This window comes from Bufo bufo, chromosome 4 (genome assembly GCF_905171765.1).
Source record: "Bufo bufo chromosome 4, aBufBuf1.1, whole genome shotgun sequence".
Lineage (NCBI taxonomy): Eukaryota > Metazoa > Chordata > Amphibia > Anura > Bufonidae > Bufo > Bufo bufo.
In genome coordinates, this window is record NC_053392.1 from 422,796,540 (window position 1) to 423,373,255 (window position 576,716).

At 44.5% G+C, this 576,716-nt stretch overlaps 2 protein-coding genes and 1 long non-coding RNA gene across 6 annotated transcripts; 2 read left to right on the forward strand and 1 right to left on the reverse strand.

The window, feature by feature from the left end:
- Positions 1-58,341: 58,341 nt before the first annotated feature.
- On the forward strand, positions 58,342-74,967 carry LOC120998602. The gene is made up of 3 exons (XR_005778440.1): positions 58,342-58,499; positions 59,255-59,534; positions 74,769-74,967. It is a non-coding gene; the product is annotated as an uncharacterized LOC120998602 (long non-coding RNA).
- On the reverse strand, positions 58,832-360,250 carry NUP133 (nucleoporin 133). Its single transcript, XM_040429313.1, has 26 exons — positions 360,053-360,250; positions 346,556-346,674; positions 341,383-341,486; positions 321,785-321,883; positions 314,010-314,141; positions 295,407-295,577; positions 277,002-277,154; positions 254,856-254,926; positions 251,257-251,404; positions 232,085-232,232; positions 221,186-221,343; positions 205,473-205,564; positions 192,842-193,005; positions 179,586-179,680; positions 141,229-141,453; positions 138,725-138,847; positions 138,424-138,520; positions 138,061-138,303; positions 136,433-136,566; positions 134,151-134,309; positions 133,362-133,497; positions 129,827-129,945; positions 109,377-109,457; positions 88,093-88,157; positions 74,598-74,686; positions 58,832-59,036 (listed from the first exon to the last, which is right to left on the reverse strand). The coding sequence occupies exons 1-26, from the start codon at positions 360,211-360,213 to the stop codon at positions 58,900-58,902; spliced, it is 3,423 nt and encodes a 1,140-aa protein (XP_040285247.1). The 5' UTR covers positions 360,214-360,250; the 3' UTR covers positions 58,832-58,899.
- Positions 360,251-360,443: 193 nt separating this feature from the next.
- LOC120998601 lies at positions 360,444-441,395 on the forward strand. 4 transcript variants are annotated; one of them, XM_040429318.1, is made up of 6 exons: positions 360,444-360,579; positions 370,074-370,242; positions 370,420-370,544; positions 377,866-377,960; positions 408,753-409,217; positions 440,373-441,395. In XM_040429318.1, the coding sequence occupies exons 3-6, from the start codon at positions 370,526-370,528 to the stop codon at positions 440,913-440,915; spliced, it is 1,122 nt and encodes a 373-aa protein (XP_040285252.1). In that variant the 5' UTR covers positions 360,444-360,579; positions 370,074-370,242; positions 370,420-370,525; the 3' UTR covers positions 440,916-441,395. The 4 variants fall into 4 exon arrangements, with proteins under 4 accessions (XP_040285252.1, XP_040285251.1, XP_040285248.1 ...); XM_040429317.1 differs by lacking the exon at positions 377,866-377,960 and having other exon boundaries at positions 440,373-441,388; XM_040429316.1 differs by lacking the exon at positions 377,866-377,960 and adding an exon at positions 361,171-361,300 and having other exon boundaries at positions 360,475-360,579; positions 370,074-370,544; positions 440,373-441,387.
- The last annotated feature ends 135,321 nt before the right edge of the window (positions 441,396-576,716 follow it).

The window sequence follows — 576,716 nt, forward strand, 5'->3', positions numbered from 1 at the left end:
ATCGGTCACATGGCCTAGGAGCAGCTCAGCCCCATAAAAGTGAATGGAGCTAAGCTGCAATACGAAGCACAGACTCTATACAATGTACGGTGCTTGCTTAGTGAGCATTGAGAAGGCCGTGACACTTACAGGAGCACTGCTGCCTTCTCAAAAAGCTGATCACTGGGGGTCTTGAGTGTCCAAAGGATAAGTCATCAGTATTTATATCTCGGAAAACACTTTTAACTTACTATGAACTACAGTTCAGAAAAGGAAACTATGACTGTTAAATATAGAGTATGATTAATCTGCCAGGCCAATTGCCAGGTCAAATTTGATAGAACCCATTAATCTATTTATTTATAGGTATACTAAGAAACCCTTTTTTTCCCCTTCTCTAAAATGTTAGACACCTATTATGATTGTGTTGGTATTTAGATGCTGTTGATAGGATGGCAGAAAGCCAAATTCCCTTAAAATCAAGCAATGAGATCAATGCAGAACAGGACCACAATTTCTCTGTCTCAATAAATTTTTACCTCTTTTCAGCCTGTTCTTTGTGTAGGCAACGTAGTTGCCGTATTTGTGGGAGGGGAGGCTCCCGCACAGACTATTTAAAGGCCTCTCTGCGCCCTCCCCTCTGTCAGCTACCTTGTGATCCACGGCACAGCAGCGTGTGCCGCGTCACGTCCGGGTCACGTGGTGTTTTCAGCGTCCGACGGCCGCCGCCCTGCGAGCTGCAGCGCTTCGTCAGCGAGACCTACACAGCCGCTCCCGTCCGGCAGGTATCCCGGTTCAGGTAACAGTTAGCGTGCCCCTGGCTTTCATGCCCCACGTTCAGGCGGCTGAGGGTCCGGCAGTGCGCGGCACACTCCTCCCCCGCTGGGCGCCCATGAAAGCCGGGCGCACGTGAAGCATTCTACTAGCAGCATCCTACTAGCGGCGAAACCGCGTACCCCTGCACGTCCCGTCTCTGCTGAAGAATGCATGTCGGCATCACAGTCTGCACCACGATCACCGCAAATTACTTGGTCACAGGTCTCCTGTTATGTACAAATCTGCTGCTCCCGAACTGTATAATTCTCCCTTACGGTTTGCTCCCAGTACACATCTCCTAAGAGGGCACCCATGCTGTTCAGGTGTAATTTGCCAGTTCTGCCTCTCCTTCCGTGCATTTGCTCTGAAGCAGCATACGGGTTCCACATTTTTGTGAAGATGCCCAGTGTATAATGTTCCACAGGTCTGTTCACCACCTATCTGTTCCACATGTTAAAAAAAATAAAAAATAAAAATAAAAATTTTCCACAGGTAACTCCACCGCACGCACCTGCCATGTCATCACCGTTAATTTCATGACGTACATGTCCGCCGATCTCACATGATGTTGCAATGTTTACGTGTATCATGCATATGTGCACCACTTTATCCCCTTCTGCAAAAATCTGTGGTGTAAACTGCATTCGGTAGATGGTACTGTCAAGGTCATTGCTGTCTTTTATCCTTTAACAGGTGTCTTCCCAGGCTTCAGGGGCTCAGACGGTCATACTATCAAACTTTTACAAATCCTGGTGCAGGTATTTTCCAGTAACATGGTTAGGTCAGGTTAGGCTTATCTGAGCTGACCTGGTGCTCTGTTTTGCTTTACAGTCAAGTAATCACGAACCATCATCCGTCAGGATCCGGTAAAAAAAGAAAAATATATATATATTTTTTTTCCCTCCTCTCTCCTCACCAGGGGTTTCACTCCGCACCAGGGGTTTCATGTACAGCCAAAAAAAAAACAACAAAAAAAAACTAGATCAGGCATGCGCGGGTCCATCACAGCTTCAACAAGGTCTTATCCCTGTCGTCACTTCTGGTCTGTCACGTCCTCAGACTCATTCGCTAGTCCTGGCACATTTCAGGCTTGTCAGTTCTGTCACATCTCAGACTCAACGTTAGCCCTGTCACGTCTTCAGGCACACCCGTCAAGTCTGTCACGTTTTCAGACTCGGTTTAAGTCCTGACACGTCTTCAGGCACACCCGTCAAGTCTGTCACGTCCTCAGACTCGGTTTAAGTCCTGACACGTCTTCAGGCATACGCAACTCTGTCACGTCTACAGAGATGACGCAAGTCCTGTCACGTCTACAGGCGCCAGTGCAAGCCTGTCCCGTCCTCAGCTACCGCAGGACTAGTCCCAGCTCGGTACGGCCTACAGCATACTCATACATACCTCCAGTCTCACACGTGACCACAGTAACAGCCCATTCACAGGTAGCCATAGGCCCCCCCCTATGGCTAAACATTGCAGCCATGGCTGTACATGTTTCGTCTCGTGGTACACAAGGTGGCAGGTGGGTGTCAGGGTACACCTGGTGGTTGTCCGGCTAGTTGCGTGTCATTCTCGGGCACAGCTTGTGGTGTTCAGTCCTTCCTTTCACACTAGTTCACCAGGGGGTATGGTCGTGGTCAGTCGTCACATTCAGTTAGCCATAGTGTCATGCGATTCATATATTCCAGATGGAGCTGCCACACAACCAGGTTCCTACTGGATCTGCATCATCCCAAGCCAGTGGGGACGTACAGTCAGAAAGAGGCGTCACCCCATCCCTAAGGTCTTGGACCATATCGAAAATAACCACGGAGCTGTTACGCAGAGGGATTCCTTTCCCAACATCTGCCAGGAAGGCTGAACTTTTTCGCCTGCTACAGTTTGAACCAGGGTCCAGTCAAGAGATGTCCAATACCATACAGACTTCCATTACCCAGTTACATGCAGCTATTAACAATATCGCGTCTTCCATGTCTGGCTTCCAAACTAGACTAGAGGCAATTGAAAACAGGGCCTCCACCTCCAGCGCTGGCACCCCAAGACCCATCACTCCATCAGTCCCCCCGACGTCTATGGCGACCTTCTCCCCCAACTTCCCCAACGTCGCGCCGTCACATTTCATACCGGCCAACATTAGGCAGGATATTCTAGATGGTAAGGATGTCAATTTAGCCTGTTTTGCTCATCGCAACACATGATGTACCTAACAATAAGACCATCGCCTGCGGTGAGGTGTCCGTCATTCTCAAGTCACGGGACGTCAGGCTAAACCGCAAACTCAGCATCACAGAGTTTGTGCTGGCATTTAGCCTGTACCGGGATGTAGTCTGTTCCGTGTCTCCCAGTCGCCGCAAGGAATTAGACCTATACCGTTATAAAATAGTAGATCTAGGCCACAAATACGGGGGAACGGCCTTTTTTGACTACCACAGATCTTTTTCCGCTAAGGCAGCTGCCTTACTCACACAGTTCCAGCACACCGTCGACTGGTCAGTTACTGACACCAAGCTTTTTTGTCGCCATTTTGCGGGGTTGAAAGCCCCCGCTTGTTCCACATGCAGTTCCCACTCCCATACCGCAGAGTGGTGCTCCTCCAGCAATCCTCCAGCAGGCGGCTCCCAGGCTAGGTACGCGCCCGACAGCGTCATGCCCAGGTCCACCACAGGGGTAGATAAATTAGGCAGACCCATCAGATACTTAGGCAAATCACAGATTTGCAATAACTTCAACTCCGCAGGGTGCTTCTACAGCCAATGTAGATTACTGCATCTGTGTACCAATTGCTTCAGGGCTCACCCCAAGACAGCATACCCCCAGAAAGACCTTCACTCGGCGTGACTAGGCAGAGTACACGTAGATACTTTAGCCACGTTCCTGGCTGACCATCCAGACGAACAGTGGGTGGATTTCCTCCTCAACGGTTTTACCAAGGGTTTCCATACAGGCCAGATCTCCCTACCACAAACCACACACGAGTGCAGGAATTTGCTGTCAGCTGTCAGGAACCCCGAGGCAGTCAGTTGCCTCATTCAATCAGAGTTGGCAAAAGGCTATCTGATAGGTCCACTATGTCAGCCCCCATTCGACTGCTGGAGAGTCAGTCCGATAGGTATGGTCGTTGGGAAGTTCTCAAATAAAAAAACGTCTGATTTATGACCTGTCAGCTCCACATTCTTCAGACGTTCCTAGCCTCAATGCTCTTATTCCCTCCGAGGAGTTCGGCATGAAATATGCATCCATAGACGAGGCAATTCAGGTCATACTGTCTTTGGGGCAGCACACGTGGCTATCAAAGGCAGATATCACCGACGCATTTAAACTGCTACCTATTCACCCCCTACTATGGCAGTGGCACGGCGTCAGATGGGACGGACTGTACTATTTCGCTAACTGTCTCACATTCGGCTCAAAATCAAGCCCTTGGTTGTTCGATCAGTTTGCCAGAAGTCTGCACTGGATCCTCGAGCACACCTTCAGTGCCCATCATGTCATACACTATCTAGACGACTTTCTGCTGATCCCCACCCCCATCACGGCCTCCTGGGGACCTAGGGGTTCTAACCAAAGTCTTCAGCAAACTCTGTGTTCCAGTAGCAGATCATAAACTCGATGGCCCGCACACCAGCTTGACTTTCTTAGGCATCCAGCTAGATACTGTCACGTTGCAAGCTAGTTTTCCTCTGGACAAGTTACAAAGAGTCAGAGATACCGTCCACAAGTTAGCTCACTCAGGCATTTGTTCCAGAGTTGAGCTTCAAAGCCTGCTTGGCATGCTCAACTATGCCATGAGGATCATACCACAAGGCAGGACTTTCATCTCCAGACTCCTTAGCCTACTTCCATTAACCACTGACCAAGATAGCCAGGTGAGGCTAGACCAACAAGCATTGGCCGATCTCGTCATGTGGGACCTGTTCCTTTCCAGCTGGAATGGTATTTCATTCTTCACTCCCGCAGTGTCTAGTCAGTCTCCCATCCTCCACACCGATGCTTTATCAGCTTTGGGCTTCGCGGCCATTTTCGGTAACCACTGGATGGCCAGCTCTTGGCCACCCGAGGTCACAAACATACCTGGGTTTTCCCAATCTTCCTTGTTGTTCGAGATATACCCTATTGTTGCTGCAGCACAGGCGTGGGGAGCTCACTGGAGCAAGAATACAGTGTTGATTCTGACTGATAATGAAGGTCTGGCAGCACTGATCAATAAGGGTAGATCAGATTCCAAAGAGATCATGGCCTTCATGAGGCAGTTTATCTGGTTGGCTTTGCAGCACCAATTTCATTTTGAATGTGTACATATTCCCGGGAAGGTGAACGTGGCAGCAGACGCACTTTCCAGAGGTAAACTGCAGTTTTTCTTTCAGATTTCACCAGAGGCGGACCCTACACCAACCCCGACACCACAGCACAACCTGTTAGTCATGCATTGAGTGCGCACCTGGTCACAGCCAGGCTTCTCATGCAGAGGTCGCTTTCCAAGAACACGGCGAGGACATACAAGACGGCGTGGTCCCATTTCTCTAGGTTTCAGCAAAATTGTTCACAACTGGGCGTGGATGACATTACATATCTACTCGCGTTCATAGCTTTTTGCCACTCAGACCTTAAACTTTCACATGGTACTATCAAGTCATATTTAGCCGGTATACAACACTGCTGGCATATTTCCTACCCAGACAGACCCTCGCTATTCTCTGCTCACCCCATCAGAACGATCCTCAACGGGATCCAGAATTCCGCAGCCGTCCACAAAATTTCTAGGAGACCTTTCTCCGGGGATATGTTTAACCCCTTAAGGACCGGGCTCATTTTCACCTTAAGGACCAGGCCATTTTTTGCAAATCTGACCAGTGTCACTTTAAGTGCTCATAACTTTAAAACGCTTTGACTTATCCAGGCCGTTCTGAGATTGTTTTTTCGTCACATATTGTACTTCATGACACTGGTAAAATGAAGTCAAAAAAATTATTTTTTTTGCACAAAAAAATACCTAATTTACCAAAAATTTGAAAAAATTTGAAAAATTTCAAAGTTTCAGTTTCTCTACTTCTGTAATACATAGTAATACCCCCAAAAATTGTGATGACTTTACATTCCCCATATGTCTACTTCATGTTTGAATTGTTTTGGGAATGATATTTTATTTTTTGGGGAAGTTATAAGGCTTAGAAGTTTAGAAGCAAATCTTGAAATTTTTCAGAAATTTACAAAAACTCAATTTTTAGGGACCACTACAGCTCTGAAGTCACTTTGCGAGGCTTACATAATAGAAACCACCCAAAAATTACCCCATCTAAGAAACTACACCCCTCAAGGTATTCAAAACTGATTTTGCATACATTGTTAACCCTTTAGGTGTTGCACAAGAGTTATTGGCAAATGGGGAGGAAATTTGAGAATTTCATTTTTTTGTCTAATTTTTCATTTTAACCCATTTTTTCCACTAACAAAGCAAGGGTTAACAGCCAAACAAGATTGTATCTTTATTGCCCTGACTCTGCCGTCTACAGAAACACCCAATATGTGGCCGTAAACTACTGTATGGCCACACAGCGGGGCGTAGAGTGAAAGGTGCGCCGTATGGTTTTTGGAAGGCTGATTTTTATGGACTGGTTTTTTGACACCATGTCCCATTTGAAGCCCCCTGATGCACCCCTAGAGGAGAAACTCCCTAAAAGTGACCCCATCTAAGAAACTACACCCCTCAAGGTATTCAAAACTGATTTTACATACGTCGTTAACCCTTTAGGTGTTGCACAAGAGTTATTGGCAAATGGGGATGAAATTTGAGAATTTCATTCTTTTGCCTAATTTTCAATTTTAACCCATTTTTTACACTAACAAAGCAAGGGTTAACAGCCAAACAAGACTGTATCTTTATTGCCCTGACTCTGCTGTTTACAGAAACACCCCATATGTGGCCGTAAACTACTGTACGGGCACACAGTAGGGCGTAGAGTGAAAGGTGCGCCGTTTGGTTTTTGGAAGGCTGATTTTGCTGGACTGTTTTTTTGACACCATGTCCCATTTGAAGCCCCCCTGATGCACCCCTAGAGTAGAAACTCCATAAAAGTGACCCCATCTAAGAAACTACACCCCTCAAGGTATTCAAAACTGATTTTACAAACGTTGTTAACCCTTTAGGTGTTGCACAAGATTTTATGGAAAATAGAGACACAATTTCAAAATTTCAAATTTTTGGCAGATTTTCCATTTTAATATTTTTTTTCCAGTTACAAAGCAAGGGTTAACAGCCAAACAAAACTCATTATTTATGGCCCTGATTCTGTAGTTTACAGAAACACCTAATATGTGTTCGTAAACCGCTGTACGGGCACACGGCAGGGCGCAGAAGGAAAGGAATGCCATATGGTTTTTGGAAGGCAGATTTTGCTGGACTGGTTTTTTTGACACCATGTCCCATTTGAAGCCCCCCTGATGCACCCCTAGAGTAGAAACTCCAAAAAAGTGACTCCATTTTAGAAACTACGGGATAGGGTGGCAGTATTGTTGGTACTAGTTTAGGGTACATATGATTTTTGGTTGCTCTATATTACACTTTTTGTGCAGCAAGGTAACAAGAAATAGCTTTTTTGGCACGTTTTTTTTTTTTGTTATTTACAACATTCATCTGACAGGTTAGATCATGTGGTAATTTTATAGAGCAGGTTGTCACGGACGCGGCGATACCTAATATGTATACATTTTTTTTTATTTATGTAAGTTTTATACAATAACTTCATTTTTAAAACCAAAAAAATGTTTTAGTGTCTCCATAGTCTAAGAGCCATAGTTTTTTCAGTTTTTGGGCGATTATCTTGAGTAGGGTCTCATTTTTTGCGGGATGAGATGACGGTTTGATTGGCACTATTTTGGGGTGCATATGACTTTTTGATCGCTTGCTATTACACTTTTTGTGACGTAAGATGGCAAAAATGGCTTTTTTTACACTGTTTTTATTTTTATTTTTTTTACGGTGGTCATCTGAGGGGTTAGGTCATGTGATATTTTTATAGAGCCGGTCGATACGGACGCGGTGATACCTAATATGTATACTTTTTTTATTTATGTAAGTTTTACACAATCATTTCATTTTTGAAACAAAAAAAAATCATGTTTTAGTGTTTCCATAGTCTAAGAGCCATAGTTTTTTCAGCTTTTGGGCGATTATCTTGAGTAGGGTCTCATTTTTTGCGGGATGAGATGACGGTTTGATTGGTACTATTTTGGCGTACATGCGACTTTTTTGATCACTTTTATTACCTTTTTTGGGAAGTAAGGTGGGCAAAATTTCAATTTTCTCATAGTTTTTATTTTTTTATTTTTATGGCGTTCACCGTGCGGGGAAAGTAACATGACCGTTTTATAGATCAGGTCGTTACGGACGCGGCGATACCTAATATGTGTAGTTTATTTTATTTTTTTAATTTTTATTCAGTGATAAATGGTTTTTTTTTTTATCTTAACTTTTTTCACTTCTTTTTACATTTTTTTGACCCAGACCCACTTGGTTCTTGAAGATCCAGTGGGTCTGATGTTTGTATAATACAGTACAGAACAATATATATTGTTCTGTACTGTATTTTACTTACACTGAACAGATCTGTGCTTTTAGCACAGATCTGTTCAGCACCATGGACAGCAGGACGCCTAAGCAGGCGTCCTGTTGCCATGGGAACCCTCCCCGTCTGCTCAGAACTTCGCAGACGGGGAAGGGTAAGCACGGGGCTGAGGGGGGCTCTCTGGGAGCTCTCTCCCTCTCCATCGGGGGGCTGCAAAGGCACAGCAGCCCCCCGATGGAGAGGGAGGGAGCTCCCTGACGATGACAGTTAACTTTTTCCATACAGCGGTCCGTACGGACCGCGGTATGGAAAGGGTTAAACGGCTGACATCTGCACAGATGTCAGCCGTTTGTACCAGGGTGCCAGCAATGTGCTGGCACCCTGGTATAACCACTAGACACCAACGATCATTCATGGGGAGGCGGGCGGGGGATCGCGATCCCGCCTGCCGCACCGCCCGCCTCCCGCAACGCCCCCACCGCATGCGACACCCCCCCTGCACCACCCGCCGGCATCAAATCATGCAGGGGTGCAGGGGGGGGTGAATAATAATGATTTTAGCCACTCTAAAGTTTCTGATCCCCGCGGTCAGGGACCGCAGGCATCAGAAACTGCAAAAAGCGCAGCAAACCGCAGGTCTGAATTGACCTGCGGTTTGCTGCGATCGCCGACACGGGGGGGTCACATGACCCCCCCTGGCGTTGTCACAGGATGCCGGCTGAAGGATTTCAGCCGAAATCCCGTTCCGTTTAACCCCTCGGGCGCCGGAATACAGATTTTAAGTCAGGACGTACCGGTACGTCCTGTGTCCTTAAGGACTCGGGAAATAGGGCGTACCGGTACGTCCTATGTCCTTAAGGGGTTAAGTCCTTGTCAGCAATCTTGGGTACTAACCCCTTTGGGTTGAGGACAAGCGCCTTAATCAAAACTGCCCTGTATTTATGCTTTTACGGCTTCCTACGACCCGGGGAATTCACGTGCCCCATATCCTGCAATACCTTCGTACAGAAACAACATTTACAACGCTTGGGCTCCCACTACATCCTTACACTTGATCATACTAAAACTACCAGACCCGGCGAGACCACGAAGGTCAAATATTTTTCCACGGACAATGAGTGATGCCCAGTGGCAGTTTTCAGCGAATGGTCGGTGCTGACCAAACACGATGCACCTAACTCCCCGTTGTTAGCTTACGACTCAGGCCCACTCAGTATCCAAGCATTCCTGAAGTTCATCCGCGCATTGTTGCCGGGACTGGGTGTAGATCCTTTGAGCATCACCGGCCATTCATTTAGGATAGGGGCAGCATCCGCCGCCTCTAGAAACAATGTACCGGGTCACATCATAAAGAGACTGGGGCGCTGGAAATCACTATGCTACACTCACTACATCCCCAACCCTAAACGAGAGATGTTGTTAGCTTTCCAGAACTTTTTACTATGACACATGTCAATACAGTGCTTTGTTCACACTACTGTGTCGTGTATTTTTGGCCCCTTTAGGCTACCCTTTACAGCAGTTCTGCCACTACTCTACTGCTATGCTAGGTTACGGTCATTCTGATAGTCGATCCGAGCACAAGTGTAGGCAACGTAGTTGCCGTATTTGTGGGAGGGGAGGCTCCCGCACAGACTATTTAAAGGCCTCTCTGCGCCCTCCCCTCTGTCAGCTACCTTGGATTCAGGTCTGGGGAACGGGCGGGCCAGTCCATAGCATCAATGCCTTCGTCTTGCAGGAACTGCTGACACACTCCAGCCACATGAGGTCTAGCATTGTCTTGCATTAGGAGGAACCCAGGGCCAACCGCACCAGCATATGGTCTCACAAGGGGTCTGAGGATCTCATCTCGGTACCTAATGGCAGTCAGGCTACCTCTGGCGAGCACATGGAGGGCTGTGCGGCCCTCCAAAGAAATGCCACTCCACACCATTACTGACCCAATGCTAAACCGGTCATGCTGGAGGATGTTGCAGGCAGCAGAGCGTTCTCCACGGCGTCTCCAGACTCTGTCACGTCTGTCACATGTGCTCAGTGTGAACCTGCTTTCATCTGTGAAGAGCACAGGGCGCCAGTGGCGAATTTGCCAATCTTGGTGTTCTCTGGCAAATGCCAAACGTCCTGCACGGTGTTGGGCTGTAAGCACAACCCCCACCTGTGGACATCGGGACCTCATATCACCCTCATGGAGTCTGTTTCTGACCGTTTGAGCAGACACATGCACATTTGTGGCCTGCTGGAGGTCATTTTGCAGGGCTCTGGCAGTGCTCCTCCTGTTCCTCCTTGCACAAAGGCGGAGGTAGTGGTCCTGCTGCTGGGTTGTTGCCCTCCTACGGCCTCCTCCACGTCTCCTGATGTACTGGCCTGTCTCCTGGTAGCGCCTCCATGCTCTGGACACTACGCTGACGGACACAGCAAACCTTCTTGCCATAGCTCGCATTGATGTGCCATCCTGGATAAGCTGCATTACCTGAGCCACTTGTGTGGGTTGTAGACTCCGTCTCATGCTACCACTAGAGTGAAATCACCACCAGCATTCAAAGGTGACCAAAACATCAGCCAGGAAGCATAGGAACTGAGAAGTGATCTGTGGTCACCACCTGCAGAACCACTCCTTTATTGGGGGTGTCTTGCTAATTGCCTATAATTTCCACCTGTTGTCTATCCCATTTGCACAACAGCATGTGAAATTTATTGTCACTCAGTGTTGCTTCCTAAGTGGACAGTTTGATTTCACAGAAGTGTGATTGACTTGGAGTTACATTGTGTTGTTTAAGTGTTCCCTTTATTTTTTTGAGCAGTGTAGTATCCTTTAAGAAAAGGGATAGAGATTCCACCCTCTTCTTTATACAAATATTGTATCTTAATTCTAACTCGTTTGCGCCCCCATATTAGTTCATTGAAGAGGGTCTTTAACTTATTAAAGAACTTATCTTCTATCGTTATTGGACTAGCATTAAATACATATAATAACATTGGTAGTAGCGACATTTTTATAAGTGCTATACGGTTAATTTGTGACAGGGGGAGTTTTAGCCATGTTCTAACTTTTTCCTTAACTCTATCTATTATTTGAAGTATATTCAGTTTCGTATAATGTTCCAGTTTGGTCCCTATCTGGATACCTAGATATAATAAGGAGTCTACTGGGGTCAGTACGCTAACCTGAAAATTATGATCGGGCGGGACCGGACGTCTTAATGGGAGAAATTTTGATTTTTCCCAGTTTATCTCATATCCAGATAGGCATCCAAATTCGTCCAGGCTATCCATAACCCTGGGCAAATTCATATATCCTCTCCCCAGGAACAGTAACGTGTCGTCCGCATAAAGACTTATTTTGTCAGCCTCTCCCTCGCACCCAAAACCCGGCATTTCCCTATCTGCTCTGATTTTACATGCCATTGGCTCCAGGAACAACGAGAAGAACAAGGGGGAGAGGGGGCATCCCTGGCGTGTTCCTCGAGTCAGGGGGAAGGGGACAGAGTATTCACCATTGATTTGGACCCTGGATACCGGACTTTGATACAGAATACGAACCCATCTGGAAAAATATTCGCCTATTTTAACCCGAGACATTACTCTCCAGAGGAAGGGCCACTCCACCCTGTCGAAGGCCTTGGCGGCGTCCAAAGACAGGATGAAGCAGTCCTCCCCATCCCCCATCTGGACGTTCAAGAAGGCCCTCCTTACGTTATCCTGTATATTCCTTTTGGGAATAAACCCGGTTTGGTCTGCATTGACGACTTTATGGATAACTGTTTTTAATCTATTGGCTAACAGTTTGGCAAGGATTTTGTAATCTGTGTTCAACAGAGAGACGGGGCGGTAAGATGTAACTGACAGCGGGTCTTGCCCTTTTTTGGGGATTAATGTGATGGTTGCTTCCATCCATGAGGGGGGTAGGGAACCCATTGTCCATGATTGGTTTAGTACCTCCAACATTTGGGGGAGAATAATTCCCTCGTGTTTTCGGTATAGTTCGAATGGAAAACCGTCCACCCCTGGGGATGTATTACCCTTAATAGATTGCAACGTAATTTGTAGCTCGATCAGTTGGATAGGTCTATTCAACCAATCAATATCTTGTTGGTCAAATTCAGGGATCTTAATATTGTCTAGATATTGATCTATTTTTCCTCCCTGATTTTTAGACCCAGCTTGATATAGCGTCGAGAAATATCGGGTAAATTCCCTTAGAATATCATCAGGGTCCCGTAGAATGTTTCCTGCCTCTGTCCTAATTCCGGTAATGTTATTGCTACCCCTTTGATTTTTTACTATCATGGATAACAGTCTACTTGGTTTGCCGGACTTGCTAAAGGTTCTCAACCCTGAGAAGAACATTTTATTCTGTGCTTTTTTATATAGATATTGTTTATATTAATCTTGTACTTTTTTTAGTTGAAGTTGTTTTTCTGGGGTGTTTACATGGGTGATCTCGTTCATTATCTGGCTGAGCAAACCTTCTATTTCTTTTTGGGTTTGAGCAAAGGCATTTTTCTGTTTTCTGATTCGTTGTGAATATATACCCCGAAGGTATGCCTTAAGCGAGTCCCAGACCATATGAATGTGTGTTGAGTTAATGTTATCGCTCCAAAAGAGTTTTATTTCTTCATTAATCTTATCCAAATCCCTTATTAATGTCATCCAATGGGGGTTAAGTTTGAAAATTCTATTTTGGTTTGGTTTAGTGTGGCTATCCAATATTACCATAACCGGGCTGTGGTCAGAAACACCATGACGTTCATAATTCATTTTTTTAACCCTATTCATGAGCCCGGGGCTGGCGAGGGCCAGATCAACTCGCGACAGGAACCTGTATGTCTTACTAAAACATGAGTATACTTGCTTATTTCCATAAAGAGATCGCCATATGTCAACCAAAGCCATTTCTTTACACATTCTGGATAGCAAGGTACTTGAACCAGGATTTAATTTCAGAGTTACTTAGGTAATGCTCATACATGGCAGATTAGTTTAATAAATTTCTGCTTAAATTGGTGTCATACACATGTATGGGGTTGTGTTTGCATCATGTTCAAAAGCCAGTCTGTTGTATGGGATGGTCGCAGAAGTGTAACTTTGCAAATACAGGAAAGTGAAAAACGAAGTGTATAATGCCATGAAAAAATGAATCAAGCCTGAAAAAGAGACAATATAGACAAACACAATACATTACTAAGTGCCTTGTATTAACCCCTTAAGAACCCATGACGTAGATGTACGTCATATCTGACCGTGACTTAAGGACCAGTGACGTACATGTACTGCTTGATGATTTGGAGGGTGCAGGAGCTGCGCCCGCCCGATTAGCGGCACAGCCTGCTGCAAATGCCGGCATTGGTGAAAACACTGATGCAGGTTTATTAACCCTTGCACTGCCGTGGTCAGCGCTGACCGCGGCACATGCGGTATCCTGCCGGGTGCGGGTGGCCATGGCAGGGAAGCCAGCCCGATACCTTCCTTAGGCATCGTGGTAGCCTTCTGTGAGAGCCTGTGAGATCCAGCCCCCTGGATCTCACAGGCAAGCAGGCTGAAGTGTATTACACTGTGTAATACACTTACAGCCAATGCATTACAATACAGAAGTATTGTAATGCATTGTAAAGGGGATCAGTGCATGAACTTTGCTGGAGGCGCGACGGTCAGATAAGTCAATAGCACTAACCCAGTGTGTTTCCAACCTAGCATCTACCATTTCAATATATGTGGATAGATGTTGTAGTCTGCACATAGCACGCTGAAGCAGAGGTGTAGTCGTGTTGAATATATAGGCGTGCGCACGGGGTGTTCCTGCCCCCCGCTGATTCCCCTGTCTGTTATGCTGGCTCCCGCCGCACTGTAAATGAATTTGAAATACCTGGCTGTGGGCGGGCGGGCGGCGGCTAGTATTCACATAGGGGGTGGAGTCCTGGACCCAGCGGAGGCAGGGAGGGAGCCGTACGGTGCGTGCTGTGCGGCGCAGGCTGAGGTGACGTCACGTCACATCACGCTGCATCTGTGTGTACCTAGCGCGCCTGAAAGTTGGTGAGGTGAGGTGGGGGTGAGGGCTGAGGGCATATAAAAAAAAAGTATCATGTACCTTTGTAACCCCCTGTCCCACAGTGCTACGCCTCCTCTGTTGTCCCCTGTATTAACCTGATACCCCTCAGTTATATAATATATCTGAGGGGTATCAGGGTATATTATACAGGGGGTAATATAACTAGGGGTATCAGGGTACATGAGGGGTAATATAACTGAGGAGGGCTAGGCTACTATCAGACATTATACAGGGGTAATATAACTTATCTTACCCCTCACCCCTGTATTATGTCCCTGATAGCCCTCCTCAGTTATATTACCCCTGTATAATGTACCCTGATACTCCTTGGTTATATTACCCCCTGTATAATATCCCCTGATAGCCCTCCTCAGTCATATGTAATCCACAGGTCCCCCATATCAGTGTGTCATCCACAGATGCCCCCATAACAGTGTGTCATCCACAGATGCCCCTATAACAGTGTGTCATCCACAGATGACCCCATAACAGTGTGTCATCCACAGATGCCCCCATAACAGTGTGTCATCCACAGATGCCCCCATAACAGTGTGTCATCCACAGATCCCCCATAACACTGTGTCATCCACAGAGCCCCCATAACACTGTGTCATCCACAGATCCCCCATGACAGGAGAGACTGAAAGCAGGGGAAGATCCGCGGAAGCAAGCAGAGGACGGCACAGCAGACGACTGAATAGCTTCTTTTGTAAGTAAATTATTTTATTATAGTGCTGAAACTGATTTAAACTCTAAAGAAAAGTTTTGGAGAGTGTTTCTCTCTTTCTCAGGTCTGAAGCAATACCGAGGAAGAAAGGAAAAATCTTGAAAGCTTGTCTTTTAAGTATTAGGATAGTACAATAAAAAGGTATCCCTGCATACCGCAATACTCTCGTATTTTGTAATCTTATTTATATATACTTATTTTGTTTTTTTCAGTAGTATGATTCAGTGAAAATTATTAGTGCCCCCCCATTTTTGATTGTGGTATCTTATATGCCCCCCCTATATATTGTTCCTAGGTGCAGAGGCGGAGTCACGCCAACGCTAGGGTGAGGCCGGGCCTGTGTGTGTATGTATATAATATATATATATATACATACACACGTGCGCGGGGCGTGTGGGTTTTTGCTTTAGGGTGCACACCCTAATGCAATAGACTGCGCACGCCTATGGTTGAATATACAAGTTTTGAAGAACGGGACTCTATCCAGCATATCTGAAAAGGCATATACTTGAATTATATAAGCAGAACTCTGTTCACAAGGAATATACCATTAACTTCACAGCCGCTTGTAATTTTATTTAAATGTTTTATTTTTGCTCCTTTTTTTTACTAGTAATTCGAGAGCTTGGATCATTGAATGTATTAAATTTTATACATAAGGTTTTAATAATATATGAATTGTATACTGACTTTTGTGTAGAAATTTTTAGAAGTTATAGAATGTTTGTCAGACTTTTGTAGGTATTGGGGGATCCAATAAAAGTCACAAATAAATTACTGTAAGCCAGCCAATTTTATTTTAAAACAAAAAAAAAGTATTCATATTTGGTATTGTCGCTTCTGTAACAACTTGCTCTATAAAAATACCACATGATCTAACCTGTCAGATGAACATTGTAAATAACAAAAAATAAAAACGGTGTCAAAACAGAAATTTTTTGTTACCTTGCCTCACAAAAAGTGTAATATAGAGCAACCAAAAATCATATAATTACCTACCCCATTCAAGACGAGTGCTGGAGTGCCAGGTGTCGGAGCCCCACCGATCTGATATTGAAGACCTAACCTGAGGATAGGTCACCAGTATATACTGCCTGCACAACCACTTTAACTTTGTCTACCTGATAAATGACATTTGCTTACAGTAAGTGAGACAACCCCTTTAATTTAGATAAGAAAAAAGAAGGTACCATCATTTTCGTCCAAAATTGGGGGGGAAATGTGCGTCTTATGGGGCAAATACTAATAAGTGCTTCCATTTTAGAAGCTCTCATTAGTACAAGAGGACCAGGGAGTGGTGAATGCACTCACTGCTTCCTAGACTTCCTCGGCTGAACTCTGTGCTGTGATATGCGCACAACGTGAGGAAATTGGCGCACTTTGTGACCTCATGCTGTGTCAGGTCACAGCACAGAGTGGCAGGAAGACCAGGAAGAATGCTGAATCTCAGGAGCAGTGGCTGCGGTAAGTTGATTTCTTCTTATTCTGCTCTGAGCACTGATTAACATGGGGGTCTGATCTGAGGTCTGTATGGGGGGGGGTGTCTTTCACATTAGGGCTTTGATCTGAGGTCTGATTGGGGGTCATTCAAATTGGGAATCTGATCTGAGGTCTAAATGGGGGTCTTTCACATTAGGGATCTGATCTGAGGTCTGATTGGGGTCATTCACATTGGGAATCTAATCTGAGGTCTGAATGGGGGTATTTCACATTGGGGGTCTAATCTGATGTCTTATTGGGTATTTTATAAACACTAGGGGTCTGATCTTAGGTCCGATTTACATTGGGGGTTTGATTTGGGCTCTAAGCTGAGGTCTGATTAAAATTGGGCACCTAATCGGTGGTCTGATCTGAGGCACAATGAAAAATATATTTTTCTTATTCTCCTCCTTTAAAACCTAGGTGCGTCTTATGGACAAGTGTGTCTCATAGGGCAAAAAATATGGTAATTCTATTGGTAATACTTGGAGCATGTATAGAACTTTGGATAGTATTACAATTTTTTTAAGATTGTTTCTCCTGAACCAAGAAGTTTGTAAGGGTATGGCCACATGGTCAGGTTTCCTGGTGTAATGGGGAAGCCAAAAATCAGGAATGGATCAGAAGAGGAGATAAAGGACAGATACGACTTTTTTGAATTCACTCCTGGTTTTGGCTTACAAACTGCATGCGAAAAACCAACTGTGTGGCCGCAACCTTATGCATTCCATTTGTTTAGATCAGATTCAGTTTTGCAAAGTAAAAATGTGTAATTCAATTATAGAAACATAGTAACCTAGTTTATAAGACTGAAAAAAGACATCTGTCTATCCAGTTCAGCTTGTTATTCTGCAAGTTGATCCAGAGGAAGGAAAAAAAAAAAACCTGTGAAATAGAAGACAATTTTCCTCACTTTAGGGGAAAAAAATCCTTCCCGACTCCAAGCAGGCAATCAGAATAACTCCCTGGATCAACAACCCATCTCTAGTAACTACAACCTGTAATAATATTACACTCGAGAAATACATCCAGGCCCCTCTTGAACTCACTGCTCTTACCGTAAAGAATCCTTTTCTATGTTTGTGTACAAACCTTCTTTCCTCCAGAGTCGAATGTGAATTTTTAAAGGGAAAGATTTTTCTTTAATAATGTGTCCCAGGTATTTGTATCTCTGTTTATGTAAAATTAACTTTAAAACTAGAGACTACCTCAAATAGTTTGATATTTTGGAGAATTGATGTAAGGGAGTGTTGTGGGTTGGTTAAAGGTATTAGCCACTTCATTACCAGCGTGTTTAAACGACCCCTCCCGCTTCCTTACCAGGCCAGTTTTTCAATTTTAGCAATATACCTATTTAACTTCAAATAACTACTTAACTCCTGAGCCAACCTACACATATTTTATATTAATTTTCACAGGACACATTTGACCTTTCTTTTGTGCCATTGGATGAAAATGAAAAAAATATTGAAGGAAAAACTGTAAAAATTATGAAAAAATTTATATTTTTCCTGTCATCAATTTTTTTCTGTTACAAAAGATTTCAAGATAAAACATTTCTAAAACCATTACCGTATGCAAGCGGGTTCTACTTGTGTAACTTATCTAATGGCTGGGTTCACCACAAGACTTCAAAGAACTGGAGTGGGCTTGTTTTTGTGGGACAAGTTGTAGTTTTAATAGTGCCATTTTGGTGTACACATAACTTTCTGATTAACTTTTATTAAGGGTACTTTCACACTAGCGTTGTTAGAATTCGGCAGGCAGTTCCGTTGGGAACTGATATCCTGATACAGGATGCAAACTGATATCCTTTTTTCCAGATCCGTCTCATCCAGTATTATCCGAAATAACGAATCCGGTATTTCAAATTTTTTCAAAGATCAAAAGCGAAACCCGCTCCTCCTATATCCCAGCGCATGTGCAGACCAGAAAACCAGATCCGGCGATGCGGCAATTTCTGGAACACTTGGTACTGGATCCGGCATTAATACATCTCTATGGAAATTAATGCCGAATCCAGCAAGTGTGGTATTGTTCAGGGATTTTAGCTGGAAAAAATACTGCAGCAAGCTGCGGTATTTTGTCCGGTCACATACCGTACAAGGGACATCCTGATGCACTTTTTTCCAGTATGGAGACACTTTACCGGATTTTAATACGGGAAAAGAATAACGCTAGTGTGAAAGTACGCTAACTCTTTCTGGGAGGGGGATGGGAAAAACAGCAATACTGCCACTGAATGTTTACGTTATAAATTGTATGGCGTTCATTTTTCAGTATATACCAAATACATACAGTTTTTTCCTGTATGACTACTTTTGTTCAATAAAACCCCTTTTTTTCAAAAAGAAGAAAATCTTTTTGCATCGCCACATCCCAAGATCCATAACATTTTTATTTTTCTTTCTATGGAGTTGTGTGGGGGCTTGATTTTTGCAGGTTGGCTTGTAGTTTTCATTAGTATCATTTTCGACTAAATTACGCTTTTATTTAAGCTTTTTCAAGTATAAATGAGCAATTCTGTAATTCTTTTTCTTACCAATTAATCCCTTAAGGACACGGACATATTTCACCTTAAGGACCAGGACATTTTTTGCAAATCTGACCAGTGTCACTTTATGTATTGATAACTTTAAAACGCTTTTACTTATCCAGGCCATTCTGAGAATCTTTTTTTCTCACATATTGTACTTCATGACACTGGTAAAATGAAGTTAAAAAAAAAATCTTTTTTATTTATAAAAACATACCAAAATTTTGAAAAATTTGCAAGTTTCAATTTATCTACTTCTATAATACATAATAATACCTCCAAAAATAGTTATTACTTTACATTCCCCATATGTCTACTTCATGTTTGGATCATTTTGGGAATGCCATTTTAGTTTTTGGGTACGTTACAGGGCTTAGAGGTTTAGAAGCAAATCTTGAAAATTTTCAGAAATTTTCATAAACCTAATTTTTAGGGACCAGTTCAGGTCTGAAGTCACTTTGTGAGGCTTACATAATAGAAACAACCCAAAAATGACCCCATTCTAGAAACTACACCCCTCAAGGTATTCAAAACTGATTTTACAAACATCATTAACCCTTTAGGTGCTCCACAAGAGTTTACAGAAACACCCCATATGTGGCCGTGCACTACTGTATGGCCACATGGCAGGGCGTAGAGGGAAAGGAGCGCCGTGTGGTTTTTGGAAGGCAGATTTTGATGGACTGGTTTATTTACACCATGTCCCATTTGAAGCCCCCCTGATGCACCCCTACAGTGACCCCATTTTGGAAACGACACCCCTCAAGGTATTCAAAACTGATCTTACAACCTATTCTAACCTAACCCTTTAGGTGCTCCACAAGAGTTATTGGCAAATGGAGATGAAATTTCAGAATTTCAATTTTTTGCCAAATTTTCCATTTTAATCAATTTTTTTCCACTAACAAAGCAAGGGTTAACAGCCAAACTAAACTCTATAACTCTGTACGGCCACACGGCAGGGCGTAGTGGGAAAGGAGCGCCGTGTGGGTTTTGGAAGGCAGATTTTGATGGACTGGTTTATTTACACCATGTCCCATTTGAAGCTCCCCTGATGCACCCCTACAGTCGAAACTCCCTAAAAGTAACCCGATTTTGGAAACTACGGAATAAGGTGGCGGTTTTGTTGGGACTATTTTAAGGGTACATATGATTTTTAGTTGCTCTTTATTACATTTTTGTGAGGTAAGGTTACCAAAAATAGAAATTCTGAAATTTCATCTCCATTTGCCATAAACTGTTGAGGAACACCTAAAGGGTTAATAAAGTTTTTTAAAATCAGTTTTGCATACCTTGAGGGGTGTAGTTTCTTATATGGGGTCACTTTTATGGAGTTTCTAGTCTAGGGGTGCATCAGGGGTTCTTCAAATGGGACATGGTGTAAAAAAAAAAAGGTAATCAAAATCTGCCTTTCAGAAAACAATACGGCGTTCCTTTCCTTTTGCGCCCTGTAATTTGGTCATACAGAAGTTTACGACCACATATGGGGCGTTTCTGTAAACTGCAGAATCAGGGTAATAAATATTAAGTTTTGTTTGGCTGTTAACCTTTGCTTTGTTACCGGAAAAAATTGAATAAAATGGAAAATGTGGCAAAAATAGCTGTTTTGGCATCGTTTTTAATATTTTTTTTGGACCGTGTTAATCTGGGGGGTTAGGTCATGGGGTATTTTTATAGAGGAGATTCTTACGGACGCGGCGATACCTAATATGTCTACTTTTTTACATTTATTTAGGTTTTACCCTATATTATCCTTTTATAAACAAAAAAAAACATTTTAGTAGTCTAAGAGTCATTTTTTTATTTTTTTATTTTTTAGCCGATTATCTTAGGTAGGGGCTAATTTTTTGCGGGATGAGGGGACGGTTTTATTGACACTATTTTGGGAGCTATATGACTTTTTGATCACTTGCTATTACACTTTTAGTTATGTAAGGTGACAAAAAAATAATTTTTTTGCAGTTTTTTTTTGACCATGTTAATCTGAGGGGATAGGTCATGGGGTATTTTTATAAAGGAGATTATTACGGACGCGGCGATACCTAATATGTCTACTTTTTTAATTTATTTTAGTTTGACTAAATATTTTTGGAAAACATTTTTTTTTTGGTGTCTCAAGTCTGAGAACCATAGTGTTTTTTTCGATAGTCAGTGGCTAAATTGGGGAAGGTGATTATAAGTTTAGTACTCCATGAAAGTGTGGTACTCCCTGAAGCAACCAATAATGCAGAGGCCCGGATGATCGGGGCACGTGTCACACGGAATGGTGGTGTCCTTTCGTATCCCCCTCCTGTGACACACACTGCACCTTTTTTGGGTCCGTCCCTTCTTTCCAGTATGGGGGAACACACCTGGAAAGTGTTGGCCAGGGACGATCTGGGCGCCTCCAGTTCCCGAGGTACTCCTGCCTGCTTTTTCCCGGTCAGAAAAGATCAGGGCCTTGAGGACTGCCTCATAGAACTGAAGGAATTTCCCTGTGTTGCCAGCGCTCTGGGACAGTACAAAAGAGTTGTACAAGGCAACCTGCACCAAGTAGACCACAACTTTTTTTGTACCATGCCCGGGTTTTGCGCAGAGAGATCAACTCCTCCCATATACCGATAGTAGTCGATGATACAATCGGGCTTGAGGACCGTTGCCGCGGTACCTCGCACAGGGACAGGGATGATGCAGTTACCGTGAATTGTGGACAATACAAGGTCATCCCTCTTGTCCTTATATCTGACCAGCAGAAGGTTTCCACTGGTAAGGGCACGGGTCTCACCCCTGGGGACAGGTACCTGGAGGGGGTAGGTAGACAGACTGAGCTGATTTTTCCACACGGTCCCACAAGTGGACGTGGATCTGGCGGCGAGGGACTGGAACTAGTATAAAAGTTATCCACATACAGGTGGTAACCCTTATCTAGCAGTGGGTGCATATGGTCCCACACAAGTTTCCCGCTAACACCCAGAGTGGGGGCACATTCTGGGGGTTGAATAAGGGAATCTCTCCCCTCATACACACGAAACTTGTAAGTGTACCCTGAGGTACTCTCACAAAGTTTGTACAGCTGCACGCCATACCTCGCCCGCTTAGAGGGAACATACTTGTGGAAAATGAGTCTCCCCTTAAAAGCAATGAGAAACTCATCAACCGCGACCTCCCTTCCAGGTACATAGTCCACCACAAATTTGGCCCCGAAGTGATCGATGACCGGCCTGATTTTGTACAGGCGGTCATAGGCAGGATCACCTTGGGGGGGACATGCTGCATTATCTGCATAATGCAGGCATTTCCGGATGGCCTCAAACTGGGTACGTGTCATGGCCATACTGTAGAGTGGGGTCTGGTAGAGGATGTCCCCACTCCAGTACCGCCTGACACTAGGTTTTTTGACTAGGCCCATGTGCAGCACGAGGCCCCAAAACGTCCTTATCTCAGCTGCACTGACCGGAGTCCAGCCACCGGCCCTATCCAAAAGGTAACCTGGGTGTTGAGCAACGAACTGTTGGGTGTACAGGCTTGTTTGCTCCACCATCAGATTTACAAAGTGGTCACTGTAGAAATCTGGATTCCTGGTTGGCCTACAAAATCAGGAATCGCGGGCTCAAAATTCTTTGGGGTACACCAGACAAGTTCACTGGCAGGGGGCTCAGGTGGACTGATCTGGTGGGCCGGAAAACTAGTACGAGCCCCACAGCTGCTCGCAACTAGCGTGGGCCACAGGGTCCCTGGCATGGCGGTCTCCTTGATCCGCCTAGCGGCGTCTCCGCCGCCTTGGGGGCTCATCATCATCGCTAGATGATGAGGAGGACGCAGATGACAACAGGAAAGTGGGGTCATCCTCGTCCTCACTGGGGCTCTCGGAGGCAAGCAGGGCGTATGCCTCCTCGGCCGAGAACGTCCGGCGGGCCATAGGTGAGTGTATGTGTGGGCACTGGTGTTCGCGAATTTTGCCCTACAGCTAAAAAAATCTTTATTCAGTGTGCGTGTGTGTGTGGGCACTGGTGTTCGCGAATTTTCCCCTACAGCTAAAAAAATAAAGAAAAACTAACAAAAAAAATTCTAAAAAAGTGTAAAAAAAAAAAAGAAAGTTACAAATGCGCTGTGGGGAGGGGTGGGTGATGTGCTAACAGTGGCCGGACGCAAAGAGTGTAGGCCACAGTCAGTGCATGCAAAAAAAATAAATTTCTCCCCAAAAAAAAGTGTGGGGGGAAGGGGGGGGGCAAGCTGCAGTACCCCGGGGGGGGGGGGGGGTCTAGGGTCACACAGCTAAGTGCTATGGACCCCAGACACCCGATCAAGGTGCTAAAAGTGCTTTAGAAAAAAAAATAACTTTATCCCCCTATCTATCCCTCACTATCCCTGCCGAAATCGCCTATCCCTACCTGTCCCTACAGACTACAGTGCCTGATGGCACAAAAAACTAACTTTTTCTGGGCAGCACAGCCGGAGCTCCGCTCTCTCCCGCTACACGGACCGGTATGAGCGGGGAGAGGAGCTCCGGCAATTCAAATTTGCCGCTCCGCCCGCCCAGCCTCCCTGCCAGCCAATCGGATGCGATCCTGAGAGGTGGTGTGACCGCCACCTCTCAGGATCACAGGACGGTGATTGGTGGTGTATTATCACACCGCCGATCACCCTCCTTTCCGGGTTATCAGGTCATCAGAGACCCGAATAACCCGGAAACACAGCAAACCACAGGGCGAATTACAGGCGCGCAAAGTCCGACTCAAAGCAATCTCCCAGTGACCTCCCGCATGTGACCATGCATACAATGGGAGGAGGCAGAGAGCTCTGAGCCCCACCCAAGACTGGCTGATATAGCCCGGGCCTCACATGTGCACCAGAATGCTGCCTGTGGATGGAAATAAAGGCACATTCAGACTAGGAGTTTCTACACCTCCAAAAATTCTAAATACAAACTACAAATTGGCGTGGTATTAAAAAGCAGGAAGTGCTCAATCCCATATGCAGTGGCGCATCTATACCGGGTGGGGAGATCCTGCACTTGTGGCACGTTGCTAATGGCAATCCCCAGCAAAAATGCATACAATGGAGGATGCCTGAAGCGGACCACAAGTACCACAATGGACATCCTACACAGGATAGCAATTGTGTGGATGTGACAAGCAGTCAAAATAACATAACAAAAACAAAGACAGGTGCACTCTGCGGTCTTACTAACCCTCGTACTGGTGTAAAATTGAGAATTAGCCAACATATCCTGCTTGGAGGACATGTCTGACCCCGAGCACCACGCCAAGGTTTCTCAAGTAGCTCGGGACCTAACGCTAAACTTACCTGGGCCGTATGGGCAATACCAGAAGCCAGTGGGCGAATTACAGGCGCGCAAGGTCCGACTCAAAGCAATCTCCCAGTGACCTCCAGCATGTGACCATGCATACAATGGGAGGAGGCAGAGAGCTCTGAGCCCCACCCAAGACCTCACATGTGCACCAGAATGCTGCCTGTGGATGGCCCAGGTAGGTTTAGCGTTAGGTCCCGAGCTACTTGAGAAACCTTGGCGCGGTGCTCGGGCTCAGACATGTCCTCCAAGCAGAATATGTTGGCTAATTCTCAATTTTACACGAGTACAAGGGTTAGTAAGACGGGAACCTAACACTAAATTCTAACTGTTATGTACCATGACGGCTACCATACAATTCAGGGAGTGTGTAGGTTCCACATGCATGCTGAGCCCACTTTAATTTTTCATCATCTTTGGTGCCAAAATGGCCTCCATTATATCCAGGGAATGCAGGTACCAACATGCATGCCGAGCCCAATCCACACCTCTCCTGGTGCCAAATGGCCACCAAAAAATGCAATGAGAGTCCACCCTATACGTCCCCTGGTGCCAAATGGCTTCCAGTGAATGAGGGAGAGCAGGCTAACCTTTATACTCACACTAATAAAATCAGCCTATGGGGCAGACAGGCTGGTCAGGAGTGCACGACTGAAGTGTCAGCCACACCTCCAGTACAACTGCAAAGAAAAAAAGGGGGTCAGTCAGCACATCCCAATGCGCAGGTGCACGTTGCTATGGCTGAAAACACAACATAGAACAAAACATACAATGCAACAGCTCTCTGCAAACCAAATAAAGTACAAAAATGAATTATATTGCTTATGCTATGCTATGAAGAAGACCAGGGAGGGTGAGTACTGCCAGTGCTGCACTTCCTTCACTACACTATTCCCCATGCCTACTGCGCACTAATGACTGCTTCCATAATCGGGAAAAAAATTGCATCTTATAGTCTGAAAAATATGGTAGTTCTCAGAAAATAGCTGTAATGGTACCTCAGAGGCTTTTCAATTGCAACATGACGCCATTAAACCAATCCATCAAAATATTGGGCACTGTGGTGGCATACAGTGGGGAAAATAAGTATTTGATAGACTGGTGATTTTGCAAGTTTTCCCACCTACAAAGAATGGAGAGGTCTGTAATTTTTATCGTAGGTACACTTCGTCTGAATCTACAGAATCAAAAAAAAATCCAGAAAATCACAATGTATGATTTTGAAATAATTTGCATGTTATTGCATTAAATAAGTATTTGATACAATACAAAAACAGAACTTAATATTTGGTAAAGAAACCTTTGCTTGCAATAACAGAGGTCAGACGTTTCCTGTCGTTCTTGACAAAGTTTGCACATACTGCAACAGGGATTTTGGTCCGCTCCTCCAAACAGATCTTCGGGGCTGTCGCTGGGCTACATCTCCCTCCAAAAAATTTCGATTGGGTTCAGGCCTGGAGCTTGGCTAGGCCACTCCAGGACCTTTAAGTGCTTCTTACGGAGCCACTCTTTAGTTGCCCTGGCTATGTGTTTCGGGTCATTGTCATGCTTCAAGATCCAGCCACGACCCATCGTCAATGGTTACTGAGGGAACGAGGTTGTTGTTAAACATGGCGAGTGGAGTTGATACCACAAAGTTCTATTTTGGTCCCATTTGAGCACATGCCCTTCTCCCAGGCCCCCTTAGGATGCAATCATCTTGTGTGTGTGACGGAAGGCATCACTAAGACTGTAACAGATTACAGCCAATAGACCCCCTGAGACTAGCTCAGAATCTGTACAGACAAAGGTACAAAATAATTCCTGTCCAATGTGTAAATGAAAGCATCCCCCTAATTATACAATGGCACACACACATACGTCAAACAATATCTACACACAGGACATTATTAAAAGGGGGAGAGCATCTTAACTAGGCTGGTGTGTATACACAATCACCTAAAGAATTATTAGGAACACCATACTAATACGGTGTTTTGCCTTCAGAACTGCCTTAATTCTACGTGGCATTGATTCAACAAGGTGCTGATAGCATTCTTTAGAAATGTTGACCCATATTGATAGGATAGCATCTTGCAGTTGATGGAGATTTGAGGGATGCACATCCAGGGCACGAAGCTCCCATTCCACCACATCCCAAAGATACTCTATTGGGTTGAGATCTGGTGACTGTGGGGGCCATTTTAGTACAGTGAACTCATTGTCATGTTCAAGAAACCAATTTGAAATGATTCGAGCTTTGTGACATGGTGCATTATCCTGCTGGAAGTAGCCATCAGAGGATGGATACATGTTCTCATTCTGTTTACGCCAAATTCGGACTCTACCATTTGAATGTCTCAACAGAAATCGAGACTCATCAGACCAGGCAACATTTTTCCAGTTTTCAACAGTCCAATTTTGGTGAGCTTGTGCAAATTGTAGCCTCTTTTTCCTATTTGTAGTGGAGATGAGTGGTACCCAGTGGGGTCTTCTGCTGTTGTAGCCCATCCGCCTCAAGGTTGTGCGTGTTGTGGCTTCACAAATGCTTTGCTGCATACCTCGGTTGTAACGAGTGGTTATTTCAGTCAACGTTGCTCTTCTATCAGCTTGAATCAGTCGGCCCATTCTCCTCTGACCTCTAGCATCCACAAGGCATTTTTGCCCACAGGACTGCCGCATACTGGATATTTTTCCCTTTTCACACCATTCTTTGTAAACCCTAGAAATGGTTGTGCGTGAAAATCCCAGTAACTGAGGAGATTGTGAAATACTCAGACTGGCCCGTCTGGCACCAACAACCATGCCACTCTCAAAATTGCTTAAATCACCTTTCTTTCCCATTCTGACATTCAGTTTGGAGTTCAGGAGATTGTCTTGACCAGGACCACACCCCTAAATGCATTGAAGCAACTGCCATGTGATTGGTTGACTAGAGAATTCCATTAATGAGAAATAGAACAGGTGTTCCTAATAATTCTTTAGGTGAGTGTATATATACAGTCGTGGCCAAAAGTTTTGAGAATGACACAAATATTAGTCTTCACAAAGTTTGCTGCTAAACTGCTTTTAGATCTTTGTTTCAGTTGTTTCTGTGATGTAGTGAAATATAAATTACATGCACTTCATACGTTTCAAAGGTTTTTAACGACAATTACATGACATTTATGCAAAGAGGCAGTATTTGCAGTGTTGGTCCTTCTTTTTCAGGACCTCTGCAATTCGACTGGGCATGCTCTCAATCAACTTCTGGGCCAATTCCTGACTGATAGCAAACCATTCTTTCATAATCACTTCTTGGAGTTTGTCAGAATTAGTGGTTTTTTGTTTGTCCACCCGCCACTTGAGGATTGACCACAAGTTCTCCATGGGATTAAGATCTGAGGAGTTTCCAGGCCATGGACCCAAAATGTCAATGTTTTGGTCCCCGAGCCACATAGTTATCACTTTTGCCTTATGGCACGGTGCTCCATTGTGCTGGAAAATGCATTGTTCTTCACCAAACTGTTGTTGGATTGTTGGAAGTTGTTGCTGTTGGAGGGTGTTTTGGTACCATCCTTTATTCATGGCTGTGGTTTTGGGCAAAATTGTGAGTGAGCCCACTCCCTTGGATGAGAAGCAACCCCACACATGAATGGTCTCAGGATGCTTTACTGTTGGCATGACACAGGACTGATGGTAGCGCTCACCTTTTCTTATCCGGACAAGCCTTTTTCCAGATGCCCCAAACAATCGGAAAGAGGCTTCATCGGAGAATATGACTTTGCCCCAGTTCTCAGCAGTCCATTTACCATACTTTCTGCAGAAGATCAATCTGTCCCTGATGTTTTTTTTGAGAGAAGTGGCTTCTTTGCTGCCCTTCTTGACACCAGGCCATCTTCCAAAAGTCTTCGCCTCACTGTGCGTGCAGATGCGCTCACACCTGCCTGCTGCCATTCCTGAGCAAGCTCTGCATCCCGCAGCTGAATCCTCTTTAGGAGACGATCCTGGCGCTTGCTGGACTTTCTTGGATGCCCTGAAGTCTTCTTAACAAGAATTGAACCTCTTTCCTTGAAGTTCTTGATGATCCTATAAATTGTTGATTGAGGTGCAATCTTAGTAGCCACAATATCCTTGCCTGTGAAGCCATTTTTATGCAAAGCAATGATGGCTGCACGCGTTTCTTTGCAGGTCACCATGGTTAACAATGGAAGAACAATGATTTCAAGCATCACCCTCCTTTTAACATGTCAAGTCTGCCATTTTAACCCAATCAGCCTGACATAATGATCTCAAGCCTTGTGCTCGTCAACATTCTCACCTGAGTTAACAAGACGATTACTGAAATGATCTCAGCAGGTCCTTTAATGACAGCAATGAAATGCAGTGGAAAGTTTTTTTGGGGATTAAGTTAATTTTCATGGCAAAGAAGGACTATGCAAATCATCTGATCACTCTTCATAACATTCTGGAGTATATGCAAATTGCTATTATAAAAACTTTAGCAGCAACTTTTCCAATTTCCAATATTTATGTAATTCTCAAAACTTTTGGCCACGACTGTACACTTCCCACTACACTTGAAAAAAAAAATTACTTTTTAGTTTTCACAGCCATGGTTTTGCACTTTCTCTGAAATGCCTGTTGGGCCAAAGTGCACACTGCACCCCTTTAAAAATTGCTTGGGGGGTTGTAGGTTATGAAATGGGGTAATTTTTTGGGTTTCCTACAAATGCAACGTGGCACCTGAATATTATTCCAGTGAAATCTGCACTTTAAAAGCCACATTGTGCTCCTTCCCTATTGAGCACTGCGGTGTGCCCATGCAGCAGTTTATGACCACATATTGGGTGTTGACATATTCAGAAGAAAACAAATTGTGGGGTGCATTTTCTCCTGTTACCCCTTGTGAAAATAAACAAATTTGGGTTTAAAGCATCATTTTCTTGTAAGATATGTAATTTTTGAATTTCATGGCCAAGCACTTCTAAATTCTATGAAAAGCATGTTGGGCCAAGGTGCTCACTACACCCCTTGAAATATTCCTTGGGGGGTTTAGTTTCCTAAATGGGGTCACTTTTTGGAGGATTTTCCCCTTGAGCCCTGCTTTGTGCCCATACAGGAGTTTACGACCACGTATGCGATGTTTCTGTAAAGTGCAGAATCATGGTTATAAATATTAAGTTTTGTTTGGCTGTTAACCCTTGCTGTGTTAAAGTAAAAATGGATTAAGATTGAAAATCTGCCCCCAAAAAAAGGGACATCTTGAAATTTCTCCTCTATTTTTCTTTAACTCCTGTGGAACACCCAAAGGATTAACAATTACAAGTTTGTAAAATCAGTTTTTAATACCTTGAGGGGTGTAGTTTCTAAAATGTCATTTATAGGTGGGTTCTTTTATGTAAGCCCCACAAAGTGACTTCATAACTGAATTTGGTCCTTTAAAAAGTGGATTTTGGAAATTTTCTTAAAAATTTTAGAAATTCCATCTAAAATGCTAGGTTGTCTAACATCCTAAAAAGAATAAAATGACATTTACAAAATTATGCCAACAAAAATATCTATTTTACGAGGTATCACTTTCTGTCTGAAAAGCAGAGAAATAAAAATTTTAAATTTTTCAAATTAGTTTATCAAATTTTGCATTTTTTGAATGAGGAAACATCTACTGAAATTTACCATTGTCATGAAGTGCAAATAATCTCAGAATGGCTTGGCTAGGTAAAGTCACAAAATTATTACCATATAAAGTGACACATCACAAAACTGGCCCAGGGTAGGGTGCTCCCCCTAAAAAAGGTAACCCCAACCTCTAGGGAAATTCAATTATACAGAAGGATAAGGGGGCACACCTACATCTGGATTCACATAAAATACTAGCCAATATATTAAAATAGTTTATTTAACAAATATAACAAATAAGGTACATGATTAATCACACTAAAATAACATAAAATACAATGGTTAAAATAATATCACATAAAACCACACTAAGGGATTGGATAGTAGTTGGATCGCAAACTTCAGTCTTAAATTCAATGTCTAGTTCAAGATTTTGAGTTTCAACCAATAAATTAGTGAGTGCGGTTTTTTTTAAAGGTCTGCGGTATACTAATCCTTATATTGAATAAACCGCAGGTATACCGCAGACCTTTAAAAAAACCGCACTCACTAATTTATTGGTTAAAACTCAAAATCTTGAACTAGACATTGAATTTAAGACTGAAGTTTGCGATCCAACTACTAACCAATCCCTTAGTGTGGTTTTATGTGATATTATTTTAACCATTGGATTTTATGTTATTTTAGTGTGATTAATCAGGTACCTTATTTGTTATATTTGTTAAATAAACTATTTTAATATATTGGCTAGTGTTTTATGTGAATCCAGATGTAGGTGTGCCCCCTTATCCTTCTGTATGATTGTCAAAACTTATCTATTCTTTCCTTGTACAATGACCTCTGCACAGGTCACAGACCAAGCCTAGTAAACTCTCCCATAAAAAAAAGTTTAGTTCAGAGCCCAATCAATTCTAACTAATCGAAAGTTGCTCTAATTGCCCTGGAAATTGGTATCTAACACCCTCTAGTCTCCTGGGACACTGAATTTTTAGGAAGAGATGTTATCTCTTTTCATAAATTTTTTTAGGATTTTTTTTTTTCACCCAACCCCCGCTCTAAGCTCTTGAACGCAATGACAATAGCAAATCAATGACAGCAATAGCAAATAGTCAGAGTGACACTGACTTACATAGCTATAGGTAAATGCATATTTGACGGCATTAACAAACAGTGTGTTTAAAATCACGCCACACTGTCGCATGTGTTTTGCTTTTTCATATTCCAAAGCTTCAAAAAATTGTTATTGGGGGCAGATGGTGTTTAAACACACACATTATTATGGGAAATGAAGGTTAGTGTCTGATCTAAGAAAATATGAGGGAGATTAGATCATTCATGCTGCAGTTGTCCTTAATGACAAAGTTTGTGGCATCTTTGAAGGGCTTCAGCACCCAACAGACATCTCGGATGAGATGCTACTGCCTGACTTCGAAAAAACACATGCTCCCTGCTGAAGCTCTCTGGTGTATTACAAAATCATTCATGGCTTCCTGCTGCTTGTACAGGCACTCTAGCATGTGCAATGTTGAATTCCACTGAGATGGAACGTTGTGGATTAAGCCATGTAATGACAGGCCGTTCTGTTGCTGCAAGTCCAGGAGAGTGTTCCTCACCACGTAATGGCTGAAATGCAAAGACAGTCTACTTGACATTGCCAGCACCCTGCGCAAGCCAGTGTACTTTTTTAAAATAGCATTGCACAACTAGGTTAATCATGTGCAACATGCAGGGAGTATGTGTTACCCCAGGTTCAGCTTGGCAACTGTGTTGCAGCCATTGTCACTGACCACCTTGCCGAGTTAGAGTTGGTGGGCTGACAGCCAGTAGGATGTTTTCTGCTTTATGTACTTTGTCAACCGTTCGTCTGTGTGGCTAGTGTCGTCAAGGCCGATCAACTCCAACACCGCATCACAATACTTGTCTTCACACGTGATAGAAAGCATGGGGAGTGGAAGTAAAGCTGTGCCCTGCTGCAGGTGGGGACCAGAGCGTGTCCATAGAGAAGGTGGATAAGTGCCTGGTGTGGGCGCCAGGCTGACACAATCGGACCTGGTCTTGATGATGGGGTGCTGATTTGCTGATGCTGCAAAAGGCATTAACCAAGTGGGCTGTGAAAGACATGTACTGACTGCCCGTAAAAGATGCTCCAGGTGTCCACCATGGCATGCATCTTGCACACTGACAATCACAAGGAGTGGCCTATGTTCTCCAACTCGTGAGAGTATGAGGCAGGGATGGCTTTTTGGGAGAAATAGGCTGGCTAGGTATCTTCCAGCGAAGCGGAGCACATGCCATCAGCTACCTAAAGACAGCAGATGCTTACATACAGTGGATATAAAAAGTCTACACACCCCTGTTAAAATGTCAGGTTTCTGTGATGTAAAAAAATTAGACAAAGATAAATCATTTCAGAACTTTTTCCACCTTTAATGTGACCTATAAACTGTACCACTCAATTGAAAAACAAACTGAAATCTTTTAGGTGCAGGGAAGAAAACAAAAAAAACACTAAAATAATGTGGTTGCATAAGTGTGCACACCCTCTTATAACTGGGGATGTAGCTGTGTTCAGAATTAAGCAATCACATTCAAAATCATGTTAAATAGGAGTCAGCATACACCTGCCATCATTTAGAGTGCATCTGATTAACCCGAAATAAAGTTCAGCTGCTCTAGTTGGTCTTTCCTGAAACTCTCTTATTCGCATCCCACAGCAAAAGCCATGGTCCACAGAGAGCTTCTAAAGCATCAGAGGGATCTCATTGTTAAAAGGTATCAGTCAGCAGAAGGGTACAAAAGAATTTCCAAGGCATTAGATATACCATGGAACACAGTGAAGACAGTCATCATCAAGTGGAGAAAATATGGCACAACAGTGACATTAACAAGAACTGGACGTCCCTCCAAAATTTATGAAAAGACGAGAAGAAAACTGGTCTGGGAGGCTACCAAGAGGCCTACAGCAACATTAAAGGAGCTGCAGGAATATCTGGCAAGTACTGGCTGTGTGGTACATGTGACAACAATCTCCCGTATTCTTCATATATCTGGGCTATGGGGTAGAGTGGCAAGACAACATCCAAGCAGGCTACATTTTGCAAAAACACATCTGAAGTCTCCCAAAATCATGTGGGAAAAGGTGTTATGTCTGATGAAACCAAGGTTGAAATTTTTGGCCATAATTCCAAAAGATATGTTTGGCGCAAAAACAACACTGCACATCACCAAAAGAACACCATACCCACAGTGAAGCATGGTGGTGGCAGCATCATGCTTTGGGGCTGTTTTTCTTCAGCTGGAACTGGGGCCTTAGTTAAGCTAGAGGGAATTATGAACAGTTCCAAATACCAGTCAATATTGGCACAAAACTTTCAGGCTTCTGCTAGAAAGCTGAACAAGAAGAGGAACTTCATCTTTCAGCATGACAACGACCCAAAGCATACATCCAAATCAACAAAGGAATGGCTTCACCAGAAGAAGATTAAAGTTTTGGAATGGCCCAGACAGAGCCCAGACCTAAATCTGATTGAAAATCTGTGGGGTAATCTGAAGAGGGCTAGGTATCTTCCAGCGAAGATGAGCACACGCCATCAGCTACCTAAAGACAGCAGATGCTTACATACAGTGCCCTCGCAATTTGACAGATTTGGAGAGTTTTTGCAAAGAAGAGTGGGCAAATCTTGCCAAGTCAAAATGTGCCAGACTCATACCCAAAAAGACTGAGTGCTGTAATAAAATCAAAAGGTGATTCAACAAAGTATTAGTTTAAAGAGGACCTTTCACTAGAATAAAAAATGTAAACTAAGCATACAGACATGGAGAGCGGCGCCCAGGGATCTCCCTGCACTTACTATTATCCCTGGGCGCCGCTCCGTTCTCCTGATATAGGCTCCGGTATCTTCATATGTTCTGCTCAACTGGGTGGAGCCTGCCGGCGTCTCCTTCTCCAAGGCTGTAGCGCTGGCCAATCGCAGCGCTCAGCTCATAGCTTGAGAGTTTTTTTTTTCTCTCAGGCTATGAGCTGAGCGCTGCGATTGGCCATCGCTACAGCCTGGGAGAAGGAGACGCCGGCAGGCTCCACCCAGTTGAGCCGAACATATGAAGATATCGGAGCCTATACTGGGAGAACGGAGCGGCGCCCAGGGATAATAGTAAGTGCAGGGAGATCCCTGGGCGCCGCTCTCCATGTCTGTATACTTAGTTTACATTTTTTTATTCTAGTGAAAGGTCCTCTTTAAAGGGTTTCTATCACTTGGTATCACATATTTAGGTGTCAGACACTAGCGATCCGCTAGTGTCTGCTCTAACAAACCATCCTAATTTGATTGGTTTTGGGGCAGCCGTTTTGCTAAAATAACAACTTATATCTATATGCTAATGAGCCTCTAGGTGCTATGGGGGCGTCATTAGCACCTAGAGGCTCCGTCTACCTTCCTAAACTGCCGCCGCCCAGCGCGTCCCTTCAGCCCGCCCATCTCCTGCTGAATGCGATCCTCTCCGTGCACGTCTCTGTTCTGCGCATGCGCAGTGAATGTCTGACCGCTTCCCTGCTCAGACATCTCCACTGCGCCTGTTCCTCAGAGCACTATGATGTCATCGGCGCAGGCGCAGTGGAGATGTCTGAGCAGGGAAGCGGTCAGACATTCACTGCGCATGCGCAGAACAGAGACGCGCACGGAGAGGATCGCATTCAGCAGAAGATGGGCGGGCTGGAGGGACACGCTGGGCGGCGGCAGTTTAGGAAGGTAGACGGAGCCTCTAGGTGCTAATGACGCGCCCATAGCACCAAGAGGCTCATTAGCATATAGATATAAGTTGTTATTTTAGCAAAACGGCTGTCACAGCCACTATCTCTGGCTGTGACCTTCCGTTCTTGCTTGTTCGGCGCTCCTCGCTGAAGTTCTGTTCCTGTGTGTCATTTGTGGTTCTTTATGGGTTAACTCCCCTGTGTTCCTATTAGGAGTTAATCCTCTGTCTGCTCCATGGGTGTGGTCTTTCTGCTGCACCCATGGAACCTGTATATAAGGCTGAGGTTTCCTCAGTTCTGTGTCAGCTCTCCTGGTGTGTGTTGTCTGTCCTGCTTCTGGTTTGTACTCTCTCTCCCATGCTGCTGACCCATTGGGTTCTGTGTCTGTCTCTCTGTGCTCTGTGGGTTTCCCTACTTGTTCATTTACGTTCTCTGATGTCCTCTTTCCTGTCTTTCTGATATCTGATCTGCCTGTTATGTTTTAGTTACTTTGTGTTTATTCTGATGTCTGTGTTCAGCAAGCCTTTGCAGCAGAGTGGCATGACAAGGCCATGCAGTTTACTACTGGTGGAGCAAGTCCTTTTCTGCTCATTGCCACTCCTGCTCCCTTGCGTGAACTCCTGGTTTTCACTAGGGCCCTAGATGGTAAGGTTAGACTTTGCCGGAGGTAGTTGCCAGGGTCCACTCTGGAGCGTGAACTAGACAGTGACAGCAGGAGCGAATGGACAACAGGTACCAGAAGGTACCGACGGCACATAGGCAAACATAACAGACAGGTAAATACAAAACAGGGCAAATAATAACACAAGCAGGAGTTCATGCAAGGGAGCAGGAGTGGCAATGAGCAGAGAAGGACTTGCTCCACCAGTAGTAAACTGCATGGCCTTGTCATGCCACTCTGCTGCAAAGGCTTGCTGAACACAGACATATGAATACAAAACAGGGCAACTAATAATACAAACAGGAGTTCACGCAAGGGAGCAGGAGTGGCAATGAGCAGAGAAGGACTTGCTCCACCAGTAGTAAACTGCATGGCCTTGTCATGCCACTCTGCTGCAAACTCTTGCTGAACACAGACATCAGAATAAACACAAAGTAACTAAAACATAACAGGCAGAGCAGATATCAGAAAGACAGGAAAGAGGACATCAGAGAACGTAAATGAACAAGTAGGGAAACCCACAGAGCACAGACAGACAGACACAGATCCCATGGGTCAGCAGCATGGGAGAGAGAGTACAAACCAGGAGCAGGACAGACAACACACACCAGGAGAGCTGACACAGAACTGAGGAAACCTCAGCCTTATATACAGGTTCCATGGGTGCAGCAGAGAGACCACACCCATGGAGCAGACAGAGGATTAACTCCTAATAGGAACACAGGGGAGTTAACCCATAAAGAACCACAAATGACACACAGGAACAGAACTTCAGCGAGGAGCGCCGAATAAGCAAGAACGGAAGGTCACAGCCAGAGATAGTGGCTGTGACACTGGCTGCCCCAAAACCATTATATTAGGATGGTTTGTTAGAGCAGACACTAGCGGATCGCTAGTGTCTGACACCTAAATATGTGATACCAAGTGATAGAAACCCTTTAAGGGTGTGCACACTTATGCAACAATATTATTTTATTTTTATATTTGTTTTTCAATTGAGTGGTACAGTTTATAGGTCACATTAAAGGTGGAAAAAGTTCTGAAATGATTTATCTTTGTCTAATTTTTTTTACATCAGAGAAACCTGACATTTTAACAGGGGTGTGTGGACTTTTTATATCCACTGTATGTTATGGCAGCGACTGCACTGCCAGCAGTTTGGCCAGGTGGGAATTAAGCTTGCTCTCCATTGGATTGCTGGCCATGTAAAGTTGTTTAAATGGCTGGCGATAGAGCGGAGGAAGAGTCAGAGTAGGAGAAGCAGAAAGTGATGATGACAATGTGAAAGACACTGTGCTGCCCATAGGTGTGGACAAAGGATGAAACTCTTGTTGCAGTAATTGGCTGCCACCTTTGTTTACCCATGGGGTGGGATGATGCTGCTTCATGTGGTTCAATAGAGCTATGGTGCCAGTTTGTGTTTGCCTGCTCATGGCTTATTTTACTCTTGCAGAGCTTGCACAGGGCAATGCTGCTGTCTTCCGGCAGCGTGGAGAAAAACTGCCAGATGAGAGGTACTTTGCAGAGCTAGAAGCAGCTGAGCTTGGCATTGTGGACCTAATGCACCCATATTGTCAGCGGTATTACCGGTTCCCAAAGCAGATCTGGCCCTAGCAGTTTTTTAGTGCCTCTAGTGTCTCTACTGCCTTTATACATATAACTGCCCTGCAGTATGTCATGTAAACCTTTTTCTGACTGTAGGCAGTGATCGTAGACAACTTGGTTCTCCTCGATCTGCCAAGGGTGTCTCAGCAGCTACTCAGCAGTGGATGTGCTTGAGAGACATAGGAGTGACAGGATAACCCCTTTAAGCCCTTCAAGATGGATCTGGATATATTAGAGGCTTGGGCAGAGAAGTGGCAGATGAGGTTTAACACTGACAAATGTAAGGTTATGCACATGGGAAGGAAAAATACATGTCACCAGTACATACTAAATGGTAAAACACGAGGGCGTGGCCTACCGCCGCATGGAGTAGTACGCATGTCAGACCGCTTCTGTCTGAATCCTGACACATCCTGGAGACTGAAGCCTGCTGGTGGTAATAAAACCACTAGAAAGAGTCCAGAAAGACGGTGGATCCCTCTGGAACACTTAGTGGAGGTGGAAAACATGCTGAAGCGGGGGAAGAATGGCGTGCGCACAGACAGGACGGAGGGCAGCCAAGATGGCGTGGGAATAGAGGAGGAGGAAGGAATACAGGAGTCGGTGAGTCGGAGCTCGGCAGCGCGCCTTAGCAAATATGCCAGGGTAGCAGAAGGAGCAAAGGACTGGTCACAGACCGATGGTGCTGGAGATAATTCCTCCTCTGAGCAAGAAGAGCACTCCACAGATGAAGAGGGGGAGAACAACAAGGACTGCCAAGTCCCTATGTCCCAAATCAAAGTTCAGGCTAAAGCAATCCCTCACAAATATTCTTAAAAGGAACCTACCCTTAAGGATATCATGAAAGCAGTAGCTAGCTGCAACAGTACCCTAAAAGCCCTCAACCTCCAAGTGGGTTGCCTCCTGGTAGATCACTGAGACCCATCCTGGCCAAAATATTACACTTTAAGGACAGGGATACCATTTTGAGGCAGTCATGCGATAACTTGGACCTGGTCATCAATGGAGCAAAAATTTCCAATTTTCCAGACTATTCCACAGAGGTCCAGAAGAAGAGGATAAGGTTCCTGGACGTCAAGAGAAGACTTAGGAATCTACAAATTCCATACTCCATGTTATTCCCAGCCAAGTTGCATGTGGTGGCGCTAGGATCTACCAAGTTCTTTGAGGAAGAAGAGGCGGCGCATTGGCTGGACTGCCATGAAAACCAACTGAGAGCACGTGACAAGGATGCCTGAAAAGAAGATCTCTGGGATTCCTATTTTTCCATGTGTAGTGTGATGTCTTTATATCTGTTCTCTGGTTTTTAGGATTGTAATATGCAGAGGGACATTTCACCAGAAGACGCTTCCACTGTTGGGACTTTACGAATACTAACAAAAATAGCGTGGTGTTCAACAGGCAGGAAATGCTCAAACCCATATGCAGTTATGCACATATATAAAGGGGAGCAAATCCTGCACTTGTGGCCCGTTGCTAATGGCGATCCCAAGCAAAATTGCATACAGAGGAGGATGCCTGCAGCGGACCACAAGAGACATCCTACACAAGATACTTAGCTGGAATGTGAGGTGCATGGCTGATACATGAAAGCGTCATGTCATCTTCAATTACCTATCACGCTTTCAGCCAGCTATTTACTGTCTACAAGAAAAACACTTAACCAAAGATACGTTACATTGCATTGGCTGAAAAAGTCTTGGGTGGGCTATGGTGCTCAGGCAGTGCTATCCTCACATTCCAGGGAAGTAAGCATACTGGTACTTAAAAATATCAGATTTGAATGCATTAAAGAACATTTAGATGAGGACGGAAGAATAGTTTGTGTACTTTGCACTATTGAGGGCATTCAAATGTGGGATTAATGGATATATGGAGACTGAGACACCCGACAGAACGCAAATATTCTTGTAGTTCTTCCACATATGGTTCTTTATCCTGGATAGATTTAGCATGGGTAAACGATGGAATGCTTCCGTTTGTTCATTCCTCCAATTACCTTCCCAGATCGTTATCGGATCATTCTGTACTAAAGGTGGAGCTGGACCTTGGGAGGGTTAGAGTGGGGCCGAAATTATGGAAGTGTAATGCGAATTACACTTGGTTACAAATTGTGGGAGACCTGACACATATAACTTAATCCCTTAAAGAATATTTTACTTTTAATACAGGTATGACGTCCCCTCATGCTGTCTGGGATGCCATGAAAGCATATTTTAGGGGGTTACAAATTAAATCTATTAGTGCACATAAAACTAGATCTAAAGTATCAGATGACCGGGTCCACAGGGAAGTTGAGGAGGCGGACAGGGCATTTGGGATAGCACCCTCCCAGGATACCAGTAGGATATTAAAAGAAGCACAGGAACAGCTGAGATGTCACCTATTGAAGGTAGCAGATAGAAAACACGCCTTTTATAAACAACGCACATTTGCAGAAGGTGAGAGCGTAGGGCATACACTATTGGTTGTTTCCAGGGCCCAATATGTATTGTGGAACTGTTGGACCCCCAGAGGAGTTCTTTCACAAGTACAGAGGATATACTAGGTGTATTACAGTGATTCTACTCCTCGGTGTATACCTCCAAGAATGTAAATTCTGAGGAGGGGGTATTACAATTCCTTAGGGGGGAGGGGGGGGGGTGGAATTACCCAAACTTTCGGAAGAGGAAAAGGACCAATTTGTGGCTAATGACAAAGCCCCAGGTACAGATGGCATCCCGGTGGAGACATATAAGAGATTTCAGGATATACTGTTACCAGAATTACTGAAGGTCTTTAAATTATTCATGGGAGGTGGGCTGTATTCCAGCATCTATGCAGGAGGCACTTATTGTAGTGATACCAAAGCCAGGGAAGGATCCAAGATTACCCAACTCGTATAGGCCCATATCCCTACTCACGTCAGATGTTAAGTTGCTAGCAAAAGTTCAGGCAAAAAGATTGTTCAAGGTTATACTGAGCATAATTCATCCAGACCAAACAGGCTTCATGCCTCAGAAATCTACAGCTATTAACATCCGCAGAGTATATACTAGCTTACAAATCCCAGCAGACAACCGTGGAGATAGGGCTGTTATATCGCTTGACGTCGATAAGGCCTTCGACAGTGTGGAGTGGGGGTAACTCTGGGAGGCGTTGAGATGTATGGCTTTGGTCAGCGGTTCATTAAGTGGGTGCAGGTCCTCTACTCTAACCCAAGGGCACGTATTAGGGCTAATGGGAGCGTGTCTAACTACATCCAACTGGCAAAGGGAACTAGGCAGGAGTGCCCACTATCCCCCCTTCTCTTTGCCATAGCAATTGAGCCTTCGGTGGTGGCAGTGCGCAAGTCCCCAGACATTAAAGAGGACCTTTCACTACAATAAAAAAATCTAAACTAAGTATACAGATATGGATCTCCCTGCACTTACTATTATCCCTGGGTGCCACTCCGTTCTCCCGGTATAGGCTCCGGTATCTTCATATTTTCGGCTCAACTGGGTGGAGCCTGCCGGCGTCTCCTTCTCCCAGACTGGAGTGCTGGCCAATCGCAGCGCTCAGCTCATAGCCTGAGAGAAAAAAAACCCTCTCAGGATATGAGCTGAGCGCTGTGATTGGCCAGCGCTACAGCCTGGGAGAAGGAGACGCCGACAGGCTCCTCCCAGTTGAGCCAAAAATCTGAAGATACCGGAGCATATACCGGGAGAATGGAGCAGCACCCAGGGATAATAGTAAGTGCAGGGAGATCCCTGGGCGCCGCTCTCCATGTCTGTATGCTTAGTTTAGATTTTTTATTGTAGTAAAAAGGTCCTCTTTAAAGGTTTCCAGTATGGACAGATAAATAACAAAATTGCGTTGATGCTGATGACACTCTCTTATTCCCGGAGGATACGACATCTTCCCTCTCGGCAGCTATGTTACTGTTGAACAAGTTTGGTTGTCTGTCAGGCCTAAATATTAACTGGCAAAAATCAGCATTGATGCCTATAAATGATCAGGCGATATCTGAGGTGCTCATAATATCCCCTGTGTAAATAATAAGTATCTAGAAATCCAGATTTTACCCAAGAATAAGGAATTTGAAGACTTGAACCTATCCCCCCTGCTTGTGCAGTTTAGAAAAGAAGCCAAATCATGGAGTAAGCTTTTTTTGTCCATAGTGGGCAAAGTAAATCTCCTGAAGATGGTAATGATGCCACAACTTTTATACGTGCTCCACAACGCCCCGATCTGTCTACCTCTGGACAGATTCCATAAAATTAACTCTATCTTTAGGGAACTTATATGGAGAGGAGGTCGGCCAAGGATCAAACTTGAAACATTACAATATTCTAAAACGACGGGGGGTTTGGCAGTACCCAATCCATGGATTTACTACCTAGCAGCACAGTGCAGGATTTTAAGGGATGGAAAGATTATTTACTGACAGACATGACTAGCCAGATTTTACAGCAGACAATAGGAAAGAAGGACTAAGGGTCCATTCACACGTCCGTCACGTGTTTTGCGGATCCACAAAACACGGACAGCGGTAATGTGCGGTAATTTGCGGACCGCACATTGCCGGCACTAAAAGAATATGCCTATTCTTGTCTGCAATTGCGGACAAGAATAGGACATGTTCTATTTTTTTCTGGGAACGGAATTGCGGACCCGGAAGTGCAATTAGAAATGAATGGGTCCGCAATTCCGTTCCGCAAAATGCGGAACGAAATTGCGGACAGGTGAATGGACCCTTAATGTGGATACTGGAAGGAGAGGGAAAACATACACTGGCAGTTAATATCTCTCTGATAGGCCTTATGGAGAGAGTTCGGATGAAGGTCAGGCAGCTGAGAGGGGTAACGGGCATCAGTGAGTTGGCCACAATTTGGAATAACTCTCGGCTTCCGGAAATTCTTACCTTGTCAGGCCTTCAGGGATGGGAAAATAAAGTAATCCATAGGATAGGCGATTTGGTAGAAGATGGGGTGTTTAAATAATTTACGAACATACAGAAGGAATTTCAGATTCCTCGAACGAGGTTTTATCAATATCTACAGTTACGCCATGCGTATGACACTATGAAGAAAAAAAGATACCTACATTGTTAAATTAGACACAGCCCAAAAACTAATCCTTATAGGAAATGAAAAGAGAGGTTTGATATCTATGCTCTATACATTGTTACTGGATAAGTTTTTGATCTCTCATCCGTTAACTCGAATGAAAAATTGGGAGAAAGATGTGGGAGGGAGCAGGGACAATGGGAGGATATTTTAGAGGCGATACCGTTGACTTCATTGAGTGAACAGGGAAAGCGGTCCCAACTTCATCATTCATAGAGTATATAAAACGCCAATATTTCTAAAACACATTGGGGTCAGAACTAATGCGAACCAGCGGATTTGATCCACATGATATGGAAGTGCCAATGTCTGGATAGGTTCTGGTTGGGTGTAATAGAGACCATACACCAAAACATGGCAGTTAGGGTAGACAGAGACCCCAAAATATGTATTCTGGGCTATGTTTCTGAAATAGGGACAGATGAGTGTAGTAAGATCGCAGTAGGTAGATTGCTATTTGTAGCCAGGAAACTGATTGTGTTACATTGGATACAGACTAGCCCCCCGACCTTGGTAGAATTTATGGGCAAAGTCAATAATATGCTGATCTTTGAGAAAGCTATATTCCTGAAAAGAGGGTGCCCGCAAAAGTTTGATAAACTATGGAATAAATGGCTGTCCAATAGTCACAATCGATTCTAGGAGAGGGAGCAGTATGCATGCCGGAGTGAGTACAAAGAGTGGGAGAAGAGGGAGTTTGGGGTAGGGGGGGTATTTCATGTATGTTATATGCTATATTATATACAAAATGACCATATGCAATGTATATCGTATACAGGTTTATTTCTCTGTATTAAGACATAATATATTTACCATACACAGAATTTTAGTGAACAGCAAACTAATCTGTAGAAACCTGTGTCAGGCAGCTGCTGCCAAGGCCAATAAGATAATGGGTTGCATCAAAAGGGGCATAGATGCCTGCGATGAGAACATAGTCCTGCCACTTTAGAAATCACTAGACCACACATGGAGTACTGTGTACAGTTCTGGGCTCCTGTGAACAAGGCAGACATAGCAGAGCTGGAGAGGGTTCAGAGGAGGGAAACGAAAGTAATAACTGGAATGGGTGGACTACAGTACCCTGAAAGATTATCGAAATTAGGATTATTTATTTTAGAAAAAAAGACGACTGAGGGGAAATCTAATAACTTTGTATAAATATACAGTCCTGATCAAAAGTTTAAGACCACTTGAAAAATGGCAAAAAATCATATTTAGCATGGCTGGATCTTAACAAGGTTCTAAGTAGAGCTTCAACATGCAACAAGAAAAAATGGGAGTGAGACAACATTTTTTGAGCATTCAATTTAATGATGACAACGAATAAACTGAAACAGGCTGTTTTTCAGCTGATCAAAAGTTTAGGACCACATGCCTTTAAAAGGCCAAATCTGTGCAAAGATGTGGATTAATTGTCATTTTCTGTCAGGTAGTCACACGTTGTGATGGCAAAGGCAAAAAAACTCTCCATTTTTGAACGTGGTCGGGTTGTTGAACTGCATAAGCAGGGTCTCTCACAGCGCAACATCGCTGCTGAGGTGGGATGCAGTAAGACAGTCATTTGGAATTTCTTAAATGATCCTGAGGGTTAGTGGAAGACCCAAATAAAATTTCATCAGCACTGAGCCGGAGGATCCAATTGGCTGTCCGTCAAGACACTGGACGATCCTCGACCCAAATTAAGGCCCTTACTGGTGCTGACTGCAGCCCCATAACCATCAGACGGCATCTGAGACTGAAGGGCTTCAAAGACCTCGTCTCCTTGAACGCCACAGAACTGCTTGTTTGGATTTTGCAAGAGAGCACCAAACATGGGACATTCAAAGATGGAAGAAATTTTATTCTCTGATGAGAAAAAATGTAACCTTGATGGTCCTGATGGTTTCCAACTTTACTGGCATGACAATCAGATCCCACCTGAGATGTTTTCTACGCGCCACAGTGGAGGGGGCGCCATAATGGTCTGGGGTGCCTTTTCCTTCAGTGGAACAATGGAGCTTCAGGAAGTGCAGGGACGTCAAACGGCCCCTGGCTATGTCCAGATGTTGCAGAGAGCATCCCTCATGACTGAGGGCCCTCGTCTGTGTGGTAACGACTAGGTTTTTTAACAGGACAACGCTACAGTACACAATGCCCGCAGGACAAGACTTCTTCCAGGAGAATAACATCACTCTTTTGGCCCATCCTGCGTGTTCCCCTGATCTAAATCCAATTGAGAACCTTTGGGGATGGATGGCAAGGGAAGTTTACAAAAATGGACAACAGTTCCAGACAGTAGATGGCCTTCGTGCGGCTGTTTGGAAGTTGGATTTCTGTTTTGGGGGGCGTTTAGTTATTTATTAATTTTTTGGAGGTGTGGTCCAAAACTTTTGTTCAGCTGAAAAACAGCCTGTTTCAGTTTATTCGTTGTTTTCATTAAATTGAATGCTCAAGGGGCGTGGCCAGCAGCCGGCATGTGAGCACGCTTCTGTGAGTAGCTCAGCTTACCCTCGATAATCCTTCACCATCCTGACAAACTGCCGACTCCTGGCACAGAGTGGACGGTGTGTAGGAGACGGAGGAGACCCCGCACACCGACTATGGGGCCCAGCAAAGCGCAAACGGCTGCGGAGAAGCTCAAAGAGTTCGCCAGGTCTGAGGCCCAAAGTGGAGCCACGACCGCGACTCCCACACGTGCGGCTGTTACCCGCGGGCAGGCTACCCAACAGGCGGATGTAGAGGAAGGTGCTGAGCAGGAGTTTACCCTCAAGGCAGCTTATGAGCAGTTACTAGTGGCAATATCATCATGCCAAACCTCACTCACCGGGAAGCTGGAGGAGGTGAGAGTGGATGTGGGCCTGCTCCGCCATGACATGCAGCAGCTCAGAGATCGGGTCAAAAACACAGAAGATTGCGTGTCTGCGCTGGAAGACCTGACCAGACCCATGGCAGGGCAGATGCAAGATCTGGAGCGATCCGTAGGTCAGTGGCAACAGAAATGTGACGACCTGGAAAATAGATCGCGCCGCAACAATGTGAGGATCTTGGGCATACTAGAGAAAGTTGAAGGCAGAGATCCTGCGGCCTTCCTAGAGGCCTGGTTTAAAGAGCAGTTCCCTGAGGCACCCTTCTCTCCTGCATATACCGTGGAGAGGGCACATCGTGTCCCAGCCAGATACCCCCCACCAGGGGCTCCTCCTAGACCCCTCTTGGTGTGTCTGTTGAACTGGAGAGACCGGGATCTTATCCTTAGCCAGGCCAGAAGCAAGCAAGACATCAGGCATGAAAATGCAAAGATCTCCCTTTTTCCGGATTTCTCTGCTGATCTCCAGAAGAGGAGAGACACATTTGTTGCAGTTAAACGTCGCCTTCGGGATCTTCAATATTCGATGGCTTATCCGGCCCGCCTTAGAGTCATAGATGGCGATAAAACCGTGTTTTTCAATGATCCTCGTGAGGCGGAGGACTGGGCCTCAAGAAAAGCTGCTCGTCCCGGACCGCGCTGAACTTTCCGCTGTCTGTTCACAGCAAGTATTTAAACGTCCCCATATGTCTGATTCTAGGGAGACTTGTTCTTGTTTCCCCTGAGCAAGATATTATTTAAGGTGCAGCAAGGCTGATATTGGTCACTTTTTCATGTTCTGGACTGCATTTGATAGTCTTATGTGTGTTCTCACTTAAATGCAGGGCGTTTCCCTTCACACAGCACCAGTCACTTTGTCAACATGTTCTATTGTCATGTATTAAGGCCTGCAGTTTTGCATTTATTTGCTGAATGGGGGGTAGGAGCAATACCTGTAAGTTATAACACCTATCTGCACTATACAGGTCCCCGAGTTAAGGGCCACCAAGTTAGTCGGATCAGGATTCGACACCTTCATGTTTATAATGTTATTGTTCTGTTTTATGTTTTTGTATGCTCAAGCTTATATGTCTCAAGTATGGCCATCTCTTTTTATGATAGCAATAGGGGAGTCTCTGCTCTATGTTGATCATATGCCTAAACTGTCAGTGTATGCAATGTGGATGTGGGTATTTGTCCTTGATTCAAACCTAGTGAGTCCATGGCCTCCATGAGAGTAATGTCATGGAATGTGAGGGTACTGGGAGACCCTAATAAGAGGATTGCGATTTTTTCTCAAATATGCTCCTTTAATCCTCATATTCTGGGCCTTCAAGAACACTTTTAATTATAACACCTGGGATGACCAGCACCGCCCTGCTAGTTTAATAGGGGAGGGATTTGTTAAGTTCACGTCTATATATATATACTGTGTTGGAAATTTATTGTGGAGGTCATGATTAAGAACCATCTGGTTCGAAACATGTAGACCGCATTGGGGCTTGCACTTTGAGGGTTCCGTTACCGCTTACACTTTGGTTTGTGTAATAAACACCGTCAAGCAAAGATACGAAGTGCTGGATTTTCTTTTCCTTCAAGTTTGTCAGCTGGGGTCTCATCCCATCCGTGCACCTTCCAAACTGCAGATGCAGGTGAGCTGGACTTTTACCATTATATGTTGAACTGAGTTTTCTACGGTGTCTCCCTGCCTGGAATAATGTGCTAGACGATCACAAACCAGCGGTTATAACGGATTACCCTCATAATAAGCCCCAAACACAAACTGTTGCACATGGCGTTTGCTACAAGACCGGACCGCCTAACAAAAGCGGAGCAGGTGTTCTCAAGAAGCGACCAATCTGTCCATAATCCATACAATATGGAAAGCATGTTTTTACAATTAGAAAACTTGCAAACTCAAGAACTGAGACTTTGGTGGGACCATACCACTCTTAATAAATATCTGGAAAAAGACATGATTCCCAGAGGCCTTAGAATCAAAAAGATTCCAACCATTGTATACTCGAATGCTTTTGTACAAACATGGAATAATATACTCAATGATTGTTCGTTCAAACTCATGAGGTTGATAGTGAAATATGAGGCAGAAAAAATGTTTTTTATACAACCAGAAATAGAAAAATGTAAGCAATCCATGTCTCAATATGAATCCACCCACAAATATGATGAACTATTACTAAAAGCTAATAACAACATCAAAGAAGCTGAGGAACATATCATTGAGTTAAAACATAAAAAGTTTCAAAGGGATTTATACGATTATGACAAGGATCAAGTGTACGAATGGGGACGCAGAGAGAATCCCTATCAAACTCCAAAATCCATACTGAAAAATACGAAGAAAAAACAACTACAATCAAAAAAGCGCACAAAAAACGCAACTGTCAGTTTTGACTCATCAGACTATGAGGGCTTTGAAACCAGCATGGAAATTCAATCAACTGAAAAAATGGACACAAAAAGTAATACTACAGGAGCTCAGTCCTCATATTACAAAAAATCAAAAATTAAGTCTAAAAACCAGTCAAAAAACGAGTCAGAAGAGGAGGAAGAAAACATAACAAGAAAAGCACACAATATGGCTACCCGGTTTCAAAGAAAACAGTGACTCAAACACATGAAGTGATAAATTTATCAGCGGCTGTTTTAACTAGACCACAATTGGAATTGTTGAGTTTGGGTTTGAATTTTGTCCCTGCCACTGACTTTGATCTGTTCTCAACCCTACTGGATATTAATAAATTCATCAGATTACTTACGGTAAAAAAACATTTCAGTGAGGTTGGGAACAGTTCAGACTCAGTGACAGATGCGATTGTTGAACATCAGCAAAATTATTATGCAGGTTTCTCATTTCGGGAACAGATTACTTTATTGCAATTGCATAGTTTGCAGGGAGTCTCAGATGATATATGTGAACAAAATACGGTGAATTTTCAGGTGAAAAACCCGACTTTCTATCCTCTTAAATCACGGAGTAATGGAATGGACACATTCCAAGAAATAATAGAGAGAGAATTAATGCAAATTAATGTTGACATGGTTGACAATAAAAGCCATGCCAATAGAAATGGTAACCTTACCAAATTGCAAAAAATCGCCATGGGAGAATTAAAAGACAGAGAAGACATTGTCATTAAAATGGCAGACAAGGGCGGCGCGGTGGTGGTTTTAGACAAAACAGTGTACCATCAACAAATGTTGCAAATTTTGGGGGACACAACTACATATTGTAAGTTGGACTCCAATCCCTTGGAGTGTTATCGTAGGGAGTTAATGGACATTCTGCAAGAAGGTAGAAATTTGGGAATTTTTTCCCATAGTGATTTTCAATATTTAAATGTACAGTGTCCAGTTACCCCTATTATACATGCCTTACCCAAGGTTCACAAAGGTCTTTTCCCACCACCGCTCCACCCTATAGTCTCGGGAATTGGTTCTCTGACAGAGAAATTGGGCCAATGGCTAGATACAATTCTACAACCTCTTGTCAAGAGAACACCGGGATATATCAAGGATACAGGAGATATACTGAGAAGCTTCTATGACAAAAAATGGTCCCAAAATTATATATGGCTGACAACAGATGTGGTTAGCCTTTATCCATCTATTCCCCACCAGGTAGCGCTTACAGCACTAGAATATCATTTACATCGCTACAGTGTCCATGGTGACGTTTTCATTGACTATGTATTAAAGACAACTGATTTTTTACTCACACACAATTATTTTAGTTTTGATAACAAGTTTTATTTACAAATACAGGGTGTGAGTATGGGAGCTAAATTTTCCCCGTCACTTGCAAACGTCACCATGGCATACTGGGAAAAGCGCTATATTTATGACATTGATAATCCCTGTGGCGATTGTATAGAGTGGTATGGCAGATATATCGATGATATGTTGTTCATTTGGTCTGCCGATATTTCTGCTATACCCTTTTTTTGCAATATTTGAATGACAATCTCTATGGCTTGCGGTTTGTTGGAGCACATGATGGCTGCACAATCAATTTCCTGGACTTAACTTTGACTGGTATTCCAGGTCAGACTATATGTACCCGAACCTACCATAAACCCATCGCGGGAAATGCGGTACTTCGAGCTGACAGCCATCATCCGCTCCACACGATAAAAGCCATTCCAGTGGGTGAAATGATTAGAGCCAGGCGCAATTGTAGTAGGGACACCGATTTCCATGAAGAATTACAAATAATTGCAAACAGACTACAGGAGAGAGGATATCCACTGTGGATGACTGAAAGGGCAACCAATATAGCCAAAAATAAAGTGAGGCAAGATCTATTGTTTGGAAGCCCCTTGAATCATAAAAAACCTAATAGAAATGAAAATAGGAAAGAAAAAAATGCTGAAAACAGACAGGTGAGGGGAAATAGAATTAAATTAGATCATGAGGATAAACCTACCAATGTCCCAACACTTGTACTAACTTTCAGTAATCAATTTTCCACAATAGAAAAAGCGGTATCCAGATGTATTCCCATCCTATATGAAGACCCACAATTATATAAAATTTTAAAAGGAGGACACAGGGTGGTATCCAAGAGACCTGCATCTTTGGCTACTTTTCTGTCTCCTTCTTCTTTCAGTTCAAACCCAGTGAGAAAATCACGGACATGCTGGTTGCGATATACAGGTTTTACACGATGTGGCAGCTCACCATGCAGAGCTTGCAATTATGTCACCCCAAAAAAACAATTCCAAGATTCAGATGGAACTAATAAATATCATATTAAAACTTACATTAATTGCAACACATCAGGAATTAGATATATTATAGAATGTGAGGAATGCCGGTTAATATATGTTGGTTGTTCAATCAGAAAATTCAAAGTGAGGTTGCTTGAACATATTAACTATATATTAAATCCTGCATATGTCAACATCTCAAGTGCGGCAAAACACTTTATCATGGCCCATAATAGAAGTTTATCTTCATTTACAGCTTATGCCATTGAACGAGTGTTTTTGCCCACAAGAGGTGGAGACTTCAAAAGGCTTGTATATCAGAGAGAAGCTTTCTGGATTCTCAAATTGAATTCCAGAAGCCCTGCAGGACTAAATCAGAGAAAAGAACTCATGTACATTTACTAATAGCATTAAAGGGTTTCTATCACTTCGTATGACATAATTAGCTGTCAGACACTAGCGATCTGCTAGTGTCTGCTCTGGCCAACCATCCTACTATAATCACTTGTGGGGCAGCGGTTTTGCTAAAAAACTAACTTTTATAAATATGCTAATGAGCCTCTAGGTGCTATGTGGGCGTCATTAGCACCTAGAGGCTCCGTCTACCTTCATACACAGCCGCCGCCCAGCGCGTCCCTCCAGCCCGCCCATGTCCTCCTCCGTGTGACGCAGCGGCCTAATTCTCAAGCATGCGCCGTGCGCGGCTGTATTCGGCGCATTTGAGATGTCGGAGCTCGGAGCGGACAGACATTCAATGCGCATGCGCGGATGTATTCGGCGCATGCGCATTGAATGTCTGACCGCTCCGAGCTCACATCTCAAATGCGCCGAATACAGCCGCGCACGGCGCATGCGCGAGAACTCGTCCGCTGCGTCACACGGAGGAGGACATGGGCGGGCTGGAGGGACGCGCTGGGCGGTGGCTGTGTATGAAGGTAGACGGAGCCTCTAGGTGCTAATGACGCCCACATAGCACCTAGAGGCTCATTAGCATATTTATAAAAGTTAGTTTTTTAGCAAAACCGCTGCCCCACAAGTGATTATAGTAGGATGGTTGGCCAGAGCAGACACTAGCAGATCGCTAGTGTCTGACAGCTAATTATGTCATACGAAGTGATAGAAACCCTTTAAATCATACCATGTTGCAACTTTGAAGAATATTAATATATAGCCTAATTGAACTGTGATGTATTGTAGCCAGCAGATATAGAGGAGTGTTCAGACGGAGCGGTTTTCCTCTATTTTGGGATCTCTCAATATATTTATATTGAGTTATTTATTTATTTACTTTTTCATGTCCCTGACCTGTCTTTGTCTTTATTTTTCCTCTCTACCTGCTGGACTTTATACTATGAAATGTCTGTTTATAACGGCTTATTCTGGATTTTAACTTTAAATGTGTTTCTGTGCACTTAAATTTCTGTGAACACTTTTAATTATAACACCTGGGATGACCAGCACCACCCTGCTAGTTTAATAGGGGAGGGATTTGTTAAGTTCACGTCTATATATATACTGTGTTGGAAATTTATTGTGGAGGTCATGATTAAGAACCATCTGGTTCGAAACATGTAGACCGCATTGGGGCTTGCACTTTGAGGGTTCCGTTACCGCTTACACTTTGGTTTGTGTAATAAACACCGTCAAGCAAAGATACGAAGTGCTGGATTTTCTTTTCCTTCAAGTTTGTCAGCTGGGGTCTCATCCCATCCGTGCACCTTCCAAACTGCAGATGCAGGTGAGCTGGACTTTTACCATTATAAGTTATAACACCTATCTGCACTATACAGGTCCCCGAGTTAAGGGCCACCAAGTTAGTCGGATCAGGATTCGACACCTTCATGTTTATAATGTTATTGTTCTGTTTTATGTTTTTGTATGCTCAAGCTTATATGTCTCAAGTATGGCCATCTCTTTTTATGATAGCAATAGGGGAGTCTCTGCTCTATGTTGATCATATGCCTAAACTGTCAGTGTATGCAATGTGGATGTGGGTATTTGTCCTTGATTCAAACCTAGTGAGTCCATGGCCTCCATGAGAGTAATGTCATGGAATGTGAGGGTACTGGGAGACCCTAATAAGAGGATTGCGATTTTTTCTCAAATATGCTCCTTTAATCCTCATATTCTGGGCCTTCAAGAAACCCACCTCACCCCGGAAACAGGTTGAAGAAGCCCTGGGCGCAACACTTGTTCAACTCATATGGGAGCTCTCACTCCAGAGGTGTAGCCCTGCTGTTCCATAGAGGCCTCAGATGCGAGATTCACTACTCAGCTGTAGATCAGGGAGGGCAGTACATCTTCATACATGCTCATATTAACTGTGTCCCCTATGTGATTGTTAATTTGTATAATTCTCCTCCTGCATCTTTATCCCTTCTACAAGCAGTCACAGATTTTGTGGCTAATTATCCCAATGCCCGTTTCATATGTATGGGAGACTTTAATCAAGTAGTCAGTGAGGATTTAGACAGATTCAGCTGCAGGGCAGATAGAGGAGGGTCGGGAGGGAACAGCACGGTTCTTGCCAGAATATCCCAGGAGATGGGATGGGTAGACATGTGGAGAGCCAGGAACCCACTAACGAGGGAATACTCTTGCTTTACCCCTGCCAGAGGAGCCCTGTCTAGAATTAACTACTTGTTTGGCAATGCCATAGTATATACTGACCTGGTGAATATTAGGCATGGACCACAGGGCCTGTCCGATCATGCCCCATTATTGGCGGAGCTGGCCCTGACTGATCATACCAGTGTTGGCAGCAAGATGCGTATACACCCTTTCTGGCTGTCCTTGTTTGGTTTAAATGACAGAATCCCTGATCAGTTGAGGATGTTCTTTGAGATACAGGGAGAGTCTACAGACGCTCTATTGCTTTGGGAGACATTGAAAGCGTACCTTAGAGGATGCATCAAATCCTCCATTTCATATGTTAAGAGAGATTCGCAACGTAAGGAAAATGATTTACATACCAGCTGTAAGGAGGCAGAGAGGGCGTTCACTGAGTCCCCCTCTGAAGAGCGCAGATTAGAGTGGTTATCCAGAGGGAGAATGTACATGCTGCATCTGGAGGAAAAGAGCAAAAGGAAGCTCTTCTTCCTTAAGCAACAGGCGTTGGAAACAGGCAATCAGACAGGGAAGTTACTAGCGCATATAGCACGCACTAATAATATGTCTCCCCCGGTACTCAGGATACAGCAGACTGACGGCCGCATAATGGAATCGGTGCAAGACATATTGAAATGCTTTCATAATTTTTACAGAGACCTATACAAATCAGCAGCTACTTATTCAGGGCAAGAATTAGAGTCCTACCTCACTGAAGTGTCTCATCCTCGGTTAGCGGACCTAGATAAGGGTCTTATAGAGGAGGATATTACATTAGAGGAAGTGGAGAGAGCCATTAAGGATCTACCGACAGGGAAAGCCCCAGGCCCAGATGGCATCCCGGTAGAGGTATATTCTAAGTATGGGGAAAATCTAAACCCTCAGTTACTGAACCTGTACCGAGCGGCGCACTCCCGTGGCTCCTTGTCAGATTCCATGTATGATGCATCCATTGTTGTGATCTTGAAGCCTGGCAAGGACCCATTGGAATGTGGATCTTATCGTCCAATTTCACTTTTAAACTTGGACTATAAAATCCTGACCAGAATTATAGCCAATAGATTGAATAAGGTTATCACGTCAATAATTCACCTTGATCAGTCGGGCTTCATGCCTGGAAGGTCCACATCTGACAACATTAGGAGGGCTCAAGTAATTGCGCAGCTGGGAGTAGCTAAGAAGGAGAGATGGGCTTTGGCCTCACTGGACACGGCCAAGGCTTTCGACTCGTTGGAATGGCCCTTTTTGACTGCAGTGCTGGGCAGCTTTGGCTTCGGTCCTAAATTCATTAAATGGATTAAAATATTATATAAAAAACCCACTGCTAGCATACAATTGAACGGTTCCCACTCTGATAGGTTCCCCTTACTCAGAGGCACGAGGCAGGGATGCCCGCTCTCGCCTTTGCTGTTTGCAATTGCCATAGAGCATCTAGCCATTAGATTTAGACAGGACCAGGTTTATACAGGTGTCTGCGAGGGAGACAGGGAAGACAGGATTGGACTGTATGCAGACGACTTGAGCCTCTTTATGTCGGAACCGGAAGTATCTCTACTAAGAGCTATTGAAATCATAGAGCGCTTTGGGCAATACTCCGGGCTGCACATAAACTGGGGCAAGTCTGCCATCATGCCACTTTGGAACCATGACTGGCCCAGTTGCGGAAACAACCTGCCTGTAGTTGATAGGTTTAAATACTTAGGGGTAATAATCACTAAAGAGCCCCAACTCTCCTATGTATTGAATGTTGAACCCTTAGAGACCATATTCCAAGATAAGGTTAAAACATGGGAGACCCTCCCTTTGTCGGTTATGGGTAGATTGAATCTGGTAAAGATGGTACTCTTGCCCAAGGGTTTATACTTGCTGTCCCACGCCTGTACGCCAGTTCACAGGGGATTTTTTAAACGTATACATGCAATTATAGCCTCCTTTGTATGGGGTAAATCTAGGAGGAAACTCTCACTGTCAGTTTTGCCGAGGCTACAGGGAGGAGCTTCCCTTCCAGACTTCTTTCTTTATTATATAGAGAGTCAACTTAGATTCCTGAGATATTGGTTCACCGATGCCCCAAGCCCAAACGCAGAATGCTATCTGCAAGAATATTTGCAAGTTCCCACGCTGTGGCCCGTTCTGGAGGGATCTCACCATATTCAAAAGGGTCTTCTTCCAGTACATAAGCTAGCCCATCAGATATGGCAGGCATCTAAGTTAAATTCCTACAAGGATTTGCCAAGTGAAGTCCCCGTATGGGATAACTGTATGTTCCCACATCTGGTAAAGCTGGAAGGTGTATCTGACTGGAAGAGACATGGCATACTCACTTTGGACGATCTATATGAGAGCGGGCAGCTTAGATCATTCTCCCAGATTCAGGATAAGTTTCAGGTGCCCCGTACTCTTTTCTTCAGGTACCTCCAATTGAGACATGCACTACAGGCCCAATTCAGAGGTGATAACAGGAGTATTTCTAAATACCCTATTATAGGGGTTTTAAAATCGCAAGGCCCGAGAGGCATAGTCTCAGCGCTATATACACACTTGTTGGACTGCCGCCTGCTGGTGACTCCTTTGGCCGTTGAGGGCAGATGGAAGATGCTGATACCATCTTTGTCTTCTGAGGATTGGGAGGAGGCATTAATGGCTCCGACTAAGGTATCACCCTCTATAAATAATAGGATGATCCAGCTTTTTATCCTTCATTGTAGTTACCTCACGCCCACCAGACTTCAAAAGATGGGCAGGATTAGCCACTCCAGGTGCCATAGATGCGATGCCGTTGGAGCCAATTTTTGGCATATGATGTGGGATTGTGAGTTCATTCGACAGTTCTGGATTTCAGTTTTGGAGGTCCTCGCAACTATGGTTCCTGTGACATTGCCGTTATGCCCCAAGATGTGCATTCTGGGAGTCAATGATGAAGAGTCGTGGTCACATTACCACAGAATCTTCTTAGCGGAAACACTATTTCTAGCTAGAAAGGCAATTGCCATAAGATGGATAGGAGATTTCCCCCCCCTCAAAGGGACAATGGCTCACTCTTGTGAACCACGCAGTCTCCATGGAGAACATCGTGTATAAGCATAGAGGGTGTCCACAAAAATTTGATAAAGTTTGGGGCGACTGGTGTGCCTCTCCTCTCACCTTCACTCACCGCGTCTGCACTCGACGGCTGACAGGTCACATTGATCTTCAAACTAATATTCAGATATTTTATAGCACTGTTATCACTGATGTTAATGTTGGAGCATTTATGTGAGTGATTTGTCTATTCTGTGAATTTTGGATGCTGTCAGGGTCAAGAACATGTCCTTTTACATGCTAGAGTCCTGATAAATGTCAATGTCTTTATGTATCACAGTTTTCTTGGTATTTCTGAGGCGCCCCTGCGTGGGCCATCACATTGCTACATGTATGCCATACTTGTGTCATTCTCTTTTAATAAAATGAGTTTAAAAAAAAATAAATAAATTGAATGCTCAAAAAATGTTTTGTCTCACTCCCATTTCTTCTTGTTGCATGTTGAAGCTCTACTTAGAACCTTGTTAAAGGGCTTCTGTCACCCCACTAAACTGTTTTTTTGGTGTACTTATAATCCCTATACTGCGATTTATCCATACATAATGTGATTAATCATTTTGGTTCAGTAGATTCTGCTAAAAACGTACTTTTATAATATGTAAATTACCTGTCTACCAGCAAGTAGGGCGGCTACTTGCTGGTAGCAACCGCATCCTCCTATCATAATGACGCCCCCTCCGCATGTTGATTGACAGGGCCAGCGGACGGGATCTTTCTCTGCTGGCCTTGTTTGAATACCGTTACGGCGCAGACGCCAGATTTTGAATGCAATCGGCGCAGGCGCACTGAGAGGCGGCCGCTCGCTCGGCCGCTCCATCCTCAATGCGCCTGCACCGATGACGTCACATCTGCACCCGGCGCAGGCGCATTGAGGAAGGAGCGGCCGAGCGAGCGTCCTCCTCTCAGTGCGCCTGCGCCGACTGAAGACAGATACTGCGCAGGTGCCAGATTTTGAATGCAAACAGGGCCAGCAGAGAAAGATCCCGTTCGCTGGCCCTGTCAATCAACATGCGGAGGGGGCGTCATTATGAGCGGAGGATGCGGTTGCTACCAGCAAGTAGCCGCCCTACTTGCTGGTAGACAGGTAATTTACATATTATAAAAGTACGTTTTTAGCAGAATCTACTGAACCAAAATGATTAATCACATTATGTATGGATAAATAGCAGTATAGGGATTATAAGTACACAAAAAAATATAAAAACAGTTTAGTGGGGTGACAGAAGCCCTTTAAGATCCAGCCATGCTAAATATAATTTTTTTGCTATTTTTTAAGTGGTATTAAACTTTTGATCAGGACTGTATAAGGGGTCTGTACAGAGATCTCTCCCATCATCTTTTCAACCCCAGGATTGTGACTAGGGGACATCCTCTGTGTCTGGAAAGAAAGTTTATACACAAACATAGAAGAAGATTCTTTAAGGTAAGAGCAGTAAGACTATGGAACTCTCTGCCTGAGGTGGCGGCGATAGTGAGTTCACTAAAAGAGTTCAAGAGGGGCCTAGATGTATTTCTGGAGTGTAACATTATTTACAGGCTATAGCGACTAGATGGGTTTTTCTGATTGCCTGATTGGAGTAGGGAAGGTATTTTTTCCCCTAAAGTGAGGAAAATTGGCTTCTACCTCAGTTTTTTTTTTTTTTTTTTGCCTTCCTCTGGATCAACTTGCAGGATAACAGGCTGAACTAGATGGACATGGTCTTTTTTCGGCCTTATAAACTATGTTACAAGTCATGTTTTAAAAATGCCCCTTAAATACCGTTAATTGCGACAACGGCATAGGAGTGGTCTTTCCCTGGGAGCGTTGCACTATATTTATCCCATATAGTGAATAGAGTAATGGCAAAAAAAATCTAAATGGCCAATTTGCCATTTTTTTTCATCGCTTTATCTCCCAAAAAAGAGTGAATAAAAAGTGATCAAAAAGACATGCACACTCCAAAATGATAACAAAAAATTAGCCCTTACACAGCTCTATAGACATAACTATAAAAAGTTTATGGGGAAGAATATAGCGATGCAAAGAAAAAAACATTTTTCATTTATTTATTTTTTAAAGAAAAACTATGAAAATGTGGTATCGCAGTAATCTTACTGACCCGCAGAATGGAGTTAACAGGTCAGTTTTATTGCATAGGGAATGCTATAACAACAAAATTTGTCCCCCCCATTCCAATCCCCATTTGGATTTTTTTTCCAGCTTCCCACTACATTATACGCAATATTAAATTGTGACATTAGAAGAGAACAACTTGTCCTGCAAATAAACCCTGATACTGCTATGTGAATGGAAAAATAAAAAAAGATATGGCTCTGGGAAGGCAAGGAGTAAAAAAATGATAAATCGTTGGATGCTTAAGGGGTTAAATTAGTAAACTGCCCACTCGGTATGGATAATTTACCCTTTAATCATTGTATACTTAAATTGTCAAGTAATATTTTGACAACATACATTAATTATATATAACCTAAAAAACCCTCACCTGACCAATTTCTATTACAGTTTCTTTTGATATTTATGCCTGTGGAGATGTGTAAAAAGCATACATTGGATGTTCCTTCATTAACATTTCACTTGTCTATCAGTTTACACAAAAATATAATTAATTCACAGAATATGCAATAAAGGAACTTAGACATGAACCTCACTATCTGATATAATTTTAGATGTGATACATAGCATCATAGTACAGCTGCATAACAAGCATCATTCATTTCTAGTCCAGTTCTGTGTCTCTCTAGTTGAAAGTTGTCGAGGAACATTTGCTAGTATGACAGCTGCAGCAGAGAAGCCCAAGTTTAATTCAGTACTGGTCTGCTTCAAGGCTGCAGTCTGTTCCCTTAATAAGTTAGATACATGTATTCTTCCAAACATGTTCAGCCTGGAGGGATGTCTGAGTGGACAACCAAAGGGGCGGAGGGTATACAAGGAATATTTGGACTTTTTAAACTGCAAACTGGATTCAAGTCAACTAACTTAACTTGTGACCTTTTCAGCTGTTGGATCAAGTTGTTTTATCAGGCACTTAGCCAGAGCAAAAGGAAAAAAATATACAACCAAGCCCACATCTAAGAGATACAGCATCAATGGAAGCAGGCATTTTCAAAGTGGACATCATATCTTCGCTTTCTGCATTAAAAGGTTAGTGTTTTAACCTCTGCATAATGCCCCATTAAATGTTATTTAAATCCATGTCTAATCCTTAACTCGGAACATGTGGGCACAAGAGAGAGAGAGAGGAAAGCGATGTGATTTAACATCTATATACAGATATAAATGCTAGATATTATTACAAACAATAAAAATGAGACATTAAGAAATCCATGTGCTTTAACAGCAACCTAGTCAGATGGTTCTTCAATTTATTTTATATATTTAGGTGACATTTGTATAAATAGTTGACTTTTGAGCAAATGATGTGCCATTTAATGCCTTGAAATTCTGGTTATAGTTTACATAGAAAAGACACAATGTTACTTAGGGAAAAGTTTATTAAACACTGAAAACAAATGTGTACAAAACTGCATAATCTACAATTCAGTTACTCAAGTTGTTTTAAATAATATTCATAGTTTGCTTTCAGAACAAACTCAAAGCATCGATCTGTCTTTAAACTGTCAAGTTCACCCGACTGAAGCAGCACATTTACATCTGGCAGGTAACTCTTCAGGTCTTTACCTATGGAAATACAAGCACTAGTTCAGGTATACAGGAAGACAAAACATAAGATGTCTATAGAGTACATTATTTATTAAAGAACTGCACAACGCTTTTAAATCTACATACAGATGCTGAAGAACTTATGGTGCTATGCAGATAGTTATACAGTTGTCCATGTGAGTTAACACTTAATATAAATTTAGAATTGCTGATTTAATTGTGTTGATTCTTTACAGATTGTCTCATTGGCCGTCATTAAAATTTGTCTCAGGATTTGTGTAAAGGACAACATATCTCCACTCATGGATCCTGAAGCTCCTGATGCCACCTTGAACAGGTTGTCCAGCTTTAAAATTTTAACTTTCCATAGCAAACCAATATACCTGCTGAAAAATCCATACTCACCTGCTCCGCACCACTCCGTTCTGGACCCCAGTTTTTCAGCTTCTACACCGACGGGGTCATGTGCTCCACTGTGGAGACTTGACCTCAAACAGCATGTGACCCAGCAGTTAGGTTAATATTTTATTTATGATGTTTTAATTTAAAAAAAATTGTATGAGAACAAAAAAAGATGTCTAGTCTCAGGTGTTCCTGATATGATCGTCCATTTTTGTCACCCCATGAATAGCAATTTGTTGCATATCTTTATTCAGTAGCCTATTATTCAACCGTATGGGGTAATTGCACATACATGGTAGTGATGCGTTAGCTGGACCTAGATTATATCCAGAGGGCCAAAGTAGGGGCGAGGGGGATAAGGAGGAAAGGCAAGGAAGGGAAAAAGGGAGGGGGAAAAGAAGTACCAACAATTAAACTTTAAAGGGCTTCTGTCACCCCAATAAAGTCTTTTTTTTTTTTGGGCTAGTTAAATTACTTATATTGCGATATATGAAAATATAATGGTCTTACTTACTTTGATTCAGCAGTTTCTTCTAAAAACGAAGTTTTATAATATGTAAATTAGGTCTCTACCAGCAAGTAGGGCGGCTACTTGCTTGTAGCAGCTGCAGAAAACCGCCCCCTCGTCGTGTTGATTGACAGGGCCAGCCGGGATCTCCTCCTCCGGCCAGCCCTGTCGGCATTTCAAAAATCGCGCGCCTATGTTCATTTGGCGCAGGCGCTCTGAGATGAGGAGGCTCGCCTCCTCAGAACTCCCTCAGTGTGCCTGCGCCGATGACATCACCGAAATAGAAGACGTCATCTGCGCAGGCGCACTGAGGGAGTGCTGAGGAGGCGAGCCGCCTCATCTCAGAGCGCCTGCGCCGAATGAACACAGGCGCGCGATTTTTGAAATGCCGACAGGGCTGGCCGGAGGAGGAGATCCCGGCTGGCCCTGTCAATCAACACGACGAGGGGGCGGTTTTCTGCAGCTGCTACCAGCAAGTAGCCGCCCTACTTGCTGGTAGAGACCTAATTTACATATTATAAAACTTTGTTTTTAGAAGAAACTGCTGAATCAAAGTAAGTAAGACCATTATATTTTCATATATCGCAATATAAGTAATTTAACTAGCCCAAAAAAAAAAAAAAAAAAACTTTATTGGGGTGACAGAAGCCCTTTAACAAACTCTGGTTGTTGTGTCTGCAGCGAAAAATGAGACCAGTTTGGGAACCAAAAGAGATCCCCATGGTGAGTGGGGGTCTCTGCCCAGGGTCTGATGGCATTTAAAGCAATGTATATAAGGCTAGTTGGCTTAAGAGATAGGTGGGTCTCCTTGTAGGAGACGGATTTGGAACCAAGTGGTAAGTTGGAAATATTATTTTATGTCAGTTTGTATACGGGGAGGGAGAAGTGTGGATTTGCTGGGTAGTTAGTAGTCAGTGAAGAGAAAGAGGTATATTAACTGGCAGCAGAGCAGAGGATAGAAATCAAGAATGCAAGAATGAGGGAGGCCACAGAAAATCATATTGAAGTAGTCAAGGCAGGAGATGATGAGGCTGGCACTAGTATTTTTGTTGACTTTTGAGGAAAATGGTTTACAAGACAGGACAGAATCAAAAGTTACCTCAAAGGAGCAGACTTGCGAGACTGGAGAAACTAGGCTGCCATTAACAGTGGTTGATACCTGTGGTGAATTGCAGGTGGGTGTGTGAGATGGGGGGGAAAGGTAATTTTTTTTTTACCTCCAGGATAAGGAGGAAGGAGATTGATGATGGACACGCAGGTTAACTAAAGAGTTTAGGCTAGTTTCACACTAGCGCAAAACAGTGCTGGCAGGCTGTACCGGTAGATAAACAGCCTGTCGGAGGTCACATGCGGCACAGCCGTAACTGCCGCAGCACAGCCAGGCCCCATTGACTATAATGGGACCCAGTAGGGATTCGGCCTGTTTCCAGCATTAGTGGTGGGAATCGGCCGGGCAAATATTGCTGCAAGCAGCGTTTTTTTGTCCAGCCAGGTCCCAATATAGTCCATGGATACCAGCGGGGAAGGTAGTGAACTCGGGAAGGCTGTTCCTCCACCGCAACAGCCTGCTGAAACGGTTTGGCGCTAGTGTGAAACTAACCTTAAAGGGGTTGTCCAGCCATTAATATTGATGACCTATCTTAGGATAGATCATCAATATCTGATTCGGGGTCTGACACCCAGGACCTCTACTGAGCTGTGAGATGAGTAGGAGGTGCTCCATGCGAGCGCCGCTTCCTGGTCTTTACACTATGTCTTGTCTCCAGTGGAGTGGTGGCATAGTGTAATTACAAGTACTCGCTCCATTTAGTTGAATGGGGCGAGTACTTGTATTACACTGCACTTCTGAGACGAAATGCAGTATAATGAAGAGGAAGCCGGTTGGACCCCCACGATCAGATATTGATCAGGTTTTCTGATGAAAAGTCAGCAATATTAGTGGCTTGACAACCACTTTCATTTCATTGGATTTGCCGCATGGACTTTTCAGTGCCAAATCCACAGCATAATTAGGTACCAGCTAAGTAGATTCGAATTTAAAAATCTCATTTACACTGTACAGAAGTTTTTTGCATCGTATATTGAACCTGCAGTGTATATTTTTAAATCTGAAGCATGCCAATACTTTGTGCAGATTTGAATGAAAAGTGTAAAGGACAAATCTGCAATAAAATCCATGACAAAATCCACCTTAATGTTTAAATGAAAATCCACGTATAACACATGCAGATTTTGACAAGTTTGAAAGGTTGGAATGCCAGGTTTCAAACAAGGTCAGGTTCATATTTCTTGCTGCTACCAATCCCGAGATATGAGCAACTAAAGCAGCCCTCCCCTCTTCAGTCAGGTTTGCTTTGGGCAGTTGCAGCAGCAGAGCTGGGCACTTGGGAGCTGTTTTCCAGGAGAATAAGGGTCCATTTACACATCGCAAAATGGGTCCGCATCCGTTCCGCAACTTTGCGGACCCATTCATTTTCAATGGGGCCGGAATGTGCTGTCCGGATCCGCACTTCCGTTCCGCAAAAAAATAGAACATGTCCTATTCTTGTCCCTTGCGGACAAGAAAAGGCATTTTCTATGAGAAAAAATGCAGAACGCACATTGCCGATGTCCGTGTTTTGCGGATCCGCAAAACACATACCGACGTGTGAATGAAGCCTAAAAGTGCTTTTCCTGGACATAGAGTAAAGGCAAAAAGTGCACACAGGTAGGTTTGGGATGTGTATGCAATCTTCTATGGGGCAGTACTCTTAGTTACCGTATATTGGTGAAAAACAGGTGACATACTCCCTTAAAGAGGACCTTTCACCGATTCTTACCCTATGAACTAACTATACAGATATGTAGAGCGGCGCCCGGGGATCTCACTGCACTTACTATTATCCCCGGGCGCCGCTCCGTTCTCCTGCTATGTCCTCCGGTATCTCAGCTCACTAAGTTATAGTAGGCGGAGATACCAGTCCCTAAGTTATGGTAGGCGGAGTCTGCCCTAGCGCTGGCCAATCGCAGCGCAGAGCTCACAGCCTGGGAGGTTATTTTCTCCCAGGCTGTGAGCTCTGCAATGCAATTGGCCAGCGCTAGGGCAGACTCCGCCTACTATAACTTAGGGAACGGAGATACCGGAGGGCATAGCAGGAGAACGGAGCGGCGCCCGGGGATAATAGTAAGTGCAGTGAGATCCCCGGGCGCCGCTCCACATGTCTGTATACTTAGTTCATAGGGTAAGAATCAGTGAAAGGTCCTCTTTAAGCTTTCTGCAATCTTGACAATCTTATGTGGTTTGGGGAACAGAGTAGGGCACTAAAATGATAAATAACTGTTTGGGGTTGTGAGAAAGATGTTATGGGATTAGCAAAGTCGTCCAATTTTGCAGAATTGAGCACAAACTTGAAATTCATAGTTGGGGCTCATGCACACGACCGTGTTTTTTTTCCCCTCATCCGATATGCAATTTTTTGCAGTTCAGATACGGATCTATTCACTTCAATGGGGCCGAAAAAAATTAGAACGTCACACCGTGTGCTGTCCGCATCCATAAGTCAGTTCTGCGGCACCTGCAAAAAAAATAGAACATGTCCTATACTTGTCCGTTTTATGGACAAGGATAGGAGTGTTCTATATATGGCAGGACGTTCTGTTCCACAACATGCACAACGCATATGGCCGGTATCCGTGTTTTGGGGATCCGCAATTTGTGGACCGCAAAAACAGCTACGGCCGCGCGTATGAGCCCTTATATCTTTGTATATTATAAGATCTTCCTTAAAGTAGGCAACCCTGGAAGTCTGCCTCAGTTTTTTCATCAGATTAGTGTGCCAGGGCTTTCTGCTATTTTATTGAGTTCTGTTGTGCTTGAGAGGGGTGGTTGAATTAAGTAAGGTCGCTTACACACAGTCAATCTTTGGTCTGTGATTTCCATCAGTAATTGCAATCTAAGGCTCCATTCACACGTCCGTGGTGTGTTGCGGGCGCGCAAATTGCGGGTCCGCAACACACCAGCCCGGCACCCCCATAGAAATGCCTATTCTTGTCCGCAAGCTGCGGACAAGAATAGGACATGCTCTATCTTTTTGCGGAGCTGCGGACCCAAAGATCGGGGCCACGCACCGCAAATGCGGACAGCACACTGTGTGCTGTCCGCATCCATTCCGTCCCCATAGTGAATGGGGACGTGTGAATGGAGCCTAAAACCAGGAGTGGATCCTACACTGAGATAAGGTTTGTTGGAAAGATTGTCACTTGTTCTGTGTTTTTGTTCAAAATCACTGGTGGAAATCCCTGATCAAACACTGATTGTGTGTAAGGGAACTAATTATGGTATTACAGAATGCTGAAGCTGGGTCTGCGTCATGGAGTTAAGATATGGTAGAGCAGGGTTTCAGCAACTTCTGGCACTCCAGCTGTTAAACTATAAACTCCCAACATGCTCCATTCACTTCTATGGGAGTTTAAGGAACAACTCCGTAAATGTGCATATTGGGAACTTTAGTTTTACAACAGCTGGAGTGCCTGAGGTTTCTAAACCCTGTAGTAGAAGAGAGGTATAAGAGCCAGAAAGCGTGCCAAGAAGTTTAAGGTTTCTATGAGGATGTGCTAGCTTCTAGACTGGGGGTGGGGGTTAGTTGAGGACAAAATGGAACAGAAAGTAAGTAAATTATGGTTAGATAGAAGAAGAGGAGAGGTTTTTCACGGAACAGAGGCAGGTTAAAATACTGTCTAGTACACAGCCCTCTGTGTCTGTGGAGAACCACTGTTTGAGGCTGAAGGATGAAGTTATGGACAGGATGCTGCTGAATGGCATGTTTCCGTGGAAATGTCCTTTGAAAAGAAGTGTAGGTGCCAGGCAGTGAAGTGGTCGATTAAAGGTGGTGGGAGGGACTGGTGTTTGGCAGATTACATCCACTTGGAGGTTGGATGGAGAGTAGAAGTGGACAGAGTTTACTTCAACAGAGAAAAGAATGAGGGTGGGTATTGGTGGAGTTTGGCTGAAGCACAGGAGGACGACTAATCCACCATGTTTGTTGCCAGGGCAGGGGATATAAATAAATTAGAGACCGCTATAAAAGAATACAGGAGATGGGGTTGTATCAGAGGGTTGTTGAAGGGAATATATTACAAAATGGCCTATTGTTCAAATAAAATGTTTTATGTTGAGTGTGTTTCGAAAGATATGTAGGTGATGTTATTTAGAATTTTCGGAATTTCTATAGGATCCTAAAATGTTGCAGTTTTCACACTGGCCATTAAGCCTAACAAAAGGATGTCACCTCTCTGTCTGTAGAGATCAGTTCTCAACTTCTCAGCCAAGATTTTATATACACTGCTCAAAAAAATAAAGGGAACACAAAAATAACACATCCTAGATCTGAATTAATTAAATATTCTTCTGAAATACTTTGTTCTTTACATAGCTGAATGTGCTGACAACAAAATCACACAAAAATAAAAAAATGGAAATCAAATTTTTCAACCCATGGAGGTCTGGATTTGGAGTCACACTCAAAATTAAAGTGGAAAAACACACTACAGGCTGATCCAACTTTGATGTAATGTCCTTAAAACAAGTTAAAATGAGGCTCAGTAGTGTGTGTGGCCTCCACGTGCCTGTATGACCTCCCTACAACGCCTGTGCATGCTCCTGATGAGGTGGCGGACGGTCTCCTGAGGGATCTCCTCCCAGACTTGTACTAAAGCATCTGCCAACTCCTGGACAGTCTGTGGTGCAACGTGACGTTGGTGGATAGAGCGAGACATGATGTCCCAGATGTGCTCAATTGGATTCAGGTCTGGGGAACAGGCGGGCCAGTCCATAGCATCAATGCCTTCGTCTTGCAGGAACTGCTGACACACTTCAGCCACATGAGGTCTAGCAATGTTTTGCGTTAGGAGGAACCCAGGGCCAACCGCACCAGCATATGGTCTCACAAGGGGTCTGAGGATCTCATCTCGGTACCTAATGGCAGTCAGGCTACCTCTGGCGAGCACATGGAGGGCTGTGCGGCCCTCCAAAGAAATGCCACCCCACATTATTACTGACCCAATGCCAAACCAGTCATGCTGGAGGATGTTGCAGGCAGCAGAACGTTCTCCACGGCGTCTCCAGACTCTGTCACGTCTGTCACATGTGCTCAGTGTGAACCTGCTTTCATCTGTGAAGAGCAGAGGGGCGCCAGTGGCGAATTTGCCAATCTTGGTGTTATGTGGCAAATGCCAAACGTCCTGCACGGTGTTGGGCTGTAAGCACAACCCCCACCTGTGGACGACAGGCCCTCATGGAGTCTGTTTCTGACCGTTTGAGCAGACACATGCACATTTGTGGCCTGCTGGAGGTCATTTTGCAGGGCTCTGGCAGTGCTCCTCCTGTTCCTCCTTGCACAAAGGCAGAGGTAGCGGCCCTGCTGCTGGGTTGTTGCCCTCCTACAGCCTCCTCCACGTTTCCTGATGTATTGGCCTGTCTCCTGGTAGCGCCTCCATGCTCTGGACACTACGCTGACAGACACAGCAAACCTTCTTGCCACAGCTCGCATTGATGTGCCATCCTGGATAAGCTGCACTACTGAGCCACTTGTGTGGGTTGTAGACTCCGTCTCATGCTACCACTAGAGTGAAAGCACCGCCAGCATTCAAAAGTGACCAAAACATCAGCCAGGAAGCATAGGAACTGAGAAGTGGTCTGTGGTAACCACCTGCAGAACCACTCCTTTATTGGGGGTGTCTTGCTAATTGCCTATAATTTCCACCTGTTTTCTATCCCATTTGCACAACAGCATGTGAAATTGATTGTCACTCAGTGTTGCTTCCTAAGTGGACAGTTTGATTTCACAGAAGTGTGATTGACTTGGAGTTACATTGTGTTGTTTAAGTGTTCCCTTTGTTTTTTTTGAGCAGTGTATAAATATATATATATATATATATATATATATATATATATGATAAAAAAAAGAAAAAAGTGGCAGCACCGTCTCTAGAGCAAACAAGGGGGTGCAACTGGCCCAATAAGGATATAGCAAGTCCAATGCATAAAAGTCCAAAAAGTGGGCAGCACTCCATGAGATAAAGCAAGTCCTTACATATAACAATCAGGAACAGATGCAGGAAGCTGTAAATCATTTTCTATGATGAAAACATGGGGTTCTTCAGGGTGCTGTATACCACACAGTATACCATAAAATAAAATGGAGCTGCCCACACGTGATGTCCAAAGAAGCAACTCATCTTGCCACAGACAACAGTACAGGACATAAAGTACCGTATTTTTCGCCTCATAAGATGCACCCCCCCCCCCCCCCCCCAAAAGTGGGGAAAAATGCACCTGTGTCTTATGGGGTGAATACTAATGGAAACGCTCATTAGTACCGAAGGACCAGGAAGCGGTGAAGGCTCACACTGTGCGAGCCGGATTACAGCCCAGCTGGCGGCAGCGGCGTCCGGAGCAGGAGAGGTAAGTGTTAATTTTATTTGATAAAACATAAGGTAATCTGGGGGCTGATTAAGGGCTAATATGGAGATGCTGGGGGCTGATCAGGGGCAATATGGAGATGCTGGGGGCTGATCAGGGACAATATGGAGATGCTGGGGGCTGATAGGGGACTGCTTGAGGCATGGGGCTCTTATCTGAGGTCTGATTGGGGGGTCTGATATGAGGTCTTGTTGGGGTCTTATTAACATTCGGGGTCTGATTGTTGGTCTGACGTGAGGTCTAATGAAAAATATTTTTTTTTCTTATTGTCCTCCTCTAAAACCTAGGTGCGTCTTATGGGCCGGTGCGTCTTATAGGGCGAAAAATACGGTACTGCACTGTACTGTAAAAAAGAACTAATAAACTACTAATACAGGTGTTTTACAAGTGAAATGGCAATTTTGATTGGTTATAGAACATGTCCTATTTTAGACCGGTAATCAACTGCTTGCTTGCGGAAGAGACTGCTGCTATACATGCAGCAATCTCCTCCTCAGTACGGGGATGAGCAACTGTTATACCATAGCTCTTCCCTATACTGAATCCTGTTTGCCAGCAACAGATCATGATTAGACACCACAATCTACTGCCTGCAAAAGATTTGGATTGCCCATTGAACAAGCTCGTTAGCGATCATCTCTTGAAAGATTGTCAGGTATAGAGAGAGATTACACCGCAAAAAGTTAGGACATGTCCTATCTTTGGCTGCAACTTATGAACCAGGGACTCGCTGAAGTCAATGGGTCCGCACCGTGATATTTAGCAGATCCGTGGTCTGCAAAATGGACATGGTCGTGTGAATATCCCCTTTATTAGTGATAGTATGTCATGTGTGTCAGAAAAAAAAATCTCCAAAAAGCTGGGAATACAAGAGCTCATGTACTCAGACATCTCTTGTACAATATACTCTTATCCATGTTAAGAGATATAAAATGGATATAAAAAGGCTACACACCCCTGTTAAAATGTCAGGTTTCTGTGATATAAAAAAAATTAGACAAAGATAAATCATTTCAGAACTTTTTCCACCTTTAATGTGACCTATAAACTATACCACTCAATTGAAAAACAAACTGAAATCTTTTAGGTAGAGTAAAAAAAAAATATATATATATTAACCACCTCAGCCCCCAGTGCTTAAACACCCTGAAAGACCAGGCCACTTTTTACACTTCTGACCTACACTACTTTCACCGTTTATTGCTCGGTCATGCAACTTACCACCCAAATGAATTTTACCTCCTTTTCTTCTCACTAATAGAGCTTTCATTTGGTGGTATTTCATTGCTGCTGACATTTTTACTTTTTTTGTTATTAATCGAAATTTAACGATTTTTTTGCAAAAAAATGACATTTTTCACTTTCAGTTGTAAAATTTTGCAAAAAAAACGACATCCATATAGAAATTTTGCTCTAAATTTATAGTTCTTCATGTCTTTGAAAAAAAAAAAAATGTTTGGGTAAAAAAAAAATGGTTTGGGTAAAAGTTATAGCGTTTACAAACTATGGTACAAAAATGTGAATTTCCGCTTTTTGAAGCAGCTCTGACTTTCTGAGCACCTGTCATGTTTCCCGAGGTTCTACAATGCCCAGACAGTACAAACACCCCACAAATGACCCCATTTCTGAAAGTACACACCCTAAGGTATTCGCTGATGGGCATAGTGAGTTCATAGAACTTTTTATTTTTTGTCACAAGTTAGCGGAAAATGATGATTTTTTTTTTTCTTACAAAGTCTCATATTCCACTAACTTGTGACAAAAAATAAAAAGTTCTATGAACTCACTATGCCCATCAGCGAATACCTTGGGGTCTCTTCTTTCCAAAATGGGGTCACTTGTGGGGTAGTTATACTGCCCTGGCATTCTAGGGGCCCAAATGTGTGGTAAGGAGTTTGAAATCAAATTCAGTAAAAAATGACCTGTGAAATCCGAAAGGTGCTCTTTGGAATATGGGCCCCTTTGCCCACCTAGGCTGCAAAAAAGTGTCACACATCTGGTATCTCCGTACTCAGTAGAAGGTGGGGAATGTGTTTTGGGGTGTCATTTTATATATACCCATGCTGGGTGAGAGAAATATCTTGGCAAAAGACAACTTTTCCCATTTTTTTATACAAAGTTGTCATTTGACCAAGATATTTATCTCACCCAGCATGGGTATATGTAAAAAGACACCCCAAAACACATTCCTCAACTTCTCCTGAGTACGGGGATACCAGATGTGTGACACTTTTTTGCAGCCTAGGTGGGCAAAGGGGCCCATATTCCAAAGAGCACCTTTCGGATTTCACTCCTCATTTTTTCCTGAATTTGATTTCAAACTCCTTACCACACATTTGGGCCCCTAGAATACCAGGGCAGTATAACTACCCCACAAGTGACCCCATTTTGGAAAGAAGACACCCCAAGGTATTCCGTGAGGGGCATGGCGAGTTCCTAGAATTTTTTATTTTTTGTCACAAGTTAGTGGAAAATGATGATTTTTTTTTTTTTTTTTTTTTTTTTTTCATACAAAGTCTCATATTCCACAAACTTGTGACAAAAAATAAAAACTTCCATGAACTCACTATGCCCATCAGCGAATACCTTGAGGTCTCTTCTTTCCAAAATGGGGTCACTTGTGGGGTAGTTATACTGCCCTGGCATTCTAGGGGCCCAAATGTGTGGTAAGTAGGTAAATGACCTGTGAAATCCGAAAGGTGCTCTTTGGAATGTGGGCCCCTTTGCCCACCTAGGCTGCAAAAAAGTGTCACACATGTGGTATCTCTGTATTCAGGAGAAGTTGAGGAATGTGTTTTGGGGTGTCTTTTTACATATACCCATGCTGGGTGAGATAAATATCTTGGTCAAATGCCAACTTTGTATAAAAAAATGGGAAAAGTTGTCTTTTGCCAAGATATTTCTCTCACCCAGCATGGGTATATGTAAAATGACACCCCAAAACACATTCCCCAACTTCTCCTGAGTACGGCGATACCAGATGTGTGACACTTTTTTTCAGCCTAGATGCGCAAAGGTGCCCAAATTCCTTTTAGGAGGGCATTTTTAGACATTTGGATACCAGACTTCTTCTCACGCTTTGGGGCCCCTAGAATGCCAGGGCAGTATAAATACCCCACATGTGACCCCATTTTGGAAAGAAGACACCCCAAGGTATTCAATGAGGGGCATGGCGAGTTCATAGAAATTTTTTTTTTTTGGCACAAGTTAGCGGAAATTGATATTTTTAATTTTTTTCTCACAAAGTCTCCCGTTCCGCTAACTTGGGACAAAAATTTCAATCTTTCATGGACTCAATATGCCCCTCACGGAATACCTGGGGGTGTCTTCTTTCCGAAATGGGGTCACATGTGGGGTATTTATACTGCCCTGGCATTCTAGGGGCCCTAAAGCGTGAGAAGAAGTCTGGAATATAAATGTCTAAAAAATTTTACGCATTTGGATTCCGTGAGGGGTATGGTGAGTTCATGTGAGATTTTATTTTTTGACACAAGTTAGTGGAATATGAGACTTTGGAGGAAAAAATTAATAAATTCTGCTAACTTGGGCCAAAAAAATATCTGAATGGAGCCTTACAGAGGGTGATCAATAACAGGGGGGGGATCAATGACAGGGGGGTTGATCAATGACAGGGGGGTTGATCAATGACAGGGGGGTTGATCATCGACAGGGGGGTGATCAGGGAGTCTATATGGGGTGATAACCACAGTCATTGATCACGCCCGTGTAAGGCTTCATTCAGACGTCCGGATGCATTTTGCGGATCCGATCCATCTATCAGTGCATCCGTAAAAATCATGCGGACATCTGAATGGAGCTTTACAGGGGGGTAATCAATGACAGGGGGGTAATCAATGACAGGGGGGTGATCAGGGAGTCTATATGGGGTGATCACCACAGTCATTGATCATGCCCCTGTAAGGCTTCATTCAGACGTCCGGATGCGTTTTGCGGATCCGATCCATCTATCAGTGCATCCGTAAAAATCATGCGGACGTCTGAATGGAGCTTTACAGGGGGGTAATCAATGACAGGGGGGTGATCAGGGAGTCTATATGGGGTGATCACCACAGTCATTGATCACGCCCCTGTAAGGCTTCATTCAGACGTCCGGATGCGTTTTGCGGATCCGATCCATCTATCAGTGCATCCGTAAAAATCATGCGGACGTCTGAATGGAGCTTTACAGGGGGGTAATCAATGACAGGGGGGTAATCAATGACAGGGGGGTGATCAGGGAGTCTATATGGGGTGATCACCACAGTCATTGATCATGCCCCTGTAAGGCTTCATTCAGACGTCCGGATGCGTTTTGCGGATCCGATCCATCTATCAGTGCATCCGTAAAAATCATGCGGACATCTGAATGGAGCTTTACAGGGGGGTAATCAATGACAGGGGGGTGATCACCACAGTCATTGATCATGCCCCTGTAAGGCTTCATTCAGACGACCGGATGCGTTTTGCGGATCCGATCCATGTATCAGTGCATCCGTAAAAATCATGCGGACATCTGAATGGAGCTTTACAGGGGGGTGATCAGGGAGTCTATATGGGGTGATCACCACAGTCATTGATCATGCCCCTGTAAGGCTTCATTCAGACGTCCGGATGCGTTTTGCGGATCCGATCCATCTATCAGTGGATCCGTAAAAATCATGCGGACGTCTGAATGGAGCTTTACAGGGGGGAAAACAAGGACAGGGGGGTAATCAATGACAGGGGGGTGATCAGGGAGTCTATATGGGGTGATCACCACAGTCATTGATCACGCCCCTGTAAGGCTTCATTCAGACGTCCGGATGCGTTTTGCGGATCCGATCCATCTATCAGTGGATCCGTAAAAATCATGCGGACGTCTGAATGGAGCTTTACAGGGGGTTGATCAATGACAGGGGGGTAATCAATGACAGGGGGGTGATCAGGGAGTCTATATGGGGTGATCAGGGGCTAATAAGGGGTTAATAAGTGACGGGGGGGGGGGTGTAGTGTAGTGTAGTGGTGCTTGGTGCTACTTTACTGAGCTACCTGTGTCCTCTGGTGGTCGATCCAAACAAAGGGGACCACCAGAGGACCAGGTAGCAGGTATATTAGACGCTGTTATCAAAACAGCGTCTAATATACCTGTTAGGGGTTAAAAAAAACACATCTCCAGCCTGCCAGCGAACGATCGCCGCTGGCAGGCTGGAGATCAACTCTCTTACCTTCCGTTCCTGTGAGCGCGCGCGCCTGTGTGCGCGCGTTCACAGGAAGTCTCGCGTCTCGCGAGATGACGCGTATATGCGTGACTGTGCGCAGGGCTGCCACCTCCGGAACGCGATCCTGCGTTAGGCGGTCCGGAGGTGGTTAATATGGTTGCATAAGTGTGCACACCCTTAATACCCTTGTTGAAGCACCTTTTGATTTTATTACAGCACTCAGTCTTTTTGGGTAGGAGTCTATCAGCATGGTACATTTTGACTTGGCAAGATTTGACCACTTTTCTTTGCAAAAACACTCCAAATCTGTCAGATTGCAAGGGCATCTCCTGTGCACAGCCCTCTTCAGATCACCCCACATATTTTCAATCGGATTCAGGTCTGGGCTCTGGCTGGGCCATTCCAAAACTTTAATCTTCTTCTGGTGAAGCCATTCCTTTGTTGATTTGGATGTATGCTTTGGGTCGTTGTCATGCTGAAAAATGAAGTTCCTCTTCATGTTCAGCTTTCTAGCAGAAGCCTGAAAGTTTTGTGCCAATACTGACTGGTATTTGGAACTGTTCATAATTTCCTCTAGCTTAACTAAGGCCCCAGTTCCATCTGAAGAAAAACAGCCCCAAAGCATGATGCTGCCACCACCATGCTTCACTGTGGGTATGGTGTTCTTTTGGTGATGTGCAGTGTTGTTTTTGTGCCAAACAGATCTTTTGGAATTATGGTCAAAAAGTTCAACCTTGGTTTCATCAGACCATACCACCTTTTCCCACATGCTTTTGGGAGACTTCAGATTGCAAAATGTAGCCTGGCTTGGATGTTTTTGTTCGTAAGAAAAGGCTTTTGTTTTGCCACTCTACCCCATAGCCCAGACATATGAAGAATACAGGAAAATGTTGTCACAGGTACCACACAGCAAAGTATTTGTCAGATATTCCTGCAGCTCAGCTGTCTTTTCATCAACTTTGGAGGGACGTCCAGTTCTTGGTAATGTCACTGTGGTGCCATATTTTCTCTACTTGATGATGACTTCAAGTCTTCACTGTGTTCCATGGTATATCTAATGCCTTGGAAATTCTTTTGTACCCTTCTCCTGACTGATACCTTTTAACAATGAGATCCCTCTGATGCTTTAGAAGCTGTCGAACATGGTTTTTGCTGTGGGATGCGACTAAGAAAATTTCAGAAAAGACCAACTAGAGCAGCTGAACTTTATTTGGGGTTAATCAGAGGCACTTAAAATGATGGCAGGTGTATGCTGACTCCTATTTAACATGATTTTTAATGTGATTGCTTAATTCTGAACACAGCTACATCCCCAGTTATAAGAGGGTGTGCACTTATGCAACCACATTATTTTTTATTGTTTTCTTCCCTCCACCTTAAAGATTTCAGTTTGTTTTTCAATTGAGTGGTACAGTTTATAGGTCACATTAAGGCCTCTTTCACACGACCGTATGGCTTTTTCAGTGTTTTGCGGTCCGTTTTTCACGGATCTGTTGTTCCGTTTTTTTGTTTCCGTTTCTGTTCCGTTTTTCCGTATGCCATATACAGTATACAGTAATGACATAGAAAAAATTGGGCTGGATATAAAATTTTCAATAGATGTTTCCGCAAAAATGGAACGCATATGGAAGACATACGGATGAATTTCCGAATGTGTTCTGTTTTTTTGTCGGGCCCATTGACTTGAATGGAGCCACGGAACGTGATTTGCGGGCAATAATAGGACATGTTCCATCTTTCAATGGAACGGAGAAACGGAAATGGAATGCATACGGAGTACATTGTTTTTTTGCGGAACCATTGAAATGAATGGTTCCGTATACGGAATGCAAAAAACGGCCTGTAAACGTAAAAAGAAAAACGGTCGTGTGAAAGAGGCCTAAAAGGTGGAAAAAGTTCTGAAATGATTTATCTTTGTATTATTTTTTTACATCACAGAAACCTGACATTTTAACAGGGGTGTGTAGACTTTTTATATCCTCTGTGTGTGTGTGTATATATGTGTTATGCACCTTCATTTAGTAACTTCTGGAGAACTTTAACAAAAATTGAGTCTTTAGCTGCCTCTACTGGGTCATCCTTCCCATCCAGAGTTGACCACCTGAAAATAAGATAATAACGACACAATTACAATATAGTAAACAGCAATAACTACATTTACGTAATTTTTTTTGTTTCTATAGATGCAGAAGGAATGAAAGGCATCTGCAGTAAACACTGGATAGCATCTGATTTGATTTACTACAATTGGTGGTCATTACTCCTGAAGCAGTGATTTTCCATTTTTCTGTTCACATAGCCTTATGAGGACTTGTTTTTGAGTAACAAATTGTACTTTCGAATGGCACTATTTAATATTGCATAGAATGTAGTGGGAAGCTGGAAAATTCCAAATGGGGTGGAATTGGAAAAAAAATTCTGCCATAGTTTCATGGGTTTTGTTTTTACAGCGTTTACTATGTGGGGAAACTGACTTGTACTCTTCATTCTTGAGGTCAGTGCGATTACAGCGATACCATACTAGTTTTTAAAAAACTATTTTTTCTTCTCATCGCCATATTCTGACCCCATAACAGTTATTATAGTTATGTCTATGTAGAGTGTGAGGGCTCATTTTTCGCGGGACAATCTGTAGTTTTTGTTAATACCATTTTGAGGGGGTGTATGACATTTTGATCACTTTTTATTCCTTTTTTTAGTAGGTAAAGTGATGAATCGGCCATTTTTATTTTATTTTTTCTTGTTACACCATACGCCGCAAGGGATACGTTTAAAAAAAAAAATTTTAATAGTGTGGGCAATTTCCTTTTTTTTTTACCCCCCCCCCCCCCAATTTTTGGGCCCCAACATCATTAGACATATAGGTTTATTTTTTATATTGTTTATGTATTTTGAGAAAAGGGGGTGATTAAAATTTTTTTTTTTTTTAAAACCCCCCCTTCCCCCCAATTTTTTGGCCCCAACATCATTAGATTGCAGTTTGTATAGATGCCAGCTGTCTGGACCCCTGCCATCCTTTTCATAGGAAGCGGCACTTTAGGCTGCTTCCTAATCTGCCAGTGTGTCGGAAAGAGCTGGGGCACAACCTCCTCCCCATGCAGGCGCTGGATGGAAGGGGAGGAGTGCGCTGAGGGAGACCGGTCCCTCCACATGCAGACACCGGGACTTGTCTTTCTCAGCGCTTTTGTCTGGCACCTGCACATGGAGGAAGCTGTCTTTCTCAGCACGCTCAGTACCTCCTCTCCTGCAGCAGAAGCACGTAAGGGAGCGTCAAGCTCCAAAGGACACTTACGTGCTGCTGGAGATGAGGCTGGACATCACCACTGCCACCAAAGAAATAAAATCCACAGTTTGGGGTGGGACTGAGGGATACAGACAGGGCGGGAACGCATCATTGACTGAAAGGGAAAGGACTCCTCAGTGTCAGTGGCGTGTTCCTATGTTGCCTGTGCCTCTCTCTGTAATGGTGAAATAAAGATAAGGCTTCATTCACACCATGGTATTTTTGCTTCACATCCAATCCCCATTATTGGTGGATTAGATGTAGATCCCTTAATTTTAATGGGGCTGCAAAAGATGCACAGAGCACAGTGTGTCTGTGTCTGCATCTTTTGTTGCCTAATTGAAATGAAGGAGTCCGCATCCAATCCACCAATAATGGGAAATGGATGTGGAACAAAAATACATATGTCTGTTCTACGGCTAGGGTTGCCACCAGGCCAGTAGCTCACCGGCAAGACCGGTATATTAGTGGCCCTGCCGTTGCCGGTATTTTCCCTGTGAGGACTGTTACTAATTAGCGCTTCTATTGCGGGGTGCCAATTATAAAAAAAAGAAAAAAAAAAAGAAAGGGGCATTATTCTTACTGGGGGCACTAATAGGTTCATCTTTACTTTTGGCATTCAGCTCGGACATTCACCTGACTGCAAACCCAGGTATGTGTACCTTTAACTAAACTAGTTGAGTACCCCTGGTATAGAGTAATGGAGTTTTCTCCATTACCCTATACAGAAATTGCTATATTAAAATTCAGGGATGCCACCTGCTGGCCTCAATTGTAACATACAAGTAATAAGCCTAAAAGCGTAGTAAGGGCTCTGGCTCATTACTTACAAGGAACACCTTCCACAATCTCTGCCCAGGGGAGGCGTTCCTGCCTGTGAAGCTTGCGCCCTTTAGCCGCTCAGATGCCATGGTCACATATGAAATAGTTTCTCGCTTTTCCATTACCCCCCTCCCCCTGCTGGTGCCCCAACAGTGTTATCCTGCTGCTAACCCTAATAATGTGCCCCCTGTGCTCCCCAATGCCCCCAAATAGTACACTGAAGAAATAATAGTACCATACAGATAGTCCCCACATACAAATAGTGGGCCAAAAGTCCCACCAATTATCTCCCAGAGTGCTCTCATTAATAATGGTGCCCCATACAGTGATGCTCCCTGAGAGTGCCTCAATTAGTAGCAGTGCCCTCCATATTATGCCCAATTATAATAACGCCCCACAACAGAGGCCCATAATGCCCTCCATAGTGAGAAAGCCAGTAATTACTCACCGGTAATTCTGTTTCCTCATGGTCACGACAGCACCACCAGAGAGATGGACTCCTCCCCCAGGGACAGGAAACCTAGAGCACAAAACGAAGCACTTCCGTCCCCTACATCAGTGAATTACAGAGATCTAGGAAGCCTTCCAGTTAGTTAACATCTGAAATAACGCATACAACTTAAACAACAAAAGAACAGGCTAACACTTTTTTTTTTTTTGCCACACCTCGTGAACACCACTTGTGCACAATCAAGATAGAAGGGTGGGAAGCCCCGTGGTGCTGTCATGACCATGAGGAAACAGAATTACCGGTGAGTAATTACTGGCTTTCCACCATGTCATGACAGCACCACCAGAGAATACCAGAGAAGAAAATTTGGGTGGGACCACCGCCTGAAGCACCTTACGGCCAAAAGCTAAGGAATAAAAGGAACCCAAGTCCAGTCTATAGTGACGGAAAAAAGTGTGTGGAGACGACCAGGTAGCCGCCCTACAAATCTGGTCAATGGAGGCCCCTCTCCTTTCCGCCCAGGAAGATGCCCCCGCCCGAGTGGAATGGGCCTTCAGATTATCCGGAGGAGACAAACCTGCAGAAACATAAGCCGTAAAAATGCCCTGCCTGCTCCATCTAGACATGGTGTCTCCTCTTACTTTGGCCCTGACACCTGAATAAAGAGTCTATCAGACTTCCTGAAGTCCTTAGTCCTGTCTATGTATTCCAGAACAAATCTACGTACATCCAACATATGAAAACGCCTTTCTCCCTCAGAAGAGAGATTAGCAAAGAAGGAGGGCAGCACCACCTCCTGGGACATATGAAAAGCGGAGACCACCTTAGGCAGAAATGCTGGATCCGGATTATTCTGTCTTCTAGGATCTGAGTATAGGGCTCTCTGACAGATAAGGCTGCTAACTCCCCTACCCTACGAGCCGATGTTACTTTGACCAAGAGGGCGGTCTTCTGAACTAGCAGTCTGAGATGAACAACAGATAAGGGCTCAAAAGGACCTACACATAAGGACTGAAGAACCACTGAAAGGTCCCAAGAAGACGATCGTATCGGTACGGAAAACTGTAGTCTCTTGACTGACTTAAGGAATCTGATGATCCAGAGATGATCCGCAATCTTCTGGCCACTCTCAAACCCTTCTCCAGACCTTTCTGCAGAAAATCCAAAATGTCCGCCAAGCTGGGTTTTCCCGGGTCAAAGGAAGCAAGGTTAATCGTGGACAGAAATTTTCTCCAGATCCTGACATAAATCTTATACGTAACCTCTTTCCTGCTGGTTTGCAATGTGGAGATGACGGCATCAGACAATCCCTTAGCTTTTAAAGTTAACCTTTCAAAAGCCAAGCCGTCAAATGGAGATTGAGCACCTCCAGATGACATACTGGGCCCTGTAAGAGTAGATTGGGAAGCTCTGGAAGGACCCAGGGATCCCCCAGCGACATGGCTCTTAGACAAGAGAACCAAGCCGTCCGAGGCCAAAAGGGAGCCACCAGGATGACTTTTGCCCTTTCTTCTTTTATCTTCTTGATGACTCTGGAAACCAGCGCCAGCGGGGGAAAAGCGTACGCTAGGTCCCAATCCCATTTTTGAGATAAAGCGTCCAGTGCTAGAGGTCTGTCCGCCGGAGATAGGGAGTAGAATCTGCTGACTTGCCCGTTTACTCTCGTGGCAAAGAGATCTATCTGAGGCTTGCCCCATAAGGCCGAGATCTTCCGGAACACCTCTGGATTTAACTTCCACTCTCCTTGACGAATCCAGTGTCTGCTGAGATAGTCTCCTCTGAGGTTCAGGTCTCCTCTTAAGTGAACAGCTGATATTGAATTTAGTTGAGATTCTGCCAGAGAGAGAAACTGAAAAGACAATGACATTAGACTTGCACATCTGGTAGTTCCTTGTCTGTTGATCAGGGACACAGTAGTTGTATTATCCATTTTATTTTTTACATCTTTACCCTTGATAGAAGGAGCTAAGGATTAAAGGGCCTTAAAAACTGCAAGAGTCTCCTTGTAATTTGAAGATCTAGTCTGAGACTCCGGATTCCAAGACCCCTGGCAGTTTATCTCCCCATGTGCGCCCCCCATCCAAAGGGGCTAGCATCTGTGGTTATTACCACAGAACATCGAGGGGTTCCAATCAAGACCTCTGGATACCACCAAACTAAGGAAGAGATAACATCATCAGACAACTTAATCTTCCTATCCAGGTCTGACTGAGAACCATCCCAGGAATCTAATAGTTGTAATTGTAAACTCCTAGAATGCAGCTGACCCCATGGAACTGCAGGAAAAGCGGCGGTAAACAGACCTAATAGAGACATACCCTTCCTAATAGTTATAAGGGTAGCAGAAAAAACTTCTTGCACAAAAGAAAAAAAAATTCAAAATTTTCCGTCTGGGAAGAAAGGACTTTTGCACCTCAGAATCTAATAAGATTCCCAAAAAAATCTTCTGTCTTGTCGGAAGGGGAGAAGATTTTTTCCCAGTTAATTACCCAACCAGTTTTTCCACAATTGTTTGTGTATAAACTAGGAAATCCTGTACCTTTTCCTTAACTCTGCCACCAGCAGGAAGTCGTCCAAGTATGGGATGAAGATGCCGCCCCCCTCTCTGATGTGGGCCGCCATCTCGGCAACTGTAGGTGCAACAGATGGGAGTTTACATGAACTGCCAACCTTAGGTACTTTTGAAAGTCTTTGTGGATGGGCACATGGAGGTAGGCGTCCCTTAGGTCTAGAGATGGAATATAACAGGCCTTTGTTAACAGATTTATTGTTGACTTCAGGGTCTCCATCTTGAACCGATGGTAAGTGAGAAACTGATTCAGAGGTTTCAGATTTATGATGACTCTGAAGGCTTCGTTTGGCTTTTTTTTTTTATAAGGAAGAGAGTCAAATAGAAACCCTAAATTGATTTACGTATATCTCCCTAACACGTGTTGGGACTTTGTATTCTTTTATTTACATTTGGCCACTAGGACCATAAATTTCCCTGAGCTGACACGTGTTAAATAATAAGAAAATGTAACATTTATTGCTTGTCCTTAAAATTTACTTATTTAGAACTCTACAATAAAAATTTTCAGCAATGCCTGCCTGCCTTGTATTTATAATAGCAACATAGTATCTGATTATTAAATGCGTCCACTGGGTGGCGCTATATTCATGTAGCTATGTTTCTCATTGCTTTCTTTATTAAGACATCTCTCTGCTCAAATGGTGCACGCTGTTATTTTCACAGCGTGCTACTTGCTACTATAACTGCCTTCCTGGACTATGCTCCTCTTATCAATGTGTCTCACAAGCGTTATTGCAGGCTAGGCAAAAGCTGGCTAAAACACTATTTTCGCTAGCTGCCCCCCGACATGTTTCGCCAACCATGCTTTTTTTTTTTTATATTTTCTGTTTACTCAGTAGGCGTTTGCTTTATTAATTAATTTCTCGGTACTGTATCGCTCTGGTTCTGGGGTTCCTGGCGGAGCTATATATTAACATTGGTCATACTCCATATGTTGGTAGATCTCTTATTTCCTATATTATCCATTTTCTGTTTTTTTGCTTGACTGCCCTCCTTATGCTTGTAGTTAGGTTCTATTTGTATCTTGTATCTTCCTTATCCTAAAATCTTCTTACTAGAATCTCTCTCAGAGGAATGAGGCAAATGTAAATCCCTCATTTAGTCCTAATAGGGCAAGACTTTGCAGGCGATATATCCATCGAGTTTCCTCCTGTTGCAGCCTCCTATCTAAATTCCCCATTCTTGGACCTAATCTGAGCTTTTGTATGCCCCACACCTTTAAATTCTGAACATTCCCATTATGTATTTGGTGCATATGTCTTGCAAGGGGTGTGTCACTGGTGGTATTTATTATACTGATGTGTTTGGATATACGTCTTCTAAGTTCTTGCGTGGTTTTACCCACGTAGATTTTTGGACACTCACACGGTATGGCATACACTACTCCCATAGATTTGCAATTGATGTATTCCCTAATCTGATATTTCTTATTGTCACTAGGATTATGGAATTCCTTTTTTGGTGACATCATCCTGCAGAAACCCACACGGATATGATCCACTCGTTTGGAGCCAGGTGGGTTTGTTTTGTTTTTTATTTTGAATAAAGTGACTGTGTACTAATTTCTCTTTTATATTCTGCCCCCTTCTGTATGTGATGGCTGGTCTTGGGGTGATGATCTCTTTCAATTCATAATTTGAGAGCAGTATATGCCAATACTGTGTCAGGATCTTACGTATCTTCTCATGTTGTCCATCATAATTTCCAATACACCGTATAATTTTCTCATTTTGGGTTCTGGGTTGTCCAGTGCCCGCAAGTAAACTCATTCTGCTACTTTATCTCGCTCGGTTATATGCATAGTGAAGGGTTTTCTTTGGATATCCTCTTACTAGGAATTTTTCATACAGGAGCCTACATTCAGCTTCAAAGCCTTCAGTTGTCGAGCAATTTCGTTTTGCTCGAAAGTATTGCCTAATTGGGATTCCTTTTTTAAGGCTGGTTGGGTGATGGCTTTTCCAATGTAGGAGGCTGTTTGTAGAAGTGGGCTTCCTATATATGGTGATTTTTATGCTGCCATAATTCTCAAGGGTAATGGTAAGGTCCAGAAAATTAATAGTTCGCTGATCTATTTCCGCAGTAAATTTAAGGCCTAGTAGATTGTTATTTAGTTCTTTAACGAAATCATAAAATTGTGTGCTAGTGCTATCCCACAAAATTAAAATGTCGTCTATAAAACGACCCCAATAAAGTATGTGATCTGTGAAGTGTTGGTTGGCTTCTGTGAATACTACCTGTTCTTCCCACCACCCTAAAAATAAATTCGCAAAGCTAGGTGCGCAAATTGTCCCTGGTTGGCGAAAAATGTCGGGGGGCAGCTAGCGAAAATAGTGTTTTAGCCAGCTTTTGCCTAGCCTGCAATAACGCTTGTGAGACACATTGATAAGAGGAGCATAGTCCAGGAAGGCAGTTATAGTAGCAAGTAGCACGCTGTGAAAATAACAGCGTGCACCATTTGAGCAGAGAGATGTCTTAATAAAGAAAGCAATGAGAAACATAGCTACATGAGTATAGCGTCACCCAGTGGACGCATTTAATAATCAGATACTATGTTGCTATTATAAATACAAGGCAGGCAGGCATTGCTGAAAATTTTAATTGTAGAGTTCTAAATAAGTGAATTTTAAGGACAAGCAATAAATGTTACATTTTCTTATTATTTAACACGTGTCAGCTCAGGGACATTTATGGTCCTAGTGGCCAATTGTAAATAAAAAAAATAGAAACCCTGACCTATTTCCTCTTCTGGAACCGGAACCAGAACCCCTTTTTCCATCAGGGATAAGACTTCCAGCTCGAGAGAAGACAGACCCGAGGGACCCGGTGGACATTTTGTGACTATGTAATGGGTAGGTGGCAGGCTGATGAACTCGCGACTGAGACCATCCCTTATGGTCTCTAGGACCCACATACTCCTTGAAATTAACTGTCACTCTGCCAAGAAGTTTCTTAACCTGCCACCTACCCGCAAGACCCCGTCATTGGGGGCTGGGCTTTTTAGAGGAGGAGGGCTGGTTAAATATAAAGCTGCTACCTTTATGGGAACCCCTCCATCTAAAGCCTGACTGGCCTTTACCTCTATCCTGGCCCCCTCCCCTTCGCACGAAAGGACCGATATTGCCTAGAGGACTGAGGAAGAGGGAACCCTTTCTTCTTATCCCCTGCTTTTTCTAATAAATCTGTGAGGACTGAACCAAAAAGTAACTTGCCCTCACATGGTATGGCACACAATTTTTTTTTCTTTACCCATAGAGCCCACCTAGCCGATTTAGTCAAGGCCCCAGCCCTAGCAGACAGCCTCAGGGTATCAGAAGAAGAATCCGCCAAAAAGGCGGCTGCCTGCCTAATTGCGGGAAGAGAGGCAAGTAGTTGCTCCTTAGGTACTTCATTTTGGATGTCTGCTGAAAGCTGGTTAATCCATATCATGGATCTAGTGACTGAGGTACCTGCTATGCTAGGTTTAAGAGCTGCCCCCCTGGACTCCCAGGCTCTCTTAAGGAACCCCTCCGCCTTTTTATCCATGGGTTCCCTAAGAGACCCCAAATCTTCAAAGCGCAGAGAACCCTTTCTAGAAATTGTGGCAATAGCCACAGGTCTCGGTATCATCAAAGGGATATTTCCTCTTCATGGCCCTAGGAATAAACGATTTCATATCCGAGTTTTCCCATTCTTGTTTAATAAGTTGGGACACAGTCTGGCAAATAGGGAAAACTTTCCTTTTCTTTAATTCAAGACCCTCAAACATGATGTCCTGGATAGATTTCTGTTCTCTAGCCTCTTCCAGACCCATAGCTGATCTTACTGCCTTGACCAACTGATCCGTATCTTCACATTGAAACAACGGTCTGCCTGACATATCTTCAGACCCCTCCGACTCCTCTCCTGCATAAAACGTAAGAGAAATAGCTGGAGCAATATCATATATACACAAATATATACATCGAAGTAAAGGTCGGACAAGCCGCAGACTATACCAGAGTCCGAATGAGCCATAATTAAACCTTAATCCTCAACATCAGATAGAACTGGGACAGAAGGGGCAACTGCCGGCTGAGGTGCAGGTGACGTAAGCGCTGGCAAAACTCCTCTATTTGGTTCTTGACCATGTCCTGCATCTGCAGTAGTAGTGAAGGCGTTTCTTGCACAATAACCTTATTAGTGCAGCTGACACAATTAGGTTTATTATAGTCAGCCGCAAGACTGACTTTGTACATGGCACATTCTTTATTCTTAACTTTTTTAGATTTCCTGGAACGCTCATCCTAAAAAGCAGTAACCATACCAAGGGTCAGGAAAAAAAGTATTCACAAACCAAACGCATACACTCACCACCTCGCCCCACGGTACCATAAATGCAGGGCTGGGACAAGGTCCACCACCAACAGAGGCTGAGCTGCCCAAGTGCTACCCCCTCGCCCCCCCCCGCCATTTACATATGTATGTTTGTTATTAATCATCATCCACCCCAACCCACCCAACCCCCCCCCCCCCCCCCCCCGGCGGGGCGTTCCTTGTAAGTTTACCCCGACCAGAACCCCATCAGAAAATAATATCATCTTTATTTAAAAACTATCTTACTTCACTTCAGGGCAGACTCTCACACTCTATCCCTGCTGGGGCCTGGGCTGGGTCGTGACACAGTGCTGTGCTGCTGCCCGCGCTGCTCCTGGTCTCCAGAGGGCGCACATGTGACCTGACTGCGTACAGCGCGTCAGGTCAAAGTGCGCGCTGTACGCAGCCAGTCAGGCAAGCGACTGAGCAGAGACCAGAGCAGCCGAGCCAGGAGGCGGAGCGGGGAGGGAGCACGTAAGTCAATGCCAAGTCCATGCCTGACGGTGTAAGTCAGTGCTGATGTCCATGCCCACACCACCTTGTCGTAAAGTGTAAAGAATGACATATAAATGCCATTTGTACAAATATTGTTGTGCAAATGGAATTTAACCCTTTCACCCCAGTAGGAGTTTTTTGTTTTTGTGTTTTCCACCCTGTGCCTTTCCAGAACCAAAACTTTTTTATTTTTCCAGTCACATAGCACTTTTTTTGCAGGACAATTTGTACTTTCTAATGGCACAATTTAATATTGCATAAGATATTGTAGGGGGCTTGAGAAAAATTCCAAACGGGGTGGAACTGAAAAAAATAAATAAAAATTCTGCCACAGCTTTATGGGTTTTTTTTTAACGGATTTCCCTATGCAGTAAAACTGACCTGTTACCGGGTCAGTACGATTACAATACTATGTATGTATAGTTATTCTTGCATTTTAATACTAAAAACATAACCAAACAAACCAAAAAAAAATTTAATTGTTTTTTATTGCCATATGCGCCCCCAGGGGAAGGCATGGCCGAAACTCGCGTTGAGTTGTGCGGCTCTCCTGAGGTGAATCTCCCTAAAATGGGTATGTGATACTTGTGTGTTACGCTATATGAGGGAACAACTCAAATATATTTGCAGATGCTCTTTAACATCATTATCATGTTAGGGATTCTACATTTATGCACTCCTATATATGAATTCATATGGTTTATTTATTTTGCTAATCACAGCTTTTTTGTGGTATTTGTATTGATAGGACCCCTGTTGCTCCCCTCATATATGTATTTCCCTATAATGGGTATATAATACTTGATTGTTATCATATATGAGGGAACGACTTGTTGATATATTTGGACATGCACTTTAACATTATAATTATGTTGGGGACTATGTATTTATGCTCTTTTATATATGAATTCATATGAATCAATTTATTATCTCATCAATCATTTTTTTTACTGGAATACAGCATCTTTATAATATGTATTTGTATTTTGTATGTATTTGTATTTTGTATTATGTATATGTATTTTGATATTATCTCCTCAGGAATAGACCACACTTTACATTTGATGTATCATGTCTCTTTATTTATGTCATATCGTGTATTTAATAAAGTATTTTTTCATTTGCAACCTGTTTAGTCTTTGTTTTTTCTGTGTAGGTATATTCATTGTATACTGAGTAGGTTTTGATTAGGGTCTGTTATAGTGCCCAATTTTATTCCTTGGCTAATATTTTACTTTAAAGGGAACCTGTCATCAACTATATGCTGACCTCACTGAGGGCAGCATAAAATAGTGACAGAAATGCTGATTTCAGTGGTGTGTCTCATGAGCTAAAAGTAAGTGGTTGCCTAGAACCAGCATCATAATCATTGCAGCACAGGCCTTTAAAATAGTCAAATCTATTAGAGAAGAGTCCTGTTTATTCATAATCTCCTGCTCTCCCTGCCCATCTGCTGGTGATTGGCAGTTGTCTCCTAGAGAGAAAGGGAGAAAACTAGGTAGAAGACTGTCAATCAGCAGCAGGTGGGCAGGGAAAGCAAGAATTCATTAATAACCATGACTCTTCTCAGGTGGCCGTGACTCTTTTCCAGGCCCAGTCTGCAATGATTGTCATGTTGGTTCTCGGCAACGACTTACTTTTAAAGGGAACCTGTCAGCGGGATTTTATGTATAGAGCTGAGGACATAGGTTGCTAGATGGTCGCTAGCACATCCGCAATACCCAGTCCCCATAGCTCTGTGTGCTTTTATTGTGGAAATAAAACAGATTTGATCCATATGCAAATTACACTGAGATGTGTCCTGTACGCGAGATGAGTCCAGCGTGAAGGAGCGCAGCACCGCCCGCATCCTCAGAATCTCCTCCTTGCTCCCTGACGTCAGACAGCCAGAGCGCCGTAATCTCGCGATGCGTGAGCTAGCGCATGCGCAGTGTCCTCATAGTGTTCCTTCCCTGTGCTGGCATCAACCTCAGGGAAGGAACAGGGCATGTGCTAGCTCGCTCTGGCTGTCTGACGTAGGGGAGCAAGGAGGAGATTCCAAGGATGCGGGGCGGTGCTGCGCTCCTTCACGCTGGACTCATCTCACGTACAGGACATGTCTCAGGGTAATTTGCATATGGATCAAATAGGTTTTTTTCCCACAATAAAAGAACACAGAGTTGACAGACCGCTGAAATTAACTCGCCTGTCTCTACTTTATGCTGCTGTTATAGTATGGGCAGCATAAAGTTGATGAAGGGTTCCCTTTAATGTTTTGTAACCTGTGTATGCTGACCCCTATATAAAACTTTTTTGCAGTTATGTGTACAGAGCTGTGTGGGGGCTCATTTTATGCGGGGAAAGCTGTACTTTTCATCAATACCATTTTGGGTTGTGTATGACTTTCTGATCACTTTTTTTTTGTGGGAGGTGAAGCGACCGAAAAACGGCCATTTTGACTCCCCCCCCCCCCCCCCCCCATTTCGTCTAGGATAAATATTGTTATATTTGAATAATATAGGCGATTTTTCACACGCTGCAATGCTCATGAAGTTTCTTTTTTTATTGTTTATTTTACACTTTTTTTTTTCTTATAGTTCCCCTAGGATACTTTAAAAAGCAATCATTAGCATTGGAGTCTATGAGGATTACACTATGGGGAGATTTATTTTCTCCCTTTCGCCTGAAAAGCGGTGTTAGAAAGTCGCAAAGTCTGTGTTTTCGACTTTTTTTTTAATTGTTCCATGACGAGGGCAGGGAGGGGCATGGTCAGCCACACAGACAAATTGATCATCATTTACGCCAGTTTTCTGGTGCAAATGAAGCCAAAATTCTATGGCAGCTCTGAGCCGTCGTAGACTTCTGTTTAGGCGAGTGGAATGGAGGAAGAGAAGATGTGCCTAATTTATGATGAGGCATGCGCCTCGTCACAAATTAAGCGCATCGGATATCAAGACTGGTGCAAAAAGCGCTGGTCTTGATAAGTCTCCCTCTATGTTACTATGGAGCCCTGCCACAGACGGGGTCTCCATAGGAACCTATGTGTGGCAGCCTTGGTTCATTCAAGAGGACCGAGGCTTCCCCGATCCTTGTGCTCCCAGATGCATGTTAACCACAGCACCTGATGAGTTAAATGTATGCGGTTTACGTTATTATCGATTGCATACATTAGCCCTGGGTGTTTGCTGAGCGGACATCATCTTTAAGGACCTGCCCTGTGCCATACACATATGACGTTGGGCAGGAAGGGGTTAAAAAAAAGGGTCACAAGTTTTGCAACTTTTTAATGTCAGTTTTATGATGTTGGGGCAATGATAAGGAACCCCTTTGTGTAGAATAATAGCATACTGCATAATTATGTTCCGTTTAGGCTACGTACAAAGTACTCCAGTTATCATTTGGCTGTGTCCGGTATGACTGTAGCCAAAAACCAGGTATGAAAATCCCCATGAAGGTTTTCACTCCGTAGAACAATTGGTCAGCAAATGTAGCCAAGGACTGAACAGAAGAACAATGGTTTGTGCGATACTTATGGTTGTGATAAAAAGGAATACAGACACATTTGATACTCACAGGTCTCTCCTTATAGCTTTGCAAAGTATATCCAGCTTTAGCTCTTCAATATCCACCTCCTCGTCCTTGATGAAAAAAACTTTAATTTAGTTTCTGAAACTAAGGGTGTTGCCACACATTCAAGTTGTTCATGCAGTTTTTGAAGCCAAGACCAGGAGTGGAGTAAAATACTGTGTGTGAGAAATATCTCTGTAAATAGACAACTTTGTATAAAAAAAATTGAAAAGTTGTCATTTACAGAGATATTTCTCACACACAGTATGGGTATATATAAAAATACACCCCAAAACACATTGCCGTACTTCTTCTGAGTACGGCAATACCACGTGTGACACTTTTTGCAGCCTAGGTGCGCAAAGGGGCCCAAATTCCAATGAGTACCTTTAGGATTTCACAGGGCATTTTTTACGCATTTGGATTCCAAACTACTTCTCACGCTTTAGGTCCCCTAAAATGCCAGGGCAGTATAAATACCCCACAAGTGACCCCATTTTGGAAAGAAGACACCCCAAGGTATTTCGTGAGGGGCATGGCGAGTTCATGTAAATTTTTTTATTTTTTTACAAGTTAGTCGAATATGAGACTTTGTAAGAAAAAAAAGAAAAAAAGAAAAATAAATCATTTCCGCTAACTTGTGCCAAAAGTTATATCTCTGTAAATTGACAACTTTGTATAAAAAAAATGGGAAAAGTTGTCATTTACAGAGATATTTCTCTCACCCAGCATGGGTATATGTAAAAATACACCCCAAAACACATTGCCCTACTTCTCCTGAGTACGGCGATACCACATGTGTGACACTTTTTTGCAGCCTAGGTGCGCAAAGGGGCCCAAATTCCAATGAGTACTTTTAGGATTTCACAGGGCATTTTTTACACATTTGGATTCCAAACTACTTCTCACGCTTTAGGGCCCCTAAAATACCAGGGCAGTATAAATACCCCACAAGTGACCCCATTTTGGAAAGAAGACACTGTGCGTTAAGGGGCCGAAAGTCCAACGAGTACCTTTTAGGCTTTACAGGGTTGCTCACAATTTAGCCCTGCCAAAAATGCCAGAACAGTAAACACACCCCACAAATGACCCCATTTAGGAAAGTAGACACCCCAAGGTATTCACTGAGGGGAGATTTTTATTTTTTTTGCCAGAAGTTAGCAGAAATGGAAACTTAATATATTTTTTTTCTCAGAAAGTGTCATTTTCCGCTAACTTGTGAATTTTTTTTTAATCATACATGAACTTACCATGCCCCTCCGCAAATACTTTGGGGTGTCTGCTTTCTAAAATGGGGTAATTTGGGGGGTATTTATACTATCCTGTCATTCTAGCACCTCAAAAAACATGTGCTCAGAAAGTCAGAGCTGCTTCAAAATGCGGAAATTCACATTTTTGTACCATAGTTTGTAAATGCTATAACTTTTGCGCAAACCAATAAATATACACTTATTGGATTTTTTTTTTATCAAAGACATGTAGCACAATAAATTCTGACACAAACTTGTATAGAAATGTAATTATATTTGAACAATTTAACCAGAGAAAGTTAAAAATTCACTTTTTTTTTTTTTAAATTGCGGCTTATTTTGATTAATATCGGAAAAACGAAAAATCTTAGCAGCAATCAAATACCACCAAAAGAAAGCTGTATTTGTGAGAAGAAAAGGAGGTAAAATTCATTTGGGTGCCAAGTTGCATGACCGAGCAATAAACCGTTAAAGTTGTTTAGTGCCGATTTGTAAAAAAGGGCCTGGTCACTAGGGGGGTATAAACCTGTGGTCCTTAAGTGGTTAAACTCACCTAGGGCAAGTAACAGGTGTGGGCAATATAAAAATCACACATGAAAGCAGATAAAAAGGAGACAAGTTCATTTAGTCCAGGCATGCTTAACCTGCGGCCCTCCAGCTGTTGGAAACTACAACTCCCAGCATTCCCAGACAGTTTACAGCTATCAGCCTGCAGCAGGGCATGGTGGGAGTTGTAGTTTTACAACAGCTGGAGGGCCACAGGTTGAGCATCCCAGACTTAGTCTTTTCATCGTGTGTATGTGTGCGCCACACTAAGCATGAACAACAGAAAAAGGAGAAGAGAACTGTCTGAGGACTTGAGAACCAAAATTGTGGAAAAATATCAACAATCTCAAGGTTACAAGTCCATCTCCAGAGATCTAGATTTGCCTTTGTCCACAGTGTGCAACATTATCAAGATGTTTTCAACCGATGACACTGTAGCTAATTTCCCTGGGCGTGGACAGAAGAGAAAAATTGATGAACGGTGTCAACGCAGGATAGTCTGGATGGTGGATAAGCAGCCCCAAACAAGTTCCAAAGATATTCAAGCTGTCCTGCAGCATCAGTGTCCGCACAAACTATCCGTCGACATTTAAATTAAATGAAACGCTATGGCAGGAGACAGAGGAGGACCCCACTGCTGACACAGAGACATAAAAAAGCAAGACTACATTTAGCAAAAATGAACTTGAGACCAAGATGGAGCACATCATTCTACTGTTTACCGAAAACAGGCCTACAAAGAAAAAACACAGTACCTACAGTGAAATATGGTGGAGGTTCATTGATGTTTTGGGGTGGTTTTTTGTGGCCTCTGGCACTGGGTGCCTTGAATGTGTGCAAGGCATCATGAAATCTAAGGATTACCAACGGATTTTGGGTCGCACAGTAGAGCCCAGTGTCAGAAAGTTGGGTTTGCGTCTGAGATCTTGAGTCTTCCACTAGGACAATGACCCCAAACATACGTCAAAAAGCACCTAGAAATGGATGGCAACAAAGCGCGAGAGTTCTGAAGTGGCCAGCAATGAGTCCAGATCAGTGGCGTCACTAGCTTTCAAATTATGGGGGGGCAGCTATAAAAACGATACATTTACACAAGTACGCTTAGAAATACTGCGATACTTTACCCAATATCTAAAACCGCAACAGGGAAGAAAAGTCCTGCTGTCTGTGGTTTAAAAAAAAAAAATAAAAAAAAATCAATCACTCAGATTTCAACATGTCCTAGCTGCCTGTGGATGACACTTTTATAGTGATGGGGATCTGTGGATGACATACCGTATATAGCATCTTATGCTATATGTGTTATCCACAGATCCCCCTCCCCGCCTTTCACAGGAGTGTACATTTGACATTTCTAAACTGTAATCCATATCCTGCAGTAACTTTAACTTTAAATCAGGATTAAGCGGCCGCTCATCTCTACTAGTACCTTAACCTTACACCACTCGGCTAGCTTCGGTAACAGGGCCAGGCTACAGCCTACAGGCACTGCCCGTTAGTTGTTACCGAGTGAGTGCTGATTTCTGCAGGTCAGAGCATACGGATTACAGTTTAGAAAAAATGTACACTCCTGTGAGCGGTCCAGACCAGTGGCGGATCCAGAGCCTGGTCTCGGGAGGGGTACTTCCAGATTATTTTCTGTCCGCCGCCACAGAACAAGGGTGCTTATAGAACAGACTACACAGTGTAGAGGTATACTGTACATTGTGGGGCACAGTGTAGAGGTATACTGTACATTGTGGGGCACAGTGTAGAGGTATACTGTACATTGTGGGGCACAGTGTAGAGGTATACTGTACATTGTGGGGCACAGTGTATGCTATATGTGTATAACAAACATATTTCACATGAAAACTTACAATTACTTGGCTTGGCCCTTGGGGATCTCGGACGCCACTTCAACTTCAACACTTTGGGCGGGGGCTCGGCAGAGCTGATGTTGTGTTTTATCCTAATGAGAAAGATTTCTTAATAAGGATTTGGAGAAGGTGCAGAGGGATAGCAGAGCAGGGAGAGGCTGGTGCTGCTACTAGGGGGTCATACCATGGGGGAGTAATAAAGCCCACCATAATGCCCCCCCAGTAGAAATAATTCTCCTTATGTGACAATGCAGACAATACCCCCTTGTAATGCCCCCAGTTGAGCTAATGTCCCCCATAATGTGCCAGTATAAAATACCCCTATATAGTGCCCCCAGTAAATACCCCCATAGTGCTCCTCTTCCCCTTTCCTCCTAGTGCCCCCCATAATGTACCAGTATAAAATGCCCCATATATCGTGCCCCAGTAGATGCCCTCAGTGTCCCCCATAATTTGCAAGTATAAAATACTCATTCTTAGTGCCCCCCGTAGATGACTCCATAGTACTCCTCTCCCCCCTTCCCCATAGTAATAAGCCCCCCCATCATGTGCCAGTAATAAGCCCCCATCATGTGCCAGTAATATGCCCCCCATCATGTGCTAGTAATAAGCCCCCATCATGTGCCAGTAATAAGCCCCCCATCATGTGCCAGTAATAAGCCCCCCCATCATGTGCCAGTAATAAGCCCCCCCATCATGTGCCAGTAATAAGCCCCCCCATCATGTGCCAGTAATAAGCCCCCCAATCATGTGCCAGTAATAAACCCCCCAATCATGTGCCAGTAATAAGCCCCCCATCATGTGCCAGTAATAAGCCCCCCAATGTGCCAGTAATAAGCCCCCCAATGTGCCAGTAACAAGAGCCCCCCTAATGTGCCAGTAACAAGAGCCCCCCTAATGTGCCTGTAAAACTATTGTAAAAAACAAACAAAAAAACACTGATAGTTACCTCCATGTCAGCGATGCGATGCAGGCCTCTTCCGGCCTGTGTCCCGCACTGTATGGCTCAGGCGGCGCGATGACGTCATCGCGCCGGCCTCTGATAGGCTGCCGGCCTGGTGCCTGCAGCCTATCAGAGGAAGGGACACGCCTCTCCCTCCCCTGCACCGCCGCAGCACAGGCAGATTACTATGGAGATGAGCGCAATGGAAGCGCTCATCTCCCTGTGCCCGACTGTGGCGGCTCGCTTGGGGGGGCATTTTTGTTGGGGGGGGCACAGCGTGATGTAGGGGGGGCTGTGGCCCCCTCTGGCGACGCCACTGGTCCAGATCTAAATCCCATTGAACACCTGTGGAGAGATCTTAAAATTGCTGTTGGGAAAAGGCTCCCTTTCCAATAAGAGAGACCTGGAGCAGTTTGCTAATGAAGAGTGGTCCAAAATTCCGGGTGAGAGGTTGATGGTTATAGGAAGCAACTAATTTCAGTTATTTTTTTTCCAAAGGGTGTGCAACCAAATATTAAGTTAAGGGTGCCAATAATTTTGTCCAGCCCATTTTTGGAGTTTGGTGTGACATTATGTCCAATTTGTTTTTTTTCCCTCCCTTTTTTGGTTTTGTTCCAATAAACACAAAGGAAATAAACATGTGTATAGCAAAACATGTGTTACTGCAATACTTTTCTGTGAGAAATACTTCATTTTCATGAAAAATGGCCATGACTGTATGTACCCCAAAAATCGCACCAATAGAAACTCCAGCTCGTCCTGGAAAAATCAAGCACACATGCAGCTCTGTTAAAAGAACAATAAAACAAAAATTATGGATTCTAGTATAAAGAGACAAAATATAAATGAATAAAAATGTGATTTTAAATTTATGAAGCAAAAGTATTAAAACAAACATATAAATTTGGTATTGCTGTAATTGCATCAAGGCGCAGAATCAAATTATCATGTCATTCATACCACAAGGTAAAGCCCATAAAAAATAAAACACACAAGACAGAATAGCTGTTTTTGGTTCATCTCACCTCCCAAAAAATGAAAAGCAATCAAAAAGTTATATAAACCCTAAAATGGTACCAATAAAAACTACAGCCTGGCCTGCAAAAGAAAAAAAAGAATACTTATACAACTCCGTCAACTGAAAAATAAAAAATTTAACAATTAAAAAAAAAAAAAAAAGGTATTTTAAAGGAGCAAAAGAAAAAAATACTGCTTTTATAAAAAATAAAAAGAGCCCTTACACCTCTCTGTCCAAAAAAATGTCAGCAAAATCCATGTTTGAATATTCAAATGGTGCCCCTTCCCTTATGAGCCCTGCCATTTATCAAAACAGAAGTTAATGACATATGGGGTATTGCCTTACTTGAGAGAAACGTTAGAAAAGTTAGTCCAATGAATCCTTGTTAAAATTAAAAATGTGGGGCTAAAGCAATATAAAACTGAATAAAATTTAGTTTTTCATTTTCCTCGTCCAGTGTTAATAAAGTCTATGAATCACCCGTGTGGTAAAAACAATCATTACACCCCTAGCTGCATTAGGGCTCATGCACACAACCGTATGTATTTAGCAGTCTGCAAAAAACTGATCCGCAAAAAATACGGATGACGTCCGTGTGCATTCCATATTTTGTGGAACAGCACAGCTGGCCCCTAATAGAACAGTCCTATCCTTGTCCGTAATGCACACAATAATAGGACATGTTTTTTTTTTTTGCGGAACGGAAATATGGAAACAGAATGCACATGGTGTAACTTCGGATTTTTTTGCGGACACATTGAAATGAATGGTTCCGCATACGGTCCGCAAAAAAAAAAAAAAAAACATCGGACACGGAAAGAAAATACATGTGTGCATGAGCCCTTAGGCAAAGTAGTTTGCAAAATAGGGCCATTTCTTGAGGGTTTACACTGTATTGGTATATAGGAAGTGTGTCACCAAAAATTTTATCTCCCAGTTAAAACCAGATAATAGCACATATCCCTTTTTTCTAATCTCAATTTATTTTCCCGTTTTAGATTTTTTATTTTATTTCCTGAACATTATTATGGGGGCTGCCATCTTGCCTGAGCTGTTCTTAACTGCTGTGTCCTCAAACAGAGGTTTTTGAAATCAGTTTCAGAAACTCTAACAAATTATGCTGCTACAGAAAATAAAATAACCTGCAAAAACATCAATTTAGCTAAAAAAGGCTATGTACACCTTTGGAGTAAAAATTTTTTTATGATTGCATTTAACTTATTTTTGCCTAAAAAGCATATTTTCAATTGGCCTTTATTAAAAATATTAAGCTGTTCAGTCACAAAGGGTTAACTGTTTTTCTAACTGTGTGACTGGTACTTTCACTTTCTTTTGGTCATCTAATTACCCTTATGTCTAGACTACTAAGTCTTAGTAGTCTAGACATAAGGGTAATTAGATGACCAAAAGAAAGTGAAAGTACCAGTCACGCTAGTGTGAAAGTAGCCTAAGATGTTCTACTAGCTGTTCTACTAAGATGTTCTTTTGGTCATCTAATTACCCTTATGTCTAGACTACTAAGTCTTAGTAGTCTAGACATAAGGGTAATTAGATGACCAAAAGAAAGTGAAAGTACCAGTCACGCTAGTGTGAAAGTAGCCTAAGATGTTCTACTAGCTGCCTGTGGATTTTTTGTCTTTTCCATCATCTGAGGAGCAGATGGACTTCTTATATCTGCGCTCTCACATTATAAACACTCATTACAGCTCAGTTCTTATCTTACTGATAAGAATGTTGCTTAAATAAGTGTTTCTGACCTCTTAGTAACTAAGAGGTCAGAAACACTTATTTAAGCAACATTCTTATCAGTAAGATAAGAACTGAGCTGTAATGAGTGTTTATAATGTGAGAGCGCAGATATAAGAAGTCCATCTGCTCCTCAGATGATGGAAAAGACAAAAAATCCACAGGCAGCTAGTAGAACATCTTAGGCTACTTTCACACTAGCGTTCGGGTGTCCGCTCGTGTGCACCGTTTGAAGGGGCTCACGAGCGGCCCCGAACGCATCCGTCTGGCCCCAATGCATTCTCAGTGGAGGCGGATCCACTGAGAATGCATCCGCCTGCCAGCGTTCAGCCTCCGCTCCGCTCAGTGAGCGGACACCTGAACGCTGCTTGCAGCGTTCGGGTGTCCGCCTGGCCGTGCGGAGGCGAGCGGATCCGTCCACACTTACAATGTAAGTCAATGGGGACGGATCCGCTTGAAGATGACACAATATGGCTCAATCTTCAAGCGGATCTGTTCCCCATTGACTTTCAATGTAAAGTCTGAACGGATCCGCTCAGACAACTTTCACACTTAGAAAATTTTCTAAGTTTTAATGCAGACGCATCCGTTCTGAACGGATGCGAACGTCTGCATTATCGGAGCGGATCCGTCTGATGAAACATCAGACGGATCCGCTCCGAACGCTAGTGTGAAAGTAGCCTTAGCTCTGTACAGAAAAAAATGAGATTTTTGTTTAACTTACCAGTAAAATCTCTTTCTCGCTCTTCATTGGGGGACACAGGAACCGTGGATATAGCCATGTCCTCTAGGAGGCGTTGACACTAGTAAAAGCTGTTAGCTACTCCCCTGGCAGCTATACCCCCTCCAGCCTGGAGAGAGAGCTTCAGTTTGTGTACAAGCAGTAGGAGAAGCAAGCCAACCAAAGAAAAAACATGGAATACCAACCATGCCAAAAGACCCAACGGGGTTTAAACCAGCAATTGCCACAACTGTGGTCGAACAACAATACTGGGTGGGTGCTGTGTCCCCCAATGAAGAGCGAGAAAGAGATTTTACTGGTAAGTTATACAAAATCTAATTTTCTCGCCTATATTCATTGGGAGACACAGGAACCGTGGGACGTCCAAAAGCAGTCGACAGGGAGGGAAAAACCACAGACCCATGGAAGCAAGCGTCTCTGCCGGCATCTAAGAAACTGCCGCCTGCAAGACCATGCGGCCCAAGGCAGCGTCCGCCGATGCATAAGAATGCACCTGGTAAAATTTTGTGAATGTGTGTAAGGAGGACCAGTAGCCGCTTACACAACTGTGCAGCCGAAGCGCGATTCCTCCGAGCCCAAGATGCGCCCACCGCTCTGGTGGAGTGAGCCGTGACACCTAAGGTCGAAACCCTGCCCCGGGCGCAGTATGCTTCAGCAATTGCAGCCCGAATCCAACGTGCGATTGCCACCTTGAAGGCTGCCAATTCCTTGCGAGGACCCTCCGGAATGACAAAAAGGGGGCCTTTACGGCAGATGGGACCGGAGGCTGCTCAATAAATCCTCAGAGCTCTGACAATGTCCAAATGGTGTAACTCCTTTTCCTTAGGGTGAGAAGGAAATGGACACAGTGAGGGAAGGACAATTTCCTTATTAAAATGGAAGTCAGAGCACACCTTCCGAAGAAATGAAGGGACAGGCCGGAGAACCACTTTGTCCCTATGAATAACCCGGAAGGGTTCTCTGTAAGAGAGCGCCACCAACTCGGACATCCGTCTGATGGAAGTGATAGGGACCAGAAAAACTACCTTCCAGGACAGGAGTCGGAGAGGGGGAAGCCTGGAGCGCTGAGAGGGCTAAATTCTGATTCCAAGGCAGTAAAGGAGGACGGTAAGTCGGAGAGAAGTAACCCGTAAAGGCTCAAATGGGGAAGCCTGGAGCGCTGAGAGGACTAAATTCAGATTCCAAGGCGGTAAAGGAGGACGGTAAGTCGGAGAGAAGTAACCCGTAAGGGCTCAAATGGGGAAGCCTGGAGCGCTGAGAGGACTAAATTCAGATTCCAAGGCGGTAAAGGAGGACGGTACGAAGGAACTGTATGTGCCACTCCCTAGAGAAAAGTCCTTACAGGTCCCAAGGGGGCCAGAGGGCGCTGGAAAAGGATAGAAATGCCGACACCTGACCCTTCAAAGAACCAAGGTCCAACCCTGTTCGAAGAAAGGACAGGACTGTAGGGAGAGAAAAACGAAGTGGGGGGATGTTCTGGCTTTCACAGAAACCCTGGAAGGACCTCCAGGTTCTGTAATAGATCCTGGACGATGCAGGCTTCCTGGCCTGAATCATAGTGCGGATGACATCCGCCGAAAAACCTCTTCGCGTCGGAATGGCGGTTTCAATGGCCACGCCGTCAAACAAAGAGACCTTAAATGCTGATGGAAGACTGGTCCCTGTGAAAGAAGGTCGTCTCTGAGAGGTAGTGACCAAGGGACGTCTCCTAGAAGGAGAACAAGGTCAGCGTACCACGCGCGATGTGGCCAATACAGGGTGACAAGGATCGTTGGAATGCCCTCCTGCTTTTCCATAGAACCCTTAGTGGGAAGGGGGAAAAGACGTAAAGGAGGGAGAACCCTTCCAAGGGGAGATCTGGGCGTCCATGCCGCAAGATTCCGGATTCCTTGTTCAGGAGAGGAAGGTGGGAAGTTTCCGATAGAGCCTTGAGGCCATCAAGTCCACGTCGGGGCGACCCCAACGCAGCCAGATCGCCTCGAACACCTCCGGGTGCAGGGACCACTCGCCCGAATCTATCGTCGTCCTGCTGAGGAAGTCCGCAGTCCAGTTCTCCACACCCGGGATGTAGATTGCTGAAATTTCCAGTACATGGGTCTCCGCCCACCGTAAGATCTGGGCAGATTCCTGCATCACCATAGAGCTGCGTGTTCCCCCTTGGTGGTTGATGTCCAGAGTATGCTATGGCTACGCCAGGATCCTCGTACCGTAGGAGCCGCGGCATGCCCCGCCACCCAAAACTGAGGGGGAGGCTTGAGGATATCCAGTAGAAGCCATGGTAACATACTGCCCCAGGGAAGTAGGGCTAATCTTAAACACTCCACCTGGTAAGGGTGTTGAACAGTAACAACCGCCAAGCCAGTGTCAGGGTAGAACCCCTACTTGAGGAGGGCTGCCCCACTGCAGAGACCACGAAAGCTAGGACTAGCGTAATATCTGCACCTGCGGAGGAGAACATGCTACTGTAGCTAAACCAGAGTGCCAGCATAACCACTTTCCACATCAGGAAAGGTGGACAGAGAATATAGAGTCAGTGCAACACTCGACTCTTGGAACGTAATCACAATATTATGTGCCATGGTGTACGCACTACATATTGTTGAGGAAACATACTGGAATGGCGGAGGACCATGAAGCTGGGGGACACTAGGACACACAAGTGTTGCTGGGTAACCCTCTGAGAGGAGAGAGGTTGTCATGTTCATGCCCCAAACCAGCACCGAAGAAAAAGATACAACGTGGAAACAGCCACAGTATCCACTGGCGGCACCCATATACCACTAGATGAAGAGTACAGGGCACCAGCGTGTATGGATACTCGCTACGCCCCACTTGTAGAAGAAGGTAAGGCATCTAGAGCCGTGGCGTAGTTGAAGTGCAGCATCCAAGATGTGTACTCATTCCCCACGTTAGTGGATCACTAGTGGAAGGGGGCAATGTAACCGGAAGCATAGTGATGGCCATGCAACTGATGAAAGAGCACCCAGTGGCAATACTCCGCTGAAGGAAGGGGTAGCGCGACAGTCAGAACAGAGTCCAACGGTAGTGTAATTATCCCACCAATGGAAGGGGGTAATGCCTACGGCAAGCACTGCACCCAGTGGTAGTGCAAGTACTCCACCATGAAGGATGGCAATGCATTAATGCCTACAGCAGGAACGGAGTCCAATGGTAGAGAGAATACGCCACTTACGGAAGGGGTAAGGCAAATGGAGAGTCCTATACCTGGTGGGAGTGCCATTACTCCACCAACATAAGGGGATAATGTATACGGTAAACACTGAAACCGTTGATAATGCCATAACTCCACCTATGGAAGAGGCTAATGCGTACGGCAAGTATTGTCCCTAGTGTAAAAGCAATTCCGCTGGTGGGAGGTAATGTCTAAGGCAAGTACTGCATCCAGCAGTAGTGCAAATACTCCACCTAAGGAAGGGGGTAATGCATATGACGAATACTGCCGTCTACCTTGGACGCAACCTTGGAGGATTGCACCGAAATCCCAGCAGAAAACGAACCACTGATCCCCCCCCTCCTCGGACCGAACGTGGGTGCGTCTGAGCGTGACCCTAGGGAAGAAGGGTGGGGGTGCGGAGGTGACCGAGGAGGAATATATTCTGCTCTGGCCCGCTATGTGCAATTCTACCTCTCAAGAACTGGCCCATGGCAGTTGGAGGCTGCGACGGTGGGATTTATCAACCAAACTACTCTGGGGTGGAATGGGAACTTCTAGAGGTTCACTCACTGGATTGCGCAGGCGGTACTACATCAACCAAACGACCACGGAGGGTGGACTGGGAACTTTCAGAGGTCCTCCATTGGGTTGCACAGGCAGTGCTTTAACAACCAAACGACCCCGTAGAGTGGATTGGGAAGGTTCGGAGATCCATCTTTGGATTGCGCAGGCGGTGCTTATCCAACAAACGACCCAGGAGGGTGATTGGGAAGGTCCGGAGATCCACCATTGGATTGCGCAGGTGGTGCTTATCAACCAAACGACCCCGGAGGGTGATTGGGAAGGTCTGAATGTCCACCATTGGATTGCGCGGGTGGTGCTTATCAACCAAACGACCCCGGAGGGTTATTGCGAGGTCTGGATGTCCACCATTGGATTGCACAGGCAGCGCCTGGCAACCAAACGGCCCCGGAGGGTGAATGGAAAGGTCCAGAGAACCACCATTGGACTGCGCAGGCAACGCTCTACCAACCAGCCCGACCCCGAAGGGTGGATTGGGAAACTGAAGGGTCCTCCTCTGTCCTTGATAGGACACGGGCCCAGTCTGAAACAGACAGGGCGGTCCTGCGGTGAGGAGCACTGAGGGGGGAGGACCCGAATGGACTTTTTTTTTTAATAAAAAACTGGGATGCCCAGCCTCAAAAGGCAGAGGAGTTAAATTCCTCAACATTAAAGCCCTGCAGATAGAAAAACCATAGAATCCTGTGCCAGCCTCAAGAGATGGCTGACCAGGAAGGGTTAACTGCCTGAGGACCGAGGGCGGGGCTCTGTGAGCTACTGGGGGAGGGGAAAGCAAGGCGGGAAGAATTCGCGCCAGACCGCCCCCCTCCCCGGGGATGAATGTTGCGGGCTAGTAGACCGCAAAGCTGGGGCCTAAAGTTATGTGAAGGCTGCCAGACACGGCCAACTGGGATGTACTGCTGGAGCACAGAAGGGTCTGTAGTGCCAGGGAAATGCGCCCGCTTGCACACACCGGCCGGGAGAACGTTGCGCGGGCCGGAGTTTAGGCGGGGCCTAAATATATGGGTGCCCGGACCAGTGTTGGCGTTTAGCCTTCGGGAGCAGCGCGCTGGTGCCCGCTCCCAAGGGTGGATTATGGCGCTGGGGAGCAGAAAGCCTCCTCCGCTCCCCTCCCTGCATTCGGACCACAGCGGTGCACATGGTCGCCCGCTGTGTATAACAGCGCCTGTGGGAGACATGGCCATTAACCCCCTATGCGCCCATGTACCGTCGGCACAGAGGGGGAGGGAAGGGAATGCCAACAGGGGAAGCTGGGCTATGTTTCGCAGGCAGGGTAATGAAGCCCGGTGTCTGGCCAAGGAGGGAGGGGGAGAGCTGTAATAGATACAAAATGATAAGGTCAAACAGTGAAGACTCGTATTTCATCTCGTCTTGAGGACAGCAGTGTATCACTGTCATGTCTGACTTCACCCACTGGTGCTTGGCCAAATAGGAAGGAAGAAAGGGAGGGAGAGGGGTTAAACATACTCACCTAGTCCCGTTTACTCACCTTATCTTCCTCATCTTCACTTCACCCTCCCTAAGTGGGCCCATAAGGTCACCTTCTCCATTAGGGTCACCTCCTCAGCAGCTGGCACCGAAGTGGCAGGAGTCTGGTGTGGCGGGAGGGTCTTCTCTTTGTCGGACCTAGGTGACCCCTTGGATGGCAGGATGAAGGGGAGCTGGGCTGCCCTGGTCCACCTTGTCTTCTTGTGGGGGAGGGGGCAGCGTGGCAGATCAACGCTGGCGTGCTCCCTCGGGAGAACAGGGAGGCGAGGCGACCACTGTTTCCCATCTAAAAGAAGAGAAAAAAATAAACTAAAATAAAAAAATCTTCAGGGAGGTCTTGCCTTCTATTGACACTAGAAAAAACTGAAGCTCTCTCTCCAGGCTGGAGAGGGTATAGCTGCCAGGGGAGGCGCTAACAGCTTTTACTAGTGTCAACGCCTCCTAGAGGACATAACTATACCCACGGTTCCTGTGTCCCCCAATGAATATGGGCGAGAAAAGGATTCCATATTGTTAATAAAGACCAATTGAAAAAATTATTTTAGCTCAAAGTAAGTATAATGCAATAATTTAAAAAAATTGCCTCCAAAGATGTACATAGCCTTTAACTTCTGTGAAGCCCCTAAAGGGTTAATAAACTTTCTATATATCTTTATGAATGCTTTGAGGGGTTCAAATTTTCTAATATACGTTTTATAATATACAGTTGTTTTAAAAGTTATTTCAGAAGTGGTCCCTAAATAAAAAGTCTTCACACTTTTGATCCTTCTAAAAGTCGTCACACATTTGAGCCTTCTAATGTCCTTAAAAAAAAAAAAAAAAATGTTATTTGTCGCTTTGTAACATATCACCACTTAAGCCAGTCATGGGCTGCAGTGGCACATGTGCTCTCATCTGTGCAGGAAGTTTACAGAAAGGGACCAGAAGTCCTGTGAAGACAACACAAGAAGCCTCACGAGCAGGTAAATATAGATTTCTTCATTGGTCCCTCTGAGTGGGGGAATTTAACAAAAAAAAATAAAAAATCCTAGACAAAAGTTGCCGTGTCCATAAGAGGTTAAAATACATCTTCTGTAGCTTAACTGCTGTTTGAGGTACAAGCCACATGTTATTGAGTAGAGCAAAGTTCAGAAGGGTGCAGTAAAGTGCAATCCCTCTATTTTATAGGTTGCTAATAGAAGAGGGTATTTTTGTAAATTGAACCAAACCCTTTTAGGGAAAGGGGAGGTCTTGAAATACTTCCATTCAAAATGTACTCTTATTTTCAGACCAATGATACGGCAGAGGTTCCCTTCCCTTTGATTTGGGAGGCTTGTTTATTCAAGGTGAGTTTATAGCCTTGGCATCTAGGCCTAAAAAAAGCCTAGAAATAAGCAATTGGACTCTCTACAGTCACAGATTGCTGTCTTGGAAAGGCTGGGGAAGAGGACCTCTGCCATATGCTATCAAAATCTGTTGGAACCCCGTTCCCAACTATGTATGCTAAACAGAATATATATCCCCACGGTGATAAAGGGAACAGGTCCGCGTTAATTATATATATATATATATATATATATATATATATATATAAAAATAAAAAAAAGAAGAGAACTGCAAAACCTAATACCCTTATAAATAAGCTACACTTGGGATAGGATGTGCCTCTCACCACAACAGCACAGATAGCTGTGCGGTTTCAAACCTTTTATAGCTCCCTCTACAATCTCACTTTGCAAGTCATTTCAAGCTAAGCAGGATAGGATCTCACACACTCAAACTTTCTTGCATACAGTACTTTATCCTTCCCACACTCGTCCCAAATAACCTTTCCTCTTTGATAGTTCCAGTGACATTATTTGCAATAAGACAAGCCCTGCAGTATACCTTGTTGGGGAAAAGGTCAGGGCCTGACGGGCTCTTAGTTGTTTATTCGAAAAAGTTCCTATCAGTGTTATTTTCAACGTTTATGCCATTGTTTACAACAAGGCACTACACCCTGCCCCCACATTTTTGGAGGTGCAAATCACGGTTCTGTCTAAGGAAAGTAAGGACGATACGTACCCTTTTAAACTGTGATGTGAAGCTCTGTGCAAAAATCTTAGCAAATCGGGTTTAGCTTCTCCTTCCCTCCTTGATCAACACTGAGCAGGCAGGCTTTGTGCCCTCTAGAGAGGTTGGGGACAACTCGACGAGTATTAAATGCAATAGACTAAGCCAGATGCCATAATGTTCCATTGGTCCTCCTCAGCAGTGATGCAGAGAAGGCCTTTGACAGGCTTGATTGGCTATATATGAAAGAGGTGCTACATAAATTTTCAATTTCCCTCCCAATTTATAGACTCAATTTTTTTTCATTATATTTACACCTGTCGGCGAGAGTTAAGGTTAACATCTCTTTATCAGAATCTTTTTTTTTATAGCTAAAGGACACCGCAGGGCTGCCTGCTTTCACCCAGTTTACTTGTCCTATGTATAGAGCCGCTGATCTAATCGATTCACCAAAATGACAAAATGTCTGGGCTCTCTAAACCACAGTGGATGCTGACGATTTACTTCTTTTTCTTACAAACCCTGCTAAAGCCTTCCCACGTATACTTACCCTGTTAGACCACTTGGGAAAGCTTTTCAACTTTAAAGGGAATCTGTCACCGGGATTTTGGGTATAGAGCTGAGGACATGGGTTGCTAGATGGCCACTAGCACATCCGCATTACCCAGTCCCCATAGCTCTGTGTGCTTTTATTGTGTAAAAAAAACGATTTGATACATATGCAAATTAACCTGGGATGAGTCCTATTGCACAAAATCCCGGTGACAGGTTCCCTTTAAAGTTGAAAAGCTTTCCCAAGTGGTCTAACAGGGTAAGTATACGTGGGAAGGCTTTAGCAGGGTTTGTAAGAAAAATAAGTAAATCGTCAGCATCCACTGTGGTTTAGAGAGCCCAGACATTTTGTCATTTTGGCGAATCGATTAGATCAGCGGCTCTATACATAGGACAAGTAAACTGAGCTATGGGGACTGGGTATTGCGGATGTGCTAGCGGCCATCTAGCAACCCATGTCCTCAGCTCTATACACAAAATCCAGGTGACAGGTTCCCTTTAAGATTAACTTTACCAAATCCACAGTCTTAATATTATATTGCCATCTTATGAAGTTACTGCTATACCAGCTTCTGCTCCCTTTGGTCTACAAACATATTAGGGGGGGGGGGTCATGATTTCTCCCTTAACTAGCAAACCCGTCTTGCTGGAGTCTCTAGACATCATCTACTATTAAGATCACATATGTACCTTGGATGGGTAGGAAGACTATACTTACATCCTTTATCATGCCAAAGTTTCTTTATTTAATGCAGATAGCTCCTATTTATCTTCCTAATTTCTTTTTCGCCAAGGTCAAAACTATGTTTTCTCGCTTTTTACGGACGCAACCCTGCCCTAAAAATCGCTTATCATTCCTTGATAAATCTTAAGGGGTCTGGCCGCATAGGCCATCCTAACTTCTAGAGATATTGTGTCTATCCAGATGTGTAGATGGCTAGATATCACTAAAGCGACTGTCAGCTCCCCAGTGGTTGAGTTTGAACGGCTACTTCTGGACTCCTCATTTCACCATATGCCATGGATGGGTATGATTCCACAATCTCTTAGAACAATCTCTAATTCCCTAACTAAGGGATTATTTTGCGTTTGGAATAGGCAACATGAGTGTCCTCTCTTTGCTTCCTTCCCCTCTCCTTTAAATCTGGCCAGATAACTCCCTCAGTTAGTTGCATATCCACACCCTTCTGACTCTGAAGTTTTGAAACAGTCTGGATGTCTTTATATTATCTATTTTAGGTCATGGTCAGGTACCTACCAAACAGGATCTGATTGGCCTTCTGGGTGTTTTAGACCTCCCTCTCCTACATTATTATCAATTTTCCTTGTCAACAATATCTGAAGCTTCACTCTCCTTCCTAGTCCCTTACCTGGTTTGAGAAGGCTATGTTATACAGTTAGCCTGTTCGTGAAGGGGTTTCCAAAATACACTGCTCAAAAAAATAAAGGGAACACTTAAACAACACAATGTAACTCCAAGTCAATCACACTTCTGTGAAATCAAACTGTCCACTTAGGAAGCAACACTGAGTGACAATCAATTTCACATGCTGTTGTGCAAATGGGATAGACAACAGGTGGAAATTATAGGCAATTAGCAAGACACCCCCAATAAAGGAGTGGTTCTGCAGGTGGTAACCACAGACCACTTCTCAGTTCCTATGCTTCCTGGCTGATGTTTTGGTCACTTTTGAATGCTGCCGGTGCTTTCACTCTAGTGGTAGCATGAGACGGAGTCTACAACCCACACAAGTGGCTCAGGTAGTGCAGCTTATCCAGGATGGCACATCAATGCAAGCTGTGGCAAGAAGGTTTGCTGTGTCTGTCAGCGTAGTGTCTAGAGCATGGAGGCGCTACCAGGAGACAGGCCAGTACATCAGGAGACGTGGAGGAGGCCGTAGGAGGGCAACAACCCAGCAGCAGGACCGCTACCTCCGCCTTTGTGCAAGGAGGAACAGGAGGAGCACTGCCAGAGCCCTGCAAAATGACCTCCAGCAAGCCACAAATGTGCATGTGTCTGCTTATAGCCCAACACCGTGCAGGACGTTTGGCATTTGCCAGAAAGCACCAAGATTGGCAAATTCGCCACTGGCGCCCTGTGCTCTTCACAGATGAAAGCAGGTTCACACTGAGCACATGTGACAGACGTGACAGAGTCTGGAGACGCCGTGGAGAACGTTCTGCTGCCTGCAACATCCTCCAGCATGACCGGTTTGGCATTAGGTTAGTAATGGTGTGGGGTGGAATTTCTTTGGAGGGCCGCACAGCCCTCCATGTGCTCGCCAGAGGTAGCCTGACTGCCATTAGGTACCAAGATGAGATCCTCAGACCCCTTGTGAGACCATATGCTGGTGCGGTTGGCCCTGGGTTCCTCCTAATGCAAGACAATGCTAGACCTCATGTGGCTGGAGTGTGTAAGCAGTTCCTGCAAGACTAAGGCATTGATGCTATGGACTGGCCCGCCCGTTCCCCAGACCTGAATCCAATTGAGCACATCTGGGACATCACGTCTCACTCTATCCACCAACGTCACGTTGCACCACAGACTGTCCAGGAGTTGGCAGATGCTTTAGACCAGGTCTGGGAGGAGATCCCTCAGGAGACCGTCCGCCACCTCATCAGGAGCATGCGTTGTAGGGAGGTCATACAGGCACGTGGAGGCCACACACACTACTGAGCCTCATTTTGACTTGTTTTAAGGACATTACATCAAAGTTGGATCAGCCTGTAGTGTGTTTTTCCACTTTAATTTTGAGTGTGACTCCAAATCCAGACCTCCATGGGTTAAAAAATTGGATTTCCATTTTTTTTTGGTGTGATTTTGTTGTCAGCACATTCAACTATGTAAAGAACAAAGTATTTCAGAAGAATATTTAATTAATTCAGATCTACGATGTGTTATTTTTGTGTTCCCTTTATTTTTTTGAGCAGTGTATATAAGGCCTTGGCCTCCTTCATTGGTTCTGAGTGTTCGCATTCTGTGGCTGTGTGGGGGAGGGAACTGGGTAGAGCTTTTCCAGCTCTGGAGATCAAGCAGATCCTGTCCAGATCTCATGGATTCTCTAGGTGTGTATGCACACAGGAGAATTCATACAAAACCCTTGATGGTACAAGACCCCTGCTTTACTTTTCTCTCAAAGGTGAAGTGTCATTGATATGTACTGGAGATGTGGAGCAAGAGACGATTTCTCATATATGGTGGAAGGGTGTTGGGAATAGATGCTTCTGGAGGGAGGTGGAGGACACTATTCACCAGGTGTGTGGGTACACAATTCGTTTGTCAAAGATCACAGTTCTTTTATGATTTGATTCACCCTCGTTTCACCCTCATAATCATTCTTTACCAATTCATCTTTCTATTGCAGGAAAGCTGCTAATTCTATCCAATGAGTACAGACTCATTAACTAAACAACAGTGGATGGCCAGGGTAAATCAGATCTATAGATTAAAAGGAGATTACTGCATGGATTGACTGCTCCTATGACCATTTTGAATGGCTACTTTGGGTTTCTTTCAAAAGATCTATGCTCTTTTAAAGGCCCCTGTCTGGTGTTCTCTGATGTAATGCTCAAACCACTATGGTGTGGGAATCTCTTTAGAGATTCCATGTTTATAAACCTTTTTTTGGGTTTCTTATTGGTATTTATTATTATTTATGGCCAAGTATTGTCATTTTAGGCTACTTTCACACTAGCGTTCGGAGCGGATCCGTCTGATGTTTCATCAGACGGATCCGCTCCTATAATGCAGACGTTTGCATCCGTTCAGAACGGATCCGTCTGCATTATAACTTAGAAAATTTTCTAAGTCTGAAAGTAGCCTGAGCGGATCCGTTCAGACTTTACATTGAAAGTCAATGGGGAACGGATCCGCTTGAAGATTGAGCCATATGGTGTCATCTTCAAGCGGATCCGTCTCTATTGAGTTCCATTATAAGTCTGGACGGATCCGCTCGCCTCCGCACGGCCAGGCGGACACCCGAACGCTGCAAGGCGGATGCATTCTCAGTGGATCCGCCTCCACTGAGAATGCATTGGGGCCGGACGGCTGTGTTCAGGACCGCTCGTGAGCCCCTTCAAACGGAGCTCACGAGCGGACACCTGAACGCAGGTGTGAAAGTAGCCTTATTTGTTTGACTGTTTTTCACATGCAGCAAACTTTGTTGCATACATTTCTGTGACTGAAAATCAGTTCTAATCTTAATGGGGTTGTTTTGGCGGCACGTACATGGATTTCTGCAAACCTCATTCAAATTAAAGGGGTTATCCGATATCTAAAATATGCCACCAATGCCTGGGCCCCTCAAAGCCGTGACGAGCCCCCTTGAGGCTGGTCACCACTGCGGCCTGCTATTGGCTGCTCCCCGCCGTCACATTTTTTGATCTGAGCCACGGGGGGATTCAGCATGGAATGGAACTGATTTTCAGTCTTAGAAATTTCTGCAGTAAATCTGTTGAATGATGGCACCCTGGACAGAAGTTTAGAACTCACTGAGCAGGAGACTAGTGAAATTGAGGTAAATGGAGGAAGGCAAGATAAAGACCCAGAGGACAGTGGTTGGGCAACCAGATGTCTGCTGTGTTAAACAGTAGGTACCTGGCTCAGAAGCGGTCCCCATTTTTTAAGAATCATGGCATGCTGTCCATGTACGGAGGATGTCAGGAAAGGGTTAAAGTCTGCAGCATGCATATACTATTTTTTTTTTTTTTAAACTAAATTTGGTACGAATCTTAATTCACTCTAATTGCATTTTGGAGGGCGATTTTAACTACTGGTATTTTTTTCAAAATTTTTGGGAAATTACATGCATCACAAAATATGATCCAGGCAAACAAACCCAGTCAGTCAATCAGTGAAGTGGTTGTTCATAAACTCTTATGCCCTATCCACAGGAAAGGAAATAATTATCAGATCGACAGGGGTCCAACCTCTGTAGTCCCCTCTGTTCATAAGAACAGGCACCCCATGATCTCCAGATGAGTGATGTGATGGTCACGCATTCTTACTGTTGCTCCATTCAACTCTATAGGACTACTGAAAATAGCAGAGTATAAGTGCTTGGCTATCTATGGCAGTCCCACAGAATTAAATGGAGTGGCAGTGCACATGTCTGATCATCACTCCTTTTAAATGAGGGAGAATACAGGTCCTCCTTCTCATGATCAGCAAGGGTCCCAGAGGTCAGACCTCTGCTGATCGATCATACACCGTAGATCGGGGACAAGTGTTTGCCATAGAACAACCTCTTTAATAGTACCAAGTATTTGTATCTTCTCTTTGACTCATTACTTGTAGTACAACCAGGTTACTCACGTAATTTAAATGCAACAGACAACAGTATAAAAATGTGATCATACCTCATTAATGCACTCTAGTAGATCAAGTGCTTTCTTGAAATCATATTCATTTGCCCTTCTGTTCTCCTCACTTATGTATAGCTGTGACATGAAAGCAGAAAGATGAAATACAATATTATTTTTAGCCTGCAATCCATGTAACGGATACTATGAACTGGCCTTTTGTTTCGAATGCAATTATATTTTTACTGCAGTATGTTTGAGATATTCTTAATTTAGGTTTACACAATACAATGTGGCACACTTTTTTCAGGATTTTCAAATCAAAGCCAAAAGTGGCTTCTGAGGAAAATAGTTCAATGTGGCAACAAGGCCATAAATAGAGAACTGTTTAGCATGCACAACAAAACACCGTAGCAAACAATTTACAGCTGAAACATTTACACCCACAAACTAAATGCATATGTGCATAAAGCAAATCCCAAAGAATCTTCAGCTTCATGCACACCATCCTATTGAGCATTGTAATTCAATCCATGTTGTTCTATATTAGACAGCCTATCTTTAACTGTATTCTCCCACAACAGAAAACACTGGAAAAAAATTGAGGCTACTGCAAAATTATCAGTTTTACAACTACAGTATTAGTTTTACAATTTATGTGTTTGACTAAAATGACCCGTTGTTTTATTGTATAGACATTTCTCCCAAATTCCAGAAATAATATTGTATTTTAGAGCACATTAGTGAAAAAAAGACAACTGATAAAAAGAACAAAAGTTACAGTAATATAAGACCTCAAATAATGTTTAGTAAACAAGTTCATATTCATTTTGGTGGACTCCATCCAGAGATCAGCATTTTGTGGAATAACCCTGATTTTTAATCACAGCTTTCATGTCTCGGCATGCTTGCCACCAGTCTTTCACATTGCTGTTAGGTAACTTCATGCCACTCCTGGCGCAGAAATTCAAGCACTTCAGCTTTGGTCAATGGCATTTGACCATCTTTCTCTTGATTACCAGAATTTTCTTCCAGAATAAGGCCTCCTGCACACGACTGTTGTGTGCACCCGTGGCCGTTGTGCCGTTTTCCGTTTTTTTTTTTCACGGACCCATTGACTTTCAATGGGTCCGTGGAAAAATCGGAAAATGCACCGTTTTGCAGCCGCATCCGTGATCCGTGTTTCCTGGCCGTGAAAAAAATATGACCTGTGCTATTTTTTTCACGGCCAACGGTTCACGGACCCATTCAAGTCAATGGGTCCGTGAAAAATCACGGATGCACACAAGATTGTCACCCGCGTCCGTGATCCGTGTCCGTTTTTTCCTATCATTTCAATGGCAAACTTGACTTAGATTTTATTTTTATTTTTCATGTCCGTGGATCCTCCAAAAATCACGGAAGACCCACGGAAGAAAAAATGGGCACGGATCACGGTACAACGGAACCACGTTTTGCGGGACGTTAAAAAATACTGTCGTGTGCAGGAGGCCTAACTCTGTATGTGACTTGATTCAGGTTTCCTTCACAAAGTCAATGTCATGTTCAGGGGTATGGAGAACCACTGTACATATCCCAAGCGTTTTCAGACAAGACATACAGACACAAAGAAATGATACAAGACACAAACGATCAGAATGAAACTGCACATAAAGGTCCCCCGACCAATGCCGCTACCTGCTTGGACGATCTTTCCTCAACGACAGCTCCCAACTGGTAGATAGTCCATGTACTGGCTAAGTGCAGAGACCTACACCTAATACACACAGTTATAACTGCAGGGACCTGTTCACACAGCAAGAACCCAAGCTCACAAAAGAGACACGAATCAAGGTCATGAACAAAACAGATCAAAGACACAGAATTAAGATCAGAATCAAGGAATAAACCGGAACCGATGCGGATCAGAATACATACAGGAAGCACAGCGCTCATGGTCAAAACAGAAAATAACCAAAAACATAACAGACATCGAGACATAGCAATATCGAGGAACAATCCGGTTGACCACATCACTCGGGGTTGAATCACAAACACTTTGGTCAGGATAGCACACACCCTGCACTCAGCTTTCCTGGTGAGAGAAGACAGACTAATCTCCCAAGCACACAGTTCACAGGTCTAAATAGCAGGGAGATTAAAGCTAGGGCAACACGATGACATTTGTCCTGCAAGATTTTTTGTAATGATAGTCTATGGTGTTGCACTGCCACATGCAGTGACTGCGACAGGACAGTCGCACAAATATCAAAAGTTGGATTTTTGTGTAGGGCCACCAAGGTGATATTAATTACCACAATCCTATACTCAAAAAAAAATACAACAGTTATCCTTTAACTGTTTTGTCATGATTTTTAGTTATTTTTTGATTAAACTTACTTTTCGGGTACTACTAGCACTGTTTTGGACATCCAGCTGGTTAGAATGAATAGTGATGGCCACAAGAGGGGTTTTTATACTATTGCTTGTTAAAGAGGATTTTTCACCGGTCCTGACATTATCATATAACTAGCCGGCTGTGAAGGGCATACTGAAGGTATGTTATAGCGCTTAATGTTTCCTATGTGCCGCTCCCTTCTGGTTTCTCATCTGGTATGTAAATTTATACTGTCGGTACAGGGGGGAGGAGACTGCTCTGTTTCTCAAAAAAAAGCTAACCTGTGACACTCTCCGCTGCGATTAGGCAGCTCACAAACCAGGGAGAAGGAGATGCCTCTTGAGAAAGAGGCCTGTCTTCTCCTCACTGTACCAATGATATGATTTTACATACTAGGCGGGAAACCAGAACAGGGGGCACAACGGGAGAACGGAGCGGCGCATAGGAAATATAGTAAGTGCTATAACATACCCTTAGTATACCCTACACCAGGGCTTGACAAATTTCCTTGGAATCTAGGAGCCAGCTAAAAAAGTTAGGAGCCAGGCGGAGCCGCGTCATAAAGCCCCCAGTAGGTGCCCGCATAGTGCCCCCCCCACTTCTCCATAGAGCCCCCCCAATAATGCTGTATACCATGTTACATATACCGCCACTCCGTCCCCGGACCCTATTGACTATAATGGGGACGGGGGTGGAGCTCCGGCGCAGCATGGCAGTTCGCGGTGAGAGGCCGCCGGACTAAAAAGTTGGACATGCAGTACTTTTACCATGCACTGCCGTGCTGCGCCAGAGCTCTGCCCCCATTATAGTCAATGGGGACAGAGCTGCGGTCCGGCGAAACAGCGGAAGGACGAATCCGACAGGGTGAACAGCCTGCCGCAAGTGTGAAAGTAGCCTTAGTTCTATAGCTACTGAATGAGACAGAAGAAGGGATGCCTTTAACATATAGATCTCCTTGAGAAGCCAATTTGATCCTAAAGGGTTAATTCACACTGCAAAAGCATCAGCACAGCCTCAGTGTAAACTGTTCTAGAGTCTGACTGACTGTTCTTTTAACTCAATGAATCGAATGAGTCTCTATAAGTCGGATCTTTAGATTCTTTTAACTTGTGACTTATTCGATTCATTTCTATTCTAACTCCCTGTAGACGGCTCAGAGCTGCTGGTGCTTGCCTTGCCTCAGCTCTGATTGGTTGGTGGGCGGGGAGGGGAGGGGCTGGCAGAAGCAGCTTCCACTCTAGGATCAGATTACACTCCTCCCGAGCCCCTCCCCTCCCTGCTGCCAGCGTCTCTGCTATTGTGTGCTGTGACGGAGCTGTTTCAAACGGTGCTGCCTCCGGACAGAACGGCAGCTCCGCACCCATCGCCCGGGCACCTTTGAAAACGGGCTGACAAATACCCAAGCGCCAGGACTAAATTCCTGGTCGCCATGGCGACCTGGCGCCTGGGATTTGTCGAGCCCTGCCCTACACAGCCAGCTAGTTATATGATAATGTCAGGACCGGTGAAATCGTGAATGTTAGCTGAATTCCATCCCGGGCACACCTCATTCTACATATTGAGGTGCTCATTAGGTGATCTCCTAAACCAGGGGTCAGCAACCTTCGGCAATCCAGCTGTTGTGAAACTACAATTCCCAGCATTGATTTCTATGAGAGTTCTGAGAAGAGTAGAGGAAGTATGCATTCTGGGAGTTATAGTTTCACAACAGCTAGAGTGACAACGGTTGCTGAACCCTGGTTTAGGAGATCACCTAATGAGCACCTCAATAAGTAGAATGAGGTGTGTCCGGGATGGAATTCAGCTAACATATGGAAGCCATATATGTGGACATTCTGATTTAAGAAAAAAAGTGGTCTCTTAATTATTTTCCAGAGCTCACTCTATCTATTTATCTCATCTAGCTACAAACACACAATGCATTTAGAAAGTCTTCAGACACTTCTACTTTTTTCACATTGGTGCGGTTTTGTGCCAATACAAAAAATATAAAAATTTTCCCCATCATGCGGCACTCAGTACTCCATAGTGACATGAAATTGATTTTTCTGTGACTGTCGCATCACAGCATGTCGCAGTGTGACACCATAGACTATCATTATAAATATTGTCGCGCGACAATAAATATTGTCATGTAGACCTAGCCTTAATTAAAGCACCGTTGGCAACGATTACAGTATTTGGTCTTCTTGGGTATGATGTCACAAGGTTTGCACACCTGGATTTGGGTATTTTCTGCCGCTTTTCTCTGCAGATCCTTTCAAGCTCTATCAGGTTTGATGGTGACTGTAGGTGGCCAGCCATTTTCAGGTCTCTCCCAAGATGTTTTATCTGGTTCAAGTCAGAGGTCTGAGTGAGCCACTCAAGTACATTCACATAGTTGTCCCTAAGCCCCTCCTGTGTCGTCTTGGCTGTGTGCTTTGGGTCATTGTCATAAGGAGAACCTTCGGCCCAGTCTGTGGTCCTGAGCACTCTGAATCTGGTTTTCATGAGAATATCTCTGCACTTTGTTCCATTCAGCTTTTCCTCAATCCTGCCCCGTCTCCCTGTCCCAGCCTCTAAAATACACACCCACAGCATGATCCTCCCACCACCATGCTTCGTTGTATGGATGCGCAGTGCCTAGTTTCCTGTGTCCCCCCAATGAAGAGCGAGAAAGAGATTTTACTCGTAAGTTTTACAAAAATCTAGTTTTCTCGTCCATATTCATTGGGGGACACAGGAACTGTGGGATGTCCGAAAGCAGTCCACAGGGAGGGAAAAACCACAGACCCATGGAAGCAAGCGTCCCTGTAGGCATCTAAGAAACTGCCGCCTGCAAAACCACGCGGCCCAAGGCAGCGTCCACCGATGCAAAGTATGCGCCTGGTACAATCTTGTGAATGTGTGTAAGGAGGACAAGTAGCCGCCTTACACGATTGTGCAGCCGAAGCGTGATTCCTCCGAGCCCAAGATGCGCCCACCGCTCTGATGGAGGGAGCCGTGAGACCTAAGGGCGGAACCCTTCCCCGGGCGTAGTATGCGTCAGCAATTGCAGACTGAATCCAACGTGCGATTTCCACCTTGGAGGCCGCCAATCCCTTGCGAGGACCCTGCGTAAGACAAAAAAGGGAGCCCGTACGGCGGAAGGGACTGGAGGCTGATAAATAGAGCTTCAGAGCTCTCACACCGTCCAAATGGTGTAACTCCTGTTCCTTAGGGTGTGAAGGAGATGGACACAGTGAGGGAAGGAATTTCCACATTAATATGGAAGTCAGAGACCACCTTCGGAAGAAAAGAAGGGACAGGCGGAAAACCACTTGTCCCTATGAATAACCAGGAAGGGTTCTCTGGAAGAGAACGGCGCCAACTCGGACACCCATCTAATGGATGATAGCAACCAGAAAAAACTACCTTCCAGGACAGGAGTCTGAGTGAAAACTCCCGCAAGGGCTAAGGGGGAAGCCTGGAGCACTGAGAAGACTAATTCAGATCCGAAGGCGTTAAAAGAGGCCAGCACGGAGGAACCGAATGTGCCACTCCCAGAAAGAAGGTTCTTACAGGCCCTAGGGCGCCAGAGAACGCTGGAAAAAGATAGAAAACGCCAACACCTGACCCTGCCAAGAACTAATGGCCAGACCAAGGTCCAACCCTGATTGAAGGAAGGACAGGACCCTGGGGAGAGAAACAACGAAGTGAGGGAATGTTCCGGTTCCCCAAAATCCCAGGAATACCTCCAGGTCCTGTAATAGATCCTGGGCGATGCAGACTTCCTGGCCTGAAACGTAGTGCGGATGACATCCGCTAAAATACCTTCGCGTCAGAATGGTGGTTGCAATAGCCACGCCGTCAAACGAAGAGACCTTAAATGCTGATGGAAGACCGGACGCTGAAGAAGGTCGTCTCTGAGCGGCAGCGACCAAGGGACGTCTCCTAGAAGGAGAACGAGGTCGGCGTATCACGCGCGACGGGGCCATCCGGAGCGACTAGAAATGTCGGAATGCCCTTAATCATGATCTTCCGTAGAACCCTGAATAGGAGGGGAAATCACATAGAGGAGGGGGAACTCCTACCAAGGGGAGAGCAGGACGACCACGCCGCATGCTTCTGGATCTCTTGCTCGGGATAGAAGGGTGGGAAGCTTCGTGTAGACACAGTAAGCACACCCAGGACCAATGGGAAGGATTCCCTCTAAAAGGGGAATGGAAGGCCACAAAGAATACCCCGTGCAATGCAGATGAGGGAAGGCAGTAACATAGGAGCCACTAAGGCTTGCGGGGTGGCTATGAGCCTTAAAAAACTCTACCCGGAAGGGCGCTGAACAGGAGCAACTGCCAAGCTAACGCCAGGGTAGGACCCCCACCTGAGGGGATGCCTCACTGCAGCAACCACGAACGCGAGCCTTAGCGTAAAATCTGCTCCTGTGGAGGAGAACTTGTTGTAGTAGCTAAACCAGAGTGCCAGCATAAGCACTTTCCCAATAATGAGGAGTGGTGGAAAGAGAATACAGAGTCAGTGAAAACACCCGACTCGATGGAACGCACGCACCATATTAGTGCAATGGTGTACGCACTACGTATTGATGCGGACAAATCCATGACCGACTGGAACAGTGGAGGCTCATGGAGATGGGGGGTTTCTGGGACACAAGTGTTGCTAGGTAACCCCCTGAAGTTATAATCATGCCCAAAACCAAAAGAAGAGGATACAATGTGGAATAGCCATATGCCACTAGATGAAGAGTACCATGCAACATCGGGTACCGACTGGTGCCACGCCCCACTTGTGAAATAAAATAAGGCATCTAGGAAGCCAGGCAAGGGGAGTCATACTGTATTGCTAGCCCCCTAATCCAGCAAAGGAGGGGGCCACCCGCAGAGGCCACCGAATTCAGTACTAGAAGAATCCACTACCTGCGAAGGAGCTGTGCAGTAAGCACCCCAGTATGTAGTTGTAAAGCAATTACCACTCCCACAGTAGTAGCCAGGGCTTGCACCGTCAGCGCAAAACTGAGGGGGAGGCCTGAGACTATCCCGTAGAAGTCATGGTTCAGTTGAATTGCGGCATCCCAAGATGCTTATTATTCCCCCGCTAGTGGATCACTAGTGGAAGGGGGTAATGCAACAGGAAGCACGGTGATGTGCAACACTCCGCCTATGGAAGGGATAGCGCGATAGTCGGGACCGAATCCAATGGCAGTGCAATCACCCTACCTATGGAAGGTGGAATGCATACAGCAATTACTTAGGCCAGTGGTAGGGAAAATACTCCACCTGTGAAGGGGGGGTCAATGCCTACGGCGGGAACTAGTGCATATGGCAAATCCTGTACCCCGTGAGAGTGCAATTATTGCACCTAAGTAAGGGGTAATGCCTACAGCAGACGTTGCAACCTGTGATAATGTCATCACGCTACCTATGGAAGGGGCTAATGCATACGTCAGGTACTGAACCCAGTGAAGATGCAATTCCGCCACCTACAGAAGGGGGGAAAAAAATACACTTGGCACTGATAACCAGTGTTATCGTACTTAGTCCACCTAAGGAAGGGGACAGTATATGGGGCGAGTACTGTATCCCGTAGAAGTGCAATGAATCTGCATATGGAAGGGGGTAAGCATACAACAGTACTGCTGGCCACCATAGATGCAATCTTGGGAGACTGCTTCGGGTGCAAGACAGTCTGAATTAGTGATCCCCCCCCTCGGACTGACCCTCTCCGGGGAGGGAAGGTATGTCCGAGTATGACCCAGGGAGGAAAGGTGGGGGAGTGGAGATATCCACAGAGAAAGGATGTCCTACTGTGGTCCGCTTGCGCGTAAGTCTACCCCTCAGAACCTCGCCCTTGGCAGTTGTGAACTGCGCAGGTGGGGGCTTATCAACCAAACTACACAGAGGGTGGAATGGGAAGTCTAGAGGTCCATCCACTGGATTGCGCAGGCAATGCATTATCACCAAACAACCCCGGAGGGTGGATTGGGAAGTGTCAAAGGTCCTCCACTGGATTGCGCAGGTGGATTGGGAAGTCAGAGGTCCTTATTGAATTGCGCAGGTGGAGAATTACCGACCAAGCGACCCGGGAGGGTGGATTGTGAAGTTAGAGGTCCTTTATTGAAATGCACAGGTGGAGGATTATCAACCAAACTACCCAGGGGGTGGAATGGGAAGTCTAGAGGTCCACCACTGGAATGCGCAGTCGGTGCATTATCAACCAAACGACCCCGGAGGATGATGGATTGGGATTCCAGAGGTCCTCCACTGGAATGCGCAGGCGGTGCATTATCAACCAAACGACCCCGGAGGGTGGATTGGGAATTCCAGAGGTCCTCAACTGTATTGCACCGGTGGAAAATAATCAACCAAGCTATCCCGGAGGGTGGGTTGGGAACTGTCAGAGGTCCTCCACTGGATTACGTAGGTGGAGGATTATCAACCAAACGGCCCCAGAGGGCGGAGTGGGGGTTCTTCAGGTGTCCTTCACTGTATTGTGAAGGCTGGGAGTTATCAACAAAACAGAAGCGGAGGGCGGATTGTGAAATTATGAGAGGTCGTCACATGTCCGGGATAGGGCACGGGCCCTGGTGCCGCACAGTCAGAGTGGATTGTGACTGAGGGGAGTAGGGCCCGTATGGATGTAAACGTTTGTTTTTATTTCTCCCTTTTTTTTTTTTTAACTGGCATGCCTAGCCTCAAGTGGATAAGAGGCAGGAAGGGGTTAACTGTGCAATATGAAGCAATATGATAATCCGGTGCCGGCCTAACAGAAGTGGCTGGCCAGGAAGGGTTAAAAAAGGACTTGAAGCCCAGGGGCGGTGCTGATGGGGGCGGGGCAGCGGCAGCTAGGCGGGAAGAATTCACGCCAGCCAGCCCGCCTCCCTCCCCCTCACATACTTGGGACGGGTTGCGGCCTAGTAGGCCGCAAAGCCAGGGCCTACAGTTCCGATACTCGGCCAACCGGGACCCTCCCCCTCTGTACTGTAAGTCAGCCGGAGGGTAGAGGGACCCGGCCGGAGGTGCCGCCCCGCGGCTGGGGTGACAACAGGGAAAGGAAGAACCTGTAGGCACCATTTGAAGCCGGGGCCTACATTTTTTTTTTTGCGGCACCCGGAAGACTGGGATGTTCACCCCACGGCCGGGAACTCGTGACAGCCGGAGTCGAATACCCCGTGCTCCCATGCAAAGTAAGTGCCTCGCGCAAGGGCTCAGGCGTCCGCGATCGGTCAGAGGCATTAACCCTTTTGGAGCGGCGCGCTTGGCGCCCGCTCCCGAAAGAGGACGACTATGGAGGACACTGCCGCCTGAAATAGCTGGGAGTCGCCCTGCGCTCAAGTCTTTCGCTAGAGGTGCTCGGGGAGAGGATATATTAACCCTCTATGAGCCGGAAAGCCGTCGGTCTAGATGGGGGGGCCGCGTGTGGTCGGTGGCGCATGGCGCCCGCCGGATTAACCCCTTCTCTCCTTAGGGGTCTAGTTTCTTAGCTAAATAAAGTCCCCTGATCATTAACCCTTGATATGTCCTTAGGGGGACCCAGATCTTCAAAAAAGGGAGGGAGGGGGAAGAGGGCTTCATACTTACCTAGTCCCGTGTACTCACCTCATCTTCATCCTCTTCTCTTGACCCTGCTGGAGAGGGTGACCTTATAGGCCCACTTAGGGAGGGTGAACTCCTCAGCAGCTGGCACCGGAGTGGCAGAAGTCTGGTATGGCTGGAGGGTCTTCTCTTTGGCAGACCTAGGTGACCCCTTGGCTGGCGGGATGCAGGGGAGCGAGGCTGCCCTGGTCCACCTTGTCTTCTGTGGGGGAGGCAGCAGTGCGGGTGACTGGCACTGGTGCAACTCGACCCCGGGAGAACAGGGAGGCGAGGCGTCCACTGTTTTCCCACCTGAAAAAAAAGGGGAAAGAAATAAACTAAAATAAAAAAATCTGCAGGAGATCCCTATTGACACTAGAAAAAACTGAAGCTCTCTCTCCAGGCTGGAGGGGGTATAGCTGCAACGGAGGAGCTAACAGCTTTTACTAGTGTCAACGCCTCATAGAGGACATAGCTATACCCACGGTTCCTGTGTCCCCCAATGAATATGGGCGAGAAATAATTTCTCCAATTGGTTCGGTTTATTTTTATTTTTCGCTCTACAGCCTGCTGTGCTTCCTAAGCACAGCCAGCTGCTCTCAGTGAACTTACAGAGAATCCGTCATCTAACGGATTCTCTGTAACTCCTCCCATCTCCAAACGGGAGAGAGCACTGTCTCTCCTCCACCCGCCCATTCAGGATGGCAGTGTGTCAGCTGTAACATACAGCTGAAACTCTGCTTCAAACTGCAGACATAACCCTGTGGTCCTTAGAAGGGGCTAACCATCGGGCTGCTTCTCTACCGTGGCAGCGGCCCAATGGTTAATGTGGGGAACATGCCCCCAACCCCATCCCCCCTGTTCAAAATGGCTGTCCACACCCATGTTGGCTGTTTAACCCCTCTGATGCCGCAGTCCTTCGGGACCACTGTATGGAGGGGCTAACCGTTGGGCCGCTGCTCTGCTGTGGCAGTGTCTAGATGGTTACCATGCTAACCGGACGCCGTCAGTCCCACTGGATCTTTAAGAACCAAGTGGGTCTGGTTAAAAAAAATATATATAAAAATAAAAACCCACTAAACATGTTTGGTATCCCCGCATCCGTAATGACCTGATCTATAAAATGATCACGTTACATTCCCCGCATGGTGAACGCCTTAAAAAAAACAAAAGAAAAACTATGATAGAATTGAGATTTTGCCCACCTTACTTCCCAAAAAATTGTATAAAAAGTGATCAAGATTCATATGTACCTAACATTAGCACCAAACTTTCACCTCATTCTGCAAAAAATTAGCCCCTACCTACAACAATCGCCCAAAAAATATAAACAATATGACTTTCAGAAAATGGAACAAAATCATGATTTTTTTCTTCAAAAATGCTTTTATTGTTTTAAATGAAAAAATAAATAAAACACTATACACATATTAGGTATCACTGCATCCATAACGACCTGCTGTATAAAAATATTTTTTCTATCCCATCTGGAGAATGCTGTAAAAAATAAAATAAAAACGGTGCCAAAAAAGCAATTTTTTATCACCTTATATCACAAAAAGTGTAATACCAAGTGATCAAAAAGTCATATGTGCCCCAAAATGGTACCAAGTCATATGTGCCCCAAAATGGTACCAATTAAACCGTCATCTCATCCTACAAAAAATGAGACCCTACCTAATCGTAAAAAAAAAAAAAATATGGCTTTCAGAAAATGGAGACACAAAAACATGTTTGCTTTTTCAAAAAACAAATTTAGTGCGTTAAATCCAAAATAAAATGAAAAATAAATATATATAAAAATAAAAAACACACAGGGAGGGAAAAACCACAGACCCATGGAAGCAAGCGTCCCTGCCAGCATCTAAGAAACTTCCGCCTGCAAGACCATGCGGCCCAAGGCAGCGTCCGCTGATGCATAAGAATGCACCTGGTAAAATTTTGGGAATGTGTGTAAGGAGGACCAGTAGCCGCCTTACACAACTGTGCAGCCCTCTCAGCGCTCCAGGCTTCCCCCTTTGAGCCCTTGCGGGAGATTTCTCTCCAACTCCTGTCCTGGAAGGTAGTTTTTCTTGTCGCTATCACTTCCATCAGACGGGTGTCAGAGTTGGCGGCGCTCTCTTGCAGAGAACCCTTCCTGGTTATTCATAGGGACAAAGTGGCTCTCCGGCCCGTTCCTTCTTTTCTTCCAAAGGTGGTCACGACTTCCATATTAACGAGGAAATTATCCTTCCCTCACTGTGTCCATCTCCTTCACACCCTAAGAAAAAGGAGTTAGACCATTTGAACATTGTCAGAGCTCTGAGGATCTATTTAGCAGCCTCCGGTCCCTTCTGCCGTACGGGCCCCCTTTTTGTCATTCTGGAAGGTCCTCGCAAGGGAATTGGCGGCCTCCAAGGTAGCAATCGCACGTTGGATTCGGGCTGCAATTGCTGAGGCTTACCGCGCCCGGGGCAGGGTTCCGCCCTGCCCCAGGACAATTTCCTCGTTAAAATGGAAGTCAGAGCACAGCTTCGGAAGAAAAGAAGGGACAGGCCGGAGAACCACTTTGTCCCTATGAATAACCCGGAAGGGTTCTCTGTAAGAGCTCCACCAACTGGGACACCCGTCTGATGGAAGTGATAGGAACCAGATAAACTACCTTCCAGGACAGGAGTCGGAGAGAAGACTCCCGCAAGGGTTCAAAGTGGGAAGCCTGGAGCGCTGAGAGGACTAAATTCAGATTCCAAGGCAGTAAAGGAGGACGGTACGGAGGAACCGTGTGTGCCACTCCCTGGAGAAAAGTCCTTACAGGTCCCAGGGGGGCCAGAGGACGCTGGAAAAGGATAGAAACGCCGGCACCTGACCCTTCAAAGAACTAAGGGCTAGACCAAGGTCCAACCCTGATTGAAGAAAGGACTGGACCGTGGGGAGAGAAAAACAAAGTGGTGGAATATTTCGGCTTTCACAGAAACCCAAGAAGGACCTCCAGGTCCTGTAATAGATCCTGGACGACGCAGGCTTCCTGGCCTGAATCATAGTGCGAATGACATCCGCCGAAAACCCTCTGCGCGTTAGAATGGCGGTTTCAATGGCCACGTCGTCAAACGAAGAGACCTTAAATGCTGATGGAAGACCGGTCCCTGCGAAAGGTAGTCTATGAGAGGTAGTGACCAAGGGACATCTCCTAGAAGGAGAACGAGGTCGGCGTACCACGCGCGACAGGACCAATCCGGGGCGACGAGAAGAGTCGGAATGCACTCCATCCTGATTTTCCGTAGAACCCTGGGTAGGAGGAGGAACGGGGGAAACACGAAAAGGAGGGAGAACCTCTGCCAAGGGGAGATCAGGGCGTCCACGCCGCAAGCTTCCAGATCCCTTGCTCGGGAGAGGAAGGTGGGAAGCTTCCGAATTAAGCCTTGAGGCCATCAAGTCCACGTCGCCTCAAATACCTCCGGGTGGAGGGACCACTCGCCCGGATCTATTGTCGTCCTGCTGAGGAAGTCTGCAGTCCAGTTCTCCACACCCGGGATCTAGATTGCTGAAATTGCCGGTACATGGGCCTTGGCCCACCACAAGATCTTGGCAGATTCGTGCATCACCGCGAGGCTGCGCGTTTCCCCCCTGGTGGTTGACATACGCCACCGCCGTGGCGTTGTCCGACTGGACTCTGACGGGGCGACCCTTCAGGAGGTGGGTCCAGTGCCCGAGGGATAGAAGAATCGCCCTGAGCTCCAGGATATTGATCGGAAGCTTGGACTCCGACCGAGACCATGTGCCTTAGACTTTTCTGGGAGGGAACACTCCTCCCCAACCCAGCAGACTGGCGTCAGTGGTAACAACCATCCAGGATATCGGAAAGAAAGACCTTCCCAGAACTGGACCCGACAGCCACCAACAAAGGGACGACCTCACCTGGGGAGAGAGGCGGATGGGATAGTCCCGGCTCTCGGACGATTTGTCCCAGGAGGACAGGATCGCTCTCTGGAACTTGCGAGAGCGGGACTGGGCAAAGGGAATCGCCTCGAAACAGGCGACCATCTTCCCTAACATCCTCCTGCAGAGGCGAATGGACGGAAGCCTTCAATCGAGAAGAACCCTCATCGAACGATGCAAGGCCAGTCGCTTGTCCGGAGGAAGGCAAACCTGTGCCGCTCCAGTGTCCAAAAGCAAACCCAGAAAGACCAGTTGTCTGGAGGGAGTCAGAGATGACTTCTGCAGATTGACCAGCCATCCGAAACTTGCAAGGGCTTCCAGCGTGATCCGTACGCTGCTCGACGCCTGAGCGAAAGAGGGAGCCTTGATGAGGATGTCGTCCAGATAAGGTATAAGGAAGATGCCTCTGGAACGGAGCAGGGTGAGAAGAGGGGCCCGAATTTTAGTGAAGACCCGAGGCGCAGTTGCCAGTCCAAACGGGAGGGCGAAAAACTTGTAATGATAGTCTCCTATCGCAAACCTCAGGAAGAACTGGTGACTCCGCGCGATGGGGACGTGGCGGTATGTGTCCTGGATATCTACGGCCGAAAGGAATTCCCCCTGCTCCAGAGAAGCAATTACGGAACAAAGGGATTCCATCCAAAACCGCTGGAGACGGAGGAACTTGCTCAGCAGTTTGAGGTCCAGGATTGGGTGCACCGAGCCCTCCTTTTTGGGGACCACAAAAAGCTTCGAATAGAACCCCTTGAACCTCTCTGCTGGGGGAACAGTAGAGAAGACTCCCCGGTCCAGGAGGGACTGAATGGCCTGGGAGAAGGCGGGCGCCTGCTCGGGGTCCCGTGGAAGACTGTCTGGGGTAAGAGACAGGAACTCGATTGCGTATCCCGAGGATACAATCTCAAGTGCCCAAGCGTCGGAGATGTGGGCCCGCCAGACGTCCTGGAAGAGGAGGAGGCGGCCCCCCACCCTGTTGGGCGGTGGCGCGCCTTCAGGCTGAGGACTGCTTAGCTGCAGAAGGTCGAGTGGCCTGAGGGAGGACTGCTTAGCTGCAGAAGGTCGAGTGGCCTGAGGGCTGGGACGCCAGGAGGGTTGTGCCCGAAAGGACTTTTTTTGCGTCGATCTTGGGAAGAAAAACCCGCCCCCCCCAGCGGAAGAGATCGTCGTGGGGCGGGAACTAGCAAATCGACGAAAGGGCCTACCACGTGAGAGGCCCACTTGGCTGTAGGCGATGGGTGCTCTTGCCTCCCGTGGCCTCAGAAATAATTTCGTCCAGCCGAGAACCAAAGAGACGGGTGCCGGCGAAGGGAAGTCCGACTAAGGAACGCTTGGAAGTCGCGTCCGCTGCCCACACCTTCAGCCAAAGCTCGCGGCGTAAGGTGACTGCAAGCGCCGTAGAGCGCGCGATGAGGGCGCCAGCGTACATGGACGCCTCGCAGAGGAACTTCCCCGCCTGGGTGATCAGCTGCACCAAGGATCGGAGATCCTGAGCAGGGACCTCTGAGCTCTGCGCTGTGATTGGACAGCGCTGCTGTCAGGGAGAAGGAGAGACACAGGCGTCTCCTCCTTCTTGCACCGAATGTTGAGAAATTACCGGGGGGCACAGCGGCCGAACGGAGCGAAGCCCAGGAATAATAGTAAGTGCACTTAGATCCCTGGGCGCCGCTCTATGCAGCCTGCTACTAAGTTCATATTCTTTGGACCCATGAAAGGTCCTCTTTAATATGCGACACCAACGCATGTGTCTTTACTCCAGTGTCCACCTGTGATGTGATACGCATATAAATAGAGACGTCACTGTGTACATACATGACGTGTATATCTGTATATATATCGTGTGTACTGGGCTTCGGTAGACTGATGGTTTACATTGATGGTGTTTTCTGTGTTTTCATCTGCGTTGCCCTTTGTGACAGACAGCCCACTACTGACTGCTAACATAACCCCTGGCTATGTCACTATTCCTTCAGGTAATGACTGCAGTCACTGTCCATTGGGGTGATTTATAGGGGTAGGAGAACTTCATATTTGAAGTCAGCTTCCTCATGCAGTGCTATTTTGGGGGTGGAGAGTGACATTACCACAGAATGACCCCCCCCCCTCTCCCCAATACCAGTTGTCACTTCTAGCCCATGTGAAGCCCTGTCCTCTTTAAAATCTCCCAAAGAAGACTTCCTCCACGAATTATCCTAATAGGATTTTACCCCAGTTAGATGGATCGTAAGAGGCGTCCCTACACTACCACACACCACCCCATACATTAAAACGTCTCCTTGTGGCCCACCGCCCCATACATTAAAACGTCTCCTTGTGGCTGCCCCATACAGTGCAACGTCTCCTTGTGGCTGCCCCATACAGTGCAACGTCTCCTTGTGGCTGCCCCATACAGTGCAACGTCTCCTTGTGGCTGCCCCATACAGTGCAACGTCTCCTTGTGGCTGCCCCAAACAGTGCAACGTCTCCTTGTGGCTGCCCCATACAGTGCAACGTCTCCTTGTGGCTGCCCCATACAGTGCAACGTCTCCTTGTGGCTGCCCCATACAGTGCAACGTCTCCTTGTGGCTGCCCCATACAGTGCAACGTCTCCTTGTGGCTGCCCCATACAGTGCAACGTCTCCTTGTGGCTGCCCCATACAGTGCAACGTCTCCTTGTGGCTGCCCCATACAGTGCAACGTCTCCTTGTGGCTGCCCCAAACAGTGCAACGTCTCCTTGTGGCTGCCCCATACAGTGCAACGTCTCCTTGTGGCTGCCCCATACAGTGCAACGTCTCCTTGTGGCTGCCCCATACAGTGCAACGTCTCCTTGTGGCTGCCCCATACAGTGCAACGTCTCCTTGTGGCTGCCCCATACAGTGCAACGTCTCCTTGTGGCTGCCCCATACAGTGCAACGTCTCCTTGTGGCTGCCCCATACAGTGCAACGTCTCCTTGTGGCTGCCCCATACAGTGCAACGTCTCCTTGTGGCTGCCCCATACAGTGCAACGTCTCCTTGTGGCTGCCCCATACAGTGCAACGTCTCCTTGTGGCTGCCCCATACAGTGCAACGTCTCCTTGTGGCTGCCCCATACAGTGCAACGTCTCCTTGTGGCTGCCCCATACAGTGCAACGTCTCCTTGTGGCTGCCCCATACAGTGCAACGTCTCCTTGTGGCTGCCCCATACAGTGCAACGTCTACTTGTGGCTGCCCCATACAGTGCAACGTCTCCTTGTGGCTGCCCCATACAGTGCAACGTCTCCTTGTGGCTGCCCCATACAGTGCAACGTCTCCTTGTGGCTGCCCCATACAGTGCAACGTCTCCTTGTGGCTGCCCCATACAGTGCAACGTCTCCTTGTGGCTGCCCCATACAGTGCAACGTCTCCTTGTGGCTGCCCCATACAGTGCAACGTCTCCTTGTGGCTGCCCCATACAGTGCAACGTCTCCTTGTGGCTGCCCCATACAGTGCAACGTCTCCTTGTGGCTGCCCCATACAGTGCAACGTCTCCTTGTGGCTGCCCCATACAGTGCAACGTCTCCTTGTGGCTGCCCCATACAGTGCAACGTCTCCTTGTGGCTGCCCCATACAGTGCAACGTCTCCTTGTGGCTGCCCCATACAGTGCAACGTCTCCTTGTGGCTGCCCCATACAGTGCAACGTCTCCTTGTGGCTGCCCCATACAGTGCAACGTCTCCTTGTGGCTGCCCCATACAGTGCAACGTCTCCTTGTGGCTGCCCCATACAGTGCAACGTCTCCTTGTGGCTGCCCCATACAGTGCAACGTCTCCTTGTGGCTGCCCCATACAGTGCAACGTCTCCTTGTGGCTGCCCCATACAGTGCAACGTCTCCTTGTGGCTGCCCCATACAGTGCAACGTCTCCTTGTGGCTGCCCCATACAGTGCAACGTCTCCTTGTGGCTGCCCCATACAGTGTAAAGTCTCCTTGTGGCTGCCCCATACAGTATGTCTCCTTTTGGCCCCAAGTGTTTTTTTCTGCTATAATGGGTATTTATCGCGATATACACTCACCTAAAGAATTATTAGGAACACCATACTAATACGGTGTTGGACCCCCTTTTGCCTTCAGAACTGCCTTAATTCTAAGGTGCTGATAGCATTCTTAAGAAATGTTGGCCCATATTGATAGGATAGCATCTTGCAGTTGAGATTTGAGGGATGCAGATCCAGGGCACGAAGCTCCCGTTCCACCACATCCCAAAGATGCTCTATTGGGTTGAGATCTGGTGACTGTGGGGGCCATTTTAGTACAGTGAACTCATTGTCATGTTCAAGAAACCAATTTGAAATGATTCGAGCTTTGTGACATGGTGCATTATCCTGCTGGAAGTAGCCATCAGAGGATGGATACATGTTCTCATTCTGTTTACGCCAAATTCGGACTCTACCATTTGAATGTCTCAACAGAAATCGAGACTCATCAGACCAGGCAACATTTTTCCAGTCTTCAACAGTCCAATTTTGGTGAGCTCGTGCAAATTGTAGCCTCTTTTTCCTATTTGTAGTGGAGATGAGTGGTACCCGGTGGGGTCTTCTGCTGTTGTAGCCCATCCGCCTCAAGGTTGTGCGTGTTGTGGCTTCACAAATGCTTTGCTGCATACCTCGGTTGTAACGAGTGGTTATTTCAGTCAACGTTGCTCTTCTATCAGCTTGAATCAGTCGGCCCATTCTCCTCTGACCTCTAGTATCCACATGGCATTTTTGCCCACAGGACTGCCGCATACTGGATGTTTTACCCTTTTCACACCATTCTTTGTAAACCCTAGAAATGGTTGTGCGTGAAAATCCCAGTAACTGAGCAGATTGTGAAATACTCAGAGCGGCCCGTCTGGCACCAACAACCATGCCACGCTCAAAATTGCTTCAATCACCTTTCTTTCCCATTCTGACATTCAGTTTGGAGTTCAGGAGATTGTCTTGACCAGGACCACCCCCCTAAATGCATTGAAGCAACTGCCATGTGATTGGTTGACTAGATAATTGCATTAATGAGAAATAGAACAGGTGTTCCTAATAATTCTTTAGGTGAGTGTATATCGTTATCGCGATAAATTTCTTAATATCGTTATCGTGGGAATATTTTTGATATCGCCCAACCCTAGCTCCGTATCCATGTCCAAATCAGAATTCTCAACCTATCCTTCGGACAGCACGTCCCCAGGAGAAGAAAAACCTGAGTGAGACCGTACACGGGGTGGAGAGGGAGATGCGTCAGAGGAAGAAACGTGGTCTACTCTGGGACGCTTTTGTGAATGCCATGCACTGACTGAATCACCAGAGGGAAGTGACCTAGGAGGGGGGTCGCTCGAGCAAGAAGCTCTGGAGGGTGCATCTGAGGGAGGTGCAGCCTGCGCTGGTGGCGGATTCTCAACCAAGCGACCCACTATAGATAGGGTGGATTGGGAGATTTTAGCAAGGTTTTCCACCGCCTGAGAGAGAGTCAGATGCCGAGAATGCCGACAGTCAAATGCCGAGAATAGGGAAAGTCAGATGCCAGAGGGGGAGGCAGCAGTACGGGCTGAAGGGGTGGGCCCTGCCTGGGCGTCTGACAAGCAGTGCAGACAGAATCTGGTTGCCCGCAAGGGAATTTTGCCTGACACATAGAGCAGGCATAATGGACAGCTATTGGCAGCCGAGGAAGCGCGCCAGAGGGATCAGACATGATGGTACCCAGGAAGACACGCCTGAGGTTGGAGAGGATACAGGGACCTGAGGAGAGGAGCAACAGTTCCTACCAGGGCCAGGAGCAGACGCTGTCCGGAGAGGATGTCCGAGAAGAGCTGCCTGGAGCGCTGTAGCGGGAAGAGAAGGCCCCGCCCCCTCAGGTCCTGCATCTCCCACTCAGTGCCGCACCGCCCAGTAACCCCCGCAGTGCCAGACAACAGTAAACCCCGCAGCACCAGGAACAGGGAGGTCTTGCCTCTTATTGAGGAAAAAAACTGAAGCTCTCTCTCTAGGCTGTAGGGGGTATAGCTGCCAGGGGAGGAGCTAAAAGCTTTATCTAGTGTCAACGTCTCATAGAGGACATAGCTATACCCACGGTTCCTGTCCCCCCCAATGAATATGGGCGAGAAATTGGAGATAGAGTTCTGAGGAGGAAAAAGAAAAAGCCCAAAATAGCATTATTCCTTATGTAGAGCCACAAGTTATTCTGAAAAATTACCTGAAACAGATACAAAGGTGGTGCTCTGTGTGAAATCAACATAAATCAACATAAACTGATAGAAATACTGAGTGAAAGAGGGTCACTTTTTTTTTTTTTACCTAGTCCTCACTGAGCAGCTGCAGTGAGACTTTAGTGTTGGAGTCCTGATATTAATGAGCTGCAGCTCCTCTGCCCTCCTGAGGATGCCTGCCAGCCTTTACTGTATACCGCCATGGGGGATGGGAGTCTTCAGGAGCTAAGTGGATTCCAGCATTCGAGTAGTACTGGAGCTCCTCAAAAGGGATTTAAAGAAAACAACTGTGGGGGAAAAAATATGTGATTCTGTATTTCAATCAGGATCTTTTTCACCAGTTTACGCTGCCATCATATATGGCAGCATAAAACTGGTGACTGATCCGCTTTAAAGGACACTTCTTGTTTCAGGTTATTTAAATAACTAAAGTTGGTGGAGTGGAGACCCTAATTGTGGATGTACGGCAAAAGTGAAATGTCTAAGAAGTTGTCACCTACCTTGATTAGTTCTAATGGGGATAACAAAGGCATTGCATTCAATTCACATCTTTTGTCCTCCAATAGCTGCTTGGGCAGTGTTTCTTGGTAAAGAAGAAAATGTTCCTGGTTTGAAATTTCTATGAATAGAAACGTTTGCCGTCAATATTATAATGAATGGCATACATGAATACCACCTGAAAGCAGATGGTCATCTTTGGGGGCAGTTTTTTTTTAATTCTTGCATTCTACTGTTTTTGGACTGAAAACTATTTTTCAATTGGTCTTTATTGGTCTAAAACTTTCAACAATTTTATCTACAGCTTTTACTTTCATTTACAGACCCGAATGCTCTCTCCTTCAAGCTTAATCCGTTAGAGAACTGGGCTATGTTGATCAGTTCCCTTATCTCTAAATCGATCTGTTGCCCTTATCTTTGAACTCCGGACAGCTCATAAACAATCATTATAGCTAAACTCCTATCAACTCATAAGAATTTAACTATGATGAGTAGACAGCAAAATTTTCCTCAAAGGTTTTCATAGCTTTTTTTTTTTTTTTTTTTAACAATTATAAGTTTCATTTTAAGTCAAGGGTGTTAGAGACTACTAAAAAATCTTGGACAAAGACCCTGGTCTCTAGAAAATGGAATAAAAAAAAATAACATTTTTGCAAAACAGACATGGACTTCATAAATTTGTAAGTCACATATTAGGCTAGTTGCACACTAGTGTTAAAATCTTCTGGAAGGCAGTTCCAGAAGAGTTCATTGTAACCAGCATAGTCTGAAAGGGCTGGAGCACCAAATAGCCACTTTGACTATAATGGGACCTGGCTTGTTTCCGGCATTAGTGCCAGATCCCCATTATATAGTTATTAGTCAATTAGCTCCAGCAGTGAAGAAAGGTAATAGCTATGCCAGACATGATGAACTTCTCCGTCCCTCTGCTGAAACAGCCTGCTGGAAATTTTAAAGCTAGTGTGCAACTAGCTTTACAGAAAGTTTGTGAATTTGTTTGTTTTTTAACCTTGGTATAAGCTTTTTTCCCCTTATTCTACTGTATTAGGCTACTTTCACATCTGCTTTTTAATTCAGGTTTTGAAATCCGACAGAGGATCTCAAAACCTGAATTAAAAGGATCTGTTCCATTTCTGGACACAAAAACGTTGCTTGCAGCGGTTTTCTGTCAGGCCCCAAAACGCAACAGAAGTGAACTGATGCGCCCTGATTAGTTTTGTCCCTATTGACAATGAATGGGGACAAAACTGATCTGTTTAATTCAGGTTTCAAGATTCTCTGCCGGATCAAAAAACCTGAATTAAAAACGCAGATGTGAAAGTAGCCTTAAGCATTTTTGAAAGAAGGGGATAAAAGCCCCCTTTTTTATCAATAAATTCATTTAGCAATGACTGGTCATGCATAGCGGACTACTATAAATGAGAAGAATTGCATTTATAGGCACCAAACCCCCTAATTTTGGAAGCAGATACAGCAAAAAATTGTCCAAGTCATCAAAGTCAAATGAAAAAAACAAAACAAAAAGCTACGTCACTATAACCAAGATGCTACAAAAGGCAACAAGATGAGCAAGATTTGTGTGTATTGGGATCATGATGCTTTATAATTGAGATATTTTTCTCTCTCCCTGTGAGTTTATATAAATCCTAAATAAGCTGAAGAATAGTTTTATTCCTGCATCGCTGCACAGAACTTCTTAAAAGGGTGGGAGAATTTTTTTTTACAAAAAAGGGTTTGCTAAAAGATATTTGTTATAAGATAAAGAGTAAAAATGAGATACAAGGTGACGTGGAAACAATGAGAACTGTATTAACTATCTTTATCTGTCTATAGAGCAGTGACACTTTTCTAGCTGATCTCGTCATGCTTATTGTAGGTGACAGATTTTTTTTATTAGTTTAGAAGCGATTTAAAATGGACTTAAAAAATCTAGCGACAAAATTCTATCCTCTGAGATCAGCCAAGTCTATGGGAAACACTTTCGTTATACCACAGAAATCGAACTTACAAATATACTTTACTCATGAAAACTGTGGTAATCGTCCTATTCTAGACCCTTTCTTGGGGTCCAGGAAGCTATACTTCAGCATTTGTTTGGACACAGGGATGGGTATTCCATCTCCCTTTATTTGTTGGTACATGATGAAGGGGCTGGCTGTGGGCACAGTTAATTAGCCAAGTCAGCCCCCTTCTCTGTATCTGCATGAGTTGTGAAGGAGATATGGGCTGCTTTAGCTAAAGAACTTAGCCAACAGACAGCCCTACCATAAAATCAACCAACAAAGAGTATGGAAAGAAGCTGTCTGCTGTGTTAGAATAAATGCAGATGTGGAGCTTCCTATACAGTGAGAAAAGGTCTAATATAGGACAATTCATACAGTTTACATAAAAAAAAAAGCATATTTCTAAGCAAAATTCTATACTTTTTAAATACAAAGATTAGATTCTTAGGCCATAGGACAACCCCTTTAACGTCACCTTCCCAGCCCGATCAAGCCCCCCCACTCCTTCCTCTTCCACAGGCTGCATCCAGTGATCTATTGTTTTGGCTGCATCGGTGATGTCCTGCATACCAATTATTGCCACAAATCTGCTGAGATGAGTGACTGGCTGGAGCAGTGTCCAGGACATCACTGTTCCATCCAAAACAATAGGTCATTAGTTGCAGCCTTTGGATGAAGGAATAGTGGCACTGGATCCTTTTAAATTCTGACAGCTCAATACTATGTGCATTGGTGGCAACTTTAAGTAGACATATGAAATTCTGAGAAAAACTCAAAAGTGATAACGCAGTAAAATTACTTAGGACTTATTTTGACATCAGTAGTTTCCGTTCAGTTGTACTTTCTAATGGCACCATTTAATACTGCATATAAAGTAGTGAGAAGCTGAAAATAAAATTCCAAAGGAAGTGGAATTGGAAACAAAAATGCAATTCAATATTTTTATGTTTTAATAGTACAGGAGTTTTCAGACGTGGCAACGCCTATGATGTTTTAATAGTTTATTTTGGGGAAAGGGTGTGATTTCAGCTTTTGTATTTATTATTATTATTTTTTACTTTTTTATGTCACCCTGGGTGACCATAACCAGCAAGCATTAGATTGCAAGTTGTATTCTGTGATGGGTATTTATGCATCCCAGGACACACCATTCACTGTATTCAAATACAGTGCTGCCACTTGCCCTGTATTGGAATATACATAGTTTTAGGTATTGGAGCCTGCGTGAAGGTCCGAGAAATCACCGACATATTACAGCTTCCCCGATTTAAGCTTGGGAAGGGTTTTACAGGCGAAACTCAGATGCTGCAGTCACATTTGGTCATGGGATCTGAGGTGTTAAATGTCTGCAAGTGGCCTTATTGTCGATCACAGACATTCTTCCTGGGCCTCTACTGATTGAAACAGCAGAAACCCAGTGGCTATGGTGCCTACTGCACTTGTAAGCAGGTGCAATCTCTACGACTCCTGCCGTACCTGCACAGTGGAGGTCACGAAGGGGGTTAAAAAATAAGTAAGCCAAACAAAAAGGTACCTTCAATTTTAACATGTAGTATATCTTCATGAAAATCAGATGCTAACGCAGCTAATTTACTCAGGCCCAACAGTGTTTTCTTTTTGCAAAAGTACCGTGTTTCCATGTTAGCCAGTGTTTGCAGTGTTCTATGGGCCTACAATAAGCAGGGAGACACAAGATTCAAGAATTAGAAATAGCAATACATTATAAATGAGAGCTACAGCCATGCATCTCATTGACACTGTAGTCTTATTGGATCTTCTAAAATGCAGTGTAAAGCAAATTATTAAACAAGCCAAGGACATGCCATGGCTACCCTAGGTGCATCAGTAGCTTCAGCACATGGCTCGTGTGGTACAGTATCAACTGCTTTGGCAAAATCTAGAAATATAGTCTGCTGCATGACCAACATCCAGATTTTCACTTCCCTCTTTCAGTTTTGCATGAACTCATACTAGTCATAAGCTATTAATTTATTCACCATAGCTCATCTCCTAGGATACCTTCACCTCACCTCTTCACACTTTGTCCCAATAAACTGGATTTCAGGAAGACACTATACTGGAGTAACACTGATTCTACAACTATAACTAAAAACCACGCAGCCTGACTAAAACAGAACTGCTGATAGAAGGACTAAAAATAATGCAGCTAACAAAGTAGTAAGTGCTTTTTAATAATTTAGAAAACGACCCTGGTCAAAAAGGAGTGTTGGTGCATAACAGAGGATTTCAATGCAATACCTAAAAATATTCATATATTAGCAAAGCAGCATTGCCAATGCGCCTAAGAGTTCATCTGGATTACCTTTTCAAAATCTTGACTGTTGATTTCGTGTAACCAGCTAAGATGCTCATGAGCTTGTAAGAAAGACGCCAGCTGTCCATGCTGAGATACTGGCTGTGACAAAAGTTTCCCACGCTTTCCCTTTTCCAAATACCAGCGAAATAAGAAATCTGAAAAATTCTAAATTTAAGAAAATGTAAGAAATTCAATAACAATAATAATAATCATAATAACAGAAAGCTTTATTTACAAAGCCAGACTGATCACTGTGGGTCTAGCTACCCAAAACCCAGGCACACAGCTGGGGAAAGGCTGTAATACATACACACACAAATTTCTCCATAGTGTCACTCTCCCAAGCAGACACTGACATTTATAGGAAACTTATTTATAGGAACAATCGAATTATCACTTCCAGTTCTCTAAGCGTTCATGCACACAATTATATGGCAACTTTGTACAACCTTAGGCCCCTTTCAAACGGGCGAGAATTCCACGCGGGTGCAATGCGATTTTCACGCATGGTTGCTAAGCAGACGAGGGATGAGTTACCTGGGACCCCATTTCCTTTATTATTTTCCATTATAACATGGTTATAATAGAAAATAATAGCATTCATTAATTCAGAATGCCAAGTAAATGGTCCATTGTGGGGTTAAAAAAAAAAAAGTAACTCACCTCATCCACTTGATCGCGCAGTCGGGCTTCTATCTTCATTCAGCAGGACCTGCGGTGACGTCACTGCGTTCACCACGTGGTGAGCGCGGTGACGTCACCAAAGGTCCTTTTCCAGCCAGGTCCTACAAGAAGAAGAAAGAAGACGAGCCCGGCTGCGAGATCAAGTGGATGAGGCGAGTTAAATTTTTTTTTATTTTTAACCCCACAATGGACCTTTTACTTAGCATTCTGAATTAAAGAATGCTATTATTTTCCATTATAACCATGTTATAATGGAAAATAATAAAATATACAGAACACCGATCCCAAACCCGAACTTCAGTGAAGAGGTTCGGGTCTGGGTACCACAGTCAGTTTTTTATCACGCACGTGCAAAGCGTATTGCACCCGCTCGATAAAAACTGAACATCGGCATGCAATCGCAGTCAAAACTGACTGCAATTGCGTACCTACTCTCATGATTTTGCCTGATCGCAGATGCAACGCATCCGGACACGCTCGTCTGCAAGGGGCCTTAGAGTGATCCTGCCTGGTAACTCATCTAAAGCACACTGTTTATGCAGGACTGTGTAATAACAACAGTTAGGTAAAGAGGAAAACATTTAAACGGCAAGCATTTTAGAAAGGCTGTATAAATCGGTACACGGTGGTGCTCTTACGGTAGATCATCCACAATATAAAACAGCAAAGAGGAATCTGTGGCACTCACCATCCGATGCAATTATCCTTTATCCATATCCTACGTACCAACTTTGAATAAAGATAATTGCATCGAATGGTGAGTACCACAAATTCTTGTTTGCTGTCAGGTTCTCTGTAATCCCATAAAGTCCAAGAAAACCTCCAGCCATTGCTTTGTTTAGTGATAACTAGTGATGAACGAAGCGAGCTTTGGATCCTAGATCCGAAGTCACTTCATTCAAAACTCTGGATTAAGGCTACATGCACACGAACGTTGTTTGTTTCCGTGTCCGTTCCATTTTTTTTTGCGGATAGGATGCGGACAGCACACTGCATGCTGTCCGCATCAGTATGTCCGTTCCGTAGTGTCGCAAAAAAAATAGAACATGTCATATTTATGTCCGTTTTAGGCATTGTATCCGCAAAACTAAACAAAACAAAAAAAAAAAAAACTGATGGCAAATGGATGTCATCCGTTTTTTTTTGGCGGATCCACAATTTGCGGACCGCACAACACATACGGTCATGTGCATGTAGCCTAATGCTACATACAGCATTAAAATGTACGGCCTCCGACAAGGCGAAGTCAGTTATTCCCGGATTCTGGTGAGACTTCGGTGAATAACTTTGGTGTATGATTTTTAAACTGGAAAACCATTTTAAAACTTGGATCCGAACTCGGCTTCGGGTCCGACTGGTTGTTGAAGGGGTTGTCCGCTTTTACTATTGATGACCTATCCTCAGGTGTCCTCATTCACTTCTATGAGTGTTCAAGTCTATTCAAGTGAATAGGATGGAGCCATCCTACAGAAATGAATGGGGATGCCATGGCTGTAATTACAATACTCGCCGTCGCAATTGCTGTGGTCAAAAGGTGAGCATAGGTCATCAATAGTAAAAAGCAGACAACCCCTTTAAACAAATAAAGGACGAAACAAACAAACCTGATCTGCAAATTGAGTCATGTAACGCTGAAGCCTGTTCTGATTGTCAGTGATTTCACATATTTGGACCAAGATATCAAAATCACAGAATTTCTCGGCAAGACTAGACGCCCATTGATGCTGACCCAGAGTTACTGCAGGAAATAAACAGATTTATAAAACAAGGCAAGGTAAAGAACTTTTCAGCTGTATTACTTTTTATTAGGTTGTATCAGTACATTTTCTCTTTCTTTAAATCAAGGTTTTGGGAAAGACAGTGGCTGCATGTACACAATGATGTGCAGTCCAGGAAGCACCGCCGTAATGTCTGCCGCATCTCCTGGACCGAAGGTGGCTCACCTGACCCAAGCTCACTGCATCATAGTGATTTATGATGTAGCAAGTACCTAACTGACCATTGGTCTATTGTACTGGACTCACATGATTATGTAATGACTACTATAGACCTGCATCATAAACCACTAGTAAGTTTGGGTCAGATGAGCTGCCATTGGTCCGGGAGATGTGGTCAACACGCAGGACATGTTTCCTGGGCTGCACATGGTCGTGTACATGAGCTCTAAGAAAAGCTTGAGGTTATTGAAGTAGATCTGTACCAAAAAACTAGCAGAACACACACAAAAAAGCATGGATTATATGGAGCTGTTTTTTTCTGCTTCCCATTCATTTCAATGGGAGATTCAGCATAAGATAGGGCAAACTGCTTCTTTTTTCCACGTGTAGTGTAAGTGCTACTTACCATTGAAATAAATGTGGGGCTGTTTTGAGGCAGTTTTAGAGCTGATTTTGAGGCAGAAACGCTCAAAATCAGCATAAAAAACCTAAGTGTGAACTGGCGCTTACAGTTCTTTCTGACAATGAGAAGCTTCAGGATTACCTACTGGGAAGGAAACATTTAAGGGGTTGTCCGGGATTGGGAAGATTGGAGTATGTGTACAACAATGCCCTAAAATGTCACAAATCGTGCCTGTCCTACCTTTACCCAACATTTGTAATGCCCAGTTTTCAATTCTCCAGCTCTCAGCTGGAAGTGCTGTGTTTCCAAGCCACATGAATTATTCAAAGTGCCTGGATGGGCGGTAACAAGGCGGCAACCAACCGCCCTAAGCCACACCACCCCTCTGGTCCAGTGACGTCCCGGGGCAGGGTGCTTTATTATGAATGAAGGAGGCAGAGCACGGAATATTAATGATGGGGCGGAGTCACGGCAGAGATGAAACCACGTGATGCTGCGCTGGGAACCACAGTGCAGTGCGGCAGGAAGGTGGGAAAAAATAAACAGATGTAAACAATGCGTGGGAGCCATGTAGAATGGTGAAAATACCTAAAAACATATGGGGGGGGGGACCTTGATCCAGCTGTTAATAGTGAGTACACTTATATAGATATATATATATATAAAAAATAAAAAATATATAAAAAGTGATCCCGACAATTCCTTGTAAGCTGGTTGTTCTGTGGCAGTTCGAAATCGTTTCAGCAGTAATGTGACATCGGTTTTCAAGTCCCTTCAAAACATTAGCAGATCTAGAAATTATAGGTTTAAATCCATGCCTGGAAAATCTGTATATGAAATGTGACTGAATTTTTAATTTGGCATCTGTGATTAAAATATATATTTGACTTACACAATGGAGATAAGAGCTCAGACCTTTTCTGTGCATATTCTGTTTCCAGAATGCTATATCTTTCTTGATCAGTTGGTTGATCCACTGATTTTAACTGAGTAACATAATCATCAAGAAAATAGTTTAGGAGTGCCACCAGCTGCTCAATCAGGTCACTGCGCAGTCTGGAATCAGCCTGAGGATAGACTTTCTTCAGAATGATGGCATGCTGACGTATAATCACTGTACGGTTACTGCTAGAAGCTGTGAATACAAAATGTGTATTGCAATATAAATTCAATAAATCCTATTGAAGCCCAAATAATGAGCTGTTCTTGCACAGACACACATATAGAAAGAACCATAATAAACTGTTCCACATACCAGTCCAGGGTATATATTCTGGCTCTTTTTCTATGCTCTCCCGTTTATAGAGTGAAGCTTTATTTTGTCTGTACTGACATGCTGCATGCAACATATCCTAGAAAGTAAAATACAAAGATTTACATCAACAGCTACAAGTCAAAGATTTAACTGCCTTTCTATTCTAAAGAAAGGTTCTAGGGCCCTAACAATACATCATCAAATACAGATCTGTAAATCTTACAGATAGCAATTCTATTTCTACTCATTTAGCACATGATTATACTCTGCAGACAACATCTAGTAATATTCCATCCAGTACCTTCAGTATGGTGTTCACATCAACAACTATATTAGCCCATTCAATAGAATCCATCATTGTAGATTGTAAATCCATCTCCTCTTTGTCAATAAGGCATTCAAAGATGAAATCCATCTGCGAGACCTAAATTTAAGATGGTTTGCAAATTAGCCTTGAGGTGTCTGCTGGGCTCAAAATGCTTTACCCACACTGAATGGCTTGAATGACTTGCCCATTTCTTAGGTACATCACAAAGCCAGATTCAAGCCTGGTCTGCAAGGATTAATTGTGGCATGTGCACAGGTAAAATATGAAGTATAAGTACAGATTTAACCATACAGTCTACAGAGGTGACAGTCACAAAAATGCTAAGACATAGCTCACACATTCTTGCTGCATCTGTGCCGTTGCAATGAAAAGCTGCGTCATGGTGATGAAGTTGTGGGAAAGGAAAAAGCATATATGTGCTGTTACAGTGTTCTTCTGTGTGCAGGACGCTTGCCAATATAGATCCAATGGCCAGAAGGCATTACATCACTATTATATGTAATCTGTATAAAGGAATGCTGGGATAGCACGTCATATAACACAACTTAATCTAGTGTTAGGAGAATAAATAACAATATATACAGCTTTCTTCATTCTCACTGAACTATGGGAATTCTAGATATAGCAGAGCGCTGTTCTCAGCTATCTCCGGAACTCCCATAGAAATGAATTGAGTGGCCACAAGCATGCCTGAACGGCCGCAGTGGGTATGGGGCCCTGTTCTTGTAAATGGTGGGGGTCTCAGCAGTAGGACCCCGAACAATCTAATAGTTATCCCCTATCGTGTTGATAGGGGATAACAATGTAACCCAGAATACCCCTATAAACTCTATTGGTGTTTAGTTTTTGTTGAATGTGTTCAATGGGTCAGTGAACAAAATAAACTGACAGCACACAGGTGGCATTCAAGTGCAGTCTGTTTTTCACTGATGGCTGTGAGATGTTGTTACTCTTCAGTTCTTCGTGCAGGTAAAACGATGTAAAATGGATGCAGTCCTGATGGAAACAAACACTGAACGCAAAACCAGATTCAACTTGCATGCAAAACCATCAGTTTTTCACTGAACAGACTCATGCCTATTTCAAACAAGCAAAGTGGTATATGCCAAAGGGGGATAGCCCTGTTGGTTGCTTTAAATAACAGAGAGAAAGGTTGGAGGACACCTTGTTATGCTAAATAATGACTTTGTGAGGTGAAACCACATCTGCTCAGATATTCGTAGGGTATGTACGTCACAAAGACTGCAGTGACTGTTTTACGTATGTCAAGCGAGAGGAATATACGTAGTCTCAGTGCCCCAATGTTTGCAGCTATGTAACAGGTGGGAGGCTCGACATATGTTGTCAGAGCCCACCTGGATCTTGTAGATCAGTGTTTAAGTATAGGGCAATAATTTTAGCCAGTATCTTAACATGTACATTTATGAAAGAGATAAAACATTAATCAGAAATTCAAGTAATCGGTCTTTGGAAAACAGGAGCACTAAAGCTTATATTAGACCTGCAGATCACACAGGCAATTGTCGGGAGGGAAGCATTCCTTCCTGGCAATCACCTGCTTGTCAGCGGAGGAGACCGTTACTATTACATTAATTAGCGATCTCCTACGTATGGGGAGGAGTGATTGCTAATTCCATTGCTCGTCCCCATACTGCATCATTGTTTGCCAGCAGCAGACCGTGATTAGACAGCACGGTCTGGTGTCGTCAAACAATGATTTTTAAACCTGCTGAAAGAATCCAATTACTCGATGACGTTTATTTGATAATCGGCGTCAGTATTACAATGCCAGATCATCGCTTACGAGCGTTAATATGAGTGCTTATTAGCGATGATCTTCGGGATTATCTGTTAGTGTGATATAGGGACTCCACTATGTGAAGGAACCTACAGTTTAAGAAAGGTCACAGATGTCAATGTCAGGGCTAGACTGGGTCATTAGACCCAGTAGCATGGTTATATGACCTGTCACCTTATGATCACGTGGCAGCTGGGACCAATGTGTAGAGCGATTGGGAAAGGCAGTAATGTAAAACTGCTTTACATTGGGATGGACTTTGTTGGTAAGTCATATGTAATGTTGCTTTATGTTTGTCCGCAATAATTTTTTGATGTTTTGTTCCCCCCCCCCCAATACCTCTGTAACTTGCTGAATCGCACTTACCTGGCTCGGATATCATTTATCACATCCAACATTATTTTTTAACTTTCCCCATTGACCACCTCCCTTTCGTCATTTTATTATGTCTCCTTAAAACTTGAATTATTTTTTTTATATAATTCGATTTTTCTTTTCTCATTGCTGAAGTGTTCATTGACTACTGCAAAATGTGGCACAGTGTTCTACTGCTGGTAATCACGAGAATTATGAGTAGTGGGTCCTACGTCAACCAGACTGTTAGAGCATAGCTAATCAACATGCCTGATTAAAAAGGCTTTTTATTAAATGAAGATATTGAAAACATTATTAAGCATACCTCTCTAAAGTACACATCAGCAGGAGTAAGATTGTGGGGGACTGAGCACATCCTCTTGTTCAGGGCAAGCAGTATAGCAGAGTTAACAAGTGCTGGAAGCTTTGTGTGGTGGTTCTTCAGAACTATTGCAGCAGATAATTTCTCTGCATGTTCACAAAGCAATAGACGAGTTGCCATGGCAGATCCTCTCACTTGACAAGTGCTTAAACGATCAAATAGTCCAACCTGAGTTTATGAGTAAAAAAATAATAAAAGTAAATAAAGCGTGTTAGAACATTTCTCAACCATACTTTAGTTCACCATCAGTAATTGATACGGAGGAGGAAAGAGCCAAAGAGAAACATGATACAAGAATAAGAGTCCCTAGCACCCTTGCAGGAGGGGCAAGGGTGCACAGAGTGGCTTGGGCCTGCCTTGGTGCACTTCCCAGTTAATTTGCATATGCATGTAAAGTACTTTTTCTCCAGAATGAAGCAATAGATTGGTAAATGAAAGGTATTATTACATTCAGCTGAGCTATTGATTTCGGTTTTACAGTAAATTCCCTTTAATGATTAAAAAAAATAACAAAAATGGAATTAAAAAGGGTTTATTTAATTATTCATCGTGCTGCCAGTCTGCAGGTCTGGCGGTCTCTCCTGCACTCACCACACCCTGGTCTTCTCCGGGGCGCCTTCGCTGCACTGTGACCTGACGTCGAACAGTCACATCAAAGTGCACGCACTACATCCTGGCGCTGTACGCAGTCAGGACACATGGAGTGCCGTGACTGGAGAAGACCAGGGAGCAGCGAGTACAGGCAGGACCAGGAGTGCTCTATTCCCCACTCCATGGTCCTACCATGTACCAGGGAGGACTTCCATAATGGAAGCGCTCACTAGTATTCCCTCCATAATAAAAATAATAATAATAATAATCTTTATTTCTATTGCGTCAACATATTCTGCAGCGCTTTACAGTTCAGGGGTCCATGTACAAACAGTCATAAATAACACAGTAACAGACAAGTCAAAAATTACAACAAGAGGAATAAGGACCCTGCTCGCAAAAGCTTACAATCTGTGAGGAGATAGGGGTGACACAAAAGGTAGAAGTGTGTAATGCAAGGCACCAACGAAACAGACCAGTGAGGATAAAGTCAAAGGGGTTTATTAACAAAATAAACAAAGTCCAGGTAAACTTCACTGGGCAAACATCGGGCAAACAAAAAAACAAAAAGGAAAGCCAGGAGTAGTCCCGATCCGCGCATAAGTCTCTGTGCAACTTGCCAGGTAAACGGATGCGTCACGGAAAGTCCTAGGTCCCACTGGAACAGTCCCATAAAACTTCAGTCAGTAGCTAGCAGTACTGACCTGCACCTGGATAAGGAAGGATAACAGTGGGCACTGACCAACATGGGAGGCCACCATTTATGTGCCTGCTAACAAATCCCAGGGCGCCAAATGTGTCCACTCCCCATAGGTCATGACCCTGCCCTACACCTGTGTACAAGGCTTTGGTCGGTCATTAATCAATTAAACAAATGCCGACCCCCTAATCTGCTTTGAACTTTCGGCCAGGTAATATTCTCTTCGCTAGTCGGCGAAGCGCATACGCGCGACTGTGTATCCTCTTGCAACCAGTTTTTGAACATAAATGCGGATGCACGACAGGCTCTGCGAGAGTGCGCAAGCGAGTCGACATGGACACCGGAATGGAATCCGCAATAGGCACCAGAGACAATCTCGGCCGCAGCGTACTGCCACTAGCCCGGCCAAGCTGTCCCCGAAAGCCATGCGGTCTTCTCCTCCGGCGCACATGCGAACGCATCCCCGCGTCGGTTCGCAAAGGGGTCGGAGCTGGTGTATCAATGGAGACACGCGTAACCTGTCCCGCAGCTCCACAAGGACCCTTTTTGGTCACACCGGAGTGCGAGACAGGTGAGGATCTTACAAAGTGCTTGTTTTGCACGATGGTCCAGCCTTCTTGGGAGAATAGGGGAGCAGATATAAAGCTGCACGAGTCGATCAGCAGCCAATATATGAAGTGCTTCTGGGTGCAGTGGAGGAGTTTGGTAGAGGATCAGGTTCAGGGAATGATAAATGGGCTATGTGTAAAGGAATTAGACCAGGGGGTGTGATAGGCCGCCATAAAAAGATGTGTTTTTAGGGAGCGCCTAAAACTGTGTGTATGTTGTGATTTAGCCTGATTTCTTCGGGTAGGGCATTCCAGAGAACCGATGCAGCTCGGGAAAAATCTTGGAGCCGTGGGTGAGAGGTTCGGATTATTGTGGAAGTCAGTCGTAACTCATTGGCTGAACGGAGAGCACGGGTAGGGTGGTAGACAAAGATGAGGGAAGAGATGTAGGGGGGGGGGGGTCCAGCACTGTGGAGAGCTTTGTGGGTGAGGAGAAGCAGTTTAAATTGGATTCTATAGTGTACGGGTAGCCAGTGCAATGAACGCCACAGGGCGGAGGCATCATAGTAGCGGTTGGACAGATAGGTGACCCTGGCTGCTGCATTAAGAATAGATTGGAGAGGGGAGAGTCTAGTGAAGGGAATGCCAATTAATAGTGAATTTCAGTAATCGAGGCGGGAATGGATCAGGGCAACAATGAGAGTTTTTGTGGTTTCCATAGTGAGAAAGGGCGGATACTAAAGATGTTTTTGAGGTGCAGGCGACATGAGCGGGAGTGATGGTGTCACACAGAGGGAGATATCAGGTTTGGGTATGTTTGTAGATCGAGAGAACACAAGAAGTTCAGTTTTTGAAAGATTTAGTTTCAGATAGAGTGAGGACATAATGTTAGAGATGGCAGAGAGACAGTCACTGGTGTTCTGTAATACAGCAGGGGTGATGTCAGGGGATGAAGTGTATAGTTTTGAAACAAAATCTTTTTTAGTAACAAGATTTTCAAAGCTGTGTACAATAAGCACATTCTAATATCCCAATACAGAAAAATAAATCTACTTGATGTACACTTTTGCGTATTGTCATTTTTGTATATATTATATAACATACATCAATAAACTCCTATACCAAATCCCTCCCCCCTTATATTCCCCCCCTCCCAAAATCCGCACTCACATTTGTGCTTCTCCCTCTCTTTAGAATCTAATATGACTATTGGACAACCATTTGCTCCATAGTTTATCAAACTTTTGCGGACTCCCGCTTTTCCGGAATATAGCTTTTTCACAGATCAACATATTATTGACTTTAACCATAAATTCTTCCAACGTCAGGCGGCTAGTCTGTATCCAATGCAACACAATCAGCTTTCTGACTATATACAACAATCTACCCACCGCTATCTTACTATACAGTCGTGGCCAAAAGTTTTGAGAATGACACAAATATTAGTTTTCACAAAGTTTGCTGCTAAACTGCTTTTAGATCTTTGTTTCAGTTGTTTCTGTGATGTAGTGAAATATAATTACACGCACTTCATACGTTTCAAAGGCTTTTATTGACAATTACATGACATTTATGCAAAGAGTCAGTATTTGCAGTGTTGGCCCTTCTTTTTCAGGACCTCTGCAATTCGACTGGGCATGCTCTCAATCAACTTCTGGGCCAATTACTGACTGATAGCAACCCATTCTTTCATAATCACTTCTTGGACTTTGTCAGAATTAGTGGGTTTTTGTTTGTCCACCCGCCTCTTGAGGATTGACCACAAGTTCTCAATGGGATTAAGATCTGGGGAGTTTCCAGGCCATGGACCCAAAATGTCAACGTTTTGGTCCCCGAGCCACTTAGTTATCACTTTTGCCTTATGGCACGGTGCTCCATCGTGCTGGAAAATGCATTGTTCTTCACCAAACTGTTGTTGGATTGTTGGAAGAAGTTACTGTTGGAGGGTGTTTTGGTACCATTCTTTATTCATGGCTGTGTTTTTGGGCAAAATTGTGAGTGAGCCCACTCCCTTGGATGAGAAGCAACCCCCACACATGAATGGTCTCAGGATGCTTTACTGTTGGCATGCCACAGGACTGATGGTAGCGCTCACCTTTTCTTCTCCGGACAAGCCTTTTTCCAGATGCCCCAAACAATTGGAAAGAGGCTTCATCGGAGAATATGACTTTGCCCCAGTCCTCAGCAGTCCATTCACCATACTTTCTGCAGAAGATCAATCTGTCCCTGATCTTTTTTTTGGAGAGAAGAGGCTTTTTTGCTGCCCTTCTTGACACCAGGCCATCTTCCAAAAGTCTTCGCCTCACTGTGCGTGCAGATGCACTCACACCTGCCTGCTGCCATTCCTGAGCAAGCTCTGCACTGGTGGCACTCCGATCCAGCAGCTGAATCCTCTTTAGGAGACGATCCTGGCGCTTGCTGGACTTTCTTGGACGCCCTGAAGCCTTCTTAACAAGAATTGAACCTCTTTCCTTGAAGTTCTTGATGATCCTATAAATTGTTGATTGAGGTGCAATCTTAGTAGCCACAATATCCTTGCCTGTGAAGCCATTTTTATGCAACACAATGATGGCTGCACGCGTTTTTTTGCAGGTCACCATGGTTAACAATGGAAGAACAATGATTTCAAGCATCACTCTCCTTTTAACATGTCAAGTCTTCCATTTTAACCCAATCAGCCTGACATAATGATCTCCAGCCTTGTACTCGTCAACATTCTCACCTGAGTTAACAAGACGATTACTGAAATGATCTCAGCAGGTCCTTTAATGACAGCAATGAAATGCAGTGGAAAGTTTTTTTTTGGGATTAAGTTAATTTTTATGGCAAAGAAAAACTATGCAATTCATCTGATCACTCTTCATAACATTCTGGAGTATATGCAAATTGCTTTTATAAAAACTTAAGTAGCAACTTTTCCAATTTCCAATATTTATGTAATTCTCAAAACTTTTGGCCACGACTGTACTCATCTGTCCCTATTTCAGATACATATCGCAGAATACATATTTTGGGGTCTTTATCTACCCTAACTGCCATGTTTTGTTTTATGGTCTCTATTATACCTAACCAGAACCTATCTAGACATTGACATTTCCATATCATGTGAATCAAATCCGCTGGTTCCATAGAACAGTGTTTCCCAACCAGCGTGCCTCCAGCTGTTGCAAAACTACAACTCCCAGCATGCCCGCACAGCCAAAGGCTGTCCGGGCATGCTGGGAGTTGTAGTTTTGCAACAGCTGGAGGCACATTGGTTGGGAAACACTGCCATAGAACATCTCTGACAGCACGCGTCTGTTCTGACCCCAATGTATTTTAGAAATATTTGCGTTTTGTATACTCTGAATAATGAAAAGTTGGGACAGCTTTACCTGTTCACTCAGTCAAGTCAACAGAATCGCCTCTAAAATATCCTCCCATTGCCCCTGCGACTGTCACGATCAGTGTCGGGGGACACTCCACACTGAACACAGGAGGAAAGGGGAACAGAAACTGGGCCTGGAAACTAGGGAAGAAACAGGTCACCTTCTAGACAACCCTAATCCGGGCCCTAACTATCTATCAATATGAATAGACCTTGAAGGTAGGAATATTCATATGCAGGATACCTAGGCCTTTATATCCCTATAATGCCCTGGAGGTAAGGACCAGAGACAACCCATTCCTCCCAAGATGTACGAATGGAAGTCTCTGTCTCTGGCCCAGGAAATATAACAAAACACAAACAAACGTGACACTTAACTTCTGTAGAGACGGACGAGCAGGAACACCAGAAACAAACTCACACCAGCTCAGCCAAACACAAATGAAGCTATCTACCGCATAGTCAGAAGGGTGGGGGTCAGACTATAAAGGGTAGAAGTGATGACCACTGAGCAACAGCTTAGAAAAGGGAAGTAGTCATTAAAGGGGTTATCCCACTTTGCGTTTTTATACTTACCTGCTGCCACCGCGCGTTCACTTCCTGGATTCTGGCTGGGGGCGGGCTTCATCTTGATTGAAGTCTTCTCCCGGCCGGGCCGCGCGCTGGACTGAACGCGCACGCTGCCGCGCATGCGCAGCTCTGTACTATTCTGGCCGGGAAGAAGTCACCGTCGCGCATGCGCGGCAGCGTGCGCGTTCAGGACAGCGAGTGGCCCGGCCGGGAGAAAAGAAGAAGTCTTCTGGGCAAGCGCGACAATCGGGATTTTGCGGAAGAGCGGTGGTTGTAACCAGGGGAGACCGAGTCACAACAATAAGGTAAGTGGGGATGAATTTTCTCCTAATCGGTGGGAATTTGTTAATAAAGTATATTTACAAAAATGATCACTGTCAAATCATTAACAGATTTAACAGTGATCATTATGATGGGATAACCCCTTTAACCTTATGAACACTGAATCAAGAGAATTCAAGGAGGCTGTTAGAATCCTCCACGCTCAGCCAATCTCCTTGATTTCCTGACATCAGTCACCCGAGGGACCGTAACAGCGACATCCCCCCACATCTTCTTCCCACTTTTTCATTCGAGTCAACGGATGAGAGATCAAGAACTTATCTAGTAACAATGTATAAAGCATAGATATGAAACCTCTCTTTTCTCTTCCTGTAACGATACATTTTTGGGCCGTTTAGCATTGATAATACCTTTTTTCCTCATGGTGTCATACATAACGTAGCTGTAAATATTGGTAAAAGCTCGTTCGAGGAATTTGGAATTTCTCCTGTATATCTGTAAATGATTTAAATACCCCGCCTTCTACTAAATTGCCTATCCTATGGATCCCTTTATTTTCACAACCCTGAAGGCCTGACAGTGAAAGGAATTCCGGAAGATGAAAGTTATTCCAAATCTGGGCTAACTCGCTAACGCCTGTCACGCCTCTCAGCTGCTTGACCTTCTTATAAGGCTTATCAGAGGGAAATGATCATCCAGCGTATGCTTTCCCTCTCTTTCCAGTAACCACATTAAATCTTACCTCCCCATTTTTTTGCCGTAGAATCTGACTAGTCATATCTGCCAATGAGTAGTCTTTCCATCCCTTAAAATGCTGACACTGTGCTGCTAGGTAATAAATCCAGGGATTTGGTACTGCCTTAGTTTTAGAGTATTTTAATTTTTCCAGTTTGATCCTTGGCCGATATCCTCTCAAAATAAGTTCTCTAAATATAGAGTTAATTTTAAGAAATCTGTCTAGAGGTAACCAGATCGGGGAATTGTGGAGCAAATATAAAAGTTGTGGCATCATAACCATCTTAAGGAGATTTACCCTGCACACTATGGAGAGAAATAGCTTACTCCATGCTTTAGTCTTCTTTCTAAACTTCGCTAGCAAGGGGGGATAGGTTTAACTCTTCAGTCCTGGGTGAAATCTGGATTCCTAGATACTTAACATTATTAACAAAGGGGATATTATGAGCAATGGCCACCTCAGATATCGCCTGACCATTAATAGGCATCGACACGGGACTTCCGGTTCCGGCGCCGATATGACAGGCGGCAAGTGAGCGCAGCTCCGTCCCGGATTGCTCAAAAACCCTGTATAACCCCCGAATCTGCGAGGCTAGAAAGCCAAGAAAGATCCAACAGCGGCGAACTTGTCGCATGGAGGGTTATATAAAAGTTATGGGGGGAAAATCGAAAGGGAAAACGCAACCAAGAGGCGCCAAGGCTGACGCAGATACACCAAAGATGGCGGAGCCGATCATGATAGTACCTGAAGAAGAAGACGACACTCCACAGCTAACTGACAGCCAAGCATCTAGAGTGGAGATTGCAGAGGAGATGTCACCTCAGGTAGACTACAAAAGGCTGGCCCTGGAGGTAGCGAACCGAATATTACCAGACCTACAGGAGTCATTATCCACTACAGTAGCGACAACCCTGACAGTGCTGCGAAATGAAGTGGCGCGAAACACAGAGCGCTTGGAGACAGTGGAGACTACAGATAGAAGTACAATCCCTGCAACAGCATATACAAGGTATGTCGACGGATAATAAAAGGCTGTGGGAGAAGATAGACGACCTTGAGAACCGTGCCAGAAGAAATAATCTTCGCATAGTAGGTCTCCCAGAATCCATCTCAGGGAAAGAGCTTCACCTCATTTGTGAAAGGGATATACCTGCTGCTTTGGGGCTTCAATCCAACTGCAGAGCGGAGAGGTCGCACAGAGTAGGCCCGGTGAGAAATACGGCAGACGGTTGGGGAGGAGAAGATAACAGAACTCAAAGGCCAAGACAAGTCATCGTGAGATATTTAGACTATTTTGAAAAAGCGGAAATATTACGTTTATATAAGAGCCGGTCCAGAGATCTGGAAATAAAAGGACACCGCATTCTGATTTTCGGCGATTTTTCAGCGGAGGTCACGAGGCGCCGTAGGGCCTTTTCGCAGATTTGCTCAAAGCTCTTTCATCAAAAGAGAAAATTTGCTTTAATGTACCCAGCAATCTTGAAGATTTTTCGAGCAGATGGTCAAATAGATGTATATTCAAGTCCGGAGGAGTTCAAGGAGTTGCTAGAAGACCCTAGAGGCAGCTATGAAGAGAATCAGCAGGAGAATGACATAGGCAAGAGGCTGCCGAAAGCATGGAACTCTCCTCCGTTTGAAAGATGGAATCCATCACAGCCAAAAGATCAACGTCAGAGACCACAAAATGGACGTGAGACCTGATAGTATATCTTTATGTAGTGGTACAGACATAAGTCAGAATGGAGACTAGATACTGCAGAGGTAGAAGTAAATATTGCTGAAATGTTTATTACAAGATGCACAAATTTATAGTCTCATAATGTATGTTCCAGTTAGGAAGGTGACGTCGAAGAATAACTGTGTTATCACCAGCCTGATAATGTTTTGTTCAAAGAGTTAGCAGACAATTTGACCTTTGATAGCATATATTGCGTACCTAGATGTAGAGAGAGCGAGGGACAGAAGATGAGAATGCATAGTAGGATACGTATATGTTATAATACTTTTCATACTTACCCTGTCATGTTGGGAAGAAGTGAAGTCTGGAAGTTAGGGATTTTAGAGAAAAGTGAATGTTCAGTGATAATGGTGAACGTTGTTGGGGAGGGGAGGGTGGGATGTTTGGGGTGGTTAAACAGCTTCAAGAGGGTCCGGCTAGAGATTAGATTACTATGGCTCCTTAGGGAGATTACAAGGGCATACCCTAAGATATATGACAATGGTTAAAGTGGTCTCATGGAACGTGAGGGGGTTGAGATCCCCACAGAAACGGTTGATGATACTGAGACACTTAAACAGGTTAGGGGCTGACATCGCCCTCTTACAGGAAACACATCTCTGAGAGGAAGACTTTCATAGGATGAGAAAACTATGGGTGGGGGAAATATATGGATCTAAGGCAAACAAACGTAAAGCTGGAGTGCTGATTCTGATTAGGAAAAATCTCAATTACCAGGTAATCTCCCATTCATGTGACAAAGAGGGCAGAATTGCACAAGTCTCCATACAGTCAATGAATAAAGTAGTGAGTATATATAATATATATGGTCCCAATGATTCTAACGAAGGATTTTATAGAGCAGTCATGGAAAGAGTGCTGGGAGATCAAGTAGCAGATAAGATAATTGGAGGAGACCTAAACCTAATAGCAGATTGGGGGGAAGATAGAAGAACGGATAGGGGAACAGATCCTCACAAGCAACGCAATACTAAAATTCAACAGGATCTTATGGAGACTTTAGGATTAATAGACACTTGGAGAACATTGAATCCGGAGGGACGCGACTATACATATTATTCCTCAGTGCATAAATCATGGTCGCGAATAGATTACTTACTGATGTCAGGTAATTTATTTGGGAGATGCACATCTTCCTCTATTGAAGATATAGTGCTCTCGGATCATGCGCCGATTACAATCTAAATGCAAGACCATACGCCTAGAGGGACTGATTACATATGGCGCTTCCCTTCGGATTTATATGAAAATAAAGATTTTCACAGCCTGATGATAGGATGGTGGGACGAATATATTGGAGATAATAATATACCCGATAATGCTCAGTTAACGTGGGATGCAGGGAAAGCGGTACTGAGGGGGAGATTGATCTCTCATGTTGCAGGTCTCAAAAATAAAATAAAAAATTAGATAGAATCACATGGGTTAAAACTCAGAACAGCTTATAGAGAATTTACAACAAATCCAACAGGCGATTCGGAAGCAAAATGGAAGACAGAGAAGCAGGAATATGAGTATTGGTTACAAAAGAAGGAGCTGTTATATAAATCTAAGGTTGACGCACAGATATATAAATTCGGGAATAAAACGGGGAGATTATTGGCGAATATAGCTAAGGGTTACCAGCACACGACCCCGATTCTGGCCCTAAAAGATAAGGATGGCTCACTAAAACATGACCCTAAAAGTATAAATGAAATCATCAGGGACGTTTATAGCAACCTATACAAGAGTCATAAGGATGATGTGGAAGCCGGGAACAGTTGGTTAGATGCTATTAGTATCCCAAGTGTGTCCCAAGAAGACTTGGATATACTTAATGCCCCTATTTCGGCTCAAGAAGTACAAAGTACCATATCAAACCTAAAACGAAGAAAAGCCCCTGGTCCGGATGGATATTCGGGAGAATTTTATAAAATTCTGGGAGGAAGAACCTCAGAACTCCTGGCAAAAGTTTTTAATTCCCATTCATCAGGGCTACTACTCCCAAACTCTGCGAATACGGCACACATAAAGTTAATCCCGAAACCAGTTAGGGATCCCCTACAGGCCACTTCATACAGCCCGATATCCTTGATTAACACGGATATAAAAATTTTGTCCAAAATACTAGCTGAGAGGTTAGCAGATATACTTTCTAAGATCATTTCGGACTCACAAGTAGGATTTATTAAGGGCCGTTCGGCAGTAACAAACATCCGAAAAGTACTTACAGTACTAGATGAAAAAAAAATGAGACCTGAATTGCATCCATCCCCAGCTTTACTAACCATAGATGCCGAGAAAGCATTTGATAATGTGAGCTGGGGATGGATGAATAAAGTCTTAGACAGGATAGGGTTAGAAGGGAATTTTAGAACATATATTCAAGTACTGTACGCGAATCCTTCAGCCAGGATACACACACCAGGTTTTCTCTCGTCTGCTTTTGACATCGGCAAGGGGACTAGGCAAGGTTGCCCACTCTCACCGTTACTTTTTGATATCGCCTTAGAGCCCTTATCCCGCTATCTTAGTAATACCGGTGAGATAGAAGGAATCAAGATAAGTTCCAAGGAAATAAAACACGCTTTATACGCTGATGATCTTTTAATTTTCTTAGAGAAACCGGAAAGAGATCTAACAACTCTGTTTAAGAAACTTGTAGATTTTGGTAGAGTGTCAGGCTTTAAAGTAAACGCAGATAAGAGTGAGCTGCTGCTTCTTTCTCAGACATGTCAGACCAGAAATTTTGATCATCGCAACTGTCCAGTTAAAATTGCCAAAAGCACAGTCAGGTATTTAGGTATAAAATATAGGGAAAGCACCGGAATCGATTTACTCACTAAATTACCCTCATTTGGTGCAAAAAGTGCAGGGAGACATTGATAGATGGAGACATCTTCCAATCTCTATAATGGGCAGATGCTATCTATTGAAAATGATTAGTTTTGCACGCCTGTTATATCCTATGCAAACAATACCATTACTAATTAGGCATTCAGACATACAGACCTTAGAATCCGCGTTCAGATACTTTATATGGAAAGGCAAACGCCCGAGAATATCATTGCGAAAACTTCAGCTTACTAGGGAAAAGGGAGGAGTGAATTTTCCTGACATTAGGAGATATAATCTAGCAAGAAACCTCAGGCATGTCTTAGACTGGTTATCAGGAAGACATAGTTATTCTAATTACAAACTAGAATCGGAGCTGGCTGCTCCTTGGTCCCTGATAGGGCTCCTGCACACAAAATTTGCTAATTTACCATCCTACTTAAAAAAGAGTATTATAATAAAGGACACGGTAGCAACATGGAAGGCGATACGCAAAGAATATGGGTTACCTTTTACATTATCAAAATACATGACTATTTGGGATCACCCCGAATTTGTGGAAGGCAGACACAATAAACAATTCCGTGAATGGAAAATGCAGGGAATACATTCAGTAAATGACATATGGCATAATGCGGAACAACGCTATTTTAGTTTTGAAGAACTGTGCAACAAATATGCGTTAGGCTCTGGTCACTATCTGTCGTATCACCAGGTTTACAATTTTTTAAAGTGTAGGGTAATAGATCTTAAAAAAGAATTCCCCACAAATAGATTTGACTTATTAAAAGGCACAGCTTCCTCCCCATTATCTTTATCTGACTTACATGGCAGGTTATTGGGGGCTAGACAGGATAACTTTCCTATATATCCGTTTAAGGCGTGGGAGAAAGAACTTGACCGGCAATGCACGCATGAAGATGTTTTGAAGGGATGGTTGTACCTGAGAAGGTTGATCCCATGTGAAATCTGGAGAGAGAATATCCCACAGGGCTATATACGGGTTTTATAAAACACAGTTGGCCATACAGGCAAAAAAAATAATACAGTGCCCGAAATGCGGCCTAGAAAACTCCAATTTACTACATGGTTTATGGAGTTGCCCTAAAATAGTGGAGTTTTGGTCATCTTTCTCAAAATGGCTTAAAAACATCTTACATATTGAGATTACGTTAGTCCCAGGGCTTATATTATTCCACTATTATCCAGAAGACACAAAGGTAGCACAGATTACGCATATATGTATCCTGGCAGCAAAAAGGTGCATACTAAAGAACTGGTTGCAGCAGACAGCACCTTCAATCGGAGAGGTTGTCATACAAGTAAAATGGTGTTTATACAGAGAATTATTTTTAGCAGAACAAAATACGGATAAAGTTTTGTATAGGTTGATGAACAGGTGGAAAGGATTCATTATTAATGTGCTAGAGATCACGGAAATTAAAGCATTGATGAACCTGTTGAAGCAAACATCCTGGTACTTACAGGAACAATTAAAGGGTATTTTAGGCAAATTGGAACAATAGGTTATCTAATGCCTTGTTGATAGGATGGGACCTGATCCTCTTGAAGCTGAGGGGGGGGGGGGGGGGGGGGGGGGGGGGAGTTTGAACTGAAGTTTCATTGAACATGACATTTTGTCAAACCAGTGTAAATTTTATCAAGAAATGTATGTAACACAGCTTTGTAAACATTGGATTCTGTAAAAGAATTTTTTGATAAATCAAAATAAATAAAATTTGGTTTAAAAAAAAAAAAATAGGCATCGACACTGATTTTTGCCAATTAATAGTAAGGCCCGACAAACTGCCAAACTTCTTCATCAGAGACATAGCTGCCGAAAGGGAAGATGTCGTATCCCCCATAAATAGAAGAGTGTCATCAGCGTATAGCGCAATTTTGTTATTTATATCCCCGTATTGAAAACCCTTAATGTCTGGGGACTTACGCACTGCCGCCGCTATAGGTTCAATAGCTATAGCAAAGAGGAGGGGGGATAATACCTGCCTAGTTCCCCAAGCTAGCTGGATGTAGTTAGACACACTCCCATTAACCCTAATACGTGCCCTCGGATTAGAGTAGAGGACCTGCACCCAATTATAGAACCGCTCATCAAAGTGCATATATCTCAACATACCCCAGAGATAATCCCACTCCACAACGTCGAAGGCCTTAGCAGCGTCAATCGACAGAACTGCCCTATCCCCACAGTTATTTACTGGGATATGTAAGCTGGTATATACTCTACGAATGTAGATTTTTGGGGCATAAAGCCCATTTGGTCTGGGTGGATTATACCAAGTATGACCTTAGATAGTCTTTTTGCCAGAACCTTTGCTAACAACTTAACATCCGATGTTAGGAGGGATATTGGCCTGTAGGAGTCGAGGAATCTTGGATCCTTCCGTGGTTTCGGTATCACCACTATAAGTGCTTCCTGCCTAGATTCTGGAAGACAGCCCACCTCCAACGAATAATTAAAGACCTTCAGTAGTTCTGGTAATAGTATATCCTGAAATCTCCACAGGAATACCATCCGAGCCCGGGGCTTTATCATTAGCCATATCTTTCAAGGATTCCACCAATTCCTCCTTATCAATAGGCTCCTCTAATTTGTCCCTCTCCTCTGCCGAAAGTGTGGGTATTTCTGCCCCCCTAAGGAATTGTAATAACATCTCCTCAGAGTTAGTATTCTTGGAGCTATACAGAGAGTAGTAAAATCCCTTTAATACACTTAGAATATCCTTTGTACTTGTACAAGACCAGTGCAGTTTCTAGGTAAAATTTCTCTCAGGGCGAGGGTCAAACCCCCCCCCCCCCTCAAAACTGCTCGATGAAATAAGTGTCTCCCCATTGTAAAAAATGTGTCACCACATTGCACGGACGGTGACAGTGACGCACCCAGTGACCCACTGTCCCACAGACTCAGGCTCTCACTCACAGCAGGCTTCTTTCTCAGCACTGCTCCGGACGGGCGGTAACAGGCAGGCTCTGCGGGCAGCGGTGCTCACCTCACTCACTGTACGTCACGCGGCGCGTGACGTACAGTGAGTGAGCGCCGCCGCCCGCAGAGCCTGCCTGTGGGGGGACATTATTTTTAATAAGGATCACTATGGACATTATTTAGAATGGAGGCTGCTGTGGGTGTCATTATAACTGTATAATGTCTGATAGGCCTAGTCCTGAGTTATATTACCCTGCCCTGTATAATAATGTACCCTGATACCCCTTAGTTATATTACCCCGCTGGGGATCAGGGATGGGTACATTATTATACAGGGCATGGGCAGGGTAATATAACTCAGCTCAGGACTAGGCCTATCAGACATTATACAGTTATAATGAGTAATGACACCCACAGCAGCCTCCATTCTAAATAATATCCATAGTGATCCTTATTAAACTTAACACAGTGACAGTGGCCCCCATTTTCATGTCTCCCACAGTGGCCCCCGCCCCCATAGTAATTAATGCTCCCCCCCACAGACCATCACTCGCCTCACAGCAGGCTTCTTTTCAGCATTAGCACTGCTCAGGGGCTCAGGGCGGGCGGTAACAGGCAGGCAGTGCGGCGCTCACTCACTCACTGTATGACATCACAAGCCTAGTGGGAGGAGCAGGCGTGTGATGTCAGTAAGTGCCGCCCGCACGTACCGGAGCTGAGTGACTGGACTCGGTAGTACGTACGGGCACTGTCTGAAGAGTGAGAGGACTCGGCACTCGGGCGCAGGGCAGGCGAGATCTCAGAGGGAGGGAGCCAGGGCGCAAGGCAGAGAAACGACAAGAGGGCGCCCCCCTTATGACAGCGCCCCGGGCGGCCGCACGGCCCTGTACAAGACCTCCACCTGAAGATCCAACAGTTCCACAATACATGATGATCCTTGCTGGGCCCTGGAAATAACCAATAGAGTATACCCTACACTTTCACCTTCTGAAAATGTGCGTTGTTAATAAAAGGTGCGTTTCCTGTATGCTACCTTCAATAGATGGCACCTCAATTGTTCCTGCACCTCTTTTAATGCCTTACTGGTAGCCTGGGAGGGTGCTACCCCAAACCCTCTCCGCCTCCTTGTAAACCCTGACATCCTCTACTTTAGATCTAGTTTTATGTACACTAATGGACTTGATCAGTAGCCCCCTCAGATATGCTTTGATAGCATCCCAGACAGCATGTCGAGACGTCGTACCAGTATTAAAAGTTAAATATTCTTTGAGGGATTCAGTCATATTTGTCAGGCCCCCCAGAATTTGTAACCAAATTGCATTGCACTTCCATAATTTTGGCCCCACTCTAGCCCTCCCTATGTCCAGCTCCACCTTTAGTATCGAATGGTCTGATATCGACCTGGGAAGATAATCGGAGGAATGAACAATTGGAAACATTCCATCGTTCACCATTGCTAAATCTATTCGAGATAGAGAATAATATGTGGACGAGCTACAAGAGTATTTTTGTTCTGTCGGGTGCCTCAATCTCCACACATCCATTAAACCCATCTCTGTCAATGTTGCATAATGCCGAACTTCCCAGGGATCTTCCAGATCCCTCCACCCTACATCTGTCCATCCGGTCATCCAGTGTACAGTTGTAATCTCCCACCAGCAACCACGGAATTCAGGGATATTCTACCACAAACTCAAGGATCACTCTCAACAGTGTTGACGCAAACGGCGGACAATATATAATGCTACCAGTATCATCTGAATGCCTTCAATGTTGCACAGTACACATACGAATCTTCCTTCCTCATCTAAGTGTTCTTTAACCCCTTAGTGACCAAGCCTGTTTGGGCCTTTATGACCAAGCGTTTTTCTTCCTTTTTTCATGGTCTCGTTCCAAGAGCTATAACTTTTTTATTTTTTCGTCTATATAGCTTTATGAGGGCTTGTTTTTTTACGGGACAAGTTGTAGTTTTTAATGGCGCCATTTTGGGTTACACATAACTTTCTGATTAACTTTTATTAACTCTTTCTGGGAGGGCGATGGGGAAAAATAGCAATACTGCCACTGCGTTTTTACATTATAAATTTTATGGCGTTCATTTTTTGGTATAAATAACATAATATCTTTATTCTCTGGGTCAGTACGATTACAGTGATACTAAATACTTATAATTGTGTTTACGTTTTAGTACTTTTTTTTGCAATAAAACCCCTTTTATTAACCTAAAAAATGATTTTGCATTGCCACTTCACAAGACCCATAACTTTTTTTTATTTTCTTATATGGAATTGTGTGAGGGCTTGATTTTTTAAAAGACGACTTGTATTTTTCATTGGTATGATTTTTGAGTAAATGCCACTTTTTTTTCGGTGAAAACTAAGAATAAATTCGAAATTGTCTTGTTTTTTTTATTTAATTTTTACCGTGTTCACCATAGGGGATAATTTATGTAATATTTATGTAGTCCCGGTCGTTACGGACGCGGCAATACCAAACATATGGGGGATATTTTCTTTTTGCAATTTTTTTCATTGAAAAGCGTATTTTCAATGGAAAAAAAGCATATTTTTATTTTATGGAATTTTTTTATTTAATAAATGTGTATATTTTTTCTATTTTTTTTACTACTTAATAGTCCCACAAGGGGACTATAATATACAGTATTTTGATTGCTTTTAAAATGTAATGCATTATCTCTATAATGCATTGCATTTCAATAGCAATGCTATTCAAACATTGACCAGCAGGCTGCGCCAGAGAGGCACAGCCTGCTGGAGATAACTGAAGACAGGCTCAGGGCCCTGATCGGAAGCAAGGTAAGCTTCCCAACACATCAGCACCCCGCAATCGCATTTTCGGGGTGCTGATGGGAGACAGAGGGAGTCCGCTCCCTCTGTCACCACTTTACATGCAGCGGGCGCCATTGCGCCCGGCATATAAAGGGTTAAACAGCCCGGATCGGCACTCCTGCCAGTCCGGGCTGTTAGAGCAGGGCCCCGGCTCTCATGTGAGAGCCAGGTCCGCGCTCCTCGCTGCACGGGGGAGCCGTGCAGCGCTTAGACTGGGCTGCCGTAAAAACGTGGCGGCCCAGCCTAAGGCCCCTTAGTGACCGCCGTAAAAACACGTATGGGTGGTCACTAAGGGGTTAATACATTAAAATCTAATGTTCTTATGTACTAATATACTAACTCCCCTGGAATGAGAGGATAGCACCGCATAAGGACCATATCCCACCCAAGACTAATTTAACCAATGCAATGTGTCCTTGGTTAAATGCGTTTCTTGTAAACAGTTGGTTGAAAACGCGATAGGTAATTGAAGATACTATGACACTTGTGTGTATCAGCCATGCCCCTCACATTCCAGCTGAGTATCTGTAACGGTCGCGTTCACACACACACACAGGGGGAAGGGAAGTGACCACTGCGCTCCACCCTTACCCCTGGCCCTGCCTACTTGCCTCACGAGTCCTAATGACAGGGGACAACTGGACGGCAATCCCTAACTTGGAGTAAGTGCATGGATGACAGACAGACAAACAACAGGACGTGAACAGACCGAGTCAATACCAGGAAAGCTGCAAAGTACAAATGGAGCAAGCAGAGAATTGTCAGGAGAAGCCGGGGTCATAAATACCAGGAGAGCAGAGAAGTACAAGAGGAGTCCTAAGAGAGTAGTCAGGTGGGAGCCGAGGTCACAATACCAGGACGGAAGCGCAGTACAAGAGGAGCAGGCAAAAGGATGGTCAGGAACAGGATCAGGTAAGTATTCAGCAGTCCAACAAATAGCCAGGAACCTAGAAATTAACAGGCAACCTGTAGCCAGCAGGCTGCCTGTATTTATAGTGGGGAGTGAGGGTCATGTGACGTGGCCAGCGTCACATGACCGACAGACCAACCAGTCGAGCACCGAGTGATCAGCTCGGCGCTCAAGGCAGACTAGGAGCAGGGAGCCACCCAGCTAGTAAAGCCGCCCTGGGAATGAGGTCAAACACAGAACCTCATTCCAAAAGCTAAGCAACAGTTCTGCGGGCAATGGGGGACCGAGTGCACCTTCGGAACCCCGTGACAGTACCCCCCCTTTTATGAGGGGCCACCGGACCCAAGACTTCAGGCGATGGCTTTTCAGGGTGTTCTAAATGAAATTTACGAACAAGTCTAGGAGCATGAACCTCCCTGGCAGGTACCCAAGATCTCTCTTCAGGTCCATACCCCTTCCAGTGAATCAGGTACTGCAAGGAATTACGCACCTTTCTGACATCCACTATTTTAGACACCACATACTCGACAGCATCATTAACAAGAACCGGCGGAGGCGAGGCTTTTGATGGTACTACCGGTTCAAAATATTTTTTAAGCAGAGATTTATGGAACACATTATGAATGTGGAATGACTCAGGCAGCTCCAACCTAAAAGATACCGGGTTAATCACTTCCGTGATCTTATATGGTCCAATAAAACGAGGAGCAAATTTTTTAGAAGTTACCTTGAGAGATAGATTCTTGGAGGACAACCATACTTTATCCCCAACCTGAAAGTTTACCCCCCTTGAACGTCTCCTATCGGCCTTGAGTTTTTGAGAACATTGAGCCTTTTCTAGGTTCGATTGAACCCGGGCCCAAACTGTGCACAGTTCGGAGGAGAGTTTATCCGCTTCAGGGTTAGAGGAGGAGACGGACGACCCAGAATGAAAACGGGGATGAAAACCATGGTTACAAAAGAAAGGGGAGACCCCAGCAGAAGAATTGACACGGTTATTCAAAGCAAATTCAGCCAACGGAAGGAATTTGACCCATAATTGCTGGTCATCAGCAACATACAACCTCAAGAATTGTTCCACAGACTGATTAAGGCGTTCAGTCTGCCCATTACTCTCAGGATGGTAGGAGGAAGAAAAAGACAATGAAATTTGACATCTTTGACAGAAGGCCCTCCAGAATTTGGACACAAACTGCACACCCCTGTCAGAAACAATATTTTCCGGGATGCCATGTAAACGAACAATCTCTCTTACAAAAATAGATGCCAGGGTTTTAGCATTCGGAAGTTTAGACAGGGGAATGAAATGAACCATCTTGCTAAACCTATCGACCACTACCCAAACCACAGTCTTACCCTCCGCCAGCGGTAGGTCAGTTATAAAGTCCATCGAGATATGGGACCAGGGTCTACTGGGAATGGGTAGGGGTCGTAGGTTACCAGCAGGGCGAGTCCTAGGTGTCTTGGACCTGGCACAAACCTCACAGGCTGATACGTAGGACTTGACATCCCTAGTTAGAGTGGGCCACCAATAAGATCTAGAAACCAGATCCTTAGTGCCCTCAACACCCGGATGTCCACAAAAGGCAGAATCGTGACACTCACCCAACAGCTGGAGACGAAATTGTACGGGAACAAACGACTTATCTGTTGGGGTGGATACCGGTGCCAGATGTTGTTCAGACCTAATGCGAGCCGAGATATCCTGGGTAAGAGCTGCTAAGAAGATTTTTGCTGGTAGGATGGATTCAGGTGGTACCTCAGTAGGTTGAAAAGCATGGAAGCTCCGAGATAATGCGTCCGCCTTCACATTTTTACTTCCCGGCCTGAACGTGATGGAAAAATCGAAACGAGTAAAAAACAGAGCCCATCTGGCTTGACGGGGATTCAACCTCTTAGCAGACTCGAGAAACATAAGGTTTTTATGGTCAGTGACAACAGTTACACAATGTCTTGCCCCCTCCAGGAAATGCCACCACTCCTAAAATGCCCATTTAATGGCCAGCAGCTCCCTATTCCCTATGTCGTAGTTTCTCTCCGTGGGAGAGAATTTCCTGGAGAAGAAGGCACATGGTCTCAGATTAGTGAGGCTAGCAGGACCTTGTAAAAGGACTGCTCCTACGCCGTCCTCGGACGCATCCACCTCCACAATAAAAGGTCTCTCCTGATCAGGCTGGATCAGAATGGGAGCGCTACTAAATGCCTCTTTTAATTTTTCAAATGAAGAAATGGCCTCAGTAGACCAATTCTCCAAATCCGCCCCTTTCTTAGTAAGGTCGGTCAACTGTTTAGCAATTTCAGAAAAATTCATAATAAATTTACGATAGTAATTGGCGAAACCTAAGAACCGTTGTAAGGCCTTTAAGGATGAAGGTCTTACCCATTCCTTAACCACCTCAGCCCCCAGTGCTTAAACACCCTGAAAGACCAGGCCACTTTTTACACTTCTGACCTACACTACTTTCACCGTTTATTGCTCGGTCATGCAACTTACCACCCAAATGAATTTTACCTCCTTTTCTTCTCACTAATAGAGCTTTCATTTGGTGGTATTTCATTGCTGCTGACATTTTTACTTTTTTTGTTATTAATCGAAATTTAACGATTTTTTTGCAAAAAAATGACTTTTTTCACTTTCAGTTGTAAAATTTTGCAAAAAAAACGAGATCCATATAGAAATTTTGCTCTAAATTTATAGTTCTACATGTCTTTGATAAAAAAAAAAATGGTTTGGGTAAAAGTTATAGCGTTTACAAACTATGGTACAAAAATGTGAATTTCCGCTTTTTGAAGCAGCTCTGACTTTCTGAGCACCTGTCATGTTTCCTGAGGTTCTACAATGGCCAGACAGTACAAACACCCCACAAATGACCCCATTTCGGAAAGTACACACCCTAAGGTATTCGCTGATGGGCATAGTGAGTTCATAGAACTTTTTATTTTTTGTCACAAGTTAGCGGAAAATGATGATTTTTTTATTTATTTTTTTCCTTACAAAGTCTCATATTCCACTAACTTGTGACAAAAAATAAAAACTTCTATGAACTCACTATGCCCATCACGAAATACCTTGGGGTCTCTTCTTTTCAAAATGGGGTCACTTGTGGGGTAGTTATACTGCCCTGGCATTCTAGGGGCCCAAATGTGTGGTAAGGAGTTTGAAATCAAATTCTGTAAAAAATGACCTGTGAAATCCGAAAGGTGCTCTTTGGAATATGGGCCCCTTTGCCCACCTAGGCTGCAAAAAAGTGTCACACATCTGGTATCTCCGTACTCAGGAGAAGGTGGGGAATGTGTTTTGGGGTGTCATTTTACATATACCCATGCTGGGTGAGATAAATATCTTGGTCAAATGCCAACTTTGTATAAAAAAATGGGAAAAGTTGTCTTTTGCCAAGATATTTCTCTCACCCAGCATGGGTATATGTAAAATGACACCCCAAAACACATTCCCCACCTTCTCCTGAGTACGGAGATACCAGATGTGTGACACTTTTTTGCAGCCTAGGTGGGCAAAGGGGCCCATATTCCAAAGAGCACCTTTCGGATTTCACAGGTCATTTTTTACAGAATTTGATTTCAAACTCCTTACCACACATTTGGGCCCCTAGAATGCCAGGGCAGTATAACTACCCCACAAGTGACCCCATTTTGGAAAGAAGAGACCCCAAGGTATTCGCTGATGGGCATAGTGAGTTCATGGAAGTTTTTATTTTTTGTCACAAGTTAGTGGAATATGAGACTTTGTATGAAAAAAAAAAAATCAGCATTTTCCACTAACTTGTGACAAAAAATAAAAAATTCTAGGAACTCGCCATGCCCCTCACGGAATACCTTGGGGTGTCTTCTTTCCAAAATGGGGTCACTTGTGGGGTAGTTATACTGCCCTGGCATTTTCCAGGGGCCCTAATGTGTGGTAAGTAGGTAAATGACCTGTGAAATCCTAAAGGTGCTCTTTGGAATGTGGGCCCCTTTGCCCACCTAGGCTGCAAAAAAGTGTCACACATGTGGTATCGCCGTATTCAGGAGAAGTTGGGGAATGTGTTTTGGGGTGTCATTTTACATATACCCTTGCTGGGTGAGAGAAATATCTTGGCAAAAGACAACTTTTCCCATTTTTTTATACAAAGTTGGCATTTGACCAAGATATTTCTCTCACCCAGCATGGGTATATGTAAAATGACACCCCAAAACACATTCCCCACCTTCTCCTGAGTACGGCGATACCAGATGTGTGACACTTTTTTGCAGCCTAGATGCGCAAAGGGGCCCAAATTCCTTTTAGGAGGGCATTTTTAGACATTTGGATACCAGACTTCTTCTCACGCTTTGGGGCCCCTAGAATGCCAGGGCAGTATAAATACCCCACATGTGACCCCATTTTGGAAAGAAGACACCCCAAGGTATTCAATGAGGGGCATGGCGAGTTCATAGAAATTTTTTTTTTTTGGCACAAGTTAGCGGAAATTGATATTTTTAATTTTTTTCTCACAAAGTCTCCCGTTCCGCTAACTTGGGACAAAAATTTCAATCTTTCATGGACTCAATATGCCCCTCACGGAATACCTGGGGGTGTCTTCTTTCCGAAATGGGGTCACATGTGGGGTATTTATACTGCCCTGGCATTCTAGGGGCCCTAAAGCGTGAGAAGAAGTCTGGAATATAAATGTCTAAAAAATTTTACGCATTTGGTTTCCGTGAGGGGTATGGTGAGTTCATGTGAGATTTTATTTTTTGACACAAGTTAGTGGAATATGAGACTTTGTAAGAAAAAAAATAAAAAAATTCTGCTAACTTGGGCCAAAAAAATGTCTGAATGGAGCCTTACAGAGGGTGATCAATGACAGGGGGGGGTGATCAATGACAGGGGGGTGATCAATGACAGGGGGGTGATCAATGACAGGGGGGTGATCAGGGAGTCTATATGGGGTGATAACCACAGTCATTGATCACGCCCGTGTAAGGCTTCATTCAGACGTCCGTATGCGTTTTGCGGATCCGATCCATCTATCAGTGGATCCGTAAAAATCATGCGGACGTCTGAATGGAGCTTTACAGGGGGGTAATCAATGACAGGGGGGTAATCAATGACAGGGGGGTGATCAGGGAGTCTATATGGGGTGATCACCACAGTCATTGATCACGCCCCTGTAAGGCTTCATTCAGACGTCCGTATGCGTTTTGCGGATCCGATCCATCTATCAGTGCATCCGTAAAAATCATGCGGACATCTGAATGGAGCTTTACAGGGGGGTAATCAATGACAGGGGGGTGATCAGGGAGTCTATATGGGGTGATCACCACAGTCATTGATCACGCCCCTGTAAGGCTTCATTCAGACGTCCGTATGCGTTTTGCGGATCCGATCCATCTATCAGTGCATCCGTAAAAATCATGCGGACATCTGAATGGAGCTTTACAGGGGGGTAATCAATGACAGGGGGGTGATCAGGGAGTCTATATGGGGTGATCACCACAGTCATTGATCATGCCCCTGTAAGGCTTCATTCAGACGTCCGGATGCGTTTTGCGGATCCGATCCATCTATCAGTGCATTCGTAAAAATCATGCGGACGTCTGAATGGAGCTTTACAGGGGGGTAATCAATGACAGGGGGGTAATCAATGACAGGGGGGTGATCAGGGAGTCTATATGGGGTGATCACCACAGTCATTGATCACGCCCCTGTAAGGCTTCATTCAGACGTCCGTATGCGTTTTGCGGATCCGATCCATCTATCAGTGCATCCGTAAAAATCATGCGGACATCTGAATGGAGCTTTACAGGGGGGTAATCAATGACAGGGGGGTGATCAGGGAGTCTATATGGGGTGATCACCACAGTCATTGATCACGCCCCTGTAAGGCTTCATTCAGACGTCCGTATGCGTTTTGCGGATCCGATCCATCTATCAGTGGATCCGTAAAAATCATGCGGACATCTGAATGGAGCTTTACAGGGGGGTCATCAATGACAGGGGGGTAATCAATGACAGGGGGGTGATCAGGGAGTCTATATGGGGTGATCAGGGGCTAATAAGGGGTTAATAAGTGACCGGGGGGGGGGGGGGGGGGGGGGTGTAGTGTAGTGTAGTGGTGCTTGGTGCTACTTTACTGAGCTACCTGTGTCCTCTGGTGGTCGATCCAAACAAAGGGGACCACCAGAGGACCAGGTAGCAGGTATATTAGACGCTGTTATCAAAACAGCGTCTAATATACCTGTTAGGGGTTAAAAAAAACACATCTCCAGCCTGCCAGCGAACGATCGCCGCTGGCAGGCTGGAGATCAACTCTCTTACCTTCCGTTCCTGTGAGCGCGCGCGCCTGTGTGCGCGCGTTCACAGGAAATCTCGGCCATCGCGAGATGACGCGTATATGCGTGACTGTGCGCAGCGCTGCCACCTCCGGAACGCGATCCTGCGTTAGGCGGTCCGGAGGTGGTTAATTGCTAGTACCTTACCAGGATCCATCTTGAAGGCGTGAGGAGTCAGAACATGCCCTAGAAACAGAATCTCCTGTACACCAAAGACACATTTCTCTTGTTTAGCGGATAGCTGATTCTCCCTCAACACCTCTAATACTTGTTTAACATGAGACACATGGGATTCGAAGTCAGGAGAGAATATCAAAATGTCGTCAAGATAGACAATAACAAATTTACCTAAGTACTCCCTAAGAATGTCATTCATGAAGTTTTGGAACACAGCTGGGGCATTGCTGAGTCCAAAAGGCATCACTTGATATTCAAAGTGTCCTACCGGAGTATTGAACGCCGTCTTCCATTCGTCTCCCTCCTTGATTCGGATTAGATTGTATGCCCCTTTCAGGTCAATTTTGGAAAACCAGGTTGCCCCCAGAACCTGGTTAAATAAATCCGGAATCAATGGGAGGGAGTATCTACTCTGGACAGTGATTTTATTTAATCTCCGGTAATCGATACATGGCCTAAGACCACCATCTTTTTTCTTAACGAAGAAAAACCCCGCCCCCATAGGAGAGACAGAAGGTCTAATATGCCCTTTACCAAGGCTCTCCTTAATATAATCTTCCATGGCCTTGCGTTCGGGCATAGAAAGATTATAAATTCGTCCTTTAGGAAACTTGGCCCCCTCTACTAACTCTATGGTACAATCATAAGGTCTATGGGGGGGTAGAATCTCCGGGGTTGGTGATGAGAATACATCAGAATATTCTTTAACAACAGAGGGTAAAGTATCAGACTTTACTGAGACCCCAGCCTGTACCACGGACAAGCACGAGTCACACTTAGGCCCCCATCTCACCAACTCCCCATTGGACCAATCTATAGTGGGGTTATGTAGTCGGAGCCAAGGCAACCCTAGTACCACCTCAGCAGGTAGGTTCTCCAGGACTAGAAGCGAACATCTCTCTGAGTGGCACACACCCACGGTTAGAGAAATCTTCGAGGTACATAAGCTCACCGTACCACCAATAAGAGGAGTAGCATCAATAGCCATGACATGGATAGGAGTTGGTAAGGCAAACATAGGAATACCCAATCTTACAGCATACTCAGAGTCAATAAAGCTAGCTGCTGAGCCAGAATCAATAAAGGCCTTAACCGGCCATTTATCTACTCCCAGAGAAATCGTAATGGGTACCGAAAGCTTACATTTAGAAAATTCAGGGTGTACCTGGTCTTTAGGTTGCCTTGTCTTAGGAGACTTGACAGAGAGGACCTTCTTAGGACACTGGTTGATCCAATGGTCAGGATCTCCACAGTAAAAGCATTCTCCACGTCTGCGGCGAAGATTCCCTCGGGTCATGCCAACCTGCATGGGTTCCTCGGTGGAGACCTCAGCATTGTCTCTGGGATAGGCCTCTGGCTGGACCACCATCTGGGAAGAGAACTGTTGTTCCTGTCGTCTCTCTCTAACCCGTCGGTCAAGTCGGACAACAAGGGTCATCATCTCCTCTAAGGTCTCTGGAAGTTGATAACTGACCAGAAGATCCTTTAATTTATCAGACAGACCTGACCTGAACTGACTCTTCAGGGCTGGTTCGTTCCATCCTGAGGGGACACACCACCTTCTGAATTGGGTGCAATAATCCTCCGCTGGTAAATTGCCCTGAACCAGTGCCTTTAGAGCCGTCTCGGCTACTAGAGCCCTGTCTGGTTCATCATAGAGGGTACCCAAGGCCTGAAAGAACCCCTCCACAGAATATAAACAACTGGTGCCAGCAGGTAAAGAGAACGCCCAGTCCTGGGGATCACCCTGTAATCGGGAAATGATAATGCCCACGCGTTGACTCTCGGGGCCAGAGGACACGGGGCGCAAACGGAAGTAAAGTTTGCAACTCTCCTTAAAAGAGAGAAACTTCCTCCGGTCTCCAGAAAAGGGTTCTGGGAGCTTAATCTGGGGCTCAAAATGCGGACTGGAGGCCTGAGGAGTGGAAGAACCTTGCCCTAACTCAAAAGAACTGAGTTTTTCCCCTAACTCCTGCACCCTCTGCGTCAGATTAGAGACATGGTCAGTCAGGGTCAACAGAGGATTCATAATACAGTGGTTATTGGGCATGTTAATCTGTAACGGTCGCGTTCACACACACACAGGGGGAAGGGAAGTGACCACTGCGCTCCACCCTTACCCCTGGCCCTGCCTACTTGCCTCACGAGTCCTAATGACAGGGGACAACTGGACGGCAATCCCTAACTTGGAGTAAGTGCAGGGATGACAGACAGACAAACAACAGGACGTGAACAGACCGAGTCAATACCAGGAAAGCTGCAAAGTACAAATGGAGCAAGCAGAGAATTGTCAGGAGAAGCCGGGGTCATAAATACCAGGAGAGCAGAGAAGTACAAGAGGAGTCCTAAGAGAGTAGTCAGGTGGGAGCCGAGGTCACAATACCAGGACGGAAGCGCAGTACAAGAGGAGCAGGCAAAAGGATGGTCAGGAACAGGATCAGGTAAGTATTCAGCAGTTCAACAAATAGCCAGGAACCTAGAAATTAACAGGCAACCTGTAGCCAGCAGGCTGCCTGTATTTATAGTGGGGAGTGCGGGTTATGTGACGTGGCCAGCGTCACATGACCGACAGACCAACCAGTCGAGCACCGAGTGATCAGCTCGGCGCTCAAGGCAGACTAGGAGCAGGGAGCCACCCAGCTAGTAAAGCCGCACTGGGAATGAGGTCAAACACAGAACCTCATTCCAAAAGCTAAGCAACAGTTCTGCGGGCAATGGGGGACCGAGTGCACCTTCGGAACCCCGTGACAGTATCCTAGTCATGTGTGTCATATTCCTGATATAAAACGTAAAAGTGTCTTCCTCCAGTGGTCGCACCCAACCCATAATGTATAGTTAGGAACTGAATCCCAACGCATTTCATCAGCATTGAGACCAGTTGCTGCACCAACATGGAGTGTAAAATTGACCCTATTGTCATGCATGAAAGAAGACACTATTTTTTGGACTATAGGACGCAACTTTTTCCTCTAAAAGTGGCAGTGCATCTTATAGTCTGAATACGAATGCCAATTTCCATTGTGGAAACAGTCATCAGCATGTGGGAGGTGTGAGAAGATGTAAGGGAAGCACTGTGCTGGCTCTAATCACCCTCCCTGATCTTCTTTTGCGCCTCGCTCTGCATGGAGTACAGTGTCAGGACGGTGCAATTTTATTCCACATATATGCCAATTCAGTGCCCAATATGTTGGGCACAATGTATGCTGGTGTTAAATGCGAGCCCTCATCATTATGCTGTGCTGCTTCCTGAGACAAAATACCATACATGGGGCCCTAATCTTTTGCCTGGGCATACAAAAGGGCTCGGGAGTAAAGGAGCACCATGCATATTTGAGTCCCAATGTGGTGATTTACGCATCTTGTGCTCGCAACTGTAGGGGCTCTGGGGTAAAATAATAAATGGAAGCCCATAGAAGTTACCCCATTTTGGAAACTACACCCCTCAAGGTATGTATTAAGGGGTGGAGTGATCATTTTGACACCACAACTGCAGAAATGGTATTGCAGATATTGCATTTTAATGCCCAATATGCTGTGCCCAGTTAGTGCCATCCGAAACACACCACACCCTTTAGATAGTTAAGCAGGTTCTATTGGGTACTAAAATGACAAATGTGGACATATTGTGCCGTTTATGAATGCTGTAGGGTTCATAAGGAAAAGACCACCTTTTGGCTTTTGCTGCACAGATTTATGATTGGTTTATAGATGCCATGTTTCTCTCAATGGAACTGTGTGAGGGCTTATTTTTTGTGGGATAAGTTGTCATTATCACTGTTTCTACTTTGGAGTACATATGACTTTTTGATCACTTTTTATTTCACTTTTTGGAAAGCAGGATATAGAAAAAGAATTTTGGAAAAAAAAAATCTTATTTTTGAGTTGCAATTTTCTGAGAGCATATTCACTTATTTTTCAGACGATAGTCTAGTGTGAGGGTTTGTCTTTTGCAGGATAAATTGACGTATTCATTGATACCATTTTAGGGTACATAGTACTTTTTGATCGCTTGATATTACATTTTATGTGAGGTGGCTGTTCTCGAACAATTTATATATTTTTTTTATGACATTCACCTGATGGGATAGATCAGGTCATATTTTTATGGAGCAGGTGCAGTGATACATAACTACAGTACCTATGTCCATTTTTTTAGTTTTACACAATAAAAGCATAAACAAAAAAAAAATCATGTTTTTGCAATGCCATTTTCAGAAAGCCATATATATATATATATATATATATATATATATATATTTTTTTATTAAATCTTTATTACATTTTTCCAACCATTACAGAATTATTCATCAATTTATTCTTACATTGTATATAATTCCCCAACCCCCCTCCCTTAGCCCACCACTTGCCCCTTCAAGAAAAAAAAAGAAAAAATTTCTCCTCCTTCCTCTCGTCCCTCCTCCTCATATACCATCTCTCCCACCTCTCCTAGACCCAACTCTCCCCCCCCCAGTCCTCAGCTTTTATTTAGCAATTTCTGCAATAACCTGGCAAATCTATGTTTTTTCTTGATCCCAACCAAATGGAATTCCTCTCTGACAAGCGACACTCTGGTGAGATTCTCCCATTCTTTAACGTGGGAACAGCACTGGTGCGACAGGCATTGGTATATTGTTGAAACCAATTTCCTACATGGTAATAATTTGATGATATTAGCCAAGGGCTGCGGTAGAACAGTTATTTGTCTGCCTTTCCCTAACATCTTATAGAGTGCTTGTTTTAGTTGTAAGTAATAAAACCTCAACTCTATATTTTTCAATTGGTATTTTCTTTTAAGCTCTTCATAGGGGTTTATGTCCCCCTCTTCCTATACCTGGCCTAATTTATATATTCCGTGTTTCCACCAGATTTTCTGTTCAATTAACTTTCATTCTGTGAGATTAATGTTGTCTCACAATATTGTGTCAGCATGGAAATCAGTCTGGGACCATAATTCTTTTGCCACCTTCCAATTTTTAACCATCAACACAAATAAAGGTGTATTGTTGCATCCCTGTTGGACCAGAGTGCCCGCTTCCATTATTTGAAAGATATTACATTTTTCCAATCTTTTATTAATCCCTACTATTATATTCTTATATCTTTGCGTATTACTCCATGTTATCATATTTTTATAATCCCAGAAAAGAAATAAAGTTCCAAATCTGGTACAGATAATCCACCCTTCCTTCTCATGAATACACAGTATCTGTGCCTTTATCCTCGGTTTTTTCCCTCGCCATATTAAATCCGTTAATAAACTGGCTATTATTTTAAAATATCTTTTGGGGATTATCACCGGTGTATTCCACAGAGTATAATTCAAGGCGGGTAATAAACACATCTTCACCAAGGAAATATTAACCGCCATCGAGACGTACAGTCTTTTCCATACCTCTATTTTCTTCCTAAATTCCTGAATTTTGGGAACCACATTCAGTCGGACATAATCATTGGGGTCTGGGGTAATCTGAATTCCCAGATATTTAACAGGTTCATTAATCATCTTAATTTCCAACAGTCCCGGTCTAAAATTGTTCAGAGGATCAATCGGGATACAAGCTGATTTAGACCAGTTTACCATATTCATCAAATAGTTGGAAGATCCTATTGAGTGATCCATGTGAACCCACAAATAGCATAATATCATCCGCATATAAAGCATTTTTTTCCTCATGAGTACCATACCTAAACCCCAAAATTTCAGTATCTTGCCTAATAATGTTCGCTAGCGGCTCCATAGCTATAGCAAATAGCAGAGGGGTAAGGGGGCATCCCTGTCTAACCCCTCTGCCGATTTGTATGTTTCCTGAATATTCTCCATTTACTATCACCCTTGCGGAAATTTCAGTATACAGTAACTTTACCCATGAAACAAAGCAGTCGCCAAATCCCATTTTCTTCAATGTGTTGGTCAAAAAGGGCCATTCTATCGTGTCAAAGGCCTTTGAGACGTCTATAGTTACTATCATCCATTCTCTGCAATTTGTAGGTTCAAGCTGGGTACTCAAAAAATATCTCATAAAGTTCTCAGTAGTAGTTTTCCCTGACATGAACCCCGATTGATCCCCATGAACAAGCATCGGGACCACACTCCTAAGTCTAGTTGCCAAAATATTAGCTAATATTTTATTATCAGGGTTGATTAATGAAATAGGACAGTATGAGTCCATTAAGACTGGATCCTTGCCAGGCTTTAAAATAAGTGTAATTAAGGCTTCTCGCAGGGAGTCTGGCAGTTTACCCATGTGTTTCGAGGTTTCCCACATCATAAGCAATTTCGGTATTAATATTTCTTTATACTGAGCATACACCTCAAACGGAATACCATCCATTCCTGGGGCCTTGTTCTTTGTTAACCTAATTAGCGTATCCTTCACTTTTAAAGGGGTTAAAGGGTCTTCCAGGGACTTACAATTGATCTATTGTTAACCTAGAAACCGTAATTTCATCCAAAAACTGTTGTATTTGCTCTGAGTTTTTATTTATTTTACTACTATATATGTCAGCAAAATATTTTTGAAGCAGTTCTATTTTGGCTGTTTGTTCAGTTATTTTATGTCCCATTTCATCGACAAGGCAGCAAATATAGTTTTTTTTTTTTTGTTTGAGCCGCTACCAAGGCCGCTTACTTTTTTTTCCAGGTATGTATGCATATACACTCACCTAAAGAATTATCAGAAATCGAGACTCATCAGACCAGGCAACATTTTTCCAGTCTTCAACAGTCCAATTTTGGTGAGCTCGTGCAAAATGTAGCCTCTTTTTCCTATTTGTAGTGGAGATGAGTGGTACCCGGTGGGGTCTCCTGCTGTTGTAGCCCATCCGCCTCAAGGTTGTGCGTGTTGTGGCTTCACAAATGCTTTGCTGCATAGCTCGGTTGTAACGAGTGGGTATTTCAGTCAACGTTGCTCTTCTATCAGCTTGAATCAGTCGGCCCATTCTCCTCTGACCTCTAGCATCCACAAGGCATTTTCGCCCACAGGACTGCCGCATACTGGATGTTTTTCCCTTTTCACACCATTCTTTGTAAACCCTAGAATTGGTTGTGCGTGAAAATCCCAGTAACTGAGCAGATTGTGAAATACTCAGACCGGCCAGTCTGGCACCAACAACCATGCCACGCTCAAAATTGCTTAAATCACCTTTCTTTCCCATTCTGACATTCAGTTTGGAGTTCAGGAGATTGTCTTGACCAGGACCACCCCCCTAAATGCATTGAAGCAACTGCCATGTGATTGGTTGACTAGATAATTGCATTAATGAGAAATAGAACAGGTGTTCCTAATAATTCTTTAGTTGAGAGTATATATATATATACATATATATATATATATATATATATATAATTATCCCTTACATAATTTTCTTTTTGTGGTTCTGCCAACAAAAGCAATTCATCCTTTAATTCAGAAGCTTTCTCAATCCACACAATATAATTTTGCTCTCTAGGGTTTTCAATGAACTTTTTTTCATTTTTTTCTGTCTCTTTTTCCAGATTTATTATTTTCGCTCTTATTCCTTTCTTGTATATTACTGTATATGTTGTAATAATCCCTCTGATAAAGGCCTTGGCAGCCTCCCATACCACATTAACTGCCACTGAACAGTCATTCATCTAAAAAAAAACAAAAAAAAAACTATCATCTCTCCCAAGATCTTACTGTGTATATCCATCATATTTATCCATCCTATATTTATATTCATCCCTCTTTTTTTTTTTTGTGATTTATATTTATGTTAATTGGATTGTGATCCGAAATTCCCCGTTGCCCATATTTCACCCCTGCAATCTCTAGTGAACCTTTCTTATTTGTGAAAACTAAATCAATCCGTGATAGACTCCTGTGAGACTTTAAAAAACACAAATATTTTCTTAAATTTGGATACATAACCCTCCAAATATCAATCCATCCCCTCTCTTCTGTGATATTTTTTAATTTTGATCCCATGCAGGGCCCTTGTGTTCTCTATTCTACTTCTATCTAATCTTACATCCATTACGTTATTAAAGTCCCCCATAACTAAAAGTTGTTTATCTCCCGCCTCAAGTGCAATATCATAAATTTTTAATAGGACATAAATTTTGAAGGGTGGCGGTATATACACACTTGCTATTAACCATGCTCTACCTACCAATATACAATCCAGCTGGACATAACAGCCCTCCCTATCTGTAATTACTTTCACTATTTCTATATCTATATCCCGATGTATTAATATACTCACCCCTCTGGCATATGATGAATAAACTGAATGGAAAAAGAGTGCTGCATCGACGGTCTATAAACCCCAGCCATCGTCTCGCCTGTCAAGTGTGTTTCTTGTAAACAGACTATAGCAGGAAGAGACCTACCGTATTTTTCGCCCTATAAGATGCACCTAGGTTTTTGAGGAAAATAATAAAAAAAATATTTTTAACCAAAAAGTGTGCTTTTGGTGGGTTTTGAACTAATGGTGGTCTGTGCATGGCACTGTTATGGAGGGGGATCTGTGGATGGCACTGTTATGGAGGGGGATCTGTGGATGGCACTGTTATGGAGGGGGATCTGTGAATGGCACTGTTATGGAGGGGGATCTGTGGATGGCACTGTTATGGAGGGGGATCTGTGGATGGCACTGTTATGGAGGGGGATCTGTGGATGGCACTGTTATGGAGGGGGATCTGTGGATGGCACTGTTATGGAGGGGGATCTGTGGATGGCACTGCTATGGAGGGGGATCTGTGGATGGCACTGCTATGGAGGGGGGATCTGTGGATGGCACTGCTATGGAGGGGGGATCTGTGGATGGCACTGCTATGGAGGGGGGATCTGTGGATGGCACTGTTATGGATGGGGATCTGTGGATGGCACTGTTATGGAGGGGGATCTGTGGATGGCACTGCTATGTGTCACCCATAGATCCCCCACCCCATAACAGTGCCATCCACATATCCCCCACCCCATAATAGTGGCATCCATAGATGCCCTAATATACCATAGCTAAACCTGTGGGAGGGGGAGGGAGGAGGGGCCGGTGTCATGCAAATGCGGTGGGGCCGATGCGGTCACTGTACTCCGGCCTCACTGCTCACTCACTTCCTTAATGCCTAAACCTTTTATAATAATAGCTTTAATTGACGTTCCGATCCCCAGCCCCATCTGTACTACCGTACTTACTAAATGTCCTGTAGCAGGCAGAGCAGGGCGGGTGGCCGGAACTCACTGATGTCACGTAACGTTCCTGCGCCGCCTACTTTATGAATGAAGTAGGCGGCGCAGGCAAGTGACGTCAGTGAGTTACGGCCGGCCGCCCGCCCTGCTCTGCCTGCTACAGGAGATTTAGTAAGTATGGTAGTTCAGATTGGTCTGGGGATCGGAACGTCAATTAAAGCTATTATTATAAAATGTTTAAGCAATAAAGCAGTGAGTGAGCGGCGGGGCCGGAGTAAAGTGACCGCACCGCCCCACCACATTTGCATGACACTGGCCCCTCCTCCCTCGTCCAGCTGAAGCCTCGCAGACTGCGATGTAAAATGGCAGCATTAGCCCCAAAAAGACACAGGGGCATTTTTCCCCCACTTTTGGGGGGGGGGGGGGGGGGGGGAGTGTGTCTTAAGGGGCGAAAAATACGGTATGTATTGCATCAAAAACTGCAACTCTTTAAACCCCTACTCAGCCCCCTAATATTCCATGAAATAGTTCTCATATAATTTGTTATTAAATTTACCCTTTCCCAGGATACTATTCAGGACCCCTGGGGGTGAAGAGAGAAGAGGAACAAGGGGATGAAAGAAGAGGAGTAAGAAAGGAAAAGGGAGAGACGAAGGGGAGAAGAAAAAAAAAAACAACAACCAGCACGCATACACCCACCCTTCCCATCCCTCCTGAATGACCCAGGAAAGCCTAAGCCCTGGTTCTCTAACCTAGCATTCCCCCTCACGGCCCCCCGTCCAGCCCAACTCCCGCTCAGCTCTTCATCTTTTCTTTAACCCATTCTCCAGCCGCTTCTGCTGTATAAAAAAAAAACCACATTTTACTTTCCCACTCAATCCTTAACTTAGCCGGAAACATCATCGAGTATTTCACATTCTTTGAACGCAGTATTTTTTTCACATCAATAAGCCGACTTCTTTCGTTTACCGTTTCTTTTGCATAGTCAGGAAATACCATAACTGTTGTGTCTAAATATTCCAGCCTCCCTTTTCTCCTTGCCCTGCGCAATATCTCCTCCTTGTCCCTAACAGATAGTAGATTCAGTACCATTACCCTCGGTCTCATTCCTGGAGGGGGTATCTTTGCCGGCAGTCTATATGCCCTCTCTACAAAAATTTTATAAATCAGAGATGTCTTGGCCCAGTTGTTCCATTAACCACATTTGTATAAAGGTTCGGGGGTCTTGCCCCTGTGCGATTCCCAGACATCTCAGATTTACCCTCCTGGACCTGTTTTCTAACTGTAATAGTTTGTTTTTCAATTCCTTATTTTCTTCCATTAATTATTTTTTTTCTTTCGCTGCTATCTGCACTATGTCCTCCACTTCCGATGTTCTTTTATCCATTTCTATCAATCTGTCTTTATATTTTTGTAGGTCCGGCCTGAGGAGTCCCACCGACTCCCTAATATTTACAGTCTGGAGAGAGAGGTCCTGTATCGCCATATTGCATTTTTTTTTACTTCTTGAAATATATCTTGTAGGCTAGGAACCTGCTCCAGGGAATTTTTTTTTTATCCGGCCACATTTAACTGTTTATTACCTCTCCCCCCAGACTGGAAACCCTCCTCAGGTGGCACCAGCCCAGGGTTTTCCTCCAAAGGAGGTTCACCCTCTTGGTCTGGAGATACATCCTCCTTTTTTTTTCTTTGTAGGGCTAGTCTGTCCACGCATGTTAGTCAGGAGTAACTTGCTTAGATCTTTCTATTCTTTTAGGCAATGGGAAAACCGAAGTATTCAACTCCGATTGCCCCTTGGCCTTTTTCCCTGTGCCCCGTCTCGCCATTCCCCAGCCTCACCCCTGTCCACCCTTTCCTCCTCCCCAGGCAGTACCAAAATATTCTATCAGTATAAAGCTCGCAGATAGGGACAGTTCACATTCAATCCCCAACAAAACAACAGTATGTCTATCTAGCATTCACATACACATTAATCAACCATTTTCATATATCCACTGTCGATTATCAATTAGCAGTCCATCTTTGCTTTTAGTAATGTAGTACAGTTAGTTGATTAGAAACTCTGCAGTTAACCACGCCGACAGTTTCAGATAGTTAATATCCCTTAATTAATAAAATTATTTAGATTAGTTCATTGTTACCAGTCCCCACACATTCTTATATGCCATTGCAATTCCACTGGTGCTGCTCACATACTATAAGGCTGAGTTCACACGAGCGTGTCCGGATAAGGTCCGGATGCGTTGCGGCAAACCCGCGCGAGTAGGTACCCAATTGCAGTCAGTTTTGACTGCGATTGCGTTCTGTTGTTCAGTTTTTATCGCGCGGGTGCAATGCGTTTTGCACACGCGTGATAAAAAACTGACTGTGGTACCCAGATCCGAACTTCTTCACAGAAGTTCAGGTTTGGGTTCGGTGTTGTGTAGATGTTATTATTTTCCCTTATAACATGGTTATAAGGGAAAATAATAGCATTCTTTAATACAGAATGCTTAGTAGGTGATCAATTGAGGGTTAAAAAAATTAAAAATAATTAACTCACCTTCTCCTCTTGATCGCGTAGCTGCCGGTCTCTTCTTACTTCTTTAATCATGAGCTGCCGGCTAAAGGACCTGTAGTGAAGTCAGATCACATGGTCCATCACCACGGTGATGGATCATGTGATTGGACCATGTGATATGACGTCACCAACGCAGTACCAGGCAAAACTAACCGGCTTCAGGGCAGTATCCGGGGTGGCCCCAGTACGGTAGCTGGAACGGCTTCAAGGCGATAAACAGGGCGGCCTCAGGATGGTGGTCACGGCGGCATCAGGGCTTAACTCAGAGCGGGATCACATCAGGCTGGAAGCGCGAACGCCGGAAGGGGAAATACCAGCAGAAATTGCATTTTAACACCCAATATGCTGTGCCCAGTTAGTGCCATCCGAAACACACCACACTCTTTAGATAGTTAAGCAGGTTCTATTGGTTACTAAAATGACAAATGTGGACATATTGTGCCGTTTATGAATGCTGTAGGGTTCATAAGACCACCTTTTGGCTTTTGCAGCGCAGATTTTTGATTGGTTTACAGATGCCATGTTGCTTTTCAAAAGCCTCCGGGATAGTAATACTGCCATTTTCTGAGAACCATGCTTTTTCAAATGTTTCTCTCAATGGAGCTGTGTGAGGGCTTATTTTTTGTGGGATAAGTTATCATTATCACTGTTTCTACTTTGGAGTACATATGACTTTTTGATCACTTTTTATTTCACTTTTTGGAAAGCAGGATATAGAAAAATAATTTTTGGAAAAAAAAATCGTATTTTTGAGTTGCCATTTTCTGAGAGCATATTTACTTATTTTTCAGACGATAGTCTAGTGTGAGGGTTTGTTTTTTGCAGGATAAATTGACGTATTCATTGATACCATTTTAGGGTACATAGTACTTTTTGATCGCTTGATATTACATTTTATGTGAGGTGGCTGTTCTCGAACTATTTTATTTTATTTTTTATGACATTCACCTGATGGGATAGATCAGGTCATATTTTTATGGAGCAGGTCATTATTGATGCAGTGATACATAACTACAGTACCTATGTCAATTTTTTTTGTTTTACACAATAAAAGCATTTAAAAAAAAATGTAGTCATGTTTTTGCAATGCCATTTTCAGAAAGCCACATTATTTTTATCTTTCTGATGATATTGCGTGAGGACTTTTTTGTGGGATGAGTTGACGTTTATATTGGTACCATTCTCGGGTATGTAGTATTTTTTGACTGCTCGAGATTATGCTTTTTGTTTGTGAAGGTGACCAACAAATGATTGTTTTGGCACAATGTTTTTTTTTTTAACAGAGTTTACCTGATGGTGGGGTAGATCATGGGCTTTTTTTCCCTTTAAAGCTGGTGTGATGGAAATGGTCTGAACTGTAGTAACGTTTGGTCAAGGTGTGTATGCCCTGTAGCTTTAATCTCGGACAGGTTCTGATCTTTCTTATGATGTTGCTAAAGAATGCTAACCTTGAGATAAGATATTGCACATGCTTTTTAACTGCTAAGATGCTATTAGTATGGTCAGATAGTATTACCTTACATGAATAACTAATCAAATTACTAGTTTCGATTTCCAGACCCTTGGCGGTGTGCCTTCTTTGTGTCCGTTACCTATAAGACTGTGTTTTGATAATTAAGTTGAGAATTTGCTTGAGACATGCAGCAAGTCTGTGTCAGTATCTAATCAGGAACCGTGCTGGAACAGGCAGAATAGTGTAAATTACGCTCACACCGGTTATTATAGATGCCGCAATATCTAATGTGTTTTTTTTTATTATGAATAACAATGAAGGGAAAGGGCGTTTTTTTTTCTTTAAACTTTTTTTTATTTTTTTCACTTTTATAAACACTTTTTTTTAAAAACTTTTTATCATTGTACCACTATTATTTTATGCACTTATAAAAAATAAATCTTTTATAAACACGGTATTCGTGGCAATAATAAACACTCAAGAGCTTCTATTATGTCCTTTTGTGGGGATGTTGCTAAACTAACAGAAGAACCGCTCCCGCAGCAGACATTTTTACTTTTGATTGGTCTGTGATGCTTATGTTCACATACAAACCTGATGAAGGAAATCCAAGAAAAAGGAGTGTGCTTTCATTTTATCTTCCAGCTGATGCAAAAGAATGAGGGATGTATTACTCAAGCCACTTGCTTCTGTGTAAGATAAATAAAGCATCATAAAATCATACAAAAAATGTAATCCTCCATCCCACTAGTTACTCCTGTAGTACAAGCACTGTATGTGTAAAAATGTAGGACTCCCTAATGGGACCACCAAAAAACAAGGATTCAGGTCCATATTCTAGCTGAAGTGGTGTTCTTCAGTAAAGAAAATGGGACTGAAGAGGAACATGGCATTATTAAAAGGTACAGTCCACTATTGGTACCATTTTGTTATTATTCCAGGGGATCTAAAATGAAAACTGCAACTTTGCCAAAAGGCTTAGGCTACTTTCACACTAGCGTTGTTTGAATCCGGCGTTCAATTCCGACACCGGAACTGCCCGCCGGATCCGGAAAAACGTGTGAAAATGGATTACATTTGAATCCTGATCAGGATTTTGATCACAATGAAAAAATGCATTGCAAAAAAACGGATCCGCCATTTCTGGACTTTTTTTTCCACATTTTTCGGGTTTAACATGCAAAAGCCGAATCCGGTTTGACGGAACACGCGGCGCCGGATCCGGCGTTAATGCAAGTCAATGGGAAAAAGGCCGGCATTCAGTCAAAGTGTTCAGGATTTTTGAATGGAGGTAAAAATACAACATGCTATGGTTTTCTGAAAAGCCTGATCAGTCAAAAAGACTGAACTGAAGACATCCTGATGCATCCTGAACGGATTACTCTCCATTCAGAATGCATTAGGATAAAACTGATCAGTTCTTTTCCGGATTTGAGCCCCTAGGACGGAACTCAGCGCCGGAAAAGAAAAACGCTAGTGTGAAAGTACCCTTAGTTTATATGTTGTTGTGTAAAAGACTACAAGCACTGTGTAGTGTGAGACAGCAATCATATTAGCATCCATATGTTCAATGTGTCTTGACAAACTGCTAATGTAAGCTAATAGACAGTGAGATGTTACTGTATTTATGGCACATGCCTAGAAAGCAACACATACAGTTGCAAGAAAAAGTATGTGAACCCTTTGGAATGATATGGATTTCTGCACAAATTGGTCATAAAATGTGATCTGATCTTCATCTAAGTCACAACAATAGACAATCACAGTCTGCTTAAAGGTACTTTCACACTAGCGTTTTTTCTTTTCCGGCATAGAGCACAGGGGCTCTATACTGGAAAAGAACTGATCAGTTTTATCCCCATGCATTCTGAATGGAGAGTAATCCGTTCAGGATGCATCAGGATGTCTTCAGTTCAGTCATTTTGACTGATCAAGCAAAAAAGAAAACCGTAGCATGCTACGGTTTTTTCTCCGGCGAAAAAAACTGAAGACTTGCCTGAATGCCGGATCCGGCATTTTTTCCCATTGGAATGTATTAGTGCCGGATCCGGCATTCAGAATACCGGAATGCCGGATCCGTCCTTCCGGTCTGCGCATGCGCAGACTGAAAAAGAGGTGAAAAAAATAAATGCCGGATGCGTTTTGCCGGATGACACCGGAAAGACGGATCCGGCATTTCAAGGCATTTTTTCGAATGATCAGGCATTTTTAAGACTGATAAGGATCCTGATCAGTCTTACTAATGCCATCAGTTGGCATACGTTTCGCCTGATCCGGCAGGCAGTTCCGGCGACGGAACTGCTTGCCGGATCTCTCTGCCGCAAGTGTGAAAATACCCTAAACCAGTGTTTCCCAACCAGTGTGCCTCCAGCTGTTGCAAAACTACAACAGTTTTGCAACAGCTGGAGGCACACTAGTTGGGAAACACTGCCCTAAACTAATAACACACAAAGAATTAAATGTTACCATGTTTTTATTGAACACACCATGTAAACATTCACAGTGCAGGTGGAAAAAGTATGTGAACCCCTAGACTAATTACATCTCCAAGAGCTAATTGGAGTGAGGTGTCAGCCAACTGGAGTCCAATCAATGAGATGAGATTGGAGGTGTTTGTTACATCTGCCCTGCCCTATAAAAAACACACACCAGTTCTGGGTTTGCTTTTCACAAGAAGCATTGCCTGCTCGCAGAAGACCTACGATTAAGAATTGTTAACTTGCATAAAGCTGGAAAGGGTTATAAAAGTATCTCCAAAAGCCTTGCTGTTCATCAGTCCACGGTAAGACAAATTGTCTATAAATGGAGAAAGTTCAGCACTGCTGCTACTCTCCCTAGGAGTGGCCGTCCTGTAAAGATGACTGCAAGAGCACAGCGCAGACTGCTCAATGAGGTGAAGAAGAATCCTAGAGTGTCAGCTAAAGACTTACAAAAGTCTCTGGCATATGCCAACATCTCTGTTAGCGTATCTACGATACGTAAAACATGAATGGATTTCATGGGAGGATACCACAGAGGAAGCCACTGCTGTCCAAAAAATAAACATTTCTGCACGTTTACAGTTTGCACAAGAGCACCTGGATGTTCCACAGCAGTACTGGCAAAATATTCTGTGGACAGATTAAACCAAAGTTGAGTTGTTTGGAAGAAACACACAACACTATGTGTGGAGAAAAAGAGGCACAGCACACCAACATCAAAACCTCATCCCAACTGTGAAGTATGGTGGTGGGGGCATCAAGGTTTGGGGCTGCTTTGCTGGGTCAGGGCCTGGACGGATTGCCATCATCGAAGGAAAAATGAATTCCCAAGTTTATCAAGACATTTTGCAGGAGGACTTAAGGCCATCTGTCCACCAGCTGAAGCTCAACAGAAGATGGGTGTTGCAACAGGACAACGACCCAAAGCATAGAAGTAAATCAACAACAGAATGGCTTAAAGGATAACTGTCGTATATATATATATTTTTGGAGTATTGGATTGTGGTGATTAATATCTCCTTGGTGGCCCTATTTCAACTTTTCACAGTGTATTCAATTACCCCTTAAAGGAAACCTGTCACCATGATTTAGTGCATAGAGCTTGGGACATGGGCTGCTAGATGGCCACTAGCTCATCTGCAGTACCCAGGTCCCATAGCTCTCTGCGCTTTTATTGTGTTAAAAAAACGTTTTGCGTGATATGCAAATTACCTGATATGAGTCCTGTAGCCGGAGATGAGTCAAGCGGAAAGGAGCCCAGCACCGCCCCGCGTCCTCCGAATCTCCTCCTTGCCGGCTGACGTCACAGAGCTGGAGCGCCGAAATCTCGCGATGCGCGAGCTAGCGCATGCGCAGTGTCGGCATCATGTTCATTCCCTGTGCTGGCATCAGCACAGGGAACGAACTACGCATGCGCTAGCTCGCGCATCGCGAGATTTCGGCGCTCCAGCTCTGTGACGTCAGCCGGCAAGGAGGAGATTCGGAGGACGCGGGGCGGTGCTGGGCTCCTTTCCGCTTGACTCATCTCCGGCTACAGGACTCATATCAGGTAATTTGCATATCACTCAAAACGGTTTTTTAACACAATAAAAGCGCAGAGAGCTATGGGACCTGGGTACTGCAGATGAGCTAGTGGCCATCTAGCAGCCCATGTCCCCAGCTCTATGCACTAAATCATGGTGACAGGTTTCCTTTAATTCCACATGTTTGTTCCCTGTACTGCCTTCTTTTACCTGTGCTTAAAATAGGGTTGCTAGGCATGCTCCGTCTATATGTTGAAGGACGGAGGATGCAGAAGCAGGCTGAGTGCAAGGTCAGATTACTGACAGCCAGGGACTGTAAGTAAATGATTAAAGCCAGGTCCTCCCCAGCAGCTGATAACAGTGCCTGGGCTGTGTGCACTTCTCCCTGTCCCTGCGCTTGGCAGACGCTCCCTCACTCAGCAGAGCTGGAGAAGTAGAGTTGAAGCAGCGCACAACAGGGAAGGGAGATCTGCCATCTGCTCAGTGTATAAATGAAAGCAACATGTGGTAGGAGGACCCCTTTGTGCTGCCGGAGATTAACCCTTTAGGGGGGGGGGGGGGCTCTGGTTACTGACACTTTTGGGGGGCTATTGTTACTGGCTAATGAGGGCAGGCGGGATTAGCCTCAGGGTGAGGGCAGTGGCGGCCATCTTAACTGAATAGTGAAATTGCAGTTTTATGCAGACTGGTTGCTAAGGGCTGAATCTTATATATGGGGTATGTCAGTCTAATAGTAACTGATTCTGGAATATCATGTTATTAGTAACTACATATATGAAAATTGAAATTAGGGTCTAAGTGTGACAGTTATCCTTTAAACAGAAGAAAATACGCCTTCTGGAGTGGCCCAGTCAGAGTCCTGACCTCAACCCGATTGAGATGCTGCAGCAGGACCTCAAGAAAGCAATTAACACCAGACATCCCAAGAATATTGATGAACTGAAACAGTTCTGTAAAGAGGAATGGTCAAGAATTACTCCTGACCGTTGTGCACGTCTGATCTGCAACTACAGGAAACGTTTGGTTGAAGTTATTGCTGCCAAAGGAGGTTCAACCAGTTATTAAATCCAAGGGTTCACATACTTTTTCCACCTGCACTGTGAATGTTTACATGGTGTGTTCAATAAAAACATGGTAACATTTAATTATTTGTGTGTTATTAGTTTAACCACCTCAGCTCCCCTAGCTTAAACCCCCTAATGACCAGACCACTTTTTACAATTCTGCACTACACTAATTTCACGGATTATTGTTCGGTCATACAACTTACCACCCAAATGAATTTTACCTCCTTTTCTTTTCACTAATAGAGCTTTCATTTGGTGGTATTTCATTGCTGCTGACATTTTTACTTTTTTTGTTATCAAAATTGACCGAAATTTTTCACTTTCTGTTGTAAAATTTTTCAAACAAAACTACATTTCTATATAAATTTTTCTCTAAATTTATTGTTCTACATGTCTTTGATAAAAAAAAATGCAATACCGTAAGTGTATATTTATTGGTTTGCGCAAAAGTTATAGCGTTTACAAACTATGGTACAAAAATGTGAATTTCCGCATTTTGAAGCAGCTCTGACTTTCTGAGCACCTGTCATGTTTCCTGAGGTTCTACAATGCCCAGACAGTAGAAACACCCCACAAATGACACCATTTTGGAAAGTAGACACCCTAAGGTATTCGCTGATGGGCATAGTGAGTTCATGGAAGTTTTTATTTTTTGTCACAAGTTAGTGGAAAATGATTATTATTATTTTTTTCCTTACAAAGTCTCATATTCCACTAACTTGTGACAAAAAATCATATAGACCAATATCCTTGTTAAACACGGACGTTAAAATTTTGGCAAAGGTTTTGGCAGGGAGGCTCTCCAAAGTGATTAAAAGTATAATCCACGAAGACCAGACTGGTTTTATACCTGGTAGAACTATATATTCAAATATAAGAAGGTTGTATCTTCATATTGAGGCTAATAGAACAGAAACAGGTGACAAAGCAATACTTTCTTTGGATGCTCAAAAGGCATTTGATTGTATTGAATGGGAGTATTTATGGGCAGCCTTAAAAAGGGTCGGTATAGGCGAGGGGTTTATAAGATGGATTCAGCTTATATATTCTAATCCAAGGGCTAGAGTGATGGTGGATGGGAGCTTGTCCCTGCCTCTTGCCCTTCACCGGGGCACTAGGCAGGGATGCCCTCTCTCCCCATTACTATTTGCTATAGCAATCGAGCCCCTCGCAAGTATAATAAGAAATGATAGGGAGTTCAAAGGTTTTCAATATGCAGAAGGAGATGAAAAACTTAATGTATGCTGATGATATTTTATTATTTATGCACAATAGATCAGTTTAGCAGAGTAATAGATAAAATAGATAAGTTTGGCTCTTTCTCTGGATTAAACATTAATTGGGGGAAATCCCATATGATGTTATTGGGAGATGGTCAATCACAGAAGGACTCAAGGGTGCATGTGCTTGAGAAACACGAGAGTTTTAAATATTTGGGCATACAAATCTACGGAAATATAGAAGACTATGAAAAACTAAACGTACTTCCCTTAATAAAAGAACTCAGAACTAAAATACATATTTGGAAAAGATTACCAGTCTCTATCCAAGGTCGGGTAAATTTAATAAAAAAGATTTTTCTCCCAAAGTTACTTTATGTTTTACAAAATGCCCCAATAAGATTGCCGCAGAAGATATTTAGATTATTGGATCGTCTAATGGGGGAATTTATTTGGAAAGGTGCTATTCCTAGGATAAAAAAAGAAGTGCTTCAGTTCCCAGTAAGAGAGGGTGGTTTGGCGGTTCCTAGCTGGTTTTTGTATTATTTGATAACACAATATAGTCAGATAAGAGATAGTTTGAATGGTGTATTGGGAAGACAGGAATTAAATAAAATGGGATGGAGATGGGAATTTAATCACTTAGAGATATTGTAATCGGGCACATTAGGGAAAAATATTACAGGAAATAGAGTAATGAATTTAATGGATCACATATGGGGGCAGGTTAAAAAACTATTGGGTATTAAAGGTCTCCTCCACTATACACCTATTTGGAAAAATGTAAATCTAAAGGAACTGCAAACGATTAGGAGTTATATCGATTGGGAAAAAAAGGGGTGAAATATCTAGCCCAAATATTTGAAGACGATAAATTGATTGACTTTAAGGGCTCTTTCACACTTGCGTTCTTTTCTTCCGGCATAGAGTTCCGTCGTCGGGGCTCTATGCCGGAAGAATCCTGATCAGTTTTATCCTAATGAATTCTGAATGGAGAGAAATCCGTTCAAGATGCATCAGGATGTCTTCAGTTCCGGACCGGAACGTTTTTTGGCCGGAGAAAATACCGCAGCATGCTGCGCTTTTTGCTCCGGCCAAAAATCCTGAACACTTGCCGCAAGGCCGGATCCGGAATTAATGCCCATTGAAAGGCATTAATCCGGATCCGGCCTTAAGCTAAATGTCGTTTCGGCGCATTGCCGGATCCGACGTTTAGCTTTTTCTGGATGGTTACCATGGCTCCCAGGACGCTAAAGTCCTGTTTGCCATGGTAAAGTGTAGTGGGGAACGGGGGAGCAGTATACTTACCGTCCGTGCGGCTCTCCGGGCGCTCCAGAGTGACGTCAGGACGCCCCACGCGCATGGGTGACGTGCTCGCATGGATCACGTCATCCATGCGCATGGGGCGCCCTGTCGTCATTCTGGAACCCCCCCGGGAGCCGCACGGACTGTAAGTATACTGCTCCCCCGCTCCCCACTACTACTATGGCAACCAGGACTTTAATAGCGTCCTGGCTGCCATAGTAACACTGAACGCATTTTGAAGACGGATCCGTCTTCAAATGCTTTCAGTTCACTTGCGGTGTTACGGATTCGGCGGGCACCTCCGGCAAATGGAGTGCACGACGGATCCGGACAACGCAAGAGTGAAAGAGCCCTAATACACTTGCTAGGGAGTTTGGGATCCCACAAAAGGAAATTTACAAATACCTCCAGCTCACGAACGCATTGAGGACAGCGGTAAAAGTAGATAAATATAAAAAAGAACAATCAGATAGAATATATAAATTCACTAACGGAGGAGAAAAAAGAGGTATAACAAAAAAAAGATACGGGATATTGATGGAAGGTAAGAAAGAACGGATTACAATACTTGCTAAAAAAAAAATGGGAGAAAGAACTTCAGCCTTTCTTTTCCGAAGAGAAATGGGAGGATGCCCTTAGAAGTTACGCTATGGTGTCGGACAGGGTTTCTGAGTGCTACACTAAAAATCCAGTAGGACTCGATGAGATATGGAATAAATGGCCATATTAGGTCGAGGAAATTTTTTTCTCCCCAGTTCCTCTCTCTCTCCTTCTTTCCATGGGGTGGTGGGTGGGTATTTGGGTGATAAATAATAAGGATATTTATTATAGTGGTAATACGGATTGTGTTGTATTTTGTTATTGATGCGTTGAATGTGTATTTATTTAATAAAAAAAAAGAAAAAGAATAAAGTGAAGGAAAAAAAAACTTGTGACAAAAAATAAAATTTTACATGAACTCGCCATACCCCTCACGGAATACCTTGGGGTGTCTTCTTTCCAAAATGGGGTCACTTGTGGGGTATTTATACTGCCCTGAAATTTTAGGGGACCTAAAGCGTGAGAAGAAATTTAGAATCCAAATGCGTAAAAAATGCCCTGTGAAATCCTAAAAGTACTCTTTGGAATTTGGGCCCCTTTGCGCACCTAGGCTGCAAAAAAGTGTCACACATGTGGTATCGCCGTACTCAGGAGAAGTAGGGCAATGTGTTTTGGGGTGTCTTTTTACATATACCCATGCTGGGTGAGATAAATATCTCTGTAAAAGACAACTTTTCCCATTTTTTTATACAAAGTTGTCATTTTACAGAGATATTTCTCTCACCGAGCATGGGTATATGTAAAAAGACACCCCAAAACACATTGCCCTACTTCTCCTGAGTACGGCGATACCACATGTGTGACACTTTTTTGCAGCCTAGGTGCGCAAAGGGGCCCAAATTCCAATGAGTACCTTTTAGGAGGGCATTTTTAGGCATTTGGATTCCAGACTTCTTCTCACGCTTTAGGGCCCCTAAAATCCCAGGGCAGTATAAATACCCCACAAGTGACCCCATTTTGGAAAGAAGACACCCCAAGGTATTCCGTGAGGGGCATGGCGAGTTCATAGAAGTTTTATTTTTTTTTGGCACAAGTTAGCGAAAAAATTATTATTATTTTTTTGTCACAAAGTCTCCCTTTCCGCTAACTTGTGACAAAAAGTTCAATCTTTCATGGACTCAATATGCCCCTCAGCGAATACCTTGGGGTGTCTACTTTCCGAAATGGGGTCATTTGTGGGGTGTGTTTACTGTTCTGGCATTTTGGGCAGGGCTAAATTGTGAGCAACCCTGTAAAGCCTAAAGGTACTCGTTGGACTTTCGGCCCCTTTACGCACCTAGGCTGCAAAAAAGTGTCACACATGTGGTATCGCCGTACTCAGGAGAAGTAGGGCAATGTGTTTTGGGGTGTATTTTTACATATACCCATGCTGGGTGAGAGAAATATCTCTGTAAATTGACAACTTTGTATAAAATTTTTTAAAAAGTTGTTATTTACAGAGATATTTCTCACACACAGTATGGGTATATGTAAAAATACACCCCAAAACACATTGCCCTACTTCTCCTGAGTACGGCGATACCACGTGTGACACTTTTTTGCAGCCTAGGTGCGCAAAGGGGCCCAAATTCCAATGAGAATCTTTACGATTTCACAGGGCATTTTTTACGCATTTGGATTCTAAACTACTTCTCACGCTTTAGGTCCCCTAAAATGCCAGGGCAGTATAAATACCCCACAAGTGACCCCATTTTGGAAAGAAGACACCCCAAGGTATGCCGTGAGGGGCATGGCGAGTTCCTAGAATATATTTTTTTTTGGCACAAGTTAGCGGAAAATGATTTTTTTGTTTTTTTCTTACAAAGTCTCATATTCCACTAACTTGTGACAAAAAATAAAATTTTACATGAACTCGCCATGCCCCTCACGAAATACCTTGGGGTGTCTTCTTTCCAAAATGGGGTCACATGTGGGGTATTTATACTGCCCTGGCATTTTAGGGGCCCTAAAGCGTGAGAAGAAGTCTGGAATATAAATGTCAAAAAATTTTTACGCATTTGGATTCCGTGAGGGGTATGGTGAGTTCATGTGAGATTTTATTTTTTGTCACAAGTTAGTGGAATATAAGACTTTGTAAGAAAAAACAAAAAAACAAAAAAATAAATCAATTTCTGCTAACTTGTGCCAAAAAAAAATAAATCTTCTATGAACTCGCCATGCCCCTCAAAAGTGATCTTTATAGCGCCGCAGCGATTTTACGGTGTTTTTGCAGTGATCAGAAAAAAAAAAATTCCGTCACTGCAGTGGGGCGGACTGAACGCAAGTGTGCGCACAAAATCAGTCCTGATCGGGCGAACACTGCGTTTTTTGTAGAGCCTATAGAACATGTCCTATACTTGTCCGCAATTGCGGACAAGAAAAAGCATTTTCTATATAGTTCTGGCAATGTGCGGATCCGCAAAATGCGGAAAGCACATTGCTGGTGTCCGTGTTTTGCGGATCCGCGGTGTCAGTGTTTTGCGGTTCCGTGGATCCGCAAAACACATATGGACGTCTGAATGGAGCCTTACAGGGGGGTGATCAATGACAGGGGGGTGATCAGGGAGTCTATATGGGGTGATCACCCCCCTGTCAGGCTCGATTCAGACGTCCGTATGTGTTTTGCGGATCCGCAAAATACATACAAACGTCTGAATGGAGCCTTACAGGGGGGTGATCAATGACAGGGGGGTGATCAGGGAGTCTAATATGGGGTGATCAGGTGTTAATAAGGGGTTAATAAGTGACAGGGGGGGGGGTGTAGTGTAGTGGTGTTTGGTGCTACTTACAGAGCTGCCTGTGTCCTCTGGTGGTCGATCCAAGCAAAAGGGACCACCAGAGGACCAGGTAGCAGGTATATTAGACGCTGTTAACAAAACAGCGTCTAATATACCTTTTTGGGGTTAAAAAAAAATCGCATCTACAGCCACTCGTTTACCTCCCGATTCTGTGAACGCGTGCTCCTGTGTGCGCGCATTCACAGGAAATCTCGCGTTTCGCAAGATGACGTGCCGATGCGTCTAGGAACAACAGATCGACCGCCGCCGGAATGCAATCCTGCGTTAGGCGGTCCGGAGGCGGTTAAGCAGACTGATTGTCTATTGTTGTGAAGATCAGATCACATTTTATGACCAATTTGTGCAGAAATCCATATAATTCTAAAGGGTTCACATACTTTTTCTTGCAACTGTATATAATTCTTTCTACTCCTTTTCCATCCCTCATTACAGATTGCAATGTTTGGCAAAAGAAGACATGGCTACATTAAAGTGGCTCCTGACTTGCTGTTCACAAAGTAGGTTGCACTGTGGTTGGCCTATTTGAAAGGACACTGTTGTAGCAATAACTAAGGGTACTTTCACACTAGCGTTTTTATTTTCCGTTATTGAGTTCCGTCCTACAGGGCTCAATACTGGAAAAAAATTGATCAGTTTTTTCCTAATGTATTCTGAATGGAGAGCATTTGGTTCATTATGCATCAGTTCAGTCCCTCTTAGGTTTTTTGGCCGGAGAAACTACCGTAGCATGCTGCATCTATTGAAATGTATTAATGCTGGATCCAGTACTAAGTGTTCCGAAATACTGGATGCGCAGACTTTTAAAAATGAGAACGATAAATAAATACCGGATCTGTTTTTCCGGAGGACAACCGGAAAGACGGATACAGTATATCTATATATTTATCAGATGGATCTGCATCCAAATCAGTCTCACAAATGCATCCGTTTGCTGGATCTGGCTGGCCGCAAGTGTGAAAGTAGCCTAAGGCTATATTCACATAGCTAAAAATACATCTCAGCTGACCATCAGAATTTTGCAGTGTATAAGCGTGTGGCTATTCGTTTTGATTTCTGCACGGATTCTGCATCAAGTTGTCATGTCATTTTTTTCCTTTCTTTTTTAAACACAATGTGGATTTGAAATCTAATCAGGGGAAAAATCTGTGCCGCCCATTCCGTGAATTTCGGAGCGTAATTTGCGGACCCCTATGCACAAGCACCATCTGTGTGGCTGCCGCAGACGGATGCACACACACGCATACACACAAAAACTGAACTATTTTTTTGCAGTGCGGAGGCATGGACAGAAAACCACAGAGGATCCTTCCGGATTGTGGACCTGTTCAAGTGAATGGGTTTGCATCAGTGACGTAGCTCACAGAACCGGGTCACAATACGGGCACTGGCCGACAATGGTCGTGTACATGAGCCCTAAACAAAAGTTTGGACCTGACCTCTGGGGAGAGTCTGAGCATTTACATACTAACATGCAGCAATTATTTAAAAATTAGGAAATTTTTTTTATTTTCGGGGGACCACATATTTTTCAAATAAAACCGATACCCTGTTTCTGGTCCTAAGTAGGGATGAGCAAACTTGTGTTCGAGCTTGGGTTTTATTATAATTCCGATACCACAGGCCATAAAGGAATGCCTTTAAAAGGCATTTCGTTTTAATAGAAGTCTATGGGCCGCATAACGGATATGTCTGGTTTCCATTATATAGGAGTCCTCTCCTGCATAACGGAAACCAGACGGATCCGTTATGCGGCCCATAGACTTCTATTATGACGGAATGCCTCTTAAAGGCACTCTGTTATGGCCCATGGTATCGGAATCCATAACAGAATTGAAATAAAACTCGAACTTGTAAAACACAAGTTTCTAGTCATAAGTCCTTTTTAAGTGTACGCAGCTTAAAACATTAAATTTTTAAAGGGCATCTGTCAGCAGATTTGTACCTATTAAACTAGCTGGCCTATTACATGTACGCTTGGCAGCTGAAGGCATCTGTTTTGGTCCCATGTTCATATGTGTCTACATTGCTGAGAAAAATGAATTTTTAATATATGTAAATTGATTGACAGGCCTAGACAGTGAAAACATCATAACACCCGTCCGTGTCAATCACACTAAAGAAAGAACGATAGTTGCAGAGAGTAGAGCCTCTAGGTGTAACGGCAATGCCCCCATTGCTCCTAGAGACTCATTTGCATATATTAAAATAATTTTCTCAGCAACGCGGGAACATATGTACACTGAACTAACACAGCTGCCAAGCGCATATGCAACAGGTCAGCCAGTTTCATGGGTACAAATCTGCTGATGGACGCCCTTTAAGGTCCAAATGCAGAGCAGATTAAGGGAGCTAATGTAGGCTGCTGCCAAGCTTTAGTCACTCCAACTGCCCTGCCACCATTGATTTGTTGTGGTTTGAAGTTAATGCAAGCACAGGTGCAGCGCAGTAATCCCTTGTGCACTGGTAAATGTATACTAGCATTCTAAGACCCGTTTCACACTGACATTACTCATTCCGAGAGGCTGTCCCAGCACGCAGTGGTTTTGTGTACAGCCACATTTGCCATGCTGCAGCCGGATCTCTGCTGGTTCCCATTATAGTGAATCCTTAAGAGCCTTAGGCTGAGTTCACAAGCGACTGAAAATGCAGTATGCATTACATGTGGGGTTTTTTGCCGTGGAGAAGCCAGCATATTTCACTCTGTGGATAGGGGATAATTCATAAGCTTAGCACTACCCTCTTTATAAATATGGGATGATGAAGTAATAGCAAAACATTATTCCACGTATGTTTAGGTGTAAGTTTCATAATATTTTGCTGGGTAAAATCTTGACAATAGCAATATACTATTTATATTTATTTATTCTGTTTTTCTTACCATCAGGTACAGATTCAGCCCATCTAGGATCAGAAGCTGGATAGTCATCCACCAAGTCCATACTTATCTGGGTCACTGCCTGGTCTAGTTCATTATCAGCTTCCAAATCTGTTAGAGCAGAGAACAAGCTGTCCACCATGCACTGTGCCCCAACTATATCCTTTCTGAAAAACAAAAACATGTTTTTATTTAATATTTAACATGTGAACATAAAATAGGAAGGGGGAAGAGAAAACAGGGTGGATCATTAGATATTTTTAGAATGGGGTAACATTTTAGGATTAGAAATAAGACACAAGTAAGTGAATAGCTTAAATCAGTCCAACACAAGATCAATCCATTTGCTGACAGTCATTCTTTTTTATTTTTAATGTGTATGGCAGTGATACTAACCATTTTTCTAGTATACTTTAATTACTGAAATCGCACATTTTTATTAGAAAAATAGCTCCAAAGTGGCCCACTTTGTACCTTACCAACGTTTGCGTCTATAAATAACACAGTCAGTGTGTCTCCACAGTTAAAAGGGTTGGCCACCATACATATACGCGATTTTTGGATCATTCAATATTACTCCTTATAGGTCATTTTTTTAAATGTCATGTTTTAGTGTATCATTTTTCTTAAAAACTTCTTTTATTTTTTTGGGCGACTGTCTTATGTAGGGGCTCATTTTTTGCAGGATGAGATTATGGTTTTATTGGTACTATTTTGGGGTACATATGACTTTTTGATAGCTTTATATTAAGCTTTTTGTTAGGCAAGGTAACCAAAAATGGCTGTTCTGGCACAGTTTATATTTTTTGTTTTTTACAGTGTTCATCTGACAGGTTAGATAATGTGCTATTTTTATAGAGCAGATTGTTACGGACGCGATTATATCAAATATGTCTACTTTCTTTGTTTGTCCGTTTCAGTTTTACATAATAAAGCATTTTTGATTTAAAAAAAAAATCATGTTTTTGTGTCTCCATTTTCTGAAAGACATTTTTTTCTATTTTTCTGCCGATCGTCTTGTGCAAGGGCTCATTTTCTGCAGAAAGAGTTGACATTTTCATTGGTCCCAATTTTGGGTACATAATATTTTCTGATCATTCAATATTACACTTTATTGGGCAAATAGACTAATAAAATTGGTTGTTTTGGCACACTTAATTTTATTTTTTTGCAGCATTTATCTTTTGGCGGAAGTGTGTGTGATATTTTTAAAGGGCAAGTCATTACGGATGCAGCGATACCTAATTTGTCTATTTTTTTATTTTGGTTTTACACAATAAAAGCATTTTTAGAAAAAAAAAAATACATGTTTTTGTGTCTCCATTTTCTGAAGGCCATATTTTTTTTCATTTTTTGGGCGATTGTCTCATGTAGGGGCTCATTTTTTTCAGGATGAAGTGATGGTTTGATTGGTACTATTTTGGGGTACATACCAGGGCTCCAGATGGCGACCAAAATGGTCTCCAATGCGACTTAGAATTTACAAATGGCGACAAGACTTTTTAGTCTTGTCGCCATTTGCGACTATACCAGACGCCGCAGCTCTGCCGTTGAATACAGTGGCGGGGCACAGGAGATAATAGTTCTCTGCCCCACCGCCGATGTTCTTCTCTCTCTCCCCTCTGTGCTGCTGCCGCCGCCTCCGCCAGTAAGAAGAGAGACGGGAGGAGGAGGGGAGGGGCTGTGGCCACTGCGCCACCAATGAAGATAACTGACCTGTTAATACAAATACAGGAGGCGGGTGCCGGAATCAAATAGCCGGCACCTGACTTCTATGACAGGGAGCTGCGATCAGTGGCAGTTAACCCTTCAGGTGCGGTACCTGAGGGGACAACTGCAGCGGACCGCAGGTCCCTGTCAACAGGAGACCGGCTGCTACGCGATCAATTGGAGGAGGTGAGTTAATTATTTTTTAACCCTCTTTGGCACTGCCCACTGCGCCACCAATGTTTATTATATTGAGGGGGGGTGGGGCGCACTGCGCCACCAATGTTTATTATACTGGGGTGATGGGGGGGGCGCACTGCGCCACCAATGTTTATTATACTGGGGTGTATATAATGTTTATTATATTGACCTTCTACTAAGCATTCTGTATTAAGAATGCTATTATTTCCCCTTATAACCATGTTATAAGGGAAAATAATACAGTGAATAGACTTTCATCCTAGCAACCATGCGTGAAAATCGCACCGCATCCGCGGATGCTTGCGATTTTCACGCAGCCCCATTAACTTCTATGGGGCCTACGTTGCGTGAAAAACGCACAACATAGAGCATGCTGCGATTTTCACGCAACGCACAAGTGATGCGTGAAAATCACCGCTCATGTGCACAGCCCCATAGAAGTGAATGGGTCCGGATTTAGTGCGGGTACATTCCAGTATTTTGAATGCCGGATCTGGCACTAATACATTCCTATGGGGAAAAATGCCGGATCCGGCATTCAGGCAAATCTTCAGTTTTTTTCGCCGGAGATAAAACCGTAGCATGCTGCGGTTTTATCTTTTGCCTGATCAGTCAAAATGACTGAACTGAAGACATCCTGAATGGATTGCTCTCCATTCAGAATGCATGGGGATATGCCTGATCAGTTATTTTCCGGTATAGAGCCCCTAGGACGGAACTGAAAAGGAAAAACGCTAGTGTGAAAGTACCCTAAAATATTAAGTTTAAATCCCCCCTTTCCCAATTTTACATATAAAATATATAAACAATAAATAAATAAACATATTACATAGCGCTGCGTCCGAAAAGTCCAAACTATTAAATTATGAAAAAATATCTCCTATGCGGTGAGCATTCGCCATTTTTTAGTCACCTTGTCACCCCAAAAAATAGGATAGGACTGTTCTATTATGGGCCGAACGTTTCATAAAATGCAAAATGCACGCGGCTTTTTTTTGGTGTTTTTATTTTTTTTTGCGCGGTATTGAGTATCGCAATACTTTTTTATGGTGACGAAATCAAATCAAAATTTTGGTTTCGAAACAATCCTACGCGATGATACCAAACGTGTAGTGTATTATATATTTTTTTTTATCAAATATAAATGTGTGGCTATAAGAAGAAATGTGATTTTTTTAAACTTTTTTTTTGACCCTTTGACCCAGACCCAATTGGTTCTTGAAGATCCACTGGGTCTGATGGTTTACAATACACTGCAGTACACTGTATAGTGTACTGCAGTGCATTGTCACTCACAGTAAGCCTGATCAGGATCCTGTGAAGGCGTCCGGTTGCCATGGTAACCATCAGGATGGGGGAGGGAGGGAGCTCCCTCCGTCTCTTAACCAATTCCATACAGCAGTCCCTATGGACCACAGCATGGAAAGGGTTAAACGGACGACATAGGTACCAACACCGATGTTGGCCGTTTCAAGCAGAGTGTGGGCTGTAGTATATTATAGCTGAAACTCTGCTAACCGCTCGGCCATGCTGAAACAGATCAGGGCAAGAGGGGGGGAATCAGCAGCTCTGGATGCAGGCCATCCTGAAATTAGGGGGGCACAATAGGGGCTGGAGCCCATGGAGGTAGAGGGGGGGGGGGGGGGGGTGGCATATTATATATACACACACATTTTAGAAGGTTCTAATCCCCACAGTCGGCATTAGGGTCGTGTGATTGGCTTGTACAGACTAGTCAATCAGAGCAATCGCCGGGAAGGGGGGGGGGGCAGATTGGGCATGCGCTGCTCTTAGGCAGATTAGGAAAAGCAGTGCATGCGCAATTACAATAAAGGCATGGACAAGCTTTTTCTAAAGTTCCTCCATGTGGCGTGCAGCCATGGGCGACCTGGATGCACGGCAGAGCAGGCCTCAGGGGGCGTGGCTTACTATAAAAAGATTACCAGACTGATTTTTTTAATAAAGTATATTTGGAATCTCTTTTTTTTACCCTGCCTCCAACAATGTTATATAAAGTACTGATATAGTGGCCAACCCCTTATGGACCGGGCTCATTTTCACCTTAAAGGGGTTGGCCACCATACGCATAAAAAAAAAAAAAAAAAAAAATGGCCCCAGATAATAACTAAAGCCAAGAGGTATTAGTATAAGGAGATATATACCGTGTATGTATAATTTTTCTAATGTGTTCAGCATAGTATGCTCCCATAGAGGAGAGGCTGTGTGGGCGGAGCAGCTGCAAAGTGAATCCCAGCATGCATGTTCAGAGGAGCGGTCACATGACATCCCTGGCCAACTGTGATACCATAGTAACAGCAGCACCTCAGGTGACATTTCATCGCAGATAGAGAAGTGATTTTGACGTCCAGGATATGGACATTAGTCTGATTTATACATTACAAATATATATCGGCACTAAACTAATAATATCAGGAGCAACATCATCTGGACTATTATTCTGATATAGTCCTCCTATATACTAGACTACCAAACTGGCAACCACAAAAGTGACTTTTTCACTTTAAAAAAATAATAATTTCTACCGTTTCTATTTTTATCCTTATTTTTAGTTTTTACCCTTATTTTTATATTCTCTTTTTGAAGTTGATCAACTACAGCAAACAATGCTTATGTGATATATTGTCTCTATATATAGTGGATGTCTGATAGGATTAACCCTAATGTTTCAGGGAGATTAGTCACAAATCCACATATTTGTGTGTGCACTTCAGGATTATAATAAATCTGTATACATTTCTATACCAGCCGACTATTGATTATATATACAGTGCCAGATAGCTGAGTGCCCCCCAACCAATCCTTTATCTTTACAAACAGTATATACATGCACACATATATAAATCTCCTCCTCCATGACGGGTACATAGTTCTCCAGGGCTTCCCTGGAGAAGGCTTGTACGATGACCTTCTTCATGTGCTTGTGCTGGCTGCACGGACACCACCTTGTGCTCACCCAGGAGGATCTGCCGCACGTTTTCGGCACCCATGATGCGCACGGTCCAGGTTCCAAACAGATGCGTCTTGTAGATGTGTCCGTACTTTCTGCGCTTCACTTGCAGGATTTTACGTCTTTGTAGCACCATGGTCTGGAGGGGAGCCACTGTCACTTAGCCACTACCAAGGAACAGTACACCCTGGTCACCAGTGCCCTGTGCACCCTAGTGCTGCCAGTCCTGCTCCCTGCAGTCAAGCTGTGGGAGCTGTACTGTTACAGCTGCAGAGACCCCGGCTGCCAGTACCCGCTGCCCCTTGGCACTATGGGGCTGCCTTTCTTTGTAGAAACCTTGCAGATGGTTCTACAGAGATGTACAATTCCTGCAACTGAAGCTCAGAAAGTACGGACACATCTACAAGACGCATCTGTATGGAACCCGGACCGTGCGCATCATGGGCGCTGGTAACGTGCGGCAGATCCCCCTGGGGGAGCACAAGCTGGTGTCTGTGCACTGGCCGGAATCAGTTCGTACCATCCTGGAGGCCGATTGCATCTTCAATCTGCCTGACAGCCAGCAGGAGCACATGAAGAAACACATATATACATGTATATATTTATTAAAATTTACTTTACAGGGGCTCTGTAAATTATGGCCAGGGGATCCGCTTTTACTAGGCTCCCCGCTCCGAACTCTGACAGGAATAAGCTGTACGGACAGAACAAGCAGAGAGAGTTACACTACAGGCATGGACAAGCTTTCTCTAAAGCTCCTCCATGTCATGTGCAGCCATGGACGGATTCGGCTGCAGAGCAGGCTCAGGGAGCGTGGCTTCAGATAATAGAAAATACAGGCAGATCTGCTTATTGACATATATTAGGAAATTAACTTTTTCCCTGACTCCCACACAGTAGTAGCAAATACATAGAGAGTGGCCAACCCCTTTAAGGACTTGGCCATTTTTTGCAAATCTGACCAGTGTCACTATATGTGTGAATAACTTTAAAATGCTTTAACTTATCCAGGCCATTCTGAGACAGTTTTTTCGTCACATATTGTAGTTCATGACAATGGTAAAATGGAGTAAAAAAAATTTCATTTTTAATTATAAAAAAAATACCAAATTTACCAAAAATTTAGAAAAATTAGCTAATTTCCAAGTTTCAACTTCTCGACTTCTATAATACATAGTAATACCTCCAAAAATAGTGATTACTTTACATTTCCCATATGTCTACTTCATGTTTGGATCATTTTGGGAATTACATTTTATTTTTTGGGGATGTTACAAGGCTTAGAAGTTTAGAAGCAAATCAATTGCCCCATTCATTAACATTTCACTTATGTTTACTTTATGTTGGCATCATTTTAGTAATGTAATTTTATTTTTTAGGACACTAAAAGGTTTAGAATTTTAGAAGCAATTTGTGAAATTTTTTAGAAAATCAACTTGGGGTATTTTCACACTTGCGGCAGAGGATTCCGGCAATCCTGACGCAAATCCATTTCTCAGACGGATACGGATGCAAATCCATCTGACAAATGCATTGAAATATCGGATCCGTCTCTCCGGTGTCATCTGGAAAAACTGATCTGGTATTTTTTTTCCCTGCATATTTAAAGGTAAAACTGGATCCGTTTTGCTACTGTATTTTCTCCAGCCAAAAAACGTAAGAGGGACTGAACTGATGCATCCTGAATGGAATGCTCTCCATTCAGAATGCATTAGGATAAAACTGATCACTGTGACATAACTCAACACAGGAAAAGAAAAACACTAGTGTGAAAGTACCCTTAGAAAGTCAACTTTTTTAAGGACCAGTTCAGTTCTGAAGTCACTTTGTGGGGCTTACATAATAGAACCAACCCATAAATGACCCCATTTTAGAAAGGACACCCCTCAAACTATTCAAAACTGGTTTTGGAAATGTTGTTAACCCTTTAGGTATTACACAGGAATTAATTAAAAGAAAAATAGAAGTGAAATTTCAAAATGTCTTTTTTTTTTTTTGCAGATTTTCCATACAAAAATTTTTCCTGGAACATATCAAGGGTTAACAACAAAACAAACCTCAATATTTATTACCTTGATTCTGCAGTTTGTAGAAACACCCCATATGTGGTTGTATACCGCTGTTTGGGCACAGAAGGCAAGGCGCGCCATATGGTTTTTGGAGGGCAGATTTTGCTGGAATGGTCTTTGGGCACCATGTTGCATTTGAAGAGGCGCTGAGGTAATCCCACAGTGAAAACCGCCAAAAAGTGACATTTTGTAAACTACACCACCCAAGGAATTTTTAAGAGGTGTAGCGAGCACTTCAGTTAACAGCTGTTTCAAAGAATTTTTAATACTTGGGTGTGAAAATAAAAATTACATATTTTTTTTTTACAAGAAAATAAAATAAATAAATGGAAACTTTCTTTTTCACAAAAGATAACAGGAGACTATCCCCATTCCCCATCCCCCCCCCCCCCGAATTTGCTACCCACTTTCTTCTCAATACAGTAACACCCTAATCGTGCTCGTAAACTGTTATTTAGGGATAAGCCAGGGCTCAGAAAGGAAGGAGTGGCATCTGGATTTTCTAACATGGAATTTTCTTTCATGGTTTTTAAGAGCAATAACTTATTTTTTGTTGAATAGCTGCGTGAGGGCTTATTTTGTGCAAGACAAGCTGTAGTTTTTAGTGGCACCATTTTGGGGTACATTTGGCTATGTGGTTGCTTTTTTATCTCATTTTTGGGAGGTGAAATCACAAAAAAAGCTGTTTGTTGTTATTTTGCAATTTTTTTTTACACCGTTCACTTGATGGGGTAGATCATTTGATATTTTTATAGATCCGGTCATTCAGGAAGCAACAATACCAAATATGTCAATTTTTTTAATTTAAATAGACATATTTGGTATTGTTGCTTCATTAATGACCGGATCTATAAAAATATCAAATGATCTACCCCTTCAAGTGAACGGTGTAAAAATTTGAAAAATAACTTTTTTTTATGTTGCCATTTATTTTTCCATTTATATGGCTATAGTCTTGCGTGAGGGCTTGTGGGACGAGGTGATTTTTTATTGCTACCATTTTGGGGTACATACGACTTTTTGATTGATTGATGATATGTTTTTTGTGAGGTGACAATTGTTACGGATGCGGCGATACTAAATATGTCTATTTTTTTTTTTCACATTTCACACAATGAGCATTTTTAGAAAAAAAAAAATCATGTTTTTGTGTTGCAATTTTCATAGAGCCGTATTTATTTATTTTTCTGGCTATGGTTTTGTGTGGGGGCTAATTTTTTGCCGGATGAGGTGACGTTTTTATTGCTACCATTTTGGGGTACAAACAACCTTTTGACTGATCAACATTAGGTTTTTTGGGAGGTGAACTAACTGAAAGGAAAAAAAAAAAATGTTTTGGTGCAATGTTTAATTATTTGTTTACTGCGTTCACATGATGAGGTAGATCATATGATATTATTATACTGCCGGTTGTTGCGGACGCGGTGATACCAAATATGTCTATTTTATTTTTTTCTTCTATTTTTTAAATAACGGATTTGGGGTGGACTTTTTTTAAAATGTGAAACTCCCCCCCCCCCCTTCGTGTACCCCCATAAGGTCATTCAAGACCTCTGGCGGAAATTTAACTTCATTTATTTTATTTTTTTTAAACTATTGATTTCTCCTGTACCTGGGGCTGACATAGTAGCCCCAGTTACAGGGGAAATACATCCCCCAGAGAGGCTGTACAGCCTCAGTGCCGGGCTGATAGAGGTCTATGGAAGACCCGACAGCTCCTGCACTCACCCGGCCTTGGCAATCACGACAACTGGGCAGGGACAGGAAGCAGCATAGCGCTTCCTGATCTGTATATTATCGCTCGTTGAGCGCTGTGTATACAACGATCTAGAACGGTCCCTGCCTTCTCTCTGGGGTGCCCTGCTGTCACTGACAGCGGGCCCTGCGCTCAGCAGCTGCACGATTAGCGTGCAGCTGCCATCTCTGAATGGACGTGGTTAAAGGTGGCGCCTGCGCCAAAGCCGCCAGGTGCCTGCTGTTTCATACAGCAGACACCCACAGCTAATGACCATGGCATCTGAGGGGGGCTAAAACACGGCAGCACGTGTTTCTGGGTAAGGAATGCCTCCCCCGGAAGGGATCGGGGAAGACGTTCCTTTACAGTAATGAGCCTGAGCTAAGCTTACAGGCTCATTACTTGTATATTACAGTTCAGGCCAACAGGTGGCTGCACTGAACTGCAATACAGGGATTTCTCTGTAGAATAAATAGAGCAAATTACATTATTCTATACAAATTGCAATCTGAGGATTGCAAGTTGGGGTCCAATTGGAGACCTATAAAAAAAAAAGTGAAAAATAAAAAAATAAAAAAAATAAAGTTTAGAAAAATACAAAAAGAAAAAAAAAGAAAAGAAGAAAATCAAATCATCTCCCTTTCCACAAAATCAAAATAAACAATTTAAAAAAATAACATCATGTGCATCACCATGTGCAAAAACACTTGTACTGTTAAAATATACCGTATATATGAAAAAAACTACTTATATATACATAAGGTGAATGGCGGAAAAAAATGGCCGATTTGCAGTTTTGGTATGGTATCGCTGTAATCGTACTGACCTGGAGAATGAAGAGCACAAGTTAGTTTTACCGCATAATTCCACACCATCAGAATTTTTTTTTCCAGCTTCCTTTTACATTGTATGCCAAATTAAATGGCGGCATTAGAAAGTACAACTTGCCCTACAAAAAACAAGCCCGCATGCGGCTATGTGAATTAAAAAATAACAAATTTAGCGCTCTAGGAAGGTAGAGAGGCAAAAAACAAAAACAGAAAATTGCTGCGCCAGGAAGTGTTTAAAGGGCTTTGTCAGGATTAAGGTAACGGGTGCTTTCTTTCAGAAACAGGATCACACATCCAGTTTAATTGGCTGTGCTACAATACCAGACACAAGCTTAAGGCAGGTGTAGTGTCTTTGCTGTAAGAAAGCAGCATGTTCTTCCAATCCTATACAACTGTACAATCCTGTTCAAGTACATAATGGCTCTGTGTCATTTGGTGCTCTTACAACAAAAAAGGGACTAAAACCTGTCCTCATCGAGATTGTCTGGTAATTTTTTTTTTTTCCTGGAGCAAAGTCTTTATTTCTCATTTTTAAGATTACCATTCACTGCTCCTGACTGATTTAATCAATGTAATCGAGGCAAGAAAATCTTCAATGTAGTTTCCCTGCATCGAGGATTCGTTTAAATCACGTGACCACGGAGCGTAAGTGAAGTGAAGCTTCTCACTCACCGCTCCGTGGCCTCCCAACTCGGCACCGCGCTGCACACATTGTCAGCGTGCTGGCTGATACTGTGTGTGACGTCAGGTCCCTCACAGTGCATGCTGGGATGAAGACGCATCTCCTGCGGACTCCATGTGTCAGCGCACGCCGCACTGCCAGGAAAGGTAAGTATATAAGTTAGCGGCGGGGGAATCCTGTGATAGCGGAGGGGCACCTGTGATTTGGCAAGGAGGGGCTGATCTGATGGGAGTGGGGGACATGGTGGATGGCACAGAGGCACTGGGGAAGGGGGACATCATGGAAATCTGGATGGCATGGAGGGGCTGATGGCAGTGCCATCATGGGGGCACTGGGGGACATGGCATAGAGGGGCTGATCTGATGGCACTGGGGGACATGGTGGATGGCATGGAGGCACTGGGGAAGGGGGACATCATGGCAATCTGGATGGCATGGAGGGGCTGATGGCAGTGCCATCATGGGGGCACTGGGGGATATGGCATGGAGGTGCTGATCGGATAGGGGAGTGGGGGGCATGGCAATCGATGGCATGGGGGTCTGGCTCTAATTGCAGCAAGGGAGGGTCTGATGGTGGCAGCCTGGGGGTCTTATCAAAATGCTATGTCACTGTGCAGCATTTTTTGTCCGGATCCCCATTACAGTCAATGGGCATCCAGCTATGACAGATGCAGCCAGTGAACTCCGGCAGCCTGTTCCTCCACCGGAACAAACTGCCGGAGTTCACAACATAACCTTAGATACACATTCTGTCAGAAGAACAGCCTGCTGGAGTATACCGTATTGGGTATAGCCGGATACAACCAGCCATATGCTCTCATTGACTATGGCATAGATGCTGGGTATCGTCCAAAGCTTTTTTTTTTTTTTTTGTCCGCCCAAAACCCAGCTTGAATGCTGTAACAAGGAGGGACCCCCATTACAGTCAATCGCTGCAGCAGCCGTCAGATAATCCAGCTATACCCGATATGGTACATTCTGGCTGTTCTTCTGACAGAATGTATATTGCAGCTGTGAAAGAAGTCTTGTGTGTGCAATTATGTGCTATACCACTCTAAGAAATAAAAATGATTTATTTATTTTTACAAAAAAATACGTTATTTTAAGAAGGTTTTTCTTATTAGAGTACTCGATTAATTGTAAAAATAATCGATAGAACACTCGATTACTAAAATAATCGTTTACTGCAGCCCTAATCCCGACATGTCCGTTTTAATAGCTACATGCATTTCCCATGTAATAACAATTCTGCAGCATCTATTCTTATGTCTGTATGTTGTGCCATTCCTCTATTATTTCTACTAGAAGTTATATATGACTTGCTATTAGCCTTCAGTAAGGGTACAGAGGGGTGGTAACAAGTTGGGGGGGGGGGGGGGGGGGGGAATGTACCTGCACAGACTCACTCTATCCAATGAGTGCTGCCATTTTCAGACTTTGCAGGGACACCCCCCAACTTGTTACCTCCTATCTGTACCTTTACTATAGGCTAATAGCAATTCATTCATAACTTCTAGTGCAAATAATAGAGGAATGGCACAACATAGAGCCATAAGAATTGATGCTCCAGAAATGTTATTACATGGGGAATGCATGAAGCTAGTAAAACAGACATGTCAGGAGTGGTGACAGGGCCTCTTTAAAGTACACAGTTTTGCCCTCTATAGGGCAAGGTTACTGTATACCTCTAAGTTTGAAAATTCCAAGGAAAGGATGAGATTATTCATGAAGAAGGAAGAAAATATTTCGTTCTACATTCAGGACACAATTATGTTAATGTCAGTAGTGGTTAGGTCACCAGTTACCCTGATGTCTAGGCACCTGGACTTTGCACCTAAAGCTGTGAAAAAAGCAGCTGCAAGATGAAGCAATATTATCTGGTCCATTGATTTGCTACAGTACGATAAGCTGTGGGGGAAGGGGCATAAATAGAATGATTGATAGTGTTCTGTGCATTACTGTGTATTCAGAGATAGTTTGTCAACCTCCAAATAGGGCCACCCACTGGACTACTAAGCAAAGAAGGAACAGGTTGACATGAATTGAAATAAAAGTTTCACTGAATCTTTTCCTACTAAACAATATTTCCACCCAGTTCCTCCCACTGAATAAATTGCTGCCTGCAGATAGGTACGCTTTTTCCCCTCTTACAGTGAGACAGATCAGCAAAGGAACGCTCAGAAGTCTGTAAATCACAACACTGCAAATGGATACGATACAGTATTGTAATTACCAATGTTTAGGGACTGATACCATTAGTCAACCATGAGAACCAGATTTTGCCAAATTTTTCATGGTGATTTTGACTTGTGAACATAAAGCTTATACTTTGGAGAGGGAACAATTATGAAGCACAGTCATTTTTTACATGGAGGGATAAAATGAGCACTTCAGACTACAAAATAAATACAAGCACTTCATTGTTTGAAAATCTATTTCTTACCTACAAAACTGCAAAAATGCAGCCTTCAGCAGTTTAGTCTTATCATCATGCGGTATAGTCTCTGCTCTTGAAGATGGCTCTACAGATGTAGCCTTTAATAGAGAAAAACAGCTAATCAGCCTTAAGGGAGGTACATAACATGTAAGAAAATCTGTACATAAATGAATGTTTTTAATTTCTACAATGGAATATTAATGCCATTAATGTCCTATTGGCGAGGACAGTATCATGTGCCTTAGTTTTTTCCCCCAAATGTTGCATGGTTGGCCCATTATAGTTAATGGTCTACCATGTGATTTGGTTAAAGGGAACCTGTCAATTCCAAAACAACCCCCCCTGCCCCCCAGAATAGCATAAGTGGTGTATAGTGTAAATGAGGCCAAGTCTGATTATGTAATTTTTATCTTCATACTCACATGGATTCTGATGCTGAGCTCCTACAAGCCAGCAGTAAAATGCAATGAGAGGACTCCTTCTCGAGTACAGGTGGAGTAGGAGTACAGAGTAAGAATCCAAGTGAATATGAAGATAAAAATTACATAATACATCATAAACCACTTACTCTAGTTTAGGGGTGTTTTGTAGCTGACAGATTCCCTTTAAAGAAGTCCGGGCAAGAGGAAGGAGCACAGCACTATTTTAGCAACGCAGCCAACAGAGTTTACGGACAGCAAGTTAACAGTGGTTGGACAATGGCATATTCCAAAGGGTTTGTAGGAACAGCTTTCTTCTAAGACAACAGCTGAAAATGCAAAGTTAAAGCACCACTCTGGAGATCAGAGCCTGAAAGGAGGCATGGCTCGCACTATGTCCCGATGCGTCTTGTGCCCCATGATGTCCCCTGTGCCTCTGATCACCCCTGCTTGTGGTCCTCTCCCCCCAGTGAGGTGGAGGCTCAATAAGAAAGCAGTCGCCATCAGCAGTGAGTGTCAGCTGTAACATACAGATGACACTCTGCTGCAATGGCTGAAATCGGTGCTGGCATCGATCTCTGCCATTTAACCTCTTGGATGCCATGGGGTTAACAGAGGGAGGGGGCTACCGCGCTCAACGGCAACGGACTCATTTGTAAGGAGTCTGGTTGCCATAGTAACCATAATGCAGATGCTCGATGGTTACCATGCCAATCAGACACAGTGTCAGTGTAATACTGATAGTACACTGCAATAGTATTGCAATGCACTGTACAGCAATCAGACACAGTGTGACTCGATAAAAAAAAGTGTAAAAATAAAAAAAAGGAAAAATGAATGTAAAAAAAACAAATAAAAATAGAAATGTAAATAAAAAAAATTGCCTTTTCCCATATCCGCTGATTTACAATTGATTAAAAATTGAAAAATAAAGTAAACATATAATTGGTATCTTCATGTCCGTAACGACCTGATTTATAAAAGTAACATGCTACTAATCCCACACGAAGAACGCTGTAAAAAAACAAAACTATGAAATTGCTGTTTTTGTCGCCTCACCTCTACACAAAATTTTATAAACAGTGATCAAAAAGTCAAATGTACCCCACAATAATACCAATAAAAATGTTATGCTGAAAAAGTAGCAAAAAACATGAGAGACAAATTTGTTAACATAATCGTATCAACCCACAGAATAAAATTATCATATCGTATATACCGCATGAGGAACCCCATAAAAAAAAAAAGAAGACAAAATTGCAATTTCTGCCCACCTTACCTTCCAAAAAATTGTATAAAAAGTGACCAAAAGGACATATGTACCCCAAGATGATACCAATAAAAACATCCGGTCCCACAAAAAACAAGCCCTCACACAGCTACATTGGTGAAAAAATAAAGTTATAGATGTTAGTATATAGCAATGCAAAATATCTATTTTTAGCACAAAAGGGATTTTATGCTGATAGTAGTAGTAAAACATAAAAATAAAAATAAAACTACATAAAATTTGTTATCGCCATAAGCGCATGAGGAACCCCATAAAAAAAATAATAAAAAATTATAATCAAAAACACTGAAAGAATTACAATTTGTGGCCACCTCACATCCTCTCCTGTGACTGCTCTCCGGGAGAGTGGAGAGTCCGTGGTTGTGACACTTTATAGTTTGGACCAAATGTGCTAAGTTAGGTGCGAGTGGTTAGCGTCTCCCGCGATGCTAGGGAGGCTCACCCAGTCACAGCCTGCTATTTGCTTCAATTTTTGAAAACTGATTTTTGAAAACTGACTTAAAGGGCTTCTGTCACCTCACAAGTCTTTTTTTTTTTTTTTGGATAGTTACATTCCTTATAGCGCGATATAGGAGAATATAATCTTATCACTTACTTTCATGCGGCAGTTTCTTTAGAAAACGAAGTTTTATAATATGTAAATCCGGCCTCTACCAGCAAGTAGGGCGTCTACTTGCTGGTAGCCGCAGCAGAAAACCGCCCCCTCGCCGTGTTGATTGACAGGGCCAGCCGTGATCTCCTCCTCCGGCCGGGTCAGTATTTCAAAAATCGCGCGCCTGTGTTGATTCAGCGCAGGCGCTCTGAGATGAGGAGGCTCGTCTCCTCAGAACTCCCTCAGTGCGCCTGCGCCGATGACATCACCGAAAGAGAAGACGTCATCGGCGCAGGCGCACTGAGGGAGTTCTGAGGAGACGAGCCTCCTCATCTCAGAGCGCCTGCGCCGAATGAACAGAGGCGCGCGATTTTTCAAATACTGACAGGGCCGGCCGGAGGAGGAGGAGATCACGGCTGGCCCTGTCAATCAACACGGCGAGGGGGCGGTTTTCTGCTGCGGCTACCAGCAAGTAGACGCCCTACTTGCTGGTAGAGACCGGATTTACATATTATAAAACTTCGTTTTCTAAAGAAACGGCCGCATGAAAGTAAGTGATAAGATTATATTCTCCTATATCGCGCTATAAGGAATGTAACTATCCAAAAAAAAAAAAAAAGAGTTTTGTGGGGTGACAGAAGCCCTTTAAGAAGTCACTTTATGGAGCTTACATAATAGAAAACACCATGTTCCAATTTTAGAAACTGCATCCCTCAAATGATTCTACATAGATTTTTTACAAACTTTGTTAACCCTTTAGGTGTTCCACAGGAATTAAAGGAAAATAAAAATGAAATTTCCTTATTTATTCTTTTTATTTACAGATTTTCCATTTTAATCCATTCTCCAGTAACATTTCAAAGGTTAACAACCAAATAAATCTCAATATTTAATACCCTGATTCTGCAATTTACAGAAACATCCCCTATGTGGTCGTAAACTGCTGTATGGGCACATGGCAGGGCTCAGAATGGAGGGAGCACCATTTCACAGGAATAATTTTCAGGCACCATGTCACTTTTGAAGACACCCTTCCAGTGTAAATCCCCCAAAGTGACCCCATTTTGGAAGCTAAACCACTCAAATTATTCAAAAATGATTTTACAAACTTTGTTAACCCTTTTGGTGTTCCACAAGAATTAAACGACAATGGTGAAATTGCATTTTTTACAGACTTTAACCACTTAAAGAGGACCTTTCACCTGTATAAACTATGTGAACTAAGTATGCTGCCATATAGAGCGGCGCCCGGGGATCTCACTGCACTTACTATTATCCCCGGGCGCCGCTCCGTTCTCCCGTTATGCCCTCCGGTACCTTTGCTTCTTAAGTTATAGTAGGCGGTGTCTTCTCTTGTCCTGTGGGCGTCTCCTTCTCCTAGGCTGTAGCGCTGGCCAATCGCAGCGCACAGCTCACAGCCTGGGAGGTTTTTTTCTCCCAGGCTGTGAGCTGTGCGCTGCAATTGGCCGGCGCTGCAGCCTAGGAGAAGGAGACGCCCACAGGACAAGGGAAGACACCGCCTACTATAACTTAAGAAGCAAAGGTACCGGAGGGCATAACGGGAGAACGGAGCGGCGCCCGGGGATAATAGTAAGTGCAGTGAGATCCCCGGGCGCCGCTCTATATGGCAGCATACTTAGTTCACATAGTTTATACAGGTGAAAGGTCCTCTTTAACCTGCTGGGGACACAGGGCGTACCCTGATGTCCCGGTACTTAAGGACACGGCGTACAGGTACGTCCTGTGTAGGGACTGGGTGCCTGCTGAAATCAATCAGCAGGCACCCTGGGTCAATGCCAAGGGGGGTCGTCTGACACCCACGGGGATCAGAGACTTCAAAATAGCTTTATTTTGATATTTAATTGGGGTTGTGTGGCAGTGCGGGCGGGCAGGCGTGCGAACAGCCGCGAGTGATGGCAGCGAGTGATGGTTACCATGGCAACCGGACGCCTTCACAGGCTTCCTGCTGTCCATGGTGCTGATCTGACTTCTGCTAAAGGCAGAAGTCTGATCAGACTTTGTAAAGTGAAAATACAGTACAGTACTCTATATAGCGTACTGTTTTGTATTATACAGACATCAGACGCACTGGATCTTCAAGAACCAAGTGGGTCTGGGTCAAAAAAAAGAAAAACACATTTATCACTAATTAAACAAATAAATAAAAATTCCCTACACATGTTTGATATCACCACGTCCGTAACGACCTGATCTATAAACCGGTCATGTTACTTTCCCAGCATGGTGAACGCCATAAAAAATAAAAACTATGATGAAATTGAAATTTTGCCCACCTTACTTCCCAAAAAGGTAACAAAAGTGATCAAAAAAGTTGTATGTATGCCAAAATAGTACCAATCAAACAGTCACCTCATCCCGCAAAAAATGAGCCAATACATGAGACAACGGCACAAAAAAACATAAAAAAAAAAAAAATTGTCGCATGCCCCCCAAAATAGTGCCAATCTAACAGTCATCTCATCCCTCAAAAATGAAACCATACCTAAGACAATTGCCCAAGAACTGAAAAAACTATGACTCTCAGACTATGGAGACACTAAAACATGATTTATTTATTTTTGTTTCAAAAATGATATTATTGTGTAAAACTTAAAATAATTAAAGAAAGTATACATATTAGGTATCACCACATCCGTAACGACCGGTTCTATAAAAATACCACATGACCTAACCCCTCAGATGAACACTGTAAAAAAAATTAAATAAAAACGGAGTCAAAAAAGCAATTTTTTTTGTTACCTTACATCACAAAAAGTGTAATAGCAAGCGATCAAAAAGTCATATGCACCCCAAAATAGTGCCAATCTAACCGTCATCTCATCCCGCAAAAATTATACCTAACCTGAGACAATCGCCTAAAAACTGAAAAAACTATGGATCTCAGACTATGGAGACACTAAAACATGATTTTTTTTTTTGGTTTCAAAAATGATATTATTGTGCAAATAACTAAAAGGTATACTTATTAGGCATCGCCGCGTTCGTAGGAACCTGCTCTATAAAAATAGCACATGACATAACCTGTCAGATGAACGTTGTAAATAATAAAAACGGTGCCAAAACAGCAATTTTTTTGCCAATTTTCCATTTTAAAATTTTTTTTCCCGTAACAAAGCAAGGGTTAACAACCAAACGAAACTAAATTTTTATTGCCCTGATTCTGTAGTTTACAGAAATGCCCCATATGTGGTCGTAAACTGCTGTATGGCCACACGGCAGGGCGCAGAAGGAAAGTAACGCCATATGGTTTTTGGAAGGCAGTTTTTGCTGGACTGTTTTTTTTTTACACCATGTCCCATTAGAAGCCCCCCTGATGCACCCCTAGAGTAAAAACTCCAAAAAGGGACCCATTTTAGAAACTACACCTCTCAAGGTATTCAAAACTGATTTTACAAACTTTGTTAACCCTTAGGCCTCTTTCAGACGGGCGTTGCAGGAAAATGTGCAGGTGCGTTGCAGGAACACGCACGCTTTTTCCGCGCGAGTGCAAAACATTGTAATGCGTTTTGCACTCGCGTGAGAAAAATCGCACATGTTTGGTACCCAGCTTGGGATCGGGGTTGTGTAGATTGTATTATTTTCCCTTATAACAGTTATAAGGGAAAATAATAGCATTCTGAATACAGAATGCATAGTAAAATAGCGCTGGAGGGGTTAAAAAATAAAATGAAAAAATTTAACTCATCTTAATCCACTTGCTCGCGCTGCCGGCATCTCGTCTGTCTCCTTCTTTGCTGAACAGGACCTGTGGTGAGCATTCATTGCAGGAACAGGACCTGTGGTGACGTCACTCCAGTCATCACATGATCCATCACCATGGTGATGGATCATGTGATCACCGGAGTGACGTCACAACAGGTCCTGTTCAGCAAAGAGGGAAACAGACGAGATGCCGGCAGCGCGAGCAAGTGGATTAAGGCGAGTTAAAAAAAAAAATTTTAACCCCTCCAGCGCTATTTTACTATGCATTCTGTATTCAGAATGCTATTATTTTCCCTTATAACCATGTTATAAGGGAAAATAATAATGATCGGGTCACCATCCCGATCGTCTCCCAGCAACCGTGCGTGAAAATCGCACCGCATCCGCACTTGCTTGCGGATGCTTGCGATTTTCACGCAACCCCATTCACTTCTATGGGGCCTGCGTTGCGGGAAAAACGCTGAATATAGAGCTTGCTGCGATTTTCACGCAACGCACAAGTGCTGCGTGAAAATCACCGCCCATGTGCACAGCCCCATAGAAATGAATTGGTCCGGATTCCGTGCGGGTGCAATGCGTTCAATCCGCGCGGAATACTCGCCCGTGTGAAAGGGGCCTTTAGGTGTTCCACAAAAATTAATTGAAAATGGATATGAAATTTCAGAATTTCACTTTTTTGGGGCAGATTTTCCATATTAATTATTTTTTTCCACTAACAAAGCCAGGATTAACAGCCAAACTAAAGTCAATATTTATTGCCCCGATTCTGTAGTTTACAGAAACACCCCATATGTGATCGTAAACTGCTGTACGGGCACACGGCACAGCGCAGAAGGAAAGGAACGCCATATGGTTTATGGAGGGCAGATTTCACTGGGATCATTTTAACTTGACATGTCACATTTGAAAACCCCCTGATGCACCCCTAGAGTAGAAACTACAAAAAAGTTACTCCATTTTGGAAACTACGGGATAAGGTGGCAGTTTTGTTGGTACTATTTTGGGGTACAGATGATTTTTGTTGCTCTATATTACACTTTTTGAGGCAAGGTAACAAAAATAGTTGTTTTGGCACTTTTTATTTTTTGTTATTTACAACGTTCATCTGACAGGTGAGATCATAAGCTATTTTTATAGAGCAGGTTGTTACGGACGCGACAATTCCAAATATGACTACGTTTTTGGGTTGTATGTTTCATTTTTACATAATAAAGCATTTTCTCCATATTCTGAAAGCCCTAGATTTTTTTTGGGGGCGACTTATGTTGGATCTAATTTTGTTCAGTATGAGAGGACTGTTTGATTGGTACTAGTTTGGGGTGCGTATGACTGATCACTTGCTATTACACTTTTTGTGATGTAAAGTGACAAAATGGCTTTTTGATACCATATTTATTAGATTTTTTTTATGGACGGTGTTCACCTGAGGGGTTAAATCGTGTGATATTTTTATAGAGCAGGTCGTTACGGACGCGGCAATACGAATATGTATACTTTTATTTATTTAAGTTTTATACACTAATATTTTTTAAACAAAAAATAAAATAATCACATTTTAGTGTCTCCATAGTCTGAGAGCTATAGTTTTTTTATTCTGTTAGGTAGGGAATCATTTTTGCTGGACGAGATGACGGTTTGATTTTGATTACACTTTTTGCGATGTAAGGCGACAAAAAAAATGGCTTTTTGGACACAATATATATATTTTTTTTTACGGTGTTCCCCTTAGGGGTTAGGTAATGTGGTATTTTTATAGAGCATTATGCAAAATAATTGTGGAGCCCCAGTTATGGGTCTTCAACACAGTGAAAGCCAGATTTCCCTCAAAGGATTTTGCTCGGTTTTCCTTCCTTTGAGGGATATCTGGCTTTCACTGTGTTGAAGATCCATAACTAGGGCTCCACAATTATTTTGCATAATGCTCTATAAAAATACCACATTACGTGACAAAAATAACTTTTTTTGACAGTTTTTCTTTATGGTGTCTATCGGACGGAGTGGATCATGTGATATATTTATAGAGCCGGTCGTTACGGATGCAGCGATATCTAATATGTGTGTTTTTTCTTCTATTTATTATTATAAAATCAAGGGAAAGGTTTTTGTTTTTTTTCTTACATTTTTTTTAAAACTTTATTTCTGTCCCACTCTGGGACTTCAACTTTTGGGGGTCTGATCCCTTCAGCAATACATTACAATACATCTGTATTGTAATGCATTGCCCGTTAGTGTATTACACAGAGTAATACACTAACAGGTTGCCTAGGAGACCCAGCATGAGGCTGGATCTCCTGGGCACCTGTAGAAGGCAGGTCCCGATACCGTGCAAGGCATTGGGCAGCCTCTGCATGGCATCGGGCTGCCTTCTGACACATCGAGTCCCCGCCACAGCACCATAGCAGCGCGGGTACTCGATGCGCTCCCTCACCAGACACAAACCCCTTCTATGTCGCGGTCAGCGGTATAGAAGGGGTTAGGCTTTTACAGCGATGTCGGCGGATACAGCAGGGGCCCGGCTACCAGGGACTGCCGGACCCCTACAGTGATCTGGCGCGCACCGCTCCGGTGCCCGCCGTGCATGTACGACGGAATGCATTCTGCCAATGCATCCCCCGCCGTACATGCACGGCGTTTTGCGTTAAGGGGTTAATTTTTATTTATTTTTTTCCTGTAACACAGCAAGGTTTAACAGCAAAACAATCCTCAATATAGATTTCCCTAATTCTGTAGTTTACAGAAATAACCCATGTGTTGTGGTAAACTGCTAAATGCCCACCCCGAAAGGAAGAGAAGCGCCATATCGTTTTTGAAGGGCAGATTTTGCTGGAATGGTTTTTGGACGCCATGTCACATTTGAAGAGACCCTGGGGAACTCCTACAGTGGAAACCCACAAAAAGTGACCCCATTTTGGAAACTACACCCCCAAAAAGCGTTTGCTATTACATTATTACCATGTGATCTGTCGACAGAAGAATGTTGGGATAAGATCAGCCGAAAGACACATTATTAAAATGGTTACTTTTAGTAACATAATTTATAAGACTAAAAAAAAGACATTGTCCATCTAGTTCAGCCTGTTATCCAGAGAAAGGCAAAAACCCCTGTGAGGTAGAAACCAATTCCACATTTTACGTAGGAAAAAAATAATCCTTCCCGACTTCAATCAGACTAACTCCCTGGATCAACAACCTCTCCAGAAATCTAATAACTATAACCTGTAATATTATTACACTCCAGAAATACATCGAGGCACCTATTGAAGTCTTTTAGTGAATTCACGATCACCAGCTCCTCAGGCAAAAAGTTCCATAGTGTCATTGCTCTTACCATAAAGAATCCTTTTCTATATTGGTGTACAAACCTTCTTTTCTCAAGACATAGAAGATATCCGCTCGTCACAGTCTTGGGTAAAAAGTAGATCATGGGAGAGATCTCTGTACTGACCCCTGATATATTTATACATGGTTATTAGATCTCCCCTCAGTCGTCATTCTTCTAAAGTGAATAACCCTAATGTTGATAATCTTTCTGGGTACTGTAATCCCCCCATTCCAGTTATTACTTTAGTTGCCCTTATCTGAACCCTTTCCAGCTTTGCTATGTCTGCATTGTTCACAGGAGCCCAGAACTGTACACAGTACTCCATGTGTGGTCTGACTAGTGATTTGTAAAGTGACAGGACAATGTTCTCATCACATGCATCTATGCCCCTTTTGATGCAACTCATTATCTTATTGGCCTTGGCAGCAGCTGTCTGACACTGGTTTCTACAAGCTTAGTTTGCTGTCCACTAAAATTTCTAAGACCTTTTCCATGTCAGTGTTACCCAGTGTTTTACCTTTTATTATCTACCTTGCATTATTACTTCACATGTGCATAACTTTACATTTGTCAGTTGTAAACCTCATCTGCTCAAGCCTCCAATCTATCCATATCCATCTGTAGCAGTATACTGTCCTCTTCCGTGTTAACTACTTTACAGTTTAGTGTCATCTGCAAAAAATGTATAATTGTACATTTTTCTCCCTGCACCTTCCCTTATGAATTGTTCTACACCCTCCTTCCACTCCTCCTCCAGTTTCATTACCTCGCCCCAGGTCTCCATCTGCACTAGGGCTGAAACAATTACTTGATTTATTAATACAGAAAAATGTCGCACTAGAATGAGGGGTAATCTCGCAGAGGTGCTCCCACTGACAGACAACACCCAGTCTGACAAAGGTAAGTACAATCAATAGATAATAGTGGGGCACTCTCTATTAGTAAAGGGATCTTTATTGAATAAGATAAATTAACAATAAGATATCACAAATATGGCAATAAAATATCAGCAATAGTTGGTAGTAATATTTAACTTGGTAACGTCATAAAACCTAAAGCAATAAAATCATACATGCATATTCAGATCCCAATAATCAAATAAAATCTAAAAGGCAATAATGTGAGGTCTCTGATCCTAAAAGCAATAATGGTCATTAAAGATAGTCAGTCATAGATATTCAATAATAATATTCAATGGTAATATTCGATAAAAGTTCTTCGATGTAAAATATTCTATAATAAAAATATTCGATAAAAATTGCTGGAAATGAGAAGAAGTCACAAATCAGAATTATCGATCTCTACCGAATATTCAGAATAAATGCCAGCTCATGGCCAATTCTCAACACACATTCATTTAGTGACCAAAAATTCGAAACACAGATGGAAGTCGATAATATATAAGACGACATACCACCTGCTCATACAGACAGCGGCGTCCCGCTGTATTTGCCTGGAAAGCGATCGCTTAGTTTGGAATATGCACAGTCTTACCAGACGGTCTTTTAGCTGGACTATAGGCCCTCGACTCAGTCCGCTTTCTATGAAGGTTAAGGTTCCAATCTCAAGGGCTGTTTGATCAAGTTTGAATTTAGCGCCAAACAAACTGCTGGATACACGTGGTCTTGTGTTTGAAACGAGAAGTCTTTCGCGTAGTGATAGTTTCCTTCTTTGGCAATTCAATGTTCATACGATAATATCCAAGCCTCCTCAGTCTGGCAATGTCCTCCTTCCAAGTAGGGGGGTTAATACCAGACGCGTTTCGGGGTTTTAGAGAAGTGACTTCATCAGTGGTTGACATCCCCCTGTTCATGCCCCACCTTTTTAGTGGGCAAGGTGTGTGTATTATCTAATGATTACTCAATGCAGATTCGTCTGTGTCATGTTACCACGGAGTGGGAGTGAAGTGCTATTACTTTCCGATACGTGGTCACCCGCCGGCCCGCACTGCACTTTATTCCTGACACATTGTCAAGGCATAGTACACGTAAGCGCGCTCTATTATCCGACGGTGTGTGAGGTCAGAACGGCAGTGCAGCGCGCAGAGAAGATGATGGAGCTGTGGAGCGGCGCCCCTACAGGAAAGGTAAGTATTGTCGCTGGGGAGATGGTGGCACTGGAGGGGGGGCAAGCTGGTGGCACTGGAGGGGGGGCAAGCTGGTGGCACTGGAGGGGGGGCAAGCTGGTGGCACTGGAGGGGGGGCAAGCTGGTGGCACTGGAGGGGGGGCAAGCTGGTGGCACTGGAGGGGGGGCAAGCTGGTGGCACTGGAGGGGGGGCAAGCTGGTGGCACTGGAGGGGGGGCAAGCTGGTGGCACTGGAGGGGGGGCAAGCTGGTGGCACTGGAGGGGGGGCAAGCTGGTGGCACTGGAGGGGGGGAAAGCTGGTGGCACTAGAGGGGGGGAAAGCTGGTGGCACTGGAGGGGGGGCAAGCTGGTGGCACTGGAGGGGGGGCAAGCTGGTGGCACTGGAGGGGGGGCAAGCTGGTGGCACTGGGGGGGGGGCAAGCTGGTGGCACTGGGGGGGGGGCAAGCTGACGGCACGGGGGGGGGGCTAGCTGACGGCACGGGGGGGGCAAGCTGACGGCACGGGGGGGGCAAGCTGACGGCACGGGGGGGGCAAGCTGACGGCACGGGGGGGGCAAGCTGACGGCACGGGGGGGCAAGCTGACGGCACGGGGGGGGCAAGCTGACGGCACGGGGGGGGCAAGCTGACGGCACGGGGGGGGGCAAGCTGACGGCACGGGGGGAGCTAAAGGCATGGGGCGAGAGTGGAGCTGATGGCACTGGGGCGAATGGAGCGGATGGCACTGGGGGGGGGAACTGATGCACTTGGGCTGATCGCACAGGGGGGAACAAAGGGTGTTGGGGACTGAAGGCAGGGGTCTGATAAGTTTTTATAAAGGAAAACAGTCTATTAATTCATTTTTTCTTATTAGATTACTCGATTAGAGTCCATTAACATGTCCGTAGAATGGGTCCGGACCTATTCATTCTCTATAGGGTCGGAAGAGATGAAGACAGCACACAGTGTGCTGTCCGCATCCACATTTCCGGAGTGCGGCTCGATCTTCCGGTCCGCGGCTCCCGAAATAAATAGAACGTTCTATTCTTGTCTGCAATTGCAGACAAGAATAGGCAGTTCTATGGGGACCCCGGCGGGATGTATTGCGGATCCGCAATACACAACGGACGTTTGAATGGACCCATAAATCGTAAAAAATAATCGATAGATACTCGATTTCTAAAGTAATCGTTTACTGCAGACCTAATCTGTACTTTCTTCGCCTCCTATAATGTCATTACCCCCACCCCCTGGTTTAAACACTCCTCCAACCTTCTAGCCATCTTCTCCCCCAAAACAGCTGCACCTTCCCCATTTTGTTTTCAAGCATTACAGTACACGTATTTCTTATTGTTATACACGAGAAGCTAACAGGATTAGGGCTCTTTCACACTTGCGTTCTTTTCTTCCGGCATAGAGTTCCGTCGTCGGGGCTCTATGCCGGAAGAATCCTGATCAGTTTTATCCTAATGCATTCTGAATGGAGTGAAATCCGTTCAGGATGCATCAGGATGTCTTCAGTTCCGGACCGGAACGTTTTTTGGCCGGAGAAAATACCGCAGCATGCTGCGCTTTTTGCTCCGGCCAAAAATCCTGAACACTTGCCGCAAGGCCGGATCCGGAATTAATGCCCATTAAAAGGCATTAATCCGGATCCGGCCTTAAGCTAAACGTCGTTTCGGCGCATTACCGGATCCGACGTTTAGCTTTTTCTGAATGGTTACCATGGCTGCCAAGATGCTAAAGTCCTGGCAGCCATGGTAAAGTGTAGTGGGGAGCGGGGGAGCAGTATACTTACCGTCCGTGCGGCCCCCGGGAGCTCGAGAGTGACGTCAGGGCGCCCCACGCTCATGGATGACGTGTCGCATGGATCACGTCATCCATGCGCATGGGGCGCTCTGACGTCATTCTGGAGCGCCCCGGGAGCCGCACGGACGGTAAGTATACTGCTCCCACGCTCCCCACTACTACTATGGCAGCCAGGACTTTAATAGCGTCCTGGGTGCCATAGTAACACTGAACGCATTCTGAAGACGGATCCGTCTTCAAATGCTTTCAGTTCACTTGCGTTTTTCCGGATCCGGCGTGTAATTCCGGCAAATGGAGTACACGCCGGATCCGGACAACGCAAGTGTGAAAGGGCCCTTACTTTGTGGCATGGCTTTTTTGTATTACATTGCAAAAGTAGAAAAATGTAGAAATAAGCATTGCATTTATTTTTTTACACACTCCTCACATAAAAAAAAAAAAAAAGATATTGGCTGTGTTTTTATATCAGAGGAAAGCTCCATTTGGGTTGCCAAAAAAAAATAATTATAATTAAAAATCTACATCTACAATCTGCCTTAGAACAAGTAGAACCCTAGTCCGACTCAAAAAGTTCAAAGCATTTGAAGAAGACTTAGGCCTCATGCACACGACCGTTTTTTTTTTTTTGCGGTCCGCAAAAACGGGTTCCGTAGTTCCGTGTCCGTTTTTCCTTCCGTGGGTCTGCCTTGATTTTTGGAGGATCCACGGATATGAAGGAAAAAGTCGTTTTGGTGTCCGCCTGGCCGTGCGGAGGCAAACGGATTCGTCCTGACTTACAATGCAAGTCAATGGGGACGGATCCGTTTGAGGTTGACACAATATGGTGCAATTGCAAACGGATCCGTCCCCCATTGACTTTCAATGTAAAGTCAGGAGTTAATATACCATAGGATCGGAGTTTTCTCCAATCCGATGGTATATTTTAACTTGAAGCGTCCCCATTACCATGGGAACGCCTTTATGTTAGAATATACCATCGGATTTGAGTTACATCGTGAAAACTCATATCCGACAGTATATTCTAACACAGAGGCGTTCCCATGGTGATGGGGACGCTTCAAGTTAGAATATACTACGAACTGTGTACATGACTGCCCCCTGCTGCCTGGCAGCACCCGATCTCTTACAGGGGGCTGTGATCAGTACAATTAACCCCTCAGGTGCCGCACCTGAAGGGGTTAATTGTGCGTATCATAGCCCCCTGTAAGAGATCAGGGGCTGCCAGGCAGCAGGGGGCAGACCCCCCTCCCTCCCCAGTTTGAATATCATTGGTGGCCAGTGTGCCCCCCCCCCCCCTTCCCTCTATTGTATTGTATTATCATTGGTGGCCAGTGTGCAGGCCCTCCCTCCCTCTACTGTATTATCATTGCTGGCCAGTGTGCGCCCCCCCCCTCCCTCTATTGTATTATCATTGGTGGCCAGTGTGCGGCCCCCCCCCTCCCTCTCTTTATTGTATTATCATTGGTAGCCAGTGTGCGGCCCCCCCCCTCCCTCCCTCCCTCCCTCTATTGTATTATCATTGGTGGCCAGTGTGCCCCCCCCCCCCCCCTCTATTGTATTAATATCATTGGTGGCCAGTGTGCGGCCCCCCCCTCCCTCTATTGTATTATCATTGGTGGCCAGTGTGCGGCCCCCCCTCCCTCTCTTTATTGTATTATCATTGGTAGCCAGTGTGCGGCCCCCCTGGCCCCCCCCCTCTATTGTATTATCATTGGTGGCCAGTGTGCGCCCCCCCCCCTCCTCTATTGTATTAATATCATTGGTGGCCAGTGTGCGGCCTCCCCCCCTCTCCCTTCCCTCCCCCCCGATCATTGGAGGCAGCGGAGAGTTCCGATCGGAGTCCCAGTTTAATCGCTGGGGCTCCGATCGGTAACCATGGCAACCAGGACGCTACTGCAGTCCTGGTTGCCATGGTTGCTGCGCTGTCTGTGACCGGCCGGGAGCTCCTCCTACTGGTAAGTGACAGGCCTGTGCAGCGCATTGCTTAATGATCTGTCACTTACCAGTAGGAGGAGCTCCCGGCCGGTCACAGACAGCGCAGCAGGTAAGTATGATGCTTCTAATATTGCTAAGTAACCATGGCAACCAGGACTGCAGTAGCGTTAGGACAGGTCATATTTTTGGGACGGACAGGATACACGGATCATGGAGGCAGATGACAAACGGTGCATTTTCCGAGTTTTCAACGGACCCATTGAAAGTCAATGGGTCCGCAGAAAATCACGGAAAACGGAACAACAGCCACGGGTGCACACAACGGTCGTGTGCATGAGGCCTAAGAGGGGAGAAAAAGGGTCAAGGATGGCAATTTTCAGAGCCAGTCAGTCAGAGAAGGATGTCTTACAACTAGTAAGAGTAAAAACTGCATGCACTACTCTTCAGCGGCGCTGCCTGCAGCTTCTCTCCGTTGAAAGGGAGCACTATTGGGGAGCATGCTGGAAGCTGGGTGACCCTTGGGTTGGTGGATGACAATGGAGTGACTCGATTGAGAACACATTACCTGATTACTAGCTCCAGCTAATGAAGAGGACAAAGAATCTTCAACATCTTCTGGCAAAACAGAGACACTTTCACGAGGAACAACAGCTAGAAGGCCACTCTTTCTTGTGAAAAAGACTGGCAGATCTGCACAGGACCCAGCTCCAATAACGTGATCCCCTGTAAATAATAGAGAATAAAAACATAATAACAAAACATTAACAGCAGTGGTACACTCTGTATATTTTCATGTGTTTTGAGGGATGCTATACAGAGAAAGATGAAGCCAAAGACATATTTAAAGGAAATGTTTCCCCGAAAATGTTATCTACCAGTTAAAACCAGATAGTAATTCATCTTTTTTTCTCATCTGTTTTTATTTTCTGATTGTAGATTTTTTTATTTTATTTCCTGAACATTTTTATGGGGGCTGCCATCTTGCCTGAGCTGTTCATAACTGCATTCACAAAGCATATAAAAATTGCTTTATGGAAGCCCCATGAACCATAGACACAATGGACAGGAGGGGACCCTATTGTCTTACAAAGAAGAGTTTTCTGTGACCTGTGCAGAGGTCATTGTACAAGGGAAGAACAGATAAACTTTGACAATCATCTATTGTGAATAGTGGATCCTGTCTTATCTATACACAGAGATGATGTCACTACAGGGAGAATTAGAATTAGGTTAAAGGGGTTATCCGAGTTATGGAAAAAAAAAACTTCTAAAACTCACCAGGACATACATATACATTAGTTAAGCTTGATTTCTTAAGAGAAAAACCCATACTTACACCTTTGATTTTTTTGTACTCACCGTAAAATCCTTTTCTCGTAGTAGGCATTGGGGGACACAGCACCATGGGTATACGTCCAACTACCACTAGGAGGCACTAGACACAAAAAGTGTTGGCTCCTCCCAGGTGGGCAATACCCTCTCCACAGGCACGAGGCTATTCAGTTTGTACCAAAAGCAGTAGGAGAGAGACAAAAAGCAAGGAACCAACAACTCCCGAACCAGGAAAGATCAAGAGACCATCCCGGAGAAGCGGAAGTAAAAACATAGGGTGGGATCTGTGTCCCCCAATGCCTACTACGAGAAAAGGATTTTACAGTGAGTACAAAAAATCAAATTTTCTCTTGCATGGCATTGGGGGACACAGCACCATGGGACGTCCGAAAGCAGTCCCCGAGGGGCGGGAAAGAACAGCCATGCCACCGGTTGGGCATACAGGTGCAGGAGAACTATGTGACCCAACAGGAAAAAACACGGAATGGGCAAGAGGTTCCATAACAAGGAAGAAACCTCAAGGAAGAAGCAGTGAAGACTGCCAGCACCCCAGGACAAATGCCTGGAAGAAAATGCCAAATGCAAGAAGAAGGCAAAAGGGAACACCGAGCTCAGCCAAGGGCTGGAGAAAAAATTAGGACAGCACCGCGTGTTGGAACTACCTAACGCTCTAAATTGTCTCAGACCCAAAGAGCGAAAAAAAAAAACTGTGGCCAACCCCTGACAGGCCAGGGGAGAAGGAAACAGGGAAGCACTGGAAGCCAAACGAGTGAGGGAAGCCATAGCAAGGCTCACATGTGAAGGGAGCAGGTCTCCCCTCACCGCAAGGCAGGTGATGAAGTTAAGCGCCCTATTGAAAGGTGAAAACCCAAGGCTGCAGGAGGAAACCGCCAACCCTTGGAGAAGGAGGGGGCTGTAGGTAAAGGCCAGGAAAAGAGAATGATAAGACCTGCGTCCCAAAAACAGGAGATGAGGCTCAAGCCTCTGAAAACAAGATATCACTGTGAAGCGTAAGACCAGAGGAAACTCTGGGCATGTGAAGTATCAAGGAAAAAAGGAACCAGATACAGGCCCAGGAAATCTCAGCAGGGATACACTGGACTGAGAGACATGGGAGTAGAAGGAGAGTACTCCAAACAGCCTAAGGAGGAAATGTTTTACAACAGGAGGAGGTCCCTCCCGAAGGAGACCATACGGTGGAATTGCAAACCGTAGCACCAAACCACTCAATACCAGGTACTTGACGTGGGAGGATGGGAAAAGAGACACAAATCCCAAGAGGACCACAAGGCTATTTGAACCCATAAAGTGAACAATCAACCCAGGAACTCTACCTATGAAGGGAGTAGGATGGCTGTTTGGTGCACACTATGATGAGGTAGGTGCAATGGTCACGGCAATTGGAGGAGGCCTCAATATCTCGTCCGGTAAGGGAGAGAAAATGCCACATGGTACACCATAAAGCCACACAGGAGTAACGGCTACAGCATCCGGAGATGGTGCAGGTACTCTACCTATGAAGGGATCAAGGTGGCAACTTGGTGCCCACTAGAACCAGACAGGGGCAATTCTATGGCAATTGAAAGTGGCCTCTATATCTCGCCCGTAGGGAGAAATGTTGCCGCATGGAACACAATAGAGCCCGCCAGGGGTATTGGGTACAGCATCTGGAGATGGTGTAGGTACTCTACCTATGAAGGGAGCAAAGTGGCTTGGAACAGACAGTTGCAATTGCTACGGCAATTGAAGGCGGCCTGTATATCTCACCCGGAAGGGAGAAATAGTGCCGCATGGAACACCATAGAGCCAGCCAGGAGTAATGGCTTCAGCATCTGGAGTAGGTGTAGGTACTCTACCTATGAAAGGAGCAAGGCAGCTGGAAACAGACAGATATAATTGCTTTTTACTCACCAACCTAAAGGAGGCCTTTGCCTGAGCTAACAGCTTGCCTAGAACAGGGACCCCCTGTAATGAGGTAGAGTGGAGAACACCAGCACCAGGATGGGGACCCGGTGGAAACACTCTCAAATGTGTAGAGCAAAGCCCCTGGTATAGGGAAACCAGGAAGGCTCGTCAGGTACAGAGTATGGCAGTGGTGCAGGTACCCCCCTGTTAAGGAAAAGGTGTACGTACCAGAGACACCACGTAGGTGACTCAGTATGCTAAACACGGGGATGGCTGCCTTACCTGTGCGGTTGAATACCTGTGCAGTCAGGGGAGCGCCATCCGAAAATCCACTAGAGGGGATACCAACCCTGTGTAGGAGAGGTTCCTCCCAGAGGGCCTCCTGAGGGAATCGGTGCAGAGGTGTCCCCAGAGGCAACGGATGGGGTGACAGGAAAGGATTAGTCACCAGCCTCAGGCCTGTCCTGGGGAGGACCCGAGGAGGGGTGGAACCCTGTTAAGACCACCCGAGGTTGTACTGTGGAGCTACCCCTTGCCAGACCCGGTATCTGAGCGTGCCCCATCTGCAGGGAGAACCCTGGGAGGGCAGAGGTGGCCGCAATTTGGGTAGGTAGCGGTCCAGCGACTCCACCAGGGATTGGGAGAGTCGGACAAGGTTCCCATGGCTTTGACAGGGAGGGAGCCCATTCAGGGGGGATCTAAACAAAAGGATTGGACAGGGGACACGATGGGGTCTGGGAAGAGGTACTGCACACAAGCATGGACAGGCTGACCGCATGGCAGCCTTCGCAGACAGCGGACGCACGAGAAAACACGTGGCGATCTGAGGAGAGGCTGGGAGAGGAGACCCTCATAGAGCAGCCAGCAGAGGCTGTCTTATCTGGACCCGGATGCCATGTTCCCCAAAGAGGTGCTGCAGCAGCTATAGAGGTGGTCAGGAGGGCTGCTGGAGAAATGAAGCAAATGGGGGGGGGGGGGTTAGCCACCCCCTCCAACAGAAAACCCACGTTAGACCAGGAAAGGGTGGAGGAGATAGCCCCTCCTGAGCGCGGTAAGAAAAGCCCGGGAAGGAAGGAGGAGGGGCCAGGAAGAAGGCGGCCTAGCAGGCCCAAAAGCCAGGGCCTCGATTTATGAGGCGGTCGGGAATAGAGCGAGGGGGGCGAATCGCGGCCGACCGAGGGCCCTCCGGACCCACAAAACTAGGTGAGGAGGGTAGGGGGGGGGAGAGAAGCGACGCCTGGGGATGGGCGGATCAGGGCAAACGGAGCACCTGGGAGCCGGGAACGGGCCATGGAAGATGAGGCCTAGTCCCGGCAGAAGCCGGGGACTAAAGTAGCAGGGAAGGCCGGGGAGAAGACTGTGTGGCCTAGGAGGAGAGGAAAACCAACCAAGGGGGAAGAGAAAGGAGGAGAAACAAGAACATAAACCCCCCCCCCCCCCCACCACCAAGAAAAAAAGGGGGGGTTGTCTTAAAAGGGTTAACAACGTTTGTAAAATCAGTTATTAATACCTTGAGGGGTGTAGTTTCTAAAATGGGGTCATTTTTTGGGTGGTTTCTATTATGTAAGCCTCACAAAGTGACTTCAGACCTGAACTGGTCCTTAAAAAGTGGGTTTGGGAAATTCCGAAAAATTTCAAGATTTGCTTCTAAACTTAGCCTTCTAACATCCCCAAAAAATTAAATGGCATTCCCAAAACGATCCAAACAAGAAGTAGACATATAGGAAATGTAATAACTATTATATGAGGTATCACTATCTGTTTTAAAAGCAGAGAAATTAAAATTTGAAAAGTTGCGAATTTTTCCAAAATTTTGGTAAGTTTTGTATTTTTTTTTATAAATAAAAATGTAATATTTTGATTCAAATTTACCACTGTCAAAGTACAATATGTGACGAAATGACTTGGATAAGTAAAATCGTTTTAAAATTATCACCACATTTCAAATTAGCAAAAATCAGTCTGGTCCTTAAGATAAAAAAAATTACCCGGTCCTTAAGGGCTTCAAGTTCATATTTTCCTGCAATTTTTATTTTGTGTCATGCAGTATAAATGATACATTAAAATTATATTGGTTGATTTAATCATTTTACTGTTTACTTTACGTCTTAATTCTTTGCATCGTAGTATGTCACCAGATTATGCAGTTGCCACAATTCATTGTACTATAACTGTGCAGTGATAGAGAGCTAAGTAGTTGCTCCAGCGCCACCCCTAGCTAGTGTCAGCTAAATTATCCAGCTGACACCCTGCTGCCAAGACAAAGAACTGCAATCCCAGCCATTTAACCCCTTAAATGTAGCAGTCTATGCTGAACATGGTATCAAAGTGGTTGGACAGTAGCAAAGGGCTCTATCTGTTATCCCATGTCCACTTTCCTGGACTGTGGTGTGCAGGCAGGATGGCACTAAATAAGTCTTGGCATGGGTGGTCATAGGATGACAACACTCAAACAGCCCCCTCACGACATCCAGAGGGGAACAGAAGTTGGTCTGGTAATAGTGTGTCCCAAGGGGCAACTGAGAAGCGAGAAAGCTACTAAGATTGGTTGCAGGTAGGCAAGATGGCACTCTAATCTTCCTTAGGCCGAATGCACACGGCAGTGTTCCGCGGCCGAGAGCGGTCCGTGGTATGCCAGGCTGGATTCCTGTTCAGAGCAGGAGCGCACGGCGTCATTGGTTGCTATGACGCCGTGCGCTTCATGCCGCCGCTGCACTACAGTAATACACTCGTATTGATCTATACGAGTGTATTACTGTACAGCAGCGACGGCATGAAGCGCACGGCGTCATAGCAACCAACGACGCCGTGTGCTCCTGCTCTGAACTGCTGGTGAAGGCAGTCAGTGTAATCCAAAATGGGTATAGGCCGCATAGGAGACTATGTGGTTCCGTAAAAGAGCCAATCAGCAAATTTAATTGGTCATAAAAAAAAAAAATAAGGCCAGCAATTTAAGAGTAAACCAAAAGGTGTCTGTCTTGTTCAGCAGTCAAGCTCTACCCCTTCCAGTGAACATTTCTGATGTTTATATATACTTTTTACATTCATTGGTTGTCTGTTTAGTGTTCTTTAACCGCGTAAAAGAAAAATGAAACCAAAAATTATCTGCCAGTTAAAACTAGATAGCAATACACATCCTTTTTTTCTAATTTCTCTTAATTTTCCGATTACAGGTTTACTGTATTTTTCATTTTATAAGACACACTATTTTACCCCAAAAGTGAGGGGAAAATTACAGTGCTTCTCATCAAGCGAATACTAATGAACACATCCATTATGGAGGTGCTCATTAGTATGCAGGAGGTGCTGGGAGCGGTGAGTGATGCGCTGGTAGAGCTTGCTGTATTTACCGCTTTTCTAGGCATGCTCTGACCTGTGCAGATATTGTACAAGGAAAGAATAGATAAGCTTTGACAATCACCTATTGTGAATCGCGGATCCGGTCTTAGGCTACTTTCACACTGGCGTTTCTGGGTCCGCTTGTGACAGCTCACAAGCTGCCCAAAACGGATCAGTTTAGCCCCAATGCATTCTGAATGGTTAAGGATCCATTCAGAATGCATCAGTTTGGCTCCGTTCCGCCTCCATTCCGTTATGGAGGCGGACACCAAAACGCTGCTTGCAGCGTTTTGGTCCCCGCCTGGCGATGCAGAGCCAAACGGATCCGTCCTGACTTACAATGTAAGTCAATGGGGACGGATCCGTTTTCACTGACACAATATGGTGCAATTGTAAACGGATCCGTCCCCCATTGACTTTCAATGTAAGTCAGGACGAATCCGTTTGACTTACACTTAGATTTATTTTTTTACAGAGTAATACAAACGGATCCGTTCTGAACGGCTACCAGCGTTTGCATGATAGGTGAGGATCAGTCTGTGCAGACACCAGACGGATCCGCACCTAAACGCAGGTGTGAAAGTAGCCTTATATATACACAAAGGTGATATCATTACAGGCAGCATTAGAACGACAGATAAGCAGGTAACTGCAGTAAAGGGTTCTGTACAGACCATCCGCGTATTAGGCTTGGCGGCCACTGTGAAAACAGTAGGATTTTATGATTTTTGTTTGAATAAAGTTACATGGAGAATTAAGTTATCAACAAAATGTCTTTAATAATATATTAAACATAAAAATGTGATTTAAGCAATAAGTTGATTTCTGATGACATTTCATTTAACCACTTCCAGATCAGGCCATGTCAGTTTAGGTCGTAATAACTTTGGAAAGCTTTTACTAATCCAAGCCATTGTGAGTGTTTTCTCATGACACATTGTACTTACTGATAATGGTATGTGTCCGTATGTTTTAATGAAACTTTTGAAAACTCACTATTTTCTAAATTTGGATTTCTCTGCTTTTAAGATACAGTTACACCACACAAATTTCTAAAGCCAACTTTAACCTCTTAACTCCGCATGTACGGCGCGCTGATCGGGAGGGAGCAGGATCTGCGCACGCCTGACTGATACCCGGCAGGGGTCCGGCTATCAGTGACTGCTGTATGCGCCGGAGCATTAACCCTATGGTCAGCGCTGGCCGTGGCTGTGCGGACTTCAGACGTGTGCGGGGTGGCCATCGAATCCCCGCGTTGCTGTAACGGGGACCCGATGACCGGGAAGGCAGACCGCTGCCTTCCTTAGGCATCGTGGCTGCCTTCTGGGAGAGCCTTTGAGATCCAGCCCCCTGGATCTCACAGGCAAGCAGGCTGAAGTGTATTACACTGTGTAATACACTTACAGCCAATGCATTACAATACAGAAGTATTGTAATGCATTGTAAAGGGGATCAGACCCCCAAAAGTTGAAGTCCCAGAGTGGAACAAAAAATAAAGTGCAAAAAAGAAGTTTAAAAAATAAAGTTTTAATTTTTTTTTTCCAAGTTTCAAGAATTTTTATTTTTTATTTTTCCCAAAATAAAGTAAAAAAAAATTTGTGAAAAAATAGGCAAAAAAAAAAAATACATATTAGGTATTGCCGCGTCCGTATCGACAGACTATAAAAATATCACATGACTTAACCCCTCAGGTGAACACTGTAAAAACAAAACAAAAAAAAAAAAAAATTTTTGTCACCTTACATCACAAAAAGTGTAATAGCAAGCGATCAAAAAGTCATAGCGCCGATGCCTCCACACAAAAGTGCGGTTCACAGCAGCAACCTGCGCCACATATAAAGTGTTACAATCGCTCCTGAGGAAGCGTGGGGAGCATCCTCCATTAAGAAACGCGTTGAGTGAACACGATACTTGCATCTGCAGTCATATAGCAGGCAAAGCAGATAATAGGCTTAACAATCAGCCGTTATTTTTGGGTGAATAGCGGCATCTAGTGCTCCCTTCTCCCAGTTGCACTGCACTAGTGTCTAAAATTGATTTTCTGGGTTTGAAAACGGGGGAGTGTATGGCTTTACCCCAAAAAACTGCCTTGGTGGCCTTGACAACGCCTGTACGTGTGAGGGATTTATTGTCTGTTATAACCGTTAGCCGACATTAAAATATCCCTATACATTAGAGGCGTTTGACTTCAGGTATATGAGCGTATAGATGGCGCATTTATAAAAGCCCTCTGTATATGCTCTATTCCTGTATGCCTGTTGAGCACTGTTAAGGGTGGATTAGCCCATTTTAAATAGCAGTTCTTAAAAAAATATATATTTTTGTTTTAACATTCTATCAGGCTGTGATATAAAAAAATGAGACCCTAACTAAGACAATCGCCCCAAAAATATAAAAACTAGAACTCTCAGAATATGGAGACACTCAAACATGTTTTTTTTTTATTCAAAAATGCTGTTATTGTGTAAAACATAAATAAAAAATAGTATACATATTAGGTATCGCCGTGTCCGTAAGAACCTGCTGTACGAAAATATCACATGAACTAACCCCTCAGGTGAACACCGTGTAAAAAAAGCAATTTTTTGTCACCTTTCATCACAAAAAGTGTAATAACAAGCAATCAAAAAGTCATACGCACCCCAAAATAGTGGCAATCAAACCGTCATCTCATCCGGCAAAAATCATACCCTACCCAAGATATTTGCCCAAAAACTGAAAAAACTATGGCTCTCAGACTATAGAGACACTAAAACATGATTTTTTTTGTTTCAATAATGAAATCATTGTGTAAAAATTACATAAATAAAAAAAAAAAGTATACATATTAGGTATCGCCGCATCCGTGACAACCTGGTCTATAAAAATATCACATGATCTAACCTGTCAGATGAATGTTGTAAATAACAAAAAATAAAAACTGTGCCAAAACAGCTATTTCTTGTTACCTTGCCTCACAAAAAGTGTAAGGCCTATTGCACACGGACGTTTTTTTTTCCCGTTTACTGGACGTTTTTTGCGTTCCGTATACGGAACCATTCATTTCAATGGGTCCGCAAAAAAAACGGAATGTACTCCGTATGCATTCCGTTTCCGTATTTCCGTTTTAACATAGAACATGTCCTATTATTGCCCGCAAATCACAGTCCGTGGCTCCATTCAAGTCAATGGGTCCGCAAAAAAACGGAACACATACGGAAATGCATCCGTATGTCTTCCGTTTCCGTTCCGTTTTTTGCTGAACTATCTATTGAAAATGTTATGCCCAGCCCAATTTTATCTATGTAATTACTGTATACTGTATATGCCATACGGAAAAACGAAACGGAAAAACGGAACAGAACGGAAACAAAAAACGGGACAACGGATCCGTGAAAAACGGATCGCAAAACACGGTCGTGTGCAATAGGCCTAATATAGAGCAACCAAAAATCATATGTACCTTAAACTAGTACCAACAATACTGCCACCCTATCCCGTAGTTTCTAAAATAGGGGCACTTTTGTGGAGTTTCTACTCTAGGGGTGCATCAGGGGGGCTTCAAATGGGACATGGTGTAAAAAAAAAAACGGTCCAGCAAAATCTGCCTTCCAAAACCGTATGGCATTCCTTTCCTTCTGCACCCTGCTGTGTGCCCGTACAGCAGTTTACGACCACATATGGGGTGTTTCTTTAAACTACAAAATCAGAGCCATAAATATTGAGTTTTGTTTGGCTGTTAACCCTTGCTTTGTAACTGGAAAAAAAATTGTAAAATGCAAAATCTGCCAAAAAAGTGAAATTTTGAAATTATATCTATTTTCCATTAAATCTTGTGGAACACCTAAAGGGTTAAAGTTTGTAAAATCAGTTTTGAATACCTTGAGGGGTGTAGTTTCTTAGATGGGGTCACTTTTATGGAGTTTCTACTCTAGGGCTGCATCAGGGCGGCTTCAAATGGGACATGGTGTCCAAAAATCCAGTCCAGCAAAATCTGCCTTCCAAAAACCATACGGCGCACCTTTCCCTCTACGCCCTACTGTGTGCCCGTACAGTAGTTTACGGCCACATATGGGGTGTTTCTGCAAACTACAGAATCGAGGCAATAAATATAGCATTTTGTTTGGCTGTTAACCCTTGCTTTGTTACTGGAAAAAATGTATTAAAATGGAAAATTTGCCAAAAAATCTAAATTCTGAAATTTTATCACCATTTGCCATTAACTCTTGTGGAACACCTAAAGGGTTAACGACGTTTGTAAAATCAGTTTTGAATACCTTGAGGGGTGTAGTTTCTAGAATGGTGTCATTTTTGGCTGGTTTCTATTACGCAAGCCTTACAAAGTGAATTCAGACCTGAACTGGTCCCTAAAAAGTGGGTTTGTGAAAATTTCAGAAAAATTTCAAGATTTGCTTCTAAGCCTTGTAACATCCCCCAAAAATAAAATATCATTCCCAAATTGATCCAAACATGAAGTAGACATATGGGGAATGTAAAGTAATAACTATTTTTGTAGGTATTACTATGTATTATAGAAGTAGAGAAATTGAAACTTGGAAATTTGCAATTTTTTAAAATATTTGGGTAAATTTGGTATTTTTTTTATAAATAAAAAAAAGAATTTTTTTAAACTTAATTTTACCAGTGTCATGAAGTACAATATGTGACGAAAAAAACTATCTCAGAATGGCCTGGATAAGTCAAAGTGTTTAAAAGTCATCACCACTTAAAGTGACACTGGTCAGATTTGCAAAAAAATGGCCTGGTCCTTAAGGTGAAATAAGGCTGTGTCCCAAAGGGGTTAAAGCAAAATAGGATGACATTTTTGTGGCTTAGGAAGCAATTACTAGTTTTCCACAGTTATGATCTTAATACTGTAATATAGAGCAGTAAGTCCATGCTTACTTACCTTGAGCTTCAAATGAGATTCTCTCCTGAGGGATAGTGACTCGCCTTGTTCCTGTAGAGCAGGCAAAAACCATATCCTTTGTATATATGCAAGCGACATGGCTAGTAAAGTTTGGGATCACAAGATGGGCAAGCAGCATATCTTCGGACTGCAGTATTAAGAAAAAAAAAAATTTGGTGTCGATTAAATCTAGTTATGTACACTGATATAAATCCAATACTGCACAAAATCCAGTTGTACCCAGAATGCAACTCCTGACTAAACAGGGAGCAATGTAACTATGAATGCGATAAGCTCTCCTTTGAAGTGACTGCAAGCCAGAATTTTATCATTAACCCCTTATAGACGATAACGTCATCACAGGTCCTTCAGTTCTTGCAATGTAGCAGATTTAGAGCAAGTCCTGGTCGGTAGTCATTGCTGTTGTGTCTGAAGCACTCCTCTCGGTTATCAGCTATCACCAGAGCGCCACAGCCCCCTCTTCCCCAGTGACCAGGTTACCCTGTTTCCATGACAGGAGAGTGAAGAAAAAAAAAAACTCCCCAAAATAACTTCAATCACAAACACCAGTTTTTCTTCCTCCGAATGCCGACACACTTGCTGAAAACTATCCTATTGTAGTCAAGCGGCTCAGGTGTGGAAAGGCATTATCCGGCTATACCAGATACAATGAATTCCAGCAGGCTGAAACTACCCTTGAACCCCCATGTGTCGGGCCCCTCACACGGAATATACTGTGCCACTCCTGGTCCCCGCACAGCCGCTACTGCTTCTCCCTGTACACGGATGAAAACATCCGGTGTCAGGGGGAGCAGCCAATGGCAGGCAGGGACGGGGACGAGCCTCCCTAGTGCCACCCACCCCCCGCGACACCGGATGTTTTCATCCGTGTACAGGGAGAAGCAGCAGCGGCGGCTCGGGAACCAGGAGTGGCGCAGGGAGAGGGGTAAGTATATTCCGTGTGAGGGGCCCGGCACCTGGGGGGGCTATTTAGGACATTGGATAACCCCTTTAAAGGGAACCTGTCACCGGGATTTTGGGTATAGAGCTGAGGACATGGGTTGCTAGATGGCCACTAGCACATCCGCAATACCCAGTCCCCATAGCTCTGTGTGCTTTTATTGTGTAAAAAACGATTTGATACATATGCGAATTAACCTGACATGAGTCAGAGCTTGAAAATATGACCCTTCTCTGGTCACACAAGTAGGATATGACTCTTATGTTAATTTGCATATGTATCAAATAGTTTTTGTTTGTTTTTTACAAAATAAAAGCACAGAGAGCTATGGGGACTGGGTATTGCGGATGTGCTAGCGGCCATCTAGCAACCCATGTCCTCAGCTCTATACACAAAATCCCAGTGACAGGTTCCCTTTAAGCACTAGTTTTCTGCACAGCAGAAACCATGTAAATTATTGAAAAGGGCTGTATAGCGTTAGCGTATTGATGGTTTCTTAGGTTCCTCAGGTTTCTGACTACTGGGACCCTTGCCAATCAGCTGCATGAAGAGACCGTGGGACTGCAAGCCATCTGACTTGTGGTGGTGCAGCGTATCATCATTGCACTGGCGCTAAAAATTAGACTCATACAGTGAAAAGGCTGCAGCACTCGTAACTGATTGCCGGAGTTGGACCCCCGCCAATCTGATACTGATGACCTACTATACTGAGGTTAGGTCATCAATATAACAACGCTGCACAACCCTTTAGTTGTAGCTGGCTAAGTTCTTTAACTGCGTTAGGCAACTTTCCCACTCTCGTTTGGTGCGGATCAGTCATGGATCTGCAAAGACGGATCCGTTCAGATAATACAACCGTCTGCATCCGTTTATATTATCTTTAACATAGCCAAGACGGGTCCGTCTTGAACACCATTGAAAGTCAATGGAGGACGGATCCGTTTTCTATTGTGCCAGTGAAAACGGATCCGTCCCTATTGACTTACATTGTGTGTCAGAAAAGATGCGTTTGACTCAGTTTCGTCAGACGGACACCAAAACGCTGCAAGCCTCGAACTGACGGAAAGCCAAAACGCCAGTGTGAAAGTAGCCTTATGAAGGCATGTTACTACATCCCAACTGCGCTGTGTGGCTGCACCCCAAGAGTATGGTTCCATGCACTGGTTTTCAGATCAACAAACTATTTGAATACAACATGCAGGATGTTTGCGTGGTTTTCAGACGAAATCAGTTACCAATACATAACACAGGTCCATACCCTAAATCACTCCTGGATTCTGGGTGGCTTCCATGCAACATCATTGGATCAAAATCACTACATCTGGGGTGGCGGAGCTAACTGCCGTCTAGAACGGACGTGCTTCGGCTCAGCTCCAGCTGCTTCTATCTGTTTAGCCCTCATCCAGTGACATCCGTGGCCCCGCCACTGTCCTTGGGACACGTTGTAGGGCTACCCATCTTTGTTTCTGAGCCACACAACGGACTTGGGCCTACAGCAGGGGGAAAGCCTAGGCCTTGAACTCCCTTATCTGGCAGTATAGGGGAGATCGCACAGCACACTGCAGCTTTTCATAACTGCGTGGCTTGCACTGCCCTGATGGAGCAGAGAAAGGATAGACTTGTAGTGGTGGCGTGGTCGTCCTGCACACTCAGCTGGGCTGCCATCTTGGACAGTGCCTGAAACGAGAGAGAGGGGCTTGTGGTGTGGCGCTTGGATTTGTGCTGCAGAGATCCTCTGGTACTGCTGCTGACCCAGATATCAGAGACTTGTATATTGCTGGGGCCTGTTGTCCTGTCCCCCACTGATTCTTGTCAGCGCTTCCCACTGACCTGGTTCTCCCCACTGCCTATGGGTGTCTTACCATCAGCGGGGGGAGGGGGGCTGCCTGGGTGAAATTCTGGGTATGTCCGGGTTCAGCTCTGAACCAGGACAACTCCTTTAACTTTTATTAGCTCTTTCTGGGAGGAAGATGGGAAAAACAGCAATTATGCCACAAAAATTTTACGGTGTTTTTTTTTCAGTATAAATAACATATCTTTATTCTCTGGGTCAGTACGATTACAGTGATACCAAATACATTTTTTTTTTTTTACATTTTACAACGTTTTTTGCAATAAAACACCTTTTTTTAAAAAAAAGGAAAAACATGTTTTTGCATCGCGCTTCCCAAGACCCATACCTTTTTTATTTTTATGGAGTTGTATGAGGGCTTTATTTTTGCGGGATGACTTGTACTTTTCATCGGTATCATTTTGGAGTAAATTACGCTTTTTTTTATCGCTTGTTATAAAAAAAAATTCGGTAGCAACTATGACAATAATAGCAATTCTTTTTTTTTTACGGCGTTCACTGTAGGGGATAATTCACGTGATATTTGATGCCCAAGAAAGTGAAGAGCAGCGGGCGCTCGGACAGAAAGGAGAGAGGTCAAAATGGTGCCGCAGCGGGGGGGGTCTGCGAGAAGCAGCTTGAGGGAGTGAGTCGAAGCACAGCAGCGCGCCTTAGTAGATTCGCCAGAGAGTTGGAGAAGTTAAGAGACTGGTCACAAAGTAAAGCAGCTGAGACCGAGTCCTCCACTGAACATGAAGATCGTTCCTCAGATGAGGAGGGAGAAGCTAAAAAAAGTGCACCAGTTCCCTGCGCAAGAGGGGCAGACACAGGGGAAAGCTGACTCTTCTAACCCCAGTGAACAAGAGACGACTCTTAAAGATATTATGAAGGCAGTAGCTAGCTGCAACACAACTCTTAAAGCCCTTCATCTTCAGGTGGGCAGTCTGAGGGAAGACATTTCCCTAAATAAGAAATGATATGCACAAAATTACTGAGAGAACCTCAAAAGTGGAAAAAAAAAGAGTGTCAGCAATAGAGGATGAAGTGCGGCCTCTCAAAATGGCAGCTAAATCAACTGCGAAAGATATGGCTGCCCTATTTGCCAAGGCGGACGATTTAGAAAACAGATCTCTCCGTAACAATATAAAAATTGTGGGGGTACCCGAAAAAACTGCCACAGATTACATAGAAAAGCGGATACATCAAAAATTTCAGTACAAAGGACTGTGCCCGTTATACGTTGTGGAAAGATCCCATCGGGTGCCCACAAGACCTCTACCTCCTGGTAGAACACCGAGACCCATCATTGCTAAAATACTGCACTTTAAAGATAGAGATACCATAATAAGACATTCTCGGTAGCATGCTGATCTGGCCATAAATGGAGTAAGGATTTCCATATTTCCAGATTACTCTGCTGAAGTCCAGAAGAGACGGATGAGTTTTCTGGATGTTAAAACGAGACTTAGAAACTTGCAGGTCCAATACTCTATGTTGTTTCCGGCCAAGCTGAGAGTGGTGGCCATGGGATCTGCCAGATTCTTTGAGGATCCAGAAGAGGCAGCAAACTGGCTGGAGTGTCATGAAAGTCAGCTGAAAGAACAGAACAAGGTCATCTGAGCAGTAGAGACTGGAGAGGAAGCACTTATGTCGTTCGGCAGGAAGCCCTGAAGAGGCCGCAAGTTAATACATTTTTCTACTGTTAGGAATTTTCCTTCAGAATTTAAGGCACGTAAAGTACAGGAGGACGTCTCAAGAAGAATTAGGTCCACGTTTGGGACTTTTTGATCTTTAAGTATGTTTTCAGTTCTTATGAAGCAGGAGTGGGAGCTGAACGCAGTTAGTGAAGCTCGCATATAATAGGAACCGCAGAGCTGAGTATGCTAGTTAAAATGGTGGGCAGTTTTGCCTGGATGTGCCCTTAGAGAGGGATGTTTAGTTGCTACGCGTTCAGGTTCAGAAACTATATTTTCAGGGTGGGAATTGGGAAGGGGGTGCGGTAGGGGGGTTCACTCCGGCAGGATTACAGGGGAGACCTTTTTTGTGGGGTTAGCGCAATTCTGGCCCGTAAAGATGAGGGGACAAGAAGATGTTTCAATTAAAGAGTATGACACATACGACTAAGCTCTTTAGTTGGAATGTGAGGGGTATGGCTGAAGTCAGGAAGCGACATAGCATTTTCACTTACCTATCAAGATTTCAGCCAGCTATATTTTGTTTGCAGGAGACGCATTTAACTAAGAATACAATACACTGGCTAAGCAAGTTGTGGGTGGGTTATGCGGATCATGCTGTATTCTCTTCACATTCCAGAGGAGAAAGTATACTAATGCATAAAGATATTAGGTTTGAATGTAATAAGGAATTCTTGGATGAGGAAGGAAGGTTTATATGTATACTATGTAAAATTCAGGGTATTCAATTGATACTGGTGGCAATATATATTCCCCCGCCATTTGCATCGACACCTTTGAGAACGATATTCACCTTTTTGGCAGATTACCCAGGGTTACCATGGGTTCTAATTGGAGACCATAATTGCACACCAGATGATCAGTTGTATAGATGTAGAGTGGAGGGTCGGGGGGCTCTCCGGAAAGCTCGGCGTTACCTAATATCATGAAAGAAGTAGGATTGTTTGACATATGGCGAGTGCGTAACCCTACAGAACGTAAATACTCTTGTTGCTCTTCGACATATCAAACCCTGTCTCGAATAGATCTGGCGTTAGTGAAGGATGTCATGTTGCCGTTTGTCCGCTCCTCTGATTACATGCCTAGAGCATTATCGGATCACTCCTTAATGAAGGTGGAGATGGGGTTTGGGGGGGGCCAGACCGGGGCCGAAATTGTGGAAGTGTAATACAATGTGGCTCCAAATTTTGGGTGACCTGTCAGGTATAACGGAATCCAATAAGGAATATTTTAGGTTTAATACAGGTACGGCGTCTCCACATGCCGTTTGGGAGGCGATGAAAGCACACGAGGGGTTCATTGAGTAAAGCTATAAGTCTACAGTCGTGGCCAAAAGTTTTGCGAATTAGATAAATATTGGAAAAGTTGCTGCTTAAATTTTTATAATAGCAATTTGCATATACTCCAGAATGTTATGAAGAGTGATCAGATGAATTGCATAGTCCTTTCTTTGCCATGAAAATTAACTTAATCCCAAAAAAAAAACTTTCCACTGCATTTCATTGCTGTCATTAAAGGACCTGCTGAGATCATTTCAGTAATCGTCTTGTTAACTCAGGTGAGAATGTTGACGAGCACAAGGCTGGAGATCATTATGTCAGGCTGATTGGGTTAAAATGGCAGACTTGACATGTTAAAAGGAGGGTGATGCTTGAAATCATTGTTCTTCCATTGATAACCATGGTGACCTGCAAAGAAACGCGTGCGCCCATCATTGCGTTGCATAAAAATTGCTTCACAGGCAAGGATATTGTGGCTACTAAGATTGCACCTCAATCAACAATTTATAGGATCATCAAGAACTTCAAGGAAAGAGTTTCAATTCTTGTTAAGAAGGCTTCAGGGCGTCCAAGAAAGTCCAGCAAGCGCCAATTTAGTCTCCTAAAGAGGATTCAGCTGCGGGATCGGAGTGCCAACAGTGCAGAGCTTGCTCAGGAATGGCAGCAGGCAGGTGTGAGCGCATCTGCACGCACAGTGAGGCGAAGACTTTTGGAAGATGGCCTGGTGTCAAGAAGGGCAGCAAAGAAGCCACTTCTCTCCAAAAAATACATCAGGGACAGATTGATCTTCTGCAGATAGTTTGGTGAATGGACTGCTGAGGACTGGGGCAAAGTCATATTCTCCGATGAAGCCTCTTTCTGATTGTTTGGGGCATCTGGAAAAAGGCTTGTCCAGAGAAGAAAAGGTGAGCGCTACCTTCAGTCCTGTGTCATGCCAACAGTAAAGCATCCTGAGACCATTCATGTGTGGGGTTGCTTCTCATCCAAGGGAGTGGGCTCACTCACAATTTTGCCCAAAAACACAGCCATGAATAAAGAATGGTACCAAAACACCCTCCAACAGCAACTTCTTCCAACAATCCAACAACAGTTTGGTGAAGAACAATGCATTTTCCAGCACGATGGAGCACCGTGCCATAAGGCAAAAGTGATAACTAAGTGGCTCGGGGACCAAAACGTTGACATTTTGGGTCCATGGCCTGGAAACTCCCCAGATCTTAATCCCATTGAGAACTTGTGGTCAATCCTCAAGAGGCGGGTGGACAAACAAAAACCCACTAATTCTGACAAACTCCAAGAAGTGATTATGAAAGAATGGGTTGCTATCAGTCAGGAATTGGCCCAGAAGTTGATTGAGAGCATGCTCAGTAGAATTGCAGAGGTCCTGAAAAAGAAGGGCCAACACTGCAAATACTGACTCTTTGCATAAATGTCATGTAGTTGTCGATAAACGCCTTTGAAACATATGAAGTGCGTGTAATTATATTTCACTACATCACAGAAACAACTGAAACAAAGATCTAAAAGCAGTTTAGCAGCAAACTTTGTGAAAACTAATATTTGTGTCATTCTCAAAACTTTTGGCCACGACTGTACATAAAAACAGGTCTAAGGAAACGGCTGTCAGGGTCCATAAGGCAGTAGTGGAGGCGGAGAGGAATTATGGGGTAGAGCATTCCCTGACTACTAGTAGAGTATTGAGAGTGGCACAAGAACAATTGAGATGTCATCTTCTACAGGTAGCAGACAGGAAGAGTTTATTTTATAAACAAAAAATGTTTGCAGAAGGAGAAAAAGTGGGACACATGTTATTGGTGGTCTCGAGGGCCCAGCAAGGGACAACTTATATAACTGAATTGATGGACACTCAGGGGAGAATATGTACTGACACCGGGGATATACTTGAGGCATTCTATTCTTCTCTATATTCCACTAGGACCTCTAGTTCGGAGGAAGAGATATTTCAATTCCTCGAGGAAGCAGGTTTGTCATCTTTATCGGAGGGAGATAGGAAGAGTTTAGAGGAACCCTTGGTTCTAGAGGAATTGGAAGAGGCCCTGAAAGACATGGCACATTTGCCCCAGGTTCGGACTGTCTTCCAATGGAAGTATATAAGCACTACCAAGGAGTGTTATTACCGGAATTATTGAAAGTTTTCAACTACTCGTTAGAGGTGGATTCCCTACCGGCGTCAATGCAGGAGACTCTTATAGTGGTAATACCTAAGGAAGGAAAGGATAAGAGGATGCCTGACTCATATAGACCTATATCCCTTCTAACGGCTGGCGTTAAACTACTGGCAAAGGTCTTGGCAAAACGTTTGGCTAGGGTGATTCTCAGTGTAGTCCATTCTGACCAAACAGGTTTTATGCCTCAGAAGTCCACGGCAATTAACATTCGTAGACTTTATACTAGTCTGCAAATTCCGGCGGATAACAGTGGGGATAGAGCTATTCTGTCGCTTGATGTTGCCAAGGCCTTTGACAGTGTAGAGTGGGGATCTCTGTGGTACGCTAAAATGCATGGCTAAAATGCAGTGGGTGCAGGTTTTATACTCCAACCCGAAGGCAAGAATAAGGGCTAATGGGGGAGTGTCCAATTACATTCAATTGCTAGAGGAACTAGGCAGGGCTACCCACTTTCGCCGCTGTTATTTGCGATAGCCATAGAACCGTTAGCAGCAGCGGTGTGTAAATCGCCAAATATAAAGGGTTTTCAATATGGTTGATTACATAATAAAATTGCGCTGTATGCGGATTATACTCTTATTTATTGGGGGATACGATGGCCTCCTTAGGCTATTTTCACTTGCGGCAGTGTGATCCGGCGGGCAGTTCCGTCGCCGGAAAAGCCTTCCGGATCCGCCGATCTGCATGTGACTGAAAGCATTTGAGAGACGCATCCAGATGCGGATCCGTCTCACAAATGCATTTCAAGAACGGATCAGTCTCTCCGCTTGTCATGCGGACAGACGCATCCGTCTTGTATCTTTTTTTCACATTTTTACCGGTGTGTACATGCGCAGACCAGAAGGACGCATCCGGCATTCCGGTATTTTGACACTTATACATTCCTATGGGGAAAAAATGACGGATCCGGCATTCTGGCAAGTCTTCAGTTTTTTTTCCCCGTTGATAAAACCGTAACATGCTACGGTTTCATCTTTTGCCTGATCAGTCAAAATGACTGAACTGAAGACATCCTGATGCATCCTGAACGGATTGCTCTCCATTCAGAATGCATGGGGATATGCCTAAACAGTTCTTTTCTGGTATAGAGCCCCTGTGACGGAACTCTATGCCGGAAAAGAAAAACGCTAGTGTGAAAGTGCCCTTAGCAGCCACTATGTCACTTCTAGACAAGTTTGGTGGTCTTTCGGGACTCACTACAATTTGGCAGAAGTCGGCGCTGATGCCCATTGATGGTCAGGAGGTGTCTGCCATGGTCCGTACTAATAATATTCCACAGGTGGGGAAAATTAAATATCTAGGAATTCATATTTCGCCCAGGAGTACAGAATTTGAGGAACTTAACCTGTCTCCTCTGCTGTCGAGATTCAGATTGAAGCTCAAGGCATGGTGCAAACTATTTCTTTCTGTAGTGAGCAGAGTCATCCTCATTAAGATGATAATGATGCCGCAGTTGTTGTACATACCGCACAGTGCCCCGGTCTGGTTGCCTGTGGACCGGTTTCATAAAATGTATGCGATATTTAGAGATTTAATATGGAGAGGAGGTCAACCCGGAATCAAATTGGAGACATTGCAGCCTCCTAAAACAAAGGGGGGATTGGCGGTACCAAACCCATGGATTTATTATCTTGCAGCACAGTGTCAGCATCTTAAGGGGTGGTTGGATTATAGGTTGGCGGATATGTCTAGCCAGATTTTACTACACCAAATAGGTAAGAGGGACTTAATGTGGTTTTTGGAGGGGGTGGGGTTACAAAACTTGGAGCTTAATTCACCTTTGATAGGGCTTATTTCCAAAGTATGGGACAAGATTAAAAAGTTGAGGGGAATTGGGGGAGTTAGTGAGGTTTGGAATAATATACGGCTCCCTAAATTTATTCCTTTGTCAGCTACTCAGAATTGGGAGAATAAAGGGATCCTTAGAATAAGAAATCTATTAGATAACGGTATATTTAGATCCTTTACGGATTTGCAGGAAAGATACCAGATCCAGTGTACAGGCTTCTACCAATACCTCCAAATTCATCATGCGTATGACACTATGATTAAAAAGGTACCAACATCTCTAAACTAGACGAAGCCCAAAAATTGATTCTCTCAGAGGGGGGCAAATCCGTTGGCCCGGATGAAAAGGTGGGAAAACGATGTGGGAGGACATTTTGGAGGCGATTCCGCTGTCCTCACTGAGCGAACAGGGAAAGTTGTCTCAACTTTTTATTATACACAGGGTGTATAAAACACCAATATTTCTGAAGAGGATTGGAGTCAGAACTGGCGCAAAATGCCCAAGGTGTTCTTTTGACGCAGTGGATTTGTTTCATATGCTGTGGAAATGTCCGGTTATAGATGGATACTGGGAAGGTATTTTGGAGAAAATACAAAACAAAATGTCAGTAAGAATAGATAGGGACTCCAAAATATGTATATTAGGGTATGTATCTGAGCTAGGTACAGACGTATGCAGGAAAGTGGCAGTGGGTAGACTGTTGTCCGTGGCTAGGAAAATGCTAGCCTTGCACTGGATACAAGAGGGTCCTCCGACATTGGGGGAGTTTAGGAACAATGCCCATTATATGTTGATAAAGGAAAAAGCTATTTTTCTTAAAAGAGGTTGCCCTCAAAAGTTTGACAAATTATGGGGCGAGTGGGTGTCAAATAGTGTGATTATGATGTAAAGCGCAAGGGGGTGACTAGTCGCTGGAGTGAATAGGGGTTGAGGGGTGGGGATAGTGGGTGGGAGGGTAATTGAGTTTATAGTAATCTATACATGTCCTTTTATTAAAAGATTGTAACAATGTATTGTAGTACGAGTCATGCTGATTTGTCTTGAAGCATGTCACGATTTATTTGCATATGTTACATATGGCATGTATTTGTCAAATAATATGTGATATCTTTGTCAAATAAATAAAAAAGATTTGATAAAAAAAAAACCACCATCTTTATTGCAATAACGGGTCTCTCACCTCTGCTCTTCTCAAAAAACAAAATGAGAAATCATACAGACTATTAGGAACACCTTAGGCGCTAGGTATACCAAAACGCAGGAGACTCCTTTTATACCTCCCTCTATAACCTCGAGTGCCCTGTGGGCCCACAGTCACCATCCAGAGCATCTGCTAAGATTAAAATTCCATCATACTTCCCGCTCTAGCTGAAGCAGCAAAAAACACCTTGACTGCCCCTTTTTCTTTACTGGAACGCTCTACTGTATTGGCTTCCATCCTTAACAGGAAGAACCAGGCCCTGACTGTTTTCCAATCCTTCATTGTAAAACATTTAAAGATCTTCTGCTCTCTAAATTCCTAATGATGTGTAATGCTCTTCTGGGAGGGAATCTTAGCCCTGCCAATCTCTAGAAACCTTTTATTACCATCATTCAGTAAGTATCGAAAATCGGGCTGACAGAATCCATTTAAATTTCATTTTAAGGCCTGTGAATGCAGATGCAAGGGAGTAAGGGCTCTTTCACACGAGCGGATCCAACCCCCGTTCCAGACAGCAGAGACATGGAGCATTAACATGATTGATAATGCTCCGTGCCTCGCTGTGACCTTTTTACTACAAAATCAGTGACAACTTTATCTCACTGTGATTTTGTAGCAAAAAGATCACAGAGCCACAGGGAATTATTAATCATGTTAATGCTCCATGTCTCTGCTGTCTGGAACGGGGCTTGGATCTCTTTCACACAACAGATTACCCGCATGGCATCTGCTCATGTGAAAGAGCCCTAAGGGTTTTTGTCTACATATTTTCCCAAGTTCATTTTGGGATTCTGACTTGCTGTGGACCTGCGAACTGGCCGCTCCAAGGTCTAGGGTGAGAGCAGATGAACAACACGTACACAGTGACAATTAAGGAGCGCATGTGCTGGCTACGTTCCACTAGGGAATGGACCTTTTTGTAAATTGGTATAAAGCTGTAATCTTTCAGGAAAGAAGTCAGAAGCTCAGCCTACAGGGGACGCCTCGTGTAGGAACCTAATCAGTGTTTTCCTGACCGAGAATGTTACCGCTTTCGCTGATGTCACTGTCAGGTGATGTTAACTCAATCGGTGATGTATGTACCTTCATTCTGGACGTAGTTCCCACTGAGGAAGGAGACTGAGATCTCCGAAACGCGTATGGTGAGAGAGGACCCCCCAGCCAGACGCCATACATCAGCCGGATATCTATTTCTGTTTTTATATTTTTAAAGAGCGCTCTTTTTTATGCGGTCCTTGATATTAACCGCAATCTTACAAACCCAGCTAACATTTGGACTCTGCAGCTACTTCCAAACACGAGGAGACGCCGGCACACACAAGCACTGTGTCCGTGACCTCTGCAAGCACGTGGGACGCCGCGGCTACAGACACCGACACGATCAGCCTGTTGTACATAACAGCGTGAGGTTCATCAGCAGGTCGTCTCAAGTATAGCGATGCCCATATTGTAAATCTGAGGCATACATCCATCGTAAAGAGGGAAAAATACCTCCTGTGACTTTACCAGATAAACTTCCTTACCAACTTGAAACATCTAATCGTGAGTAACCTAGATCGATTACTATATTAATCTAGTCTGCTATAAGACTTTTTTTCTATACATTACCTCACATATTGCTACTACTGCAGGGCTCGACAAATCCCAGGCGCCAGGTCGCCATGGCGACCAGGAATTTAGTCCTGGCGCTTGGGTATTTGTCAGCCCGTTTTCAAAGGTGCCCGGGCGATGGGTGCGGAGCTGCCGTTCTGTCCGGAGGCAGCACCGTGTGAGTCAGCTCCGTCACAGCACACAATAGCAGAGACGCTGGCAGCAGGGAGGGGAGGGGCTCGGGAGGAGTGTAATCTGATCCTAGAGTGGAAGCTGCTTCTGCCAGCCCCTCCCCTCCCACCAACCAATCAGAGCTGAGGCAATGCAAGCACTAGCAGCTCTGAGTCACTGACACAAGTACAGGGAGTCTAAGGCCTCTTTCACACTTGCGTTGTCCGGATCCGGCGTGTACTCCACTTGCCGGAATTACACGCCGGATCCGGAAAAACGCAAGTGTACTGAAAGCATTTGAAGACGGAACCGTCTTCCAAATGCGTTCAGTGTTACTATGGCACCCAGGACGCTATTAAAGTCCTGGTTGCCATAGTAGGAGCGGGGAGCGGTATACTTACAGTCCGTGCGGCTCCCGGGGCGCTCCAGAGTGACGTCAGAGCGCCCCATGCGCATGGATGACGTGTCCAATGCGATCACATGATCCATGCGCTTGGGGCGCCCTGACGTCACTCTGGAGCGCCCCGGGAGCCGCACGGATGGTAAGTATGCTGCTCCCCGCTCCCCACTACACTTTACCATGGCTGCCAGGACTTTAGCGTCCCGGCAGCCATGGTAACCACTCTGAAAAAGCTAAATGTCGGCTCCGGCAATGCGCCGAAACGACGTTTAGCTTAAGGCCGGATCCGGATCAATGCCTTTCAATGGGCATTAATTCCGGATCCGGCCTTGCGGCAAGTGTTACGGATTTTTGGCCGGAGCAAAAAGCGCAGCATGCTGCGGTATTTTCTCCGGCCAAAAAACGTTCCGTTCCGGAACTGAAGACATCCTGATGCATCCTGAACGGATTTCTCTCCATTCAGAATGCATTAGGATAATCCTGATCAGGATTCTTCCGGCATAGAGCCCCGACGACGGAACTCTATGCCGGAAGACAAGAACGCAGGTGTGAAAGAGCCCTAAGTAAGAAAGAATCGAATGAGTCACAGGTTAAAAGAATCTGAAGATCCTACAGTTAGTGACTCATTCGATTCTTTGAGTTAAAAGAACAGTCAGTCAGACTCTAGAACAGTTTACACTGAGGCTCTCGGCTGATGCTTTGCAGCAGTGATAAGATTAAGGGACCTGAGCAGAGATAAGAGAAGTGACAGGACACAGTTTAGATTACAGTTTGAATTAACCCTTTAGGATCAAATTGGCTTCTCAAGGAGATCTATATGTTAAAGGCATCCCTTCTTCTGTCTCATTCAGTAGCTATAGAACTAAGGCTACTTTCACACTTGCGGCAGGATGAATCTGGCAGGCGGTTCACCCTGTCGGATTCGTCCTTCCGCTGTTTCGCCGGACCACCGCTCCGTCCCCATTGACTATAATGGGGGCAGAGCTCTGGCGCAGCACGGCAGTGCATGGTAAAAGTACTGCATGTCCAACTTTTTAGTCCGGCGGCCTCTCACCGCAAACTGCCATGCTGCGCCGGAGCTCCACCCCCGTCCCCATTATAGTCAATAGGGTCCGGGGACGGAGCGGCGGTATATGTAACATGGTATACAGCATTATTGGGGGGGCTCTATGGAGAAGTGGGGGGCACCTACTAGGGGCTTTATGACGCGGCTCCGCCTGGCTCCTAACTTTTTTAGCTGGCTCCTAGATTCCAAGGAAATTTGTCAAGCCCTGTACTACTGCAACATATTACTTCATCTGGAAAGCAACACGCCGTTACGTTGTTGCAACATTGGAAACATATAGCTATCTCTATCAAGAGTTGCAGTAGTCCTATTGTGGATTAACTATTTATTGGATACATTCCAACTTATGAGTGACCTGAATTTACTACATTATATTAAATAAGCCAACTAAAAGGACCGCTCCGTATATTGTATTATTGCTACCTACTATTGCAACGTATTACTCCACCTGAAAGTGATACATTGTTGCACAATTGGAAATATATTGCAGTTATCTCTACTAATAGATGTTGCGGTCCTGTTGTGGATAGACTATTTCGTTGGATGTACCTCAATTTTTGCTTCTTATCCTTACAGTTTATTACAGTTTTTTTTGATACGACTTCACTGTGGATGTTCTAGTACGGATGAATTATCTATTGGATGGATTATAGTTTATATTATATATTCTTTCACTAGTTTTTTCATTGCTGCACTATCTGTGGGATGAACTTTAATCAATTTTTTTGCACAATATTTAGTGTCTATGGATGCCAATGTTACGCATTAATAATATATATATAGAAGCAATTTTAGAGTTTTCATGTAACCTTGTAATAACTGCTGGATGAATTGTACCATATACAGATTGATACATATACCCTAAAAGGTACCGATCAAGTGTTCCACAAAGAACATCTGGGATATCCACTATAGGGATCCAATTGCATTTTTTTGGTCCCTGTCGTTGAATATCTGATATTTTCTGGATAACTATTTACCCACATTATATATCTACCTCATACATTGTATTTCTACCTCATATACTGACATCTACGTGTATAAATAAATCACCTAAGATTATAGGAACCTACGCACGTATGTGTTGGATGTAATTCTTCCTAATGAGGTGTACACAACCATTATATATTTTATATCGACTTTGAAGTAGTCTCTAATTTTAAGGTAAACCATACTAAGTCAGAGATTCTTAATATATCTGTCTCCTCCACCCATGTTAAGAGACTAAAACCACTCAGCCCTTTCTCTGGCCCTAACATTCTAAAGTGTTATGAGTTCAAACCCCTGCAGACCCGAACCAGCTTTACGCTCTGAATTTTGCCCCTTTGCTTAAATGTTTAAATGAGAAGATTTCATCCCTTCAATTGCCTTTTTATGTAATGGATAGGCAGGAAAAAAATGTGCTCAAAATATATTTTACCAAAAGTCTTATACACCCTGAAAACTGTACCAATTTATCACCCTAAAAATTTTATTTTTTTCAACAAATCAATAACCTTTTCACTACTTTCTTGTGGAGATGTAACTAGCCTACATTGGCATACACCTACCCAAGCAGATTAACAGAGAATATAATAGTGATTTTCCATCACAGATTATAAATAGCTCACTGTCTGTAAAGGAAGGTAAAAATAAAACAATTATATTAGTATTAAAATAAAGGCATCACCCTCCATAGTTACATTAAAGACAGGCATATGGGACCTGTATCCTGTAATATAGTTAAGTAATTAAAGGGAACCTGTCACCGGGATTTTGTGCATAGAGCTGAGGACATGGGTTGCTAGATGGCCGCTAGCACATCCGCAAAACCCAGTCCCCATAGCTCTGTGTGCTTTTATTGTGCAAAAAAAACGATTTGATACATATGCAAATGAACCTGAGATAAGTCCTGTCCCTGACTCATCTCACATACAGGACTCATAGGTTAATTTGCATATGTATCAAATCGGTTTTTTTACACAATAAAAGCACACAGAGCTATACGGACTGGGTATTGCGGATGTGCTAGCGGCCATCTAGCAACCCATGTCCTCAGCTCTATACACAAAATCCCGGTGACAGGTTCCCTTTAAACCTGGCTAATATTGTATCAGGATGCAGAGGTCTAAAGAGAGGTGCGCTCTATGGATCTTGCCGCATTCAAAATCAATCCAGACCTGAATGATTCAAAAGTCTGGAATGGATCAGACCCAGTCCCTAAATATAGAGTGTAGATTACCCTAGCAGTTTGCAGATATAAGATAAATAATCAGCTAGTCACTGCCTAGGGCAAAAGTACTGTATCCCAATGTACAATGTAACAGTATGGGTTTAAAGTATCAAATGCTGACTATCAAGGATCCATTCTCAGACATGAATACTTTAAGATACATTGGATACAAAGTCATTATCCCCCAGCAATCTGTAACAATGTGTAGTATCACAGGGTCTGGATGCCACATATGAGCTCACAGCAGTGCATACGAGAGACTGACCAAAAATAACCGTAAGATATAGTATCCTATCCTGCTCTACATGTTTTGCGTAATAAAAACAGGCTTCGTTCCGCTGTAGAACAAAATTCTATCGATATGTTCACCACCAGATTATTTCTTGTGCATGCGTCTCGTCACCCTCTCTTGTGCTCCCTGGTTGTAACCCGGGTATACCGGTGGAGGCTGGTCTTTTCTGGACTCTGTGGTGCTTTCAGCCACCACGTCGGAATTTCCTCCTCCTACATGTCCTGCTCTCCCTAAAAAAAAGCAGGTTTAGTAGATTCGTCAGTGGATTCTGACTCGCCTGTTGTGAATCCAAAATGGTCCTGGTCAAACCTCCTCCCTCTGCCCCTTCTCCTAGGGGGTCTAGTACGAGTTTGTTGGTTTTGCCAATTATATATCCGCCCAGACAGTGATCAGCTGGTCCCGACAGTGATCCATATACAGAACAGTCGATAGAGGTGCATGACATGAATGTTATTGGCCTATGGGTTTCTGCTGTGATACATTGTTGCCCGGATGTTCAGGCTATAATAAGTATGGGCATGGACCATAATCAAAATGGCTGATGAACGCAAGAACCTCTCTGCGCAGTCTCAGAAGTCCAGAAACGTCAGCATGAGGTTGATGACGCATATGCAATCCGGAGCATGCGCAATAGGAATCTCAACACGCCAAGGACGTCACTGCCGTCTAGCAGGATCGCGCTTCCACCATGTTAGTGAGTCTGCACACAGGTGGCTGGTTACTTAGCCTCAGCGAACAATAATTATTAGCACCTTGCACTTTTAACCTATTATGTACCGAAGCACATAAGCACTTGCACTTTTATATATAGTTTTATGATTATTGTATTGTTACACAATATTAGACGGATTGTGCATACATGTATGTTTATGAATTAATTGTAATAATGGATCTATGACATGGATATTTTTATTTTTTGTAATCATGACACAACAGATGGTTAAAATGTTATGTATTGTAATGATCATGTGACACTTTGTTAATGATGTGGGTGTATATATTTTGTTCACTGAGTCCCCCATGAGTGAATACATTTTCTTGGATTTTATTTTATCCTGCGTTGGAGTGCTGTTCTTTTTTGCATATTATATTTGGGTAAGCTTTAGCCCTTAGAGCGTGCACCGGTCATCTCATACCTACATCGGTGCTGCCTCCCATTTTGTCTTACCATATATAATATAATATACAGGGTGGGCCATTTATATGGATACACCTTAATAAAATGGGAATGGTTGGTGATATTAACTTCCTGTTTGTGGCACATTAGTATATGTGAGGGGGAAACTTTTCAAGATGGGTGGTGACCATGGCGGCCATTTTGAATCCAACTTTTGTTTTTTCAATAGGAAGAGGGTCATGTGACAAATCAAACTTATTGGGAATTTCACAAGAAAAACAATGGTGTGCTTGGTTTTAACGTAACTTTATTCTTTCATGAGTTATTTACAAGTTTCTGACCACTTATAAAATGTGTTCAATGTGCTGCCCATTGTGTTGGATTGTCAATGCAACCCTCTTCTCCCCTCTTCACACACTGATAGCAACACCGCAGGAGAAATGCTAGCACAGGCTTCCAGGATCCGTAGTTTCAGGTGCTGCACATCTCGTATCTTCACAGCATAGACAATTGCCTTCAGATGACCCCAAAGATAAAAGTCTAAGGGGGTCAGATCGGGAGACCTTGGGGGCCATTCAACTGGCCTACGACGACCAATCCACTTTCCAGGAAACTGTTCATTTAGGAAGGCTCGGACCTGACACCCATAATGTGGTGGTGCACCATCTTGCTGGAAAAACTCAGGGAACGTGCCAGCTTCAGTGCATAAAGAGGGAAACACATCATCATGTTGCAATTTTGCATATCCAGTGGCCCCCAAGGTCTCCCGATCTGACCCCCTTAGACTTTTATCTTTGGGGTCATCTGAAGGCAATTGTCTATGCTGTGAAGATACGAGATGTGCAGCACCTGAAACTACGGATCCTGGAAGCCTGTGCTAGCATTTCTCCTGCGGTGTTGCTATCAGTGTGTGAAGAGTGGGAGAAGAGGGTTGCATTGACAATCCAACACAATGGGCAGCACATTGAACACATTTTATAAGTGGTCAAAAACTTGTAAATAACTCATGAAAGAATAAAGTTACGTTAAAACCAAGCACACCATTGTTTTTCTTGTGAAATTCCCAATAAGTTTGATTTGTCACATGACCCTCTTCCTATTGAAAAAACTAAAGTTGGATTCAAAATGGCCGACTTCAAAATGGCCACCACCCATCTTGAAAAGTTTCTCCCCTCACATATACTAATGTGCCACAAACAGGAAGTTAATATCACCAACCATTCCCATTTTATTAAGGTGTATCCATATAAATGGCCCACCCTGTATATATATAAAATAAAATAAAGAATCGATTAAAAAAATCACTTGAAAACCTGCAGCACTTCTTCATTTCCATCACAGGAGCCATGCATAAAATGTGTGTGGTTCAGGATACTCACCTGAAATGGAGGATGGAGCTGAGTGACTTCAACATTGACTTCATCAGAAAAGTTGTAGCCTTCATCCTTTATAGTTATAAGAGTGTAATAGCTCATACAAGGAGTATCACCAGAATGCCAAGCAGACGCCAAGATGACTAATCCATCACTGATTTTTAAAAGAACAAAGAAGAATAAAAAAAAAAAAAAAAATTTAAAATCGGCAGAAACAAAGAAAATGAACAATCTATCTCGGATGGATCCACAAGTGTCCAGGAAGATTGTCATGTTTGTATTGATACAATCAACTTATAAGGCTGCGTTCACATTTCCAACAAGATGTTATTACCTTGATTTGAATAACCTTTATGGCTTGTCCTTCGTGGTGTTAAGGGCAACTGTCAGCAGATTTGTACCTATGAAACTGGCTGATGCTCCATGTGTGCTTTACAGCCAAAGACATTTATTTTGTTCCCATGTTCATATGCCCTCAAATTGTTGAGAAAAATGAAGTTTTAATATACACAAATGAGCCTCTAGAAGGACAGGGGGAGTTGCAGTTACACCTAGAGGCTCTGATCTTTCTGTAACTGCTTTTATTGATGGCAGGTAAAATGATGTTTGCTCCTAGAGGCTCATTTGCATGTATTAAAATATCATTTTTCTCAGTAATGCAGTCACATATGAACATGGGACCAACACAGATGCCCATTTCATGGGTACAAATCTGCTGACAGATTTCCTTTAACCTATATGGAATAAAACCTTTCTTCATCTTTGCATCTATGAACAAGTGCAGCACCTCTGGAGAGATGATCTCCCCCCTGAGAAATAGACTGCACAAAGGGAATTCAGAAAGAATTCTGAAAGAACCACATTCAATTCTTTGAAATTGGAGACTTGCATTTGTGGTTAGTGAAAAAAAAAAAAAGGTCTCTTTTCCATGGCAACCCAAACCCAAATTCTAAGGAGACACAGATATTTGGTAGTCCAGCGAATCCTGAAGTGTGCCCCACAGGGAGAGGATCCGTAATTGTAGTACACTTTCATTTTTATGTATTTTTTGCACTTAGCGCTACTATATTCCGCAGCGCTTTACAGACATTAGCATCACAATCTAACTTGCATGGTACTGGGCCCACTCTACTGATGGGATACAAGTAGTTCCTGACCTCTTGCCTTGACCAAAAGTGTTTTTCTTTTTTTCTCCTGAGGGAGGAGTGTTTAATAAAATTTATGGGAGATAGAATCCAACAGGATGTCCAGAAAGGGAATTACAAGGGGTGTTGAATAAGTTATCTTTCTGAATATGAAAACAAAACTTTCTGAGAAAATTTGAACTTATTACTTTTCAATATAACACCCCCCCCCCCCCCCCCTTGACTTCAACACACAATTCCACTTTATCACCAGTAATTAAATGCCCTCAGAAAAGAAGGAGACTTCTTGCTGTTGCAGGAAAGTAATCACTGGGAGCCATGTCTGAACTGTAGGATGGATGGTTAAGCTCCATAAAGCCGCATTCCTTGATAGCAGCTTGTGATTTGCAAGACTTGTGAGCTGGCACATTGTCCTGAAGCAGCAACACACCGGCCAACAACTTCCCATAGCGTTTCTCTTTGATTGCCTCACGTAATGCCTTCATTGTTGAAGCATTGGTGTCTCCAGTAATGGTTGTCTTCTGTGGCATGAATTCTAGTAATAAAATGCCTGGAAATTGTGCCAAATTTAATGCCTTCATGAGCTGTAACATTGACTTTGAGCCGACTATCTTCCAAAATCATGGCCTCCATTTTACTGCACATTTCCTCTGAAGGTCGCCCTCAACGGGGGTCATCTTCAATTGATTCCCTACCCCATTTAAATTGCTTGACCCAAAACTTCACTTGGCAATAGAAAGGTGCATCATCACCATATACAGTAATCATCTTTTCATGGATTTCTTTAGGCTTCTTTCTTCGTAAGGAATTTAATCACGAAACAAAGCTCCAAATACCTTGCTTTCTTTGAAGACCCGCACTGTACTGCACTTGCCATCCTGTCACTTCCAGTGCTTGCATCAGACTGAACTGTTGCTGTGTGTTGAATGTCTAGACATGTCTAAACATGCACAGACAAGCTCAGCTCTAACACTGAAAGAACATGTTGGGGTAGATAACTTATTGAACACCCCTCGTACACGCTCGGCAATTTCTTAATACATGCAGACCATTATAATTGTCCTTTATATATAGTGTGTCACCCTTAGGGTCCATTCACACGTCCGTTTGAGTTTTGCAGATCCCGCACATCGCCGGCACTTAATAGAAAATGCCTATTCTTGTCCACAAGAATCTTGTTCAGATTTGCCACAGGATCTCAAAACCTGAATAAAACGCTTCTGTTACATTTAATACATCCGGATCCGGTTGTATTAAATGTATTTAACTGAACAAACCAGATGCGGCATTAAAATTATAAGCATATGCTCACTGGCTTTAGGGTTTGTGAAGGCAGTATATATTGATGACCTATCCTTACAAGAGGTCATCAATATCTGATCAGTGGGGATCCAATACCCAGCACCCCCGATGATCAGCTGATTGAGGAGGAAGCAGTGCTCCAGGCGAGTGCTGCTTCCTCTTCATTACATTGCCTGAAGTCTTGTCGGCGCAGTGTAATTACAAGTACTTGAATGGAGAGAGTACTTGTAATTACAATGTGCCGCTGTTGCAAAGGAGATAACACGCAGTGTAATGAAAAGAAAGCAGTTATCGCATGGAGCATTCCCTCCTCCTCTTCAAACAGCTGATCGGCTGGGTACCCGTTCCTGAGGATAGGTCATGAATATATACTGCCTGCATGAACAGATCTGCAAGAAAGTTCAAGCTGCTGCTGTAACTCCCACCTCAGCAGAGCAATAGCTTCAGTCCATTTTTTATGTGGCGTTCAAAAAAACATTTAGCAGTGGAGATACAAGAACACTAAACTTTAGGAAAGCTGATTTTCACAGGCTACGGGTACATTCACCCGACAGTGTAGTGTTTTGCAGTCATCAAATTGCGGATCCGCAAAACACGGTTACCGGCAGTCTGTGTTCTGTATTTTGAGGAATTCCTATTCTTGTCCGCGATTGCACACAAGAATAAAACATGCTTTATATTTTTTTGCGGGGCTGCAGAATGGAACTACGGATGCGAACAGTCCACTGTGTGTGTCCGCATCTTTTTCAGCCCCATTCAAAGTTGCGGAACGGATGCTGACCCGTTCATAGGGTCGTGTGAATGTAGCCTAACAGATTATCTAATCCTATAGATGACGTAAACTTAGACAGGCTGTCTAGACAAGCAGTACATTTATCACAGTGGCTCAGGCTGGATAACAAACGTGGTACAGGGATAGCTTTTGTTTAGCTCTATACCAACTATTAGTTGGCTTACATTGAGACAGAATTTTACACCAGAATTGTGGAGCAATTTGATCAAAAACGGTACATTTTTTCCATGAATCTCCATACACTTTTAGACAGATTTTGGGACACATTACTCAATTCTGGCCAATGTCCTCAAAAATGAAAGTGCACAGAGTACATGGAATTTTTTTTAAGCCATCTTAAATAGTTTCTGTGAACATGCCCTTACCTGTTCTGATTGAAATCCAAATAAGTAATGTTGATTTTTTCTTTAATTTCTTCATAGTTACTTTCGGAACCCTGTAAAGAAAAATCCATTTAGGACTATTGTGACAAACAGTTTGTTTTTGAAAGAGTCCTACCTATACCAAAAACATCTAGTGCTCTGGTGTACCAGTCACAGCCAGGTATTATATAGTCTACTATTCATATACATTAATACACTGCTCAAAAAAATAAAGGGAACACTTAAACAACACAATGTAACTCCAAGTCAATCACACTTCTGTGAAATCAAACTGTCCACTTAGGAAGCAACACTGAGTGACAATCAATTTCACATGCTGTTGTGCAAATGGGATAGACAACAGGTGGAAATTATAGGCAATTAGCAAGACACCCCCAATAAAGGAGTGGTTCTGCAGGTGGTGACCACAGACCACTTCTCAGTTCCTATGCTTCCTGGCTGATGTTTTGGTCACTTTTGAATGCTGGCGGTGCTTTCACTCTAGTGGTAGCATGAGACGGAGTCTACAACCCACACAAGTGGCTCAGGTAGTGCAGCTTATCCAGGATGGCACATCAATGCGAGCTGTGGCAAGAAGGTTTGCTGTGTCTGTCAGCGTAGTGTCCAGAGCATGGAGGCGCTACCAGGAGACAGGCCAATACATCAGGAGACGTGGAAGAGGCCGTAGGAGGGCAACAACCCAGCAGCAGGACCGCTACCTCCGCCTTTGTGCAAGGAGGAACAGGAGCACTGCCAGAGCCCTGCAAAATGACCTCCAGCAGGCCACAAATGTGCATGTGTCTGCTCAAACGGTCAGAAACAGACTCCATGAGGGTGATATAAGGGCCCCGACGTCCACAGGTGGGGGTTGTGCTTACAGCCCAACACCGTGCAGGACGTTTGGCATTTGCCAGAGAACACCAAGATTGCAAATTCGCCACTGGCACCCTGTGCTCTTCACAGATGAAAGCAGGTTCACACTGAGCACATGTGATAGACGTGACAGAGTCTAGAGACGCTGTGGAGAACGTTCTGCTGCCTGCAACATCCTCCAGCATGACCGGTTTGGCATTGGGTCAGTGGTGGTGGCATTTCTTTGGAGGGCCGCACAGCCCTCCATGTGCTCGCCAGAGGTAGCCTGACTGCCATTAGGTACCGAGATGAGATCCTCAAACCCCTTGTGAGACCATATGCTGGTGCGGTTGGCCCTGGGTTCCTCCTAATGCAAGACAATGCTAGACCTCATGTGGCTGGAGTGTGTCAGCAGTTCCTGCAAGACGAAGGCATTGATGCTATGGACTGGCCACCCGTTCCCCAGACCTGAATCCAATTGAGCACATCTGGGACATCATGTCTCGCTCTATCCACCAACGTCACGTTGCACCACAGACTGTCCAGGAGTTGGCAGATGCTTTAGTCCAGGTCTGGGAGGAGATCCCTCAGGAGACCGTCCGCCACCTCATCAGGAGCATGCACAGGCGTTGTAGGGAGGTCATACAGGCACGTGGAGGCCACACACACTACTGAGCCTCATTTTGACTTGTTTTAAGGACATTACATCAAAGTTGTAGTGTAGTTGTAGTGTGTAGTGTGTTTTTCCACTTTAATTTTGAGTGTGACTCCAAATCCAGACCTCCATGGGTTTAAAAATTTAATTTCCATTTTTTTATTTTTGTGCGATTTTGTTGTCAGCACATTCAACTATGTAAAGAACAAAGTATTTCAGAAGAATATTTAATTAACTCAGATCTAGGATGTGTTATTTTTTGTGTTCCCTTTTTATTTTTTTGAGCAGTGTATATTGTAGCTGAAGTCTAAATTAGTGGCAGAACACTGACAAAAGACTGCTGATCTCCAGAAAGTTTTGCCCAGCTGTGACAACCTCTTTAACCCATTCTACCCCAGGCCACTTTTCACCTTCCTGCCCAGGCCATTTTTTTGTGTCACTTTATGTGGTAATAACTTTGGAACGCTTTTACTTATACAAGCCATTCTGAGATTTTTTTTATCGTGACACATTGTACTTCATGACAGTGGTAAATTTGAGTTGATATATTTCACCTTTATTTATAGAAAAAAAATTACCAAAAAAAAAAAATCTCAGTTTTCTAAATTAAAATTTCTCTACTTTTTAGACAAATTGTAAAACCTCACAAAATACTTATCAGTCACTATTCCCCATATGTGTTATGCTGGCATCATTTTGTAAATGTCATTTTATTTTTTTAGGTCGTTAGAAGGCTTAGGATTTTAGAAGCAATTTTTCAAATTTTCAAGAAAATTTCCAACACCATTTTTTTAAAGCACCAATTCAGTTATAAAGTGATTTGTGAGGTAAGGGCCTTATATAATAGAAACCAACCATGATTTACCCCATTTTAGAATCTACACCCCTTAAATTATTCAAAACGGATGTTACAAACTTTGTTAACCCTTGAGGTTTTCCACAAGAATTAAAGGAAAACTAAGGTGAAATTTCAAATTTTATTTTTTTTTTGCAGATTTATGTTAAGCAATTTTTTCTTCCAACACAGCAAGGGTTAACAGCAAAATAAACCTCTAAATGTATCACTCCGATTCTGCAGTTTACAGAAATACCCCATATGTGGTAGTAAACTGCTGTAGGGCATATGGCCATGATCAGAAGGAAAGGAGCGCCAAATGGTTTTTGGAGAAGAGATTTTGCTAGAATGGTTTTCGGGAGCCATTTTTTATTTGTAGAGACCCTGACGTACCCCTACAGTGGAAAACCTCAAAAAGTGACCCATCAAGGAATTTATTAAGGGGTGTACTGAGCACTTTGTCCCCCCACAGGTGTTTTAGGGAATTTAGAAACACTTGGCTGTGAAAATTAAAAGTTTCATTTGCTCCAATAAAATGTTGCTTTAGCCCCAAACTTTTCATTTTCACAAGGGGTAACAGGAGAAAAAGCATGTTTTCATTGGTACCATTTTGGGTTACATATGACATTTTGATCACTCTACATTACACATTTTGTAACATGAGGGGATAAAAAAAATTACTATTCTGGCACGGTTTTTAATTTATTTATTTTTAGAGTGTTGACCTGATAGGGTAGATAACGTCATATTTTTATACAGCAGGTTGTTAGAGACTCGGCAATACATAATATAATATGTCTATTTTTTTTATTATTACTTTTACACAGTAACAGCATTTTTCAAAATTAAATCTTGTTTTTGTGTTGCCATTTTCTGAGAGCCATATTCTTTTATTTTTTTGGGCAATTGTCTTGACTCATTTTGTGCAGAACAAGATTAAGTCTTGATTGGTACCATTGTGGGGTACATACGAGTGTTTGATCGCTTAGTATTACACCGTTTGTGAGGAAAGGTGACAAAAAATGGCAGTTTTGGCACAGTTTTTATTTATTTTTTACAATGTTCACCTAACGGGATGGATCATGTGATATTTTTATAGAGCCAGTCGACGTGGCGATACCCGATATGTCTATTATTCTTTTTTTACAAAGTTATATGACTTAGTTATGGGAAGAGGTTTTTTTTTTTTTTTTTTTTGGTACAGATCAAAAAGTCACAAGACTTTCGCCAGAAAATAAAAATATCACGGCTTTGTGTAAACACTGTAAAAAATAAAAATGTCCATAGTGATACTGACCATACTAACCAGAAGAATAAGGATAACTTAATTTTTCCCCGCACGGTGTACGCTGCAATAAGAAAACCCAAAAATAAATGGCAGTTGCTGTCTTTTCTCTTTCCTGCTTCCCAAGAAGCAAAATAAAAAGTGCTTAAAAAAAAAAAATAATAATAATCTATATACCCCAAAAAAGAACCAAATGATAATGGCACCTCATTCAGCAAAAAAATAAAAAAATAAGCCCTCACACAGCTCTGAGAGAAAATAAACGTATGGTTGTCAGAAAATAGCTGTACTGGCACTCAGAAGATGTTCCAAAGTGACATGGCGCCTGTAGTCCAATCCATTAAAATATGTGCTGGCACTGGGGGGCGGGGGAACTTGATGGCACTGGGGGCTGATGAGTTTTTATAAAGAAAAACGTTATTTTAATTAGTTTTTTGTTATTAGAGTACTCGATTAATCAATAGAATACTCAATTTCAAAAATAGCCGATAGCTGCAGCACTATTCAAGGTATTTCAGTACCCAGTAAAACCTGCCCAACAATTTAAAAGGAGTGATGTGTCTTTGATGGCACAACATATTGGGCACTGAAATACCGTATTTGTGGAAAATTATTTTCACTTCCAGGGTCTAGTATGCAATCATTTATGCAAAATATCAGTAGTCAAAACCCCTTTAAAAACACCTTAAGGGTGTAGCTTCCAAAATGAAGTCATTTCACAAGAATTCCATTCATTGTTTCAACCCAGAGCCCCTACACTTCTCAATACAAGCAGTGTAAATAACACCATGCGCATGGTATTCAATTACTCCTGAGCCATGTTGCATGTCAAGGCACAAGATTAGAGCCACAGGGGAACATTTATTATTCTTTCCACGCCACCAATGTAGGGTAAAAAAAAGTTGCAAATTAAGGCTCATGGCAGCTGTGCAGCAGCCGAACAGGGGGCCCTGCTGTCAGTGATAGCAGGGCACCCAAGAGAGAAGGCAGGGACAGTTTTCTGGCTGTCCCTGCCGTCTAGATTGCTATATACACAGCGCTGAACGAGCGCTGTGTATACAGCTGAGGAAGCCATCTGCAGCTTCCTGTCCTGGTGGTCATGTGACCGCCGGGGCGTGCAGGAGCTGTAGGGTCATTCATAGTCTTCCATCAGCCCTGCACAGAGGCTGTACAGCGCTGTATAATGCTGTAAGCCTCTCTGGGCGGTGTATTTCCCCTGTAACTGGGGCTACTATGTCAGTCCCAGTTACAGGAGAAATCAATAGTGAAAAAAATAAAATGAAGTTAAATGTCCCTCAGAAGTCTTGTATGACCTTATGGAGGACACAAAGTGTAAAATAAAATAAATAAAAAGTGTTTTGAAAATAAATAAATAAAAAGTTTCAGATTAAAAAATAAAAATATAAAAAAAATCCTGCCAAATCTGTGATTTAAAACACATTAAAATTTTTTTTTAGAAAAAAAGACATATTTGGTATCACCACGTCTACAACAACTGGCTCTATAATAATATAATATGATCTACCCCATAAGCTGAACCCCGTAAAAAAAATAAACATAGCGCAAAAACTGATTTTTTAGTTAGCTCACCTCCCAAAAAACAAAATGTTAAAATCAAAAAGTCGCATGTACCCCAAAATGGGAAAATGCCAACACAAAAACATGATTTTTTTTTCCTAAAAATGTTTGTGTAAAACGTAAAACAAAACAAAAAAAAAAAAAAACTAGCCATATTTGGTATCGTTGCGTACGTAATGACAGGATCTCTAAAAATATCACATGATCTACCCCATCAAGTAAACGGTATAAAAAAAGATATAGAAAATAGAAAAATGACAAACAGCTTTTTTTGTGACTTCACATAAAAAAAAAAGAGATAAAAAGGCCTCACACAGCACATTCAACAAAAAATAAAGTTATCGTTCTTAAAAACAATTACGGTAAATAAAATTCCATGTTAGAAAATCTAGATGCCGCTCCTTCCCTTATGAGCCCTGGCGTATCCCCAAATAACCTTCAAACCTTCTAACATCCTGAATTTTTTTTATTACATTACCAAAATTATGCCAACATACGGGGAATGTTAATTAATGAATATTTTATGAGGCATCACTATCGGTCTTAAAAGCAGAGAGATTCAAATTTAGAAAACAGTGAATTTTTTCCAATTTTCGTTAACTCTGAGATTTTTTTTAATAAATAAAAGGTAAAACATATTGACTCAAATTTACCATTAAGATGAAGTACAATGTGTCATGAGAAAATCTCTGAACAGCTTGGATAAGTAAAAGTGTTCCAAAGTTATTACCACAAAGTGACATGTCAGATTTGCAAAATTAGGTCTGGTCAGGAAGGGGGGTAGATGGCCCGGTCTGAAAGTGGTTAAAGGGAACCTGTCACCGGGATTTTGGGTATAGAGCTGAGGACATTGGTTGCTAGATGGCCGCTAGCACATCTGCAATACCCAGTCCCCATAGCTTATATGTGTGCTTTTATTGTGTATAAAAACGGATTTGATACATATGCAAATTATCCTGAGATGAGTCAGAGCTTGAAAATATGACTTTGGTCACACAAGTAAGGGCTCTTTCACACCTGCGTTCTTTTCTTCCGGCATAGAGTTCCGTCGTCGGGGCTCTATGCCGGAAGAATCCTGATCAGTTTTATCCTAATGCATTCTGAATGGAGTGAAATCCGTTCAGGATGCATCAGGATGTCTTCAGTTCCGGAACGGAACGTTTTTTGGCCGGAGAAAATACCGCAGCATGCTGCGCTTTTTGCTCCGGCCAAAAATCCTGAACACTTGCCGCAAGGCCGGATCCGGAATTAATGCCCATTGAAAGGCATTGATCCGGATCTGGCCTTAAGCTAAACGTCGTTTCGGACCCGACGTTTAGCTTTTTCTGAATGGTTACTATGGCTGCCGGGACGCTAAAGTCCTGGCAGCCATGGTAAAGTGTAGCGGGGAGCAGCATACTTACCGTCCGTGCGGCTCCCGGGGCGCTCCAGAGTGACGTCAGGGCGCCCCAAGCGCATGGATCACGTGATCACATGGACACGTCATCCATGTGCATGGGGCGCTCTGACGTCATTCTGGAGCGCCCCGGGAGCCGCACGGACTGTAAGTATACCGCTCCCCCGCTCCCACTATGGCAACCAGGACTTTAATAGCGTCCTGGCTGCCATAGTAACACTGAAAGCATTTTGAAGACGGCTCCGTCTTCAAATGCTTTCAGTACACTTGCGTTTTTCCGGATCCTGCGTGTAATTCCGGCAAGTGGAGTACACGCCGGATCCGGACAACGCAAGTGTGAAAGAGGCCTAAGATATGACTCTTATGTTAATTTGCATATGTATCAAATCGTTTTTTTTACACAATAAATGCACACAAAGCTATGGGGACTGGGTATTGCGGATGTGCTAGCGGCCATCTAGCAACAGATGTCCTCAGCTCTATACCCAAAATCCCAGTGACAGGGTTCCCTTTAACCACCTCCGGACCGCTGTACGCACAGACGCGTCCTGGAGGTGGTTGTATCATTCCGAGTGGACGCGCCGGCGCGTCCTCTCGCGAGACGCGAGATTTCGGTCTCAGCCGGCCCGCGCATGCGCATCGCGGGCCGGCAAAAGTTCGAGGAGAATTGCATCAGCAACCTGCCAGCCAATGATCGTCGCTGGCAGGTTGCTGATTTTTAAAAAATCGAATCACAAGCCAGATAACAGATCATATTAGTAAATATGATCTGTTATATGGCTTCTCTGCTCCTGTGCTGGTCCTTTTCGTCGGTTGGATCCAGCACAGGAGCAGACTGAACTGTGAGTACACCAAACACTACACACCTTAGCCCCAGATCACCCCCCTGCACCCCAATTAACCCTTTGATCACCCCTTTGATCGCCCCTGTCAATCACTAGTGAAAGGAAAAAAAGTGATCAGTGTAAACTGTCACTTTTTTTTTTTCACTGGTATTGACTGATAGGTTTTAGGGATAGTTTAGGCCCCTTGGTTAGGTAGTTAGCGTCAGTTAGCGCCCACCTCACCGCAGTCACTTTTATTCGCTGATTAGCGTATCGCTAATCAGCATTTGTACTTTTATAGTATCTGTAAGTGATCAAAACTGATCACGGTCAGATCTATAATAGTATTAGTGTCACTTTAGTTCGCCCTCCACCCAAAACGCAGTGTTTGCCCGATCAGGCCTGATCGGTCGCCCACACGTGCGTTCACCCACACCCGCCCCACCGCAGTGACAAAAAATTATTATTTTTTGATCACTGCACATTCACTTTACACGCACTGCGGCGATAAAAAAATCAGTTTTGATATTTTTTATCAACCGCAGCGGCCTCCGGTACTTCGCTAGCCTCCCCTTTGTAAGACAGGTTTGCTTTTTTTCTTGGGTAGTCTCAGGGAATACCCCTAAATTTAGTAGTCCAAAATGTCAAACAGGGGGTATTCTTCTGAAGAGGCCTACAGGATTCTGACCCAGTCGGATGAGGAGTGGGAACCCTCATCTGACGAATCTAGCGGGTCAGAATATGAACCTGTGGAAAGCAGTGGCTCTCTGACCAAAGTTCGGCCGAGGAGGTGGAGGTCCCTGGCAGCACCAGGCGTACCCGGCCCCGTGTCGCTAGACCACAGGTTACGCAGGATCCGCTTCAAGAGCAGCAGAGTGGGGCTGTCGCTGCCGGATCACGTGGTGAGGCATACACCAGCAGCGCAGCCCTTCCTGGACCTAGTACCAGCACTGCCGTACAACATGGTGAAGTAGCGAGCACCAGAAGGGCAGTTGAAGCTGGTACGGTGGCACGTGCAGTAGTTACCCCGTCGCAGCCACCTCGCAGACAGGCCCGTAGACCCCCTAGAGTCCCTGAGGTGCTGGCAAACCCTGATTGGCAGTCACCAACTTCAGCCGCACCTGTAGTTCCCCCTTTCACCGGCCAGTCTGGAGTTCGGGTTGAGACGGCTCAAATCGGTTCGGCCCTGGGATTTTTTGAGCTGTTCTTGACTGCGGAGCTCTTGGACTTAGTCGTGGCAGAGACCAACCAGTATGCCACACAATTTATAACCGCAAACCCGGAAAGCTATTATGCCCAGCCTTTCCGGTGGAAACCAGTCCAAGTTTCCGAAATTAAAATTTTTCTGGGCCTTCTCCTCAACATGGGCCTGACAAAAAAACATGAATTGCGGTCATATTGGTCCACGAACCCAATTCATCACATGCCCATGTTCTCTGCTGCTATGTCCAGGACACGATTTGAGACCATCCTGCGTTTTCTGCATTTTAGCGACAACACCACCTCCCGTCCCAGAGGCCACCCAGCTTTTGACCGGCTCCACAAAATTCGGCCCCTCATAGACCATTTCAACCAGAAATTTGCAGATTTGTATACCCCTGAGCAAAACATCTGCGTAGACGAGTCCCTAATACATTTTACCGGGCGCCTTGGCTTCAAACAATACATCCCAAGCAAGCGTGCCCGGTATGGGGTCAAATTGTATAAGCTCTGTGAAAGGGCCACAGGCTATACCCACAAATTTCGGATCTATGAGGGAAAAGATCAGACCCTGGAGCCGGTCGGTTGCCCTGACTACCTGGGGAGCAGTGGGAAGACAGTCTGGGACTTGGTGTCACCCTTATTCGGCAAGGGGTACCATCTTTATGTGGACAATTTTTACACAAGTGTGGCCCTCTTTAGGCATTTGTTTCTAGAACGGATTTGCGCCTGTGGCACCGCGCGAACTAGTCGCGTGGGCTTCCCCCAACGGCTTGTAACCACCCGTCTTGCAAGGGGGGAGAGGGCTGCCTTGTGTAACGAAGAACTGCTCGCGGTGAAATGGAGAGACAAGCGTGACGTTTACATGCTCTCCTCCATTCACGCAGACACGACAATCCAAATTGAAAGGGCAACCCGTGTCATTGAAAAGCCCCTCTCAGTCCACGACTATAATGCGCTCATGGGAGGGGTGGACTTCAATGACCAGATGTTGGCTCCCTATTTAGTTTCCCGCAGAACCAGACGCTGGTATAAGAAGGTGTCTGTATATTTAATTCAATTGGCGCTGTACAATAGTTTTGTTCTCTACAGTAAGGCTGGGAGAACAGGATCCTTCCTCAAATTCCAGGAAGAGATCATCGCGAACCTCCTTTACCCAGGAGGTTCCGTGGCCCCATCCACCAGTGTAGTTAGCCGTCTACACGAGCGACATTTCCCCAGTGTCGTTGCTGGTACCTCAACCCAACCGCCACCCCGAAAAAAATGTTGTGTCTGTAGCAGGAGTGGAATAAGGCGTGACACCCGCTATTTCTGTCCTGACTGCCCTGACCACCCTGCCCTATGCTTAGGTGAGTGTTTCCGGAAGTACCACACACAGGTACACCTAGCATAGGGATTGCATCTCACAGGACAGGCACACAGGGCTATTAGGGCCCTTTTACTCACAGCTGCTGCAAACCTCTCCTTTCACCTGGGATAAAGTGCATCTTTGGGCGATTTGCGCTTTGCACATTGTCCCATGGGGAAGGAGAGGTTTGTTCTATAAAGGTAAAAAAAACTAAACAAAAAAAAAATTACCGGTAAGTAAAAAAGTTTAAAAAGTTTAAAAAAAGTTAATATGTTCTGTTCTAAAGTTAATAAAGTTATTGCTTTGCGGCCTGGTTTTTTCTTTTTTGTTTTGTTTTTTTTACCTTCCAGGTGGACCAACCGATCGACTAGCTGCAGCACTGATGTGCATTCGGACAGAAGCATTGCGCTGCTGTCAGATTACACGCAAGTCGGTGTATGCGGCGCTGCAAGACGAGATTTCTCCTCTGCAGTAAAAGATATGTTTGCCGAGGCATATGAGCTGAGGAGGTGGCAGTGTTCATATACTTTGGCAAACACTTTGTATATATAAAAAAAAAATCCCGGCAATGATTTATTCATCCACATCGATTGATGTGAATGGAGAAATCGGGTTTGCCAGGGCATACGAGCTGAAGTGGGTATGGATGTTGGGCGGAGCTCCTATGTCCTGGCAGACGCCTTTCCCCTCCTTTTTCTTTTTTTGGCAGAGATTTTTTCATCCACATTGATCGATGCGAATGAAGAAATCTGTGCCGTTCATTTTTTTCTTTCAGCCCAGAGGCTGAACGGAAAAAAAAAATCTCATTACCTGTATGCTCAATATAAGGAGAATAGCAGAAACTCCTTATGCTGGGCATACATGTAATGATTGCGGAGACCCTCAAATGCCAGGGCAGTACAAACACCCCACAAATGACCCCATTTTGGAAAGAAGACACCCCAAGGTATTCGCTGAGGGGCATATTGAGTCCATGAAAGATTGAAATTTTTGTCCCAAGTTAGCGGAAAGGGAGACTTTGTGAGAACAAAATCAAAAAAATCAATTTCCGCTAACTTGTGCCAAATTTTTTTTTTTTCTATGAACTCGCCATGCCCCTCATTGAATACCTTGGGGTGTCTTCTTTCCAAAATGGGGTCACATGTGGGGTATTTATACTGCCCTGGCATTTTAGGGGCCCCAAAGTGTGAGAAGAAGTCTGGTATCCAAATGTCTAAAAATGCCCTCCTAAAAGGAATTTGGGCACCTTTGCCCACCTAGGCTGCAAAAAAGTGTCACACATCTGGTATCTCTGTATTCAGGAGAAGTTGAGGAATGTGTTTTGGGGTGTCTTTTTACATATACCCATGCTGGGTGAGATAAATATCTTGGTCAAATGCCAACTTTGTATAAAAAAATGGGAAAAGTTGTCTTTTGCCAAGATATTTCTCTCACCCAGCATGGGTATATGTAAAATGACACCACAAAACACATTCCCCAACTTCTCCCGAGTACGGAGATACCAGATGTGTGACACTTTTTTGCAGCCTTGGTGGGCAAAGGGGCCCACATTCCAAAGATTGCGTCCTAGCGGCGGCCCTGTTATTCCTTCTGGACGCGCCGGCACGTCCTCTCGCGAGACGCAAGATTTCCTGTGAACGCGCGCGGGCAGGCTGTAGATGCGATTTTTTTTACCCCTAAAAAGGTATATTAGACGCTGTTTTGATAACAGCGTCTAATATACCTGCTACCTGGTCCTCTGGTGGTCCCTTTTGCTTGGTTCGACCACCAGAAGACACAGGCAGCTCTGTAATAAGTAGCACCAAACACCACTACACTACACCCCCCCCCCCCCCCCGTCACTTATTAACCTCTTATTAACCCCTGATCACCCCATATTAGACTCCCTGATCACCCCCCTGTCATTGATCACCCCCCTGTAAGGCTCCATTCAGACGTCCGTATGTGTTTTGCGGATCCGATCCATGGATCCGCAAAAAACATACGGACGTCTGAATGGAGCCTTACAGGGGGGTGATCAATGACATATAGCCCATATAGACTCCCTGATCACCCCCCTGTAAGGCTGGCTCCATTCAGGAGGTCCGTATGTGTTTTGCGGATCCACGGATCCATGGATCGGATCCGCAAAACACATACGGACGTCTGAATGGAGCCTTACAGGGGGGTGATCAATGACAGGGGGGAGATCACCCCATATAGACTCCCTGATCACCCCCCTGTCATTGATCACCCCCCTGTAAGGCTCCATTCAGACATTTTTTTGGCACAAGTTAGCGGAAATTGATATTTTTTTATTTTTTGTTTTTTCTTACAAAGTCTCATATTCCACTAACTTGTGACAAAAAATAAAATCTCACATGAACTCACCATACCCCTCACGGAATCCAAATGCGTAAATTTTTTTAGACATTTATATTCCAGACTTCTTCTCACGCTTTAGGGCCCCTAAAATGCCAGGGCAGTATAAATACCCCACATGTGACCCCATTTTGGAAAGAAGACACCTCAAGGTATTTTGTGAGGGGCATGGCGAGTTCATGTAAAATTGAATTTTTTGTCACAAGTTTGCAGAAAGGAAGACTTTGTGAGAAAAAACAAAAACCCCAAAAATTTATGCTAACTTGTGCCAAAAAAAAAAAAAACTTCTATGAACTCGCCATGCCCCTCACAGAATACCTTGGGGTGTCTTCTTTCCAAAATGGGGTCACATGTGGGGTATTTACACTGCCCTGGCATTTTAGGGGCCCTAAAGCGTGAGAAGAAGTCTTGAATCTAAATGCCCTCCTAAGGCCTCTTTCACACTTGCGTTGTTGGGATCCGGCATGCACTTCCGTTGCCGGAGGTGCCCGCCGGATCCGGAAAAACGCAAGTGTACTGAAAGCATTTGAAGACTGAGCCGTCTTCAAAATGCTTTCAGTGTTACTATGGCACCCAGGACGCTATTAAAGTCCTGGTTGCCATAGTAGGAGCGGGGGAGCAGTATACTTACAGTCCGTGCGGCTCCCGGGGCGCTCCAGAATGACGTCAGAGCGCCCCATGCGCATGGATGACGTGACTCTGGAGCGCCCCGGGAGCCGCACGGACGGCAAGTATACTGCTCCCCCGCTCCCCACTACACTTTAACATGGCTGCAGGGACTTTAGCGTCCCGCCAGCCATGGTAACCACTCTGAAAAAGCTAAATGTCAGGTCCGGCAATGCGCCGAAACGACGTTTAGCTTAAGGCCGGATCCGGATCAATGCCTTTCAATGGGCATTAATTCCGGATCCTGCCTTGCGGCAAGTCTTCAGGATTTTTGGCCGGAGCAAAAAGCGCAGCATGCTGCGGTATTTTCTCCGGCCAAAAAACGTTCCGTTCCGGAACTGAAGACATCCTGATGCATCCTGAACGGATTTCTATCCATTCAGAATGCATTAGGATAAAACTGATCAGGATTCTTCCGGCATAGAGCCCCGACGACGGAACTCTATGCCGGAAGAAAAGAACGCAGGTGTGAAAGAGCCCTAAAAGATACTCATTGGAATTTGGGAACCTTTGCGCACCTAGGTTTCAAAAAAGTGTCACACATGTGGTATCGCCGTACTCAGGAGAAGTAGGGCAATGTGTTTTGGGGTGTCTTTTTACACATGCCCATGCTGGATGACAGAAATATCTCTCTATAATGACAACTTTGTATAAAAAAAAAATGGGAAAAGTTGACTTTTAGAGAGATATATCTCTCACCCAGCATGGGTATATGTAAAAATACACCCTAAAACACATTGCCCTACTTCTCCTGAGTACGGCGATACCACATGTGTGACACATGCCTAGGTGCGCAAAGGGGCCCAAATTCCAATGAGTACCTTTTAGGAGGGCATTTTTAGGCATTTGGATTCCAGACTTATTCTCACGCATTAGGGCCCCTAAAATGCCAGGGCAGTATAACTACCCCACAAGTGACCCCATTTTGGAAAGAAAACACCCCAAGGTATTTCGTGATGGGCATAGTGAGTTCATGGAAGTTTTTATTTTTTGGCACAAGTTAGTGGAATATGAGACTTTGTAAGGAAAAAGAAAATAATAATAATAATTTTCCGCTAACTTGTGACAAAAAATAAAAAGTTCTATGAACTCACTATGCCCATCAGTGAATACCTTAGGGTGTCTACTTTCCGAAATGGGGTCACTTGTGGGGTGTTTGTACTGACTGGCCATTGTAGAACATCAGGAAACATGACAGGTGCTCAGAAAGTCACAGTTGCTTCAAAATGCGGAAATTCACATTTTTGTACCATAGTTTGTAAACGCTATAACTTTTACCCAAACATTTTTTTTTATCTAAGACATGTAGAACAATAAATTTAGAGAAAAATTTATATAGAAATGTATTTAAAAAAAATAATAATTACAACTGATAGTGAAAAATGTCATTTTTTTGCAAAAATGTAGTTAAATTTCGATTAATAACAAAAAAAGTTAAAATGTCAGCAGCAATGAAATACCACCAAGTGAAAGCTCTATTAGTGAGAAGAAAAGGAGGTAAAATTCATTTGGGTGGTAATTTGTATGACAGAGCAATAAACCGTTAAAGTAGTGTAGTGCAGAATTGTAAAAAGTGGTCTGATCATTAAAGGGGTTATCCGAGTTATGAAAAAAATATAATATAGCACTGAATATCTGATATATAACTGAGCTAAGCAAGTTTTATGCAAAAAAAAATATATATATATTTCCTCATTTCCCTGGTTCTTTTCTGGCCCTTTGTTTACATGCAATAAAAACAATCTCTGCCCCTCCCCCTGCTCTGCTAAGGGAGTGAATACAAGAGCTGCCCTGAGTGACATGTCTGCCTGCTGGGAGACTCTGCAGCTGGGACTACAAGTCCCAGCTGTATAATGACACTGCTAAGGGAGTGGATACAAGAGCTGCCCTGAGTGCTGGGAGAAAACAGCAACTTGTAAGTGTAGAACTACAAGTTCCACTTATATAATGACACTGCAAATACACACAGGATCTTCCCCCTACCTGTAATGCTTTGTAGAACTTCTCTTTCAGCTCCTGTGCCCAGCATTTGTCTCCTCACTGTTGCAGCTACACAGTAAACACTTCAGCCCTGAGTCTGTGCAGCTGAAGGGGGATAGATTCCTAGGATAGAGCGCACAGCCTTCAGGCTTGTAAACGACCTTTATCAGAGCAGGGAGAAAAGCTGACATCACAGGTCATGTGACCTGAGAAACCAGCCACTGGAGATAAAAGTGAGTGAATTGGAAAGCTGTTACATTTGCCCAGTTAGGAACATAGAAAGAACAAAAAAATAACTCGGATAACCCCTTTAACCACCTCAGCCCCCAGTGCTTAAACACCCTGAAAGACCAGGCCACTTTTTACACTTCTGACCTACACTACTTTCACCGTTTATTGCTCGGTCATGCAACTTACCACCCAAATGAATTTTACCTCCTTTTCTTCTCACTAATAGAGCTTTCATTTGGTGGTATTTCATTGCTACTGACATTTTTACCTTTTTTGTTATTAATCGAAATTTAACGATTTTTTTGCAAAAAAATGACATTTTTCACTTTCAGTTGTCAAATTTTGCAGAAAAAATGACATCCATATACAAATTTTGCTCTAAATTTAATGTTCTACATGTCTTTGATAAAAAAAAAAATGTTTGGGTAAAAAAAAAAATGGTTTGGGTAAAAGTTATAGCGTTTACAAACTATGGTACAAAAATGTGAATTTCCGCTTTTTGAAGCAGCTCTGACTTTCTGAGCACCTGTCATGTTTCCTGAGGTTCTACAATGCCCAGACAGTACAAACACCCCACAAATGACCCCATTTCAGAAAGTACACACCCTAAGGTATTCGCTGATGGGCATAGTGAGTTCATAGAACTTTTTATTTTTTGTCACAAGTTAGCGGAAAATGATGATTTTTATTTTTTATTTTTATTTTTCTTACAAAGTGTCATATTCCACTAACTTGTGACAAAAAATAAAAAGTTCTATGAACTCACTATGCCCATCACGAAATACCTTGGGGTCTCTTCTTTCCAAAATGGGGTCACTTGTGGGGTAGTTATACTGCCCTGGCATTCTAGGGGCCCAAATGTGTGGTAAGGAGTTTGAAATCAAATTCTGTAAAAAATGACCTGTGAAATCCGAAAGGTGCTCTTTGGAATATGGGCCCCTTTGCCCACCTAGGCTGCAAAAAAGTGTCACACATCTGGTATCTCTGTATTCAGGAGAAGTTGAGGAATGTGTTTTGGGGTGTCTTTTTACATATACCCATGCTGGGTGAGATAAATATCTTGGTCAAATGCCAACTGTGTATAAAAAAATGGGAAAAGTTGTCTTTTACCAAGATATTTCTCTCACCCAGCATGGGTATATGTAAAATGACACCCCAAAACACATTCCCCAACTTCTCCTGAGTACGGAGATACCAGATGTGTGACACTTTTTTGCAGCCTAGGTGGGCAAAGGGGCCCATATTCCAAAGAGCACCTTTCGGATTTCACAGGTCATTTTTTTACAGAATTTGATTTCAAACTCCTTACCACACATTTGGGCCCCTAGAATGCCAGGGCAGTATAACTACCCCACAAGTGACCCCATTTTGGAAAGAAGACACCCCAAGGTATTCGCTGATGGGCATAGTGAGTTCATGGAAGTTTTTATTTTTTGTCACAAGTTAGTGGAATATGAGACTTTGTATGAAAAAAAAAATCATCATTTTCCATTAACTTGTGACAAAAAATAAAAAATTCTAGGAACTTGCCATGCCCCTCACGGAATACCTTGGAGTGTCTTCTTTCCAAAATGGGGTCACTTGTGGGGTAGTTATACTGCCCTGGCATTTTCCAGGGGCCCTAATGTGTGGTAAGTAGGTAAATGACCTGTGAAATCCGAAAGGTGCTCTTTGGAATGTGGGCCCCTTTGCCCACCTAGGCTGCAAAAAAGTGTCACACATGTGGTATCTCCGTACTCAGGAGAAGGTGGGGAATGTGTTTTGGGGTGTCATTTTACATATACCCATGCTGGGTGAGAGAAATATCTTGGCAAAAGACAACTTTTCACATTTTTTTATACAAAGTTGGCATTTGACCAAGATATTTATCTCACCCAGCATGGGTATATGTAAAAAGACACCCCAAAACACATTCCTCAACTTCTCCTGAATACAGAGATAACAGATGTGTGACACTTTTTTGCAGCCTAGGTGGGCAAAGGTGCCCAAATTCCTTTTAGGAGGGCATTTTTAGACATTTGGATACCAGACTTCTTCTCACGCTTTGGGGCCCCTAAAATGCCAGGGCAGTATAAATACCCCACATGTGACCCCATTTTGGAAAGAAGACACCCCAAAGTATTCAATGAGGGGCATGGCGAGTTCATAGAAAAAAGAAAATTTGCCACAAGTTAGCGGAAATTGATTTTTTTGATTTTGTTCTCACAAAGTCTCCCTTTCCGCTAACTTGGGACAAAAATTTCAAATCTTTCATGGACTCAATATGCCCCTCAGCGAATACCTTGGGGTGTCTTCTTTCCAAAATGGTGTTATTTGTGGGGTGTTTGTACTGCCCTGGCATTTGAGGGTCTCCACAATCATTACATGTATGCCCAGCATTAGGAGTTTCTGCTATTCTCCTTATATTGAGCATACGGGTAATGAGATTTTTTTTTTCCGTTCAGCCTCTGGGCTGAAAGAAAAAAATGAACGGCACAGATTTCTTCATTTACATCGATCAATGTGGATGAAAAAATCTCTGCCAAAAAAAAAAAGGAGGGGAAAGGCGTCTGCCAGGACATAGGAGCTCCGCCCAACATCCATACCCACTTAGCTCGTATGCCCTGGCAAACCCGATTTCTCCATTCACATCAATCGATGTGGATGAATAAATCATTGCCGGGATTTTTTTTTTTATATATACAAAGTGTTTGCCAAAGTATATGAACACCGCCACCTCCTCAGCTCATATGCCATCAGAGGAGAAATCTCGTCTTGCAGCGCCGCATACACCGACTTGCGTGTAATCTGACAGCGGCGCAATGCTTCTGTCAGAATGCACATCAGTGCTGCAGCTAGTCGATCGGTTGGTCCACCTGAAAGGTAAAAAAAAAAAAAAAAAAAAAAAAAAAAAATAAACAAAAAAGAAAAAACCAGGCCGCAAAGCAATAACTTTATTAACTTTAGAACAGAACATATTAACTTTTTTTAAACTTTTTTTTACTTACCGGTAATTTTTTTTTTGTTTAGTTTTTTTTACCTTTATAGAACAAACCTCTCCTTCCCCATGGGACAATGTGCAAAGCGCAAATCGCCCAAAGATGCACTTTATCCCAGGTGAAAGGAGAGGTTTGCAGCAGCTGAGAGTAAAAGGGCCCTAATAGCCCTGTGTGCCTGTCCTGTGAGATGCAATCCCTATGCTAGGTGTACCTGTGTGTGGTACTTCCGAAAACACTCTCCATAGCATAGGGCAGGGTGGTCAGCACAGTCAGGACAGAAATAGCGGGTGTCACGCCTTATTCCACTCCTGCTACAGACACGACATCTTTTTCGGGGTGACGGTTGGGTTGAGGTACCAGGAACGACACTGGGGAAATGTCGCTCGTGTAGACGGCTAACTACACTGGTGGATGGGGCCACGGAACCTCCTGGGTAAAGGAGGTTCTCGATGATCTCTTCCTGGAATTTGAGGAAAGATCGTGTTCTCCCAGCCTTACTGTAGAGAACAAAACTATTGTACAGCGCCAATTGAATTAAATATACAGACACCTTCTTATACCAGCGTCTGGTTCTGCGGGAAACTAAATACGGAGACAACATCTGGTCATTGAAGTCCACCCCTCCCATGAGCGCATTATAGTCGTGGACACAGAGGGGCTTTTCAATGACACGGGTTGCTCGCTCAATTTGGATTGTCGTGTCTGCGTGAATGGAGGAGAGCATGTAAACGTCACGCTTGTCTCTCCATTTCACCGCGAGCAGTTCTTCGTTACACAAGGCAGCCCTCTCCCCCCTTGCAAGACGGGTGGTTACAAGCCGTTGGGGGAAGCCCACGCGACTAGTTCGCGCGGTGCCACAGGCGCAAATCCGTTCTAGAAACAAATGCCTAAAGAGGGCCACACTTGTGTAGAAATTGTCCACATAAAGATGGTACCCCTTGCCGAATAAGGGTGACACCAAGTCCCAGACTGTCTTCCCACTGCTCCCCAGGTAGTCAGGGCAACCGACCGGCTCCAGGGTCTGATCTTTTCCCTCATAGATCCGAAATTTGTGGGTATAGCCTGTGGCCCTTTCACAGAGCTTATACAATTTGACCCCATACCGGGCACGCTTGCTTGGGATGTATTGTTTGAAGCCAAGGCGCCCGGTAAAATGTATTAGGGACTCGTCTACGCAGATGTTTTGCTCAGGGGTATACAAATCTGCAAATTTCTGGTTGAAATGGTCTATGAGGGGCCGAATTTTGTGGAGCCGGTCAAAAGCAAGGTGGCCTCTGGGAAGGGAGGTGGTGTTGTCGCTAAAATGCAGAAAACGCAGGATGGTCTCAAATCGTGTCCTGGACATAGCAGCAGAGAACATGGGCATGTGATGAATCGGGTGCGTTGACCAATATGACCGCAATTCATGCTTTTTTGTCAGGCCCATGTTGAGGAGAAGGCCCAGAAAAATTTTAAGTTCGGAAACTTGGACTGGTTTCCACCGGAAAGGCTGGGCATAATAGCTTCCCGGGTTTGCGGTTATAAATTGTGTGGCATACCGGTTTGTCTCTGCCACGACTAAGTCCAAGAGCTCCGCAGTCAAGAACAGCTCAAAAAATCCCAGGGCCGAGCCGATTTGAGCCGTCTCAACCCGAACTCCAGACTGGGCGGTGAAAGGGGGAACTACTGGTGCGGCTGAAGTTGGTGACTGCCAATCAGGATTTGCCAGCACCTCAGGGACTCTAGGGGGTCTACGGGCCTGTCTGTGCGGTGGCTGCGACGGGGTAACTATTGCACGTGCCACCGTACCAGCTTCAACTGCCCTTCTGGTGCTCGCTACTTCACCATGTTGTACGGCAGTGCTGGTACTAGGTCCAGGAAGGGCTGCGCTGCTGGTGTATGCCTCACCACGTGATCCGGCAGCGACAGCCCCACTCTGCTGCTCTTGAAGCGGATCCTGCGCAACCTGTGGTCTAGCGACATGGGGCCGGGTACGCCTGGTGCTGCCAGGGACCTCCACCTCCTCGTCCGAACTTTGGGTCAGAGAGCCACTGCTTTCCACAGGTTCATATTCTGACCCGCTAGATTCATCAGATGAGGGTTCCCACTCCTCATCCGACTGGGTCAGAATCCTGTAGGCCTCTTCAGAAGAATACCCCCTGTTTGACATTTTGGACTACTAAATTTAGGGGTATTCCCTGAGACTACCCAAGAAAAAAAGCAAACCTGTCTTACAAAGGGGAGGCTAGCGAAGTACCGGAGGCTGCTGCGGTTGATAAAAAATATCAAAACTGATTTTTTTATCGCCGCAGTGCGTGTAAAGTGAATGTGCAGTGATCAAAAAAAAATATTTTTTTGTTACTGCGGTGGGGCGGGCGTGGGTGAACGCACGTGTGGGCGACCGATCAGGCCTGATCGGGCAAACACTGCATTTTGAGTGGAGGGCGAGCTAAGGTGACACTAATACTATTATAGATCTGACAGTGATCAGTTTTGATCACTTACAGATACTACAAAAGTACAAATGCTGATTAGCGATACGCTAATCAGCGAATAAAAGTGACTGCGGTGCGGTGGGGTGGGCGCTAACTGACGCTAACTACCTAACCAAGGGGCCTAAACTATCCCTAAAACCTAACAGCCAATACTAGTGAGAAAAAAAAGTGACAGTTTACACTGATCACTTTTTGTCTTTCACTAGTGATTGACAGGGGCGATCAAAGGGGTGATCAAAGGGTTAATTGGGGTGCAGGGGGGTGATCAGGGGCTACAGTGAAGTGTTTGGTGCTACTCACAGTTCAGTCTGCTTCTCTGCTGGATCCAACCGACGAAAAGGACCAGCAGAGAAGCAGAGAAGCCATATAACAGATCATATTTACTAATATGATCTGTTATATGGCTTGTGATTGGATTTTTTAAAAATCGCCAGCCTGCCAGCCAATGATCGTTGCTGGCAGGCTGGTGACGAACTTCTTCTTTAACTTTTGCCGGCCCGCGATGCGCATGCGCGGGCCGGCTTTGAGCGAAATCTCGCGTCTCGCGAGATGACGCGTATATGCGTGACTCTGCGCAGCGCTGCCACCTCCGGAACGCGATCCTTAGGCGGTCCGGAGGTGGTTAAGGGTGTTCAAGCTAGGGGGGCTGAGGTGGTTAAAGGGGTTCTGTCACCAAGTTTTGGGCTATAGAGCTGCGGACATGCACGGCTAGATCGCCGCAAGCATGTCCGCAATATACCTGTCCCATGAAGCTGGTTGCTTTTATTGTGCTTAAAAAAATGATTTTATATATATGTAAATTAGAATTGTATGTGTCCAAGGGGCTGTACTAACCTTCCTGGTGCCCAGCCACGCCCGCCTGTGAAGGTGCCCAGCACCGCCTATGTCCTCAGAATCTCCTCATTTCATCAACGATAGATAGCTGTAATCTCGCGATGCGCGAGCTCGCGCATGCGCAGTTCTTTCCCTGAGGCTGATGCCAGCACAGGGAAGGAACACTATACCGGCATTGCGCATGCGCGAGCTCGCGAATCGCGAGATTACGGCAATCTATCGTTGATGAAAGGAGGAGATTCGGAGGACATAGGCGGTGCTGGGCTCCTTCACAGGCGGGCGTGGCTGGGCTCCAGGAAGGTTAGTACAGCCCCTTGGACACATACAAGTCTAATTTACATATATATAAAATCATTTTTTAAGCACAATAAAAGCAACCAGCTTTATGGGACAGGTATATTGCGGACATGCTAACGGCGATCTAGCCGTGCATGTCCGCAGCTCTATAGCCCAAAACTTGGCGACAGAATCCCTTTAACAAATCAGGTGCATCTCACGCCAGTGCAGGGAGATCAAGACTGGCGGATGGATCCGCCAGCCTTGAGATACAGCGATTTTGCAAGTTCTCCCACTTAGAAATCATGGAGGGGTTTGAAATTCACATTGTAGGTGCATTCCCACTCAGAGATAGAAATGTAAAACATATGCTTACCCATATGGCATCAGAAATATCTTCTTTCAGCACACGGTTCATGTCCCAATTTAGAACGTGATATTCAGAATTATCATCCATATCCCACTTATTTATGTTGTTATTGGTAAGAGTATAAAAGCAATCTCCTTTGTCCCACAGCACACTGAGGAGCTGCAAAAAAAAAAAAAGTTACAAATATAAGGAATGAACTGCCTATAATGGCACCTTAGAACAAGGTCTGCTGAATTCTGCCAGTTACAGAGCTGTAAATATCTTCCAGCAGATATAATGAACTCTTTCTTTCCCCAGAGGTTTTTTGGTTTTTGCGCTCTTTGCCTTCCCAGAGCCATAACTTTTTTATTTTTCTGTTCACATAGCCGTATGAAGGCTGCAGAACTAGTTTTACTTTCCAATGCCACCATTTAATATTGCATATAAAGTTGTGGGGAGCAGGGAAAAAAAAAAAATCCAAATGGGGTGGAATTAGAAAAAAAATAGAGCCACAGTTTTACTATTTTTTTTTATTTACAATGTTCGATATTCGATAAAACTGACCAGTTAGGCTACTTTCACACTTGCGTTTGGAGCGGATCCGTCTGGTGTCTGCACAGACGGATCCGCTCCTATAATGCAAACGCTTGCATCCGTTCAGAACGGATCCGTCTGCATAACTGGTTTTTACAGATCTGATTTTTCACTTCGTGAAAACTCATATCCGACAGTATATTCTAACACAGGCGTTCCCATGGTGATGGGGACGCTTCAAGTTAGAATATGCTAAAAGAACTGTGTACATGACTGCCCCCTGCTGCCTGGCAGCACCCGATCTCTTACAGGGGGCTGTGATCCGCACAATTATTGTGCGAATCATAGCCCCCTGTAAGAGATCAGGTGCTGCCAGGCAGGAGGGGGCAGTCATGTACACAGTTCTCAGTATATTCTAACTTGAAGCGTCCCCATCACCATGGGAACGCCTCTGTGTTAGAATATACTGTCGGATCTGAGTTTCACGATCTAACTCAAATCCGATGGTATATTCTAACATAGAGGCGTTCCCATGGTGATGGGGACGCTTCAAGTTAAAATATACCATCGGATTGGAGAAAACTGATCTGATGGTATATTAATAGGGGACTCCTGACTTTACATTGAAAGTCAATGGGGGACGGATCAGTTTGAAATTGCACCATATTGTGTCAACGTCAAACGGATCCGTCCCCATTGACTTGCATTGTAAGTCTGGACGGATCCGTTTGGCTCCGCACGGCCAGGCGGACACAAAAACGCTGCAAGCTGCGTTCGGGTTTCCGCCTGCTGAGCGGAACGGAGGCCAAACGGTGCCAAACTGATGCATTCTGAGCAGATCCGCATCCACTCAGAATGCATTGGGGCTGTACGGATCCGTTCGGGGCCGCTTGTGAGAGCCTTCAAACGGAACTCACAAGCGGAACCCCGAACGCAAGTGTGAAAGTAGCCTTACTTTTATTCTCTAGGTCAGTACGAATCGGGCCTTATATGTGTAGTTTTTCTTGTGTTTTGATACTGATAAAATAATATTTTTTCGTTGCAATATTCTGACCCCTATAACTTCTTTTGTAGTTCTGTGTAATGGAGCTGTGTTTCTTATGTAGCCCTGCTACAGGCTGCTGCATAGTGTTTCCATAGAAAACACCATGCAGCAGCCTCCTGTAAATCTCAATGACAGGGGTTGCCGCATACACGCTCCGGTGCCTCTGATCACCGCCAGAGGAGTCCTGAGCATACCCGGAAGTGCGCAGTTCTGGGTTTTCGTGTGCACAGATGCCATGGTCAAGATTGAAAACGGCATCCGAAGGGTTAAATGTCTGCAACTGGCATTATCGCCGGTCATGGACATGAGTCTCGGGTGCTTGCTGAATGAAACAGTAGGCTGTCACAGCGAGGTGTGGGAGGTAACACCACACCAAACACAAGAAGGGGGGGGGGGGGGGGGGGGGGGTATCTGGCCTAGAAACTAAGGAGAGGAAAAGGTCACCACCTAATGAATCCTAACCCTAGCCCTGACTGCTAACCGAATGAACAGACCTCCGTGGTAGGACCGTTGATTCACTGGAACCTAAAGCCTGACTTACCCTGTAATGCCCAAAGGTAGTGATAGGGCCCAAAGGCGACCTGTTCCTTAAGCTGAAGGAACAGGGGTCTTGACTCAGACCAGATACCAGAAGGCAGGGGAAACAACACAAAACAAATACAAAGGAATGAGACACTTAACTCCTGAAGTAGAAGAAAGAGCAGGAACACCAGAGGAGACAACAGACACCAGCTCTTCCACTTGCAAATTAAGCTATACACCGCAAGGAGTGAAGGGAGTAGCCAGACTTAAATAGTAATGACCACTATGCTGCACCTGACTAGAGGTGCGGTCATTACCATCAACTACAAAGTGAAATTAAAAGAGGCTTTTAGATGACATCACGTGCAGACAGCCTCTCTGACCTTCTAACACCTAGCCTGGAAGTGACCATGACAGAGGCGCTCTGGAGCGGGCGACATCTTTAAAGACGCGGCCAGTGCCGTACTAGTATGGCACTGGTTGGGAAGGTGTTATTAAAGTGTAGCGGTTATGACTGTCGTTTTTCTAATGTGTAGGGAACATTTTACCAATATATGTTAATTAGTGAAGTTGTACATTTATAGTAGAAAAATAGCCCTGAAATGTCCCTTGGCAGCGCTCTGTAAATGAGCGTTGCTAAGGCATACAGTATCTGTCTTTCTAATACAGTACAGTTCAGTAGTGACTGGGAAGATGGCTGGGCGCTGCTGCCCTCACATAGTGGACAATAGATTAATATCTGGACCCTAAATATATATTCATATCCTTGCTATTTTTCACTCATCAACGTGGCCAGCACTGTCCGTGAGCGATTCTGCAGGCTCCCCAGCTCGCTGAATAACAAAGTTATATACCGTACTATAACTGTCCCTATCAGAGGTCGCACTACATTTTTTCCGGAACAGTAAACATACCACTCGTACAGTTTTTGAGAAATATTTTTAGAAGAAGAGGAGTACAAAGGTTGAGGTACCGGTAGTTCAAATATATAATACGTAGGCGTACACTTGTTCACGTCTGTGTTGGAGACTCCATTCGAGGCCTCTGTCACAGATTCCATCAAAAAGACCGGACAAAAAAGCCTAGCATGTAGGACTTTTTGTCTGGTAAAAATACAGGCTCCTGAATGGAAACTGAATGGACTCCATCATAGTCAGTGGAGTCTGTTCAGCTCGGTTCCTGCAAGTTGGGGTGGGTTCATATTATGTTTTTGTCATACATGACAGTTACACTTTAACAAACCATTTTCAGCTAAGCATTCCCATAAAGTAGCACTGCCACAAAAATGTTTACTAACCTGTCAGAAAGGTGCATGACATAATCTGTAGTGAATGTAATCTTCTCACCAGTGACTGTATTTGTGAGTTATCCTCTCCCTTCTGATTTCCAACTTGACACAGGGCAGGAGGTCAATTACTTCTCTGTTAATTCCTAGGATACTTAGATTCAGGCTCTCACAGGAATACATAGAGAAAAGGGCTTCCTGTCTACACATAAGGCCTCTTGCACACTAGCGTATGGCTTTTTCAGTATTTTGCGGTCCGCAAAAAATACGGATGACGTCCGTGTGCATTGCATTTTTTGCGGAACGGAACAGCTGGCCCCTGATAGAACAGTACTATCCTTGTCTGTTATGCGGACAATAATAGGACATGTTCTATCTTTGAACGGAACGGAAAAACGAAAATATGGAAATGGAAGGCATACGGAGTACCTTCGTTTTTTTTTTGCAGATCCATTGAAATGAATGGTCCCGTATACGGAACGCAAACGTTAACGTGTGCAAGAGGCCTAAGGCTGGTTTCACATCACTGTTTCATTTTCTTTTCTTCTGATCTTCCAGAAGAATATAAAAAATAAAAAAAAAGGATCCTGTTGCACCTTATGCACATTTTGCATCCATTTTAGACATTTCTGTCTAATATCTGTTTTTAAAGACAGAAAAAGTACTTAATGCAGGACTTTTTCTTCTGTCAAAAAAATAAAAATCTCTCAGATGGAAAAGCCTAAAACACATACCAAATGTGCATAATGGATGCACTGGAACCTTTTTTAATCATTATCCTGTTTTTGTTTTTTCCTGTTACTTTGATGGATCAGAAGAACGGAAAAAGAAACGGTGATGTGAAACCAGCCTAAGATGCTGTGTTATATATAAAGTCTAATTGCTGGTCAAATGACACAGCTGAGAATCAGAAGGAAGGGGATAACTCACAAGTACAGACACTGGTAAGAAGATTACATCATGTACCTTTCTAACAGGTCAGAGAATAAAAAGGTTTGCGGGAGTGCTACTTTAACCAATCACAGTTTTCTAATATTTTTAAAACTAAGCACAGATCTGAGAGAAGTATCAAATAAAAAAAATAAAAAATAAAAAACCTGTTCACCTTTTAAATGCCCAGCACTCCAGTACTGCTGCTCGGGGTCCCTGCTGTAAAGCGATAATATCATATTCATTGTTTACAAGACCACTTCTGCCTATCGCTGGCATCAGTAGTCATTTGCTGTTCAAGCATACAACTGCTAAGGGCAGTTACAGGCTGCAAGGTTTTTATTTTATTTTATACTTTTGTTTACATTTTCTACTCCTTTGTGCTCATGTTTTAAAAATCTTGTTTATCAGCTTCTGACCACCCATAGAATATATACTCCTCAGCATTAAAATTCCAACACCAAGAAGTACAAGCTGTATGGTTATGCAAATCAAGGAAGTTGCAGGTGTCCCTAAGATCTGCATTTGATCTAAGATCATATTTTTAAGCACCTAGCTTCATATCTGTCTGAGAAGCATAAGGCCCCTTTCACACGGGCGAGTTTTCCGCGCGGGTGCAATGCGTGAGGTGAACGCATTGCACCCGCACTCAATCCGGACCCATTCATTTCTATGGGGCTGTGCACATGAGCAGTGATTTTCACGCATGACTTGTGCGTTGCGTGAAAATCGCAGCATGCTCTATTTTGTGCGTTTTTCACGCAACGCAGGCCCCATAGAAGTGAATTGGGCTGAGTGAAAATCGCAAGCATCCGCAAGCAAGTGCGGATGTGGTGCGATTTTCACGCACGGTTGCTAGGAGACGATCGGGATGGGGACCCGATCTTTATTATTTTCCCTTATAACATGGTTATAAGGGAAAATAATAGCATTCTAAATACAGAATGCATAGTACAATAGGGCTGGAGGGGTTCAAAAATGTAATAATTTAACTCACCTTAATCCACTTGTTCGCGCAGCCGACATCTCTTCTGTCTTCATCTGTGAGGAATAGGACCTTTGATGACGTCACTGCGTTCATCACATGGTCCATCACCATGGCTATTATTTTCCCTTAAAACCATGTTATAAGGGAAAATAATACAATCTACACAACCTTGAACCCAAACCTAAACTTCTGTGAAGAAGTTCGGGTCTGGGTACCACATTCAGTTTTTTTATGACGCGCGTGCAAAGCGCATTGCAAAACTGACTGCAATTACGTACCTACGCGTGCGGGTTTGCCACAATGCACCGGGACGCATCCGGACCTAATCCGGATACGCTCGTGTGAAAGAGGCCTAAGGCCTCTTTCACACGAGCGTGACGGATTGGCTCCAGATGCGTTCAGGGTGCATTCAGTGAAACTCGCACCATTTGGCAAGCAAGTTCACAATTACAGACAAAACTGAATGTTAATTTTTTTTTTCCCCGCGGTTGCAACGCATTTTGATGCATTTTTCACGCACGTGATAAAAAAACTGAAGGTTTACAAACATCTCTTAGCAACCATCAGTGAAAAACGCATTGCATTCGCACTTGCTTGCGGATGCAATGCAGTTTTCAATGAAGCCCCATTCACTTCTATGGGTCCAGGGCCGCGTGAAAAATGCAGAATATAGAACATGCTGTGTTCTTCACGCAGAACTGATGCGTGAAAAAAAAAAAACGCTCATGTACACAGACCCATTGAAATGAATGGGTCAGGATTCAGTGCGGGTGCTATGCCTTCATGTCACGCATTACACGCGCGCGGAAAAGCAGCGTTTTGGTGTCAGTCTCCAAAGCGGAATGGAGACTGAACTGATGCATTCTCAGTGGATCCTTTTCCATTCAGAATGCAAACTGATCTGTTTTGGACCCCTTGTGAGAGCCCTGAACGGATCTCACATTCGGAAAGCCAAAACCAGAGTGTGAAAGTAGACTTATTAGGGAGGGGGAACTGCACAGAGGACCTTGCCTCCAAAGGGCATGTCCTGATTAGCCGAAACATCAATTCTGTTGTGCTTCGTAAAAGTGTGTAAGCTCTTACACTTGGCCGCAAAACATCTGTTTTATGGAAGCTGAGGATTTTGCTGCCCAAGATGCAGATATTGACCCAGTGAAATAGGCTTTTAGGAATGGTGAAACTGGTTTCCCTTTGGCTCTGTAGGCTTCAGATTTGGCTATTCTAATGTATCAAGAGATGGAACTTTTCAAGGACCGCAGAACTGTAGGAAAAGGTTTTTATCAATTCTCCATTGCCTTGTTGTTTCTATATAGTGGGAAAACTGCCCTTTTGACATCTATTGTATGGAAGAAGGATTCCAGAGTATTCCTTGGGCTGGCACAGAAAGATGGAATTACTATATCTTGGGATATGTCAAAGAAACAAACAATTTTTGGCAAGAAGTTTTGTTCCAATTTGAATATTAGCTTTTCATCCAATGTTCTTAAGTAGGGTTTTTGAATGGAAAGAGACTGTAATTCATTCACTCACTAGTATAGCTGATGTTATTGCTACTAAGAAGATATAGGGTCACTTATCAAACTAGTGTAAAGTAGAACTGGCTTAGTTGTCCATAGCAACCAATCAGATTCCACCTTTTATTTTTGACAGCTCCTCTGGAAAAAAAAAGGTGGAATCAGATTGGTTGCTAGGGGCAACTAAGCCAGTTCTACTTTACACCATTTTGATAAATGACCCCAATGCTTTTAAAGTGAGTAATCTAACTCAAATAGACTGCAAAGGCTCAAAATGGTTCAGTAAGCGCTCCAGATGGTGAACAAAATGGTCGGACTCCAGATGTGTTAGTCACCTGGGTAACGCTGGAAAGAAATGGGTGACTACCAGCTGCTCCGCGCTGTCGCTTTCATCTGAGAGTCCCTCGCAGCTGCCTGGAAAAGGAGGGCGGGCGAGGTCCTGGATGTGCGCAGGCTAGATCATAACTTATAGGGTGGGCGTTGTGACCTGCTACGATTAGTTACTGTACAGGGCTCCGAAGCAGTGTATGGTGGAGCAGCAGCTGCTCCCGCTGTGACCGGTCCGCAGCGTAAGAGTGTGTGTCAGGCGCCGTGCACTGCATACAGTGATGTCTCCTCAGTGTGGTCTGTACAGTGAAGTGGGATCTATGCAGTGCAGTGGGATCTTCTCAGTGTGGCAGAGGGTAGTGTGACCATGTACAGTGAGTACAGTTATGACTAGTGCAGTGTAGTACTATGCCCAGTGTAGAGTAGTGCAGAACAGTACGGTACCAGCGCTGTATATCCAGTGTAGTGCGGTGAGTACGGTACCAGCGCTATATATCCAGTGTAGTGAGTATGGTACCAGCGCTGTATATATCCACTGTAGTGCAGTGTGTTCTGTGTAGCTGTTGTCTTATACCTCTTTCACATGGGCGTGTTCCTTACGGGAATCACGCTCCATGTGGGAGCGATCCTCCTTTCTGGACTTAGGAAGCGCATTGCGTTATACTGATTTATAATGCTCTGTGCGACCTGTATCAAGCCCAGAGAACTGCTTTAATAAAAGTTGATCAATAAATGATATATACCCCAGGATGGTAGTGGTACTATTTAAAAGTAGAATCCCATGTGAACGAAGGTTTATCTGCCCAAAACAAAATTAAATCAAAAGTATGCAATCAATTAATATTTCTACACTGGAGGATCTAATTGAAATTAGCTCAGAAGACCCTTCACTTGAGCCATTTAAATCCTGAGCCCTGTGTTACATACTGGTTTGGATCTAAAAGAAAGAGCATGCCTCATTACACAGGATGGCCAAGTGATGATGACATTTTGAATGTTTATTGGGGCCAATAAACCCTAAATTTTGAACTATGTAAATAGTTTTCATCAGTGATGAAAGTTCAAGTTTTTAAGTTCAGCTGTAAGGCCCCTTTCACACGGGCGAGTATTCCGCGCGGATGCGATGCGTGAGGTGAACGCATTGCACCCGCACTGAATACCGACCCATTCATTTCTATGGGGCTGTTCACATGAGCGGTGATTTTCACGCATCACTTATGCGTTGCATGAAAATCGCAGCATGCTCTATATTCTGCGTTTTTCACGCAACGCAGGCCCCATAGAAATGAATAGGGTTGCGTGAAAATCGCAAGCATCCGCAAGCAAGTGCGGATGCGGTGCGATTTTCACGCATGGTTGCTAGGAGACGATCGGGATGGAGACCCGATCATTATTATTTTCCCTTATAACATGGTTATAAGGGAAAATAATAGCATTCTAAATACAGAATGCATAGTAAAACAGCGCTGGAGGGGTTAAAAATAAATAAAAAATCATTTAACTCACCTTAATCCACTTGATCGCGTAGCCCGGCATCTGCTTCTGTCCCCTTTACTGAATAGGTGACCTGTGGTGAGCATTAATTATAGTTCAAGGACCTGTGATGGCGTCACTCCGGTCATCACATGGTACGTCACATGATCTTTTACCATGGTGATTCACCATGTGATAGTCAGTCTGGGTTTTGGGGAAGGACAACCAGCTCTTCTCTGCTCAGGCCAATAAGGAACTATCAGGATTAGTTTGCAACTCTCTGATCAGAATTTCTGGAGGACCCTGGAAATTAACAAATTAGACCCCTCTGGGCTACCACATGAGGGATCTTCGCAGGGGAAGCTGCGCCTGCAGTGCCAAGCAAAGGCGTGTATAGAGAGGACGGAGAGCCACCCACTTGATCCGACTTCTGTCTGCAACATGTAGTAATAATGTTGTGAATCCAGTCGAGCTCCCAGCACCTCTCTGGCACCTCTCCTCTAGTAGGACATGAAAAACACTTGGGAGGAAGGGGAGGGGTGGAGTTTTTAAACCTCTGTTTTTTTTTTCCTGTCCTATGAGAAGAAATGCAGTCTCAGGTCGCTGTCATGGAGACGACTGGGGTAAAGTACAAATTGCCCTGCAGAAAAAGGAGACTTTTGTATTACTTACCAGTAAAGTCTCTTTCTCGCTCTTCCTTGGGGGACACAGGAAACCATGGGTATAGCTCTGCTCCCTAGGAGGCGTGACACTAAGTGAAAGCTGTAAGCCCCTCCTCCATCAGCTATACCCTTCAGCCTGGAGAAGAGACTGCCAGTTGCGTGTCCAAGTAGTGAAAGATAACCACCAACCGGAACAAAGAACCGTCAAGCCCCAACGGGGGGAACCAAGCCGGAACCACAACTGTAAACCCAAATGAAGGGCGGGTGCTGTGTCCCCCAAGGAAGAGCGAGAAAGAGACTTTACTGGTAAGTAATACAAAAGTCTCCTTTTCTCGCCCATATTCCTTGGGGGACACAGGAAACCATGGGACGTTCCAGAGCAGTCCCAGAAGGGAGGGACCAGAACAAACTAGACCAACACCGGAGGCATCAATCAACTGCCGCCTGCAACACCAGACGGCCTAAAGCAGCGTCAGCCGACGCATGAGTATGCACCCTGTAGAACTTGGTGAAGGTGTGCAAGGAGGACCAAGTGGCCGCCTTGCAAATCTGCTCCGTAGAAGCCCGATTTCTCTGAGCCCAGGAAGCCCCGACCGCTCTAGTGGAATGAGCGGTAACACCGAGGGGCGGAACCTTGCCCTTGGCGAGATAAGCCTCAGTAACAGCCATCTTGACAAAACGGGCGATAGCAACTTTGGATGCCGCCAACCCTCTGCGCGACCCCTCCGGAACCACAAAGAGCGAGTCAGTACGCCTGAAAGAGCTGGTTACCTCCAGGTAAACCTTGAGCGCCCTGACAACGTCCAGGCGATGAAGCTCCCTCTCCCTAGGGTGGGAAGGGGAAGGACACAAAGAGGGGAGAACGATGTCCTCGTTCAGATGAAAGGCGGAGACCACCTTAGGAAGGAAGGAAGGGACCGGACGAAGAACTACCTTGTCCTGGTGGAACACTAGGAAAGGTTCCAGACAGGAGAGTGCAGCCAATTCGGACACCCTCCGAAGAGAGGTGACGGCTACAAGGAAAATAACCTTGCAGGACAGAAGTCGCAAGGAAACCGTCCGCAGAGGCTCGAAAGGAGAAGCCTGGAGCGCTGAGAGAACCAGGTTCAGGTCCCAGGGCGGTACCGGAGGCCGGTACGGGGGAACCGCGTGAGCCACGCCCTGAAGGAAGGTCTTGACAGGACCAAGGGGGGCCAGTGGGCGCTGAAACAAAATGGACAGCGCAGACACCTGACCCTTCAAAGAACTAAGACCCAGACCTTGGGCAAGTCCGCTCTGCAGGAAGGACAAAACGGTGGGGAGAGAAAAGCGGAGCGGAGGAGTCCCCAGATCGGCACAGAACCCCAAATAGGTCCTCCAGGTCCTATAATAGATCCTAGAAGAGGACGGCTTACGGGCGCGGATCATGGTGTGGACGACGTCCGCAGAAAAACCCCTACGTGTCAGGACGGTGGTCTCAACAACCACGCCGTCAAACGTAGGGACCTTAAACGCGGGTGGAAGATCGGTCCCTGAGAGAGAAGATCTACCCTGGCGGGCAGCGGCCAGGGCGCGTCTGCCAGGAGCAGCATAAGGTCGGCATACCAAGACCGGCGGGGCCAGTCCGGAGCGACCAGAATCACCGAGACGCCTTCCGCCGCGATCTTCCGAAGGACCTTGGGCAGGAGTGGGATGGGAGGGAATATGTATGGGATCCCTGGCCCTGGACAGATAGGCGGGGACCTTGTGATTGAACTTGGAGGCCATGAGGTCCACGTCCGGTATGCCCCAACGAAGGCAAATGGCCTCGAATACCTCCGGGTGAAGAGACCACTCGCCGGGGTCGACAGTGGTGCGACTGAAGAAGTCCGCCGCCCAATTGTCCACCCCTGGAATAAAAATTGCCGATAGGGCCGGGACGTGGGCTTCCGCCCAACGGAGAATGCTGGAGACCTCCCTCATTGCAGCAGCGCTGCGAGTGCCCCCCTGGTGGTTTATGTACGCCACAGCCGTGGCGTTGTCCGATTGTACACGAACTGGATGACCCTTCAACAGATGAGTCCAGTGTCGTAGAGACAAAAGGGCCGCTATCAGCTCCAGGACATTGATCGAGAGTTTGGACTCCAATGGAGACCAAATGCCCTGGACGGATCGGGGAGGAAACACGCCTCCCCAGCCCAAGAGACTGGCATCGGTTGTAACCACCAACCAGTTGAGTGGCAGAAAAGACCTGCCCAGAAGAGGGGACTGTAACCACCAGCGGAGAGATGACCTCACCGGAGGCGATAGATGGAAGGGATGATCCAGAGACTGCGGCGATTTGTCCCAGGAGGAGAGGATCGCCGTTGGAGAGGGCGGGAGTGAAACTGCGCAAACGGGATCGCCTCGAAGCAGGCAACCATCTGCCCCAAGACCCGCATGCAGAAGCGGAAGGACGGTCGACGGTGGAGAAGGAGACCCCGAACCGCCCCACGGAGGATCAGACGTTTTTCCGAGGGAAGACGTACTTCCGCCGCTCCCGTGTCTAAAAGCATTCCCAGGAAGACCAGTTGTCTGGAGGGGGGAAGGGAGGACTTGGGGAAGTTGATGACCCAACCGAACCTCGTCAGAGTCTCTAGAGTGAGATCCACGCTGGCAACCGCTTGAGAAAGGGACGGAGCCTTGATGAGGATATCGTCCAAGTACGGTAGCAGAAAAACACCCCTGGAACGGAGTAAGGCCAAAACCGGGGCCAGGACCTTGGTGAACACCCGGGGGGCTGTTGCCAGCCCAAAGGGAAGGGCGACAAACTGGAAGTGGAGGTCCCCCACGGCGAATCGGAGGAAGCGATGGTGACACCGGGCTACCGGAACATGGAGGTAGGCATCCTGTATATCGATGGAAGACATGAAATCTCCCTGCTCCAGGGAAGCCACCGCGGAACGGAGGGACTCCATCCGAAACCGTCGAAGGAGGAGAAAACGGTTGAGCTTTTTGAGGTCCAAAATGGGCCGCACGGAACCTCCCTTCTTGGGAACTACAAAGAGGTTCGAGTAGAACCCTTGGAACCTTTCCTCTAGAGGAACGGGTGTAATCACCCCCCTGTCCAGTAAGGCTTGAACGGCCGCGGAGAACGCAACCGCGCGTTTCGGGTCCCGTGGCGGGCGGGAGCGAAAGAACCGATCTGGAGGGAAGGATGCAAATTCGATTTTGTATCCGGAGCACACAATTTCGAGGGCCCAGGCGTCTGAGACGTGAGCCAACCAGACGTCCCTGAAAAGGAGGAGCCGGCCCCCCACCCGGGTGGGTGGGGGCGCGCCTTCAGGCAGAGGATTGCTTTGCTGCGGGTGTGCGGGCAGCCTGCGGCTTGCGCCAGGAGGGCTGCGCCCGAAAAAACGGCTTCCTATGCTTGTCCTGGGGAGGAGCCGAAGCGGCAGCTGTGGTGGGAGCCCCAGAGGCCCTGCGGGAGGCCCGAAAACGAGACGCACCAGGGCGTCCGCGGGGGGCGCCCCTGGCTTGGGTTGAGGAAGATGGGTGCTTTTACCACCCGTGGCCTCCGAAATAAGTTCGTCTAGGCGGACCCCGAAAAGGCGGGAACCCGCAAACGGTAGCCCCGCCAAGGAACGTTTGGAGGCAGCGTCCGCTTTCCAAACCTTCAGCCAGAGCTCCCTCCTGACGGAAACTGCCAGGGCGGAGGAGCGTGCAATAAGGGCTCCCGCATCAAGGGAGGCCTCACAAACAAAATTCCCGGCCCGAACAATAAGCTGGGCCAAGGAACGCAGGTCCTGGATGGGGACGTCCGAGTCCAACTCCTGTTCCAGCTGCGCACCCCAAGCAGAGATTGCTTTCCCTGCCCAAGCAGAGATTGCTTTCCCTGCCCAAGCAGAGGCAAAAACCGGTCTGAGAGCAGAACCGGAGGCAGCAAAAATGCCCTTAGAAAGGGTCTCCATGCGACGGTCCTCCGCTGACTGAAGAGAGGACCCGTCGGGAACAGGGATGGCCGTGTTCTTTGACAGCCGGGCCACAGGGGGGTCCACCTTGGGTGGGGAAGACCATGTGGCCACGACATCGGCTGGAAAAGGATAGCAAATGTCCAGCTTCTTGGGGTTGACAAAACGGGCGTCCGGGCGAGCCCAAGCCTTAGACACCACAGAGGAGAAATCAGAGTGGATTGGAAAGACTTTTGAGACCTGCCTGGGTCTGATAAATGAGACGCTAGCTGCGTCCGAGCTAGGGGGATCATCCTGCACCTTAAAGGTGTCACGAATATCAGAGATGAGTTGACCCATCGCTGAGGCTAGCTTGGACGGCAGGGCCGAGTCCATTTCCAAATCTGAAACCGCCAATTCACCTTCAGAGAGCGAATCCTTTGGAGAGGAGAGGCTCGTCTGGGTGCGCACGCGTGGCAGGGAGAGGGAGGCATCCGAGGAGGAGGCTCGCTCTACTCTAATACGCTTCTGAGAGTGCCTAGCTCGGGAGGGGTCACTAAAAGAGAGTGAACCCGCTGCAGCGGCAGAAGCAGTGGACCCGGAGGGCGCGACAATCAGAGAGGCGTCCTGCGGGGTAGGTGGCCTGTCTATTAGGCGGCCCACGACATGAGTGAGGCTTTCCACGGCCTGGGACAGGGATCTAGCCCAGTCAGGCGGGTCAGAGGCAGCAGGGAGCGACACAGCGGGCGACTGAGGCTGCGGTGGAGCCCGGCATGCAGTACAGTGCGGATCAGACTGCCCCCGGGGAAAGGGTTCCCTACAAGCAGTACAGGCATGGTACCAAGGCTTGGCGGCTGCAGAAGGGTCTGACATGGTGGAACAAAGATGTTGCACTTAAAGTGGGAGACCCCAAGGAAAGGAACGGGGATAACACCCAAGCGACAGTACTGTGGCACGGAGGGGGTTAAAAGTCCTACCAGACCCGGATGATGCAAGCGGCAGCGGTAAGGGGAACAGACTGAGGAGGCTGTGGAGGAGAGGCAGCAGCACCGGCTTCGGATCGCACTGCCGAGAGGATTCCACGCAGCACTGTGCGATGAACCCGGAAGTAGCGGAGCGCATGTAGGAAGCTCCGCCCCCTCTCTGCCGCTCTGAAGCAGAGCCGCGCGCGCGCGGCAAAATGATTTTAACCCCCAAGGATGATGAAGTGCCGGCCTGAAATGGCGCCGTTCACGCCAAGAAAGCGGCCCCCTCCGCGCCTGGATGTGGCAGACGGCTTGCTTTTTTCCTGCAGCCGTCCCCTGAAGGCAGCGTCCCTGCCAAGGACTTGCCCAGATAAACTCCCCTGCCCGGTAACGGTCCCGATATATGCCCGGGGGGGTGGGCGCACGATGTAGCAGTGGCCATGCAGTAACAGTGGCCATGGGAGCCCAGGAGGCCTGTAGCAGCGGTGGGAGGGAGGAAGGGGAGGCTGGAGCAGCCTGTCTCACCATACGCTGTCTTCGCCCTCAATCCATCCAGCGGGGTCGCCCCTTCAGCTCCTGGCACCGCAGTGGCAGGAAGCCGGGGGAGGGACTTGGCGTGCAGGCGACCCTGAGCTGGCGGGACGCAGGGGAGCGAGGCTGGGGGTGGGCGCACGATGTAGCAGTGGCCATGCAGTAACAGTGGCCATGGGAGCCCAGGAGGCCTGTAGCAGCGGTGGGAGGGAGGAAGGGGAGGCTGGAGCAGCCTGTCTCACCATACGCTGTCTTCGCCCTCAATCCATCCAGCGGGGTCGCCCCTTCAGCTCCTGGCACCGCAGTGGCAGGAAGCCGGGGGAGGGACTTGGCGTGCAGGCGACCCTGAGCTGGCGGGACGCAGGGGAGCGAGGCTGCCCTGGTCCACCTTGTCTTCTGTGGGGGAGGCGGCAGTGCGGAATTACCGGCACTGGCGCAACTCAACCCCGGGAGAAACAGAGGGGTCTAATGCGCCTCTGTTGTCCCTGTAGGTAGAAAAAAACCGAATTAAAAACAACAAATAACGCAAAAATAAAAAATCATAGGAAAACAACCCTGCATAAGCAGGGGGTGTCTTGCCTCCTTGGACACTAAGCAAAAACTGGCAGTCTCTTCTCCAGGCTGAAGGGTATAGCTGATGGAGGAGGGGCTTACAGCTTTCACTTAGTGTCACGCCTCCTAGGGAGCAGAGCTATACCCATGGTTTCCTGTGTCCCCCAAGGAATATGGGCGAGAAATTAGCCCCATCACAGCTCCATATGCATAACTACAAAAAAGTTATAAGTCAGAATATAATTATGAAAAAAAAATAAAAAATTCAAAGTTTTTTCCCCCCCAAGTATTAAAGGGAACCTGTCATCAACTATATGCTGACCTCACTGAGGGCAGCATAAAATAGTGACAGAAATGCTGATTTCAGCGGTGTATCACTCATGAGCTAAAAGTACCGTATTTTTCGCTTTATAAGACGCACTTTTTTTTCCCCAAAAGAGGGGGGAAAATGACAGTGCGTCTTATAAAACGATGGTTGACTTTTTTTTACAGGGCTGACACGGATGTATCGCCGGCCGCTATGCTGCACAGTGTGGCCGGCGATACATCAGTCACAGTGCGGGGAGGGAGGAGGGGCTGGAGGCAACTCACAGCGGGGCCCGGTGCAATCACTGTAGTACACCGGGCCCCGCGCAAAGAAGTCTCTTTGTATGTAAAATCTTTCATTAATCCTTTATACCGTAAATCGCTCTCCTTTTGATAAACTTTACTAGCCTAATCCCCTGCATCAGTACTCACTATGAATGTAGCGTGCGGTCCGGCCGGCGTGTGACTGACGTCACGCTCCTCCCATTTCATTAATGAAGCAGGAGCAAGATGAAGTCCTGCGCCGGAGGGACCGCACGCTACATTTATAGTGAGTACTGATGCAGGCGATTAGGCTAGTAAAGTTTTTCAAAAGGAGAGCGATTTACGGTATAAAGGAATAATGAAAGATTTTACATACAAAGAGACTTCTGTGCGCGGGGCTCGATGTACTACAGTGACTGCACCGGGCCCCGCTGTGAGTTGCCTCCAGCCCCTCCTCCCTCCCCGCACTGTGACTGATGTATCGCCGGCCACACTGTAAAGCATAGCGGCCGGCGATATATCAGTGTCAGCTAGTTTATCAAAAGGAGAGCGATTGATTCAGGATTAAAGAAATATTTTACATACAAAGAATAAAGTACTGTAATGCTGTGAAACATAGGGCCATGAGGGGGACCAGCATAAGATGCTTTATGTGTGTCACCCACACATATAGCATCTTATGCTGGCCCCCCTCATGGCCCTATGTTTCACAGCACACATCCCCCATAACAGTGCATCATCCATAGATCTCCCCATAACAGTGCATCATCCACAGATTCCCCCCCCCCATAACAGTGCATCATCCATAGATCCCCCCATAACAGTGCATCATCCAGATTCCCCCCCATAACAGTGCATCATCCATAGATCCCCCATAACAGTGCATCATCCACAGATTTCCCCCCCCCATAACAGTGCATCAGCCATAGATCCCCCCATAACAGTGCATCATCCACAGATTCCCCCCCCCCCCATAACAGTGCATCATCCATAGATCCTCCCCATAAGTGTGTCATCCACAGATCCCCCATAACAGTGCGTCATCCACAGAGCCCCATAACAGTGTCATCCCCAGACCATTAGTTCAAAATCCACCAAAAGCACACCTTTTGGTTCAAAATATATTTTTTCTTATTTTCCTCCTCAAAAACCTAGGTGCGTCTTATAATCAGGTGCGTCTTATAAAGCGAAAAATATGGTAAGTGGTTGCTGAGAAGCAGCATCATAATCCTTGCAGCCCAGGCCTTGAAAAGAGTCAAATCTACCAGAGAAGAGTCATGGTTATTCATAATCTCCTGCTCTCTCACCCATCTGCTGATGATAGGCAGTTCTCTCCTAGAGAGAAAGGGAGAAAACTAGGAATTCATGAATAACCATGACTCTTCTCAGGTGGCCGTGACTCTTTTCCAGGCCCACTCTCCAATGATTGTGTTGCTGGTTCCCGGCAACCACTTACTTTTAACTTTTAAATGACAGACCTCTGAAATCAACTCATCTGTCTTTACTTTATGCTGCCACTATGGCAGAATTCAGTTTTCTTTCGCCAATTCCACCCCATTAGGAATTTTTCCCGGTTCCTACTACATTGTATGCAACCGTAAATAGTGCCATTAGAAAGTACAACTTGTCCTGCAAAAAATATGCGCTCATAAGGCTATGTGAACAAAGAAATAAAGTTATGAGTAATGACTTATGCTGAAACTGAAAATCGCCTCGGTTTTGACTACCAAAAAGCAGTTTTAAATAAGTGAATAAGTAAACTCAAGGACTGTAAGACCAACTGACAGTCACCAGTGGATCAACTGACATAAATCTGTAATTGTGAATATACTTCCATATACAACGCAATTGAAACATCACCATATAAACTGTGCAGACCCGAAATTAAATTAAAATTATCTGCATGCTATTATGGTGCTAAAATTATCTGTCTATACTGGTAGTCACTAATTGGAAACATCTTAGGCTACTTTCACACCGGCGTTTTGACTTTCAGTTTGTGAGATCCGTTCAGGGCTCTCACAATAGGTCCAAAACGGATCCGTTTTGCCCTAATGCATTCTGAATGGAAAAGGATCCGGTCAGAATGCATCAGTTTGCCTCCGTTCCGTCTCCATTCCACTTTGGAGGCGGACGAAACTGAGACAAACGGATCCATTCTGAAACACAATGTAAGTCAATGGGACGGATCCGTTTTCTATGACACAATTGACTTTCAATGGTGTTAATGACGGATCCGTCTTGGCTATGTTAAAGATAATACAAACGGATCCGTTCTGAACGGATGCAGACGGTTGTATTATCTGAACGGATCCATCTGTGCAAATCCATGACGGATCCGCACCAAACGCGAGTGTGAAAGTAGCCTTACATAACAGTCACAAGATACATTATTAGTAACATTATTACCGACTTGTATTACAGAATATGAACTTACAAGTGTTGAAGTACACTCCAGGAGATAAATCAATTGTCCTACACCATAAGGACCCCACTTACTGTATATACTCACCTCAAAAAGGGAAGGGGGTGGACTAGTTTTGTTGAATAAACTATTCATACTATTAAAATATAATTATATTGCTATTTTGTCTCGCTTGGGTACGAGAGCCAGTCTAACAAAACCTAACATACTTCCAAAACTTACCGGTGATTCTACTGAGGGAGATAAAATACCAAAGAGAGTTGAAACTCTACGGCCAATTCCTGAGAGCATGCCTTGCCCTTGCTGCAAGAGTCGCTGGCAGATCTTTCCAGAAGCATCAGGTATTAAACGAACATGTTGGTTCTTTGAAGAAGACAATATAAAACTGCCAGCCTGAAAATATAAAAGATATGACAGCTTTACACCGTTTTAGGTTTTATTCAGTTTATCATCAAACCTGGTTATAAGTGGTGACTAAGCTTGTACCAATCAGTTTCACACAGGACTCAGCAATGGCCTAAAATTCCAAAATAAATTTTTCAAACTTATGGGCGATTATGGATTTTAGTGTCAATTTTTTTTGTTCCCTTATGTAAGAGAATTGGGCTCGCAAAAGTATTTTAACCCAACAGTGTTATAGTTTACCTTGGTGGTCCCAATTTGCCCAGAATCTGAAAAATATGGAATTCAATATCACTGTACAGATACACTAAGGGCACAGCCACAGGTGGCAAATACGCTGAGGATTTTTCACGGCAGAATTGCGTGCTGAAAATCTGCAACACCTTCAATGGCAGCAAAGTGTATGGGGTTTTCTGCACATAACTTAAAGGGGTTCTCCAGACTTTTACTAAAATCCTTCTATCTTCTAACCTGTGGAAGAAAGATCATTTCAGCAGTACTTATTCCTCCGTTGCAGCACCAAATTCCACTACGCTCAACATGACCACCTGGACTAACTGAGAGCTCTTTCGTTGAGGTACCAACTGGATGTGCTCTCCTTAGTTGTCATACTCAGCTGCATATTGTAAATGCAGCTGAACAGAAAGACTCAAAAGCACACCAAGTCAGGACCTCAGCAGAAACGCCACAGCCAGTCCAGGCGGTCATGTGAGCGCAGTGGGGTATTATTATTTTTTAATCAATGGTCCATATTTACTAACCCTGTCAAATTTGTAGATGGAGCAAAAAGTCAGAAAACGTGCCAAATGTATGTGTCTAGTCTAGATTATACCACTTATTAGTAGGCTTAGAGTGCATCCCAATGCACTAGAATTCTGTTCACCAAAAACTTTAGAACTATTCTAAATTGGACTAATCTGCGCCAATTTAACCCTTCAGGACATTTTTCACCTTTTGGACCAAGCCAGTTTTTGCAAATGTGTCACTTTATGTGGCGATAACTTTATAACGCTTTTACGTATCCAAGCCATTCCGAATTTGTTTTCTCGTGACACATTGTACTTCATGATAGTGGTAAATTTGAGTCAATATATTTCACCTTCATTTATGAAAATATACCAAAAAGTACCCAATTTTTTAAAAAATTTGCTATTTTCAAAATTTCAATTTCTCTGCCTTTGAAACAGAAAGTGATACCTCAAAATATGTATTACTTAAAGGGTTTCTACCACCAGAAATACTGTTATGTAGCTGACTGACATTAGCGATGCGCTAATGTAAGCACTACATAACAGTATGTTTCTAACATTAGTCCCTGCAGCCGTTTTTGTTAAAAAAGCACTTTTATTATATGCTAATGAGCCTCTAGGTGCTATGTGGGCGTAAAATCAGCACCTAGAGGCTCCATCCACTCACCCATTATGCCGCCCAGGTCCAGTGTTGTGCCCGCCCAGCTCCTCTTGATTGATCAGCTCCTCCTGCGCCGTTCACTTCTGTCTTCGGCGCAGGCAGTGAAGGCCGCTCTCCTGATGCCGGCTTCTCACTGTGACGTAGTCGGCGCAGGCGCAGTGAGGAATCCGGCACCAGGATCGCATCATTCACTCACTGCGCCTGCGCCGAAGACAGAAGTGAACGGCGCAGGCGCGGGATTTCGGCAGCGATGCGGCGGACCGTGCCATCAATCAAGAGGAGCTGGGCGGGCACAACACTGGACCTGGGCGGCATAATGGGTGAGTGGACGGAGCCTCTAGGTGCTGATTTTACTCCCACATAGCACCTAGAGGCTCATTAGCATATAATAAAAAGTGCTTTTTTAACAAAAACGGTTGCAGGGACTAACGTTAGAAACATACTGTTATGTAGTGCTGACATTAGCGCATCGCTAATGTCAGTCAGCTACATAACAGTATTTCTGGTGGTAGAAACCCTTTAACATTCCCCATATGTCTACTTTATGTTGGCATCATTTTAGAAATGTCATTTTATCTTTTTAGGATGTTAGAAGGCTTAGAATTTTAGAAGCAATTCTTAAAATTTTTAAGAAAATTTCCAAAACCCAATTTTTTAAGGACCAGTTCAGTCCTGAAGGCACTTTGTGGGGCTTACATAGTTGAAACCACACATAAATGACACCATTTTAGAAACTACGCCCCTCAAGTTCATCAAAACTGATTTTACTAACTTTGTTAACCCTTTAGGTGTTCCACAAGAATTAAAGCAAAATGGAGGGGAAATTTTCAAAATGTAAAATTTTTTGGGCCAGTTTTCACATTTTAATCCATTTTTTCTGTAACACATCAAAGGTTAACAGCAAAACAAAACTCAATGTTTATTATCCTGATTTTGTATTTTACAGAAACACCGGATATGTGGTCAAAAACTGCTGTATGGGCACACAGCAGGGCGCAGAAAGGAATGAACAACATAAGAATTTTGGAGGGCAGATTTTGCTGGAATGGTTTTTGGGAGCCACGTCGCATATGAAGACACTAAGGTACCCATAGTGGAAATCCCCCCAAAAAGTGACCCCCATTTTGGAAAATAAACCCCTTAGGGAATCTTTCAAGGTGTGTAGTGAGTACCTTGACCCCAAAAGGTGTTTCATAAAATTGCCTGTGAACATGAAAAATAAAAATTCCAGAAAAAGTAGCTTTACATCCACATTTTTCACTTTCACAAGGGGCAACAGGACAAAATGCACACCACATTTTGTTACCCATATCCACCCGAATACGCCAACACCCCATATGTGCTCAAGAAAATGATGTATGGGCGCACAGCAGGCTACAGAGTGAAAGAAGCACCATATGGCTTTTGTAGAGCGGATTTAGTTGGAATGGTAATTGGGAGCTATGTTGCATATGAAGACACCCTGAGGTAGCCCTACATTGGAAACCCCCAGAAAGTGACCCCATTTTGGAAACTAAACCCAATAAGGATTTTTTTAAGTGGAGTAGTGAGCACTTTGGGCCAACAGGCGTTTCCTAGAATTTAAAAACACTTGGCCATAAAAATCAAAAATGGCATTTTTATGCAAGTGCTACTGTCACTGTAGGTCCAAATATTTCATTTACACAAGGAATAATCGAAAAAATGCACCCCACAATTTGTTACCCATTTTCTTCTGAATATATCAACACCCCATATATTGTTGCAAACTGATGTGTCGAAAAAAGGGAAGGAGCACCAAATGGGTTTTAGATTTGGGCAGATTTCAGTAGAATAATTTACAGGTGCCATGTCGCATTTTAAGACACCCTAAGGTACCCCTACAGTTGAAACCCCCAGAAAATGACCCCATTTTGGAAACTAAGCCCCCTAATGAATTTTTTTAAGTGGAGTAGTGGCCCAACAGGCGTTTCCTAGAATTTAGAAATACTTGGCCATAAAAATGAAAAATTACATTTTTTTCCCCATGAAAAGGTCGTTTTAGGCCTAGTTCACACGAACGTTTTTTTTGCGAGTGTACGGCCGGTTTTTTGTGTTTCGTATACGGAACCATTCATTTCAGTGGTTCCGCAGTAAAAATGGAATGTGTAAGCATTTCGTTTCCGTATTTCCGTTCATTTGAAAGATAGAACATGTCCTATTATTGCCCGCAAATCACGTTCCGTGGCTCTATTCAAGTCAATGGGTCCGCAAAAAAACCGGAACACATACAGAAATGCATCCGTATGTCTTCCGTATCCGTTCCGTTTTTGCGGAACCATCTATTGAAAATGTTATGCCCAGCCCAATTTTTCCTATGTAATTACTGTATACGCCATACGGAAAAAAGGAACGGAAAAACTGAATGGAAACGGAAACACAACGGAACAATGGATCCGTGAAAAACGGACCGCAAAAAACTATAAAAGCCATACGTTTGTGTGAATTAGGCCTTAGGCCTACATTTTTAAATTTCTCAAAGGGGCAAAAGAAGAAAATGTATTAACCGTTTACTCTTGAATATGGCAACACCCCATACTTGTTTGTAAACTAATATATTGGCACAAAGCAGGGTTCAGCGCCATTTGCTTTTTGGAGGACAGATGTTGCTGGAATGGTTTTCAGGCACAATGTTTCAATTGAATAGATCCTTAGTACCCCAACAGTGGAAACCCCTAATAAGTGACCACATTTTGGAAAGTACTCCCACTAAGTTATTCATCTAGAGGTATAGTGGATTTTTTGTTTCATTATAATTTGTACATCACATTTAGTTGGAATAATTTAGACAAGGTGGACTACGATTTTTCGAAAATATTAATTCTCACTGAGCAACAGGAAAGGATAAAAAGGGTTTCATGAAAGTAAAAGTATAAAATTATACATCAAAAGTAGTATGGCAAATTTTGAAGCATCTTTTCATACAAAGGCCAGGTATTGATGGACATGTTTCACATTGATAGCTGGTTTCCTTTCTTATACAATTTTTGCAACACACACGGTGACAGCTGGCAATCACAGCTCTGTCACCACCTAAATTGTGACAGGTTCGTACCTACATCGGCGTCTACATCATTGCGCTCTGACAGCAGTGATCCCTGATGCCTTCAAGCTCTGATTGGTCCATTGGAGGGACCATCAGAGCCTTTATAACAGTATGTGGCTGTCGAAACACCGTTGCAGTCTCCGTTACAGCCCAGCTCCCTGAAAACACAGCGCTGCTAATAAAACTAGCGCTGATTGGTCCATGAGACTTCATGGACCAATCACAGCGATCGCCGACCTGGGTGTGCTCTTACAGGTCCCAGACCGGCTAGATGTGATAATCAGCTGTTCTTGACAGCTATCATCACAGCTCTGCCACCATGTAAAACATGGTGACAGTTTCTAGCCATAACACTGCTCCATGACGAGTATACACGTCAAATAGCAATAAAGGGTTAAAGTGCCAGAATCATGGATTTTAGTTTCATAAATGTATTTAGATGGTAGACAAAAATAACCATACCTAAGTTCTAGTTTAAAGCAGGATGTCTGAAAAGTAATTTCTTTTTTAGTACATTCGAACAATGTGTAATATAAAAATGTGGCGCACCAGCTAAGAAAGTGGCAGACATCATAGTAAATGAGGCCTATTATTTATAGAAATCAAAACACTTTTAGAAATTGTGTCCATTTATATATTTCACTAGCAGAAGGACCCGGCATCGCAGGGGTATATGTCATCAATTTAATGTTGGTGTATGTCATTAAAATATAGACAGACAGAATCCACCTTAACAGTGACCTGTACAGCACCCCGCCCCTTACACTGACCTCCATAGCGGACTGTCCCCTTAACTGTGACCTCCACAGTTCCATGTCCTCTTAACAGTCCTCCACAGTGCTCGCCCTTTATCAGTGACCTCCACAGTGCCTGCCCCTTTAACAGTGACCTCCACAGTGCCCGCCCCCTTAACAGTGACCTCCACAGTGCCCGCCACCTTAACAGTGACCTCCACAGTGCCCGCCCCCTTAACAGTGACCTCCAAAGTGCCCGCCCCCTTAACAGTGACCTCCACAGTTCCCGCCCCCTTAACAGTGACCTCCACAGTGCCCACCCCCTTAACAGTGACCTCCACAGGGCCCGCCCCCTTAACAGTGACCTCCACAGTGCCTGCCCCCTTAACAGTGACCTCCACAGCGGCCTGCCCCCTTAAGTGACCTCCACAGTGCCCGCCCCCTTAACAGTGACCTCCACAGCGGCCTGCCCCCTTAACAGTGACCTCCACAGCGGCCTGCCCCCTTAACAGTGACCTCCACAGCGGCCTGCCCCCTTAACAGTGACCTCCACAGCGGCCTGCCCCCTTAACAGTGACCGCCACAGCGGCCTGCCCCTTTAAGGCTAGGGCTACATGACAACATGTGTCGCGCAACAATTTTTATAATGCTAGGCTATGGTGTCGCACTGCAACATGCTGCGCCGTCACGACAGTCGCAAAAAATCCATCCAAGATGGATGCATGTAGCAGTGTAGTTGTGCCCTATGTGTCGTGCAACCCTAACCTAAAGGCCTACAGCAGTAAAGAAAAATGGCTTGGTTGTTATGGAAACCTGGAGTAAAACTGTGTGTGTATGTGGAGACTAAGGACCTGCGAGCTTCTATTGGCTGATAAGGGACATGTGACCATGTGTATGGCAGTTGGGATATGAAGAGAAAGGCTTGCTGGCTTGTATTGGCTAATGCAGATCATTTTTTGGGAATATCTCAGGAACGGTACGTCCTAGAGAGCTGTGACCCCACAAGATTTCTTTCCAGGTAGCAAGGGATGTGTATACCAAGGTTCGTTGAAATCGATGGTTGCATTTTTGAGTGATCATGGAACATACATACATACATATATATATATATATATATATATATATATATATATATATATATATATATATATACATACACACACACACACACTCACCTAAAGAATTATTAGGAACACCTGTTCTATTTCTCATTAATGCAATTATCTAGTCAACCAATCACATGGCAGTTGCTTCGATGCATTTAGGGGGGTGGTCCTGGTCAAGACAATCTCCTGAACTCCAAACTGAATGTCAGAATGGGAAAGAAAGGTGATTTAAGCAATTTTGAGTGTGGCATGGTTGTTGGTGCCAGACGGGCCGGTCTGAGTATTTCATAATCTGCTCAGTTACTGGGATTTTCACGCACAACCATTTCTAGGGTTTACAAAGAATGGTGTGAAAAGGGAAAAACATCCAGTATGCGGCAGTCCTGTAGGCAAAAATGCCTTGTGGACGCTAGAGGTCAGAGGAGAATGGGCCGACTGATTCAAGCTGATAGAAGAGCAACGTTGACTGAAATAACCACTCGTTACAACCGAGGTATGCAGCAAAGCATTTGTGAAGCCACAACACGCACAACCTTGAGGCGGATGGGCTACAACAGCAGAAGACCCCACCGGGTACCACTCATCTCCACTACAAATAGGAAAAAGAGGCTACAATTTGCACGTGCTCACCAAAATTGGACTGTTGAAGACTGGAAAAATGTTGCCTGGTCTGATGAGTCTCGATTTCTGTTGAGACATTCAAATGGTAGAGTCTGAATTTGGCGTAAACAGAATGAGAACATGTATCCATCCTCTGATGGCTACTTCCAGCAGGATAATGCACCATGTCACAAAGCTCAAATCATTTCAAATTGGTTTCTTGAACATGACAATGAGTTCACTGTACTAAAATGGCCCCCACAGTCACCAGATCTCAACCCAATAGAGCATCTTTGGGATGTGGTGGAACGGGCGCTTCGTGCCCTGGATGTGCAATGTGCATCCCTCAAATCTCCATCAACTGCAAAATGCTATCCTATCAATATGGGCCAACATTTCTAAAGAATGCTATCAGCACCTTGTTGAATCAATGCCACGTAGAATTAAGGCAGTTCTGAAGGCAAAAGGGGGTCCAACACCGTATTAGTATGGTGTTCCTAATAATTCTTTAGGTGAGTGTATAATATATATATATATATATATATATATATATATATATATATATATATATTACAGAAGTACTATGCTACTGAAAATTAAAGAGGCATGCCCACAATTTTTTTTATTCTTTTGCATGTTAGAAAGGTTCAGGATATAAATTGTAGCAGAGGAAATTGTGGTTCTCAGTTGTGCCTGATACAGCGTCTTGTGTATGGACAGGAAGTCAGTTTCCCTATTCTTTCCCATGAGACTGACTCCAGGCTCCCATAGGAAAAGAGAAACTGTAAGGGTCCATTCACGCGTCCGCATCCTTTCTGCAATTTTGCAGAAAGGGTGCGGACCTATTCATTTTCAATGGGGCCGGAAAAGATGCGGACAGCACACAGTGTGCTGTCCGCATCCGGACTTCCGTTCCGCAAAAAAATAGAACATGTCCTCTTCTTGTCCGCAGACACGGCCAAGAAAAGGCATTTCTATTTAAGGCTACTTTCACACTTGCGTTCAGGGTTCCGCTTGTGAGTTCCGTTTGAAGGCTCTCACAAGCGGACCCGAACGGATCCGTACAGCCCCAATGCATTCTGAGTGGATGCGGATCCGCTCAGAAAGCATCAGTTTGGCCTCCGTTCCGCTCAGCAGGCGGAAACCCGAACGCAGCTTGCAGCGTTTTTGTGTCCGCCTGGCCGTGCGGAGCCAAACAGATCCGTCCAGACTTACAATGCAAGTCAATGTGGACGGATCCGTTTGACGTTGACACAATATGGTGCAATTTCAAACGGATCCGTCCCCCATTGACTTTCAATGTAAAGTCAGGAGTCCCCTATTAATATACCATCAGATCTGAGTTTTCTCCAATCCGATGGTATATTTTAACTTGAAGCGTCCCCATCACCATGGGAACGCCTCTACGTTAGAATATACCATCGGATTTGAGTTAGATCGTGAAACTCAGATCCGACAGTATATTCTATCACAGAGGCGTTCCCATGGTGATGGGGACGCTTCAAGTTAGAATATACTGAGAACTGTGTACATGACTGCCCCCTGCTGCCTGGCAGCACCCGATCTCTTACAGGGGGCTGTGATTGGCACAATTAACCCCTCAGGTGCCGCACCTGAGGGGTTAATTATGCAAATCATAGCCCTCTGTAAGAGATCAGGTGCTGCCAGGCAGGAGGGGGCAGACCCCCTCCCTCCCCTGTATTAAATGTGACCAGTGCGGCCCCCCTCCCTCTATATTCATTGGTGGCCAGTGCGGATTCCCAGTATTAAATGTGACCAGTGAGGCCTCCCCTCTCCCCCCCCCCCCCTAATTAAAATCACCCCCCCCCCCCCATCATTGGTGACAGCGGAGAGTTCCGATCGGAGTCCCAGTTTAATCGCTGGGGCTCCGATCAGTTACCATGGCAGCCAAGACGCTATTGCAGTCTTGGCTGCCATGGTTACTTAGCAATAAATAGAAGCATTATACTTACCTGCGATGTCTGTCACCAGCCGGGAGCTCCTCCTACTGGTAAGTGAAAGGTCTGTGCGGCGCATTGCTTATAGCACAGACCTTTCACTTACCAGTAGGAGGAGCGCCTGGCCGGACACAGACATCGCAGGTAAGTATAATGCTTCTATTTATTGCTAAGTAACCATGGCAGCCAAGACTGCAATAGCGTCTTGGCTGCCATGGTAACCGATCGGAGCCCCAGCGATTAAACTGGGACTCCGATCGGAACTCTCCGCTGCCACCAATGATGGGGGGGTGATTTTAATTAGGGGGGGGGAGGCCGCACTGGTCACATTTAATACTGGGAATCCGCACTGGCCACCAATGAATATAGAGGGAGAGGGGCCGCACTGGTCACATTTAATACTGGGGAGGGAGGGGAAGGGCCGCACTGGCCACCAATGAATATAGAGGGAGGGGGGGCCGCACTGGTCACATTTAATACAGGGAAGGGAGGGGGTCTGCCCCCTCCTGCCTGGCAGCACCTGATCTCTTACGGGGGGCTATCATTCGCACAATAATTGTGTGGATCACAGCCCCCTGTAAGAGATCGGGTGCTGCCAGGCAGCAGGGGGCAGTCATGTACACAGTTCTTTTAGCATATTCTAACTTGAAGCGTCCCCATCACCATGGGAACGCCTGTGTTAGAATATACTGTCGGATATGAGTTTTCAAGAAGTGAAAAATCAGATCTGTAAAAACCAGTTATGCAGACGGATCCGTTCTGAACGGATGCAAGCGTTTGCATTATAGGAGCGGATCCGTCTGTGCAGACACCAGACGGATCAGCTCCAAACGCAAGTGTGAAAGTAGCCTAAAGTGCTTGGCATGTGCGGTTCGCAGGTGTCCGTGTTTTGCGGACCGCAAAACACTTGCAGACGTGTGAATGGAGCCTTAGAGGTATTTTACATTCTTTTGTAAGCATTTTACATTTTGTGTGGCTTTGATGGGAAAGGAGGTGGGGCTTAAATGCCCTCCATGTGCCAAAATGTTGGAGTGAAACTACGCCAACTTATAGGTGGCGTAAAATTAGACTATACAGTTTGTTTTGGTACATAGACAAATTTCTGGGCTCACAGAAACATTTTTGGCATGTGAACTGAAATCTAGCATAAATCTGGCAATGGATTTAAAGGGAACCTGTCACCTGGATTTTCTGTATAGAGCTGAGGACATGGGTTGCTAGATGGCCACTAGCACATCCGCAATACCCAGTCCCCATAGCTCTCTGTGCTTTTATTGTGTAAAAAAAACGATTTGATACATATGCAATCTAACATAAAAGAGTCATATCTTACTTGTGTGACCAGAGAAGAGTCATATTTTCAAGCTCTGACTCATCTCAGGTTAATTTGCAAATGTATCAAATCAGGTTTTTTACACAATAAAAGCACACAGAACTATGGGGACTGGGTATTGCGGATGTGCTAGTGGCCATCTAGCAACCCATGTCCTCAGCTCTATACCCAAAATCCCGGTGGCAGGTCCCCTTTAAGATACTGCAAATTTACAAAGGTTCATGTACCAAAATAGTAAATTTGTCTCGTATTAAGACTTTTATCTAACTGGTGTAAAGTAGAACTGGCTTAGTTGCCCTTAGCAACCTTTCATTGTCCAAAGGAGCTGTCAAAAATGAAAAGTGGAATCTGATTGGCAACTAAGCCAGTTCTACTTTACACCAGTTTGATAAATGACCCCAATTGATTTGTATTCTTAGTACGACACTATTAGTAAATCTGCCTGGCTGTCAGTTGGAGAGTCAGTGTCAGTCACATGACACATCTGCAAACCAGAAGGGAGGGGAAAAAAAAAACAACATACAAATATAGCAATTGGTAAAACTATTACCTTTACTACAATTGACATTATATACCTAAATGGACCTTTTTAACCTGTAGAGGACCCACACCGTACATGTACGGCAGGCTGATCGGGCGGGTGCAGGAGCTGCACCGGCCCGATCAGCAGCACGGACCAAAAAAGGCGATTTTTTTGTGAAACTCACCCGTAAAATCTTTTTCTCGACTTTTCCATTGGGGGACATAGACCATGGGTATAGCTTAGAGGTATTAGTAGGAGGGACACTATGCAAATACAAAAGAGCACCTCCTCCTCGGGCTATACCCCCCGACTTCACCAGGAGGAACTCAGGCGTTGCAAAAGCAGTAGGAGAAGGAGACAAGAAAAAATTATGGAAGCCATCGGACCAAGCCATAAGGTCCAACCACAAACAGAAACTGAACTGAAGACCCCTCCTGCAACAGGCAGAATGGGTGGGAGCTGTGTCCCCCAATGGAAAAGTCGAGAAAAAGATTTTACAGGTGAGTTTCACAAAAAAATCTCCTTTTCTCGTACTTTTATCCATTGGGGGACACAGACCATGGGACGTCCTAAAGCAGTCCATGGGGTGGGAAAAAACATCAGCACCGCCAGGAGGAACATCCAACGGTCAAACAGGAACCACAGCCTGCAAAACCCTGCGGCCAAAGACAGCATCAGCCGAAGCCAGAGAATGCAGCTGATAGAACTTCGTAAAGGTATGTAGCTGAGAAGCAGAGGCACGATTGCGCCGTACACAGGAAGCCCCCACCGCCCTAGTGGAGCGAGCGGTAATCAGAGCCGGGGGAACCCTACTACGATCGCGATAAGACACGGAAATAGCCGAGCAGATCCGTCGCGCCACAATGACCTTGGAGGCCGCCAGACCCTTACGAGGTCCCTCAGGAATCACAAAGAGGGAAACTAAACGGCGGACGGGAACGGTAGCAGCAAGATACACCTTCAGGGCCCGTACGACATCCAGTGAATGCAGAACGCGTTCCTTGGGGTTTGCCGGAGAAGGGCAAAAGGAGAGCAGGACCAAATCCTCGTTAAGGTGGAAGGGAGAGACCACCTTGGGCAAAAAGGAGGGAACTGGACGGAGCACACCTCATCCTGGAGAAAAAAACAGAAAAGGTTCTTGACAGGAAAGAACGGCCAGCTCCGACACCTGTCTGATGGAAGTTATGGCCACAAGGAAGACCACTTTCCAGGTGAGAAAGACCGGGAGACCTCACTCAGAGGCTCGAAGGGAGCCGACTAAAGAGCGCGCAGGATCAAATTGAGATCCCAAGGAGGCAAAGGGGGAACATACGGAGGAAACGAACGTGCCACACCCTGCAGAAAAGTCTTCACAGGACCCATAAGAGCAAGGGACCTCTGAAAAAAAGATTGCCAACGCAGAAAACGGAACCTTAAGGGAACTCAGCGACAGTCCCATCTCAAGCCCGGACTGAAGAAAAGACAGCACCATCGGGATGGAAAAGCGAAGAGGCGGGAACCCCGAGTTCTCACAAAAAGCCCGGAAGGCTTTCTAGGTACAATAGGAAATCCTGGAAGAAGCCGGTTTCCTCGCACGGATCATGGTTCTGATCACCGAATCCGAGAACCCCCTCTTCTTCAGGATGGCGATTTCAACGGCCATGCCGTTAAACGAAGAGACCGTAAAAGCAGATCCTCTCTGTCGGGAAGAGGCCATGGGGCGTCGGCCAGTATCCGAGCCACGCCTTTGGTAATAGAGGAAGCGGAGGGAAGGCATAGAGGAGACAGAAGTCCTGCCACGGAGACACCAGCACGTCCACCTCGTACGCCATCGGATCCCGGGCGCTAGCCAGGAACACCAGGAGCTGGTGACAAACTGATAGTGTCGACCACCAATGGCGAAGCGCAGGAATCGTTGGTGAGATTCTGCGATCAGAACATGCAGATAGGCGTCCTGGATGTCCACGGACGCGAGGAATTCCCCTGGAAGAAGAGAAACAATAACGGAGCAGAGGGATTCCATTCGAAAACTCCGCACCCGTAGAGACTTGATGAGCAGTCACAGGTCCAGGATTGGACGCACCGAGCCCTCTTTCTTTAGGACCACGAACAAATTTGAATAGAAACCTGTGCCCTGTTCCTGGGGGAACGGGGGTAACAAACCCCAGTCCAGAAGGGAGGAAACTGCCATTAAGAGGTCCTAGGCTCTGGTAGGATCCCCCGGAACGCGAGAAGGGAAAAACGTTCCGGCGGCCTGGACGCGCACTCTATCTTGTAACAAGACGTTACAATCTCCAGAGCCCATGCGACCTGAACCTGAGCCCTCAAAACCTGCTGATAAGAGAGCAGGCGGCCCCCCACCACAAGGGGTGGGGGCACCCCTTCATGCGGAAGACTGTTTGGGAGCCGCAGGGCGGGCCGACTGTGCCCTCGGGCGCCAGGAAGTCCTGTGACCCCCCAGCGGAGGAGCAGGAGATGCCCTGTTAGAAGAGAAGTGGCAAAAGGACTGGTACTGAGAACCAGAAGTCCTAGGCCGAAGGGGGCGCTTAGACCTGGGCTGGGGAAGATGAGTGCTCTTGCCCCCAGTAGCGGCAGAGAAGAACTCATCCAGTTGAGCCCCCAAAAGTCTGGAACCCTCAAAGGGGAGGTTAGCAAGGGAGCGCTTAGAGGAAGCATCGGCGTCCCATACCTTCAACCAGACCTCCCTGTGCTGGATGACTGAGAGGGCTGAAAAGCGGGCAAAGAGGGAACCAATGTCCATGAAGGCCTCGCATAGAAATTTGGAAGCCTGAGACATCTGGAGGATCAAATCCAGTGTGTCAGCAGATGCATCTTGTTCAGCCAGGTCCTGGAGATGGCGCTGCAACCCCACTGAGAGAGCTCTGGCCACTCATACTGAGGCAAAGGCAGGTCGCAGGGACGTGCCTGCCAGAGAAAAATGGATTTGGCCGGGAATCCAGACGCCTGTCCACCGCGTCCTACAAAGAGGAACCCTCTAGGACAGGAAGAGCCGTTTTTGGGCTAATCTGATCACCAGGGCAATCCACCTTAGGGGGAGAAGGCCACTTCTTCACACAATCCTCAGGAAAAGGATAAAGCACAGCCATGTGTTTGGTGGCAGAGAACTTTGATGAGGGCGGTTTCAGGCCTTAGCTATGACCATGGAAAAGTCCCCATGGACAGGCAAAAAGACCGTCTCAGGCATTAAAGGTGTCACGGACAGCCGCCACCAAGTTAGTTATCGTGGTGGAAGGCTAAGGCGGGGTGTCCCGCTCCATGACTTAGTCCGAGCCGGACAATTCCGTGGAGTCATCCGAGGAGGAATGCTACCGCCCATTCTGCCTCCTAGTGGATAGACATCCTCTGTGAGAATCACTGAGAGGAGATGGAGTGGGGGGCGCCACAGAATTGGTAGCCGCCCTACCCTCCATAAAGGACGTGGCCGCCTTGGCTACTAAGGCCAGATCCGCGGCCGCCCTGGACATGGCGGAAGCCCAGATGGGTACTGCTGTCTCCGCAGAGAGGCACGATTGCGTCATGCAGAGGGAGGACTGGGCTGAGCAAGAGAAGGAGGAGATCCTGTCCAGGGGCAGGGCACAAGACACAGGCGACAGAAAAAAAGGCTGAAGGCACACCTGACGGGTATAAGCCACAGGCCAGAGTAGGCATAATGTTGGGCTTCCACTTGTTCCCCTGTGACATTTGGGAATGCTCTCAGTAGCGCGTCTACCAATGTGCGCTTGTACTCGCGCATCTTCCTATCACGCTCCAGTGCAGGAAGTAAGGTGGGCACATTGTCTTTGTACCGTGAATCCAGCAGGGTGGCAACCCAGTAGTCCGCACACGTTAAAATGTGGGCAACTCTGCTGTCATTGCGCAGGCACTGCAGCATGTAGTCGCTCATGTGTGCCAGGCTGCCCAGAGGTAAGGACAAGCTGTCCTCTGTGGGAGGTGTATCGTCATCGTCCTGCGTTTCCCCCAGCCACGCACCAGTGATGGACCCGAGCTGCGTTGGGTGCCACCCCGCTGTGAACATGCTTCATCCTCATCCTCCTCCTCCTCGTCCTCCAGTAGTGGGCCCTGGCTGGCCACATTTGTACCTGGCCTCTGCTGTTGCAAAAAAACTCCCTCTGAGTCACTTCTAAGAGACTGGCCTGAAAGTGCTAAAAATGACCCCTCTTCCTCCTGGGCCACCTCCTCTTCCATCATCGCCCTAAGTGTTTTCTCAAGGAGACATAGAAGTGGTATTGTAACGCTGATAACGGCGTCATCGCCACTGGCCATGTTGGTGGAGTACTCGAAACAGCGCAACAGGGCACACAGGTCTCGCATGGAGGCCCAGTCATTGGTGGTGAAGTGGTGCTGTTCCGCAGTGCGACTGACCCGTGCGTGCTGCAGCTGAAACTCCACTATGGCCTGCTGCTGCTCGCACAGTCTGTCCAGCATGTGCAAGGTGGAGTTCCACCTGGTGGGCACGTCGCATATGAGGCGGTGAGCGGGAAGGCCGAAGTTAAGCTGTAGCGCAGACAGGCGAGCAGCGGCAGGATGTGAACGCCGGAAGCGTGCACAGACGGCCTGCACTTTATGCAGCAGCTCTGACATGTCGGGGTAGTTGTGAATGAACTTCTGCACCACCAAATTCAGCACATGCGCCAGGCAAGGGATGTGCGTCAAACCGGCTAGTCCCAGAGCTGCAACGAGATTTCGTACATTATCGCACACCACCAGGCCGGGCTTGAGGCTCACCGGCAGCAACCACTCGTCGGTCTGTTGTTCCTGTGCGGTGTGGGGCCTGTCCCCCAAACATATGAGTTTCAAAATGGTCTGCTGACGTTTACCCCGGGCTGTGCTGAAGTTGGTGGTGAAGGTGTGTGGCTGACTGGATGAGCAGGTGGAAGAAGAGGGGGAGGAAGCCGTGCTTACTGGTCCACGTATCTGTGGTTAGGTGGACCTTGCCACAGATGGCGTTGCGCAGTGCACACTTGATTTTATCAGATACTTGGTTGTGCAGGGAAGGCACGGCTCTCTTGGAGAAGTAGTGGCGGCTGGGAACAACATACTGTGGGACAGCAAGCGACATGAGCTGTTTGAAGCTGTCTGTCCACCAGCCTGAATGACAGCATTTCATAGGCCAGTAGTTTAGAAATGCTGGCATTCAGGGCCAGTGATCGAGGGTGGCTAGGTGGGAATTTACGCTTTCTCTCAAATGTTTGTGAGATGGAGAGCTGAACGCTGCCGTGTGACATGGTTGAGATGCTTGGTGACGGAGGTGGTGGTACATTCCCTGTTTGCTGGGCGGCAGGTGCCAACGTTCCTCCAGAGGCGGAGGAAGAGGCCGAGGCGGCAGCAGCAGAAGAGGTAGCAGGGGGAGCCTGAGTGAGTTCCTTGTTTTTAAGGTGTTTACTCCACTGCAGCTCATGCTTTGCATGCAGGTGCCTGGTCATGCAGGTTGTGCTAAGGTTCAGAACGTTAATGCCTCGCTTCAGGCTCTGATGGCACAGCGTGCAAACCACTCAGGTCTTGTCGTCAGCACATTGTTTGAAGAAGTACCATGCCAGGGAACTCCTTGAAGCTGCCTTTGGGGTGCTCGGTCCCAGATGGCGGTGGTCAGTAGCAGGCGGAGTCTCTTGGCGGCGGGTGTTCTGCTTTTGCCCACTGCTCCCTCTTTTGCTACGCTGTTGGCTCGGTCTCACCACTGCCTCTTCCTCCGAACTCTGAAAGTCAGTGGCACGACCTTCATTCCATGTGGGGTCTAGGACCTCATCGTCCCCTGCATCGTCTTCCACCCAGTCGTCCTCCCTGACCTCCTGTTCAGTCTGCACACTGCAGAAAGACGCAGCAGTTGGCACCTGTGTTTCGTCATCATCAGAGACGTGCTGAGGTGGTATTCCCATGTCCTCATCATCAGGAAACATAAGTGGTTGTGCGTTAGTGCATTCTATCTCTTCCACCCCTGGTGAAGGGCTAGGTGGATGCCCTTGGGAAACCCTGGCAGCAGAGTCTTCAAACAGCATAAGAGACTGCTGCATAACTTGAGGCTCAGACAGTTTCCCTGATATGCATGGGGGTGATGTGACAGACTGATGGGCTTGGTTTTCATGCGCCAAAAACTTCCAAATTTCCAAAAAACAGCAAGGTCCTTAAGGTGAAATATGGCAGGGTCTTGAAAGGGTTAAATGCAGAAAATTGTTCTGGACAGTCAAAACAAATGATGAAACCTCCTATACGGCTAATCCATTGTCAGTATATAGCTATTGTAAGGGGAAGATGATACCTGAGGACTATCGATCGCTATGACGTATACTTGAGCCCATAGAGATTCATTGTTTCTGGGCAGCAAATCCTTGTTTACACAGCATAATCTGCTGGTCAGAAACAATGATCTAGATGACTGCATCAACAATGCTTTCACCCAATGACAGGATGATCGGCGGCAAATGTACATAGGGCAATTATCAGAAACTAGTATTCCTAGGAATGCTCCCTCCTGATAATTGCCTTGATTGTCGGCCCTTGTATAGGGGCCTTAAAAGGGTTATCTGGGAATTAATATTTATGACCTATCAGGATAGGATAGGTCTACAATATCAGATCGGTGGGGGGCTCACATCCGGGACCCCTGCCGATCAACTGTTAGAAGCTGAAGCGTCTTCCAAGGCCACGTGATGTCACTGGTCACGCGGCCCAATTGCAGCTCAGCCCTATTCAAGTCAAGGGCACTTATCAAGCACAGCCGCTATACAATATAAGGTGCTGTGCTTGGTAAGTGCAGAGAGGCCTCCCCACTCACCAGAGCTCCGGTGAGCACCACAGCTTTCCGAAACAGCTGATTAGTGGGGGTGCCGGAACTTGGACCCCGCAGATGTGATAGCGATGACCTATCCTGTGGCTGGATCTCCACTGGACCCCATTATGAGCAATGGGGCCAGCAGGCATTCAACAGCCTGCTGGAAAGAAGCCTAACTGATTCAATACAGGGGGGTTCTCTCTGTCTGCATTGATGATCTGACTAATGTTAAGTGAGACAATTTATTGTCCTATAAGTTCATACAAGGAAGAAGTTAAAGAGACATTAAGAAAGCATGGAGGGTTTAAAAAAAAAATTATAAACACAAAACCATACAACCATTTTTTATTTAAAAAAACGAAACAAAACATAGAATATTCACATATAGGTGTCTGAGTGGTTAACACTGCTGCAGCAATGGGGTCCTATGTTCGAATGTGATCAAGGACAACATCTGCCCATTCCCATGTTTGCATGGGTTCCCAACAGGTATTTCGGTTTCCTTTCACACTCCGAAGATATACTGATAGGAAACTTATATTGTGCACTCCACTAGGGACAGAGAGTGATTATAAATGACTATAAAGTGCAGTGGAATGTCAGCGCTATATAGGTGAGTAAATATGTCATTAAAAACATTTGAAAGGAGTATCCCTTTAAAACCCTGTTCTCCACCCCCTAGCAAACAGCTGGCACAATCCTGTGGAAGGAGTAAGGGGGAGAGGACGAGAGAAGGACAGGGAAACGAGCAAGAAAACAATTCTTTTAAAATCTGCACCAAAAAAATATTTTGATGGAAGTGGCCCTTTAAAGCGGAATGCTCTCTAGTTACAGTGGTTCCTCATAAACCTGAAGTTACTAAGTGATTACAACATATATAAGCAGACTCATCCACCCCGTGTAACACAATTGTGACCACTAAATCTTACCTTTACAGCCGTTATAAACAAACAAACCGAATATCCAAAATCAGCATAAGCTTCTGTGTAAAACTCTTCATGTGAGAGACATGGCCAATAACGGATTGATCCTTCACCTGTAGCTGCCATAACTCCAACTGACTATGTAACAAAATACATTTTGACAATGTGAAGATGATATACTTTGAAAACAAATTATAAAACTTATTAACCCCTTAACAGATTTACCCAAGCTCTGTTTGAGCTTTGAGAAAAGGACAACAGTTGAGACCAGGCAAAGATCGGCCAGCAGGGCGAGGACCAGTATAACACTGCATACCTCCGGATCGGTAGAGATATGGACCTGGTCTTTTAAAGCGGACAGTCTAAGCTTTAAAACAAGACCAGAATCAGAGCACTATCTCCTCTACTTTGGGAGATTTTGCCGTTATAAATCAGGTTGGGAATGACAGTAGCTGAAAATGAAACCAAGTTCCTAAAAGCTATCTCCCAATGTAGTGGAGATAATGGTGTAAGTCTGGTCTTGTGAAAGCTTAAATTGTCAGCTTTGAAAGTTCAGGTCAAGATCTCTAGCTGCTTCCAAGCCCAAGATATGAAGACTTAAAGGGGTTGTGTCAATTCAGCAAGTGGCATTTATCATGTAGAAAAAGTTAATACAAGCCACTTAGTAATGTATTATGATTGTCCATAATGTTTCCTTGCTGGCTAGATTCATTTTTCTATCGCATTCTAAATTCCATGGTTACGACCACCATGCAATCCATCAGCAGTGGCTGTGCTTGAACACTGTAGAAAAAAACAAAACACCAGCCTATGAGCTCCCACGGGCCAGGCCACAAGAGAGGTTGGGACTTTTTCCTATAGTGTGCAAGCATGGCCATCACAGGGTGGTCATAACCATGGAAATGAGAAGTGTATAATGTGATGAAAAAATTAATCTAGCAAGCAAAAGGAAGCAATATGGATAATAACAATACATTAGTAAGTGGCTTATATTAACTTTCTCTACATGATGGATGCCACTTGCTAAAGTGAGACAACCCCTTTAAAGCAGTCCTCACCCTTCAGCTGGCTGTAAACACACATTAATTCAAGATCTACAAGAACAAAAAGTGACATTTCAATGGAGACTGAAATACTGAGAAAATCAAACGTATCTTCAGAGACAACAAGGGCTCTGCTACTGAACACTGCAAGTTGTGCTACCTAGCATGGTAAACACGTCCCATTCACAGGTAGCAAGTGCCAGGGTGGATAGGAAAAAACAGAAAAGGGGAGAATACTAAATGTTCAGCGTACAGGACAGTAAACCAGCAGAATATAAAGACCAGCAGGAGTACCATGAAAAATAACTTTTACTGTGGTATACACCACTCCTGCAAGTGTCTCAAAGGCGGTCCTCGGCATTGAAGCTCTCTGCAATAAGTTGCTTCACAGCCCCAACCACCTCTGTATGTCTAACCAGACCAGAAACGTCATCACTGCTGAGAGCACTTCAACATGAGGTTCTACCTTGGGGGCATTTGGAGGAGTGGCATGCACAAGACAGGGCTCCAGAAGCCGCCAATGCAACTAAGAATTTGCATATGGCAACAAGAATTAACAATTTTGTTGCCATTTGCAACTAGCACCACTGCCACAATGCAGCTCCTCATAGTGAACCAGTACCATGCATGTATGGCATCTGGTGCTGGGCTTTCAGTGTACCGCACATGTACCATGCGGTAATGAAACCCGTGCTCTTTGGATGTCAACGACTGAGAAGATAGAAGACGTTTTCTACTACTACTACTTCTGCCCACTCCTTTAGGCCTCATGCACACGACCGTTGTTTGGGCCGGCATTCGGGTGCAGACCCATTCACTTCAATGGGGCCGCAAAAGATGCGGACAGCACTCCGTTCCGCGGCCCCGCTAAAAAAAGGGGGGACACAGGAAACCATGGGTATAGCTCTGCTCCCTAGGAGGCGTGACACTAAGTGAAAGCTGTAAGCCCCTCCTCCATCAGCTATACCCTTCAGCCTGGAGAGAGAGACTGCCAGTTGCGTGTCCAAGTAGTGAAAGATAACCACCAACCGGAAAAAAAGAACTGTTGAGCCCCAACGGGGGCAACCAAGCCGGAACCACAACTGTAAACCCAAATGAAGGGCGGGTGCTGTGTCCCCCAAGGAAGAGCGAGAAAGAGACTTTACTGGTAAGTAATACAAAAGTCTCCTTTTCTCGCCCATATTCCTTGGGGGACACAGGAAACCATGGGACGTTCCAGAGCAGTCCCAGAAGGGAGGGACCAGAACAAACTAGACCAACACTAGAGGCATCAATCAACTGCCGCCTGCAACACCAGACGGCCTAAAGCAGCGTCAGCCGACGCATGAGTATGCACCCTGTAGAACTTGGTGAAGGTGTGCAAGGAGGACCAAGTGGCCGCCTTGCAAATCTGCTCCGTAGAAGCCCGATTCCTCTGAGCCCAGGAAGCCCCGACCGCTCTAGTGGAGTGAGCGGTAACACCAAGGGGCGGAACCTTGCCCATGGCGAGATAAGCCTCAGTAACAGCCATCTTGACAAAACGGGCGATAGCAACTTTGGACGCCGCCATCCCTCTGCGCGACCCCTCTGGAACCACAAAGAGCGAGTCAGTACGCCTGAAAGAGCTGGTTACCTCCAGATAAACCTTGAGCGCCCTGACAACGTCCAGGCGATGAAGCTTCCTCTCCCGGGGGTGGGAAGGGGAAGGACACAAAGAGGGGAGAACGATGTCCTCGTTCAGATGAAAGGCGGAGACCACCTTAGGAAGGAAGGAAAGAAGGGACCGGATGAAGAACTACCTTGTTCTGGTGGAACACTAGGAAAGGTTCCAGACAGGAGAGTGCAGCCAATTCGGACACCCTCCGAAGAGAGGTGACGGCTACAAGGAAAATAACCTTGCAGGACAGAAATCGCAAGGATACCGTCCGCAGAGGCTCGAAAGGAGAAGCCTGGAGCGCTGAGAGAACCAGGTTCAGGTCCCAGGGCGGTACCGGAGGGCGGTACGGGGGAACCGCGTGAGCCACGCCCTGAAGGAAGGTCTTGACAGGACCAAGGGGGGCCAGTGGGCGCTGAAACAAAATGGACAGCGCAGACACCTGACCCTTCAAAGAACTAAGACCCAGACCTTGGGCAAGTCCGCTCTGCAGGAAAGACAAAACAGTGGGGAGAGAAAAGCGGAGCGGAGGAATCCCCAGATCGGCACAGAACCCCAAATAGGTCCTCCAGGTCCTATAATAGATCCTAGAAGAGGACGGCTTACGGGCGCGGATCATGGTGCGGACGACGTCCGCAGAAAAACCCCTACGTGTCAGGACGGTGGTCTCAACAACCACGCCGTCAAACGTAGGGACCTTAAACGCGGGTGGAAGATCGGTCCCTGAGAGAGAAGATCTTCCCTGGCGGGCAGCGGCCAGGGCGCGTCTGCCAGGAGCAGCATGAGGTCGGCATACCAAGATCGGCGGGGCCAGTCCGGAGCGACCAGAATCACCGAGACGCCTTCCGCCGCGATCTTCCGAAGGACCTTGGGCAGGAGAGGGATGGGAGGGAATATGTATGGACGCGCGAAGCCTCGCCAAGGAAGAACGAGGGCGTCGGCTCCGCAAGCTCCCGGATCCCTGGCCCTGGACAGATAGGCGGGGACCTTGTGATTGAATTTGGAGGCCATGAGGTCCACATCCGGTATGCCCCAACGAAGGCAAATGGCCTCGAACACCTCCAGGTGAAGAGACCACTCGCCGGGGTCGACGGTGGTGCGACTGAGGAAGTCCGCCGCCCAATTGTCCACCCCTGGAATAAAAATTGCAGATAGAGCCGGGACGTGGGCTTCCGCCCAACGGAGAATGCTGGTGACCTCCCGCATTGCTGCAGCGCTGCGAGTGCCCCCCTGGTGGTTTATGTACGCCACGGCCGTGGCGTTGTCCGATTGTACACGAACTGGATGACCCTTCAGCAGATGAGTCCAGTGTCGCAGAGACAGAAGGGCCGCTCTCAGCTCCAGGACATTGATCGAGAGTTTGGACTCCGATGGAGACCAAATGCCCTGGACGGATCGGGGAGGAAACACGCCTCCCCAGCCCAAGAGACTGGCATCGGTTGTAACCACCAACCAGTTGAGCGGCAGAAAGGACCTGCCCAGAAGAGGGGACTGTAACCACCAGCGGAGAGATGACCGCACCGGAGGCGATAGATGGAAGGGATGATCCAGAGACTCCGGCGATTTGTCCCAGGAGGAGAGGATCGCCCGTTGGAGAGGGCGGGAGTGAAACTGCGCAAATGGGATCGCCTCGAAGCAGGCAACCATCTGCCCCAAGACCCGCATGCAGAAGCGGAAGGACGGTCGATGGTGGAGAAGGAGACCCCGAATCGCCCGACGGAGGGTCAGTCGTTTTTCCGAGGGAAGACGTACCTCCGCCGCTCCCGTGTCTAAAAGCATTCCCAGGAAGACCAGTTGTCTGGAGGGGGGAAGGGAGGACTTGGGGAAGTTGATGACCCAACCGAACCTCGCCAGAGTCTCTAGAGTGAGATCCACGCTGGCAACCGCTTGAGAAAGGGACGGAGCCTTGATGAGGATATCGTCCAAGTACGGTAGCAGAAAAACACCCCTGGAACGGAGTAAGGCCAAAACCGGGGCCAGGACCTTGGTGAACACCCGGGGGCTGTTGCCAGCCCAAAGGGAAGGGCGACAAATTGGAAGTGGAGGTCCCCACGGCGAATCGGAGGAAGCGATGGTGACACCGGGCTACCGGAACATGGAGGTAGGCATCCTGTATATCGATGGAAGACATGAAATCTCCCCGCTCCAGGGAAGCCACCGCGGAACGGAGGGACTCCATCCGAAACCGTCGAAGGAGGAGAAAACGGTTGAGCTTTTTGAGGTCCAAAATGGGCCGCACCGAACCTCCCTTCTTGGGAACTACAAAGAGGGTCGAATAGAACCCTTGGAACCTTTCCTCTAGAGGAACGGGGGTAATCACCCCCCTGTCCAGTAAGGCTTGAACAGCCGCGGAGAACGCAGCCGCGCTTTTCGGAAGAACCGATCTGGAGGGAAGGACGCGAATTCGATTTTGTATCCGGAGGACACAATTTCGAGAGCCCAGGCGTCGGAGACGTGAGCCATCCAGACGTCCCTGAAAAGGAGGAGCCGGCCCCCCACCCGGGTGGGTGGGGGCGCGCCTTCAGGCAGAGGACTGCTTTGCTGCGGGTGTGCGGGCAGCCTGCGGCCTGCGCCAGGAGGGCTGCGCCCGAAAAAACGGCTTCCTACGCTTATCCTGGGGAGGAGCCGAAGCGGCAGCTGTGGGGGGAGCCCCAGAGGTCCTGCGGGAGGACCGAAAACGAGACGCACCAGGGCGTCCGCGGGGGGCGCCCCTGGATTGGGGTTGAGGAAGATGGGTGCTTTTACCACCCGTGGCCTCCGAAATAAGCTCGTCTAGGCGGACCCCGAAAAGGCGGGGAACCCGCAAACGGTAGCCCCCGCCAAGGAACGTTTGGAGGCAGTGTCCGCTTTCCAAACCTTCAGCCAGAGTTCCCTCCTGACGGAAACTGCCAGGGCGGAGGAGCGTGCTATAAGGGCTCCCGCATCAAGGGAGGCCTCACAAACCAAATTCCCGGCCCGAATAATAAGCTGGGCTAAGGAACGTAGGTCCTGGATGGGGACGTCCGAGTCCAACTCCTGTTCCAGCTGCGCACCCCAAGCAGAGATTGCTTTACCTGCCCAAGCAGAGGCAAAAACCGGTCTGAGGGCAGAACCGGAGGCAGCAAAAATGCCCTTGGAAAGGGTCTCCATGCGACGGTCCTCCGCTGACTGAAGAGAGGACCCGTCGGGAACAGGGATGGCCGTGTTCTTTGACAGACGGGCCACAGGGGGGTCCACCTTGGGTGGGGACGACCAGGTGGCCACGACATCGGCTGGAAAAGGATAGCAAATGTCCAGCTTCTTGGGGTTGACAAAACGGGCGTCCGGGCGAGTCCAAGCCTTAGACACCACGGAGGAGAAATCAGAGTGGATTGGAAAGACTTTTGAGGCCTGCCTGGGTCTGATAAAGGAGACGCTAGCTGCGTCAGAGCTAGGGGGGTCATCTTGCACCTTAAAGGTGTCACGAATATCAGAGATGAGTTGACCAATCGCTGAGGCTAGCTTGGACGGCAGGGCCGAGTCCATTTCCAAATCTGAAAACGCCAATTCACCTTCAGAGGGCGAATCCTTTGGAGAGGAGAGCCCCGTCTTGAGTGCGCACGCGGGGAGAGGGAGGCATCCGAGGAGGAGGCTCGCTCTACTCTAAAACGCTTCTGAGAGTGCCTAGCTCGGGAGGGGTCACTAAGAGAGGGTGAACCCGCTGCAGCGGCAGAAGCGGTGGACCCGGAGGGCGCGACATTAAGAGTGGCATCCTGCGGGGTAGGCGGCCTGTCTTTAGGCGGGCCCACGACGTGAGTGAGGCTTTCCACGGCCTGGGACAGGGATCTAGCCCAGTCAGGCGGGTCAGAGGAAGCAGGAGCGACACAGCGGGCGACTGAGGCTGCGGTGGAGCTCGGCATGCAGGACAGTGCGGATCAGACTGCCCCCGGGGAAAGGGTTCCCTACAAGCGGTACAGGCATGGTACCAAGGCTTGTCAGCTGCAGAAGGGTCTGACATGGTGGAAAAAAATAAAAAATAAAATGTTGCGGTTAAAGTGGGAGACCCCAGGGAAAAAACGGAACGGGGATTACACCCAAGCAACAGTACTGGTGGCACGGAGGGGGTTAACAGTCCTACCCGGATGATGCAAGCGGCAGCAGCAAGGGCAGCAGACTGAAGGAGGCTGTGGAGAGGCAGCAGGCACGGAGATGAATAGCTTCAGGACCGGACGGCAGAGAGGATTCCACGCAGCACTAGAGATGTGGAGCCCGACGAAACAGGAAGTAGCGGAGCGCATGTAGGAAGCTCCGCCCCCCCCTGCCGCGCTGAAGGAGAAGCCTGACGATCGTTTCGCAAAATGCTTCCTCTTGGGGCCCCAAGAGGAAGCATTTTGTGAAAACAATCGTCGGGCGGCTGTTTCAGACCAGGGCCAGTAGGTATTTATTGCACTTGCACTTTACTGTGTTTTTTCTCCCCCCCCTCTTCCTTGCAGTCTCTGCTTGGTGTGGGCGGCACCCAGGCTTACACTCCCTTATATGTTTGGAGTGTTTGTGTATGTATGCTCTGGATGCTATTATCGCTATATGCGCCCCACCAAGTTGATACTGCTTTATTGTGTATGGGGGGGATACTAGTCTCTTATTGGTTTGGAGCTTACTCTGTTTTTATACATTAATTGTAACACCGTTGTGTTCCCAGTATGTGCTGTTTTTGTATATGTTTTAACTGATATACCATTTAATGTTTTGGATATCCAATAAAGAATAATTAATTAGAATTACTCTCTGTGTGGTTGCTCTTTGAGCTGTATAGGTGATAATACGAATAACTCCATGCGAGATATTTATGATACAGTTGTTTTTTGGTGCTTTACACTGTAACTGCACTAAACTCCCAACAGTGAACGGGCAGGTGCAGTGTATTTGAATGGAGGAGACATCACATGGAGGTGATTTTCCAGGTCACATGACCCTCCATCAGCAGCATTTAATGAACAAGACCTCTGTGTGGACAACAAAAAAGACTTGGCAAACAAGGAAGCATACCTTATGAAATATAGAAAATGGTGCAGAATTTTAACACAGGTCAACAGTAACCAGAAAGTGGCCAACCCCTTTAAAATCTAAAAACATTTAATATCACTTACTTGAGTAGTTGCTGCCTCATCAGCAGTCCATATATCTACCAGGTCTGCAGACCATGGAAAATCACTTGGTGGGAGCTGCAGTTCTTTACACGACATAGACTGTTAATAAAAAATGTTTTACTGTAAAACAGGTTTACTATAAAAAAACAAAAGCACAGCAAGCATGTACTCATGTATATGCACTGGTCCTACCACACTTCATTTATGCTTAGGACTTTCTTCTTAGTTCTCTTCTGTGACCTACCACATTGGCTATGCTGTTGTAATCCCACTTTAAAAAATAATTAATAAATCACTTAATTACTGGGAAAGGTTACCTCCATTTAGAATAGAATTCACTGCTAATATCAGGCAATACAGACAGAATGGCTGTATCCTTGGGTCGAACAACCTAAGGTACATGGGCGCCTTGCAACACAAGAGTGTGTTTACTAACCACTTTCCGTCACATTCTAACAGCCTGTCCCACTTTCCACAAGGACTTGAAGTACCATCTTCGTCCTCAAACAGCGTTCCAGTACCTTCCCCTCCGTGTCATTATTTACTACATTAGAGGGAATCTGTGACTAGGGCAATGCCTTAAAGGGCTACCTCAGCTGAATGTAATGATGCCTCTTAACAATCCCTTGCCTCATTCTAGAGAAAAGGTACTTTTAATCTATATGTAAATGAGCAGTTGAGCGCACTGTGGGCATGCACAAGCCACACTGGGCACTCATGCTCCTCCTACTTCCTCTGCCAGACCCTCCCTACTAATTGATTGGCAGGGCAAGGTTCCTGCATAGTAAACTCCCCTACCTGTCAATAGTGAGGGTGTGTTAGAGAAAGGAGGTGCAGCAAAGGTGCATAGAGTGGCTCAGCTACACCCTCGGTGCACTTAACCACCTCCGGACCGCCTAACGCAGGATCGCGTTCCGGAGGTGGCAGCCCTGCGCAGAGTCACGCATATATGCGTCATCTCGCGATGGCCGAGATTTCCTGTGAACGCGCGCACACAGGCGCGCGTGCTCACAGGAACGGAAGGTAAGAGAGTTGATCTCCAGCCTGCCAGCGGCGATCGTTCGCTGGCAGGCTGGAGATGTGTTTTTTTTAACCCCTAACAGGTATATTAGACGCTGTTTTGATAACAGCGTCTAATATACCTGCTACCTGGTCCTCTGGTGGTCCCCTTTGTTTGGATCGACCACCAGAGGACACAGGTAGCTCAGTAAAGTAGCACCAAGCACCACTACACTACACTACACCCCCCCCCGTCACTTATTAACCCCTTATTAGCCCCTGATCACCCCATATAGACTCCCTGATCACCCCCCTGTCATTGATTACCCCCCTGTCATTGACCAACCCCCTGTAAAGCTCCATTCAGACGTCCGCATGATTTTTTACAGATCCACTGATAGATGGATCGGATCCGCAAAACGCATCCGGACGTCTGAATGAAGCCTTACAGGGGCGTGATCAATGACTGTGGTGATCACCCCATATAGACTCCCTGATCACCCCCCTGTCATTGATTACCCCCCTGTCATTGATTACCCCCCTGTAAAGCTCCATTCAGATGTCCGCATGATTTTTACGGATGCACTGATAGATGGATCGGATCCGCAAAACGCATCCGGACGTCTGAATGAAGCCTTACAGGGGCATGATCAATGACTGTGGTGATCACCCCATATAGACTCCCTCATCACCCCCCTGTCATTGATTACCCCCTGTAAAGCTCCATTCAGATGTCCGCATGATTTTTACGGATGCACTGATAGATGGATCCGATCCGCAAAACGCATCCGGACGTCTGAATGAAGCCTTACAGGGGCATGATCAATGACTGTGGTGATCACCCCATATAGACTTCCCTGATCACCCCCCTGTAAAGCTCCATTCAGATGTCCGCATGATTGTTACGGATGCACTGATAGATGGATCCGATCCGCAAAACGCATCCGGACGTCTGAATGAAGCCTTACAGGGGCATGATCAATGTCTGTGGTGATCACCCCCCTGTCATTGATTACCCCCCTGTAAAGCTCCATTCAGATGTCCGCATGATTTTTACGGATGCACTGATAGATGGATCCGATCCGCAAAACGCATCCGGACGTCTGAATGAAGCCTTACAGGGGCATGATCAATGACGGTGGTGATCACCCCATATAGACTCCCTGATCACCCCCCTGTAAAGCTCCATTCAGATGTCCGCATGATTTTTACGGATGCACTGATAGATGGATCCGATCCGCAAAACGCATCCGGACGTCTGAATGAAGCCTTACAGGGGCATGATCAATGTCTGTGGTGATCACCCCCCTGTCATTGATTACCCCCCTGTAAAGCTCCATTCAGATGTCCGCATGATTTTTACGGATGCACTGATAGATGGATCCGATCCGCAAAACGCATCCGGACGTCTGAATGAAGCCTTACAGGGGCATGATCAATGACTGTGGTGATCACCCCATATAGACTCCCTGATCACCCCCCTGTAAAGCTCCATTCAGATGTCCGCATGATTTTTACGGATGCACTGATAGATGGATCGGATCCGCAAAACGCATCCGGACGTCTGAATGAAGCCTTACAGGGGCGTGATCAATGACTGTGGTGATCACCCATATAGACTCCCTGATCACCCCCTGTAAAGCTCCATTCAGATGTCCGCATGATTTTTACGGATGCACTGATAGATGGATCCGATCCGCAAAACGCATCCGGACGTCTGAATGAAGCCTTACAGGGGCATGATCAATGTCTGTGGTGATCACCCCATATAGACTCCCTGATCACCCCCTGTCATTGATCACCCCCCCTGTCATTGATCACCCCCCCTGTCATTGATCACCCCCCCCTGTCATTGATCACCACCCCTGTCATTGATCACCCCCCTGTCATTGATAACCCCCCTGTCATTGATCACCCCCCCTGTCATTGATCACTCCCCCTGTCATTGATCACTCCCCCTGTCATTGATCACCCCCCCTGTCATTGATCACTCCCCCTGTCATTGATCAATCCCCCTGTCATTGATCACTCCCCCTGTCATTGATCACCACCCCTGTCATTGATCACTCCCCTGTCATTGATCACCCTCTGTAAGGCTCCATTCAGACATTTTTTTGGCCCAAGTTAGCGGAATAATTTTTTTTTTTTCTTACAAAGTCTCATATTCCACTAACTTGTATCAAAAAATAAAATCTCACATGAACTCCCCATACCCCTCACGGAATCCAAATGCGTAAATTTTTTAGACATTTATATTCCAGACTTCTTCTCACGCTTTAGGGCCCCTAGAATGCCAGGGCAGTATAAATACCCCACATGTGACCCATTTCGGAAAGAAGACACCCCCAGGTATTCCGTGAGGGGCATATTGAGTCCATGAAAGATTGAAATTTTTGTCCCAAGTTAGCGGAACGGGAGACTTTTGTGAGAAAAAAATTAAAAATATCAATTTCCGCTAACTTGTGCCAAAAAAAAAAAATTTCTATGAACTCGCCATGCCCCTCATTGAATACCTTGGGGTGTCTTCTTTCCAAAATGGGGTCACATGTGGGGTATTTATACTGCCCTGGCATTCTAGGGGCCCCAAAGATTGAGAAGAAGTCTGGTATCCAAATGTCTAAAAATGCCCTCCTAAAAGGAATTTGGGCACCTTTGCGCATCTAGGCTGCAAAAAAGTGTCACACATCTGGTATCGCCGTACTCAGGAGAAGTTGGGGAATGTGTTTTGGGGTGTCATTTTACATATACCCATGCTGGGTGAGAGAAATATCTTGGTCAAATGCCAACTTTGTATAAAAAAATGGGAAAAGTTGTCTTTTGCCAAGATATTTCTCTCACCCAGCATGGGTATATGTAAAATGACACCCCAAAACACATTCCCCAACTTCTCCCGAGTATGGAGATACCACATGTGTGACACTTTTTTGCAGCCTAGGTGGGGCAAAGGGGCCCATATTCCAAAGAGCACCTTTAGGATTTCACAGGTCATTTACCTACTTACCACACATTAGGGCCCCTGGAAAATGCCAGGGCAGTATAACTACCCCACAAGTGACCCCATTTTGGAAAGAAGACACCCCAAGGTATTCCGTGAGGGGCATGGCGAGTTCCTAGAATTTTTTATTTTTTGTCACAAGTTAGTGGAAAATGATGATTTTTTATTTTATTTATTTTTTTCATACAAAGTCTCATATTCCACTAACTTGTGACAAAAAATAAAAACTTCCATGAACTCACTATGCCCATCAGCGAATACCTTGGGGTCTCTTCTTCCAAAATGGGGTCACTTGTGGGGTAGTTATACTGCCCTGGCATTCTAGGGGCCCAAATGTGTGGTAAGGAGTTTGAAATCAAATTCTGTAAAAAATGACCTGTGAAATCCGAAAGGTGCTCTTTGGAATATGGGCCCCTTTGCCCACCTAGGCTGCAAAAAAGTGTCACACATCTGGTATCTCCGTACTCAGGAGAAGGTGGGGAATGTGTTTTGGGGTGTCATTTTACATATACCCATGCTGGTTGAGAGAAATATCTTGGCAAAAGACAACTTTTCCCATTTTTTATACAAAGTTGGCATTTGACCAAGATATTTATCTCACCCAGCATGGGTATATGTAAAAAGACACCCCCAAAACACATTCCCCACCTTCTCCTGAGTACGGAGATACCAGATGTGTGACACTTTTTTGCAGCCTAGGTGGGCAAAGGGGCCCACATTCCAAAGAGCACCTTTCGGATTTCACAGGTCATTTTTTACAGAATTTGATTTCAAACTCCTTACCACACATTTGGGCCCCTAGAATGCCAGGGCAGTATAACTACCCCACAAGTGACCCCATTTTGGAAAGAAGAGACCCAAGGTATTTCGTGATGGGCATAGTGAGTTCATAGAAGTTTTTATTTTTTGTCACAAGTTAGTGGAATATGAGACTTGTAAGAAAAAAAAAAAAAAAATATCATCATTTTCCGCTAACTTGTGACAAAAAATAAAAAGTTCTATGAACTCACTATGCCCATCAGCGAATACCTTAGGGTGTGTACTTTCCGAAATGGGGTCATTTGTGGGGTGTTTGTACTGTCTGGCCATTGTAGAACCTCAGGAAACATGACAGGTGCTCAGAAAGTCAGAGCTGCTTCAAAAAGCGGAAATTCATATTTTTGTACCATAGTTTGTAAACGCTATAACTTTTACCCAAACCATTTTTTTTTTACCCAAACATTTTTTTTTAATCAAAGACATGTAGAACTATAAATTTAGAGCAAAATTTCTATATGGATCTCGTTTTTTTTTGCAAAATTTTACAACTGAAAGTGAAAAATGTCATTTTTTTGCAAAAAAATCGTTAAATTTCGATTAATAACAAAAAAAGTAAAAATGTCAGCAGCAATGAAATACCACCAAATGAAAGCTCTATTAGTGAGAAGAAAAGGAGGTAAAATTCATTTGGGTGGTAAGTTGCATGACCGAGCAATAAACGGTGAAAGTAGTGTAGGTCAGAAGTGTAAAAAGTGGCCTGGTCTTTCAGGGTGTTTAAGCACTGGGGGCTGAAGTGGTTAAACACGACCTCCACCACTGCTGACTGCTGGAACATAATGAATCTCCCATAGACTGCAGCGGTAATTCATTGTAGTCTAAGGGAAAAGCATCTAAGGATTGCAAGTTAAAGGCTCCCAGAGAAAGTAAAAAAAAAAAGAATATATAAAGTTTAAAGGGCATCTATCAGCAGATTAGTACCTATGAAACTGGCTGACCTGCTGCAAGTACGCTTGGGAGCTGAAGGCATCTGCATGGGCGGGCTGGCCATGGACCCTAAAGGGGAATTTCCTAATGGGCTTATGGCCAAAGAGTCATCTTCTTGGCTCCCAGCCCGGTACATAAAATTCTGATGCTCTCAGCATTAATTAATAGGAGCATCAAGCACTTATGCACCTGGCTAGTGGCTGCAGATGCCCTCCTGAATTCAACTGTATCGCAGTCCTCAGGACAGTGATACAGTTCCATACTGTGGCATGAGCAGCAGTATTTTGTTCTACTGAGGCATATTTAGTGTGACACTGTGGTATCTGGTTCCACTGGGGCAGTATATTGTTCTGCACTGTGGTATTTGGTTTGGCTGAGGCAATATTTTGTGCTGTACTGTAGTAATTGTTTCTGACGGGATAGTATTTTGTCTGCATTACTGTATTTCTGGTCCCACCTACTTCTGTGGTCCAATTTGAATCCGCCTATAACGTGGGGCCACTTTTTTTTTTTTTTTTTTTCTCAGGACCAATAAAGTTCCCAGTCCGCCCTGGGCATCTTGTGTTGGTCCAATGTTCATATGTGCCCACATTGCTAAGAAAAATTGTGTTTCACTATATACAAAATAAGCATCTAGAAGCAACGGGGGCATTGCTGTTACACCTAGAAGCTCAGCATTCTTTGCAACTGCAGAGCCCTCCCCACTTTGATTGACAGGTCCAAGCAGTGTAAACAAGATCATTAGTGTTGCGCAAAGTTTAGGAAAACTTTGATTCAAAACAAATCCAAATTTCATCACTCTTTGTGGTAACGAATTAGGTTAACCTAAAATGGTGGCTGCATGTGTTACAAAGTGAAACTAAGTGTAGAGGAGACAAGCCCAGGAACACACACAAGATCACCTATAATGCCATGCAGCCAGCCAATCTGCAGATAGCCATCCCCTGTGATGTCACAGCCCGATAAAACCCTCATCCTGCACTGTCTCCACCACTGTCCTGTGAGCCGAGCATAGGAGAAACGTGGTAAGCGCTCATGTGCTAGGGACAGTGTTTGCTGAAAACGACTAATAGAAGAATATTGGAGAGGAGACTTATAGGAATAAGTAAATGTAGGCATAAATAAAACTGACGCAGAATATCAGCCGTAAACTAAGATAGGAAATTCAATACCGATAAGATGGACGCTTTTATTATTCCAGTGCCAGCGTGCCAACCAATACCATCCAGTCTGCACCCCTTAGGGGGGCCAGGTCTTAATGATGACCATGCTCAGTTTTTTGCTGACTTTACTTCTTCCAAATCATCCATCTTGGTCTCCGTGTCCTAGGAGAGACAGCAAGATGCAGAGAAAGGAGGGAGCTGGATGTTCCTGATGACACATTCTCATCAATATTATGTGGATGATGTGGAAAAGGAGGAAAATCAGGTGGCAGAAGAAGGGCTCACACCTATAGGACTGGAAAGCACTGGGGTTGGAGAAGTGGGTATGCCAGAGCTGATTAATATTCAGTGTTTGGTGTCAAATATCCTGCAGGAGATTGCAGGCCAGAACAGCAATAAGCAGCATATTGTGCCCCCATCTAACCAGCTAAACCCCATACCAGCAACAGCACCTGTTAAAAGGTGCATTAAAAGATACGCACGGCCATTAACAAGGAAGAACGATTATATAGTGTGTTCTTCATTATTAAATGAAAAGGGCAGCTGCAGGCTAATTGGCTGCACAGTTCTACACCCCTGCAACCCGCAGCACGGCTGCTCTGTGTGTCTGTACCTAAAGCAGAATGGCCTGGGCATACCTGATTTATATCAATTTGTGACAAATTCAGGACAAAATAAATTTCTTGGCAAACTTCAGCAAAGTTGCTGAATCAAAGTTTTCTAAATTTCGCTCCTCTCTAGTGATCACACCTGCCTGGCCCTAGAAGAAAGTTGCAGAGCAGCACAAATGGACCTCACGACCAATCCCGGAATGCACCAGCCGTGATAGGAACACCGATCCACAGTAGTCCCATAAGCAATGGTAAAAAGTAAAAAGGTTCACAGCAGCATGTCCGGTGTGACAATTTATTGGGAACCAAGAGTGCACACACAAAAGAATACGACGTTTCGGCTATGCAATAGCCTTTATCAAGTATACAGATACAAAAGAGTGAACAGTCATATATACAACAGAGTGGCCACCCATGTGGCATAGTGTAGCCAATAAGCTAAAAGGTCAATCTCATCAGCACATGTGTTACAATTAAAATAGTCTGAGCTCCAATCAGACTAATGATAAATAATAGAAGTTACGTGTACCTGCACATCATTGAGACTCATCCACATACCTCAGTCATGTCGATTCCCAAAGTCGGCGTCTCAACAGACCTACTGCGCATGTCCGTGATCCGTGACGTCATCACGTTTCAATATGGGCGGGCCGCCGTCACAAGCATCCGCGATGGGGCCACACCTCACTCTGTGACTACAGCACCCACAACCAATGAGCGCTCATACAGCAAATCACATGTAGAGTGCATCATCAGCCCACGTGATAGTCACATGACCGGCAAAAAGGTCCTAGATCCACCTAATAGTAAATGGGTGAATCAATGACAATCTAATTGTCATTGAACCTCGGCTTAGGGAAAAAAAAGAGGGCAATGGATGAGACAATGAGTGTCGGCATATACTGTGGAGCTAGTGAACCTAAAAAAATTGTACCACAAAGGGACAGCTAGAAAAAGTGCAAAAATACAATGTGAAACATATATCTTAGTGTATCATATAAAAACATTATATATCGAATCGGGACAGTAGTAAATGAAAATATTCTACCTATCTACACTGTTAACATTGAATTCAATGTTAAGTCCCTGGGGTTGTAGGGATTGTAATATGAAAATCCATTTTAACTCTTTTTTCCTCAACATGCGCTCCCTATCCCCTCCTCTCTTAGGGACCTGGACAGAATCGATGACCCGGAATCTCAGTTGGCTGACAGTGTCCACAATCAACAAAATGTTTAGCCACCGGCTTATCCATCATTTTTTTTTTCCTTATAGTGCTTTTGTGTTTGTTGATACGCTCCCTAATCTCCATGGTCGTCTCTCCCACGTAGATCAAACTACAGGGGCAAACGATCATGTAGATAACAAACAGAGACAGACACGTGTAATATTCTGCAATATTGAATCTCTTGCCACTGTATGGGTGAACAAAAGTATTGCCCTTCAACATGTTCCCACAATTACAGCAACCCAAACAAGGGAAATTCCCAGTCTTTCTGGGCTTCAAATATGTCTGGCCCACTCTATTAACATCACACGTGTCAGTCTTAATCAGTTTGTCATGCAGATTAGTACCCAATTTGTATGCCATCAATGGCGGTTTGTCAAATTCACTTATTGTAGGGAGACCCCTATGCAAAATGTGCCACTCCCTTCTCAAAATCTGTGCTATATCAGCACTTTGATTGCCATAGGTGGATACAAACGGGATGCGTCCCATATTCATTCTCCTAGGAGAAGCTTGAAAAGTGGACACTGTCAGCCGAGGAGATCCTGGTCCTCGTCCTATCTAGCAGCCTGCCTGGATATCTTCTATTAGAGAACTTGTTGCACATCTCATCAATGCGATCATTAAATTTGTCATCAGACACCACTCGTCTCACACGCAGCATCTGGCTCCAGGGTAAGGAGTCAAGCATGCGGCGTGGATGATTGCTGTCATATCTTAGGAGATTGTTCCTATCTGTAGGCTTTTGTACAAGTCATTTTTAAAAAACCTCCTTCACGGTACACCCTGACGTCAAGAAACTGCAACTCCTCAGAAGAGGCCTTCACAATGAATTTAAGCCCGGGTACCCCATTATTGAGGTGTTGATGGAACTCATTCAAGGAGTCCATCGAACCACTCCAAATCATAACAATCTCGTTGATGTAGCGCCACCAGCACAGGAACCGCTGTTGGAACTGTGATGCGTATACCAATTTGTCCTCGACCTCCTGCCTGGTCCTGTCGATCAAAGTGAAGAGGGCGCGGCAGTTGCAGAACGTGCAGAGCCTCTAGGTATAATTGGAACACCCCCGTTGCTCTCTGGAGCTCATTTGCATATATTAAAACATTATTTTTCTCAGGAATAGGGACACATATGAACATGGGACCAACACAGATGTCTTCAGCTGCCAAGTGCACATGGAACATAAGCCAGTTTCAGAGGTACAAATATACAGACAAATGCCTATTAAGCTCTTAAGGACACAGGGCGTATAGGTCCACGCCTTGATGTCCTGGTACTTAACCCCTTAAGGACACATGACGTATCGGTACGGCATGTTCCCAAGTCCTTAAGGACACACGACGTACCGGTACGTCGTGTGTTGTTCCGATCACTGCCGCCCGGCCGGCGGTGATCGGAACAAGGTGCCTGCTCAAATCATTGAGCAGGCACCTAGGCTAAATGCGCGGGGGGGTCCCGTGACACCCCCATGTCGGCGATCGCAACAAACCGCAGGTCAATTCAGACCTGCGGTTTGATGCGCTTTTTGCAGTTCTGATCCCCGCGGTCCCTAACCGAGGGGATCAGAAACTTTATAATGCCCAAAATATATATATTTCACCTCCCCCTGCACCCCTGAATGATTTTAGCCCGGTCGGAGGTGCAGGGGGAGGGTTGCGAGCGGTGCGGGAGGTGCGGCAGGCGGGATCGCGATCCTCCGCCCGCCTCCCCTTGAATAATCGTTGGTGGCTAGTGGGTATACCAGCGTCCCAGCATATTGCTGGCACCCTGGTATAAACGGCTGACATCTGTGCTGCGATGTCAGCCGTTTAACCCTTTCCATACCGCGGTCCGTACGGACCGCTATATGAAAAAGGTTAACAGCGCAGGGAGCTCCCTCCCTCTCCCATCGGGGGGCTGCTGTAGCCTTTTGCAGCCCCCCGATGGAGAGGGAGAGAGCCCCCAGACAGCCCCCCAACAGACCCGTCCTTACCCTTCCCCGTCTGAGGAAGTTGTGGCAGAAGGTTCCCATAGGCAACAGGATGCTTTCTCAGGCATCCTGCTGTCCATGGTGCTGAACAGATCTGTGCTAAAGGCAGAGATCTGTTCAGACAAAGTGTAAGTAAAATACAGTGCAGTAACCTATATAGTGTACTGTATCATACAGACATCAGACACACTGGATCTTCAAGAACCAAGTGGGTCTGAATCAAAAAACACATTTATCACTGATTAAAAATGAAAAAAATATAATTTTTCTACACGTTTGGTATCGCCGCGTCCGTAACGACCTGATCTATAAAACGGTCATGTTACTTTACCCGAACGGTGAACGCCATAAAAATAAAAAATAAAAAACTATGATAAAATTGAAATTTTGCCCACCTTACTTCCCAAAAAAAGGTAATAAAAGTGATCAAAAAGTCACATGTACGCCAAAATTGTAACAATCAAACCGTCAACTCATCCCGCAAAAAATCATACCCTACCAAGATAATCGCCCAAAACTGAAAAAACCTATGGCTCTTAGACTATGGAAACACTAAAACATGATTTTTTTTGTTTCAAAAATGAAATCAGTGTAAGGCCTCTTTCACACGACAGTATGTCTTTTTCAGTGTTTTGCGGTCCGTTTTAAACGGATCCGTTGTTCCGTTTTTTGTTTCCGTTGTGTTTCCGTTTCGTTTTTCCGTTCCGTTTTTCCCGTATGGCATAATACAGTATATAGTAATTTCATAGAAAAATTGGGCTGGGCATAACATTTTCAATAGATGGATCCGCAAAAAAAACGGAACGGATACGGAAGACATACGGATGCACTTCCGTATGCATTCCGTTTTTTTGCGGACCCATAGACTTTAATGGAGCCACGGAACGTGATTTGCAGCCAATATAGACATGTTCTATGTTAAAACGGAACGGAAAACGGAAATACGGAAACGGAATGCATCGAGTACATTCCGTTTTTTTGCGGAACATTGAAATCAATGGTCCGTATACGGACCGCAAAAAACGGCCCGCAAAACGGAAAAAAAAAAACGGCCGTGTGAAAGAGGCCTAAAACTTATATAAATAAAAAAAAAGTATACATATTAGGTATCGCCGCGTCCGTATCGACCGGCTCTATAAAAATATCACATGATCCAACCCTCAGAAGACCACTGTAAAAAAATAAAAATAAAAACGGTATAAAAAAAAGCAATTTTTTGTCATCTTACGTCAAAAAAAGTGTAATAGCAAGCGATCAAAAAGTCATATGCACCCCAAAATAGTGCCAAACAGTCATCTCATCCCGCAAAAAATGAGACTCTACTTAAGATAATCGCCCAAAAACTGAAAAAAACTATGGCTCTTAGACTATAGAGACACAAACTTTTTTTGTTTTAAAAATGAAATCATTGTGTAATACTTACATAACTAAAAAAAATAGTATACATATTAGGTATCGCCGCGTCCGTGACAACCTGCTATAAAATTACCACATGATCTAACTGTCAGATGAATGTTGTAAATTACAAAACAAAAAAACTGTGCCAAAAAAGCTATTTCTTGTTACCTTGCCGCACAAAAAGTGTAATATAGAGCAACCAAAAATCATATGTACCCTAAACTAGTACCACAAAACTGCCACCCTATTCCGTAATTTCTAAAATGGGGTCACTTTTTTGGAGTTTCTACTCTAGGGGTGCATCAGGGGGGCTTCAAATGGGACATGGTGTCAAAAAAACCAGTCCAGCAAAATCTGCCTGCCAAAAACCGTATGGCATTCCTTTCCTTCTGCGCCCTGCCGTGTGACCGTACAGCTGTTTACGTTTCTGAAAACTACAGAATTAGGGCCATAAATAATGAGTTTTGTTGGCTGCTAACCCTTGCTTTGTAACTGGAAAAAAAATATTAAAATGGAAAATCTGCCAAAAAAGTGACATTTGGAAAATTGTATCTCTATTTTCCATAAAATCTTGTGCAACACCTAAAGGGTTAACAAAGTTTGTAAAATCAGTTTTTGAATACCTTGAGGGTGTAGTTTCTTAGATGGGGTCACTTTTATGGCGTTTCTACTCTAGGGGTGCATCAGAAGGGCTTCAAATGGGACATGGTGTCAAAAAACCAGTCCAGCAAAATCTGCCTTCCAAAAACAAAACGGCGCACCTTTCACTCTACGCCCCGCTGTGTGGCCGTACAGTAGTTTACGGCCACATATGGGGTGTTTCTGTAAATGGCAGAGTCAGGGCAATAAAGATACAGTCTTGTTTGGCTGTTAACCCTTGCTTTGTTAGTGGAAAAAAAATGGGTTAAAATGAAAAATTAGGCAAAAAATGAAATTCGCCAATTTCATCCCCATTTGCCAATAACTCTTGTGCAACACCTAAAGGGTTGAATACCTTGAGGGGTGCAGTTTATAGAATGGGGTAATTTTTGGGTGGTTTCTATTATGTAAGCCTTGCAAAGTGACCTCAGACCTGTAGTGGTCCCTAAAAATTGGATTTCTAAAAAATTTCAAGATTTGCTTCTAAACTTCTAAGCCTTGTAACATCCCCAAAGAATAAAATATCATTCCCAAAATAATTCAAACATGAAGTAGACATATGGGGAATGTAAAGTCATCACAATTTGAAAAATTGTAGAGAAAATTGTAGAGAAACTGAAACTTTGAAAAATGCAAGTTTTTTTTTTTACTTCATTTTACCAGTGTCCTGAAGTACAATATGTGACGAAAAAAACAATCTCAGAATGGCCTGGATAAGTCAAAGTGTTTTAAAGTTATCAGCACTTAAAGTGACACTGGTCAGATTTGCAAAAAATGGCCTGGTCCTTAAGGTGAAATAAGGCTGTGTCCTTAAGGGGTTAAGGACACAGGGCGTACCTGTACGCCCTGTGTATTTCCGATCACCGCCGCGAACAAAGTGCCTGCTCAAATCATTGAGCAGGCACCTTGGGTCAATGCCAAGGGGGGTCCTGTGACCCCCCCGTATCGGCGATCGCGGCGGATTATCCCCTTCTATGCCGCTACCGCGGAATAGAAGGGGTTTGTGCTTGAGGTGGTGCATCGAGTCCCTGCACTGCTGTGGCAGGGACTCGATATCTCAGAAGGCAGCCCAATGCCTTGCACGGCATCGGGACATGCCTTCTACGGGAGCCAAGGAGATCCAGCCTCAGGCTGGTTCTCCTAGGCAACCTGTTTGTGTAAAACTCAAGGAAGTACACGAACAGGCAATGCATTACAATACAAATGTATTGTAATGCATTGCAGAGGGGATCAGACCCCCAAAAGTGAACATCAGAAATAAAGTAAAGAAAAAAAAAAGTTAAAAAAAATGTTAAAATTTATAAAGTAATAAAATTAATAGAGTAAAAAAAAAAAGCAAAAAAAAAGCCCCTTTCCCCTATTTTATAACAAAAAATAGAAGAAAAAAAAACCACACATATAAGTTGATTGTCACGTCCGTAATGTGACCGACTCTATAAATATATCACAGGGATCCACCCTGTCCCATAAATACAATTAAATAATAGCAATTTTTGTCACCTACATCTCAAAAAGTGCAACACCAAGTGATCAAAAAGGCGTAGCACCCAAAATAGTACCAATCTAACCTCATCCCGCAAAAAATGAGCCCCTACCTAAGCCAATTGCCCAAAAAATAAATAAAAAATATGGCTCAGATATGGAGACACTAAAACATCATTTTTTTTGTTTAAAAATTGCTGGCATTGTGTAAAACTAAAGTAAATAAAAAAAGTATACATAATAGGTATCGCCGCGTCCGTTAACCTCCTCTATAAAAATATCACATGACCTAACCCCTCAGGTAAACACCGTAAAAAAAGCAATTTTTTGTCACCTTACATCACAAAAAGTGTAATAGCAAGCGATCAAAAAGTCATACGCACCCCAAAATAGTGCCAATCAAAACGTCATCTCATCCCGCAAAAATCATACCCTACCCAAGATAATAGCCCAAAAACTGAAAAAACTATGGCTCATCAGACTATGGAGACACTAAAACATGATTTTTTTTTTGTTTCAAAAAGAAATCATTGTGCAAAACTTACATAAATAAAATAAAAAAAGTAGACATATTAGGCATCGCCGAGTCTATATAACATGCTCTACAAAATATCACATGACCTAACTCCTCAAGTGAATACCATAAAAAAAAAAAACACGGTGTAAAAAAGCTATTTTTTGTTACCTTACATCACGAAAACTAATAGCACCCAAAAGTCATACGTACCCCAAAATAGTGCCAATCAAACAGTCATCTCATCCCGAAAAAAATGAGCCCCTACACAAGACAGTAGCCAAAAAATAAATAAAACTATGGGCTTTTAGAATGTGGACACTAAAGAATCATTTTATTTTATTTTTTTAAATGCTTTGTTTATGTAAAACTGAAACAAATATTTGGTATTGTCACTTCCGTGACAAACTGCTCTATAAAAATACCACATGATCGAACCCTGTTAGATGAATGTTGTAAATAAAAAAATAAACAGCTATTTCTTGTTACCCTGCCTCATAAAAAGTGTATATACAGCAACCAAAAATCATATGTACCCTAAAATAGTACCAACAAAACTGCCACCCTATCCCGAAGTTTCCAAAATGGGGTAACTTTTGGAGTTTCCTCTAGGGGTGCATCAGGGGGGCTTCAAATGGGACAATAAAAGAATAAACATCATTAGCACCACCGCATCCCAAAATGCTCATATTAAAATAGAAATGTATTCATAGTGTATGGTAAAAAATGCAAAATGGCCAATTCCCAAAGTTTTTGTTCCTTCTCACCTCCACAAAAATAGCGATCAAAAATTCACACACAGTCAAAAATATTATCAATAAAAAAAACTACAGTAATGCCCTGCAAAAAATGAACCCTCATTACAGCACCATAGAATATGGCAACGCATAGAAAAACTTTTTTCCAAAGATTTTTTTATTTTTATTAAATACATAGAAAAACTAAATATGCCACATCTCTGTAATCATACCGACCTGGAGAATGAAGGGAACAGGTCAGTTTTGCTGCATAAGGGACAGCCTAAAACAAAACACAATAAAACTGGGGTGGATGTGTTCTTTCCCAATTCCACACTATTCAGAATTTTTTCCAGCTTCCCACAACATTGTATGCAATATTAAATTATGCTATTATAAAGTTCAACTTGTCCACAAAAGAACAAGACCCCATATTGCTGTGTGAACTCTTTAAGTTATGGCTCCGGGAAGGCAAGGAAAAAAATAAAAATGCAAAAATGAAATATCACAGGTCTTAAAGTGTTAAAACCTTAACCACTTCAGCCCCCCTAGCCTAAACACCCTTAATGACCAGGCCACTTTTTACACTTCTGCCCTACCCTACTTTCACCGTTTATTGCTCGGTCATGCAACTTACCACCCAAATGAATTTTACCTCCTTTTCTTCTCACTAATAGAGCTTTCATTTGGTGGTATTTCATTGCTGCTGACATTTTTACTTTTTTTGTTATTAATCAAATTTAACGATTTTTTTTGCAAAAAAAAATGACATTTTTCACTTTCAGTTGTAAAATTTTGCAAAAAAAACGACATCCATGTATAAATTTTTCTCTAAATTTATTGTTCTACATGTCCTTGATAAAAAAAAAAAATGTTTGGGTAAAAAAAAAATGGTTTGGGTAAAAGTTATAGCGTTTACAAACTATGGTACAAAAATGTGAATTTCCGCTTTTTGAAGCAGCTCTGACTTTCTGAGCACCTGTCATGTTTCCTGAGGTTTTACAATGAACAGACAGTACAAACACCCCACAAATGACGCCATTTCGGAAAGTAGACACCCTAAGGTATTCGCTGATGGCCATAGTGAGTTCATAGAACTTTTATTTTTTGTCACAAGTTAGCGGAAAATGATGATTATTTTTTTTTCTTACAAAAGTCTCATATTCCACTAACTTGTGACAAAAAATAAAAAGTTCTATGAACTCACTATGCCCATCAGCGAATACCTTAGGGTGTCTACTTTCCGAAATGGGGTCATTTGTGGGGTAGTTATACTGCCCTGGCATTCTAGGGGCCCTAATGTGTGGTAAGTAGTTTGAAATCAAAATGTGTAAAAATGGCCGGTGAAATCCGAAAGGTGCTCTTTGGAATGTGGGCCCCTTTGCCCACCTAGGCTGCAAAAAAGTGTCACACATGTGCATCTCCGTACTCAGGAGAAGTTGGGCAATGTGTTTTGGGTGTCATTTTACATATACCCATGCTGGGTGAGATAAATATCTTGGTCAAATGCTAACTTTGTATAAAAAAATGGAAAAGTTGTCTTTTGCCAAGATATTTCTCTCATCCAGCATGGGTATATGTAAAATGACACCCCAAAACACATTGCCCAACTTCTCCTGAGTACGGCGATACCAGATCTGTGACACTTTTTGCAGCCTAGATGCGCAAAGGGGCCCACATTCCTTTTATGAGGGCATTTTTAGACATTTGGATCCCAGACTTCTTCTCACGCTTTAGGGCCCCTAAAATGCCAGGGCAGTATAAATACCCCACATGTGACCCCATTTTGGAAAGAAGACACCCCAAGTTATTCAATGAGGGGCATGGCGAGTTCATTGAATTTATTTTTTTTTGGCACAAGTTAGCGGAAATTGATAATTTATTTTTTTTCTCACAAAGTCTCCCTTTCCGCTAACTTGGGACAAAAATTTCAATCTTTCATGGACTCAATATGCCCCTCAGCGAATACCTTGGGGTGTCTTCTTCCGAAATGGGGTCACATGTGGGGTATTTATACTGCCCCCTGGCATTCTAGGGGCCCTAAAGCGTGAGAAGAAGTCTGGAATATAAATGTCTAAAATTTTTACGCATTTGGATTCCGTGAGGGGTATGGGGAGTTCATGTGAGATTAGTGGAATATGAGACTTTGTAAAAAAAAAAAAATAATAATTCCGCTAACTTGGGCCAAAAAAAATGTCTGAATGGAGCCTTACAGGGGGGTGATCATGACAGGGGGGTGATCAGGGAGTCTATATGGGGTGATCACCCCCCTGTCATTGATCACCCCCTATAAGGCTCCATTCAGATGTCCGTATGTGTTTTGCGGATCCGATCCATGTATCCGTGGATCCGTAAAAAACATACGGACATCTGAATGCAGCCTGACAGGGGGGTGATCAATGACAGGGGGGTGGATCAATGACAGGGGGGTGATCAATGACAGGGGGGTGATCAGGGAGTCTATATGGGGTGATCACCCCCTGTCATTGATCACCCCCCTGTAAGGCTCCATTCAGATGTCCGTACGTGTATTGCGGATCCGATCCATGTAACCGTGGATCCGTAAAAATCATACGGACGTCTGAATGGAGCCTTACAGGGGGGTGATCAATGACAGGGGGTGATCAGGGAGTCTATATGGGGTGATCAGTGGTTCATAAGGGGTTAATAAGTGACAGGGGGGGGGGTGTAGTGTAGTGTAGTGGTGTTTGGTGCTACTTTACTGAGCTACCTGTGTCCTCTGGTGGTCTATCCAAGCAAAAGGGACCACCAGAGGACCAGGTAGCAGGTATATTAGACGCTGTTATCAAAACAGCGTCTAATATACCTGTTAGGGGTTAAAAAAATCGCATCTCCAGCCTGCCAGCGAACTAACGCCGCTGGCAGGCTGGAGATCCACTCTCTTACCTTCCGATCCTGTGTGTGCGCGTTCACAGGAAATCTTGGCTCACGCGAGATGACGCGTATATGCGTCGGTGAGCGCAGGGCTGCCGCCTCCGGACCGCAATCCTGCGTGAGGCGGTTAAAGGGAACCTGTCACCTCAAAAATGCATTTACATCCCTCAGGCTACTTTCACACTGGCGTTTCTGGGTCCGCTTGTGAGATCTGTTTCATGGCTCTCACAAGCGGCCCAAAACGGATCAGATTAGCCCCAATGCATTCTGAATGGATAAGGATCCGTTCAGAATGCATCAGTTTGCCTCTATTCCGCTCTGGAGGCGGACACCAAAACGCGTTTTGATGTCGCCTGAAGATGCAGAGCCAAACGGATCCATCCTGACTTAGAATGTAAGTCAATGGGGACGGATCCGTTTTCACTGACAGAATATGGTGCAATTGAAAACGAATCCGCCTCCCATTGACTTTCAATGTAATTCAAAACGGATCCGTTTGCATTATAATGAATAAAAAAAAAAAATTCTTTTTTTGTTCCTGGTAATGCAAACGGATCCATTCTGAACGGATACAAGCGTTTGCATTATAGGTGCGGATCCGCACCTAACGCAAGTGTGAAAGTAGCCTCAGCAGTACCTCAAAGTACCCCGCAGACTGTTAATAATCATATGCTTCATCCTGTTGTCCATCAGCGCTATAGTTCCGGCCAGCGGCAGCAGCCTACTTGCTTCAAGTCAAGGTAACCACGCCCCCTAACCACCCCCTCTTGCCAGAGAGTGACAGCCTGCAGTGCGGCCACGATTCCCCAAGTCTTGCGTATGCGCGGGGCGGTCTGTAATAATGAGCTATTCCATCTCCTGCTGCCGCTGTTAGCCGGGATTTGGTGGCGCAATGTGCATGAGCGAGACTTGGGGAATCGCGGCCGCACTGCAGGCTGTTACTCTCAGGCAAGAGGGGACAGTTCGGGGACGTGGTTACCTTGACTTGAAGCAAGGAGGCCGCTGCCCATTTGACTTCAAGCTGGCCGGCACTATAGCGCTGATGGAGAATAAAACCGTTTTTTTTTTAACTTATGCAGCATCGGAAAACAGGATGAAGCATATGATTATTAACAGGCTGCGGGCTACTAATGAAAAAATTAAAAGGTTAAGGCTGTTTGAAAGTCTGCATCCTCATAAATGTGGTCATTTAGTCTGAAGTGAACTGTAACTAGGATTTACCTTTGCAGATGAAGACTGGCTTATTTTCCAGATTATAATACGATCACCACACACTAACCAAGCCCAACCAAGTTCATGAATCTTCACCATTAAAGAGTCACTGACTGATGATAAAGAGAGAAAAAGAACAGTAAATAAGAAAAAAACAAAAAAAACACAAGCCAATGATTATAAATGTGCAATTTGGTCATTCTGGCAAATTACATAGAACCTATATTATACATTTGCTGCTTAAGTTTAGTATCCAAGCATGTACGATAGAGTCCACAGTACAAAACTCACAGCAGTTTAGTGGCATTTTAGCATATTGCATTTACAGATCTCCACTGCAACAAAATTCTGCATTGATGTTTATGCTCCTGCTATGTGGAAATACGAGGGACAGCCTCTGATTTTTCCAGCGGATTTCACATCAGATTTTTCCACACAACTGCTTTAAGGGCAAGCACAAAAGGACTGACTGTGGTGCTTTCACAAAAGAAGCGCAAGAAAACCGTGTGCTTACTGCAGCGTGATTGTACTGTTTAGCGATCCCCGATTTAGATAATCTGTTGAAATGAGTTATTTTGTGAATGCCATTATTTTTTGGGGATGTTACAAGGCTTAGAAGCAAATCTTGAAATTTTTCAGAAAATCTCCAAAACCCACTTTTAAGGACCAGTTCAGGTCTGAAGTCGCTTTGTGAGGCTTACATAGTAGAAACCACCCAAAAATGACCCCATTTTAGAGACAACCACCCTAAAGGTATTCCAAACTGATTTTACAAATTTTGTTAACCCTTTAGGTGTGCCACAAGAATTTATGGAAAATGGAGATAAAATTTCAGAATTTCACTTTTTTGCAAGATTTTCCACTTTAATCAATTTGTTTCAGTAACAAAGCAAGGGTTAACAGCCAAACAAAACTCAATATTTATTGCCCTGATTCTGTAGGTTAAAGAAACACCCCATATGTGGTCATAAACTGATGTACGGGCATACGGTAGGGCGCAGAAGGAAGGAACGCCATATGGTTTTTAGAAGGCAGATTTTACTGTTGTTTTGACACCATGTCCCATTTGAAGCCCCCCCTGATGCACGCCTAGAGTAGTAACTTCAAAAAAGTGACCCCATTGTGGAAACTACCGGGAAAGGTGGCAGTTTTGTTGGTACTATTTTAGGGTATATGATATTTGGTTGCTCTATATTACACTTTTTCTGAGGCAAGGTAACAAAAAATAGCTGTTTTGGCTCAGTTTTTATTTTTTGTTATTTACAACGTTCATCTGACAGGTTAGATCATGTGCTATTTTTATAGAGCAGGTTGTTACGGACGCGACAATAACAAATATGACTACTTTGTTTGGTTGCTTGTTTCAGTTTAAAATAATAAAGCATTTTTGAAAAAAACTTTCTGAAAGCAGTAGTTTTTTTTTTTTAGCGACTGTCTTAAGTAGGGGCTCATTTTTTTCTGTATGAGATGATGGTTTGATTGGTACTATTTTAGGGTGCATATGACTTTTTGATCGCTTGCTATTACACTTTTTGTGATGTGAGGTGACAAAAAATGGCTGACACCATATTTATTTTAAAAAATTTACGGTGTTTACCTGAGGGGTTAGGTCATGTGGTATTTTTATCGAGCAGGTTGTTACGGACGCGGCAATACGTAATATGTATATTTTTTTATTTACTTAAGTTTTACACAATAATATTTTTGAAACAAAAAATCATGTTTTAGTGTCTCCATATTCTGAGAACCATAGTGTTTTTTAAGTTTTGGGCGATTGTCTTAGGTAGGGTATCACTTTTTGCGGGATGAGGTGAGGTTAGATTGGTACTATTTGGGGGTGCCTATGACTTTTTGATTGCTAGGTGTTGCACTTTTAGTGATGTGAGGTGACAAAAAAATAGTTTTTTTAGCACAGTTTTTATTTTATTTTTTTGACGGTGTTCATCTGAGGGGTTAAGTCATGTGATATATTCAGAGTCGGTCAATACGGACGTGGCGATACCCAATATGCCTACTTTTCACACTTTTTTTTAACTTTATTTGGGGAAAAGAACGCTTTTTTTTAACTTTATTTTTTGTCCCACTCTGGGACTTCAACTTTTGGGGGTCTGATCCCCTTTACAATACTTCTGTATTGTGATGCATTGGCTGTAAGTGTATTACAGTCTGTAATACACTTACAGCTTGCTTGCCTGTGAGATCAAGGGGGCTGGATCTCACAGGCTTTCAAAGAAGGCAGCCACAATGCCTAAGGGCTGCCTTCCCTGCCATCGGGTCTCCGTCACAGCAGCGGGAGGACCTGATGGCTGCTTCCTCCCTGCACGGACATCGCACGTGCCACAGTCAGCGCTGACCACGGCATATCAAGGGTTAATGCTGGCATTGGTAATTTCACAGATGCTGGCGCATGCAGCAGGGGTCCGGCTATCAGTGACTGTGCTATCAGTACCACATGTGACTACTTCAACCAATCACAGGTCTCGGCACTAGTTTGAGAAGGCCAGTAATTGGCCGCTGCGGTCACGTGCGGTACACATGCATGTCACCACAGCAGTCATAATAATGTTGGCAGTGAGGACAGGGCACAGTCACAGGAACAAAGGAGGTTTGAAATGGTAAGCACGATGCTTTTGGTTTAAAAATAAATAGAGACTCTTCAGACAACCCCTTTAACATTCCTGTACATTTAAATCAACTTAACCTGCCAATTTTGGCAAGAAAGGCTGACTATAATGTAATGGTAGCAGCCTGAGAGTTTGCTTAGCATTAACCCCTTAAGGACTCGCGCCGTACATGTACGGCGCTGGTCCTCAAGTCACGGGCATCTGCGCCCTACATGTACGCCGTGGGTCCTTAAGGGGGTAATGCTAAGGAAACTCACAAGTTGCTACCATTACATTAATTGCTTTGTTACTGGAAAAAATTGATTAAAATGGAAAATTTGCCAAAATATAAAAATTCTGAAATTTCATCTCCATATTCCATTAACTTTTGTGGAACACTTAAAGGTTTACCAAAGTTTGTAAAATCTGTTTTTAATAAATTGAGGGGTGTATTTTCCAAAATGGGTCCCTTTTTTGGAGTTTCTACTCTAGGGGGGCATCAGTGGGTCTTCAAATGTGACATGGTGTAATATATATATATATATATATATATATATATATATATATATATATATATATATATATAAAAACAGTCCAGCAAAATCTGCCTTCCAAAAACCACATGGCGCTCCTTTTCTTCTGCATCCTGCCGTGTGCCTGTACAGCAGTTTATGACCACATATGGGGTGTTTCTATAAACTACAGAATCAGGGCAATAAATATTGAGTTTTGTTTGGTTGTTACTGGAAAAATTGAAAATTTGCCAAAAAAGTGAAATTCTGAAATTTCATCTCTATTTTCCATTAAAGGGGTATTCCCATCTTAATGATCACTGTTAAATCTGTCAATGAAATATTAGTTATACCACCACACTATGTTGGATGTATGGGGGTATAATGTCACAACCCAAACTATTGTCAATAAATTGGGTGAACTGAGTATCTTAAAACATAACTTTTACTATGTATATTAAAATAAGTATAAACTACACCACATTGCTGCGAGACAAAAATTACACTTTGACAAAAGCGCCACTAACTAATGTCACAAAGTGAGTGAAAAAAGAAAAATTAGGTGGATCTTACCACGTTCTGTAGGGAGATCCACACCTGGTAGCGATTGGTCCTTTTGTGAGGTGGCAGAAGGACACTGGTGACCGGTGCACTTGTGTTTAAGGCATGAATTTGTTCTCCTAATTTTTCCCTGACATAATTCCCTACCTAAAAGGAGGGCTGAGGGCTGAACTGTTTACCTGCCTATCAGACACAGAGCACCCGCCCCGACAGGTGCGACCCCATACGGAACCTTTCCCTCTATAAGGGTCTAATCCTAAATTGTACCCCGTTTATAAAGCCCTACATGCCATGTTTCATTCTGATTTACCAGAAATCATCAGGGGACTTCAAAGAACATTCAGGGTTAATAGAATCGAAGGTAAGTTCCCCGTTGTATTCTATGAATGGATAGTCAGTGGCTCATATCCATGCTAGGTATAGGGAAGTGTCCCATATAGACCTATGTCTCGCCGCAATTGGTGGTGTTTTGGAAGAGCTCACAAAGTGACTTCAGACCTGAACTGGTCCTTAAAATGTGGGTTTTGGAAATTTTCTGAAAAATTTCAAGATTTACTTCTAAACTTCTAAGGGTACTTTCACACATGCGTTGTTTGATTCCGGCAGGCAGTTCCGTTGCCTGAACTGCCTGCCTGATCAGGATCCTGATCAGTCTGAAAAATGCCTGATCAGTCAGAAAAATGCATTGCAATACCGGATCCGTTTTTCCGGTGTCATCAGGCAAAACGCATCCGGTATAAATTTTTTCCTCATTTTTAAAAGGTATGCACATGCGCAGACCGGAAGGACGGATTCGGCATTCCGGTATTTTGAATGCCGGATCCGGCACTAATACATTCCTATGGGGAAAAATGCTGGATCTGGCATTAAGGCAAATCTTCCGGGTTTTTTCGCTAGAGATAAAACCGTAGCATGCTACGGTTTTCTCTTTTGGCTGATCAGTCAAAATGACTGAACTGAAGACATCCTGAACGGATTGCTCTCCATTCAAAATGAATGGGGATATGCTTGATCAGTTCTTTTCCGGTATAAAGCCCCTGTGACGGAACTCAATGATGGAAAAGAAAAACGCTAATGTGAATGTAGCCTAAGCCTTCTAACGTCCCCAAAAAATAAAATGACATTCACAAAATGATCCAAATATGAAGTAGACATATGGGGAATGTAAAGTAATAACTATTTTTGGAGGTATTACTATCTATTATAAAAGTAGAGAAATTGAAATTTGCAAATTTTTGGTAAATTTGGTATTTTTTTTATAATTAAAAATTAATATTTTTTACTCAATTTTACCAGTCATGAAGTACAATATGTGACGAGAAAACTGTCTCAGAATGGCCTGGATAAGTAAAAGCGTTTTAAAGTTATTACCACATAAAGTGACATGTCTGGTTTGCAATAAATGGGTCTGTGAGGAAGGAGGAAATGGCCCGGATGTGAAGTGCAGTGTGTATGTTACAATAGTGAGCCCCAGATGCTGTACTGCATAAAAATATAATGAATTACCATGAGCACTTGCCAAAGCCTCCATGACCTTAACTGGTAGGGTGGAACCAAATAACTGAACATTATAATTGACAGTTTCGACAGCACATGGGTGAAGAACAACTCTTGAAGGTGTTGCCCTGAAAATGGAAGAAAACAATTATTCTGCAATCTTAAAAAACATACAAACTAACATGTGGAAATGTATACGTGTGCGCACACACGCATAGCCCATACATACATAGATATATACACATAGAAATTTAGCAAACTGGTATAAAGTAGAACTGGCTTAGTTGCCCATAGCAACCAGATTCCACCTTTCACTTTTCCTTTCCTAGTTGGAATCTGATTGTTGCTATGGGCAACTAAGGCAGTTCTACTTTACATCAGTTTGATAAATCACCCCCACAGAAAAAGTTTCAGATTTTTTTTTATTAATGCGTTTCCTGGGTGGATTTTTGTACTAGCTTACTCGCAGCAGATCTTTCCGTTTAAACAGGAGATGTGCTGCGAACAGTAATGTAAATCCAATCTAAGGGTACTTTCATACTTGCATTGTTAGAATCCGGCAGGCAGTTCCGGCAAGCAGTGTACAAACGAATAGATTTTTTTTCTGGATCCGTTAGACGGATCCGGTGATATATCGGATACGTCTCATCCGGAATAAATGGTATTTTGACCGGTCAAATACTGTACAAGGGACAGATCGGAAGACATCCTGATGCATACTGAACGGATTGCTTTCCATTCAAAATGCATTAGGACAAAACTGATGCGTTTTTTTTTCAGTAGAGACCCTTTACCGGATTTCAATACCGCTAGTGTGAAAGTACTCTTATAAAAAGACTTAACCCAGTCACAGATAATATGGACCATACGGACTTCCGGTTCCGGCGCCGCCATGTGAGGATGCAGTGCACGGAGCTCCTGCATACCGCCGAACACCGCTTCCATTTTGCAGCGCAGGGAGCTGCTTTTCAGCCCTGAGAGACGTCCGACTGACACCACTTACCTGCACCGAGGAGCTGATGGAAAGATATCTCCTCCGGAGTGGGCAGAAAGTTACAGGTGCGCAACTAGCAGCCTCACAGAACGCGGCAAAAATGGCGGACACTCAGCCGCTGATATTCCGGGAGGAGGGCTCCCAAAGTACTCAGGGTGATGGGTCCCCCCTGGGCAGCTCGGTCCCATTGGACTACAAACAGCTAGCCATAGAAGTGGCAATGCCAATAATGCCGGACATCCAGAAAACCCTGGAGACGACAATATTGGCCTCTTTTAACTCCCTGAGGGAGGAAGTAAATCAGACCAGCATACAAGTGGGGGCCCTAGAGAAAGAGCTGCGTTCCTTGCAGCAGCAAGTAGGGGACTCTGTCATGAAATCACAACAGCATGCCCTGGAGTACCTGCCTTTTAAGGTAGATGATCTTGAAAACAGGTCCCGCCGCAACAAGTGGTGGGCCTGCCTGAATCCATTAAACAACCAGACCTTTTGGATCTATGTGAAAAGGAATTGCCTGAGGCCCTGGGTTTAAAAATTTTCTGTCAGGTGGAACGGGCCCACAGGATTGGCCCGGAAAGAGGTGCCACTAGGGACTCTAATACGGAGTCTCTCCGCGGTGGGGATGGACGGCCTCGTCAAGTTATTTTTAAATTGCTGGACTTTAATGACAAGGTGGCCCTGCTTCGCAGTTTTCGCAAGAGACGGCATCAGATAACCATCAGGGGTCACAGAATCTTATTGTTTGAGGATTTCTCGGCTGAGGTGGCGAAAAAAACGTAAGGTTTTTAGCCCAGTCTGCACTGCACTCTACCAAAGGGACATTTGTTTTCAACTACTTTTCCCTGCGATTCTAAAGATCCATCGAGCACATGGAGGGACTATTACCTTTAGGTCCCCTTCTGAGGCAGAGGAGGCCTTAGACGAGATTGTAGATTCAGAGCCGCATGACGTCGCCCTCTCTCCTCAGCGGCCCACTCTGAAGGATTCGGTGGAACCAGCTGTCCGCCGAGGGAATGACCGTTTGCGGAATGGCTCAGAAAGGCACTCCAGAAGAGGACGTTGATAAACCTTAATTCAAAATGTTGGTGGGACTCATTCCTGAGGGGTAGTTATGTTAGTGCTGCTCAGCCACCCCAGATCAGGGATGTGTGTTATTCTGCTCTCTATTTCATGTTAGGGCCATTTATTGTTCAGTCGTACAGATTGCTATTGCTTAGGCTAGGTATACGGGAGTTCTGTCATGGCGTAAAAAAGGAAAGTCTATAACTAGGTTTAGGGACGGCTGACACCATCTAGTCGTATTCTGCCTAGCGGATTATTGCCTGCTGCCATACACATAGGCAGTGTTCTTCAGTCATACTTGTATTGGTTTTTGTCTTTTGCTTTTTGTTCTCTTTCCCTCCCTCCTCTCTCACTCCCTCCTCCCTTGGCTTTCTCTGTCCGGGGATCCGTGCATATCAGAGCTGAAATGCGAATCATCTCCTGGAATGTCAAGGGTTTACGCTCCCACAAAAGCGGTCTAAGATTTTGCGCCACCTGAAGCGTCTTCAACCTGACGTGGTCCTCCTGCAAGAGACGCACTTGGAGGATACAAATTTCTTTCGCATGAAAAAAAGTAGGTTCTGTGTACGGATCCTCGGCCAGGGAACGCAAAGCAGGAGTACTCACATTGCTTCATAGAAATTTCTCAGGGAAAATATCAGAATCTCATGACAGTGAGGGTAGATGGCATAAGCTATTGGTGGAAATTGGAGGGACATCTTATAGTATTCATAATGTCTATGCCCCAAATGATGCTAAAGCCCCCTTTTATGCTTTTCTGGAGAACAGACTGCATATGGATGGAACTCACAACAGAATTGTGGGTGGTGATTTTAACTCAGTCGCATCTGTTCTGGAAGACCGGAAGAGGACTGAGGGGATGGTCAGAACACAAAGGCTCTCTGACAAGGTTATACCTCCCCTTTTAGCCTCTACGGGATTATATGATACCTGGCGCTCTCTGCATCCTGATGACAGGGAGTACACACATTTTTCGCACGCACACAATGTATGGTCTCGTATTGACTACCTCTTCCTTCCCTTGCATATATCGTCTAGGGTGGTTTCCGCTGAAATTCATGACTTACTTATTTCTGATCACTCACCTATCTCCATTTCCCTGCAGGATACTTACCCTAGAGGAACTGATTTTCTGTGGCGTTTTCCTTCTTTTCTGGCCAAAGATGACAACTTTAAGGACACACTGCAAGGTTGGTGGTGGGAGTTTCAAGGGGATAATCCCTGGGGTGCATCAGATGTTTCGACCCATTGGGAGACTGCTAAAGCGGTCCTGAGGGGTCGAATTCTCAGTTATGTCAGTAATTTGCGCAAGGTGGTTGCAAAACAATATCAGGAGGCTAGCTCGGCTCTTAGACAGGCATACACTCAGTTCCTCCGGGTGGCTTCCACTCAGCACAAGGAGGCTTGGATTGCAGCTAGGAATACCTTTGAATTGTGGGTAGATAAAAGAGAGGCCATGTACAGGTCAGAATTCCAGACGGATCTGTTCAGATTTGGGAATAAATCAGGCAAAATGCTGGCTAACTTAGCACGGGGCAGGAGGGCTCCTACAGTCATCACAGCTCTGAAAGGGGAGGGGGGAGTGGTCCAAACAAATCCTAAGTTGATGAATTGCTGGGGAAATACTATGAGCGTCTCTACAGTGACACTCCAGAGGATCCCGGAAAGGGCGAGCGTTTCCTATCAGATGTCAAACTGCCTTCCCTGACTGAGGAACAACGGGGATCTTTAAATGCGGAAATCACTGCTGAGGAAGTACTGCATATAATACGCTCCTTGCATAATGGGAAGGCGCCAGGCCCTGACGGATTCTCAGGGGAATTTTATAAAGTGCTACAAGATAATCTTGCCCCCACGCTAATAGAATATTTTAATCACCTGCTACACACGGGTAGTTTTCCTGCTCATGTAAATGTTGCTCACATTAAACTGATACTTAAGCCTAATAAAGACCCACAAGATCCAGGCTTGTATCGCCCGATCTCGCTCATTAACCAGGATCTCAAGATCTTGACTAAAATACTGGCTGACAGACTGAGCCTTCTAATGCCCGCCCTGATAAGTCCTTCACAAGTTGGTTTCATTAAGGGGAGGTCGGGGGTGGCCAATATCAGGAAGGTATTGACGACCTTGAATTGGGTTCGGCGCCGCCCTCAGCCAGCCTCGACCCCTATTTTGTTGGCTTTGGACGCGGAAAAAGCTTTTGATTCATTGCGATGGGACTGGCTGGGGGTGGTGCTGGATAGATTCAAGATATTTGGGGATATCCGTACTTTCCTGAAGGGTCTCTATTCCAGCCCAGCGGCGCGCATTCATACGGGTGGTTTCCTGTCCCAGGTTTTTCCCCTTCAGAGAGGAACTAGACAGGGTTGTCCGCTTTCCCCCCTCCTCTTTGACCTGGCCATCGAACCTCTAGCTAGATTTTTAGAGGACTCTGACCTGTACTCAGGTATCACTATAGGTAAGAAAGCGGTCAAACTGGCTTTGTATGCCGATGATCTTCTGATCTTTATGGACACTCCTCAGCGACATTTAGGCCCCTTAATGGAGTTCCTAAGTTTTTTGGGGTCCTTTTCGGGTTATAAAATAAACTCGTCTAAAAGTGAGATTCTGGAGTTACACGCCACTAATCCACCGCAGTTCTGGTTGGACCTGGGTTTCTCTTTAACTGCTGTTAAGAAATATGTCACTTACTTAGGGGTTAAAATCGGTAAGCTCCCGGGGTCACTGTAGTCGCTAAACTACCCTCTCCTCATAGCGAAAATAATATCTGAATTACAGAAATGGCTTTCACTCCCCTTGTCTCTACTAGGTAGGTGCCAGCTCATCAAAATGATGAGCTTTTCTAAGTTGCTCTACCCCCTCCAAACGCTTCCGATCCTAATGAAACATACTGATGTCACTGCCCTGAATAAAGAGTTTACCACGTTTTTGTGGTCCGGCAGGCGCCCTCGTATCTCTCTTTCGAAGCTTATGCTGTGGAAACCAGAGGGAGGAGTAAAATTCCTGAATATACGGGGTTACAATTTGTCCTGTCTTATGCGTCACATATCCGATTGGGTGCACAATACTGATCTTTTCTCTAATAGGGAACTGGAACAAAACCTGGTGGCTCCTTGGAACTTGGTAACGTGTCTTCATTCTAACCTGGCCTCGTTACCCAAGTATATTAAATCCTCGCTTTTACTGAGAGATACGATAGCAGCCTGGAAGGCAATCAGGAAGACACTAGGTTTGCCTCACGCAATCTCTAAATGGATGCCGTTGTGGGGTCATCCAGAATTCCCGTCAGGAATTAGTTTGAGACCCTCTGAGCTGTGGGTGTCTAGAAGGTTGACTAGGGCGGAACATCTGATGCACGAAGGGGAAAGGCATTGGCTGACCCCAAAAGGACTGAAGGAAAAATATGCCCTGCCGGATTCCCATTTCCTGCAAATAATGCAGATTGTGGGTTTCTGTTCACATAGGTTGCGTGATCTGTCAAAGGAGGCGATGACGAATTCCTTCGACGAGATCCTCAGTTTCTCTCCCCAAACAGTTTTACTCTCTAGATTGTATAGGGCTCTTTCAGGCAATTTCACGAAAGCCAAAATGTCCACACTTTTTAAGAAGTGGGAGCGTATCACCATGGATGATGAGATTGGGGAAAAGATCCTGGAAGGCTGGAGTAAGGTCCGCCAATGCGTGATAGGCGAGACTTGGCGGGAAACGTATTTTAAAATGATGCATGGAGCCATTTATGGTTTTAATTTTCCAGCCTCGCCTCAGTTTCGGGACCGCATCACCCATTGTCCAAACTGCAAAATGGCTGCTACGGATTTCTGGCGTGGCATATGGACATGTCCTGAGGTAGTCAAATTTTGGGCCACCGTGATTGATTATGTCAGGACAAACTGGTTGTTGGAATTACCTATGGAACCCCAGGCCCTGGTCTTCCATTACATACGTCTGGAAAACCCAACTCAGGTACCGATTATATTGCACTCTGTTTTATTAGTGGCTAAAAGAGTCTTGCTTCAAAGATGGCTCACAGACGCCATGCCAGATATCCCAGCTGTGGTCTCTGATTTGAAAGTTTTGTTGAGCATTGAGGCGTCTAGGCACAAAGAAGGTTCAGCCTCCAAATTCTTCAATAAATGGCGCATTTTTATTGCCGCACACTTTAGTCCGGTTGAGATTGGGGAATTAGTCAAACCCTTTCAGTACACCTCATGGTATCTTAAAGCATCTCTAGATAATACCTTGGGCCCCTTGGCAGTATAGTCCTGCCTCCCCCCGGTACAACGGATCCGTGAAAAACGGACCACAAAACACTGAAATAGCCATACGGTAGTGTGAAAGAGGCCTTAGTGGGTCTGTCCCATGAAGACGAATCTTCTTCCGCAAACTGATATTTTCTTTTAAACATTTTGGACGCTGGTTTTCTCTTTTCTGGGTCCTTCCATTCATTATGTACAAGGGATTTAATGTTGTTGTAGACTGGAAAAACACATTTTTTCCTGTCTGCCAGTCCCAAAAACATTTGGTCTTGAATGGATAGGGGTTCGTTAGGTTCTTCCAAATTCATTGTAGCTGATTGTTTTTAATAGAGATTCTGTATCCTCAATGGAACAGAGCGGACGTCCTGAAGCATTCTCTGAGACATTAGAGCTTGTATTCAACGTCAGCGCTAGGACGCCGGTACCCACGTCACCATGCGATGTCTGCGTCACTCCGCCGACGCCACGTCCTTACGTCCCGCCATAGGAGTGCTCCCCGGCACCATGGGAACGCCCCCTACCGCTGCCTCAAGCAGTTCCTTCCCCCGGAACACGGAATAATAAGCCCGGGGTTGCCAGCATGTGCCGAACTTACACCGAAAGCAGGGAAGAGCGATCCACCTTGCTTCGTGACCCCTCCTACAGCGGTCCTCTGGAAGAATCGGGACAACCTACCAATAAGGCCCCGCATTCCACACTGATCCCACGATCCTGCCTTCAATAAGACGGGTTTTTTTCCTATGGCGTTCCATGTGTGGCAAAACTAACCCATGACCTTCATTCTCTGGACCAGTAGAATTATAAGGATACCCCATATGTACAGTTTTTTTTTTTATGTCTAAATAATATAAAAATAAATTTTAACTTTGAGAAAAAAAATAAGAAATTTTTACATCACCATATTCTGACCCCCATAATTTTTTTTATACTTATGTCTACTGAAAAAAATGGCAAATTGGCCACTTTGACCCTTTTTTCTGTTACGTCATTCGCCATATTGGAGAAATATTTTTATATTTTAATAGTACGGGCGTTTTTGGTCGTGGTCATACCAATGATTAGGGATGAGCGAATTAACTTCGGATGAAACATCCGAAGTCGATTCGCATAAAACTTTGTTCTAATACTGTACGGAGCAGGATCCCTGTACAGTATTAGAATTTATTGGCTTCAGTATATTGCAAAAAAAAAAAAAAAAACCATTTCTCAAACTCAGGTTCGGTTCTAAGGTACCACTTTCTGAAGTTATTATGCAAAGTCTCACGAGACTTCGTGAAGTAATAACTTCAGCTCATCGAAGCCAATACATTCTAATACAGTACGGAGCTCCTGCATGAACTTGCTGTAACAGCTGGGGGTCCGACCACCACCATTCACAAGCACAGGGTCCCGGATTCTCCACTCCATTTACTTCTATGGGACTGAAGGAGATTGTCAAGCAATATACCGTGTCCCACAGACCAGTGTTCCTCAACTCCAGTCCTCAGCGCCCACCTACGGTCATGACTTGAGCATATCCCACAGAAAGAATACCTGTGGTAAGTCCTGATGCACTGACATTAATATCACCTGCTCAATACCTCTTAAGGTTTCCGAAGCTCAGGTTTACCAGCGTCAACATCCAGTTTGGCACTGGTCAAGTGGCTGCGGTGACGTGTCTCCCATGAGTCGGAGTCCTAGGTTCAAATCCGAACATTCGCATGGAGTTTTCTCCCACACCCCTAAGACACACCGATAGGGAACTTAGATTGTGAGGCGCAATGTCTGTAAAGCGCCATGGAATAAGTCAGCTCTACATAAGTAAGTAAATAAATGAATGAACCCCGCGGCCGGGATCAGGTCTGGCTCTGGTACTTTCACACTAGCGTTTTTCTTTTTCGGTATTGAGTTCTGTCCTAGGGGCTCAATACCGAAAAAGAACTGATCAGTTTTATATGCATTCTGAATGGAGAGCATTCCGTTCAGGATGCATCAGTTCAGTCCCTTACGTTTTTTGGCCGGAGAAAATACCGCAGTATGCTGTCTCTCTCCGGCCAAAAATCCTGAACACTTGCCGGAATCAGAATTAATTTCCATTTAACGTATTAGTGCCGGATCCGGATGTAAAATTGCCGCATTGACTGATCCGTTCTTCCGGTCCGCGCATGCACAGACCATTAAATCTGTGAAGAAAAAAAAATACCGGATCCGGTATTCCAATGCATTTGTCAGACGGATCCGTCTGACAAATGCCATCCATTTGCATCCGGATTTGCTGAAGGAACTGCCTGCCGGAATCCTCTGCCACAAGTGTGAAAGTACCCTTACCTCAGTGTTGTGGCTTCTATTATGAATGGAAGCCATAACACTGTGCCGAACCCGCACAACAGGCACCATTGACGTCTGATGCACCCCACATAGGCTACATGCACACGACAGTGAAAAACGGACACGTGATGTACATTTTTTTAACGGCCATCACACGTCCGTTTTAAGACCAATGATAGTCTATGGGGTTATTCACATGGCAGTTTTTTTGACTGTCTGAAAAACGGATGTCAAAAAATAGAACATGCTTTATCTTGGGTCCATTTTTAACGTCCGTTTCTTAGGGTACTTTCACACTAGCGTTTTTCTTTTCCGGCATAGAGTTCCGTCCTAGGGGCTCAATACCGGAAAAGAACTTATCAATTTTATCCCCATGGAGAGCAATCCGTCCAGGATGCATCAGGATATCTTCAATTCATTTTTTTTGACTGATTAGGACAGAGATAAGGCTACTTGCACACTTGCGGCAGGACGGATCCGACAGGCTGTTTACCATGTCGGATCCGTCCTTCAGCTATTTCGCCGTGCCGCCGCTCTGTCCCCATTGACTATAATGGGGGAGGGGGGGCGGAGCTCCGGCGCAGCACAGCGAAAGGCCGCCGGACTAAAAGTTCTGCATGTCTGACTTTTTAGTCCGGCGGCTCTCTCCGTGCACTGCCGTGCTGCGCCGGAGCTCCGCCCCCGTCCCCATTATAGTCAATGGGGACAGAGCGGCGGCACGGCGGATTAGCGTAAGGACGGGTCCGACATGGTGAACAGCCTGTCGGATCCGTCCTGCCGCAAGTGTGAAAGTACCCTAAGGCTACTTTCACATGCGTTTTTCTTTTCAGGCAAAGAGTTCCGTCACAAGGGCTCTATACCGGAAAATAACTGATCAGGCATATCCTCATGCATTCTGAATGGAGAGTAATCCGTTCAGGATGCATCAGTTCAGTCATTTTGACTGATCAGGCAAAAGAAAACCGTAGCATGCTATGGTTTTATCTCCGGCGAAAAAAACTGAAGACTTGCCTGAATGCCGAATCCGGCATTTTTTTTCCATAGGAATGTATTAGTGCCGGATCCGTCATTCAATATGCGCAGATCTTTAAAAATGAGAAAAAAAAAAATACCCGATTCGTTTTGCAATGCATTTTTCTGACCGATCAGGTATTTTTCAGACTGATCAGGATCCTGATCAGTCTGAAAAATGCCTGATCAGTCGGAAAAAAAAATGACATGTGTTTGCATACAGTTTGCAACGGAACTGCCCGCCGGAATCAAACAACACAAGTGTAAAAGTACCCTAAAACTTCTTGCAATGCATTTGTGAGACAGATCCGTCTACAAATGTTGTCCATTTGCATGCAGCTTGCCGGATCCGGCAGGCAGTTCTGGCGACGGAACTGCTTGCCAGATCACTCTGCCGCAGAGAGTGAAAAAAACATCCGTTAACCACTTTCCGTCCGCCCATAGGATATAAACGTCCTATGGGTGGACCTCTATTTCTGAAAGCACATTTTAAAACGTCCTTTCAGAAATCGCAGCTGCACGCTAATCGTGCAGCTGCTGATCGGGTTGCCCGCTGTCAGTGACAGCAGGGCAACCCAGAGAGAAGGCAGGGACAGTGCCCAGGTGTCCCTGCCTTCTGGATCGCTGCAGACACAGCAGGAAGCGCTATGCGCTTCCTGTTCCGGCCCGGCGGTCATGTGACTGCCGGGACCGGAGAGTGCAGGGGCTGTGTGAGGTCATCCACAGACCTCGATCAGCCCTGCACTGAGGCTGTACAGCACAGAATTACGCTGTACAGCCTCTCTGGGGGGTGCATTTCTTCTGTAACTGGGGCTACTATGTCAGCCCCAGTTATAGGAGAAATCAATAGTGAAAAAAAAAAAATGAAAAAAAGTGAAGTAAATGTCCCCCAGAGGTCTTGTATGACCTTATGTGGGACGAAAAGTGTAAAATAAAAAAAATAAAAAGGTTGAAATAAAAATGTTAAAACTCGAAAAAATAAAATAGACATATTTGGTATTGCCACGTCTGTAAAAACCAGCTCTATAAAAAGAGCACATGAGCTAACCCCTCAGGTGAACACCGTAAAAAAAAAGAAAAAAAAACTGTGTCAAAACAAGCAATTTTTGTCACCTTGCATCACAAAAGGTGCAACACCAAGTGATCAAAAATCCGTATGTCCCACAAAATAGTACCAATAAAACCGTCACCTCATCCCGCAAAAAATGAGCCCCTACATAAGAAAATCTCTCAAAAAATAAATATAGCTCTCAGAACATGGACACATTAAAACATTTTTTTGTTTCAAAAATGCTATTATTGTGTAAAACTTATACATATTAGGTATCGCCACGTCCGTAACAATCTGCTCTATAAAAATGTCACTTGACTGAACCCCTCAGGTGAACGCTGTAAAAATAAATAAATAGAAACTGTGCTAAAACAACTAATTTTTTGGTCACCTTGCCCCATAAAGTGTTATAATGAATGATCAAAAAAATCATATGTACCCAAAAATAGTACTAATAAAACTGGCACCTTATCCCCTAGTTTCCAAAATGGGGTCAGTTCTTGGGAGTTTCTACTGTAAGGGTGCATCAGGGGGCTTCAAATGGGACATGGCATCTAAAAACCATGTGGAGTTCCTTTCCTTCTGCGCCCTGCCATGTGCCCATACAGCAGTTTATGACCACATGTGGGGTGTTTCTGTAAACCGCAGAATCTGGGTAATAAATATTGAGTTTTGTTTGGCTGCTAACCATCGATGTGTTAAAGAAAAAAATTGATTAAAATGGAAAATCTGCCCAAAAAGTGAAATTTAAAAATTTGATCTCCATTTTCCTTTAATTCTTGTGGAACGCCTAAAGGGTTAACAAAGTTTGTAAAATCGGTTTTGAATACCTTGAGGGGTGTAGTTTCTACAATGGGGTCATTTATGGGGGTATCCACTATGGAGGCCCCACAAAGTGACTTCAGACCTGAACTGGTCCTTAAAAAGTGGGTTTTGGCAATTTTCTTAAAAATTTGAAGAATTGCTTCTAAACTTCTAAGCCTTCTAACGTCCTAAAAAAATAAAATGACATTTCCAAAATGATGCCAACATAAAGTAGACATATGGGGAATGTTAAATAATAAATATTTTATGAGGTATCACTTTCTGTTTTAAAAGCAGAGAAATTGAAATTTAGAAAATTGCAAATTTTTAAAATTTTTGGGTAAATTTGGGATTTTTTCATAAATAAAGGTGAAATATTTTGACTCAAATTTATGACTATCATGAAGTACAATGTGTCACCAGAAAACAATCTCTGAATGACTTGGATAAATAAAGGCGTACCAAAGTTATTACCACATAAAGTGAGATATGTCAGTTTTGCAAAATTTGGCCTGGTCAGGAAGGGGGCAAATGGCCCAGATGGCAGGTGGTTAAAAATGTCTGTTTTTAATGGACGTTTTTTTCCCACTGTCATGTGCATGTAGCCTAGTTCTGAACGGATCTAAGCGTTTGCAGATCCGTCTGTGCAGATACCAGACGGATCCGCACCTAAGGCTACTTTCACACTAGCGTTCGTGGCTCCGCTTGTGAGCTCCGTTTGAAGGCTCTCACAAGCGGCCCCGAACGGATCCGTCCAGTCCTAATGCATTCTGAGTGGAGGCGGATCCGCTCAAAATGCATCAGTCTGGCTCCGTTTGTCCTCCGCTCCGCAGGCGACACCTGAACGCAGCTTGCAGCGTTCGGGTGTCCGCCTGGCCGTGCGGAGGCAAACGGATCCGTCCAGACTTACAATGTAAGTCAATGGGGACGGATCCGTTTGAAGTTGACACAATATGGCTCCGTTTTCAAACGGATCCGTCCCCCATTGACTTTCAATGTAAAGTCAAAACGGATCCGTTTGCATTATCATCATGAACAAACGGTAATGCAAACGGATCCGTTATGAACGGATCTAAGCGTTTGCATTATAGGAGCGGATCCGTCTGTGCAGATACCAGACGGACCCGCTCTGAACGCAAGTGTGAAAGTAGCCTAACGCAGGTGTGAAAGTAGCCTAAGGCCCCTTTCACACGAGCGAGTTTTCCGCGCGGGTGCAATGCGTGATGTGAACGCATAGCACCCGCACTGAATCCTGACCCATTCATTTCAATGGGTCTGTGTACATGAGCGTTGTTTTTCACGCATCAGTTCTGCGTTGCGTGAAAATCACAGCATGTTCTATATTCTGCGTTTTTCACGCAGCCCTTGCCCCATAGAAGTGAATGGGGCTGCGTGAAAAACGCATTGCATCCGCAAGCAAGTGCGGATGCAATGCGTTTTTCACTGATGGTTGCTAAGAGATGTTGTTTGTAAACCTTCCGTTTTTTATCACGCGCGTGAAAAACGCATCAAAACGCATTGTGCCTGCGCAGAAAAAACTGAACAACTGAACGCAATCGCAGACAAAACTGACTGAACTTGCTTGCAAAATGGTGAAAGTTTCCCTGAACGCATCCGGACCTAATCCGTCACGCTCGTGTGAAAGAGGCCTAAGGGTGACTTGAAATGCGGTGGGCAAATCCGGCACAAAGACTTCCGTCCTGCTGTGATCCACAGTGGGAATAACATTCGGCTATGGGAATGAGGTCTTGCAGCTTTTCCACAGCAGAGTAGTGTCTCCATTCATTTCAATGGGTGATGTAATCTGCAACAAGATCGCCACTGCAGTGTGGGAGGACACCCTTACTTTTTATGGGGTGCAGAGTTTTGATAAAGTAAACAGCGCTGTTATTTTGTGAAGGAATCTGCAGCCCCGGCTCCCGACCAGCGCCAGAAGTCTGCTAGACAGGCAGTGTAAGTAAGATGAGAAGGGCAGCCATTGCCGGCGGTTTCCCCCATGACTATGGCTATGCACTCACCGCACACCACCGATGGTGATGACCCTACGCCCAGAGGGGGAAAACACTGTAGAGGGCGAAGAGCTGCCGGGGGGCCCTAGACTCTTCCTTCCAGCAGGGCCACGACCTCCGAGGGGTCGCCGGGCTGTGGTCACAGCCTGAGCACGGGGAGAAGGGAACATGATGAGTGCTCGGTCTGGTCAACGCTCCCGCCACAGTGTAGAGAAGATATCGCGCGTGTAAGGGGAGATGACACAGGCGGCCGCTACTAGTGACGTGAGAGGAAGGAAGGCGGCCACTCAGCGACAGCGAGTCAGCGGTGCATGTGCGCTGTGAGCGAGGGCTGTTCCCTCAGACGGAGAGGCGCGGGCACGGACTACATGGTTTATTAGGTCCACGCGGACACCGAGCAGCAGATATCGCTTGAGGAACGTTTCCGAGAGATGCGCCCGAGCCACCCCTTCAGTCATGACCCGGAGAACCCGTGACTGCCGGGGGCGGGGTTACATGGCTGAGTGGCTAGTTGTGAAAAGGATCACCAGTACGAGGTACGAGGGAAAACAAAATGGAGCAAAAGCTTAGACGATAGGGGTGATGCTGGCATTGGAATCCCGGGGGGCGGGCAGGGGCTGTGGAAGCAGCGGACGGGAGGCTTCTCCCTACGGCGAAGTTTGCTGGGGAAGTTTGGCAGGCATATGTGTGCGTTCTGTTGTCCCCGCTTCATCCTGCACGACACGGGGGCAGAGCCGGCGTCCCCTGAGGGCAGGCTTCTTATTTCACCTAGCTTTTCCCGGAGCCTCATGAAGGAAGCTGGCACTGGGCTCCCAGGGTGGTGTTTATTGGTCCACAGATAAGGCCATGGGAACCATCAGCAGCTGCCTGGTGTCACTGGGGTGTTTGTGGAGCGGGTGGGGTACATGGTTGAGGCCCATGTCCCCAAATCCCAGACCCCTTTATTCCTCCCCCCCATTACTAGAATTGACTATTTTCAGCCACAATACAATAGGATAAGAATAGGACACCTTCTATCATTTGCGCACACAGGACATCTATGTTCGGTCCCTTTTCTTCTGTGTGCTGCGTACAAATAGGCGTTCATAAGTTTCCAACCTTCTGGCAACTATATTTTTCTTTTCCAGTACCAAGTGAAAGCATCCTGTGTGAATCGGGCCTTATGGGGGAAGAGAGGGCCTGTAGGCATACCGCTCACCTCAGGAAGGACCTGATCCATATCCATGGCCTCCCATCTCTGCAGCAGTCCGATCAATTGTAAGGCTGATGCGGAGACGAATGCTCCATGAAATGTGTGTGCATCTATGGAGAGCCTGGCTAGGGTCGCGTTCTGCCTGTATTGCCAATAGCATCCCATCATTAACAAGATCTGATTACAGAGGGAGATGCTGCCATACTTTTTCGTGTATGAATCTCTAGTGGCATGACAACGTCTCCTCCCTAGTTGCAAGAGCCAACCATTTTTATATATTGTGTGTGAATCATGTACGGTCCGGACGGCGTACTGTGCTCCTGTTTATAGGGATATGTTATGTTTCATGTGTATAAAAATGAAACATGAAACATAATATATAAAATATAATGTAACGGATCCGCTTCCTAGCTTGCGCCGAGGACCACAAGCACCGCAGACTCCACAACTGCCGTAGCTTAACTGGAGCCGCGCCGTCTTCCTTCCACCCTGAATGAACCTCCAGCATTCGGGACCGTGTGGGAAAGATCTCTCCTCCAGGGAATATGCAGAGCATAGCAATACCCAGCGTGACACAGCAATTCCCTCCAATAACGAGACGAGGCTGCGTTTTGAAGGGTTAAAACAGGAACTCACTGTACTTCACGTACAGCCTCTTTTATTCACAAACCAAAAACATAGTACTGCCCACAGGGGTTTGAAATACAACCAATCAATATATTGCAACACATCCCCACAAAATCCTCCCCACTGTCCGTGATAGAATTACCTCACACTGGGTTGATGCAATCACCACAGACAGACGAATACACAATATCCTCTGTCCTGGAGACAACCGAGAAGTAATTCAATTATCTCTCAGGATAAAGGACATCGCCAATACACACAGAGACAACAGGACAGGAATCCCCACCCAAACACACAAAATCCTCCCTTTCTGTCTGTGAAATAATTATGGATTAACATAACTATCACAGACAGTAAAAATACAGTTTTTAAACATACTCTATAACTTTAAAACCATACATTCCATCTCCATAAAAAATTACATATTTAAACTCTGCATACATCAAACATAAACACTTCCAAAAATCACACACATCCCTCCAGCGGATCAAAAGTTTAGTGGAAGTCCTTTTTGACCGACCGCAAGCACAATTTCCTGCCCAAAATAGTTCCATAGATTTGGGCTGTGCGGTCGCGGATCCGTTCCATATAATACAAAAGTTTATTAAAGGGTTTCTATCACTTTGTTTCACCTATTTAGCTTTCAGACACTAGCGATCCGCTAGTGTCTGCTTTATCTAACCATCCTAATATAAGAGCTTATTGTCCTGCCGTTTAGCTAAAAAAATAACTTATATAGATATGCAAATGAGCCTCTAGGTGCTATGGGGGCGTGATTAGCACCTAGAGGCTCCGTCTACCTTAACAAACTGCCGCCGCCCAGCGCGTCCCTCCAGCCCGCCCATCTCCAGCTGAAGCGATCCTCTCCGTGCGCGTCTCTGTTCTGCGCATGCGCAGTGAATGTCTGATCGCTTCCCTGCTCAGACATCTCCACTGCGCCTGTTCCTCGGAGCACTATGACGTCATCGGCGCAGGCGCAGTGGAGATGTCTGAGCAGGGAAGCGATCAGACATTCACTGCGCATGCGCCGAATACGAGGAGCATCGCATTCCGGAGGAGATGGGCGGGCTGGAGGGACGCGCTGGGCGGCGGCAGTTTGTTAAGGTAGACGGAGCCTCTAGGTGCTAATCACGCCCCCATAGCACCTAGAGGCTCATTTGCATATCTATATAAGTTATTTTTTTAGCTAAACGGCAGGACAATAAGCTCTTATATTAGGATGGTTAGATAAAGCAGACACTAGCGGATCGCTAGTGTCTGAAAGCTAAATAGGTGAAACGAAGTGATAGAAACCCTTTAAACCTATATTAAGGTGAAAACAAACAATAGGGGAAGATGACCACTCAAACCCCTGTCTACAAAGACGGGCCGGAGGCTCCCAGTAAAAAAAGTACCCACCAGATATAAATCACAGTATCATAACAAATATCACATACAGGGAGTGCAGAATTATTAGGCAAGTTGTATTTTTGAGGATTAATTTTATTATTGAACAACAACCATGTTCTCAATGAACCCCAAAAAACTCATTAATATCAAAGCTGAATATTTTTGGAAGTAGTTTTTAGTTTGTTTTTAGTTTTAGCTATTTTAGGGGGATATCTGTGTGTGCAGGTGACTATTACTGTGCATAATTATTAGGCAACTTAACAAAAAACAAATATATACCCATTTCAATTATTTATTTTTACCAGTGAAACCAATATAACATCTCAACATTCACAAATATACATTTCTGACATTCAAAAACAAAACAAAAACAAATCAGTGACCAATATAGCCACCTTTCTTTGCAAGGACACTCAAAAGCCTGCCATCCATGGATTCTGTCAGTGTTTTGATCTGTTCACCATCAACATTGTGTGCAGCAGCAACCACAGCCTCCCAGACACTGTTCAGAGAGGTGTACTGTTTTCCCTCCTTGTAAATCTCACATTTGATGATGGACCACAGGTTCTCAATGGGGTTCAGATCAGGTGAACAAGGAGGCCATGTCATTAGATTTTCTTCTTTTATACCCTTTCTTGCCAGCCACGCTGTGGAGTACTTGGACGCGTGTGATGGAGCATTGTCCTGCATGAAAATCATGTTTTTCTTGAAGGATGCAGACTTCTTCCTGTACCACTGCTTGAAGAAGGTGTCTTCCAGAAACTGGCAGTAGGACTGGGAGTTGAGCTTGACTCCATCCTCAACCTGAAAAGGCCCCACAAGCTCATCTTTGATGATACCAGCCCAAACCAGTACTCCACCTCCACCTTGCTGGCGTCTGAGTCGGACTGGAGCTCTCTGCCCTTTACCAATCCAGCCACGGGCCCATCCATCTGGCCCATCAAGACTCACTCTCATTTCATCAGTCCATAAAACCTTAGAAAAATCAGTCTTGAGATATTTCTTGGCCCAGTCTTGACGTTTCAGCTTGTGTGTCTTGTTCAGTGGTGGTCGTCTTTCAGCCTTTCTTACCTTGGCCATGTCTCTGAGTATTGCACACCTCGTGCTTTTGGGCACTCCAGTGATGTTGCAGCTCTGAAATATGGCCAAACTGGTGGCAAGTGGCATCTTGGCAGCTGCACGCTTGACTTTTCTCAGTTCATGGGCAGTTATTTTGCGCCTTGGTTTTTCCACACGCTTCTTGCGACCCTGTTGACTATTTTGAATAAAAAGCTTGATTGTTCGATGATCATGCTTCAGAAGCTTTGCAATTTTAAGAGTGCTGCATCCCTCTGCAAGATATCTCACTATTTTTGACTTTTCTGAGCCTGTCAAGTCCTTCTTTTGACCCATTTTGCCAAAGGAAAGGAAGTTGCCTAATAATTATGCACACCTAATATAGGGTGTCGATGTCATTAGACCACACCCCTTCTCATTACAGAGATGCACATCACCTAATATGCTTAATTGGTAGTAGGCTTTCGAGCCTATACAGCTTGGAGTAAGACAACATGCATAAAGAGGATGATGTGGTCAAAATACTCATTTGCCTAATAATTCTGCACGCAGTGTACACCAAAGGCTTAAATCTGATCATGTCGGGATGGCAAAACACAATGGTGTCTAGCTGCTAACCAATTGTGAGCATCTAAACCCTGAGAACCTCAAGGAAAAATAGTGCAATTCAAAACTGGCAAAAAAATATGCCAGGGCAAAGCCCTGATAACAGGTGACACACAGATGGATAGCAGTAATAAGAGACAAAAAGTCATACTCAATTACCCATGGTGGATACAAAGGCCCCGGCACTGCTGCTACCTGGACGCACGTTTCGCCAACCCACTGGCTTCATCAGGAGGCTACGCGGTACACTAGTACTTGTTGGGGTATAAATATCGAAACTGCACCTGTGGTCAATAAGGTCGCTTACCCAGCATGATTAGGCGTGAAAGTGTGCCGCTCGTCACCTGACAGATTCAGGTAACACCTTTGGACCTGCACCTATGTCGAGAATGGAGGTGCCCTGACCACCTTTTTGATGTAGCCACTTCATTCAGAGAGAGTATGGAAATAGTATAATTGTTTTTTTTGTTTTGTTAATAATATTGAAGGGGTTATCCAACCCCAAAATGCCCGATCCCCTCATGCAGGTTATACTTACCCCACTCCCTGGCACCTGTGTCGCCCGCATTGCTGTCTCTGCATCACCCCGTAACACAGATCAAAACATACCCGGGGGGAGTCGGCCAATTGCAGGCTGCAATGGGGACGAGCCCCCCTAGTGTCGCCCACAATGCTCGTTCCTGTCACGGCCTGCTATTGGCTTAGCGTTGATTCACACAAGTCCACCCCACACGGATGTTTTGATCCATGCCACACTGGCCGTTTGTTCATCAGAAGCGACGCAGGGTAAGTATAACCAGTATAAGGGGCCGGGCATTTTAAGTGGCAATATAGGGGTTGGATAACCCTTTAAAGGGAACATGTCACCTCAAAAACGCATATAAAACCGCCAGCATTACCTCATAGTAGCCCCCAGTCTGTTAATAATCACATGTTTGATCCGGTAGTCTGATGCTCCATAGGTTCAAAAAACGATGTTTTAAGCGCTATCTTGCCGTTAAGCTTGAAGTCAAGGGGGCAGCGGCTTCCTTGCTTCAAGTCAAGGTAAACACGCCCCCTAACCGTCCCCTCTCTTGTTAGATTGACAGCCTGCAGTGCGGCCAGGATCACATAAGTCTCACGCATGCGCGGTGCGCTCCTTGGCAAGGTGCGTTCCTTTCTCCGGCTGCTGCTGTTAGCCGGGTTCCAGCGGCGCATGCGTGAGACTTATACGATCCTGGCCGCACTGCAGGCTGTCAATCTAAGTCTCACGCATGCGCGGTGCGCTCCTTGGCAAGGTGCGTTCCTTTCTCCGGCTGCTGCTGTTAGCCGGGTTCCAGCGGCGCATGCGTGAGACTTATACGATCCTGGCCGCACTGCAGGCTGTTAATCGAACAAGAGAGGGGACGGTTAGGGGGCGTGCTTACCTTGACTTGAAGCAAGGAAGCCGCTGCCCCCTTGACTTCAAGCTAAATGGCAAGATAGCGCTGATGGCGCTTAAAACATCGTTTTTTGAATCTATGGAGCATCAGACTACCGGATCAAACATGTGATTATTTACAGACTGGGGGCTACTATGAGGTAACGTTTTATATGCGTTTTTGAGGTGACAGGTTCCCTTTAATCTTAATGTAGTGCCAGTCTGTGCCCCTGTATATAAAAAGCAGGTGTGCTGCTGCAGGGAAAGATACATGGGTGCTCAGTTATCACATAGCCACCCTTTGATGCCTGGATGAGCATGGCCTGCTATTAATGTCATCAGTATCATCTCATACGACTAGAACTAAAAAAAAAAACTGCATTTTGCCCTGACTGCGACTTTTGTCTGATAACTGCAATGAATACATTGTGCAACAGAGGGATTTACATATGACGCTACTTTATAGAGTCTTATATTACCTGTCACAGGGTAGTTGATAAAGATCACTGGGGGCCAACAACAGTCAGTTCATCGCTCTATTCACTTCTATTGGTCTGACGGAGTGCTATTTCTGGGGTTATGGGGGGGAAACCCAGCAGTCGGACCTCCCCATTCCCTTGCATTCTGTTATTTATCACGGATGTATAGGTGATAAATAATTTTTGTGTGATAAAGCCTTTAAAGATAAATGTCTGATTGTTGGGGTTGGACTGCTGGGGCCCCCACTAATCAAAGAACGGTGGGACCATGTTTCCCTGTTTGAATTGAGTGGCAGTCATGCATGTGTCTTCTGCTCTATTCAACCCTATGGAACTGTCAAAGAACCAGGTGATGTACTTGGCTATCTCCGGACGTCCTATATTGTTCAATATGCGTGAGTGTTTGTCATTGGACATCCCCTTGAAGGGTATGGCAACACCGTTTTGATTTAAAGGAGTTGTTTACCTCTTTCTTGCTGATGATCTATCCTTTGGATCGGTGGGGGTCCACGACGCTCAGCTGTTTGAGAAGGCACCTGTGAGCACGACTGCTTTCTAGCGGTTTATCATGCACAGTGCTGTACATTATATAATGGCTATGCTTGGTATCATGCTCAGCCCAATTCACTTCAATGGGGCTAAGCTGCTCCTAGGCCACGTGATCAATGAGCGTGTCGTCACCGGCCTGAGAGAAGGCTGCAGCGCTACTGCCTTCTCAAACAGGACCCCCACCGATCAGTAAGAAAAAATGTAAAGAACCCCTTTAACCCCCTAACTGTTTTGCCGGAGTCCAGCTCGGGCAGTGGAAAAAGTTGCTAACTGGAGGGGGGAGGGCTGTTTTAGATGCTGCTATCTCCTGAATGGTACCAGCTAGAAACATGCAACTGGTCTTGTTTGAAAGCTGACATTCCATACCAAAATGACAGCTAAACTCCAAGCAACAGAGAAGAAATCACGGTTAGAAATTGAGTTGGGAATAATCGTGGGAAAAACCTGCTTTTAGTTTCACTTTCAGCTGCATTCACAGCATCCCGATTTCTATCAGTGATATCTTCCCCTGTACTGAACATATTGATGTCATTCTGGTATTGTCTGAAAGCTTGGAATGTCAGTTTTCAAACAAGCATGTTTCTAGCTGCTACCATTCAGGAGATAGCAGCATCTAAAGCAGCCCTCCCACTCCAGTTAGCTACTTTTCTCACTGCCTGAGCTGGACTCCGGCAAAACAGTTAGGTGGTTAAATTCAGCTTCGGATTTGTCTCAGATTTCACCCTTTTGCTCTGCAAAGCCTGAAATTCATGGTGTATATCTGCAGCGTAAATTGACTTGCTGCAGATGTTTTTGTAGAATCTGGATATGATTTCTTAAAGGGGTTGTCTGGGATCAAGATTGTTTTTTAAAAAACAGTTAAATCACTGTTACTAGTGGATTGAAGGTCCCCCCCAGATGTTTTTAGGTATTTTTACACTTCAGCTGGGCTCCTACAGTCCACCACTGATTGTTTACCTCTATGTTTGTGTGCGACTGTGCGGTAACTTCCAGTGCAGCATCGCGTTGTTTCCTTAGTGCAGCCGTCCCCCTAATTCATATGCTGCCTCCTGCCGCAACTATCCCTCTCTCTTTGTCACGCCCCTAAGCACCTCCTGGCTCAGTCCCTCCATCCTTGCTAAGAATATGCCCTGCCCGGTGACGTCACCGGACCAGAGGGGCGGGGCTTGGCGCAATGTGTTGCCCCTCAGTGCGCTCTGCATAATCACTGAGGCTGGCTGTGACGTCACCAGGCTCCCTGCGAAGCGGAAGCAGAGGCTTCGCTCTGCAGAAAGGGACCCGGTACGTCACTGAATCTTTGAAAAGTGGCACTCCCGGCAGAGAATTTAGGACAAGAAAACGGGGCATCAGAAAAGTCTTGCAAAGGTACAACAGGACTTTATGTAATATTTATGTGCTTGGTGTTCTCTTACAGCAATGTCCCTAATCCCGGACAACCCCTTTTAAAATGTCATCCTCTATTAGGGTGAGAAGGACTTTACACTCTCCCTGCTGCCCTGTGCTTTGTGCACACATCAGCAGGGAGCTGACCATGGCAGCCAGCCTCTGATCAGCCCCCCCAGCCTCTGATCAGCCCCTCCAGCCTCTGATCAGCCCCCCCCCCGATCAGCCTCTCCCTCTTATCAGCCCCCTCTGGTAACAAACCCACCCCCCCTCCCTCCCCAGTATTAATCATTGGTGGCAGTGGCCACAGGGTCCCCCTCCTCCTTCCCCCCCCCCCCATCATTGGTGGTAGTGGGCAGTTCCAATCGGAGTCCCAGCAGTGTAATGCTGGGGCTCCGATCGGTTACCATGGCAGCCAGGACGCTACTGAAGTCCTGGCTGCGATGGTATGTTAGTGAGCAGCATTATACTCACGTGCGCAGTGATCGCCGGGAGCTCCTTCTTCTCATAGGTCTGTGCGACGCATTGCTAATGCTATAAGCATTAGCAATCCGCCGCACAGACAGAAGAAGGAGCGCCTGGCGGCCACGGCGCACGTGAGTATAATGCTGCTCACTAACCTACCATCGCAGCCAGGACTTCAGTAGCGTCCTGGCTGCCATGGTAACCGATCGGAGCCCCAGCATTACACTGCCCACTGCCACCAATGCAGACAAACGGACGCTGTGATCCGCGCGATTAACCCCTCTGAGGGGTTAATCGCGCGGATCACAGCGTGCAGTCATAGGGGCCGGGATATGGCCGGCACATTGGTATTCAGGCATTCATTGGTGGCGCAGTGGCCACAGTCCCTCCCCTCCTCCTCCTACTCTGTTCTCATTGGTGGTCAGCGGCAGCCGCGCACAGTGGGGAGGGAGGGACTCCTCTCCTTCTCCACTGTGCCGGCTCAGGAAACCATGGTGCTCGCCGAGAGCGCATCTTTGAAAACGGGCTGACAAATACCCAAGCGCCAGGACCAAATTCCTGGTCTCCATGGCGACCTGGCGCCTGGGATTTGTCGAGCCCTGTCTTAATGTACCCTAAAGTACTGTGTAGTTCTCGTGTAATGGACAGAATGGCACTTTAACTAGAAAAGACATTGAATAACACGTTGCTTGTGCTTTTATCTTTCAAGAGCATTGCTCTCATTGGTGGAACAATGACAACTAACAATAAAAGGTAGTTAATATAATGTTAGGGAATTACTATACAATCATTTTGGTAACTTTGGGCTTTGTTCATGCTCAAGAGCCTTACATGAATGTCTCTTACAGTGGTGATAAAGTGTTTGTATCATTTGTTTTAATACAGGTGATTATTGCAAAGAAGAAAATGTCGACAGAGTGCCTAATGAATCCAGATTTCCTAATCGAATTCATTGAAATGTACCGGTCTCTTCCATGCTTATGGAAAGTGAAGTCCTCTGATTATTCCAACAGACAGAAAAAGACAGAAGCCTATGAAAAACTACTCGGTCTTTGTAAGTCAGTTTGTCCCTCAGCGACCATAGAACTTGTTAAACATAAAATTGCCAATTTGCGAACGGTGTTCAAAAAGGAATTAAAGAAAGTAGAGTCGTCAATTCAGTCTGGCGCCTCTGGTGATGAAGTGTATATACCACGGCTCTGGTACTTTGATCTTCTGAAATTTACTATAGATCAAGACACACAACCACAACCTCCACCTGTATACCACTATCCTGAAGCTTACGATGTACGACAGGAGGAAGAAAACACAGATGACAGCCTGGAAAGTGCTGGGGAATGTACAAACTTCTCCCAGGTGAATATCCGTTTTTATCATTTGTCTTTTATTAAGGTGCATTTACAAGGAGGAAAAATGACAGAAGATAAATATATATATATATATATATATATATATATACACACTGCTCAAAAAAATAAAGGGAACAGAAAAATAACACATCCTAGATCTGAGTTAATTAAATATTCTTCTGAAATACTTAGTTCTTTACATAGTTGAATGTGCTGACAACAAAATCACACAAAAATTCAAAAATGGAAATCAAAATTTTCAACCCATGAAGGTCTGGATTTGGAGTCACACTCAAAATTAAAGTGGAAAAACACACTGCAGGCTGATCCAACTTTGATGTAATGTCCTTAAAACAAGTCAAAATGAGGCTCAGTAGTGTGTGTGGCCTCCACGTGCCTGTATGACCTCCCTACAATGCCTGTGCATGCTCCTGATGAGGTGGCCGACGGTCTCCTGAGGGATCTCCTCCCAGACCTGGACTAAAGCATCTGCCAACTCCTGGACAGTCTGTGGTGCAATGTGACGTTGGTGGATAGAGCTAGACATGATGTCCCAGATGTGCTCAATTGGATTCAGGTCTGTGGAACGGGCGGGCCAGTCCATAGCATCAATGCCTTCGTCTTGCAGGAACTGCTGACACACTCCAGCCACATGAGGTCTAGCATTGTCTTGCATTAGGAGGAACCCAGGGCCAACCGCACCAGCATATGGTCTCACAAGGGGTCTGAGGATTTCATCTCGGTACCTAATGGCAGTCAGGCTACCTCTGGCGAGCACATGGAGGGCTGTGCAGCCCTCCAAAGAAATGCCACCCCACACCATTACTGACCCAATGCCAAAGCGGTCATGCTGGAGGATGTTGCAGGCAGCAGAACGTTCTCCACGGCGTCTCCAGACTCTGTCACGTCTGTCACATGTGCTCAGTGTGAACCTGCTTTCATCTGTGAAGAGCACAGGGTCCCAGTGGTGAATTTGCCAATTATTGGTGTTCTCTGGCAAATGCCAAACGTCCTGCACGGTGTTGGGCTGTAAGCACAACCCCCACCTGTGGATGTCGGGCCCTCATATCACCCTCATGGAGTCTGTTTATGACCGTTTGAGCAGACACATGCACATTTGTGGCCTGCTGGAGGTCATTTTGCAGGGGTCTGGCAGTGCTCCTACTGTTCCTCCTTGCACAAAGGCGGAGGTAGCGGTCCTGCTGCTGGGTTGTTGCCCTCCTACGGCCTCCTCCACGTCTCCTGATGTACTGGCCTGTCTCCTGGTAGCGCCTCAATGCTCTGGACACTACGCTGACAGACACAGCAAACCTTCTTGCCACAGCTCGCATTGATGTGCCATCCTGGATAAGCTGCACTACCTGAGCCACTTGTGTGGGTTGTAGACTCAGTCTCATGCTACCACTAGAGTGAAAGCACCGCCAGCATTCAAAAGTGACCAAAACATCAGCCAGGAAGCATAGGAACTGAGAAGTGGTCTGTGGTCACCACCTGCAGAACCACTCCTTTATTGGGGGTGTCTTGCTAATTGCCTATAATTTCCACCTGTTGTCTATCCCATTTGCACAACAGCATGTGAAATTGATTGTCACTCAGTGTTGCTTCCTAAGTGGACAGTTTGATTTCACAGAAGTGTGATTGACTTGGAGTTACATTGTGTTGTTTAAGTGTTCCCTTTATTTTTTTGAGCAGTGTGTATGTGTGATATATATATATATATATATTTTTTTTTTTTTGGTAGACAGAGGGAATCAGTCTGTTTTGTACTCTTCTACACCCCCTTCCACCCCTGCACTCTCACTGGAGTTCATGTGATGTGTGGGTGTGGCTGGGCAGCCAATACAGAAATAACTAAGCTATCTAAGTTGTTAAAGAGGTTGTCCAAGTTATTTATTTGTTCTTTGTATGTTTCAATTCACTTACTTCATCTACAGGGGCCCTGTTCTCTCTAGTTAGCGGATCGTCATATGACCTGTGATGTCAGCTTCTTCCCCTGCTCTGATGAGGTTTAGTGTACAAGCATGAGGGAGCAGGTCTGCCTCTGGGCACTGCACTGTGAAGGCTGTGCTGGCTGGAGCAACAAGCCACGCCCCCTGCACTGCCCTGTGTCTCCCCTCCCCCTGGATTCTAAAGCAAAGTTTAACCCCTTCTGCCATCAGCAGCACAGACTCAGGGTTGGAGGCTCTGCCTCAGGTACTGAGCAGCTACAGAGTTTCCTCTACTCCAGACAGTGAAGAGACAAATGCTGTGGACAGGGTCTTCCCTCCCTCCTCACCCTGCAAACACAGAGCTGACAAAGACTGGAGGAGCTCTCTTCTCTGTACTCTTCTGCTGGCTATGAGGAAGTGTCTGCAGAGCATTGCACAAGAACAGGTAGGGGTAAGATCCTGTCTGTATCAGCAATGTCATTGTACTGTACAGCTGGAACTTGTAGTCCCACACGTACAACATGAGTATGCCCGCAGACAGGGCAGCACTTTTATTTACTCCCTTTGCAGAGCAGGGGGAGGGGAAAGGCAGTCTTTGTTGACACCCTCAAATATTAATGAGGAAAACCTCAGACAACTCCTTTAACCCCTTAAGGACACAGCCCTATTTCACCTTAAGGACCAGGCCATTTTTTGCAAATCTGACCAGTGTCACTTTAAGTGCTGATAACTTTAAAACTCTTTTACTTACCCAGGCCGTTCTGAGATTGTTTTTTCGTCACATATTGTACTTCATGACACTACTAAAATTGAGTCAAAAAAGTACATTTTTTTTGCATAAAAAAATACCAAATTTACCAAAAATTTTGAAAAATTATCAAATTTCAAAGTTTCAGTTTCTCTACTTCTGTAATACATAGTAATACCCCCAAATATTGTGATGACTTTACATTCCCCATATGTCTACTTCATGTTTGTATCATTTTGGGAATGATATTTTATTTTTTGGGGATGTTACATAGCTTAGAAGTTTAGAAGCTAATTTTGAAAATTTTCAGAAATTTTCCAAATCCAACTTTTTATGGACCAGTTCAGGTCTGAAGTCACTTTGTGAGGCTTACGTAATAGAAACCATCCAAAAATGACCCCATTTTAGAAACTACACCCCTCAAGGTATTCCAAACAGATTTTTACAAACTTTGTTAACCCTTTAGGTCTTCCACAAGACTTCATGACTTCAAACGGGAGGACATAGGAGGGGAACGCCATATGGGTTTTGCAAGGCAGATTTTGCAGGACTGGTTTTGTTTATACCATGTCCCATTTCAAGCCCCCCATTGCACCCCTAGAATAGAAATTTCAAAAAAGTGACTCCATCTAAGAAAGTACACCCCTCAAGGTATTCAAAACTGGGTTTACAAACTTTGTTAACCCTTTAGGTGTTCCACAAGAGTTATTGGCAGATGGAGAAACAATTTAGGAATTTCTATTTTTTGGAAAATTTTCCATTTTAACCCATTTTTTCCAGTAATAAAGTAAGGGTTAACTGCCAAACAAAACTCAATATGGGTTGCCCTGATTCTGTAGTTTGCAAAAACACCCCATATGTGGTCCTAAACTACTGTTTGGCTAAACGGGAGGACATAGAAGGAGGGGAACGCCATATGGGTTTTGGAAGGCAGATTTTGCTAGACTGTTTTTTTTTACACCATGTCCCATTTGAAGCCCCCGTGATGCACCCCTAGAGTAGAAACTCCAAAAAAGTGACCCCATCTAAGAAACTACACCCCTCAAGGTATTCAAAACAGATTTTACAAACGTTGTTAACCCTTTAGGTGTTCCACAAGAATTAATGGAAAATAGAGATACAATTTAAAAATTTCACTTTTTTGGCAGATTTTCCATTTTAATATTTTTTTTCCAGTTACAAAGCAAGGGTTAACAGCCAAACAAAACTCATTATTTATGTCCCTGATTCTGTACTTTACAGAAACACCCCATATGTGGTCGTAAACTGCTGTACGGGCACACGGCAGGGCGCAAAAGGAAAGGAATGCCATACGGTTTTTAGAAGGCAGATTTTGCTAGACAGTTATTTTGAACACAATGTCCCATTTGAAGCCCCCCTGATGCACCCCTAGAGTAGAAACTCCAAAAAAGTGACCCCATTTTAGAAACTACGTGATGGGGTGGAAGTTTTGTTGGTACTAGTTTATGGTACATATGATTTTTGGTTGCTCTATATTACACTTTTTGTAAGGCAAGGTAAAAAGAAATCGCTTTTTTGGCACTTTTTTTTTTTTATTTTATTTTTTTTTGTTATTTTTGTTATTTACAACATTCATCTGACAGGTTAGATCATGTGATATTTTTATAGAGCAGGTTGTCACGGACGCGGCGATACCTAATATGTATAATTTTTTTTTTTATTTATGTAAGTTTTACACAATGATTTCACTTTTGAAACAAAAAATCATGTTTTAGTGTCTCCATAGTCTGAGAGTCATAGTTTTTTCAGTTTTTGGGTGATTATCTTATGTAGGGTCTCATTTTATGTGGGATGAAATGACTGTTTGATTGGCACTATTTTGGGTTGCATATGACTTTTTGATCGCTTGCTATTACACTTTTTGTGACGTAAGATGACAAAAAGTCTTTTTTTACACCGTTTTTATTTATTTATTTTTACAGTGTTTACCTGAGGGGTTAGGTCATGCGATATTTTTATAGAGCCGGTCGATACGGACGCGGCGATACCTAATATATATATACTTTTTATTTTATTTATGTAAGTTTTACACAATGATTTCATTTTTGAAACAAAAAAAATCATGTTTTAGTGTTTCCATAGTCTGAGAGCCATAGTTTTTTCAGTTTTTGGGCGATTATCTTAGGTAGGGTCTGATTTTTGCGGGATGAGATGACTGTTTGATTGGTACTATTTTGGCGTACATGCGACTTTTTTGATCACTTTTGTTACCTTTTTTCGGAAGTAAAGTGGTCAAAATTTCAATTTCCTCATAGCTTTTTTTATTTTTTTTTATGGCGTTCACTATGCGGGGAGACTTACATGACCGTTTGGTAGATCAGGTCGTTACGGACGCGGCGATGCCTAATATGTGTAGTGTATTTTATTTTATTTATTTTTATTCAGAGATAAATGTTATTTTTTTTTTATCTTTACTTTTTTCACTTTAAAAAAAATATATTTTTGACCCAGACTCACTTGGTTCTTGAAGATCCAGTGGGTCTGATGTCTGTATAATACGGTACAGTACACTATATAGTCTATTGTACTGTATTTTACTTATACTTTGTCTGAACAGATCTATGCCTTTAGCACAGATCTGTTCAGCACCATGGACAGCAGGATGCCTGAGAAGGCATCCTGTTGCCATGGGAACCTTCCCCGTGTGCCACAACTGAGCAGACGGGGAAGGGGAACACCATCCTGTCTGGGGGCTGCAAAGGCACAGCAGCCCCCCGATGGGAGAGGGAGGGAGCTCCCTGACTGTTAACCTTTTCCATACAGCGGTCCGTACAGACCGCGGTATGGAAAGGGTTAAATGGCTGACATCACAGCAGAGATGTCAGGCGTTTATACCAGAGTGTCAGCAATGTGCTGACACTCTGGTATACCCACTGGACACCAATGAATATTCAAGAGAAGGTGGACGGGGGATCGCGATCCCGCCCGCATCCCACACCGCCTGCATCAAATCATTCAGGGGTGCAGGGGGGGGTGAAAAATCTTTATTTTTGGCATTTTAAAGTTTCTGACTGACCGCGGGGATCAGAAACTGCAGAAAGCGCTGCAAACCGCAGGTCTGAATTGACCTGCGGTTTGCTTCGATCGCCGATACTGGGGGGGTCACATGACCCCCCCCCCCCATGCGTTGTGACAGGATGTCCGATTTCAGCGGGCATCCTGTTCTGATTAACCCCTGCCACGCCGCAATCGCGTTTTAAACCCATGACTTATCGGTACGTCGTGTCCTTAAGGGGTTAATATTCACCAGTAATACCTCAACACTGCCCCCACTAAGGTTTGTTTCAAGAGCTCACACTCTCTTACAGGAAGCCTTGGATGACTCCCTAGTATCTCTATAAACCCATATTGTATAGGCTCCGGTGCCGAGGCTGGCAGAAAATAAGGACAAATCGTCACTACTTCGGTGAGCCCCCAAGAAATGACACCTAGCCCTCGTTTTTCATACTTTATGAACTATAGAGCACTGGCGAAGTATCCCAAAGATAATCGCTAACAAGTTTTCATAGGAGCGCTTATCTGGCAGTGTAAATTTACAGTCGATTACCCGATGAAAGGGCAAAACGTGCGTCCAATCATTTGTGCTAGGGTTGTTTCGGGTATCGAATTTTCGATACCAAATCAATACTTTTGCCTGGTATCGACTTCGATACCAGGATTTGCCTTTTTTCGATACTAGACTTCGCTATTGCGCAGTCTAGTATCAGAGAACAATGAGCGTGCTGCCCTCAGCGTGCTCCGTGTTCTCCTCAGCAGCACAGGGGAGAAGGAAGCAGTCTCTCCCTGCCCCCTGTGCCGCTGCTGCCACTGCCACCAATGAGGAGAGAGGGGCAGGCGCACTGCGCCACCAATGAAGGTAAATGTTTAATACAAATCCCAGAGGCGGGAGCTGCAATTAGCGGCAGTTAACCCCTCCGGTGCTGCACCCGCCTCCTGTATTAAATGTTAATTATATTATCATTGGTGGCGCAGTGCACTGTGTAAACATGAGCTGCTGCCTGCAAACAATGAGTGAGTATGGGGACAAGCGATGGCATTAGCGATCACTAATCCCCATACTCAGCACTCTCCTCCACTGACGAGCAGCCGATTTTTGGGAAGGAACACTTCCTTCCTAAGAATCTGCTGCTTTCTTGTCCCATGTAAAGGGACCTTTTCTCTTTCTATATCCATCTGCGCCATAGCTAGATTCTTGAGTTTTATGAATCTTGCCCTGTGTTATCTCAAGTTGCTGAGGTGTGACTAGCTAGAAGGCAACTTCAAAGGCCCTAGACGACCAGACACAGATCTGCACACACAAACATATATGGGCTCGCCACAGAAGAGCTGGACCCAAGCTAATATCAATATTTGCAACACCCCCAGTGATCTCTAGAATTAAGGGTCTGTGGCACTGATGAAGGCATTTTGTCTCTTTGGTTTCTTTAAAAAAAAATATATAAATACTTCAAAACTCAATCATTTTAAATAGCTGAAAAAAGTATAATTGTGTGTGAAGGAAACTAAACTACGAATTTAACCCAAAACTCAAAAACAGACCTATATTAGTAAAGCAGAAATTACAGCAATAGCCAAAGTTTGGTAACTGAGTACATTTTAAGTTGCAGTCACTGATGTTTTTTGCTTCATAGGTAAAAATCGCAGTGGTATATTTGCTACTCAAAAAATAACTTGTCAGCATGTTCAAGCAGTAACACCAGCAATTTACAGAGCAACAAATGCAAAGGTAATAACCAAAGTTTTGACTTTGGTTCCAACTTCAAGTTTGCATTTGTTATATGTGGCCATTTTTAGATTTTCACTACAATGCAGCCCACTGTTCTGAAAGAGGTATAGAGTGTCATAATAGAACACATTTAAATACATATTTATACTGCAGGCAAGCTTTTCTGTCCCCTTCACAGTAAAATCTGTCAAAAGAGCTGCTCTGATGGCTCAGTCTGTAACACTTATCTCTTCATCTTATAAACACTCAGCTAAATTCGTATTAGTTTCATAAGAATTCTGCTTAAAGAGGACCTTTCACCGATCCTGACAATGTGAACTAAGTATACAGACATGGAGAGCGGCGCCCGGGGATCTGACTGCACTTACTATTATCCCCGGGCGCCGCTCCGTTCTCCCGCTATGCCCTCCGGTATCTTCGGTCACTAAGTTATGGTAGGCGGAGTCTGCTCTTGTTCTGCTGTAGCGCTGGCCAATCGCAGCTCAGAGCTCACAGCCTGGGAGTTTTTTTTCTCCCAGGCTGTGAGCGCTGCGCTGCGATTGCCCAGCGCTACAGCAGAACAAGGGCAGACTCCGCCTACCATAACTTAGTGACCGAAATCTCCGCCTACCATAACTTAGTGACCGAAATCTCTGCCTACCATAACTTATTGACCGAAGATACCGGAGGGCATATCGGGAGAACGGAGCGGCGCCCAGGGATAATAGTGAGTGCAGTGAGATCCCCGGGCGCCGCTCTCCATGTCTGTATACTTAGTTCACAGTGTCAGGATCGGTGAAAGGTCCTCTTTAAAGGGAGTCTTGTCACCTTGATTTTTGCCTATTAAAGGGGTTATCCAATTTCTCAGACAGCCCCCCCATGTGCCGGGCCCCTCACAAGTAATATACTTATCCCGCTCCCGGCGCCACTCCTGGTCCCCATACCGCCGCTGCTACTTCTACCTGTGCACATAGCGTCACCCGCGATGCTAGCGAGGCTTGTCCAGATCCCCGCCTGCCATTGGCTGCTCCCCCCCAGCAGTGGCGCCGGGAGCGGGGTAAATATATTATTGGGAGGGGCCCGGCACATGGGGGGGCTGTCTGAGAAATTGGATAACCCCTTTAACACCATAAGGACCTAGGACGACAATGCTCGTCCTAAATTGGCACACCAAGACAAGCATTCTCATCGTGCGGTCCGTCCCCTGCCCCACACGCGGTGTCTTTTATCAGCAGCAGGAACCTGGCTGATAAAATGTTTCTTTAGCTCCAGATTTTTTATTTTCACAAGAGGCAACAGGTAAAAAAAAGCACCCCACAATTTGTTACCCATTTTTTTCCCTAAATACAACAACATCTAGGGCTGGGCCTATAGTCGAGAAAAAACACGAAACCGACCATCAGTCTGATTAATCAACGGCACTTTGCCAATGTCAGTTTTTTCGGTTCAGTTCAGATGGCAGTGTTCCCTCTAAGCTGTGAGATCGCACAGTGGAGAAGGAGGGAGAGCGTCCCTCCTCACTGCGACGCGCCAGCTACTCCCACCAATGAAAAAGCCTTGTGCCCAATGGGGAAGTTTCAGGGAGGGGCCAGAATAGAAGGGTAGGCGAGAGGGGAAACTCACCGCGTCCTTGCGGTTCTGTATGCAGATAAGATGATGGAACTTTGACGATATCATTTCCATGTGACCAATAACATCCACTTGTTACTGGGGCCTGTCCTCAACGGTACTTTTAACTTATCAGCATCCAGGAAGATCTTTCTGCAGGAGATTTCCAGTTTTACGAGTATGTGCTTTATGCTGTGTGCCTGTATTAAAGTGAGGCATGTGGTTTCATTATATTAGTACCTTAGTGTGCCTTATATTAATAGCAAGTGACCCCATCATGAGGAAGGCTATCATGCCGATTATATGAAGATATGTCCTCATTAAATGGGCAACATGGGGTTAATGATGGTGTCACTTACTATTACTATGAGGTTTGAAATTAATAACACCATGTGCCTCCCATTAACCCTTTAATGCATAATGCCGTACATGTATGGCATTATGCATAAGGGAATTGTATGGAGCGGGCTGCTGCACTGAGCCCGCACCACACGTGGCAGTTGCTAGCTGTATAATACAGCTGGCCCTGGGCCACAATGACGAGGAAGGGCAATCACGCCAAATCCTATCATTTAACCCTTAGTTGCCACATTCAACAGTGTTCGTGGCATCTGGTAACCTCAAGGCACAGCTAGCAGGGAACGTGTCAGAACTCCATTCACCCTAATACATCTCTATTAGCCCCCTAAGGAGGTTAAAAGTTAAGTTAAAAAAAAAAAACATAAAAATGTTAAACGTTTATTTCTCGTTAATGACATTGGGGGTCACAGTACCATTGGTATATGCCCAATAGAAGGCACTAGACATAAAAAAGGTTGGCTCTGCCCAGGTGGGCTATACCCTCTCCACAGCACTAGGCTATTCAGTTATAGTCTAGTTTCCGTAGGAGGCAGACATGACCTGCTCTTTTTTCGCAGGTCTTGCTGCTTTTTATTATTTTATTTTTATTCTTTTTCCTTTCTTCTGCAGGTCTAGACCTGCCGCAGGATGGGGCTCCATTGTGGATTTCCACTTTAGTTGCACCCCCTGCGGGCGCGTACTCGGGTACCTCACCGATCACCCAGTCCCCATTGACTGCATCCGCAGTGGCATGCCGGCATTCCCACGGTCCCCGTGTTGAGTCTGCCGATGGGATGACCCTGCAGCGCCCGAAGACATCGAACGGTGAGTATTTCCCCTGCGTCCCTGTACCAGAGTTAGTGGGGGTCCCGATCCACCTTGTTGGGGGTTTGGGGTGCTATTGCCCCTTCTCCCCCAGGCGAGGAGGAATTTCTCTCTCTGCCTTTGTGGCCTCCTCCCAGCCTCCCATCTACTTTAGTCCCTGGCTTTTGCCGGGACTAGGTCGCGTCTTTCTCCGTCCCGTCCCCGGGCCCCTGGTGCTCCATTTAGTCTGAGCCGCCCCTTTCCAGGCGTCACTTCCCCCCCACTACCCTCCTCACCCAATTTCTACTCTTGGGGGGGGTCTCCCGCGATCTGCCCCGCCGACGGCGCTGCATTCCCGGCCGCCTCATAAATCGAGGCCCCGGCTATTGAGCCTGCTAGGCCGCACTCGTCCTGCCCCCTCTTGGTTTCCCGGGCTTCTTCTATAGCCATCTTCTCCATCCTATCATGATAAGAGTGGGCCTTTAGCCAGGGTAGGAGAGGCTGGGAGAAGAATCCTCCATCTTGCCGGCAGCTGTCCTGGTCACCTCTGCAGCTGCTGCACCACCTCGTCCGTTGCGCTAAAGGGTTGCCATGCGGTGAGCCTGTCCCTGTTTGTGCGCAGTAGCTCCCAGGCCCTCTCATGATGCCCTGACCTACTTCTTTGTCTCTCCTGACTGAGCCTCTTCCCTGTCCCAAGCCACAGGGAATCCTGTCCGACTCTCCCAATCTATGGCAGAGTCGCTGCTCCGACTGCCTGCCCAAAATTGTGGCAACCTCTGCCCTCCCAGGGACCCTTCCGCTTATAGGGTACTCTCTGCTAGGTCCCGCAGACGACCTCTGGTTGTCACAACCATGTCCCGCTCCTCCTCCCCATCCTCGGGTCTCTCCCAGGACAGGCCTCAGGCTGGTGACAAGTCCTACTCTGCCATTCTTTCCGCTGCCTCGTGTGACACCTCTGCTCCGATTCTCTCTCGGAAACAGAGCATCAGGCTGTCTTCCACCATACAGATTCTCACTGGGTGGTTAAAGACAAATGTCCACCAGGGTTGGTATCCCCTCTAGTGGACTTTCGGAGCCCTGGTTTACCAGAGTGAGTGCCTGTAGCCATTACAGTACACTATGCAGCCGTATCCAAGCACATAGGTAGAGTACCTGTACTATCTTCAGATGCTGTAGGTATTACACCTGTCTGTCTGTCATATACTGTAGCATTTCCAAATGCTGTAGCTCTGTTCCACTCTCATTATAATGAGCACCATGCAGCCACATTACTCCTATTATAGGTGGCGCATTTGCAATATCTCCAGGAGCTATACCCTATTGGTACAATCTGCGGCCCATACGGCTCCTGCATTACTGGGCGTATCCCTCCCTTCCCTGGCTCTGATCTGTGATAGGCAATCATGTGGCCCCCCATTCACATGGAGTGATGTTTCCATCTCCTGATGCTGTATTCATCACTCTTTTCTGCTTCTAGCATACATGGCATACCTGGTGATCCATATGTCTTCCCCCCCCCCCCCCTTCCTGGGCAGAGTAGAGTTGCTTTGTTAGTTTCAGTATATTGCTGGCCTGTTCATATCTGCAGTTCCTCCTGAACCAGGCTCTCTAGTCTTCTCTTTGCCTCTGTACTAGGAATGATTTTTACTTCATTGCCTGACCCACTATTTAACAAGACTTCCCAGTCCTGTTATGCACCAGACAACTGCTCTCCCTCCATGGGCATGCTAGGATTGTTCTTTGTCAACCCTGTAAAGTACTACTGCATGCTGCACTGCCGCGTTACCCCATTTCTTGATGGAGTACTTGCGTTGTTATTACTGCTTCTATGCTTTCTTTTCACAGAGTTACATGGCACAGTCCTGGCAGAGTACAGGGATCACCACTGGATGTTCTATCCTGCAAGAGTACGCAGTGTGGTGAGCACGAGCCGCTACTGCAGTTTTGGGTCATCGCTGGATGTCCTCCACCATCCATCCTTCTGGGTGGTCAATGACAAGCGTCTTCGCTGGACGTTCTCTCTGATATGGCTTTGACTAGTGAGTGCCACATACCTTCCAGTGGGTGGACTTTTCCGCTGCTTGCTCTGGTATCGGACATGGTCCCGTACCTCTTCCATGGTCCGGGTGTTCTTGGTACTCCCTTATGTTCTCTGATTAGTTGTGCTACATGACAGAAGGGCCTTTCCCTTGGGCCTGGCCGTTGTCTGCACCTGTCAGTTCCTTCCCTGGGGGTGCTCTGCTGGTAGCTGGTTTCTACATGTTAGTGTAGTCTCTCCCGGCTTCCCCTGCCGACTTCTGCATCCTTTCTGACATATGGATGTTTGGCGATTCTTTTACCAAATCCATGCTGCTGTTCTTGCCCCTTCTGGGACAGTGTTATACAGTTTGATGGTCACTACACTTGGGATGGCCGATGTTGTTTCCTTGATTTTCTGGTATTGGTACTGTGTCCCCCAATGCCATTAACGAGAAAATTGGATTTTTGTACTTACCGTAAAATCCGTTTATCGTTCAATGCATTGGGGGACACAGATCCCACCCTTTGTTTTTACTTACTCTCCCTGTCACCGGGCTGCTGTTCTATTTTCTTTTCCCCGTCCAGGACATGTTGGTTCTTCCCTTTTGTTTCTCTCTCCTAGTGCTTTTGGTACAAACTGAATAGCCTAGTGCTGTGGAGAGGGTATAGCCCACCTGAGGGGAGCCAACCTTTTTGATGTCTAGTGCCTCCTAGTGGTAGCTGGGCATATACTCATGGTACTGTGTCCCCCAATGCATTGAACGAGAAATGGATTTTACGGTAAGTACAAAACTCCAGAAGAGAAGGGGCAGTGAGACTGGAGCAGTTGCCTGAGGAGGTGGTGATGAGGAATTCACTAAAAGAGTTCAAGAGGGGCCTGGATGTACAGTATTTCTGGTGTGTAATAATATTACAGGTTATAGTTACTAGAGATTGTTGATCCAGGGAGTTATTCTGATTGGATTCGAGAAGGAATTTTTTTTCCCCTAAAGTGAGGAAAATTGCGTTAATGCTATTGCTATTGTTCACATCACCTGATACTTGTACCATTGTACCTTGCCTTATACCGCAAGTATGTTCTGCTACTATGATTTGTAACCCCCTTTCTTTGAAAATTAATTTAAAAAAATTGAAAAGAAAAAGTAAAGTTTGGAAAATTGGCTTCTACCTCGTGGGGGGAGGTGGTTGCCTTCCTCTGGATCAACTTTCAGTATAATAGGCTGAACTGGATGGACGGTACAAGAAAATGTTGCTTTAGGTTCCAATTGTCACAAGGGGTAACAGGAGAAAATGCACCCCGCGATTTTTTTTACCCATTTTCTCCTGAATACGGCAGCACCCCATATATGGTATTCCAGTGAAATTTGGAGTGCAGATTTCACTGGAATAATTTTCAGGCGCATTCTGCATTTGTACAGACTTTGAGGTACCCCTACAGTGGAAACCACCAAAAGTGACCCCTTTTTGGAAACTACACCCCCAAGGAATTTTTAAAGGGGTGTAGCGAGCATCTTGGCCCAACATGCAATTCATAGAATTTATAAAACATTGGCTGTGAAAATGAAAAATAATTTTTTTTTTTTCTTTACAAGAAAGGTCTAAGTTTTTGAGTTTTACAATTGATAACTGGATAAAATCACCTTACAATTTGTTACCAATTTTCTCCTGAATACGACAAACCTCCATATGTGGTCATAAGTGCTGTATGGGCACACCGCAGGGATCAGAAGTAAAGGCGTGCCATGTGCATTACCCAACAAATGCAGAAGCTCTGAGGTTAAATTAAAAAAAGAACCCCCCCCCAAGAAATTACCCTTTCTCGTGCATGGCATTGGGGGACACAGCACCATGGGTATATGTCCAACTACCACTAGGAGGCGACACTAGACATAAAAAAGTGTTGGCTCCTCCCCGTTGGGCTATACCCTCTCCACAGACACTAGGCAGCTCAGCCTTGTTCTAGTGTCTATAGGAGGCAGACTTGACCTGCTTTTTTGTGCAGGTCATCCTGCTATTTTTTTATTTTATTTTTTCTTCACTTGCCTTCTCCTTGCATTTGGGTCGTTCCCCCAGTCCTTTGTCCTGGGGTGCTGGCAGTCGTCACTGTGGCTTCCTTGGGGTTTTTTCCCTGTTATGTGGCTTTCTGCCTATTCCGTGCTTTCTCCTGTTGGGTCACATGGTTCTTCCGCACCTGTATGCCCAACAGGTGGCATGGCTGTTCTTTTCCCACCCTCGGGGACTGCTTTGGGACGTCCCATGGTGCTGTGTCCCCCAATGCCATGCACGAGAAAATTGGATTTTTTGTACTCGCCATAAAATCCTTTTCTCGTAGTAGGCATTGGGGGACACAGATCCCACCCTATGTTTCTTACTTCCGCTTTTCCGGGCTGGTCTCTTGATCTTTCCCGGTACGGGAGTTGTTGGTTCCTTGCCTTTTTTATCTCTCCTACTGCATTTGGTACAAACTGAGCTGCCTAGTGTCTGTGGAGAGGGTATAGCCCAACGGGGAGGAGCCAACATTTTATGTCTAGTGTCGCCTCCTAGTGGTAGTTGGACATATACCCATGGTGCTGTGTCCCCCAATGCCTACTACGAGAAAAGGATTTTACGGTGAGTACAAAAAAAATCTAATTTTTTTGGACACCACACCCCTCGCAGAATTTACCAATGGGTGAGCATTTTGACCCAACTGGTGTTTTGCTAAATTAATTCACAAATGGTTCAAATTGAAAAATTGCTATTTTTCCACAGATCTGCCATTTCAGTGTCCAGTGTATGTCAGTGTAAAAAGCCCTCTTATTATTACACTGTGCTCCCCAGTTTTATAAACACCCTACATGTTGCCCTAATCTTTTGCTTGGACATACAACAGGGCTCAGGAGTAGATGGGCACCATGTATATTTGAGTCCCAATGGTTTATGCATCTTGTTCTGACAACAGTAGAGTCTCTGGGGTGAAATAATAAATGGAACCACTCAGAAGTGACCCTACATCAGAAATTACACCCCTCCCTCAAGGGTGGAGTGAGCATTTTGACCCAAAAGTGTTTTGCAAAAATTTATCAACATGGGACTGGGCAAAATGAAATGGCACTTTTACACAAAGCAAAGCATTTTTGAAAAAGAAAATCTTGTTTTTGCATCGGCATTTTCTTAGAGCCATATATTTTTTTTTAAATTAACGATCGTCTTGTATGATGTCTCGTTTTTTGCGGGATGAGATGCCATTTTCATTGGTACCATTTTCGGGTACATACAGCTTTTTGATTGCTTGATATTGCACTTTTTGTGAGGCAAAAAAATTGCTGTTTTGACAGTTTTTTTTTATTTTACGGCATTCACTTGATGGGGTAGATTATGTGATGTTTTTATAGAGCTGGTCGATAGGGATGCAGTGATACCTCATGTCTATTTTTTTTGTTCAGGTTTACACAATAAAAGCTTTTTTGAAAAGAATAAAATGTTGGGGAGAGAGAGGGAGCCCGCTCTCTCTGCAAACCCCATATATCGAATGAATGTGTTTTCACAGATACTGGCGGATCCAGCAGGGGACCTCGGCTGTCAGTAATAGCCAGGCTCTTGCTGCTGATCAAGCGTGCACAGTTCCTGCACCCACCCAATCAAAGCGCTGTACATGTATGGCGCTGATTCTTAACCGCCTCCGGACCGCCGAACGCAGCGACGCGTCCTGGAGGCGGTCGATTCATTCCTCCTGGACGCATATACGCGAGAGGCGAGATTTCCTGTGAACGCGCGCACACAGGCGTGCGCGTTCACAGGATCGGAAGGTAAGCGAGTGGATCTCCAGCCTGCCAGCGGCGATCGTTCGCTGGCAGGCTGGAGATGCGATTTTTTTTTTTTTTTTTTTTAACCCCTAACAGGTATATTAGACGCTAATATACCTGCTACCTGGTCCTCTGGTGGTCCCTTTTGCTTGGATCGACCACCAGAGGACACAGGCAGCTCTGTAATAAGTAGCACCAAACACCACTACACTACACCCCCCCCCTGTCACTTATTAACCCCTGATCACCCCATATAGACTCCCTGATCACCCCCCTGTCATTGATCACCCTCCTGTCATTGATCACCACCCTGTAAGGCTCCATTCAGACGTCCATATGTTTTTTACGGATCCACGGATACATGGATCGGATCCGCAAAACACGTACGGACTTCTGAATGGAGCCTGACAGGGGGGTGATCACCCCATATAGACTCCCTGATCACCCCCCTGTGATTGATCACCCCCCTGTAAGGCTCCATTCAGACGTCCGTATGTTTTTTACGGATCCACGGATACATGGATCGGATCCGCAAAACACGTACGGACATCTGAATGGAGCCTTACAGGGGGGTGATCACCCCATATAGACTCCCTGATCACCCCCCTGTCATTGATTACCCCCCTGTAAGGCTCCATTCAGACATTTTTTTGGCCCAAGTTAGCGGAAATTTTTTATTTATTTTTTATTTTTTTTCTTACAAAGTCTCATATTCCACTAACTTGTGTCAAAAAATAAAATCTCACATGAACTCACCATACCCCTCACGGAATCCAAATGCGTAAAATTTTTTAAACCTTTATATTCCAGACTTCTTCTCACGCTTTAGGGCCCCTAAAATGCCAGGGCAGTATAAATACCCCACATGTGACCCCATTTCGGAAAGTAGACAACCCAAGGTATTCGCTGAGGGGCACATTGAGTTCATGAAAGATTAAAATTTTTGTCCCAAGTTAGCGGAAAGGGAGACTTTGTGAAAAAAAAAAAAATAATAATCAATTTCCGCTAACTTGTGGCAAAAATTTTTTTTTTATATGAACTCGCCATGCCCCTCATTGAATACCTTGTGGTGTCTTCTTTCCAAAATGGGGTCACATGTGGGGTATTTATACTGCCCTGGCATTTTAGGGGCCCTAAAGCGTGAGAAGAAGTCTGGGATCCAAATGTCTAAAAATGCCCTCCTAAAAGGAATGTGGGCCCCTTTGCGCATCTAGGCTGCAAAAAAGTGTCACACATCTGGTATCGCCGTAGTCAGGAGAAGTTGGGGAATGTGTTTTGGGGTGCCATTTTACATATACCCATGCTGGGTGAGAGAAATATCTCAGTCAAATGCCAACTTTGTATAAAAAAAATTGGAAAAGTTGTCTTTTGCCGAGATATATTTATCTCACCCAGCATGGGTATATGTAAAATGACACCCCAAAACACATTGCCCAACTTCTCCTGGGTACGGCAATACCACATGTGTGACACTTTTTTACAGCCTAGGTGGGCAAAGGGGCCCACATTCCAAAGAGCACCTTTAGGATTTCACAGGTCATTTTTTACACATTTTTATTTCAAACTACTTACCACACATTAGGGCCTCTAGAATGCCAGGGCAGTATAGCTACCCCACAAGTGACCCCATTTTGGAAAGAAGACACCCCAAGGTATTTCGTGTTGGGCATAGTGAATTCATGGAAGTTTTTATTTTTTGTCACAATTTAGTGGAATATGAGACTTTGTAAGAAAAAAATAAAAGAAAAAAAAAATCATTTTCCGCTAACTTGTGACAAAAAATAAAAAATTCGAGGAACTCGCCATTCCCCTCACGGAATACCTTGGGGTGTCTTCTTTCCAAAATGGGGTCACTTGTGGGGTAGTTATACTGCCCTGGCATTCTAGGGGCCCTAATGTGTGGTAAGTAGTTTGAAATCAAAATCTGTAAAAAATGGCCGGTGAAATCCGAAAGGTGCTCTTTGGAATGTGGGCCCCTTTGCCCACCTAGGCTGCAAAAAAGTGTCACACATGTGGTATTGCCGTACTCAGGAGAAGTTGGGCAATGTGTTTTGGGGTGTCATTTTACATATACCCATGCTGGGTGAGATAAATATCTTGGTCAAATGCCAACTTTGTATAAATTTTGATTTCAAACTACTTACCACACATTAGGGCCCCTAGAATGCCAGGGCAGTATAACTACCCCACAAGTGACCCCATTTTGGAAAGAAGACACCCCAAGGTATTTCGTGATGGGCATAGTGAGTTCATGGAAGTCTTTATTTTTTTGTCACAATTTAGTGGAATATGAGACTTTGTAAGAAAAAAAAAATAATAATAATCATTTTCCGCTAACTTGTGACAAAAAATAAAAAGTTCTATGAACTCACTATGCCCATCAGCGAATACCTTAGGGTGTCTACTTTCCGAAATGGGGTCATTTGTGGGGTGTTTGTACTGTCTGGGCATTGTAGAACCTCAGGAAACATGACAGGTGCTCAGAAAGTCAGAGCTGCTTCAAAAAGCGGAAATTCACATTTTTGTACCATAGTTTGTAAACGCTATAACTTTTACCCAAACCATTTTTTTTTTTTATCAAAGACATGTAGAACAATAAATTTTGAGAAAAATTTATATATGGATGTCGTTTTTTTTGCAAAATTTTACAACTGAAAGTGAAAAATGTCATTTTTTTGCAAAAAAATCGTTAAATTTCGATTAATAACAAAAAAAGTAAAAATGTCAGCAACAATGAAATATCACCAAATGAAAGCTCTATTAGTGAGAAGAAAAGGAGGTAAAATTCATTTGGGTGGTAAGTTGCATGACCGAGCAATAAACGGTGAAAGTAGTGTAGTGCAGAAGTGTAAAAAGTGGTCTGGTCATTAAGGGTGTTTAAGCTAGGGGGGCTGAAGTGGTTAAAGGGGTTTTCGAGGAATTAAGACAATGAAAATACTTAAATATTACTTTATTATAAATGTATTCTCAAATACCTTTCATTTATAACAAAAAAAAAACTTTTCGGCGGGTACTGGGTAAAAACCATTTGTCCTATACTAAATCGAATGTGTGGATTACAAATCCAAAGTCAGAATTGTTGTAACACGTCATGAAATTTTGCTATGCATAAGTATGTCTAAATGAATTAAAGAGAACCTGTCAGCGGGATTTTGTGTATAGAGCTGAGGACATGGGTTGCTAGATGGCCACTAGCACATCCGCAATACCCAGTCCGCATAGCTCTGTGTGCTTTTATTGTGTAAAAAAAAAAAAACGATTAGATACATATGCAAATTAACCTGAGATGAGTCAGGGACAGGACTTATCTCAGGTTAATTTGCATATGTATCAAATCGGTTTTCTGACACAATAAAAGCACACAAAGCTATGGGGACTGGGTATTTCGGATGTGCTAGCGGCCATCTAGCAACCCACGTCCTCTGCTCTATACACAAAATCCCGGTGACAGTAATTTTGAACAGAACGAGTTTTACTCCAACAAATACTTGATCTCCATCAAAGTTTGTGTAGTAAACAGTGTATGAAAATGTAATGGAATAACAAAATTTCTAAAAATCTCATTTTTCAGTTTAAAAGTCTTACTTGAGCAAGGCCCAGTACTGTTAAGTGTTTCAGGCATCTGCTTTTGCGTTTGTGAACAGTCATATTTTCCCGTTGCAAAAAACAGCAGTAGTCCCCCATCATGTTGGGATTCCAGCGGCCTTGATACCTGTTCTCCATTGTAGAAATATCTTTATGGAACCGCTCTCCATGTTCGTCGCTTACGTTTCCAAATTTGGGTGGGAAAAAGTCAAGATGGGAATGTAAGAAATGCACTTTCAATGACATTCGGCAGCCAAGTAGTTCATATGCTGTAAGCATGTTGACTAATTCAGCATAGTTTGCAGCTCGTCTGTTCCCAAGGAAGTTCTGCACTACTAGCACAAATGCATCCCAAGCTGCAAGACGCACTTTGTCTGATTCTTGCGCTGATCATAAGTAGTGTATTTGCCACATATGTAGCAGAAATTGTCTGGATCGTTAATACAATTGCGTTTATCCATCTTAAGTTTCAAAACTGATGGCACTATAACAGATCACTTTATCAAAATTTGTCCAGCTTTCCTTATACAGGGAGTGCAGAATTATTAGGCAAATTAGTATTTTGACCACATCATCCTCTTTATGCATGTTGTCTTACTCCAAGCTGTATAGGCTCGAAAGCCTACTACCAATTAAGCATTTTAGGTGATGTGCATCTCTGTAATGAGAAGGGGTGTGGTCTAATGACATCAACACCCTATATTAGGTGTGCATAATTATTAGGCAACTTCCTTCCCTTTGGCAAAATGGGTCAAAAGAAGGACTTGACAGGCTCAGAAAAGTCAAAAATAGTGAGATATCTTGCAGAGGGATGCAGCACTCTTAAAATTGCAAAGCTTCTGAAGCGTGATCATCGAACAATCAAGCGTTTCATTCAAAATAGTAAACAGGGTCGCAAGAAGCGTGTGGAAAAACCAAGGCGCAAAATAACTGCCCATGAACTGAGAAAAGTCAAGCGTGCAGCTGCCAAGATGCCACTTGCCACCAGTTTGGCCATATTTCAGAGCTGCAACATCACTGGAGTGCCCAAAAGCACAAGGTGTGCAATACTCAGAGACATGGCCAAGGTAAGAAAGGCTGAAAGACGACCACCACTGAACAAGACACACAAGCTGAAACGTCAAGACTGGGCCAAGAAATATCTCAAGACTGATTTTTCTAAGGTTTTATGGACTGATGAAATGAGAGTGAGTCTTGATGGGCCAGATGGATGGGCCCGTGGCTGGATTGGTAAAAGGCAGAGAGCTCCAGTCCGACTCAGACGCCAGCAAGGTGGAGGTGGAGTACTGGTTTGGGCTGGTATCATCAAAGATGAGCTTGTGGGGCCTTTTCGGGTTGAGGATGGAGTCAAGCTCAACTCCCAGTCCTATTGCCAGTTTCTGGAAGACACCTTCTTCAAGCAGTGGTACAGGAAGAAGTCTGCATCCTTCAAGAAAAACATGATTTTAATGCAGGACAATGCTCCATCACACGCGTCCAAGTACTCCACAGCGTGGCTGGCAAGAAAGGGTATAAAAGAAGAAAATCTAATGACATGGCCTCCTTGTTCACCTGATCTGAACCCCATTGAGAACCTGTGGTCCATCATCAAATGTGAGATTTACAAGGAGGGAAAACAGTACACCTCTCTGAACAGTGTCTGGGAGGCTGTGGTTGCTGCTGCACGCAATGTTGATGGTGAACAGATCAAAACACTGACAGAATCCATGGATGGCAGGCTTTTGAGTGTCCTTGCAAAGAAAGGTGGCTATATTGGTCACTGATTTGTTTTTGTTTTGTTTTTGAATGTCAGAAATGTGTATTTGTGAATGTTGAGATGTTATATTGGTTTCACTGGTAAAAATAAATAATTGAAATGGGCATATATTTGTTTTTTGTTAAGTTGCCTAATAATTATGCACAGTAATAGTCACCTGCACACACAGATATCCCCCTAAAATAGCTAAAACTAAAAACAAACTAAAAACTACTTCCAAAAATATTCAGCTTTGATATTAATGAGTTTTTTGGGTTCATTGAGAACATGGTTGTTGTTCAATAATAAAATTAATCCTCAAAAATACAACTTGCCTAATAATTCTGCACTCCCTGTATACTTACTGCTGACATCAGCCTGAGTGCGTCAAACAGGTCTGGTCATGTCTATTGGAATATTTCCAATATAATCTTTTAATATTATAACTGAATAGGTTTTTTTTCTCCCAGGCTGTGAGCACTGCGCTGCGATTGGACAGCGCTACAGCCTGGGAGAAGGAACGCCCAGGGTGAAACAGGGAAGACTCCGCCTAGTAGAACCAATTTAGTGAAGATACCGGAGGACGGAGCCTCTCTATGTAGCCTGATACTGATCTTTATCTTACAATGTTTGGACCGATGAAAGGTCCTCTTTAAGCTTTTCAGCCACCGTCATGTACTTGTACGGTGGGATTGTATGGAGCGAGCTCTTGAGCTTAGCCCGCCACATACACGGCGAGTGCTGGCTGTATAATACAGCAGGCACCCGGCTGCAATAACTAGCCTAGTCGATCATGCCGAAAGCGTTGATTTAACCCCTCAGATGTTGCGTTCAATAGTGAATGCGGTATCTGTGAGGTTAGGCAGAGGGATGCTGCTCCCTCTGCCTTCCGATTGAAGCCCCGCAGTGAAATCGCAGGGCTCCAACAGCCGAGAGCCTGTGCGCTGCTGAAGCTTACCAGTCCTGTCATCCTAATCTGCCTGTTAAGCTGTGCACGAGCCACAGCCCAGCAGGTAGAGCGTCAGAGTCCTATTCACCATAATAGATTTTTGTGGGAAGGAAAGTAAAATAGACTCAGTACATTAAGGGTTAATGCCTGCTCCCTGAGGTGTGAATTCAGAGAACAAGGTAGTGGATCTCAAGGGCATCTGTTAAAGGTATTTTGAGTGTTTTTTTTATTTTTATGATGACTATGGATATGTCATCAGTATCTGATCAGTGGGGGTATGACACCCAGGTCCCCTGTCGATCAGCTGTTTAAGTGAGCGCCACTGCCTTCTCAAACAGCTGATTGGAGGGGGACCCAGGTTTCGGAGCATAGGTCATCAGCACTGAGATTTGACCCTGCAGTTTGACATCAAAATTATGTGCATCAGTTAAGTGCTGGGTCAACAAAAACCTCAATCTAAATACATACAGTACAGACCAAAAGTTTGGACACACCTTCTCATTCAAAGAGTTTTCTTTATTTTCATGACTATGAAAATTGCAGATTCACACTGAAGGCATCAAAACTATGAATTAACACATGTGGAATTATATACATAACAAACAAGTGTGAAACAACTGAAAATGTCATATTCTAGGTTCTTCAAAGTAGCCACCTTTTGCTTTGATTACTGCTTTGCACACCCTTGGCATTCTCTTGATGAGCTTCAAGAGGTAGTCCCCTGAAATGTTTTTCACTTCATAGGTGTGCCCTGTCAGGTTTAATAAGTGGGATTTCTTGCCTTATAAATGGGGTTGGGACCATCAGTTGCGTTGAGGAGAAGTCAGGTGGATACACAGCTGATAGTCCTACTGAATAGACTGTTAGCTGCTTTTTTCTTGCCATAATACAAATTCTAAGTAAAGAAAAATGAGTGGACATCATTACTTTAAGAAATGAAGGTCAGTCAGTCAGCCGAAAAATTAGGAAAACTTTGAAAGTAAGGGCTATTTGACCATGAAGGAGAGTGATGGGGTGCTGCGCCAGATGACCTGGCCTCCACAGTCACCGGACCTGAACCCAATCGAGATGGTTTGGGGTGAGCTGGACCGCAGAGTGAAGGCAAAAGGGCCAACAAGTGCTAAGCATCTCTGGGAACTCCTTCAAGACTGTTGGAAGACCATTTCAGGGGACTACCTCTTGAAGCTCATCAAGAGAATGCCAAGAGTGTGCAAAGCAGTAATCAAAGCAAAAGGTGGCTACTTTGAAGAACCTAGAATATGACATATTTTCAGTTGTTTCACACTTGTTTGTTATGTATATAATTCCACATGTGTTAATTCATAGTTTTGATGCCTTCATAGTCATGAAAATAAAACTCTTTGAATGAGAAGGTGTGTCCAAACTTTTGGTCTGTACTGTATATTTAGGAAGTAAATATCTGCTCTGAAAATCCGAAACTTTAAGCTTTTATATAGATTTATACTTATATACCTCCAGAAGTAGAAAATAAGTTTCTTTCGTGTACATGAAAAAAATAATAAAAAATAAGTGTTTACTATTGCTAATTTCTGGTGCCTGAAGCCCCTCATTACAGTGCTGCATAACTCTTCCTGTTCTGTGCTTTAGGGTAGTGGGGAAGAAAGATGAAACCATCATATTATTGTTTAATTTTTCAAGCTTAAAGAGGAGCTTTCACTTGTAAAAACTAAGTATGCTGCCATGTAGAGCGGCGCCCGGGGATCTCACTGCCCGGGACAAGGAGACGCCCACAGGACAAGGGAAGACCCGCCTACTATAACTTAAGGAGCAAAGGTACCGGAGTGCCTAACGGGAGAACGGAGCGGCGCCCGGGGATAATAGTAAGTGCAGTGAGATCCCCGGGCGCCGCTCTACGTGGCAGCATACTTAGTTCACAGAGTTTTTACAAGTGAAAGGTCCTCTTTAACCACTTCAGCCCCCTTAGCTTAAACACCCTTAATGACCAGGCCATTTTTTACACTTCTGACCTACACTACTGTCACCGTTTATTGCTCGGTCATGCAACTTACCACCCAAATGAATTTTACCTCCTTTTCTTCTCACTAATAGAGCTTTCATTTGGTGGTATTTCATTGCTGCTGACATTTTTACTTTTTTTTTTATTATTAATCAAAATTTAACGATTTTCTTGCAAAAAAATGACATTTTTCACTTTCAGTTGTAAAATTTTGCAAAAAAAACGACATCCATATATAAATTTTTCTCAAAATGTATTGTTCTAAATGTCTTTGATAAAAAAAAAATGTTTGGGTAAAAAAAAAATGGTTTGGGTAAAAGTTATAGCGTTTACAAACTATGGTACAAAAATGTGAATTTCCGCTTTTTGAAGCAGCTCTGACTTTCTGAGCACCTGTCATGTTTCCTGAGGTTCTACAATGCCCAGACAGTACAAACACCCCACAAATGACCCCATTTCGGAAAGTAGACACCCTAAGGTATTCGCTGATGGGCATAGTGAGTTCATAGGAATTTTTATTTTTTGTCATAAGTTAGCGGAAAATGATGATTTTTCTTTTTTCTTACAAAGTCTCAAATTCCACTAAATTGTGACAAAAAATAAAAACTTCCATGAACTCACTATACCCATCACGAAATACCTTGGGGTGTCTTCTTTCGAAATTGGGTCACTTGTGGGGTAGTTATACTGCCCTGGCATTCTAGGGGCCCTAATGTGTGGTAAGTAGTTTGAAATCAAAATTTGTAAAAAATGGCCGGTGAAATCCGAAAGGTGCTCTTTGGAATGTGGGCCCCTTTGCCCACCTAGGCTGCAAAAAAGTGTCACACATGTGGTATCTCCGTACTCAGGAGAAGTTGGGCAATGTGTTTTGGGGTGTCATTTTACATATACCCATGCTGGGTGAGAGAAATATCTTGGCAAAGGACAACTTTTCCCATTTTTCTTATACAAAGTTGGCATTTGACCAAGATATTTATCTCACCCAGCATGGGTATATGTAAAATGACACCCCAAAACACATTGCCCAACTTCTCCTGAGTACGGCGATACCACATGTGTGACACTTTTTCTCGCCCAATTTCCTTGGGGGACACAGAAGACCTTGGGTATAGCTCATCTCTCTAGGAGGCGTGACACTAAGTGAAGACTGTTAAGCCCCTCCTCCACAGCTATACCCTCAGCCTGGAGAGAGAGACTGCCAGAGTTTTTGCTTAGTGTCCAAGGAGGCAAGACACTCCCTGCTCTGCAGGGCTGGTTTCTCCTTGTTTCAATTTTAGATTTTTACTTTGTTTTATTTTCTTTTTGTTCCAGATCATCAGGGATAACAGAGACGCACTAGACCTCTCTGTTCTCCCGGGGTTGAGCTGCGCCAGTGCCGGTCACCCGCACTGCTGCCTCCCCCACAGAAGGCAAGGTGGACCAGGGCAGCCCAGCTCCCCTGCATCCCGCCAGCGCAAGGGTCGCCCGCACGCCAAGTCCCTCCCCCGGCGTCCTGCCACTACGGTGCCAGTAGCTGAAGGGGCGACCCTGCTGGAACGGACCGAGGGTGAAGACGGCTATGGTGAGAGATTGGCTTCTCCAGCCCTACGCCCCCCCCCCCCCCTCGGTCTCCTGCGTGCCTGACCCTTACCTGGGCCTATGGACCCTTCTGTCCCTGCTAGACCTAGGCTGGCCCTGGGCTGCCGCAGGGCGACATCTGCTCCCTCTCTCCTGGCCTCCAGGACATTGGCACCCTTGTTCCTACAAGAGGAATGCCTAGGGAGCTGCGGAGGTCCGCACCTAGCTGCCCCTGACGGAGGGGTCATGCAGGCGTCCCACCCTCAAGACCCGGTCTCAGGGTCCCCCTCCCTCTTACCGGCCACTACTTCAGGGCCAGAGGGCCCGCGCCTTGCTGCCACTGACCCTCCCTGCTCTCACGGGCACCGGTCCAGGGGAAAGGTGGTTGTAGCTGCCGGCAGGGGTGAAATCATATGGAGCGCTGTTCTAGGCCAGGGGCCCGCTCCAGGGGTAAAATGGCTGCCGGGTGCAGGGTCCTGACTTCCGGACACCTGGGTGGGCACCGCGGCCTGCAAAGGAGCGCTTCAACAGCCCCGGCCGACCGTCGGAACCTTCCGGTCGGCCGGGCGCCGAAGTCTTGTGTTCCACTTCAAGACGATCCCGCTCTATCCGGGTCCCCGGCTCGCGGGGTGGGCACCCGCGGCCGGTATGTGCCGCTCCGTAGGCCCGGCTGGTACTTTAAGTACTTGCGGCCCCGGTCAGCCGGGCGCCGCTAAAAATTTAGGCCCCGGCTCTTCCGGCCCGCGGGGTGGGCACCCGCGGCCGGTATGTGTGCCGCTCCGTAGGCCCGGCCGCTACTTTAAATACTGTGCGGCCCCGGTTCGCCGGGCGCCGCTAAAAATTTAGGCCCCAGCTTCACGGCCTACTAGGCCGCAAAAATTCAGGCCTCTGTTGGAGGGGGCTGGAACTTCTCCAGGCGCGAATTTTTCCCGCCTGGAGGTTCCCCCGCCCACAGAGGATGGGCCTGTATGGGTGGATCTGTGCCCTGTAGGTGGCATCTGCCTCAGTGAGGCTGTGTGTTAAATAAAAAAAAAAAAAAATTATTTATTATATATATGACTTGTGGGCTGCGCAGGACGCTGCAGCCTCATCTCTGAGTGCTGCCTGTATACATGCCCCCCTTCCATAGGCGGCATGGTGTCGCGCTCCCCGGCTGCGGCGCTGCCAGGTTCTTTTTTCCCCTTCTGGGGTTTTTTTTGCCCTCTCCGCGCTACGGCGCTGGTCAAGGTGCATGCCTTTTCTGTAGGCAACATTCGTCACCCTCTCCAGTTATGGTGCCTGCCATGTGCAGGACCCCCCTCCTGGGCGGGATACTGCACTCTCCCTAACTGCGGGTTGGCCTTGTGCATGATCCCCCTTTCTTTGGCGGCCTACTGCAGTTTCTCTGGATACAATGCTGGCCATGTGCACGTCCCCCTTACATAGGTGGAACACGGCACTCTCACTGGATTCGCTGCTGGCCATGTGCGTGCCCCCCTTCCATAGGCGGAACGCTACACTCTCACTGGATTCGTTGCCGATCATGTGCATGACCCCCTTTTTTAGGCGGAATACTGCACTTTCACCGGATACGGTGCTGGCCATGTGCACGACCCCCTTCCTTAGGCGGAACTCTGCACTCTCACTGGATTAGCTGCCGGCCATGTGCGTGCCCCCCTTCCATAGGCGGAACGCTATACTCTCACTGGATTCGTTGCCGATCATGTGCGTGACCCCCCTTTTTTTTTTAGGCGGAATACTGCACTTTCACCGGATACGGTGCTGGCCATGTGCACGACCCCCTTCCCCCTTCCTTAGGCGGAACGCTGCACTCTCTCTGGATTCGCTGCCTGCCATAGGCATGACTCCCTTCTGTGGACGGCATTCGGCACTCTCACTGGATTCACTGCCAGCCATGTGCATGACCACCTTCCATAGGCGATATGATGTACTCTCATTGGATTCACTACCAGCCTTGGGCATGCCTCCTTCTCGGGTGGCGGCATACATACACTCCCCCGGTCGGTGGTTGTTCTCTCGCCTGTACATTGTTGGCCATGTGCATGACCCCTATACATGCACTCTCTCTGGATCCACCGTCGGCCACATCATGACCCCCCTTCCGTGGGCGGTGTACGCACTCTCACTGGATTCGCTGCCGGCCATGGGCATGCCTCCTTCAGGTGGCATACACACATTCTCACCGACTGCTCGCATTCTCCCTGAATGCGATGCTGGCCTTGTGCATGATTCCCCCCCCCCCCCCCCCTTTCCTTTTCTGGGCGGCATACTACGCTCACCAGATACGTTGCTGGCCTTGAGCATGGCCTCTAACATGGGCGGAACGCTTGCGCTCCCCTTGGATACGGTGCTGGCCTTGTGCGTGACCACCCCTCATTCCATGGGTGGAATTTTGCACGCTCACAAGATTCAAGGCTGTCCTTGTATGTGCTGTACTGGACTTGCACATGTTTCCCTTCATTGGCGGAGTAGTTACACTCTCACGAAATTTCGGTGTTGGGTGAATTGTTGCACACTCACTTAATGCTAGGATAGCCCTATGCATGTCCCCCTTTTCCCTAGGTGGACCTCCTGCGTTTCCGCTGGATACTGTGTGGCCATGTGCATGGCGCCTTTCTGGGCGAAGTATGGTATGCCCTACTTCTCTGACGTAGGTACGGCCTTGGGCATCTCCCCCTTTTTGGGGCAGGCCTTTGCATTCTTGCCCACTGCAGTTTGCCAGGTACATTTCCTCCCTTTCGGGGCGGTCAGTTTGCGTTCCATCGCATTCCATATTAGTCTTGTGCATAACTCCTTTCAGTTTGCACTCCCGTAGATACTGTGGCACTCTGTGGCTGGCCCTCTTCGCGGTGTTATATTTTTGCAGTGAGCGGACGTTCTTGTGCGTTGTTTGGGCCGTGTATGCCTTCTCGTCCTGTAGGTGGGTTGGCCTTCTCACTGCTTACGGGGCTACTCGTACGTAGCCTCCTTCCTCCTGCGACATTCTTTTTCTCTTGGGATACGATGATTGCCGCAAGCCTTGCACTATTCTCTAAGGAGATCATTCTGGTGCAGTGTGGTATGATTCTTTCCGGATTGGCGCCCTCGGTGCTTCAGTCTGATCTGCTACCAGGTTCGGGCCGCTCTTCTTGGGAAGGTCACCCAACTTCCCTTGGGTGCTCGCTTATACAGGTCCGGGGGACCTCCACCTTGGGTTCTTCAGGGTATTCGCCTTCTGCGTGGCGGTGAACCGGGCGTCTCTGTGTAGCGGTGTTCTGCTTTTGAGCTGTCCTATGGCCTCTCTGTTGCCCACTCCCCCTTTTTTGGTTGGAGGGTGTTATACCGGCCTCTGTCTCGCCTGCCTTTTCTCGCCGGCTCTGTTTGACTCCCACTCGGTACAGATCATTCCGATGTGGCGTCTGTTCCGGCCACGCTTCAGAGGCTGTTCCTTCACTGCCCTTCCCTCTGGGGAGAGCATGTTTGTTCATTTGGATGGTTATGGTGTTCCTTTTCAGTCTCCCTTGTCCACACTGGCTGTACTAGCTGTGTGCCTAGTTACCGGGTCTACCGCTTTCTGTCCTCCCGCTGGGTGCAGATTGCGTTTTTTCCATTCTAGGCAATGTTTCGGCTTTGGATTCACCTTCTCGGTAACTTGGGAGGACTACCATTTGGTCAGGATTGTCTTTTGATCTCCCACACCGGAACTGTAGTCTGTCTTCCTGTGGTGGCTACATTGGCTTCGGCTTTAGCCTGTCTTGTCCTGGCGGTTGCTGGGCGGACCCTTCGGTTCCTGTCCGTTTGTCCTTCTGCTTCCCCACTCTGGGGGGATACGGGACAACCTTGCTCGGGGGCCGACGGGACCAGTTCTACCGACTGTTCTACCCGTGTTACTGGTCCGCGCCTGATCATTGGGTTTTCACCCGCTTGCCCAGGCGACTCTAGTGGGCTCGCTAGTGTTCGCTTCTAGCCGAGTTTTTCGTCCAGGATCTGTGGTAGGACTTAGGGCTTTACCTGGGGTTCTGTGGGAAGCTGGGCGTTCCCCCACTCTGCCTTTCTCCATGGTTCTGTCTTTCTCCAGTCCGGCCTGGACCTGGGGCTGGGACTCTGTTGCTTGAAGTATCAAGTGTCATTCCTGTCCTTCCTCTTTCAGCGTTCCCCGTCCCTCTGGGCCTGTCAGGAACTTCTTCCATGGAGCGGCTCTTGGGTTCCTTTGTACTGCCCTCCGGTACCGTCCTGGGAACTACATACTGGGCTCTTGGCGCTCCAATTTTTCCTTGGAGCCGTTACAGAAGTTCTCTCTACTCCTTCTGTCCTGTACGGTTGAGTTTCTGTAGCAATCGTGTCTCTGACGGGTGCCTGAGTGGCGGCCCTTCTTGTTCCGAGCCTTCTGTCTTCCCCCAGGACAGGATTGTTCTCCATTCCGTCTCTTCCTTCCTTCTGAAGGTGGTATTTGTCCTTCATTTCATTGAGGCAGTCGTCCTCCCCTTCCCCCCCCCCCCCCCCCCCCCCCGGGAACGGACACTTCACCGATTTGGACGTTGTTTGGGCCTTGCAGTTTTTACTTGGAGATCTCCGACTCTTGTCGACGTCCGGTCTCTTATGTTTCCAGGAGGTCCGAGCAAAGGGTTGACGGCCTCCAGGGTGGCTTTCTTCCGCTTTCTCAGAGTGGCTCTTGTTGTGGTTGCCGCACCAAGGGCAGGGTTCTGCTTTTGGTGTCACCATTCATTTGGCCAGGGCCGTCGGTTTTTTCCTGGGCCGGAGGCTTTAGGCTTCGGCCATCCATTTGTGCAAGGCGGTCACTGGTCTTCCTTGCACACCTTACCGAGTTCTACAGGGTGCATACTCGGGCTTCGGCATATGCTGCCTTGGGCCGCCTGGTCTGCAGGCGGCGGGTTTTTTTGATGCCTTCGGGTGCTTCGCCTTGGTGCTGTGGTCCCTCCCCCTTTGGACTGCTTTTGAACGTCCCAAGGTCTTCTGTGTCCCCCAAGGAAATTGGGCGAGAAAACGAGATTTTTGTATAACTTACCAGTAAAATCTCTTTCTCGCTCTTTCCTTGGGGGACACAGCACCCACCCATTCGTTGTTCTTCTCTGACTGTTTCCGAGTTTGTTTTACCCTTAGGGTAGTTGGCTTGTTGGTTCCAATTTTTTGGACTTTGCCTTTTCTCACTACTTGGACACGCAACTGGCAGTCTCTCTCTCCAGGCTGAGGGTATAGCTGTGGAGGAGGGGCTTAACAGTCTTCACTTAGTGTCACGCCTCCTAGGGAGATGAGCTATACCCAAGGTCTTCTGTGTCCCCCAAGGAAAGAGCGAGAAAGAGATTTTACTGGTAAGTTATACAAAAATCTCGTTTTTGCAGCCTAGATGCGCAAAGGGGCCCACATTCCTTTTAGGAGGGCATTTTTAGACATTTGGATCCCAGACTTCTTCTCACGCTTTAGGGCCCCTAAAATGCCAGGGCAGTATAAATACCCCACATGTGACCCCATTTTGGAAAGAAGACACCCCAAGGTATTCAATGAGGGGCATAGCGAGTTCATAGAATTTTTTTTTTTTTTGCCACAAGTTAGCGGAAATTGATTTTTTTTTGTTTTTTCTCACAAAGTCTCCCTTTCCGCTAACTTGGGACAAAAATTTCAATCTTTCATGGACTCAATATGCCCCTCAGCGAATACCTTGGGGTGTTTTTATTTCCAAAATGGGGACATTTGTGTGGTGTTTGTACTGCCCTGGCATTTGAGGGTCTCTGCAATCATTACATGTATGGACAGCATTAGGAGTTTCTGCTATTCTCCTTATATTGAGCATACGGGTAATGAGTTTTTTTTTTTTTTTTTTCGTTCAACCTCTGGGCTGAAAGAAAAAATGAACGGCACAGATTTCTTCATTCGCATCGATCAATGTGGATGAAAAAATCTCTGCCAAAAAAAAAAAGGAGGGGAAAGGCGTCTGCCAGGACATAGGAGCTCCGCCCAACATCCATACCCACTTAGCTCGTATGCCCTGGCAAACCAGATTTCTCCATTCACATCAATCTATGTGGATGAATAAATCATTGCCGGGATTTTTTTTTTTATATATACAAAGTGTTTGCCAAAGCATATGAACACCGCCACCTCCTCAGCTCATATGCCTCGGCAAACGTATCTTTTACTGCAGAGGAGAAATCTCGTCTTGCAGCGCCGCATACACCGACTTTTGTTTAATCTGACAGCAGCGCAATGCTTCTGTCAGAATGCACATCAGTGCTGCAGCTGGTTCATCAGTTGGTCCACATGGAAGGTAAAAAAAACAAAACAAAAAAGAAAAAACCAGGCCGCAACGCAATAAATTTAATAACTTTATAATAACTTTTGAACAGAACATAGAAACTTTAACTTTTTGAACTGAACGTTAACTTTTTTATTTACCAGTGATTTTATATATTTATTTATTTTTTAACACCTTTATAGGACAAACCTCTCCTTCCCCATGGGACAATGTGCAAAGCGCAAATCGCCCAAAGATGTGGCGAAGTACATTATGCACTTTATCCCAGGTGAAAGGAGAGGTTTGCAGCAGCTGTGAGTAAAAGGGCCCTAATAGCCCTGTGTGCCTGTCCTGTGAGATGCAATCCCTATGCTAAGTGTACCTGTGTGTGGTACTTCCGGAAACACTCCCCTAAGCATAGGGCAGGGTGGTCAGGGCAGTCAGGACAGAAATAGCGGATGTCACGCCTTATTCCACTCCTGCTACAGACACGACATTTTTTTCGGGGTGACGGTTGGGTTGAGGTACCAGCAACGACATTGGGGAAATGTCACTCGTGTAGACGGCTAACTGCACTGGTGGTTGGGCCCACGGAACCTCCTGGATACAGGAGGTTCTCGATGATCTCTTCCTGAAATTTGAGGAAGGATCCTGTTCTCCCAGCCTTACTGTAGAGAACAAAACTATTATATGCAGCCAATTGAATCAAATATACAGACACCTTCTTATACCAGCGTCTGGTGCGTCGGGAAACTAAATAGGGAGCCAACATCTAGTCATTGAAGTCCACCCCTCCCATGAGCGCATTATAGTCGTGGACTGAGAGGGGCTTTTCAATGACACGGGTTGCCCGTTCAATTTGTATTGTCGTGTCTGCGTGAATGGAGGAGAGCATGTAAACGTCACGCTTGTCTCTCCATTTCACCGCGAGCAGTTCTTTGTTACACAAGGCAGCCCTCTTCCCCCTTGCAAGACGGGTGGTAACGAGCCGTTGGGGGAAGCCCCGGCGACTAGGTCGCACGGTGCCACAGCAGCCAATTTGTTCTAGGAACAAATGCCTGAAGAGGGGCACACTTGTGTAAAAATTGTCCACATAAAGATGGTACCCCTTGCCAAATAAGGGTGACACCAAGTCCCAGACTGCCTTCCCACTGCTCCCCAGGTAGTCAGGGCAACCGACCGGCTCCAGGGTCTGATCTTTTCCCTCATAGATCCGAAATTTGTGGGTATAGCCTGTGGCCCTTTCACAGAGCTTATACAATTTGACCCCATACCGGGCGCGCTTGCTTGGGATGTATTGTTTGAAGCCAAGGCGCCCGGTAAAATGTATTAGGGACTCGTCTACGCAGATGTTTTGCTCAGGGGTATACAAATCTGCAAATTTCTGGTTGTAGTGGTCTATGAGGGGCCAAATTTTGTGGAGCCGGTCAAAAGCTGGGTGGCATCTGGGACGGGAGGTGCTGTTATCGCTAAAGTGCAGGAAACGCAGGATGGTCTCAAAACGTGTCCTGGACATAGCAGCATAGAACATGGGGATGTGATGAATCGGGTTCGTGGACCAATATGACCGCAATTCATGCTTTTTGGTAAGACCCATGTTCAGGAGAAGGCCCAGAAAAGTTTTAATTTCGGAAACTTGGACTGGTTTCCACCGGAAAGGCTGGGCATAAAAGCTTCCCGGGTTGGCGGATATAAATTGAGTGGCATACCGATTTGTTTCTGCCACGACTAAGTCCAAGAGCTCCGCAGTCAAGAGCAGCTCAAAAAAATCCCAGGGCCGAACCGATCTGAGCTGTCTCAACCCGAATTCCAGACTGGGCGGTGAAAGGGGGAACTACAGGTGCGGCTGAAGTTGGGGACTGCCAATCAGGATTTGCCAGCACCTCAGGTACTCTAGGGGCTCTACGGGCCTGTCTTTACGGTGGCTGCGACGGGGTGACTACTGCACATGCCACCGTACCAGCTTCAACTGCCCTTCTGGTGCTCGCCACTTCACCAGGTTGTACGGCAGTGCTGGTACTAGCTCCAGGATGGGCTGCGCTGCTGGTGTATGCTTCACCACGTAATCCGACAGCGCCAGCCCCACTCTGCTGCCCTTGAAACGGATCCTGCACAACCTGTGGTCTAGCGACACAGGACCGGGTACGCCTGGTGCTATCAGGGACCTCAACCTCCTCGTCCGAACTTTGGGTCAGACTGCCACAGCTCTCTACAGGTTCATATTCTGACCCGCTAGATTCGTCAGATGAGGGTTCCCATTCCTCATCCGACTGGGTCAGAATCCTGTAGGCCTCTTCAGAAGAATACCCCTACTAAATTTAGGGGTATTCCCTGAGACTACCCAAGAAAAAAAGCAAGCCTGTCTTACAAATGGGAGGCTAGCGAAGTACCGGAGGCCGCTGCGATTGATAAAAAATATCAAAACTGATTTTTTTTATCGCCGCAGAGCTTGTAAAGTGATTGTGCAGTGATCAAAAAAATATATATTTTTTATCACTGCGGTGGGGCGGGCGTGGGTGAACGCACGTGTGGGCGACCGATCAGGCCTGATCGGGCAAACACTGCGTTTTGGGTGGCGGGCGAGCTAAGGTGACACTAATACTATTATAGATCTGACTGTGATCAGTTTTGATCACTTACAGATACTATAAAAGTACAAATGCTGATTAGCGATACGCTAATCAGCGAATAAGTGACTGCGGTGCGGTGGGCTGGGCGCTAACTGACGCTAACTACCTAACCAAGGGACCTAAACTAACCTAAACCTAACAGTCAATACCAGTGGAAAAAAAGTGACAGTTTACACTGATCACTTTTTTCCCTTTCACTAGGTGATTGACAGGGGCGATCAAGGGGTTAATTGGGGTGATGGAGGGTGATCTGGGGCTAAGTCTGGTGTTGGTGGGTACTCACAGTGATGTCTGCTCCTCTGCTGGAACCAACCGACCAAAAGGACCAGCAGAGGAGCAGAGAAGCCATTTAACACCTTATATTTACAAATATAAGGTGTTAGATGGCTTGTGATTCGATTTTTTAAAAAATCAGCAACCTGCCAGCGACTCTCATTGGCTGGCAGGTTGCTGACGAAATACTCCTCTAACTTTTGCCGGCCCGCGATGCGCATGCGCGGGCCGGCTCTGACCGAAATCTCGCTTCTCGCGAGAGGACGCGTATATGCGTCCAGGAGGAATGAATCGACCGCCTCCAGGACGCGTCGCTGCGTTCGGCGGTCCGGAGGCGGTTAATATAGCAACCTAATTGGCCACTATGGGCAACTTATGCCAGACTGATATGGGGGAATTTATCATGAAAGTAATTTTTTAAGTCTGTTTTGCAACGGTCCACGTTAGTGTACTTTGCACCAAGTTTAGCAAATGTTGCATGGTGTTTGTTAAATGTGGTGCATCTTTAAAGGGTTTCTACCACCAGAATTACTGTTATGTAGCTGACTGACATTAGCGATGCACCAATATCAGCACTACATAACAGTATGTTTCTAACATTTGTCCATGCAGCCGTTTTGGTAAAAAACACTTTTATAATATGCTAATGAGCCTCTAGGTGCTATGTGGGCGTAAAATCGGCACCTAGAGGCTCCGTCCACTCACCCTTTATCTCGCCCAGGTCCCCTTTTCTGCCCGCCCCGCTCCTCTTGATTGATGCCATGGTCCACTACTGTCTTCAGCGCAGGCGCAGTGAGTAAAGGCCGCTCTCCTGATGCCGGCTTCCTCACTGTGATGTAGTCGGCGCAGGCGCTGTGAGGAATCCGGCACCAGGAGCGCATCATTCACTCACTGCGCCTGCGCTGAATACAGAAGTGAACGGCGCAGGCGCGGGATTTCGTCTGCGATGCAGGGAACAGTGACATCAATCAAGAGGAGCGGGGTGGGCAGAACAGGGGACCTAGGCGGGATAAAGCGTGAGTAGACGGGGAGCCTCTAGGTGCTGATTTTACGCCCACATAGCACCTAGAGGCTCATTAGCATATAATAAAAGTGCTTATTTTACAAAAATGGCTGCAGGGACAAATGTTAGAAACATACTGTTATGTAGTGCTGACATTAGCGCATCGCTAATGTCAGCACTACATAACAGTATTTCTGGTGGTAGAAACCCTTTAAACCTAACATTCTCGTCTAGAAATGTTACTCCAGTTTTCCTACTCCACCCTTGTATTGGAGTGAGTTGTATTCAGTGATAAATCTGGAGTGAAACTCATTAACATAGTTAGACACACCCATTTGACTGCACACTTTTCAAAACGGGAGTGATTGGTAAAATCTAAAAAGTTGCAAACATTTTGCGCGAGAGACCCAAAAAGTTGCAAAGCCCCTGTTTTGCAACTTTTTGAAGACAGAATTCTGGAGTTCAGGGCGTGATAAATTCCCCCCCACTGTGTGGATTCAAATAGCCATCCACTTTAAGTCCAGACAATGATGTGGACGATGATTTTCTCCACAAAATAACCAAGAGGGAACTTAGGCTACCTGCATACCACAGCAGGGATTTAGTTGCGGAAAAACCGCAGTGTAGTACAGTACCAGAAATTTTTTTATTAGATTTGACATTTCCTATCTTTTTGCTTGCGGAAATTAACCTGCATTGCAGATTTTGAAATCTGCAGCATGTCAACTGTTTCTGCGGATTTTACTCTTTTTTTAATGCAAGTAACACATGTAGATTTGGTGCGAAAACGCAGGGAAATCCGCACAAAAATCCATGTGGAAAATATGTTTTACAACCCACACCTGTGTATTGGAAGCCTTAGGCTTCGATGCGTGAGTTGAACGCACTGCACCCGCACTAAATCCCGACCCATTCATTTCTATGGGGCTGTTCACATGTGCGGTGATGTTCACGCATCACTTGTGCGTTTGTGTGAAAATCGCAGCATGCTCTATATTCTGCGTTTTTCACGCAACGCAGGCCCCATAGAAGTGAATGGGGTTGCGTGAAAATCGCAAGCATCCGCAAGCAAGTGCGGATGCGGTGCGATTTTCACGCACGGTTGCTAGGAGACCATCGGGATGGAGACCCGATCATTATTATTTCCCCTTATAACATGGTTATAAGGGAAAATAATAGCATTCTTAATACAGAATGCTAAGTAAAATAGCGTTGGAGGGGTTAAAAAAATTAAAAATAATTTAACTCACCTTAATCCACTTGATAGCGCAGCCCGGCATCTCTTTCTGTCTCCTTTTTTGCTGATTGTAGGAACAGGACCTGTGGTGACGTCACTCCGGTCATCACATGATCTTTTACCATGGTGATGGATCATGTGATGGACCATGTGATGACTGGAGTGACGTCACCACAGGTCCTGTTCCTACAATCAGCAAAGAAGGAGACAGAAGGAGATGCCGGGCTGCGCGAGCAAGTGGATTAAGGTGAGTTAAATTTTTTTTTATTTTTTTTTAACCCCTTCAGCCCTATTTTACTATGCATTCTGTATTCAGAATGCTATTATTTTCCCTTATAACCATGTTATAAGGGAAAATAATACAATCTACAGAACACCGATCCCAAGCCCGAACTTCTGTGAAGAAGTTCGGGTTTGGGTACCAAACATGCACGATTTTTCTCACGCGAGTGCAAAACGCATTACAATGTTTTGCACTCGCGCGGAAAAATCACGCGTGTTCCCGCACATTTTCCCGCAACGCCCGTGTGAAAGAGGCCTTAGAAGGGTAAGGCTAGTTTCGCACTAGCGGCAGGGGACTCCGGCAGGCTGTTCCGGCGGGTGAACAGCCTGTCGGATCCTCCTGCTGCTAGTTCACGTGTGCCCCCCGACTGCCACTCCGTCCCCATTGACTATAATTGGGGCGGGGCAGAGTTCCGGTGGCAGCACACACCGAGAGGCGGCCGGACGAAAAGTACTGCATGCAGTACTGCCGCTAGTGTGAAAGTACCCTAAGCTAAAACATCCTACACCAGAAATCTGCTGCAAAGTACGGTACGATACATGTGAATGGTGTTCTAGAAAATCCATCCACATGTAGCTTAAAAAACGAGAATGCCGCAAGTTTTGACCCTTTAATGTATAGCCATAAATCTGCCGTTACTTTGCATCACATGAAAATCTGTGGTGGAAAAATCCCATTTCACCATTGGAAGTACTCCTATTGACACCTTGTTATGATTCTACATCATCATAGAAAATACAGTATGTTCTTTTAATGTTGGAAAGAAGACAATATGATAATTCATAGTGTATTTTTGTAGGTAATTATTACAAAGAAGAAAATGTCTGCAGAGATATTTATGAACCCTGATTTCTTAAAAGAATTTATTGAAATGTACCGATCTTTTCCTTGCTTGTGGAAGGTGAAATGCGCTGATTATTCCAACAGACAAAAAAAAGCCGAAGCATATGAAAAACTGGTAAAACTTTGTAAGACTGTTTGTCCCTCAGCGACTGTAGATCTTATTAAACATAAGATTGCCAATTTGAGAACAGTGTTCAAAAAAGAATTAAAGAAAGTGGAATCTTCAAGAAAATCTGGTGCATCCGGTGATGACGTGTACATACCACGCTTGTGGTACTTTGATCTTCTGAAATTTACAATTGATCAGGAGGAGCACACACAATCTATATCCAACTATCCTGAGACATATGATGTACGTCAAGAGGAAGAAAACACAGATGACAGCCTAGAGAGTGCTGGGGAAAATACAAACATAGCCCAGGTATGAAACTACTGAATTTTGTCACAGAACATTAGGGTATTCAGTGTCCAGAACAAACTGTACTTTGAGGATTAGGCGGCGAGATGTGAATTGAGCTATCGCATGCATGGTCAGTTACTCTGTACTCTGCATCAAAGCTGACTTCTTGGCAGCCTGGTATTACAAGTTAACAGACCAGAAAGAGTTGCTGGCATTCATTTTCCAGCCGCCTTCCGTGTCCGGTAATGAGCACTTCTGCACTTGGCGTTGTGTTCGTTCCATATACCTTATTTCAGTAGTCTAAGGCCTCGTTCACATTTCCATTTTTCACTGACAAAAAATGCGGACCGCACATGTACCCATTGATTTGAATGTGTCTGTTCAAGTATCTGTATTTTTTTTTTACTGACCAGATGGGTCAGTAAAAAAAAAAACTGAGACATGCACTATTTTGGTCTGTGATGTGGACCAAACACGTCTATTGAAGTATATGGGTCCGTGAAAAATTATGGACACAACACGGATGGCATCCTTGTTGCGTCCGTTTTTCACTGAAGACTGATAGAGATGCTTTGGAAATCAATTTTCAGCTGAAAAATGTCCATGAATTACGGATGACACACAGAGGGTAAAAACGGATATGTGGACCCAACACGGATCCTTCAAGGACAGTTTCATGGATGAAACACGGACGCTTTTTTTCACAGAAGTATAACTGACACGGAAATGTAGACAAGGCCCAAGAATTGCATCAAAATCATTGCTGGTACAGTTCCCTAAAAGCGTATAAACCATATGCATTACTCGCTAAGCAAGCTTATGGAACGGTGTTAATTTTATCTTTAACTGCTATGGCAATTCTATTGTTATGCCAATGTTCACTTATTCATTAGATATCGTCACTACAAGACTCCACATTTATTTTAATCAAACTGTTCCCCAAATCGTGCAGTAAGGCTTTGTCCACTTTGCTTCATTTGTGTGCAAACAGATACCAGTAAATTCTGACAGATCCTATTGACTTTAATGGCGTACTTTGATTCTGTTTTTTCTGATGGGTAGAATAGTGCTGCAGCCTACACTGTTCTTGCCATCAAAAATAACAAAGATTGTGTTAGAAACCTTGATGGAGACTCTGAATGCAAATTTGAAAAGGTCCCCTTCATACCATGTTTTGGACATAGAGACGAGGCACACCTCTTTGGTTTGTTTTCTTATTATTAGAAATTATTAGAAATCTATACGGAATGGTGTGAAAGGGTCCTAATTTTTGTCTGATAAAGTCCTGAAAGTGAAAAAAAGATTTATATTCCTTCTTTAGACATATGAATAATAAACTCTGCTTTAGGGCTCATGCACACGACCGTATGTATTTTGCAGTCTGCAAAAAATACAGATGATGTCAGTGTGCATTCCGTATTTTGCAGAACAGAACAGCTGGTCCATAATACAGTACAGTACTATCCTTGTCCGTAATGAGGACAATAATAGGACATGTTCTATTTTTTGCGGAACGAGTCCTTAAGGACCCATGATGTACCGGTACGCCATAACTTCGTATCGGCGATCGCAGCAAACCGCAGGTCAATTCAGACCTGCGATCGGCGGTGCCATCGGGTCCCCATGCGGCTGTAGGGGGGACCCGATGGCATGTAAGGCATCGCTCTGCCTTCCGGTGACGAGCCTGTGAGATGTAGCCCCCTGGATCTGACAGGCCGGAAGCTGTATGAGTAATACACACAGTATTACTCATACAGCCAATGCATTCCAATACAGAAGTATTGGAATGCATTGTAAAGGATTAGACCTCCAGAAGTTCAAGTCCCAAAGTGGGACAAAAAATAAAGTGAAAAAAAAGTTTAAAAAATAAAGGTTTCACCCCCCAAATATTAAGTTTCAAGTAAAAATAAACAAAAACGTCATTTTCCCCAAATAAGGTTAAAAAAAAAGTATACATATTAGGTATCGCCGCGTCCGTATCGACCGGCTCTATAAACATATCACATGACCTAACCCCTCAGATGAACACCGTAAAAAAAATTAAAATAAAAACTGTGCTAAATAAACAATTTTTTTGTCACCTTACATCACAAAATGTACAACAGCAAGCGATCGAAAAGGCGTTTGCCCACCAAAATAGTGCCAATCTAACCTTCACCTCATCCCGCAAAAAATGAGCCCCTACCTGAGACAATCGCCCAAAAAAAAAAAAAAAAACTATGGCTCAGAATATGGAGACACTAAAACATCTTTTTTTTTTTGTTTTAAAAAAGCTGCTATTGTGTAAAACTTATAAAAAAAAGTATACATATTAGGTATCGCCGTGTCCGTATCGATCAGCTCTATAAAAATATCACATTACCTAACCCCTCAGATGAACACCGTAAAAAATAAAAACTGTGCTAAATAAACCATTTTTTGTCACCTTACATGACAAAAAGTGTAATAGCAAGCAATCAAAAAAAGTCACACGCACACCAAAATAGTGCCAATAAAACCGTCATCTCATCCCGCCAAAATCATGCCCTACCCAAGTTAATCACCCAAAAACTGAAAAAACTATGGCTCTCAGACTAAAACATGATTTTTTTTGCTTCAAAAATGAAATCATTGTGTAAAACTTACATAAATAAATAGTATACATATTAGGTATCGCCGCGTCCGTAAGAACTTGCTCTATAAAAATATCACATGACCTAACCCCTCAGGTGAATACCGTAAAAAATTTAAAATAAAAACTGTGCTAAATAAACCATTTTTTGTCACCTTACATCACAAAAAGTGTAATAGCAAGCGATCAAAAAGTCATATGCACCCCAAAATAGTGCCAATCAAACCATCATCTCAGCCCGCAAAAAATGAGACCCTACCTAAGGTAATCGCCCAAAAACTGAAAAAATTATGGCTCTCAGACTATGGAAACACTAAAACATGATTTTTTTTGTTTCAAAAAAGAAATCATTGTGTAAAACTTACATAAATTTAAAAAAAAGGTATACATATTAGGTATCGCCACATCCGTGACAACCTGGTCTATAAAAATATCACATGATCTAACCTGTCAGATGAATGTTGTAAATAACAAAAAATGGTGCCAAAACAGCTATTTCTTGTTACCTTGCCTCACAAAAAGTATAATATAGAGCAACCAAAAATCATATGTACCCTAAACTAGTACCAACAATACTGCCACCCTATCCCGTAGTTTCTAAAATGGGGTCACTTTTTTGGAGTTTCTACTCTAGGGGTGCATCAGGGGGGCTTCAAATGGGACAAAACCAGTGCAGCAAACCTGCCTTCCAAAAACCATATAGCATTCCTTTCCTTCTGCGCCCTGCCGTGTGCCCGTACAGCGGTTTACGACCACATATGGGGTGTTTCTGTAAACTACAGAATCAGGGCCATAAATATTGAGTTTGGTTTGGCTATTAACCCTTGCTTTGTAACTGGAAAAAAATGATTAAAATGGAAAATCTGCCAAAAAAGTGAAATTTTGAAATTGTATCTCTATTTTCCATTAATTCTTGTGGAACTCCTAAAGGGTTAACAAAGTTTGTAAAATCAGTTTTGAATACCTTGAGGGGTGTAGTTTATAGAATGGGGTCATTTTTGGGTGGTTTCTATTATGTAAGCCTCGCAAAGTGACTTATGGGGAATGTAAAGTAATAACTATTTTTGGAGGTATTACTATGTATTATAGAAGTAGAGAAATTGAAACTTGGAAATTTGCAATTTTTAAAAAAAAATTGGCAAATTTTGGTATTTTTTTTCATAATTAAAAAGGAATTTTTTTTAACTTCATTTTACCAGTGTCATGAAGTACAATATGTAACGAAAAAACAATCTCAGAATGGCCTGGATAAGTCAAAGCGTTTTAAAGTTATCAGCACTTAAAGGGAACCTGTCACAGGGATTTTGTGTATAGAGCTGAGGACATGAGTTGCTAGATGGCCGCTAGCAAATCCGCAATACCCAGTCGCCATAGCTCTGTGTGCTTTTATTGTTTAAAAAAAAACGATTTGATACGTATGCAAATTAACCTGAGATGAGTCTGGCCCTGACTCATCTCACGTACAGGACTCATGTCAGGTTAATTTGCATATGTATCAAACCGTTTTTTTTACACAATAAAAGCACACAGAGCTATGGGGACTGGGTATTGCGGATGTGCTAGCAGCCATCTAGCAACCCATGTCCTCAGTTCTATGCACAAAATCCCGGTGACAGGTTCCCTTTAAGGCTGAGTTTACACGGGGAGGTGAACGCATTGCACCCGCACTGAATCTGGACCCATTCATTTCTATGGGTCTGTGCACATGAGCTGTGATTTTCACGCATCACTTATGCGTTGCGTGAAAATCGTAGCATGCTCTATATTGTGCGTTTATCACGCAACGCAGGCCCCATAGAAGTGAATGGGGCTGAGTGAAAATCACAAGCATCCGCAATCAGGTGCAAATGCGGTGCGATTTTCACGCATGGTTGCTAAGATGACAGTCTATTCACTGTATTATTTTCCCTTATAACATGGTTATAAGGGAAAATAATAGCATTCTTTAATACAGAATGCTTAGTAGGTGGTCAATTGAGGGTTAAAAAATAAAAAAATAATTAACTTACCTTCTCCTCTTGATTGCGTAGCTGCCGGTTTTCTAATTACTTCTTTAATCATGAGCTGCCGGCTAAAGGACCTGTGGTGATGTCATATCACATGATCCATCACCGTGGTGATGGACCATGTGATTGAACCATGTGATCTGACGTCACCACAGGTCCTTTAGCCGGCAGCTCATGATTAAAGAAGTAAGAAGAGACCGGCAGCTACGCGATCAAGAGGAGAAGGTGAGTTAATTATTTTTTATTTTTTAACCCTCAATTGACCACCTACTAAGCATTCTGTATTAAAGAATGCTATTATTTTCCCTTATAACCATGTTATAAGGGAAAATAATTACATCTACACAACCCAACCCAAACCTGAACTTCAGTGAAGAAGTTCAGGTCTGGGTACCACAGTCAAAAAAACGCATTGCAACCGCACGATTAAAATCACAATTGGGTACCTACTCGCGCGGGTTTGCCGCAACACATCCGGACCTTATCCGGACTCGCTCGTTTGAACTCAGTCTTAAAGTGACACTGGTCAGATTTGCAAAAAATGGCCAAGTCCTTAAGGTGAAATAGGGCTGAGTCCTTAAGGGGTTAAAGGAACGGGCACACTTGGGGGAGGGGCGGTGAAGTCAGTTTTGCTTGACTCTGCTTTGGCTGCTTTATGCCACATTTATGGAATAACACATGTTTTGATATATTTGTCGTAACTTTTAATCTAACACTTTTGTCTAGAAATGTTACTGCACTCTCCTGAGTAAGATTACGACTTTGAAAAAAATAAAATCTCAGTGATTAATCCAGAGTGAAACAGCTAAACACACCTAATTTCCCACACATTTTTTAAAACTGCAGTCAGTGGTGTAAAAATGAAGAAAGAAAAAAAAAAAAGTCGTAAAAGCCCCCTGTTGCGTTGTTTGTTTTTTTCCCATTTATTTTAAGCCACAATTCTGGAGTAAAGGTGTTTATCCTGCAGGTTTAATGAGTAGATGATGCAGTAGCGGCAGAGTACATGAGCTTTTAAAAGATTTCGTCAGAAAATTTCAACAACATGAGGCGCTCCTAACTTCACATACGGTGCGGATTTTAACTTTGCAGCATGTCAATTCTCGTTACAAATTCCCTTCATAGCATTGCAGAGGTGCAATTGAAGCAAACCTGTAGCATTTCCCAAATCTGCACCAGGTACACTGCAGACTTTCCACTGTGGTAAATATTTCACGGATCCTCCGCATAAGGCCTCATGCACACAACCGTGCCGTTTTTTGCGGTCCGCGGATCCGCAAAAAACAGAAGCCGCCATTGATATAACTGTCTATTCTTGTCCGTTTTGCGGACAAGAATAGGACATGTTATATTTTTTTGGCGGGGCCGCGGAACGGAGCAACGGATGCGGACAGCACACGGAGTGCTGTCCGCATCTTTTGCAGCCCCATTGAAGTGAAAGGGTCCGCGCCAGAACCGCACAATGTGCGGCTCGGACGCGGACCAAAACAACGGTCGTGTGCATGAAGCCTAAGGCATTTCCCTATTACTTGAGCATGTCCCTGGCGGACAGAGATAGAAACACATGCCTACATGTTTCTCTATGTGTGCCACGCAGAAGTGCAGTTAAGTTCACTGTTTATATTATTAAATTTTTTTGTGATCAAGGTAATTTGTCTAAATGTCCAACGCAATATTTCCATTTTGGAGTGATGCATTCTAGGTAAATACTTTTGTTTTGTGCTCCATTATTTTTTTTTTTTTTTTTTGTAAGACCTAATATAATTTGAAAGTGGAAACAATATTTTTTTTAATTTTGTAATTTAAATAAGTATTTTGTGATGGAAAAGGGACAAAAAAAGTTTTCCTTATTTTCTCACTGTTTATTTGATGTAGTTTGTTTGTCCAAATACATTTTGGGCAAAAAATAATCATCTTTCTCGTGTAGCAAACATTTTGGTAAGGCCTCCTACACACGACCGTATGGCTTTTAAAGTATTTTGCGGTCCATTTTTAACGGATCCGTTGTTCAGTTTTTCATTTCCGTTCCGTTTTGCCTTTCCGTTTGTGATCCGTTTTTTGCAGATTGCAAACTGAAACGGAAGCATACAATAATGTTTAGACAGGAAGTACATTATAAAATTGGGCTGGGCATAAAATTTTCTATAGATCTTTCCGCAAAAATGGAACGGATACAGAAGACATACGGATGCATTCCGTATGCATTCTGTTTTTTTGCGGATCCATTGACTTGAATGGAGCCACGGAACGTGATGAGCGGACAATCATCGCGCAACAATGATTTTGCTACTGAGAGAAAAACATGATTTATACTAAAATGAACGCGCTGATTCCAAATATGAACTCTGAATTTGCCTGACACGTCTAGATTTTAAGTTATACATGCAAAGCCTATTCAGTTATAATATTAATGCATTATATTGGAAATATTCCAATGGACATGTCCAGACCTGTCCGGACGCACTCAGGCTGATGTCAGCAGTAAGTATATAAGGCAAGCTGGACAGATTTTGATAAAGTGATCTGTTATAGTGCTATCACTTTTGAAACTTAAGATGGATAAACGCAAATGTGTTAATGATCCAGACAATTTCTGCTACTTATGTGGCAAATACACTACTTATGATCAGCGCAAGAATCTGACAAAGCGAGTGCTTACAAGTATTACTTTGACTAAAATTGAAGATCAAGATAAAAGCTGGGCACCGCATGTTTGTTGCACTGTGTGTTACTCTGGGCAAACGAAGTGGTTGAATGGTAAAGGGAAAGGAATGGCTTTTCCATAACTGTGGTTTGGCGTGAGCAGAAAAATCACCATGCATGGCTAAATTCACCGGATATTCAAAGAGAAACCAGTCACAAATTGTGTATCCTGACTGTGAGTCTTCTCTTAAACCAGTACCACACGATGTAGAGAATCCAGTGCCTGCTCCTCCCACAGCAGGAACGGCAATTTGAACAGACTGTTCTGATCTTGATGAAGATGTTGATTGTCACAATGTATTTCCTGATCCAGAAAAACTAGAGGGTCAGCCGCACTTGCTGAGCCAATCAGATTTAGATGATCTGGTAAGAGATCTGTCATTATCTAAAAGAAACGTCAGAACTTCTAGACTTCAGGAATGGAATTTGCTACAACGAGGCACCACAACTTCACACTTTTGTCATCGACACACCAAGTTAGTTGCATACTATGCAATGGAAAACGATGTCTGTTTCTGTACTGATGTAAATGGTCTTATGATGGAGTTAGATGGTACACATGTTCCCGATGAATGGAGGCTATTCATACTCTAAATTTCCAGAAAATGTTGATCGTGCTGCCTTCTGAGTGTAGAGTTCCATTCAGACCCTTCTTTCCAATGCTCAGGTTATTCCACCTTGTAGCCAAACAATCGGTTACCAGAGGCTGGTGCACTCACGTACACCTGCACCCTAGAGGGAAGTTATAGTACAAATAGTGAAGTTCCACCAGGTAATATCGCAATCAGCAGGTTTTATTCTACTTACAAAGGATCATAAAATTTCAGTCATAAAAACAAATTGCTTTCATCAAAAGTCCACCCAATCCGGGTTTCGCCAGTCCAGCTTCGTCAGGGGCGATAATATCCTCCCTCACAGGTGCAGGATTTATTGAGCCAAGATCCCTCCCAAGGACCGCCCATTAATACAAATTTATTTTTTTCCTTTTTTGGATGTTCAAGCAATAAAAGTAATAAACATAATTCCCAAAGCCCACTAGGGCTAACTGTGTTCTAATATAAAATAAAACAATACATCAACTAAACAGAGCATATAATACACAAGCGCTACCAACCCTCTATTTTCCATTCATGAAAAAGGCACGTACCGACGCTCCGAACACATGACTCTCCCGAGCCAATAACAGCCCACTATATTCACTTCATTCATAATAAACAACGAGCATCCAAGGACAGCGGCAATACACCACCCCCCACCTCCAACTTCCCCCAATAAAGTAACGCCGCAAGAAAGACCAGCTGCTACCTTACATAGATCCACAGCGGCAGCGACACAACCCCTGGCACTTTCTCTTCAATCCACCAGACACGGCTTCAGATCAAACTCCACGTTGAGCCCTGCTGGTTTCAAAGTCCCTAGTCTATATATCCACCCACAAGGGCACTCCAGCATGTAGACAACCCCCATCGTCTCACATGACATGTCGCCTTTGATCTTATGTGTCTGCCCTGCTCTCGATAAAATTTCCTGCAGTTTTTTTTTTCTTTTTGTCCTCTCTGGTGCGGTTCCTGCACACACTGCAGAAACCGCACCAAGTGAACTGATCCCTACTTGGTTTTTTACTTTTCACTATGCAGCTGTGTACCAATGCATCTCGCAGGTTTGGTGCTCTTTTATATAGTACTCTCGGCCGCTCGGGGTTGACCTGCCCCAGCACTGGGTCATTTTTTAGAATGAAACAGTTTTTCTGCAAGGAGTTCTTTAGTGGTCCTATCTGCGTGTTATATTGGGTAAGGAAGGAAAATTTGAAGTCCAACATTTTTATCTCCTTGAATAAGATCAGGAAAGAAGTGGAAGAATGGGATGGGGGGGTTAAGAACCATAAAGAAAAGAAGGAGATAAGGAGAATAAAATGCTGGACTTCAAATTTTCCTTCCTTACCCAATAAAACACGCAGATAGGACCACTAAAGAACTCCTTGCAGAAAAACTGTTTCATTCTAAAAAATGACCCAGTGCTGGGGCAGGTCATCACCGAGCGGCCGAGAGTACTATATCAAAGAGCACCAAACCTGCGAGATGCATTGGTACACAGCTGCATAGTGAAAAGTAAAAAACCAAGTAGGGATCAGTTCACTTGGTGCGGTTTCTGCAGTGTGTGCAGGAACCGCACCAGAGAGGACAAAAAGAAAAAAAAAACAGCAGGAAATTTTATCGAGAGGAGGGCAGACACATAAGATCAAAGGCGAAATGTCATGTGAGACGATGGGGGTTGTCTACATGCTGGAGTGCCCTTGTGGGCTCTAGTATGTGGGCAGAACCCTTCGCAAATTGAAGACCCGACTGCAGGAGCATATAGGGAATATTAGGAAGGGTAAAGAGGACCACAGTGTCCCACTGCACTTCAAGCTTGCGCATGGTAAGAATCCGGCGGGCTTGAGGTTTAGTGGTTTGGAAAAGGTGGAGGGGACACTGTTGCCAACATCAACCGCAAGGAAGTTGGGTGGATATATAGACTAGGGACTTTGAAACCAGCAGGGCTCAACGTGGACTTTGATCTAAAACAGTGTCTGGTGGATTGAAGAGAGTGTGCCAGGGGTTGTGTCGCTGCCGCTGTGGATCTATGTAATGTAGCAGCTGGGCTTCCTTGCGGCGTTACTTTATCGGGGGAAGTTGGAGGTGGGGGGTGGTGTATTGCCGCTGTCCTTGGATGCTCGTTGTTTATTATGAAGTGAATATAGTGGGCTGTTATTGGCTCGGGAGAGTCATGTGTTCGGAGCGTCGGTACGTGCCTTTTTCATGAATGGAAAATGGAGGGTTGGTAGCGCTTGTGTATTATATGCTCTGTTTAGTTGATGTATTGTTTTATTTTATATTAGAACACAGTTAGCCCTAGTGGGCTTTGGGAATTATGTTTATTACTTTTATTGCTTGAACATCCAAAAAAGGAAAAAAATAAATTTGTATTAATGGGCGGTCCTTGGGAGGGATCTTGGCTCAATAAATACTGCACCGGTGAGGGAGGATATTATCGCCCCTGACGAAGCTGGACTGGCGAAACACGGGTTGGGTGGACTTTTGATGAAAGCAATTTGCTTTTATGACTGAAATGTTATGATCCTTTGTAAGTAGAATCAAACCTGCTATTTGCGATATTACCTGGTGGAACTTCACTATTTGTACTATAACTTCCCTCTAGGGTGCAGGTGTACGTGAGTGCACCAGCCTCTGGTAACCGATTGTTTGGCTACAAGGTGGAATAACCTGAGCATTGGAAAGAAGGGTCTGATTGGAACTCTACACTCAGAAGGCAGCGCGATCAACATTTTCTGGAAATTTTGACTGTGAAGCGATTTGTACCCACGTCGCTTGGTGGATCTGCAGCGCCGATAAGTAACCACAAAGATTAGAGACTGTTTTCTTTTCTTTTTATTATTCATAGACTCTAGCAAAACAAGTTTGAAAGCTGTCTTGTTGCACAATGGTAACGAAAAACCATCTGTTCCATTGGCTCATGCGGTTGGAATGAAAGAGACCCATGCTTCTATGCAGTTAATTTAGAAAATGATCAAATACTCAGAACATACAGTTAGGTCCATAAATATTGGGACATCGACCCAATTCTAAAATTTTTGTCTATACACTACCCCAATGGATTTGAAATGAAACAAACAAGATGGGCTTTAACTGCAGACTGTCAGCTTTTATTTGAGGGTATTTACATCCAAATCAGGTGAACGGTGTAGGAATTACAACAGTTTGCATATGTGCCTCCCACTTGTTGAGGGACCAAAAGTAATGGTTCCATGACCAGGTGTGTGTTTTTCCCTCATTATCCCAATTAGGCCAAATGCACACGGCTGTGGAACACGGACATGAGCGGTCCGTGGTATCCCGGCCTGGCATCCTGCTGACATCATACGAGTGTATTACTGTAGTGCAGCGGCGGCATGAAGCGCACTACGTCATAGCAACCAATGACGCCGTGCGCTCCTGCTGTGTAACGGTCGCGTACATACACACACACACACACACACAGGGGGGGAGGGAAGTGACCACTGCGCTCCACCCTTACCCCTGGCCCTGCCTACTTGCCTCGCGAGTCCTAATGACGGGACAACTGGACGGCAATCCCTAACTTGGAATAAGTGCAGGGATGACAGACAGACAAACAACAGGACGTGAACGGACCGAGTCAATACCAGGAAAGCTACAAAGTACAAATGGAGCAAGCAGAGAATTGTCAGGAGAAGCTGGGGTCATAAATACCAGGAGAGACGTGAAGTACCAAAGAAGTCAGCAGAGGATCGTCAGGAGGAGGCCGGGGTCAAATACCAGGAGAGCAGCAAAGTACACAAGGAGCAGGCAGAGGATCGTCAGGAATTCAGCAGGAGGTAAGTACGCCAGGAAAGACCAAATCACAGGTGGAACCTAAATTAACAGGCAACCTGTGGACAGCAGGCTGCCTGTATTTATAGTGGGGAGTGAGGGTCATGTGACGTGGCCAGCGTCACATGACCGACAGACTAACCAGTCGAGCACCGAGTGATCAGCTCAGCACTCAAGGCAGACTAGGAGCAGGGAACCACCCAGCTAGTAAAGCCGCCCTGGGAATGAGGTCAAACACAGATCCTCATTCCCAAAGCTAAGCAACAGTTCTGCGGGCAATGGGGGACCGAGTGCACCTTCGGAACCCCGTTGCATGCTGTCAGCAGGATGCCAGGCTGGGATTCCACGGCTGTGTGCATTCGGCCTTACATTGAGCAGATAAAAGGTCCAGAGTTCATTTCAAGTGTGCTATTTGCATTTGGAATCTGTTGCTGTCAACTCAAGATGGGATCCAAAGATCTGTCACTATCAGTGAAGCAAGCCATCATTAGGCTGAAAAAAAAAAAAAAAAAAAACATCAGAGAGATGGCAAAAACATTAGGCGTGGCCTAAACAACTGTTTGGAACATTCTTAAAAAGAAGGAACGCATCGGTGAGCTCAGCAACACAGGAAGACCACGGAAAGCAACTGTGGTGGATGACCGAAGAATTCTTTCCCTGGTGAAGAAAACACCCTTCACAACAGTTGGCCAGATGAAGAACACTCTTCAGGAGGTAGGGGTATGTGTGTCAAAGTCAACAATCAAGAGAAGACTTCAGAGTAAATACAGAGGGTTCATCACAAGATGTAAACCATTGGTGTGCCTCAAAAACAGGAAGGCCAGATTTGAGTTTGCCAAACGACATCTAAAAAAGCCTTCACAGTTCTGGAACAACATCCTATGGACAGATGAGACCAAAATCAACTTGTACCAAAGTGATGAGAAGAGTATGGAAAAGGAAAGGAACTGCTCATGATCCTAAGCATACCTATTACCACCTCATCAGTGAAGCATGGTGGTGGTAGTGTCATGGCGTGGGCATGTATAGCTGCCAATGGAACTGCTTCTCTTGTATTTTTTGATGTGACTGCTGACAAAAGCGGCATGATGAATTCTGAAGTGTTTCGGCCAATATTATCTGCTCATATTCAGCCAAATGCTTCATAACTCATTGGACGGCTCTTTACAGTGCAGATGGACAATGACCCAAAGCATACTGCAAAAGCAACTAAAGAGTTTAAGGGAAAGAAGTGGAATGTTATGCAATGGCCAAGTCAATCACCTGACCTGAATCCGATTGAGCATGCATTTCACTTGCTGAAGACAAAACTGAATGGAAAATGCCCCAAGAACAAGCAGGAAGACAGTTGCAGTAGAGGCCTGGCAGAGCATCACCAGGGATGAAACCCAGCATCTGGTGATGTCTATGCGTTCCAGACTTCAGGCTGTAATTGACTGCAAAGGATTTGCAACCAAGTATTAAAAAGTGAAAGTTTGATTTATGCTTCTTATTATGTCCCATTACTTTTGGTCCCTCAACAAGTGGGAGGTACATATGCGAACTGTTGTAATTCCTACACCGTTAACTTGAATTGGATGTAAATGCCCTCAAATTAAAGCTGACAGTCTGCAGTTAAAGCACATCCTATTTGTTTCATTTCAAATCCATTGTGGTGGTGTATAGAGGCAAAAATGTTAGAATTGTGTCGATGTCCCAATATTTATGGACCTGACTGTAATTGGAAAATTTGTGCTGACCTGAAAGTGGTAGCACTGCTGCTTGGCCTACAGTTAGGGTACACAAAGCATATGTGTTTCTTGTGCCTATAGAACAGTCATGATGACAGCAATCATTACAAAATGAGACAGTGGCCTCTCGGAGTCAAGCACACAGTTGGTCAATACAATGTACAACACAAATCACTGGTCGATCCACTTCAAGTTTATCTTCCAAACTTGGTTTAATGAAAAATGTTGTAATTGCACTTGATCGTGATGGAAATGGTTTTCAGTATTTGAAGGAGAAGTTTAGCACACTGAAAACTGATGCTAAAATAAAGGCCGGAATTTTTATTGGCCCCGAAATCAACAAATTAATGGATGATGACACATTCAGAAAAAAACAGGCCGAACTGGATGGACAAATGTCTTTTTTCGGCCTTATGTACTATGTTACTATAATGGGGACAGGGGCAGAGGTCCGGCTCAGTGCGCGGTGAAAGGCCGCCAGACAAAAAAGTCGGACATGCAGTACTTTGAGTCCGGCGACCTCTCGCCGTGCTGCGCTGGAGTTCCACCCCCCGTCCCCATTATAGTCAATGGGGACGGAGCGGCAGTCCGGCATGGCGAAATAGCGGCAGGACAGATCCGACAGGGTGAACAGCCTTTCTGATCCGTCCTGCCGCTAGTGTGAAAGTAGCCTATAGTAGACAACATGCTTACAGCATATGAGCAACTTGGCTGCCGAATGTCATTGAAAGTGCATTTCTTACATTTCCATCTAGACTTTTTCCCACCCAATTTGGGACACGTAAGTGACGAACATGGAGAGCAGTTCCATAAAGCTATTTCTACAATGGAGAACAGGTATCAAGGCCGCTGGAATCCCAACATGATGGGGGACTACTACTGTTTTTTACAATGGGAAAATATGACTATTCAAAAAAGCATAAACACTTTTAACAGTCCTGGGCCTTGCTAAAGTAAGACTTTCAAACTGAAAAACAAGATTTTTTAAAATGTTGTTATTCCATTCCATTTTCATATACTACTACGCAAAATTTGATGTAGATCAGGTAATTGTTGGAGTAAAACACGTTTTGTTCAAAATTATGCAATGCTTTTCAAGTGCTTAATTCATTTAGGCATACTTCTGCATAGCAAAATTTTGTGACATGTTATTTGTAATCCGCACACTGGGTTTAGTATAGGACAAATGTTTTTTGCCCAGTAGCAGACGAAAAGTAATTTTTTTGTTGTTGCGTGGTGTAATAGGACATGTTCTATGTTTGAACAGAAATACGGAAAAGGAAGGCATATGGAGTACCTTCTGTTTTTTTTCCGGATACATTGAAATAAAAAACGGAACGGAAACGGGGAAAAAAAGTTTGTGTGCAGGAGGCCTAAGGGTCCATTTACATGTCCGCAGTGTTTTGCGGATCCGCAAAACACCAGGCCGGCACCCAAATAGAAATGCCTATTCTTGCCTGCAGCTGTGGACAAGAATAGGACATGTTCTATTTTTTGGCGGAGCCGTGGACCAGAAATGCAGTGTGCTGTCTGCATCTTTTCTGTCCCCATTGAAAATTAATGGGTCCGCACCTGTTCCACATAATTGCGGAACGGATCCGGACCCAAAGGGAGGACGTCTGAATAGAGCCTTAGTGTAACTTTGCTATGATGCCTGACTACCTAGTTTGTGGCTCAAGCTGTAGCGTGTCTACCATACGTAGCTGTTACACCTGTACAGAAATGGTTATTGTGGGCATAAGACAGAAACTTATGTGGGTCTGGGATCACATTCACTTGTGACACCTATGTAAATTGTGACCATGTTAGTGTTCCTTTTACTTTTTTTATGTTTTTCTTTTCTTTTTTTATATTTATAGTATTTATATTGCGTAGAGTTAATAGAAGCGGGGGTGTATTATTCCTACATTTCTCTGTATGCAATGTGGCCACAATGTCACATTTCATACAAGAGTCCAGGATTTCCAAGCACTTTCCTATAACATGGTACATCTGTGATCCTTCCTGCTCCTCTTGTTTTCCTCATTTTTCTGACTGATAAGATTGGCACTGGAGTATTTAAAGAGGACCTTTCATGGGTGCAGACATTATAAAATAAGTAGCACGTTATGTAGGGAATAAATCAGGGATCTAATAGCGCTTACTATTTTTCCTGGGCGCCGCTCCGTTCACCCGCTGTGCCCCTGTTAAATTCTCCCCCTTGGTATGCTAATTAATAGCATCGGTACAGGGAGAAGGAGACGCCAGGGTTTCTCAATGGGCATCTCCTCCCTGGCTGTAGCGCGGTCCAATCACAAAGGAGAGCGTCACAGCCAGGGAGAAGGTGAGCTTTGTTTTCTCCCTGGCTGTGACTCTCTCTGCTCCCTATATAGCGCGCTACTTATTTTATAATGTCTGGACCCATCAAAGGTCCTCTTTAAGACTGTCTGCTCACAAGATCCTATCAATGCAGCAGAGCACAAGACTATGGAAAAATAAGTGCAATGTTTAGTTGGCTGGCATTTTTGTATAGGCACTGCTCTTACTGGCACAATTTATATTGGCTGTTGTAGGCACTAATAAACAATTTAGGGTTGCATTTGCATCGCTAGCTTTAGTGAAAGCAGAAATGTCATGAATTTCTAACTAGTGATGCTATTGGAAGTATGCCCAGGATAGGGGAGGACTTGTATCTGAAAGATTTATTGCTTTTAATTGATCGAACGTATTGCCCACTTTCACTTGGTCAGTATTTTGCATAAGTATTTGTAAAGCCAAAACAGGGTGGTTGCCCAGAGCACAGAACAAACAGACACTCTTCCATTACACTTTCTTTGTAGGTTCTACTCCTGGTTTTGGCTTAGAAATACAGATGCAAAATACTAACCAAGAACTGCCTGTTTGAAAGGTGTCAAAAGGGATGGAAAGACTGCAAGCTCATAAATCAACAGTAGAAGGGATCTACATGAAGGAGGTGGAAGTATGTCACAAACCGCCCAGTCATGTAGGTTTGCATCCTCATTCAGGTCCCTAGGGTATATTCTGACATTATGGTTGAGGAGTGGTTGATAATTGCATTACAAAACTGCATTTTAACCAGGGCTGTAGAGTCGGAGGCAATTTTGGGTACCTGGAGTCGGCAAAAAATGGTTATGGGGGCATCTGGGGATGGCACTGTTATGGGGGCATCTGTGGATGGCACTGTCATGGGGGCATCTGTGGATGGCACTGTCATGGGGGCATCTGTGGATGGCACTGTTATGGGGGCATCTGTGGATGGCACTGTTATGGGGGCATCTGTGGATGGCACTGTTATGGGGGCATCTGTGGATGGCACTGTTATGGGGGCATCTGTGGATGGCACTGTTATGGGGGCATCTGTGGATGGCACTGTTATGGGGGCATCTGTGGATGGCACTGTTATGGAGGCATCTGTGGATGGCACTGTTATGGGGCCATCTGTGGATGGCACTGTTATGGGGCCATCTGTGGATGGCACTGTTATGGGGGCATCTGTGGATGGCACTGTTATGGGGGCATCTGTGGATGGCACTGTTATGGGGGCATCTGTAGATGGCACTGTTATGGGGGATCATTGTGGGGGCATCTGTGGATGGCACTGTTATGGGGGCATCCGTAGATGGCACTGTTATGGGGGATCATTTTGGGGGCATCTGTGGATGACACATATATAGCATTTTATCTTATGTGTCATCCACAGATTCCCCCCCCCCCCAGGCGCCTGGAGTGCACAGCGTCATAGAAACCAGTGACGCTGTGCAATCCGGGTGTCGAGAGGAGCATGGCAGCAGAGCTGATGGCACAAGGGGGCAGAGCTGATGGCACAAGGGGGCAGAGCTGATGGCACAAGGGGGCAGAGCTGATGGCACAAGGGGGCAGAGCTGATGGCACAAGGGGGCAGAGCTGATGGCACAATGGGGCAGAGCTGACGGCACAATGGGGGCAGAGCTGATGGCACAATGGGGGCAGAGCTGATGGCACAAGGGGGCAGAGCTGATGGCACAAGGGTGCAGAGCTGATGGCACAAGGGGGCAGAGCTGATGGCACTGGGGTGAGGGAGAGCTGATGGCACTGGGTGGGGAGAGCTGATGGCACTGGGGGATAGTGGAGCTGATGGCACTGGGGGGAACAAAGGCTGTTGGGGACTAATGGCAGGGGGTCTGAGTTTTTATAAAGGAAAACAGTCTATTATTTTTTTCTTATTAGATTACTCGATTAATCGTAAAAAATAATCGATAGAATACTCGATTACTAAAATAATCGTTTACTGCAGCCCTAATCTGAATGGAGAGCAATCCGTGCAGTATGCATCAGGATGTCTTCAGTTCAGTCACTTTTACGGTATTTGGCATGCTGCGGTATTTTCTCAGGCCAAAATTCCGGAACACTTGCCGGAAGGCCGGATCCGGCATTAATTCCCATTTAAAATGTATTAGTGCCGGATCCGGCATTAAAATTGCTGCATTGATAGATCTGGTCTGTGCATGCACAAACCTTAAAAAATGTGAAAATAATAAATACCGGATCAGTTTTTCCGGATTACACCGGAGAGACTGATCCGGTATTTCAATGCATTTGTCAAACGGATCCGCATCTGGATCCGGAAACAGATGATTTCAGTTTGCACACATTTTTCCGATTCGGTAGGCAGTTCCTCTAACACAAGTGTGAAAGTATCTTTAGATTGGTAGTCTGTGAGTAGTCAAGATTAGGTTAACTTTATTTGTTTAATGTTATACTGTTTCTGGTATTTTTGTTAGCCAAAATGACTGCAGAAAAATATTCTAGCCACTTGTTTAATTAAAACATCATACAAAAAAAAATTCCCCAAAATATCTCCTAAAATTTTCTAACCTGCTCAAAATATCTTCTCAGTGTATTACCTTTTTGTTTCTTTCGATAATGGCTGTGTATGCATGTAAAAGTAGATACTGTCTTAAGTTTTATAAGTTTGTGCACAATCTTTAACTTCCTGGCTGATGTCTTGAGATGTTGATTCATTTTCACCACATATAGTCCTTCTTCACAATGTCATTTACTTTGTGAAGTGCACCAATCCCTCCAGCAGCAAAGCTACACCAAGGCATCATGCTGCCACCGCCATGCTTTATGGTGGGCATGGGATTCTTTGGTTAGCAAGTTCCCTCCTTTTTCCTCCATACATAATGATGGTCTTTGTCACCATGTGCAGCTGCAAACTATAATCTGGCTTTTTTATGGCAGTTTTGGAGCACTGCTTCTTCCTTGCCGATCGGACTTCTTGGTATCAATCTAGAACATGTTTAACCCTTTGGCCCCTTTCACACAAGCGAGTTTTCCGCGCGGGTGCAATGCGTGACGTGAACGCATAGCACCCGCACTAAATCCTGACCCATTCATTTCAAAGGGTCTGTGTACATGAGCGTTTTTTTTTTTCACGCGTCAGTTCTGCGTTGTTTGAAAAACGCAGCATGTTCTATATTCTGTTTTTTCACGCAGCCCTGGCCCCATAGAAGTGAATAGGGCTTCAGTGAAAAACGCAAAGAATCCGGAGGCAAGTGCGGATGAAATGCGTTTTTCACTGATGGTTGCTAGGAGATGTTGTTTGTAAACCTTCAGTTTTTTATAACGCGCGTGAAAAACGCATCAAAACACTCTGCACCCGCGCGGAAAAAACTGAACAACTGAACGCAATCGCAGACAAAACTGACTGTCCTTGCTTGCAAAATGGTGCGCGTTTCACTGAACGCATCCGGAGCCAATCCTTCCTTCCTTGAAAGAGACCTTTTACCTGTTTTCTTCAACATCTTTGCAAGTTTGTTTGCTGCTGTTCTTGGATTAATTAGTATTTTTCTCACCAAAGTTCATTCATCTCTTGGAGACAGCGTCCTGAATGGTGTGATGGCTGTGTAGTACCATGGTGTTTAACCACCTCCGGACCGCTGTACGCACAGACGCGTCCTGGAGGTGGTTGATTCATTCCGAGTGGACGCGCCGGCGCGTCCTCTCGCGATGGCCGAGATTTCCTGTGAACGCGCGCACACAGGCGCGCGCGCTCACAGGAACGGAAGGTAAGAAAGTGGATCTCCAGCCTGCCAGCGGCGATCGTTCGCTGGCAGGCTGGAGATGTGATTTTTTTTAACCCCTAACAGGTATATTAGACGCTGTTTTGATAACCGCGTCTAATATACCTGCTACCTGGTCCTCTGGTGTTCCCCTTTGTTTGGATCGACCACCAGAGGACACAGGTAGCTCAGTAATATGTTGCACCACACTACACTACACCCCCCCCCCCCCCCGTCACTTATTAACCCCTTATTCACCCTTGATCACTCCTGATCACCCCATATAGACTCCCTGATCACCCCGCTGTCATTGATTACCCCCCTGTCATTGATCACCCCCCTGTAAAGCTCCATTTAGACGTCCGCATGATTTTTACGGATCCACTGATAGATGGATCGGATCCGCAAAACGCACACGGACGTCTGAATGGAGCCTTACAGGGGCGTGATCAATGACTGTGGTGATCACCCCATATAGACTCCCTGATCACCCCCCTGTCATTGATTACCCCCCTGTCATTGATCACCCCCCTGTAAAGCTCCATTTAGACGTCCGCATGATTTTTACGGATCCACTGATAGATGGATCGGATCCGCAAAACGCACACGGACGTCTGAATGGAGCCTTACAGGGGCGTGATCAATGACTGTGGTGATCACCCCATATAGACTCCCTGATCACCCCCCTGTCATTGATTACCCCCCTGTCATTGATTACCCCCCTGTCATTGATCACCCCCCTGTCATTGATCACACCCCTGTAAAGCTCCATTCAGACGTCCGCATGATTTTTACGGATCCACTGATAGATGGATCGGATCCGCAAAACGCATACGGACATCTGAATGGAGCCTTACAGGGGCGTGATCAATGACTGTGGTGATCACCCCATATAGACTCCCTGATCACCCCCCTGTCATTGATTACCCCCCTGTCATTGATCACACCCCTGTAAAGCTCCATTCAGACGTCCGCATGATTTTTACGGATCCACTGATAGATGGATCGGATCCGCAAAACGCATACGGACATCTGAATGGAGCCTTACAGGGGCGTGATCAATGACTGTGGTGATCACCCCATATAGACTCCCTGATCACCCCCCTGTCATTGATTACCCCCCTGTCATTGATTACCCCCCTGTCATTGATCACCCCCCTGTAAAGCTCCATTCAGATGTGGTGATCACCCCATATAGACTCCCTGATCACCCCCCTGTCATTGATTACCCCCCCCCCCCTGTCATTGATCACCCCCCCTGTCAGGCTGCATTCAGATGTCCGTATGATTTTTACGGATCCACGGATACATGGTTCGGATCCGCAAAACACATACGGACATCTGAATGGAGCCTTACAGGGGGGTGATCAATGACAGGGGGGTGATCACCCCATATAGACTCCATGATCGCCCCCCTGTCATTGATCACCCCCCTGTCATTGATCACCCCTCTGTAAGGCTCCATTCAGACATTTTTTTGGCCCAAGTTAGCGGAAATTATATATTTTTTTTCTTACAAAGTCTCATATTCCACTAACTTGTGTCAAAAAATTAAATCTCACATGAACTCACCATACCCCTCACGGAATCCAAATGCGTAAAAATTTTTAGACATTTATATTCCAGACTTCTTCTCACGCTTTAGGGCCCCTAGAATGCCAGGGCAGTATAAATACCCCACATGTGACCCCATTTCGGAAAGAAGACACCCCCAGGTATTCCGTGAGGGGCATATTGAGTCCATGAAAGATTGAAATTTTTGTCCCAAGTTAGCGGAAAGGGAGACTTTGTGAGAAAAAAATAAATAAAATCAATTTCTGCTAACTTGTGCCAAAAAAAAAAAAATTCTATGAACTCGCCATGCCCCTCATTGAATACCTTGGGGTGTCTTCTTTCCAAAATGGGGTCACATGTGGGGTATTGCAAGTTCCTAGAATTTTTTATTTTTTGTCACAAGTTAGTGGAAAATGATGATTTTTTTATTTTATTTTTTTTCCTTACAAAGTCTCATATTCCACTAACTTGTGACAAAAAATAAAAACTTCCATGAACTCACTATGCCCATCAGCGAATACCTTGGGGTGTCTTCTTTCCAAAATGGGGTCACTTGTGGGGTAGTTATACTGCCCTGGCATTCTAGGGGCCCAAATGTGTGGTAAGGAGTTTGAAATCAAATTCTGTAAAAAATGACCAGTGAAATCCGAAAGGTGCTCTTTGGAATATGGGCCCCTTTGCCCACCTAGGCTGCAAAAAAGTGTCACACATCTGGTATTTCCGTATTCAGGAGAAGTTGGGGAATGTGTTTTGGGGTGTCATTGTACATATACCCATGCTGGGTGAGATAAATATCTTGGTCAAATGCCAACTTTGTATAAAAAAATGGGAAAAGTTGTCTTTTGCCAAGATATTTCTCTCACCCAGCATGGGTATATGTAAAATGACACCCCAAAACACATTCCCCAACTTCTCCTGAATACGGAGATACCACATGTGTGGCACTTTTTTGCAGCCTAGGTGGGCAAAGGGGCCCACATTCCAAAGAGCACCTTTCGGATTTCACCTGTCATTTTTTACAGAATTCGATTTCAAACTCCTTACCACACATTTGGGCCCCTAGAATGCCAGGGCAGTATAACTACCCCACAAGTGACCCCATTTTGGAAAGAAGAGACCCCAAGGTATTCGCTGATGGGCATAGTGAGTTCATGGAAGTTTTTATTTTTTGTCACAAGTTAGTGGAATATGAGACTTTGTAAGAAAAAAAAAAAAAGAAAAAAAATCATCATTTTCCGCTAACTTGTGACAAAAAATAAAAAGTTCTATGAACTCACTATGCCCATCAGCGAATACCTTAGGGTGTCTACTTTCCGAAATGGGGTCATTTGTGGGGTGTTTGTACTGTCTGGGCATTGTAGAACCTCAGGAAACATGACAGGTGCTCAGAAAGTCGGAGCTGTTTCAAAAAGCGGAAATTCACATTTTTGTACCATAGTTTGTAAACGCTATAACTTTTACCCAAACATTTTTTTTTTATCAAAGACATGTAGAACAATAAATTTAGAGCAAAATTTATATATGGATCTCGTTTTTTTTTGCAAAATTTTAGAACTGAAAGTGAAAAATGTCATTTTTTTGCAAAAAAATCGTTAAATTTCGATTAATAACAAAAAAAGTAAAAATGTCAGCAGCAATGAAATACCACCAAATGAAAGCTCTATTAGTGAGAAGAAAAGGAGGTAAAATTAATTTGGGTGGTAAGTTGCATGACCGAGCAATAAACAGTGAAAGTAGTGTAGGTCAGAAGTGTAAAAAGTGGCCTGGTCTTTCAGGGTGTTTAAGCACTGGGGGCTGAGGTGGTTAAAGAGGACCTTTCACCTGGAAAAACATTGTGAACGAAGTATGCTGACATGGAGAGCGGCGCCCGGGGATCTCACTGCACTTACTATTATCCCTGGGCGCCGCTCCGTTCTCCCGTTATGCCCTCCGGTATCTTCTCTCACTAAGTTATAGTAGGTGGTGTCTGCCCTTGTCCTGTGGGCGTCTCCTTCTCCTAGGCTGTGAGCTCTGCGCTGCGATTGGCCAGCGCTGCAGCCTAGGAGAAGGAGACGGCCACAGGACAAGGGCAGACACCGCCTACTCTAACTTAGTGAGAGAAGATACCGGAGGGCATAACGGGAGAACGGAGCGGCGCCCAGGGATAATAGTAAGTGCAGTGAGATCCCCGGGCGCCGCTCTCCATGTCAGCATACTTTGTTCACAATGTTTTTCCAGATGAAAGGTCCTCTTTAAGCTTACTTATTATCATTTGAACAGACAAATGCGATAACTTTAGGAATTTGGAAGTGGCTCTCAAGGATGTACCGGACTTGTGGAGGTCCACAATTCTTTTTCTGATGTCTTGGCTGATTTGATTTGTCCATGATATCAAGCAGAGGCACATAGGCCTTGAAATACTGCCACAAGTACACCTCCAATTAACTCATATTATTAAGGCTATCAGAAGATTTAAAGCCATGACATTATTTTCTGGAATTTTCTAAGCTATTTAAAGGCACATTCAGCTTGGTGTATGTAAACATGGAGCCACAGTGAGTGTGAGGAAAGAAATAAAAGCTGAAATAATTCTTTGTCTCTAGAATTATTCTGACATTCCACATTCTTGAAATGTCATAGTGATTCTAACTGACCTAAGAGAGGGAACGTGTATTACGATTACATAGTAACATAGTACATAAGGCCGAAAAAAGACATTTGTCCATCCAGTTCGGCCTGTTATCCTGCAAGTTGATCCAGAGGAAGGCAAAAAACCCTATGAGGTAGAAGCCAATTTTCTCCACTTTAGGGGAATAAAAAATTCCTTCCCGACTCCAATCATGCAATCAAAATAACTCCCTGGATCAACGACCCCTCTCTAGTAGCTATAGCCTGTAATATTATTAAGCTCCAGAAATACGTCCAGGCCCCTCTTGAATTCCTTTATTGTACTCACCATCACCACCTCCTCAGGCAGAGAGTTCCATAGTCTCACTGCTCTTACCGTAAAGAATCCTCTTCTATGTTTGTGTACAAACCTTCTTTCCTCCAGACGCAGAGGATGTCCCCTCGTCACAGTCCTGGGGATAAATAGCTGATGGGATAGATCTCTGTACTGACCCCTCATATATTTATACATATTAATTAGATCTCCCCTCAGTCGTCTTTTTTCTAAAGTGAATAACCCTAATTCTGATAATCTTTGAGGGTACTGTAGTTGCCCCATTCCAGTTATTACTTTAGTTGCCCTCCTCTGAACCCTCTCCAGCTCTGCTATGTCTGCCTTGTTTACAGGAGCCCAGAACTGTACACAGTACTCCATGTGTGGTCTGACTAGCGATTTGTAAAGTGGTAGGACTATGTTCATATCACGGGAATCTATGCCCCTTCTGATGCAACCCATTATCTTGTTGGCCTTGGCAGCAGCTGCCTGACACTGTTTTTTGCTGCTTAGTTTGCTGTTTATTAAAATTCCTAGATCCTTTTCCATGTCAGTGTTACCGAGTGTTTTACCATTTAGTATGTACGGGTGACTTGCATTTTTCCTTCCCATGTGCATAACTTTACATTTATCAGTGTTAAACCTCATCTGCCACTTATCTGCCCAAGCCTCCAATCTATCCAGATCCCTCTGTAGTAGTATACTGTCCTCATCAGTGTAAATTACTTTACACAGTTTAGTGTCATCTGCGAAAATTGATACTTTACTATGCAAGCCTTCTACAAGATCATTAATAAATATATTGAAGAGAATAGTGCCCAATACTGACCCCTGAGGTACTCCACTAGTAACAGTGACCCAATCTGAGTGTGCACGTTAATAACCACCCTCTGTTTTCTATCACTCAGCCAGTTACTTACCCACATACAGATGTTTTCTCCCAGTCCGAGCATTCTCATTTTATATACTAACCTTTTATGTGGTACAGTGTCAAATGCTTTGGAGAAGTCCAGATATACGACATCCATTGATTCGCCGCTGTCAAGTCTAGAACTTACCTCCTCATAGAAACTGATTAAATTAGTCTGACATGACCGATCCCTCACGAAGCCATGCTGATATGGTGTTATTTGCTTATTTACGTTGAGATGCTCTAATATAGCATCTCTCAGAAAACCTTCAAACAGTTTACCCACAACAGATGTTAAACTTACCGGCCTATAGTTTCCAGGCTCTGTTTTTGGCCCCTTTTTGAATATTGGCACCACATATGCCATGCGCCAATCCTGTGGGACATTCCCTGTCAGTATAGAGTCTGCAAATATCAGAAATAAGGGTCTGGCTATGACATTACTTAATTCCTTTAGGATACGGGGGTGTATGTCATCCGGTCCTGGCGATTTGTCTATTTTAATCTTTTTAAGTCGCTGATGTACTTCTTCCTGGGTCAGACAGGACACTTTTAATGGGGAATTTATTTTTGCATTCTGCATGTCATCTGACAATTTATTTTCCTCAGTGAATACATTGGAGAAAAGAATATTTAACAGCTTTGCTTTCTCCTCGTCGCTCTCTGCGACTCCCCCCTCATTGCTCTTTAAAGGGCCGACACCTTCAGATTTATACTTTTTAACATTTATATAATTGAAGAACATTTTTGGGTTAGTTTTACTCTCTTTGGCAATTAATCTCTCGGTCTCTAGTTTGGCCGCTTTTATTTGTTTTTTACATGTTCTATTTTTTTCCTTATAGTTTTTCAGTGCTTCCATGCTACCCTCCTGTTTTAGTGTTTTATATGCTTTCTTTTTGTCATTTATTGCTTTCTTTACAGTTCTATTTATCCACATTGGTTTCTTTTTGTTCCTTAACCTTTTATTACCATACGGTATGTACCTCTCACAATGAGATTTTAGGATGTTTTTAAAGATATCCCATTTTGTGTCTGTATTTGTGAGGACTTTGTCCCAGTTAGTTAGGCCTATGGCCTCTCTTAGTTGGCTAAATTTATTATTTTTGAAGTTTGGTATTTTTGTTCCTCCCTGTAGAAACGCTCTTTTGAAAGATAATTGGAAGGTTATTACTTTATGGTCACTATTTCCCAGGTGTCCCCCAACCTGCACGTCTGTTGTTCTGTCAGGTCTATTGGTTAATACTAAGTCCAGTATGGCCGTCCCTCTAGTCGGGTCCTGAACCAGTTGGGAAAGGTAATTGTCTTTGGTTATTGCCAAGAACCTGTTTCCCTTATGAGATATACAAGTTTCAGTTTCCCAGTCTATATCTGGGTAGTTGAAGTCCCCCATAATAACCACCTCATTATGATTTGCCGCCTCGTCTAGCTCGTTTAGTAGTAGATTTTCTGTGGACTCTGGTATATTAGGTGGTTTATAGTAAACTCCTATTAGTAATTTATTGTTGTTTTTAGCTCCATGTATCTCTACCCACAGTGACTCCACATGTTCATGTCCCTCACTTATATCTTCTCGGACTGTGGGCTTTAGACAGGACTTTACATAAAGGCAGACCCCTCCCCCTCTCCGGTTTTGACGATCCTTTCTAAACAGACTGTAACCTTGTACATTAACTGCCCAATCATAGCTATCATCCAGCCATGTCTCAGTTATTCCCACTATGTCATAGTCCTCCTCACACATCACTAATTCCAGTTCACCAGTTTTATTAGTCAGGCTTCTGGCATTAGTATACATACATTTGAGAGGTTTATGTATATTTTTTACCCTACACCTTTCCTTCTGAACTGTTCTAGTCCCTCCTTCCATTCCTCCCCCATTCTTATTACCTTGCCCCCGGTCTCTATCTGCACTATCTTCCCCTCCTATAAGGTAATTCCCCCCCCCCCCCCCAGTCCCTAGTTTAAACACTCCTCCAACCTTCTAGCCATCTTTCTCCCCAGCACAGCTGCCCCTTCCCCATTGAGGTGCAGCCCGTCCCTACGGTAGAGCCTGTAGCCGATAGAAAAATCGGCCCAGTTCTCCAGGAACCCAAACCCCTCCTTCCTACACCAGTTCTTGAGCCACTTGTTAATCTCCCTAATCTCCCATTGCCTTTCTTGTGTGGCTCGTGGTACAGGCAGTATTTCGGAAAATACTACCTTTGAGGTCCTTGCCCTTAGCTTTTGACCTAAATCCCTGAAATCATTTTTAAGGACTCTCCATCTACCTCTAACTTTGTCATTGGTTCCGATATGGACCATGACCGCTGGATCGTCTCCAGCCCCTCCCAGTAATCTGTCAACCCGATCCGCGATGTGTCGAACTCTAGCGCCAGGAAGACAGCACACTGTTCGGCGATCACGGTCTTTGTGACAGATTTCCCTATCTGTTCTAGAATACAAACACTTAACTTTCAATGATCTCTGCTGCAATCCACACTCAGCCACCTGCAATCACTCCCACAAAACCACACACAGCTCTAGAACTCCTTGTTTTTTAACTCCACTTAATAAGAAGCCACTTAGTAGAGCAAGCCTCAGGAAGAGCAGGCTCTGAAGAGTGTAATTGGGTCAATTTATAGCACCTGGTTGCCCCGGGCACTCGCCTTAATTAAGCAGAGAGAAAAAAAAAAAAAAAAACTCAGGAATTGTGAATTTTACGGCTCCTGCATACAACTGTATCCATTTTTGCGGTTCGCATATCCGCAAAACACTGATACTGGCCAAGAGCCTGCCACCAATATTTTGGCACCTGCAGAAATGTCCTATCCTTGTCCGCAAAACAGACAAGAATAGGACATGTTCAAATTTAATTTTATTTTTTTGCAGGGCCACTTGGGTGTGCTGTCTACATCTTTTGCGGCCCCATTGAGATTAATGGGTCCGCATCTGATGTGGGACTAAACTACAGCCATGTGCATGAGCCCTTAAAGAGGACCTTTCACCGATTATTACACTATGAACTAACTATACAGACATGTAGAGCGGCACCCGGGGATCTCACTGCACTTACTATTATCCCCGGGCGCTGCTCCGTTCTCCTGCTATGCCCTCCGGTATCTCCGCTCACTAAGTTATAGTAGGCGGAGATTCCAGTCACTAAGTTATGGTAGGCGGAGTCTGCCATTGTTCTGCTCTAGCGCTGGCCAATCGCAGCGCAGAGCTCACAGCCTGGGAGGTTATTTTCTCCCAGGCTGTGAGCTCTGCAATGCGATTGGCCAGCGCTTCAGAAGAACAAGAGCAGACTCCGCCTACCAAAACTTAGGGAACGGAGATACCGGAAGACATAGCAGGAGAACGGAGCGGCGCCCAGGGATAATAGTAAGTGCAGTGAGATCCCCGGGTGCCGCTCTACATGTCTGTATAGTTAGTTCATAGTGTAATAATCGGTGAAAGGTCCTCTAATGAATGTGTCTAAGGTTGGCTTCACGTCACGTTTTTTTGTCATAAGTTTAACCGCCTCCGGACCGTTTAACGCAGGATCGCGTTCCGGAGGCGGCAGCTCTGCGCACAGTCACGCATATACGCGTCATCTCGCGAGACGCGAGATTTCCTGTGAACGCGCGCGTTCACAGGATCGGAAGGTAAGCGAGTGGATCTCCAGCCTGCCAGCGGCAATCGTTCGCTGGCAGGCCGGAGATGCAATTTTTTTTTTTTAACCCCTAACAGGTATATTAGACGCTGTTTTGATAACAGCGTCTAATATACCTGCTACCTGGTCCTCTGGTGGTCCCCTTTGCTTGGATCGACCACCTTCTTCTCACGCTTTAAGGTATTCCGTGAGGGGCATATTGAGTCCATGAAAGATTGAAATTTTTGTCCCAAGTTAGCGGAAAGGGAGACTTTGTGAGGAAAATAAAAAATAAAAAAATATCCATTTCCGCTAACTTGTGGCAAATTTTTTTTTTTCTATGAATTCGCCATGCCCCTCATTGAATACCTTGGGGTGTCTTCTTTCCAAAATGGGGTCACATGTGGGGTATTTATACTGCCCTGGCTTTTTAGGGGCCCTAAAGCGTGAGAAGAAGTCTGGCATCCAAATGTCTAAAAATGCCCTCATAAAAGGAATTTGGGCCCCTTTGCGCATCTAGGCTGCAAAAAAGTGTCACACATGTGGTATCGCCGTACTCAGGAGAAGTTGGGCAATGTGTTTTGGGGTGTCATTTTACATATACCCATGCTGGGTGAGATAAATATCTTGGTCAAATGCCAACTTTGTATAAGAAAAATGGGAAAAGTTGTCTTTTGCCGAGATATTTCTTTCACCCAGCATGGGTATATGTAAAATGACACCCCAAATCACAATGCCCAACTTCTCCTGAGTACGGCAATACCACATGTGTGACACTTTTTTGCAGCCTAGGTGGGCAAAGGGGCCCACATTCCAAAGAGCACCTTTAGGATTTCACAGGTCATTTTTTACACATTTTGATTTCAAACTTCTTCTCACGCATTAGGGCCCTTAGAATGCCAGGGCAGTATAATTACCCCACAAGTGACCCCATTTTGGAAAGAAGACACCCCAAGGTATTTCGTGATGGGCATAGTGAGTTCATGGAAGTTTTTATTTTTTGTCACAAGTTAGTGGAATATGAGACTTTGTAAGAAAAAAAAATAATTATAAAAAATCATCATTTTCCGCTAACTTGTGACAAAAAATAAAAAGTTCTGTGAACTCACTATGCCCATCAGCGAATACCTTAGGGTGTCTACTTTCCAAAATGGGGTCATTTGTGGGGTGTTTGTACTGTCTGGCCATTGTAGAACCTCAGGAAACATGACAGGTGCTCAGAAAGTCAGCGCTGCTTCAAAAAGCTGAAATTCACATTTGTGTACCATAGTTTGTAAACGCTATAACTTTTACCCAAACAATTTTTTTTTTACCCAAACATTTTTTTTTTTATCAAAGACATGTAGAACAATAAATTTTGAGAAAAATTTATATATGGATGTCGTTTTCTTTTGCAAAATTTTACAACTGAAATTGAAAAATGTAATTTTTTTGCAAAAAAAGCGTTAAATTTCGATTAATAACAAAAAAAGTAAAAATGTCAGCAGCAATGAAATACCACCAAATGAAAGCTCTATTAGTGAGAAGAAAAGGAGGTAAAATTCATTTGGGTGGTAAGTTGCATGACCGAGCAATAAACGGTGAAAGTAGTGTAGTGCAGAAGTGTAAAAAGTGGCCTGGTCATTAAGGGTGTTTAAGCTAGGGGGGCTGAGGTGGTTAAAGGGCTTCTGTCACCCCACTAAACAGATTTTTTTTTTTTGTGTACTTCTAATCCCTATCCTGCGATATTGCTATACCTTATGTTATTAATAATTTTCGTTCAGTAGATTTTGCAACAAACTTACTTTTATGATATGCTAATTACCTTTCTACCAGCAAGTAGGGCGTCTACTTGCTGGTAGCAGCCGCAGAAAACCACCCCCTCCTCTTGTTGATTGACAGGGCCAGCCGCGATCTCCTCCTCCGGCCAGCCCTGTCAGCATTTCAAAAATCGCGCGCCTGTTTTGATTCTGCGCAGGCGCTCTGAGATAAGGAGGCTCGCCTCCTCAGCACTCCCTCAGTGCGCCTGCGCCGATGACGTCTTCTCTTTCACTGTGTAAGTGTGTATACAAAAATAGCTGTCAGTCACTAATAGTTGCACATGGGGAGGTGTTATCAGTGATTGATAGCATTCACTGTGTGTGTATACATAGATAGCTGTCAGTCACTGACAACATCTCCCCCTGAACAATGAAATCAGAAATAGAAGAGACTTAAAGGGAACCTGTCAGCAGCAAAAGCCATCCCAAACCACCAGCAGTACCTTTAAGTAGCCGGCAGTGAGTTTCTAATGATAATTTTCTTACTGCATTCTGATGAGGTAGAAGTATGAAAAACTCTTTTATCCTCCGAAAATAGCGCGGACGGAGGATATAAGAACCTTTTTCATACTTCTGCCTCATCTGAATGCAGTAAGAAAATCATCATTAGAAACTCACTGCCGGCTACTTGAAGGTACAGCTGGCGGTTTGGGATGGCTTTTGCCGCTGATAGGTTCCCTTTAAATTTATAAATATACGTTTTAGTGAATATTCTCCTATAAAACTGTAAATTGATTTGCTCAGCTCCCCCAGCTGTATAACCTGCTGCCTGCAGATTTTAGAAAGTGACTCGAGTTATACAAACTACCATATTGGTGTATCTACACTTTGATCTATATGAACAACAATTTTTATTCTTACTCCTTGATAGTAAGTTGTATCTATTTTTCTTCCTGATATATAGGTCTGTATTCGTACTCCATCCCAAGAAGTCATTGAAATTCAACAACACCAACAGAAGCAGCAGCCACCACCCATTCCTATGCCAAGCCAGAAAAAACGGAAACCCGTCAGTGATGACCTAAGTCGACAGCTGCTTTCTGAAGCCGCAGCGGTTTTAAACCAAAAAGAAGATGAATTTGATGCATTTGGTGTCACGGTTGCTGCAAAGCTGCGAAAAATGGATGATAAACAAAGGCTGTTATCAGAGGTTCTTATAACTGATATTTTGTTCAAAGGGATGATGAAGAAACTCACGGAAGAATCTAGCATTTCCCTGTTTCAGATGCCACACTATGCTTGTCAACCACCAAGTTGTTCTAACTCTATTGACTATAATATTCAACACGCTCAGGCAATGACTCCCCCACGCCAAGATTATGTTTCCATTAATCATGAATATAGCTGTAGTCCTACGCGGATGAGGGTGAATCCATCTTTTTGTATGTCTCCACTACCTAATTCACATGTTATAGAACCTTCCCAGTACAAAGAAGAACATTTATAGCCATTGCACATTTGTAACAGTATGACATTTAACGCTTTTTAGTGTTTTTATTGGGACACTACAATTAAAGTCGTTCCTTATTAGGACATTAATTTAAGTTGTTTTTATTACAGAATTGGCATTTTCTGTTTTATATTAAATTTTATAATTATGACTACTTTATATATAGTTTCTTTAAGAAAGCAAAATCAGGTTTTTGTGATTGAGATTTTGCCTCAAAGATGTTGCCCACATTTTCGTTTTCGTACTTGAAGACGGTTGACTTGGCAGAAATATTTATGTGGTAGGGTGTCGTGAAAGCACCTATAATAACCTTTTTTCTCTCTCCACCTTACTTGAGTAGTGATGCACTAATGAATGTTTGTTTGAAGAGAGCGTGTGATGCGTGTAGCACTACCAGAAACTTAATTGATTATTAATGCAGTAGTTACTACTTTGTGTGGTACTAATAAAAGTAATATTAAGCTGGAAACACAAAAAAAGGATTATTTTATATTATATTATTATAGCATATTTAAATGGATTGTTTACTTCCCATTACATTACTGTATTCTTTGAAGATACATACAAAGTATATGTGGGGGAAAATCCAGTCTGAAAGAACCAGAGCCTCTTTTATTTTATAAGTTGATGGTTGAAAATGATCTGTTGTGTCTGATGAATGTCTGTGTCACTGATTGGAACACCCACTGGGTCAAATCCATCACTACTGTTGCACATTTAAAGGGGTTCTCCCATGATTAATGTAAAAAATGAAAATCAGACCTCATATAGTCCATGACAAAGTCTTTCTAACAAAGCTAGAACCATCCCTGTACCTCACATGGATCCAAAGATCCCCCTATTCATTGCTCTGCTAAATATATATCAAGCTGGCAGCTCCAGGGGAGTGTCTTTTCTGCTGCAGCTAAGGGGGCGTGTCTAAGCTCGCCCTATCACAACTCAGGAGGCAGTTGAAGGATGAAACTGAGCATGTGCGGCCATCTCAGTGAGCAGGTCAAAGAATTAAGAAGAAAAACTAACAGCAGGTGGCACTATACAGATAGATTTTATTGAATAACTCATTGGCTATGCTAAATTTTTAATTACATGCAATTACAAAAGTATTCAGATACAGGTGCTGGTTTGAAAACTGTAGACTTTTTTTTGTGGGACAACCCATTTAAAGAGCACCTATAACCTCCTCTGACTTGTATGTTTTAGCAACTGCTTGCATCCTCCTTGTAATAATTCTTGAAGATCTATTCTTATGATCCTATGTAATTTCTTTATTATTCCTGCTGTAATTTATGAATGAATTACTTGCAGTTTGCATTGACAATCCAGATGGGTGTTAGTCTCAGACTGTGCAGGGACACCCCCAACTGCTTTCACATCAGAATTGTTATTGCAAGGGGGAAGTAAGTAGTTGCTAAAACAGATATGTCAGGTAAACGCACTCTTTAAATCTTTTTCCAATAAAAAAAAAAACATCACTTATATAAATTTTGTTACATTGATGCCTTGTCTGTACATGCTTTGACCTGATTTAACTGTGTTTCACTTTTGGATACAGCCACATGTCCAGGTTTCTACATGCAGTTTTGTAAGCCAAAATTAAGAGTGGATCATAAGAGAAAAATATAAAGAAAGGAAAGTATAAAAGACAGATACAATTAAAAAAAAAATTATTTTTACTTTCCTGGTTTTGTCTCCCAAAACTGAATCCAGAAGCCTGACCATGTGGCCATATTTACACACCTCAATTGTATTATTTTTTTATTTATTTTCTTCAGCAGCATTTGCCCAGATTTCTGAAGACTCCATTCAGTTTTATGAAACAGTCAAAAAATTTCTGCAAATAGTCTGCCATGTGTGAATTTATACTTATAAAGCAAAACAATCCGTCATTACACATTGATAAATATTGGTATACAATATTTGGACCAAGGGTGGCAGTATTTCTGAAACTGCGCAGTTTTTGAAATGTTCGCATCCTGCTGTGGTGAAAGTGTATTGTGAGTGACAAATGGCACCATTGCTAATAAACGACATGGAAGCTGGAGCACCACATGCCATTGATGTGAGCGGTGAACATCAGCTACGAAGGTGCGCAAGAGTGGACAGACACACTACAGTGGAGCAGCTCACTGCCAAAATGAACCAGGGGCTACCATACGTGTATCTAAAATAACAGTTCACCGAACCCTTCTGCGTATGGGGCTCCAAAACAGATGAACGGTCACTGCATCTCTACTAATGAAGTTGCAGCGGCAGAAAAGGCTCTAATTGGATCTCCACTGATTGGCAAAGGGTTGCTTCCTCTAATGAATGACTGACATTTTCTGCTTCATTGAACGGATGGACATTAGAGGGCAAAACACCCTGCAAACCATTGCTGGAAGAATACAAGCTGGTGGTGGCTGCTGTATGGTCTAGGGAATGTTTTTTTTCATCCATGTGGAAGGCACTTTCAACGATTTGAGTATGAATCCATTATTGCAGATCATGTACACCATACATGCTGATTGTCCTCCCTGGGATGGATGGGATCTTCCAGGAAGACAATGCAACATGTCACATGACTAGAAATGTCTGACATTGGTTGGAAGAGCATGACCAAGATTTAAAAGTACTTTCCTGGCCCCTTAATGCCTCAGACTTGAACTCAATTGAGCATCTGTGGGATGTCATTGATCAGCTGTTTGAAGAGGCTGCAGTGATGTATCCTTCTCACAGCATACCAAGCATAGTGCCGTGTGTTGTATAGTGGCTGTGCTTGGTATTGTAGCCTGGCCCATTCACTTGAATGAGACTGAGCTTCACACAGGCCACGTGACCAATGAACATGATGTCACTGGCATATGAGGAGGCCACAGTGCTCATTGGGGCCCAGCAACCTCTGAAAACAGCTGATTGGTGGAGGTGTCATGATTCGGACCTCCGTGACCAGATATTGATGATCTATCCTGTGGTCATTAATATTTTACTCTTGAAAACCCATATAAAATAGAATTTCCAATTTTGCTACTCTATTTGAAAATATTTTGCATTGTGGTGGTGGCCGAATGAGCACCTGAGCTCTGTCTCAAAGCAGCTATACCGATACCTACAGCACAAGAGCAACAACCACTGACATCCTCACTGAAACCCTGGCACCCTCCAGAAGTAGGTAAATATGACCAGAGGCAAGAAAAAGCCAGAAACTCCAGCCAATCTCACCTCTTTCTTTCCCTTAGCTCATAACCAAGATGCCGCCCACAGACAGGAAGGTGCAGCCTCCAGTGCCCACAACACAAGGCAAGCTCTGTATGAGATGAGAGACTTCTGCAATTCACCTGCCACAAAACAGGAGATGTAAGTTTCTGGACCCCAAAATTTTCTCCTAAGATCCTATTACTGTTGTAATATGATGCACAAATTCAAATTGACAATGATGTATCTGCTATCAAACTTAAACTAGCAGATCTTGAGGATCGACCCTGGCATAATAATGTCATGATATTTTGGAATCTGTAACTGATTAACAACTCCCAAAATTTCTAACAGATCTTTTTACTGTCAGTTTGCCTGATTCGCCTAAAAGGGATCTCCTCATAGACAGAGCCCACAGGGTTCCTAAACCTTAATCTCTTGCTCAGAGCATCCCCAGAACTGTGTTAGTCCATCTGCATTTTTTCACTTCAAGAACAAGCTATTAAATGAAGCTGGTCACAAAAATGACCTTCCTGAGCATTTCAAACAGATACGTTTGCCAACTTATCTCCAGCCACATTGGCGCATAGACGTAAATTTGCCAAGTACAACCTAATACTCAGCCATATTTCACATAAGTGGGAATTTCCTGTAAAACTTACTGTTATAAGAAATGACACTAACTTCATTATTTCCTCTCCTAAGGAAGCATTTGTTTTACTTGCCAAGGGATCTGTTGATCCGCCACCAGATGGAGACATTTGACATCTCAAAAGGAAGTCGCTTATGCTCACTTCTGACTGGAACACGGTAGGCTCTCTTAAGCCTACTACCTCAGCTAACAAAGGAAAGGTACTAAGGTTACTCTCATATCTTCAAACTTCACAATGCCTGTTGATTTGCCTCATCTATGGTCCATATGGATGCCTCGCATTACTGCATCACACTACTCCGATGCTAAGTTTCATCTCACCCTATATCTGTTCCTAAAGGTCCTATTTTACTTAGCCACTTGGGGTGGACAAGACTACTCCTTCTCATATCGAATTTCTTCCAATATTACTATTTCTAACTTCACCCTCCAGAAATCCTTAGAATACTAACCAGTGGTTGGAGAAGTTCAGTTGAAACCAAGACTCAAGTCATTTATGTTTGTCATGTTCATTTAAAGGTTTCTTTGTTGTTACTACACATTCCCTATATACAGGGATGGCAAGTATATTTTTGCAAATTATTTTAATTCTATCATGGTACACTCCTTAAAATACTCTGTGATGTTCTTCTGTAGTAGTAATGGTCCAGGTCTGGTTTAGAGTCTTTTATTGCAACTATTTGGGGTAATTGCACGGCCGTTAACGTAGTCAGGAGGGAGCCAGTGGTCGATGCACAGGATGTGCGTGAGTATTAGAAGAGTAGGCAAATACCGTAGTCCGGAGGAAGCCAGTGGTCGATGCACAGGATGAGCGTCAGGATTAACAGCAGCGCAGGAGAGAGAGCTTGATTACAGGCTGAAAGCACAACAATCTTGTTAAGCAGGAAATCCAAGGCTGTTTTTAAATAGGTTGTCCAATCAGGGAACAAGGTGGAGCAAACCAGGGAGGTGGGAACAGAACAAGAGGCACAGGGAACTAGGCTTCAGTTCAGCACAGGAGCTGTCCTGAAAGCTGAATAGCTCAGTTGGAAGAGTTGCTGCCTGGAACACAGGAGTCCCTGGGTTCAAGTCCTGACAGTAGTGCACTTATAGCTCTCTATCATGTACAAGTCATATTAAGCATTTTACATTTATTATATAGACAGCAATCAAGATCTCCATCTTAAACGCCAAAGGCTTGAATAGCCCTTTTAAACAATCTTCACTATAGAGGGAAACTAAGAGACTTAAAGGCTCATTTACACGGCCGTTAGTCGGCTGTGCCTGTATTGTGGCCCGTAAACAGGACCCATTCACTTGAACGAAGGCACAGAATCACTACAGAGTGCTTCCGTGGGGTTTCTGTCTGTGCCTTCGCACTGCAAAAAAATAGAACATGTTTTATTTTTTTGCGGTGCGGACGGATCACGGACCCATTCAACTTGAATGGGTCTGGATCCATTGCAGCAGCCGCACGGATGTTGCCCGTGCATTGGGGACCGCAAATTGGCACGGAACGGCCAAACAACGACCGTGTGAATGAGCCCTAAATCTGATATCCTGTGTGTCCAGGAGACACATCTGCTGTCTGCTTCTGATAACTTGGATTGAAAACTGTCTGAAGGACCGTGTCCAGAGAGTTGTGGTCAGTGATTCGGTGTTCATCTGAGGGGTTAGGTCATGTGATATGTTTATAGAACCGGTCAATACGGACGCGGCGATACCTAATATGTCAACTTTTTTTTTCCCCCCTATTTTTTGCCAATTTTTTTTACTTTATTTGGGGGAAAACTTGTAATTTTTTTTTTGGGGGGGGGGACTTTATTTATTTTTTACTTTTTTTTTTGTCCCACTTTGGGACTTCCACTTTTGGGGGTCTAATCCCCTTTACAATGCATTCCAATACTTTTGTATTGGAATGCATTGGCTGTATGAGTAATACAGTGTGTATTACTCATACAGGTTCCTGCCTGTGAGATCCAGGGGGATGGATCTCACAGGCTCTTCACCGGAATGCAGCGCCGATGCCTAAGGAAGGCATCGCGCTGCCTTCCATGCCATCGGGTCCCCATTACAGCCGCACGGCGACCCAATGGCACCGCCCGCCGCAGCAACCCGTAAACGCAGCAAACCGCAGGTCTGAATTGACCCCCCGCGCATTGTCCCAAGGTGCCTGCTCAATGATTTGAGCAGGCACCTTGTTCCGATCACCGCCCGCAGCGGTAATCGGAACTACACATGATGTACCGGTACGTCATGTGTCCTTAAGTACCGGAGGTTAAGACCGGCATTGCAGCCTTGTGCTAGAAGTTCAGTTTTGCCCATCATTTTGCACTCAATAATGAGAACGTGAAAACATAATGTTCAAATTTCTTGCTATAATTCATTAAAAAGAAGTAACTGAAACATTTTATTGACATAAGTATTCAGACCCTTTACTCTGAACTTAGTGGAATCACCTTTGGCAGCAATTACGTCCTCCAGTCTTCGCATAAGCCGATTTGCATAATACTTCGTTTGAATACTGTACAGAGCAAGTGCTCTGTACAGTATTAGAATGTATTGGCTCCTATGAGCCGAAGTTATTACTTCTCATAATAACTTCATAAATCTATTTCTACTATAAAAAAAACATTTCCCAAACTCTGGTTCGGTTCCAAGGTAGGCTCATAGGTAGTGTTGAGCGAACTTGTGTTTTAAGTTCGGCGTCTAAAGTTAGAGTTCAGGTTATTGAAGAATCCCGTTATAGATTCTAAATTCCGTTATGGTCCATGGTAGCGGAATCCATAACGGGATACTTCGATAACCCGAACTTTAGACGCCAAACTTAAAACACAAGTTCGCTCAACACTACTCATAGGAGCTAAAACATTCTAATACAATACAGTACAGTATTCAAACAAAGTATTATGTGAATCGACTTTGAATGTTTCATCCGAGGTCGATTCGCTCATCCCTGTTTGACATAGTAACATAGTTTATATGGCTGAAAAACGACACCTGTCCATCCAGTTCAGCCTTCAGTTGATCCAGAGAAATGCAAAAAAAAACTGTGAGGTAGAAGCCAATTTTACTCACTTTAGTGGGAAAAAAATTCCTTCCCGACTACAATCAGGCAATCGGAATAACTCCCTGGATCAACAACCCATCTCTAGTCGCTATAGCCTGTAATATTATTATGCTCCAGAAATACATCTAGGCCCCTCTTGAACTCTTTTAGTGAACTCACCATCACCCACTGCTCTTACCGTAAAGAATCCTCTTCTATGTTTGTGTACAAACCTTCTTTCCTCCAGACGCAGAGGATGTCCCCTCGTCACAGTTAGAGTCCTGGGGATAAATAAGTTGGCGAGATCTCTGTACTGACCCCTGGTATATTTATATATGGTTATTAGATCACCCCTTAGTCATCTAGTGAATAACCCTAATTTTGATAATTTTTCAAAATAATTCCAGTTATTACATTAGTTGCCCTTCTCTGAACCCTCTTCAGCTCTGCTATGTCTGCCATGTTCACAGGAGCCCAAAACTGTGCACAGTACTCCATGTGTGGTCTGATCTAGTGATCTGTAAAGTCAGAGCCAGAATCTTGTTTCTCTTTCAGTGCCATTTAGGTGTTTTTCTACAAACTTTCATGTGTCTTTTACTGAGGAAAGGCTTCTTTCTGGCCACTCTGCCATAAAGCCTAGATTGGAGGAATGCTGCAGTGATGGTTGACCTTCTGGAAGTTTCTCCCATCTGCACACAGGATCTTTTGGAGCTCACCCAGAGTTACCATTGGGTTCTCGGTCCCGTCTCTTACCATGGCCCTTTTCCCCCAATTACTCAGTCTGGAGGGGCAGCCAGCTTTAGGAAGATTCCTGGTTGTTCCAAACGTCTGCCATATAAGAATTATGGAGGCCACTGTGGTCGTGAGAACTTTCAGAGCAATAGAATTGTTTTTGTACCCTTCTCCAGATATGTGCCTCCATATAATCCTGTCTTTAGGCTCTAAAGAGGCTTGGTTTTTGCTCTGATATGCATTGTAAGCTGTGAGACCAAACTGATAATACGTTTGCTAACATTTCTAAAATTCTGTTTTCACTTTACCATTAAGGAGCAATTGAGTGCAGAATCATGGGGGAAATCTTTTTTATTTATTTTTTTAAATAGCACAAGGTTGCAACTTAACAAAATATTAAAAAAGTGAAAGATTCAGAAGACTTATCAAATGCATTGCAGCCTGCTATTAAGTGTTTAGTTTATTTGTACTAATGCACTTACCCTTCTTCCCCTCTGACTGACATAAAGGGGTTGCCCAAGTTATATTTATTGATGACCTATCCTCAGAATAGGTCATCAATATCAGATCGGCAGGGGTCCGACACCCAGCACCCCCACCGTTTAGCTGTTTGAAGAGAAGGCGTGCACCGTGCCAGCACTGCCTCCTCTTGTTTACCTGCTCGCCGTCAGATCATATAGGAACGATGGCTCATTCCTATACACTTCTATAGGAGCGATCCATCCTTTGAAATGAATGGGACGGCTTGGGTGTAATTACACCTGCTCACCGCTGCAGATGCGACAGCGAGTCCGATACCCGGCACCCCCGCCGATCTGATATTGATGACCTATCCTGAGGATAGGTCATCAATAAATATAACTTGGACAACCCCTTTAAGGGTGTGAGAATCGAGTAAAAAAAATCGCAATATTGTCTGCAAAAGAGTGATCTTCGCACTGTGTGATAGTTTCTGACGATTGCAAAATCTTTTGATTATCACTGATCATGATCTTTCAGCATGCTTAAAAATTCTCATCTATTGAGCGCAGATCTGAGAGTGTAATAAGTCGTCACCTGGTAATTAGAAGGTCACACTGTAGGTGTGGTGTAGTGTTGTAGGCATACCAACAGATGTGAGCTATAATCTTTGTGTGTAATATATGCATTGACAAAGCATTAGTGAGTTTATAAAATTCAAATTACCAATTACTACAGCGACCATTAGTAACATAGTATATAAGGCCGAAAAAAGACATTTGTCCATCCAGTTCAGTCTGTTATCCTGCAAGTTGATCCACATTGCTCTATGTACAGTCGTGGCCAAAAGTTTTGAGAATGACACAAATATTAGTTTTCACAAAGCTTGCTGCTAAACTGCTTTTAGATCTTTGTTTCAGTTGTTTCTGTGATGTAGTGAAATATAATTACATGCACTTCATACGTTTCAAAGGCTTTTATCGACAATTACATGACATTTATGCAAAGAGTCAGTATTTGCAGTGTTGGCCCTTCTTTTTCAGGACCTCTGCAATTCGACTGGGCATGCTCTCAATCAACTTCTGGGCCAATTCCTGACTGATAGCAACCCATTCTTTCATAATCACTTCTTGGAGTTTGTCAGAATTAGTAGGTTTTTGTTTGTCCACCCGCCTCTTGAGGATTGACCACAAGTTCTCAATGGGGTTAAGATCTGGGGAGTTTCCAGGCCATGGACCCAAAATGTCAACGTTTTGGTCCCCGAGCCACTTAGTTATCACTTTTGCCTTATGGCACGGTGCTCCATCGTGCTGGAAAATGCATTGTTCTTCACCAAACTGTTGTTGGATTGTTGGAAGAAGTTGCTGTCGGAGGGTGTTTTGGTACCATTCTTTATTCATGGCTGTGTTTTTGGGCAAAATTGTGAGTGAGCCCACTCCCTTGGATGAGAAGCAACCCCACACATGAATGGTCTCAGGATGCTTTACTGTTGGCATGACACAGGACTGATGGTAGCTCTCACCTTTTCTTCTCCGGACAAGCCTTTTTCCAGATGCCCCAAACAATCGGAAAGAGGCTTCATCAGAGAATATGACTTTGCCCCAGTTCTCAGCAGTCCATTCACCATACTTTCTGCAGAAGATCAATCTGTCCCTGATGTTTTTTTTGGAGAGAAGTGGCTTCTTTGCTGCCCTTCTTGACACCAGGCCATCTTCCAAAAGTCTTCGCCTCACTGTGCGTGCAGATGCGCTCACACCTGCCTGCTGCCATTCCTGAGCAAGCTCTGCACTGGTGGCACTCCGATCCCGCAGCTGAATCCTCTTTAGGAGACGATCCTGGCGCTTGCTGGACTTTCGACGCCCTGAAGCCTTCTTAACAAGAATTGAACCTCTTTCCTTGAAGTTCTTGATGATCCTATAAATTGTTGATTGAGGTGCAATCTTAGTAGCCACAATATCCTTGCCTGTGAAGCCATTTTTATGCAACGCAATGATGGCTGCACGTGTTTCTTTGCAGGTCACCATGGTTAACAATGGAAGAATAATGATTTCAAGCATCACCCTCCTTTTAACATGTCAAGTCTGCCATTTTAACCCAATCAGCCTGACATAATGATCTCCAGCCTTGTGCTCGTCAACATTCTCACCTGAGTTAACAAGATGATTACTGAAATTTTCTGCGCAAAGAAGGACTATGCAATTCATCTGATCACTCTTCATAACATTCTGGAGTATATGCATATTGATATTATAAAAACTTAAGCAGCAACTTTTCCAATATTTATGTAATTCTCAAAACTTTTGGCCACGACTGTACTTTCGAACGCTAACGAGTCGCTAACTATTCGATTGTCAATCATCATCAGTGAATGAAATCTGCTTGTCTAATACAGCCCTTACCATCTCTTGTGACTTTTCACGTGTTGGACTGGAGGCTCCCTTCATTTTCAGAGTTTCTCAGATAAGTATTTTCCTGCGAAGATCAATATTGTAGGAAGGTCAATGGCCATTGTAAACTAAATATTCCTGCAGTTGTATCAGTCTGGGAACTAGGTTCCTTTAGGTGGACGTGTTATAGGTAAAGCATTTCTATTGTGGCTCCAGTTCACAATGTCTAAACTGGGCATGGTGCTGCACTGCTTCTTTATGGGCAGTTTGCACATGGTTGTATAATTATATATGTATTTTTTTTCCTTTCTTGGTATACATTTTTAATTAATGTATTGTCTTTGATGTTTCCACCAGGTCCTGATGACAGAGGTTCAGAGGGAAGTAAAACAACTTCTAAATTAAAGCACTTAGCTGCAAGGATTATGATATATGTCCTAGTCTGATAGCTATGAATTTCTTAAGTGCCAGAATGTCACCCTTGTGACATTGCTGTTAACCATCTCTGCAATGTTGGCTGATTTAAAAATCCAAGTCTGTCTTCTGTAAGGAAAAAGGGAAAAAAGTGTTGCCAGGTGCTACAACCCTGGTCAGTGTATCATTCTGATGAACAATTCAAGATAAAGTGTTTCCCTCTTCTGAGGAGGAGGATAACAATAAAGAAGGGAATATTCTTTCTGAGAAAAGAAAACAAAAACAGAAATTATTGATGTCCATCTGGTCAAGGGACCAGGATGTTGACAAGGGGGCAGCACAGGTCTCCACTTCTAGGAGGCCTAGAGCCTTCAAAGTGGTTTGGTCCAGTGATTTAGTCCAGATTTCCTCTCAATTATGAACAGCTCTAGCTCTGCCTAATGTAGGAAGCTAAACAGAGTGGGGTTGTATTCTGGTCCAGATGGGGAACCTATTAAGCAGGTGCTGAGAATAAGGTTGTCTTGCAGATCTTTCCTCTGCATTACCGGAATCATCTATTGAGGTGAATGTGCCTGCTCTCATTGGAGTGCAAAGTACAACTCAGTGCAACTCTGAGCTGAACCCGGACACAACCCAACCTGCACTCATTCACCATGAATTAGTGGTGCATCTGAGTTTTTTTATGCACTGATACTCCCCGTTTAGATTTGGACACTGCTAGGTGTCTTAGAAAACCCTACCCTAATGCCATCGCTAGTTCCCATACAGAGTCATTGTTTTCTGGCAACACAGTGCTACTTAGACAGAATGATCTGCTGTCAGCAAGCGATGATTTAAGTGTCTGCACCAACAATCCTATTACCTGATAAACAAGCATTTTGCTTGTTTCTTTAGGTAATTGGCAGCCCCTTTAAACTGGCAGATTATTGCTAATGATCGTTTATATGAATCCTTGTTAGGAATAATCTGCCCAAACATCAGGCAGTGTCCAGGGATCTTTTAGTTTTAGTCCTCAAAGGTTTAAGCTAATCTCCCTTTGAACCTCTGGCTGAGGTCCAACATAAACCTAGCCTTAAAAGATAATTTCTTCCTGGACATGATATCTGCCATGAGAAGATGGAGTTCCTAGTCTTGTTATCAGTGGACCTGTATTTCATATTCCTCCCTGACAAAGCTTTGGTAATGCTATTACCAGACTTTTATCCAAAGTATTGTTGTTTGGTAAACTGTAATCCGAATCGGGTCATCTCCTTCCAGTGTCTGTCCTGAACTTTCCTCTAATAAGGAATGCGATCTCCATTGACTAGATCTTTCCAGATGACCTGAAATCTATTTAGCTTAATTTCTGGAAGGAGCAAAGAGCTGACAAGCTGCCATGCATAACTTGGGTAGATAGTTTATGGCTGCCATTAGACTGGCTTACTTTGTTCAGGATTCCGATCCATTTAATTTTGTTACAGCACCTCTGCTAAAGTAGTGTCCACCTCTTGAGCTGATGAGGTCTGATCCTGCTGGATCAAATTTGGTGTGCAGCATGAGGCTCGCACTGTAGGTTGAATTTCTGGTTCTCAGAAAAGACTGCTCTTAGGCAGTCGATTTTGAGTTCCCTCCATATGGTTAGGGGGAAAGGGAAGCATTGATTTCTAACGTTAATCTGTTTTCGCTGATTCCTAGCAGTAGCACAAGCTTCCCACTCGAAGTGTGTTGCCACATGTTGCGGCTGTACTGCGTTTTGGATGTGGCAAAAAAATGCACGTGGTTTTTGCAACAACATATTTATGGTGATGGTATATTTTCTTTTAGCAAGGGAAACATACGCAGCAGACTTAAATTACATTAACCGCCGAACGCAGCGACGCGTCCTGGAGGCGGTCGATTCATTCCTCCTGGACGCATATACGCGTCCTCTAGCGAGACGCGAGATTTCGGTCAGAGCTGGCCCGCGCATGCGCATCGCGGGCCGGCAAAAGTTCAAGGAGTATTTCGTCAGCAACCTGCCAGCCAATGATCGTCGCTGGCAGGTTGCTGATTTTTAAAAAATCGAATCAGAAGCCATCTAACACCTGCTCCTCTGCTGGTCCTTTTGGTCGGTTGGTTCCAGCAGAGGAGCAGACATCACTGTGAGTACCCACCAACACCACACTTAGCCCCCAGATCACCCCAATTAACCCCTTGATCGCCCCCTGTCAATCACCTAGTGAAAGGGAAAAAAGTGATCAGTGTAAACTGTCACTTTTTTTTTTTCACTGGTATTGACTGATAGTTTTAGGATAGTTTAGGTCCCTTGGTTAGGTAGTTAGCGTCGGTTAGCGCCCAGCCCACCGCACCGCAGTCACTTATTCGCTGATTAGCGTATCGCTAATCAGCATTTGTACTTTTATATTATCTGTAAGTGATCAAAACTAATCACAGTCAGATCTATAATTGTATTAGTGTCACCTTAGCTCGCCCTCCACCCAAAACGCAGTGTTTGCCCGATCAGGCCTGATCGGTCGCCCACACGTGCGTTCACCCACGCCCGCCCCACCGCAGTGACAAAATTTTTTTATTTTTTGATCACTGCACAATGACTTTACAAGCGCTGCGGCGATAAAAAAAATCAGTTTTGATATTTTTTATCAATCGCAGTGGCCTCCGGTACTTCGCTAGCCTCCCATTTGTAAGACAGGCTTGCTTTTTTTCTTGGGTAGTCTCAGGGAATACCCCTAAATTTAGTAGTCCAAATGTAAAACAGGGGGTATTCTTCTGAAGAGGCCTACAGGATTCTGACCCAGTCGGATGAGGAATGGGAACCCTCATCTGACTAATCTAGCGGGTCAGAATATGAACCTGTAGAAAGCAGTGGCAGTCTGACCCAAAGTTCGGACGAGGAGGTTGAGGTCCCTGATAGCACCAGGCGTACCCGGCCCCGTGTCGCTAGACCACAGGTTGTGCAGGATCCGTTTCAAGGGCAGCAGAGTGGGGCTGGCGCTGTCGGATTACGTGGTGAGGCATACACCAGCAGCGCAGCCCATCCTGGACCTAGTACCAGCACTGCTGTACAACATGGTGAAGTGGCGAGCACCAGAAGGGCAGTTGAAGCTGGTACGGTGGCACGTGCGATAGTTACCCCGTCGCAGCCACCGCAAAGACAGGCCCGTAGAGCCCCTAGAGTCCCTGAGGTGCTGGCAAACCCTGATTGGCAGTCCCCAACTTCAGCCGCACCTGTAGTTCCCCCTTTCACCGCCCAGTCTGGAGTTCGGGTTGAGACAGCTCAGATCGGTTCGGCCCTGGGATTTTTTGAGCTGTTCTTGACTGCGGAGCTCTTGGACTTAGTCGTGGCAGAAACAAATCGATATGCCACTCAATTTATAGCCGCCAACCCGGGAAGCTTTTATGCCCAGCCTTTCCGGTGGAAACCAGTCCAAGTTTCCGAAATTAAAATTTTTCTGGGCCTTCTCCTGAACATGGGTCTAACCAAAAAGCATGAATTGCGGTCATATTGGTCCACGAACCAGATTCATCACATGCCCATGTTCTCTGCTGCTATGTCCAGGACAAGTTTTGAGACCATCCTGCGTTTCCTGCACTTTAGCGACAACAGCACCTCCCGTCCCAGATGCCACCCAGCTTTTGACCGGCTCCACAAAATTTTGCCCCTCATAGACCTCTTCAACCAGAAATTTGCAGATTTGTATACCCCTAAGCAAAACATCTGCATAGACGAGTCCCTTATACATTTTACCGGGCGCCTTGGCTTCAAACAATACATCCCAAGCAAGCTCGCCCGGTATGGGGTCAAATTGTATAAGCTCTGTGAAAGGGCCACAGGCTATACCCACAAATTTCAGATCTATGAGGGAAAAGATCAGACCCTGGAGCCGGTCGGTTGCCCTGACTACCTGGGGAGCAGTGGGAAGACAGTCTGGGACTTGGTGTCACCCTTATTTGGCAAGGGGTACCATCTTTATGTGGACAATTTTTGCACAAGTGTGCCCCTCTTCAGGCATTTGCTGTGGCACCGTGCGACCTAGTCGCCGGGGCTTCCCCCAACGGCTCGTTACCACCTGTCTTGCAAGGGGGGAGAGGGCTGCCTTGTGTAACGAAGAACTGCTTGCGGTGAAATGGAGAGACAAGCGTGACGTTTACATGCTCTCCTCTATTCACGCAGACACGACAATACAAATTGAACGGGCAACCCGTGTCATTGAAAAGCCCCTCTCAGTCCACGACTATAATGCGCTCATGGGAGGGGTGGACTTCAATGACCAGATGTTGACTCCCTATTTAGTTTCCCGACGCACCAGACGCTGGTATAAGAAGGTGTCTGTACACTGTGCGCAGAATTATTAGGCAAATGAGTATTTTGACCACATCATACTCTTTATGCATGTTGTCTTACTCCAAGCTGTATAGGCTCGAAAGCCTACTACCAATTAAGCATATTAGGTGATGTGCATCTCTGTAATGAGAAGGGGTGTGGTCTAATGACATCAACACCCTATATCAGGTGTACATAATTATTAGGCAACTTCCTTTCCTTTGGCAAAATGGGTCAAAAGAAGGACTTGACAGGCTCAGAAAAGTCAAAAAAAGTGAGATATCTTGCAGAGGGATGCAGCACTCTTAAAATTGCAAAGCATGGGTATATGTAAAATGACACCCCAAAACACATTCCCTAACTTCTCCTGAGTACGGCAATACCACATGTGTGACACTTTTTTGCAGCCTAGGTGGGCAAAGGGGCCCACATTCCAAAGAGCACCTTTCGGATTTCACCGGCCATTTTTTACAGATTTTGATTTCAAACTACTTTGCACGCATTTGGGCCCCTAAAATGCCAGGGCAGTATAACTACCCCACAAGTGACCCCATTTTGGAAAGAAGACACCCCAAGGTATTTTGTGATGGGCATAGTGAGTTCATGGAAGTTTCTATTTTTTGTCACAAGTTAGTGGAATAAGAGACTTTGTAAGAAAAAAAATAAATCATCATTTTCCGCTAACTTGTGACAAAAAATAAAAAGTTCTATGAACTCACTATGCCCATCAGCGAATACCTTAGGGTGTCTACTTTCCGAAATGGGGTCATTTGTGGGGTGTTTGTACTGTCTGGCCATTGTAGAACCTCAGGAAACATGACAGGTGCTCAGAAAGTCAGAGCTGCTTCAAAAAGCGGAAATTCACATTTTTGTACCATAGTTGGTAAACGCTATAACTTTTACCCAAACCATTTTTTTTTTTTTTACTCAAACATTTTTTTTTTATCAAAGACATGTAGAACAATAAATTTTGAGAAAAATTTATATATGGATGTCGTTTTTTTTGCAAAATTTTACAACTGAAAGTGAAAAATGTCATTTTTTTGCAAAAAAATCATTAAATTTCGATTAATAACAAAAAAAGTAAAAATGTCAGCAGCAATGAAATACCACCAAATGAAAGCTCTATTAGCGATGTGCTAATGTCAGCAGTACATAACTGTGTAACTTTTATCTGCCTACATGCCACCCTTCACCCAGAAAACAAACTTTTAAAATATGCAAATGAGCCTCTAGGTGCTATTGGGGCGTTCCTGCAGCACCTAGAGCCTCCGTCTCCTCACCGTTCGGCACACCCATTTTGACTTGATGGACATCTCTGCTCTGCGCTTTGAAAGTAAAATCCCGCGCCTGCGCCGTCCCGTTTAATATTTGGCGCAGGCACAGTGAGTAAAGGACGCTCGCCTGCTGCCGGCTTCCTCACTGCGCCTGCGTCGAATATGTCACAGAGCTCCCGGAAGCAGGCGCAGCGAGCGTCCGTCACTCACTGCGCCTGCGCTGAACACTAAACGGGACGGCGCAGGCGCAGGATTTTACTTTCAAAGCGCACAGCAGAGATGTCCATCAAACCAAAATGGGCGTGCCGAACGGTGAGGAGACGGAGCCTCTAGGTGCTGCACCAACTCCTCAATAGCACCTAGAGGCTCATTTGCATATTTTAAAAGTTTTCTGGGCGAACGGCGGCATGTAGGCAGATAAAAGTTACAGTTATGTACTGCTGACATTAGCACATTGCGAATGTCAGCCAGCTACATAGCGAATTTTGTGATGACAGAAACCCTTTAATATAACTCTATTTTGTAATTAATGTAATTCCATTTTGCTGTGTGTGATTTGCTTAATTTTCCCTTCACTGGAAGGAAAAGCAACATAATCGCAGGCATATTGCTGCAAAAACCGCAGACAGCTGTTTTGTTCCTAAACTCAGCACTGCCGCGACGTGTGGCAGCACCCTCAATACGTTACTTCTTTATAATGAACACAGGGTAGGAGGGGCATATCCTTATATAGGCTCAGGGGTCTCTAATTAGTGTTTACCCCAGTTGCACCATTTAACTCCTTCAGGACCCTGACATTTTTCACCTTAAGAACCAGGCCATTTTTTGCAAATCTGATATGTGTCCCTTTATGTGGTGATAACAAAATACATCTTTATTGAAAACTTTTATAGTAAAATCACTCAGCTTGTATTGCCTTTCTAAAATCACCAAGAAAGACAGGCAGATCGGGAATAGTGTCTGAATAAGACTATGGTATGTATTCAGTCTAAACATGGTCAGAGCAGGAGGTATGCTTATGGATTTTAGCAATACCTATATATGCACTCTAAGGTACAACTTCTCTGCTTTGGTCAGGTTCCTCTAATTAAATGATACTATCAGTAATAGGAAAATGAGCGAGCACTCATACACTTGGCAACCAGATTGACATATGCAGAAAATATTTATTAAATCCCCATAAAATATAAGTAATAAAATTTATAAGAACAATGTAGCAATAATATACAACATTACAGTCACATATATTGTGGTAGATATGATCGATACTATATTCAATAAAAATATATTCAATAGAAATATTCGATAAATTGAATGGTAGAAAATTCAATGTTGAAATATTCCATAGAATATTCGATACCACTCAATAGTGTCGATAAATTCAATAATATATATCACACCAAAAAACTTCAAGTATATGCTGTTATTTGGGAAAGAGGGGGTATTATCTTCTAGCACTGTATCCCAATTTGGGAAACTGAATGTCACTGAAAATGTTGTAGGTGTATTCACTGGGAGCGCAATATGTTCATAAAGTGTCTACAGGAATCCTGATAATGTGAAAAGTCTCTTATAGCATATCCTTTTAAGGTCGATATGAGCTTTGAATCGAAGAAAACTTTAAATCGATATTTGGCTTACCGTCTAGCGTCTGTTGTCTCCCTATTGCTTCAATGGAGCTTTAAATATTTGCCGGCTTATTCAGTCGCTCCATACAGCAAGCTGGTTTAAATTTCGCGGGAGTTCCAAGGATCGCGGGAGTTGCCACTCTGTTCCGCAATTTCCTTTGGTGCAGCTTTCGACGATAAGAATAGTTAATCCTTTACTGTAGAAATTTTCTTCTGTATGGCCATACAGTATTATCGGAGGCTTTTCAATGCAGGTACATCACTTGTTTCACCATACGGGTTACGGGTAGATTCACTGTCCCTTCCTCAGTGGTCAAGTGTCTGCCTGCTCTGCCTCCATTTTTATCCATTCCTTTAATTGCTTCCCAAATCTCGGACACCTGTTGTTCATGCTACTCCCAGTTGGCCAGGGTATCCTCCGACATAATCAGGGGATAATTCTATACAGCCTTGATTTTATTTTTTTAATTTATTTTTTTTCTCTTGCAGTTTCCATGCGTTTTTTATGCGTTCTTTTGGGGACACATGCGTTTTTTGGCCCAGATGTCCCAATTGGTGTGATATATCATTGTGTGAAATATAAACTTGATATCTGATTGCTAACACTTATAAAATGACTTTTTATAATAAAATATTATTAAACAAATTTTCAAGATTAAAATATCAATATAAGAATATAAAACAATAAATAATAAATGTGAGGAATCTTGAAAGTTTCATAGGAATCCTAGAGTTTGATACAATTATTCGGATTTGATAGAGAAAGAAGGGTGGGTATTTGATACAATTATTCGGATTTGATAGAGAAAGAAGGGTGGGTATTTGATAAAATTATTCGGATTTGATAGCTATGCTGTTTTGTTCTTGGCTGAGTGGGAGTACAACCTCATCAAGCCAAGGCTGGGGACGGATCTCGCCCAGTGGCGCGGTTATATAGATGATGTGATCTTCATCTGGAAAAAGAGTAAAGAAGAATTGGAAAAATTCCTAGAAACAATTAATATTAATAATTTAAATCTGGTATTTACCTCAAACATACAGGAGAGCACCGAATTCTTGGATTTATTAATCACACAATCTGGTAATAAATATATATGTGAGACATTTTGTAAATCCACAGCTAGAAATAGTTATATTGATTTTTCTAGCTGTCACCTACCAAAATGGCTGACAAATGTTCCCTCTGGTCAGTTCCGTAGGATTAAGCGGAACTGCACAGAGGGACATACTTTTGAGATGGAAGCCATTGAGATGAAAAGACAATTTATATAGAAGAGAGTTCTTTAATAAGGAGGACAATAAAGATAAAAATGAGATGGATAATGAGAAAGATAAAACACAAAATAAAGAAGAAGCCATGAGAGTTGTTCTTCCATTTATTGAGAATTATAGGAAGATTCCGAAAATTATTAAAACCCATTGGCACCATGTGTTGAATGACAAAATTGTGGGACACTTACTCCCGACTGTTCCGACGATTACCTTCACTAGGGCACCCAATCTAGGTATCAAGGTGGCCCCTACCGTAAAACCGTGGAAACAGAATAAGTTGAGTTTTTCAGGAACTTGGCTGAGTTTGAAGGGCTTTTATAAATGTGGAAGGTGTATGGGTTGTAGAATGAATAAAAAAAAAACGCCTGACGACTAATGTCCCCTCGACTCAGAACAATTTTAATTGGGAGATAGAAGATTGTCTTACATGTGACTCCAGTGGAGTTATCCACCTTCTCCAGTGCCCCTTTAAAAGACAATATATAGGACGTACCAAGAGGCCATTCAAAAAAAGAGTGGCCGAACATATTGCCAACATCAGGAAGGGTTATGATAAACATTCCCTATCTAAACATTATAAAGAGATGCATAATCAGGATCCATCAAGTCTGGTGTTTACGGCACTGGAGAAGGTGGAGAAACACTAGAGAGGTGGTGATTTTATCAGACAAATGTCTAGGATAGAATCCAGACGCATTTATGAATTTGGATCTCAACAACCGAAAGGCCTTAATTCGGAGTTGGAAATTTTTGGATTTATGTAGGTTGGGTGTCTCGTGGCCGACGGCACGTCGCATGCTAGGCCGTTTATCGTCGCTGCGACGTGTCCTTGGCTCCGAGATACCCACTCTTCTTTCTCTATCAAATCCGAATAATTGTATCAAACTCTAGGATTCCTATGAAACTTTCAAGATTCCTCACATTTATTATTTATTGTTTTATATTGATATTTTAATCTTGAAAATTTGTTTAATAATATTTTATTAGAAAAAGTAATTTTATAAGTGTTAGCAATCAGATATCAAGTTTATATTTCACACAATGATATATCACAATTGGGACATCTGGGCCAAAAAACGCATGTGTCCCCAAAAAAACCGCATAAAAAACGCATGGAAACTGCAAGAGAAAAAATAAATAAAAATCAAGGCTGTATAGAATTATCCCCTGATTATGTGGGAGGATACCCTGGCCAACTGGGAGTAGCATGAACAACGGGTGTCCGAGATTTGGGAAGCAATTAAAGGAATGGATAAAAATGGAGGCAGAGCAGGCAGACACTTGACCACTGAGGAAGGGAGAGTGAATCTACCCGTAACGCGTATGGTGAAACAAGTGATGTACCTGCATTGAAAAGCCTCCGATAATACTGTATGGCCATATAGAAGAAAATTTATACAGTAAAGGATTAACTATTCTTATCGTCGAAAGCTGCACCAAAGGAAATTGCGGAACAGAGTGGCAACTCCCGCGATCTTTGGAACTCCCGCGAAATTTAAACCAGCTTGCTGTATGGAGCATCTGAATAAGCCGGCAAATATTTAAAGCTCCATTGAAGCAATAGGGAGACAACAGACGCTAGACGGTAAGCCAAATATCGATATAAAGTTTTCTTTGATTCAAAGCTCATATCGACCTTAAAAGGATATGCTATAAGAGACTTTTCACATTATCAGGATTCCTGTGGACACTTTATGAACATATTGCGCTCCCAGTGAATACACCTACAACATTTTCAGTGACATTCAGTTTCCCAAATTGGGATACAGTGCTAGAAGATAATACCCCCTCTTTCCCAAATAACAGCATATACTTGAAGTTTTTTGGTGTGATATATATTATTGAATTTATCGACACTATTGAGTGGTATCGAATATTCTATGGAATATTTCAACATTGAATTTTCTACCATTCAATTTATCGAATATTTCTATTGAATATATTTTTATTGAAAATAGTATTGATCATATCTACTACAATATATGTGACTGTAATGTTGTATATTATTGCTACATTGTTCTTATAAATTTTATTACTTGTATTTTATGGGGATTTAATAAATATTTTCTGCATATGTCAATCTGGTTGCCAAGTGTATGAGTGCTCGCTCATTTTCCTATTACTACATTTGCCTTTTAAGAGAGGGTGGGGTGATTCCCTCTATATGAGCTTGCAGCACCATACCTTAACTACTTGCTAGTGAGCCACCACAACCTACCACTATTAAATGATACTATCGCCATTCACTGGACATACAGAAATATTCCAGTGGTGTGTACCAAGGATGCACTACAGAGTCACATGCTCTTCGGCTAGAGTGGGTATAAAGTCCCACTATATCAGCGATATGTCCGTGTGGCTACTGTCACTCATGTGAGGGGATAGCATGGTTTAAAACCCCTCACATTTCATAGCCAGAGTATTGAAAGAAGCGCTCAGGGTAAGATAAGTAGTGCAGCACTATTAAAAGCTCAACCAGGCTATTCAGCTATTCCTCAGAGATTCTTTCCCTGCGCTAACTTCAATTCCACCAGCGTTATTATCAGAATATACAGCCCTTAATCTGCTCAACACATTTCTGTGTCCCTTTGGACAGGACACATCATCAGGAGCAAGGCACTAACTTCTATATCTGACTGTAACAGAGAGGAGCCGGCGGTGGACGCTGCACGTGTTAGAAGCAGCAACAGCGGTGCTATGATGGCCGTGAGCGCGCCGCCGACTCCCACTGGTTAAATAAGGAAGCAGTATTTAACCAGATGAAGTCGGCGGCGCGCTCACGGCTATCATAGCGCCGCTGATGCTGCTTGATTAAGGGCTGTATATTCTCATAATAGCGCTGGTGGAATTGAAGTTAGCGCAGGGAAAGGATCAGCTGAATAGCCTGGTTGAGCTTTCAATAGTGCTGCACTACTTAGCTTACCTTGAGCGCTTCTTTCAATATTCTGGCTATTATATGTGAGGGGTTTTATACCGTGCTATCCCCTCACCTGGCCATGAGTGACAGTAGCCACACTGACATATCGCTGATATAGTGGGACTTTATACCCACTCTAGGCGAAGAGCGTGTGACTCTGTACTGTAGTGCATTCTTGGTACACACCACTGGAATATTTCTGTATGTCCTGTGAATGGCGATAGTATCATTTAATTACGGGAACCTGGCCAAAGCAGAGAAGTTTTACCTTAGAGTGCATATATAGGTATTGCTAAAATCCATAAGCATACCTCCTGCTCTGACCATGTTTAGTGCTGACTAGACTAAATACATACCATAGTCTTATTCAGACACTATTCCCGATCTGCATGTCTTTCTTGGTGATTTTAGTAAGGCAATACAAGCTGAGTGATTTTACTATAAAAGTTTTCAATAAAGATTTATTTTGTTATTTTTAACCGTCCATCTAGGCAGTGAAACTATTATATATAGGTACGGTTTAATCCCATATTCTCAGTAAACCTTAATGTGGTGATAACTTTAAAATGCTTTAACTTATCCAAGCCATTCTGAGATTGTTTTTTCGTCACATATTGTACTTTATGAAAGTGGTAAAATTGAGTCAAAATATTTCATTTTTATTTATAAAAATATACAAAATTTACCAAGAATTTTGACAAATTCGCAATTTTCTAAATTTAAATTTCTTTGCTTTTAAAACAGATAGTGATACCTCCTAAAATAGTTATTACTTTACATTTCGCATGTTTACTTCATGTTTACTTACATTTTCTTTTTTTGGGACGTTAGAAGGCTTAGAAGTTTAGAAGCAAATCCATAGAGGCGACCTTGACGTGGTGAGTGGCTTATTACGCTTTGGCCAAAATGTACACCAATGCCTCATCCAGCATAGAGGCAGGGCAGAGTGCTGGTTGCAGAGTGCCATTGCATTTGTGTCTTTTTTTTTGTATATGTATTTCGCCATAGCAATGTGCACCTACATTAAATTTGCCTTTAAAAGTGTCCTGTCTGACCCAGGAAGAAGTACTACAGCGACTTAAAAAGATCAAAATAGACAAATCGCCAGGACCGGAGGGCATACACCCCCGTATCCTAAGGGAATTAAGTAATGTCATAGCCAGACTCTTATTTCTGATATTTGCGGACTCTATACTGACAGGGAATGTCCCACAGGATTGGCGCATGGCAAATGTGGTGCCAATATTCAAAAAGGGTCCAAAAACAGAGCCTGGAAACTATAGGCCGGTAAGTTTAACATCTGTTGTGGGTAAACTGTTTGAAGGTTTTCTGAGAGATGCTATCTTAGAGCATCTTAACGGAAATAAGCAAATAACGCCATATCAGCATGGCTTCATGAGGGATCGTTCATGTCAAACTAATTTAATCAGTTTCTATGAGGAGGTAAGTTCTAGACTTGACAGCGGCGAATCAATGGATGTCGTATATCTGGACTTCTCCAAAGCATTTGACACTGTACCACATAAAAGGTTAGTATATAAAATGAGAATGCTTGGACTGGGAGAAAACGTCTGTATGTGGGTAAGTAACTGGCTCAATGATAGAAAACAGAGGGTGGTTATTAACGGTACATACTCAGATTGGGTCACTGTCACTAGTGGAGTACCTCAGGGGTCAGTATTGGGCCCTATTCTCTTCAATATATTTATTAATGATCTTGTAGAAGGCTTGCACAGTAAAATATCAAATTTTCGCAGATGACACTAAACTGTGTAAAGTAATTAACACTGAAGAGGACAGTATACTACTACAGAGGGATCTGGATAGATTGGAGGCTTGGGCAGATAAGTGACAGATGAGGTTTAACACTGACAAATGTAAAGTTATGCACATGGGAAGGAATAATGCAAGTAACCCGTACATACTAAATGGTAAAACACTCGGTAACACTGACATGGAAAAGGATCTAGGAATTTTAATAAACAGCAAACTAAGCTGCAAAAAACTGTCAGGCAGCTGCTGCCAAGGCCAACAAGATAATGGGTTGCATCAAAAGGGGCATAGATGCCCGTGATGAGAACATATTCCTACTACTTTACAAATCATTAGTCAGACCACACATGGAGTACTGTGTACAGTTCTGGGCTCCAGTGAACAAGGCAGACATAGCAGAGCTGGAGAGGGTCCAGAGGAGGGCAACTAAAGTAATAACTGGAATGGGGCAACTACAGTACCCTGAAAGATTATCAAAATTAGGGTTATTCACGTTAGAAAAAAAGACGACTGAGGGGAGATCTAATTACTATGTATAAATATATCAGGGGGCAGTACAGAGATCTATCCCATCATCTATTTATCCCTGTGACGAGGGGACATCCTCTGCGTTTGGAGGAAAGAAGGTTTGTACACAAACATAGAAAAGGATTCTTTACGGTAAGAGCAGTGAGACTATGGAACTCTCTGCCTGAGGAGGTGGTGATGGTGAGTACAATAAAGGAATTCAAGAGGGGCCTGGATGTGTTTCTGGAGCGTAATAATATTATAGGCTATAGCTACTAGAGAGGGGTCGTTGATCCAGGGAGTTATTCTGATTGCCTGATTGGAGTCGGGAAGGAATTTTTTATTCCCCTAAAGTGAGGAAAATTGGCTTCTACCTCACAGGGTTTTTTTTTGCCTCCCTCTGGATCAACTTGCAGGATAACAGGCCGAACTGGATGGACAAATGTCTTTTTTCGGCCTTATGTACTATGTTACATATAGGGTTGTGCTGATTGAATCCCCCACATTTTTTCTTTGTAGTATATATTGGAGGCGTGGCGATCTCCATGCAGTCATGCACACCTGACCAGTCAATCTGTCCTGGAGGCTGGTTTTAAGGTCAGTATAAAACTGAGTCTGCATATATAGCACCTACCAGTAGCCATTTGGCTCCAGGAGAAGTATATAGTGGGCTCAGCATGCATGTTGGTACTTGCATCCCTGGATCCGATGAAAGCTGTAATGGCACCGGACGGGGTTAAAAGCAGAGTGTGCTTGGCGTGCATGCTGCACCTGCATTCCCTGGACTTTGTGTGGCTGTCATGGCCCACAAACAGGTAGGAACTAGGAACTAGAGTGGCTTATTACGCTTTGGCCAAAATGTACACCAATGCCTCATCCAGCATAGAGGCAGGGCAGAGTGCTGGTTGCAGAGTGCCATTGCATTTGTGTCTTTTTCCAAATCTTGAAAATGTTTAGAAAATTTCCAAAACCCACTTTTAAAGGACCAGTTCAGGTCTGAAGTCACGTTGTGAGGCTTACATAATAGAAACCACCCTTAAATGGCCCCATTTTAGAAACTACATCCCTCAAGGTATTCAAAACAGATTTTACTTTCTTAACCCTTTAGGTGTTCCACAAGAATTAAAGGAAAATGTAGATGAAATGTCAGAATTTCAAATTTTCCGCTAACAAAGCAAGGGTTAACAGCCAAACAAAACTCAATATTGATTACCCTGATTCTGTATCCCATATGTGGTCGTAAACTGCTGTACGGCCACACGGTAGGGCGCAGAAGGAAAGGAACGCCATATGATTTTTGGAGGGCAGATTTCACTGGGATAATTTTAAGTTGCCATGTCACATAGAAACGCCAAAAAAAGTGACCCCATTTTGGAAACTACTGTATAAGGTGGCAGTTTTGTTGGTACTTTTTTAGGGTACATATGATTTTTGGTTGCTCTAGATTACACTTTTTGTGAGGCAAGGTAACATAAAATTTGCTAAATCCACAAGTAGTTGCAGGGACCGTGCTGATACCAGCAGTAAGAGACACAATGCAGACTTCAACACACACTACAGCAGGCAGCTGTTATAAATCCACTCCTATGGACGTCTCCTGCAGCGTCTTAGTACCAACCGAAAACTTCAATATACGGCACCAATTCCTTCACAAGACAAAGAGACACATAGCGCAATACCCAAGTGGTAAAAGTAAGTATCCAATTTATTGTACTTACAAAGTCCATGTGATAAAAGACATTTCATAAAATCACACCCGACCCGGGTTTCTACTTAGGCTTCGTCAGGGGTTGAGGAACTGAATTCCCTCAGACTCAGTATTAAATATCCTTCCTAAATTGCTCTAGGACAACACCCAACTTCCGATTGGTCCGGAGGGCGGGTGACATGCATTAAATCCAAACAACACTAAAAACATCCATAATACAAATATCAATCATACACAATATCAGATAAAAAACTAATTGAAAACATTATCCACATGCGCTTCGCATGGGCAATACAATTTTTTTTTAATATGACAGAGTTTACACAAACTGTGCAGCCTGCAATTATGACATGCAAGCTGCCTTAATATCCCATTCTATGTTGAGGCCGTGTGGTAGGAGGGTGCCCATCTCATATATCCACTCTGCTTCTCTTTTGTTTATCTGTTTAACAGGGTCTCCCCCTCTCCAGTGTCTCCGCACCAGTTCAACGGCACAGAATCTTAAACCGCTTGGATTTTTCTGGTGCACTTTTTTGTAATGCGCCGAAACACTGTGGGTCTCCAGACCCTTCTTAATGTTTCGGACGTGTTCAGCAATGCGGGTTATTATGGAAGAGGTATATCGATGACTGTATCTGTATTTGGCGTGGCACAGAAACCGCGCTTAAAGAGTTCATTGTATATATCAATGATAACCCCTGGAATATTGTATTCACTGAGAATATTAGCAAGAGGATGATCCATTTCTTGGATCTGGAAATTGCGGTCGAATAAGGGAGGATAAAAACAAAAACCTATTTTAAACCTACAGATCGCAATGGTTACATTGACAGGAGCAGTTGCCATTATAGACCATGGATCCAAAATGTGCCTAAAGGGCAATTACAGGGCATTAAACGCAACTGCACTGAGGCTGATGATTTTGAATCACAAAGTGACATAATCCTCGAAAGGTTTAGGGAGAAAGGATATGCAAAGGATCTGCTGTTTAAACAAAGGGAGGAAGTAAGAGATGTCAGTGTAACAAGTAAAGATGAAAAAAACAGTGATCATTTAAAAAAGAAAGATTACAGTGATCGGTATAGGTTTGCTTTTTCCACCACTTACTCTGTCCACTGCCCTCGTATTAGGGACATTATTAACAAAAATTGGAACGTCCTTAAGAACGATGGTGTAATAGGGGATCTGATTCCACACAAACCCCCCGTCATATTCAGAAGGGCTCCAACTGTTAGGAATAAGATCGTACATGGATGCCCTAATAAAGAAAAGGGATCCCGCATCCATCGGGATGTGTTCACATGGTGCGGCTTTTGCATAGGATGTAAAAATAGGGCCAAGGAAGACAAGAAAAACATCAATACGAGTATGGTGACGTCAACATCAAAACATAAGGAGTGTAAAATAAAAGGGAATCTGTCATGTGAAACAGCGGGGGTAATCTACTTGTTAGAGTGCCCCTGCAAGACACAATATATAGGTCGTACTCTAAGAAAATAAAAAACCTGCATTGCTGAACACGTCCGAAACATTAAGAAGGGTCTGGAGACCCACAGTGTTTCGGCGCATTACAAAAAAGTGCACCAGAAAAATCCAAGCCGTTTAAGATTCTGTGCCGTTGAACTGGTGCGGAGACACTGGAGAGGGGGAGACCCTGTTAAACAGATAAACAAAAGAGAAGCAGAGTGGATATATGAGATGGGCACCCTCCTACCACACGGCCTCAACATAGAATGGGATATTAAGGCAGCTTGCATGTCATAATTGCAGGCTGCACAGTTTGTGTAAACTCTGTCATATTTAATTTTTTTTGTATTGCCCATGCGAAGCGCATGTGGATAACGTTTTCAATTTGTTTTTTATCTGATATTGTGTATGATTGATTTTTGTATTATGGATGTTTTTAGTGTTGTTTGGATTTAATGCATGTCACCCGCCCTCCGGACCAATCGGAAGTTGGGTGTTGTCCTAGAGCAATTTAGGAAGGATATTTAACACTGAGTCTGAGGGAATTCAGTTCCTCAAACCCTGACGAAGCCTAAGGCGAAACCCGGGTCGGGTGTGATTTTATGAAATGTCTTTTATCACATGGACTTTGTAAGTACAATAAATTGGATACTTACTTTTACCACATGGGTATTGCGCTATGTGTCTCTTTGTCTTGTGAAGGAATTGGTGCCGTATATTGAAGTTTTCGGTTGGTATCAAGACGCTGCAGGAGACGTCCATAGGAGTGGATTTATAACAGCTGCCTGCTGGAGTGTGTGTTGAAGTCTGCATTGTGTCTCTTACTGCTGGTATCAGCGCGGTCCCTGCAGCTACTTGTGGATTTGACTGTTTTAAGGAGCCTGAACCTACTCCTGGATAAGGGTTCCGCTGCTTATTTGTGACTGTGCATCTAGCCCCCCCTTTTTTTCTAACATAAAATTAGCTGTTTTGGCACCATTTTTATTTTTTGTTATTTACAATGTTCATCTGACAGGTTAGATCATGTGGTATTTTTTATAGAGCAGGTTCTTACGGATGTGGCAATACCAAATGTGACTACTTTTTTTGGTTGGTTGTTTCAGTTTTATATAATAAAGCATTTTTGAAAAAAACATTTATAGTGTCTCCATATTTTGAGAGCCATAGGTTTTTTTTATTTTTTGTGCGATTGTCTTAGGTAGAGTATCATTTTTTCGGGATGAGATTTTGGGGTGCATATCACTTGCTATTACACTTTTTGTGATGTAAGGTGACAGAAAATTACTTTTTTAAACCGTTTAAATTTTTTTTTTTTACTGTGTTCACCTGAGGGGTTAAGTCATGTGATATTTTTATAGAGCAGGTCCTTACGGACGTGGAAATACCTGATATGTATTTTTTTTTTTGTTTCAAAAATGCTTTTATTGTGTTAAATGTAAAAAAAAAAATCATGTTTTAGTATCTCTATAGTCTGAGACCCATAGTATTTTTATTTTTTGGGCGATTGTCTTAGGTAGGGGCTCATTTTTTGCGGGATGAGGTGACGGTTAGATTGGTACGATTTTGGGGGGTATACGCCTTTTTGATCGCTTGGTATTGCACTTTTAGTGATTTTTATTATTTTTTTTAGCACAGTTTTCATTTTAGTTTTTTGACTGTGTTCACCTGAGGTCATGTGATATTTTTATAGAGCCGGTCGATGTCTACTTTTAATTTTTTTTTTCCTATTTTTTATAATAATTTTTTACTTTATTTTGTGAAAATTTAGCATTTATTTTTTTTTTACTTGAATCTTACATTTTTTTTTTTACTTTGTCTCACTTTGGGATTTCAACTTTTGGGGGTCTGATCCCCTTTACAATGTATTACACTGTAATACACTTACAGCTTTCTGTCTGTGAGATCCAGGGGGCTGGATCTCACAGGCTGTCACGGAAGGCAGCCACGATGCCTAAGGAAGGCATCGGGTTCCTGTCAGAGCAGCACGGGGACCCGATTGCCACCCCGCACCCAGCAGGATCCTGCACGTGCAGTGGTCAGCGTTAACCACGGCAGTGCAAGGGTCAATGCGCCAGCATCTGTGTTTTCACCGATGCCGACGCATACTATCAGTGACTGCCGGACCGCTGCTGCTGATCGGGTGGCCGCAGCTCTGACACCCGCCCGATCAGCCTGCCATACATGTACGGTGCTGGTCCTTAAGTCACGTCCACCAGCGCCGAACATGTACGGCACAGGTCCTTATGGGGTTAAAGTATGTTAAGTACCCATGCATCCTAAAGTATGTTAGTTCCTATTGCACAATAAAGTATTTTAACCCCTCTATTACACTATAAAGTATTTTAACCACCCATGGACCCTAATGTATGTTAACCCTTATTGCACCATAACGTACAGTACAGACCAAAAGTTTGGACACACCTCATTCAAAGAGTTTTCTTTATTTTCATGACTATGAAAATTGCAGATTCACACTGAAGGCATCAAAACTATGAATTAACACATGTGGAATTATATACATAACAAACAAGTGTGAAACAACTGAAAATATGTCATATTCTAGGTTCTTCAAAGTAGCCACCTTTTGCTTTGATTACGGCTTTGCACACTCTTGGCATTCTCTTGATGAACTTCAAGAGGTAGTCCCCTGAAATGGTTTTCACTTCACAGGTGTGCCCTGTCAGGTTTAATAAGTGGGATTTCTTGCCTTATAAATGGGGTTGGGACCATCAGTTGCGTTGAGGAGAAGTCAGGTGGATACACAGCTTATAGTCCTACTGAATAGACTGTTAGAATTTGTATTATGGCAAGAAAAAGGCAGCTAAGTAAAGAAAAACGAGTGGCCATCATTACTTTAAGAAATTAAGGTCAGTCAGTCAGCCGAAAAATTGGGAAAACTTTGAAAGTAAGGGCTATTTGACCATGAAGGAGAGTGATGGGGTGCTGCGCCAGATGACCTGGCCTCCACAGTCACCGGACCTGAACCCAATCGAGATGGTTTGGGGTGAGCTGGACCGCAGAGTGAAGGCAAAAGGGCCAACAAGTGCTAAGCATCTCTGGGAACGCCTTCAAGGCTGTTGGAAGACCATTTCAGGGGACTACCTCTTGAAGCTCATCAAGAGAATGCCAAGAGTGTGCAAAGCAGTAATCAAAGCAAAAGGTGGCTACTTTGAAGAACCTAGAATATGACATATTTTCAGTTGTTTCACACTTGTTTGTTATGTATATAATTCCACATGTGTTCATTCATAGTTTTGATGCCTTCATAGTCATCAAAATAAAGGAAACTCTTTGAATGAGAAGGTGTGTCCAAACTTTTGGTCTGTACTGTATGTGAACCACCCATGCAGCTGTGAACCCACATAGCCATTTCTTTTTTTTGGTATCTTCTGTTCTTCAGTGAAAGATGTCAAGACCTGGTGGAATAGTTGCTGGGACCAGTTCCGCCGGGAATTGATAGATGATTTGCAAAATGGAAACACGCCCCCAAAGAAAAGACTGTACTTGTATATTTAACAGCTGCAGTTCCTACAAGACTGGATGGAACTGCGACTGTAAATACAGTAATTTAGTTTTTTTGAAGAGGATACATTTTTCAAAATTGGTGCAAAGACAAACTGTCTTATATGCCCATAACAACAAATCAGATTCATCCTTTCATTTTTTGAGCTCCATATCAAACTGAAAGGTTCAATCAGATGGGTTGCTATAGGCAACTAAAATAGTATTTGTGTAACCAATTTAGAAAAATCTCAACCAGTATTAAAGGGGTTGTCTCACTTCAGCAAATGGCATTTATTATGTAGACAAAGTTATTAAAAGTCTCTTACTAATGTATTGTGATTGTCCATATTGCCTACTTTGCTGGCTTGATTCTTTTTTTCCATCACATTATACATTTCTTGTTTCCAGCTGTGGCTGTGCTTGCACACTATAGGAAAAGGCCTCTCTGGTGGTTAGGAACGTGGGAGTGCACATCAGCCAGCACTTTTTCCTATAGTGTACAAGTCTGGCCACCACTTCTGGATTGCAGGTTGGTCGTAATCCCTGGATATAAGCAGTGATAAATGCTATTTGCTGCAGTGGGACAACCTCTTTAAGTCAAACAGATCTCATTTTTGGATATAGACAACTACTGTTATGCCTGTACTGCTTTGCCAGCAGGCACGCCTCTCTGTATACAGCGCATACAGTTTCCATTGGAACCAGTTCAGGCCTCCGAGCACAGGAGCATCAGCACGTCCGGTGCGATGACATCATGGGTCACGTGACTCACGATGCCCTATGTGACCAGAAGGGTGGCCTATTTTAAACAGGTATCTGCTGGTCACATTAGCCTGTGAATTGGTCATCATACCACACTTGCCTCTTTATTCTGACCTTCATTTTGGTTCGTGGACTACTCCTTGCGTGCTGCTATTGGTTCTGATCCAGACTGGTATTATATCTGTTTTGTCTCTCTGGTTAATTCTGGATTGGTTTTGTGCCTGTGTTTGATCTCGGCTTGTCTCACTTGTGTTTTGTTTGTTTCTTGTCGGTTGCTAGTTTCCAGTGCAAGAGAAGCACAATGAGATAGGATCACACTGTATCAAACATGCCCCAGTCATTTTTTTTCAGGGGAGCATCACACAGTACAGGAGATGTGGCTGACACACAATCCATGTCTTTAGGACCTAGTGTGGTTGTGTGAATCAGCCAAGCTGGTGTATATCTTAACACAGAGAACCCTGCCAATTGTACCAGAAGTTTTGCTAAAAATTAAAGGGTGATTGTAATGGTCTCCCATGCAGCGGTGAGCGGAAGCTCAGCTCTCGCATGCCAGTCATACTCCTGCTCCTGTGGTCTAGTGCTGTGCCAATCAATGTGTTTCAGGAGGATCTGGAGGAAGATTCTAACAATGACACACAAATTGATATGCCAGAGTCTCCAGATGCCAGCACCACAACATCCCAGCCTGCTACACCTGAAGACTGGCTGGCAGGACTCACATTGTTATCAGCAGTACCTAGACTGGACGCTCGCCACACCCACCTAGCATGTTGAAGGATGAGGCACTCTCAGCCTGTTTCTGATACAGGCACTTTACTAAAGAGTCTTGCCACGGTACCTTTGGTGTGTGATGGATAAGGTGTTTGAAGCACTAGCGACACTTGTGCATGTGCTACTTTAACTTTCAAATCAAAAGGACATTGTTCTCTCACTTGTAACTACATTGTGCCACTGCTTCAATTGCTCATTCAATTCACTGGAATGGGAAGAGCAGTTGCAATTACACAGCACCACCACTAAAAGCAAGAGAACAACGCTCTTGTAATTTAAAAGTCGAAGTAGCACAGGCATGAGCGTCCCTAATGCTTCAAACAGCTGATCCCTGGGGTGCCGGGAGTCTGACCCTCACCACTCTGGCCTGAGGATAGGCCATCAATATTTACTCATTGTACGACCCCTTTAATTACTTCTGGTCTTTAAGTTAATCAGTAAAACCGAAATAATATGGTGTTTAATTGGAAAAAAAAAAACACCATTTTAAATTTGTCACCTTTTCATTAACCAGCTCCCGACCGCCTAACGCAGGGATGCGTCCTGCGGGCGGCCGGGTTATTCCTCCTTGGCGCGTCATCTCGCGAGACGCGAGATTTCCTGTGAACGCGCGCACACAGGAGCGCGCGTTCACAGGATCGCAAGGTAAACAAGTTGATCTACCACCTGCCAGCGGCGATCATTCGCTGGCAGGCTGTTGATGTGATTTTTTTTTAACCTCAGAAAGGTATATCAGACGCTGTTTTGTTAACAGCGTCTGATATACCTGCTCCTCTTGTTGTCCCTTTTGCTTGGATCGACCACCAGAGGACACAGGCAGCTCTGTAAGTAGCACTACACTACACCCCCCCCCTGTCACTTATTAACCACTGATCACCCCATATAGACTCCCTGATCACCCCCCTGTCATTGATCACCCCCCTGTAAGGCTCCATTCAGACGTCCGTATGTGTTTTGCGGATCCGCAAAACACGGACACCTGCAATGTGCTTTCCGCATTTTGCGGATCTGCACATTGCTAGAACTATATATAAAATGCCTTTTCTTGTCCGCAATTGCGGACAAGAATAGGACATGTTCTATATTTTTGCGAACGGAAGTGCGGACCCGGAAGTGCAGATCCGCATATCCGGATCCGAGCAGGACAAAGTCTGTCCCCATAGAAATGAATGGGTCCGCAATTCCGTTCCGCAAAATGCGGAACAGAATTGCGGACGTGTGAATGGGGCCTAAGGGTCCCTTATCACCGCCAGTTAGTTAGCCATTTGTTAGGTAGTTAGCGCCCACCGCACCGCATTCACTGATTAGTCGCTGATTAGCTTCATCGCTGTCGCTAATCAGCACTAGTACTATATAGTATCTGTAAGTGATCAAGACTGATCGCAATCAGATCTATATCAGTACATTAGGGTCACCTTAGGCTCTACAAAAAACGCAGTGATTGCCCGATCAGGCCTGATCTTGTGTGCACACTTGCGTTCAGTCCGCCCCACCGCAGTGACAGAAATGTTTTTTTTTCTGATCACTGCAAAAACACCGTAAAATCGCTGCGGCGCTATAAAGATCACTTTTGAGCTTTTTGGATCTTTATTAGCGATCACAGTTGTTTTGTTTTTTTTGCACATTTTTTGGCAGAGATTTTATCATCCACATTGATCGATGCGAATGAAGAAATCTGTGCCGTTCATTTTTTCTTTCTCATTACCCGTATGCTCAATATAAGGCCTCATGCACACGACCGTGCCGTTTTTTGCGGTCCGCAAACCACGGATGCGCAAAAAACGGAAGGCGCCCGTGTTGAGTTCCGCAATTTACAGAACGGAACGGGCGCTGGCAATATAAATGCCTATTCTTGTCCGCAAAGCGCGGACAAGAATAGGACATGTTATATTTTTTTTGCGGGGCCGCGGAATGGAGCCACGGATGCGGACAGCACACGGAGTGCTGTCCGCATCTTTTGCGGCCCCATTGAAATGAATGGGTTCGCATCCGAGCCGCCAAAACTGCGGCTCGGATGCGGACCCAAACAACGGTCGTGTGCATGAGGCCTAAGGAGAATAGCAGAAACTCCTAATGCTGGCCATACATGTAATAATTGCGGAGACCCTCAAATGCCAGGGCAGTACAAACACCCACAAATGACCCCATTTTGGAAAGAAGGTATTCGCTGAGGGGCATATTGAGTCCATGAAAGATTGAACTTTTTGTCACAAGTTAGCGGAAAGGGAGACTGTGAGAAAAAACAAAAAAAAAATCAATTTCCGCTAACTTGTGCCAAAAAAAAAATCTTCTATGAACTCGCCATGCCCCTCACGGAATGCCTTGGGGTGTCTTCTTTCCAAAATGGGGTCACATGTGGGGTATTTATACTGCCCTGGCATTTTAGGGGCCCTAAAGCGTGAGAAGAAGTCTGGAATCCAAATGCCTAAAAGGTACTCGTTGGACTTTCGGCCCCTTTGCGCATCTTGTCTGCAAAAAAGTGTCACACATGTGGTATCGCCGTACTTAGGAGAAGTAGGGCAATGTGTTTTGGTGTGTCTTTTTACATATACCCATGCTGGGTGAGAGAAATATCTCTGTAAAATGACAACTTTGTATAAAAAAAAATGGGAAAAGTTGTCTTTTACAGAGATATTTATCTCACCCAGCATGGGTATATGTAAAAATACACCCCAAAACACATTGCCCTACTTCTTCTGAGTACAGCGATACCACAGGTGTGACACTTTTTTGCAGCCTAGGTGCGCAAAGGGGCCCAAATTCTAATGAGTACCTTTACGATTTCACAGGGCATTTTTACGCATTTGGATTCCAAACTACTTCTCACGCTTTAGGTCCCCTAAAATGCCAGGGCAGTATAAATACCCCACAGTGACCCCATTTTGGAAAGAAGACACCCCAAGGTATTTCGTGAGGGGCATGGCGAGTTCATCTAAAATTTTATTTTTTGTCACAAGTTAGAGGAATATGAGACTTTGTAAGAAAAAAAAATAATAATAATCATTTTCTTCTAACTTGTGACAAAAAATAAAAACTTCCATGAACTCACTATGCCCATCAGCGAATACCTTAGGGTGTCTACTTTTCGAAATGGGGTCATTTGTGGGGTGTTTCTACTGTCTGGGCATTGTAGAACCTCAGGAAACATGACAGGTGCTCAGAAAGTTAAAGTGCGTAAATACATTTTTTTGCACCATAGTTTGTAAACGCTATAACTTTTACCCAAACCAATAAATATACACTTATTGCATTTTTTTTTAAATCAAAGACATGTAGAACAATAAATTTTGAGAAAAATTTATATAGAAATCTAGTTTTATTTGAAAAATTTTACAACAGAAAGTGAAAAATGTCATTTTTTTTGCAAAAATTTCAGTCAATTTTGATTAATATCAAAAAAAGTAAAAATGTCAGCAGCAATGAAATACCACCAAATGAAAGCTCTATTAGTGAGAAGAAAAGGAGGTAAAATTCATTTGGGTGGTAAGTTGTATGGCCGAGCAATAAACCGTGAAACTAGTGTAGTGCAGAATTGTAAAAAGTGGTCTGGTCATTAAGGGGGTTTAAGCTAGGGGAGCTGAGGTGGTTAAATTAACCCCTTTCGAATGTTGTACTCAAAGTTGTTAACCCCCCCCCCCCATTTTAAAATGTAAAATAAAGAAATCATGGGATTTCCAAACTGGTGCAAATTAAGACTGGTTTAGTTGCCCTTAAAAACCAATCATAATGATCTTTTCATTTTCCAAAAGAGAAACTCTTCTTTAATCCACCTGCTCGGAGAAGGTTTTGAAGCCCTAAAATCTTCCTTCTTTCCACAAAAGATGAATTAAAATATTCACATTCTTCCTGAATTCCAGAGCTCTATGTAAGTAGATCTCTAAAAGGGTTTTCAGAGACTTTACTACTGATTACATATTCTCTGGATAGGTCATCAGTATCTGATTGGTGGGGGTTAGTGTTCAGCTAAATGAATTTCGGATGCTTCATCCGAAGTCGCTTCATTCAAAAGTTCGGAATAGTACTCTACGGAGATTTGAGCCAAAGTTAGTTATTATCAAAGTTGCGCGTGACTTCGTTGAATAACTTCAGTAGTTGATTTTTAAAGTTGAAAACTACTTTAAAACTTGAAACCAAACTCGTCTTTGGTACCGACTAGTACTGAAGGTTCTTACGATGGCATCAGAAAGTTCAGGCTGTTAGGTTGAATCTCTTCAGATCTGAGCAGACCTTCGCACCCTGCATTATCAGGTTCTACACCAGGGAAGTCTCCAGTATTGCCCTTGGCTAATCTGCATGAGCTGGGAAAACCAATCCCTTTCGGCCAGAATAGTATGATATCAATTAACGTGGCTTGGTCCTGCCTGATCGTCATCAGTATCATGGAAAGTGTCCTCCTGATACAGGGAGCAGAACTTTCCATCTCATTACCATGATGGCATAACAAGGAGATTGACCCCTGACCTCTGTAGGGGCAGGAACAGAGAAAGGTTAAAACATCCCCTCCCTCCACCATACACTATTGTTTCCTGTCCCTACAGAGGCCCGGACAGAGAAAGGTCTCCCTGCGTGTCAGGGAGATGAAGGAGGAAGACATTTTAATTAATTTTGGTGCAGGTGTCATGGAGTTACGGCACTTATCTGTTCCACATAGTCCCCTACCCGCCGGCGGTCTCGTACTAACGCTGAGCAGGAGAGAAACGGGAGGGCTCGCTCTGGTTGATACTGGCCTGCTCCCGGGGCAGCATCATCCTCCTTGCCCCTGGGGGGCTAAGCTGGTAGTGAGCGCCCAGCGGACCAAGCGCAACCAGGTAATGACCCAGGAATACCAAGGTAGGAGAGGATAATCAGTCGGCACTCATCCAGCAGTGTTCAGTAAAATCCTTTATTTAATCTGGGATGCGAGTTACAAATAACTAGCAGAGTGTGCAGGGGCGGACAGCGAATCTTCCATACACGACGGCCGTTTCACGCAAACAATGCGCCTCTTCAGGCCGCTGACATAAGCGCGTGCAGCCCGGGGGAAGGGTTGTCATGACAGCACATGACTCCCTATCACCCTTCTGGTGTACAATACCAAAAAGACAAGTAGTCTATTATAAAAACAAACAATTCAACAATTTGATAATCACAGAAACACACTGAGATCATTGCGGTCATTTAGACCGAGTTCACCTAAGGCGTTCGCATGCAGAATCCACCTGGCTTCTTTTTGTAATAATAATTTATGCCCATCTCCACCTGCAGGGGGATTAGGAATCAATTCGATGCCAGCAAACTCAAGGGTCCTGCAGTTCCCACTGTGTGTCTCCCTCATGTGTTTTATAAATCTGGGGCAGCCCTTACCTGATTGTATGGAGTTAATGTGTTCTCTGATTCTCTCAAAGAGACATCTAATGGTCTTACCCATATAAAACTGACCACATTCACATGAGATAAAATACACTACAAACGTGTTTCTACAGGTGATAAAATCTATGACCCTATGCTGTATACCTCCAATACTGTGGATGGTCTTTTGGGAATTGTACCTACAGAAAGAGCAATTGCCACATTTGTAATTGCCTTTAGGTTTTCTCCCATGTAACCAACTACGGTTTGTGCCCTGGACGAAGCGACTCCTCACCAACCTGTCCCTGATAGTGTGACTCTTTCTAAAAGTGACTAATGGTCTTTCTACATATTCTGTGAGTGTACTATCCCTTCTAAGAATCCCCCAGTGCCTGTATATAGTTTTCTTTATAAACTCAGCCATCGTGCTGAATTTAAAGAAGAAGACAAACCTCTTTTTCTTGCTCCGTCCCTCATTGCTGACTTTATTTCCATCTGGGGTTCTATTCCTATTAGTAAGAAGGTCACTCTGAGAGAACTTCCTAGCCCTCTCAAGGGCCACATCCAACATCTCCTCGGGGTAACCCCTCTTACTCAATCGTTCCTTCAATTCCATGGCTTGTTTTTCAAAGCCCTCAAGTTTGGATCCACCAAAATTCAAAGTGAAAAACATACCCAACCAGGAAGTGACCCAGAAGGCGACGTGTGGCAGGAGCGCGTGGTGGGTCCGGATACAGTTCGAAGAGGGGATCCACGAGTCAGAAGCTTATCTGAGGTCTGACAATCAGGATGTCTGCTCCTGAGCCGCGTTCGCCTAGAGAGTTTGATGCTTCTACTCTGCCTCCTGTGAGTTCTCTAAGGGGATGTCTTTCTTCCCATATGCACTTAAACATATTAGCAGGGGGACATAGGGGGTTCACCCTTATTAGGCATGACGGAGTTACCGTATAATATTAACTTCCCTCTTGTTCCTATTGCGCACAAGTAGTGACATTGCACCTGGCAGCATTTACATATATAGATACTTTCCTCCTGACTCTGGTCTGTCTTGAGAAAGACTGCAATGAGCAGTTGAAACGTTGCAGAGGGGAATAAAGCGGGTCGTTTCACCTTTACATTGGAGTGCTGCCTCTTTTTTGGAAAACTACTCTATATATATATATATATATATATATATATATATATATATATATATATATATATTTTTCTCCTGACTCTGGTCTGTTCTCGCCTCATAGGTAACTAAAGAGGCTAAGAAGAAACCTAAAAAACCAACAAAATGTACTCTAAAATAATCTGTAAGGATTACAAACAATGTTCCTGAGGAGCGTCCCACACTAATTGATTAGTTCAGATCCATGATACAGGAGGAAATTAAATCTTCCTTGTCCCATATGTCTGAAGCTAACTCTGGACCGTTACCACCAAAACTGCAAAAATTTGTAGAACCTTCCTCCTCTGATTCTGAATGTTTGGGGGATGATGCTTCTTCCTCCAGACAGTGGGACGTGGAAGACCCCCTATTGGATTGAGACCTTTTGGAAGGAAATAAAAAATTCTATTTTTTTGGAGGAGGAGATGTCCGACCTTTTGAAAGCCATAAGGGCTGTCATGGGAGTGGAGGAGGTTAAGAAACCGCACTCCATCCAGGAGGAAATGTTTGGTGGCTTAAGGGTTAAAAGAGCCAAAGTGTTGCCCATCAACAAACATATCCGTGATATGATCCTCGAGGAATGGTCAGACCCCAAGAAATGGCTGGGGGTAGCTAGGGATTTTAAAAACCGTCTGTTATTTGTTCCTGCAGATTCAAAGATTTTTGATAAAATCCCTAAAATAGATGTTCTGGTAGCCAAGGTGAACAAGAAAAGTTCCTTACCATTTGAGAATGCGTCTTAACTGAGAGACCCTATGGAACATAAAGCGGACAGTGAGTACAATAAAGGAATTCAAGAGGGGCCTGGATGTATTTCTGGAGCGTAATAATATTACAGGCTATAGCTACTAGAGAGGGGTCGTTGATCCAGGGAGTTATTCTGATTGCCTGATTGGAGTCGGGAAGGAATTTTATATTCCCCTAAAGTGGGGAAAATTGGCTTCCACCTCACAGGTTTTTTTTTTTGCCTTGCTCTGGATCAACTTGCAGGATAACAGGCCGAACTGGATGGACAAATGTATTTTTTCGGCCTTATGTACTATGTTACTATGACAGCTTATTACGTAAATCTTGTTTTAATCTAAAATCCAATATTGTGGCTACCTCGGTCGCAAGATCTATGCATCTCTGGCTAAATGAATTGGAATCCCATCTAAGGAACAAGACCCCTAGAGACGAAATAATAAACTCCATCCCTTTGCTTAAATCTGCGACAACCTTTTTGGCGGATGCTTCTGCAGAGTCGGTCAGGTTTTCAGCCAAAGACGCAGGACTGTCCAATGCGGCCCGTTGGGCAGTTTGGATGAAGTCTTGGTCAGGGGATAAAACGTCAAAGATGAAGTTATGTTCTATCCTTTTTTCAGGAGAATACGTATTTGGCCCAGTTTTAGACAAAATTTTGGAAAAAGCATCAGACAAGAAAAAGGGTTTCCCTGAGGATAGACCATATAAGAGAAAATATTCCTTCCATTGCAGCTCAGGACAAATCCTTTAGAGGTAAAGGAAAGTCAGGACGTTGGAGCTACCCTAAAGGGGGTAGGAAAAAAGGATTTCTCCTTAATACCCAAAACAAATCGGGAGACAAGCAATGATGCCAGAGTAGGAGGGAGAATGAAGTATTTTCAGACATCCCGGGAAAAGATAACTGTGAATCCCTGGGGTGGGGAATAAGTCAGTTTGGGCTACAAAATAGAATTTGCTTCAGTCCCCCCAAAAAGATACCTGGTGACAAACTTTAGATCTGTAAAAGCCTAGAAGAACATCTGGCAGGGAGTTCAAGATTTAAGGAAACTGGGTAGTAGTGCAGGTCCCGCTCTCAGGTCAGGGATTTTATTCCAGTGTCTTTCTAGTAAAAAAGAAAGAAGGATCTTACAGTACAGTAATCAACTTGAAATTCCTCAACAGATACATTTTTACAGGAAATTCAGAATGGAATCCCTGAGGTCTATAATGCCTTAATGTGCACAGTGGACATAAAAGATGCGTACTACCACATCCCAATTCATCACAACTACCAAAAATTTCTAAGATTTGCCATAAAAGATCAGAGACAGTCAACATTCACCATTTTCAATTCACAGCTCTTCCGTTTGGGATCTCCTCGGCCCCCAGAGTGTTCACCAAACTGGTTGTAGAAATGGTAGCGTATCTAAGACAAAAAGACCTAGTCTTAGTGCTATATCTGGACTATTTTTTACTGGTCGGCGATATAGAAAACTGGTTATCAACTGATCTAAATATTTTTTTATCCACACTGAAAGAGTTAGGCTGGGTTATAAATGCTGGAAAATCTGTTCTACAGCGATCAACCAAGGTTTGGTTCCTGGGAGTTATCCTGGACTCACGAATACAGGCCACCTTTTTTCCCCCCAGTCCTTCCCCAGGTCCAGTCCTTAAAAGAAAAGGTCAGAGCCTTTCAAGAAAGGAAAGACTGTTCCATAAGAGAGGTGATAAGTTTGTTGGGCCGTTTAACAGCATGCATTCCTTCGATAACATGGAGTCAATTATATTTCCGTACCAAACAATCTTGGATCTTGGAAATTTGGGACAGACAACAAAAGTCTATAGACCACAAAGTTCTTATTCCAGGTTCAGTAAAGGCATCCCTGTGCTGGTGGAAAATTCTGAGGAACCTCTAGGGTGGAGTAGTCAGGGAAAAATCTCCTTATATCCAGATCAAAACAGACGCAAGCCTGTTGGGTTAGGGTGTGGAAATTGGAGACTACTATTACCAGGGTTCTTGGCCCCCTGTCGGTAAGCAGCCAATCCTCAAACTTCCAGGAACTGAGCGCTGTATGGGAATCCTTAAACACGGCGAAAGAGATTCTTCGGGATAACCATCTGAGGATCCTTTCGGACAATACAACGACAATTGCTTATCTCTCACACCAAGGAAGAACAAAATCAAAGAAGTTGCTAGCCCTATCAAACAAAATATTCTACTGGGCAGAAAGTAATGTAAAATCTATTTCAGCAACCCTTGGGCAATAGACGCGTATGCCTTGACATGGAACTGGAATCTAAGCTATGCTTTTCCACCTTTACCGCTAATCCCGAGGGTGGTTCAGAAGATCTAGAAGGAGAATTGAACAGTCATTCTAATAGCCCCCTTTTGGCCGAAAAGGAGCTGGTTCTCCTCCCTCAGGAGACTTTCTATCTCCGACCCTTGAAATCTTCCACTCAGGAGGGACCTCCTACATCAAGGACTCATCCTCATGCAGAATTTCTACAATTAACAGCCTGCATCCTGAGGGCAAAATACTGAGACGCCAGGGCCTCTCAGATAATGTGATAGCCACTCTGTCACGAGTTGGAGGTCCCAGGAGAGACCTCTGCGTCGTCAAGCAATAAACAAATGGAAATCCGGTACAGACACACAAGAGTTTATTGCACAAACAGAATCCAAGGAGGGAAACACAGGGAAATTCAGAGCTCTATGTACCGTCCACACAGTGGGAGAAAACCCACCACTGCGCCACTGTCTAGTAATACTCCAGAGGGGCGTGACTAAGCAACTCCTGGTATTCACTAGGGCCCCAGATGGTAGGGTTAGGCTTTGCCGCAAGGAGTTGCCAGGGTCCACTCTGGAACGTGAACTAGACAGTGACAACAGGAGTAAACGGACAACAGGTACCAGAAGGTACATAGGCAAACATAACAAACAGGCCACTAAAAATACAAGCAGGAGTTCACACAAGGGAACAGGAGTGGCAATGAGCAGAGAAGGACTAGCTCCACCAGTGGTATACTGCGTGGCCTTGCCCATAGCACTCTGCAGCAAGGCACGCTGCAGCAAGGGCTTGCTGAACAGAGACATATAACATAAACAGGCAAATACAAGCAGGCAACTAAAAACACAAGCAAGAGTTCACGCAAGGGAACAGGAGTGGCAATGAGCAGAGAAGGACTAGCTCCACCAGTGGTATACTGCATGGCCTTGCTCATAGCACTCTGCAGCTAGGCGCGCTGCAGCAAGGGCTTGCTGAACAGAGACCTATGAATACACACAAGGTAACTAAAACATAACTGGCAGAACAGATAACAGAAAGACAGGAAAGAGGACGGGAATGAACAAGTAGGAAACCCACAGAGCACAGACAGGCACGGATCCCATGGGTCAGCAGCATGGGAGAGTGAGTACAAACAAGGAGCAGGACAAGACAACACACACCAGGAGAGCTGACACAGAACTGAGGAAACCTCAGCCTTATATACAGGTTCCATGGGTGCAGCAGAGAGGCCACACCCATGAAGCAGACAGAGAGGATTAACTCCTAATAGGCACACAGGGGACTTAACCCATAAAGAACAACAAATAACACACAGGAACGGAGCTACAGCGAGAGCATAGACAGAAGGTCACAGCCAGAGGTAGCGACTGTGACACACTCTCAAATCAAGTAGGAAAAAAGTGACCTCAGCGATCTACCGGTATTTGAAAATCTGGAAGAAATTCTGTTCCCTGTCGGGGGAGTCAAACCCAAACCTTAAAAAAATGGAAATTCAGAAAATCTTAGAATTCCTACAGCAAGGGTTAGACCAGGGTCTCAGACCCTCTACCTTAAAAGTCCAGGTGTGGGCTCTTAGTTGTTTATTTGGTTCAGATTTAGCTAACCATAGGTGCATCAGAAGGTTTATGAGAGCAGCATCTAGAATGAGACCCCCATTGAAGTCAAGAGTACCTACATGGAATCTCAACGCAGTTCTAACTGGTCTAACATTGAGTACCTTTGAACCTCTAGATGACTGCCCCATCAAATTTCTCTCTCTGAAGACAGCCTTTTTTATTGTGATCACATCTGCAAAGAGGCTGGGCGAAATTCAGGCCATTTCTAGCAGGGAGCCCTATCTTAAGATTCTAGAAGATAGAATAGTTGTTAGACTGGATGCGGGGTTCCTTCCAAAAGTCATATCAGATTTTCATAGGATTCAAGAAATCATCTTCCCTTCCTTCTGCAACAATTCTAAAAACAGTAAAGAAGCGGCCTTTCCACAATCGATGTTAGACATACGGTTCTAAAGTACTTAGAAGCTACTAAGAATTTTAGAAAATCCGATAGTCTCCTTATTCAGTTCTCAGGAAAGAATAAAGGTCAGAAAGTGTCCAGATCTTCTATTGTTAGGTGGATAAAGAACACAATCTCCTGTTATAATTCTCAGGGTTTTTCATGTCCTGATAACTTGAAAGCACATTCCACCAGGGCTATGTCCTCTTCCCAAGTAGAGAAAGCAGGTGCCTCTTTAGATGACATTTTCAGAGCGTCAACATGGTCCAGTTTGCATACTTTAATCAAACACTATCGGTTAAAATTTTCCAATTGTTCTGAGTTGTCATTTGGATGTAAGGTCCTCCAGGCAGTAGCCCCCCCCCCTCCCTTAACGTATAATTTTGTAGATCTCCTTGTTATGCCGTCATGGTGATGAGATGAAAAATCTAAATTAGTCTTACCGGGAATTCGATTTCCATGAGATCACAGTGATGGCACGTTAATCCCTCCTATTTTTCCTTTTTCTGGAGGTTCATTGTTGGTATGAAGTACAGTACAGTACAGACCAAAAGTTTGGACACACCTTCTCATTCAAAGAGTTTTCTTTATTTTCATGACTATGAAAATTGTAGATTCACACTGAAGGCATCAAAACTATGAATTAACATGTGGAATTATATACATAAAAAAACAAGTGTGAAACAACAGACAATATGTCATATTCTAGGTTCTTCAAAGTAGCCACCTTTTGCTTTGTTTACTGCTTTGCACACTGTTGGCATTCTCTTGATGAGCTTCAAGAGGTAGTCCCCTGAAATGGTTTTCACTTCACAGGTGTGCCCTGTCAGGTTTAATAAGTGGGATTTCTTGCCTTATAAATGGGGTTGGGACCATCAGTTGCGTTAAGGAGAAGTCAGGTGGATACACAGCTGATAGTCCTACTGAATAGACTGTTAGAATTTGTATTATGGCAAGAAAAAAGCAGCTAAGTAAAGAAAAACGAGTGGCCATCATTACTTTAAGAAATTAAGGTCAGTCAGTCAGCCGAAAAATTAGGAAAACTTTGAAAGTAAGGGCTATTTGACCATGAAGGAAAGTGATGGGGTACTGCGCCAGATGACCTGGCCTCCACAGTCACCGGACCTGAACCCAATCGAGATGGTTTGGGGTGAGCTGGACCGCAGAGTGAAGGCAAAAGGGCCAACAAGTGCTAAGCATCTCTGGGAACTCCTTCAAGACTGTTGGAAGACCATTTCAGGGGACTACCTCTTGAAGCGCATCAAGAGAATGCCAAGAGTGTGCAAAGCAGTAATCAAAGCAAAAGGTGGCTACTTTGAAGAACCTAGAATATGACATATTTTCAGTTGTTTCACAGTTGTTTGTTATGTATATAATTCCAGATGTGTTAATTCATAGTTTTGATGCCTTCATAGTCATGAAAATAAAGAAAACTCTTTGAATGAGAAGGTGTGTCCAAAATTTTGGTCTGTACTGTATGTATATATTATTATTGTCACTATGTTTGAATCGTCACCATCTTGCTCTTTTGTAATTTTGGAAACACTGGTGTATGGTGGTGGGAGGGGGTGTTTTAACCTTTTGTCTGTTCCTGCCCTTACAGAGGTCAGGGGTCAATCTCCTTGTTATGCCGTCATGGTGATCTACTGGAAACGAAATTATTTGTAAGACAAATTCAGATTTTTCTACCTTGGCATTGAATATCATTGCCATTAGGTCTACCTATGGAACTCCCTATATCAGTGTGATCCTATAGAAAATTTCCAGATACAGAGACCACTCTCCTGGCACTGACTGTACTCGACTCAGTTGGTCCACCACCACATTGAGAGATCCTCGGATGTGGACTGCTGAGAGATGGAAAAGGTTTTTTTCTGCCCAAGAGAAGATCTTGCACACTTCATTGGGAAGGGGTTGTGATCAAGTGCCTCCCTTCTTGTTGATGTAATATACTGAGGTCATGTTGTCGGATCTGACCGTGACCGTTCGCCCTTGAATCCGGAGAGCAAAGTGCAGGAGGGCTAGATGTATTGCTCTGAGCTCCCTCACATTGGAGGAAAACAACATCTCCTGCACATTCCAGATTTCCTTCACAGGAATCTTGTTCATATGAGGATCCCAATCTAGTTGTGATGCATCTGTGGTCAACACTGTCCAGTAAGGTTGGACCTAAGACATCCCGTCCTCTAGGTTGAGCCACCACTTGAGGGAGTGACAGATTTTCAAAGACAGAGAGCACATTCGTAGCAATCCCCTTGGATTGTGGTTCTACTTGTCCAGTACTTTCTGCTGAAGGGGCCAGAGGTGTCAGTGAGCCCAAGGTACTGCCTCCACAGTAGCAGACATGAGGTCCAGAACCTTCATCAGGGTCCTGATTGACGTCTGTTGAGGTACAGACAGAAACTTTATCATTGCCACTAGTCTGTCTTTTCCTTCAGGAGTTATTGAAACAGTTAAATTCAGGAAATCTTTCCTGATTCCCAGAAATGTATTTTCTCTGGCCAGGTAAATGTCTGACTTGCTCTAGTTTATCATTCAGCTCAGACGCTGGAGAAGGAACATGAAAAACTGAACATTGTGTAGAATCTCTGCAGTGAACCCCTTGAGAAACCAGTTGTCTAAATATGAAATAACAGTTATGCCATGAAACCCAAGAGAGCCTGCCATGACTGCCACTACCTCTGTGATGGTGTGAGGGATGGATGATATCCCAAATGGAAAAGGTGAAGGTGTCTCATTGAACCTCCGGGTAGAATTGCTACTCTCAGGTATTTTCTGTGCCGTGGCCATGTAATCCCTTTGTTCCAGGATGGACGTGACGGATGCTTTTGTCTCCATACAGAACTTCTTTCTAATATGGTGATTGAGGAACCTGAGATCTATAATGATTATTCAATCACCAGAAGGCTTTGAAACAAGGAATACTGGAGAATACACGCCTTGGTCTCATTCAGCAATGGGTACTTCTGCTAGTACTGCTTATTTCTGGTAGGAAGGTTACCACTCTTGACAAACCTGTACAGAGAAGGAGGAAATCTATGGAGTATCCGTATTGGACAATGTTTTGGCAGGTATCTACGAAGTGGGGAAGACATCCTCCTTACAGAATGTCTACCATCCGCAGAAACCTTTAACATCAGAACTCTGACTTCTTCTCCTGGAGACCACCTCTCTGACATATAGTGCCTCCTCTATGGAAATCCAAGCCTCTCTAGGTCCAGGAAGTAGGTAGATGAGACCTTTGAGGGAATCTTTGCCTCTTAGATGGATTCCGCCTGCCACAAAATGACTGGGGAAGAGATTTCCCCTTCTTATCTGCAGACGTTCCATTAAAGGGCTTCTGTCACCCCCCAAACCCCAATTTTCAGTTTTTGACTTATATTTGTTAATGTAAGCAAATTCCATATATGCCCCTCTTACCTCGGGCTGTGCAGTAATTACAGTAAAAAACATACTTTTATCATATGTAAATTTCTTCACTACCAGCAAGTTGGTTGGACTTGCTGGTAGCCGCCGCATCCTCTGTTTGAAAAAATGCCCCCTCCTCCACTTGATTGACAGGGCCAGCGAGCGCTCTCCTCCTCTCGCTGGCCCTGCCTGCAGCCTCAAATCCCGCGCCTGCACTGTATCGGTCGTCATTCGGCGCAGGCGCTCTGAGCGAAGGACGGCCGCTCCTTCCTCAGTGCGCCTGCGCCGATGACGTCAGCCCTACACCCGGAAGAGCAACTTGCTGGTAGTGAAGAAATTTACATATGATAAAAGTACGTTTTTTACTGTAATTACTGCACAGCCCGAGGTAAGAGGGGCATATATGGAATCTGCTTACATTAACAAATATAATAAGTCAAAAACTGAAAGTTGGGGGGTGACAGAAGCCTTTTATCTTATCCAGTTTATGTTCAGGAAATAGAATAAAATAAATGTAATCCAAAAATAAAAACTGTGTTTCCTTTCTGCCATCATAGGTTTATTTAGCTGTTTGGACACTTTGAAGGCCCTAGGCTCTCTAGAGGTGGACTAAGGATCTTCCCAGTGATAAATAGCCTGGTCCCTTGACCGAAAGGATCTTAGTAATTTCTGTATCGTTTCAGTAGGAAAGAACACTATCCCTTCCTTCACCTCCTCTTCAGAGGATGAAGTGTCAATCTCATCCAGAATTTGGAATTCTTTATCTGACAGTAACTGTCATGCCCAGCCCTGACTATGTGCGGAGGTCGGCCAGAATTGCAGCACGAGTTTAGTGTTTTGTTTTGGAGCCGTGCTGGATCCGCCTCCCATCAGGTGCACTGGGTGGGGTCATTAGTTTAAATAGCACTCCAGCCCAGTGCTCTGAGCGGATTATAGGAATCACTTTGGTCTTGGAAGCTAGGAAGGAAGGTTGGCTGTTCTAGCTCAGAAACATAAGTGTGGTTTCTAGTTTGATTGTTTTGTGTCATCTCTCCCATCCAGGTTCTGTGCGAGCAGGCTGCTCCTATTTCCCCTCTTCACCATCTCAGGGAATTTAGGGTGTTTCAGCCCAGGCACGGGGACACATCATACCTACCACTAAGGTCTGCATGTGGGCTGAGCAGTGCAGGGAGAGAGGTCAGGGATTAGCTAGGAGGTGACCCTTCCCCTGCCTCTCGCTTAGAGCCTGGTTGGTGGTTTATCTGTTAGTCTGAGTGCACATCCGCCGTGACATTATAATCCGCCCAAAACTTTGACTGTCATTACTCAGCGGTTTTGTGATGACGGCAATTGAAGCATTAGTTGACCGCATGAAGGGGCTATCCCTAGAGGTTGCGGAGCTGCGTGGTTCGGTCGCACGGTGTCAGAGTGCTCTGGCATCAGGAGGAGGTCAAGTTTGTGTGGAGCCTAAAGTGGATCTTCCTGATCGATTTTCAGGGAGTACGGATGACTTTGTCCGTTTTAGAGAGTCCTGCAAATTGTACTTTCGGCTGCGTCCATCGTCGTCAGGTGATGAGAGTCTGAGGATATGTATAATTATTTCTCTGCTTAAAGGGGACGCGCAATCCTGGGCCTTTTCTCTGCCACCTGGTTCTCGGGCGCTCCGGTCAGTGGAGGAATTTTTTAAGGCTCTGGGATTAATCTACGATGACCCAGATCGGGTCTCGATGGCAGAGTCGCGATTACGGAATTTGTTTCAGGGGGAACATACTGCAGAGGTTTACTGTGTGGAATTTAGGAGACGGGCTACTGAATCAGAGTGGAATGATCCCGCGTTACGTAGCCAGTTTTGTCAGGGGTTATCTGAAAGATTGAAGGATGCCCTTGCTTTTCATGAATACCCAGACTCTTTGGAGAACGCCATGTCTTTAGCAGTACGGTTAGACAGACGTATCAGAGAGAGGTATAGGGCTCCCCCTGCGCAAGGTATCCCTTCTGTGAGTGGTTTCATCTCTACTGCCTCCCCGGGTGATGTTACAGGTAACGCGGGGGTAGTGGAGGGACCCATGCAATTGGGTCAGATTTCTTGCCATTCTGATAGTAGAGACTTTAGGAAATTGCACAAACTTTGTTACTATTGTGGAAAGAGTGGTCATTTTGTTTTTGCTTGTCCTTATGTTAAACCGCAGGTGGTAGAGGAAAATAAAAAAAAAACTTCCCTGACACTTGGTGGCATGAATGGTGTAGTGGAGCAGGCAGGTATGCAAGCTCCCTGCAGTTCCCGTTTTCTCCTTCCAGCTATGGTGGCGCTGGAGTCAAGAAATGTTTTTGTTGAGGTGTTCCTTGATTCTGGTGCTGGGGTAAACCTAATTGACTTTTCCTTTAAAATCTAGGACTAAGTACTTGCACTTTAGAGAACGAAATTCGTGTTTTTGCAATTGATTCTTCCCCTCTTTCTCAAAGGAGCCTTACTCACATTTGTTCATGGTATTCACTTAAGGGTGGGTGATTCACATGTTGAAATTATTTCTTGTTTTGTCTTGAAGGATTTGCCAGCTCCTATAGTTTTGGGGTTACCATGGTTGACTAAACATAACCCAATTATAGACTGGCAAGCGAGACAAATCATCGGTTGAAGTGAGTTTTGTTCGGATAATTGTTTTGGCACATCTATCTCTGGTGTGTCCATTACGGCCTTACCTCAATATCTCTCAGATTTTGCGGATGTCTTTTCAGAGGGTGGGGGCTCAGGAATTGCCCCTCATCGTGACTATGATTGTCCAGTTAATCTCATCCCAGGGACTAAGTTGCCAAAGTCTCGGCTTTACAACCTTTCTCAACCCGAAAGAGAGGTCATGCGAAAGTATATCGCCGAGAGTTTGGCAAAAGGTCATATTAGACCATCTAAGTCTCCAGTGGCAGTGGGTTTGTTCTTTGTGAAGAAAAAGGATGGATCACTGAGACCGTGTTTGCATTTACGGGAATTGAACGGTATTACAGTCCGGGATCCATATCCCCTGCCCTTGATCTCTGATCTTTTTGATCAGATTGTGGGAGCCAAGGTGTTCTCCAAGTTAGATTTGAGAGGGGCCTACAATCTGATCAGAATCATAGGAGGGGGATGAGTGGAAAACGGCCTTCAATACGCATGAGGGTCATTTTGAGAACCTGGTTATGCCTTTTGGGTTGACGAACGCGCCAGCAGTATTCCAGCGATTCGTCAATGACATTTTTCATCATTTGGTGGGGAGGTTCGTAGTAGTTTACCTGGATGATATTTTAATTTAATCTCCTGATCTGAAGACCCATCAGGATCATGTGAGACAGGTTTTGACGATCCTTCGGGAGAATAAATTATATGCTAAATTGGAGAAATGTTTGTTTGCGGTGCAAGAGCTTCCGTTCTTGGGATACTTGCTTTCGGATTCTGGTTTTCGTATAGGCCCAGAGAAGGTCCGGGCGGTTCTGGAATGGGACCGACCAGAGAATCAGAAAGCCTTGATGCGGTTCTTTTTTTACGAATTACGGGTTTACGAATTATTATAGAAAATTTATTTCAAACTACTCTACCATAGTAAAACCTCTCACTGATATGACCAAGAAGGGTGCCGACGTCTCTGTCTGGTCGGATGAGGCATTGCAGGCCTTTTCCGCTATTAAGGAGCATTTTGCGTCTGCTCCCATTCTGGTGCAGCCGGATGTGTGTCAGTCATTTGTAGTGGAGGTTGATGCATCAGAGGTGGGGGTTGGTGCGGTGTTGTCACAGGGTTCATCCCCTGGCAAGTGGGCCCCGTGTGCCTTTTTCTCCAAGAAGCTCTCGGTCGCCGAGAGGAATTATGATGTTGGAGATAGAGAGTTGTTGGCTATCAAGTTGGCCTTTGAGGAATGGCGTCACTGGTTGGAGGGGGCGTCTCACCCCGTTACAGTATATACAGATCATAAGAATTTGGCTTACCTGCAATCTGCCAAGCGTCTGAACCCTAGGCAGGCCAGATGGTCACTGTTTTTTACCAGGTTCAATTTTGTGGTTACCTTTCGCCCAGGGGTCAAGAACGTCAAGGCAGATGCCTTGTCTCGCAGCTTTCCTGGGGGAGGTGATTCAGAAGATCCTGCGCCGATTTTAGCGGATGGGGTGGTGGTCTCCGCTCTATACCCTGAATTGGAGATGGAGGTATTGGGAGCCCAGGAGGGGGCTCCTGGTTCTTGTCCCCCAGGAAGGTTGTTTGTTCCTGAGCGCCTGCGATACAAGGTGTTCAAGGAACATCACGATACTGTCCTTGCTGGACATCCTGGTGGTAAGTCCACCTGTGATCTGGTGTCCCGGAGGTTCTAGTGGCCAGGGTTACGTAAGAGCATTGAGAATTACGTGACAGCCTGTGAAACCTGCGCTTGGTCAAAGGTTGCTCATACTTCACTGGCTGGTTCACTTCTTCCATTGTTTATTCCGTCTCGTCCTTGGACGCATTTGTCTATGGACTTTATTACGGATCTGCCGAGTTCCTCCGGGAGAACAGTGATTTTGGTGGTAGTTGACCGTTTCAGTAAAATGGCTCACTTTATATCCCTAACTAGTCTGCCTAACGCTAAGACTCTTGCGCAGATTTTTGGGGATAATATTGTGAAATTGCATGGTATTCCTTCGGATGTGGTCTCTGATAGGGGCACGCAGTTTGTCTCCAGGTTTTGGAGGGCGTTCTGCTCTCGGCTTGGCATTCAATTTTCATTCTCTTTGGCTTTTCATCCGCAGTCGAATGGTCAGACGGAGCGTACTAATCAAAACCTGGAGACCTACTTGAGGTGCTTTGTGGCTGAGAATCAGGAGGACTGGTCCTCATTCTTGTCCTTAGCAGAATTTGCGTTGAATAACCGTAGGCAGGAGTCCACGGGTAAGTCGCCATTTTTTGGCGCATATGGTTTCCATCCTCAGTTTGGTACCTTTTCTGGGACTGGTTCCTCTGGGATGCCTGAGGAGGAGAGATTCTCTTCTGCCTTATCCTCCATCTGGCGGAGGATTCAAGGAAATTTGGAGAGGATGGGTGAGAGGTATAAACGAATGGCTGACAGGAGACGTGTGACTGGTCCGGACCTGTGTGTGGGTGATCTGGTGTGGTTGTCCACTAAAAATATCAAATTAAGAGTGCCATCTTGGAAACTGGGTCCAAGATTTATTGGTCCGTATAAAATTTCTGCGGTGATCAATCCTGTAGAGTTTCGGCTGGATCTTCCGCAGACTTGGAGGATCCATGAGTCATTATTAAAAAAAAATACGTGAAACCGGTGGAACCATCGCCATTGCCTCCTCCTCCTCTTCTAGTCGAGGGAAACTTGGAGTTCGAGATCTCCAGGATTCTCGACTCTCTAGAATTCTTCGGGGTTCCCTTCAGTACCTGGTGCACTGGAGGGGATACGGCTCTGAGGAGAGGACGTGGGTTCCGGCTCTAGATGTCAATGCCAGCCGACTGGTGAGGGCTTTTCATAGGTCTCATCTGGATAAGGTTGGTCCGGAGGTCACCCGTAGAAGGGGGGGTACTGTCATGCCCCGCCCTGACTATGTGCGGAGGTCGGCCAGAATTGCAGCACGAGTTTAGTGTTTTGTTTTGGAGCCGTGCTGGATCCGCCTTCCATCAGGTGCACTGGGTGGGGTCATTAGTTTAAATAGCACTCCAGCCCAGTGCTCTGAGCGGATTATAGGAATCACTTTGGTCTTGGAAGCTAGGAAGGAAGGTTGGCTGTTTCAGCTCAGAAAGATAAGTGTGGTTTCTAGTTTGATTGTTTTGTGTCATCTCTCCCATCCAGGTTCTGTGCGAGCAGACTGCTCCTATTTCCCCTCTTCACCATCTCAGGGAATTTAGGGTGTTTCAGCCCAGGCACGGGGACACATCATACCTACCACTAAGGTCTGCATGTGGGCAGAGCAGTGCAGGGAGAGAGGTCAGGAATTAGCTAGGAGGTGACCCTTCCCCTGCCTCTCACCTAGAGCCTGGTTGGTGGTTTATCTGTTAGTCTGAGTGCACGTTCGCCGTGACAGTAACATGGACAGAGGAGACTGACACTTATTTTTACCACGGCGAAGATTTATTATAGACTACTTAAATTCCTTTGTAAAATCCTGAACAATATCCTTGACCCAAACCACTACATCCCGTAGTGATGGTTCCTTCGTAACATCCTGGTGACACCTGTTTGTAATCGTAGCCGTCTGGAAGAGGAATGTTTTAGTCCCTAGAGCTGAGAATCCTTTTCTTGGAAGAAGATTTCCTCCCTCCAGCTTTCGTGTCACCAGATCCCACAGAGGGCATCTAGGTAACATAACAGTCTGTCGGATCCGTCCTGCCGCTAGTTCAAGTGTGCCCCCGTACTGCCGCTCCGTCCCCATTGACTATAATAGGGGCGAAGTTCCGGCGGCAGCCCACGGTGAGAGGCAGCCGGACTAAAAGCACTGCATGTCGTACTTTTAGTCCGGCTACCTCTAGTCGTGCGCTGCCGTACTGCCCCCAGAACTCCTCCCCACTCCCATTATAGTCAATGGGGACGGAGCGGCAGTCCAGGGGCACACGTGAACTAGCAGCAGGACGGATCCGACAGGATGTTCACCCGCAGGAACAACCTGCCAGACTCCTCTGCTGCTATTGTGAAACTAGTCTAAAAAGTATTAAAAAAAAAGAAATATTCCCTGTGAAATGCAGGAAGGGCAGAAGTGACATCACTACCGAAAGTGCCAGTAGTCTGAAATATGATGTGGTGATGGATGCCTCACAAGGTACCTGAAAGACAATTTAACATATTAGAAAGAAATAAAAGTAGCTATGCACCACCAGAAAACACTTAGATTTGCCAGAATATGGCAGAAATGACTAAACTAAATGAGGGTGGGGGGGATTTTATATGTATATAAATGAATTAAACTGCTGGAAGGAAAAAGAAAAGGGTAAAAATGTTTTTTATATGCATGTAAATGAATTAAATTGTTGTAAAAGTTATTATTGTTTGTAAAAAAGTAATCAAGATATTGAAGGAAAAAAAAAAAAGGGAAAGAATCCCTAAAGGAAAAAACACTTAAGAGCTGGGCAGGAAAAACCATCTGTCTTTGTCCACACAGGACAGAAAAAAACACACTAGGTAAAGGGCTAGCTAACCTTTATTAATTAACCAATTATCGGTATTAAAGTAAAACGTCCATCTGTTCTACCAGGGGCAGATCCAGTATTGTGCTGCTGGTAGGACTTAAGAGAAGAACCTGTTTTATTTATTAGATCCACAGGTTTCAGTCTCCCAATCTATATCTTGGTGGTTAAAGTCCCTCATAATGACCTCATAGTAGTAGATTTTCTGTGAACTCTGTTATAATGGGTAAAGCATATTCATTACCCCTACTTATATCTTCCTGGAGTGTGAGCTATATAAAGGACTTTACATAAAGACAAACACCTGCCCCTTTCCAGTTTTTATGATCCTATCTAAACAGACTGTAGTCCTGTAAATTAACTGGCAAGTCACAGCTATCATCCATCCATGTCTCAGTTATTTCCACTATGTCATAGTTACTACTAGCACAAGGACCCAGCTTTGCATGAGTATATTTAATCTATTTCATTTAATGTTTGTGTGTGTCGTTAAAAGATATTGACAGTATCCACTATAACAGTGGAACATTTAACAGTGACCTCCACAGTGGCCACCCCTTTATTAGTGATCTCAACAGTACCCCATCTCATTAACAGTGATTTTCACAATAACCCGCCCCCTTAACAGTGACTTCCACAGAGTTCCGTTCCCTTAAAATGTGATCTCCACAACACCCCGTCCACTTAACAGTGACCTCTACAGAACTCCGCCCCTTAACACTGACCTCCATAGCGGACCATCCCCTTAACTGTGACCTCCACCGTTCCCTGCCCTCTTAACAGAAACCTCTACAGCGCCCTCCCCTTTAACAGTGACCTACACAGCATCGCACCCCCTTAACAATTACCTCCACAGCGGCCGCCCCTTTATTAGTGACCTCCACAGTACCCCATCTTCTTATCAGTGATTTCCACAACACCCCATCCCCTTAACAGTGACCTCCACAGCGGCCGCCCCTTTATTAGTGACCTCCACAGTGGCCGCCCCTTTATTAGTGACCTCCACAGTACCCCATCTTCTAAACAGTGATTTCCACAACACCCTGTCCCCTTAACAGTGGCCTCTATAGCAATCTGCCCCATAACACTGACCTGCATAGTGGACTGTCCCCTTAACTGTGACCTCCACAGCAGCTTGCCCCTAGGGTGGCCAGAGGTCCGGTTTTAGGCTGGACAGTCCGGCTTTCAGACTCCCTGTCCTCCGTCCGGCACAGGGCCTGGACGGACACAGGGATGTCCTTTTGAACAGCTCACTCTCAGACAGCAGCACTGTGCTGTCTGAGCGGGAGCTGCAGGGAGAAAGTCACCCTCCCTCCCACCCCTACAGCTGACAGAAGTTGATTTTTAACTTCATTTTTTTCAATCCCCGTCGGCTACAGTGGGAGGGGGCGTGGTCTAACCGGGTCGGGCGTAGTTTAATGGGACCTGGGCGGTGTGGTTTTCAAGTCTATCTTTTGCCCCCTTAACTGTGACCTCCACTGCACTCTGCTCCCTTAACAGCGTCATCCACAGTGCCCTGCCCCTTTAAAGGAAATCTGTCACCAGGATAATCACTATTAAAGTAAAGCCATAGCCTAATAGCACTTAGTACCTTATTTCCAGATGTGCCTTTGTTCCAGCAATCGATGAAAATCCAGTTTATTTTGTATGCAAATGAGCCAGTAAGGTGCCCAGAGGGGCGTCACTCTTGTAGGAATGAGTCCAAGCACGCCTCCTGCTAGTGCCCAAACCCACCCTCATGCTGGGAGCAGGGAAAAGGGGGGCAGAGTTATGGCTTGAATGTGATGTAGGAGGGGTGGATGGACACATTATGGCAGGAGGCATGCCTGGGCTCCTTCCTGCAAGATTGACGCCCCTCTGGGCACCTTACTGGCTCATTTGCATACCAAATAAACTGGATTTTCAGAGGATAAAAACACGTATTGCTGGAACAAAGGCACATCTGGAAATAAGGTACTAAGTGCTATTAGGCTATGGCTTAACTTCAATAACGATTATCCTGGTGACAGATTTCCTTTAAAGCTGACCTATAGCAGTGAAGAAAAATGGCTGTGTTGTTATGGAAACCTGGAGTAAAACTGTGTATGTGGAGACTAAGGGCCTGTGAGCTTCTATTGGCTGATAAGGGTCGTGTGACCAAGCTTCTATTGGCTAATGCATTTTTTATCTCAGAAACAGTACATCCTAGAGAGCTGAGACCTGGTCTAAAACCTTCTCAGGCACCTGATGTACCTGTGTGCCAAATTTCATGATTGTAAATGCGACTGTGCGGATTCCTTTAGCGGACATACATACACACACACATACACTCAGCTTTATATATTAGATAACAAAAAATGGCAGCAGCACAGTCAGTGGTGAAAGTGGAAGCAATCCCCCCTGGACTTCAGGCAAAAATCCATAAACAATATCCAAGAACAAATGATGAGGCAGCACTCCAATATCAGTGAAGGGTGTTAGACCCTTCACTGATATTGGAGTGCTGCCTCATCATTTGTTTTTCTGTATAATATATATAAAAAAATAAAGGGAACACTTAAACAACACAATGTAACTCCAAGTCAATCACACTTCTGTGAAATCAAACTGTCCACTTAGGAAGCAACACTGAGTGAAGATCAATTTCACATGCTGTTGTGCAAATGGGATAGACAACAGGTGGAAATTATAGGCAATTAGCAAGACACCCCCAATAAAGGAGTGGTTCTGCAGGTGGTGACCACAGACCACTTCTCAGTTCCTATGCTTCCTGGCTGATGTTTTGGTCACTTTTGAATGGTGGCAAGAAGGTTTGCTGTGTCTGTCAGCATAGTGTCCAGAGCATGGAGGCGCTACCAGGAGACAGGCCAGCACATCAGGAGACGTGGAGGAGGCCGTAGGAGGGCAACAACCCAGCAGCAGGACCGCTACCTCCGCCTTTGTGCAAGGAGGAACAGGAGGAGCACTGCCAGACCCCTGCTAAATGACCTCCAGCAGGCCACAAATGTGCATGTGTCTGCTCAAACGGTCAGAAACAGACTCCATGAGGGCCCGATGTCCACAGGTGGGGGTTGAGCTTACATCCCAACACCATGCAAGACGTTTGGCATTTGCCAGAGAACACCAAGATTGGCAAATTCGCCACTGGCGCCCTGTGCTCTTCACAGATGAAAGCAGGTTCACACTGAGCACATGTGACAGAGTCTGGAGAAGCTGTGGAGAACGTTCTGCTGCCTGCAACATCCTCCAGCATGACCGGTTTGGCATTGGGTCAGTAATGGTGTGGGGTGGCATTTCTTTGGAGGGCTGCACAGCACTCCATGTGCTCGCCAGAGGTAGCCTGACTGCCATTAGGTACCGAGATGAGATCCTCAGACCCCTTGTGAGACCATATGCTGGTGCGGTTGGCCCTGAGTTCCTCCTAATGCAAGACCATGCTAGACCTCATGTGGCTGGAGTGTGTCAGCAGTTCCTGCAAGACGAAGGCATTGATGCTATGGACTGGCCCGCCCGTTCCCCAGACCTGAATCCAATTGAGCACATCTGGGACATCATGTCTCGCTCTATCCACCAACGTCACGTTGCACCACAGACTGTCCAGGAGTTGGCAGATGCTTTAGTCCAGGTCTGGGAGGAGATCCCTCAGGAGACCGTCCGCCACCTCATCAGGAGCATGCACAGGCGATGTAGGGAGGTCATACAGGCACGTGGAGGCCACACACACTACTGAGCCTCATTTTGACTTGTTTTAAGGACATTTCATCAAAGTTGGATCAGCCTGTAGTGTGTTTTTCCACTTTAATTTTGAGTGTGACTCCAAATCCAGACCTCCATGGGTTGAAAAATTAGATTTCCATTTTTTTATTTTTGTGTGATTTTGTACATTCAACTATGTAAAGAACAAAGTATTTCAGAAGTATATTTAATTAATTCAGATCTAGGATGTGTTATTCTTGTGTTCCCTTTATTTTTTTGAGCAGTGTATATGTGTGTGTGTATATATATATATATATATATATATATATATATTTATTTATTAGCTGAAGGACCCGGCTTCGCTCGGGTATATTTAATCTATTTCATTTAATGTTTGTGTGTGTCGTTAAAAGATATCAACACTATCCACTATAACAGTGACCTCCACAGCCCCCCACCCCTTATCACTGACCCCCCCCCCCCCCCACAGTGCCCCATCCCTTAAAATTGGACCTCCACAACAGCCTTAACTTTGACCTTTACAGCAGCCTTCCTCTTTAACAGTGACTTTCACAGCACACCACCCCCTTGACAGTGACCTCCACAGGGGCCTGCTCCCTTAACAGTGGCCTTTACAGCAATCTGCCCCTTAACACTGACCTGCATAGTGGACCATCCCCTTAACTGTGACCTCCACAGCAGTCTGCCCCTAGGGTGGCCAGAGGTCCAGTTTTAGGCCGGACAGTCTGGCTTTCAGACTCCCTGTCCTGCATCTGGCGTAGGGCCTGGACGGACACGGGCATGGGCGTCCGCAGAAATTTTTCCGGGGGGGGCAAAATTTTATTGACATCCATGCTCTGCTTGTTTCTGAGAATGTAATGAAGGGGAGGGGCATATTCATTATCACAAAGTATAATAACGCATGAGCTGTGCAGTGGCGGATCCAGAGCCTGGTCGCGGGGTGGGGGGGGGGGGGGCACTTCCAGATTATTTTCTGTCCGCCGCCACAAAACAATGGTGCTTATAGAACAGACTACACAGTGTAGCGGTATACTGTATATTGTGTGGCACAGTGTATGCTATATGTGTAACATAAACAAACATATTTCACATGAAAACTTACAATTACTTGGCTTGGCCCTTGGGGATCTCGGACACCACTTCAACACTTGGCTGGGGGCTCGGCGGAGCTGATGTTGTGTTTTATCCTAATGAGAAAGATTTCATAATAAGGATTTGGAGAAGGGGCAGAGGAATAGAGCAGGGAGAGGATGGTGCTGCTACTAGGGGGTCATACCATGTGGGAGTAATAAAGCCCCCCATAAATATACCATAAAAATACCCCCTTGTAATGCCTCCAGTTGAGCTAATGTCCCCATAGTGCCCCCATAATGTGCCAGTATAAAATACCCCTATATAGTGCCCCAGTAAATGCCTCCATAGTGCTCCTCTCCCCCCTTCCTCCTAGTGCCCCCCATAATGTACCAGTATAAAATGCCCCAGTAGATGCCCTCAGTGTCCCCCATAATTTGCAAGTATAAAATACCTCTTTTTAGTGCCCCCATAGATGACCCCATAGTACTCCTCTCCCCCTTCCTCATAGTACCCACCATAATGTGTCCCAGTATACAATTCTACTGTACAGAGCCCCCCATATAAAACACCCCTTCTTTGTGGCCTCAGTAGATGCCCCTATAGTGCCCCAAATAATGTGCCAGTAATAACAGCCCCCCCATCATGTGGCAGTAATAACAGCCCCCCATCATGTGCCAGTAATATCAGCCCCCCATCATGTGCCAGTAATAACAGCCCCCCCATCATGTGCCAGTAATAACAGCTCCCCCATTATGTGCCAGTAATAACAGCCCCCCCATCATGTGCCAGTAAAGACAGCCCCCATTAATTGCCAGTTGCCAGAGCCCCCCATTATGTGCCAGTTGCCAGAGCCCCCCATTATGTGCCAGTAGCCAGAGAACCCCATTATGTGCCAGTAGCCAGAGACCCCCATTATGTGCCAGTAGCCAGAGACCCCCATTATGTGCCAGTATCCAGAGACCCCCATTATGTGCCAGTAGCCACCAGTATTGTACACCAAAAAAAAATAAACACTTATACTTACCTCCTTGGCAGCGATGCAGGCCTCTTCCGTCCTGTGTCCCGCACTGTATGGCTTAGGCGGCGTGATGACGTCATCGCGCCGCCTGCAGTGGGCCTCTGATAGGCTGCCGGCCTAGTGCCTGCAGCCTATCAGAGGAAGGGAAAGGGACACGCCTCTCCCTCTGCTGCCTCAGCACAGTCATCTGTATCGCTGTCCTGAGGACGGCGATACAGATGACTATGGAGATGAACGCTTCCACAATGGAAGCGTTCATCTCCCTGTGCCCCGCCGCCGCCCTCCCACTTCTGAGCAGCTCGGGGAAGGGGGGCAATCTTTCCAGGGGGGGGCACTTGCCCCCCCTTGCCCCCTCCTGCGGACGCCCATGGACACAGGGATGTCCTTTTGAACAGCTCACTCTCGTAAAGCAGCACTGTGCTGTCTGAGTGTGAGCTGCAGGTAGAAGGTCACCCTCCCTCCCACCTCTGCAGCTTACATAGGTTGATTTTTAACTTTATTTTTTCAATCCCTGGTGGCTAAGGAGTGGGAGAGGGCATGGCCTAACCGGTTCAGGGGCGTGGCTTATCGGGACTTGGGGGCGGGGTTTTACGTTCATCTTTTGAGAGTGGACACATTGTGGCAGGGGGCGTGTCTGGGCTCCTTCCTGCAAGAGTGACGCCTCTCTGGGCACCTTACTGGCTCATTTGCATTTCAAATAAACTGGATTTTCAGAGGATTAAAACATCTATTGCTGGAACAAAGGCACATCTTCAAATAAGGTACTAAGTGCTATTAGGCCATGGCTTTACTTTAACCACCTCCGGACCGCTGTACGCAGATTCGCGTTCCGGAGGTGGCAGCGCTGCGCACAGTCACGCATATACGCGTCATCTCGCGAGACGCGAGATTTCGCTCCAAGCCGGCCCGCGCATGCGCATCGCGGGCCGGCAAAAGTTAAAGAACAAGTTCGTCACCAGCCTGCCAGCAATGATCATTGGCTGGCAGGCTGGCGATTTTTAAAAAATCCAATGACAAGCCATATAACAGATCATATTAGTAAATATGATCTGTTATATGGCTTCTCTGCTGGTCCTTTTCGTCGGTTGGATCCAGCAGAGAAGCAGACTGAACTGTAAGTACACCAAACACTTCACTGTAGCCCCTGATCACCCCCCTGCACCCCAATTAACCCTTTGATCACCCCTTTGATCACCCCTGTCAATCACCAGTGAAAGGAAAAAAAGTGATCAGTGTAAACTGTCACTTTTTTTTTTTCACTAGTATTGGCAGTTAGCGCCCACCCCATCGCACCGCAGTCACTTTTATTCGCTGAATAGCGTATCGCTAATCAGCATTTGTACTTTTATAGTATCTGTAAGTGATCAAAACTGATCACGGTCAGATCTATAATAGTATTAGTGTCACTTTAGTTCGCCCTCCACCCAAAACGCAGTGTTTGCCCGATCAGGCCTGATCGGTCGCCCACACGTGCGTTCACCCACGCCCGCCCCACCGCAGTGACAAAAAATATATATTTTTTGATCACTGCACATTCATTTTACACGCACTGCGGCGATAAAAAAATCAGTTTTGATATTTTTTATCAACCGCAGCGGCCTCCGGTACTTCGCTAGCCTCCCCTTTGTAAGACAGGCTTGCTTTTTTTCTTGGGTAGTCTCAGGGAATACCCCTAAATTTAGTAGTCCAAAATGTCAAACAGGGGGTATTCTTCTGAAGAGGCCTACAGGATTCTGACCCAGTCGGATGAGGAGTGGGAACCCTCATCTGATGAATCTAGCGGGTCAGAATATGAACCTGTGGAAAGCAGTGGCTCTCTGACCCAAAGTTCGGACGAGGAGGTGGAGGTCCCTGGCAGCACCAGGCGTACCCGGCCCCGTGTCGCTAGACCACAGGTTATGCAGGATCCGCTTCAAGAGCAGCAGAGTGGGGCTGTCGCTGCCGGATCACGTGGTGAGGCATACACCAGCAGCGCAGCCCTCCCTGGACCTAGTACCAGCACTGCCGTACAACATGGTGACGTGGCGAGCACCAGAAGGGCAGTTGAAGCTGGTACGGTGGCACGTGCAGTAGTTACCCCGTCGCAGCCACCGCACAGACAGGCCCGTAGAGCCCCTAGAATCCCTGAGGTGCTGGCAAACCCTGATTGGCAGTCACCAACTTCAGCCGCACCTGTAGTTCCCCCTTTCACCGCCCAGTCTGGAGTTCGGGTTGAGACGGCTCAAATCGGTTCGGCCCTGGGATTTTTTGAGCTGTTCTTGACTGCGGAGCTCTTGGACTTAGTCGTGGCAGAGACCAACCAGTATGTCACACAATTTATATCCGCCAACCCGGGAAGCTTTTATGCCCAGCCTTTCCGGTGGAAACCAGTCCAAGTTTCCGAAATTAAATTTTTTTTGGGCCTTCTCCTCAACATGGGCCTGACAAAAAAGCATGAATTGCGGTCATATTGGTCAACGCACCCGATTCATCACATGCCCATGTTCTCTGCTGCTATGTCCAGGGCACGATTTGAGGCCATCCTCCGTTTCCTGCATTTTAGCGACAACACCACCTCCCGTCCCAGAGGCCACCCAGCTTTTGACCGGCTCCACAAAATTCGGCCCCTCATAGACCATTTCAACCAGAAATTTGCAGATTTGTATACCCCTGAGCAAAACATCTGCGTAGACGAGTCCCTAATACATTTTACCGGGCGCCTTGGCTTCAAACAGTACATCCCAAGCAAGCGTGCCCTGTATGGGGTCAAATTGTATAAGCTCTGTGAAAGGGCCACAGGCTATACCCACAAATTTCGGATCTATGAGGGAAAAGATCAGACCCTGGAGCCGGTCGGTTGCCCTGACTACCTGGGGAGCAGTGGGAAGACAGTCTGGGACTTGGTGTCACCCTTATTCGGCAAGGGGTACCATCTTTATGTGGACAATTTTTACACAAGTGTGGCCCTCTTTAGGCATTTGTTTCTAGAACAGATTTGCGCCTGTGGCACCGCGCGAACTAGTCGCGTGGGCTTCCCCCAACGGCTTGTAACCACCCGTCTTGCAAGGGGGGAGAGGGCTGCCTTGTGTAACGAAGAACTGCTCGCGGTGAAATGGAGAGACAAGCGTGACGTTTACATGCTCTCCTCCATTCACGCAGACACGACAATCCAAATTGAGCGAGCAACCCGTGTCATTGAAAAGCCCCTCTGTGTCCACGACTATAATGCGCTCATGGGAGGGGTGGACTTCAATGACCAGATGTTGTCTCCGTATTTAGTTTCCCGCAGAACCAGACGCTGGTATAAGAAGGTGTCTGTATATTTAATTCAATTGGCGCTCTACAATAGTTTTGTTCTCTACAGTAAGGCTGGGAGAACACGATCTTTCCTCAAATTCCAGGAAGAGATCATCGAGAACCTCCTTTACCCAGGAGGTTCCGTGGCCCCATCCCCCAGTGTAGTTAGCCGTCTACACGAGCGACATTTCCCCAGTGTCGTTCCTGGTACCTCAACCCAACCGTCACCCCGAAAAAGATGTCGTGTCTGTAGCAGGAGTGGAATAAGGCGTGACACCCGCTATTTCTGTCCTGACTGTCCAGACCACCCTGCCCTATGCTATGGAGAGTGTTTCCGGAAGTACCACACACAGGTACACCTAGCATAGGGATTGCATCTCACAGGACAGGCACACAGGGCTATTAGGGCCCTTTTACTCTCAGCTGCTGCAAACCTCTCCTTTCACCTGGGATAAAGTGCATAACGTACTTCGCCACATCTTTGGGCGATTTGCGCTTTGCACATTGTCCCATGGGGAAGGAGAGGTTTGTTCTATAAAGGTAAAAAAAAATAAACAAAAAAAAAAATACCGGTAAGTAAAAAAGTTTAAAAAGTTTAAAAAAGTTAATATGTTCTGTTCTAAAGTTAATAAAGTTATTGCTTTGCGGCCTGGTTTTTTCTTTTTTGTTTTGTTTTTTTTACCTTCCAGGTGGACCAACCGATCGACCAGCTGCAGCACTGATGTGCATTCGGACAGAAGCATTGCGCTGCTGTCAGATTACACGCAAGTCGGTGTATGCGGCGCTGCAAGACGAGATTTCTCCTCTGCAGTAAAAGATATGTTTGCCGAGGCATATGAGCTGAGGAGGTGGCGGTGTTCATATACTTTGGCAAACACTTTGTATATATAAAAAAAAAAATCCCGGCAATGATTTATTCATCCACATCGATTGATGTGAATGGAGAAATCGGGTTTGCCAGGGCATACGAGCTGAAGTGGGTATGGATGTTGGGCGGAGCTCCTATGTCCTGGCAGACGCCTTTCCCCTCCTTTTTCTTTTTTTGGCAGAGATTTTTTCATCCACATTGATCGATGCGAATGAAGAAATCTGTGCCGTTCATTTTTTTCTTTCAGCCCAGAGGCTGAACGGAAAAAAAAAATCTCATTACCCGTATGCTCAATATAAGGAGAATAGCAGAAACTCCTAATGCTGGGCATACATGTAATGATTGCGGAGACCCTCAAATGCCAGGGCAGTACAAACACCCCACAAATAACACCATTTTGGAAAGAAGACACCCCAAGGTATTCGCTGAGGGGCATATTGAGTCCATGAAAGATTGAAATTTTTGTCCCAAGTTAGCGGAAAGGGAGACTTTGTGAGAACAAAATCCAAAAAATCAATTTCCGCTAACTTGTGCCAAAATTTTTTTTTTTCAATGAACTCGCCATGCCCCTCATTGAATACCTTGGGGTGTCTTCTTTCCAAAATGGGGTCACATGTGGGGTATTTATACTGCCCTGGCATTTTAGGGGCCCCAAAGCGTGAGAAGAAGTCTGGTATCCAAATGTCTAAAAATGCCCTCCTAAAAGGAATTTGGGCACCTTTGCCCACCTAGGCTGCAAAAAAGTGTCACACATGTGGTATCTCCGTATTCAGCAGAAGTTGGGGAATATGTTTTGGGGTGTCATTTTACATATACCCATGCTGGGTGAGATAAATATCTTGGTCAAATGCCAACTTTGTATAAAAAAAATGGGAAAAGTTGTCTTTTGCCAAGATATTTCTCTCACCCAGCATGGGTATATGTAAAATGACACCCCAAAACACATTCCCCACCTTCTCCTGAGTACGGAGATACCAGATGTGTGACACTTTTTTGCAGCCTAGGTGGGCAAAGGGGCCCACATTCCAAAGAGCACCTTTCGGATTTCACAGGTCATTTACTGTCATGGTCTTACCTGCTTGCTGCTCTCCTTCGTTTGACATGTGCTGGCGGCCATCTTGGGTCCTGGGTTTCTTGTAGCCTTCCACCCTGCGGCTCCTCCTTCCCCTGGGAGGAGCTGGATGCCTAGCTCATATATATAGGAGGTCTGTGGCTTCAGTTCCTTGCTTGGTCCTCTTGTGTTCACATGCTTCTAAGACTGCTGCTGCTTCTGGTTCCTGATCCTGGCTTCGTCTGACTACCCTGCTGGTTCCTGATCCTGGCTTCGTCTGACTACCCTGCTGGTTCCTGATCCTGGCTTCGTCTGACTACCCTGCTGGTTCCTGATCCTGGCTTCGTCTGACTACCCTTCTGGTTCCTGACCTCTGGCTTCGCAAAGACTCTGCTCGGTTTCACCATCCGTTTGGACTTTTGCTTTACAGCTTTATTTTCAATAAAGCCTTCTTATTTTCATTTATCTCTTGTTGTACGTCTGGTTCATGGTTCCGTGACATTTACCTACTTACCACACATTAGGGCCCCTGGAAAATGCCAGGGCAGTATAACCACCCCACAAGTGACCCCATTTTGGAAAGAAGACACCCCAAGGTATTCCGTGAGGGGCATGGCAAGTTCCTAGAATTTTTTATTTTTTGTCACAAGTTAGTGGAAAATGATGATTTTTTTTTTTTTTTTTTTCATACAAAGTCTCCTATTCCACTAACTTGTGACAAAATTTTTTTTTTTCCATGAACTCACTATGCCCATCAGCGAATACCTTGGGGTCTCTTCTTTCCAAAATGTGGTCACTTGTGGGGTAGTTATACTGCCTTGGCATTCTAGGGGCCCAAATGTGTGGTAAGGAGTTTGAAATCAAATTCTGTAAAAAATGACCTGTGAAATCCGAAAGGTGCTCTTTGGAATATGGGCCCCTTTGCCCACCTAGGCTGCCAAAAAGGTTCACACATCTGGTATCTCCGTACTCAGGAGAAGGTGGGGAATGTGTTTTGGGGTGTCATTTTATATATACCCATGCTGGGTGAGAGAAATATCTTGGCAAAAGACAACTTTTCCCATTTTTTTATACAAAGTTGTCATTTGACCAAGATATTTATCTCACCCAGCATGGGTATATGTAAAAAGACACCCCAAAACACATTCCTCAACTTCTCCTGAGTACGGGGATACCAGATGTGACACTTTTTTGCAGCCTAGGTGGGCAAAGGGGCCCATATTCCAAAGAGCATCTTTCGGATTTCACAGGTCATTTTTTACAGAATTTGATTTCAAACTCCTTACCACACATTTGGGCCCCTAGAATGCCAGGGCAGTATAACTACCCCACAAGTGACCCCATTTTGGAAAGAAGAGACCCCAAGGTATTCGCTGATGGGCATAGTGAGTTCATGGAAGTTTTTATTTTTTGTCACAAGTTTGTGGAATATGAGACTTTGTATGAAAAAAAAAAAAATAAATCATCATTTTCCACTAACTTGTGACAAAAAATAAAAAATTCTAGGAACTCGCCATGCCCCTCACGGAATACCTTGGGGTGTCTTCTTTCCAAAATGGGGTCACTTGTGGGGTAGTTATACTGCCCTGGCATTCTAGGGGCCCAAATGTGTGGTAAGGAGTTTGAAATCAAATTCTGTAAAAAATGACCTGTGAAATCCGAAAGGTGCTCTTTGGAATATGGGCCCCTTAGCCCACCTAGGCTGCAAAAAAGTGTCACACATCTGGTATCTCCGTACTCAGGAGAAGGTGGGGAATGTGTTTTGGGGTGTCATTTTATATATACCCATGCTGGGTGAGAGAAATATCTTAACAAAAGACAACTTTTCCCATTTTTTTATACAAAGTTGTCATTTGACCAAGATATTTATCTCACCCAGCATGGGTATATGTAAAAAGACACCCCAAAACACATTCCTCAACTTCTCCTGAGTACGGGGATACCAGATGTGTGACACTTTTTTGCAGCCTAGGTGGGCAAAGGGGCCCATATTCCAAAGAGCACCTTTCGGATTTCACTGGTCATTTTTTACTGAATTTGATTTCAAACTCCTTACTACACATTTGGGCCCCTAGAATACCAGAGCAGTATAACTACCCCACAAGTGACCCCATTTTGGAAAGAAGACACCCCCAAGGTATTCCGTGAGGGGCATGGCGAGTTCCTAGAATTTTTTATTTTTTGTCACAAGTTAGTGGAAAATGATGATTTTTTTTTTTTTTTTTTTTTCATACAAAGTCTCATATTCCACAAACTTGTGACAAAAAATAAAAACTTCCATGAACTCACTATGCCCATCAGCGAATACCTTGGGGTCTCTTCTTTCCAAAATGGGGTCACTTGTGGGGTAGTTATACTGCCCTGGCATTCTAGGGGCCCAAATGTGTGGTAAGGAGTTTGAAATCAAATTCTGTAAAAAATGACCTGTGAAATCCGAAAGGTGCTCTTTGGAATATGGGCCCCTTTGCCCACCTAGGCTGCAAAAAAGTGTCACACATCTGGTATTGCCGTACTCAGGAGAAGTTGAGGAATGTGTTTTGGGGTGTCTTTTTACATATACCCATGCTGGGTGAGATAAATATCTTGGTCAAATTACAACTTTGTATAAAAAAATGGGAAAAGTTGTCTTTTGCCAAGATATTTCTCTCACCCAGCATGGGTATATATAAAATGACACCCCAAAACACATTCCCCACCTTCTCCTGAGTACGGAGATACCAGATGTGTGACACTTTTTTGCAGCCTAGGTGGGCAAAGAGGCCCATATTCCAAAGAGCACCTTTCGGATTTCACAGGTCATTTTTTACAGAATTTGATTTCAAACTCCTTACCACACATTTGGGCCCCTAGAATGCCAGGGCAGTATAACTACCCCACAAGTGACCCCATTTTGGAAAGAAGAGACCCCAAGGTATTCGCTGATGGGCATAGTGAGTTCATAGAACTTTTTATTTTTTGTCACAAGTTAGTGGAATATGAGACTTTGTAAGAAAAAAAAAAAAAAAATCATCATTTTCCGCTAACTTGTGACAAAAAATAAAAAGTTCTATGAACTCACTATGCCCATCAGTGAATACCTTAGGGTGTCTACTTTCAGAAATGGGGTCATTTGTGGGGTGTTTGTACTGTCTGGGCATTGTAGAACCTCAGGAAACATGACAGGTGCTCAGAAAGTCAGAGCTGCTTCAAAAAGCGGAAATTCACATTTTTGTACCATAGTTTGTAAACGCTATAACTTTTACCCAAACCATTTTTTTTTTACCCAAACATTTTTTTTTTATCAAAGACATGTAGAACTATAAATTTAGAGCAAAATTTCTATATGGATCTCGTTTTTTTTGCAAAATTTTACAACTGAAAGTGAAAAATGTCATTTTTTTGCAAAAAAATCGTTAAATTTCGATTAATAACAAAAAAAGTAAAAATGTCAGCAGCAATGAAATACCACCAAATGAAAGCTCTATTAGTGAGAAGAAAAGGAGGTAAAATTCATTTGGGTGGTAAGTTGCATGACCGAGCAATAAACGGTGAAAGTAGTGTAGGTCAGAAGTGTAAAAAGTGGCCTGGTCTTTCAGGGTGTTTAAGCACTGGGGGCTGAGGTGGTTAATAGCGATTATCCTTGTGACATATTTTATTTAAAGCTCATCTACAGCAGTGAAGATAAATGGCTGGGTTGTTATGAAAACCTGGAGTAAAACTGTGTATGTGGAGACTGGAGGACCTGTGAGCTTCTATTGGCTGATAAGGGTCATGTGACCAAGCTTTTATTGGCTAATGCATTTTTTGGGGATATCTCAGGGACGGTACGTCCTAGAGAGCTGAGACCTGTTCTAAAACCTTCCCGGACACCTGATGTACCTGTGTGCCAAATTTCATGATTGTAAATGCGACGGTGCGGATTCCTTTAGCGGACATACACACACACACACACACACACATATACACTCAGTCTATGCATCTGTCTGTCTGGACGTTCGGTCTGAGCTCTCTGGGACTTACTGTTCCTGAGATATTCCCCAAAAATGACCTGCATTAGCCAATAGAAGCCAGCAAGCCTTTCACTTAAATCCGAACTGCCATTTACATGGTCACATGTCCCTTATTAGCCAATAGAAGCTTGCAGGTCCTACTCCAGGTTGCCATAACAACCGATCACAGGTTTTAGCAGTTCGCAGGTCCTTAAATATTCAGTCATATGACGTGTGATGGCACAACTACGCTGCTACATACATGGGGGGAAGGGGCCACTATTAAACAGACAGGCGCTGTAGAATTCACTGTTAAAGGGGTGGGCACTGTGGAGGTCACTGTTAAAGGGGCAGGTACTGTGGAGGTCACTGTTAAAGGGATAGTCACTATTAAAGGGACGGGCAATGTGGAGGTCACTATTAAAGGGGCGGTGACTGTTAAAAGAGCAGGCACTGTGGAGGTCACTGTTAAAGGGGCGGGCACTGTGGAAGTCACTGTTAAAGGGGCAGTTACTGTGAAGGTCACTGTTAAAGGGGCGGCCACTATGAAGGTCACTGTTAACCCCTTAAGGACTCAGCCCTATTTCACCTTAACCGCCTCCGGACCGCCTAACGCAGGATCGCGTTCCGGAGGTGGCAGCCCTGCGCAGAGTCACGCATATATGCGTCATCTCTCGAGATTTCCTGTGAACGCGCGCACACAGGCGCGCGCGTTCACAGGATCGGACGGTAAGCGAGTGGACCTCCAGCCTGCCAGCGGCGATCGTTCGCTGGTAGGCTGGAGATGCGATTTTTTTAACCCCTAACAGGTATATTAGACGCTGTTTTGATAACAGCGTCTAATATACCTGGTCCTCTGGTGGTCCCTTTTGTTTCGATCGACCACCAGAGGACACAGTTAGCTCAGTAAAGTAGCACCAAACACCACTACACTACACTACACCCCCCCTGTCACTTATTAACCCCTTATGAACCCCTGATCACCCCATATAGACTCCCTGATCACCCCCCTGTCACTGATCACCCCCCTGTCATTGATCATCCCCCTGTAAGGCTCCATTCAGATGTCCGTATGATTTTTACGGATCCACTGATACATGGATCGGATCCGCAAAACGCATACGGACGTCTGAATGGAGCCTTACAGGGGGGTGATCACCCCATATAGACTCCCTGATCACCCCCCTGTCATTGATCACCCCCCTGTAAGGCTGCATTCAGATGTCCCTTTGTTTTTTACGGATCCACGGATACATGGATCGGATCCGCAAAACACATACAGGCGTCTGAATGGAGCCTTACAGGGGGGTGATCACCCCATATAGACTCCCTGATCACCCCCCTGTCATTGATCACCCCCTTGTCTGCATTCAGACGTCTGTATGATTTTTACGGATCCACTAATACATGGATCAGATCCGCAAAACACATACGGACATCTGAATGGAGCCTTACAGGGGGGTGATCAATGACAGAGGGGTGATCACCCCATATAGACTCCCTGATCACCCCCCTGTCATTGATCACCCCCCTGTAAGGCTGCATTCAGATGTCCGTATGATTTTTACGGATCCACTGATACATGGATCGGATCCGCAAAACACATACGGACATCTGAATGGAGCCTTATAGGGGGGTGATCAATGACAGAGGGGTGATCACCCCATATAGACTCCCTGATCACCCCCCTGTGATTGATCACCCCCCTGTCATTGATCACCCCCCTGTAAAGCTGCATTCAGATGTCTGTATAATTTTACGGATCCACTGATACATGGATCGGATCCGCAAAACACATACGGACATCTGAATGGAGCCTTATAGGGGGGTGATCAATGACAGAGGGGTGATCACCCCATATAGACTCCCTGATCACCCCCCTGTCATTGATCACCCCCCTGTAAGGCTCCATTCAGACATTTTTTTGGCCCAAGTTAGCGGAAATTTTATTTTTTTTCTTACAAAGTCTCATATTCCACTAACTTGTGTCAAAAAATAAAATCTCACATGAACTCACCATACCCCTCACGGAATCCAAATGCGTAAAAATTTTTAGACATTTATATTCCAGACTTCTCACGCTTTAGGGCCCCTAGAATGCCAGGGCAGTATAAATACCCCACATGTGACCCCATTTCGGAAAGAAGACACCCCATATTGAGGGGCATATTGAGTCCATGAAAAATTGAAATTTTTGTCCCAAGTTAGCGGAAAGGGAGACTTTGTGAGAAAAAAATATAAAAAATCAATTTCCGCTAACTCGTGCCAAAAAAAATAAAAATTCTATGAACTCGCCATGCCCCTCATTGAATACCTTGGGGTGTCTTCTTTCCAAAATGGGGTCACATGTGGGCTATTTATACTGCCCTGGCTTTTTAGGGGCCCTAAAGCGTGAGAAGAAGTCTGGGATCCAAATGTCTAAAAATGCCCTCATAAAAGGAATGTGGGCCCCTTTGCACACCTAGGCTGCAAAAAAGTGTCACACATCTGGTTTCGCCGTACTCAGGAGAAGTTGGGCAATGTGTTTTGGGGTGTCATTTTACATATACCCATGCTGGGTGAAATAAATATCTTGGTCAAATGCCAACTTTGTATAAAAAATTGGAAAAGTTGTCTTTTGCCGAGATATTTCTTTCACCCAGCATGAGTATATGTAAAAAGACACCCCAAAACACATTGCCCAACTTCTCCTGAATACGGCGATACCACATGTGTGACACTTTTTTGCAGCCTAGGTGGGCAAAGGGGCCCACATTCCAAAGAGCACACATTAGGGCCCCTAGAATGCCAGGGCAGTATAACTACCCCACAAGTGACCCCATTTTGGAAAGAAGACACCCCAAGGTATTCCGTGAGGGGCATGGCGAGTTCCTAGAATTTTTTATTTTTTGTCACAAGTTAGCGGAAAATGATGATTTTTTTTTTTTCCTTACAAAGTCTCATATTCCACTAACTTGTGACAAAAAATAAAAACTTCCATGAACTTACTATGCCCATCACGAAATACCTTGGGGTGTCTTCTTTCCAAAATGGGGTCACTTGTGGGGTAGTTATACTGCCCTGGCATTTTAGGGGCCGAATGCGTGAGAAGTGGTTTGAAATCAAAATCTGTAAAAAATGGCCGGTGAAATCCGAAAGGTGCTCTTTGGAATGTGGGCCCCTTTGCCCACCTAGGCTGCAAAAAAGTGTCACACATCTGGTATCCCCGTACTCAGGAGAAGTTGGGAAATGTGTTTTGGGGTGTCTTTTTACATATACCCATGCTGGGTGAGAGAAATATCTTGGCAAAAGACAACTTTTCTCATTTTTTTATACAAAGTTGGCATTTGACCGAGATATTTATCTCACCCAGCATGGGTATATGTAAAATGACACCCCAAAACACATTGCCCAACTTCTCCTGAGTACGGGGATACCAAATGTGTGACACTTTTTTGCAGCCTAGGTGGGCAAAGGGGCCCACATTCCAACGATCACCTTTCGGATTTCACCAGCCATTTTTTACAGATTTTGATTTCAAACTACTTCTCACGCATTTGGGCCCCTAAAATGCCAGGGCAGTATAACTACCCCACAAGTGACCCCATTTTGGAAAGAAGACACCCCCAGGTATTTCGTGATGGGCATAGTGAGTTCATGGAAGTTTTTATTTTTTGTCACAAGTTAGTGGAATATGAGACTTTGTAAGAAAAAAAAAAAAATCATAATTTTCCGCTAACTTGTGACAAAAAATAAAAATTTCTAAGAACTCGCCATGCCCCTCACGGAATACCTTGGGGTGTCTTCTTTCCAAAATGGGGTCACTTGTGGGGTAGTTATACTGCCCTGGCATTCTAGCGGCCCAAATGTGTGGTAAGTAGTTTGAAATCAAAATCTGCAAAAAATGTCCGGTGAAATCCGAAAGGTGCTCTTTGGAATGTGGGCCCCTTTGCCCACCTAGGCTGCAAAAAATTGTCACACATGTGGTATCGCCGTACTCAGGAGAAGTTGGGGAATGTGTTTTGAGGTGTCATTTTACATATACCCATGCTGGGTGAGAGAAATATCTTGGCAAAAGACAACTTTTCCAATTTTTTTATACAAAGTTGGCATTTTACCAAGATATTTATCTCACCCAGCATGGGTATATGTAAAATGACACCCCAAAACACATTGCCCAACTTCTCCTGAGTACGGAGATACCACATGTGTGACACTTTTTTGCAGCCTAGGTGGGCAAAGGGGCCCACATTCCAAAGAGCACCTTTCAGATTTCACCGGCCATTTTTTACAGATTTTGATTTCAAACTACTTACCACACATTTGGGCCCCTAGAATGCCAGGGCAGTATAACTACCCCACAAGTGACCCCATTTTGGAAAGAAGACACCCCAAGGTATTCGCTGATGGGCATAGTGAGTTCATAGAAGTTTTTATTTTTTGTCACAAGTTAGTGGAATATGAGACTTTGTAAGAAAAAAAAAAAATCATCATTTTCCGGTAACTTGTGACTACTTTCCGAAATGGGGTCATTTGTGGGGTGTTTGTACTGTCTGGCCATTGTAGAACCTCAGGAAACATGACAGGTGCTCAGAAAGTCAGAGCTGCTTCAAAAAGCGGAAATTCACATTTTTGTACCATAGTTTTTAAACGCTATAACTTTTACCCAAACCATTTTTTTTTTACCCAAACATTTTTTTTTTATCAAAGATATGTAGAACAATAAATTTAGAGCAAAATTTATATATGGATGTCGTTTTTTTTGCAAAATTTTTCAACTGAAAGTGAAAAATGTCATTTTTTTGCAAAAAAATCGTTAAATTTCGATTAATAACAAAAAAAGTAAAAATGTCAGCAGCAATGAAATACCACCAAATGAAAGCTCTATTAGTGAGAAGAAAAGGAGGTAAAATTCATTTGGGTGGTAAGTTGCATGACCGAGCAATAAACGGTGAAAGTAGTATAGGTCAGAAGTGTAAAAAGTGGTCTGGTCATTAAGGGTGTTTAAGCTATGGGGGCTGAGGTGGTTAAAGGGAGTCTGTCACCACATTTGTGCCTATTAGACAGATCCAATAGCGTTATATGTGCCACCCAGAAGTTTAAAACGGTACCTTTGTTGTCTTGAGTCTTGTTTCAGCCAAAAATGAACTTTGTAGGTTCTGTAAATGCGCCCTCTCAAGTGCCCAGGGCGGCGTCTCAATCTTCCGAGCCCAAGACTGGACCTTCCCAAAGGCTCATAACCCCGCCCTTCGTGTGCCTCTGCCCTCCCGTTTACGCTCCTCCTCTCTCCGTTGGGGAGGTCCGGTCTTGGGCTCGGAAGATTGAGACGCCGCCCTGGGCACTTGAGAGGGCGCATTTACAGAAACTACAAAGTTCATTTTTGGCTGAAACAAGACTCCGGTATATGCAACAAAGGTACCGTTTTAAACTTCTGGGTGGCACATATAATGCTATTGGATCTGTCTAATAGGCTCAAATGTGGTGACAGACTCCCTTTAAGGACCAGGCCATTTTTTGCAAATCTGACCACTGTCACTTTAAGTGCTGATAACTTTAAAATGCTTTGACTTATCCAGGCCGTTCTGAGAGAGTTTTTTCGTCACATATTGTACTTCATGACACTGGTATAATGAAGTCCAAAAAATTATTTTTTTTGCACAAAATAATACCTAATTTACCCAAAAATTGGAAAAATTAGCAAATTTCAAAGTTTCAGTTTCTCTACTTCTGTAATACATAGTAATACCCCCAAAAATTGTGATGACTTTACATTCCCCATATGTCTACTTCATGTTTGAATTATTTTGGGAATGATATTTTATTTTTTGGGGATGTTACAAGGCTTAGAAGTTTAGAAGCAAATCTTGAAATTTTTCTGAAATTTACAAAAACCCAATTTTTAGTGACCAGTTCAGGTCTGAAGTCACTTTGCGAGGCTTACATAATAGAAACCACCCAAAAATGACCCCATCTAAGAAACTACACCCCTCAAGGTATTCAAAACTGATTTTACATACTTTGTTAACCCTTTAGGTGTTGCACAAGAGTTATTGGCAAATGGGGATGAAATTTGAGAATTTCATTTTTTTGTCTAATTTTCCATTTTAACCCATTTTTTCCACTAACAAAGCAAGGGTTAACAGCCAAACAAGACTGTATCTTTATTGCCCTGACTCTGCCGTTTACAGAAACACCCACTATGTGGCCGTAAACTACTGTACGGCCACACAGCGGGGCGTAGAGTGAAAGGTGCGCCGTTTGGTTTTTGGAGGGCTGATTTTTATGGACCGGTTTATTTACACCGTGTCCTGTTTCAACCCCCCTGATGCACCTCTGGAGTAGAAACTCCCTAAAAGTGACCCCATATAAGAAAGTACACCCCTCAAGGCATTCAAAACTTATTTTACATATGTCGTTAACCCTTTAGGTGTTGCACAAGAGTTATTGGCAAATGGGGATGAAATTAGAAAATTTAATTTTTTTGCCTTATTTTCCATTTTAACCCATTTTTTCCACTAACAAAGCAAGGGTTAACAGCCAAACAAGACTGTATCTTTATTGCCCTGACTCTGCCGTTTACAGAAACACCCAATATGTGGTCGTAAACTACTGTACGGCCACACAGCGGGGCGTAGAGTGAAAGGTGCGCCGTTTGGTTTTTGAAGGGCTGATTTTTAGGGACCGGTTTATTTACACCGTGTCCTGTTTCAACCCCCCCTGATGCACCCCTGGAGTAGAAACTCCCTAAAAGTGACCCCATTTTGGAAACTACGGGATAAGGTGGCATTTTTTGGGGCACTATTTTTAGGGTACATATGATTTTTGGTTCTATATTACATTTTTGTGAGGCAAGGTTACTAAAAATTGAAATTCTGAAATTTCATCTCCATTTGCCATTAACTCTTGAGGAACACCTAAAGGGTTAATAAAGTTTGTATAATCAGTTTTGAATACCTTGAGGGGTGTAGTTTGCTAGATGGGGTCACTTTTAGGGATTTTTTTTACTCTAGGGGGGCATCAGGGGGGCTTTAAAAGGGACAAGGTGTCAATAAAAAAAGCCATCAAAATCGGCCTTCCAGAAACCATGTCGGTCCTTTCCTTTTGCGGCCTCCCTTTTACTGATACAGCCGTTTACGACCACAAATGTGGCATTTCTGTAAACTGCAGTATCAGGGTAATAAATATTAACTTTTGTTTGGTTGTTAACCCTTGTTTTGTTACCGGAAAAAATGGATTGAAATGGAAAAGTGCCAAAAATTGCGTTTTTGGCACCGTTTTTTTTTGTTTGTTTTTTAACCTTGTTAATCTGGGGGGTTAGGTCATGGGATATTTTTATAGAGGAGATTCTTACGGACGCGGCGATACCTAATATGTCTTTAGACTATATTATCCTTTTTGATACAAAAAAATTTTTTTGTATCTCTAAAAGTGTCATTTGTTTTTGTTTTTTTATCCGATTATCTTATGTGGGGGCTCATTTTTTGCGGGACGAGCGGACGGTTTTATTGGCACTATTTTGGGGGCTATATGACTTTTTGATCGCTTGCTATTAAACTTTTTGTTATGTAAGGTGACAAAAAAACGATCCGGGCGCCTACAGTTCCCGAGGTACTCCGGCCTGCTCTTTCCCGGTCCGAAAAGATCAGGGTCTTGAGGACTGCCTCATAGAACTGGAGGAATGTCCCTGTGCTGCCAGCGCTTCGGGATAGTACAAAAAAGTTGTACATGGCAACCTATACCAAGTAGACCGCAACTTTTTTGTACCATGCCCGGGTTTTGCGCATGGTGTTATATGGCTTGAGGACTTGATCAGAGAGATCAACTCCTCCCATATACCGATTGTAGGCGACGATACAATCGGGCTTGAGGACCGTTGCCGCGGTACCTCGCACAAGGACAGGGGTGATGCCGTTACCATGAATTGTGGACAGCATAAGGACATCCCTCTTGTCCTTATACCTGACCAGCAACAGGTTTCCAGTGGTAAGGGCACGGGTCTCACCCCTGGGGATAGGTACCTGGAGGGGGAGGGCAGGGAGGCCGCGTTGATTTTTCCGCACGGTCCCACAAGCGAACGTGGATCTGGCGGCAAGGGACTGGAACAAGGGGATACTGGTATAAAAGTTATCCACGTAAAGGTGGTAACCCTTATCCAGCAGTGGGTGCATAAGGTCCCACACAAGTTTCCCGGTAACACTCAGAGTGGGGGGACATTCTGGGGGTTGAATCCGGGAATCTCGCCCCTCGTATATACAAAATTTGTAAGTGTACCCTGAGGTACTCTCACAAATTTTGTATAGCTTCACGCCATACCTCGCCCGCTTGGAGGGCACATACTGGCGGAAAATGAGTCTCCCCTTGAACGCAATGAGAGACTCATCAACCGCGACCTCCCTTCCAGGTACATAGGCCTCCATGAATTTGGCCCCAAAGTGATCGATGACCGGCCGTATCTTATACAGACGGTCATGGGCAGGATCACCTCGGGGGGGGACATGCTGCATTATCTGAATAATGCAGACATTTCCGGATGGCCTCAAACCGGGAGCGTGTCATGGCCGTACTGTAAAGTGGGGTCTGGTACAGGACATCCCCACTCCAGTACAGCCTGACTTTGACCGGCGTCCAGCCACCGGGCCTGGCCAAAAAGGAGCCCGGGTGTTGAGCGACGCACTGTTGGGCGTACAGATTCGTCTGCTCCACCATCAGATTTACCAGTGGGTCACTGAAAAAATGACAAAAAAAGTCATATTCAGTGTAGCCCACTGTGGAAATCTGGATTCCTGATTGGCCTACAAAATCAGGAATCACGGGCTCGTATCGCTCTGGGCTACACCAGACAAGTTCACCGGCAGGGTGCTCCGGTGGATTTAACTGGTGGGCCGGGAAACCAGTACGAGCCCCAGAGCTGCTCATACTAGGCTGGGCCACAGGGTCCCTAACATGGCGGTCCCCTTGCTCCACCTGGCGGCGTCTCCGCCGCCTTGGGGGCTCATCATCATCGCTAGATGATGAGGAGGACACGGATGATAACAGGAATGTGGGGTCATCCTCGTCCTCACTGGGACTCTCGGAGTCGGAGGCAAGCTGGGCGTATGCCTCCTCGGCCGAGAACGTCCGGCGGGCCATAGGTGAGTGTGTGTCTGCGTGTGTATGTGCATGTGTGGAAATCTTTATTTTGTGTGCGAGTGTGTGGGGGCACGGGTGTCGGGGACTTAACCCTAAAACGAACAGAAAAAAAAAATAACTAACTAAAAAAAGGCCAAAAAATGTGAAAAAAAAAATCTAAACCGCTGATCAACCGTCCAAAGTTGATCAGCGGTGGGGTGTATGATGCGCTAACAGTGGCCGGACGCTAAGAGTGCCGGCCACAGTCAGCATACACAAAAAATAAAATAAAAAAATCCTGCACCCCAAAAAAGTGGGGGGGGGCAGGGGGGGGGCAAGCGGCAGCACCCCTGGGGGGGTCTAGGGTCACACATCTGTGCTGTGGACCCCAGACACCATAACTTAGGGTGATGCAATGAAAAGTTCACAAACTAACTTTCCCTTTTTTTTTCCTGCCTAACCCAAACTTTCCCTATGCTGTCCCTATGTACCTGATGGGGTGCTAGGGGCACAGATCGGGGTGCTGGCAGCGATGGCGGACACACGTGCAGGCAGCTCCTCTCTCCTCGGCTCCGGAACACAAAAGGAGGAGGAGAGGAGCGCCTGCCTCTTTTGAATCTGCCGCCGGACTGCCCACAGACCAATCAGAAGCGATCCTGAGTGGTGAAGTCACCATCACCACTCAGGATCGCTGGATGGTGATTGGTGGGGTGAAATCACACCTGTTCAGAGACCCGAATAACCCGGAAACGCAGAAAACCGCAAGTCTGAATTGACCTGCGGTTTTCTGCGATCGCCGACATGGGGGGGTCACAGGACCCCCCGGTGCATTTAGCCTAGGTGCCTGCTCAATGATTTGAGCAGGCACCGGGTTCCGATCACCGCCCGCCGCGGTGATCGGAACCATACATGACGTACCGGTACGTCATGTGTCCTTAAGTACCAGGACATCATGACGTACCGGTACGTCATGTGTCCTTAAGAGGTTAAAGGAATGGTCAATGTTATAGGGGCGGGCACTGTGGAGGTCACTGTTAAAGGGGCGGGCACTGTGGAGGTCACTGTTAAAGGGGTTGTCACTGTTAAAGGGGCAGGAACTGTGGAGGTCACTGTTAAAGGGGCAGGTACTGTGGAGGTCATTGTTAAAGGGGCGGGTACTGTAATGTCACTGTTATGGGGGATACTGTTGATATCTTTTTACGACACACGGAAACATGAAATGAAATAGATTAAATATACCCGTGCGAAGCCGGGTCCTTCTGCTAGTGTGTGTAATAGATTATATATATATATATATATATATATAGAGAGAGAAAGAGAGAGAGAGAGAAAGAGAGAGAGAAAGAGAGAGAGAAAGAGAAAGAAACGGGAGTTCAGGGCAGCACACCTTGTAACAAGTACTGGGTGCCAGCGATGTCGACACTCGACCAAAGTGTCAAATAACAAAGAAAATAAATACACCCCAGCACATCCAATGGTGAAACGTTTCGGTCCACTTGCTGGGACCATTTTCAAGCAATGCATCAAATACAACTGTGAGTTTATATATGGTCGTGTCAAATTAGCATACATAAGTGGTACTTAAACAAAATATTAAAAATAAGATACAAAACATTTCATGTATAAAGACAAATAGAAGTGGGGCACACTCTAAAGTATAGGGATCTTTATTGACACAATAATAATATCACAGTAAATAGCAATATATAAAACCGACACAATGTAAGTAAGAAATCAATATTTGTGTGAGGCACTTACGGTAGTACAGTGAAGAACCTAGGAAATCAGGGAATAAGCGTAGTCGGTTGTGGTGTGCCGAAACCGAGGATGAGGTAGGCCTGAGAAAGAAGAGGGCCCACCCAAGGAAAGAGATGTGGAAGAAATGAGTTATAAATGAGTGGAGTGGTGGGAGGGTCAAGTTCAGACCTCGGACGGTGCAGGAGCCAGGTACAGGGGTGCCCTAAATAGGCTGGAGGCGGACCTCAGCCCCTCCCACAAATCCAGGCCAAAGCCTTCACACTTGTGTGAGGCACTTACGGTAGTACAGTGAAGAACCTAGGAAATCAGGGAATAAGCGTAGTCGGTTGTGGTGTGCCGAAACCGAGGATGAGGTAGGCCTGAGAAAGAAGAGGGCAAAATGAAATAAACAGTTTATTGTATTCGATATACATGAAAGCTCAACCCGACATGTTTTGGAAAGCGTTTCTTAACTCACGTGTTGGATTGGGGATGTAACGTGCGAAAGCGGATGACTTCCAGCGCCCCAACTTCTTAATGACATGAGCCGGGATGTTGGCACTGGAGGCCGTGGACGCGGCCCCGATCCGAAAGGAGTGCCCAGAGTAGTTGGATGCGTTGAGGCCTAGTTGAGTGAGGGATGACCTGACATAGGTCATAAAGGTGGTGGTGGTGAGTGCAGACCCACGCAGTTGAAGTAGTGGCTGACAGGGTAGGAACTTGTGATGCTGTTCGTATGCGTCCAGAACCCCGACTGGGCACCATCTGTTCTGCGTAGGGTAGTATGGAATGTCCACGGGTGAGAGCTGACTGCTTTTGGAGTGAGGTAAGGTTAGGATATAATGATCCCCGTGTTTCGTCAAGTGGGAGGCTAGCAGACAATGTGTGGTTTGGGTCGCCGAGGCCGTGGTGAATTCCCCGGGCCTCAGGAATCCGTAGAAGGCCAGGTACATCGCTGTTTTGATGATGGAGTTGGTATCAGCTTCAAAAGGTCTGGTGTCTAATAAGTCGGATAATGCCTTGAAAATGTGACTGTTAATGGGCAGTCTCTGTGTCGGCCGTGCGGGTTCTGTCTTCTGAATGCCTTTGAGTATGGTTTTGATCTGGTGCGAGGCCATGAAACTGATGTTGTTAGGGTGTATGATCAGCATGTGATGTTGAATGCCGGTGAGATAGAGTTTGATGGTGTTGTATGACAGTTTGAGCTTGAGGTGGCAAAAGGAAGCAAACCCCAGCAGGGAAGTCATGACAAATGGGTGCGTGATGTTGTGTTCCAACAGGAACTTGTTAAACAGTGTGAATGCTCTGTTGTATGACCGGCGTGTGTTGTCTGATAGTGCAGAATGGGATAATAACTGGCTATGGCGCATGATGACATCTAATCCAGAATGAGCTGGTGAAATGAGGGGGTGATGGAGGCCGTGGGTGACGCTGACGGGAGAGCCTGAAGAAACGCCTGAAATTGGAAACGAGACAGATTGTCAGCTGCCGTATTGCACCTTCCCGGGACGTGGAAGCAGTGTATGAAGAAATTGTTGCAAGCTGCCAACCAAGTAAGCCTGCGCAGGAACCTCATGATTGTGAGGGATTTGGACCGACCCCTGTTAATGATCTGGCAGGTTGCCTGGTTGTCTGAGTAGCATCGGACCGACCTGTTTGCCCATGAATGACCCCACGCCACGATGGGGTAGATCTCGAACAGAGCCGAGGTAGTGGAGAATCCCTCCAAACCCTGGACCGCAGGAGGCCAGCTACCCCACAGCCAATCGTTCCCAAAAATGGCCGCGAAACCTGTGGTGGATGCCGCATCCGACCAGATTGATGGGGAAGAGTCCGACAGCTGAGGGAGGAACATGCTCCTGCCGTTCCAGGCGGACAGAAATCTCCTCCACATACCCAGATCTGCAGTGGCGTGGGCATCCAGGGGCAGCCTGTGAGAGTCGTGAAGGAAAAGGGGGAAAAGGCGCAGAAGCCGTGAAATGAACGAGCGACCCTGGGGGATGATGCGCATGGCAAAGTTCAGGGAACCCAATAGGGACTGTAATTCCTTGCGATTGCAGTTGCCGAGTTGAAGGTAATTGTCTATGTGGTTGAGAATAACCTGGATCTTCCCGAGTGGCAAACTGGCTTGCATAGAGGCAGAATCCAACTGAATGCCCAAGAAGGTGATGACTGTGTCCGGCCCCTCTGTTTTCTTAGTGGAGATGGGTACCCCAAGTTCCCCGAACAGCTTGATGGTGGCCCTGAGGCTGGTGGGAGGGGAGATGTTTTCCTCCACGAGTAGAAAGTCATCAAGGTAATGCAAGACCATCGGGCATCTTGCTACGTTCAAGAGCAACCAGCATAGTGCCTCCGCGAATGTGTCAAAAATGGCCGGGCTACTCTTGGATCCGAAGGTCAACCGGGAGAAAAAATAATAGTTTCCGGACCACTTGATGCCATGAAGGTGCCACAGCGACGGGTGAATTGGTAGCAATTTGAACGCATTGGCGATGTCGGTTTTGCTGAGCCATGCTCCGACCCCTGCTTGCCTGATGGCGGTGATGGCGTGATCTATAGTGGTGTATTGGAGTGAGAATTCCTCCGACGGAATGAGGGAGTTGAGACTGGGGTCGGCTGAACCGTGTGGTGCCGATAGATCGATGATTAGCCTCTGTTTCTGGGAAGATTTCCCGGTGACGATGCCAATGGGATTGGTGCGCCATGTGGTGAATGGGGGTGTCTTGAATGGTCCTAGCATGAAGCCCTCTGCGACTTCCTGGGCTATGAGGGCGTCAATTGCGGTGGGGTTGCCTTGGGCGGATAGGAGATTTGGACATTCCAGGGTGCCCGTCGGCATGTGCAGGATGCCCGTGTGGAAGCCTTCTGTCAGCCCCGCCACGAGGAAATCCGTGAGATGTCTGGATGTTGCTGAGACATAAATGCTGTAAAAACCGGCATATTTATGGTCGATAGATATGGTTTAGAAAACATTTTATTTGGACACATTGATTTGGCATGTGCCCGGAAACAATTGGTACAAATGTGCAACAACCTACACCCGCTGAAATTGCAGGATCCCACATTGAAATTGTTGCAAATCTGGGACTTGCCCAGAAACTTGATTGGCCGCCCCAGCTTGTCCCGGCTTGATTTCTCCGTGACCCCGGAGGGGCCGGCCGCTTGAGAGGGGGCTTGTGTGTCCGCCGCGTTCGGGCAGAAATTGGTGGTGTGGGCCGTGGAGGAGCAGTGCACACAGGCTGGCGTCCTCAGGCCTGCGAAGTGTCGGCAAAAAATGACAGTGTCGATTCTTGCCCAATTGGAGCGGACTCCGTACTGGGAGAAAGCCCCTGCCACCTTTGCCGAAAAAGATCTATGGTAGTCATAGAATGCCGACCCCCCATATTTGTTGCCCAGGTCCACCAGTTTGTGCATGTAGAGGTCAAACTCCTCCCTTCTGTTAGGGTAGACCGTGCAGATGACCTCCCTGTAGATGCCGAAAGCCAACACAAATTCTGGAATAGACAGTTTTCTATTGAGGCGGGCATCCCTAGATTTGACCACAACTGAGACATCGTCGTAGGCATAAGTTTTGTTCTCAACAATATCTTGAGAGGCAATCAGGAGGGAGGCCAGGTTCACATCCTTACCTTCCAGAATGTCCCTTTTCAAGTGCTCCGGTATCATGTGCGCCGGGCTGACTTCTTGGTCATCTGGGTTGATGGATGGCACGCCCACTGGCATACCGGATGGTGCCGGTGACGCTGCTGGTGGTGGCCCTGCCAAGGAGAGGGATGTGGTGACCGACTCCAGCCTCTCTAACCTGTCGTTGACCCTGGACATGGACGTCATCAAAGAGGCCAGCATGGCGTGTATATCCCCCGTGCTGGACTGGCTGGGTCCTTCCCCTGCCTCCGCGATACTGGTTGACGTGCGCAGTAGTCGGAAAAGCTCCGCTTTCCTTGCCGTGGCGGGGAAGGGGATCTGCCGTCTCCTCAATTCCGTCGTGATACGCGGAATTGTCCAGGATCTGATGGACGCTGGGCTGGCAAGATCATCTCCCTGGGCTAAGGTGATGGATCTAGCCGGAGTGCCAGGAAGGGAAAAGTTCTCAATTCCTTCCAGAGACATGCTAAAACAGAATAGTTTGTTAGTGTGGGGAAACACAGGACCGTGCTGGCAAGCTAGCTATGCCGGATGGCGAAATAATTAAGCCTAGGATGGTGACAGATGAGGCCCTGCTAATTGCCGAGCGGCTTGAGAGGCTCTATCTATGAGTTGGCGCGAGGGGTTGATGAGGCCACTGACGTGGTGGCAGGAGTGTGAGGCCTCTCGGTGACTTGTAAGACAGGACTAGGGAAAGGGAGTGACAGGTGAGGCCCTCTCTATGCAACAGCGAGGCGGCTTACTAACGAGTGGCGCGATGGGCGGCTGCCTCCGAGCGTGTGAGGCGGGGTGTTGGCCTCGCGGACCACTGACTGATGGCGAAGCCAAGAGGGGGTTAATCTAGTGGGATTCCGAAGCCCCTGATGCCAGCACGCTGACCCTAACGGGATGGACTGAAATGTAGGAAAAATAAACGATTGAGCAGGTGTACGTACCTGGTAGCAAGAAAAAAGTCACTGGATACGTGCAGCGTAAATAAGTATAAGCTTGACCGCCTAAAAAGAGGGGCAGACAGAAAGTGTTATGACGAGAGTTGACTGTGGACTGAACGTTTAGCATGACCTGAGAGGATTGCGCCGTGAGTTGCAACGGTGACCCGGTATGGTGGATGGTATGTGAAATGAGGCCCCGTGCCGTGGCGGAAGGTGTGAACGCGGACCTTTTTTTTTTTACATGGCGGGTTTTACTGAGATATTGATGTTACAATTGAAAACGTTTTTTTTTTTTCCATATGGCGGGTTCTATATTTTTTTTTTTTTTTTTCATGGCGGGTTTCTTTGGTGATTGTATGAAGCGTTTGAATGGTGTGATATTGGTGGATTTTTATTGTACATTTATGTTGGCATGGCGGGTGTGTTCCCTGATGCAAGCTCTTGTGATGATTGACTTGCGCCCCCCCTGAATGCGCTGCCTGATGGAGGGGAGCGGTAGCTGGATCTGTGGTGCTGGTGCAGGGGTGTGCATGCGGCACCCCTCGGCTCCCCACCCCCACACACAGCGCACGCGCGCGGCACCTGTGCCGACCGCCAGGCTACCGCGCATGCGCGGCCGCGCACGCGCATGCGCAAACCGGGCGCCGGGACGCGGCGGCCGCCATCGACAGCGCGGCAGGAGGACGGCGGCGCGGGCCGGCGCGGCGGCGGGGAAGAGGGGGACCGCGGCACTGATGTTGGCTTGTGGAGGGGGAGCGTGTGGAGCGGCCGGGATGCGGCGAGCATCTGGTGCAAGTGAGAGGGCGGGCGTGCCGCTGATCTGGCGAGGGGTGTGTGGGGAAGGAAAAGTGCGTGGGATGATTGGTGAGGAGGGGAACGGCGTGGTGGCTGCCATGGGAACCTGGTACACGTGTTGGCAGTGCTAGGAGTGGGGATGCGGTGTGGTACGCGTGCATGCATGACCGGAAAAAGGTGGCAAACATGAAACCGTGACTTGGAGTGAAACTGTGACATGGTGAAATGGAAATGGTGAAATGAAACGAGCTGGTACAGGGGCAGCCGTGAGGCCCTGTGCTGTACCGTATGAAAGACTCACAGTTTTAACGGGCAAAAAACGTGACCCGCAAGGAACCAGGTGAAGCCGGACGGATGGAACCGGAATGCTCCAAATCCTGGACCCGAAAGCAACGAACTTCAGAAAAACAGCAACTCGTAAGTAACTTCTCCAGTTAACTCCACACGCGACTCTCTCTCTCTCAAGTTCAGACCTCGGACGGTGCAGGAGCCAGGTAGAGGGGTGCCCTAAATAGGCTGGAGGCGGACCTCAGCCCCTCCCACAAATCCAGGCCAAAGCCTTCACACATATCAATATATAAACTGACACAATATAATAGCAGTAAAAGAGCAGAATATTAACAAGGGAAATGGATAAGATCAGTGAATATATAAAAAAAAGCAATAAATAAGCGAGCAATAAAAATAGAATTAAATACACAATAATGATAAAATGGCAATATAAATAAGATCCCAATAAGTGTATGGGTTTTCGTGGAGAATAATTCAATACTGTTCCTCCATACACTGAAGACCACTCCGGTACCAGTCCTAATAGCAAATCTTTGAAAGGAATTATAGTTCCAAGTGCATGCCGTAATACAGATTGAGTTGTGTAATAAATCGGCAGGTAATGCCGATTTATTACACAACTCAATCTGTATTACGGCATGCACTTGGAACTATAATTCCTTTCAAAGATTTGCTATTAGGACTGGTACCGGAGTGGACTTCAGTGTATGGAGGAACAGTATTGAATTATTCTCCACGAAAACCCATACACTTATTGGGATCTTATTTATATTGCCATTTTATCATTATTGTGTATTTAATTCTATTTTTATTGCTCGCTTATTTATTGCTTTTTTTTATATATTCACTGATCTTATCCATTTCCCTTGTTAATATTCTGCTCTTTTACTGCTATTATATTGTGTCAGTTTAGATATTGATATATATTGATTTCTTACTTACATTGTGTCGGTTTTATATATTGCTATTTACTGTGATATTATTATTGTGTCAATAAAGAGCCCTATACTTTAGAGTGTGCCCCACTTCTATTTGTCTTTATACTTTTATCACTATCAGACTGGGTGGTGTCTGTTAGTGGGTGCACCTCTGCTGGATCCCCATCTCATTCTAGTGCGACATTTTCCATATTTATTTTCACAAAACATTTCATGTGAATAAATCCAGGCATCATATCCGAGAGATAATGCAATCAAATACATAAATACATATGACTCAAGCATACGAGTCCGTCGGTACATAAAATATATACATATTTTAAACAAGTGATAATCAACAGTGAATAATTGTCACCTGTGTATGTGACACCGTGGGAGGGCCAGGCATGGGGTCAGGCAAGCTCAAGTGGCAGGTGGATGCAGGATTCCGTACTGTGCCTCATGGATACGGCGTCCCGGAACTGAAGTTGCGCATGTCCGTGACGTCACTGGAGGAGCGGTCACGTGTTCACGTGTAATGCATCACATGACCCTCGCGTCATAGACAACGTAAATAGAACGCTTGAATGCAAGTACAGGATAATGTATAAGGCCAAACGTAATTCAGGATGATCTACCCAGGGTGCACTACCGGGTGATGTGCTATCTTGCGATGCACTATCGTCCGGAGTATGCAGACGGGGGAGGAGGGGACCAGCGGCAGCTGTTACACTAACACCCCCTACATTAACCCTTAGCGGGCAGAAAACTTCCAAAGTTAGCCATACTAAATGAAAAAGACGCATACAAAAGCGCATCAATGTGAATTCAGAGGTAAGTACAATATAGTCAGGGATAAACCGCACGTGTCCAAAGCATCCAACCTCCTGCTGAGCTAAGCCCTTCCATCCACAGGTCCTATATGTGAGATAAAAAAAGTGAAATAAAAAATATATTATCCAAATATATTTAGAATAAAAATATAACAGATTTTTCGTCACTGATATTGACAAGGACGCAGAGTCAGAAATCATATGAATAGCCAGGGTTTGTACTCCACATTTAAGCCACCCGGTTTGATGGTTTGTAATTTGAAGATCCACTCGGATTCACGTTTTTTGAGCATCTTTATGCGATTGCCTCCTGTGCGTGGCAATGGGACATGGTTTATGATCATAAACTTCAGATCACCTTCCCCATGGCCCATATTCGCAAAGTGGTGTGAGACTGGCAAATCCTTTCGTTTTTTTCCGTATTGAAAAACGATGCTGATTAAAGCGGGATTTGAAATCGCATGTAGTCTCACCCACATACAAGAGCTTGCAGGGACACCATAAAACATAGATAACATAGCAGGAATCGCAAGTTAAATAAAATTTGAGAGGGTATGAAACCCCAGTTTTTGGATGAGTGAAATCACGTCCCTTCACCATGTGCTTACAGTTCACGCAGTGAAGGCACGGATAACTGCCACACTTTTTAGGGGCTAGAAATGACTGGTGTACACCCTTTTGTGAGCCAATGTCATTTTTTACTAGTTTATCTTTGAGATTGCTAGCTCTCTTATATGACATTATAGGTCTGTTGCAGAGTTCAGGAATGTTCTTGTGTTCTGTGCCGAAGGGTGTACACCAGTCATTTTTAGCCCCTAGGAAGTGTGGCAGTTATCCGTGCCTTCACTGCGTGAACTGTAAGCACATGGTGAAGGGACGTGATTTCACTCATCCAAAAACTGGGGTTTCATACCCTCTCAAATTTTATTTAACTTGCGATTCCTGCTATGTTATCTATGTTTTATGGTGTCCCTGCAAGCTCTTGTATGTGGATGAGACTACATGCGATTTCAAATCCCGCTTTAATCAGCATCGTTTTTCAATACGGAAAAAACGAAAGGATTTGCCAGTCTCACACCACTTTGCGAATATGGGCCATGGGGAAGGTGATCTGAAGTTTATGATCATAGACCATGTCCCATTGCCACGCACAGCAGGCAATCGCATAAAGATGCTCAAAAAACGTGAATCCGAGTGGATCTTCAAATTACAAACCATCAAACCGGGTGGCTTAAATGTGGAGTACAAACCATGGCTATTCATATGATTTCTGACTCTGCGTCCTTGTCGATATCAGTGACGAAAAATCTGTTATATTTTTATTCTAAATATATTTGGATAATATATTTTTTATTTCACTTTTTTATCTCACATATAGGACCTGTGGATGGAAGGGCTTAGCTCAGCAGGAGGTTGGATGCTTTGGACACGTGCGGTTTATCCCTGACTATATTGTACTTACCTCTGAATTCACATTGATGCGCTTTTGTATGCGTCTTTTTCATTTAATATGGCTAACTTTGGAAGTTTTCTGCCCGCTAAGGGTTAATGTAGGGGGTGTTAGGGTAACAGCTGCCGCTGGTCCCCTCCTCCCCAGTCTGCATACTCCGGACGATAGTGCATCGCAAGATAGCACATCACCCGGTAGTGCACCCTGGGTAGATCATCATGAATTACGTTTGGCCTTATACATTATCCTGTACTTGCATTCAAGCGTTCTATTTACGTTGTCTATGACGCGAGGGTCATGTGATGCACTATGTGTGAACACGTGACCGCTCCTCCAGTGACGTCGCGGACATGTGCAACTTCAGTTCCGGGACGCCGTATCCATGAGGCACAGTACGGAATCCTGCATCCACCTGCCACTTGAGCTTGCCTGACCCCATGCCTGGCCCTCCCACGGTGTCACATACACAGGTGACAATTATTCACTGTTGATTATCACTTGTTTAAAATATGTATATATTTTATGTACCGACGGACTCGTATGCTTGAGTCATATGTATTTATGTATTTGATTGCATTATCTCTCGGATATGATGCCTGGATTTATTCACATGAAATGTTTTGTATCTTATTTTTAATATTTTGTTTAAGTACCACTTATGTATGCTAATTTGACACGACCATATATAAACTCACAGTTGTATTTGATGCATTGCTTGAAAATGGTCCCAGCAAGTAGACCGAAACGTCGCTGCTTGGGTGAATAAAGGATCCCACCATTTTTTCACCATTGGATGTGCTGCGGTGTATTTATTTTCATATATATATATATATATATATATATATATATCTACAGGAGACATATAACTGTATGTGGGTATTAGAATTACAGGAGGTAATGCAGAAGGGGCTTTATAAATATTGGGGCACTATGATTATATTATTACCAGAGGCGTACTGTATGAGCATTTATAATCAACATAATATGTAGGCATTTCTTTTAATGGGGGCACTCTTGAGGAGTATTATCACTATTGAGTGCACTATTACTAATAAGGGCAGTCTGGGGGCACTATTACTATGGGGGAGGACTATCTGTATGCCATTGTTATTTCTGACAGTATAGTGTTTGTGGGAACAGAGGAGCACAGCGGGTTCTGTACTGGGAGTAGCAGCAGGATGACAGTGGCCTGTATAAATTTGGTGGCTTATGTGGGGGCTGTATAAATTTGGGATCTGAGTCGCAAAACCTGTAACTGTCCCCTTATCTATCATGTTGTCACGGCTGAGGATGGGGAAAACCCTCAGCCGTGCGATGACAGAGGATGGTAGTCACGTCTTGGCCAGAACCACAGAACTAGGGAGCAGGTAACCTCCTATTGCCTCCCTAATCTGACCCTAACTCCTAGCGACATGAGCCGACCTTGAAGGAAGGAGGACTCATGCTCTGGAACCTCGGGTCCCTACTTGCCCTCCGCCGGTCCCTACGCTAGGAGCTGGGTAGACTACCTGTTCCTCCTGGACATGGAGAAACAGGAGTCTAAAGATGGCCAAACTATAAAGACAGGGGAAACGGAAACAGGCATATGGCAATGGCAGGTAAGTGCAACTAGTACTAACACCCACCTGCCACAGACACAGGGCCTGGGACCCAAGTATCAGTGCTGCTGTCCACAAACACAAACAACAGAGCACACACACCACACAGGACACCAGGAAACCATACGCTGCAAAGAATAGACATGACACACAAACACATCCTCATAACTTCGTGTATAAACAATACATAACAATTTGTTTATGACCACAAGGGTGGCCCCCACTGGCAGATGGAAATACCAGGAGGGTTTCTCCAGCAAAGCATGGCTAAAGAACCCCTCAGCTTCAGATCTCCAAAGAGGCTTTATAGCCCAAAGTGGCCAGACACACACAGGAGAGGGAATTAACCCTTCCAACACTAACAGGGAGTGAAACCACTTAAAGGGGAAGTGTCCAAATGCACATCACACTGTAGCTGTTACCGGAGGCAACGACATGGGTGGCAACCATGTCCTGGGAGTCAGCCAGAAGGCCGAGACACTGCCACCACATGTACACATACCAAATGTTGCCACGGGCAGCCACAGTGAAGAGAAGTGTCACAGTGCACACCTGACATACAAAGTGCATAACATACACACACACACCTAACAGAGAGGTTGCTAGGTGCAACCGCATGCACATTGCCGCAAGCTGCCTAGCACCAGCTCAGGCTGCTCTACTGCGACAATACCCAACTACTTGTTGCCCGCGGCAACCACAAGTGAGGCTACACACTAGCGGCCCTCACCTGTGGTTGAACAACTAAACCAGACCGCAGGCAACCGCATGTGGTAAAGGAGTCATGGCCATGACCATGGCCGTGACACATGTGCTGTATAGTAATACTGGTGTTGTCTTATGTGGCAGAGGCGGCTGCACTCCATTGACCAAAGATGTATGCACATGATGGTCTGGACCAAATGTAGACGAAATGGGAAATGAGCAACTGAAATCTGTGGAGATGTCACTTGTAAGTCACTGGATCTGCCCTTCACTGCTTCTTTTAAATGTGTTTTAATATTTTTATTAGCAAGTAGGATCACTTTAAATAAATTTTCGGTGCACAATTTGCCTGCACTGTCCAGGGCATCAAAATACCTCATCCCAGACCTGCACCCTGCCATCTCCAACTGGGCAAGATGATCAGTGACAATGGGCACACCATAGAAGCCGCGGTGAACCTTAGAGAAATAACACATGCTCCCTGCATGACACACGTTATTAACCTAGTCCCTTTTTAAAAAAGTACACTGGCTTGCGCAAGGTGCTGGTAATGTTCAGGAGACTGTCTTCGCATTTCAGCCATTCTTATGTGGCGAGGCATGCTCTCCTGAAGTTGCAGCAACAGAACAGTCTGTCGCTACACCGATTAACACACAATGTTCAAACCCGCTGGAATTAATGATTGCATATGCTAGAGTATCTGTACAAGCAGCAGAAAGCTGTGAATGAACCATCTCATCCCCCTCATACTTTATTTATCTTAGAACTGACGCTCATGCAGCTGGGTACAGCAGGGGAAGAACAACAGTTAACGCATCTTCAGGGGTAGGATTAAAATTTTTAACAATAGGTTCCCTACTCAACGGCAGATATGCGGCGTCACGACACATGTTTACATATACATACACCATAAATATGAAACACACAAATACACGATATACATGGTACACATACATACAGTAAATACACCATGTATACATTACACACAGATACCACACCTCTAACTCCTCCCAATCTTTTTTTTTTTTCGACGCACCACAGGTAGGGGGAAGGGGGGGTTAGGGAACAGGGATATGGGAGAAAGAAAGGGAAGGGGGGGGGAATTCTTTTTTGTCTTGTAAATTGTTTGATATATTAATTAATAAAGATAATTAATAAAAAAAAAAAAAAAGTTGACAGGTAAACTGTACATAAGATGGCCTAAATAAAAAGGGCGTATACACATATCCACTCCATAATGATCACATACTGTATAATAATCACTGTTGTCCAATAACAATTTAGTAAATGTAAAATTCTGCAATGAAAAAAAAAAAAAAAGTCTCCTACAGACACAAATTAAACAGATTGAAAAACAACTCCTTGCAATGTCTATCTGTACATGTCCCAACCCTGCTTAATCTCCATTGTGCCCCCCACACAGTAGTTATGCCAGATCTGGGATGGTTGAGAGGTATGCATACATAAACAGACTATATAGACACTACACTTACATAATCACATATACAATATACACCATACAGTATATAAATGACCCCTAGGCTACACTTACAGTAGATTTACCTACACCATATACATTTTATACACATTTGTACCTAGCACTAAATACACTGCTCAAAAAAATAAAGGGAACACTTAAACAACACAATGTAACTCCAAGTCAATCACACTTCTGTGAAATCAAACTGTCCACTAAGGAAGCAACACTGAGTGACAATCAATTTCACATGCTGTTGTGCAAATGGGATAGACAACAGGTGGAAATTATAGGCAATTAGCAAGACACCCCCAATAAAGGAATGGTTCTGCAGGTGGTGACAACAGACCACTTCTCAGTTCCTATGCTTCCTGGCTGATGTTTTGGTCACTTTTGAATGCTGGCGGTGCTTTCACTCTAGTGGTAGCATGAGACAGAGTCTACAACCCACACAAGTGGCTCAGATAGTGCAGCTTATCCAGGATGGCACATCAATGCGAGCTGTGGCAAGAAGGTTTGCTGTGTCTGTCAGCGTAGTGTCCAGAGCATGGAGGCGCTACCAGGAGACAGGCCAGTACATCAGGAGACGTGGAGGAGGCCGTAGGAGGGCAACAACCCAGCAGCAGGACCGCTACCTCCGCCTTTGTGCAAGGAGGAACAGGAGGAGCACTGGCAGAGCCCTGCAAAATGACCTCCAGCAGGCCACAAATGTGCATGTGTCTGCTCAAACGGTCAGAAACAGACTCCATGAGGGTGATATGAGGGCCCGACATCCACAGGTGGGGGTTGTGCTTACAGCCCAACACCGTGCAGGACGTTTGGCATTTGCCACATAACACCAAGATTGGCAAATTCGCCACTGGCACCCTGTGCTCTTCACAGATGAAAGCAGGTTCACACTGAGCACATGTGACAGAGTCTAGAGACGCGGTGGAGAACGTTCTGCTGCCTGCAACATCCTCCAGCATGACCGGTTTGGCATTGGGTCAGTAATGGTGTGGGGTGGCATTTCTTTGGAGGGCCGCACAGCCCTCCATGTGCTCGCCAGAGGTAGACTGACTGCCATTAGGTACCGAGATGAGATCCTCAGACCCCTTGTGAGACCATATGCTGGTGCGGTTGGCCCTGGGTTCCTCCTAATGCAAGACAATGCTAGACTTCATGTGGCTGGAGTGTGTCAGCAGTTCCTGCAAGACGAAGGCATTGATGCTATGGACTGGCCCGCCCGTTCCCCAGACCTGAATCCAATTGAGCACATCTGGGACATCATGTCTCGCTCTATCCACCAACGTCACGTTGCACCACAGACTGTCCAGGAGTTGGCAGATACTTTAGTCCAGGTCTGGGAGGAGATCCCTCAGGAGACCGTCCGCCACCTCATCAGGAGCATACACAGGCGTTGTAGGGAGGTCATACAGGCACGTGGAGGCCACACACACTACTGAGCCTCATTTTGACTTGTTTTAAGGACATTACATCAAAGTTGGATCAGCCTGTAGTGTGTTTTTCCACTTTAATTTTGAGTGTGACTTCAAATCCAGACCTCCATGGGTTGAAAAATTTGATTTCCATTTTTTTTTGTGTGATTTTGTTGTCAGCACATTCAACTATGTAAAGAACTAAGTATTTCAGAAGAATATTTAATTAACTCAGATCTAGGATGTGTTATTGTTGTGTTCCCTTTATTTTTTTGAGCAGTGTACATATTTGCATACATATTATATTCTGTGCTATCCAGAATACAGCACCACATACCTCTTACATCAAGTGACTTCTCCTCTGATGCAGACCTTCTCTTTCTTCATCTTCTCCTTTGAGAGCAGACTGCCATGATGATTTTTCACCCATCTCTCGTCTCTGCAGTTTGACAAAAGACATCTTAGGTTCCTACTTTTCCATTATACTCCTACCTTCTTAACAACTTACCTGCCACCTTCAATAATAATAATAATAATGTGCACTAGTTTAAAAATGCACCCGTTCTGTGTGCCAGTACAAAAAATTCCCTCAGTGCCCCCAGTTGAGCTAATGTCCCCATAATGCCCCCATAATGTGTGCAAGTATAAAATACCCCTATATAATGCCCTAGTAAATGCCCACATAGTGCTCCTCTGCTCTTCCCCATAGTGCCCCCATAATGTGCCAGTATAAGATTCCACCATAGTGTCCCCCAGAATGTGCCAGTATAAATGCCCCTTCTTAGTGCCCCCATAATGTGCCTATATAATATGCCCCTATTGTGTTCCCCCCCCCAACACCATGATGTCCCCATGATGTGCCAGTATAAGATGCCTCATAGTGTCCCCCATGATATGCCAGCAATGCCCCCAGTAGATGCCCCATGTGCCAGCAATGCCCCTAGTAGATGCCCCCATAGTGTCCCCATGAGCCAGAAATGCCCCCTGTAGATGTCCCCATAGTGTCCACAATGTGCCAGCATTGTCCCCAGTAGATGCCCCCATAGTGTCCCTAAGGATGTGCCAGTAGATGCCGCATAGTGTCCCCAATGTGCCAGCAATGCCCCAGTAGATGCCCACATATTGTCACCCATATGCCAGCAATGCCCCCAGTAGATACCCCCATAGTGTCCCCCATATGCCAACAATGCCCCCAGCGCACCACAGTGTTCATCTGCATCACCGTCCTGAGGTGATACAGATGAATGTAGGGAGATGAGCGCTTCCACAATGAAAGCGTTCATCTCCCGCCGCATCGGATCGGGATTCAACCGGTAACACGGTTCTCCGATCCGGCTGTAATTTTAACAACTGGATCTGGAGAACCCCATGCCTGCGCATCTTGCTGTCTGCCCCATAGTTGGGGACCCACAAGAAGAAACTCCCATGGAAGAAGAGTTTGAGGATGAGTTGCTGCCACTGGAGAAGGAGTTGAAGGTGGAAGATGATGACGGTAACACAGGCCACGATATCCAATCATCTTAGTGGAAAAAATGAATGGCTACTCGGGCTTGCTGGCCAGAATGACGACCTGTATGCTAGTTTGCTTACGCACTGACAGGCGTATCACATCAAACAGTCTGATGATTACTGGATAGCCATGCTTTTTGACCCTCGCTATCAAATCAAATTGAGGAAATGTTTTCCTCTCCCCCTGAAACAGATGCCAAATTACGTTATTACAAGGAAGCACTGTGTACACAGCTTGCAGCAGCTTTTGGCAGATGCCTGCTGCCAATGTGGCTGAAAGGGAGGCCCCTCTCCACCCCCTGCAGAATCACCCACCGCCACAGGCACCAAAAGTCGCAGCAGCCAGTTCAGTCCTCTAAAAATTATGGAACAGTTTTTTCACCAGGCAGAGGCAAATCAGCAAGTAGAAACTTCCCTCCTCAATGCCAAGGTTCAGACCTACCTAGACTCTAGCCTGTCTGTTGTACATACCCTGTTCCCTGACCCCATGGAGTTCTGGGTGGGCAGCATAGAATAGTGGCCTGAACTAGCCCAGTACGCTTTGTCTTCTTTCTTGCCTAGCTTCCAATGGCCTCCCAGAAAGGTCCGCCAACAATTAACTTTTTTTTTTAATCCCATAACACAGTGAGTGTTTAAACAACATCTGACCGTGATAAGGGACAATTTTTGGAAGCAGTATAATATGAAAAAGCATAACACATGCAAACAGCATGGTCTGTTTGTTAATGCCGTCAACCATGCCTCTACTCATAGCTATGTATGTCAAGCAAAAATTCATTAAAAAAATGAATAAAAAGAGATAACATGTTTTCTTAAAAATTCTGAGTGCTATGAGACTAGAGTGTGACAATTGGATCCACTTTGATTTGGCTAGAATCAAATTGGTACACACCAAACTTTTCCAAAAATTCTGCAAACCGGATCTGAACTTATTTTACTCTTGCTGATCTCACACAGTGCAATGCTGTTGTCTTTCTGCGATGTAAGGAAAAACTACCAGCCAGAAGATACTCGCACAAACCTAGACGCAGCTGAGCTTATCTTAGCTCTAGCAAGTTTTGGGCCACAGTATCAGGGGCATAAACAGTTTCCAAAGCAGATCTTTCCCTGACAGTTCTTTGGGAGGTTCTGGCCATACTTTTAAGAATTCAGTACTGCATCTCAATAAAACGATTCTTTATTGGTCACTTCATAAAATTATCCATAAAGTGCAAATTCACATGCAATGCATTTCAGATGAATACATGTTGTCATTCATCATGGCCTGCCATGACGAAGGATGACATGCGTTTATCTAAAAAGCGTAGCATGTGAATTCGCACTTTATGGATCTTTGGGTCTTTAAGTGACCCATAAAGAATTGCTTTATCGAGATGCAGTGCTGGATTTTTCTTATCAGCTTCTCCGTGCATCGTCACATTTTCCTGGGATCTGGACCTTGCAAAGTGGTTCAGTGGTAAGCTATATGACCTTCCCTCATCTTTGTTCATACATTGCCTCTGCTCTTTATTGCTGCCGCTTCCACCATCTACCTATGCCTAGGTTTTTCATTTGGAACTTTTTTATATTCCAAATATTTTATTATAAACTCACGATTTTACTAAATGAAAAGTCATGAGTTTTGTACACAAAACACAAATTATGGAATAATTAATCACAATTGCAAGTGTGTTTTTTGTGATTTAAAGACAGACGCAATTAAATGTCCTCCTTCTAAAAACACAATAAACTCTGCTATTGACTAATTTGGGAATATTGCAGTATTGGCGGCATTAAGATTTCTGCCTACTTTGTTATTTGCGTTTAAAAATTCAGGTTCAAAAAATCAACTTGCAATTATTCCCCCCCCCGCCATACCACCAATATAATGATGCAGGAAAGACCAGTAAATGATATCTGTCATGTACAGCAGGCTAATGAAGTGAATACAGAAACTGCACCCACTCGATCAGCAGCTGCTTCTGTTGTATCCACTGCCATAGCTGGAAATGCCGATGCCGACGGATTAAGCTATTAGCTGCCATGGTCAAAGCTAACTGCAATATCTATGGGGTTTATAGAGGGAGTGGGCTTCCTCTCTCATCCTATCTGGTCCCTGCGCTGTGAAGGTGGGTGCTCGATGGCTGGTATGGTCGCTTGATAAGGCATTTTCGTGGATTAAAGACATTCGCCTGTTTTCCAGGAAGCTCAAGTGGCACAAATTTAAGAATAACTCCAATAGGCAGACCTGTGAGCAATTGGGTATTTCAACTAATGACTACCCTGTTCTTAGACTTCTCATGGATCTGAGGGAGGAGGCCTCAAGGGGACCAGGTGAGGGTCCGTTTATGGATCTATGTCCAAGAAGTACCAGGTTGCCCCCTTTAGTGAACTCTGATCACATTGATATCTTTCTCCAGATGGTCATTTCAGAAATAGAAATGATTGAACAACCGGAGACTAAATATCATAACCTTTCTGGGTCTGAAATGGAGGCGTTAATAAACCTGGAGAAAGATTCTTCCATCGTTATTAAGCCCTCGGATAAGGGCAGCAACCTAGTTATCTTTGACCAAGATCTTTATCGTCAGATGTGTAATGATTTACTCTCTGATCGTACATGTTATTGTGTTCTTTCACATGACCCGACAGATGGATTTGTTTATGACCTGAAACGCATCCTGGAAGATGGCCTTGGTAAAGGTATATTGGGTGAGGCGGAGTACCAGTTCATCTTGCCGAGTTCTCCCCAGATTGTGACGCGTTATGGGCTCCCCAAGGTCCATAAGGGGCTGTCTCCCCTTAAGGGACGCCCCATCGTCTCTGGGGTGAACTTGGTGACACAGAACTGTGGTGTTTATATAGACAAAATCTTGAGGCAGTTTGTGTCTGCACTCCCCTCCTACATGCGGGACACAATGGATTTCCTGCGAAAGATCGAGACCATAACGTTTGATCCATCATGTTACCTGGCTAGTATGGCCATTGAGTCGTTATATAGCTCGATCCCTCACACCAAGGAAATTTTGGCTGAGGCATACTTTCTCAGGACACGTGGGACACAATTTAAGTTACATAATGAATTTCTGTTAACCTTGCTTGAATTTACACTTACGCATAATTATTTTTTATTTGACACAAGTTCTTCCACCAGCTCAAGGGGACTGCTATAGGGAGCTATTGTGCCTCCACTTATGCTAATCTCATCCTGGGCTGGTGGGAGGACAAAATTGTGTTTTGATGACCATACTTGGTGGGGTGACAAGATTGTATTTTGGCCACGATACATCGACGAGGTGTTCCTGGTCTGGAATGGCAATCTGTCCGAGTTTGTGGCTTTTATCCGTGTCCTCAATAACAACGATATAGGACTCTCTTTTACCTTTGTATTTCATTCAGACACTGACATTTCTAGATGTTAAAGTCACAAAACAATCTGATAAATTTTTAACCACAATCTTTAGAAAATCCACTGCCACCAATAATTTATTACATTGGCAAAGCTACCATCTTACTGCATTAAAAAGGGTAATTCCTAGGGGCCAGTATCTTCGGATGTGGAGAAATTGCTCTGACTCTAATAATTTCTTCAGTGAATCTAGGGGCCTATTTAGAAGATTCCAGGTAAGGGGATATCCCACACGTGTTTTGAGGTAGGCATTTCAGCATGCTGAGATGCAAGATAGAAATAGTTTACTAGTCCCAAGAACACCTAGGTCTTCAAAAGCAAACACTATTAGAATAATTTTGACCTATGATCTAGCCAATAAAAGAATTTGAGATATTCTCAACAAACACTGGCCAATTCTTCTCATGGACCCCGACCTCTCTTAGGTACTTCTGCCACGCCCAAGCATCACCTATAGAAGGGGAAGAAGCCTGGGCGATCGACTGGTACATAGTCACTACACATGCCCAAGACATCCTGGTACATGGCTTGATCAAAAACCTCTTGGCACCTTTAAATGTGGCTCCTGCCAAGCATGTAGATTTATTAAGAACACAAAAATCAATATATGCTCTGTTACCGGCCTGAGGTACACGGTTAGAGACTTCATTAACTGCAAAAGTAAAGGTGTCATTTATTTATGTAGTGTGGTGTCCGAAGGACTACATCGGTAAAACATACAGGGAACTGCAACGCAGGGTATGTGAACACATCAATGATGTTGTGGAGGCTCATAGTGGTGATCCACTGGTACTTACCTTCTTAGCGCTGGAACTGGTCTCTCCGTCCCCTAGAAAGGGCAACTGGGATCGCCGTATTCTGCAAAAGGAATCTGAATGGATATACCATTTCCGGTCTCAGTCGCCTGGTGGGGCTCAATTAAAGGCTTACATTTTCTTGTTTTATTTGAGATTTAGGGTTATCCCCTTCTTTGTTGTTTCTGCTTAGCATTTACCAGTAACCAGCTTTCTATCGATGCGTGAAGCGTAATTTATTATTATTTAAGTGGTTGTTCTTCATTGTTTATTCCACATTGTATCTACTTGGTATCTATAATCTAAATACCTTGTCATGTCTTACCTTGAGTGGGGTTTTTGCTTTGTTTTTGGTATTTATTTTTAAACAGACTTTAGGGTAGCAATTATTATAATTATTTGGCATTGTCTCCTTATGTTGCCCCTGTTTTTGTAAAGGTTATGTACCTGATTATGACCAGGGATTCTATTGCCACAGCACGGTCAGGCCGCGTAATTGTTTTATCTTTTATTCACGTGACCTTCCTGCACTTTCTATGTGATCTGCTTGCGTTCCACATCTATCTTACTCCCCGTCGGCTTTCTTCACCGCAGTGGGAGTATCTGGAGCTCATGGAACTAGGATTACTGGTTCTAATGTGATCCGCGCCCCGGAAGAAATACCGCCCATGCCCTCCCCAAACAGGTATTTAAACTCACTCTTGGGCTTGCAAAGCTATCTGCTATCCTGCTCAATGGAGACCTTTATAGCTTGTGGCAACTGGGTCACGTAAGTGGTCCACCTGAACCCTGTCTTGTTATATCATATTGCAGACCTACACTGTCTTGTTATACCACTGTGCAGTTGACCGCCGTCTCCTTCTTTGCCTATTTACTTTTAATATTGCACGGAGTGTGGCCTATGTGGAGTATATTTGGCTGTAATACAATTTTTTTTTGCCTCTGGTGCTCATACATTCAAGTTGGATTCCATCTAACAAGGTCTCCATTATCTATGATTTTGTTTGTTATTACCCTTTGTCTATCCCCTGATAAACCTTTGATTTATCTGCTAGGGGAAACGCGTCGAGATTTATTATTAATTTATTTGGGGATTTATTATTGATTCATTTGGTTTATTGTTCCTATTGGTAGGGCTTCTTAGGGGCACAATAAGCCTAGGTAAGAGGACAGAGGGTATCCACCATCAGGGTTCTCCTCTGGGCTGAGCCTATATCAGGGATCTGATAGAGTGAGTCCTTCCGATACTTAGTCCTATATTAGCCCCTTTTATCCATACAGTATATTTATCACTCTAGCAGCATTATGTCTGGGTATTTACTCATGCCCGTTTTGGGCCCTCTTTTTATATATAACATGAATTAAAAGTTATGTTTTAATTGGTCTATGCCCTCTGTGATATGATTTTGATTTTTGCATGACCTGCAGTCTTGATTATCCGCTCTTACGTTTTCAAGATTTTTATGATCGCTCGATACCTTACACAAGCCTCGGACCTACCAGCTAAAGGCCCAGCCTGTATTACTGACAGACTCCATGCAGTACAATACAGCATATTTTGTGCTTCATTGAAACAGGGATCAAACCCTGAAAAATTGTCCCACAGTGGGACAAAAAAAAAAATAAAAAAAATATATGGCTTTCATAAAATGGCGGCACAAAAGCACTATTGTTTTGGAAAATGCTTTGTGTAAAAGTGGTAAAATGTACAAAAAAATCTATAAAATTGATATCTCTGTAATCATACTGGCCAGCAGAATCAAGATAACATGTAATTTTTTCTACACTGTGTTCGCCGCAATAAAACCCCCAAAAAGCAGTGGCAGAATTGCTGCCTTTTCTTAATCAAAAAGCTAAATAAAAATTCATACGTACCTCAAAATAGAACCAATGATGATGGCAACTCATCCCGCAAAAAATAAACCCTCACGCAACTAAGTCAAGAGAAAATGTAAAAAAATGTATGGTTGTCAGAGAATGGCTGCACTGGAGGATATTCAATAGCAACTTGGCACCTGTAAACCAATCCATCAAAATCTGTGCTGCAAAAGCCAACTGGTGGTCTTTCCCTTCTGAACCCTGCAGCATTCTCAAACAGTAGTTTTTGTCCACAATTATGGCTTTTCAATACCCAGCAGAACCCACATAACAATCAAAGGGTGTGGTGAATGTCTTAGATGGCACAAGCTGTGCTCAACATATTGGGCACTGAAATGGCATCCTACTCATTGATGACGTGAGGAAGTGACGTCGCTCCCTCCTCCTCTTCCTTGACCCTGCCTTCCATTGCATCTCCTTGCCATGAACAAGCGCTCCCTTGCTGGACTACGGCCTTCAGGATGCGTGTTGAAGCCCGGGAATGAGGAAACTATCCTCGCCTATTGAAGGTCTCCTCTGCTTGATGTTCCGCCTGTCTGCCTGTTTGTCTTCCTACGTCTGCTCTCCCCCGTCACTCACACTCCCTGGTGTCTACTTTTTGCATCACTATCTTCGTTTTACCGCTGGCTTCTGTCAAGTCTGGCTACTGCTGTGGGACGCTCAGCCTGTTCTGCTCTTTGGTCAATAGCCTGCTCCCCTGCTTTTCGTCCTCCTGCCTGTGCCTGTGTTGTGCTTTGTTTCGTGTCATCATCAGAATTTCAACCTGCAACTGCTGTAGTGAGTGTCCCTTGTTCCCATCTGTATTCCTGGATTAGAAGATGGGCAGGAGCCTGAAGCCCTTCAGTGTAGTCAGATCTATCAATGTTGTTCCCCTTGTGTCCTCCATTGGCTCGTTTCTGTCAAGAGTCGGGCCTTGTTGATGTATGGAGTGTCCTGGGATGGGGAAGAAGCGCTTATTCCTGTATGTCTAGATCTGGGAATTGTATGTCCAGGATTGATCCAGTTCGGCCTGTCATCCTGCAAGTTGATCCAGAGGAAGGCAAAAAAAAAAACCTGTGAGGTAGAAGCCAATTTTCCCCCCTCCAAAAAATTCCTTCCCGACTCCAATCAGGCAATCGGAATAACTCCCTGGATCAACGACCCCTCTCTAGTAGCTATAGCCTGTAATATTATTACACTCCAGAAATACATCCAGGCCCCTTTTGAATTCCTTTATTGTACTCACCATCACCACCTCCTCAGGCAGAGAGTTCCATAGTCTCACTGCTCTTACCGTAAAGAATCCTCTTCTATGTTTGTGTACAAACCTTCTATCCTCCAGACGCAGAGGATGTCCCCTCGTCACAGTTACAGTCCTGTGGATAAATAGATGATGGGATAGATCTCTGTACTGACCCCTGATATATTTATACATAGTAATTAGATCTCCCCTCAGTCGTCTTTTTTCTAAAGTGAATAACCCTAATTTTGATAATCTTTCAGGGTACTGTAGTTGCCCCACTCCAGTTATTACTTTAGTTGCCCTCCTCTGGACCTTCTCCAGCTCTGCTATGTCTGCCTTGTTCACAGGAGCCCAGAACTGTACACAGTACTCCATGTGTGGTCTGACTAATGATTTGTAAAGTGGTAGGACTATGTTCTCATCACGGGCATCTATGCCCATTTTGATGCAACCCATTATCTTATTGGCCTTGGCAGCAGCTGCCTGACACTGGTTTTTGCAGCTTAGTTAGCTGTTTAGTAAAATTCCTAGATCCTTTTCCATGTCAGTGTTACCGAGCGTTTTACCATTTAGTATGTACGGGTGACTTGCATTATTCCTTCCCATGTGCATAACTTTACATTTGTCAGTGTTAAACCTCATCTGCCACTTATCTGCCCAAGCCTCCAGTCTATCCAGATCCCTCTGTAGTAGTATACTGTCCTCTTCAGTGTTAATTACCGTACACAGTTTAGTGTCATCTGCGAAAATTGATATTTTACTATGCAAGCCTTCTACAAGATCATTAATAAATATATTGACGAGAATAGGGCCCAATACTGACCCCTGAGGTACTCCACTAGTGACAGTGACCCAATCTGAGTATGTACCGTTAATAACCACCCTCTGTTTTCTATCATTGAGCCAGTTACTTACCCACATACAGACGTTTTCTCCCAGTCTGAGCATTCTCATTTTATATACTAACCTTTTATGTGGTACAGTGTCAAATGCTTTAGAGAAGTCCAGATATACGACATCTATTGATTCGCCGCTGTCAAGTCTAGAACTTACCTCCTCATAGAAACTGATTCAATTAGTTTGGCATGACCGATCCCTCATGAAGCCATGCTGATATGGCGTTATTTGCTTATTTCCGTTGAGATGCTCTAACATAGTATCTCTCAGAAAACCTTCAAACAGTTTACCCACAACAGATGTTAAACTTACCTGCCTATAGTTTCCAGGCTCTGTTTTTGGACCCTTTGGTAAATGAGAAATTCATGAGATATGAGGCCAGGTCGCTATCAAACCACGTTCCGATACTCCTTGAAGTTATCCTGTCTGATGATAGTGAATCGTTAGTCCCCCCCCCCCCCCCCCCTTTAGATTAAACCCCTACTGGTTGTCCCTGATGGATAATCATGACTGGATGAAATAGGAGATGGAACATTATTGGAAGGTTAACTATGAATCAGCTAAAATCCAATCAGTTTTGGATGCGCTTAAGGCCACGGTTAGGGGGTTGTTTATTAGTACTATTTTCCATCTAAGAAGGGGGTATGGGAGGAAAGAGAGGGCCTTAAAAGCGGCAATGTGTTATGGGATGGAGCAGTTTTCTAGGGAAAAAAACTGAGAAAAATAGGGAAGTTATGCAGAGGGCTAGTCAGGAGCACTCCGATTTTGTTCTGGACAAGGCCCAGCAAAGGCTCTTCTTTAGGGGACAAAAAACTATTTTGTGAAGCAGGGCGCCCAGGAAAACTTCTGGCAAAGGTGATATCTAATCAGGATAAAAAAAAAATACAAATAGGTAGTATTCGATTACCAGAGGGTATTATCACTGAAAATCAGGATAAAATAAAGGGAGCCTTTATAAAGCACTTTGCGGAAATATATTCATCTAGCAATAATAAATTGAATGAAGAGATGGAGCCCTATTTGAATTCCATTAAGTTCCCGACCGTTACTGAGGCCTAGAGGAGCTTCCTTGAGGTAGAATTGTTCGGGAAACTCCTCTCCTGGTTCAGACTGCCTCCTCTATGAGTTCTATTGTAAATATGGTGATTTTATATTCCCGTATTTTCTGAGGGTAATTGACAACTCTCGGGGGGGGGGGGGGGGGATTCTATAACAGAGTCAATGGATGAGGCAGTAGTTGTTTTAATACTAAAAAAGGGAAAGGATCCCTTAAACATGGAATCCTATAGACCGATATCTCTTCTAAATACTGATGTCAAGCTTCTGGCAAAGATGCTTGCTATTAGACTCGCTAAAGTAATTTCCTCCATTATACACCCTAACCAGAATAGATTTATCCCCAATAAAGGCACCCATCATAAACATACAGTCTCCCGGGGGGGATTCCCGCTCCATCCTGTCACTGGACGCCTCTAAGGCATTTGACAGGGTGGAGTGGAATTTCCTTTGGAAGGTATTAGAAAGGATGGGATTTGGCCCTAGGTTTATTAGTATGGTTAGACTTCTGTATAACTCTCCCACCGCGAGATTGAACATCAATGGTAGCTTGTCTCCTAGCTTTTTCCTGTCTAGAGGTACTCGTCAAGGTTGTCCCATATCACCATTATTATTTGATATCTATATTGAGCCCTTAACACTCAGCATTAGACAAGATACAATTATAGAGGGCTTTGGAGTATCGGGAATAGGGGATCGGATTTCTTTATACACGGACGATGTACTACTTTATATAAATCAGACCAATACTACTCTTCCAAGAGTTGTCCAATTAGTTAAATTATTTGGGGAAGTCTCTGGACTTGATATTAACTGGTCTAAAATTACACTTATGTTATTGGATAATTTTGAGTATTTGAGTGAGGTCCCCACTACAATGCTAAAGGTAACTGAAACAGTAGAATATCTTGGTGTGATGATATCACCCAGGATTGAGGATTATATTCAGCTGAATTGTATACCACTGATAAGCAAGTTGAGGTCTAAAATTGCTATATGGTCACGACTATTTTTAACCAGAGCTGATAGAGTATCTTTAATTAAGATGGTGATCTTGCCCCAACTTCTTTACATTCTTAAGATCTCCCCAGTCTGGATCAAGGAAAGTTAAGCGAGTGAGGCTAAAATTAGACTATTTCTATAAACCATTGGAACAGGGAGGATTGAATCTTCCCTATTTCAAGGTTTATTTTATTGCTGGGCAGTTATTTTTATACTGTCAATGGGAGAAAAGTGCCTTATGTAAGACTTTGGTGAACCGATCTTCTTTGACAATTTGTTTACTCTATTGGAATCGGGGCGATTAATTAATTTTGAAAAAGAATATAGAGTAACTGGGAAATTATTCTCTAGAGTGTGGACTACTATCAGAGGATGGGTGGGGATAAAGGGTTCTCTTCAGTGTACTCCTCTGTGGCAATTTTTTTTTTTACAAGAGGTTGATAAATTACTTTGATAGATTTTGGTCAACAAGTAGAATTAGGTATGTCTCACAGGTGGGGAAGTAGGGGGAGGTATTGCCTCTCTCGAGCCCTATTGGGGAACTTAGGTTATTTAAGCTAGTTTCGATATTGTCACGGATGGTGTACAGGAAACAAGACAATGCAATACAATTAATGACTCATTGGATCCACAACTAAGGAACAAAAGGGAGACCCCTACATGAGACCTGCCACTCTCCCTAATTGCTCAGCCTATGCGAACACCCCAAAGGTGGATGGGCGCATATCCACGTACCTCGGCTATCTAATACCTGAAGACCCTACAATAGTGAGGGGACACGACCACCGGCTCCCTACACAAGACACGGAGGGAGTCAGGGTCACCTGAAAATCCAGCAGACAGAAAATCACAAATAAAGGAACAGCACTTATCTTGCAGAGGACTGGGGAATAGAAACAGCATGCAAACACACTCCAGGAAGTGTTATAAGCCGCAACCTAATGCATCATGGGGAGGAACTTAAAGGGAAGCAATCAGTCCAACTGCATGACAGCTGAGATAGACTAACGAGATGAGGAACTTAACCAAAACAAAGAAACTCAAGGAGGAGGATCTGGAAAGCTCCTGTCAGAGCTTCTCAGCTGTCTGGTTGTGACAGATATTGTCAGTTACGTTCAGCCCTGTTAAGGGTTAAACAAGGAACTCTTTTGGAGATAGACACTTCTTCACCTTTGAATGTTGTTTTGGGAACTTCTGGTTATAAGGGCAAGATGTCCCAACTATATAAATTACTTGTTAAGTCACTCTTTTCTAGAGGTGTATAACTGGGTCAGAGGGCCTGGGAAAATGATTGCCCAAAGGTTATTGCACAGGGATGGGGAAATATATCACGCTGATTTGGCTTAATAAATGTGGTTTACGAGAATCCTCAAATTGCCCTCGGTGCAGGTCACAGGGGGCAGATATTCTCCATCTCTTCTGGTTGTGTCCGGATTTAAAAATATAGTGGGATTCAATTTGTAATTTTATTACTCAAAAATTTAAGATAGTAATTTCGATGAGCCCTGAGTGTTGGATTTTGAATGATATTAATAATTTAATCTGCCATAAGCATCGAAAGACTCTTTTGGTTAAAATTATGTTCCTGGCCAGACTATTAATCACCCGAGTCTGGTTTTCTCAAAACACTCCAAAACTCAATGACTGGATATGTTTGGTTAAAAAGGTCAAGAGTTATGAGAGGATTTTGTATACTCTGCGGTCTTACTAACCCTCGTACTGGTGTAAAATTGAGAATTAGCCAACATATCCTGCTTGGAGGACATGTCTGAGCCCGAGCACCGCTCCAAGGTTTCTCAAGTAGCTCGGGAATCTAACGCTAAACCTACCTGGGCCGTATGGGCAATACCAGGAGCCAGTGGGCGAATTACAGGTGCGCAAGGTCCGACTCAAAGCAATCTCCCAGTAACCTCCAGCATGTGACCATGCATACAATGGGAGGAGGCAGAGAGCTCTGAGCCCCACCAAAGACTGGCTGATATAGCCCGGGCCTCACATGTGCACCAGAATGCTGCCTGTGGATGGAAATGAAGGCACATTCAGACTAGGAGTTTCTACACCTCCAAAAATTCAAAATACAAACTACAAATTGGCGTGGTATTAAAAAGCAGGAAGTGCTTAACCCCATATGCAGTGGTGCATCTATACCGGGGGGGGGGGGGGGGGGGGGCAGATCCTGCACTTGTGGCCCGTTGCTAATGGCAATCCCCAGCAAAAATGCATACAATGGAGGATGCCTGCAGCGGACCACAAGTACCACAATGGACATCCTACACAGGATAGCAATTGTGTGGATGTGATAAACAGTCAAAATAACATAAAAACAAATACAGGTGCACTCTGCGGTCTTACTAACCCTCATACTGGTGTAAAATTGAGAATTAGCCAACATATCCTGCTTGGAGGACATTTCTGAGCCCGAGCACCGCGCCAAGGTTTCTCAAGTAGCTCGGGAACCTAACGCTAAACCTACCTGGGCCGTATGGGCAATACCAGGAGCCATTGATTTAGATTAATCCTCTCTAGAAACATAGAAACATAGAATGTGTCGGCAGATAAGAACCATTTGGCCCATCTAGTCTGCCCAATATATCTGAATCCTATTAATAGTCCCTGGCCCTATCTTATATGAAGGATAGCCTTATGCCTATCCCATGCATGCTTAAACTCCTTCACTGTATTTGCAGCTACCACTTCTGCAGGAAGGCTATTCCATGCATCCACTACTCTCTCAGTAAAGTAATACTTCCTTATATTACTTTTAAACCTTTGCCCCTCTAATTTAAAACTGTGTCCTCTTGTGGTAGTTTTTCTTCTTTTAAATATGCTCTCCTCCTTTACCGAGTTGATTCCCTTTATGTATTTAAAAGTTTCTATCATATCCCCTCTGTCTCTTCTTTCTTCCAAGCTATACATATTAAGGTCCTTTAACCTTTCCTGGTAAGTTTTATCCTGCAATCCATGTACTAGTTTAGTAGCTCTTCTCTGAACTCTCTCTAGAGTATCTATATCCTTCTGGAGATATGGCCTCCAGTACTGCGCACAATACTCCAAGTGAGGTCTCACCAGTGTTCCGTACAGCGGCATAAGCACTTCACTCTTTCTACTGCTTATACCTCTCCCTATACATCCAAGCATTCTGCTGGCATTTTGTGCTGCCCTATTACATTGTCTTCCCACCTTTAAGTCTTCTGAAATAATTACTCCTAAATCCCTTTCCTCAGATACTGAGGTCAGGACTGTGTCACATATTCTATATTCTGCCCTTGGGTTTTTACACCCCAGGTGCATTATCTTGCACTTATCCACATTAAATTTCAGTTGCCAGAGTTCTGACCATTCTTCTAGTTTTCCTAAATCCTTTTCTATTTGGCGTGTCCCTCCAGGAACATCAACCCTGTTACATATCTTTGTGTCATCAGCAAAAAGACAAACCTTACCATCGAGGCCTTTTGCAATATCACTTATGAAGATATTAAACAAAATTGGTCCCAGTACAGATCCCTGTGGAACCCCACTGGTAACATGACCTTGTTTTGAATGTTCTCCATTGACTACAACCTACAAAATGTTCTCCATTGCTGTCTGTCACTCAGCCACTGCCTAATCCACTCAACAATATGGGAGTCCATGCTCAATGACTGCAGTTTATTGATAAGTCTTCTATGTGGGACAGTGTCAAAAGCCTTACTAAAATCTAGATATGCGATGTCTACTGCACCTCCACCGTCTATTATTTTAGTCACCCTCTAGAAAGGATGCCAATGTTATTTTGCTTCCCCTCCAAATGAAGATCACGTCGTCAATATAACGGTACCACAGCACCAGGTCCGACCCCAGCATATGATTGATGGTCAATTCTTCCCACTCCGACATGAAGAGGTTGGCATAGCTGGGGGCGAACCTGGTGCCCATGGCTGTCCCGGTGGTCTGGAGATAGTAATCTGCATCAAAATAAAAATAATTATGTTTTAAAATCAGTTCTACACCCTCTGCTATAAAATTAATTTGTTCATCATAAAATAATTTTTAAGTTGGCTGTTCATCGCTGCTACTCCGTGTGTGTGATCAATTGATGTATATAATGTTTGGGCATCTAAAGTACCCAAAATCCATTGGGAATCATATTTTAACTTTTCAATAATTTCTACTACTTGAGTTGTGTCTTTAATATAAGATCTAGTTTTTTTGACAACAGGTTGAAGTAGATTATCTATGTATTGAGAAAGATTTGCCGTTAATGAGCCAATTCCCGAAATAATGGGGCGGCCTGGTGGTTTAGCTGGATTTTTGTGGACTTTGGGTAAACAATAAAAGACAGGGAGTTTGCATTGTGTGTCTAAGATAAATTTTGCTTCACAGTCTGATAAAATCTTATTTTGTGTGCCTTTAATACAGTAATCTTTTAAAATAAGTTTAAAATTTTCTGTCGGATCTGCATTCAATTTGGTGTAGGTATTTGTATCAGCTAATTGTCTCTTACATTCCTCATTGTAATCTTGAGTGTTCATAATCACAATCGCCCCACCTTTATCGGCAGGGCGTATTGTGATATTTTCCATAGATTGTAAGTTTTTTATTGCTTGGATTTCTAAATTAGAGAGATTATTTTTTATAAATTTGGTATTTAATGATCTTATGTCTTGTTCCACGCTTTTACCGAATGTTTCATTTCTAGGGAATTTTAAAGATTTTGGTCTCAATTCTGTATGTGTATACTTTGAGTTCTCCTCCAAATTTACAATGATTGGATTCTTTAGGAAGTATTTTTTAAGACAAAGTTTAGGAATATATTTTTCAATTCCTATATATGTATCGAATTTATTCGCTTTGGCAGTAGGGGCAACTTTTAGCCCTTTGTTTAAAAGTTTGATTTGGGATTCAGTTAATTTGACATCACTTAAATTAATTATGGCATCTTGATCTAGATTTATTTCCTGTTGTGATTGTGATCTCTTTCATTGACTCCTCCGTGTTTTTCTCTTCCTGTTTGATACGTGTATTTTTGGTGATTTTTCTGTGTCTCTTGTGGCCAATCGTGCTCCTGGTATTGATTGTGTCTCTGAGGCGATAGGTCGCAACGGGCTCTGTGGTCCCAGTCTACATTCTCTTGCCTGTTCCTCAGATTGTATGGGTGTAAGGTGGGTGGGGGGAATAACGTGATCTGTTCGGTGAGTGCCTGGTGTCGTTGTGATATTGTCTCGTTTGTGCTCTGTGATGTGGTGGTGTCCGGTCTAAAAAATGATCACTCATTAAGACTTCATACCTATTACAAGTTGGAATATTAGATTTTATTTGTGCTGTGTCCTGTGTAGAGTGATTTAGATTAGTGTTAGTTAATTTTTTGGAATCTTTTGTGTTGCTATGTGTATCTAGTGATTGCGCACTTTCTATAGATTGAGTTTGTGAAGGATTAGATTTTTTTCTTTCATAGTTAATGAACTTTTTGAACTTTTTTTTCTATGATGTCATGCTCCAATCTATCAATACTTTTACAGAGTCTTTCCTGCCAGGTATTAAATTCCTAATTTTTTGGAAATTTGTCTATGACTTCCTTTACTTTGGAGATTTTAACTGTGGTTTCCTCTAATATTTGGGTTCTTCTTTTAATAATCAGTTGGATTAATGCCACTGATTGATCAAAGAAGAATTTGTCCCATTCCTTGCCGAAATCAATGTTGACAAGGTCTTGTGCTGGGATTTTAGATAATAGGAGACCTTTAGGGATATGTCCCTTCTCTATATATTGTGTGAGAGATCTAATTTCCCATCTTTGTTTAAGTTGTTTATGAAGGAGAGTTTCAATTTCCCTGAATACCTCAGTCGTGGTTTGATCAATGTTTGATATTTTTTCTCTCGGATCAAAATTAAACATCTCAACTTTTTGACGTTTAGTCTCCATATGGTTCCAGATGTCCATAACTAGGGACGGAGGAGCTCACCAAATTGGGTGATTAAATCAAGGTTAGGATATACAAGGCTATGGTGGCTCACTCCGTTTATAGTTATGGATTGGGTGCTGCTAAGCCTAAAATGACTTACCCAGTCATAACGCAACAAAACGCACCTTCTCTAAAAAAATCGCATCTGCGATCTAAAAACCGCATCAATCCTGCACACAAATATTTATGTATAATAATGACAGAATCCAATGGCAAATGTTAAAAAAGACTATCGCAAAAAAAATATGAAATTAATACTGGACAATTCAATACTTTTAAATTCATTTAATATATCTTGTTTTAAATGTTTTATATCATATTTCAAGAGTTATATTGTATGTAATTGATATAATTTATATATGCAGAAGTAAGGGACAACAAAACGCACCTTCTCTGAAAAAAAACGCATCTGCGATTTAAAAACCGCATCAATACCGCACACGAATATTTATTTATAATAATGACAGAATCCAATGGCAAATGTTAAAAAAGACTATTGCTGAAAACTGTTATACAAGTATATGCCTTGAATGTGCTCTTTTTTCGACATAAGTTACCATTTCGATTATTCCATACTAGATTTTATATTCGATCGGATCCGTTCCGCACTTTTGTTCCATCAGACCCTAAAGGATGTTGGGTATAAAAAGGGACAGATTCCTTTTGCGGGTCACCACTGAGGAAGGGGCCAGGCAAAGACCCCGAAACGCGTTTGGTTACTGCAAGACCCGTACATCAGCTGATGAAAACTTATTTTGACCCCAACATCTTGGAATTGGATTACCACTCTGTTGAATATTCGACTCTTCAACATAGAGTGAATACCTCGATTTAAACAAACTGGGTCCTCATTCCTATACATCTCCCAGATCTGAAAAAGCTGGTGAAGACCATTGAAGACTGTTCATATTGGGGACTACAGAACCACCCGAATCGCTCCAACTGATCAACTATAATCAGGTACCGCTGGATCCGACATTGTGAGCCACGTGGGACGCCACTGTGAGCTCAAGTCAGACGGCAATTGAACTGTATTAAGAGGTGTATTCCATCCTGTGAACATATATCGAATATGTCTAAATTATCAAATTGAAATTATCGAATATGAACTTTGTCTAGACTATTATCCAAAAAAACACTGAGCACTTTATTGGCGAAGATTTTATTGATTTCTTCATCGATTTTTTTCATCAATCTCTCAGCATTTTGAATTTTTATCGATAATATTCATTCCTAAAGGTTTTTCTTGCCATTGTAGAAATTCTAGTACTCATCATCTCAGAAAAGCACAGCTTATATTTATACTTATTTATATATATTGGATGTATTGATGTACCTTGCGATTTATATATATATTTTATATATTTGTTTTATGATTAACTAGCTGTTATTGTTTTAATATTGCATATTTTAAATTGTTGAATCTGCATTAGGTGTAATAAATATTGTCACCATTACCTACTTTTCATCCGTATCTCTGTTTGGCCCAGGTGGAAAGTGCTCAGCCTTTCTATCTTTTCCTTCTTCATTTTGTCAGCTTCTTGTTCAAATTGGGCGTTTAGTGTACAATTACGTTTTATTCGTCGAAATTGACCTTGAGGAATATTAATAAGCCAACTTGGGAGATGGCAACTACTATATAAAATATAACTATTCCTAGTTGATGGCTTGATATATGTACAACTTTTAAATTTTTTATCTTCCACATAAATTTGCAAATCTAAAAATTCCAAACGTTCCTTACTTGTTACACCCGTGAATTTAAGATTGTATTCATTAAAATTAATTTCTTCTTAAAAGACATCCAATTTCTCCTTACCTGACTTCCAAATGAAAAAGATGTCATCGATATATCTTTGTCATAGCACCAGGTCCGTCCCCAGTCTGGGAGCCACCACTTGCTCCTCCCAGTTAGCCATAAATAAATTGGCATAACTGGGGGCGAACCTGGTGCCCATAGCGGTCCCTTGAGTTTTTAAAAAATAGTCACCATTAAAATTAAAATAATTTTGGAACAAGATAAAATCAATGCCATCTATTAAAAACTTAATCTGTTCTGGGGCCAGCCTACCTTCTTGTCGTAACTGAGTATCGACTGCCCGTTTCCCTTGTTCATGGTTAATGACAGTATATAATGATTGGACGTCCAACGTCCCCATTATCCAATCTTCCTCAAGTACTACCTTTTCTATTATCTCAATAATTTGTGTCGTATCTTTTGTATATGCTGGTATATTCTTAACCCTTGGCTGCAATAACACATTAATATAATGCGAAAGATTCGAAGTCAGGGAATCAATCCCTGAAACTATGGGACGTCCCGGTGGGTTGGTCGCATCCTTGTGAATTTTAGGTATACAATAAAACACAGGTATACGTGGATGTTTATTCAATATAAAATTGTATTCCTCTTCATTTAAAATGCCACTCGTTTTCCCTTCTTCACAGAAATTAATCGGCTCCAAATAAAACTGATGGGTTGGATCTTTTCTCAACTTTGAGTATGTGTCAACATCAGACAGTTGTCTTAGACATTCTGAGTTGTATTTGTCTCTGTCCTGTATGACTATTGATCCCCCTTTATCCGCGGGGCGAATAATAATATCATAATTTTTTTTAAGTGTTTTCAAAGCTGTTATTTCTTCTCTTGTTAAGTTTTGGCGTCTATATTTCATAGTATTTTTGATCTTCCGCAAATCATTTTCGACACATTCTTTCTCAACGTTGTATGTATATATTATTTGTATTGATTTATCTGACTGTTTTCCCTATCTGTTGGGTCCCATAAAAAATTTTTTTAGGCAAAGGCGCCTCATGAACTTCTCGATCCCAATAAAGGTTTCAAATTTGTTTAATCGTACTGTAGGGGCAAACTTCAAACCTTTGTTGACTTTGGGTATTGGACAAAGTGACAGAACTCAAATTGATGATAGAATCATTAGAGATAAAGGATTCATTTATCTGGGGTAATGGCGCCTTCTTCCTTCCTCCCCTCCTAGTCTTCCCCTTTCTTCCTCGTATTGTCTCGCCCTGGGGCGGAAATTCTGACTGTGATAATCGTTGTGTTGGGTATGCAGTCTCCCTGTTGGTGGTGCTCTGTAATCTTGATGTGAAATCTGTGATCTGTTCCTCAAATTGTAATGGTGATCTGTGGGTGTGTTCAAATGAGACGACTGTGGTCTCATTGGTGGTGACCTTTGTTTTGTGCGTATCCTGTGATGAGGTGGAGTCTGATCTAAAAAATGCTCCCTCTCTTCTAAAATATCAAATCTATTCTGAGTGGGTATAGTGTAATTGGTGTGTTCAAAATTATCTGTCTCTATAGTGTTAGTGGTCTTAACATTAATAACCCCATGGTTAGATACAATACCCTTCACTCCCTCTCCATTTTCCCCATATTTCTTTTTCTTTAATACCTCTCTTACTATATTTAAACTTCTTCATCTTTTTGTCTATTATTTCCCGTTCTACTTTATTCAAATTATTACATAATCTGGATTGTAAAGAATTCAGTTCATCATTTTTGGGAAATCTGTCAACTACAATTTTTATTTCAGCAATTTTTTTAGTGATTTCCTCAAGTAATTCCGTACGTCTTCTAATTACTAAGTTCGTCAATGCAACAGATTGATCATGTAATAAACTGTCCAATTCTTTATTGAAGTTGGAATTACTTAGGTCCTGAGCTGGAATTTTGGTTAATGTTAAACCTTTTGGGATCTGATTAATCTCTAAACATCTTTTCAGGGATTTAATCGCCCACGTTTGTCTTAATTAGCGGATTAATAATATTTCCAAATCTTTAAGAACATTTGTTGCACTCGGTGCATCGTCAATACTATCTAAGTCTACAGAATCGAAATAAAATGTATCCACTTTTTGTTTTTTAATTCAATATGGTCCCAAATATCCATGATCCTGGTTGATCCGTGCAGTCACAGGGGTGAAGTATACAGTAGGAAATATCAAATATTGTGACGCACAGGATGAGCCTGAGATCAAATGAGGTGCTCTCAGTAAAGTAGATTCACCCTATCTACTCAATAAAGTAGCAATATAAACAAAAATGCACTGGGCACTCTCTAATATCTCGGCCAATACTGAATTTATTATATACTAAGTGCTACCCTATAGTGAAAGGTACTAGGCATAATAAAATATCAAAAATAACATAAAAATCGAGGACATCAACAATAAAACATCACAATAAAATTGATAACATAATCGATAATAAAATCGCTAAATAAAACAAAATGCCTATGCTGATTTTCAAACCATAAATGCAACAGCATACACATTAGCAGCACTCACTGGTGTGGAATGTTAAACCTTTGAATCTGAAGGATCGATATTTGTTCCATCAAGATTTATAGCATAAAGATAAAAGTCTTAATCCCACATGAATCACTTTAGAAGAACAAGGTTAGTCACTGGGAACTCAATTTCATATACAGTTTGTAGTAAGCTATTCCCCAACAAAACGTCCTAGCGGCGTCCCGCTATGTTGAAATCTCAGCGGCGTCCCGCTGAAACAATTAGCTTTGTGTTCCCAACACACATAAGCCGGCATAAAAAATCGAACAGTCTTACCATTCGATGAAGCAAATTCCCATAAGTTGCTCTCGACGTTGGTCTTTCAGTAAAATCGACCGTAGTCTTACGAGTTTTACGAATTTCTTCCGTCTGGATCCCCACGCCGGCGGCTTGTTTGCACGTGAACCTCAATAGTTGTGCATGGTCTTTAATTAGACCAGCTTTGAGTCACCTATTGCGTTGCAGACGGTATTAGAAGGGCAATTTCATATAATATTACTTCATCACACTTGGCAAGAGATCCTTTGGGGGGTTTGAACCAGACGCGTTTCGGGGTATTGAATAACCCCTTCCTCAGTGGTTACTAGTCCCCCCAGAATGCCCCTCTTTTATAGGGGTTATGATGTGAAACAAAATCCGGTCTGGATCTTCTTGTTCATGGAACCAGATGATAATTAGATATTAATCCCTTATTCGAATATAGTCAATGCTGCTATGTGTGAATAATACTTTCAACATCAGTTTATAAATATAAATATATCTGACCATCTAATTAATCGTAAAATCAAAAGAAACAATAATAATAAAATCAATCAAAAATAATATCCCAGCAGTGTTGTAGCTCAAAATCCCACCATACTGTTACACAAACTTAGTTGTATTTTCTATTGGTCGACAAAACGCATCAGATCCCATGCGGTACCGGTGCGGCAATGATGCGTTTTTTTGTAAAAATGGCTAAATGGATAATCCACACTTAAACCTCCTATAACTAGGGCTCTGTTATAGCTATAGTATACCATATATCCCAAAATCTGTTATATTCAACATAATGTCCCATCTAAACATAAGTCTGTTTCTTTGCTGTTGGGAAGAACTTCTTAACACAGAAAATACCAATTTGTTTTTCTACTGAAATATGTCAATAAAGATTTTACCGCATATAACCGTAGCGCTGAACGCTGAATAAAATTAGTTTTTCGACCAAAATACATCAATAAAGATTTTACCACAAATATTACTGCAGCGCTGAATGCAGAATACATTTTGCTTTTCTACCGAAATACGTCACTAAAGGTTTTACTACATATAACTGCAAAAGTGAACGCTGAATATATTTTGTTTTTGTACTGAAATAATAACTGCAGAAGTGAAATGCATATATATTTTTCTTTTTGTACTGAAAAAGGCCAGTAAACATTTTTAGCAGAAATAAATGCACCAGTGAAGTGCGTATTTATTTTTCCTTTTTGTACTGAAATAGGACACTGAACGCTTTCATCACATATAGCTGCAGTAGTGAAATGCATATATATTTTTCCTTTTTGGACTGAAATAGACCACTAAACATTTTCAAGACATTTAACCGCCACCGACGTGAACTGAGAATGTATTTTTCTCTTTGTACTGAAATAGGCCACTAAACGCTTTCAACACAAATAATATATATATATATATATATATATATATATATACAGTACAGACCAAAAGTTTGGACACACCTTCTCATTCAAAGAGTTTTCTTTATTTTCATAACTATGAAGGCATCAAAACTATGAATTAACACATGTGGAATTATATACATAACAAACAAGTGTGAAACAACTGAAAATATGTCATATTCTAGGTTCTTCAAAGTAGCCACCTTTTGCTTTGATTACTGCTTTGCACACTCTTGGCATTCTCTTGATGAGCTTCAAGAGGTAGTCCCCCTGAAATGGTCTTCTGTTGGCCCTTTTGCCTTCACTCTGCGGTCCAGCTCACCCCAAACCATCTCGATTGGGTTCAGGTCAGGTGACTGTGGAGGCCAGGTCATCTGGCACAGCACCCCATCACTCTCCTTCATGGTCAAATAGCCCTTACTTTCAAAGTTTTCCCAATTTTTCCGGTTGACTGACTGACCTTCATTTCTTAAAGTAATGATGGCCACTCGTTTTTCTTTACTTAGCTGCTTTTTTCTTGCCATAATACAAATTCTAACAGTCTATTCAGTAGGACTATCAGCTGTGTATCCACCTGACTTCTCCTCAACGCAACTGATGGTCCCAACCCCATTTATAAGGCAAGAAATCCCACTTATCAAACCTGACAGGGCACACCTGTGAAGTGAAAACCATTTCAGGGGACTACCTCTTGAAGCTCATCAAGAGAATGCCAAGAGTGTGCAAAGCAGTAATCAAAGCAAAAGGTGGCTACTTTGAAGAACCTAGAATATGACATATTTTCAGTTTTTTCACACTTGTTTGTTATGTATATAATTCCACATGTGGTAATTCATAGTTTTGATGCCTTCAGTGTGAATCTACAATTTTCAGTCATGAAAATAAAGAAAACTCTTTGAATGAGAAGGTGTGTCCAAACTTTTGGTCTGTACTGTATATATATTTATTATTATTATTTTTTTGTGCTGAAATACAAAATAACACATATAACCGCTGCACTGACTGACTGCTACAGCCACTACTTCCGTGAACCCCTGCACCACTACTTCTCAGGCAGGTAGGCTACTGCAAAGCAGGTGGTCTACCCCGGGCACGTTTGACTCCCAACCTCCCACTGCTGCCACCCTGCTGACTTCCAGCCATGCTTTCAACACATATAACCGCCGACGTGAACTGAGAATATATTTTTTTTTTGTACTGAAATAGGCCAGTAAACGCTTTTAGCAGAAATAAATGCAGCAATGAAATGCGTATATATTTTTCTTTCTGTACTGAAATAGGCCACTAAACCCTTTTGCCACAAATAACTGCACCAGTGAAGTGCATATATTTTTTTCTTTCTATAATGAAATGGGCCACTAAACGCATTTGCCACAGATATAAGCCACTAAAGGCTTTTCAACATAGCACTTGCACCCCAAGAACAAATTGCTGGAATGACAGAGCTGTATAATGGCTATTTGAATCCCCAAATTATCTTTCCCTGCACTTGTAAATTGCTTTTCTAGCACTGTCCCAAGCGCCTTCTGATGTCTCTCCCTGCACTAAGATGCTGTGAAATGATTCCTCCCTATCCTTTCCCTGTGCTTGTAAATCGCTTTTATGACACTATTCCTAGCGCTTTCTGATGTCTCTCCCTGCACTAAGATGCTGTAAAATGATTCCTACCTATTAGTATTGAGCGAGCATGCTTGGCCGAATACCTGTTAAGCAGCCAATAAACGTGCAGGTAAGTACTGTCATCACTGTAATGGCAGTAGCCATGTTGGCTACTGGCATTACAGTGATTGGCTGGCCGTAACGCTATATAGCACCAGATGACGCGGGTTTGGCTCATTATGAGCCAGGGAGAACTGCGCTTAGGAAGGGACAGATAGTTTCGGGAGTGTGATCGCAATATATTTGATAGAAAAATGTTTCAAGGACTTTTAAGGACTATTGTGTGTGGTGGTAGGCTGGCAGCAATATAATTTAGCCAGCAATTTTTTTTTTTTATACTTTACAATACTTTTTTGATAGAGGATTTCTGCAATGACTTGTGACATCTGTGCTGCAATACCTTCTGTGTGTCAGTGCCAGATATTGTGAAAAATATTACTGACAACAAATATATATTTTTTTACCAGAATTTATCCACACTTTGCCTATAAACGTTGTCTGCAGTGAATTGTCACATCTGCGCTTCAAGCGCGCGTGTGTGTGTCAGGGCCAGATATTGGGAAAAATATTACTGACAACAAATATATATTTTCCATAATTTATTCACACTTTGCCTATAAACGTTGTCTGCAGTGAATTGTCACATCTGCGCTGCAAGCGTGTATGTGTGTGTGTCAGGGCCAGATATTGGGAAAAATATTACTGACAATAAATATATATTTTCCATAATTTATCCACATTTTTCCTATAAATGGTCCCTTATAACATATAACATTTATTATGAAGAAGGCGAGCATTAAGGGACGGGGAAGTGGCCTTGATGCTGATGGTGCACGCAGAGGCCATGGCCCTGGGCGCGGTGAAACTGTGCCTGCTGCCAGAGCACAAGAAAAACAATCATCCAAGATACCTAGCTTCATATCCCAGTTTGCAGGGTGGCGCAGGACACCACTCTTGAAGTCAGCTCAGTGCGAGCAGGTGGTCGATTGCATTGCAGCAGATAGTACTTCCAGTCGGTTAAGCACCACCCTGTCTTCCACCAAGTCCAGTCTCAGTAGCCAGTAGTCTGGTCAACACAATCCTCACCCTGATCCTCCTTCCTCCTACCATTTACAGTCTGGCCAAACAAGTGATCCCACAGTCGGATATTATGAGGACCTCTTTGCATCGCCATTAATTGATTTGGCCCTCTCGCGAAGCACGCTTGAAGAGAGACCTGAGATCTTGTGCCCGGATTCCCAACCTCTTGAGCATCCAGAGTCACAAGAACATGATGCTGGGGAATGGCAATTAGTGTGAAATGAGGTGGATGATGATGAGACACAGTTGCAGATGACTCAACCGCAATTACTGTCTCAAGAAGTTGATGAAGAGGATTGCAAACAGTTGTCAATCACTGAGGTTGTGGTTAGGTCAACAAATTAGGAGGATAATCAGAGTGAAGAGGAGGTGCTGGATGATGAGGTCACTGAATCAACCTGGGAAGGTGAAAACAAGCCTAGCGAGGAGAGCAGTACAGAGGGGTAGGGATATGCAGCACTGAAACAGGCTGGAAGAGGCAGTGGGGTGGCAAAAGGTAGAAGGCGGGAACCACCGAACATGCCCGCAACTGTTCCACGGAGCACCCCCTTGCGTAAATTTCCCTTGCCAAGGGGTAGGTGTTCAGCAGTATGGCGCTTTTTTGGGGAAAGTGCGGACGACAAAAGAATAGACGTTTGCAACCTTTGACACACCAAAATAAGTTGGGGCGTGAACACTAGCAACCTCACCACCACCAGCATGATCTGCCACATGGCATCAAAGTACCTTAATAGGTGGGCCGAACGCCTGGGTCCACAATCTGTGTCTGCGGGTCACACCACTTCCATTCCCCTGTCCAAGACGCAGGCCCAGATGCCTCCCGCCCTGCACCTGGACCTTTGCAAGCACCATGAGCGACCTCATCCACTTCCCTGTCCCAGCACAGCATCCAAATGTCATTACCCCAGGCATTTTAACGCAAGCGCAAATACCCAGCCTACAGGCCATAGCACTAAATGCGCAGCTTTATACATTTCTGGCCCTGGAAATGTTGCCATTTAGTATTGTGGACACTGATGCCTTCCGCAGCCTTATGTCGGTGGCCGTCCCTCATTACGCAGTCCCCAGCCGCCACTATTTTTCAAGGTGTGCCGTGCCAGCCTTACACCAACATGTGTCCCTTAACATCACACGTGCCCTGACCAACGCAGTTACTGGGAAAGTCCACTTAACCACGGACAAGTGCTTTCGGCCAGGGGCGCTACATTTCCCTGATGCCACACTGGGTGATGTCACGGCTGAGGATGGGTGAAATCCTCAGCCGTGTGGAGCCCGGTGATGTTATGGCTGCTTGGCCATGAAGACAGGATTAGGGAGCAGGTCACCTCCTAAAGGCATCCCTAACCTGACCCTGACTCCTAGCTACATGAGCCAACCTTGATGGTAGGAGGGCTCATGCTCCGGAACCTAGAAGTCCCTGCTAGCCCTCAAGATGGCCCTAAACTAGGAGCTGAGTAAGACAACCCACTCCTCCCAGACACGGAGGAGCAGGAGTCTCAACGGCCAAGCTGCTGGAAATGGGGAGACATAAACAGCTCTATGGATATGGCAGGTGAACAAAGAGTTCCACCTACCTGCCACAGCCTTGCTGACTGGATCCCTGTGTAAGCAGGGTGCAGATCACAAACGCATCCCCACACAGGGACCCAGATCCATAGCTGCACAAAATCACATGTAAAACATCAAACGGACATCACACATAACTAGAAATAAACTTAATGAGACATTATGGTTATGACCACAGGGGTGGCTCTTACTGGCAGGTAGTAAAGACAGGAGGTTGCTTTCAGCTAAGCATGGCTGAAGCAACCTGCAGACCGGCAAAAGCAGTGAGGCTTTATAGGCCAAGAAGCCACACCCCACAGTCGGACACACCCAGTGCACACACACACTAGGAAGGAGAGTAACCCTTCCAACACCAGGGAAGGGAAAACACCACTTAAAGGGGACGTGCACACAATAACATAAAAAGCAAGTGCACACATACACACATCACACAAAACCGCATGCACAACATAGCAAGCTGCAATGGCACAGCTCAGACTGCTACGCTGCCACATACATACTGTTGCCAGCGGCAACCACAGGTGAGGCAAATACCACAGCCCTCACCTGTGATTGACAACCAAAGAAAACCGCTGACAACCGCATGCGGTTCAGGAGTCACGGTCATAGCCATGGCCGTGACAGGTGAATGTTGTGGAGGCCGGGTGCTACCGACGCCAAGGATTGCGGGCCCTACTTCCATCAGGGTTTCCGCCAGCACCTACATTAGTGGCTCCAACCCCCACTTCTCCTCCACTTCCACCACCAAATTATCCGCGTGCAGCACCAGTCAGTCATCAGTCGGTAGCTGGAAGCAGTGTAGCACTGCAGTGGGGAAGCAGCAACAGGCTATGCTAAAGCTTATCTTCCTAGGTGACAAACAGCACACTGCCACAGAACTGTGGCAGGGGATTAGAGACCAGACTGAGCTGTGGCTCTCGCCACTCCACCTAGAACCAGGCATGGTTGTGACTGATAATGGCCGTAACTTGGTGGCGGCTTTGGAGCTGGGCAACCTTAGACACACCCCATGCCTTGCCCACATATTCAACCTTGGTTCAGCGGTTTCTAAAAACCTACCCCAATTTGTCTGAGCTACTGGTGAAAGTGTGCCGCGTGTGTTCACATTTCCGCAAGTCACCGACAGCTTCATCCGGTCTGTTAACGCTTCAGCAGCGCTTGAAATTGCCAGCTCACCAGCTGTTGTGTGACGTGAGCATGCACTGGAACTCCACGTTCCACATGTTGGCCAGACTCTGTGAGCAGCAGAGGACAGTTGTGGAATACCAGCTGCAACATGGTCGTTGCCTTTCCAGTCAGCTTCCGCTATTCACAAGCGAGGAGTGGGCATGGATGTCTGACCTCTGTGAGGTTTTAAGAAACTTTGAGGAATCAACACAGATGGTGAGCAGCGATAACGCTATTATCAGCGTTACCATCCCACTTCTGTGTCTTCTCAAACGCTCGCTGCACACAATTAAGGACGATGCTGTGCATGTGGAAGAGGTGGAAATGGGGGAAGACATTACACAGATTGATGATAGCCAGACCACCCTCAGTTCGCTTTCTCAGTGCGAATTGGAGGCTGAAGAGGAGAAGGAGGAGCAGGAGACGTTTGCCTCAGCTACAGAGGGTAGTACCCCTGGAAGTTTAATTCCATCTGTTCAGCGTGGGTGGGCAGAAGAGGAGGAAGAGGATGAGGAGATTGGGAGTGATCCTCCTGATGACGACAGCGAAGTCTCGCCTGTTGGTACTCTGGCACACATGGCTGACTTCATGTTAGGCTGCCTCTCCCGCGACCCGCGCGTTATATGCATTTTAAACAACACGGACTACTGGTTGTTCACCCTTTTCGACCCCCACTACATCTCTCATTCCTCCGGTGGAAAGGACGAGCAAAATGGTGCAATACCAGAAGATCCTTGTTGTAAAATTGCTAAAAAATTTCCATCTGACAACGCTGGCGGCAGAGTCCGTACTTCCTTGGCCAACCGAGGAGGGGAGACAAGGGGAACACACAACAGTTCCAACAGAGGCAGGGCAACACTCTCCAAAGCCTGGGACAGTTTCATGACACCCCGCCAGCACCCTCACCCTCATATGGGGCCTACTGCCACAAGGAGAGAGAAATTCTGATCCGATGGTATATTCTAACCCCCAGGCGTTCCCATGGTGACGGGGACGCTTGTCAGGGAGGAGTATGCCGAAGTGGAAAAACTGTACAGATTAAAAAAAAAAATAGACTAATTTACAAAAAAACTAATATATTCGATATAGTGCTATATATTTGTTTTTTAGAATATTCGTCATTTTTCCCATCTAAAGTCATGATTCCTCCCTGCTTAAGTTGCTTGTAGGCCAATAACTCATTGGCCCACAAGCAAGAAGCAGGGAGGAATCATGTGTTCAGATGGGAAAAATGATGAATATTCGCTATAACGAATATATGGCACTATATTCAAAATATTCGCGAATTCTCGAAGATGTGATATTCGAGATAAAAATTTGCTATTCAAATATTGGCGCTCAACACTATTCGTCATATATAATCCCCTCGCTTATATGGCATTCGAATATAATTTTTTACAGTGTCAGCTCACCAGCAGGCCCTCACATATAAGGCTACTTTCACACTCGCGTTTGGTGCGGATCCGTTATGGATCTGCACAGATGGATCCGTTCAGATAATACAACCGTCTGCATCCGTTCAGAATGGATCAGTTTGTATTATCTTTAACATAGCCAAGATGGATCCATCTTGAACACCATTGAAAGTCAATGAAGGACGGATCCGTTTTCTATTGTGCCAGATTGTGTCATAGAAAACTGATCCGTCCCCATTGACTTACATTGTGTGTCAGGACGGATCTGTTTGGCTCAATTTCGTCAGACTGACACCAAAACGCTGCAAGCAGCGTTTTGGTGTCCGCCTCCAAAGCGGAATGGAGACTGAACGGAGGCAAACTGATGCATTCAGAGCGGATCCTTTATCATTCAGAATGCATTAGGGCAAAACTGATCTGCTTTGGACCGCTTGTGAGAGCCCTGAATGGATCTCGCAAACGGAAAGCCAAAACGCCAGTGTGAAAGTAGCCTAATTTTTTACAGGGTCCGCTCACCAGCAAGCCCTCACATATAATTTTTTTACAGGGTCCACTCACCAGCAGGCCCTCACATATAATTTTTTAGATGGTCTGCTCACCAGCAGGCACTCACATCAGATTTTTTACAGGGTCCGCTCACCAGCAGGCCCTCACATCTAATTCTTTACAGGGTCTGCTCACCAGCAGGCCCTCACATCTAACTTTTTACAGGGTCCACTCACCTGCAGGCCCGCAACTCAATGTGAATGAGGCCCTCCTTTATGTGATATACAGGTTGTATCGGAGTGCCTCTTCCTTGTAATTTTTGGCAGCACTTGCACTTCATATACAAGTAAATATACAGGAAAGAATGTTTTCAATACATTTTTCCTATAAAATTGATTTTTTACTTTGGTTTTGTGCGTAAAACCTTAATTAGATTGTGGGCCTGGTAATCAGTTTAACCACCTCAGCCCCCAGTGCTTAAACACCCTGAAAGACCAGGCCACTTTTTACACTTCTGACCTACACTACTTTCACCGTTTATTGCTCGGTCATGCAACTTACCACCCAAATGAATTTTACCTCCTTTTCTTCTCACTAATAGAGCTTTCATTTGGTGGTATTTCATTGCTGCTGACATTTTTACTTTTTTTGTTATTAATCGAAATTTAACGATTTTTTTGCAAAAAAATGACATTTTTCACTTTCAGTTGTAAAATTTTGCAAAAAAAACGACATCCATATAGAAATTTTGCTCTAAATTTATAGTTCTACATGTCTTTGATAAAAAAAAAATGTTTGGGTAAAAAAAAAATGGTTTGGGTAAAAGTTATAGCGTTTACAAACTATGGTACAAAAATGTGAATTTCCGCTTTTTGAAGCAGCTCTGACTTTCTGAGCACCTGTCATGTTTCCTGAGGTTCTACAATGCCCAGACAGTACAAACACCCCACAAATGACCCCATTTCTGAAAGTACACACCCTAAGGTATTCGCTGATGGGCATAGTGAGTTCATAGAACTTTTTATTTTTTGTCACAAGTTAGCGGAAAATGATGATTTTTTTTTTTTTTTTTTTTTTTCTTACAAAGTCTCATATTCCACTAACTTGTGACAAAAAATAAAAAGTTCTATGAACTCACTATGCCCATCAGCGAATACCTTGGGGTCTCTTCTTTCCAAAATGGGGTCACTTGTGGGGTAGTTATACTGCCCTGGCATTCTAGGGGCCCAAATGTGTGGTAAAGAGTTTGAAATCAAATTCAGTAAAAAATGACCTGTGAAATCCGAAAGGTGCTCTTTGGAATATGGGCCCCTTTGCCCACCTAGGCTGCAAAAAAGTGTCACACATCTGGTATCCCCGTACTCAGGAGAAGTTGAGGAATGTGTTTTGGGGTGTCTTTTTACATATACCCATGCTGGGTGAGATAAATATCTTGGTCAAATGACAACTTTGTATAAAAAAATGGGAAAAGTTGTCTTTTGCCAAGATATTTCTCTCACCCAGCATGGGTATATATAAAATGACACCCCAAAACACATTCCCCACCTTCTCCTGAGTACGGAGATACCAGATGTGTGACACTTTTTTGCAGCCTAGGTGGGCAAAGGGGCCCATATTCCAAAGAGCACCTTTCGGATTTCACTCATCATTTTTTACAGAATTTGATTTCTAACTCCTTACCACACATTTGGGCCCCTAGAATGCCAGGGCAGTATAACTACCCCACAAGTGACCCCATTTTGGAAAGAAGACACCCCAAGCTATTCCGTGAGGGGCATGGCGAGTTCCTAGAATTTTTTATTTTTTGTCACAAGTTAGTGGAAAATGATGATTTTTTTTTTTTTTCATACAAAGTCTCATATTCCACTAACTTGTGACAAAAAATAAAAACTTCCATGAACTCACTATGCCCATCAGCGAATACCTTGGGGTCTCTTCTTTCCAAAATGGGGTCACTTGTGGGGTAGTTATACTGCCCTGGCATTCTAGGGGCCCAAATGTGTGGTAAGGAGTTTGAAATCAAATTCTGTAAAAAATGACGAGTGAAATCCGAAAGGTGCTCTTTGGAATATGGGCCCCTTTGCCCACCTAGGCTGCAAAAAAGTGTCACACATCTGGTATCCCCGTACTCAGGAGAAGTTGAGGAATGTGTTTTGGGGTGTCTTTTTACATATACCCATGCTGGGTGAGATAAATATCTTGGTCAAATGACAACTTTGTATAAAAAAATGGGAAAAGTTGTCTTTTGCCAAGATATTACTCTCACCCAGCATGGGTATATGTAAAATGACACCCCAAAACACATTCCCCACCTTCTCCTGAGTACGGAGATACCAGATGTGTGACACTTTTTTGCAGCCTAGGTGGGCAAAGGGGCCCATATTCCAAAGAGCACCTTTCGGATTTCACTCGTCATTTTTTGCAGAATTTGATTTCAAACTCCTTACCACACATTTGGGCCCCTAGAATGCCAGGGCAGTATAACTACCCCACAAGTGACCCCATTTTGGAAATAAGACACCCCAAGCTATTCCGTGAGGGGCATGGCGAGTTCCTAGAATTTTTTATTTTTTGTCACAAGTTAGTGGAAAATGATGATTTATTTTTTTTTTTTTTTTTTCATACAAAGTCTCATATTCCACTAACTTGTGACAAAAAATAAAAACTTCCATGAACTCACTATGCCCATCAGCGAATACCTTGGGGTCTCTTCTTTCCAAAATGGGGTCACTTGTGGGGTAGTTATACTGCCCTGGCATTCTAGGGGCCCAAATGTGTGGTAAGGAGTTTGAAATCAAATTCTGTAAAAAATGACGAGTGAAATCCGAAAGGTGCTCTTTGGAATATGGGCCCCTTTGCCCACCTAGGCTGCAAAAAAGTGTCACACATGTGGTATTGCCGTACTCAGGAGAAGTTGAGGAATGTGTTTTGAGGTGTCTTTTTACATATACCCATGCTGGATGAGATAAATATCTTGGTCAAATTACAACTTTGTATAAAAAAATGGTAAAAGTTGTCTTTTGCCAAGATATTTCTCTCACCCAGCATGGGTATATATAAAATGACACCCCAAAACACATTCCCCACCTTCTCCTGAGTACGGAGATACCAGATGTGTGACACTTTTTTGCAGCCTAGGTGGGCAAAGGGGCCCATATTCCAAAGAGCACCTTTCGGATTTCACAGGTCATTTTTTGCTGAATTTGATTTCAAACTCCTTACCACACATTTGGGCCCCTAGAATGCCAGGGCAGTATAACTACCCCACAAGTGACCCCATTTTGGAAAGAAGAGACCCCAAGGTATTCGCTGATGGGCATAGTGAGTTCATGAAAAAAAAATTTTTTTGTCACAAGTTAGTGGAATATGAGACTTTGTATGAAAAAAAAAAAAAAAAAAAATCATCATTTTCCACTAACTTGTGACAAAAAATAAAAAATTCTAGGAACTTGCCATGCCCCTCACGGAATACCTTGGGGTGTCTTCTTTCCAAAATGGGGTCACTTGTGGGGCAGTTATACTGCCCTGGCATTTTCCAGGGGCCCTAATGTCTGGTAAGTAGGTAAATGACCTGTGAAATCTGAAAGGTGCTCTTTGGAATGTGGGCCCCTTTGCCCAGCTAGGCTGCAAAAAAGTGTCACACATCTGGTATCTCCGTACTCAGGAGAAGGTAAGGAATGTGTTTTGGGGTGTCATTTTACATATACCCATGCTGGGTGAGAGAAATATCTTGGCAAAAGACAACTTTTCCCATTTTTTTTATACAAAGTTGGCATTTGACCAAGATATTTATCTCACCCAGCATGGGTATATGTAAAATGACACCCCAAAACATATTCCCCAACTTCTGCTGAATACGGAGATACCACATGTGTGACACTTTTTTGCAGCCTAGGTGGGCAAAGGGGCCCAAATTCCTTTTAGGAGGGCATTTTTAGACATTTGGATACCAGACTTCTTCTCACGCTTTGGGGCCCCTAAAATGCCAGGGCAGTATAAATACCCCACATGTGACCCCATTTTGGAAAGAAGACACCCCAAGGTATTCAATGAGGGGCATGGCGAGTTCATTGAAAAAAAAAAATTTTGGCACAAGTTAGCGGAAATTGATTTTTTGGATTTTGTTCTCACAAAGTCTCCCTTTCCGCTAACTTGGGACAAAAATTTCAATCTTTCATGGACTCAATATGCCCCTCAGCGAATACCTTGGGGTGTCTTCTTTCCAAAATGGTGTTATTTGTGGGGTGTTTGTACTGCCCTGGCATTTGAGGGTCTCCGCAATCATTACATGTATGCCCAGCATTAGGAGTTTCTGCTATTCTCCTTATATTGAGCATACGGGTAATGAGATTTTTTTTTTCCGTTCAGCCTCTGGGCTGAAAGAAAAAAATGAACGGCACAGATTTCTTCATTCGCATCGATCAATGTGGATGAAAAAATCTCTGCCAAAAAAAGAAAAAGGAGGGGAAAGGCGTCTGCCAGGACATAGGAGCTCCGCCCAACATCCATACCCACTTCAGCTCGTATGCCCTGGCAAACCAGATTTCTCCATTCACATCAATCGATGTGGATGAATAAATCATTGCCGGGATTTTTTTTTTTTATATATACAAAGTGTTTGCCAAAGTATATGAACACCGCCACCTCCTCAGCTCATATGCCTCGGCAAACATATCTTTTACTGCAGAGGAGAAATCTCGTCTTGCAGCGCCTCATACACCGACTTTTGTGTAATCTGACAGCAGCGCAATGCTTCTGTCCGAATGCACATCAGTGCTGCAGCTGGTCGATCGGTTGGTCCACCTGGAAGGTAAAAAAAACAAAACAAAAAAGAAAAAACCAGGCCGCAAAGCAATAACTTTATTAACTTTAGAACAGAACATATTAACTTTTTTAAACTTTTTTAACTTTTTTACTTACCGGTAATTTTTTTTTTGTTTAGTTTTTTTTACCTTTATAGAACAAACCTCTCCTTCCCCATGGGACAATGTGCAAAGCGCAAATCGCCCAAAGATGTGGCGAAGTACGTTATGCACTTTATCCCAGGTGAAAGGAGAGGTTTGCAGCAGCTGAGAGTAAAAGGGCCCTAATAGCCCTGTGTGCCTGTCCTGTGAGATGCAATCCCTATGCTAGGTGTACCTGTGTGTGGTACTTCCGGAAACACTCTCCATAGCATAGGGCAGGGTGGTCAGCACAGTCAGGACAGAAATAGCGGGTGTCACGCCTTATTCCACTCCTGCTACAGACACGACATCTTTTTCGGGGTGACGGTTGGGTTGAGGTACCAGGAACGACACTGGGGAAATGTCGCTCGTGTAGACGGCTAACTACACTGGGGGATGGGGCCACGGAACCTCCTGGGTAAAGGAGGTTCTCGATGATCTCTTCCTGGAATTTGAGGAAAGATCGTGTTCTCCCAGCCTTACTGTAGAGAACAAAACTATTGTACAGCGCCAATTGAATTAAATATACAGACACCTTCTTATACCAGCGTCTGGTTCTGCGGGAAACTAAATACGGAGACAACATCTGGTCATTGAAGTCCACCCCTCCCATGAGCGCATTATAGTCGTGGACACAGAGGGGCTTTTCAATGACACGGGTTGCTCGCTCAATTTGGATTGTCGTGTCTGCGTGAATGGAGGAGAGCATGTAAACGTCACGCTTGTCTCTCCATTTCACCGCGAGCAGTTCTTCGTTACACAAGGCAGCCCTCTCCCCCCTTGCAAGACGGGTGGTTACAAGCCGTTGGGGGAAGCCCACGCGACTAGTTCGCGCGGTGCCACAGGCGCAAATCCGTTCTAGAAACAAATGCCTAAAGAGGGCCACACTTGTGTAAAAATTGTCCACATAAAGATGGTACCCCTTGCCGAATAAGGGTGACACCAAGTCCCAGACTGTCTTCCCACTGCTCCCCAGGTAGTCAGGGCAACCGACCGGCTCCAGGGTCTGATCTTTTCCCTCATAGACACGAAATTTGTGGGTATAGCCTGTGGCCCTTTCACAGAGCTTATACAATTTGACCCCATACCGGGCACGCTTGCTTGGGATGTACTGTTTGAAGCCAAGGCGCCCGGTAAAATGTATTAGGGACTCGTCTACGCAGATGTTTTGCTCGGGGGTATACAAATCTGCAAATTTCTGGTTGAAATGGTCTATGAGGGGCCGAATTTTGTGGAGCCGGTCAAAAGCTGGGTGGCCTCTGGGACGGGAGGTGGTGTTGTCGCTAAAATGCAGGAAACGGAGGATGGCCTCAAATCGTGCCCTGGACATAGCAGCAGAGAACATGGGCATGTGATGAATCGGGTGCGTTGACCAATATGACCGCAATTCATGCTTTTTTGTCAGGCCCATGTTGAGGAGAAGGCCCAAAAAAATTTTAATTTCGGAAACTTGGACTGGTTTCCACCGGAAAGGCTGGGCATAAAAGCTTCCCGGGTTGGCGGATATAAATTGTGTGGCATACTGGTTGGTCTCTGCCACGACTAAGTCCAAGAGCTCCGCAGTCAAGAACAGCTCAAAAAATCCCAGGGCCGAACCGATTTGAGCCGTCTCAACCCGAACTCCAGACTGGGCGGTGAAAGGGGGAACTACAGGTGTGGCTGAAGTTGGTGACTGCCAATCAGGGTTTGCCAGCACCTCAGGGATTCTAGGGGCTCTACGGGCCTGTCTTTGCGGTGGCTGCGACGGGGTAACTAGTGCACGTGCCACCGTACCAGCTTCAACTGCCCTTCTGGTGCTCGCCACGTCACCATGTTGTACGGCAGTGCTGGTACTAGGTCCAGGGAGGGCTGCGCTGCTGGTGTATGCCTCACCACGTGATCCGGCAGCGACAGCCCCACTCTGCTGCTCTTGAAGCGGATCCTGCATAACCTGTGGTCTAGCGACATGGGGCCGGGTACGCCTGGTGCTGCCAGGGACCTCCACCTCCTCGTCCGAACTTTGGGTCAGAGAGCCACTGCTTTCCACAGGTTCATATTCTGACCCGCTAGATTCATCAGATGAGGGTTCCCACTCCTCATCCGACTGGGTCAGAATCCTGTAGGCCTCTTCAGAAGAATACCCCCTGTTTGACATTTTGGACTACTAAATTTAGGGGTATTCCCTGAGACTACCCAAGAAAAAAAGCAAACCTGTCTTACAAAGGGGAGTCTAGCGAAGTACCGGAGGCCGCTGCGGTTGATAAAAAATATCAAAACTGATTTTTTTATCGCCGCAGTGCGTGTAAAATGAATGTGCAGTGATCAAAAAATATATTTTTTTTGTCACTGCGGTGGGGCGGGCGTGGGTGAACGCACGTGTGGGCGACCGATCAGGCCTGATCGGGCAAACACTGCGTTTTGGGTGGAGGGCGAACTAAAGTGACACTAATACTATTATAGATCTGACCGTGATCAGTTTTGATCACTTACAGATACTATAAAAGTACAAATGCTGATTAGCGATACGCTATTCAGCGAATAAAAGTGACTGCGGTGCGGTGGGGTGGGCGCTAACTGACGCTAACTACCTAACCAAGGGGCCTAAACTATCCCTAAAACCTAACAGCCAATACTAGTGAAAAAAAAAAAGTGACAGTTTACACTGATCACTTTTTTTCCTTTCACTGGTGATTGACAGGGGCGATCAAAGGGGTGATCAAAGGGTTAATTGGGGTGCAGGGGGGTGATCTGGGGCTAAGGTGTAGTGTTGGTGCTACTCACAGTTCAGTCTGCTCCTGTGCTGGATCCAACCGACGAAAAGGACCAGCACAGGAGCAGAGAAGCCAAATAACAGATCATATTTACTAATATGATCTGTTATATGGCTTGTGATTGGATTTTTTAAAAATCGCCAGCCTGCCAGCCAATGATCGTTGCTGGCAGGCTGGTGACGAACTTGTTCTTTAACTTTTGCCGGCCCGCGATGCGCATGCGCGGGCCGGCTTGGAGCGAAATCTCGCGTCTCGCGAGATGACGCGTATATGCGTGACTGTGCGCAGCGCTGCCACCTCCGGAACGCGAATCTGCGTTAGGCGGTCCGGAGGTGGTTAAGGCCTTTTAAGCTGCATCAGCAGCAGTATGGTGATAAAAATGAGTGGCAAGGTGACATACTATGGAGATGGCAGCATGAGGAGGTCACATAGTGGCACAATGACTGAGTCTGGATAAAAGACTGAGGCCACAGATTGTTTAGAAAGATGCAGATTGAAACAATCTGTAGAGCTGTATGACGGTCACCTGCAGATTAATGCAGACCAGGGGCATAGCTATAGAGGAAGCAGGGGAAGCTTCAGCTTTGGGGCCCTGACCCAGAAGGGGCCCATCCAGGAGGAGGAAGACTAAAGGATTTGGTCAGGGCCCCCTCAACAGTATTACACAATGAAATTATATACAGTGACAGTATAGACAGTGTATAAAACGGATGGAACAGCTGCCGGCCCTGGTCTGAGAGAGCGATCTTTACTAGCCACAGGAATGGGGGCGGCATGAAAGGAAGGGGTCGCTAAAAAATTACTGTGGGATGGAGCCCCATTCAAAAATTAGCTGTGGGGCCCAGTCATTTCTAGCTATGCCACTGATGCAGCCCACAAAAGCAAGTTGGGTTTATCGATTTCAAAACCTTAATTAGATTGTGGGCCTGGTGATCACTTTAAGGCCTTTTAAGCAGCATCAGCAGCAGCATGGTGATAAAAATGAGTGGCAAGGTAACATACTGTGGAAATGGCAGCATGAGGAGGTCACATAGTGGCACAATGACTGAGTCTGGATAAAAGACTGAGGCCACAGATTGTTTAGAAAGATGCAGATGGAAACAATCTGTGGAGCTGTATGACTGTCACCTGCAGATTAATGCAGACCAGGGGCGTAGCTATAGGGGAAGCAGGGGAAGCTGCAGCTTTGGGGCCCTGACCTAGAAGGGGCCCATCCAGGAGGAGGAGGACTAAAGGCCTTTTAAGCAGCATCAGCAGCAGCATCGTGATAAAAATGAGTGGCAATGTGACATGGTGTGGAGATGGCAGCATGAGGAGGCCACATAGTGGCACTAGTGGCACAATGACAGAGTCTGGATAAAAGACTGAGGCCACAGATTGTTGAGAAAGATGCAGGTGGAAACAAATCTGTAGAGCTGTATGAGGGTCACCTGGAGATTAATGCAGCCATCAAAATCAAGTTGGGTTTGTCGGTTCCACCTCAGCTCACCAGCACGCCCGCACCTAAAATCTTTTACTGGGTCAGCTAACCCTACAGGCCCGCAACTCAAATATTTTACAGGGTCAGCTCAGCTGCAGGCCCTCAACTCAAATCTTTTACTGTTTCAGCTCATATGCAGGCCCGTGACTCAAATTTTTTACAGGGTCAGCTCACATGCAGGCCCTCGCATATAATGTTTTGCAGGGTCAGCTCACCCGCAGGCACTCGCATATAATGTTTTACAGGGTCAGCTCACCAGCAGGCCCGCACCTAAAATCTTTTACAGGGTCAGCTCACCTGCAGGCCCACAGCTCATGCTGCCTTGCTTTAAAGTAGTAGCCATAGCTGTTTATCAGGCTCCCTCACCGAAATCGAACAATGATTCCCCGTTACCGGTGGTCACCATGTTAGGCGCATAAAAGAACATCGAAAGTTGATAGGGAAGATATCCAAATGGATCGGGGACGTGCAATCAGGCAGAAGTTATCTAGAGTCAATAAAGCGGCTGCTTTAGAACGTTTCCTCATCCAAAATACCGTAGTGACATTCCCTGTAATTTTTTATTACTCATTCCAATAACAGGGCATCTTAAGAGTCCTGTATTGTTATTTATTGTCACTACCTCCACGAGTCGGGAGTGTGTGATTTGCGCGACACCCGCTTGCCTTCCTTGGAGGTGTTAGCCGTTTCTCAGGCTCCCTATCCGGAATCAAACACTGATTCCCCATTACCCGTAGTTTACAATGGTTTTGAGATGACAATTACATCGAAAGTTGATAGGCCAGACATCCGAATGGGTCATCGCCGTCACAGGGACATGCTATCGGCCCCAGGTTAACTAGAGTCACTAAAGCGGCAACAGGCCACCGCCCATAATGTTTTAGATGGTCAGATCAGCAGGCCCTTGCTCCTAATGTTTTTGAGGGTCACCAGCAGGGCATCAATCATCATTTTTAAAGGGTGTGTATGATGCCCTCCTTTATGTGTAACTAAGAGTACTTTCACACTCGCGTTTGGTGCGGA

Bases quoted from the DNA above. Each gene is read 5' to 3' on its own strand.
- NUP133 (XM_040429313.1), bottom strand. From the start codon at position 360,213: ATGTTCCCTTCTCCCCGTGCTCAGGCTGTGACCACAGCCCGGCGACCC. The intron at 179,681-192,841 runs GTAAGAAAAACA...TATCTTACACAG, and splicing joins GGCTGAATCTGTACCTGATG to AAGCAAGTGGCTTGAGTAAT. The intron at 138,304-138,423 runs GTATGTGGAACA...TTGTATTCACAG, and splicing joins AGAATATATACCCTGGACTG to CTTCTAGCAGTAACCGTACA.
- LOC120998601 (XM_040429314.1), top strand. From the start codon at position 370,095: ATGTCGACAGAGTGCCTAATGAATCCAGATTTCCTAATCGAATTCATT. The intron at 370,545-408,752 runs GTGAATATCCGT...GTATTTTTGTAG, and splicing joins AATGTACAAACTTCTCCCAG to GTAATTATTACAAAGAAGAA. The intron at 409,218-440,372 runs GTATGAAACTAC...CCTGATATATAG, and splicing joins AAAATACAAACATAGCCCAG to GTCTGTATTCGTACTCCATC.